General features: G+C 59.3%; 120 protein-coding genes and 3 non-coding genes across 123 annotated transcripts; 58 read left to right on the plus strand and 65 right to left on the minus strand.

The window, feature by feature from the left end:
- Positions 1-593: 593 nt before the first annotated feature.
- Positions 594-1,204, minus strand: VTJ83DRAFT_1452 (uncharacterized protein; the record flags this gene model as incomplete). The annotated part of the gene is made up of 2 exons (XM_071007613.1): positions 594-801; positions 861-1,204. The coding sequence occupies 2 exons, from the start codon at positions 1,202-1,204 to the stop codon at positions 594-596; spliced, it is 552 nt and encodes a 183-aa protein (XP_070867992.1).
- A 1,118-nt stretch (positions 1,205-2,322) lies between these two features.
- On the plus strand, positions 2,323-4,092 carry VTJ83DRAFT_1453 (uncharacterized protein; the record flags this gene model as incomplete). Its single annotated transcript, XM_071007614.1, has 1 exon — positions 2,323-4,092. The coding sequence occupies one exon, from the start codon at positions 2,323-2,325 to the stop codon at positions 4,090-4,092; it is 1,770 nt and encodes a 589-aa protein (XP_070867993.1).
- A 1,375-nt stretch (positions 4,093-5,467) lies between these two features.
- On the minus strand, positions 5,468-7,503 carry VTJ83DRAFT_1454 (uncharacterized protein; the record flags this gene model as incomplete). Its single annotated transcript, XM_071007615.1, has 2 exons — positions 5,468-5,767; positions 5,833-7,503. 2 exons carry the CDS (start codon positions 7,501-7,503, stop codon positions 5,468-5,470), a joined length of 1,971 nt encoding a protein of 656 aa, XP_070867994.1.
- A 686-nt stretch (positions 7,504-8,189) lies between these two features.
- VTJ83DRAFT_1455 (uncharacterized protein) lies at positions 8,190-9,038 on the minus strand (the record flags this gene model as incomplete). Its single annotated transcript, XM_071007616.1, has 1 exon — positions 8,190-9,038. The coding sequence occupies one exon, from the start codon at positions 9,036-9,038 to the stop codon at positions 8,190-8,192; it is 849 nt and encodes a 282-aa protein (XP_070867995.1).
- Positions 9,039-10,592: 1,554 nt separating this feature from the next.
- Positions 10,593-11,316, plus strand: VTJ83DRAFT_1456 (uncharacterized protein; the record flags this gene model as incomplete). Its single annotated transcript, XM_071007617.1, has 2 exons — positions 10,593-11,022; positions 11,087-11,316. The coding sequence occupies 2 exons, from the start codon at positions 10,593-10,595 to the stop codon at positions 11,314-11,316; spliced, it is 660 nt and encodes a 219-aa protein (XP_070867996.1).
- A 202-nt stretch (positions 11,317-11,518) lies between these two features.
- Positions 11,519-14,021, minus strand: VTJ83DRAFT_1457 (uncharacterized protein; the record flags this gene model as incomplete). The annotated part of the gene is made up of 5 exons (XM_071007618.1): positions 11,519-12,465; positions 12,523-12,842; positions 12,910-13,641; positions 13,708-13,788; positions 13,909-14,021. The coding sequence occupies 5 exons, from the start codon at positions 14,019-14,021 to the stop codon at positions 11,519-11,521; spliced, it is 2,193 nt and encodes a 730-aa protein (XP_070867997.1).
- Positions 14,022-17,233: 3,212 nt separating this feature from the next.
- VTJ83DRAFT_1458 (uncharacterized protein) lies at positions 17,234-19,630 on the minus strand (the record flags this gene model as incomplete). The annotated part of the gene is made up of 6 exons (XM_071007619.1): positions 17,234-17,539; positions 17,602-17,986; positions 18,048-18,606; positions 18,684-18,962; positions 19,024-19,455; positions 19,528-19,630. The coding sequence occupies 6 exons, from the start codon at positions 19,628-19,630 to the stop codon at positions 17,234-17,236; spliced, it is 2,064 nt and encodes a 687-aa protein (XP_070867998.1).
- Positions 19,631-21,520: 1,890 nt separating this feature from the next.
- On the plus strand, positions 21,521-24,427 carry VTJ83DRAFT_1459 (uncharacterized protein; the record flags this gene model as incomplete). Its single annotated transcript, XM_071007620.1, has 2 exons — positions 21,521-23,124; positions 23,179-24,427. The coding sequence occupies 2 exons, from the start codon at positions 21,521-21,523 to the stop codon at positions 24,425-24,427; spliced, it is 2,853 nt and encodes a 950-aa protein (XP_070867999.1).
- Positions 24,428-25,233: 806 nt separating this feature from the next.
- VTJ83DRAFT_1460 (uncharacterized protein) lies at positions 25,234-25,674 on the plus strand (the record flags this gene model as incomplete). Its single annotated transcript, XM_071007622.1, has 1 exon — positions 25,234-25,674. The coding sequence occupies one exon, from the start codon at positions 25,234-25,236 to the stop codon at positions 25,672-25,674; it is 441 nt and encodes a 146-aa protein (XP_070868000.1).
- A 4,715-nt stretch (positions 25,675-30,389) lies between these two features.
- Positions 30,390-31,337, plus strand: VTJ83DRAFT_1461 (uncharacterized protein; the record flags this gene model as incomplete). Its single annotated transcript, XM_071007623.1, has 1 exon — positions 30,390-31,337. One exon carries the CDS (start codon positions 30,390-30,392, stop codon positions 31,335-31,337), a length of 948 nt encoding a protein of 315 aa, XP_070868001.1.
- Positions 31,338-31,890: 553 nt separating this feature from the next.
- Positions 31,891-32,970, minus strand: VTJ83DRAFT_1462 (uncharacterized protein; the record flags this gene model as incomplete). The annotated part of the gene is made up of 4 exons (XM_071007624.1): positions 31,891-31,966; positions 32,041-32,227; positions 32,296-32,596; positions 32,662-32,970. 4 exons carry the CDS (start codon positions 32,968-32,970, stop codon positions 31,891-31,893), a joined length of 873 nt encoding a protein of 290 aa, XP_070868002.1.
- A 4,759-nt stretch (positions 32,971-37,729) lies between these two features.
- Positions 37,730-37,831, minus strand: VTJ83DRAFT_t52. Its single transcript has one exon. It is a non-coding gene; the product is annotated as a tRNA-Arg (tRNA).
- A 302-nt stretch (positions 37,832-38,133) lies between these two features.
- VTJ83DRAFT_1463 (uncharacterized protein) lies at positions 38,134-43,107 on the minus strand (the record flags this gene model as incomplete). The annotated part of the gene is made up of 4 exons (XM_071007625.1): positions 38,134-38,281; positions 38,350-38,663; positions 38,736-40,760; positions 40,846-43,107. 4 exons carry the CDS (start codon positions 43,105-43,107, stop codon positions 38,134-38,136), a joined length of 4,749 nt encoding a protein of 1,582 aa, XP_070868003.1.
- Positions 43,108-44,608: 1,501 nt separating this feature from the next.
- VTJ83DRAFT_1464 (uncharacterized protein) lies at positions 44,609-45,592 on the minus strand (the record flags this gene model as incomplete). Its single annotated transcript, XM_071007626.1, has 2 exons — positions 44,609-45,465; positions 45,526-45,592. 2 exons carry the CDS (start codon positions 45,590-45,592, stop codon positions 44,609-44,611), a joined length of 924 nt encoding a protein of 307 aa, XP_070868004.1.
- Positions 45,593-46,123: 531 nt separating this feature from the next.
- Positions 46,124-46,749, plus strand: VTJ83DRAFT_1465 (uncharacterized protein; the record flags this gene model as incomplete). Its single annotated transcript, XM_071007627.1, has 2 exons — positions 46,124-46,270; positions 46,354-46,749. 2 exons carry the CDS (start codon positions 46,124-46,126, stop codon positions 46,747-46,749), a joined length of 543 nt encoding a protein of 180 aa, XP_070868005.1.
- Positions 46,750-48,433: 1,684 nt separating this feature from the next.
- Positions 48,434-49,530, minus strand: VTJ83DRAFT_1466 (uncharacterized protein; the record flags this gene model as incomplete). The annotated part of the gene is made up of 2 exons (XM_071007628.1): positions 48,434-49,239; positions 49,305-49,530. The coding sequence occupies 2 exons, from the start codon at positions 49,528-49,530 to the stop codon at positions 48,434-48,436; spliced, it is 1,032 nt and encodes a 343-aa protein (XP_070868006.1).
- Positions 49,531-50,092: 562 nt separating this feature from the next.
- VTJ83DRAFT_1467 (uncharacterized protein) lies at positions 50,093-50,797 on the plus strand (the record flags this gene model as incomplete). Its single annotated transcript, XM_071007629.1, has 2 exons — positions 50,093-50,101; positions 50,279-50,797. The coding sequence occupies 2 exons, from the start codon at positions 50,093-50,095 to the stop codon at positions 50,795-50,797; spliced, it is 528 nt and encodes a 175-aa protein (XP_070868007.1).
- A 140-nt stretch (positions 50,798-50,937) lies between these two features.
- VTJ83DRAFT_1468 (uncharacterized protein) lies at positions 50,938-54,000 on the minus strand (the record flags this gene model as incomplete). The annotated part of the gene is made up of 6 exons (XM_071007630.1): positions 50,938-51,917; positions 51,986-52,388; positions 52,458-53,463; positions 53,549-53,670; positions 53,789-53,812; positions 53,953-54,000. 6 exons carry the CDS (start codon positions 53,998-54,000, stop codon positions 50,938-50,940), a joined length of 2,583 nt encoding a protein of 860 aa, XP_070868008.1.
- A 1,873-nt stretch (positions 54,001-55,873) lies between these two features.
- VTJ83DRAFT_1469 (uncharacterized protein) lies at positions 55,874-57,220 on the minus strand (the record flags this gene model as incomplete). Its single annotated transcript, XM_071007631.1, has 3 exons — positions 55,874-56,396; positions 56,516-56,891; positions 56,980-57,220. The coding sequence occupies 3 exons, from the start codon at positions 57,218-57,220 to the stop codon at positions 55,874-55,876; spliced, it is 1,140 nt and encodes a 379-aa protein (XP_070868009.1).
- Positions 57,221-57,621: 401 nt separating this feature from the next.
- On the minus strand, positions 57,622-58,703 carry VTJ83DRAFT_1470 (uncharacterized protein; the record flags this gene model as incomplete). The annotated part of the gene is made up of 2 exons (XM_071007633.1): positions 57,622-58,466; positions 58,559-58,703. The coding sequence occupies 2 exons, from the start codon at positions 58,701-58,703 to the stop codon at positions 57,622-57,624; spliced, it is 990 nt and encodes a 329-aa protein (XP_070868010.1).
- A 1,084-nt stretch (positions 58,704-59,787) lies between these two features.
- Positions 59,788-61,423, minus strand: VTJ83DRAFT_1471 (uncharacterized protein; the record flags this gene model as incomplete). Its single annotated transcript, XM_071007634.1, has 4 exons — positions 59,788-60,417; positions 60,473-60,760; positions 60,841-61,151; positions 61,207-61,423. 4 exons carry the CDS (start codon positions 61,421-61,423, stop codon positions 59,788-59,790), a joined length of 1,446 nt encoding a protein of 481 aa, XP_070868011.1.
- A 1,590-nt stretch (positions 61,424-63,013) lies between these two features.
- Positions 63,014-64,138, plus strand: VTJ83DRAFT_1472 (uncharacterized protein; the record flags this gene model as incomplete). Its single annotated transcript, XM_071007635.1, has 1 exon — positions 63,014-64,138. One exon carries the CDS (start codon positions 63,014-63,016, stop codon positions 64,136-64,138), a length of 1,125 nt encoding a protein of 374 aa, XP_070868012.1.
- Positions 64,139-64,603: 465 nt separating this feature from the next.
- On the minus strand, positions 64,604-66,113 carry VTJ83DRAFT_1473 (uncharacterized protein; the record flags this gene model as incomplete). The annotated part of the gene is made up of 5 exons (XM_071007636.1): positions 64,604-65,248; positions 65,315-65,671; positions 65,737-65,834; positions 65,896-65,934; positions 66,005-66,113. The coding sequence occupies 5 exons, from the start codon at positions 66,111-66,113 to the stop codon at positions 64,604-64,606; spliced, it is 1,248 nt and encodes a 415-aa protein (XP_070868013.1).
- A 1,431-nt stretch (positions 66,114-67,544) lies between these two features.
- VTJ83DRAFT_1474 (uncharacterized protein) lies at positions 67,545-69,045 on the plus strand (the record flags this gene model as incomplete). The annotated part of the gene is made up of 6 exons (XM_071007637.1): positions 67,545-67,635; positions 67,707-67,823; positions 67,897-67,984; positions 68,048-68,185; positions 68,244-68,711; positions 68,775-69,045. 6 exons carry the CDS (start codon positions 67,545-67,547, stop codon positions 69,043-69,045), a joined length of 1,173 nt encoding a protein of 390 aa, XP_070868014.1.
- Positions 69,046-69,968: 923 nt separating this feature from the next.
- VTJ83DRAFT_1475 (uncharacterized protein) lies at positions 69,969-70,949 on the minus strand (the record flags this gene model as incomplete). Its single annotated transcript, XM_071007638.1, has 2 exons — positions 69,969-70,460; positions 70,602-70,949. The coding sequence occupies 2 exons, from the start codon at positions 70,947-70,949 to the stop codon at positions 69,969-69,971; spliced, it is 840 nt and encodes a 279-aa protein (XP_070868015.1).
- A 984-nt stretch (positions 70,950-71,933) lies between these two features.
- VTJ83DRAFT_1476 (uncharacterized protein) lies at positions 71,934-73,766 on the plus strand (the record flags this gene model as incomplete). The annotated part of the gene is made up of 4 exons (XM_071007639.1): positions 71,934-72,641; positions 72,701-72,794; positions 72,849-73,546; positions 73,623-73,766. 4 exons carry the CDS (start codon positions 71,934-71,936, stop codon positions 73,764-73,766), a joined length of 1,644 nt encoding a protein of 547 aa, XP_070868016.1.
- A 1,009-nt stretch (positions 73,767-74,775) lies between these two features.
- VTJ83DRAFT_1477 (uncharacterized protein) lies at positions 74,776-77,354 on the minus strand (the record flags this gene model as incomplete). The annotated part of the gene is made up of 3 exons (XM_071007640.1): positions 74,776-75,341; positions 75,434-77,059; positions 77,117-77,354. 3 exons carry the CDS (start codon positions 77,352-77,354, stop codon positions 74,776-74,778), a joined length of 2,430 nt encoding a protein of 809 aa, XP_070868017.1.
- Positions 77,355-78,734: 1,380 nt separating this feature from the next.
- VTJ83DRAFT_1478 (uncharacterized protein) lies at positions 78,735-79,037 on the minus strand (the record flags this gene model as incomplete). Its single annotated transcript, XM_071007641.1, has 2 exons — positions 78,735-78,840; positions 78,916-79,037. The coding sequence occupies 2 exons, from the start codon at positions 79,035-79,037 to the stop codon at positions 78,735-78,737; spliced, it is 228 nt and encodes a 75-aa protein (XP_070868018.1).
- Positions 79,038-82,473: 3,436 nt separating this feature from the next.
- Positions 82,474-83,283, minus strand: VTJ83DRAFT_1479 (uncharacterized protein; the record flags this gene model as incomplete). Its single annotated transcript, XM_071007642.1, has 3 exons — positions 82,474-82,842; positions 82,943-83,041; positions 83,098-83,283. 3 exons carry the CDS (start codon positions 83,281-83,283, stop codon positions 82,474-82,476), a joined length of 654 nt encoding a protein of 217 aa, XP_070868019.1.
- A 5,379-nt stretch (positions 83,284-88,662) lies between these two features.
- VTJ83DRAFT_1480 (uncharacterized protein) lies at positions 88,663-90,128 on the minus strand (the record flags this gene model as incomplete). The annotated part of the gene is made up of 2 exons (XM_071007644.1): positions 88,663-90,027; positions 90,078-90,128. 2 exons carry the CDS (start codon positions 90,126-90,128, stop codon positions 88,663-88,665), a joined length of 1,416 nt encoding a protein of 471 aa, XP_070868020.1.
- Positions 90,129-91,414: 1,286 nt separating this feature from the next.
- Positions 91,415-92,996, plus strand: VTJ83DRAFT_1481 (uncharacterized protein; the record flags this gene model as incomplete). Its single annotated transcript, XM_071007645.1, has 3 exons — positions 91,415-91,829; positions 91,916-92,900; positions 92,966-92,996. 3 exons carry the CDS (start codon positions 91,415-91,417, stop codon positions 92,994-92,996), a joined length of 1,431 nt encoding a protein of 476 aa, XP_070868021.1.
- A 2,602-nt stretch (positions 92,997-95,598) lies between these two features.
- On the plus strand, positions 95,599-97,515 carry VTJ83DRAFT_1482 (uncharacterized protein; the record flags this gene model as incomplete). Its single annotated transcript, XM_071007646.1, has 5 exons — positions 95,599-95,688; positions 95,751-96,783; positions 96,916-97,106; positions 97,184-97,322; positions 97,385-97,515. The coding sequence occupies 5 exons, from the start codon at positions 95,599-95,601 to the stop codon at positions 97,513-97,515; spliced, it is 1,584 nt and encodes a 527-aa protein (XP_070868022.1).
- A 412-nt stretch (positions 97,516-97,927) lies between these two features.
- On the minus strand, positions 97,928-99,445 carry VTJ83DRAFT_1483 (uncharacterized protein; the record flags this gene model as incomplete). The annotated part of the gene is made up of 1 exon (XM_071007647.1): positions 97,928-99,445. The coding sequence occupies one exon, from the start codon at positions 99,443-99,445 to the stop codon at positions 97,928-97,930; it is 1,518 nt and encodes a 505-aa protein (XP_070868023.1).
- Positions 99,446-100,188: 743 nt separating this feature from the next.
- On the minus strand, positions 100,189-103,458 carry VTJ83DRAFT_1484 (uncharacterized protein; the record flags this gene model as incomplete). The annotated part of the gene is made up of 2 exons (XM_071007648.1): positions 100,189-100,253; positions 100,332-103,458. The coding sequence occupies 2 exons, from the start codon at positions 103,456-103,458 to the stop codon at positions 100,189-100,191; spliced, it is 3,192 nt and encodes a 1,063-aa protein (XP_070868024.1).
- A 1,076-nt stretch (positions 103,459-104,534) lies between these two features.
- On the plus strand, positions 104,535-104,945 carry VTJ83DRAFT_1485 (uncharacterized protein; the record flags this gene model as incomplete). Its single annotated transcript, XM_071007649.1, has 3 exons — positions 104,535-104,547; positions 104,728-104,829; positions 104,908-104,945. 3 exons carry the CDS (start codon positions 104,535-104,537, stop codon positions 104,943-104,945), a joined length of 153 nt encoding a protein of 50 aa, XP_070868025.1.
- Positions 104,946-105,580: 635 nt separating this feature from the next.
- On the minus strand, positions 105,581-106,881 carry VTJ83DRAFT_1486 (uncharacterized protein; the record flags this gene model as incomplete). Its single annotated transcript, XM_071007650.1, has 4 exons — positions 105,581-105,709; positions 105,903-106,546; positions 106,616-106,751; positions 106,810-106,881. 4 exons carry the CDS (start codon positions 106,879-106,881, stop codon positions 105,581-105,583), a joined length of 981 nt encoding a protein of 326 aa, XP_070868026.1.
- A 485-nt stretch (positions 106,882-107,366) lies between these two features.
- Positions 107,367-108,182, plus strand: VTJ83DRAFT_1487 (uncharacterized protein; the record flags this gene model as incomplete). Its single annotated transcript, XM_071007651.1, has 4 exons — positions 107,367-107,386; positions 107,498-107,725; positions 107,826-107,958; positions 108,033-108,182. 4 exons carry the CDS (start codon positions 107,367-107,369, stop codon positions 108,180-108,182), a joined length of 531 nt encoding a protein of 176 aa, XP_070868027.1.
- Positions 108,183-113,800: 5,618 nt separating this feature from the next.
- Positions 113,801-114,976, plus strand: VTJ83DRAFT_1488 (uncharacterized protein; the record flags this gene model as incomplete). The annotated part of the gene is made up of 3 exons (XM_071007652.1): positions 113,801-114,465; positions 114,523-114,842; positions 114,903-114,976. 3 exons carry the CDS (start codon positions 113,801-113,803, stop codon positions 114,974-114,976), a joined length of 1,059 nt encoding a protein of 352 aa, XP_070868028.1.
- Positions 114,977-118,421: 3,445 nt separating this feature from the next.
- On the minus strand, positions 118,422-118,509 carry VTJ83DRAFT_t51. Its single transcript has one exon. It is a non-coding gene; the product is annotated as a tRNA-Tyr (tRNA).
- A 172-nt stretch (positions 118,510-118,681) lies between these two features.
- On the minus strand, positions 118,682-118,883 carry VTJ83DRAFT_1489 (uncharacterized protein; the record flags this gene model as incomplete). Its single annotated transcript, XM_071007653.1, has 2 exons — positions 118,682-118,815; positions 118,877-118,883. The coding sequence occupies 2 exons, from the start codon at positions 118,881-118,883 to the stop codon at positions 118,682-118,684; spliced, it is 141 nt and encodes a 46-aa protein (XP_070868029.1).
- A 1,631-nt stretch (positions 118,884-120,514) lies between these two features.
- VTJ83DRAFT_1490 (uncharacterized protein) lies at positions 120,515-122,023 on the plus strand (the record flags this gene model as incomplete). Its single annotated transcript, XM_071007655.1, has 2 exons — positions 120,515-121,026; positions 121,087-122,023. 2 exons carry the CDS (start codon positions 120,515-120,517, stop codon positions 122,021-122,023), a joined length of 1,449 nt encoding a protein of 482 aa, XP_070868030.1.
- A 4,345-nt stretch (positions 122,024-126,368) lies between these two features.
- Positions 126,369-129,192, plus strand: VTJ83DRAFT_1491 (uncharacterized protein; the record flags this gene model as incomplete). The annotated part of the gene is made up of 3 exons (XM_071007656.1): positions 126,369-126,824; positions 126,878-128,926; positions 129,004-129,192. The coding sequence occupies 3 exons, from the start codon at positions 126,369-126,371 to the stop codon at positions 129,190-129,192; spliced, it is 2,694 nt and encodes an 897-aa protein (XP_070868031.1).
- Positions 129,193-131,864: 2,672 nt separating this feature from the next.
- VTJ83DRAFT_1492 (uncharacterized protein) lies at positions 131,865-132,562 on the plus strand (the record flags this gene model as incomplete). The annotated part of the gene is made up of 2 exons (XM_071007657.1): positions 131,865-131,977; positions 132,070-132,562. The coding sequence occupies 2 exons, from the start codon at positions 131,865-131,867 to the stop codon at positions 132,560-132,562; spliced, it is 606 nt and encodes a 201-aa protein (XP_070868032.1).
- A 943-nt stretch (positions 132,563-133,505) lies between these two features.
- VTJ83DRAFT_1493 (uncharacterized protein) lies at positions 133,506-134,357 on the minus strand (the record flags this gene model as incomplete). The annotated part of the gene is made up of 2 exons (XM_071007658.1): positions 133,506-134,076; positions 134,134-134,357. The coding sequence occupies 2 exons, from the start codon at positions 134,355-134,357 to the stop codon at positions 133,506-133,508; spliced, it is 795 nt and encodes a 264-aa protein (XP_070868033.1).
- A 1,632-nt stretch (positions 134,358-135,989) lies between these two features.
- VTJ83DRAFT_1494 (uncharacterized protein) lies at positions 135,990-138,033 on the minus strand (the record flags this gene model as incomplete). The annotated part of the gene is made up of 2 exons (XM_071007659.1): positions 135,990-137,772; positions 137,873-138,033. Coding segments are annotated over 2 exons (1,944 nt in total), but the record flags the coding sequence as incomplete, so codon positions are not given.
- Positions 138,034-139,367: 1,334 nt separating this feature from the next.
- On the minus strand, positions 139,368-142,757 carry VTJ83DRAFT_1495 (uncharacterized protein; the record flags this gene model as incomplete). The annotated part of the gene is made up of 2 exons (XM_071007660.1): positions 139,368-140,109; positions 140,173-142,757. 2 exons carry the CDS (start codon positions 142,755-142,757, stop codon positions 139,368-139,370), a joined length of 3,327 nt encoding a protein of 1,108 aa, XP_070868035.1.
- Positions 142,758-144,636: 1,879 nt separating this feature from the next.
- On the minus strand, positions 144,637-145,188 carry VTJ83DRAFT_1496 (uncharacterized protein; the record flags this gene model as incomplete). Its single annotated transcript, XM_071007661.1, has 1 exon — positions 144,637-145,188. The coding sequence occupies one exon, from the start codon at positions 145,186-145,188 to the stop codon at positions 144,637-144,639; it is 552 nt and encodes a 183-aa protein (XP_070868036.1).
- Positions 145,189-147,912: 2,724 nt separating this feature from the next.
- On the minus strand, positions 147,913-148,971 carry VTJ83DRAFT_1497 (uncharacterized protein; the record flags this gene model as incomplete). Its single annotated transcript, XM_071007662.1, has 3 exons — positions 147,913-148,406; positions 148,474-148,579; positions 148,654-148,971. The coding sequence occupies 3 exons, from the start codon at positions 148,969-148,971 to the stop codon at positions 147,913-147,915; spliced, it is 918 nt and encodes a 305-aa protein (XP_070868037.1).
- Positions 148,972-156,673: 7,702 nt separating this feature from the next.
- VTJ83DRAFT_1498 (uncharacterized protein) lies at positions 156,674-157,457 on the minus strand (the record flags this gene model as incomplete). The annotated part of the gene is made up of 2 exons (XM_071007663.1): positions 156,674-157,287; positions 157,364-157,457. The coding sequence occupies 2 exons, from the start codon at positions 157,455-157,457 to the stop codon at positions 156,674-156,676; spliced, it is 708 nt and encodes a 235-aa protein (XP_070868038.1).
- Positions 157,458-157,973: 516 nt separating this feature from the next.
- VTJ83DRAFT_1499 (uncharacterized protein) lies at positions 157,974-159,296 on the plus strand (the record flags this gene model as incomplete). The annotated part of the gene is made up of 3 exons (XM_071007664.1): positions 157,974-158,039; positions 158,150-158,335; positions 158,421-159,296. 3 exons carry the CDS (start codon positions 157,974-157,976, stop codon positions 159,294-159,296), a joined length of 1,128 nt encoding a protein of 375 aa, XP_070868039.1.
- A 304-nt stretch (positions 159,297-159,600) lies between these two features.
- Positions 159,601-160,736, minus strand: VTJ83DRAFT_1500 (uncharacterized protein; the record flags this gene model as incomplete). The annotated part of the gene is made up of 2 exons (XM_071007667.1): positions 159,601-160,085; positions 160,157-160,736. 2 exons carry the CDS (start codon positions 160,734-160,736, stop codon positions 159,601-159,603), a joined length of 1,065 nt encoding a protein of 354 aa, XP_070868040.1.
- Positions 160,737-162,079: 1,343 nt separating this feature from the next.
- VTJ83DRAFT_1501 (uncharacterized protein) lies at positions 162,080-162,552 on the plus strand (the record flags this gene model as incomplete). Its single annotated transcript, XM_071007668.1, has 4 exons — positions 162,080-162,128; positions 162,241-162,270; positions 162,370-162,420; positions 162,500-162,552. 4 exons carry the CDS (start codon positions 162,080-162,082, stop codon positions 162,550-162,552), a joined length of 183 nt encoding a protein of 60 aa, XP_070868041.1.
- An 853-nt stretch (positions 162,553-163,405) lies between these two features.
- Positions 163,406-164,456, plus strand: VTJ83DRAFT_1502 (uncharacterized protein; the record flags this gene model as incomplete). Its single annotated transcript, XM_071007669.1, has 2 exons — positions 163,406-163,628; positions 163,684-164,456. 2 exons carry the CDS (start codon positions 163,406-163,408, stop codon positions 164,454-164,456), a joined length of 996 nt encoding a protein of 331 aa, XP_070868042.1.
- Positions 164,457-165,368: 912 nt separating this feature from the next.
- Positions 165,369-167,550, plus strand: VTJ83DRAFT_1503 (uncharacterized protein; the record flags this gene model as incomplete). Its single annotated transcript, XM_071007670.1, has 5 exons — positions 165,369-165,783; positions 165,850-166,280; positions 166,412-167,182; positions 167,307-167,365; positions 167,436-167,550. 5 exons carry the CDS (start codon positions 165,369-165,371, stop codon positions 167,548-167,550), a joined length of 1,791 nt encoding a protein of 596 aa, XP_070868043.1.
- A 249-nt stretch (positions 167,551-167,799) lies between these two features.
- Positions 167,800-169,725, minus strand: VTJ83DRAFT_1504 (uncharacterized protein; the record flags this gene model as incomplete). Its single annotated transcript, XM_071007671.1, has 2 exons — positions 167,800-169,174; positions 169,232-169,725. 2 exons carry the CDS (start codon positions 169,723-169,725, stop codon positions 167,800-167,802), a joined length of 1,869 nt encoding a protein of 622 aa, XP_070868044.1.
- A 3,041-nt stretch (positions 169,726-172,766) lies between these two features.
- On the plus strand, positions 172,767-174,663 carry VTJ83DRAFT_1505 (uncharacterized protein; the record flags this gene model as incomplete). The annotated part of the gene is made up of 5 exons (XM_071007672.1): positions 172,767-172,907; positions 172,986-173,339; positions 173,423-173,804; positions 173,889-174,544; positions 174,628-174,663. 5 exons carry the CDS (start codon positions 172,767-172,769, stop codon positions 174,661-174,663), a joined length of 1,569 nt encoding a protein of 522 aa, XP_070868045.1.
- Positions 174,664-175,239: 576 nt separating this feature from the next.
- VTJ83DRAFT_1506 (uncharacterized protein) lies at positions 175,240-177,580 on the minus strand (the record flags this gene model as incomplete). The annotated part of the gene is made up of 4 exons (XM_071007673.1): positions 175,240-176,333; positions 176,402-176,866; positions 176,948-176,994; positions 177,066-177,580. 4 exons carry the CDS (start codon positions 177,578-177,580, stop codon positions 175,240-175,242), a joined length of 2,121 nt encoding a protein of 706 aa, XP_070868046.1.
- A 3,234-nt stretch (positions 177,581-180,814) lies between these two features.
- On the plus strand, positions 180,815-182,727 carry VTJ83DRAFT_1507 (uncharacterized protein; the record flags this gene model as incomplete). The annotated part of the gene is made up of 4 exons (XM_071007674.1): positions 180,815-181,722; positions 181,815-181,878; positions 181,953-182,186; positions 182,275-182,727. The coding sequence occupies 4 exons, from the start codon at positions 180,815-180,817 to the stop codon at positions 182,725-182,727; spliced, it is 1,659 nt and encodes a 552-aa protein (XP_070868047.1).
- A 1,354-nt stretch (positions 182,728-184,081) lies between these two features.
- VTJ83DRAFT_1508 (uncharacterized protein) lies at positions 184,082-185,718 on the plus strand (the record flags this gene model as incomplete). Its single annotated transcript, XM_071007675.1, has 2 exons — positions 184,082-184,905; positions 184,965-185,718. The coding sequence occupies 2 exons, from the start codon at positions 184,082-184,084 to the stop codon at positions 185,716-185,718; spliced, it is 1,578 nt and encodes a 525-aa protein (XP_070868048.1).
- A 542-nt stretch (positions 185,719-186,260) lies between these two features.
- Positions 186,261-186,348, plus strand: VTJ83DRAFT_t29. Its single transcript has one exon. It is a non-coding gene; the product is annotated as a tRNA-Lys (tRNA).
- A 548-nt stretch (positions 186,349-186,896) lies between these two features.
- On the minus strand, positions 186,897-188,054 carry VTJ83DRAFT_1509 (uncharacterized protein; the record flags this gene model as incomplete). The annotated part of the gene is made up of 7 exons (XM_071007676.1): positions 186,897-186,999; positions 187,069-187,297; positions 187,367-187,463; positions 187,538-187,632; positions 187,706-187,771; positions 187,856-187,964; positions 188,043-188,054. 7 exons carry the CDS (start codon positions 188,052-188,054, stop codon positions 186,897-186,899), a joined length of 711 nt encoding a protein of 236 aa, XP_070868049.1.
- Positions 188,055-188,510: 456 nt separating this feature from the next.
- Positions 188,511-189,113, plus strand: VTJ83DRAFT_1510 (uncharacterized protein; the record flags this gene model as incomplete). The annotated part of the gene is made up of 3 exons (XM_071007678.1): positions 188,511-188,587; positions 188,688-188,868; positions 189,003-189,113. The coding sequence occupies 3 exons, from the start codon at positions 188,511-188,513 to the stop codon at positions 189,111-189,113; spliced, it is 369 nt and encodes a 122-aa protein (XP_070868050.1).
- Positions 189,114-189,926: 813 nt separating this feature from the next.
- VTJ83DRAFT_1511 (uncharacterized protein) lies at positions 189,927-191,729 on the minus strand (the record flags this gene model as incomplete). Its single annotated transcript, XM_071007679.1, has 5 exons — positions 189,927-190,654; positions 190,713-190,872; positions 190,928-191,511; positions 191,580-191,662; positions 191,722-191,729. The coding sequence occupies 5 exons, from the start codon at positions 191,727-191,729 to the stop codon at positions 189,927-189,929; spliced, it is 1,563 nt and encodes a 520-aa protein (XP_070868051.1).
- An 823-nt stretch (positions 191,730-192,552) lies between these two features.
- Positions 192,553-193,050, plus strand: VTJ83DRAFT_1512 (uncharacterized protein; the record flags this gene model as incomplete). Its single annotated transcript, XM_071007680.1, has 1 exon — positions 192,553-193,050. The coding sequence occupies one exon, from the start codon at positions 192,553-192,555 to the stop codon at positions 193,048-193,050; it is 498 nt and encodes a 165-aa protein (XP_070868052.1).
- A 763-nt stretch (positions 193,051-193,813) lies between these two features.
- On the plus strand, positions 193,814-194,510 carry VTJ83DRAFT_1513 (uncharacterized protein; the record flags this gene model as incomplete). Its single annotated transcript, XM_071007681.1, has 2 exons — positions 193,814-194,018; positions 194,092-194,510. The coding sequence occupies 2 exons, from the start codon at positions 193,814-193,816 to the stop codon at positions 194,508-194,510; spliced, it is 624 nt and encodes a 207-aa protein (XP_070868053.1).
- Positions 194,511-198,244: 3,734 nt separating this feature from the next.
- VTJ83DRAFT_1514 (uncharacterized protein) lies at positions 198,245-199,271 on the plus strand (the record flags this gene model as incomplete). Its single annotated transcript, XM_071007682.1, has 3 exons — positions 198,245-198,343; positions 198,424-198,708; positions 198,768-199,271. 3 exons carry the CDS (start codon positions 198,245-198,247, stop codon positions 199,269-199,271), a joined length of 888 nt encoding a protein of 295 aa, XP_070868054.1.
- A 6,465-nt stretch (positions 199,272-205,736) lies between these two features.
- Positions 205,737-207,050, minus strand: VTJ83DRAFT_1515 (uncharacterized protein; the record flags this gene model as incomplete). The annotated part of the gene is made up of 1 exon (XM_071007683.1): positions 205,737-207,050. One exon carries the CDS (start codon positions 207,048-207,050, stop codon positions 205,737-205,739), a length of 1,314 nt encoding a protein of 437 aa, XP_070868055.1.
- Positions 207,051-214,813: 7,763 nt separating this feature from the next.
- VTJ83DRAFT_1516 (uncharacterized protein) lies at positions 214,814-216,802 on the minus strand (the record flags this gene model as incomplete). Its single annotated transcript, XM_071007684.1, has 1 exon — positions 214,814-216,802. The coding sequence occupies one exon, from the start codon at positions 216,800-216,802 to the stop codon at positions 214,814-214,816; it is 1,989 nt and encodes a 662-aa protein (XP_070868056.1).
- A 1,512-nt stretch (positions 216,803-218,314) lies between these two features.
- VTJ83DRAFT_1517 (uncharacterized protein) lies at positions 218,315-219,453 on the plus strand (the record flags this gene model as incomplete). The annotated part of the gene is made up of 3 exons (XM_071007685.1): positions 218,315-218,319; positions 218,508-219,303; positions 219,391-219,453. 3 exons carry the CDS (start codon positions 218,315-218,317, stop codon positions 219,451-219,453), a joined length of 864 nt encoding a protein of 287 aa, XP_070868057.1.
- Positions 219,454-220,117: 664 nt separating this feature from the next.
- VTJ83DRAFT_1518 (uncharacterized protein) lies at positions 220,118-220,920 on the minus strand (the record flags this gene model as incomplete). The annotated part of the gene is made up of 4 exons (XM_071007686.1): positions 220,118-220,416; positions 220,507-220,712; positions 220,786-220,802; positions 220,858-220,920. 4 exons carry the CDS (start codon positions 220,918-220,920, stop codon positions 220,118-220,120), a joined length of 585 nt encoding a protein of 194 aa, XP_070868058.1.
- A 484-nt stretch (positions 220,921-221,404) lies between these two features.
- On the plus strand, positions 221,405-222,699 carry VTJ83DRAFT_1519 (uncharacterized protein; the record flags this gene model as incomplete). The annotated part of the gene is made up of 3 exons (XM_071007687.1): positions 221,405-221,631; positions 221,689-221,764; positions 221,857-222,699. The coding sequence occupies 3 exons, from the start codon at positions 221,405-221,407 to the stop codon at positions 222,697-222,699; spliced, it is 1,146 nt and encodes a 381-aa protein (XP_070868059.1).
- A 559-nt stretch (positions 222,700-223,258) lies between these two features.
- Positions 223,259-225,121, plus strand: VTJ83DRAFT_1520 (uncharacterized protein; the record flags this gene model as incomplete). Its single annotated transcript, XM_071007689.1, has 1 exon — positions 223,259-225,121. One exon carries the CDS (start codon positions 223,259-223,261, stop codon positions 225,119-225,121), a length of 1,863 nt encoding a protein of 620 aa, XP_070868060.1.
- An 825-nt stretch (positions 225,122-225,946) lies between these two features.
- VTJ83DRAFT_1521 (uncharacterized protein) lies at positions 225,947-226,955 on the plus strand (the record flags this gene model as incomplete). Its single annotated transcript, XM_071007690.1, has 3 exons — positions 225,947-226,008; positions 226,098-226,239; positions 226,302-226,955. The coding sequence occupies 3 exons, from the start codon at positions 225,947-225,949 to the stop codon at positions 226,953-226,955; spliced, it is 858 nt and encodes a 285-aa protein (XP_070868061.1).
- A 950-nt stretch (positions 226,956-227,905) lies between these two features.
- Positions 227,906-231,867, plus strand: VTJ83DRAFT_1522 (uncharacterized protein; the record flags this gene model as incomplete). The annotated part of the gene is made up of 2 exons (XM_071007691.1): positions 227,906-229,634; positions 229,745-231,867. The coding sequence occupies 2 exons, from the start codon at positions 227,906-227,908 to the stop codon at positions 231,865-231,867; spliced, it is 3,852 nt and encodes a 1,283-aa protein (XP_070868062.1).
- A 1,230-nt stretch (positions 231,868-233,097) lies between these two features.
- VTJ83DRAFT_1523 (uncharacterized protein) lies at positions 233,098-234,189 on the minus strand (the record flags this gene model as incomplete). The annotated part of the gene is made up of 3 exons (XM_071007692.1): positions 233,098-233,595; positions 233,849-233,926; positions 234,136-234,189. 3 exons carry the CDS (start codon positions 234,187-234,189, stop codon positions 233,098-233,100), a joined length of 630 nt encoding a protein of 209 aa, XP_070868063.1.
- Positions 234,190-235,326: 1,137 nt separating this feature from the next.
- VTJ83DRAFT_1524 (uncharacterized protein) lies at positions 235,327-235,996 on the plus strand (the record flags this gene model as incomplete). Its single annotated transcript, XM_071007693.1, has 2 exons — positions 235,327-235,483; positions 235,647-235,996. The coding sequence occupies 2 exons, from the start codon at positions 235,327-235,329 to the stop codon at positions 235,994-235,996; spliced, it is 507 nt and encodes a 168-aa protein (XP_070868064.1).
- Positions 235,997-241,049: 5,053 nt separating this feature from the next.
- VTJ83DRAFT_1525 (uncharacterized protein) lies at positions 241,050-242,931 on the plus strand (the record flags this gene model as incomplete). Its single annotated transcript, XM_071007694.1, has 2 exons — positions 241,050-241,486; positions 241,560-242,931. The coding sequence occupies 2 exons, from the start codon at positions 241,050-241,052 to the stop codon at positions 242,929-242,931; spliced, it is 1,809 nt and encodes a 602-aa protein (XP_070868065.1).
- A 1,582-nt stretch (positions 242,932-244,513) lies between these two features.
- Positions 244,514-244,836, plus strand: VTJ83DRAFT_1526 (uncharacterized protein; the record flags this gene model as incomplete). The annotated part of the gene is made up of 2 exons (XM_071007695.1): positions 244,514-244,596; positions 244,689-244,836. 2 exons carry the CDS (start codon positions 244,514-244,516, stop codon positions 244,834-244,836), a joined length of 231 nt encoding a protein of 76 aa, XP_070868066.1.
- A 3,339-nt stretch (positions 244,837-248,175) lies between these two features.
- On the minus strand, positions 248,176-250,270 carry VTJ83DRAFT_1527 (uncharacterized protein; the record flags this gene model as incomplete). The annotated part of the gene is made up of 5 exons (XM_071007696.1): positions 248,176-248,794; positions 248,856-249,605; positions 249,688-249,876; positions 250,043-250,113; positions 250,190-250,270. The coding sequence occupies 5 exons, from the start codon at positions 250,268-250,270 to the stop codon at positions 248,176-248,178; spliced, it is 1,710 nt and encodes a 569-aa protein (XP_070868067.1).
- Positions 250,271-253,439: 3,169 nt separating this feature from the next.
- On the minus strand, positions 253,440-257,153 carry VTJ83DRAFT_1528 (uncharacterized protein; the record flags this gene model as incomplete). Its single annotated transcript, XM_071007697.1, has 5 exons — positions 253,440-253,491; positions 253,622-253,789; positions 253,897-256,453; positions 256,533-257,070; positions 257,145-257,153. 5 exons carry the CDS (start codon positions 257,151-257,153, stop codon positions 253,440-253,442), a joined length of 3,324 nt encoding a protein of 1,107 aa, XP_070868068.1.
- A 1,228-nt stretch (positions 257,154-258,381) lies between these two features.
- Positions 258,382-259,591, plus strand: VTJ83DRAFT_1529 (uncharacterized protein; the record flags this gene model as incomplete). Its single annotated transcript, XM_071007698.1, has 2 exons — positions 258,382-258,405; positions 258,485-259,591. The coding sequence occupies 2 exons, from the start codon at positions 258,382-258,384 to the stop codon at positions 259,589-259,591; spliced, it is 1,131 nt and encodes a 376-aa protein (XP_070868069.1).
- A 2,408-nt stretch (positions 259,592-261,999) lies between these two features.
- On the plus strand, positions 262,000-264,142 carry VTJ83DRAFT_1530 (uncharacterized protein; the record flags this gene model as incomplete). Its single annotated transcript, XM_071007700.1, has 2 exons — positions 262,000-262,660; positions 262,722-264,142. The coding sequence occupies 2 exons, from the start codon at positions 262,000-262,002 to the stop codon at positions 264,140-264,142; spliced, it is 2,082 nt and encodes a 693-aa protein (XP_070868070.1).
- Positions 264,143-265,145: 1,003 nt separating this feature from the next.
- VTJ83DRAFT_1531 (uncharacterized protein) lies at positions 265,146-270,467 on the plus strand (the record flags this gene model as incomplete). Its single annotated transcript, XM_071007701.1, has 6 exons — positions 265,146-265,406; positions 265,487-265,723; positions 265,798-265,848; positions 265,901-266,092; positions 266,154-266,400; positions 266,473-270,467. 6 exons carry the CDS (start codon positions 265,146-265,148, stop codon positions 270,465-270,467), a joined length of 4,983 nt encoding a protein of 1,660 aa, XP_070868071.1.
- A 2,201-nt stretch (positions 270,468-272,668) lies between these two features.
- Positions 272,669-274,687, plus strand: VTJ83DRAFT_1532 (uncharacterized protein; the record flags this gene model as incomplete). Its single annotated transcript, XM_071007702.1, has 1 exon — positions 272,669-274,687. One exon carries the CDS (start codon positions 272,669-272,671, stop codon positions 274,685-274,687), a length of 2,019 nt encoding a protein of 672 aa, XP_070868072.1.
- A 345-nt stretch (positions 274,688-275,032) lies between these two features.
- VTJ83DRAFT_1533 (uncharacterized protein) lies at positions 275,033-276,246 on the minus strand (the record flags this gene model as incomplete). Its single annotated transcript, XM_071007703.1, has 2 exons — positions 275,033-276,045; positions 276,135-276,246. The coding sequence occupies 2 exons, from the start codon at positions 276,244-276,246 to the stop codon at positions 275,033-275,035; spliced, it is 1,125 nt and encodes a 374-aa protein (XP_070868073.1).
- A 1,222-nt stretch (positions 276,247-277,468) lies between these two features.
- On the minus strand, positions 277,469-278,390 carry VTJ83DRAFT_1534 (uncharacterized protein; the record flags this gene model as incomplete). The annotated part of the gene is made up of 3 exons (XM_071007704.1): positions 277,469-277,687; positions 277,798-278,237; positions 278,342-278,390. The coding sequence occupies 3 exons, from the start codon at positions 278,388-278,390 to the stop codon at positions 277,469-277,471; spliced, it is 708 nt and encodes a 235-aa protein (XP_070868074.1).
- A 2,143-nt stretch (positions 278,391-280,533) lies between these two features.
- Positions 280,534-281,107, plus strand: VTJ83DRAFT_1535 (uncharacterized protein; the record flags this gene model as incomplete). The annotated part of the gene is made up of 3 exons (XM_071007705.1): positions 280,534-280,556; positions 280,776-280,946; positions 281,029-281,107. 3 exons carry the CDS (start codon positions 280,534-280,536, stop codon positions 281,105-281,107), a joined length of 273 nt encoding a protein of 90 aa, XP_070868075.1.
- A 2,593-nt stretch (positions 281,108-283,700) lies between these two features.
- On the minus strand, positions 283,701-284,542 carry VTJ83DRAFT_1536 (uncharacterized protein; the record flags this gene model as incomplete). The annotated part of the gene is made up of 3 exons (XM_071007706.1): positions 283,701-284,022; positions 284,143-284,431; positions 284,497-284,542. 3 exons carry the CDS (start codon positions 284,540-284,542, stop codon positions 283,701-283,703), a joined length of 657 nt encoding a protein of 218 aa, XP_070868076.1.
- Positions 284,543-290,147: 5,605 nt separating this feature from the next.
- VTJ83DRAFT_1537 (uncharacterized protein) lies at positions 290,148-291,589 on the plus strand (the record flags this gene model as incomplete). The annotated part of the gene is made up of 2 exons (XM_071007707.1): positions 290,148-290,219; positions 290,471-291,589. 2 exons carry the CDS (start codon positions 290,148-290,150, stop codon positions 291,587-291,589), a joined length of 1,191 nt encoding a protein of 396 aa, XP_070868077.1.
- A 1,269-nt stretch (positions 291,590-292,858) lies between these two features.
- On the minus strand, positions 292,859-294,872 carry VTJ83DRAFT_1538 (uncharacterized protein; the record flags this gene model as incomplete). The annotated part of the gene is made up of 3 exons (XM_071007708.1): positions 292,859-293,187; positions 293,249-294,287; positions 294,360-294,872. 3 exons carry the CDS (start codon positions 294,870-294,872, stop codon positions 292,859-292,861), a joined length of 1,881 nt encoding a protein of 626 aa, XP_070868078.1.
- A 2,033-nt stretch (positions 294,873-296,905) lies between these two features.
- VTJ83DRAFT_1539 (uncharacterized protein) lies at positions 296,906-299,331 on the minus strand (the record flags this gene model as incomplete). The annotated part of the gene is made up of 2 exons (XM_071007709.1): positions 296,906-299,187; positions 299,247-299,331. 2 exons carry the CDS (start codon positions 299,329-299,331, stop codon positions 296,906-296,908), a joined length of 2,367 nt encoding a protein of 788 aa, XP_070868079.1.
- A 2,589-nt stretch (positions 299,332-301,920) lies between these two features.
- On the minus strand, positions 301,921-303,069 carry VTJ83DRAFT_1540 (uncharacterized protein; the record flags this gene model as incomplete). The annotated part of the gene is made up of 2 exons (XM_071007711.1): positions 301,921-301,983; positions 302,116-303,069. The coding sequence occupies 2 exons, from the start codon at positions 303,067-303,069 to the stop codon at positions 301,921-301,923; spliced, it is 1,017 nt and encodes a 338-aa protein (XP_070868080.1).
- A 3,579-nt stretch (positions 303,070-306,648) lies between these two features.
- Positions 306,649-310,086, minus strand: VTJ83DRAFT_1541 (uncharacterized protein; the record flags this gene model as incomplete). The annotated part of the gene is made up of 1 exon (XM_071007712.1): positions 306,649-310,086. One exon carries the CDS (start codon positions 310,084-310,086, stop codon positions 306,649-306,651), a length of 3,438 nt encoding a protein of 1,145 aa, XP_070868081.1.
- A 2,155-nt stretch (positions 310,087-312,241) lies between these two features.
- VTJ83DRAFT_1542 (uncharacterized protein) lies at positions 312,242-313,553 on the plus strand (the record flags this gene model as incomplete). Its single annotated transcript, XM_071007713.1, has 3 exons — positions 312,242-312,355; positions 312,451-312,786; positions 312,924-313,553. 3 exons carry the CDS (start codon positions 312,242-312,244, stop codon positions 313,551-313,553), a joined length of 1,080 nt encoding a protein of 359 aa, XP_070868082.1.
- Positions 313,554-315,646: 2,093 nt separating this feature from the next.
- Positions 315,647-316,173, minus strand: VTJ83DRAFT_1543 (uncharacterized protein; the record flags this gene model as incomplete). Its single annotated transcript, XM_071007714.1, has 2 exons — positions 315,647-315,814; positions 315,883-316,173. The coding sequence occupies 2 exons, from the start codon at positions 316,171-316,173 to the stop codon at positions 315,647-315,649; spliced, it is 459 nt and encodes a 152-aa protein (XP_070868083.1).
- Positions 316,174-319,241: 3,068 nt separating this feature from the next.
- Positions 319,242-319,763, plus strand: VTJ83DRAFT_1544 (uncharacterized protein; the record flags this gene model as incomplete). Its single annotated transcript, XM_071007715.1, has 1 exon — positions 319,242-319,763. The coding sequence occupies one exon, from the start codon at positions 319,242-319,244 to the stop codon at positions 319,761-319,763; it is 522 nt and encodes a 173-aa protein (XP_070868084.1).
- A 3,227-nt stretch (positions 319,764-322,990) lies between these two features.
- On the plus strand, positions 322,991-324,787 carry VTJ83DRAFT_1545 (uncharacterized protein; the record flags this gene model as incomplete). Its single annotated transcript, XM_071007716.1, has 5 exons — positions 322,991-323,455; positions 323,645-323,792; positions 323,949-324,132; positions 324,528-324,682; positions 324,777-324,787. The coding sequence occupies 5 exons, from the start codon at positions 322,991-322,993 to the stop codon at positions 324,785-324,787; spliced, it is 963 nt and encodes a 320-aa protein (XP_070868085.1).
- Positions 324,788-325,200: 413 nt separating this feature from the next.
- On the minus strand, positions 325,201-326,512 carry VTJ83DRAFT_1546 (mitochondrial 37S ribosomal protein mS45; the record flags this gene model as incomplete). Its single annotated transcript, XM_071007717.1, has 2 exons — positions 325,201-325,740; positions 325,967-326,512. 2 exons carry the CDS (start codon positions 326,510-326,512, stop codon positions 325,201-325,203), a joined length of 1,086 nt encoding a protein of 361 aa, XP_070868086.1.
- Positions 326,513-327,182: 670 nt separating this feature from the next.
- VTJ83DRAFT_1547 (uncharacterized protein) lies at positions 327,183-329,947 on the minus strand (the record flags this gene model as incomplete). Its single annotated transcript, XM_071007718.1, has 2 exons — positions 327,183-327,383; positions 327,446-329,947. The coding sequence occupies 2 exons, from the start codon at positions 329,945-329,947 to the stop codon at positions 327,183-327,185; spliced, it is 2,703 nt and encodes a 900-aa protein (XP_070868087.1).
- Positions 329,948-331,608: 1,661 nt separating this feature from the next.
- On the plus strand, positions 331,609-333,327 carry VTJ83DRAFT_1548 (uncharacterized protein; the record flags this gene model as incomplete). The annotated part of the gene is made up of 2 exons (XM_071007719.1): positions 331,609-332,196; positions 332,257-333,327. 2 exons carry the CDS (start codon positions 331,609-331,611, stop codon positions 333,325-333,327), a joined length of 1,659 nt encoding a protein of 552 aa, XP_070868088.1.
- Positions 333,328-334,097: 770 nt separating this feature from the next.
- Positions 334,098-335,380, plus strand: VTJ83DRAFT_1549 (uncharacterized protein; the record flags this gene model as incomplete). Its single annotated transcript, XM_071007720.1, has 2 exons — positions 334,098-334,287; positions 334,635-335,380. The coding sequence occupies 2 exons, from the start codon at positions 334,098-334,100 to the stop codon at positions 335,378-335,380; spliced, it is 936 nt and encodes a 311-aa protein (XP_070868089.1).
- Positions 335,381-335,953: 573 nt separating this feature from the next.
- On the minus strand, positions 335,954-337,078 carry VTJ83DRAFT_1550 (uncharacterized protein; the record flags this gene model as incomplete). Its single annotated transcript, XM_071007722.1, has 3 exons — positions 335,954-336,504; positions 336,595-336,795; positions 336,877-337,078. 3 exons carry the CDS (start codon positions 337,076-337,078, stop codon positions 335,954-335,956), a joined length of 954 nt encoding a protein of 317 aa, XP_070868090.1.
- A 2,101-nt stretch (positions 337,079-339,179) lies between these two features.
- Positions 339,180-341,470, minus strand: VTJ83DRAFT_1551 (uncharacterized protein; the record flags this gene model as incomplete). The annotated part of the gene is made up of 6 exons (XM_071007723.1): positions 339,180-340,317; positions 340,403-340,744; positions 340,820-340,843; positions 340,905-341,025; positions 341,089-341,266; positions 341,351-341,470. 6 exons carry the CDS (start codon positions 341,468-341,470, stop codon positions 339,180-339,182), a joined length of 1,923 nt encoding a protein of 640 aa, XP_070868091.1.
- A 2,009-nt stretch (positions 341,471-343,479) lies between these two features.
- Positions 343,480-344,463, plus strand: VTJ83DRAFT_1552 (uncharacterized protein; the record flags this gene model as incomplete). The annotated part of the gene is made up of 1 exon (XM_071007724.1): positions 343,480-344,463. The coding sequence occupies one exon, from the start codon at positions 343,480-343,482 to the stop codon at positions 344,461-344,463; it is 984 nt and encodes a 327-aa protein (XP_070868092.1).
- Positions 344,464-344,976: 513 nt separating this feature from the next.
- Positions 344,977-348,246, minus strand: VTJ83DRAFT_1553 (uncharacterized protein; the record flags this gene model as incomplete). The annotated part of the gene is made up of 1 exon (XM_071007725.1): positions 344,977-348,246. One exon carries the CDS (start codon positions 348,244-348,246, stop codon positions 344,977-344,979), a length of 3,270 nt encoding a protein of 1,089 aa, XP_070868093.1.
- Positions 348,247-350,017: 1,771 nt separating this feature from the next.
- On the plus strand, positions 350,018-350,629 carry VTJ83DRAFT_1554 (uncharacterized protein; the record flags this gene model as incomplete). Its single annotated transcript, XM_071007726.1, has 2 exons — positions 350,018-350,307; positions 350,383-350,629. 2 exons carry the CDS (start codon positions 350,018-350,020, stop codon positions 350,627-350,629), a joined length of 537 nt encoding a protein of 178 aa, XP_070868094.1.
- A 1,493-nt stretch (positions 350,630-352,122) lies between these two features.
- Positions 352,123-353,873, plus strand: VTJ83DRAFT_1555 (uncharacterized protein; the record flags this gene model as incomplete). Its single annotated transcript, XM_071007727.1, has 6 exons — positions 352,123-352,278; positions 352,371-352,445; positions 352,567-353,039; positions 353,132-353,425; positions 353,515-353,647; positions 353,718-353,873. The coding sequence occupies 6 exons, from the start codon at positions 352,123-352,125 to the stop codon at positions 353,871-353,873; spliced, it is 1,287 nt and encodes a 428-aa protein (XP_070868095.1).
- Positions 353,874-354,109: 236 nt separating this feature from the next.
- VTJ83DRAFT_1556 (uncharacterized protein) lies at positions 354,110-355,121 on the minus strand (the record flags this gene model as incomplete). Its single annotated transcript, XM_071007728.1, has 3 exons — positions 354,110-354,220; positions 354,302-354,856; positions 354,978-355,121. 3 exons carry the CDS (start codon positions 355,119-355,121, stop codon positions 354,110-354,112), a joined length of 810 nt encoding a protein of 269 aa, XP_070868096.1.
- Positions 355,122-356,144: 1,023 nt separating this feature from the next.
- Positions 356,145-357,510, plus strand: VTJ83DRAFT_1557 (uncharacterized protein; the record flags this gene model as incomplete). The annotated part of the gene is made up of 4 exons (XM_071007729.1): positions 356,145-356,201; positions 356,264-356,634; positions 356,698-357,142; positions 357,214-357,510. 4 exons carry the CDS (start codon positions 356,145-356,147, stop codon positions 357,508-357,510), a joined length of 1,170 nt encoding a protein of 389 aa, XP_070868097.1.
- Positions 357,511-357,762: 252 nt separating this feature from the next.
- On the minus strand, positions 357,763-359,294 carry VTJ83DRAFT_1558 (uncharacterized protein; the record flags this gene model as incomplete). The annotated part of the gene is made up of 6 exons (XM_071007730.1): positions 357,763-357,962; positions 358,049-358,295; positions 358,396-358,529; positions 358,755-358,782; positions 358,864-359,132; positions 359,228-359,294. The coding sequence occupies 6 exons, from the start codon at positions 359,292-359,294 to the stop codon at positions 357,763-357,765; spliced, it is 945 nt and encodes a 314-aa protein (XP_070868098.1).
- A 1,452-nt stretch (positions 359,295-360,746) lies between these two features.
- Positions 360,747-361,915, minus strand: VTJ83DRAFT_1559 (uncharacterized protein; the record flags this gene model as incomplete). The annotated part of the gene is made up of 4 exons (XM_071007731.1): positions 360,747-360,785; positions 360,853-360,958; positions 361,045-361,110; positions 361,173-361,915. The coding sequence occupies 4 exons, from the start codon at positions 361,913-361,915 to the stop codon at positions 360,747-360,749; spliced, it is 954 nt and encodes a 317-aa protein (XP_070868099.1).
- A 1,862-nt stretch (positions 361,916-363,777) lies between these two features.
- VTJ83DRAFT_1560 (uncharacterized protein) lies at positions 363,778-367,601 on the plus strand (the record flags this gene model as incomplete). The annotated part of the gene is made up of 2 exons (XM_071007733.1): positions 363,778-363,821; positions 363,926-367,601. 2 exons carry the CDS (start codon positions 363,778-363,780, stop codon positions 367,599-367,601), a joined length of 3,720 nt encoding a protein of 1,239 aa, XP_070868100.1.
- A 2,518-nt stretch (positions 367,602-370,119) lies between these two features.
- On the plus strand, positions 370,120-375,816 carry VTJ83DRAFT_1561 (uncharacterized protein; the record flags this gene model as incomplete). The annotated part of the gene is made up of 1 exon (XM_071007734.1): positions 370,120-375,816. The coding sequence occupies one exon, from the start codon at positions 370,120-370,122 to the stop codon at positions 375,814-375,816; it is 5,697 nt and encodes a 1,898-aa protein (XP_070868101.1).
- A 2,581-nt stretch (positions 375,817-378,397) lies between these two features.
- Positions 378,398-381,209, minus strand: VTJ83DRAFT_1562 (uncharacterized protein; the record flags this gene model as incomplete). The annotated part of the gene is made up of 4 exons (XM_071007735.1): positions 378,398-380,576; positions 380,670-380,680; positions 380,735-380,855; positions 381,187-381,209. 4 exons carry the CDS (start codon positions 381,207-381,209, stop codon positions 378,398-378,400), a joined length of 2,334 nt encoding a protein of 777 aa, XP_070868102.1.
- Positions 381,210-385,847: 4,638 nt separating this feature from the next.
- On the minus strand, positions 385,848-389,067 carry VTJ83DRAFT_1563 (uncharacterized protein; the record flags this gene model as incomplete). The annotated part of the gene is made up of 5 exons (XM_071007736.1): positions 385,848-386,005; positions 386,088-386,508; positions 386,589-388,339; positions 388,414-388,703; positions 388,796-389,067. The coding sequence occupies 5 exons, from the start codon at positions 389,065-389,067 to the stop codon at positions 385,848-385,850; spliced, it is 2,892 nt and encodes a 963-aa protein (XP_070868103.1).
- A 1,211-nt stretch (positions 389,068-390,278) lies between these two features.
- On the plus strand, positions 390,279-391,985 carry VTJ83DRAFT_1564 (uncharacterized protein; the record flags this gene model as incomplete). The annotated part of the gene is made up of 2 exons (XM_071007737.1): positions 390,279-391,614; positions 391,687-391,985. The coding sequence occupies 2 exons, from the start codon at positions 390,279-390,281 to the stop codon at positions 391,983-391,985; spliced, it is 1,635 nt and encodes a 544-aa protein (XP_070868104.1).
- A 707-nt stretch (positions 391,986-392,692) lies between these two features.
- On the plus strand, positions 392,693-393,403 carry VTJ83DRAFT_1565 (uncharacterized protein; the record flags this gene model as incomplete). Its single annotated transcript, XM_071007738.1, has 2 exons — positions 392,693-393,230; positions 393,375-393,403. The coding sequence occupies 2 exons, from the start codon at positions 392,693-392,695 to the stop codon at positions 393,401-393,403; spliced, it is 567 nt and encodes a 188-aa protein (XP_070868105.1).
- Positions 393,404-395,200: 1,797 nt separating this feature from the next.
- On the minus strand, positions 395,201-396,457 carry VTJ83DRAFT_1566 (uncharacterized protein; the record flags this gene model as incomplete). Its single annotated transcript, XM_071007739.1, has 2 exons — positions 395,201-396,155; positions 396,267-396,457. The coding sequence occupies 2 exons, from the start codon at positions 396,455-396,457 to the stop codon at positions 395,201-395,203; spliced, it is 1,146 nt and encodes a 381-aa protein (XP_070868106.1).
- A 1,659-nt stretch (positions 396,458-398,116) lies between these two features.
- On the minus strand, positions 398,117-399,585 carry VTJ83DRAFT_1567 (uncharacterized protein; the record flags this gene model as incomplete). The annotated part of the gene is made up of 3 exons (XM_071007740.1): positions 398,117-398,836; positions 398,908-399,324; positions 399,505-399,585. 3 exons carry the CDS (start codon positions 399,583-399,585, stop codon positions 398,117-398,119), a joined length of 1,218 nt encoding a protein of 405 aa, XP_070868107.1.
- A 3,580-nt stretch (positions 399,586-403,165) lies between these two features.
- Positions 403,166-403,917, minus strand: VTJ83DRAFT_1568 (uncharacterized protein; the record flags this gene model as incomplete). The annotated part of the gene is made up of 5 exons (XM_071007741.1): positions 403,166-403,174; positions 403,233-403,277; positions 403,332-403,457; positions 403,523-403,849; positions 403,915-403,917. 5 exons carry the CDS (start codon positions 403,915-403,917, stop codon positions 403,166-403,168), a joined length of 510 nt encoding a protein of 169 aa, XP_070868108.1.
- Positions 403,918-404,567: 650 nt separating this feature from the next.
- Positions 404,568-406,344, plus strand: VTJ83DRAFT_1569 (uncharacterized protein; the record flags this gene model as incomplete). Its single annotated transcript, XM_071007742.1, has 2 exons — positions 404,568-404,583; positions 404,660-406,344. The coding sequence occupies 2 exons, from the start codon at positions 404,568-404,570 to the stop codon at positions 406,342-406,344; spliced, it is 1,701 nt and encodes a 566-aa protein (XP_070868109.1).
- Positions 406,345-407,976: 1,632 nt separating this feature from the next.
- Positions 407,977-408,789, minus strand: VTJ83DRAFT_1570 (uncharacterized protein; the record flags this gene model as incomplete). The annotated part of the gene is made up of 3 exons (XM_071007744.1): positions 407,977-408,124; positions 408,345-408,486; positions 408,783-408,789. 3 exons carry the CDS (start codon positions 408,787-408,789, stop codon positions 407,977-407,979), a joined length of 297 nt encoding a protein of 98 aa, XP_070868110.1.
- Positions 408,790-414,010: 5,221 nt separating this feature from the next.
- On the minus strand, positions 414,011-415,830 carry VTJ83DRAFT_1571 (uncharacterized protein; the record flags this gene model as incomplete). Its single annotated transcript, XM_071007745.1, has 2 exons — positions 414,011-414,889; positions 414,958-415,830. 2 exons carry the CDS (start codon positions 415,828-415,830, stop codon positions 414,011-414,013), a joined length of 1,752 nt encoding a protein of 583 aa, XP_070868111.1.
- Between the last annotated feature and the right edge of the window lie 675 nt (positions 415,831-416,505).

The following is a 416,505-nucleotide window of genomic DNA, read 5'->3' on the forward strand; positions in this document are numbered from 1 at the left end:
CCTAACCCTAAACCCTAACCCTAACCCTAACCCTAACCCTGACCCTAACCCTGACCCTAACCCTAACCCTAACCCTAACCCTGTTTTCAGCAGGCAAATTTGCATTGAAATGGGTTGGTCAGCAGAAGGAGAACGTACCGGAACTGCCTAGTAGCGGTTGCTGTGAGGGGCGGGGATCGTGCGCCTGCATGTGCCCAAGCAGTCAGTTGGGGGTGGCAGATTGCCCGAAGCTGACCTCTTGAGGACCCAGGAAATCCGTCTGGGCTCCCGGAGGGTATGGACCATAACACATTAAGAAATTCGAGTAAGGTTGAACAAAGTAGAAGGAAGCTCCGCAATGAGCAGTTCACAGTGTCATGACAGTCAAACACAACAAAGACGTTGTACAAGAATTCCGGTATCACCTCATATTCAAGTAGGAAAAGCCGGGTCTCACAATTAACCAAGACAATGGTAAAGAGTGGATTTCATAAGCGGATGAAGTGTTGATTCACGAGACCAATTTTGAGTACAGATAGTAACCTCCAACGTGGCTATGTCATACATGATTAACTTATATATTCCTATTCTTGATCCTCCTTCAGATATCCACCCTACTCCAGCACCCAGAGTTCGCCACGGGCTTGTGCTTCGGCCACCAGCTGGTTGTAAATCGCAACCTTCTCCTCATAGATCCTCACAAGATCGTCATCACGCTTGTTCTGGGTGCTGCCACCGAAGGCACGGACAGCGGCGTAGTAAACCTCAGCCAACCCTTCGCAGACAACACGGACACTGGTCGACCTGCACTGATAGTACAAGCTAGGTTGGGTTAGCTTCGACAACTTCATACTTTTTCTATCCAGATGAGTTGGCCTTACTCGGTCTTGAATTGGTTGTCAACCTTGAGCTTTCCGGCGTCGGTGAACCTCTTCTGGGCCTTATAGTTGCGGTAGCCAAAGTCGTGGCGGTGGCAGGCCGGGGTGAAGGGGAAGCCGAACGGGTTGTCAGGGGAGCTGCTGCACCCATCCGAGCTCCAGTCCAGGGTCTTGGGATCCTTGGCGTTACGCTTGGCCGTGAAGGCAGGGAGGGTAATGCTGAACAGGTACTGGTCCGTGATCTGGTTCAGAGACTGCCGGGAGACAAGAGAGGCGCCGGCGTTGTCGGCGGCCGGGAGGGCCATTACCGACGAGGCCAGGCACAGGATGGGAGCGAGCAGCTTCATGGTGGATGGCTGGAGCAGGCAATCTTAGAGGATAGGATGTTGTCTGGGTTCGCCAGTGAACAAACATCATTCTATTGACTTTTCCAAGGTGCATGGTCGATGGCTTTATATCGTGGTGGGAGCTGCTACTCAACGCCGCCCTCCGAGTCTCGGAAGTCAGTTCAACATGTCCCCCCCCTAAACTGGATACCGAAGGATGGAAATCCCGCTATGCATCTGTGTGTGAAGTGACAATGAGGTTACCACCGCAACCTGCCTCATAGAGAATGGCTTGTCGGTGCCAGGTGTTTTGGCCGCTTGCGCGATGGCACGCCAAGGTCATGTCGAGAGGGGGATTACTGTGGCCCACCGCGTTGTCGCAACGCTGCAAGCTGCTCCGCCACAGAGCACCGCGGCTCATGGTTGTCACGGAATGAACTCTTCGTTGCAGTTTGCCGTCTGTACCTGCTTGTTCCTCAGTGGTGAAACGCTAACCTCGGTGTACGATGCCGCCCGCCTTATTACCAGCATAGTAAGCCTTAGCAATGAGCAGTGGCTTAGGACCAGGCATTGCCAATCTTGTTGGGTGTCATTGCATCTCGTAGCTAGGTAAGATAGTGATGGCTGGCTTTGGGGGTTCTGCGGGGCGCTAGGTGGCCTGGGACTTTGACTGGAACCTCTTTCTTTCCCGACCTGGTAGCGGAGGCCCGTCCCCGCAGGAGATGTGCTGTCAAGCATGTTGCCCACACGTGACACCCCTGGATGACAGTGGAGACAGCGGGGGCAGAACGTTTGGGTGCTGACCGCCAAGTCGGGCGAATTCGATTACCCCGTCGATCCACGCCTCGAGAATGGACTCTCCCCGTTTGTTCCATTTCCGTAGGTAGGCCAGCGTTGCACAGCGTCATAAGCCTAACGTTATCATCATCCACCTGCCGCCGGAGGACCTGGAGCGAGGAGCCAAACGTCCCAACGCATAATCGTTCCTGCCCAGCTAACCCTCCTATTTCCTTTTGATTCTCGGCGTTGCAACGAACCTGCCCACTCGGCCGGTTACGCTACGCGTCTTCCTCCAAACCGGGGAACCGCCATCGTGCACCGCTATCCTATCGTCCCGTCGATCAATACAACGCCTACAGATGGCTTGCAGCGCTAAGAAAGGCGACCCGTCTGGAACGTGCCCGTCGTTGGCGCCACAGCACGTCTCGGGCCCCTCGGGGTTGGATTTGGTTAGGTTGACCCCGGCCTCGACCAGTATCGACGACGGCTACTACAACCTCGGGCCTCTTCACATGCCCATCACAACGGCCAGCTCCACCGCCCAAACATGGTTCAATAGGGGCCTTGTCTGGTGTTACGCCTTCAATCACGGAGAAGCCGTCAAGTGCTTCGAGCGTGCTGTGGCTGAGGATGCTTCCTGCACCATGGGACACTGGGGCATCGCGTATGCCCTCGGGCCTAACTACAACAAACCATGGGGCTCCTTTGATGATACTGAGTTGGAGAACAGTGTCCGGGAGGCGCGGTGTGCAGTCCTCCGGGCGCTCGACGCCGCCTCCGTTGCAACGCCGCTGGAGCAAGGCCTAGTGCACGCTCTGGTCTCTCGTTACCCGCGAGAGCGTCTGGATCCGGAGGAGGGCCGCTCCGCCAACCACGCGTACGCGGCAGCCATGGAACGTGTTTACGAGCAGCATGCTGATGATCCCAACGTGGTGGCACTATACGTCGATGCCTTGATGAATCTTACGCCATGGGCTCTCTGGGATACCCGGACAGGAGAGCCCGCTGACAAAGCACGAACGTTGGACTGCAAGGCTGCCCTGGAAAAGGGGTTGGCAAGGTTCCCCGAGCATCCGGGCATGCTTCATCAGTACATCCACCTGATGGAAATGTCGAGCCATCCAGAGCATGCGCTGAAAGCGGCAGACACACTCCGCGGACTGGTCCCTGATGCTGGACACCTCAACCACATGCCGAGCCACATCGACATCCTCTGCGGTGACTACCGGCGTGCGGTGAGGTCCAACATCGAAGCCGTGGTGGCCGACAACAAATACATCGAGCGGGACGGCGCTATCAACTTCTACACCCTCTATCGATGCCATAACTTCCACTTCGCCATCTACGCCGCCATGTTTGCAGGGCAGTACGCAATCGCCCTTGACATGGTCAAGCGCCTTGAGGCCACGCTGCCGGAAGCACTGCTGCGCATCAAGTCGCCCCCTATGGCTGACTGGCTCGAGGGGTTCATGTCCATCAGGATTCATGTCCTGGTCCGATTTGGCCGTTGGCAGGACATCATTGACCTCGGCCTTCCGAAAGACCGCGACCTGTACTGCACCACGACGGCCATGGTGTACTATGGCAAGGGCGTTGCGCTGGCCAACACAGGCAGGATAAGTGAGGCAGAGGAGTACCAGTGTCGCTTTCGCGAGGCTATTGAACGAGTGCCATCTTCAAGGACCATCTTCAATAACACGTGCCGCGACATCCTTGCTATCGCCTCCTCTATGCTGGATGGTGAGTTGGAGTATCGTCGTGGCAACGTGGACCTTGGTTTTGAGCACCTGCGCCGGGCTATCGAACGCGACGACTCCCTCCCCTACGATGAACCGTGGGGATGGATGCAGCCAACGAGACATGCCTACGGCGCGCTGCTCCTAGAGCAGGGCCGCGTGGATGAAGCATTGGAAGTATATATGGCCGACCTGGGCTACGATAATACCCTGCCGCGATGCTTGCAGCACAGGGATAACGTCTGGGCTCTTCATGGAGCTCATGAGTGCTTGACTCGTCTCGGCCGGGCGAACGAAGCCCGAATCATCCGGCCTCAACTGGAGCTGGCTTTGGCAGTTGCTGACGTTCCGGTCAACGCATCCTGCTTTTGTCGAAACACCTCGCGGCTCTAAGCCGGGATCGTTTCTGGAATCAATTCCTCATCCCGCTCTTCGCACCACCATCTTAAGCACATACATGGCCTTTCTAGGGTTGCCAGATATATTCTTTGAGGTCTTCACCTTGACTACTCACTCAACGTAATGGTCCATTGACGCTATAGGGGCATTTCACGCTGATTGGTATCCCGTGTCTTGCTGCTATCATATCTCCAGGGTTGCTCCCACTGCAACCCCCTAGCAAACATAGGTCCGAAATTTAGTTTGAGAATCTGAATTTTTTCGGGTCGGACAGGATATGAATTGACCAGCTCTGCCTCATGCTGGTGGTCCCTGGAGCTTACAGCTGTCACTTGCCCATCTGACAAATCTTCAGTCTCATCGGTGCAATTTCTTGGTAGTGCTGTAGTATCCTGGGGGCATTAATGCGATGCATGAAGAGCTTCAAACTAAAAGTAAGAGGGGATCGGGAATAGGTACAGAATTATTTGACACTGTGAATATTGACGAAAGCCGAAAACCTCCAGTTCCAGATGTCTGGAGGAGCGTTTCAATAATAGGCATCGCATCTAAGACTGGGTATGAGTCGCTGCACCTTCTTTGTGTCTCGTCACTTTGATCGGGCCGACCGATTCCACGCTCCTTTTGTGGCGTTTGGATCAGTAGTCCTCCAGCGTATCGTCGGTGTCCTCGACGCTGCGGTACGGCCTCAAGTTGGCCATGGCCTGAATCTTGGTGGTGATGGCGGTCGGGGTGAGTTTAGCCGGGTCCACGGCTTCCGCGCGCCATGTTGACTCCATTGGGTCGCGGAATGCCGTCTCCGGATATCCAACGTCTAGCAACGCAGTGACATTGAAAGCGGCCATCATTGCATGCTGTGCAGTATCAGTTAGTCAAGATATCTACTAACAATAGCATAGCATGACGGGGCCACTTGCATCCTCGTGAATGAGATTGTGACAATTACGCATCCTAGTGGTCAAGGAACGTCATTGTATGTTCTATAGAATGGGATGCCTGCTTAGGAAAAGCGACGTCATCGATTTCCTGTGATTACGGACGAATTGATCGAATGTTCCCTCCAACACCGGCGATGTGGCTTAACGAAAGGTGTTACTCTGGGTAAGGTGTGTGTAGCCCGACGTCAATTCATAAGTATCGTGCTCTGACGATAACGCTGAATATAACTACTGCAAGTTCGCAACTGATCACTCAGTAAGTACTGTGGAAATCTATGTACTATTGGTTTTTGATCGTTGCCCAATAAGACCAGCTGTCTTGTGTTGTGATTAATGCACAGTTACGTAGGTGCCTAGACACTCAGTTCTCTCAAAGGCTATACTGCAGGATACACTTTTGTAGGATCGATGATCCATTGTAAGGTAAGTAATTAAGTGCCCACCTGCGGCTCCTCATCATCTGCGTCTGACCCATCGGTATCCTCATCTTCCCCCCAGTCGGCGCTTTCAAGCCCCGAGTTGCGGATCGCATATGATCCCAGCCATCCCATGAGGGCTACCCCGGCAAAGAGACCCCATGCAAGTACTTCCCCTTTCGGTCTCACTCTCATCGAAAGCGTGAACAGGCTGCCCGACAAGAACGGACCCACGCTCCGGCCGGCAGCGGAAAGACTCTGGGCGAGACCATTGAGGGTGCCCAAGGTTTCGGATGAAGAGGCGGAATTAGTGATCTAGGAACGATTAGGAACCCATTCCTAAGCAACAGGGATGGAGAACACATGGGGCTGAGACTTACCAGAAGCATGACGCTGCTGAGACCGCCCACGGCACAGATGCTCTTGAGCGTCAAGGTGAGACCCAGCTCTACGTACAGCCAGATGCGGGCTGTTCCAAAACCCAACGGCGGTTTTCCATGAGTATAACCCATCCACGGCATAATCGCCATGCTGATGGCCATGCCAAACAATGAGTACCGGTAAGTACCAAGATTTCCCATGCAAGCCTTCAGCGTCTGAAACACAAATAATTGAAACAAGATAGTCGCCAGGCCTGCTATCGACAGGCTGACGCCAATGATTCCCGGTCCAAGGCCACGGCCTGTTGGCTCAGGAGCGGCGGCGAAGATTGGGTACAACGAGTTGTACGAAATGTTGGCAACCTGGAACACAAGATACGTTCCAAGGACAGCCACGGTGTTTCGATTTCGCAGCTCATGGAAGACCGAGACTCGTTTGGAACCATAGGCGTTTTTATCGTCGCCGTCGGTGCCACCCGCGGTCTCCATGAAGCGCTGTGTTTCGTCTCCCGACAGATCGGAGACGTCACTGTTGTTGTCCCCGCTGGGATTGACGTGCGGAACACCCTGCCCACGGAGGTCCAGGTTCTTCCCTTTTGCTTGCCAGAAACTGGCACAGCTTGTCCTTAGCCACGCCCCCGCTTTCTCAACCCAGACAATTCGGGGCCTGGTAGCGGCACGATCTGATAAACGAAGAGTCTCCTCGTACCAGATCGCCAGGACTACGACGCTGGCGAGCAAGAGAGCTGCGGATAGTATGTTGGGTGCTATGAATGGGTAGTCCTGCCGGGCGATCACGCCGACAAGTAATCCACCGAGAGCAGGGCCCGTAATGCTGCCGAGGCTATAGACGACAGGAAGCCACGTGAAGGCGGCGCTCTGGTTCGTGCGGTCTGTCAACTCTCCAAGGCATGTTGGCACGATCGCCGCGTTCCCGTTGAGCAGGCCCATAGCGATGTGGACGATAAGAAGCTGAGGATAGGTGGTGCAAAAGCCGAAGAAGAGAAAGCAGATCATGAGGAACAAGGTCCCCAACAGCATGGTAGGCTTGCGGCCGTAGCAATCTGAGAAATACCCCCAGAGAAGATTTGTCGTCAGCTGCGCGAGGGCGAATGCCGACGCAAGAAGGCCGACGTACAAGCCCTCTTGGCCGTCCGGAATGTCTTCGAAAGAGGCGACCATGGATGGCAGATACGGGCCAATAGAGTTTAGGGCTGTCTGCTCGGCGAGGGAGAGCAGAGCCAGAAGACCGAGCTGCATCCATGGCAGCGGAGTGGTGTCGGTGCGCGATGTATCCCGAGAAGCCCCATCAAAGCCGCCTGGTTCGTTGTCCGAGGCATCTGGGGTGCGAGTGCGAAAGAGCCTTTTGGACCACGGAGGCCCTTCTCCAGCACATGACCGGGTATCCGACGGCGCTGGTGGTGGTTGAGTAGGAAAGGTATGGTATTTTGCGCTCGATTGTCGGCGCAGTGGGCGGCGCTCGTTGGCGGCTTTCCGACGTCGGGTTCGGCTGCTGCTCGCGATAGCTTCATCGGTGGGCTGCGGCAAAGGAAAGGGCTCTCCAGCGTGAAAGGAGCCGGATCGACCGGATGTACGGAATCTCGAAAGCTGTGGCCGGGGACTTTTTGCAATCGGCGGTGCGCCTGTGTCGACGTGGGATGGACGAACCATGGCGACGTTGGCCGGCAGGGCGCACGAGAAAGCTTGGGGGCTACCGTGATGTGAGAAACATTGGTGGTGGATTTCGTGGTCCGTTCGCCCAGAGGATAGGTATATCTTTCAGATCGGGACCTCGTCCGAGGGTCGCCACAGCAGATTGCACGAAGGAAGCTGCAAGCGAACGTTTCTGCAGCTCACCGTCTAGATTGCCTGTCAGCGACAAGCTTCCTCCAATGGCATTTGCGGCAACGGCCCGGATGATGTCATGGCCATGCCCCCGTCTACTATATCCATCGGTGGCGGGGTGTCAGGTTTTGCGATGAGCCCGTACCATACTGTACCGAGTCAGCGTCACATACGACGGTAACCCACCAACCAATGGAGGATACGTGACTGAAACCGCGTGCTCACCTTACCTGGAACTTGATAACTGATTATCCAGGGTACCTGCACTGATTCAAATTCACCCAGAACAAGAAGAGTCTCAAGACAATATATCTATGTGAAACCAATGAGCAATATCAAGCGAGGAGATATTTGGATCGAGACAATTCCAGGCCAGTCGTTGCGGTACTGGAAGCTGATAAGACACCCCATGGAAGCTAAATTTCCCAACCAACCTAAAGAACAGTTTTCGGTCCTAAGCAATGGTCCTCCTAGCCCACATCCAGAGCCCAGGCTATCCATCTGGAAACACTTCAAAACACAACGGTCTTGTTTCCGTTCAGAAAGACGCGGCGTTCAGCGTACCACTTGACTGCGGCTGCGAGAACTTGGCTCTCAATGTTGGATCCCTCATCAACCAACTCCTTGGGGCTCATGCTGTGGTCGACGCGCGCGACACGCTGCTCGATGATTGGACCCTCATCCAAGTCCGCTGTAACAAAGTGAGCCGTGGCTCCAATGATCTTGACGCCGCGATCGTAGGCCTGGTGGTATGGCTTGGCCCCCTTGAAGGACGGCAGGAAGCTGTGGTGAATGTTGATAATCCTCCCGGACATGGCCTCGCAGAGCTTTGGGCTGAGCACCTGCATGTAACGTGCCAGAACAACCAGCTCAATGCCGTGCTGCTTAATGAGTTCGAGCACGCGGCTCTCCTGGTCTGCCTTGGTCGCTGCTGTGACGGGGAGGTGGTGGAACTCGATTCCATAGCTGGCAGCGAGCGGCGCGAAGTCTGGATGGTTGGACACAATGAGCGGGATTTCGATGGGGAGCTGCCCCGTCTTGGCCCGGAACAGGAGGTCGTTGAGGCAGTGACCAATCTTGGACACCATGATGAGCACCCTCGGCTTCTGCGCGACCGGTCGGATGTCGTACGTCATTTGATACTCGGTCGCGAGCGCGTCGAAAGCCGGCCGCAGATGCTCCGTCGACTCCGTTGGCGTCGGACCGAAGTGAACCCTCATGAAGAACTTTTCGCTTGTCGGGTCTGAAAATTGCTGCAGGTCAAGAATGTTGTGTCCTTCGCGGGCGAAGATGCCCGTCACGGCGTGCACGATGCCGGGCTTGTCCGGGCAGGACAGCGTCAGGATATGGTCGTTGGCCATGATGCAGATGGATTGGGGGCGACGGTCTCCCTTGTTTGGTGATGGTCGTTGTGAACCGCTTCTTGGGGCAGTGTTTTTGAACTTCAGTCGCGTCAGCGATACTGCCTCTGAGGATGGATGACTCTTCACCCACCACCGAAATGTGTCCACTTGGGTCTTAGCCTAAGACTGGAAGTGGGGTTGCAGCTGTGTCAAGCTCCCTGCTCGTCGGATGCAGGAGATGGCTGCAATCGAACGTCAAAACACCTTACCTCGGGATGTCCCGGCTTCCAAGGTTGGAGGGAAGAGGTATCAAGAAAAGTTGTTAACACTTCTACTTTTGCTGTCCATCAGCGGTGGGCGTTGCCGCCGTTTGCGCGTCTCTTGGACTCTGGACCTTTCGTTGCGACCTATCCTAGCATTCGCACAATGTTCGGAAACTCGGCATGTCGGGAAGTGAACCGAAGCGAAACCAGGTAATCCACTCCCAAAGTTAGGGCGAGTGGTATGTATAGGTACCTATCTACGCAGTAAGTCAGTAATACCTAAACCATTGTCATTGTTCAAAAATCGCTGAAATATAAGCTTGGGTAGGAAACCAGGTGAAATCCAACCCCCCCCCCTCCCCCCCTATCGAAAAACCAAATCAGGTAAAGCCCTATGTGTTGCAGTAGCAGGTATATATGGTGCACTAGCTGATGGCAGCATCAGCGGATCCGTTTTTGCTGTCACAGTTATGAGCCCGGTTCTCTTCTGTTTACGCAGCGGTATGTTGATAACTAGTGCTACCTGCTCTGTAAAAAGTCACATACAATGAGAAGGCTCTGAGTTCGAAACCTGTGTTTGCACCCCTGACACCCAGAAAAGGACGTTTTTAGGGTGGCGTCTGATAAATAAAACACCCGGGCACCCCTGGGGGGTGCGATGGAGGATAGAGATGAAATTTCCTCTAACTCCAAGTCAGGGTAAAAGAAGTGCACCAGGGGACTCAGACCTCGACTAATCGCCTCGGTCTGGGGGGTGTGTTGCAGTAGCAGGTATATATGGTGCACTAGCTGATGGCAGCATCAGCGGATCCGTTTTTGCTGTCACACTATGCTACGTCTTTGCTCATCGTAAATGTGTCATTAGATCCGGATCGTTCTATCCAGCTTCGTTCAGACTAAGGGCAGTAGATTGGTTTGCTTACGAATGCAAAGGAATCATGCACGCAGGGCTAAGGTTTAATAACGGAAATTGACTTGGGCCAACAAGTTCAGGGACCTCCCGAATACCTGGCTTTGGCATCAGAAGCGTTGGTTAATATGCAAAGTTTGGCATGGGCAACGCACCTACGTGTAGGTAGCTGAATCCTTTACGTATAGACATGTTAGCACCGAGGTCGGATACCTTCCTATTCCAGAATGGTCGTTGTCTCCGCCAGAAAAGCCTCGGTTGAGTCATGCCTGGAGCCGTTCACCACCAAAGCTATAAGTTGCGGCAAGGGAAGAGTACGAGCCGGTTCCTCCTTCGTCCAGTACCATCGCTGCGTATACAGTCTGTACGCTATCTATTAGTTTCAAAGCCTTGAACATCATGCCTCTTCGTCTTCGCCTCGCCCTTGAGGACGATGCGGTCCGGATCGGCCACATCACGGCGACCGCGTTTTCAGCCACTGTCTCAAGCGATGTGTTCCCTCCTCATCTGCATCACAAGTCGGAAACGGGCGATCCCTTTTCGGACGAGGTACAATGGCGCGCTCGTCGCACTGTGCGACGCATGCGTGAGGGCAAGCCGACGGTCGTTGTCGTTGATGTTCCCGACAACGGGGACGGTCCTGAAGAAGTCGTCGGCTTTGCTCAGTGGGACCCTCCATCTCTCGGGGTCCAGGGGTCTGCACAGGCTGAGGCCGACCAAGACAAGATACCTGGATGCTTGGACCAAGATGCGCTTCGAGAAATGATGCGCGTGATTGACGAAGAGACAAAAAGAGCCCTTGGCCCAGACGGGCACAGCAAAATGTGGTGTACGTCGCGGCCTCGGCTCGATCCTCCTCCGTCACCATAGACAAGCTGACAAGGGTACAATAGATCTTATGATGATTGCTGTCGATCCCAAGCACCACCGCCGTGGCATCGGCAAGATGCTTGTGCAGTACGGGATTGACCAAGCTGTCAAGGACGGGGTTGACATTTATCTCATTGCCAGCCCTGACGGCCGCTTTCTGTACAAGTCCCTTGGGTTCGAGGAGATGAGAGAGACCGTTACACTGGGTTCTACCCCACATTACTCGATGATCTGGAAGAATCCCAGCCAGTGAGGCACGCCATGATGAGGCACCAATGAGTTAACATTCGGCTCATATCAAGGGGGTGGCCGAATTGGCGCAGCCAAGAGTAGAAGATGAAACGTGAATACTTATAGCGTATCATCATGTCAAATATCTCTTCCATAACTAGTTCTATCATGGAGTTAAGATGTCCGCACCTGCCTGGAGGAACCTGCCCCAGCCTTATACCTCCTCAATAACTCATTCCATGATCGTCAGGACCCCAGTCGTATGAAGGGTTATTGCCTTGACTCGCACCCCACATCCGCTCGTTGATACGTTCCGGTGCATTCGTGTTTGTAGCATCCTGGGAAGCAGGCCAAGTTGATGGACCATCCTCCCAGGTTCCTTGCGTCCCCCACTCCCCGGCATGCCCTTGTGGCGTGTGCGACGCCCCAGGAACGGCGGAGGCAGACCCCGACAACAGATGCATCTCTTCATATTGTCCCTGCGTGGGAACAGGCGCCCGAATCCCGGATGATGGAGCAAGCGTGTCAGCCTGGAAGGCTGTCTGTCTGGTTTGACTGTGCAGTATTGAGTATGGGCCGTTGATCGGTGGCAGGCTCCTTTGATCCCTCTCCCCCATAACATCATGGAACGCATCGTCACCCGTCGGTAAGTATTCCTCCATGGAGGATCTAGCGTCAGATATCACGGACCGTTGGACGTGTTCGTCCTCATGCACCTCCCCAAGAGCGACCCAGAATTTATCCAAGTCGGCACCTGTCGTTGTCCCCAGACTGAGCAGACGGTTCAAAATTGATGCGGCATCTTCGGCGTGATGGGGTATATATTGGGCTGCTGTTGGGTGCGTGGACATTGCCGCTTGACCTTCCGGTTCTTGCGCACGGGCTTGCGGCTGGTTCCGGACGATCGCCCCCACGGCATAGAGCAGCTGGAAGATTGCGTGCGCCGGGAGTGCTCGATACCGCGAAACGGGAACGCTGGACATCCACGCATGAAACCAACACCGAATCGCTGAGTGAGTGGCCTGGAGAAGCGCATCGATTGTCGGAGAGTTGACGTTGAAGGACAAATGAAATGATGCCGAAGTGTTGGAAGCAGCAGGGTGGAGGACCTCGACGCCCTCGGCCTCGGCCAAGCGCAGCGCGACTGTGTTCAATTGCGTGACCATCATTGCTGTTGCGCTGTTAGTGACACTACATCAAATCACTAGACGCTTGTGCCTGCACATACCATTATCCTTGAGCGCGCTTGGGAGCTCCCTGGCCAACCTGTCCAAGTATGCCTGACAGCCGACCAACGCACCCCCCCGCTCAGAACTCTCCTTTTCCTGTTCGGCCCCATCCAGTGGCACTCTGTCATTGCAATGATCTGCCCTCTTGAGCTGCGGGCTTTTGAGGACCGCAACCCGTTCGGAGAGAAATTGTACCTTGACAAAATGCACGAGAATCTCGTCCAGCTCGTGATCTTTTCTCTCTTGGACCTCAGCCAGACATCGACGCATGTACGACGTAAAGGGCATTGATGTCAGCTGCTGAAGATGCATCGCAGCTCTGTGTGATGCGGTTAGTTCTGTTGGTTAACCACTGACGGGGCCGGATGATAGATCATTCGACTTACGATGACCGAAGATACCAAACACCGAGTAGCAACCGCTGTTCCTCTACTGCCCTGACACCCTCTTCCCCATTTTCTTGGAGGAGTGGGGCTTTGTTCAAGCCTAGGTCGGAAATAAGAGACTCAGCAAGGCAGAGCAGGTTGTTGAGCTGGCTCTGCCTCCCACAATGGTAATGGTGCCAACCAAGGATGACAACGATGCCCATAAGAAGATCCAAGGACCGTTCAGACTGGCGAAACATACGATCCGCAATAGCTGCTGTGATGACTTGCATGCGCTCCCGCATGGGCTGCAAACCATCAAAACTGGTCACAGCCCGGATTGCCGCCATGAGAAACGGGCGATGTGTCCGAAGGGCGGAGGCGGAGACCTGATATGGAATCATGACGAACGGGTGTTGCGGCATCATTTCCCCCCGATACTTGGATAGAAGTACCTGGTCAACATCCTCGCGTCCTTCAAGGACCATCTCTTGAAGACGGTTAACAAACCCGCGAGCCGGATGCATCGAGGCGTCGCCGTAGGATGCTGGGGCCATGTCGATCGCACCTTCTCTGCCTTGATGGTTGCGTGGTGATGATGTTCGGAGAATGAACGGCCGATCTTGTGAAGGATAGCTTCCCATGGAAGACGATTCCGCCACCAGGTCACCACTGGCCATGGGAGATGAGGGATACTCAGGGGTGGAAATCACCGAGTCGAAGTCAAAAGACGGGCTACCTGAATCCGTCGTTCTTTCAAAAGCGTCAACATCCCGAACATTGATACCGCCAATATACAATCATAAACGCTTGGCTTACTGTGATGAATGGTGCCTCGGTTGTCTGGGTTTCCTTGGTTTGTGTACTTGGTCGGTACACTGCTTCAACAGCCGCTCGCACCTAGGACAATACAAGAGTTAGCATTATCCCGTAGTGACCCAGTTTCACCTCACACTGTCTCGCAGTCATTGCGTAGGATGTGGTGCACACGGTCTGGATCTTTCGTCATGAAGTCCGTACCTCTCGCACTTGGAACCGGGGATGCTTCGGCCCGAGCATTTTGCTTTCGCGGATGCGCACTGGGCACAGGCAGTTCCCCATTTGGTAATCTGAATGGACTTGGTCCGCATCATCGTGTCTGCCTTGCTGATCGGATCGGATCACGGAGAAAAATGTTGTAGGACAGAGGGTCGGCTGATAGTCTAAAGTCAAACGGGCTAGAAGAGATCGCCGGTCTGCTTCGTTCAGGGGCAGGGAACGGTGTGATATCAACGCGATGTTCGGCGGCCTGCTGGTTGAAAATGTTGTTGGCTGAGAGAGCCAAGGACTAGTCGGCCGCCGGCCATATCAGGCATGTACACAAGGCATCTCAAAATATCATCATCAGGGGTGGTGATGATGGTAAACAAGCTCAACCTTCCCACCAACCCCGATGCGGCGGCACGGCACGGTGACATGGCAGGGGTGTGCGACAAGAGAGCATCACTAGGGCTGAACCTAGGGAGCTTCTACCATGGCCCCTGCTAGGAGGAAGGTTAACCGCCGTGCGTCAGAGTCGCTACGGACCGTCCGATATGCTTAGCCGCGGTTGACCCCAGTATCGGACCGGAAACCAGGAAAGTTTTCAGCGGTGGGAGTCTGACACCCTGCAGGCTGCATCGATTCGAAAAGTTTGTGCCTGGCCGCGGGTCCAGATGTTGACCAAGCCCACCCTCCCAAGACCCCCGATGATGAACGATGTGGATCCCTGGAACATCAAACTATCAACATTGGCACTCGCCCTGGTGTCATTGACGTCCAGGCTCACTTGTCTGGGGGTGGCGCAGGCAGCAAAATTCCGGTTTGGCAGAACGTCTCAGCCCCTAGCTTGAATGGATTCGGGCTGCCAAGCACACGGGTGGAGGGAGGTAAGGTACCTTACTGCGTACTTGGCAGGACCAATGCTTACCGTATCTAAGGTACCGTACCCTTCGCCGGCCGCATCGATCAGCATCGACGGGGAGAGGATTGGGTAGCAGGTCATGTTCAAGTCGAAGAGGTTGATGAAAGATTTGCATGCGTTCCGAGAACACTTGAAAGCTGCCTTCTCAGCAGGTATTCAGTCTTTGACCTCAGACGCCCATGGCAAAGCTATCTTATCTCTCGTAAACTCGCCAATGATCTGTTTTTCTTGTCTCTCCGGCGGCAAATAAAGCTACCAATTCTCCAACTCGCGCAGTGAGTGGTCAACACGGTCCGGTCTCTGGGGTTGACGTTCTCCCAGGCAGGTGTTGATCCGCAGGTTCGGCTGCGTGACCCGACAATCACCTCGCCGGGGATAGAATCATGTCAGTTCAAAGCATTGGCCGCTTAAGCGAGCGTCTGTGAGAGGCGCGCGCTCGTTTCAGTCTTCAGCACACCAACAGCATGGACGGCAGCCTGGCACCCGGGCAGCTGTGATGAGACGACGGGTAGCTGTTCCAGGTTGTGCCACTTTCTGCCTTAACTTTAACTTGACGGCCCCTGTCACAAATCCCCGGCCGCTGATCTTCAAGGCCAGGGCGGCCGCTGCACCTTTGCCAAGATGGATGCTCCTCCCAAAACAGCAAAACGCCCGAGCAAAGGTGCTGCCTTGTTGCCGGTCCAGGCCGCAATAAACCAAACCGCACGTCTGACCGGGTGCATTTACCGTGCCACAGCATCTAACGGCCGTGGGATGATTTTGCTATCGTCTGCCTAAGGTAACAACTATTCCCTCCGTGCTGCCGTCCATCAGATGAAAGCAGCTCCATCATGAACGAAGTAGCACTCCACAGAAGTGCGACATGCTGGAGGACCGCCAATCATCTTTCTGCGTTGCGTTCCTGCCCCGCACGCCCACGCTGCAGCTCTGTTGACCCGCTTGTCTGGGATCGGAGTTTTCAGTGCTCAACACCCTTGGCAAAGACCTCAGATGGGGCCTAACCTCATTTGTGTCAAAAAGTTGGTGTCGGCCCTTTCACAAGCTCGTCACACCTCTCGCTCAACTGCCGGACGCTGGTTCCGTGCTCACAATTGTGCTGCCTGATGGCTAGTAATAGCGACGAGTCCTTAGCATGGATTCTATGCGATGAAGACGCGATCTTAGGCCCTGTGAAACTCCAGCGAGAGGACTCGTTTTTCTGAGGTCAGCTATTTGCCTCCTCTCGGAGGATCCAATGTGTGGATGGATCAAGATCGTCGTTGGCAAAAATCAGGAAAGCGTCCTCTCCGCATCTCATGGACGCAGATTCCAAGGGGGTGACATTGTTGTCAAAAGCCAATGTTGAGTCATGATCCAAAGTATTAATTATAGCATAGGCAGCAAGCCACCAGAGAGCGTCTCGTAATACGGTTTTAATACCTCCTGCCAGCCTGGAGATGCCGAGAGAGCTCACATAGTGTTTTAGTCACGGCACAACGCTGATGACCAGAAAATAGAGGCTAATTAGCAACGGGACCGAGTCTTGTGCTTATGGTGGGCAGGACTGTGCAATGCAGGTTGCGATTCCATGCCGCTGGAAACATGCCAACACCGTTATCACCCTATGCTCTTCACACTATTAGGGAGGGCCTGCAGCACAACCGAAACTCTCAGATGCAGGTGTGGATATTCATTGAGTTTGCTATTACCAGATCTACGTTCCACAACGAGACCTGTCAAGAAAGTTCTGGAGAAAATGTCTCCAAGCTTAGGGTCTGATAGGTTCCTGATCGGAACTTCAGCACCCAGAGCACGGAAACAGGACCGTGACTGACCATCAGCATGGGATCCGGGGCGTAAGGGCAGGGGGATGTAGACACTTCTAGTGTGTTGAATTGACTTTGTAACCAGTTGGGAATCCTGTATCGTAACATCAAAGTAAATCTCTGCCTCACCATTCGGCCACACAGCTGTGGCTCTACGTGGATCCCGAACACTGCCTTCTGGAAGCAATGACCTAAGTCCCGTCGTGGGCTGGGCCGGAGACCTGAGGGTGACACCCCAATAATACTCCGCAAAAAAGGATTCTCCAGTTGGTCAGTGGACATGGGCTGTCTATCCTTCATTCTACGTTGCCACTTCGTTTTATCGCCATTAAACAGGGACCATATGCGATGGAACATCTGAGAAACGGGGTATCTTTACAAACTATGTGTTTCAGTCACTAAGAGACCACTTGCCACTCAGCCGTCCAAGCAGAAGCCGGCCACCCTGTGTTGACCGACAGTCGACCAGAAGACAAAACATGGCATGTAGGAACTGAAGTCGAGGTTCCAAGTGACGTCATCGCGCCACAGAAAGCATCCTCAACCCCTGCGGAATATCCAAAAAACCCCAACCGACCAGTAGACCTCGGCATGAACCTTAGGACGAAGCAATGGCCTCCTTGGCACCAGCCTTCTCCGGGGGAGTGGCCGTGCCCGAGCCTTGGGTCTCAACCTCCTGCGCTTCAATAGTGGGCTTCGACTTGCCCGTAACAGCGTGGAACATGGCCTTGACGGTGCGACCGAAGGTCTCACGGCTCTCCCAGACAGGGAAGAGGCCGACACCAATGAAGGAGCAGAAGATCCAAATGATACCCACGGTGACCCAGCCGGTGAAGAATGGCTTGCTGAAGATGTAGCCAGTGCCGTAAAGCGGCATGGGCCAGAGGACCAGGAACCCAAGTGTCTGCTCCGTTGTCAGCGACCAATAATGACCAGTGTGTGCATTGCTCTGGATTCACAACTCACCATGAGAACCGTGACGGTCTTGCTGATCTTGCTGGCGCGCTCGAGCTTCTTCTGCTCCGCCTCCGGCTCGCCGGCGTTGCCGCCTGGGATCTCCTCAAGATTCAGGCCGGCCTCTTCCGCCAGATCGTGGTCATCGCCCTTGCGAATTTCGAGCATCGACTTCCAGTCGTACTTGTCAAAGCCGAATATCAGGGTGAAGATGGCAATTAGCGGGATGGGGGAGAGCAGAGCGGCGACGTTGCCTGCCAGCATAGGATTGTTGGCACCGGTACAAGCGATGGAGAGCTCGCCGCATTGCTTCTTGGCCGTGACGAGCCAGGCGGTCAGCGCGCAACCGAGACCCAGAACAGGCGAGAGCGCCGCAGCCCATTTGTTCTGTCCAGACCTATCGCACAAGTCAGCATCAATGGAATCGCGCTGAGGTCCGATACCAGGCGGAAACATACCAGACGAGAGTAAGCGTGGCAGGGAGCACAGCAGCAGAGATGATGACACCCATGAGCAGGTAGAGGTAACCCATGGAGATGCCGGCATACCACAGGCCGACGGCGAACGTGGCAATAAAAGCACCATAGCCCACGACGAGAGCATGGCTCATGTAAATCAGGCGTTTTCCACTGGCCTGAGGATTGAAGTAGGTGCGGTACAGGTCGTACGTGCAGATGGTGCTGACGGCGATAAGCTGGCTGGAAAAGGCGCTGGTGACAGCCATGAAGACGATGAGCAGAGTAGCGACGGCACCGCCCTTACCGAGCATGGCAACAGCAGCATATGGGAGGACAAGGCCGGCGCTCACATCAGCATCGGCCATGCGATCCGGGTAAGTGGGGAAAACAGGGTTGTTCTCGAGAGCAAGCGCAGAGAGGCCCATGGCAGTAGCAGTAAGCCAGGGAATGGCAAACCAGGAAAGACCGCCGATGATGTAGCCAGGGAGGGCATGGACCGGGTGGGCAGCGATGGCCTTGTTGTAGTACCCATTGTCGAGGAAGACGGTGCCAAAGTTGCCTGATGACAAAACCGGTAAGTTCGGCATTCTCACAGCCTCACGGGGGCCGGCTCCAGGACAAAAAGGCCGCACTCACCGACGATGTTGATGACGAAGAAGATGGCACCCTCGCGGGACCGCATGGTCAGATAGCTACCGTCCTTGTTTCCATCGACTGGGTGGCGGAGGGCAGCCTCCACCAACAAGTCGTAGACCTTCGCGGGGGAGCCCAAGATATCGTGCGATGCATACGCGGTCAGGGCAAAAACTATGATGATGAGGAGGAGAATGAATGTATGGGCCCAGTCCGTCAAGATGGTGGCCTTAAGACCACCAACCATGGTATAGGCGATGACACCGACAGGCAGGAGATAGACTGGCTCGAAGTGTTAGTCACTTTGCCGTGGGCCAAGAATGACAAGATCGAGGCGGCTTACTCGCAGCAATGGTGTGCATTCCCGTCAGGGCATTGACGGTGGCCGACCCGCCGACAATGAGCATAAGAGACACCAGGAAGTTGGTGGCCAAACCAAACACCAAGAACACGATGTGGGCAACGGTGCCATACCGAGCCTTGATGATCTCCAGGTACGTGTGGGCATTCGGGGCACGCCTCTTGAGCTCGATAGCAAGGGTGGCGAAGAGCAAGATCTGGACGGTGGCGCCCGAGGCGTACCAGAAGGGGCCCGAAACGCCGTAGCGGTAGCACACGCCAGTGCTTTGGAGGAGAGTGGCCGCCCAGGTCCACGATGAGACGACAGCGGACGCAACCAATCCCGACTTGACCGTTCGTCCTGCCGTATTGAACATTTCGGACGTCTGAAGCTCGCGATTGAACCTCTTCAGGATGTAGGTGACCGCGATCATGCCTGGAACCCAGCATCAGTATTATGCACCACGCATGAATCTGGAAGAAGAGGCCGTTGCGCCATAATGCGTACCCAAGGCGAAGACACCTCCAAGCCCCAGCACGATGCCGTAGCCAACGCCTTGGTTAAGCGCGGCTTTGGCGATATGGTCTTTGTTTTCCGGTGCGTGATCCATGGTGTACCACAGGCGTGCCGATCTTGGCCGAGACAGAGGTACGCTTGGAGAACAGGTGGCACGCATTGAACGGCGAGGGCTGGCAGCACGTTATATCTCGATCAGCCGCCCACAGGCCCATCGATGCCAACCTGGCGACCTCCCATGTTTGCTCCCACCCACGCCACCCGCTCGCCGGGTTTATCTTGACAGGTGCTTTATCGCCGCACCAACATTATCAGCGCAGGGAGCTGGGAAAGGAATTGACACCAAGCAAGACGTCATATCCATCTTGGGCTGTGACGCTGCCCTGGAGAGACATGCAGATGCACCCTCATCCCACCGCCCCGGCCCAAACCGGAACACGGAATCTGGGGGGAGTTGCAGCACATTCCGTTCCCCCACTGAAGGCGCCAGAGGTTCATGCGACCGGAATGGTTCGTCTTATCGCCGAGTTGAAAGCCACAACAGCCGCTGAAGATGGCAGCAAGGCTGGGAACCAATGTCGGCCACCATAGTTATCCACCCAGCAGCGTGGTTCGAGTTACATGGACCGCGGGAGTTGGCTGCCAGGGTGGGGACGAGCACTACCGGACGCAACATCATAATAACTTCGGGAACATTGAGGCAGGGGTGGCACAAGAGGGAGGGCCGGCGTAGGTGATAAGACCCAATCGATCGGTCATGGTTTGAGAGAAGGGTTTCGCCAGAATGAGGTAACGGTCAAACGGAGGCGTCAAGGTACGCGAATGGGCGATGGGCGAGAAGAAGAGAGGGGGGGGGGGGGTGACAAGGGCAGCGATGAAGATGGGGGTCCCGATGTTAGGATCCGAGCTGTTCACTTGCCCACAACCCCAATATCATAGAGTTTGGGTTGACAATAGTGTGTAGTAGTAGTTGATATGATGGAACTTCTGGACGGGATGGGGGTCGCTCGTGATATCGGGACATCCCGAACTTAGCGCACTGCTGGTGGCACGCTGAAGTTCCAGCGTTGAGAGTGCTCCGGGTTTGGGGCTGGCCGAAGAGGGTTGGAAGACGGAGAAGAAGGGACCAATCAGGGCCCAGCGAGATCTGAGCTGATGCTGCGACCTAATGGACCGCTTACATGATGGATTGACGGGTGTTAGGATGAACTTAGATAAGGATCCGCGGGTAGCTCGAGGACGGATAAGCAGCCAATTGCGTTTGGCTTTGTGAAACAGCTGATGGAGGGATGCCCAGAGATAAGAGGAGCACGCCCATGCCGAACACCGGAGGATGGACTGGACTCGAACCGTTTGTGGGGCCAGGTTGCATTGCTTGTATCGCTCGTCTGTTTGGGAAACGAGGCCCTGTCGTGGCGAAGACGCCATGGAGGTTGCAGATGAAAAAGTCGTCGATCCTGATGCGGTTAGGTTCCATGTTGACACCGTGGAGCAGCCCCATAGCCTTCAAGACTTCACGTATGTCAGGAGAGACAGATTTTCCGATCCGCTTGCCAGAACAATGGTGGCCCAAGCTTTCTCTGGAGGTCCCGGAAACCGGCAGATTGGTTCCCGCCAGAGTCCGACTTGCCCAATCGGATCCGGGCCGTGCCAGGCGGACGACGGACTGGCGCCAAGCACAGCGTAGACGGCGACGCAGGTGCCCAGCTGAGGCGTAGAGTACACTTGAAGGGGGCTGAAGTTGACATGTTTTCTTGTTTTTGACGACCCGATCAGCGGCGTCCCTCGACCGACGATTGACGACGATACGTTGCTGCTGGCATCAAACGGCACTTCGGCTGCCCCGCGAGACGACACTCGATGAGCGCGGCTGCCCTGACGTGCAAGTCCGTGGCATTGCGGCGAAGAACCTCGATCGACCTGTTGGGCACCTATCTATCGGACAGCAGCAACCCCTATTTCACGACAGCAACAAGCGGACGTCATGTCCCGGGACCAGAGCAAGCAGGGCCTCCTGGGCAACGCCCGGAGGGCGTCCCAAGATAGCAACAGCGACGAATCCGACTCGGACATTGAGGCCACCGATTTTCTCGACCGCGTTGTGCCCATCCTTTCGAGAGATGCGATCCCGCAACCCCCCATCAAACGACGCAAACAAGGGTGGCTCCTGCGATGTCTTGGCCGCCGTAGCCGTTGCTGCATCGGGTTTTCCGCGGCGATTGTGGTCGTTTGGATCATCCTCAGCGCGGGGGGTGCTTTCGTATACAAGAAGTATCAGGAGGAGCCGCCATATGGACAGTCGCCGCCGTGGTACCCCTCCCCGAAGGGCGGCATCGCAAGCAGCTGGGCAGCGAGCTACGAGAAGGCGGCCAAGCTGGTGAGCCAAATGACGCTCGCGGAAAAGGTCAACATTACAACGGGAACAGGCTGGCAGATGGGGTTGGCGGTGGGGACCAACGGCCCGGCTGTCCACGTCGGGTTCCCCCAGCTACAGCTTCAGGATGGACCCCTAGGCATCCGCTTTGCTGATAATATCACGGCCTTCCCTGCTGGAATCACCGTGGGCGCAACATGGAATCGCCAGCTGATGTACGCTCGCGGCAAGGCCCACGCCATTGAGGCCCGCAACAAGGGCATCAACGTCCTGCTCGGTCCCAGTGTCGGCCCCCTCGGCCGCGCGCCTGCCGGTGGACGCAATTGGGAGGGCTTCGGCGCGGATCCGTACCTGCAGGGCGTTGCCGGCGCCGAGACCATTCGGGGTATCCAGAGCGAGGGTGTCATGGCCACCATCAAGCACTTCATCGCCAACGAGCAGGAGCACTTCCGCCAGGCCTGGGAATGGGGTACCCCGCACGCCATCAGCTCCAACATCGACGATCGCACCCTGCACGAGCTGTACGCCTGGCCCTTCGGTGATGCCGTCAAGGCGGGCGTCGCAGCCGTCATGTGTTCGTACAACATGGTCAACAACTCTTATGCCTGCGCCAACAGCAAGCTGCTCAACGGTGTGCTGAAAGACGAGCTCGGCTTCCAGGGCTTCGTCATGAGTGACTGGCTTGCGCAGCGGTCCGGCGTCGCGAGTGCTCTCGCGGGGCTTGACATGACTATGCCAGGGGATGGGCTGAAGTGGGCCAACGGCGAGTCGCTTTGGGGCCCGGAGCTCACCAGGGCCGTGCTCAATGGTAGCGTTCCGGTCGATCGGCTCAACGACATGGTTACACGTATTGTCGCGGCCTGGTACCAGCTCGGGCAAGATGACGAGACCGCATTCCCGCGCCGGCCCCCCAACTTCTCGTCCTGGACCGACGATCGCATGGGTGTGCTATCGCCGGGAAGTCCGAGCCCGCAGGATGAGGTGGTCGTCAACCAGTTCGTAAACGTTCAGGCGAACCACTCTGTGATTGCGCGTGAGGTTGCTGCGGAGGGTATTGTTCTGCTCAAAAATGACGGCGTCTTGCCCATCAGCCGCCACGGCTTCCGAGAGCCTCCCAATCCAAGCAAGGAGGAGAGCAACAAACTCCAAGTTGCTATTCTTGGGGAGGATGCCGGAGCCGGGAAGGGTCCGAATTTCTGCAAGGACCGTGCTTGGTAAGTGCGAAACAGTTGTCATGAGTGCGAGGCGGTGAGCTGACGAAAGCGCAGCAACCAAGGCACCCTCGCTTCTGGCTGGGGCTCTGGCGCCGTCGAGTTCCCCTACTTGGTGACTCCGGCAGATGCTCTTCGCCGTGAATTCGACCAGAACAAGGTACAGGTCCGCGAGTTCCTGACCAACCAACCGAACCCGAACGGTGGCCTAGCGGCAGCCTTGTCTACGGTCGACTTGTGCATCGTGTTTGCCAATGCGGATTCTGGCGAAGGCTTTGTCGCATGGGAGGACGTGAGGGGCGACCGGCCGAATCTGAAGCTTCAGAAGGGCAGCGATGAACTGATCGTTAGCGTGGCCTCCAAATGTGGAGGCGACGTGGTCGTCGTCATCCATGCGGTCGGCCCAGTCACCATGGAGAACTGGATCAACTCTCCAAAGGTCAAAGCCGTCCTCTTTGCCAACCTGCCAGGCCAAGAATCAGGGAATGCGCTTGCAGATATCCTCTTCGGCGATACCAACCCGTCGGGCCATCTGCCGTTCACCATCGGAAAGACGCTCACCGACTATGGCCCTGGCGGCCAGGTTCTGTACACACCCAATGGGGTCATCCCGCAGCAGGACTTCAACGAGGGTCTGTACATCGACTACCGCTATTTCGACAAATACGGCATCGAGCCGCGCTTCGAATTCGGGTTTGGCCTCAGCTACACCAACTTCAGCCTCGCCAATCTCCACGTAACCTCGCACAAAGACAAGTCGCCCCTCCCGGCTCCGCGCCCGAGCCCAGCAGCGGAGCCTCCGAGCTACCCGACCGGCATCCCTTCGAAAAACGAGGCCTTGTTTCCCGTAGGCTTCCGCAAGCTGGAAAAGTACATCTATCCATACCTGTCTTCTGTGGACGACATTGAGGTCGGTCAGTACCCGTATCCGGACGGGTACTACACGGAGCAGCCCCTGAGCGGTGCGGGCGGTGACGCGGGCGGTAACCCGGATTTGTGGGCCGTCTATGTCAGTGTCGAAGTCGATATCAAGAATACGGGCGCCATCGCTGGCGCGGCGGTACCTCAGCTGTATCTCGAGTACCCCGATAAGCAGGGCGTGGATTTCCCTGTCCGCGTGCTCCGGGGGTTCGACAAGGTGTACCTCAAGCCGGGAGAGACTCGGACGGTGCGCTTCAACGTTACCCGACGTGACCTAAGTTACTGGGACGTTGTGCAACAGAATTGGGTGATGGTTGCTGAAGGAAGCTATGTGTTCCGAGTTGGGATGAGCTCCAGGGACTTGCCCTTGGTTGGGACGTGGTAGTTGTTTGTGCTCCGTTGTGTTTATGGTTTTAGATCGGGCATTGTAGTCTGAGTGCGCCCTACATACTTAGCACCTTACCTTGTACCTAATCATCATAACCTCGAATTACCCATCTCGCAAATGTGCCTTGCAAATGACCCCCGATGTAGCCATGGCCCCCAACACACACCAAGTCCTCACCTTGCTTGTGCTTGGTAACAGCCGGTCGCCCCCCCCTTTCCACGGACAGGGGTTGGATGCCTCAAGGGGTAGTAACTAGTCAGTTCAGGTACCAGAGAGGGTAGGTACGGATACACCCCACAAGATAGCGCCTCCGGGTAGAGTAAGCATCAGAATTAGCAATCCTGCAGACTAATCTTCGTCTTAATGTCATCTTTGTTAATACAGTCGTTGTCAACGAGAGGGGCAGGCCTTGAGGCGTCCTTCCTGGGCGCGGTCCCAAGTGGGGCGTTGGTCACGGTAGGCCTGATCTACCAGGTAATAGCCTGGCTAATACTTACGGGGTTAGGGTTCCGACACCGCCGACCTTGACATGCCCCGCTGCCCCACAGTGGCCCTGCCCCTGTGCCCATCTCAACTTGGGCAGTACGGTGTGCGTGGCAGTTGGTCCATGAGCGCCGACTTCACATGGAACACGACATTATTGTTCTTTGTTGAGAGGACTTCTTGTCTGAAGCTCCCATCTCCTTATTCTCAGCCTATCACACCACGACATCCCGCGGTCTTTACACCCCCACGAAGTCGAAGCCGTCCTCCGCCCTTCCCCAACGACAACCCCGAGCCTCAACAGCGACCCTACTTCAGCCATGTCAGGTGTCGATGCCCCCGAGATCCTGGCCGCATACGAGGCGGTGCGTTCCGACAAGGATGAGACCAACTGGCTGCTCATCTCGTACGCGGCGGCCACTGGCAACCAGCTGGTGCTAAGCCGGACAGGCTCGGGCGGCCTGGCTGAGCTTGTTGGGCAGCTCGACGACGGGCAGGTTCAGTACGCATACGTGCGCGTCGAGTACGCCAATGATGCCGAGAGCAAGCGTGTCAAGTTCGCCCTCATCGTGTGGATCGGCCAGAACACGAAGATCATGCGCAAGGCCCGCGCCAACATCGAGGCCGGCGCCGTCAAAAAGGTGCTCTCGCACTACAGCATACAAGTCGACGCCGACGACCGCCGCGATCTCGACGAAGCCGACATCATCGCCCGGCTACGGAAGGCCGGTGGTGCCGACTACAATGGTGGCAGGGGGTGATCAGGGGCCATAGGTGGTGGGCAAGGTATCACGGCAGGCACATAAGCCACTGAAGCCATTCTCGGGGGGAGGTCACGTCAATGTTTGTCGAGCATAGCGCGGATACTGCGGGAATACATTCTAAGTTTCTTCGAGGACTTGCGAGGACTCGACATACCCATCCTCGTCCCCGGCGATACGTGCGATCTATTCTGGGTGGGATGCATAAAGGCAAGAGGCGTTTACACCCATCTGATTTCTCGGTCTTGTCACCATTTGCATACATAATTGGTGTCAGTGGTGTCGCGCAGAATCTGCGGTGCGCATGTTGCTCCGCCGGCCCTCCACTTACTATTGAATCTTTCCATTTGATCTCAGGACACTAAATATCGGCTTCGCGGCGGCTGCTCCCTCGGAAGCCCCACCAATTTAGGCCGCCCAGGTTCGTGATGCTCAGCCTTGTCTCGAATACTGTCCAGCTGAGTGAGGCTCCTGCCAGGGCTTTGCTCTCGGTATCAACACCAAGCGCACGCTTGACATCAACAGCGATATTGGGCGAGTTGTGATGACGGTTACCAGATACTGCTCAACCAACGGGGCATCTTTGAAAATATCTATCTCTTTCTCCAATTTTGTCTTCCACTTGGCGAAGGCGTTCACGCCAGTGTCCATGTCATGCATACCTAGATTGACCAGGAGTCGCCTGAGGAGGAAGTCACAAGCCCATAGCTAGCCCGTAGGCAATACCCATCCACTGTTGTCATTCCAGGCGGTCCTCCCTTTCAGTTGGTCATGCGGTCTCTGAGATCAAAAAAAGAGAAAAACAGAGAAGAAAAAAATTGGTGTCAAAGCTTAGCTAATCTGGAGTGTAAGCATGGTGGATGCCGCTAATTATGATCTTGGGATTCGATTCGAATCGCGCGGCTGGACGTTGTGTATCATGGTTCTCTATGTAAACTTGAACAAAGGCCGTTGGAGAATCGTACTCGCCTCGTTTTCCTTGGGGTTCAATAGCTGTAAATCGGCCGACATCCCTTCAGTAATTAGTCGACCCATTAGGTGTGCGATAAGAAGTGGCGCTGGTGTATTATTACCCACCGACTAACCTGTACCTTTACCCATGCTCGAGAGAATTCCGACCATTTCCATGCTGGAAAAGACGTCGTGCGTCTGTAGTTCGGGTTAGAATTCTAGAGTAAGTTGCTGGTTCGGAGATAAAAGTCCCCGGGGAGCGGATGCATCCTGCAGCATCCAGGGGCTAATTAGTGCGGAATTACGGTATGAGGTATATTCCCGATCCACAACTCATGACAGGCATAGGGACTGCTGATGCTATCGACATATAGTAGATCCAGAAACTTGGGATGGTCAGGGAAGAAGCACCTCATTAGTATCAAGGGCGAAATTACCGTCGAATTCGAAAAGGAGTCTGCATGAACCTAAGTCAGGCGCCTAACAAGGTAGGTAGGCTGCCGATCATGGAGGGCTACACGAGATATTATCTAAGCTACGCGGTGGAACAGAATAAATAGGCACTTTCGCACCCAGGTATACTTCCTCGTTCTTTCACCTTACAGGTCGATGTAAGACTCTAGGTACCTAGTGGCGTATTCTGAATCTTGTTGTAAATGGTATTGCCTGTCTGGCATTCACGGATACGGGGTGATCTCTCTCCTTGACGTTGTGGCGACAGTACCTAACAGTCCGTGTTTGATGTGTGTAAATACCAACACAAAGGTATTGGTATTTCCGCGTTTGTATCTGGCTTCTCGCCCATAGGAACACAAGACTGGGTACATATCCCAGAACCCTTGTTATTCACAGGGGCCGAAGGTACCAATTAACAGAATCAAGGCATGCCTTATGACTTGGGTCCCGAGAGACGGGTATCCGGTGAGGGCCTATTAATCAAGATTAGGTGGGTAACATGACCATCGTGATGGTGGTCATACATATCGGCTGGCAATAGATGGACCTGTCGGGACTGGCCGAGAGAGGTATACAACGGCCACGGGCCGCTGGAGCTTCTGCCTAGTGACGTATCGTTTTGATTATAACAATATATTGTAGGCCACTTCAATCGTCAATCCGGGCCCCCCAGGTGGGGATTTAATACCAGCAGACGCAAGCTTTATGTACAAGAAAGGCACCCCATCTCGTGTCCTGAATAAATTTTCTGCAAGGTATGTTGATTTCGACGTCAGCCAAGTCCTCTACGTCTCAGCCTCATCCCAGCATAATTGAACGTCACGACAAAGGTTAAGGAGTAACGATAGCCCAAATCGGCTCTTTGAAGCTAATCAAAGAGTTACTGACATGCCGCCAGTCGTCATTGACTTCGACGTCCACAAGTCGCATGCAAAGAGATTGCGGAATTGAAGAACAAAGCCTCTGAGGGTCACGCAAAGTACAAAGCGTTTTACAAGGACATGCCGTGAAGTGCTCCTAGTTAGAACTATGTCAGTGTGTGTCTAAACAAGCATGCCCTTTGAAGTCTTTCATCTCCCGGATAGAGAAGGGAAGTAGGTGCCGACACGAAGTTCGGGTGCCATTTCTCCTTGTCATTGAACGGCCGAGCCAAGTGCCTCAAAGGTGCTCGCAGACCAGATATACGTAACACAGATACGTTGTTGGGGTGGCTGTCGAGGGTATACGAACTTAGGAGCATCACAACTGTTTACCATGATCCTCGTGCCTTCGTTTGGGCATTTCGGGATTTGAACACAATGCTCGCATCAGTTGCATTTAAACCAGTCATATTTGTACCAGCTGAACAGTCGAGCTGCGATGTAGATATTTCAAGCTCTTCAACAATACGGAAGACCCAACCCGATGCATCTTGTGAGTTTGCTGTTGATATCGGAAGTACCATGCCCGAAAAGCTTGGAGTTTAAGGTCCAAAGGAGCCGATACATGCCACCGCAATTTGGCTCGGCGGCCAAAGCGTGGACCAAAACTTTCCATTCTCGAACAGTGCAGGCATCCACCGGGTTTTGCAAAGCAGATTCCAGAGTCTGGGTCCAGACACCTGGGTGTCTGCATTGGCTTGGTCAGACATCTACCTAGGTAGGTAGGCATGGAAAAGGTCCGCTAGGGCCGAGTGTCGGTGGCGCATAAGGGGGTAGGAAGAGCATGATTAACGGCCTGTAATCTTTCTGTTAATTACTCTTGATAATTATCACGCCTTGCTCACCAATATCTTGGGTTTTCCATGGTTCACGATGGATGATTCCCCTATTAAATCATGTTAGGAGGCTACTTCTGTTGCCGATGGAAGCGGGGATGTCAATGAAATGATACCCTGGGGTGCTAGCCTCTTCCAGCTTGGATATCGAATATGCCACCACACGGTCATGGGACATCGCTTGGAATGGGGCGGAAGAATTGGCCGTCTCGCTGCAACCCTGCCATGCTGGCATTCATCACTCCCGGGGAATATGTCCGCCAGAAGTCTTGGGGAGCTACCGCCCCTGTATTTTCAGAAGCATGGATTGGCTCATCCATCTCGTTCCAGGTTTGTCCTGTGGGGGATTATCACGATATCTTTTCCCTGGACGGCTGTGTCTTTGACATCCTCAAGCTCCCGATTGCGGTGGGAAGGATTTTGGAAGCTGGAATGAAGCTGTGCTGTAATACTTTTCTTATACAGTTGATGCCCTAAAGGCTTCGAGATCAAGGTTGGGGTGGCATCATAGGTAGGGAGTTCCCTCGAAAGAATTCGACTCCAATTGGTGCTTTCTGCGACCATGTTATTCACCCGGCGGGCGGATACCACACAATGTTGGACGTCATAAGGCTGTTGGCGTGTTTGGAAAAGTGGAACTGGACTGTGGAGCGTGCGGAGTCTTGGCCATCTCTGTACAACCAATGCCGGGCTGGGTCCCTGGCCGAAGCTGCGGTGGCTACATGCTTTTCAGCTCGGGAACAACGAGAACGTGACCAACATGAACAGCGTTTATACACATTCCTGAGGCCTGGTCTGTGAGGTTCGACAGAACACCTACGGTTCCAGGCCGGCTTCTTACATTGCCTCATATGGCCTTCTAGAATTACTTCGCCGGTCTTCCGCAGCAGTTTCTGAAGCCGGAGCAGTCTCGGTGTTCCGCTCTTTTTGGGGTCCTTGACCTTTTTGTCCATACGATGTTCTCCGGGACGCAACATGCGGCCACCGGGCCATGCCGAGGCTTCGTTGTTGCATGCCGAGAATTGCACCCCTCCAAGATCAACTTCCTAGCTGTACAGCCATTTTAATTATTGGATTAACGCCAAGGCGGTCCTCGGCGGCGAGGAGAACGGGGTGAGTCCCGCCGTTCCTGCAGACGTTCACCGCAGCTCGGGAAAATCGGCACCCCAAGATTTAGCCTCATTCTCGGTCTTTCGTGGATAGGCCATAAGAGTGCTCCGGATAGTGTTCATTGTCACCATCTCGCTCTTTAGATTAATTCCAGAAAACATTACCATCTCTTCGCAGTAGGCGCGTTCCGAGCGTTCTGCGGATCTCTGATCTACATCCGGCAGTCAACCATGGGAATGGATAGGAACCTAATCATCGAGGAGGCGGGGACCCGGTCGTGGCGGGAAGCTAGGAAGACTTCAAATTCCCTTCGATCCCGCCCTCTGTCGGACACTTTCTCTCATCTCCAGGACCAACATCTTGTTCCTCATCGATCGTTCACCCCTGCCGGCTTATCACTGACCAGCAACCTCCCATCCCTTAGAGGGAAAGCTCCGTCAAGATGAGATCTATCTACATCGGTCTAGCAGCAGCCCTTTGCTGGACAGGCGCGTTCGGCCTCAGCCCAGAAGCGGCGAAGGAGGGTGCCGACGTGGCTGCTCTGGCCGCACGGCGCCGCCACCTGAGGCCGCGCTTTGGCAGCAGCCACGCTGCTTCTCTTGGCCTCCGGCAAGCGGGCATTCAGTGCGGTCCCAGCTACGGAAGATGCCCAGATGACCTGTGCTGCTCGGAATACGGCTTCTGCGGCGACTCAGTTGACCATTGCCACCCCCTTTTCGACTGCCAGGTCCAGTATGGCTCCTGTGGATGGCCGAGGCTGCCCCCAATTACAACTCGGATCACTACAACCAGCAGCACCACCACGACCCGCAGCACCAGCACCACCACAAGCACATCTACCTCGTCCTCATCGACGACCACCACCACTAGCAGCACACCTCAAACCAGCACGTCTACATCCATCATTCCCATCCCCACGGGACAGCTTCAGGTGACCACCAACGGCCAGTGTGGCAACAACACCATGTGCATCGGCAACCCCAACTACGGCCCGTGCTGCTCGCAACACTTCTGGTGTGGTTCATCCATGGAGTACTGTGGTCCCGGATGCCGCGCAGAGTTCGGCGCCTGCCTCGGCATCCCAGGTCTTCCCGGTTATCCCGCTGGCAACGAAACCAGCACCACCACTCCTCCCGGCGGCACCACCGTAATCCCAACCTCAACGTCGACCACCACCACCACAAGTACTACTACCTCGGCCGCTCCGTCGTTCACCCTCCCGCCTGGGCAGCGTTCCAGCACTGACGGCCGCTGCGGCAACGGTGTTAACTGCTTGGGCTCTCAATTTGGTCGGTGCTGCAGCCAGTTCGGTTGGTGCGGTGATGGTGATCAGTACTGCCCATACATTGTCGGATGCCAGCCTGAGTTTGGGTACTGCGACCCGCGATAGGCGGGGAGCAATACGGCGCATAGGAGTTCTACAAGGTTGTTGGCTGTCGTAAGTGTCTAGGAGACTTGAGGTGATGTTGAGATCGACGGTGATGTTAGCCTGGATCAAGAGGTTGTGTTACAAGAGATCCCCATTTCACAATACTTGATTACCTACCTGCATTTCGGCTATCCCTGGCGACCTGTGCTGGTGTTAGTGCTCACACTCAAGGTGTAGTAACAGTTGCTGCCTTTCAAGTGAAGCCCTAAATCTTTCTGGCAGGACCGATGTACGTTCAGGCACATGGAGTATATTAAAATATTAGAGTCCTTCGATCCTAATCCATCGTTCCCAAGATTCTACCCAACATCACAAGCTCTTTTTGAGGTTCGAAGACCCGTGACGTACATTGTCTGCTTCGCCAGCAAGATGGCCACGAACAGCGCCCCGTAAACTCCCCAAGTGCAGCTTAAGCGCCGGTGCCATATGACTGAAACTCGGCCCGGCTGTGATGTCTGTTTCCATTGCTCAGAGGGAAGCAGGTTGAGTTGTTCTGTACATTCTCTTGTGTCGTTCAAACAGCAGTGGAATTTTTGGGCACATATTGGGTCGTTTTCAACTTTTCAGACTCGGTTTTCTCGATGTCATTCCTGTGAAGCTGTCAATTCTCTCTGCTTCTCGAGGTATATGGATGGCGCGGTTGAAAAGGCTTCTAAAGGCGTACCAGTCTTGTCCCGGATTGCATTCTGTCCACCGAAGATACTTCAGCAGGGTATAGAAGACGCAGGCGAGGAGCGAGCCGAGTATCGGACCGACCCAGTAGATCCAGAAATAGCCCGGAAACGAGCGATTGACAACGGCCGGACCGAGGGACCGGGCCGGGTTCAGGGAACCACCGGTGAAATAGACACCTTCAAGTATTGTGTCAGCTCGTTATCAAGTTCGGTACTGTATCTAGCATTCAGGTTGGGAAACTCACCGATCAATTCAGCGAGGAAGAAGCTGATGCCGATGCCAACCGGAGCCAGGTAGGTTGCCTTGTGCTTCTCAACAGCGAGCATGATGATGACAAACACCAGCTCGGCCGTGAGGAACATTTCAATGAACAGACCCTGAGAGACGCTGGCTCCACCGCCCAGAGTGGTCATCACGGTCATGGGGCCCGGGAACAAGGCCGACACAACTCCCGCCGCGGCAAGGCCGCCTAGGAACTGGGCAATGACGACAAGCAAGAACCGAATAGGGGGGAGTCCTCCAACAAGGAGGAGGGCGAGAGCGACCTGAATAGGTGGGTTTGTTTAGCAGATCCTGTCATTCATCCCACAGCGCAAAATTGGCGACGTACAACGGGGTTGAACAGTCCACCAGTGACCCGATAAAAGGCCCAAACGTTTGTGAGTAAACTCATGCCAAACGCAAGAGCAATAAACATGAGATTGGACGTGTTAGGCAAGGCATTGCCACCGGATGCAGGTGTGTTGGCGACCTGGGTTCCTGCGAAGGAAAAGAAGAGGAAAAGAAACGTTCCGACAAACTCGCCGAGGGCGGCCACAATGTTGTTTCGCATCGTCATCGGTCGGCTGAGCATGGGCAGCTTCCCGGTCCCGTTCCGTTCGGACGAGTACGAGAGCGTGCGATCTTCTGAAGGACTCATATTGGTAGATGTGCTGCAAATATTCGGCAGGTGCTGTCCGGAAAACCGTCAAAGGTGATCAAAGGATGTCCTGCTCGAGCTGTGATGTCGATATTTATGATTTCTGACGGCCCTCTTCTCACCTAGGCATGGGGCGACACTCTTTGCGGCCCTTCTCGTACCGCCGCTCCCACCCCCCGGGTATGGGGCAACGGCTGTTCCAGCCCTCCTTGTCATGCTCTTCCCTCCCTCTAACCCTCCCCCCGCCATAGCCCGTGCCGGGTTGCCCGGGCTGTGAGCCAATGCATGATTAGTGGAAATTCGGTTCCAATGGCAGTGACGGGGGCCAACTGTCCAAGTCCTTATGCTTCATGCCCTCATGCAGCGGTCTAAATCGTTTGCGGATTTGTTGGGGTCCCTTCTCTCATAGCTGCTCCAACGGTGACTTTAGTCAACAAAGAATGCAAAGCTCCATGGTGTTCACCGGCTGACATCTGCCAAGATCCAACCCTCCGGATAGGGTGAGGCAGGGGTAGGAATTGGCCGAGCCGCAACCGACGACCAGGGTTTCACACTCTTACGTTACCAGGGATTCTAGACTGTGCTTGAAGGAAGTCTGTGAATGGCTGCATGGGATGAGAAAGCACTCGGGATCGTGCACAGAACCAGAATCAAGCGGTGTACAGTGCCGCTCGCACTTTTCCATACCTGATTTCGCGTCATGCTGCGTGGCACATTTCATCCCCTACCCCTACATGCCATCTAGTAGCCCCCATGACCTGGGGGCGGGCTTGGCCCGCCCGTATCCTACTTGATCCCGCCACCACAGCTTTGTTCCGGCACTTTGACACCACTGACCTTGGCCAACTCGGCGAGTAGCTCTTCTTGTAGACCCTCGTCATCCGTGAGGGCGCTGAATCTCAGCTCTTTCGAGTTGGCGAAGTCACCGCTGTTCGTCCATCTGTCCTGCTCCTGTCTCAAAAGAAGCCTGACAAAAGAGTGACACCATCGACACATCCCGTTGCTAACGGTCCGCCCATCTTGGTGGGCACCCGGCCCGGATCCACCGAATAGCAGCCCACATCAAGCCAGCGTCGGGCAAATGCCTTGGCAAGCATGGCGTTGTGCAGTTTGGTATCGCTATAACTTGACGCGGTGAGGTCCGACACCTCTCGGCCGCCCACGTTTGGCTGACCGCCCATATGCATGCTCGACGAAACGTACACAAGCCATCTCGGTTTGCGCATCAGGCAGGTGAGAAGGTACGGTGCGAGGGTGTTGACCGTGAAGGTGGCAGGAAGTGACCCCGAGTCGCCCAGCGGGGCTTCAGTGCGGCTGGAGCGGAGAAAGACACCTGCGCTATGAAGGGTGGCGTCATACGGACCGAGGTACTAGCTTCGACGGCAAGCTGTTTTACAGTGTTGACGCTGCCCAGGTCCGCCACCAAGGCGCTGTCGGCACCGGTGCAGGCGGCCGCAGCATCCCGAGCTCGCTCGGGCTTTCGTACGCGCAGGATGACCTTGTGGCCCTGGGCGACGAGGCGATGTGCCGTAAGGGACCCTAAACCGTCCAAAGACCCGGTGATGAAAAGCGAGCCATGTGCAGCTGAAGCTGTATGGAGACCGTGTATGTCTGCAGTACAATCAGGTCTAGGCCTTGCTCTTGTTGTAGCTCGTCGCAAGCTAACAAAGCTCAGGTGGATGTGTTGACAACCGCAGCCCAGCGCGACATGGATCACGTCGCCTCTTGCCTTGCATTTCTTGTCGGTAATCGCCACCCGGCATCAAACCCCGGCTTGTGCCACCCGAAGCGCGACGTGGATATCCCTCCCTGTCAATGGACACTTGAAATTGGATCGACCTCCAGAGAGACGGCCGACTACACTCGGTGCTTTTGCTTTTTTTCTTTGCTTTGCTCTCACTCCTGTTTCACGTTCCTGCGATGATGTGTTTGTTTTGGCCAAGCTCGGCATTTCGTGCACCACTTTACCTAACCTGGGCTAGCTTTATTTCAGCCCTAAATGTCCACTAAATATGGAAACATCTTCTACCTAATACTGCGTGTACAGCTACTCCGCACGTACGCGGTAACTACCGAGTATTTCTACGGTGGTAATTACAATGCCTAGTTGACGGCTCGTTCGACTGCGAACTTTGTTGCTGCAGTCGACATTGACCCACCCAGAATTTGTTTCTGGCCAGTTCTCCGAAGTCTCAGAGAAGGGGATGGTTTCTCCAAAAGGGTAGAAATCTTCCCCGCAGTCCATATTGTTTCGAGTTCGGTGGTGAGGCTTTTAGAGCTGCGGTGTTCGAACTACTTCCAGCGCACCCTGCCGCTCTTAAGTTGCTCTGTCGTGCAGGTTTAGGTGGCCAAACTCCAAGCTCCCTTGTCAGTTGTGTTTGCTCAGTCTGGTTCTTCGTCGCAAGGGATCCACAGGAGCTACCAAACCCACAGAAGCGGGCCTGGGTGTTAGAACGGGTCAACCCGCCGTAGCAGCTAATCTGGTCTGGTTCATCGCCAGAGGGACCGGAGATTGCTTGAGAGAAGCGACCTCAAAAGGAAACATTTTGATAGCTTAACCTCAGCTCCATTAGAAGCGGTTATCATAAATATCCCAACATCAGATAGGTGGAATTGTTGCATTACTCACAGCCCGATCCATAGAAATTTGAACGCCGAGTAGAGCGTTCTTTCTCTTTTGACCATGTCATCCAAACATCTGGAGCACCCGGTCGAATAAAGGACAGGAATATTATACGCAGTTAGCTCGGCCTTATTTATCATCCCGTTTCATGCTCACACCATCAGTTGGTTGATGTCCTATTGATGTTGTTCTTGATAGAGCCCAAGTTGAAAAGAGATCATGCACTCACTAGGCCTGGGTTGGTCGGCTGTGCCGCATCTGTTCTAGACGGCGCGTCCAGCATGAACCGAAGACTCAATTTGAGGGTGACATTCGGCAACCTTACGTCTCAGCTGCCCGGCTTACCTTGGTGACGTTCGACGATTGTGCTGCCAGCTACCCAGATGCTTACCTGATGTGGAAATGGGTAACATTGTTTGAAGGTGGCTGTTGGCCAGAGCAGAGAAACGCAGACACTGAAGCCGAGATCTAACGAGTCTCCGGCATTCTTTGTTTGCCTTGCCCTGAAATTCACAAGAGAGATCTGAATTCGGTGTCATCAAGTCACCGTCTTAGTGAACCCTTGTGTAAGTGACCGTCGCGTCTGCCATATTCTCTTGTTCAAAACCGGATGTTTCTTAAGATGATGACCCCGGACCAGAGCAATGAGTTTCGGCGGATGCCATATTTCGTACTATGTTGTCCTGAATCACTACCCGTTTCCTACGACTCGAACAACCTCAGCTTATCTGCAATCCAAAATGTTGCGTGGTTCTAATTTCGTTCCTCGGCCACAGCAACCATCGCAGAAGAGTGAACCCATTGTAGCGTCAACTAGGGGTCAAGATGCACCGATCAAGCAAGACAGAGCAACATTACGACCAGAGAGGGAGATTTATGCGCTTGAAGATGAGCATCAGACATCTATAAAGGGAGCCAACCAACTCGCCTTCATCAGCTTCGAATCATCAGCAGCATCGGCAGCAACAGCAAAGCCTCGGAAATCACTCAACAACAACTCAGCACACTCTGAGTAGCCCTTTAAATCTCAGTTCCTTGAACCATCTCTTTGCACACGCTACCTTGCACCTATCGAAACGAAGTTCCAGCTCGTTGCCGCTGTCGCTCCCCTCCTGGCCGTGTCGGTCACCACCCTGCCCGTTGTCTCGCAGGCTGACACCCGGAGTCTGGACATCATGGGCAACGGCAGCTTCGCCAATATCATGGAGACGCGCGCTCACCAGGAGGATCTCGATGACAATGACTTCAACCTTTCGCCGGACGCCGACTTTGCCTTGAAGCACCTTTCTTCCGAGTTCGAGGAGATTCTCAATGAGGTGCTCGAAGTTGGCGACCAGGCCCCAAACCTGAGGCTCGTTGAACAGGCTGCCACACCAACGAAACCACCACCACCAAGCGGGATGTCGACCCCTCGGCTGACATTCTTGATGATGAGGAAGCCGGCCTCATGAAACGCGGGGAGTTGGAGGCTCGGAAGAGCACCTTGGGATGCATTTACGCTACCAGAAAGCTGCTTGTGACGACTGCGATTCCAGTAGCCAATATTCTGCGCATCAAGAAGTACATCAAGGCCCTCGCTGGTACCAAGAAGGTCGTATAGCTGCTGCTCAAGGCTGCGAGCAATAAGGGAGACTCAGGATCGGCGGTCATGCGCTGGTCGAACTTGCCAAGGAGCTGTTTGGAATCGCCTCTGTCAAGAAGGCCTGCTTCTAAGTCAACTCACAAAAACGAGTTCTTCAAAAGGGAGTGCTGAAGGGGGTCGTCGGTAACGATCAGGAGTAAATTCGGAGGGCTTCAGAGCAAAAGACGTTCGTGGGCAGGCTGAAAACCGGGGCTAGAGCCGCAGATCGCTGGCCTATTGCTCGTAATTGTGCTAGCTTCTGGCTTTAGATTCCCGGTTATGTCTCGTCTTGTACTTGGCTTTGATATCGCACCGCTCATTATTAGTTCAAGAGTGTTGTTATGATCAATTTGTAAGGCCATCAATGTGGCTATGACGTTTGGACTTACCATACAGTAAGTTCATAGGGAGCTGCCTGAATCTCGTGCAATGGGCACAAAAATGACCGGTTAAAAGAAGTGGTGGATTAAGACAAGGTTGAAAGTGCGTGGAAATAGTTGACAGGCCAAAAATTTCGATCCACCCAGGGGTCGAACCTGGAACCTCCTGATTTCTAGCTGGGACCCTGATGATCTCCAACTCCGTAGTCAGACGCTCTGCCATTGAGCCAGCGGACCGATGTGGGAAACAGCGCCATACTACACTCTTCATATTACAGTCTCCAAGTCTCGCCCCGGTGATACAGATTCTTGCAACCATGATGCTGACTAGCTGAACTAAATCTAACCAATGTACCTCGGCCTGCATACCGGATGCTCCAAGATAGTTTGTAGTTACCCTTCTTTAAAGGTGATCCCATCATCTAGGTCTTCTCTTGTGTTTTCCACAATCCCCCTTTTGATGTTTATCGTAAATCAGAATTAAAGGGCTTCCTCCCTACGAGGGAGACTTCATCGAGCACTCTCGTGATTACTCTCAGTTACGGCGTGTGTTTCTCCTCCGACTCCGTGCGTTCCCTTTTGAACCAGCCCTTGACATTGCCAGCTTTATTTAACACACGGAAGAGCGGTCCAAAGCCAAACGTAAAGCCCTTCACGCGAACCATATAGAGAAAAAAGTACACCAGCCTGGGTGTCATTGGTTAGTTCCCGATTACAATCCTCGCTGTGGATATGGTCCTTCTAGTTTCACTCACATCCAATTCGTGACGCAAAACATCAGGAAGATGCCAAAATTGCGCCACTTCGTGTCAGGGTCAATGCCCAGCGTCTGGAGGTACTCTGCGCCATCGGTATAAGGGCAGTAACCGCAGCCGGAGGTGGCGTTCGGATCAAGGAGGTAACCGTGGCCGGCATTTCTTACAAAGTCTCCAGCGAACTGTGCGCACGTCTGGCCCAACGGTGGGTTGAAGTGAGCAGTCTCCGCCGGCGCACAACGCACCTCCTGATCAACAAGTGTGGCCGAAAGCACGCCAGACACCCAGTAAGAGGCAGGATTGAGCCAGTACAGCTGGAAGCATCATCCATTATGTCAGAACGTATACCCGACACAAATTCGACTTGATAAAGAGAGACGACTTACCCAATGCTTCCAAAACACATTGAGCTGGGAATACGGCACGACGACGCCGTTGAACAAGCCAAAGACAACCATAAAACAAGGCAGGATATTGCTGATGACGGTAAAGTTCGGGGTCCAGGCGCAAATCCACTGAGCCCAACTGCTTTGAAACACAAAGAACAGCAGTGTCATGAGAAACACGTAACCGGCCGAACCCGGATCGCGTGGCATGCCTGTGGGTAGGTACCACAACAGCCAGTAGAGCACCGAGGCGATGATGTTGCCGGGGATCTCGGAGACGACCTCGGCCGTGGCAAATGCGACCCACGAGTAAATGCGTGAAGGGTGCTCACGGGTTTCCCAAAGAGCGCGATCGAGATAAAAACGCGGCAGAACAGCGTTCATAATGGCGGCGGGGATCATTATGATGAGGAATGAAGAAAAGACACGGTTCTGCAGGTCACTTGCCGTCGTGCCCAGATCCCAGAACGTGAAGCCGTTGAACACCCCAGAAATCACAGCTGTCCAGAAACGTGCGTACAAATAGGATGGCGAGCGCCATTGCCGGCGGAACATGCGTTGTGTCAGGAGGAGGGTTTGTGTCGTCCACGGAGCGGCAAACTCAGACTGCGGGTTTGACCCTGCCGACGACGGCGACGGCAATGTCGCGGCCACAGCTTCTGGCTGCTCTGTTTGGGCCTTGAGCTTTTGAACCTCGTCGATCAGATGGCGATTCTCGGCAGACTTGCGCCACTCGTCGCTCCAGTCTATGTGCGAGCCATCGGCACGACGAGCACCCTTGATGGCCGTCTCGAGCAGAAACTCTGCAACATTACGGCCGGGGGAGCACTGTATGCCGCGGTCGGCAAAGTAGCGCACCACAGCCGCGCCGTCCTCGCCAACGGGGCCGAAATAGACTGTGTTCCCGCCAGGATTGAGCGCCAGGATCAGGTCGAACTGCTGGATGAGGTCGGAGGAGGGCTGGTGGATGGTACAAACAACAGCCAGGCCAGCGGCACAGAGTCGGCGGAGGAAGCGCACGATGGACATGGCTGATTGGGCATCGAGGCCGCTTGTCGGCTCATCGAGGAAAAGCAGCATCGAGGGACGCGCCGCCAGCTCGACCGCGATTGTCAGGCGTTTTCGTTGCTCGACGCCGAGGGACCCGACCAATGCGTGTTCAACTGCGCGGAGCTCGAGCAGGTCGAGGACGTTGTCGACGTAGGCGAGCTTCTCGTGGCGCGGCACAGCGTGGTCTTGACGTAACAGCGCCGAAAACTCGACGGCCTCGCGCACCGTGGCCGACTCCTCGTGCAGGTCCATCTGCTCAACGAAGCCTGTCGCGCGCCGGAAGTCGCTCGGCAGAGGCTTCCCATTCACGAGCATGGCCCCGCTCACCACACCCACGGTCTGCCGTTGTGACAGAGTATTGAGCAGCGTCGTCTTCCCTGCTCCACTGGCACCCATGAGAGCCACCATGGTGCCGGGTTTTGCGTACCCACTGATTCCATTCAGAAGTTTCTTGGGACCAGATGGCGTGGGCGTTGAGTAGGAAACGTCCTCCCAAGTAAATACTCTGTCACTGCCGGCCGGGCTCTCGGGAGTGCTGCTGTCGGAGTCGCAGGAGGATAAATGGCCATTGAAGGCTGGGCTATCGTTGCCACCAGGTGTTGCGCCTTTCTCCTCATCTGCTGTGGTGGCTCCTGAAGCAACCTGCTTCGGCTTCTTGACAAAGACCAGCCTACCAGGGCCCTTCCCCGCAAAGGACAGGACCTCAACAGCGACGACCGTGACAAGAAGGTATAGAACGGTGAAGGCGACGATGACGCCAAAGTTGCGCCACAAATGGGAGTGGAAATATCCAAACTGCACAGCGATGTGGTCGTCACCTAGCACATCCGTGTTTCCTGGGCGTGCTCCTGGCACGGCACACACTTGGTTTTCGGGCAACACGCCGGGGCCCTGCGGGATGAGGCTTGAGGATGCGCAGTCCAACACACGTCCGTGGAACTCATTGGACACCGCGGCCTCGAAGGAGTAGCTGAGCTGTTGTTCCCCTCGCTTGTTAGCTTTGCTCGTCCTCATGCCTCTGCCTAAAGTTCTGGGCTAGATATAGGGATCGGCAACTGACCGGGTTGACGTAGGTAATCCAACCAAACCAGATCTTCTGCGACAGCAGCACCGGGCGCCCAATGACGTAACCCGCGTAAATGGCGAGGATGTTCAAGGCCATGCTGGTGAACCGGACGGCGTCATCAATGGTCGAGGACAGGGCGGCGAACATGCGGTACATGGCAGTGAGACAGATCGCAGTGCTGTAGGTAAACAAGACTTGGGTGAAGAACTTGTCGGCGCGCCGGTCTAGACCGCTCATAAAGTACAACACCGTGACGAAGACGACAACCTGGGTGATAAGAAGCGGGAAATCAGCGAGGGCGCGACCGAGGGCTACGGCACTCGGTCGGTAGAAGGCGTAGTCGCGGTGGCGGGCGATGACAGTGCGGCCCGAGATCGCCTTGATCAGCTCGGCCAGCTGAAGCCAGCCGATGAAGACAACAGCAAAGAATAGAGCGCCGCCGCGGATGAAGCTGCCATCTGTCGACGCCGGTGCGTTGTAGAAGAGCGAGCCGACAATGAGCGCGTTGCTGATGATCGTGAAGCACTTGGACCACAGCTCGGTCTTGTTGCCCCAGGTCAGCCACAGCTCGCGCCTCGCACACGCGAGGACCTGCTTCCAGAAGGGTACAGTGTAGTTGGACTGCGAGGGTACGCGACGTGACTTTTGCTCGCGCACCGACTGCCGGAACTGACGGGCATCGGCATGATTTGTGGCGGTGAGATGGTCCTCAAAGGCCGCCACGTCGTCGAGAAGTCTCTGGTAGGCGGGGCTCTCGCGAAAGGCCTTTTCGAGCTCGGCAGGGGTCTTGGGGCAGCGGTGCTCCCAGCCCTCGCGGAAGCGCCGCGATACCGGATCGCAGAGCGAGGTCAAGAAGTCAGCCGTGGTCTGGCGCGGGGGTGCGTAGAAGCCAAGGTCCTCAAAGTACTTGCGAGCCTCGGCGGCCGGGCCCTGGTACAACATACGACCTTCATCGATCACGAGCACGCGGTCCATGAGCTCGTAGATGCCCTCGCCGGCCTGATACAAGGTGGTGATGGTGGTGCGACCCGATACATCCGTCATGATGCGCAGAGAACGGGCGTAGTCGAGGGCCGTGGACGCGTCGAGTCCGCGCGTCGAGTTGTCCCAGCAAACGACGGCGCTCTTGGTTGCGAGGGTCTCAGCGATGCTAACGCGCTTGCGCTCGCCGCCTGACACACCGCGCACAAAGGCGTTTCCGACAAGAGTGTGCTCTGTGTGCCGGATCGAGAACATGCGCAAGAAGGCGTCGACGATGGTGTCGACCTGGCCATGCAGGCTGCGGCGCGTCTTGTTCAGCAGCGCAAACCTCAGCGTTTGCCCGACCGTCAGGGATGGTAGGTGCTCGTCGTCCTCGCCATTGTAGACCACCTCACCGCGGTATCGGCGTCGCACCTCGTCTGCGGGAATGCCCCCGTACGAAAGCGAGCCTTCGACCGACGCGTATCCCGCAGGGTTGTTTGCAACGGCGCGCAGGAACGTGCTGCATCCGCTGCCGGGCCGGCCCAACACGAGCATCATCTCGCCAGGCCTCACAACGCCAGTAAAGTCGTGGATCAGGGTGCGGAGCTCACTGTGGCGGGTACCACGTCCAAGCCGCAACTGTGGGAAGAAGCGGCCTAGGACGTGGTATAGATCTGGGCCAAAACTGCCGAGAACGGCCTCTGGGAGCGTACGCACGACTGAGCTGCCGCCGGGAACACCCTTTACCGTCAGGTTCTTGAAGACAACGCCCACCTTCTTGGCCGACTCTCCCGTCTCAGTGCGCTTCTCAAGATGGCCGTCGCGCATGAACGTTTCCAGCGAGAAGTCGTCAATGTCGGACGCGTCGGTAGGTTCCTCGAGATTCCCGCCCGGTTGAGAATCCTCTCGCTTCTTTTGGGCTTCTTCGTCCTCCATGCAGCCGGCTTCGCGGCTCTTGTGAGATGTGACGCGCTGCAGCAGACTCTTCCTGCTCTTGGTCGAGCGTTGCGAGGCAGCGGCGTGAGACCGCACGCGCGCCATATCCGCGGTTAGTTCCTGCTGCAGCTCGGCGAACTCGTGCATGGCGGCGCGTTGGTTGACAGGGCCGCCGACATCTCGCTCTCCCCACGCGCCCTCGTCGGTCTGGGGCGTGCATGTAGCGCTGTCCTCATCGAGATCTCCTCTTTGGTCATGGTGTTGTCGTGACTCCGTCTCGTCTCGATGATGGAGGGCGTCCGGGAGGGCATCCTCCGCCCTTCGGCGCAAGGATTCCTCAGTCGACTGACCGAACATGAGGGCGAGTATAAGTGGATACGGGGCCTGATGAAGAGAACAAGAGATACAAGACAGACAGCCCGGGATCAGTTCTGGGAGTCGGGTTGGTTGGGGTTCGAGGTGGGCGCCAAACAAGATTTGCGCTGGACGAGCAAGACTACCAGCAAGCCCTCAATGTTCATCGGCCCAAAACTCGTGCATGCCGTCTCCTTTATAACCCCTGATACATTGTTGATTTCTCAGCGGTAGTGGTGCAGTTGGCGTTGACAGTCTTCATTGACTCTCCTCTGTCGTCACTGGCAACACGGATCAACGTGACTGCAGGGGGTCAACATGAGCCGTGGTCTCTTCATCCCGCATCGGGTGGGCCAGGGGTGCAAGCAATCTTCTGTACCGCTCCGGGGATAACGGCAACTAATGTCCACGCCGCCAAACCTACAGCACAGAAACGCCATGCAGACACCGCCCAGCTTCATTGCTGCACGGCACGACCGGAGCTGATCATAGCTTCCCGCCCATCCGCTCTGTGTCATATTCCGTGACAGAATGACGTGCTGGTTAGTTAGTGGAAAGACCAAGAGGTTCATCAGACCCCTCGCGATGTCGTCTACCGTATGACTGACTCTTCTTCGATCTCCGCCTGTTTCAGTTGGCCCATCCACAAAGCAGGATTCGGACTTAACAAATCTGCGAATGACAAATAAGGCTTTGCCTACAGCTCATAGTTCCTCCGAACTTACAAATCAGGGAGTTTAACACACTCGATCCACGGCCGCCAATGATCAGCAACCGACAACCCCGGTATTGTACACAGAATTGGTCACGCCGAAGTGGGCCTGGTGATGCAAGAAAGCAAAAGCCATATATCAGCCCCCCGATGTACGACGTGCGGTGTAGTTACACGACTTGGTGTTCGCACCGATTCTTGTCCAGAGAACGCTCCAGATTCTCCGCTCAACCAAACTCTGTGGTCCTGCATTAAGAATCACGGCATGTTTCGGTGGGCCGGGGCCGCCGGCTTTTCGCCCCACCGTCAAGATGCATCAAGAGTGGCTTCTGATTCGCTGATCTCAAGACGAGTCAAGATGAAATCATCGGATATCTACACGGCGGGGTGCACTTAGTGTCCTTCCTCTACGGGGTAAACATCGGCGTGCAGGGCCGCAAAGAAGCAAAGAAGGGTCTTTTTGCCCATGCCATGGGAGTAAGTAGTAGTAGACGTGTTTGGCAGAACCTCGTCTTGTAACCAATGAAGCTGACAACTTTGGAACACTCGCCTTAAAAACGAACCACCCGTCCATTCCTATTATATGCATGGCTAACCACCTTTGGAAGAAGCCTAGAGAGAAGCCCGCAAGAGAGCAGCGGAGTTACACTGTACAATCAGACCATGTTCGATTTCACGGGGGTTGGAGCAAGCGCTGACAACCATCATAGTTAGTGCGTAGATTCATGGCCTAACGAATACAATCCAACCCAGTTATCAAATCTCTAGACACCATATGCCCGAAAATCCCATCTAGTCTTTCTCGGCAGCGTCTCCTCCACCTCCAATCTTGAGCTTCAGAATCGCCCTCAACGCCGCCACTTCAGCCTCCTGACGTGCCAGCCGGATCCTCAAGTCATCCCGCTCCTCCGTCACCCTTTGCACCTCCGCTTCCAGCTCCTGGATCCGGTCAATCTTCTTCTGACGGTACCGCTTGGCTGCGAGGTTGTTGCGATACCGCCGGTCAAGCACCTCGGGGTCAACATCCTCCTCCTCCGCTGCTGCTGCTATTACCGTGGGGTTTGCGGTGGGAGTTATCCCGGAAGAAGGCTTAGTGACTCTCCCACCGGCCGTTCGCGAGAGGGAAGCACGCGCAGGCCGGCGGCCTGGCCTGGATGTTGACGGCGGCTTTGCGGGTGGCAACTTGAGGCCAGGGTAGAGCAAAGACTTGTCAATGCTCGAAGGAGGATCTGGAGAGGGAGAATGGAGGGGAGCGGTGGTCGGGGTGTTGGTGAGAGATGGGACTGATGGACTGGAGCTTGAGGACGACCCGGGAAAGGGAGCGAAGCCGTTCAAAACGGGGATCGTAAAGGGGTCAAGGTCGGTACAGGCGAAATCGAAGTCGGCGAGGGCGGGAGTCGCAAGAGAGGAAAGATCATGTTCATTGGGGAACGTTGAAACGGGATCCGTGGGATCCAGGGGGTTGGCTGCTGAATCCGAAGTGAAGTTGTCGATCAAAGGGCCCAAGTCATGGTAGCCGTCGAGCAGGAGGGAATTATGGAAGAGCCCATCGCTCGGGATGGAGGGGAGAGATAACGATGCGGACGCTACACATTGTGATTGTGTCTCTTGTTGCGTCCACTCCTCTTGCACGATATAGGGGCGGCCTCCTTAGACCTGAGGCCGCGGGAGCTTGAGGGGTTCTCGAGCGGTGATTTCTTGGATGAAACGGAGTTGCGAGATGAAGAGGAGGAAACGGTCGACCAAGTGGCGAGAGGAGTCATTATGTATGCACATGAACCACCCACCCCCCCTCCCCCTATCACCCCATCCCACCCCTGGTCGACCCACTATCGCCTGCACAGCCCAGAGAACCCCGCAGATGTATTTGGAGCTTCATGCTGTGCAGTGCAGAGCAAAGTTAGGTAAGCTATCAAGACGGCAGTTCAGCAATCCTGACGGCGGTCAATGGTCAACAATAGGGAGCGAAAGCGCGTGACGTTTTCATACCGTATTGTACCGTATGTACCGTACTGAACCACCGGACAAACCTTGAGGACAGTTACCCCACACAAGGACAGGAACCTACTGCCACTGTGTACTGTGTACTACACAGTACGCAGTATACTTGCCTGGAAGGACTGGAACCCCTCCGCAAGCGCGTGGGCCCACTCAATGTCAACAAACCTACCTTGCCCGAGAGACAATCACTTCACACAGAATCGCGGCGTGTGTTGACGTTGACGTCCGACCTACCCTGCGGAAAACAACAAAAAGGCTGGAAACCGTTCCCTCTTCACAAGCGGCTCAAGCCTAAAGAGAAGGGCAATGTCGAGCTCAACACCCAGCCACACTTACGGAGACTGTGTTGCATCGTTGAGGACTTCGCTCGCTTTCCTGGAGTCCTCCGTAGCAACCCTCGGCGACGGTGTCCAGGACTTCCCCCGCCTCACCACCGTTCTCAAGACTGTCCGCGTACGAAACTCCCCCCCCCCTCTCCCCCTGGCTACCCTGTCTTGGCGAATCCTAATCCCACTAACAACCCGCCCACCAAACAGCACTACGAACTGATCCCGCAAACTACACTCGCCGCCGCCGAAGCCTCCCTCCGCGACGAAATCGGGCCCTTTATCGCCCTCCTCCTCGACCGCGCCGATAAGCACCTCGAGCGGCAGGCCAGGCGCATCGAGACGCTCAAAGCCCGTGCCGAGCTTAACGCCGGCCGCCTGTCTGCCTATCCCTCCGCCTCCTCCCGGCCCGACGGAGCCACGACGCAAAAGAGCAAGCAGAAGGACGCCAGGGCGACGCGAGGCAAGTCGCTCGATGGCAGTGCGGCACTTCGCGCGAAAGTGGTCCGCCAGCGCAAGGAAGCACTCAAGTACAGTGTTGAGAGACTCGAGCTTGAGGTGCTGCAGAAGGAGAGGGAGCTGCGGGTGCGCTTGGATCAGGTGTGAGGAATCAAGGCACTGACAACCGCGATATGTCTGGGCTTGTTAGTTCTGCCGTGGAGTTGAACGTCGGCTAATAACCTCTCACCCCCACCCCCTCTCTCCCCTCCTGAGAGATGGGAGCGCCGCGCTCTGTCGCCTACACATCTCCACAGGGCTCGGCCGGAAGTTCTGGCTTGTAAGGCGACCCAGATAATGCTTCCTGATGAGGTCATACCAACTCGCATGGCCTTGATGGTAGGGGCTATCTTTGTTGCAATGATCGCCAGCCGAGGGGGGCCGCTATGTTGGACTATATAAAGGTTTCCGAGGCCGCTGAGCGCACCCTCTGCTGGGATCCACAACATCCAAACTGCAGATGCCGAGCTCATGATAGGAGAGGTCGACCAATGCTGCCTGGAACATGGGAAAGCTCCGAAACCCATGGAAGAACGAGGAGATATTACGACATCACGGTTTCCTCTCGGCGGATGCTGCAACCTGAATCGACCAGAAGAGGTTTGGACAAAAGGGCCTATGTTCCTTGGATGAACTTATCGTCCCTGTTCCATCCAGCCACGGGTTTGCTGCGCTCTGGATGGGTTGATAACGTGTACGGTCTGATCTTCAATACGTCACTATAAAGGAAAGACATGGGTCAAATCATACACTTAAGCAATGTCCTGTTCAACCACTATCCGATAGCCACTGAGGGCGCCGAGTGGATCTTGAAGACGCTCGCTAAGGCCCTACGACCATTCAAACGCTTGGGAGAACGCGGTCTGGCCGGGTTCTACCTGAACTTCCCGCACCCCACAGAGCTGACCGAGGAAGGGTGACGCCTGCGAATGAGTCCTCGACCCTTTATCTGGATCAAGCCAATGGAAGCTCTTTCGGAACGTGCCGAGCGCGAGGTTATGGGCGAGCGCTTCGTGAGCCAGGATTCTAGACGCTAACGGCGCTCAGATTTCAGTGTATGGATCATGAGGGCTCGTGGGGATGGCTAAATCCAACGTCAACCTAACTTATGATCAACAAGTTGGTTGCCTATGTGGCCCAGCTTTCCAGATGTAATAATTGCGTAGTGGCCATCTTTCCACAGACCTCGAGAACTCCTCGGTCTAAGGAAGACAATGCAGCCAAGAACTCCGTGTTCCCCTGGCATTCCCTATGGTAATTAAAGCCTTGCTATGGCAATGCCAAAAGTCCTGTGGTGCGGCATATGGGGGTACCTGGTGCCCCTGGGCATCGGCGATTTCGGTTTTGCTAGCGTTCAACAAATCCCTTCAAAACTTCACCTCTGGCCCCCTCCTTCACCACCGCAGCCGTCACCTTTTCAAACATCTTCCTGTTCTCCGCCCCAAGTAGCACATCACCCAGCGTTATGGGTATCCCATACCCTTCTCCGACTTTGCCATTGGTAGAGAGGGGTTGTGGAGATCATCGTGCTACATCCCTGTACTCGAGCGGATTGTGTGGCCACAGCGAAGCCAACTAAGGAGCCCGTGCCCGAAGCCATACACACGCTCCGGTTGGCCCAAGGATGGGACAATGTCGATAGTGAACTTTTATTGTTGCTGATCTTACGCAGTCCTATATGCCAATGCCAAAACCATGGATCCGAGAACCACCAACCGGGGTATCACCGATACCTCGTCCCTACCTCCTGTTCCTTGTGCCCAGATCTCTAATTCAAACACCCCTCCTCAGCTCAAAACCCCGGTATCCGCTCAAAGAGTCCGTCATAAAGCTTGCCGACCCACCCTGGCGTTAGTCCAGCCCGCGCAACCACCCCCAGCCCACCGGCCGCCCATACCGCCGTAGCCGTCGCTGCTACGGCGTTCAGCGCAAACAGCCTCCTCCGCCGTCTCCTCCTTGCCTCCCGCTCCGCAACCGTGTTCCCTGCAATCTTGTGCTGCTTCTCCGTGGGCCCGATCGCCCACCCGGCGCCGTATGTGAGGCCCATCCACTTGGCCCACCCCCAGACCATGTGTCCGCAGCCGGCACCGAGGAGGACGGCGTAGGAAACCCACGAGACGCTGCCGTGGCGCGCGAAGCCGTGAGCGATGTACGCAAGGCCAATATTGGCGCTGTCACCCTCGACAACGAGCGGAAGAATGCGTGTCATTGTCACGTGTGCGGCCAGCGCGCTGGCAAAGACATATCCGGATGTTGCGATCCAGGTGAGATGGGGCCAGCCGAAAGAGAGGGAGCGGGTAGAGAAGAGGGTGGGTTTGGTTTTGTCTGGGGCGTCGTCGAGGTCGCCGTAGTACCGGCGAAGGTTCTGGGAGCGCCGGACTAGGCGGAGGGCAAGGCCCGCGCCGACGTGGGCGACCACAGGTAGGGCGACGATCAGCGGCTCGGATAACGGGGTCTGGTAGATCTCGCGGGCCAGGAGGAGGTAGGACTCGGAAGCGGCAACGGAACGGGCAGCTAAGGGGATCAGGGAGGTCGTGGCTAGGTGTAGGCCGGCAAAGACGCTGAAGGTGTAGCTGGAGTATCGTTGGATTCGGGTAACTGGAGGAGGGGTTGTTAGTGGTTGCTTTCGGAGAGGTGGGGGAGGGGGCGAGAAGGGGACAAACGGTAGTAGATGGCGCCATGGCCGGTACCGCTGAGGCCGAGGCTTGCCAGGGTCGCTGACGTCCGGGTGGTCGGAGACACAGCCAGGATATCATCTTCTGGGAGGGGAGGGAGTTCTTTGTCGGTGTTTGGGTGTATACCGGGCGAGTCAATGGGCGTCGGGTCCAGCTCGACGAGCGACACGAACGTGGACACGGACGCCCGACGTCGCAAGGAATGGTTATCCATAATGGGAGGATGGCTCCCCGCAACGGCGTGTGGGATGTGAGGCGTCGTGTGGGTAGTGTCACCGCATTGCGAGGTTTATGGTATGGGTTCCTGCCGAGGTGGTTCTTCCATGGTTTAGGTTCGATGCCCGATGTTTTTGTTGGCGGGATGTTGGTCGAGCCGATAGTGGGGTCTTCCCCATTGGAACCTCGACAGCCTCCACCGTTTCCACTGTTCCACCCCCTGGGCATCCTCGGTAGCGGATCCCCGAGGGTCAGCCGACCGTTGCCCCACAGCGCTCCCCAGGCCCGGCCCAGGGATCTTGGCTCGGGTCAGGTCCACGGGCCGGTGGGGCGAACTGCTGGTTCCACTCCGGTTCACCTCAAGCTTTCAAGGGTTAGAACTCTATCTTCACCTCTCATCGCAACTCCCTACGCCACCGACCTACCTATCCACCACATCCACATCGAATCGCCCTGATTCAATCGCCCGAGCACTGAACAAGAAAACCAGCACCAGGAACCAACCAACGTCGATATACCCCTACCTGGTTTCACTACCGGACTTGGCCTTAACCATCAAGATGCCTCCCGTAGGTGACCCTCCCCCCCCCCCCCCCCCCCTGCTGTCCCACGTCAACGACCTCAAGAAAAACATGGGAATCCCATTCCACGACGGGCTCCCAACCATTGAACTCGGGCAACTGGCTCCTCTTCCTCCACTTCATCACATATACCGGACAGGCTAAACCCTCTAACGCAATCCTCAGCGCCACCAAACCCTCCCGCCTGCGCAAACCTCCTCGGCGCGCGAGGCCCTCCAGTCCTTCTATTGTCAGCTATGCTCCAAGGGCTACTCGCGCATGAACGAGTACGAGGCCCACCTCAGCAGCTACGATCACAGCCACAAGCAGCGTCTCAAGGACATGAAGGCCATGGTGCGCGACCCCACTGCGGCTGCCCGCGCCCGCCGCCAAGAACAAAAGGCAGATGGGGTCATCAGCATCAAGCTCGGCGACGCCACCTCCACGGCATCTGGCGGCGGGTTTAAGAAGGGCGGGTTCAAGAAGACGGGATTCACCTCGACAGGGTTTGTGTCGGTGTGTGTGCCAGGGGGCGGGAACGGAGCTGCTGCGGAGGGGAAGCAGGATGGAGGCAAGACGAAGAAGAAGGATGGGGACGGCAGGGTTGGGACTGGGCTCGGGGCTGCGAGAGACAGCGGGCTGGTGGAAAGCGACACGGAGGATGAGGGTTACGAGGTCTACGATCCGCGGAAACCGACCGATTGAAGGAAGGGCCTTTCACGCACACGCGCACGACCATGCACCAGTCCTGTGAATGCTTCCCTGGCCGAGGAAACCTAATGTCCAGGATGCACCATCACTCCAACGCGACTACCCTGCCAAATTATCGCCTCAACTCTACCCGGCTACGGCCACATCCGCGCATCAAACTCGGATAAGTCCTCCTCCAACAACCCCAAAATGTGCGTGTTCCCGGAAAACCAGTTCCCCAACTCGTCCGCCCCGCCGCCCGTTCCGAACCCCGCCGCCGCCGCCATCTCGTTCCCTCCGCCGGCACTTCCGAACGGCGCCGCCGCAGTAGCGGCTCCCGGAACTCCGCTGCCCACTATGTCTCCGGCCCCGGACCCGTGCCCGTGTACAATTCCCGGGCCGGCACCGGCTCCTCCGCCAAACTGCGGCATGAACCCCAGCTGGCTGAGGCACATGTCAATGTTGTCGCCCACAATCGCCATGTTCATGTCCAACTCCGGACTGCGCAACTCCGGGGTGTGTTCTTTCATGGGCTGTAAAGGGGGGACGTGTCGCTGCTGCTCCTGCTGTTGGCGTTGTTGGTGCTGCTGCTGCTGTTCCTGTTGTTGCTGTCGCTGTTGCTGTCGCTGCTGCACGCGGGCACGCACATGCACGCACAAGCTCGCCACGTTGTGCAGGACTTGACACACGCGGTGCAAGCGGGCAACGGCCTCAGACAAGCCACAAGCGGGAAGGAGGGAGTCGGCAAACTCGGCAAGACGGCGCAGGTCCCCTTCGTCCGACGTCTCGACGACATGACAGAAGAGAATAATGACAGGCGTAAAGGGGACATAGATGATGTTCCATCGGATGCAGCCCACGCGCACCGCCAGGCTGTCTCCCGCCATAGCCATGTACTCGAAATGCCGGGCGAACGCCTGTCGAGCAGCGTGAATGCACTCGGCATTGAAGGTGCTTGCTGATCCGGGGGGGCTTGGGATGGCCCGGTACACGAGCGTCAGCGCAGACCAGTGCATCAACTCGTCGCCCAAGATGGACATATCCATGGGGAACGGGCTGTTGGCATCGAATTTGACACCGCGCATCTTTTCGCGCGTGTGGCGCAGCAAAGGTTCTTGTTCCTTGGCAAGGTCGACTGAGAAGGTGGGCCATTAGCGATGGAGTGCTCGGCATTCCCGTGAAGGCAGGGGAGGAAGCACTCACGCATGTCTTGAATCAACTGCTTTGCGCTCTCGACCCGCTGCTCCCTCGGCCGAGCCAACGCTGCAGGGCTGTACAGCTGCTCATACGCACGACCGAGGAAGTCGGCGTAGCTAATCCATTGGTGCAGCACGACGCTCCACGCCGTATCAGCCAGGTCACTTCTCGCGGGCGACAGCCGGCGTGGGGCCGTAACATCATAATCCTGGATGACCGGAGCACGACCCGACCGCACCGACAACGCCTTGTCGAGCAGGTACACGGACCAGAAGAGTATCACCTTGGACTCATCTTCAGGGGCGGGCTCGCGAATCCGGTGGTAGCCCAGGGTCTGGCAGAGCATGGCCGCAATGCTGCTGAGGTCGCGAGCTGCGGTGAACTTGGACGCTTCGATGGCGTAAAAGGTCTGTCAAGCCGGTCAGCCAACCTGTGATTCTTGAGCAAGAAGAATAGAAGGCAAGGTTGGCAGCCATACCCCCAACACCAAAACCTCAATGCTCTCCCTCCTTGCCGGCAACAGCAACGGTAAATTTGCTAGCGCTGTCTCGAGATTATCCCTGCACAGCGCCTGATACTCAAGCAACTGCGCCTGCTGTCCCGCATCCCCGGCCAACGACGCCTTCTCCTGCAGCAAGAAGTACAGGCCGGCATTCACGACGCCCCAGGTCATGAGGCTGTAATCGTCCGTGGCGAAGTACACCCTACGACACCTTTCTGCAAAGTTCTCGGTCGCCACAAAGATGCAGATCCCCGCGAAGCTTGTCAGGGGCACCTCTTTGAGCTCCCTCAGCAGGGCCACCACCACGTGCGCGGGCGGCATGGGGAGGGCGCGCAACCCGCCGCCACTGGCCTTCTTGCCTCCCGTCCCTGTTGACTGCGCTGGTGGCGGAAGGGGCTTGGCATGCGAGAAGCGTGTTTCGCGCTCGGCCCCGTCGGGTCTGTGCAAGGCGCGCGATTGCGAGCGCATGAGACCCGCCATTTGCTGCAGGGCGGAAAGGGCAGATTGCATGTCCGGGTCGAGGTCGAGGTTCATATTCTGCTGCTGGTTGCCGTGCTGACCGTGATGCGGAGGATGTGGGCCGGATGATGCAGGAGCGGCAGACAGCAGGGTGCGGGTGACAGTGTGCTCGAGGAACTCGCTGGCAAAGGCGGTTTGTGCGGCCATGGAGGAGTCACCCTCAAAGGCGGGAGCGGTGTCTTCATCGGGATCATCAGGGTCGGGGGTGATGGCGGAAGCATTGATGCTAACGTCCGGGGCGTACACCATGTCCGCAGGGGCGGGGCCGGAGGGTGGAGGTGATCCGGCGGGGTGAGACCCCGCTATCGGCGCGGGACCCGGAGCTGGGGCGGAGGGTGGCCCGGAGACGGCCGAGCTGGAGGCTGAGACGGCCGGGCTCCGACCAGCGATGGACATGGAGAGGTCCCGCAGCATGTTCTCGATGTTTGTGAGGCGGGCTTCGAAGTGGTCTATTTTCCTCTCGCTACGTAAGGTTAGATAGTACGTACAATACGGTATACCTAAATATGTGAGTCTGGATGGGGGGGGCGGGGTGGTGGTCTCCCTACTATTGCGTGGAGATGAGAACCCGCTGGCGGCCCTCCTTGGGCTTCTGCCCAAGACCTGTTGAGCTGCATGTCCGCTTTGCTATTCTGCAGTTGGCGCACGGAGAATCTTTGTCGCAGCGTATCTGAGCGATCGTCAGTGTGCCATTTTCTATGGGCCGCCCTCAAGGTGCGAAATTATATAGGAAAGCGATCAAGCCATGCGTGAGCATGTGACATTGAACCTGTAAGGCGAGAGCATACCTTTCGCAACCGGCATTGGTCACACTTCACAGCAAGGTTGAGTCAGCATGCATCATCCCGCATGTCAACAGATTAGGCATGCCGAAGGGATTGGAGCCAAAACACGGCGATGTTGGGGAAAGGTCCGTATATATCTAGCCCTTTCCCGGCGACCGGCGACTTACAGCCCTCCGAATCGCGCCGTCCCCTTCTCCCTGCTCGCTCCCGGTCATCGTCTCCAGCAAGTGGATTCTGACTCAGGCGCCGGCCAGCGGGATAAGACAAGACGTCTGGATGCACGGGTCTCGGACTTTACAAACGTTCGTCCACAGCGGTAGTCGGTAAACTGTTTAGGATTATCTAACGATCCCTCGTGTTTGCGTCTTATCCTGCGATGTCAGTGACCCTACGCCGTTTGATGCGATGAACCACAATCACGGGATCCGCGGCGTCCGACCACCTACAAATCAACTGGAGGGAGATATTCGGGATCGAATGACAGAGAAAAGATCGCCCTGGCACAGCGCTTGAGCAGGAAGATCGGATATTTCAGCCTGAAGAGAAATGGCGCGGAGTGTCATGAGCTGGCCGGTCACGGCGCGTTTGAGGCGAGAATGAGGGCAGATTTCCATCTGGGTTTTGAGGTCTTTGGTCATCCGTCATTGCCGACGCTTCAGGTTCCAGGGTTAGGGTAACTATGGCACAGTTGCCGTAGAACCTTCACCCTCTACCGATTCATCTCTAATTACCAAAGAAAACAAAACGCCCCCTTTCTTGACCCCTGACCAGAGCTGTGGAACAAATATTCCGAGTCAAGATAACAAATACTCCATGGCGCCAATTTGGTGAATCAGAAACAGACAATTACACAAGCTACAACCGGATGATTGACTTCAGTCCTAGCGCGGTACCGGAGTCAGCAGTTAGGCATACCATTCTCTGCCATACGGGTAATAAATTGTTCATACCTTGAGCTCGATGCTTTCGGTTCTATCGGGTGCTGTATTCATAGTAAACCGGGCAAGATGGGCCATTTTTCGTTGCATATCCGCAATAGACTGGAAGTAACGTTAGGTTTTTAGCCTACCGCTGAAAGCTCCAACATTCAGACCATGCCCCGAGGAGAGCCTCTAATGAGCTTACCTGTTCGATGGTCTTGTCCATGATATACCGGAATATATGAACCTCTCTCTGTTGGCCAATGCGCAGCACTCGAGCCACTGCCTGGTCCTCCACAGCAGGGTTCCGCTGAGGCTCAACCATGTGTACATAATAATTCGCCGCCGCGAGGTTGAGCCTGGATATGGGTTAGCAACAGAACATCTACGACGTGCTTAGAATAGGAGCTGCAAAGTACCCAACCTCATCTGTCCTTACCGACATGAGAACAACTTTTACTGTTGGCCACATCTTAAACTCCTCTTGAGCCTGGACTTCTGATCGGTACGCCCATCGATCTGCCAATGTTGGACATTCTCTTGATCAAGGAGTCGAGACAATGCATCAAGCGTCAAAGTCCAACTGGAGAAGAGGATGCCGATAGTATTTAAATTAGCATAAGGTGCAATGTAATGCGGTTAAACTAATTAATCCTCACTGCTTAGAATCCGAAGCCTACTGGACAATATTGCGGACGACGGCCGAGAGCTTTTGTCGGAGATGGCAGCACATCGAGTGCTGCTACCCGGACAACGTCAAAGAGGCCCTCTAGAAAAGGCCTTTTGCAATTTTGCATCGAATGCAGCTCTCTCCATATCGACCGCGGGCGGACCATTGCTCACCTGCGCGGCGGGGCGCGTTCGTAAGAATCGGCCCTGGTTGGCTTTGAATTTCAAATCCCAGGGCAGCCGGTTCTGAAACATCATCTGCGAGTTGGTTTTGATGCATTCTAGAGAGGACAAGACTAGGACGAGAGTGTTCCCATCATTTTACAGTGAAGGGAGGAGCTAGAGTTAGCCCAGCCTGAGAGTGTATATGACGGATAAAGCGGTCAAACGTATCATTCAAGGTAGGGTTGTGCAAAGGGGAAATGCAATTGCAGAGATATTGAAGCAAGTGAAAGCCCAAATTCTGACACTCAACCATTCATTGTCTTCCCAGTCCAATTCATTCCCGACCGGCTTGGAGAACAGCCCTCGCGCTTTCAAGTACGCTCTGTCGGAATCCCGTCCACTCCCTACCCAACAGCCGGCCTGCCTTGTTTGAGCTAAAGCCCCACGTTGCGGCCAGCCCTTCCAGAGTAGTTGCGTCTCCAGACTCTCCTGCCTGGCGTATCACGTTCCGCAGTTCATGAAATCCCTCACGCAACACCTCGGCCATAGCCTGTGGTGACACGCCGGACTGCCCAACAAGAAGATACCGCTCACGAGTGTAACCGCTATCCTCACGCTCACCTCCTTGGATCTGGACCGGGTCTGGTGCTCCCGCCACAGACTTCGCACGCAGGAGGTCCTGCTCCACAGCACGGAGGACCAGCTCAGCGACGTCTCTCACATCAACGAAAGTGCTGCGGACAGGCGAGTCAAAAGCCGGAACGGGGCCCCCAGAGAGAATGTTGTAGATGTCCCTGACGCGCATGCTGAGGGAGGACACGGGCGTGGGGAGGTAGAGCGGCGGACCTAGAACGGGGCTAGACCAATAAACAGGCAATGTCAGTAACAGATCGTTTATTGTCACCCTGGTTGGGATTCAAGAAGTGTGCTGCTGAGATGGTGGCGAGGAGGTAGCGTAATCAATGGAAACGCGTACGCAGGACACAAGGCCACCATCCCAAACCTCGGCCTCGACTCATCTGCAAACCTCCAAAACGCTCGCTCTGCCGCTGTCTTGCTTGCCTGGTAGACAACATAGCCCGGCGTCTTGCGACCGAGCCGTTGCATCTCAGCCTCGGCGGCGTCATTCCAATCGGCTTCGGTGAAAACATGTCCTGCCGGACGGCCGGGTGAGAAGATGGCGCTGATTGTCGACATGAAGACGACGGATCGTAGCGGAGATGACCGGTTCGACTCGGCCAATGCTGAAGCGAGCAGTGAAGTGGTACCCTGAACGGCGGCGCGCATCATCGGTGCTGCGTCTGTCTCGGTCATGGAGACGGGGCTGGCGAGGTGGGCTACGGCCTGAACGCCTGAAGGTATAGGATGCGTTGGTTTCGGGACAGCTCTGGGGATATGCGTAGGGCAGACAGACCAAGCCGGAACCAGGAAACTACTCACCCTTCATGGCGTGGTCAAACGCTCCATCGGTGCCCATGTCGGGGACTTCGACGACCTCAAGTCGGTTGCCGTCGTGATACGGCTTGAGCGCCCGGACAACCGACTCCACATTCGGAGTGCGAGCACGCCGAACCGTTCCACGCACGACGTAACCGGCCTGAAGGAAGACGGCAGCTGTGTGGGCAGCAATGTAGCCGTTGAGGCCGGTGATGAGCACGCGGCGTGGGCTGGTGGTCGTCATAGTGGAGGATGATGTGTGAAGGTTGGTGTGTTTTCGGGAGTTGTAGAGAGGCGGTTATGAAAGGGCCCCAATGATCGAAAACGGAGCCGGGAGTACGCAGTCAACAACAGCTGCGCCCTATGTTTGACACGGACCCGATTGGAACACAGAAGCCGCCACAGGCGGTCCCCGGAGCCGGTACCGGGGGCAAGCTGTTCCGGGCCTGGGGAAACCACGTCTTCGGGATGAACGGGCGTGGTCCAGATCAAAAAACTTTAGAAGCCATAATTAACAGTTCAGCTGATCCAGTAATGATTGGAATACTATTGTTTTGGCTAAGGTGCCTACATCAGCATTGCTTGCCGCGACTCCCAACTCTCACCCGTCAACGCATACCACAACCTCTCGATCCATCTCCTTGCTCAAGGCACGCACTGCCAGTACCACTCATTCTGCATCTTGCACGTGCCCTGAGCACACCTGGTCGCGCCGGACCAGCCGTTACCACCGCACTGGCCCCAGAGCGGCGCCGTGCCGCCGTTACCGCCACCGTTGTTCCCACCGCCGTTCGTCGGCGGGTTCGTCGGCGGGTTCGTCGGCTGCGAGCCTCCAGGAGCAGGGAACACGTTGGGCACCGGCTGCTTCACGTGCTGCGCCAGCGGCGTCGTTCCATTCAAGTTCAGCGCCACCGCCTGCACAAACGCCTGGCAAACCAGGTCTGCGCCATAGGGGGATGTGTGCTTGTGGTCTGTTGGGTACAGGGCGTTCGTAGCCTGGTTCCCCAACCGCCGGAACATATTGGACACCGCCTGGTAGTGGTCGACAAAACTCGCGCCGTTTCCGACATTCTTCGCCGCCTGCGCCGCGTACGGCACGAACCTCGGCGGGGCACCACCGTAGAAACTCCCACCATCCCAGAGGTTGTTCGGCGTCTGCGCCGAAATCACAACGCGGGCGCCCTTGGCGATGAAGGACCGCGCGGCGTTCTCCATGTAGTAGTTAAAGGTGTAGACGAGCTCGCCCGTCTTGCCGGAGCGGCAGACCTCGTTGCCCGTGCCGCCGCAGGCAGAGCGGCCGTTGTCGTTGGCGCTGTTGGGCGAGCCGCCGTCGTTGTGGCCGAACGAGATCACGACAATGTCGTCGCGCTGGACGAGACGCTCAATCTCGGCGAAGCGGCCTTCGTTGGTGAAGCTGCGCGCGGAGCGGCCGGAGATGGCCTTGTTGACGACGGGCAGAGTGATGTACCTGGAGAGGTACTCGCCCCAACCTGTTTGCCGCGTGAGCTTCTGGGGTTTGGGTTCGAAACGCGGGGGGGGGTTGGGGGGGGGTTTGGGGGGGGGGGTTGCCCATGCTACTCACCCATGTGCTGACCGCTGGTCCTGGCCATGGTGCTGTCGCCAGCGAGGTAGACAGTCGGCGTCGCCCGACGAGCCACCTCCACCGGTGTGGCGTTGGCGCCGACCGCAGCGAGGGCGGCCACGGCGAGACTTGACAGAGACAGCATTGCGGACAAGGCCAGGAGGCGACCCTAAGATTTCCTGTCAAAACGGCGGAAAGAGGGAGACGCAAGCACTCGCTGTCGTCCTTGACCCAGCGCGAGGGATCGCAGCCCTGCCCCAGAGGCATGGGTATCCATCATCTATATACCGACCGCCGTTCCCATATTGGGCCGCTCAAGGGAGCGGCTAATTGCCTCTGAGCCTCACTACCGTGGGCGGTCCGCAAGTTTAGTCAGTTTGGGTCATCCCTCCGCGGGCATCCTCCTCCGTGTTCCCCGCAAACCCGGGACGGGTGCCCTCCCGTTTCATGCAAAACTCCGAGGCGACAGTGGCGGCATTGGAGGAAAAAAATGGCCTTAGCCCCACGAAGTAACATCTCGTTTATACCATCCCCACAATCTCCGCGATTCCAGGGACAGAGGCACGGAGCATGGTCCGGGGAACTACCACCTTTCCCTTCCACGGCACCGTAGTTTGCTTCCCGTGTTTCAACAACTCTGGATGGCGGACGTAGGTAATGAGCGTGCGACAGCATGCACGTCATAGGCGCGCTTTGTTCGACAGAGAATCACGCCCAGTAGGACTGCAAACCAAATGCCGTGCCATGTGCTGTTGCGTCAACGGGACCATGTGTTTGGGAAACTTCTTTAAATACAGCGGCATGGCTTCGTTGAGTCATTAGCCAGCCAAGACTAAGACCTAGCCCCAGGTCATTCAAATCTTGGGTATCGACGGCAGAGCGACCTCACCACGAAGAAGACAAAACCGCACCACTCCAGCGGAATAAGACAAGGATCGTACGCAGTCAGCCATGCTCCAGCCTTCTATACCAGCCCGAGCCGAATCCATTTTGTTTTCCGAGATAGCTACCTGAAAAGCAAAGCAGATAGCTCAACAGTTGGGCAAAGAGAGAGATAGGAATCTATGTACCACCCAGTAGTAAGACCAGCCACCTGTGGCCGCTCCTCCCAAGCCAAATCCCAACCCGAGGTCGCACCTCTTCCCTTTCGCCCCAAGTCTTGGACTCGAGGCCAAACAAAAAGAAAACGGCAGAATGCAAAACATGCAAAAAGAAGTGCCCTCTAGACCTCACTCGACCTGCTTGTCACATCCAATCCTCCCCAACAGCTCCTTGCGATCACTGTGGCCCGGCAGGCTGACCGCGGTCGTGGCCGAGATCGGCGATACCTGCCTTTTCACACCAGCCCGACGTTCCCAGTTCTTGAGGTCGATCTCTTCAACGCCAACCTCCTCCTCGAGGGGAGCAGCCTCCTCGTATACCACATCCTCCTCGCCCTCCTCGCCAGCCTCACCTTCATCATCACTCCTCACATCCTCCGCCGGCGCGCCCTTCACAACCTTGATGGCCACCCTCACAATCAGCGAAAACCACATGATCGTCAAGCACTGCAAGAACAGCAGCATCGACAGGAACGACCACTTGACGGTTTCGTTGTAGCAGAACATGCCGTTGTTGTCCCAGAGGGGTTCGAGGAGGTAGCGGAAGCTCGAGTCGCGGGGTGGCTCGAAGGGGCCCTCAACGCGGTCGCCCAGCCCACGGAAGCAGCCCGTGGGCATGATGTCTGGGGTGTGGCGCCAGACCGAATAGCAGACAGTCATGTACAGGAAATGGCGGGTGATGAGCCACGAGGTAATGAAGATGCCGAACATGACGTCGCAGATGGTGTGGTAGCCAAGGTACTTGAGACATTTGGCAATCTGTAGAGCGTTAGTTACGTCTAGACCAAGCGGCACGGGAAGGTTGGCAGCCTACCCCCAAGACCAGGTCGGACACGTCCATCAGCACCAGAACGAGATTGCCAACACGGGTGTGGCCGTAGCGGTATGATGTGTAGATGAGCGCGCTTGTGATAATGTGGTGGGTGAACATTTGCCAGTGGTCCTTGCGACGCTCCTCGATGTTGATGACGACGAGCTGCTGCAGCCAAAAGCCCAGCTGGGCCAGCATGTAGCCCTTCATCAGAGCCGTGAGCTCGCGGTCGGGCCAACCGGTCCACAGCTCATGGAGGTTCATGTATGCCGGCGACTTCCAGTAGACGTACTGTCGGGGAGGAAACGTCAGTTAGCGGGGGGTGCCCTCTCGAACGGTGGCAGAGAATGGCATTTGGGGTAGCAACGTACGAGACCGAGGGGCCAAAACACGGCGTAGTAGATGGACATCCACGCTTGCTCGCAGAACCTGGTGAGATCCTTGCGCTTGCGGATGCCCTGCGACTTGGCGAAAGGGGTGAGGATGTACTCCATGGTGGCGGCGCGGAGGCCGGTCAGGAGCACGACGCAGAAGAGGATGAGGTGGCCATCGTTCCAGCCGATACCGTAGTTTCCGGTCTTGGGGTTGTAGTACGAGAGGTTGAAGTATTTGGAGGTGTAGTCTCTAGCGCGCGGCATTCCATGGGCGAGGAAGAGAAGGGCGAGGAGGTTGAAGGAGAAGCCTGGACCGAGTTAGTGCACGTGTTCGGGCGGACAAGCGCAGAGGTGCGGACGAACCGATCTGATTATCGACGAACCAGCGCGTTAATTGCTTCATTGGGCTTTCGTTCTTCCTCTTGACGCGGCGGACGAGGACGACGTTGCTGTTGGGCTGCTGGTAGAGGGGGCCGTTCATGTGCTGTGGTTTTTCTGCTGTCCGGGCCCCGCGGGCGACCGCGGGCTTGGCCGTGCCGGCGGAGCCATTGCCGAATGTTGCGCCGGGAGAGGAGCTCATGGTCGCCGTCGCCTGGTCCGTGGATGGCAGCGCGCCGAAAGGTTCAGGATTCGGGCAGCACGCGCAATAAGGACGGACGTCTTTGGGGGAGAGGACGTCGTCGTGGAGGAAGTTGGAACGGGCAGACAGGAGACAATCGATGAAGTAAAGGAAGCAGGCTCCAGATTCTGCAAGCGACAGTGTGTGTCCCGCTGCACCAGACCTGGCCCCGGTCTGGACCCTCCCCCCAAGCGTCACTGTCCCTTAACCTCCGTGTCGGGGTGATGCGACGGCAGGGTGTGGTTCTATTTCGTCAACTCGACCGGGGGGGGCCAAGGGAGAACGCCACGGCTTGTCGTCAACGGATAGTTCCCCGGCTGGAAAGGACCAGGACAGAGGCGGGGAGCAGGGTTGGAAGCAGGAGGTTCAGGTCGCCGCAAGAAAGCGGGCAGCACGTTTTCAACCAATACGCGATCGGCCGTATTGGCTTCGAGGAGTGCAAAATGTTGAGTCCAGTCTGTGAGCTTTTGCTCGCCGGGCTGGCCCCACCAAAAATCTTGGAGATTGGGCCATTGGATAACCGCGAAAAGAGACAAGCACCAGAACAAAAGCCGGAAAAGCGGTGGGCGTTAAGCCCCTGGGCCCTGGGCCCTGGGTGCTGGGCGCAACTTCCTAGCCCGGAGCTGGTTCCTGGGTCAGGGGCAGAGGGGTTAAGCACGCGGAATTGGCTAACGGGATTGGACATGAACTGCCCCGGCACGGGCCAAGCCGTCAAAAGCTCCAAATGAACGTGGTTTTGCTTGCATACTGACTAGATCTTGGGTTTTTTTTTCGCAGGTGGCTTGTGATACGAAATGATAGAGAATCTTTACGCAGGTATCTGGGTGGAGGTTTTGTTACCTCGCGGATTCTGCGCTTCAGCACACACAAGACTTGAATTCCTTGGAGATACGCCAACAGTACCTCCATTCCCCGCGTCTATTGGATGCGTGACACCCTTCTGATGGCCAAGACCTGCAGCCGAAAGGAGACCCCTATGCCTAGGCTTCGCACCCCCGCCTTCCCCTTTCTTGAGCGGGGCGTTGCGAACTGGAGCATTGACAGACGACTTGGAATGGGCCGCCGTCCGCATGGCCATCCATTCGAGAAAACGCCCCGGCTGCCAATGAGACGACGTGCTTGGAGCATGCCGGGGGCGAGCATGGGCTGAGAATCGCTGAAGAGGAAGGTGATGAAGCTGCCGCACCTTGCAGCCGACCCATTGGAGTCGTGGTCCAGCATAGGATTGGATTCCATGGCAGTCCTGTGTCGCGTCTAGTTCATCAATGGTTGTACACCTATGTGAGGTAGTTATGTACATACAGGAAGACAGCGCAGACGGGAATGGAAGTCATGCATATGCACATACTGCGTACACAGTAGTTACTGCGTAGAAGTGGGCAGGGGCAGCAGCTGTGCATTCCATAGCCAACCCTAACCCGCCATCCGTATCCACGCTCGGCCCATGACATCAGATCTTGGCGCTCCTCAAAGCTTCTGCTTTTGCTGCTCTTGTTTCTTCCGCTGCATCAGGCACGCCAACCTTGTTAACGCGGCAATCCCCCATTCATCATGAACCAAATCCGTGCCATCCAAGCCCTCAACAAGCGCGAGATTGAAAATGGCGTTCCCCCCGAAGCCTCATGGCATGCCGACTACCGCGATACCGCTTTCATCTACTTTGGCGGCCTGCCCTACGAACTCACCGAAGGCGACGTGATCACCATCTTCAGCCAGTTCGGCGAGCCCGTCTTCCTCAAGCTGGCACGCGACAAGGAGACGGGAAAATCCAAGGGTTTTGGCTGGCTCAAGTATGAAGACCAGCGCAGCACCGACCTTGCCGTCGACAACCTCGGCGGCGCCCAGATCGGCGGCCGCATGATCCGCGTCGACCACGCCCGCTACAAGGTCCGCGATGACGAAGACATCGAGCAGTATATGGTTGGATGGGAGGACATGGTGCGTCGCGAAAGGCGGGAGAAGGGCCTGCCGAGCGAGGATGAGGAGGACGAAGCAGACGAGGAGGCACGGCCCGCGCGGCCACTGCTCAAGGAGGAGAAGGAGCTGCAGTTGCTCATCCAGAACCACGACGATGACGATCCGATGAAGGAATTTCTGATTGAGGAGAAGAAGAAGGAGGTCGAAGAGGCGCTGCGGCGGGAGAAGCGGAAAGCCGAGAAGGAGAGCCGGCGACACCGGGACAAGGATCGGGACAGGAGCAGAGACCGGGAGAAGGACAAAGACAAGGAACGAGATGAGCATCGGCACCGGTCGCACCGGTCGCGCAGAGATCACAGTAGCGATGAGGGCCGCAGCAGGGATCGAGACGGGCACCGGGAAAGCCACGACGGACGCGATGCTGACGACCGCAAGGCGCGATCGCGGAGGGACGAGACTCCAACAGACGGCGAAGACCGGCGAAAGCGGCACCGTCGGGAATCGCGCAGCCGCGAGCGAAGTCGAGAGGGGCGAGGGGGCAACAGAGATAGGGATCGGGATGGAGAGCGGGAGAAGAAAGACGACCGCCGGCGCCGCGACCGAGTCGACTCGAGGGATCGCAAAGATCGTGGTCGCGACCATCGACGGCACCGGCATGACTCTCGGGACCGCGGCGACCGCCGACACCGCGACCTGCAAGACCGGCGGCGGCACCACACAAGAAGTCGGAGCAGGTCCCCGCGTCCACATAGGGACTAAGCGTCGTCCTTCTGCCCACTTTACCGTTGCATGCTACTCTTGATGGTTTCATCTTGCTGTACAAACACGAGCCCTTGTTGTCGTATATTGAGATACCCATGATCATTGATCGTTGTCACAGCTGCAATACACAACACCAATAGAAAATTACGAGTTGTGCAAATAACCGTTCTGATCCCAAGCACGGACACCGTGACCAACCGTCTTCCAAGCAAATATCCCCATTCCATCCTTTCCAATCCCAGACGCCCCATGTCCGTCTTCTGTGTTTACATACCGTCATGATTCATAATCATGATCATCGTCGTTGTCGTCATGGCCAAGGTAAAACGCAAAACCAACGCCGTCAAACCAAATCAAACCCAGCATGCCTTCGCCGGTTGCTCTTCTCTCAAAGTCAGCCCGCCCCATCATCATCGTCGTCACCAAGCTCATCCCTCACCCAGATTACCTACCCGGGTCGAATCAGACCGGAGTCGCAAGATATCTTCTCCACCCCTCTCTCCTACAAACCTTGCTCCCGTCCTCCGCCTCTCTCACCACGAACCTCTCCCACCTCGCGTCCATCCCGCCTCCCACCACCAACAACACATCCTCATCAACCCAACCAAGGACCCCTTTGATAGGGCGAGTAGCGGTGCCAAGCGTCGCCAAGCTGTCTGCCATGTGCGCAAGGCTTTTCCCGGCGGCTGCGGAGTTGCCACTGCGAAGGGGATTCGGGGCTCCCGTATCATCCAGCTCGTCATCTCCATCATCTGACGCGGAGAAGGTCGCTTGGGCGGAGGAGTAGACATCCGAGAAGACGCGCGGCATCATGGGGAGCTTGGAGAGGATGCCCCATCTGCTGCGGCCATCGTGCCCTTGTCCCTGGCCCCCCGGGCCGGAGGAGGAGCCCGGTCGTTGGTCCTGCTCCGGTTGGGAAGGACGGGCGGCAGGCCGTCGGGTGTGGGGGACGTCAAAGATGTGCAGGGTGGCCTTGTCCGAGGTGCAGGCGAGCATGGTGCTAGAAGGGTTGAAGGCGAGGGAGAAGATGGTGGCGGTGTCGATGCCGCGGCGGAGCTCGACGAGTTTGGCGCAGGTGGCGGTGGAGAAGATGCGAATGAGCGTGCCCTGTTTTGCTTCACGTTAGTTTGCCTGAGCTGCGTGAAGGTTGATACGACATGGCCGGCCACGCACCGTCTCGCTCGCCGTGGCAACAAGATTCCCATCGCGGCTCAGCGTGATCGCCCTGAGAGCCGACGCGTGGGCGGGAATGATGCTAACGTTGTCCATCCCGAGCTCCTCCACCTGCACGTGGCCTACGGACCGCCCCGGGAAGGCGACTTTGGTGGTGCCGAGACAGCAGAGCCCCCAGGGATTGTTGGCCGTCTCGTACGCCGAGATGAGCTGGGGGTTCTTGGCAAACTTGTAGATGCGCACGCTGTTCTGCAATACCACGACGATACGCTCCTTGGACAGCTGAACGCCCCGCACGGGCGTCAGCGCGCTAATCTCGAGGGCTGCTCTGCTCTTGAGGTCATCCCAGATGACAAGCTGCAGGTGGCGTTAGTGAGGCCCAGCCGGCGCTGCGAATGACTAGAGGGGAGCAGGTTCCTTGCCTTGTTGGAGGCAAACTTGGGCCGCCGACCGCCGCCGACGAGACCGACGTAGTTGGCTTTCCCCATCATCTGAGCGAGTCCCACGCCGGCGTTGAAGTCTGCCGATACGTCAGCGGCCGAGGTAGGAAAGTTAGAGGTCATGAGAGGGCTGCGGCTTACCGCGAGTCGTACGCAACTGACAGGTCTCGGCATCAAAAACTGAACGGCGTTAGTGCTGTGTTGTAGATGCACAGTAGCAGCAGGAAGTCCCATGGATCACGAGACTTACTACAGAACCCAGTCTCAAGGCCGACGGCAAAGCAGCTGTAGTCGCCATTGAAGGATACGGACAAGACGTTGGCCGCGGGGGCCTTCTGAAGCGGCGTCCGGGTGTTCATGTCGACAGGTGCTGACCACTTGGTTGACGATCCCGTCGCAGGAATGAGGTTTGGTGATGCTGTGTTTATGATATCGACAAGCGACAGGCGTCAGTGCTGTCAGAACAACCAGGCAACAACCGACAGGAACGGCAGAACAGATGATGGGGGTCTGTTCGGATGAAAACGAAGTGCCCCGGTTCGGCGGATCGGAGTCGACGCAGGTGAAGGCTATGCGTTCATTTTCATATGGCAAAGGTACCAGAGGGGGCCTTAAAACACAAGAGGCGAACTGGTGAGTCCTATGGGGCTTTGGCCGCCCGGTCTGACGTGTATGTGATGCGTTGATGCGTGATGAGATCGGACCGGAGCCAAGGACCCAGCCAGAGAGAGATGCCGGCAAGGCCAAGTCAGCTCCGCTAGACTTCGGTTTGCGCAACAGACTGTACCTAGGTAGGATCACTAATCTCCCAGGTGTATGAATGATTGTAAACTTCTCGTAGGAACCTGACGGTATCTGGATAGGCGTTGAATACAGCACGAAGAAAAGATGTGGGCTGCCCGTTGTTGTTGCGAATGCACCTTTAGGTACCTTCAGGTTGGTCCAAGTAGGTGATCTCCACGGGGGGCTTGTTCACCTAGTGGTGGATCGGCTGTGGTAGCCCACTGAGTCCCCCCCACCCCCACCACCACCCTCCGAAGCTGCTGCCTCCAATGGGGCGGGCACCAACGTTCATCTGGCGGATGGTCGCTGCTCTCTTCCAGGTGGCAACACCTGCGAGTGCCCGATGTCTCTCATAGACAACCGCATGCTCTGCAGCCCGGGGTCAAAATCACGCCATTCTGTATTGGGACTAGCGCTCAGCCGAAGCGGGCAACCCCTGAGAATGGCGGGCCTTCCCCAATCATTCCATTCCCACTGTGCCTTTCCGGGGACAGCTCTGGCTGCTGCTCTCTCTGTTGCTCTCCTGTTGTCGTGTCGGGCCAGTTGCACCGCAACTTTTTGTGAAATTGCCCTTTGCCGATTCCCGTGCATTCCCCTTTTCCCGACCTTGAGATCCCAATCCTCAAATTGTGGTCGGAGCCTGACGTCCACCCAAACAACGCAATCGCATATCGTCAGGAGGTCAGCCAGCCATTTTTCGGCGACTCGATAACACCCACACTTCTCCAACTTGCTTCATCCTCCCTCCCTGCTGCTTGTCGAAACCGGCGCTAGTCGAACAGTGACCGACCCCCAAGACGCGACCTGACCCCCGGCTCCACTCCCTCCACAGCGTTAATGTCTGCTCCAGCCGTACGTTAGGTTCCTTTCACTTCCTCAACCTCCTGTGATACCACACCCCCGTGAAATCTCCATCCCGACGCCCTGCCTCCCTAACTCCCTACCAACCGCCCTCCTCGACTCGACCGCCTCGACTGCGCGTACAGCAGTCGTCCATCACCGCTAACATGTTCACCGCTCAGAAGATGATCCGCAGGAAGAAGAATGTCAAGAAGGGCATTCAGTTCTGCCTGATGGTGTGCGGTGCCTCGGGCACAGGTGAGTTCACGCCTGTCACGTTGCGCTGCCCGCGCTGTGGCGGACTCGGTCTAACCACTGTCTTTGTCCAGGCCGGACGACCTTCGTCAATACCCTCTGTGGCAAGACGGTCCTCCCTTATAAGGAATGCGATGACCCCAGCACCGCCCACGTCGAGGAGGGCGTCAAGATCAAGCCCGTCACCGTCGGTACGCTGGAGCCCCAAAGCCGCACGCGCGCGTACCAACATGGTCGACTGACAACCTGGAACACAATGTGCAGAACTTGAGCTGGATGAGGAGGGCACCCGCATCTCGCTGACCATCGTCGACACGCCGGGCTTCGGTGACCAAATTGACAATGAGGCGAGGTACGCACGCGTTGGCCTGAAAAACAGCGGAAGGTTGCATCACGGCTAACCCGCTTCCGCCAGCTTCCAAGAGATTGTTGGCTACCTCGAGCGGCAATACGACGATATTCTGGCCGAGGAGTCGCGTATCAAGCGTAACCCTCGTTTCAGGGACAACCGCGTGCACGCCCTGCTCTACTTCATCACCCCCACCGGCCATGGGTAATGCAATCCGCTCCCTCGTTGCTGAGAATCGACCCGCTGACGCGTGCATACCTAGTCTTCGGGAGCTTGACATTGAGCTCATGAGGCGCCTGGCGCCGCGCGTCAACGTCATCCCCGTGATTGGCCGCGCCGACACGCTCACCCCGTCGGAGCTTGCCGAGTCCAAGAAGCTGGTCATGGAGGACATCGAGCACTACCGGATCCCGGTCTACAACTTCCCCTACGACATCGAAGAGGACGACGAGGACACCGTCGAGGAGAATGCCGAGCTTAGGGGGCTGATGCCATTTGCCATTGTCGGCTCCGAGGATGTGGTCGAGATCGGCGGTCGCCAGGTGCGCGCCCGTCAGTACCCGTGGGGTGTCGTTGAGGTCGACAACCCGCGCCACTCGGACTTCCTGGCCATCCGTTCCGCCCTCCTGCACAGCCACCTCGCGGACCTCAAGGAGATCACCCACGACTTCCTCTATGAGAACTACCGCACGGAGAAGCTCAGCAAGAGCGTCGAGGGCGGCGCCGAGATGTATGTGCTTCTCTATTACCTGCTCCGCCTGGCTTCGCGTCGACTAACCCACCCACCCCGCAGCGATTCATCCATGAACCCCGAGGATCTGGCCACGCAGTCTGTGCGTCTCAAGGAGGAACAGCTCCGCCGCGAGGAGCAGAAGCTGCGCGAGATCGAGCTCAAGGTGCAGCGCGAGATCAACGAGAAGCGCCAGGAGCTGCTTGCCCGCGAATCTCAGCTGCGCGAGATCGAAGCCCGCATGCAGCGCGAGGCTGCCGCTGCGGCGGCCGCGGCGGCAGCGGCTCAGCAGTCGACTGCCGCGGCCAGCCCTCAGGCCAACGGCTCCGAGTAGCGCGGCAGAGCGGGAAGGCAATGATTCCCACCTCTCGGGCCTCTCTTGTCTTTATTCTCCCGACCCCTGGTTCTTTTGCAGGCGTTGGTTCTCGTTGTGTGTGTTTTAGAGCAAAAATATTCCCCGACTGGCTTTCGCGCAAGTTCTCACGATATCCGCTCCCGCACCGACCTAGGGAGGACGACAGGCGTCGGCATGGGATGATGGTATTGGCGCACCGACGAGGAGGAGCCGTGCGTCCCAGCGGCGAAATGAATCATCTGGAGATGCCGGACCTGGTATTGCCTGGTAGCCTCGGTGCTCGCGGACGTCAAGCTGCTCTCGTGCCGGCGGCCATGCCAGGGTCGACGCATCACCTTTGAACGTCTGCTGTTTTCTTCTGACTTCGACTATTGGACTTCTAATTGCAGATATCACTAAATTTAGTTTCCTTCTCTCCTCGCGTGATTGGTGACTATGCGGCACCAAAAAAAGGCAATGGTGATGCAATGTGATGATTACTTTGGCGTCTCAACTGCTACCTATGAAAATGCCCCCCATGCGGATGGATTCATGCTTTCGTGCCGCTGATTATTACGTAGTGGATTTTCAGCCAACCTCTCTCGGCAGCGGCGTAAGGCCAGCGCCGAAAGAGGCCGAGTACAGGGACGAGAAGGAGAACAGGAAAACTGTGCCCCTAGCCATTGGAAGATAACGAGAGACGACAGCAACAGAACCCAAGCGCCAAGATAAACGAACTGGCTGTGTCAAGCCGAGTAAGCGAGGAAAGAAAGAAAAGGTGTCTCGCCGCTGCTGGACCCAAGCCTTTCCACCCCCAGTACCACGGGCATTTGATGTCCACTTGCCTACAGGCCTGCGCCCTTCTTTCTACAACGCCACGTTAACGATCACTCCAACTCCCGTAACCCCTTCGATGCTCTCTTTTAGTTGTCGCTCTGGCTGTTCAGAATCCGCAGAATAGCCAAGAACAGATTGATGATGTCGAGATAGAGGCTGATCGCGGCGGCAATCTCCTCTTCGACATGGTGCTTGCGCAGCACGAGCTGGGTATCCACCAGCACGTAGCCGCAGAAGATAAGTGCCGTGATCAAGCCGTACACCAGCTCCGCGGTGCTGTTGTAAGGCAGGAACATGTAGACAAACCCGAACAGCACCAGGCCCCAGAGCGCGCCGAAAAGGTAGGGCATCCAGCTCGTAAAGTCGTAGCGCGTCTGGCAGGCGAAGAGGGTCAAGAAGACGAAGATGCCGGCGGTCAGGGTCACAGCGTTGAGGACGATGCCGGCGTCGTAGAAGCTGACCACGACGCTGATGGTGTAGGCCTCGAGGAGGGTGAAGCCTGAGAGGAAGAGGAGGTTGGTTGGATAGGAGTGGCGCTTCCAGTAGGTGAGCATCATGAAGACCATGGCGCCCAGCATCTGCGGGAAGGGGTGGTTGGTTAGCTTTGGTCTGTCTGCGGGATACCCCTCCATCCATCCATCTATTTATCCATCCCTCCGGCTAGAGGAGATGCAGAGGGAAAAGGCCGACCGCGGGGCTGGGGAAAGGAGCCTACTCACCGAAGCGAAGACGACGCCAGGATGCGACTGGATCCAGGACTTGTAGCCATTGCTGGCGAAACTGAGGGCGCTGATGCCAGCGGTAGCGATCAGCTGGACGGTCAGAATGGTGTAGACCTTGCGGATGAACTGGTTTCGAATCTCGATGGTAGCCTCGGCGACGGAGCCGCCGAACTTGAAGTCATCGGGAATGTTGTCCTCGCTGTTGCGCGGACCGCCGAGGAGGGTGTCGGCATCCTGAGCAGAGCTGGTCGTTGCCTGGTATGATGGAGGAGGCTGCGTGTAATGAAGATGGACGTTGTCGGGATCCTCCTGAGGGGCACGAGTGTACTTGACGTTGGACGACATGGTTGTGGGTGCCGCGATGGCAAAGGCGCGTGAGGGCGGACCAAGAGGTGGTGAAAGAAACAAAAGCGCGATGCCACTCGGGACGGGAGAACGACCTCGAGTTATTAAGCGTCGAGGCTAGCGGGATTTATTATGTGTTGAACGGAGAAATAAGCGCCCCAGATGATGGCGGGCACGACTTAGTCCAAAGCTGTGTTGTGTGTGCTACGAGGCTCGGATGACCACGGATAGCGGAAGTGAGGTGGGGATGACGCAGTGGGAGATCAGGTGCATCAATTACTAGTTAGCGGGCTGCGGCATGACCTGGGGCATGCAGGTGTTATGCTGGAGCCGGCCTGGGCGGGGAGGCTCGGCCAGTGGGAGGCAACTCGCGAGGCCCGGAACTTTCCAGAGAGCTCACCCGCAGCAGCGTCCAGGATTCCCATGCGCGGTCAAACGCACCTCCGTCATGGTCATGGCGGCTTGAGTGGCGCAGCAGGACAGGGACGGAAGGACAGGCAGTCCCGGTCGAGGGTTGGGGTTGCAGGTAGGTTGACGGCCCTTCCCCCCCCAAAGCCGATGGGACAAATGCCCAGTGGGCTCCAAGCTCCAGCAGTGGAGCCGACCCTCCCTGCTGGTGTGGCATTCGGACGGGACCCACTCCTTTCAGGCTGGGGGCTTCAAGGCGTTCGCTGCGAAGTGTTCCTGTCGCCAGCATCGCGTCTGGCCACATCAACGGCGGTGTTCTCGGATTGGCGCAAAATAGCACAGCATTGCGCGTCTAGGAAAGGGTTGTGGTTGTACATTTTCTGTTGACAACCAGGCCAATCTCCCGCTCCCTCCGTCAGTTCTCTTCCGCGACCATCACGACGACAACAGAACCCAACAGCACCAGCAGCGTACAACCGACGACTTCCCCCTCCCTGCTCCCCGCCCCCTCTACCTGACCAACGCCAACAACGGTCCATGCGCACCATCACCGTTCAGAAGTGAGCGGGCGCAGCCATGGGGCCAAACACGAACCGCTACTCCACCTACACAAACGCCTCGGTCGGGTCCGGCATCGACTCCAAGAATGGCGACAAGACCGAGAAAAAGGAGCTATGGAGCTCCATGCTGGCCTCGGTCGCCAGCGGCAGGAGACTGCCCGAGAAGAACATTCTCCTGCTAGGCGGCACCGTTGATTCGCAGCTAGAGTTCCTCGAGGCAGTCTCCTCGCCCGCCGACGCGCGCCGGGTCCTCGACCGCAACGCCGATCGCCCGCCTCCGGTCGCCAACAGCTTCGCCCTCGGCTACACCTACTACGACGTCCTGGACGCCGACCAAGAGGATACCCTGGCCCGCATCTCGGTCTACACCATCGAGAGGCCGTCGCCCGCCTTCGCCGACCTCCTCCGCCCCTTGCTCACGCCCGAGTCGATACCCAACACCCTCATCGTCGTCCTGCTGGACTGGGCCGAGCCGTGGCGGTGGATGCGCCAGCTGCGGGAGTGGATCCTGCTCCTCAGGACCGTGCTCATCTCGCTGAGCAACGAGTGCAAGGACGTCATGGAAGAGGTGATGGTGAGCTGGAGGGATAGGGGGCGGGGCGGCGCGGTGAACCTGGACGGAACCTCGGCCGTGCAGCTTGCCGACACCGAGTTCAACATGCCCATCGGGCCGGGAGAGTGGGAGGACGCCCTAGGGCTGCCCCTCTGCGTCGTCTGCCAGAATGTAAGATGCAACTCTCCCTCGGCGCCTGTCTGGTTGGCCTGGACCTAACCTTGATGCAGGCCGAGAAGATGGAGTATCTGGAGAAAAACCAGGGCTGGAAGGAAGAGGACTTTGACAACGTCCTGCAGTTCATGCGGACGGCTCTATTACGGCGTGAGTTTGCCTCGGTGACCAGACGCTCGGCCCAGGCACGCTAACTCGTCGCAGACGGCGCCTCGTTGATCTACACGACACCCTCGGTCCCCTCGCAGCTCCCCTTGCTCATCCACTCCAGCCTAGGAATCCACTCGCTCCTCAAGAAGCAGCCCCTCAAACACAACGTCATTGACCGAGACAAGGTGGTGATCCCGCCAAACTGGGACTCGTGGGGCAAGATCCGCGTGCTTCGCGACGGCTTCGACGTCGACGGGGTCAGCAACGGCTGGTCAATAGACCTGGACCAACCCTTCCCGCGCACCCCAACAAACGGCGCCGATGGCGATGCAGATGCCCAGAACGGCGAGCTTAACGGCCACGGCTCGCCACCGCCCTCCGCCGATCCGGAGGGATCCACGGTTGTCTTGTACGAAGAGTCTGTGCCGGATCCGAGCATGGACGCCCTGCAGCTTGCCGGTCGCCAGACGCACTCGACGGCTCTCGAAGTAGAAACGGTTGACACCCAAGCCTTCCTGGGACAACAACTCAAGGTGCTTGAGGCGTTCAAGCAGAAGCAAGACGAGGCGGCGGCCGCCGCCGACTCGCGCAGCTACAGGTCTGCGGCTGCTGGGCGCCGCGGGGTCGATGACGACCATCTTGTTGCCGACAGCGCGGCCACCGAGCAGCGTGTCCTCGAGCATATCGGGCCTGTGCAGTTTAATATGGGCGGCATCCAGGTCGACGCGGATGACATGGTGCAGAGGCTCAAGGTAAGCTAGCCCCCCCTCAGGACTATCACGTATCACGCCCCGGCCCGGGAGCGCGCGAAACTAACCACTCTTGCAGGAACGGCAAGCCTACGGTTCACCCTCCGAGCCGGAGAGCCCAACTGCCGAGGACCCCATCGGCGCCGCGCCACCTATCGATACCGAAAACCTGCAAAACTTCTTCCACAACTTGATGAGGGGGCGTGGTGCAGGGGACAAGTGAGAGACGCTCATGCGCAACTCCCTTTTCACCAAGCCTCCCTGTGGGGGCTGTCCCCCTCACCGTCCCTCCATCCGCTGCCCCCCCCCCCCCCCCCCCCACCGCTCACCGTCAGCCGCTCCGTTCCGGAACGCGCATTTACCACATCGCCTGGCCGCAACGCTGCTCTTCCGCGATCTTGAACAAACTGCAAACCGGGGAACGATGGGCGTGGGGACTTGGTCCATTTCCAGCCCGCGGTCTTGCTCCTGGCGTCAGTTGGAGCCCCTCTCCGCCGATCCCAGTCAGAACATTATGTTCTCCGTCATGGACGCTGGGTCTGGAACACAACGACCAAGATGGATCAGGAAGTGGACAAGAGGCAAATCAACATTCCAACCTCATCAAATGACCTACCTACCTACCTACCTATCTACTTGGGTCCCAGACCCGTCAACTAGATACCCCCCCGCCCTCCCTTTGGAGATGTCCACCCGTACATAACCAGTTACAGAAAGAGTAATGTCCCCAGAACCCGGCCGTGGCCGTGGATGAGAGAGCCATCTTCAAGCTGCTGAGCTCGTGCCGTCTCCGTCTTGTTGGATCGTGCTCTGTATCCCCCCGACAGCCCGCCAGTATCTCTTGTCCGGGCGTCTGGAAGCGAAGAGACCCACCTCCCTGGCACTAAGACAACGGTCCCGTGAGGTCCAACAGAACGTTGGCTGGTCAAAACCTTGCGAATGACCAGACGCGACGTAAAACAGTCCAGAGCGGTCTGACTGCCGTGCGGGGCCAGTCAAAGGGCATGCCTAGGTATCCAAATCAGCCCCCCCCCCCCCCCCCCCCCCCCACTCTCATTATGTGACCACCAGCCTTAGGTGACGTTGCGTGCTGTCCCGTGTATGGTATCAAATGTCCATCGCCCCTCTTCATCCTGCTCCACTCCTTGTTTCTCCTATTATGCTCCACGTCTTGCAAACGTTCAAGGCCCTCTAGTAGGTATACTCGATCTAACCGCTTCTTCATGGCTTGCTTACTTCTTACCCTCGTCCTTCCATCCGTTCACCACGGGCTTCCCGTCCCCCTTGGCCTTCGGATCTCTCAACACCAACACGGCCGCCTCGGCCCTCGGCGCGGTATACCACTTCCTCAGCACCGGCTCATCCGCCGCCGCCACTCCCTTCCCATCCTCCGCAGCGCTCACCGCTTGCCTCCTCACCCCCAGCCGCCCGGCCACAACCCCCGTGAGCAAGCTTACAAACAGCCACGGATACTGCAAGATCTCCGCCTCAAACGCGCTCACAGTCTCGCGCGCCAGGCGGAGATACTCCTCCCCGGCCGCCGGCTTGCTATTTTCACCGCCCAGTTCTTGAAACAGCGCGCCAAGGCGGAACAGGTTCGACGCGGCCACGGCGTTGGTTGAGGGCTGCGACTTGTCCATGCCGCTTTTGAGGCGGAGGATGGTGGGACTCAGGGCGGCGGATTCGGTGGAGTAGAAGCCGCCAGCGTAGGCGTGGCGGGGAGAGGCAGAGGCGGTGGTGACGGCGCTGGAGGGGGCGGCGGAGAAGGGAGCGTCGTAGAAGAGGCGGATTTGGGTGTCTGTTGTTCGTCGGTTAGTCAAACAGTCGAGACGGAGATGGGGATCGGAGCTCTTGGAGGGTAGGATAGAGGTGGAAGAGCCAAAAACATACCCTGCAACTTCTTCGCCCAATCCAACCACTGGCGCTCGAACGTTGTCGAGTAGAGATCCAGCAGGCCCTCGATCAAGAAGGCATAATCATCAGCAAAGGCGCGGACCTGGCTCGGCCGATCCCAGAAGAACCTCCGCAGCGCGTTCGCCTCCTCCTCCTTCTCATCCCACAGCTTCTCCTTGATGAACGCCGCAGCATCCCTCGCGGCAGCGAGGTACTTCTCCGCCCTCTCCTTATCAAACCACCTCACCGCGGCCGACGTCCTCGCCAGCGCCGAGATAACCATCCCGTTGGTCGCCACCACCACTTTCTCATCCCTCGCCGGCCTCACGCGCTCCTTCTCGCGGTGCGCCCTCAGCCTCTCCCTCGCGAGAGCAACCAGCCGCCGAATCTCCGACGCGGGCACGCCAAACTGCTTGCTCAGCTCCGCGGCCTCCACGTTGATGGCCGAGAGCACGTTCTGGTTGATGAACTCGTCAAACGGATCCTGCTCCTGCGGCACGTTTCCGTCCTCCTCCACGTTCCAGTACGCCGCGGCGACGGCGCTGGCGTCGTGATCGTCGATGGAGCCGGCGCTGACAACTTGGTCAAACTCGCGCCGCGTCCACGTGTAGTAGGCGCCCTCGTGCATGTACCGGTCGCCGCGGCGGTGGTACGAGTCGGCTGCCTCGCTCGAGATGAAGCCTCCTTGAGGGGCGCGGACGTAGGAGCTGGTGAGGTAATCTGCCAGCTCGAGGACGATGTCGGCGAACTCGTCGTCCAGAGACAGGGAGCGCCCGGGGCTGCGACGCTGGCCGAGCCAGGCGTCGAGGAATACGCCGAGCAGCAGGGCGTTTTCGCCAATCATCTTTTCAAAGTGCGGCATGCTCCAGTTGCTGGTGACGCTGAAGCGCATGAAGCCGGCGCCGAGGTGGTCGCGGAGAGCACCGTCGCGGATGCGGCGCAGCGTGCCGACCGCCATGGCCGTGGCCTTGTCCACCTCGTGGTCGCCAATCACGTCGGCCACCTCGCGCGGGAAGTGGCGCAGGCGCAGCAGGAAGGAAAGGCGCGCGGGGTTGGGGAACTTGGGGGTGCCGAAGCCGTAGTCGACGGGATCAAACATGCGCGTGATGCGCGTGAGAGCCTCGTCCAGCTGGTCCAGGTCCAGGTCGCCCAGGTCGGCGGCCACGGGCGCCTCGGAGACGGGGAGCGTAACCCCGCTGCTGAAGGTGCCTTCCTGCGCGAAATCCTGCAGCTTGTGCAGCATCTCGAAGGCCTCTCGACGACAGCGCTCCTCCTGCTCGACCCAGAATTTGTGGATCTTCTTAGCGATGGCCAGGAAGTCGGTGTACGACTCCTCGCCGGCGGCTTCGCGGGCCTCGGCCGCTTCCGAGGAGGTGGCAGCGCTGCTGTGATCTGTGCCGGGGCCTGGCCAGTAGGTGCCGCCGAAGATGGGGTAGAGGTCGGGAGTGAGGAAGAGGTTGAGCGGCCAGCCGCCTGTCGCGTTCACGGCCTCGCTGTAGTTCTGGTAGATGGTGTCGAGGTCGGGGCGCTCCTCGCGGTCAATGAGGATGGGGATGAAGGCATCGTTAAGAACGGCGGCAACGGCGGGATTGGAGAAGGAGTCTTGTGTTGTGAGGTGGCAGACTGGGAGGTGTCAGCAGGATCTCGTGGAGGGGGGTATCGCGCTGCATGAAAACCTACAGTGGTCGGCGAGGAAGCCAATGTGCATGAAGATGGGCTTGTTCTCGGCAACAGCCCGGGCGAGGGTGTCGGCGTTGAGGATCTGCCAGGCCACGGGGGTATCGGCGTGGCGGCGGACGTAGGGACTGTCGCTCTCGCCAGCGCGGTTGACAAGGGGTGGACGTTCGGGTGCGACGACGGCCCCCTCCGGGGGGCTTTGCCTTTGTTGCTGGCTCTGCTCCAGCTGTGCCCGCATCATCTTGACGATGTGTTGTTACGTGTGTCTGCCAAAAAAAAAAAAAAAAACCTGTAAATCCAAGAAAAGAGTCGGCCGGTCCCTGATAATCCTGATGCTGCTCCTTCTTGTGGCGTCGTTGCTATCAAAGCTGACCAGGACAGGCCGATGATGCAGTGACATCCAAATCACGAGACGATTGTGGGAGCCCAGGTCGCTATCAGGAGCATTTGTCCCCGACCAAAGGTTGATGGGCGTCCGGAATGTTCCGTGGCCTTGTGTCTGGTGGCTGGGGGGCTTGGATGACGAGAGGGTTGAAGGAAGAGAGACAGAGAGAGGGTGAATGTAGTTGTGAGATCGAAGACCCTCCTCTCTGGGTGGTTGGGGCTCTTTTACGGTGGGTGGTTGTATTCCGGGTTGTTCAGCACGCAGCACTTTGGCAGGGTGACGGCTGGACAAGAGGAAGATGTCATGGAAGATTGAACGAACCCCCAAGAAGGGAAGAGCTCCGTCATGCATCGTCCCGACCGACTTCCATCCAGGCCCCGACTGGAACCCCGCATCACAGCAAAACCCAAGTGGGCCCTCCGTCGGGCCCCGGGGCGGGTCGGGTCCGCTTGGCCGGGTCAAGGGTTAGGGTGGTTTGCTGCCTGCAGTGGCATCTCCTGTGGGCATGTAAGGTGCCTTACACAGTACATCCACAGTAACGTTGGGTGTATAGTGCTACTCGGGTACGCAGCAAGCACCCGAGATCGAGGCAGACCCGTCTTTCTGCACCGGACCTGAGGTGGCCTTGAGGCTCGGGCACCCGACGTGGTCCAGATGCCCGGTGGGAGGGAAGATTCGACGCATCAGCTTCGAATGGCTTGACACTGGAACCCAAGAAAGAAACTGCCGAAATTCACCATTCATCAGAATGGCAGAGATGGGGTGGCCGGTTCTCTCGCCCCATGCATGGCATTCTCCACGCTTCAAGGGCACTTGATATGACGAAGTTGACTCGCTCGGTCCGAGAGAACTGGACACTCGATGTGATTTGAGCTCAAGGCTATCGATAGACAGTATGGGTATAAAACTTGTTAGGAGACACGGCATGAAGCAAACCAACTTCCCCTCCCCTCGTCCCGCTATAATGAACGGTCGATGCCAAACAAGGACAGAACCATCCCTCAACAAAACCAAAAAGACGAAAACGCCCGGAAAGGACAGACAGAACCCATTAACCTGAAACCCCATTCCACGGATGCGAGCCACTCGTTGTTTTCTTTTTGTCTTTCAAGACTCGACTCCCAAAGCAGATCACCCTCCAACGCCTTGCCAGATGAATTTGGAGAAGAAAAAAGACCGCAGGCCAGAAACCAAGCATCGCTGAGCCGTCAAACCCCAGCCATCCCTCCAGGACACTCAAGCCACCGCCAGGCCCGAGCGCTTCTTGGGACGCCTAATCAGGTGCTCCCACGGCACGGGAGGCTCGTTCTTGCGTTTGCAGTCGCCGCAAAGGTCGGGGTGGCTGTGGTGTGGTTTCCATCATGTCAGCATGGGTGGTCCTGGCTGAGCGCCTATCTCGAGCGGGTGGAACCCCTACTATTCATACTGGGTGACCTCTGGTGGACACCGCTTGTGCGTGGTGGCATACTCGCGGCACCAGTGGGAGACGATGTGCCGGATGTGGCTGCAGCTGTACTCTCGCTGGAAGTAGTTGCACATGGTTCCGGCGACAAGGGGCGTAAGACAGGAGCGCCGAAGGTAGGTTTCGTCGTCGGATACAGCAGGCTCCGTGTTGAAGCGGCCCGGGCTTGTCGGTAACGAGAACGGGGCTCTGGGTAACCGCAAACCGGACAGGCGGGCAGGCGGGCAGGCGGACAGATGGACAGGCGCGCAAGCTCGGGATGTGGTGAATACCGAGACGACGTGAAGGTTGGGTCGCGAGTGGTCGTTCTTGTATAGGACCAAGGTACGCCGATCCGATCCCCAATGGTAAATCCCCCCAGTCAAACACCACGGAACGACCCCGGAGTGGCGCCCTCAGACAGCACCGAAGGAGCGTACGCAGCCGGATTCTGGCGCACCCAGATCACCTGGATCTCCAATCTGGCGACTTGCAGCAAGAGCCCAACTGCGACAGGTGGCGGAAGCCAGGCCAGGGAGGGAGAGATGGGAGATCTGGTCGGCGCAGAAAATGCCACAAATTCCGGAGGGGCGGCGCCTGGTACAGCCAGAAAGGCATCCGATAGGGAAAGGGAGCGCGAGACATGGGAAGGGGGGGGTGGGTGGTGGTGGTCTCAAAACGTGCATCAAATGTGAGTGAACCAGACCGTCGGGACGGGGTCCCTACCGTCCCAGTGGGGATCCAGGACGAAGGCCATGAGGCGCCCCCGGGCTCGCCTACCTCACTGAGGGGACTCATCACCAATCACTTCTCTTGCAGCAAGCCTGACGGCCCTTGGGCTGCAGCGGACGACCGCCTGGAGGGTTTGGCGTCGTCCATGAGCGGAAAAGCGTCAGTGGAAATCCTTGCCGACAGCAGCCGCCTGATGCCTCTAAGGCCTTGCTTTTTCCCGTTTCGGCGGGCTCAAGACAAGGAGCCCTGCCGAGTTCCGGGGCCGCCCCAAGGAGCGAGGTGAGAACCTAGAGAACTACGGCAACTAGCTAGTTACTTGGCTTCAGCTGACGGCGCCGTGGGTCGATTCGAGGCTCGCAATTCTTGGCTTCTGCGCCGGCTGTGGTTTGCCAGGCTGGAGTGAGCACAGGTCTCTCTCATCACCTACTGCGTATGCGTACCACGGCATGCATGATCAAGCTCCATGTGGCTGGTGATTGGGGGTTGTCTGTCTCAGGCCAGTACAGCTGTGATGCGGCCGAGTGTCGATATGGCAATGAGAGCAGTCGAATTTGCTCCGCACCGACGCAGGATCTCGCAGCTCATCACAACCAGGGAAGATGCAGGTAAGAAGTTGGATGGGAAGAAACAGACCAATCCCACAAAAGCTTCCCTTCGACCCCGGAAAGTTGTCCAGGAGAGGAACGCGTTAGCGACCCAATCAGCAGCCAGGCCCTGCCCCAAACCTGACTGCCGCTGGGGCTGCCCCGGTGGTACGCTGCACTACTCTAGGTACAACCACCCTGGAAGCGACAGCTGCTCAGGTCTGCTTTGCCCCCTCCATCCATCCATTTCTGCCTCAAGAAGCAAGATCATGCACAAGACATGCCGATGTCGACCTGAAACCGATACGGGAGGGAGGACCTGGGGACACTTCGCGCCGCCATCTTGACGCGATGAGTTCGGGCTCGTCTCGATGCCCAGCTCATGCCAGCCTGCGCGCGCTGCATGGGAATCACAGACGGGTTCCCGTTTCGAGGCTGCCAGTTGAGAAGATCATCACTGCCACGGCTCTAGTGGTGTGCAGTGGTGCGGCCGGGGTTCAGGTCTCTCTGCACTGGAGGAGGAGGAGGAGGTGGTGGTGATGGTGGTGGTCGGGAGTTTCACGTTAACGTTACCCCCTCCAGGAATTCCGGCTTGAGACAGCCATGCCACGGGTGCTTTGTTGCTTAGCAGTGTTAGCCACCGGACGGCATCTCGCCTCTCGAACGGCGGAAGGCTCGGAAGGCTGTGAGATGTGTCTTTGATTTTGGACGTGCGGCTGTAGCGTGGTGTAGATCGAGATGGGGACGGGAAACAGGATCTTGTTTCCATCCTGGGTGCCGGTCACCAAGGTGGGCAGGTGACGGTGACCCAACCCACCCTCTTTACCGTTGTTCTGACAGCCGCCACGCTGATGCCGTGTGCTGCTTTTTTTGCGGCTGCGTCGTCCAAGGCCGCGCGCACCGACAGCTGAGGGACCACGGGGGAAACCCCTCCCGTCATCAGCAGCAGCTGGCTCCCGGGTGCTGGACCCGATCCTGTGTTCCCACGAGCCCGCGAGGTTACACACGTCGGATCCAACGATGTGGCCTGCATCATGCGCACCCTGGGTTTGAGCATCGCAGATCCTTCAGCAGCCGGGCGGAGCAACTGTCTTCTAGGCCACAGCAGCGGCAATGCACCAGACCTACGCCTGGGCCGTCTTCACCTTGGACGCCGCCTGCCCGAGCTGCGTCCTCCGCTCCCGCCGGCCCCCGCCATCAAACACCACCTTCGGCCCGCCACCGCGTTGCACGGCGACAAGAAGCAACTCCAGAGGCACATACACAGTATAGTACGTCCTAAAAAACCGCTCGCCATTTCACCAATCTCTTTGCGATCCCTGCCTGATCCGGCTCCCCAGAGAACGCCGTGTTTTCGTTCCCCGCTCCGAGTCCCGTCCGGTTATTTTTAGTCCCTCTCCTCCGCGTCGGACCTTGTTCCCCCGGCAGAATGCAACAGCTCGACAGGCGGGCGAACGAAGCCTCGTCCCCCTTCGCATGGCCACCAATGGCCGCCAGGGCTGCCAGCAGCAAACACCGGGTCGCATCAGCTGCGCATGGATGCTGAGTTGCGGGCTGGACGCTGACCCGTCTTCCCGCCATGACGATCCTCCTGCCACCAGATGCCGGCGTCGATCTCTTCCTTCCCGCGACACAGGAACCGCGCAGGGCGGCCCGCCGCATTTCCGGGGTATGTGGGTTTCTTGGCTCCATCCTCCCGATTGCTGCGACCCGGACCCGAATCTCAGGGTCGCATGGGTGGTAGGGTCCTCTCCCCCCTCTTTGGACGTCGCACGCCAAGGCCCCCGTACGCCTCGTAGGTCGTATTGTCTGTCATGAGCAAGCGAATGTCACATCACGCACAGGACAGGAACTCATGGTTTTTTTTAAAGGCTTGATTGGCTTGAGCTAAAAGAACAGAACATCGAGAGCTGGACATCAGAAGAAAGCATAAACATGAAAAAAGAAGAAAAGGTTGGGCGAAGCCCGGTGGTAAACCCCGAGAGAAAACCCCCACCCGCAGGCAATCGGTGGTCCCCGCGCCGTCGCCGGTCGGTTCCTCAGCGGGTTTCACCTTCCAGACCGCGCCCGATTTGGGTCCCGCGTCGGCTGCTGCCGATGAACCCGCTTGCCAGTCATACGACCCAAGTCCCTCACGTAGCCCGGCGCCTCGGATCAGGAACTCCCTAAAAGAGCTCGCGCACTATATCCCGTGCGGGGATGGAAGCGGCGAAGCCCTTTACCGGCAAGCGCGCCAGCCAATGTTGAGCTGCTGGGTGAAGGCGAAGGTGGCGTCGTCGTCGGTGATGAGACCCGAAGCAGAGGCGTTGGTGCTGCTGAGGGAGATGCGGTTGTTGATGTTGAGCATGCCCTGAGCACCGCACGGCGCCCAGATGTAGCTGGCGGTGGGGATCTTGTCGGTCTTGGTGTAGACCTGGCCATGCTCCCAGATGCCGCCACCGTGGAGCGAGGTCGAGGTGGTGGTGGTCGCAGCAGCGTCCTGGCTGAAGTAGTAGGTGCTGTAGAACTGGCCGGTGACGCCCTGCTCGAGCTGGGCGTAGCCGTGGTAGGTCGAGTCGAGGACGGCGAACTGGAAGCCGCTGGGGTACTGTATGGTTGGGAGTCCCGGTTAGTTCACTCCGCGTTCCTTTGGCCAGCCAGCCGAGCCGGTTCTGGTGCTGACAGAAAGCTCGAGGGTTTCTTCTTACCTGCAGGGTCAGGTGGAGCTGGCAGTTCTTGGTGCGGTCAAGGATCGAGGTGCCGGGGCCAATGAAGACCTGGAACCGGTCGAAACCGAAGGTGATGACCTGTTGAGCCGAGTCAGCCATCCTGTTCTCAGGGCCGAGGGAGCCTTCGCCCTTACCGTCTTGTCGGGCGAGATGCTGGTCGAGACGGAGCCCTGGGGGCAGCCGGAGCCGGAGAACCTGGCCGAGAGGATCTGGATCTGCTGGGGGTTGGGAACGTTGGCCCAGCCGTCATTGCCGACGACCTGAGCAACGGGGCTGGCCGCGACGAGGGCGGGGAGGAGGAAGGCGACGGGAGAACGCATTTTGGCTGTTTGGAGAAGAGACGACTTAGAAGGTCTGGCTGATGGAAGAGGAGCTTCAAGGTTCGCGGCTGGAGGCTGCTGCTTTGCTGCTGAAGGCGGTGGTGGTGAGGGTGAGAAGATGGTCGATGTCGATGGCGAGAAGACCGTCTTTATATCTCTTTTCCCGTCGTCGTCCTCGGCCTCCTCGTCCACGTCTCTCTCGCGTCCTTGCCCTTTGCTTCGTCTTTGGCTCTTGGAGCGCACCCCCCCCCCCCCCCCCGCATTCCGTCAACCAGACGGATGTTCCATCACGTTCCCCTCATCCAGGTCACCATCGTCGCCATGGTCGCTTCGAAAGTCCCACGCCCTCCGCACATGCCAGGCCCGCTCCCCCAGACGGGCATATTTTCCGGAGATGGAGCCAGACGAGGACCTCGAGCGAGGATGCTTGGCACCCTTCCGGTCTGGTGTTGTTAATTTGGGTCTCCCGATGGTCGTATCCCCGCGCCGGGAACCAGAGGCGAGCGAGCGAACACTCGCAGCGGCAGCAGTGTCGTCGTGTCGTCGGTTCGCCTCTCTCGCCTGTCTCTAACTCCACGCCCTCGGAAGTCCCTCGCTGCTGGCCGGGGTCTGCGTCCCGGCACCGTAAACAATGGCGAGCGGACGGACGGTCGTGGTCTGGCTCGGCGGACCGGCCCCGTCGAGCCCCCCGAGGTGCCTGTTTGGCGTGCTCGTCGCTCCGGGGCGGAGGAAACCTTCGGGTCCGTTTTTTGGTTCGCGGCAGGCCAAATTTACGGATGAAGTCGAGGATAAATGAATACAAATTAAGACGGGACGCTCTACACTTATACAAGGTGCCATCGACCCTCGACAAGACGCACGCCGAGACCCGCTACCCACGCTCCCGGCTTCTTTCGCGAGGCTAATTCTTTTTATAGTAACCCGCCTCCAGCCTTTCAACCCGACTCTTGCCAACCACGGTCAGCCTTTCTCCCTCGCTCGCCAACGAAAACCGCCAAACAAACGTCGGTTTTTCCCTGCTCTCCCCAACACATCCGGCCTTAGCGGACGCTTTCCACTTGCCACCTTCTCGTGCTTTCCTGGCGACTGCTGCTGCTTCTGCTGGTCTGATCCCTACGGAGGCCGGCACCGTCGCATCGCTCGCGTCCTGTTCCGCATCAGGCCCTTTAGGACACGGAAGTTGACGGCGAGAAACGACAACCGGTTGCCATGATCTCATCCCCGCTGGCTCGCCCGGTATGGCTCGCTCGGCATGGCTCGCTCACAACCAGCCGAGCGAGCATTCCAGGTGGCAACGGCGGCGACGGTTCCAGCAACCTTCCTCTCTCAGAACGCACCCTACCAACTCTCACACCTACCCCTTTCCATTGGTCATGCTCGGTGCCCCGCCGACCAAGGGCCATGACCAAAACTATCGTTCCTGATCAACCAGCCCAGCTGATGTCGCTTGATCTGCGGGGAACCTACCTACCTCCCTCCCTTTGGCAAGGTCCGCGAGCGCGGAGAATTCGTGCGCCCCGCGAGGGGTGGCGATCTGGTCTAACCAACGTTGAGCCGTGTCTTTGCTTAGTGGCGCAAGACCGTTCAACGGCCTCGGTCCCTCCCTCCGGCGATGCATCGTTACTGGTTGCCGGGTCGTGACCCAACGGCCAGACGTTACCACAGAGTCGCTATTGGTCGTTGCACCGCATCCCATCCCGCCCTCCACCGCACCGCACACCTACCCATCCCCCCATCTGCTGCACCATCACCCGTCCATCCCCTCCCTCCCTCCCTCCCTTCCAAGGGGAAAAAGTGCTATTTTTGCCTCAGCCCCAGGGGTTCTAGCAGTTCTGTTGATTAAGCTTAAATTAAATTGATGCCCCCACCGCCGCCGTCTCCCTCTCCGTGGTGTGCATGGCGCACACCTTCCGTTACCTAACTACCTTTCCTGCAGCCCCCCCCCCCTTCGTCCCGGATCGCAGTTGCGGTCCGCACTGGGTTGGGCTGCATCATGCTTCGTTGCCGCCCCCCCTCCCGCCACCGTCCGCAAGCTTCCTCGGAAAGACGCCATCTGGACCTCGCGGGCACAAGTGCGGGCGGTCATCTGACTCGCGGAGTGGTAGCCCAAAGTTCGCTTGTCTGTTGACATCTAGAGCTCGGCTAGGTCGGGTCGGGCTCTGCTGCTATCTCCGGGATATGTGGTGCTACACTACTGTACGACATACAGACGCTACCGTGCTCCAGGTATGCTACCATCATCTTCTGGGTCCTCCGACCCTTCACACCACCGATTGACTGAGGTGGTTCCGCCGGGTGGGACTACGATACATGGGTCTGGGTTTGGATCCGGGTTGGAGTTTGGGTGACAGCGTACGATGTTCAGCCGTACCATTCCCTTAGACTGTCTCTATCGGTATTACTACCCTACGTGGGTAAACTTCCGAGCTGCTGTTCCGCCGTGGGAGGTAGGGTGATAGGGTGAGGAGCGAGAGTCTCCGGCTTGCACCAGGCAGTACATGATCGCCTTGCCTCTCTTCCCTGCTGGGTACCCGGCTAACCCCCAGACGGACAGACAAAGCGAACAGACGTCTCTTGGGGCCGGGGCAAACGGGCGGGACGGCATCAGGAACGGAGTACGAGCTCCCACATTTCTTCTACCTAGTTATTCTTCCTTCCTCTCCGGGTTTGTTCTCCCCGCCAACTCCACGCCGGCGACCTGCCCTCTTGCCATCTCATTGTCTCCACCCCAGACCTTTGGGGTGGCAACCTAGTTCCCGATATTGTGTCCTTCCGAAGTGGACCGTCGTTCGACGAGACAGTTACAGTCCCACGAGGCCGGACCAGATATCAACCCCGGCCATGATCTAAGAGTAGCATGTTGGATGCGACTTTCGTCAACGTATCCCGGGTTCAATCATGGAGCAGCAGGCCATTGCTATTGCTGTTCTTGTTCCTGCGTCACATGCAAGAGGGGTCCTGGACCCGGATGGATACACCCCCTCTCTTTGGCAGGGTCTTTGTTGATGGAGAAGCATAGCATCGGTACCCGCTACAGGGCCGTCACGTCACCTATTCATGTTTGATTAGATGGCGGTCAAGGAGGCAAACATGGTGAGTACGTTTTCCCTCTGCCACCATCACCATTGTCCGGTTATCGCTTCTGATACATGCGGTGTTCTTCAGCATAGATGAGTTTACCACGTCGCTCAGGTGAGGCCCTTAAGAAGAACGATCAACACGCCGCTCCCCCAGTACCTAGCCCAGACCCAGCCATAGTAAGATATAATGAGGATAAGTATCCTCTCCCCATCCGCTGCCACTCTCCACCATCTACGTGTACTCCGGGTGGGGTAGCGGGAGAGATGTCGTCAGCCTGGAGCTCATCACCTGCGTTCCTGAACCCCATACCAGAGGACCACCTGATCCAGGCATAGCAGCATCAAGGCAAACACACTCCTTGTACATACACAGCACATAGCGACAAAGAAGTTCACATCCCAACGTCCACGTCCCAACGCTCCTACGTGTATGTAGTAGCACAGCGGACCTGCCCTACCATAGCGCCCTCGTCACTACGGTGTACACCACGCCACACCACACCTAACCCCGGACCAACACTCCATCCCAGTCCCCCACGAAGACGATCCGGTCCCAGAAAACATGCTCAACCGTCCAACATCCCAACGGCACCGTGCCATTCGCCCCGCTGCATCTGACCGGCACAGCCCAAGCCGAGGGCGGGGGGGGGGCAAGGAAGCCATCTGCACACTCCCGCTTCTGCTGCTACCTGACCTGCCAACCTTTCCTATCTCTGGGCTTGACTGCGGAAGTACCTGCTGTATCGTACCGCGTAGCGTGCGGGATTCACTCCCACCTTCTACGCCAGCCCCTACTCCACCCTCTGAATACCTTCCCTTGGGGCATGCGTACCCAGTATGGCAAGATGGAGGAGAAAAGGACAAGAATAGAAGCCCATGAGCGGAGTCCATATCCAGCGAGACACGTGGTCCGGATGTTGTACCTTGGCCCCTCTGCTTGGACTTCTTCATCCTCGCCTCGGAGGAAAACAAGGCTAGAAAAAAAATGACGAGGGGCGGGTTCAATTTGTAAGAGGTGGGCGGGTAGAGGCGAGGAATCAGGCGAAGAGCAGGTGGCTGGTGATATGCTCGTCATATCCCCGGCCCATGCGATTCTATGTATATCTCGATACAACCTCTCTACAGTTATCTGATCTGAGCACCGTGGCTGGACCATGGTGTTTCTTGCGTCCTGCCTTCTCCCACGGAGTGTAAGGACCGAGTCATCCACAGGTTGCCTAACGCGTTCCCATGATGGTTTATTCAAACACACACACACACGCACACACACACATGAACGAGCCGATACGATCAGGACGAAGCAGCCGGGGAGACGGACGTGTCAACGCACCGAGGGTCCATACCTTGGAACGATCAGCTCTGAACTCCATCCACACTGTGCCTACATACAACGGTGGGATTCTCGACGCCCATGTCATGGAGTGTCGCATTGGACAATTTGTTCCAGAAACAAAACAGAGTGCTCCGCGCGGCGGGGCGCCGCGGAGGCTAACGTTGTGTCAAGCATGCAAAAAAGCCCACGACCTTGTCTTCCATGCGGGGTACGTCGTGCTCTTCGTCATGCGCGATGCCCGGAAGGTGGCCAGCGAGTCCCCGAAGTGAGGCAGCCACATGTAGGGTCTCTGCGCTGTAATACGCCTCGTTTGGTGGTATGGAGACGGCTCAACGTCATGTCTTCCCGGGCGTCGTGGAACGTTGGCGTCGGCGAATTTCCGTGCTTGAATACCTCGTGGAGATGCAAGCGGGTGAACCAGAGGGCTCTAGAGTATACATGGCTGTAGGAACCGTTCTTGGATGCTCCGAGGAAGGAAGCTTTGCGAAGAAGCATACATGATGATATCCACCACGGATAGTTGTCAGTGAAGGGGGAATCCAGTCTAGCGACCCTGCCTCATCCTATCTTCGGAATTCCGGCGCTGCTCTACCAGTGCATTCATTACGGGACAGAGGAATAGAACTGGCCGTCCAATGTGTTGCTACCACCGGTTTCCCTGGCACCAAGAAAAGACCTAGGGCCTGTACCGTGCCCATCGGGGAGAGGGGAGCCGGGAGCGGAGCGGGCACGATGATGGGGGGAGGGAGCGAGTCTTTCCGTCAGACAGCCACTTGTTCTCATCACGCAACTCATCAGGCGCCGTACGGACTTGACGAAACCGTTGTATGCACAGGTAACTATAAAAGAAAACGTCCCGATGCTTTTCCAGAACATACAGGCAGACGATGCCACATAAACCAACCGAAGCAACCCCTTTTCTTACGCCGACCGTCCCATATCTTCTCACAAGCCCCTTCTCCCCCTTTACTGGCCCTCGACCAGCTTCAGAATACCCTGCAGGTTGATGCTCTTGGGCCGCTCAATGGGCAGGCCCAGCGCGCGATCCCAGATAAGCTGGGCCAGCGGGCCCAAGCCGCGCGAGACGCCGAAGGTGGCGGTGTAGTAGAGCGTCTCATGGAAGCCGTAGTGGTGGAACAGGACACCCGAGCTGGAGTCGACGTTGGGGTAGGGGTTCTTGGTCTTGCCGTGCTGCTTCAGGACCTCGGGGGCGATCTGGCTGTTGAGCTGGACGAGCTGGAAGACGGGATCGGCGGCGATCTTGGGGCGGGCGGCGGCGTAATCCATCAGGGCCTCGAAGCGCGGGTCGGGCTTGCGCAGGACGGCGTGACCGTAGCCCGGAACGACACGGCCCGAGTTGAGCGTGGCCCAGAGGTAGTCGCGCACGTCCTTCTCGTTGTAGTTGGCCGGGATGGCCTCCTTCATCTGCAGGATCCAGCGGAGAACCTCCTGGGCGGCAAGGCCGTGGAGAGGGCCGGCAAGGCCCTGGAGGCCGGCGCTGTAGCTGAGGAAGGCGTCGCTGAGGGCGCTGCCGACGAGGTGGGTTGTGTGGGCAGAGACGTTGCCGCCCTCGTGGTCGCCGTGCAGGGCGAGGTACAGGCGCAGCAGGTCCTGGAAGTCCTCGTTCTCCTTGCCGCCCTTGCCGAGCATGGCGGCAAAGTTGTAGGACCAATCCTGCTCCGGGTCGATCTCGGCAGGGAGGGCGCCGCCGCCGCGGTACGCGTTCTGGTAGATCTTGGCGGCGATGGTGGGAAGCTTGGCGAGCAGCGAGATGCAGTCGTCAAACGTGGGCTCCCAGTAGTCGGCCTTGCCGAGACCCTGCTCGTAGGCCTTGGCGAACTTGGAGGTGTAGTTGAGGGACGAGACGGCGATGGCAAACTGGGTCATGGGGTGCATGTCACGGGGGAAGCTGTCCAGCAGCTTGTTGACGTAGTCGGGCAGCTGGCCCTGCTCGGCGAGCTCGCGCGAGAACTGACGGATCTGGTTGACCGAGGGCACCTTGCCGGTCAGGAGAAGCCAGAACATGGCCTCGGGCAGCATCTCGGTGCCCGTCTTGCCCTTGGGCAGCTCGCGCTGGCAGTCCTTGATGGTGCGGCCGTGGAAGCGGATGCCCTCGTTGGCATCCAGCACCGAGCCCTCCCAGACCATGGCCTTGAGGCCGCGCATGCCGCCGATGGTGTTTTCGACCTTGACCTCGCCGATCACCTTGTCGCCGTGGGCCTTGACCTTCTTGAGCAGCTCGCGCTTCTCGGGGATGACCTCACGAAGCGTCGTTTTGAGGTCGGGCTCGGCGGTGGCATAGGAGCGGCGGGCGGCATAGGAGAGAGGGGTCTGACGGGTTAGCGTTGGGCGCTGGCGGCGTCTGGCAGCAGTCCACTCACGCGCAGAGCGCCGGCGATGGCACGGCGGCCCGTCCGAAGATTCATGGCCATGTTGGCGACGGTGAGGGGGTGGTCGGCTGGTATCGGGCGTGGTTGATCCTCCCTTGGTCGAGGTCAGAGAGGAGAGGGTGCGCTGCTGTTGTGTTCAAGGAAGAGAAATGACGAGAAGCCCCCAAGAAAAATCACTCAGAAACCCCGTAGAGTCCACAAGCTGGCAAGGACCCGGATTTTTAAGGAGGGCTTTGATGCTTTTGTTCTCCTGCGCCTTCCGGGCACGAGTCGGGGGCTTCGACGTCACGAGCCCCAGCTCCAGCCGAGGAAAGCCGCCCCCGCAACCATTTGTCCGGGGAACTGCAGCAACCGTGCGGGTCCCGGAGGGGTGCCCGAGGCAATTGGCCAATGAGATGCGAGCTGCGGTGTCCTTCCTCGGCTACCAAAGCGCGTTTCCCAAGCTCAAGGTCCAAGTAATCCATCCATCCTCTCCTCCTTCAGCAGGCTCACAGGAGAAACGGAGGGGAACTGGGTGCCGAGAGAAATACAGACTGGACGCTGAGGTGCTGATCAAATGGCCCGGTCATGCCGGACGGTTGATTTCTGGGGATGCGAGATACAATACACTTGTCCGCCATCTGCCATGGGCAACTCCGCCATGCAGCCGGGGCCCAAACGAGCATCTCGTTGCCGCGTGAGCCTCGGACGTCCAATGGGAGCGTCGGTAGGCGTCGATCAGGGCATGGCAGATCTGCTCTTTAGCATGGCCTTTACCATGCTGAGGTCGGCAGGAACCGTCAAAACGCATGAGGCACCAGTGAGAAAACAAAACATGGAACCCGGGATTCCGCTTTTGACGGATGCTTTGGCTTGCAACTTTGCAGCTTACACAGCCGGCGCATGTCCTGTTTCAGAGACACCAGGCCAGCTCGTTCGTTCCACGTCCCCTCCACTCCCACTGACGTGGGATGCCAAGACCAAGCTTGGGTCCCAAGAGGGCAGGAGCTCTAAGCCCTGCCCGCCCCCTCTCGTCACCTGATTGGATGGCTTCTTCAGCGGTCACCTGGCTCCGAGACACCTCCGGGTCCGAAATCTTATCTTATCGTCCATCGTGATGCCCTCCCCACCTACTACTAGGTACCTTTGGTAGGTATACTACGGGTGCTCTCCTCATCCTCCCTTCAACGGCATACGCCCCAGTATCGCCCTCGAGTCATCCTCTTGCAGGCTTCCCGGTGACTTCAACGTCCTTAGTGAGCTGTCTTGTTCCTCCCTGGCGCACCCTGTATTCAGTCTCGACGTCCCTCTCGGCAGCCCCTCCCCTCGACGCTCCCGCCCCGGCAACCATGGAGATCACGGTCGACAAGCTGCCGGCTCTCCTCGCCGACGACGCGTCGGTCAAGCTGGCCGGCCTCGACGCCGACGGCATTCTCCGAGGAAAGCTGGTCTCCAAGAAGAAGTTCCTCTCCATCGCCGCCGAGGGTTTCGGCTTCTGCTCCGTCATCTTCGGCTGGGACATGCACGACATGACCTACGTGCGCGAGCTCAAGGTCAGCAACAAGGAAAACGGATATCGAGACCTCATCGCCGTTCCCGACCTCCGGAGCTTTCGCCGCATTCCTTGGGAGAACAACGTCCCGTTCTTCCTGGTCAGCTTCTTCGACCCGGACACCAAGGAGCCCGTGTCCGCCTGCCCTCGGGGCCTCCTGCGCACGCAGATCGACAAGATCGCTGCTCATGGCTACCGCGCCATGGCCGGAGGTGAGGAATACCCCTTGCCGCCCTGTTCTGCGCTGCCGCCCGCTCTAGGCGGGTTTGACCTAGCTGACGGGTCTTGTCCGCCGCAGCCGAGTATGAGTTCTACCAGTTCAAGACGCCCAACACCGAGGGCTTCCCATCCCCCGCCGCCTACCTCAGCCTGAACCCACCGCAGTCTCTCCCTGCCCTCACTGAGGGCATGTTTGGCTACAGCCTCACGAGGCCTGTCCTCAACAAGGAATACTACTACGAAGTCTTCAACTCATGCCAGGCCTTTCGCTGCGACCTTGAGGGCTGGCACACCGAGAGCGGGCCTGGCGTGTACGAGGCAGCGCTCGAGTACGGCGAGCTAAGCGAGATGGCCGACCGCGCGAGCCTGTTCAAGTACACCGTCAAATCCGTCGCCGCCAAGCACGGCATTACCCCGTGCTTCATGGCCAAACCCCGCCAGGGCCTCCCCGGCAACTCGGGCCACATGCATTTGTCGTTGGTCGGGCCCGACGGCAGCAACCTTCTCTTCCGCGAGACCACCGACCCAAACCCTCCGTACCCGGACGTGGCCCACCTCTCCGACCTCGGCCGCCATTTTCTGGCAGGCATCCTCGAGGGTCTCCCCGACGTCATGCCCATGTTCGCTCCAACCATCAACAGCTACAAGCGCCTCGTCGAAAACTTTTGGGCCCCCGTGACCGTGTCGTGGGGGCTGGAGCACCGCGGCGCCTCGATCCGCATCATCTCGCCGCCCACATGCAAGCCCCAGGCCACGAGGTTCGAGATACGCGTGCCCGGGGCCGATGCGAACCCGCACTACGCGCTCGCCGCGATCCTGGCCACGGGATGGCGTGGTGTGGAGCAGAAGCTGCAATTCCCCTGCCCGCCACTTGGGAAGGGCGATGATGTCGGCGGGACGGCCGATCAGGGCGTCCGTCTGGCACGTACGCTGTCCGAGGCGACGGAAAAGTTCATGCGCGCGGGGAGCATCGCGAGGCAGGTGTTTGGGGATGAGTTTGTGGAGCATTATGGGGGGACCAGGGAGCATGAGATAAGGCTGTGGGACGAGGCTGTGACAGATTGGTGAGTTGCTCCATAGCGTGGTTGGCTTTTTATGGATTGAGCGGGGTACTGACTTGTTGTGACAGGGAGGTGAAGCGGTATATCGAGACGGTCTGAGATCGACGGTGCGGGATTGCATATCCCATCCCTCCCTCCCTCCCTCCCTCCCTCCCTCCTACCCCCGTCTCTCCTCTTTATGCTTCTTTTCTGGCCAACCTGCATGCACTCCCTACCTACGTAACTCAGGCGCTGTCATGCTTGAGTTGATGACATGTCACGAACGCACACACAAGATACCCCTTTACTGTGTTACGAGGAATGACAACTCTTACCAACATCATACATCTCTGTTGCCCGATTCGGGTTCTTCGTCGTCATGTCTCTCTCATTTCTCTGTAGTTATCGAGGAATGCGACCTCAGCGTCCGCGTCGCATTGCCACAACGTTGGAAGCCCCAGATAATATATAACGGCGGTGTCATAAGCATGGACTTTTGCTTTCTGGGTCTTTGGTATCAGGAGACCCATGGTTCGCTGGGTGAGCTGAGCTAGTGAGCTCGGGCAAATGTTCGACGCGCCAACGTGCTCCGTCTGGGGTAGTCGATTCGCTACTGGGCCGATCATGGTAGCTAACCTCTCTGCACCCCTCTCTAGCGCAACCCTTTGTTCAAGAGGCACGAGACCCACGACATGATTATGCTCGTCGGCCATTGGCAAGGACAGGGTTGGCCCGTATCCCCTGTCATTATTGTGAGATCGCCGCACAAGAGTAGATTAGACATCACGAGATAAATTGTTGGGCGGCAAACACGGATAGATGCGGGCGAACAAGACGCAGCCGTCCTGGAGGATATATACATAGTAGATCCCATAGCACGACGCCATAACCTCCCCGCTGGCACGCTTAGCACACTACCAATTCGCATTCACAACGCTTCTCCTCTCTAACCTCGTCGTACCAACGTCGATACCCGTGACCAACTAACGTGAACAACACCAGACTGACGGCGGCACATGCATGACCCCGTCCGAATGCTACGCCAACATGGGTTCTCTGGTCGAGAAACGGTGCCCAGGGAGGCGCCAGCAACGTGTGCTGCATCCGACACCCTTGCGGCACCTCCAGGGGCACTACGATTAGGCGTAACGCTGTCAGAGGACCTGGGCGTTGGGAATCGTGAGAATCGCTTCGAGTTGGGAGGGAAGGGATGGATAAAAAAAAAAAAGGGGGGGGGGGGGGGGGGGAACCCCCAAGATGACATGGGAAGCGATGGGGTTAGAAACGGCGTGGTTCTCATGGCCAAGGACACACATAGGGACCGAAGGGACCTGGTTAGTCTCCACCACGGAATGCCATGCTCGTCTTCCACGCTCCATCTGACCATCGTCCTCTCTGCCCACCAGGTCCCGTCTTGTGGTAGAAGCAAAGACGGACCGGTGATATTGGTTCAGAGGTGACTTTGGCGATGCTCTCAGAAATGCACCCTGTCTATCCGTCTTGGCTCGGCAGGGCAAACCAAGTGAGCTCACCACGCTAGAGCAAACGGATATCAGCCAATGGTGATTGGTTGTTTCAGGTTTGAAAGTTTCACGTGTAAATGCTCCCAGGCAAAGGTGCTTCGGGCTTGGCTCGACATGTAGGGAGACCGCAAGCTTTTGGCTCCCGATTTTGGCTCCCGATTCTCATTTCTATTCTTCTTGTTTTCTAATTCTACTTTTGCCTTCTCTTATCTCTCTCTCTCTCTCTTTTTTTTCCTTTTTTCTTTCTTCTCTTTTCTTTCTTGTTCTAAGGATGCATCTCTTACATTGTGAGCCAACTGCATGGCTGAACGTGATGGGGCATGCATAGCATGCGTTGCACGCGTGCTGCAGCGAGTCGATAAATTGATCCCGGGCAGGGGGTTTTCGGGAACTTGCCGCGGCTGCCGGGGAGCTTGAGACATGATAGCCTGCCACGTCAGATAAGCTTGCCGCCGTTGCCGAACGCAGCGGGATGGGATCCGAGAGGACTTCAGGGGTATTCTCGGGCAGATGGAGCCGCCGGGAGGCCGGGCAAGCCGGGTCGACGAATGTGAACGAGGGAAAGCAGCGTTGGCGGTTTCGCTCGCTCTGCCGGCTGTTCTACCCGGTACGACGCATTGAAGAGCGCCAGCGGTGCATGTGAGATGGTGCCCCTCGCAGTCCTTCCGTGCTCAGCCAGAGGATCTGCGCGGACACGTCTCCGCGCCCCGATGCTGGTCCTATGAAGCAAATCGCGAGGCGAAGACATCAATCCGGGCGCAAGCGCGTGAATGGATGGGTACTTAACCCGGATGGGGCCCGCCAAGTTCTGACTGGCACGATGCCGATCTCCTTTGCAGTGCTCCGTACAAGACTCCCTGGGGCTCGTCAGAGGTCGAAACATACTATAATACACATCGAGCGTCTTGGTGTCGCCACGGGCCGCTGAGGAAAAGGGAGCCAGATCGGTTTCACGGTTGCCCGCGTTGTCTCCTCGACTCTGCAGTTTTCTGCGCCACCTACTCCCTGCCCTGTCACACACCTCGACGCCTTTCCCTGGGGGATTTGGCAGATTCTAGAGGTGGCTTCGATCACGCGGGTAGATCTTTGTGTGTGTGTTACTCTTTATTTTGGGCTCCGAGGATTCTGCTGTGGTATATTTGGCGCTTCTGCTTGCGTCTCTTCATGCCCGTTGAGCCGTCTTCGTCTGCTAGTCGGCAATGGGTGTCCTGTCGCTGAGATCTCAACGCTCTCCCTATGGCGACACGATGACACGAGGACATACCGGCGAGCCAGCCACCATCCCTCTGGTTAGTCTGCTCAGCACTACACCGTCACTCTTCAAACAGTTGATGCTCACCCAGCTCGTCAGCCAGCCCCTAGCTTGGGCCCCTTCACCCAGCGCCGCTTCAGCACAACCACTCTCCCAATCACTTCTCCCTCCGCCACTGCGCCCCCTACCAGCCCAAGCTCTGCTACCAGACCCGCTGTCTCAACCACCACCTCAAGCATCCCGCACCCGAAAGGCCGTTGGAACCCGCCCATCACAAGCACCACCCCAGTCCATGAGGTCCTGGCCTTCACCCAACACAACCTCTGCGCCATTCACGCCGCCTACGCCGATTTATTCGAGTGCAGCGAGGGTCCTAGCCAGCCTCCTGGTTCTGACAAGAACCCGGCGTCTGATCCTACCCCTGGGAACTTCCCTGAGCAGCTCCACCTCATACAAGATGACTCCCTTGAGGGGCCTGAGATCACGCACGGGTCCTCCTCGCCAACAGCCCGCGTCAAGATCAAACCAGCGGACGTCAATCCCTCAAAGGTTAGGAACGCCGCCCTGGAGCTCATCACCTGCAACGACGATGACGACGACCCCGACTTCTTTTCATATTCCGCGGCTTCTTCAACTCCCGAAGCAGAGCTAGAATCGCCCAAAGACGAAGAAAAAGAAGCCATCCACGCCGCTCTGGCAGCAACCTCATCAACAAAGAGAGCCTCAACCTCAGCCTCAACCTCGACCATCTCCCAGCCCCTCCAGCACCTGCACGCCCTCGCTTCCGAATCCCTGCTCCTCTCCCGCCTCCTCGACCTCCTCTCTGATTTTCCGCACATGCACACTTCCCCCGTCATCGCGGCCCAAGCGCGCCACACCATGCTCGCCGTTGTTGCTCTGGGGGCGACGCTGCGTGCCATGGTCTCGAGCTCCCAGCCGCAGCAACAACAACAACAGCAGCAGCAGCAGCGCGGTGCCGGCCGCGGTGGCGACGTCATGGTCGCCACCGCCGCCGCCGACGCCCGGGAGCAGGTTGCGGCGGTGATGAGGGCTGCGATGAAGGGGGTGGAGGAGGCGACGATGGGGGGAGGCGCGAGCTTTGTGCTCCCGACGCCGGCGCCGGCGCCGGCGCGTGCGTCACGGGCCCACGCACGACGGCAGGGACGGAGTCGTCCGGCACCGGGCGTGGGGCGCGGGAATGGCAGCGCCGCCGCGGGTGAAAGCGGGAATGGACACGGAAGCGACAGCGAGGGAGCGGCTCCAGGAAGAAGAAGGACAAGTGCCGAGGACGAGGAAAGGAGGAAACGGAAGAGGATGGTGCGCCGCGGTGGCGTGCTGGCCAGGATCCTCTGGCTACGCGGAACGGAGACGGCGGCGAGCATCCTGGAGGGCATGTGGGCGAGGATGAGGGAGCGGAGGGAGGCATTGGAGGGGGCCATCCGGGGGTGTAAGGTGGTGAGTCCTTTTTGGGTTTCTTCGCTGCTGGTTCCATTTCCCTCCGAACGACGACTTGCTAACATCCGCCACCCCAGAGCGTCCGCGGCAACGTCCATGATGGCTGGTCCCTCTCCCGTCACCAGGTGACCGAAGTGAATGAACGATTCAAGGCTCTGACCGGGCGCGAGCTTTTGATGGTTGAGCTGCTGCGGAGGAGGATTGAGAATGGAAAGGGTTAGGACAAGTTTTTCAAGTGTTTTTTCCGTTTGGCTTTTCTCTGACACCGTCATCTTTAGGTGATGTATGCCGACTCAACGACCATGAGTCTGCCATTCTTGGCTTGCCGCAGACGACGAGCGCCAGGGTCGAGCAATGGCGGGTCTGTGTGAGCCACGACCCAGAGGCTGCGTGCATTAGCCATGCTTAGGAAATTAATGGTCAGGTGTATTGGAGGCAAGCAAGAGTTGACTTGACCTCAATCTGGGCATGACGTAGAATTCGGAGAGGTTGTCTGAACTTTAAGAACGCCGCAGGTGGTTGGTCTCTGGATTATTTACCACGATTGCATCAAGGGCCCGGTACGGAAGCATGAGCATGGCATCTGGGCTTGGGAGGCCGTTTGCAACCTTTTACCTCGGCTTGGAACCGCAAAGAACCTTTGACCCGAAATCCATTGCATCTTCCTGCCAATGCACCAACTCGGCATCGTCATGCTTTGTGCGTAACGCTCTCTGCTTTGCCACATCACCTCTCACATCGTCCGGGTATCCATCCATGTTTTTGTCCTCCATCGCCACGCCGCACCACACCCCCGTCAGGGTTGCCTACGTCAGGCACCGTCAAGCCTCAAACACAAGCACCACGGCATCATCTCCCGCAGTCACCACCCTCTCCCCCGTCTCCCCCTGCACAAAGCCCAACACTCCACCACCCTCGCCGCCTCCCCTGTGGCCCTTCCACTCCTTCACCAACCCCGACGGCGCTTGTCCTTCTTGCCCCGCCTGCACAGGACCGGCGCTAGCCGTCCCCCTCAGATCCCACCTCCTGACAACCCCGTCCAGGCCACAGCTCGTCAGCAACCATCCCGCCGCCTGCGCCGCCGGGCCGGACGCGGAGCGGACAAACTCGAGCTTGACAACCGCCTCTCCCTCGTGCACGCCGCGCAGGTGCCTGCGTAGGGTGAACGAGCGGGCTGTGTCGAAGACGGCGATGCTACCGTCCACGGAACCCGCCGCCAGCAAGGGCGCGGTCGGTGAGAAGGCGAGCGTTTCGATGCTGTCGGTCTGGACCTGGACGGCGGCCAGGATGCCACCGGCCTGCGATGACGTGGCCGCAGACTTTTGTTGCTGGCGCGACCTGGCGGGCTGGCCTTGCTGTGGTTGCGAGAGGCGCGGGAGGCTGACGATGCGGATCGCGCCTCCGGCACCGCCCGCGGCAACGAGCGCTCCCGTGGGGGAGATGGCCACCGAATAAAGGCCGCCCTCGACCTCGAAGCGCTGGTCGGCCGCGGTCAAAGACACCACGGTCTGCCCGTTGTCCGTGACGAGGTTCTTGGCCCCGGCAACGCCCCAGACGTCAAACACATGCAGCGAGGAATCCTCGCTTACCGTGGCGAGCAGCAGCCCGTCGGGGGACCAGGCGCCCGCGGTGCACGGCCCCGTGTGCAGGAAGTATGTCTGGACGATCTGGATCGGGTTGCTCGGGTCGGAGGCGTCAAGGGTCAAGACCCAAACGGAGCCGTCCGACGCGCCAAAGGCGACGGCGTTGGGGTAGTCGGCCGACGGGCAGGGGGCGACCCAGTTGACTTCCTCCGCCTCCTGCGACTCGCCGAGGAAGCGGAACTGCGGCGGCGACGAAGGGGAAGCGGACACGGCGTAGACGCGCAGCCGCCCGTCCATGCCGCCCGACACCAGAAACTCGCCGCGCGGGAGGGTAAAGGCCAGGGCGTTGATGCTGTCGGTGTGGCCGTCAATGGCGAACAGCGGCTGGAGGGCGGGGTTCTGCGCGGCGCTGGGATCCGAGTTGTAGCTGGGCGGGAGAACGGGGCGCTCAGCGGCGGCGGAGATGTCGATCACGTAGCCCTTGCCGGGCGCATCGTCGGAGTCGCCCTCGGAGCCGCCTGTTGCGACAAGGTTCGGGTAGAGGGGGTGCTGGGCGATGCAAAAGACCGAGTCTTTGTGGCCGTCGAAGTAGGCAATGCTGTCGTTCTGGAAGACGAGCTCGTCGTTGTCGTCGTCATCGTCCATGACAAGGTCGCCATCGGCATCCTGGGCCTCGACTACCTCGGCGACGTCGTCTTCGTGCAGGACCTCGTTGACATCTTCGGGGTCGCGATGGGGATCTGATGAGGATGACATGGTGGATCGAGAGTCTCGTGGGACCGGGATGAAATGGTCAGGTAAGGTAGGTGGTTTAGGTGTCAAGTCCAAATTGGGGGACCTGATGAACAACACCAAGGCAGTGTAAGTGGCCTAAGAACTACTCAAAGCACGTCAACAAAAACAATTTCATGGTGGGGGCGGGGTCACCGAAGCTCCGCTGATTTTTAATCTTATCCTGTCTTGTTTGATAAGCAACCCGAACCCGAACCCTGGCTTCCTTTTTTCTCCTCTTTTGGTTGGTCCCACTTGCTTTCCCCGAGGCTATGATGCCTGGTGATCACCTCCTCTCCCAGGATAACATGATGAACTTTTACACCTGGCGCTCAACGAGATGCCCAAGAAGCAAAAAAAAAAAAAAAAAAAAAAAAAAAAAAAAAAGAAACAATCAACACAAAGAGAATGAACAAATAAAACAGATTCATTTCTCGGTTCAATGCACCAAATATGGATGGGAACGAACCCGTTCATCAACCATCTACCCGACCTGAATGTTGAACTCCGTTCTGCCAGCGCCACCCCCTTTCCGCCTATGTGGTGTGCGTCCAACTCTATTTCCGTGTGTCCGTGTTGAATGACATGACTCCTGTCCTCTTGACGCCTCGGCTCCTTCCACACCACATTCCGTAAACAGATAAACAGTAAACACGTTGAGAAACGTCGAAACAAAAAACCAAAAACGACAGGCCTAAATCCTACGCGTATGATATTGGCGCATCCTCTTACGCATCACCCGTGGTGTCCTCGACCGGGGGGCAGGTGCAGAACAGGTTCAGGTCGCCGTAGGCTGTTGTGCCGTCGTCAGCACTCATTCATCAAACCGCCAACAAATGACCCAAAGGGAGGGAATAGAGGGGATACTCACTGTCATCAACCCGCGCCACGCTCGGCCAGAACTTCTTCTCCTTCAACCACGGCAACGGATACGCCGCCTTCTCACGCGAGTAAGGGCGGTCCCACTTGGCCCCCGCCTCGCCATCGCCAGCAATAATATCCTCCATGGGGTGCGGCGCCAGCTTGAGCACGTTGCGGTCGCGCGGGACCCGGCCCTCCTCGATCTCGCGGATCTCGGCGCGAATGCTGACAAGAGCGTCAACAAACCGGTCCAGCTCCTCCTTGGACTCGGACTCGGTCGGCTCGATCATGAGCGTATTCGCCACCGGCCAGCTCATGGTGGGCGCGTGGAAGCCGTAGTCCTGCAGGCGCTTGGCAATGTCAATGGCCTCGATGCCCGCCGTGTCGTGGAACGGGCGCACGTCGAGGATGAACTCGTGGGCGCAGCGGCCGTGCTCGTTGGTGTATACGATCGGGTAGTGCGGCTTGAGCTTGCTGAGCAGGTAGTTGGCGTTGAGCAGCGTGACGGTCGTGGCCTTCTTGAGACCCTCGCCGCCCATCAAGGCGTTGTAAGCCCAGCTGATAGGCAGGATGCTAGCGCTGCCGTACGGGGCGCTGCTGACGGGGTGGTTCGGGTCGTTGACGTTGGCCACGTCCTGGGTGGGCAGGTGCTCGATCAGGTGCTTCTTGACGCAGATGGGGCCGACGCCCGGGCCGCCGCCGCCGTGCGGGATGCAGAAGGTCTTGTGCAGGTTCAAGTGGCACACGTCGGCGCCGATCTCGCCAGGAGAGCAGAGGCCAATCTGGGCGTTCATGTTGGCGCCGTCCATGTAGACCTGGCCGCCGTAGGAGTGCACAATCTCGCACACCTTCTTGATCTGCGGCTCGAACACGCCAAAGGTGCTCGGGTACGTGATCATCATGGCGGCGATCTTGTCCGAGTGCTGCTGGCACTTGGCCTCCAGGTCGGCCAGGTCCAGGTTACCCGTCTTGGTGTCGCACTTGACGGGGAGCACGCGCATGCCGGCCATGGCGGCCGACGCCGGGTTGGTTCCGTGCGCCGACACCGGGATGAGGCACAGATCGCGGTGCGACTCACCGCGGCTTGCGTGGTACTTGCTGATGGTGCGCAGGCCGGCGAACTCACCCTGCGCGCCCGAGTTGGGCTGCAGCGACACGCCGTCCATGGCCGTGATCTCCTTCAGCTGGTCCTCGAGAGCACTGATAATGTTCCGGTACCCTTGCGTGTCCTCGGCCGGCGCCGCCGGGTGCAGGTTGGCAAAGCCAGGCAGAGTGATGAGGGCCATCTCGGCGCTGGCGTTGAGCTTCATGGTGCAGGACCCGAGCGGGATCATCGAGTGCACGAGCGACAGGTCCTTGGACTGCAGGTGGTGGATGTAACGAAGCATCTCCGTCTCGGAGTGGTGCGTGTTGAAGACGGGGTGCGTCAGGTAGGGCGACGTCCGCCGGAGGGCCTCAGGAACGTGCTCGAGGCTGCCCTGTTGCGACTCCGTCAGGAAGCGTTCGAGCAGCGGGGCATAGTCGACCAGCGCATCGCCCAAGCCACTCTCAGCCGTCCGCGCGAACACCTTGATCAGCGCGAGCAGGTCACGCTCCTCGACCGTCTCGTCGACGCTGATGGCGACGCGGTCAGGGCCGTCGTAGCGGATGTTGATGCCTTCATCTCTGGCAAGATCGCGAATCTCCGAAGCCTTGCCAGGGCACGAGATGACGACCGTGTCGAAGGGCACCGGCTCGGAGCCGGCATCCAGGCCGAAGTGGTTGGCAGCCGCCTGGACGACGCGGGCGCCGAGGCTGCAGCGCTCGGCAATCTTCTTCAGGCCCGCAGGGCCGTGGTAGATGGCATAGAAAGCGCTGATGTTGGCGAGCAAAGCCTGGGCAGTGCAGACATTGCTGGTGGCCTTCTCTCGCCGGATGTGCTGCTCGCGCGTCTGGAGGGCCAGCCGGAGCGCACGGCCGCCGCGGCGGTCCTTGGTCACGCCGATCAGACGGCCAGGCATTTTTCTCTTGTGCTTCTCCGTCACGGCGAAGAAGGCGGCGTGCGGGCCGCCAAACCCGAGGGGCACACCGAACCGTTGGGCGGTGCCAAAGGCGATGTCAGCCCCCCACTCGCCGGGGGGCGTCAGGACGGTGAGCGCCAGCAGGTCGGTGGCGGCGCTGAGGAGCGCGCCCTGCTTGTGGACAGCATCGGCGAGATCACGGAAGTTATGAACCTTGCCGTACGTGTTGGGGTACTGGACAAGAGCGCCGACCAGGTCGTCACCGATGCTCTGCAGCTCGGACAGATCAGACCCGGAAAGGTCCATGACGCGGACGTTGATGCCGAACCCCTCAGCACGGCTGCGCAGGACATTGAGGGTCTGGGGGTGGACGTTCTTGTCGACGACGTACGTCTTGCCGGGGCGCTTGGCGCGAGACGCGGGCAGCACGTTCATAGACACGGTCATGGCCTCAGCGGCGGCGGTGCCCTCGTCAAGGAGGCTAGCGTTGGCAATGGGGAGACCCGTCAGGTCGGAGACGAGGGTCTGGAAGTTGAGGAGGGACTCGAGGCGGCCCTGGCTGATCTCGGGCTGGTAGGGGGTGTAGCTGGTGTACCAGGCGGGGTTTTCAAGCACATTGCGCTTGATCACCTCAGGGATGATGGTGCCGTAGTAGCCAGCACCGATGAAGTTCTTGCGGCTCGACTCGTTACTCTCGGCGGCGGCGCGGCCGATGGCAAGCACCTCCCACTCCTGGTGGCCCTCACGGGTGGCGCGGCTCGCGGTCGAATCGAAAGCATCGCGGGGACGTGGGAACAACTCGCGGGACGAGAGGATGTCAGCGGGTATGACCTGGCGGACGAACTCGTCCACGGACTTGACAGGAGGGTCAAGGGCCTTCAGCATCTGCTGGACGCTCTCCTCGTCGGGGCCGATGTGACGGCCGGAGAAATGCTCGGCAGCCGGGAATAGCTGCGGCAGCCTCACAAAGGGACGGGCCGTGGTCGTGTCGGTGGCCGAGCTTGTCCACCGCACGGCCGCAGGGCTGACGCATCGTGCGGTGCGCCTCCAGGACTGGCTGAGCGACGGCACGACGCGAGATGCCCGCAACGAGGTCCCAAGAGTGTGGCCGAGGCGGCCAATCTGCCGCGACGCCATGGCGGTCCGGTGGGGGAAGCAAACAAGGAGCAGACTTTCCGCTAAACGCTGGCGATGTCTGATCCGGGGCGATGAGTGTAGGTAGGCAGATAGGTAGGTAGGTAGATACAGCAGACGGGGGAAGAAATGTGGTCTTTGTCGTGGCTGGTATGTAGTATCGAACTTTGAGCCTCGAAATCTGTAACAAGGCCCGAGATTTTCGTTTCCTTTCACCGCGGCACCCCGCCACTCCCCCACAACCGGGGCCGGGGCCGGGGATGATGGCCAAAGACGACAGCTAATGAAACGGACGATAAAAAAAAAACCAGGTCGGAAATGTGATAATGCCAAGCCAGGAACAGCCGAAGGGGCAATTGACGTCAAGTCTAGAACCTAGAGCTGGACATCCACAGCTGGTACATACAAGCTTCCACAAAGACGCAATCGACCCCGGATCGGCGTTGATGACAACCTAACGAGTACGGGGTGGAATCCGGGGAAGAAAAAAGAGAAACACGAACGGCGACTCGGCAACCTGGAAAGCCGGTGAAACCGCCCGCCCGGCGCCTTCCCTGCCCTTTGCCATGAGACCTTGACAGCACGTCAGCCAGGAGGAGAGAGCACACCGCTATCGGTGACTCTTTGCCGTGTCACGTGCCCATTCGACCGCCTTGGGCGCTTCGGCCCCTGCCGTGGCTGAGATGTTTGCTGGCAGCCGATATCAAGACGGACAGCGACCCGGCCGCCCGCTGATATCGGGTATTCTCGGCACCCTGGCGGCGATGCAGCAGCACGCCCAAGAAGACGATGCTCCTATAGTCCGCTGCATCGGCCCCACCTCCACGACCCAGATTTGCCCTTGGCTGTTCCGGGCACGGCGTCACTCCACCCCTGTGTGTCCGGCGGGGGCCCGGGGGGCGAGGCGAAGCGTAGGTTGGTGGCTTGGCTGACCGTTAACCTTATCGACAAGAAAAGTTCGACGACTCTGCCAGCATCAAGCCGACTGCACGCCCATTCACCGACGACAACCAACACCACCACGGCCCCGTCCAACACCAATCCCAAACACCACCACCACAGCCACCACCACCACAACAATGTTCGGCGGATGTACGTCTCACCGCTCTCGACTGCCAGCTGGCATCGTCCCATCCCCACCCCTCCCCCCCCTCTTTTCAGTCTAACCCAACTCCGCTCAACCCATACGCAGACTTGGAGGATTGCCCTATCTTCGTCGCACTGGTGAAAGTCTGCGTGGTGATCCCGAGCTAACCCACAACCCCGCTGTAGTCGCTCCCCCTCAGATCTCCCAGGAGGAGCTTCGCGCCGCCGAGGCCGAGGCTAGCTTCACCATCCAGCGCGCTCTCGCCACCGCCGCCGTGCTGTATCTTTGTACGTTCTGTACCCCTGCGCACTCAGGTACCCATAACGCCGCCGTCTTGTTGCTGACAACGCACCGCTTCCTTGCAGCCCCCTTCGTCATCGACGCCGTTTACAAGATGTTTTAAACGAGTGATTCAAAAGTGGCCGCCCATTCCACTTTCATAACCGGCCGAGTTATTAATCACCATCCGTTCCCGACCTCGCTCCATCCGAAGGGAGCAACGAGTTTGAAAATAACAGCAACGGCGACGAGGAGGACGAAGCTGGTCCTGCTGTTGGGACGTGCGTATCTGCGAATAAGAGGACAAAACAGAGGGTGGTTGATACGCCACAGGTGAGGACACGAGGCACACTTAGGATCACCACTCTACCTTGACATGGCGTGGTGGAGGGACTCGGGCCCGGGTTCCTAGTCCATGCCGGTGTCGATGTACAATAGAGCATCCATTCAGCATTAGGCGGATGGACCATATATTAGAGGACTCCAACCGGTGGCATGGGACTGGGTGTCATGTTCCTGCAGCAAGAGAATGCCACAAGAAATCAGCATGCCGCCCGATATGCCTCTGTTGGTTGTTGAATCTCTTGACGGATCTCTCCTCACAACAGTCTGAGCCGACGTATCAAACAAAGCTCCCACACACCCAAGCATGCCAAGGAAAAATCACCACAGTGCACATGACCATCTACTTCCACCTTTACCCGGGTATCGCCTAATGACAATGACAGGTTTCTAGTTCTCTGGCTCTGCCTCTCGCAATCAACTTGCAGGAGCAGTCATCGGCGCCGGCGCCGGGTTGTGCTGCTTCTCCCACTCCTCGAAATCCTTCTTGGCCTCCTCCACCTGCTTCTTGAGGTGCTGCAGCTGCTTCTCGTAGTCCTCCAGGATCTGTTTCAAAATCAAGGTCAGCAATCTATTCATATCGTCACACGACTTACCCCCCCCCCCCCCCCCCCCCTTTGGAGAAAAGAAACAAGATAAAAAAAAACAAGAAGGAAAAACACGGACATCAAAAAAAAAAAAAAAACCCAAATAAGAAAGGAAAGGAGGAGGGAAAAAAGCAAATCGAGCCATGACGTACCTTCTTCGCCTTGGCCTCAACCTCCTCATCCAACCCATCCACCTCGGCAAACCCCGGCTTGATAATCTCATCCTTCAAACTATCGGCATACCCGCGCAAAATGATCAACCTGCTCCACAGCTCCTCCATCCGCGCACTCAGCGCCGGGTCCTGAATGCTCTTGTCAATCTTGGCCAGCTTCTGCTTCAGCTCATCCTCGTCCCCGCTCAGCGCGTAGCCCCGGTTCCGCAGCACCTGCACACGCGACGCGAGCGCCAAGCAGCGCTTGCTCAGCTCCGCGTGCCGCCGGCGCGCGTTGAACGCCCGCACCGTGTGCTCCAGGTCGTGCCGCGACAGGATCGCGTCCAGGCTCGCGTTGATGGCGTGCAGCTTGTTGTTGAACTCGACCATGACGCGGCGCTGGAGCGCCACGCGCGCGATGATGGCGGGGAAGCCCGCGCAGAGGACGGGAATAAAGTTGGGGGCCGGCTTGTGCTGGAGGGCTTCCTCCCAGTCCTTGGGATCGTCCAAGGGACCGGGGCCGTACAGAGGAACGGTGTGCTCGTCGACTTTGTTGTAGAGGTACGTCTTGAAGGCGCAGTTGGGGTTTTGCGGGTCCCATTTTTCCATGATGAGTTTGATCTGGTCCGGGATGGACTTCTGGTCTGTGGTTGGGACGAGGTCAGCAGCGAGCGCGCGTCAAAATCGGCGTTCGTTGGAGGGAGGAGACGCACAGCCTGTGGCGCTACCAGGCTGCCATAGTGAGCCGCCCAGCTGGGGGATCGGATTGGGCTGTTGTTGGCTTTGTTGTAGTTGTAGTTGTGGTTGCTGTTGCTGCTGTTGTTGCTGCTGTTGCGGCTGCGGCTGCTGCTGAGGTGGTAACGCGAGTCAGCGCTGATCTGGCCTAGTAGAAGACGCCTGTGCCTACCGTTGAGACTCCAAACAGAGATGTCGAGCTCGGGCCGAGCAGGCCCGGCTGCCGGTTCACCGAATTGAACATTGGAGGGATATCGGATCTCGTTTTGTTGTCGTTGTTCGTCGATGCGCGTCCGGCGGTGGACAGGAGGGAATAGAATCCTGGACGTATTGGCCAGGCTCGTTGGGGGAAAAAGACAAATCACACAGTCGCGCAAGCCACCTGCGCGAAATAGATCCTCGAAAGCAAATAGGCGGTCGTAGGGTTGGATGCCGATGTCGTTGGTGATGGTTCGCTGCGCTCTGTTTATTTCGGTAGCTTTTTTGACCAGAGCTCCCGTCGCCGCAGTTTCCCGGCTTGGGAATCAAGAGCCAGACCCACATTTTGGATGTGGCCAAAGCGTCTTGCCAGCACGGCCAATAAGAAGAGACCCAATGGGGTCGCGCCCCACAAGTTGCACCTCTCACAGGTCGATCGGGGACGACAGCATCAAGATCCCGCCAGCCTGAGTTCCCAAACCACGCACCAACGCTCTCGAATCGCAGGACGGACCTGCCCACAACGTCACCATGGCAGCGCGGAAGCCGGTGTATGTGATCTCCCAAGACCCTTAACCTGCGACCGATTGCCGTCGACGCCAATTGGGCCCGCGGGGTGGGTGCACGAGAGGGGAGCGTTTCTTTGCTGACCGAATTCGCAGCTTCAACCAGCAGGTCCTCTACGACACCACTCCGCTGCCAGACTCGATCCCCAAGGTCAAGGAGATTGGCGCCAGCTCGGCCCCGCTGCTCTCGGCCTCCTTCTTCATCGGCGCCCGGTGCAGGGATTACAATGACGACTACATGCAATGCAAGACCGAAAACCCCGGCCGGGGCGAGTTTGAGTGCCTGAAGGAGGGCCGCCGTGTTACCCGCTGCGCCCGGAGCGTGTACGTTGTTGAGTCTCGGTCATGGACGACGCGGAGGGGTTGGATCTGCGTCGGTGTGGCCGGATGGCGAGCATCCCCGGGCTGACATCCCGTTCCGCAGGCTGGAGGACATCAACAAGTCCTGCCTCGAGCAGTTCCGCGCCCACTGGCAGTGCCTCGACAATAACAACCACCAACTGTGGCAATGCCGGCCCGCCGAGTGGAAGTTGAACAAGTGTGTCTACGAGAACCTGGTTCGTTGGCCGTCTACCCCTCGCCTCGGCTCTGAGCGTGATCGTCCTGACACCCATGTCTTCTCCCCCCGCAGAACCTCGAGAAGGTCATCCCCGACCAGCCCAAGAACTCCACTCCCGTGCATCTGCGGCAGAGGCAAGTGTTTGCGCATAAGTGGATTCAGCGGTGGGAGAAGCCCTTCATTCCAGGGCAGTCTGAGACGACGAAGGCCGAGTCATCTTAGGGGCGAAGGGCCAGAAGATGTATATACAAAGGCGAGAGTTCGATGGGCTCAGTTGACGAGACTTTGTCGGCAACCTTTCCTTGTGCATGGCCAGAAACCATTTCTCCGACAAGGTTCGAAATCGTTCACCAACGATCGACATGTGGCGTCTTTCCCATGCTCTTGTGATCAGGCCGGAAACAGGACCAAAAAGCATCGAGCGAGCACCACCTTTCCCAGCATCTTCCGGTCTTCTGGTATTCCAAGGCTGCATCTCATCTGTCAGCCCCGTCCATTCTGCTCTAGCAGCGGAAGCGCCTTCTACCTTGAACATGGGCTCGGACAGTTGGTCGGAACTGGTCGGACCCTTCTGTCTATCCGGCTGTCCAGTTGTCTCAACGTGGGCCCCGATGCTACGTCCCGTGACTCTCCGCCTCCGTGTCATCGCTCGGCATGGATCAGATCGTCTTAACCAGAATCCGTAGTTAGGCATCAGTCTTAACATCACAGAACCTATTCTGTTCTCCTTTCTAGGAGGCCCCCTCTAGGGAGTTGCGGCACGGTGTTGGATGCAGTGCGATTCTGAGGGCTTTGCGTCACCGTCTCACTGCTGCCCCACCTCTCTTGCTTCTTGAGCCCTTCCCCGTCATCCTCAGATCTCGTGCAGGACCGTCCGGTGGTCAGCTATCACACCACGAACATACAGTGATCACGGTAACGGTTCACAAAGCCCGGATATCAGACGGGGGTGGAATGCTCAATATCAACAACTCCCGTTCGGTCTGTACGCAACCCTTTGTTACCTGACACCATCCAGGACGTTCTTCCTAGGGAAGCATGTCTAGTATTTTGCTTATTTCCAAGCTTCACTCCCCAAGTTTGCGGACAAATCAATGAGCGATCATGCGTCTCCCCTCGTCGGCAAGCAACAAAGCTCGGCAAGGTAGGCTCATATCTCAATTTCCGAGCTCAATCGTCAGCAGTTCTTTTGGCTTTTGCCCTGTAAAGTATAATAATGCATCAAGGACGAAATTTAGGTGGGTATTGCAACGACACCATGCACCTCAGACACAGGCGCTCGATCAGTCGTCATAGAGAACACATTCTTTCCCCAACCGCACTCTGCGCGGGAACGGGTGGCTCGCAAGCTCATTGTTGGCTCAAGCCAGACATGTTTCTGGGGTGTGTCGGCGCTGTCATTTGGCCATGGACGTTTCATGCATGAAACAGACGCCAAGACACGGAATGACAGAAAGTTGGTCCAGCTGCTTCGGTAAACATGCTCACCAAGAATACTTCCTGCGGAGGGGTTTGAGAATAGAACCTCGAAAAAAGAAGGCGGGGGGTGGGGGGGCCAAAACACGGTCTGTCCTCCAACATCTCGACCTGAACCACAACTTTGCAACGCGCTGTTCTTAGGAATGATGAGCTAGGAGCTGTGTCCCGACGCAAACGCGCTCCGCGACTGGTTGAGCCGGTCAACATTGACACTGGAACCTTTAACGAGGAAACCAAACCAGCTTTCCAGTTTCCGATGCCAAACAAAGACATCTACGTATCTAGGTCAGGAGAGACACCTTGGAACGGCCAAGTCGGTCAAAAATGGACACTCGAGCTTTTAATAGAGAAAATACGCCATGCTTTTTTTGGTGCCAAATAAAGACACCTACACAGGTCAGCAGAGACAACTTGGAAGGGCCAAAGTCGGTCAACAAAAAACACCGGAAATCTTTAAGGAAGCCAAGGGTATGCTTTTTCGGTACTAAAAAAAAAAAAAAAAAAAAAAAATAAAGAGACCTAGGCATACGCAAGGTTGGGAGAGACAGCCTGTAATGGAGGAGCCGCTCAACAATAAACGCCGTGAACCTTTAACAAGAAAACAAAACTATGCTTTTTCGGTGCCAAATGAAAACACCTAAACACGTCAAGAGATAACTTGGAACGGCCAGGTCTATCCTGGAGTTTGGCCACGCGTTTTGGCGGCCCACGGACCTGACTCGGCGAACATTGGCATGAGGACAAACGAAGCCGGAATGGAAAAGTCGAGAGCGACCCGCGACGTGCATTATGCTTGCGCCAAAACGTGTGACAATACCCGGGGCCGAACTCCCGAAATTAGGTGGAGGACGGATTCCAAAGTTCGTGTCATCAGCCGGCGAGGAAGCCCAGGTAGGGTAGGTGAGGGTCCGGAGGGTTGTCCGGCACTGCAGTGCTACGGCGATCCAGCCAGTTCGGAGGGCCAAGGACGGGAACCAGGAACAACCCTTCATCCGAGACCTATTCAGGCAAACTTGTGCGAACTCAGGTGAACAGGGAACGGGAGTGTTGACAAGACGGATCTCGGATCCCCGACCTTCCCCAGGCCGACCATGACGCGAGCATGCGATAGAACAGGACGCATCGGCGAAGAAAATGGGACGTGTCCGTTGTGGCATCGTCAAAACAGGGTTTGAGGCCCATGATGATGGCCTCAGCATAGCCCCAAAGTGCTGATCCCCCGCCCACGCCCCCACCCGCTGGTCCGCCGACGCCCCTCAGACAAAAGTTCAGACGAGACCTTTTGCGTTTGTGCAGCATACGACATCAGACGAACTATTGGATTTGCGTCACATCCGCAAGGCCCAGTTTTGTCGAGGCATGTGGGGGGGGGAGGCGGGGTTCTTGGGGTTATGTGGCGTTTGTCTTCTCTGGTTGAGGTTCTGTGGATGGGGTCTAGGAATACCGCGACGAAGAATGTTTCCCTGAGGCTCGTGTAACCTTGGTCATGCAGAAGGGGATCGAGGGCGTCTCGGATGGGCACGGTCAGGTGGACCGCAACCCAACCCATTGACGTAAGGCACTTCAGCAGGTAAGATGGCGATGAAAAGGCCCTCTCAGCACGGTGTTTGTGAGGTGGATGGTCCAGGGATTGGAGTTACAACATTGGTAAGATTTTGGGTTGTCCGGTTCGAGTCCCCCGTAGTCGCTTATCGTCCATGTCCAACGTCCGATGCTGATGGATCACTTCTATGTAGTGACTACTACTGCGTGTGCACTATTGAACTTGACATTGGGATCTAAAGTCATATCCGATGCACCCGACCCGCTGTTCCCCGGGCCCGCCCACGTGGAGAGCTTGGCATGATCGGCATTACTTGCGCCAAGGGTCGAGGCAGTTAAGGTTGGTGTGGAACCTGCACGCCGTTTCGGGCCTTGCGATCGGGGACAGATCACCCACAGATCGGTTGTCGGGGTCGAGGCCGTGATCGGCAGATGACGGAATTCTGCGATCGCAGTTTGTGGTGCGCGGAATGGTTTCGTTTCTTGATTTCCCATTGACTGAATGGCGCACGTGTTGGGTGCTTCGCATGGAGTACCTGGTCGTCGGTGGGTGCCTCAGCCCATGCGGTCGTTCATCCACACACCACCCGAAGTGCGTGGCAACTACATCTCGTTCGTCTCTACCACGATGTCGAAATGGGTGGAACTTGTGCCGCGATCCGCCACAACACGAGTTCAAAACCGGGAAGCTGCTGGCAAGTTCGACCCCAGTCGTCCATGGGCGGACCAGAGGTGATGGCAATCGTCATCCAGGGAACCTGAGCTTTCCGTCGTCACCGAATTCCTCTCAGCGCCACGCAGAGAAGCAGCTCCGCCGGTCGCCGAACAGCGACAACCAGAATTTGCGCATGGATCTTGATGACATCAACACAGCCCTCAAACGCGAGCGATCTCTTTTCGAGAGAATGTGCTATGCTCTGCAGTGTTGCTTTCATTTCCGAGCAGTTTTGGCTACAGAACCCCGAGGTATGGAGGGCTGCTTGGGAGCTTGCACTCGAGCCGGTCGCCAGGATGACCGCTTGTTACCAATCTATAGTACTGTGTACACGTCAGTTTGTGGCGTTACACTAAGGGACTAGGTAGGTCCCGTGGGTTCAGCGTCGGCAGTGTGGGTCCGCTGCAGACGTAGGGGCAAGCCTCGATGCCAAGCGTTCACTGTGTTTCAGGGAGCCGCCTGCCCGATTTCCCCTCCCCCCCCCCCCCCCCCCCAAATCGCATGAACCATTCGAGGATCTCAAAACAAGGATGCATTTCAAATGCAGATCAGGAAGACATGGTGATGGAAAAGAAACCCGCCAACGTGTCTGCCAAGTCCTGATCGGATGGGCTGGTCGATTCGCCCAGTTGCAGCCGCCGAGGCCCTTCCTGACAGCGGTGTCGAGTATCGCAGTAATACCTAAGGTAGTGCTCGTTCGCAATGGGAATCTGGAAATGACAGGAAACGGGATACACAGTAACTGAAAATTGCCAAATCCGGATTGGGACCCGCATCTGCAAGGCACAGCGATCTCATTGGCGGCGGTTCTAGTTCAGGGGCCGCTTTGCGGGGGGCGGAGGCGAGACGCGGCGCGACTCGACGTCGCAGAACCATGAAATACCCATTGTTCACTGCCAAGAAACAGATCCAGGACCCCGAAAAAACGGCCTATCCAGAAACAAAGCGATGCCCCGGGGCGGACCTGCTGCAGCGCGAGGCCCGGAAAGCCAATGGCCCTAACCTCTGGCAGCTCCCCAAGAGGCCGCGAGGGCCCCGGCCTAGGCGGTCGATGCTGTGATACCTCACAACTGGACAGAACGAGCGTGTGGGCTGCTCCCCTATCCGCAGGCCGCAGCACTAGAACCTGTCGAGGTCTTCCCAGGCGTGGCGACATCCCATCGCCCGCCGCATGGCGCGATGCCGCCTGCTGCGAAGCCCGACGGGGGTGATGGCAGTCGTAACGGCGATGTGGTCCGCCTCTCAGCCGCCATGGTGGCGATGTGATGTCAGTTTCTAATGTTCTGGACGGGTGGGAGAATTCCCCTCTCCCCATCAACAGGGAAAAAAAGATCCGGCTGCGCCGTCCGCGTTTGTCGTCGGCCCACGAAGGGCGGATGTGGCAATGCGGAACGCCCCCCGCAAATCAAGATTGAAGGGGTGGGTTTTTTGCTTTGGTTTGTGCCTGGAAGGGGCCAGGAGCCAGCCTGGCTGGGAGATCTGGGGCCACCCCGGTCGACCCGCTGGCGCACCTCCGTCTGCAACTTTATATTCTGGCCGTTTTCCTCTCGCCAATCCTCCTCACCTACACCACATCCGCCGGGTGCATCCTCAACACCTTTCCTTTCCACATTCTTTTGTTTACCCTTGAAGTTTTTCAACTTCGTTCCCTTCCCTTTGGCACCAACCTTGTGTGAGGATTCTGAGTCCTGTCAAGTTACGGCATTTCTCGATCTCGACCGAGCCTCGTCTCTCAGCAATCGCATTTTCGTTCTTTTTGGTACCGGACCTTCTTACACTGCGCATTTCGCTCCTTTCCCCATATCACGACCCCCACGACGACCTCGATCTTCGTCTTTCGACGGCAGTGCTGTCATCGAACGTTTTGAACAATCCGAAGCATTCTCACTGCCTCCTTGACGGATTCTTCACCACCAACAGCTGCGCTGCTTTTTTACAGCTGGCACTGGACCTATAACCTTGGACGCCTCAAGCTTCTTCACGGCACTTTAGGTACGTCATGGAATTGCATTGCGAATCATGGGACCCATGCGCAACATGAGCCGGTGAACAGTCGCATTTCATATTCAGTGCGCTAACCATCCGGCAGCACCCCATCACCACGATGAAGACCGCAACCCTCCTCGCCGCCTACGGCGCCGCCGTCGTTGCCGCTGCCGGTCCCCTTGGCCGCCCTTATCGCAAGATCTGCTACAAGACTGAAGTCGTCGTTCGCTGGAAGACAGTCACTGTGACCGAGGGTGTTCCTTCTACCACGGTGGAAGCGGTTTCCTCCTCGACGCCCGAGCCGACGTCCGAGTCTACCTCCTTTTCCATTGTGAGCACGGATCCGGAGGAGACCAGCCAGCCGCCTGAGTCGAGCCCCGAGCCCGAGCCGACCTCGTCGACCCCTCAGCCCGAGCCGACCTCGTCGACCCCTCAGCCCGAGCCGACCTCGTCGACCCCTCAGCCCGAGCCGACCTCGTCGACCCCTCAGCCCGAGCCGACCTCGTCGACCCCTCAGCCCGAGCCGACCTCGTCGACTCCTCAGCCCGAGCCTACCTCGTCGACCCCCGAGCCCGAGCCGACCTCGTCGACCCCCGAGCCTGAGCCGACCTCGTCGACGCCTCCGCCTGAGCCGGTCCAGCCTGTCGACGACTACATTCGCACTGCCCTGGAACACCACAACGTTCATCGTGCCAACCACTCGGCTCCGGATCTCACGTGGAGCGACGCCCTTGCGAACTCGGCCGCTGTGCTGGCCAAGCGCTGCGTCTTTGATCATGACGTGTGAGTTTTTTCGCCAGGAGCTGCGCTTGCTTGAGAAAATACTGACGTATCGCTTAGCTCGATCAACGGCGGTGGCTACGGCCAGAACCTCGCCATGTGGGCGTCCTCGAGCTTGGAGAACATGCTGAATGTCGGCGAGCTCGGCTCGGTGGCCCGTGCGATTAGCAACGGCTGGTACAACAACGAGGCTTACCTGTATGCCAACGAGTACGGCAAGCCCACTCCCAACTGGGACCGCTTCGCCGACTTCGGCCACTTCACGCAGCTCATCTGGAAGAACACCCAGGAGGTTGGCTGCTTCACCTACCTCTGCCCCGCCGGCACCATGCTGGACACGATGAGCTCGTGGTACACCGTGTGCAACTATTCCCCGTCTGGTACGTTACATCTTCCCAGTCTTCTCATCGCGATACGGCCCGCTGACCGGTCTGTTTTAGGCAACTTCCTCGGCGATTTCGACAAGAACGTCCTCCCGCCCCTGGGCCACCCTGCCTTCTACGCCGCGGAGTAAGGCTCTTCGCTTCGATCAAGTCAATACTTGGAGCCTTGGATCTTGGGCTGGGAAGAGTGGCAGTTCTTTTTGTTTTGATTCCTTTTGACGGACCATTTGGGGTAACTTTTCGACACGCGGGGAGGCGCTCTATCTACTAGGTCTGGCTTGTTGTTGAGATTCTTGTGTATATACGCGCGGCAGCCTTCTCATGTCGTTCTTTTTTGTCCATCACGAACGACGGGTGGAACTTGTAGAAGCTACACTACTACATGCCAATGATGAACAATTTTGAGAGTCTAGTCCAGTGACACTATACACCTGGTCAGGGGAATCCTGGTGTGCAAGGCGCCGGCCAGCCGGATATGGAACAACAAACTGGCATAAGCTCACTTATCGCTTCTTAGGCTCAGGGCATTCACGGTTTCCTGGCTATATCTGACGCCGGGTTTGCTTGACTTGATGAGGCGGCTTGTTTTCATCCCTTCTCCACGCATTCAAGACAGTTTCTGCTTTGGGTTCACACTTGCTTGTTCTTCGGAGGCTCTTTGGGAGAGAGTATTAAAATTCATTTTATGAGATGCCTGCTTTGGCAGCCGCTGTCACTGTTTTGTGACATGGCTTGACTCCATTGACCTGACAAGTGACTGTGGGGTTGCATTTGATTGGCATGAAACTCATCGGGTTGTGATGGGCGTCAAGACCCAGGAGGTGTGCCCCACACACTCGGCTTCTTCCGGGCAGTGGCTCCACCGATAAGGTACCTGAGGGTGTCACTGGACGGTTCGTCGGCTCCAGAGGTTTTGCTAGAGTAGTACTCATGGAGGGTTACATCGAGTGTTTCTCCATAGGGGGGGTTTCATCTTCTCTGGTGAGATGTGTCGCCAACGACGACTCCTGAACTCCTGATCAGGAGAAAACATGACGTGACGCGTAACACAGCGAGTCTTGACCTGGACGTCGGTCAGGGTCGTGAGGCAGGCAGGCGTGGGATGAAAGCATCCCTGGGGCTGTTTTCCCTGCTAACCGTTTCCATATCTTAAGGTACTTCTCGATCGATGGCGCGGCATCAAGAGTGGAATCGCGGCTGCTGGAGTCGACATCGATTCTCATGTCATGTATCAACAGCGTAATCTGCGCGCCCTTCGTCTATTATGCAGAAAGGAAGCTAGAAGTAAACCTTGCGGGACACGGACAAGATAGAAGGTCTATTCCCTCCGTGCTAGCACCGTATCCAGTTTCCAGTCTTTGGTGGTCATGCTCACCTTCCTCGCGCTCACGGCACTCCACCTCTCTGAACAACAAGACAGAGATCGGAAGACGCATATAGTTTGACTCAATTGGAACTCGAGGCTGGTATGGCACACGCTTTGGTGCTCGTGGTTGGCATTGATGCGGCCAGACGGGTGAGAAACTATCCCGTGCCGTCTCGTTGGGGTTTGAGGCGCCAGGGCGTAGCGGCCAAGAGTGCCGGGCTTGGGGATGAGACTATCAGGACGGCGACAAAGGGCACCCAGTGCATAGTACGAAAGTGCTTGGGGTGACAGGAGATTGGGAGTGGGAGTGGTTTTGCCTGAAGTTTAGGCTCCTCGGAGAATCGTAGCTTGATCGATTCTAAATTGTGAATGATACAACCTGACTGGCTCTACAGGCCCCTTCACTATGCTGGAACCCCTTAGCAGTGATACCGAGTTTGTTGGAGATCCAGGATTCAAGCGTTAGTTGCGGAGTAAGAACATTATTCCGTGTGTTCAAGACATGCGGGATTTTATTTTTCTTTCTCCTGCGAGTTAGGCCCTTGAAGCTTGCAGCTTCTAGTCGGCTGAAGACCAAGCGCCAGTGTATGCGAGTGCTCCTCAATACGTCCATCTGGAGATCAGCTTTAGCGGTCTTCTCAAAAACTCGGTAGAAGCCGCTTGTTCATGACTTGTATGTGTTCACGTCACATTCTCCAGCTTATGAACGGCCTGGTCGGTGAGGGGTTGACATGTTTTCTTTCTTTTTCTCTTTTCCTTTTTTTTTTCTGCTGACCTTGACCGTGCCGCCTGAAGCTTCGTTGTTCCGCTTTGTCATTGTGCCACGGGATCCCAAATGGTGTCTCGGGCGCTCAATTGTTGGCATGATGCTCCTCGAGGGGGTCGCCGAGAGTGCCAGTGCCAGTCCAATGGGTCCAATGGGTATCATTTCTCCATCTTCGCCTTGCTTCTCGCGCTCTTTGCGCTTTGTTGATCATTTGATCGACGATAGGATCCGAGTGATGCTCCGAGGCCAGTGTTCAAGGGGTGGATGGTCAACAAGAAAGTGAGATGATGCCAACCATCTGCTAATGGAGACGTCAACTTCTGTACCTGACGACGCCTAGCTGGTTACAACGCATGAGTTGAAGAAGAGTCGGGATAGATGAGCTATATTGAGACCAAAGGTGTTCTTGCCAACTTTCTTGAGGCGGCAACGCTCCTCGTTTGGCCAAGTTCAGGATCACGTCCATCATGTTGTGGGAATGAATGATCTGTTGGTCATCTCTAAGACTTCTCGAGCGTTGATACCAGGGTTGACAAGACGAGAACTTCAGCAACACTGAGCATTCGGTCGACGGTGTTCTGCACGCCTGTGAGAAGAGTTTTATGCCAGAAGAATTGTGTCTCCGGCGTAGTGAACTTTACGCCCTGGAAACAGCCTCGTGGGCTTAGATTAAGTGAAATAGGAGACCAGGCGGCGGGATCTGATAGCTGCTACTCGAGGGTTGATGACCGACAGAAACCATGGAGCCGATATAATCCTGTGAACACATGGACCAGAAATTATGGCCAACCTTACAAACCCTCGAATGTATGGGTTGCCATTTGGGTATCTGCCTCAACATGGAAAGAAGTCACGCCGGACATGGAATAAAGCCTGCGAATTAATTTGGCAAACTGTCACGATGGCTTTCTGCCACGGACTGAACGGACCAGTCCTCGCTGGATAGGCGCAATCAGCACTTAGGGAACGAGAATGACACCATGATATACCATGCTCTTCCGTTTGTAGGTTGCCTACCATCTTCTGTCCATAGCCACCTGTGTCACAAAATGTCCTCCTGCGGCTCCTTGTCCTCATGATTAGGATGGGGATACCGACAGGTTGGGCTGGATACTGAGGGAATGTTGATGACTTCATTAGACTGACTTCCAGAATAGTGTGCAATGTTTCAAACGATATACTCTAGTCACTGCCTAGCTGTCCACTTCGGGACCTACTTATTGTCCACAAAGGTTGAGAATGTAAACCTACATACCATCTATCCGCAACATTGTGGGAAACAGTGCAACCTCTGAGCTGATGACATCATCAGTTCCCCTTGCGAAGCTTTTGAGGACAACTCCGGACGGCCCTAATTTATCAATAAATGCATCAAAACATTAAATCGCCAGTTCCGAATCCGCTGGAGCAAAAATGTGCATTTGCTAAATGTGCAAAAAGATGCTCCCCTCGACCGGAATCGAGCCGGTGACCTTTCGGTATCAATAACTTCCATTACAGCCGAACGTGATAGCCAACTACACCACAAGGGGTTGAATTGTTGGTGTGATTGGTTGCAGCAGAACTTTAACTAGCCAAATTCAGATCTGCAGCGTTTTGCCTGTGTATGTATCTGCATCCTCTTTGTGACAACGATTTAACATCAAAGCCACCTCCATTGGTCGTTCTGCTTCAACGAAAGGGTCTGGAATGACACAGAACGGCCTAGATGGGCGGCGGAGACGGCGTCGTGCACGTCCCGCGGCCTCTGAGGTCGAGCGATTTACGGAGTGTTCTTGGTGGATTTGACGGGGTCTCCGAGGTGGAGAGACCAAAGGTCCAGGCCAACGAGACGGAGCCTGATAATGTTAGTTACCCACTTCCTTCGATGAAGTCCACAAACCATACTTGTAGACGTACATTCCATGTTTGTGTTTGTCAAGCTCCCGGGCCTCCGGAAACGCCGCACGTAGCTCGACAGACCGTCCCGTCGCTAGCACGTGGCAAACCGGGATGGGAGGAGACAAGATCTCGGCTTGGGACCCCGACCATGAAAAGGACGCCGGCGTCCGGCTTGGTTATCAAGGCCCGGATGTTTGGTGATGGCAGGGGTTGCTGTATATACTGTGTACTAGTTAGGCGGCGAAGGTGTCATCCAGCTCAATTGCCGGACGATCAGGATCAACAGGAGCCGTGCCGCGGGATGGTAACAACATTGCGGGTGGGTTAATTTTGGTCAGCGCCATTACAACATGTCGGGTGCGGATGACATCCATGCCCAGCACTGCAGCACCTGTTCATGTCGTATCAAAAATACCTTCGTAGTCAGGAGAAATTGATGGGAGCACCGGAAGTGAGTTCGCGTTATCTCGCAGACACACCGTCTTAAAAACTGAGAATGCGGTGACGGGGGCACCTCCCTGCCGCCATCGCCTCCGAGACCTTACGGCTCTGGGTAGAATCACATCGCCAATCCTCCAGTCAGATACACAGTACACCGCATACTCGTGTAACGTTGTCAAGGGCGCAAGACATGTGTGAAAATGAGAGACAAACCATCGGGACCAGCGATTGGACCCCTCGACCAGCACAGACGCTTCGTCGATTCCCGCCAAGCCAGCCCTGAACGGGCATGGATCAGGAACGCTGGAACCCAGCTCAGCCACCACGGGCTGCCAAGACGTGAGCTGGACTCGGTGGGACTCGTCAATCGGCAGCGGCTGTGCTGAGTTATTGCTTTCTGCTTGTGTTTTGTTGTCTCGGAATGCAAGAACGCACCATGCAACCTGCGATGCGTTCTGGCGGGAGCTGAACAGATACGAATCTGGGCATCGGGTCACGAAAAAGGATTGATCGTTTGATCCGCTCCTTTGCCTTGCGCCGATAAACATTCGCTAATGCTGCCGGTGGCGTCGAACGCCATGCTCTCATTCGAGAAGACAGGAATAGCTGGAAGGGTGTGAAAGACAGGGGGCCCCCTGTGGCGTATCGCGAGGGCCCCTGATGCCATCCCCATGGGTGCGTTGGCGGAGTTGTGCTAACGGGGGGGTGGCTGCCGGGCTAACCCCGGGCAAGGTTGCAATAGCGGCGACAGTTTGCCAGCGTTAGCCGCGAATCCAAGACGGCCTCCGTTCAGCTCTGCCCTGGTGCATGGGGGTACTTTGTCGATGGGCTTCCGTGGGGCCCCCGGCGGTTCCAGGGTGTCGTTCAAGCTCCGCCGTTCTTGTCTTCATCCCACTCAACACCAAAGACCGCCCCGTGTTGCTGTTTTGGGGGGTGTCCTTCGCTTTGACTTGAACATCCTACGATCGTTCCTGGGTGCTTTGTGGTGCTTGTCAACATTCCTCAACTGCACCGCTCACCCTCCGCTCGTTACCCCCCTAGACACCGACTGAGTCGAGAGCATCCGTGGGGAAGGGTCGGCCAGGCTTGGAGCATAGCACAAGACGCCGGCGGCCACCACAAGCCGCTCTCTTTGCATCTCGACGGCCCCCCCGCCGTCTCTTGACGATCATCGCCTTCTGAACAGCGGCGGCTCGCCCGCGAGTCCTCCTCCCCATGGACCAGAACGATTACTTCGACCGCGCCGCGCCGTCGGGCGTGTCGACAACCGCCCCGACCCCGCGGAGGCCCGGCTCACCCACCGACTCTGCGCACAACAACCCCTTTGGCGACGGCGGCGAGTCGCGGGCGTCGTACCGCTCGTCCAACCCCAACAACGCCAACCCTTTCATCAGCCCGGACCCTTCGCGGCCTGCGAGCAGCTTCGGTTCGGCCTCGGCCGTGGCGCGGTTCGATGGCGCCGGTGGTCAGCGCTACTTCCACTCGCGCCGCGTGCGCAAGGGCGAGGTAGAGAAGCCTTGGACCAAGCATTCGGACCCCAAGGAGAAGTGGGTTACGATTCTTCCCATTCTTGGCATCATCGTCGGCCTGGGCATTTCGGCCTTCCTGGTGTGGGACGGCATCCGCAGCGTTGTCCATCACGAATATTGCCCTGTGCTCTTCGAGACTTGGGAGAATGGCTTTGATGAGAGGATCTGGATGAAGGAGGTGCAGGTGAACGGGTTTGGGTGAGTCGACCTCTCAGAATCCTTACCTCACAAGCACTGCTGACACGACCAAAACCATAGCAACGGGGAGTTCGACAGAAGCACCGGCGGCGATGAGAACATCTTCATCGAAGACGGCCGGCTCATCATCCGTGCAACTCTTGAGGACGACGAGCGCTTGCGAAAGGACTACAAGATTGACCTGCTCAAGGATGGCACTTGCACAAATACCAGCCCTGACCATTGCATCGCCTACACCAACACCACAACCGGCAACTCGTCGATTGTGCCTCCTGTCAAGTCCGGCCGCATCAACACCCGCCGCGGTGCCAAGATCAAGTACGGCAAGGTCGAGGTTGAGGCCAAGCTGCCCGCCGGCGACTGGCTGTGGCCCGCCATCTGGATGATGCCCGTCGATGACACGTATGGCCCCTGGCCGCTGTCGGGCGAGATTGACATTGTCGAATCCCGCGGCAACAACTACACCCACCCGCAGGGCGGCAACAACATCATGTCGTCGGCTCTTCACTGGGGCCCCTCGCCCGCGCATGACGGCTTCTGGAAGACCAACAACAAGCGCCAGGCTCTGCACACCACCTACTCGGCCGGCTTCAACACCTTTGGCCTGGAATGGTCGCAGAAGTACCTCTTCACCTATGTCAACTCGCGCCTACTGCAGGTCATGTACGTCAACTTTGACTCGCCCATGTGGTCGCGCGGCAACTTCCCGCCGCAGGGCGTCAACGGCACCAAGGTGGAGGATATCTGGGGCAAGACGGGCCGCCACAACACGCCCTTTGACCAGCCATTCTACCTCATCATCAACCTGGCCGTTGGCGGCACCAACGGTTGGTTCGAGGACAATGCCAACGGCAAGCCCTGGCTGGATAGCTCGCCGAACGCGAGGAAGGACTTTTACGAGGCCAAGGACCGCTGGCTGCCGACCTGGACGCAGCCGCAGCTGGAGGTTCGGAAGGTGTCGATGTGGCAGCAGTGTGACGGTGATGAGGATCTTTGAGACATGGGCAGCGGAGGGAAGCGGTAGTCTTCCGACGGTGCCGGGGGGCAAGTAGAGCTTAGTGGGGGGAAGAGGGATGTTGAGTTGGTCTATTTTGGTGATGACGAGCGATTGGTTCTATGGGTGTTGGGTTATAGATTGGTTACCTATTTGTGTTTTTTTTTTTGGCGGGATTTGTACTAATGTCTTTTTTTCCTACTCACTTCCTCTGCTTCTGTTGGATCCTACGAAGCTCCTGAGTTGGTTGTCTGCGCATCGAAATTTCTTGTCGCCATGGCCTAAGGTGCCTTTCTCTGTCTTCGTGCTTCAACGTGCACCAGAAATGCCCCTCAACGACAACACAACGCAGGATGCAAGGGATGGCGATACGCTAATACCTCGGTGTTTTGGGATTTACCTCGCCTCCTGAAACGCACTAGGCACGGTAGGTGATGTAGGGCACGGTGTCGTCCGACCGGCCCCATCCCCCTTCCACACAGTGCCTTTGCACCCACTTGCGCTCCAGCAGGGCTCCAGCGACCGTGCGGGACCTGGCTTCCAGGTTAGGTCTTGAGGGCGGTGCGGGCTGGGTGGGGACCTGACCACCTGTCCCCTGGGCTACCTACCTACTATACACAGTACACCGTAGGCTGTCAGCCTCACTCACGTCACTTCGCTCCTCGGCAAGCGGCAGGGCCAAACAGCCTAAGCCCCTCTCGAGTCAACGTTACCCCCACTTTTGCTCTGCTCGTAACGTTAAGATGCTCTGGGTAGTTGCCGAGAGAGGAATGCGCTGCGAGGGGAATCTCTGCTTTCTGATTGCCGATTTTCCGGGAGCTGCGGATACTTCTCGACCCAAGATTTCCAGTACATAGTACGCTAACTATGTACATACATAGTACTGTGCAAGCGAGGATGAGCTGCTATGGAGCAACGCCTTGTCCGACCTTGATGGCCAGCCTGGCGGGCGGGCACTTCAGCGCTCGTTCCAGAAGGCCAGGGAGAGCGACGCCAACAGGGACTGGGCATCGCCAACCGGGCAGTGGAGAGCTTGCGGGAGTCACCGCGAAGAAAGTTGCCACCGCTAGAACGCAGCTAGAAGCATCGAGTCCACTTGTGTGGGCATGGATGAGGGCTTCTCGTGGTTGAGACCCGCGCCGGTGATCTCCATTTTCTGCGGAGCAACTCTCTCGACCGGACCGACTGGGCTGACGGCTCCCCAACAACAAACAGATGAACAGGTCCTCTTGGGTTCGACTTGGAGACACTCCGCTGGTCTTCCGATCTGCGATCTCCACCACGCAGAGACAGAGAGGGCCTACCGGATCCACCGTTCCGTTGCCAGCGACGGTGAAGACGGTGGGCCAGAACCCCGTCAATCCCCAAGGCTCAGAAAAATGCAGCGCACTTTTTGGCCTGCCTGTTGCCTATCAATGGCATGGCAGAATCGATAGATTGCGCAGCCAGCTGGTGGTCCGTTAATACTCGGTGCTATTCGGGAGGCATCTAGCCTAGTAAATAGATAACGCCTTGCTCGGCTGCCTTGCCTTCACCGGCTGCTGTCAAAAAGCCAACCTTGGCCAGTAAGCAGGGGATGCCGCAAGCACAGCAAGATACACCGCAGGGAGGGGATCATGATATTGACTACACCGCCCTGCGCGTCATGCTTTGTTGGGTGGCTGCAGGTCAGCCAGCCCCGACGTTGACGCTATCCTCGCTGAAAATCTGACAATTCCGAAGAGCGAGGCTCGGGGGCTCCATTTCTCAAACCCGGGATAATTGCGACAAGAAACCATCGATTCTTGGGGCCGAACCTGACCGCCATGGATCAGCGCCGTGGCGTCAAATTTCTACCGACCTCCAAGCCCTGGAAGGCCAGCGATGGACGATAAAGCGAGACATGGCTTCGGAACGGCAGCAAGACACCCACCCGCATTCGAAGCCCCCCCTCAGTACGTAATTCTCACTTTGCAGGTTTGCAGCCCGAGCGTGTTTTGGTGCTAGCATCTCGCGCAAGGGCCAAGCCCCGAGGCCAAGGACGCTGGGCTTGTGCTGCGAACGGTGCCAGCACAGCATCGTAAACGCACAGAAACACACATGCCGGTGTGCCACTTGCTGCACGGGAGGTGTTCCCGTCTGTCGCTGACAGCTTGGTGTGTGTGTCTACTGTGTCAGAACCTTGGGTGGGGGTTCAGCTGCACTGTTCTTTCCCAGCTGCGGCGCCTCTACCTTGCGACCTGGTACTGTGCAGAGGTTGGTGGTTGAGATGGATGGGATGGAGGGGCAGCTACCCGCCCCTATTTTTGGCCGGTGACGTGGGATCGGTGAGGTAGTTAGGTTGCAGCGAGGCAGGAGGGTTGCCCCACCAAACGGCCACGGGCTGGGGCTGCGTTTACTGTGCACATACTGCGTAGTGTACTATAGGTCCCTCGGGAGGAGTGGCGTCTGGTTGCTGAGCCCAATGGATCCGTCCAGTTCCGAGCTACTGGTTTGCCTTGATGACGGCACGACGCCGCACGGCTTCGTTCGCCAACGCCTCGCGATGCAAACGGACTGGAGACGGCAATGCGGTGACGGCGACGGTAGTTCAGACCCGCTAGGTAGAAACGCCATTGGGCGTCCAAGCGTCAACGTCAGGGGTGGCAGCGCTATTGCCTTGCGCGACCCAGGGGCTCAAGGGTGACGGAACGGCGAGGAACAGGGGATCTGGGCAAATCGGGACGCAAGCGCACAGAAGCTTTTCGCGTTTGCATCCTTGTCCCTGACGCAGCTTCTTCAGCTGAGCACCACCAGAGCCTCATCCACAACGCACGAGCCTGAGGAGAAATGAAAACTCCACTGAGAGGTTTTTGGATTCTTCAAGCGCTAGTAGACGCTTTAGCTGCCCCCACCGGCCTTCTAGGTTGTGACGCTGAAGATGGAGGGGCAAAATTCCCCAGGTTTATCCCCCCGGGCTGCGCGATGGAGGCTCCAGCAGGCTCCTCTGAGGTGGAAACCGCTTTGTCACAGGCTCTGTCTCTGTTGACATGTCCACTCGCGCCTCGTGATGGTGACGTGAAGGTGACGGAGGGTGATGGCCAACGGATCAGCGACAGGGATCACAACTCGAAAGGCAGCCCCAGGCCAGCGATGGACCGTGATGGCTGAGCGATAAGAAACGCCGCCAGGGCCTGGCCAATCTCTCAGCTCCGACAAAACAGCCACGCCGGCGCCACAGAACAGCCCGTGAAATTTCCCTTGCCGCCAAGGTGCCCAAACATGTTTAGCACCTGGTCCCAGCCGCAGCAAGGCGCGCGGTGCCGGAGATGAGAGGCCGCACAATATTGATTCGGGATGCGCCATCAGGTGCAGGCCAAGGACACGGACGATGCACCGTTGCCATCGACGCCTGTTCGACGGTCGGTGTTCTTTCTTTCGCTGTCGAGCGCGTCGGGTTGGGCTTGCTACTACTACATACACAGTACATAGGTGCCGTCTACTGCGTATGCGCATGGGGAAGTGGAACCAACGACCTGGTCGGCGGGACGGCGGCGACGACCTGACGGATCATCCTCGCCTGGATTAGTTACCGGGCTCACCTTCTGCACTAAGCTGAGACCCCTCCCCGACCCACCACGCGCGGGCAACCTCCCCCCCCCCCCCCCCCTGTCCCTGCTCGCACACGAGGTGGCCCATCCCGCCAGGGAACGAGCCCCACTCTATGTAGCGCTTGGGTTCGAGCTGCCAGGTCAGGGATCCCCTTCTGCAGAATCCATGCTCCAGGGGGGGCAGCCAAGACAGCCAACGCAACAAGCCAATCGCCAGCCCAGATGGTCACCGCACTCGCAGCGATGCTTCGATGATTGTCCCTCTTTTGATCCCACCCTCCTCCCCTGTCGTCGGTCTTCCGTCTTCCGTCTTCTGCCGCTCGCTCTCTGCCGATCAACTACATTCGTTCCCGCACACTCGGGTTCCGCGAGGGCTATCTTCCTCTGGAAAGCCTGTCCTGCTTGCGCCGCATAACCGCAAGCTACTCCCCAAAGGATAGCTTCGTCCTGACGTCTGGTGAGCTCGCTCGTCCTTCGCTCAACCACCACCGCGCTTGCAGTCCCGAGTGTCGAGGCTTCGCTCGCTCGCTTCCTTCTTGGCTCTTCGCAACCTCGCCAGAGCTGTCCATTCGCTGTCTCGTCTCACGGCCTGTGAGACTTCCACACTCGCTCGACAGACAGATTCACGAAGTCGGCTCACAACACCAAGCAACGTCCGCCGCTTAACCAAGGACGGTCCAGCTCGTTCACCACCGGCACGGGCTCTAACCGTGCCGCGTTGACGGCAACCTTCGATCAGAAGCAGGAATCAGACCCGGCCTCGAGTCGCCGCCGCCGCCATGGGCATGGGGAGCTACTTCAAGGCTGAAAAGCCTCCGGGTCCCTTGGAGAGGACACCTACAAACCCGCAGCGCAACAGCAGCAGCAGCAACAACAACAACAAAAACACCAACAGCAATGCAAAGCACAATGCACAGCCATCCATCGACAGCCCTCCGTCAACAGCGCGGCCCCCTTCCGAGCTGCTGCCCCCCACCCCTCGCTACGGTTCCCGGCCCCAGTCCATCTCGGGGCGGTCAATGAGGTCAACAGGAAGCTCCGTTCTCGACGAGATCAAACATGAGGTCATGGTCAACTATCTGTACCAACAGCAATGCTCTCACCTGTGGGTGTCGGACGGAAGTGGTGAGATCGAGGGTGTGCTCCTGCGGAAAGCAAGGGGCCACTACATGGCCTGCCCGCCTCAGCTGGTCGACTCGCCCTTTGCGAGGGCTTGCGCTGCACTGAACGTTCAGGTACGCACCCTGGCCGTTGAATGCAAACATGTTTGATGCTGAATCTTTTGTAGTGCGCCATGACGGTCAACTCGCGTGTCATCAAGACCTTCCTACAATGGTCTCCTGAGGCGGTCGACGTGCCGCTCATGAATGGTCTGCGCGTGCAGATCCTGCCCACCATCGACGACCTTCCTCGTGCCCGGAAGCACCAATTCGCTGCCTTCGTGGCCTCCGAGGGCCTGCTTATCGTCTGGGACGATGAGGCCCTGCACCTGGTGCAGCGCGCCAAGGCCATCGAGTCGGAGCTCATGCAGCTTGTGTGGAAGACGGGTATGGATGAGGAGGTGGATGAGAAGGCCGGCTCCGTCGCGGGCGAGCCTGAACTGGACGAGGAGAGCGGCGAAGTGAAGCCCGAGAAGCGGCCAGTGCACCTGTTGAACGCCTGGCTGGTCGCCTTTACTCTGACGATCGTGACGGTGTCGCTTGGCGCCGCCGCACGGCAATTGGCCATCGAGGTCTCGGTCGACGGGAACTATCTCCGCCTGGCCCTCCTCGGCTTGGCTCCGATCCAGATCTTCTTCACCCTTTTCTTCGCTCAGGTCATCGTCGGTTGCTTGGCCCAGATCTTCGGCCCTATCCGCCAGCTTACCATCAACTCCAAGTTCTACTCGGCCCGGCCGCCGCCGCGTCTGCGGACCACGGTCCTGCCGCACGTTACCGTCCAGTGCCCCGTCTACAAGGAGGGTCTCAACGCGGTCATTGCGCCCACCGTTAAGTCTCTCAAGCAAGCCATGTCGACGTATGAGCTGCAGGGTGGCTCGGCCAACATGTTCATCAACGACGACGGTCTGCAGCTCCTCTCGGAGGAGGAACGCCGCGCGCGCATCGAGTTTTACGCTGATCACAGCATCGGCTGGGTGGCCCGTCCCAAGCATGAAGACAACGGTTTCCTGCGTCGCGGCAAGTTCAAGAAGGCCTCCAACATGAACTTTGCCCTCATGATCTCGTGCAAGGTGGAGGATAAGCTGGCTGCCATCGAGCGCCCCCCCGAATGGTCTCAGCACGACGAGGCCCTGGCTTACGAGAAGGCTCTCAAGGAGGTGCTCGAGGAGGACGGCCGCGCCTGGGCCGACGGCAACATTCGTGTCGGCGACTACATTCTCTTGATTGATTCCGACACCCGCGTGCCTGCGGACTGCCTGCTGGATGCCGTGTCCGAGATGGAACTGTCCCCCGATGTTGGCATCATGCAGTTCTCTTCGGGCGTCATGCAGGTTGTGCACACTTACTTCGAGAACGGCATTACCTTCTTCACCAACCTCATCTACAGCGCCATTCGCTACACCGTTTCCAACGGTGACGTCGCCCCCTTCGTCGGCCACAATGCCATCCTCCGCTGGTCCGCCATTCAGCAGGTCTCGTACATGGATGAGGACGGCTACGAGAAGTTCTGGTCCGAGAGCCACGTGTCTGAGGATTTCGACATGTCCCTGCGTCTCCAGTGTGCCGGCTACATCATTCGCCTTGCCGCCTGGGCCGGCGATGGCTTCAAGGAGGGCGTGTCTCTGACCGTGTACGACGAGCTGGCCCGCTGGGAGAAGTACGCCTATGGTTGCAACGAGCTGCTCTTCCACCCGATTCGCAAGTGGATCTACAAGGGCCCCTTCACTCCTCTGTTCCGTCGCTTCCTCTTCTCCAACATTCGCTTCACCTCCAAGATCACCGTCGTCTCCTACATCGGCACCTATTACGCCATCGGCGCCGCCTGGATCATGACCAGCGTCAACTACTTCCTCATCGGCTGGTTCAACGGCTACCTGGACAAGTACTACATCGACTCGTGGCAGGTGTGGTTCTCGATTCTCCTCGTCTTTAACGGTCTCGGCAACATCGCTCTGGCCGTCATGCGTTATCGCGTTGGCGAGCGCAGCATCCTCTATGCCCTGTACGAGAACTTCAAGTGGACCTTCTTGCTGGCCATCTTCCTGGGTGGTCTGTCGCTGCACGTCTCCCAAGCTCTGCTGGCCCACATGTTCGAGATCGACATGACCTGGGGTGCTACCGCCAAGGAAGCCGAGTTTTCGAACTTCTTCATTGAGGTGCCCAAGGTGTTGAAGAAGGTAAGCTGCCATAATACGCACTTCTCATCGTTCTTGTCCTTTCCTCAGAACCATCCAGACTAACAAAGCATTGCTAGTTCAAATTCTCCATGATCTTCGCCACCATCTTCATCATCGGCATGATCATCCTCGCCACGGCTCCCTTCATCCCGTACAGCTGGCACATCACCGACTTCGTCGCCATCCTCCCCATGGCCACCGTCGCCGGATCTCACTTGCTTCTTCCCCTGGCCCTGAACCCTGCCTTGATGACCTTCTCGTGGTAAACACGTGTTGGCTACGAACGGGGATGGATTGTGACTGCTCAAGTCCGACTCTCCTCCAACATCATTGGCTGTTCCTTTTTTTTTACGGGTCGTTTGGGGGTTGGGTGTATCAAGGCTTGTGGCTTTCAGCATTTTCTTGGTTTTTATCAGCCAGTCGACCACACTCCCGTTCCACGGGACGTATGGATGTCTCATGTCATGACGTTCTACATCTTGTAAATTTCTTTACCCAAGTTTCTGAGTTTCTTTTTTTTTGGTCGAGTCTGATGCGTTGGAATATCAATAGACTGGGCGGTTAGGGGGTGAATTGTCTTGGAGGACTGCGGGAATAAGTGACGGAGCAGGCCACGGAGTTCTGTTTTTATGGGGCTTTGCTTTTCGCCGAGTCGATTACTACTACTCAACCTTATCGTTTGCCAGTTCAGGTTGGATCTGGATCTGGGTGGCTGGACGTATATTAGTAATTTAGTTTTTATTCTGGGGCCTTTGCCGCGCTCATGCTCAGCGTACCTTGACATATGTTGCTTCGTATTTTGCCCGGGTTCCCGGCATTCCTGAATCGCTCTGCAAGACAAGCCACCTTATGAGCCTCCTCAGCCACTTACGTTTACTTTGGCTCCTTGAACCTGCCTGTAGCTTGCTTGCTTACTTGCTTGCTTGCTTGAACACCACGATTGGTTTTTGCCTGTCGCAGCGCGTTCGGGGGATCCCCGTCTAACGGGATCCCTGGCCTCTTTGTGATACTCCCTGTTAGCTTTGGGTGGTCAGATTTCCTCTAATGCGCCCCTCTGCCGTCAAGTTCCTTGGACGGAGCGGGCGCTCGGTCCGGATAGGTGGGGCCGGTATACGGGGCCAGTCCGGCCCCCGAAGCCCGAGATCGAGTGGCCGTTAGGTGGGGCAGCCTTCGGAGGTGTGGAGTGTTACCATCCGATCCAGGTGGCCTGAGCAGGCCGTAAATTACATGGAATTGGCCCACTCGTTACCTAAGACAAGTGGTAGTTATGTATCTACGTGCTATTACCGAGGGATACATGGGAGCCCGGATGGAACTTACTATATTCCCTGAACCAGCGCGAATGGTACAAGCCAACCAATCATTGTAGGTGTAGTTCGAAAGTTACCCAACGTCGCGACATTTGAGTTCTGATGAGCGCCTACAAAGTCTCGTTGCGGAATTGCCATGACACCCATCGGCCAAATCGGCGATGCCTTGCCATCGGATTCCAAGTGATGGCCGTTCAAATGCTCATATGTTGAGGTGAAGGCTGTGAATCGCAACATCGGTCTTGCGTCTGAGTGGGCAGACGCTTGGGGTGGGCGTACGGCTGAGGCTTCACATCCAACGCTCTCGCTATTAATAGATTTTGCTCTGGTACGAACGTCGCTCATGCCACTCCGACGACACTAACATCCGTCACTGAACAAGCGATTGCTCTCTTCGCCTGTAGCTCTCTGCCACCGCCACGGCGAGATGGTTTCAAGCGACCAAAGATGCGCCTGACCCAACGTTGGCTCGCCCCGACTGCGTGGTGCGCCTTTGCTGGCTTCGAACCCCGACGGCTGATCGGCGCCGACGCTGTGGATGACCAATAAGCAGTCACGATTCAGCACCATGGAGAGGAGGTACACAGCCATGACTGGAAGTATCAGAAGAGCCGGTAAGTGTTTGGAAGCAGTTTATTTGCGGAATGAGAGAGTTGGACATGTCAGTTGACATCAGGTAACCAGGCCGCTGCTCTTCCCCCAGATCTTGGCAACTCATTCTCTGAAAGGGCTCCGAGTTTGAAGCCATATGGGTGCTGTACGTGGATATCGATTCTTCGGAAGTCCACCATCACCCCGTGGAATTGGGTTGAAGACAGGCGACGCCACGCCTCATCATTCTGAAGACCCCAAGGCTTCACCAGTTGCAGCGGCTTGCTCGTCTTCCGGCCTATACAGTGCCGCATAGCTGAACAGCAAGCCAGACGCACGCCGACGCGCCCGGCTGCTTGACATGCAAGTCGTCTTACCATCCCATGTGAGCCATGGCAATGCCTATCGTCTACCTCGAAGCGGCTGGTCATGCTAGGACGACGCCTGCGACGAATACGCCGTTGCCGACACTCCAACTCCTGAACCATCCTGGGCCTGCCGCGAACCAGCGGTTCCGGGGTCAACTCATACCCCTTCCGCAGGAATGAGGCTCGGTGCTGTTTACAGGTGGTTGCACTGCCGCATAGCGGACCATTCCGTTCTCGAGCAACGGGGCTGATCTCTTTCGCCGACTTTCCGCCACGACCACGTTTCCTGAGGCCTTGCGCCGCCGACCGGATGCTGCCCAACTACGCGTAGCGCAACTATTTGACAACTTTGGGATCAGCCATCGGGTTTTGAAGATGGCTATGTAACAGCCCGAGGCAAGCTATTCTAGGATCCTCATGGCTGTCCCAGCCGCCATGCCAAAGGTACCGCTGGGGAGGTGCCGACCGTCTTGACGAGGAGGTGGGCAAGAGGTTGAGCGGAGATCCATCGTCTATTATAAATTCGAGCGCGGAACATCCTGCCAAAGCCGTCCTCGTCTCATCACCACCAGACCATCTTCACGGGAACTTCTTCACCCGTCCCTCTCCAAGCTTCCCATAGCTCTCCATCATTCTCTTCCCGGGCAATCAGCTCTTCCTTTTACCAAAATGCTCCGCAACACCCTCCTTGTGGCCCTCCTTGTCATGGGAGCGACGGCCATCCCCACACAAAGGAACTGCAAAGGCAGGAATTGTGTAAGCGTTATCGTCTGCGGAAACGGGTTCGTAACCCTCTCCCCCCTTTGCCGACTACGTCTGTGGCCAGGCCGCATATAGGCTTCAATTACCAGAGGCGCTAACACATCCGTCACAGCGTCGTCGAGGGGACCGAAGAATGCGACCTAGGATACGGGCTTAACGGCGCCGCGGGCAGCGGCTGCAGCGCGGACTGCAAAATCGTGCCCGTTGACGAGTGCGTGTGCGGCGACGGCAAGGTCGGCGGCGACGAGGAATGCGACGACGGCGACAAGAACGGCACCCCCGAGTCCCGGTGCGACGCCAACTGCAAGCTCAAGCCCGTCGACCCCCCGGTGTGCCAGACCTGCGACCCCAACCCCTTCCACAACAAGTGCGACATCACGACCTCGTGCATCACCACCATGCCCAACGGCAGGCACTACTGCGCCTGCCGCGCCGGATACCGGGCCAACGACATCGCGCCCACGGACTCGCGCCAGTTCCGCCTCCCGTTCATCGGTCAGGAGTACCGCGTCTTCGTCGCCCCGGGCGTGGTGTGCAACCAGCTGTGTGACAACCCGTTCCCGGGCCCGGATTCGTGCAGGGAGGTGCCGGTGCAGAGCTGCTAAGGCGCGGGTGGGATTGGCGGTTGGCTCTTTGATGGGCATGTCCGGATAGAAAGGCTGCTCAGGGAGAGGGAGGTTGGCTAGGTTGCATAGGTTGGGTTGGGTTGGGTTGTCTTCGTCTTTGCTCGTTTCATCACGCTTCATACCCCCCCCCCCCCTATTTTTTTTTTCCCACCTACCTACTGATGTTTTGAGTAGTATTGATTTCGGTTGCTCTATCTGCTGGCGGTTTCTTGCCTGTGAGGTTCTTGGTTTCTGCGTCATTCCTTTCCGCCTGTGTTTCTTGTTGCTTGCCATAGTATGGAATGTTTCTCAGAGCATACCTCGCACGAAGTTAGCAGCCTTCCATTCCTTCCCTCACTGAAATATCATGAACCATTGCATCCGTCTGTAGCCAAGGGGTTTGATGTTGCGCTCGTTGCGTGTACAGAGTTACCTAGATGGCGGTGTGATGGTTGAAGACTGGTGGCATGTGGAATGAACGGGAGCAAGCTGCTGCCAGGTGGGCAGGTAGATAGGTAGGCTTTCCCGCCTCTTAACAGGGAACGCAAAACAAGCTTGAACGGAACAAGATAACAGACATGTCCAGCCGGGGTTGCTCGAAAAGTCTTCCCGCATCCACCTGCCACAAGTCCATACTATACATCATGACCGTCGACACCTTTACCATATTATGCATGTACTCCACCTGGAGGCATTCCGAGCCCGGAACGGCTCTGTTCTGCCATTGCGCGGCGACGAAGACCCGTCCTTATCGATCAGCCTCACGCAAGTGTGATCACAAACACCCGGACGAGCCCTTGAAGGCAGCAAATTTGTTTGTTATGATGTCTGTTGGCCATGGCCGCCTGCAATGTTGCCTGAAGGTCGGGTATCATCTCCCCCTCCTGACAGCCGAGAGTGTCCGCACCACCAGTCTCGCCAAGGAGCTCCCAACGGGCCCTACCTAATCGACCAAACCCTCCAGGTCATGCCCGATAGGATCCTCCCACCACATCGGTGCCTCACCTTCGATGGCCGCCTCCCGGGCAGCCTCGTCGGCGACCGTGTTCCACTCCCTCGGAATCTTCCAAAACTGGACCTCCATGCCCCGATCCTCCCATCGCTCCACCTCACCGAGCAAGGCCTCCCACAGGTCAATGTTCTTCACCCAGTAGTTGCCGCGTGTTGTCCAGTCGTTCCTCAGCCATTTCTTGACCCACTTCGTCGCCCCCTTGACCACGTAGTCGGAATCCGTCGCGATGACCGTGGTGTGGAACCCCTCGGCGGGCCCGTTTCGGAACCTCAGGGCGGCGATGACGGCGCGGAGCTCGGCACGGTTGCTGGTCTGCGCGCTCTTGTCTCCGAAGGGCCCATGCTCCTCGAGACGGCCCGACACCACGAGACGCCTTCGCGAGCGAGTGTTGGCGCTGCCGTGCCAGAAGGCCCAGCCTGCCCTGGGGTTCTCTTGGCCGTTCCCCACGCAGGAGCCGTCCGTGTAGATGATGCAGATGCCCTTGTCCCACGGCAAGGTGTGTCTTGCGAAGCTGTCTCAGCCGCCTAGCGTCCGCTTTTGCGATTCGCGTTCCGCTCACCTCAGGATGCTCCCCACTCGCCATCTGCCGGTGAACACCTGCTGCGGCGGCCTGTTGCTCGGCGGCGTGAACACGGTGGGGAATGTTTCGCCAGTTCCCCGCGTCGGCTCTTCATCCTCCCAGCCGTCTGAATCAGCGCTCTCCGAACAGCTCTCCTCCAAGCTGTACCCGTGATAATAATCCGTATAGCCGTTGCCGTAGTAGCCGTTGTACGACCACGCCATGTCGGTGTCGCTGTGCAAGCCAGGGCTGGCGAAGGGTGGACGGGAGGATATGACCGGCCAATGGATGACGAGAGAATGGGGTCTGGTAACAAAGAGGAGCAAAAGCCCGATCCAAAACAACGCGCTGTTCGACCGTGAGATGAACTTTGCCTTCCCCTCTCTGGTGTACAGCGATGGAGGGTGTTGTCAAAGATTGTGGTCCCCGGGCATCAATTGATTCGTAGGCGTAACAGCGCGACAACAAATCTTTGACAAACAGGGGACTGATTCTCTAGTAGAAAAGGGCCTCGAAAAGAACGTGTGGCTAAGGACCTACGCAGTATAAATACAAGGGTCCCGCTGTATGACCAAGCGAATGCTTCCTGGTGTTCCTGCCATCCTCCTGGTGTTCCTGCCATCTCTCTGGTGCTCCTGCCATAATTACCATCTTCCCAGCGCTCCTACCATACCAGTCAAAGCACTGCCGCTCGGAGGGTTGCGACCATTTCTTCGCCCGAGAACACCGAGTTATGCATGTCACCGTCGTCCCTTGTGAGGCCCGCCGCGAGCAACCGTCCCACCCCTCTACACAGTAACTACACAGTACGTTGAAACCCGACATGCATCACTCGCACGTTGAAAAGGGTAACTAACAGGGGTCGCAGCCGTCTCACACCGGACATGCTATCCCATACAAAAGCTGCGAGATAGGGCCTAGAGACACGTCAAATCTGCATAGACCACATGCTCTATGTATATGTTGTGAAGTTGTGATTGTGTACCAAGTAACTATTACTATGTAGTTGTTGCCTGGTTACCCATCGGGACGAGTGCCAAGAAGACCAGGAAGTGCTGAGCAGAGAACAAACGGTGGACGCGAGGCCGAAATAGCAAACGGAGTGTTTCTTTGTTCGGCCGGGAATCGGCATGGAGCCCGGGCTCAGGCCAGCGACTGTCTCGTGTTTGCGCCGAAACTGTTGCTGACCTGTCTTGAACGTGACTTTCTGGGAGCCTGCACGTCCAATGTCTGACATGAGCCAGGAGGTTGATTGACGTGAAACTATCACAGCGAAATCATGACGATGAAGCTATGTATACGTAGGCTTGTCTGGAACTCGGTGTGGCTGTTGACCGGGGTTTCGACAGTGAAACCCTGGATCTCACTCCCGCTGTGCTATTCCGCGTTGTGTTGCTCGCCGGGTAGGTGAGTGACTGGCTCCCAGCTGCGCCGGCACTATACATAGTACATAATCACTGATACGGTAAGGGTTGCCATGTCATTCCTGACGATGGTACGCTACACTGAACGGCTGGGGGCTAGGGGTCCCGGGATCTAGTCCCGGCGGATACGGGTTTCTCCACAACTGGACATGATGGACGGCTCTCGAGTGACGAAGGAGGGTGCAACAACCATGGAAAGGAGGTAATACGGAAGAGCCAATGCAAGGTTGAAACCATGCGTCCGAAGTGCCAGGGACAACGACGTTGCCCTGCAAGAAGAGGAGGCCAACGAGGTCACAAAACGGCAAAAGATCGATACGCAGTACCTCGGCAACTATATATATATCCACCTGAATATCCACGATATGTGTCCACGGTATGTGTTGTATGCTTATTCTTCCCGCACCCAAACTCCAAAGCCCGCGCCCGCAGCTACAGCTTCGAATCCCTCTTCTTCTTCTCGTACAAGGCCACCTCGAATCCCTTCGTCTCCTTGCCCCCGGCCTTCAGCACCCTCCTCAGGATCTTGCCGCTGGGGCTCTTGGGGATCTGATCGACGAACACGATCCCGCCCACGAGCCACTTGTACCGGGTCGTGCGCTTCTCCACCAGCTCCTTGAGCTCCTTCGCCAGCGCCTGCAGCTGGGCCGGCGTCATGGTCGCCATGCCCGCGCGCGGGACGACAAAGGCGCGGGGGTACTCGGTCGCCTCGCCGGCGTCGTAGACGCCCACCACGCCGGCGTCGGCGACCGCCTCGCTGCTGCAGAGCACGGCCTCGAGCTCGGCCGGGGCCACCTGGAAGGCGCGCACCTTGATGAGCTCCTTGAGGCGGTCCGTGATGCGCAGCCGCCCGTCGGGGCTGAGGGCGCCGACGTCGCCGGTGCGGAACCAGCCGTCGGCCGTCAGCGCCTCGTCCGTGACGGACATGTCGGGCTTCCCGGGCCCGCCCGAGGAGGATGACGACGACGACGACGACGAAAACAGGCCGACGGGGAGGTACGCCGACAGCAGGCCCGGCGAGCGCACCAGCACCTCGCCCTCGCTCTCAAACGCCGCCGCCGTGGTGGTCTCCCCCGGGCGGCGCGCGTGCGTCTTGCCGTCGGCGATCATGATCTCGACCCCCCAGTGCGGCCGGCCCGTGTCGCCGGCGTGGGCGTGCATCTCCTTCTCGCCCACGCCGCGCTGCATCGAGGTGCTGCCCGTCTCGCTCAGGCCGTAGCCGAGCCGGATGCGGAACCCGCAGCGCTTGTGCACCTCCACGACGACCTCGTGGCCGAGCGGGGCGCCGCCGGTGACGGCGGCCACGACGGAGCGGAACGCGCCGCTGGCGGCGTAGGGCTCGACCACGGCGGCCTTGGCCAGCATGACGGCCACGGGCGGCGCCATGTGCAGGTAGGTGACCTTGTGGTCGCGGATGGCGCGCAGGACGGTTTCGAGGTGGAAGCCCGTCATGGTGTAGACGGTGGCGCCGGCGGCGACGGCGAGCAGGAAGACGTTGCAGAGGCCAAAGACGTGGTAAAAGGGCACGTAGCCGAGCCAGGACTGCGGCTGGGGCCTGGCGGCGTAAAAGTCGGCGTCGTGCCACAGGGCGGCGACGGAGGCGTTGAGGGCGTTGTGGGAGAGGAGCACGCCCTTGGAGCGGCCCGAGGTGCCGGACGACCAGAGGATGACGGCGGTGCGGGCGGCGGCGGCGGAAGGCGGGAAGGCGGGGGAGGCGCTCGCGGGGCCGGGGCCGGGCCGGGGCCGGGGCCGGGGGCGAGGAGGAGGGTCCTCCAGTCGGAGGGCGCCGGAGCCGCGGCGGGGGGCTCCGGATACGTGTCGGCGGCGACGTCGACGGTCAGGATGGGGATGGCGGAGTAGGCGGCAGGGTCGGCCTGCTTGGCGACGGCGGCCTTCATGGCCGGGACGCAGGTGGTGCTGGTGATGATGAGCCGAGGGCGTGCGTTCTGCAGGATCCAGGCGATCTCGTCGGCCGTCAGGGCGGGCGACACGAGGGTGGCCGTCATGCCCGAGGCGAAGGTGCCCAGGAGGATGGGGGCGAAAGGTAGGCAGTTGGGCAGCTGGATCAGGACGATCGGGGCGATCTCGGGGCCGGCCGGGCATGATGGCGTCGGCGGCAGCTTGATGACCTGGTTGGGATCCAGACCCCGGCGGCGCAGCGAGGCGGCCACGGCGCGGGCATCTTGTGAGAGTTGCGAGTAGGTGAGGGCGCGGTCTCCAGGGGGGGAGGGGCCACGGTTAGCATGGTTTGTTGGGTTGGATGCATCGCTCACGAGGCCAAGGAGGGAGACAAGTACACAAATCGCTTCACTTACTCGTCTTGTGGTCCACAAAAATCCTCCTGCTCCCCTCGATGGTTGGCACTACATGCGCCGGCGGGACAAAGTCGCTCTGTTTCCCGAAAGGCTGGCTGAAGGAGAAGCTGAAGACGTTGTCGGCGGGCACCTTGCCCGGAGCCCCCGCATGCGCCACCGCCATTGTGCGACTGTTAGCTTTTGATGTTCAGCTAGCGCGCGCTCCCTGTCTTGTCTCTCTTGCACGGCAGCACCAGGTGATGAAGACCCTGCTCCAAGAAACAACGGGGGATGCTTGTGTGGAGGAGGTTGACGCCGGCGCTGCGGATGGGAACCGCGAAAGCACTCCGTCGCTCAGGTACCTTTGATTATGTTCTGAAAAGGAGAAAAAAAAGAGAGAGAAGAAAACCTTAGATGGTGTATTACAAGCGCTCTGTCGATGCTACCGTAGGTACAGAAAGTCAACAAGTGAGCATCCTCCCGGCCTCGGGCGGAAGCGATGTACTACTTTAAAACCCCCCCATGTCCGCCCGTGTTGACCGGGCCTCTCCAGCATGGAAATCTCACCGGCGTCTGGTCGGTTAAGCTCCATGCTAGCCCAGGTTCCGCCGGATGCTCCATACCCTTCTGTACGGCTGCTGCAACCTCGAGCCGTCTTGCCCGCCTTGCCCAGCCTCCTTCGGTTGCCATTCCCCGAGCGCCCGGCTCGCTGACTCGGGATTTGGTTTGGCGCTCTCAGGCTTTCTGCAGGCCGCCCCCGCTTTTGCGACCTCGGCGGCCCGGCGGCATTGACAGGGGACCGGCAGTTGGGGGGGGGGGGAGCAAGGTTGTTAGCGTCAGAGTTGAGGTTTAGCCTAAACCCCCTCCCCTTTTGGTGAGTCTCCCATCCATTCTTTGCTTTCGTAAGGTACCTACGGTGCAGTTAGCCATGGCTGCTGGAGAGAGGTGAGAGAAGAGACTCAGCATGCTCCGTGTTCTAGGTTGGAGGTTGGAGTGTCCGTCGGCCTTATGCCGCAAACACTGTTTATACCGGAACCAGACTTCTTTTCACCCAGGCAATCCCAGTCCATCTCGTGCAACCGCTGTCCACAGACTGCGAAAGTGACTGATGGGAATTTTTTTCCCTGGTATTTTCAAGGTGGCAACACTCAATCCATGCCGAGCCCATCGTTGTGACTTTTGAACCCCCAAACGCCTCTATTATACCTAGCCCTTTCTATCTATCTGCCAGCCTGTCTGTCTGTCTGTCTGTCTGTCTATCTTTCGTCTATCCATCTTCGTCCACGTCATATCCATTCCAACTCGTAAGACCCACAAAACGCAGACCTACCACGGTAACTTACCCAGTCGAGGTAAGCTCCTAAAGTTGGTATTTCCGAACATCAGAACCAAGGATCCCGTTCTGTCCCGCCCATGGCAGATCGCCACCGTCCTTCAAAAGAAAGGCAACAGAAAAAGAACAGAAAAGATGCCCGCTCGCTCCGGATGCAACACCGCTCTCTAGCCCTCTCCAACTCTACTCCGCCTCATCATCGGTATCCGGCGGCCGGGGCGTCCCCTTCGGGCTGTTCAGCCACTCGATATGCCTCAGCCTCCTCCTCACCTCCCTCTCCTTGAGCTCGCGTTTGGTCATCTTCTTCTTCTTCTTGGCGCGGAACGCCATGCTCTCGCCCGTGATGGCCGAGCCCGCATTGTCCTCCGCGCCGCTGTTCACCGCGCTGCTCACAACACTTGAACCCGGCGCCGGCGTGCTGAGCCCGCTACCGCCGGCGCTGTCCTCGAACCGATCGAGCGCCAGCGCGTTGGAAGCCTTGTGCGTGACCTTTCCATCCCGGACGTGCCACTGCTCGGTGGCCAATGCGCCGACGAACTCGTCGTTGTGCGAGATCATGACGACGCCGCCCTTGAAGTCGCGGATGGCGACGGCGAGGCCGCCCAGGGAGTCGCGGTCCAAGAAGTTGGTCGGCTCGTCGAGCACCAGCAGATGCGGGTTGTTCCACATGGCGCCGGCGAGAACGACCTTGACCTTCTGGCCGCCCGAGAGCGAGCCGATCTCGTTGTGGTTGGCGATCTCCGGGTCGAGGCCGAGGTCCTCAAAGTGCTTGGAAATGACGGACGGTTGGAGCTCGCGGTATCCGAGACCCTCGCGCGAGGCCTCGTGGTCGTCAAACTCCTGCACGAGCTTGGTGAAGCCGAGCTCAAGCAGGGTTTCGCGCGAAACCTGCGTGTTGTGCTTGGGGAGCAGGCCACGCCATTTGCTGCAAGTTTATGTGTCAGCCTCGTGTCGAATGCAAAGAGAACAAGGAGGAATTTGCACTTACACCTCGTATTGGAACGTCTTCTTGTACTTTTGGCGCCCGACGAGCGCCTCGATCTGGCGCGGACCCTTGCCGTCGCCGAGATTGACGGGCTTCTCCATCTGCTGCCGCTCCTGCTCCGAAAGGATGCGCGTCTGCTTCATGTGCACTTCACGGTCGTCGCCGTGGGCGTAGCGCCACTGGAGGTACTGGTTCGGCGTCTTCTCGAGATGCATCTCGACGTGCTCGAGGGCGTGCTGCTTGATGTATCCGATGCGGAGGTTGGGGTGCTTCTCGACCTTGCCCGCCGTCGGGATCAGCTCGCCCGTCAGCAGCTTGATCAGCGTCGACTTGCCGGCACCGTTGGGGCCGATGATGGCAACGCGCGACGACAGGCTGAGCTGGCACGAAACGTCCTGGAGCGACGGCTTGGGCGCGTTCGGGTACGTGTAAGACACGTTGGTCATGCGGATGATGGCGCGCGTCATCGACTTGACGCCCGAGAGGATGCCCGGCGGCGGGAACTTGAACTGCACGTTGGACGCCGACAGCGTGTAGTAGCTCTTGGCCTCGGGCCGGGCCTTGACGAAAGCGGCCAGGTTGCCCTTGTAGTGGGACAGCTTCTTGTTGGGCTCGTAGTGGTAGATGTCGGTCGTCACCTCGTCAAGGAAGCCCGAGTCGTGGGACACGATCAAGCTGGTGATGTCGGGATGCGTCTTGAGGTAGTTCTCGAGCCACTTGATGTTGGCCACGTCAAGGTGGTTGGTCGGTTCGTCAAGCAGCAGCACGTCGGCGCGCTGCAGCATGGCGCGGGCCAGGGCCAGCTTCATCTTCCAGCCGCCCGACAGCGAGCCGACCTTCTGCGACTGACGGCCCTCGGGGCCCGACGTGAAGCCGAACTCCTCCAAAACGGCCGAGATGCGCTCGGTGCCCTCCTTGGCGATGATGGGATCCTTGGACACGAACTCGAGGATGCTGATGTCGGCGTCCTCGCCCTGGTTGTGCTCCACGTAGCAGGTGCGCAGCACGTCCTGAGACGGGAACCCCTCGAGCTTCCCGGCGGCGATGCTCTTCATGAGCGTCGACTTGCCGGCGCCGTTCCTGCCGCAGAGGCCGTATCGGTGGCCCTTGAGCAGGCGCAGGTTGGTGTGCGAGAGCAGCAGCATGCCGCCGTAGGCGAGGGAGAAATCCACGTTGACGATTTCGACCTCGCCGTCATCTTCCTTCTCCGGCTCGCCAAACTTCAGCCGGTCCTCCTCGACGTAGTGGTCGTGGACGGCCGCGGCGATGGCATCGGCCGCCGAGGTCACCGAACCCAGGTAGGGTGCTATCCTGGCGGGGATGCGGTCCAGCTGACGGTGGTTGACATCGTCAACGACCATGTCGGCGATGTACGAACGCGCCAGATCGTACGTGCTCTTGTCGCCGGCGACGCCGCCGTTGCTCTCGACCTTGGCGTCGAGCACCTTGGCGACCTGCTCGGCCGTGGTCCGCTCGACCACCGTCTTCTGGTCATGCGCCATGGCCTTGTCCATGACGTTCAGCGCGCGGGTGGCGAGCTCACGCACCTCGGGCAAGGAAGCCCTCTCGACAACGCTCTTGATTCCGGGCTGGAGCTTGGGCAAGAAAGTGCGGGCCTCGATCGGGTCGTGGACAAGCTTGGTCAGGTTCTCGGTGATGACGACGGTCTGCCGGAGGACCTCCTGGGAGGTTGTGGGGTTGTTGAGGCTGCGCTCGAGGAATGGAGTGAGGAGCGCGAGGACGGGAGAAGTAACGATGGCGACGAAAGTGGTCTGCGATAAGGCGTGGATGGCCTTTTGCAGGGCTGCGGACGAGGGCTTGTGCATGGTCTCGATCAGCAGCGGGATGCGCGGGATGACGTCGTCGTTGGCGATGAGGGCGGTGAGCGAGGTCATGGTCTTGACGGCCTGCTTCTCGACGTCGGACTTCATGTCCAGCATGGCGGTCTCGACGATGGGGATCAGGGCGGCCAGCCTGGTGCCCATGGCTTCGCGAAGGAAGTCCTGCTCGCGGGCCTCCTCCTTGGTGGCGCCGAGGGTTTGCTTGGCCTTGTCGGCCATCTTTTGCATCAGCTTGAGAGCGCCGACTACGCCCTGCCACTTGCCGCCGGCCTTCTTGATGTACTCGACGAGGGCGGGCAGCAGGCCGGCCAGCATGGCCTCGGGGCTCAGGTTGGCGAAGAGGGCATCGATGCCGTACTGGGCGGCATCGCGGACCACGGCACCCTTGTCGGCGAGGGCGTCGAGGGCGCAGGCGAGCATGCCGCCATCCTGGAGCAGAAAGGCGATCTCGCTGAGGGGCTGGCGGGGCGGGAAGCGCTCGAACAGGGCGCCAATGAGGTTTTGGGCGCTCTCGCGACGGAGACCGCTTTTCTTGTCGGCGGCGGCCTTCTTGACCTCGGCAAGAATCTTGTACGTGTGCAGGCCGGTGAAGCTGGCCGAGGAGGCGAGGAGCAGGTCGCACAGAGCGTAGCACGCATCGATCGAGGCCGACGACGTCTTGGCGGTGAAAGCGGTGTCGAGGAGGGCCGAGACTTCGGCTTGGGACGGCGGCGGGGCGGCCGTGGCCTTGACGCCGTCCGCCGGCATGGTCGGCGGCGATACAGGATGCGGCATCACTCGCGTGCTTTGTTCACGGCTCGAAACACGACGACCTAAGGTACCTTGCCTTAGGGGAAGAAACAAAATAAACAAAGCACCGAGGAAGAGATAAGAAGGGAAGAAAGATGAGAAGGTCGGGCGTGCGGCCCACGGCGTTTACAGTTTGGCGTTCCAAAATTTTGCCCCACCAAACCGCTGTAATTTTCTTATCTCCAGGCCTTATCGGCCTTTATCGACGGCAGAGCGCGTCCATGTTGGCGTCGTGAAATTTACGCGTCCGGTACGGTAACATTACGCTCAGCGCCCGCCCCTGACGAAACATTTACGGTCTCCCGTCATGAAGACCTGCTGCAACCAGGACTTCAGGGGCTTGGGCAGCTCTCAGGGCAGCTTTCCCTGAAGGTAACTATAGTATTTGGGCTTTTGCATCCGCGTCTCCGTGTCGACTTCATCATTGGACGCCGACTGTCATCCAACATTCTCTATGCCAAAATACCTATATCAGTTCCAGCGACGACGACGACGACGACGACGACGACGACGCCGAGTACAAGGCATTCTGAAGTCTGATGGATATCTGACCGTCCATTGATGGCCGGCGATTGTATCGTATCAAGACGCTGCTCTGTTGTGCAACGTTGCAGATTCACGGAATCCGGCCGGCCCTCGAGACAGCAGCACGGCGCTCCTTCAGAGGGCCGGGTTCGAGGTTCATGCGTTCGATCTGAGTGTCACAGATCTCGTACATTGACAAGGCAAAGGGCTCTCCTTCTCCCTTTGTTGACCGAGGAGGAAACAAGTAGCAAAGGGTTTATTTATTATTTATTAGACAACACAGAACCGAGTCTGGCGTTTGGGGGCTGTCAGCAAATACTCGGAACTCGCATAGGCACCAAGGCCCAACCTCCGTGCACAACGAAGCAAAGGAGAAAAAGGAAAGTAAAGGGATTCTTCGAGCTGTTAACTTGTTTTCGCCGTTCGTCAACTCATACGCAGCGCTTCCGAGTCCCAGGTCCATATCCCCGGGACGAACACGCTGCATGCGCTCACGGCCCTGTCTGGCCTTTGTTTCGTGCTGTATATGTACGGTGCCTACTTCGACAACGTTTGATACAATGTCCGTTCTGGCGGAGCCTCGGATAAAGCGGCGTTGATGCCTTGCTGCGGCAGTTGAGGGTCGGGTGTACGCAATCTTGCATGCATCAAGAGATGGATGCTGCCATGCACGCCCGCAGCGAGATCCTCGGATCAGCCGTCCCATCTTGGGCCTGGAGATTCTAAACAGGCCCCATGGCTATGTTGCGCTTGTGCTTCCCATGGTCGGAGCGGTGAGTTGAAGGTGTGCCATTGTGTCACTTAGCAGAGCCGGGTTCCCAATGAGATGCCTGGCCCTCGGGCTGTTTCAGGGGTCGCGGAGGAGTAGTGCATTCACTCGGCAACCTATCTGAGCCTAACTTGACAGTGGTTAATCACACCTCTTTCTGACGTGGAAAGGTGTTTCACGGTCTGCTGAAAGTTGCGGTGGTCGAGGAATGGTGTAGATATCGAAGAGTTAACGGCTTCATTTGGTATGGAGATCCTCCAATCCGACCCTCCGCCTCTCTATCTGATAGCCATAACCTTGATCCGGCCCACGAATAGCATAGCCTTTCACCCAACCTTTCTCCATGTTTCTCGGAACAAACTGTCACTCTATCACACTCCTGGTGTGTTTCTCAACACAAAGCCTTGAATCCCATGACACCTGTTTCTACCACCCTTCCCCTTTTACCCCTGAGCTGAGTGCTCACCGAGACAAGCACCTCAATGCATTTCCACCCTCCCCCCCCTCCCCCTCTCTAAGGCTCACATATCTTCTCATGACTCTTCATCCGTCAGCCGGTGGAGTGGGCGGGGCATTCGGCGGCGGCTGCGGGTTAGGGCCAGGACGGGGCCCGTAAGGGGGCGGAGTCGGGGGGCGGGCGAGTTCGTGAAGGTCGAACATGACCGGAACGTCGCCCAGATCTTCGCTAGAGGGCTCGTATAAATGAGTAAAGCAAAGGCCGGGGCCAAAGGGCGGAAGCCCGTCCAAGCTGGCGGAAGGGCAAGGGGAGTTGGGCCCGCGGGAGCTCTCCCAGCGGTATTCAGGCACTTCGAAAGCAAAGAGCATCCTGTCTATCGGTGATATGATTGGATGGAACTGCGATTCGCGCAGAGGAACTGCTAGCAGAACAACGTATGCGTGGAGGATGGCTGGGAAGCTGTGCTGTGTTGATCTGAAGGACGACAAGATCAACCTGAGGATGGTGCACAACTCGAGCTTTATATCCATGTTGACACCACTTCTTCTTGCTCTCGTCCCTTCATAAACCCCCCGTGTTCTCGAGAGAGGAGACGGTGAAGGCATCCAACTCTCCCACACGCCCCATGAGCAAGGCATCACCGATGCATCTCCCATGGCCGTGACCCTAAGCCATCCCAGGAACACGTCCACCCCCCGATCGGCCTTGACGCGGCGGTGTTGTGGCTCCTAAGGCAGGCATGGTGTAACGTACCAGCGAACTCCCCCATTCCCGTGACGGTGACGACCAAGGGGCAGCATCGTCAACGACACACCTCGAGGGGGGCCAAAAGGGCGTCGATGACGACCCAGCGGCTCGCAGCATCCCGTCCGTCGTCATCCGAGGCGAGCTCACCCAGCAAACGAAGCCTTGCTCCGTGCCGGCAGCCGTCCCTCCCCGGCAACCTCGGGGCCCCCACACCCCCCGACTCTGACTCAACAGACATGCCGGTGGCATTCATGTCTCTCCGACACCACCAAGCGATACCAAGCGAACATGGCGCCAGCGGGGTCAATCCACCGCCAACCAAGGTCGGGCTTCCCGAATCGTCGACGAACCGTTTCCTTTCACAGGTTCCGTACGTCCCGGTTTCTTCATGGCCCATTCGCCGTCTTGGAGGAGGGGCCGCGCACGCACACAGCTTCGCTTCACAGGCAAGCACAAACCGCAGGCATGGCGGTGTTGTTCCAGGTTCCCGTTGGGGCGGCGGGTGCCGCCGCCCACGCCCCGCCGCCGTGCGGCTCGCCGGTTGGTCCAATTCCATCCCCCGGGTACGCAGAACAAACCAGGTCTGCGGCGGAGAATGAGCCGTAGCGGAGAGGGATGCAGAGACGATCGAGCCTAGGCAGTATGGAATGAGAGGAGGGAGTCAGAGCCAGGCTCGGGGTGAAACAAGAAAGTCAAGAAGGCCAGGGGACACAGGAGGGGACGGGGAATGCTGGTCGGACCGAGAGCAATTACCTAGTGTACGCCAGTGTCTCCCCTCTCCATGCTGCAAGGCTCTCTGGTCGGTCCGCGGAGCGGGCTCATGTTCGGACGTTTCCGTGATGCGGTGGTTCCATGCTTACGACGGAGAGGGCCGCATCCGGGTACGTTGCGGCTCACGGGGCGGAGATACCCTGGACGTGGACTTGAGGTGACATGTGTTGACCCCTCCCCTCCCTGGAAGGGGGTGGGGGTGAAAGGATGACGCCGAGAAAGAGAGCAGCCGTGTCAAAACTACCAGGCCAGAAAAGGAAGATGCAACGCTGCCGAAGACGTGTTGGATGGCTCAACGGCGTGTTATCCAGCCACCGCCGCGGCCGCCTTCCATTCGGGGAGGGGAAAAAAAGAAAGTTCACAGCACCACCCGCCATGCCTCAGGACACGCGGACACGCAGACGCGCAGTATACCAAAAGGCGGGAAAGCAATGAATCATGGGATGAATGCCCAAGTGAAGCAGACAAACCAACCCCAAAAATCACCATCGTGCTGCTGCATGTAAGCGAAACCGGTGACAGAACTAGGAAAACAGTGTATGCTCCCTTGTACAGATGCACACTAGTGCCATCGGTCTATCAGAGCTGCACCCAATGGCTCGGTCCGGAGAAGTTCGTTACAGGTCAGGCAGAAGATCGGTTGGTGACCGTACAAGACGGGGATCGCCGCGAGCCCCTCCTTGCTCATAGGGCTGACCGACACTGCCTGGCTGCCTTGGCAGCAAAGATCCTGCACCGCATGCTGCGTCTGCATCTGCCTGAAGAGGCTGGAGGGGGAGGGGCTTGCTCACCCAGTCCACAGTCACCGTGACCAACACCACCGGTTCAACATGGAAGTATCTCACTCAAACAATACTTAGCCACTAGAATTGGATAAACACGGCAACAGACATCTCCTTGATAAGTTCATCCTTGATAGTTCGCATAGGACTATCTCTGCACGCTCCCCACTGGGCAGTAAGCACCAGCATCACGAGGTTGGCCTCAGTGCATGCCGAAGCCTCTCTTCCGTTTCTCCCCAATGCCTCAGCGTGCGGTGATTCCAAACACAGAATCACGCATGTTGGTCCTCCTCGCAGCAGTTTCCCTCCGCCAACAACGCTCTCGGAGACCAAACGACGACCGCCCATCCGCGCCCCACAAGGCTCGCGTCGTTTCACTTCCATGCGGCGGCGAGTCCGAGTCTCTAATGAAGCCAGCACTAGCCGGCCGGCAAAGCTGACGTCGCAGGAGGAAAACCATGGATGCCATTGGAGCCGCCGCACGTGAGAGCCGGCAGCGTCCATGCCGGGTCCTTGTGTAACGTGTCATGGGCCCCGTAGGGTTGACAAGGAGGGTGTTTGGGTGTATGTGCCGAGTCCATTGGGGGCCAAGAAAGGGGAGCAGTCACCAAGCCACCGTGGACTTCGCTCCGCCTCCCAAGCCTCGTGGAAATAGGACAGACGTCACAGATGGCGGCTGCGGGAACCCTTGTTGAGCCAGTCGGAATGGCCAAATACGGATATGGTGTCGAGAGTTTGGGACAAGGAGCGGCCGCAACCGTTGTCGTTTGGACATGCAGCCGAGACTCTGTCCTCTAAAATCCATCGAATTGCGCAGCCGGAAAACAATCGCGAGGAGAACCCCCATTTCTTGTAGGAGATGCCTCCAGGGTCTCTTAAGGTAAGCAACCGAACGGGCAGGACGTCTGCCGCCTGGAAACTAGGTAATCAGCCAAACAAATTGCTGGGCGTGTCGAAGCATGTTCGCCAGCGTAAACCGTACACTCCGTTTTCGCCTGCCCAACCGAACGCCAATGGTTATCCCACAACGCCATCCCGTTTCCGATGCGGCTGGTCATGATCCTATCTGCGATCGCTGCTGCGGCTGCGGCTGCGGTACCGACTGCGCCGCCCGTAGCTGTCGTAACTATCGCGGCTAGGACTGCGGCGCCTGCCGTGCCCGCGGCGGTCGCGGCGCGGGGAGCGCGAGGGCGATCTCGAGGCGTACGACGCGGACCGCGAGCGGTAACGGCGGGAGGCGCTCGGGGCGGGAGAGCGGGAACGCGAGCGTGAGCGCGAGATCGACCGAGGGCGGTAGACGTCGGAGCGCTGGGCAAAACGGTTGCCACGACCGCCACCGCCTGGGGCGCCTGAAAGGACCGAGCGGACGTTGGCCGGGGGTCCTCGAGGGCCACGGCGGGCTACGGGCGGAGGCGGCGACATCTTGCGCCGCGGAAGAACGATTGAGACGTGGATGATGTTTCCGTCGAGCTGCGCCTCATGCATGTGCGTGATGGCGGCCTGGGCGTCGGCCTCATTGTAGTAGAGGATGTAGGCGGTACCACGGTTCAGGCCATCTGAAGTGTCGTTGCGTTAGACGACGCTGAGGCAATCGCTATGGCAGGGAATCAGGGCCCAACTTACTAACTCTGGAGATTGGCAGATCCAGGTCGTCAATCTCTCCATACTGGCCAAAGATTTCGTACAGGTGGTCCTCGTTGACGTTCTTGGTCAGGCGCTCGACAACAATCTGGAGCACATGCGTCAGCCAACGAACGGCCTTTTCTTGTGCTGGATATTGTCGATTGCATCGCGAAGGCTTACCTTGGTGGATCGCGGAGGACTGGCGCTACGAGTCCTGCTCCTAGACCGACTGTAGCTGCGGCCGCGCGAGTAACTGCGGGAACGGGTGCGAGAGCGGCTCCGAGTGCGGCTCCTGCTGCGGCTCGGTGTGCGGCTCACGCTGCGACCCCGACTCCGGCTGCGAGTCCTGCTGCGACTCCGGCTCCAGCTCCGGTCTCTGCCATTCCTGGCCGGAGAACGGCGGCGGTCCACGGATGGCGATCGGGAACGGCGCGATTGAGGCGTTGGTGAGCGGGTGCGAGAACGCGACCGGTCATCGTCGCGCATTGGCGAAACCATAGCGACGGAGGAGAAATAAAAAGAAGGAGGGAATCGCAAGGTTGTGGTCGTTGAAGAACTGGCCGTCAGTTGTGACGGAATCGGGCGAAGGATGGTGCAACTGGAAGCTGGGAAAGTTGATGAGAATCAGAGCTCCGCGAAGCTCTGACGCGCGCGGAAACTTTTGGCCAGGCTCAGAATGGGCCCACTTTTGGTGGACCCACCTGAGGTCGGCTTGGCCGCTTTCAACTTTGGCCGACCCCCGGCTCGGAGCCGGAGCCTGGCTCGGGGCTCCCACCGGTAAAATACCCCACATTTCCGGGCCGATGACAGAATGGAAGCTCCGGTGTTGACGTTAACTAACGGCTCTTGTACTAGAAAGTCAGGTACCCATCTTAGCTAGGTTGATATCTAAGATACCCTGTTGAGACCCTTTGGGATGCTACGACGGCACAAAGACCAATATCTCCTTAGCGATCCATCTGTGCATTTGGTGAACCCATGGATTCCCTAACGATTGTCTTCCAACCGAACTTGTGGCTCTCTCCCACCTCAACACCTATCCTCTTCGTCCGCCCAAGGACACTCCTGCTTGGGATCGCTTACCAAACCCCATCCTAGCCTGAGCTAGCCCCTCTATACTTCACTTCGATTGCCAGTTCGACATGCCAGCGAATCTTGCCCTCCTTCCTTCTTTCCTTCACCTTGGCGCCGGGGCCAATGAGACAGATGATAAAAGAATCCAGGTGCTTCTAGCACGTTTGGCCACACAGCCTCTGAACCATGCACGAAACTGAACGGGTTCTGTGGCACCGAATCGTCATGACGTGGTGCATCCATCGCCCAGGTAGTCCTCCACGTCCTCAGAGGTCGCTGTAAGACGCCGAAGAAACGAAGACTTCTTTGGTCTTGTTTTGCTACAGTGAGACTTTGGTGACAGATTAGCCGCGTGGGTGCTGTTAGGCTGGCCCGTGTAAGGTGGTTCGTCGGGAAGAGAGGATTTGGTGGCCTCGGAGGTCGACATCATCGCGCTGGAAACAATCTTGGCGATCATAAGTGGTGTCAGTCCTGAGTGTTTCAGTCTGGAAACGTATATATTACAAGTTGTATGATTTATCAGATATAGGGAGTAAAAGGGAGTGGGGGTACCGAAGGGATATATCCTACACTCCCTAGAAGGGCTCTTTGTCTTCCCGCCTTGGTAGCAGCTCGGTCCACGCTTGAGACATAGACAAAGCCGAACATGGAGACAATACTTCAGTGGTAGCATTGTCTCCACGTGCATGGGTACATCCTGGAGCTGCAGTTGGCCAACATCTTTGATCTATCCGAGATTCCGGCCTTCGAGTCTCGTCAACCAGTCGTGGATCAGGAAAATGTAATGTAAACAAACCATGGAGGGGGTGTCACAACATCCAACATCACATTCGCGGCTACAAGACAGCCACACTGGCATCTTCATGGAGGAGGGCAGCGGAGGCACCCTGGACGACCTGGTATTCAATGGCGGCAAGTACGGAGCCCTGCTCGGAAACCAGCGGTACACGATGCGAAACCTCGCATTCTACGGTTCCGAGACCGCCATCAAGCAATCCTTGAACTGGGGATGGACATATAGGTCGCTTACGGTAGTCAATTGTCGCATTGGCATTGGCATATCGTCCGCTGCCGTGGGCTCAGTCACACTTCTCGACAGCACGTTCCTAAATGTCACCAAGGCACCTATCACAGCCCGAGCTCCGGGAAACACCACGGGTCTCGGATCGCTGGTGATTGAAAGCGTCGGGTACGTGAACATCCCAATTGTCTTAGAGGCTGCCGATGGCAACCAGCTGCTCCTTGGTGATCCGCATGGACGTGTGTATGACTACGGCTATATGCGTGTGAACGTGATTCCCCTGGACAAGACGGACGTGGCAATGTGGGGGGGGGGGGACAAGGCAGGATTTGCAAACATGTTGGCGTTGTTCAAGCCGTCTGGGGCTGGCACACAGACAAAGCATTCCACGGGTATCCAAGGTGTCCAGGGCAGGGGCAACCATGTGTCGGTGTAAAAGAAAAGATTAAAAGCTGTCCAGGTAAAAGTAGTTAAACACAAAACCCCATGGACAGTTTTGAAGAGATCCGAGCCAGAACCAGGTGAAACCAGACGCTGGCCCAAGAAGAGAAGAAAAGGGGGTATCGAGCGTTGACGCGAAGCGACAAAAGGGTAAAGAAAGGAAATATGTAACGAAGGAATGTCCGGAGGACGGTGATGGGAAGGAATAAAAAGGGGTGATTGGTGGAAGAGAAAGAGAAGAGAAACATGCATCATGCAACACCAACAGCACCAGCAGCAACCACCACGGCAACAACAGCCAACCTCCTCAAACAATGCGTGCGCCTTCTTCGTAAATCTCGTCTCATAATCCCTCATTCCGGAAGCTTGGCAGCCTCTTTCCTTTTGGTTTTCATCCACAACAAAATACCAAAAAAATAACACCTCCCAAAACAAACTCGCGTCGTGAAATGGTAGTAGATCCGACCCTGCCTGTTCCATCCTCCAAATCTCACGCACGTCGCGCAAAGCCAAGATCCCTTCCCACGTCATGATGCAGTCATCCCCTAGAAAAACAACGGTAGTTGAGAAGAAAAGAATATAAAAAGAATCCAGCCGGCTCGTCAGATCGCGCCTCTCCCTTGGCGATCTCGCCCGTCCCCTCTTGGAATCGAAGATATAAGCTGGTCGACATCATGGCCGCGGCAGATTCCGAGAAAAAAGGGGGGGTCAACATGTCGAATCGAAGTGAGGTAAAAGGGGGTATCAAATGCTGACGGAGTACCGCAAGCGGTGGGAGGGTCGGACGAGAACGATCACAGGCGTACCCAAGGTCGATGCTAAATCAGTGTCGAGATGATGCCGGGGAACGAAGAGAGAAACATGGCGGGAGGCCGCAGACTCGCGAAGTGCAGCGAGGGGGGGTTGGTAGGTAGGGTTCACATCGGATGTCGATGTTGTCGGTGGCCATGGTATTCGTTCATGGGGTATCGATCCTCGCGTCGCCGATAAAGAGAAAGAATCCAGACAGAGCCTCAGGTGTTGACCAACCCACCACCCCCCCTACGCTTTCCGCACGCTTCGTCGAGTCTGCTGGAAAAGAGCCAACCGGTCGAATGGTATCAAAAAAGTCTCGCTCAGACAAAAGAAACAAGTGGTTCTGATGCTCGCATCTTCGAAGTCGAAGTTGGATGTGGTGGTTGGGCGCCGGCCAGGTAACCATTGTCCCCTGGGGAGGTTGAGTCCCCCGGTCGGAGCTGGCATGTCGAGATTCGAATTTTGTCTCGAAATGTGCCAACCTTTTCTCCCTTCACAAGCGCCAGGGAGGTGCCTTGTTAAAGCAAGACAACGGCCGCGGCGACCGCAACAGCAGCCACGTGCGCCACGGGGCCCATCGTCGGGGCGGCGTTGTCGGAGGATGTCGATGACCCGGTGACGGCGGCGGACGACGCGTCATCCGTGGAAGAAGCAGCCGAGGTGATGGTGGCAGTCGCCGAGCCCGAGACGCGCGACAGGGTGATGGTTTCGGTGAGGGTCACGGTGCGCGTCCGGGTGGTGGTGGTCACGTCGTCCTGCGCGGCGACGACGGCCGCAAGGGGCAGGAGCAGAGCGCCGAGGAACGACGGGAAATGCATTTTGGCCGGTGGTGTGGTGATGGCGAAGTGAAGGCCGGGCTACCGTGGAGCTGGTCTTGGGACGAGCAGAAAGAGGTCGTTTGACTGCTTTCGATGGGCGAGTTCTAACCCTTCAAGCAGAGCAGCGTGGTGATGTGTTGTCGAGACGAAACGGCTGTCGTCCGAGGGTCTTTGAGCAACAATGGTGTGTGGAGGGAGGTGGTGTGTGAATGTAAAGCGAAGCAGAGAGTCAAGATGCCCTTAGAAGCAAGACGCAAGAAAGAATGACAGAGTTCTGAATACGTCGAGTATTCAGGATCGGAAAGTCCTCCAAGGAACGGGTGGTGGTTTGGGCAGTGAAAGGTAGAAAGGAGGGAAGACTTTGCCAACGAAGCCTGTAGCCTGATCGAGAGCGAAGTAGGCTGACCTGAGGGCCCAGGGGGCTCCGGGGGAAGGAGGGCGGACCGGGGGCGGCGGCGGGACAACCAGGGCGGCCAGGGCGGCCAGGGCGGCCAAGGCGGTCCAGATCTCTCTCCGTCTGCCATGAGCGATGCCCTTGCGGAGCAGCCCTTGCAGTTTTTCCCTTTGCTTGCTGCCGTGGCGTGCTCTTGGTCGCTTCCGCCTGTGACCCGGGGGGAGGCCGGGGTAAGCTCCATGGACGTCTGGGGGCCGGCAAATTGCGCTTTTGGCCAAGCTCAGGTCATTGTGTTGAGGAAGTAACGCCAAGGCGAGTCGGTTGTGACGGCCGTGGTACCTACCCCGTTTTTTTCCTAATCCGGGATTGGAGCCACGAGCTTATTGCGGTGGTTCCTGCATTCTCGGCAGGGGCGAACCCAGCATGACCATCCAATGCGCTCATTTTGGCGGCTTCTGCTCCTTCCTTCCCTGCGTTGAAGACTCGAGAATGGAAGGCATGCAACAACAGCCACCTAACGGATCCATTATTCTCATGACAATTCGCCTTTTGCCACTTGCTTGACTGGCGACAGCAGGGCAGCAACCACTCCACATACAGACCACGGCAACCCGTCTGCCTCAGGTAACGGTTCCAAAGGGCCTTGGGAGTGGCTTCCAGGTTGTGCGCGGTTTCAAGCCAGCGAAAGACGGGAAATTACAGGTTCCGCAAGGCGACAGTGCGCAGTGCCGTGAGATGCAACCTTACACCGCGGCACTTGGCCCAAAAAGGTATGCTCTGCCCTCCGAGCCGCCGACACGTGTCAACCCGACCTACTGCAATGCGAAAAGCTCGCGCGGCACGACCCCGAACCCAGCTGCTGGGCCACCAAAGCCACACACGGCCTGAGGCGCAGAGACGGGGACGGAGACCTTTTTTGTTTTGTTTTTTCCCTCAAGTCCTTCTATTCCAAGCTCAGGCCACCATGATGTGAGCTTCCCGTTAGGGCAGGAAGAGGCACAACCCATGTCTCCTTTTACCCACGACCGCAGTATGTACACAGTATAGTACATACAACACATCACAAGGGTCAACGAGAATTTGGCTGGGTAGTGGATGGATTATAGTAGTTAGTGTCTTGGAGCTACTCGTTGGGCAATTTGGGTGGGCCGTCGATGATTGGTGTGCCTGGCATGACGTGCCGTCTTGGTGCCTTGGGTGCGTCGCGTGGTCGAAATTTTGTCTCCCGCGGCGGTTCCGTGCAAAAAGACGCAACGGGGGAGAAAGCTCGGAACCAAGCGACTTCTGCCCGACAAGCGAGCTTTTGTTTTTGCGTTGCAATTTTTTTTTTATTTCTTCCTCTTATGAGCGCCACTCTCTGTGCTTCAACGGTTGTGGGATGCCGGGGAGGCCAGGGTCGACGTCCGACCTGACCAGCGCGCGCGTTTACCAGAGAGGCCGCCACGATGCAGTCTGCGTGAGAGAGCCCTGGTCCTTGCACGCTGCACGCTGCTGGATCGCACGGCGGGCTGCCTTCGCCCACCACGTCCCTCTGGTGACTGCTGTGTCTCAGCCAACGCCTATTTTCGGATGTCGTCTGTATTATGCAATATGTGCCGCGATGGCGACGGGCAATGCGTTCCTTGGCGGCTGACTGTAATCCCATGACGGACCTCCGCGCCGCGTTGTACGCTCTCGCAGAATGCCCTTGTGGGGCAAAGAATCCCTCCTGCCTGATGGTGTGCCCGTCCTCTTAGCCAAGCAGGACGGCTGTGCGAGCCATCTGGCTGACCAGGGACGCGCTTGGTGCCATGCGACAGACGGCAATAAGCCATCAGGCGGCAGAGGACGACAGGTAACGGCTTTACGACCTGTCGAGAGCTGTTTCAGGTTTGACGGGCGCTAACGTGACACCATCATCGAGATAACCGGAGCGTTTGGAGTCGAAAACTAGACAGAGATCGCATGTTTCGCCCTGGGATCTTGTTTCGCGATCGGGATTCGAAACCTCTGTCGTGCGAAACTCGCCGGCAAAACGTGTTTCTTCACGGTAGCGCGGTGGCGCGGCCGGATGAAGAAGAGAGCCTCTCGTTGTTGCGTCGACCTGGCGTTCCTGTTGTGGAGCCCTCGCGCGCGTGTCTCAGAGTCAAGGCGACTCTCCCGTAACATCTCTTGGTTGATGAGCTGGCCACAACAATGCTAGAATCATATCCCTCGCCCCTCGCCGTATGATGAATGTCTCGGACAATAACTAGCCGTTCATACAAAGAACTCCTTTCCCTACGAATGCCAGAGACGATGCTGCAAAACAGATACACACACCCACACACACACACCCACACACACACATCAAATCCACCAAAACGAAGTGATGAGCCATTATTGAGTTGCATATGAGAAACAAAGGTGCCTTGGTACGCAGTATACTCGAGACAACAGTCTCGGCCTACTCGTCGTTTTCTCAGACTGGGCAGACTCTTAGCTCCCGATGCTCCTTGGTCAGGTTTATATAACCAGACCACATAGCTACGGTAGCTTGTCCTTGTTTACGTTGTCCAAGAATAAGGGCAGCTCAACATCCGGTTTCTCCTGCAAAAACGCCTGCAAGAGCCTTAGTATTATGTTTTTGTTCCATGCCCCGTGGTCCTACAGTCCTTTTGCGGTCAAAGTCGATCTGTTCGAACGCCAGGGCAATTGGCATTCATCTTACGGCGTCATTATTTACATAAAAAAAGAGTTGAGACTCTCCAACATAGAATAAATAAAACTTAACGTCATGGCTAGCGGTGACAACACAGCAGCGCAAGTCATGCGGCGTCCAATGCATTGTTTCCTTGACTCGGGAGATCATGAAAACAAACGCCTCGAAGCTACAAGGGCTGTTTGAGTTGGCGCTCCAGGAGGGGAAATGCTGAAGCGAAAGCATCGAGGCCTGGCCTTGTGGCTGCAGACAACTTCGGGCGTATCAAGCTGTACCGAAGTCGCTGAAGGAGAAAAATGGATCATCACTATAATTACAGAAAGGATTGAATGCTCTTTGTGTTCCGTAACCGTGCCCGGGTCTTACATGTTTTGCGAGTTGAGGCCTTGGCCGTATTACCTACCTACTCGTCGTAACAGACTGAGCGTGGAGTGTGGGAGTAGCTCGATGCTGGCGTCTTGATAGCAGCCCTGTCGTAGCTCTGCCATTATCTCCACCAGATCCTTGGTTACATGACGGAGAATCTGGTCGAGGAGATCAGCCCTGCAGGAACTAGGCCCCCAGGATCTACATGCAGAGCCGTGATCCTGGTAAATGGAGGGCAAGAATGATAGCTTCCGTTATGTATGCGTGGGGAGTGTAAGAGAGTCATGTCTTCAACTCCCGTGTGAGAGGGTGGGAAGAAGGTCTGTTGAGCTCTGCCTTCTACAACCACATGGCCCAGCTGTTTCTTTTCGCAACCCGATCCTGGCCTTGATTATGATGATGCTCGACGTAGCCAACAACCAACCGATGCCCCAAAACTCCGGATTCCGATATCCCGTTTTTCCCCCAAACGCCGCCCATGCATCCCACATGACACTGGTACACTCCCGTCCGCGGGAGAAAGATACAGCCTTTGCGGCCATCCACATGCCGACACCCAAACTCCCGCTCCGCGTCTTTCCTCGTCCAAGAAGCAATCATACTCGTTCGTCCTAGACAAGCCAGCGAATCCCCACTTCAACGCAGCTGACACTCCTGACCCGCACCTGGTCCTCAAAATCCTCAGCCTCTTCCTCCCCGGCATCCTCCGCCGCCAGCACATCGTCCACCGCCCTTACCGTCCTCGTCCTAACCAACACCGCCAGGTCCTGCTCCCTCGTAAAGAACCCCGCCACTTCCACCACGCGCGCGATTGCCCGCCCCGTCGCCACCAGGACCACGTCATCGAGCACCGCGTCTTGCATGCCTCCCCCGGCCGCAGCAGCGGATGTGACCGCTGCTGTTGCTGCTGCTGGCCCCGATGGTGATGGGCGCGCGACTTTGAGCGCCTCCATCCTCGCCGCAAGCGGCAGCCCCCGTGTTGCCTGCCTCCGGGGCGCCTTGTCGAGGGCCTTGCGCACGCGGCGGACGAGGCTCATGAAGGCGGCGGAGGAGGAGACCTTGATGACGATGGTGTGGGAGGCGCGCGGAGGTGGGAGGTAGCCATCGATATCTGCCGCGGTTGAGAATGCGCCGGGAAGGGAGGAGGAGGAGAATGCTGGGGCGTTACGGCGGAGGCGGGTGGTTGTTGCGGGGATGGGGAGGGGCCGTTTGTGGATTCGGGCGCCTGGAAGGGGAGGAGAGGCGGGAGGTTAGGTGAGGTCAGGATTGCGCATAAGATGGAAGCTCAGGCAATGACATACCCTTGGGGATCGGCGGGAGTTTGGCCTCGGGTCTGTTGGGCAGGGGTTTGACCTGTTCGCGGGGACCATTGGACATTGATGAGGACGAGGCCATGATGGCGGAAGCGGTCGGCCGACCAAACGCTGATGCTTCCGAAAGGGGAAAAAAAAGGACCGGAAGCGTGCTCAAACTGCAAACGCGATGAGAAATAAAATGGTCAGGTACACATATTATGATAGGGAAGTTGATCAATGGTGGCACTGGAGACTGGAAATGCTCTTGAACAGCTCCTGGTGGTCCTATTGTTCAATCTCCCGGGAAAGAAACCTCGAAAGAACATGTGAGATGGTGTGGGGCGATCGGAAGCCAAGATCTGGGGGGGGGGGGGGGGGGGAGAACCGTTTGGGTTGGTCGGTCCCACACCGCTTTCCCATTCCAGCCAGCGACCCCAGGATCCATTTCGTCATGCCATGCATGGCATGCGCGTTCGGAGCTCCCCAACTCGTCCAATCGTGGATGCGCTGTCCCCAGGCACCTGTCGACGACACAACATCCCGCCGCTTCACCCAGAAGAATATGGGTGCCTATCATATGCGTACGAGGCCGAGATAATCGGAACAGGTCATCGTTATGGCTGTTGAAATCTGGCCACATGTCGCTCTCGACCAGGTTAAAGCGGCCGTCGACGCCGCCGAGGTAGGTGTCCTGCTGGCTGCAATGCAGCTCCGATGTTCAGAGGAGAGCCCGTCATGGCCGACGTGGACACGTCCTGGGTGCTGATCAACCCTCCTTCCCCGCCGCCGCAGAAGCGTGAGCTCGACTGGCTGGTCGAAGAGCTGCATGAGCACCTGATCAACCTCAAGCATGGCCTCGAGGACTGCTATGCGCTCCTCGCCCCCATCGATCACGGCAACACCCTCGTGCTGAGCACCCCGCGAAACGAGATTGTCAAGGGCACCATCACGCGCGTTGGTACGCGCATAGTCCGAGGAGTACGACGCCCACCTATGCCTCCCCCTTGCATCACCGAGCCTGGCAATCCACGCTGACATGCCTCCTCTCCCCCCTCGCTCCCAGACCATCAACATCCGCATGCGTACCCTCCCCCAACAAACCCTCACCATCAACCCCGACCATCCCATCCACCTCGTTCCTCTCACCAACCTCCACTCGCTCCTCACCCAATCTATCGACCTCCTCAATCTCACCCTCGCCTATGCCTACCCATCATCCTCCTCCACCGCAACGCCCCCGCCGCCCTCGACAGCAGGCCATCGGGCCTCTCACCTCCCAGCCGACCTCCCACCGCCTCAATTCCTCTCGGCCCAACTCCGCGTCCTCTCCCAATCCCTCTCCGAAGCATCGGCCCAACTCCGCGGCGCCACCACCACCACCGCTTCTCCTTCCACCTCCTCGGCCGACTCCTCCTGGACAACCCGCTCGGCAGCTCCCTCGCACTTCACCCCTCCCCTCTCCCAACCCCACCCCGGCTCTGCGCATCCCGTCGTGAGCTTCCACCTCACCGTGCAGGACGCCCAGCTGGTCCTCTGGCTGCGCTCCCTCGAGCCGGCCGATGCCAAGGTCAACTTTGGAACCAAGCTCGCGCTGGCCATCGGCACGACGAGGAGGCTGGAGCACGACGAGTCGGAGCGCGTGTTTGGGTATTGCTGTAACCACGATATGTCCCAGGGAGGAGCTTACGCGCTGGTCGGCGCGAGGAGGGGGTCAATGCCGGCTAGTGGGATCGGGCCGCCGGTGCACGTGCCGCTGTCGGGGACGAGGACGAAGACGGTGGATGTGTACGTGAGGGAAAAGGTGCGCGTGGAGACGGCGGATCCTAGTTTGATGTCGCTTTCGGCGAAGCTGACGGCCCTGGCGAACACGCTGGCGCTGATGAGGAGGAATTTGGCGGCCGTCTTGGGCGAGGAGTGGGACGGCGAGGGGGATGAGTAAAGAAGAGAAAGGGGAGCATCAATTAATTAGAGCAATCGTGATGTGGATGCGAAGACAGGTTTCTTGCCACGCGATGAATAAGTGTAGTTACCTGACGTAGTAGAGTCGATGGGCATTTTTGGATGGATCATAGTGCCGTTTACCAAACTTTCATCGCCATAGGCATCCTCGCATTTCCTCGAAAAAAAAAATACAACCCACTAGCTACACCTAACCGCCGCTCCACGATGTGTGTACGTGTGTGCTCGCACGCGCTATGTACATGAACGCCTGACCGGGAACCTCTTCTTCCGTCGGACCCAGCTCAAGCCACTGGCGACCACGGCATGGGCACCAGAATCCTGCTCTTCATGTCCTGAATCAAGGGCACCGTCTTATGCACCGTCTCAGCCCAGCCTTCTATCTGCCAGCTCTTCTCACGGCGAATCTTGCGCTCCTCGAGATCCGCAAACTGCCACAGGTGGTGCACCGTGTTGAGGTCGCCAATCTGCACGAACCAGGCTCCCACGCCCTCCATCACCTCGCGCCGCGCCTTCAGGCCGCGTCGCCAGTGCGTCTCCCACTCGAGCAGGTTGCCCGGGTGCAGCGTGTACGAGCGCAGCTCAAAGATGCCGCCCAGCTTGCGCGGCGGGGTGGTGGGCCAGAAGCTGAACTCCTGCATGAGGGAGGAGCGGCGGCTGTGGATCAGCTTGCGAAGCTTGCGGTCGAACCCGGGAAAGTCGGGGTTTTGCGAGATGGTGTGCAGGGAGGCGTGGAGGCCGTGGTAGCGCTGGTACTCCCAGATGTGGACTGTTGTGGCGGGGTTAGAAAGAAGCTCAACCGGGCGACAAGAGCGGTTCAGGACGGCCGGGTATTCTTACCAAACGTGTCAATGTCGCCCACTTCGGTCCTCCAACTGCCCACCAAGTGCACCTTAGTCTCGGGGGAGTTGGCGATGCGCGGGTACCAGCTGCCGACCAGGGCGACGTATTCGTCGACGTCCTCGGGCTTGACCTCGTGGAACTCGATCTGGTGGACGTACTTGCCGCGAGCGAGGACTTGACTAAAGCTGGCCTCGATCTGGGCGTCAAGCTCGCGGCCTTCCTTGGTGCCGTAGACGAGGTTGGTCAAAAGCCCCGACTTGCGCGGGAGCTGCTGCTCGGTCGCCTGGGCCGCGCTTCCTGCCGCAGTGCTCAGCGAACCCAGGCCCTGAGGGGCGTTGGGCGAGTAAGAGGCGGTGGAACCGGGAGACGACGAGGCAAACCCACTGGCTTCCCGCTGCTTCTGCGCCTCCGCAAGCTTTGCCCGAAACTCCTTCTGCCGGCTGTTGAACGTCTCCTGCTGGTCCGGCTTGATGTCGCCTAGGCTCGGGGTGCGGCTGCTGCGAGTGACGGCCGACGTCGAGAAGGCCCGGATGGTCGGGGCCGTCCTCGCGGCGCGGGAAAGCCGCTGCGAGAGCATGGTTGTTGTTGTTGTAGTTTAGTAAGGGGAATGTTGTGGAAGCAGATGAGGTCGGCGTTGTTGAGGGAGGGCGGGGTAGGTAAGGTCGCTGGAGGTGATCTGGGTGGTCGAAGCTCCCAAATGAGGGGAAGCTACAGCAACAGCCGGTTGAATCGATTTGGAAGCTTCCCGGTCGCCAGCCGATGGACACCGAGCTCTGCCGTCGCCGTGTAACCGTGATGGATCGCCTGGCGTGTATCGTTCGATGAACGGGATCGCGTGGTGCGAGGTAGGGGCTGGGCCAGAGACAGACGAGACGTCAGTCGTAGCAGACAGGGCCGGCAGGAGACGCTGGGCCGGGAGCTTGATGAAAGGCAGCAAGCAGCAAAGCAACAAAGCAGCAAAGGCAGCAGAAGCGACAGAAGCGGCAGACGCAGCAGCACCCGGTTACACCACCGACGCACGGATGCGGGTAGGTCAGGTAAGGTCGGGTCAGGTACAGGAGGTGGTAGTAGGCAGGGCGTGTTGGAGGGTGGACGAAGATAGCCAGAGGAGCAACCTGGAACGGAAGAAAGGACAAAGAGGACAGGACAGGACGGAAGGGAGGGAGGGGAGGAACGCTGGGTAATTGGGCACGCAAGGCGGGAGTCTCAACCAGTTTGGCCACCCCGCACCTGCGATGCAGAGGAATCGGGAGTGTTTATAAAGGTTACGTTTTGCTAACTCGGCTGAAGAAGCGTCCACGAGTCGAGTGAATTGTCAAGATAGCTACCCGAAGCTAGGGGCAAGGTAGCTGAGTGGAAGCTCCCTAGCCATGTCATGATCTCGTGATCCGTTGGCCGAGCTGCCAGGGTCTGGAACACTTCCCAAGGCCGGCTGCGGCCAGGAGTGCGTCGGGTACCATGCGGGGGAGGTTCAGCGGATGATGTCACACATGGGTGTCTAAAGTGGAGAACCTACACCCTTCACAGCAGGTAGACGTCCACATGCCTGGCTGCGCAGGCACCTAAGGTAGTGGGTACTGAGGAGGTCAGGTACGGAGCGCCCGGCTGGGCCTTGCTTGGGACGGGAGGAGAGGGGTGGCGGAGAATCGTTTCCACGGCTCCGGCCAGAGCGGGGCACGCATGAGAGGTGGGGGAGTGGGGGAGCTTAAGGGGAGCCTGATTCGCTGGCCCGGGCAAGCCGTGAGATTCAGATTGTGGCCTTGCCAGATCTCCATGAGCGCCTGAACATCCAGGCACCAATCATCGCACCTGGAAGAAGCCGGAAGCCGAAAAACGCTCGCTCCATATTTGTGCTCGACAAACTCTCCCTCACCACAACCAACCCTCTACTCCGTGTCGTCACCGCCAACATCCGCCACCATGTCTTGGTTCGGTGTCACTCCGCTCAAGAAGTTCCCGACGCCAGTGTGTACGTCAATTGAACCCCCCCCTCACCCACCGCTTTCGAGTTGGCTGGCCTCGTTGCCGCCGCCGACATCCCCCATTTCTTTCTCGGGACAGAATGCTGACGTCGACCGCAGTGCGTCCCATGGCCCCGTTCCTGGCTGCCGGTATGCACCCCCCTCGCTGCTCGAAGGCCGCCTAGATGCGCCGTCACCTCCCCGCAGGATCCCCGCGCCGTGCGCAAACCGCTAACCGTCCCCTCCCAGCCCTGGTCATCGGCTATGGCGTCAACTCGGCCCAGAACGCCATGATGAACTGTACGCACACCCCGCGCTCGCCTACCCCCGACGTGGAGGGGTCTCTGATGGACGACACGCTGACTGCATGACCTTACAGCCGCCGAGTTCAAGAACGACCCGCGCAACCCCAACGCGAGGGCCAAGCACTAAGAGTCTGGGAGTTGGACGGAGTTGAGCGGGGGCGGTGACGAGATATGTCCAGGACGAGATAGCCGACGACGCGACCATCCTTGCCGAGCGATATCCCCAGGAGCTGTTCCCAAAGGAGGGACATGTACCATAGACATGCAGCCACCGTCAATCAAGCTGTTTGATCCCGTCCCCCCGGGTGCGGGCAGGTGTGATGCGAACGGGTGGCCGGGTTTTGGGCCTGGTCGTGGACGACCCGGTGCCGGCAGCGGGGGGGGTGGAGGGCCCCAGTGCCCTATTCCTACTCCTTCTCGATGAATGCCCTGAGGACCTTTTTCAGAAACTGCCAGTCCACATGCCTTCTCGGCGTGTGTATCGGCATCCAGCACATGTTCCCCATTGAGCTGGATGTTTTCGCTCCTGGCAGAGATCAACCGACCCAGTGCTGGGCACCGACATGGAGAGTTCGTCTTGATACTCTTGGACATGCCGGAATCAGTAGAGGTTACATACGCACCTACATGCTTAGTCGTCTTGTTTTTTTTATTTTTATTTTTTTTCTTTTTTTCCCCTCAGATCTGTAGACCGTTTGCGATCCCCGCCCTCGCTTTTCGGAATGAGGCTTGACTCCCTCGGGTGCTTTCGCCACGGGCTCTTCCATGCGACCGGGGAAATAAGAAACAGGTTCAAGAAATAGAGCTCTTTGTCAAGGCATCCCCATCGTCAGCAGCATATGCCTACCTTAAGTGTTGGCGCCCCCCCCTGATCTGATACTTGCGCACGCCAAACTGCCCCACCAAGCCTGGCCCGGATAAGCAACCTCGGCCTGACTCAATCTCATTCGGACCGTTTCTTCTCATCTTCTTGCGACTTCATGATACAGTCCATGCTTCAAACGGCCACCCGCTCGGTGAGATTCTGTGCACAGCCACTCCTGCCACGGCTGCGTTTTCATTCGAAAGCCACAGCACTCAACGCAATGGGCGATTCAGTTTCTCAGCCGCCGTCGCGGGCCGACACGCCCTCCTCGCGGACCTCCACTCCGCGGATCGGCACCCCGAAGCCGAAGAAGGAGGTGCGCATTTTGATGCTCCACGGTATGCAGACCCCGCAATCGTCGTTCTGGGCCTACCCGTTGACGCTCCATCCCAGGCTACACCCAGTCAGGACCCCTCTTCCGTGCCAAAACCCGCGCCCTGGAAAAGCTCCTGGCCAAAATCCTCGCCCCATCCGGCATCCTGCCGGTCACGGTTTACCCCACGGCTCCCAACAAGCTCTCCCCCAAGGACATCCCGGGGTACGAGGCTCGTCGGCCGCCGTCGGCGCAGGAGGGCGGTGCGGCGGCGGAGTCTGCCGCCGCCGCCGACGACCAAGACATCGACGCCTGGGCTTGGTTCCGCAAGGACGAGGCCTCAGGCAAGTTCCGCTTCCTGCAGGAGGGGATGGAGCGCGTGGCAGACGCGGTGCGCGAGGCGGGGGGCGTGGACGCGGTGGTGGGGTTCAGCCAGGGCGGGTGCGTCGCGGGCATGGTGGCCGCGGCGCTGGAGGAAGGGCGCGACCCCGGCGACGAAGGCAAGGAGCACGAAGGGTGGTGGAGGAAGCTCAGGGAGGCCAACGGGGGCAGAGCGCTCACCTTCGCCGTCAGCTACAGCGGGTTCCAGGCTGTGCCGAGGGACCTGCAGTGGTTGTACGAGCCCAAGATTCGCACGCCGACGCTGCATTATATCGGGAGCTTGGATACGGTGGTGGAGGAAGCGAGGAGTCAGGCGTTGGTAGCGAGGTGCGAGGAAGCTGTGGTATTGACTCATCCAGGGGGGCACTACGTGCCGATCACCAAGGAGTGGGTCATGCCCCTCGCGGTGTTTGTCAAGAAGTGTGTGGAAGCAAAGGCGGATGGGGAGAGGGAGGGTGAGGTGAAGCTCTAGGGCACGGGAGGGTCGTTTGTTCGCGCAAGATCATCGGAGATGAGGTGCTAGGGGAAGGGGATTCGCTCCGGTTCGTTTACATCCGGGATAGACCGATAGAATGATAATTACCTAGCTGCATTCCAGTGTCATTGACGGGGACAAGGGTGGAAGGGGTTGCGGAGCGACATTCAGGGGCCGGAGTGAAAAGAGGGCCGGCAAGGTGAGGTCGGGAAGAAGAAAAAAAGGGTTCCAAAGTGTGCTTGAGGTCAGCCTTCGACGCTGCTTGTGGGAGGAGGGGGGGGGGGGGGGGGAGGGGGGGTCCATGCCACAGTCCGAGGGCCCGTATCATACCATCATACCATATGGACCCTCGATGCCGACCCCGGACGCCAAAAAAACCGGCTACTGTTGTGTCGAGCCGCGGTAAAGCAGTGATAGCGTGCAACCCGATTGTTGGTTCAGGCTCAGCCCGGCTGGTGAGCGTGGTGGAGGATGTCTCGGAGATACCATCGTGGAACATCGCCATCCACTAATATCTCCAGGACTACCTATCTACGCAGCAGAATCGGGCGGTCACCGGGACCGCATGGTTTGGGGTATGCTGTTTGCAACTCACCAACTGTATTACTCCGATGTGCGCTTCGGACGAAGAATGCGCCGGATGCTGTCAGCCTCAAGCACGTAGTCGAACCGGCCGCTGGTGCGAGGAAGACGACGGCAGCATAACGTTGTACCTTGCATGTACTCAAAACCCCACAGACCAACGGCACTTACACGGGTTGCATAGAATATATGTATAGTATGATGCCCGGGCCCTGGTGAAATCTGAATGACAAGGCGCGTTCACCTCGGGGCGTTGCTTGGCAGCCTAAGATACGTTCATTCTAGTACTAACCGCGAACCTTTTGTGACAACTCCGTCCTTGACACAATGCCGCGTACGCAGAGCGGCTGGGTCGCGGCTCTTCAGCTGGCCCTCGCTGTTCTCACCACCGGCCAGAACTCGTCGGCTCGGCCCTGCAAAGCCGTCCCTGGAACACCAGGCTGGCCCTCGCCCAGCGAATGGCAAAGCTTCAACGCCACGCTTGGAGGGAGGCTCCTCCAACCGAACCCCCCTGCCGCCGTCTGCCACGCGGCCGGCTTCAACACAACCGCGTGCAAGGCCATCGTCAAGGGCTGGACCACCTATGACTTTCACCAGAAAGACCCTGTCTCGGTCGACTGGAACCAGTGGACCAACGACACCTGCCTCCCTCTCGAGGGAGCCCCCTGCACCGGTCAGGGGTATCCGGTCTATGTCATCAACGCGACGGAGCCGCGCCATGTTCAGCGGGGTGTAGAGTTTGGTGAGTTTGCCGCGACAGCCCGCCTTGATCTCGCAGCCCCTTGAGAGCCTATTAACACCTTTGCAGCCGCGAAGCACAACATCCGGCTCGTCATCAAGAGCAGCGGCCACGACTTCATAGGCCGCTCCGTGGCTCCCAACTCCCTCTCCATCTGGACGCATCACCTGAGCTACGTCGAGACCCATGAATCGTTCCGTCCCCAGGGTTGCAGGCCTTGGGAAGGTCCGGCTAGCACCACCGCCGTGACGGTTGGGGCGGGGACGCCCATGTGGAACGTCTACCAACGCCTGGATGCCGTGAACCTGACGACCGTCGGCGGCGGCGCAAAGTCGGTCTCGGTCGGCGGCTTCGCTACGGGCGGAGGTCATGGCGTGCTCGCGCCAAAGTACGGCCTCGCGGCCGACCAGGTCCTGGAGGTGGAGTTGGTCAAAGCTGACGGACAGATCGTCACGGCCAATGCATGCCAGAATCAAGATCTGTTTTGGGCTGTTCGCGGCGTAAGTCCTCATCACCATCATCGTGATCATCCTCTTCTTCCCTGGCTCCTCTCCTCCCTGCTGCCTTCTGTCTCGACCTCAAGCTCAGGCTAATCAATCAATGCCCCCTGAATGGATATTACCTCTCACAGGGAGGCGGCTCAACCTTCGGTGCCCTCACCTCTCTCACCTTCCGCACCTTTCCCACGCCCAGGCTCGACTACGCCAGCGTGTCCATTCTCACCACCAACGTCTCCGACCCGCGTCCCATTTTCGATATGGCCGCCTTCGTCCTCAGCCATTTCCCCGCCTTGTCCTCCGCCGGCCTGTCCGGCTACAGCTTCATCCTCCGCGGCCTCGTCCCTCTGCCCTTCCAAATCGCCAACATGACCCGACCTATGGGCGGTCTCTTTTTCGGCGGCGCGGTTCTTGACTCCTCCCCCGAGGCGCTCCGCATCATGTGGGAGCCCATCCTCACCTACATCTCCATCACCTGGCCGGGCCTCTTCGTCATCAAAGTCGAACCCGAGTCCTTCCCGACCTTCCTCGCCTGGTTCTCCAGGCACTATGACGTCTCCCCGGCCGGCCAAAACCTGTGGATGGGCTCTCGCCTCTTCGATGCGGAGGCGCTAATCAAAGACAGGGCGGCGCTGTCGCGCGCTCTGGAGACCTTTACGGGCGTCGCCATGGCCAACGCGCACCTGGTGTCGGGAAAGGGCGTGCATGACGCGCCGGTCGCGAGGCCTTCGGGGCTGGACAATGCGGTGTCGCCCGCGTGGAGGAAGGCGTATGTTCACATGCTGAGCGGGTCGCCCTTCATGCCTTTTAATGCGACGACCAAGGAGCACGCCAAGCAGGATGTGCAGAGACGCGTGCAAGCGTTGAAGGAGTTGACGCCGGGGATGGGCGCGTATTTGAATGAGGTGGGCGTGAAATGACAAGAGGCTGACGACGACCTTCCGTCTCGCCTCGTGGACTGCCGGAGACGTCTATCCATATTCTGACCATGATGCTGTGAAGGGTTACTAACTGATTCTTTTTTTTCAGGCCGACCCTGAGGAACCCGAGTGGCAAGATGCCTTCTGGGGCGAGAACTACCCCCGACTGTATGTACCGATTCCTGTCTTTCTCCTGCGCCTTGTTGAACCCACTCTGACTGACGTACGTCATGTATAGGCTCTCGATCAAGCGTGAAGTCGACCCTAATGACGTCTTTTGGTGTACGCCCTGCGTGGGCAACGAGCGTTGGGAGCAGGTGGGCGACCGTCTGTGCCGGGTCGGCAGCTCTTGAAACACCCGCAATCCTGCCGCCGGAGCCGTATTGCCTGTAATTATTATATGTAATCTGAGAGACCTCCCAGCATAAACCGAACATGGTCATGTAAAATTCCAGATAACTCGCCAGTAATGAATGGGAGAGCGTGGCGGACCGTCCGGGCCTGGTTCGTGTGAAAACGCCGTGTGACCTTTGGGGGTGTCTCAGCCATCTCGCTATCTTATCCAACCTCCAAGAACTAGTTCGTTAACTACCCCTTGCTAATTAATAATAATGACCTGGTCCAACGACCCCCCAAACTCCCTCCCTCTCCTGCCGAATGCTCTCCGCCTCTTCCTCCAGGCCCCTCGCCCTCAACCTGCTCTCCACCAGCAAGCTCGTCTGCGCCCAAAACAGATCCCTCCCCGAGTCCAAGCTCCTCCACCGATACCACGCCGCCTTCACCTCGTCCCCTGCCCCCTCCGCCACCGCCGCCATGAAGTGGTTCGCACTAAACACCAGATACCTATCCACGTACCCCCAGTCCTGCATCCCCCTGCCCCGGTTCCCGGCCTTGCCCGCCACCCTGTCCACCACGTGGGCCAGCACCGCCTCCGTCCTCCGCGCCGCCTCGGCCGAAAACAGCGGCACGTACATCCTCCCCAGCAGCGCCTCCAGCTCGAGGGTCCTCGCGGTGGTGACGGCCTCGCCGTGGAGCGCGATGGACGCGCGCGAGGCCGCGCCGAAATCGTCCAGCACGCGCCGCGCCAAGGGATGCGCGGGGTCGAGGACCGTGACGTAGCCGCGCTGGAGGTGGACGGTGAGGTGGTCGGCGCGGGAGCGCGTGCGCTCGGAGGTGGCGAGCCAGAGGGACCAGGCGCGGGAGACAAAGTGGGAGAGGCGGTGGAGGTGGCCGCGGGACGGCCGGGCGGGCGGGCGTTGGGTCGGCGGGGAGGGGGTAGACGCCACGGAGATGGCGAGGGCGGCGGGCAGGGTTGGCGATGGCGGACATGAATGCTGTGGATGCCATGGCGAGAGGGAGCTCAGGAAGGCGGCCACTTTGGTGATGGGATGGTCGGGGGATAGCTTGACCGCCGCATACTGATGGAGGTAGCGAGAAAAGAGGGCGAGAACATCCGTCCAGCCGGTGGCTACGGCGAGCTGGGGCACCCCGAGGCAGCAATCCCACAGGGCCTCGATGTTGCGACCATCGGCGGACTGGATGGCGATTTCGATCCTTAGGAAGGCTCGCCGTAAGGCCTCCCCGGCTTCGCCCGGGTGGCCTTGGAGGAAGAAATCCTGAGCCCGGCGAATGTTTTGCAGGATGGATAACTCAGGGTCGAACATGACATCCAGGCCGGTGGTGCTGCTGGTTATCCTCCACGGCGTCTCGTCTTCACACCAGCGGCGTATCAAAGCGCCGTAGGCATCTAACGCCGCCTCCATATCCCACTCTTCTGTGCTTGCGAAGCGGAGGTGGCCCGGGGAAAGGGGTGTAGGAGGCCTCGGGTTCAATCCTCCAGAAGCCGGCGTGCTCCTGTTACGAGCAGACCTCTTCCTGGGCGCTCTCGAGATCGCTGGCCGCGCGGTGCTGCTCTTCCCTGCCTTCTTGTACTTGGACCATTGCCATTTGGCAAACTGGCCCTTGTACATGCGGAGGCTGGTGATAATGGCGTGTCAGTATGGTCGGCGGCCGTCCCGAGGGGCGCTCACTTACGTCGCCTTGAAGTTATGCCGGGTGAGCATGATCTCAACCACCTCCTTCAGGATCTTGTTTTGGTCTATATAGAGATCCCGTATGATGTCCTTCATCGCCTCCCAGTCGGCGGCACAAGCTGGAACCCTGGGGCGTTCGGCCAGGCTATTGATCGTACGGACTCCTCCGGCTGGGCAATCCGCCTGCTCGTCAGACCATGGGCTCATCATGTCGCTGCTTGGGGAGTTCCATGACGGTGCCGAGCAAGGGACGATGGTGTTGGGAGAGGAAACAGGTTCTCTTGACCGAAATACGGCGTCATGGTCCATGGAAAGTGGGCTTGGGAGCGGCTCCATTGTTGTCCACGATGGGGTGAGAGGTCCTTGGTAGGGGGGTCTTGGAAAGAAATGGAGGCTTAACGACCGGGGAGGACCGCAAGAAGCCCTTTTGTACCATGGTTTCACGTAGCTAGAAAGCTCTGATAGGGTGATAAGCTCTGTTGACAGCGCCATCATCGCAGACAAGACCCGGGGAAAACAAAGGTTTGGCGTAATTAATTATCAAGAGGGATGGGGGATGACCCGAGGTGAGTTGATGTCGGTGTTCCTTGTGCCTTACGTTGAACACTGTCTGAGGCAGCAGATAGTAAGATGGTATTATTCGGCGGCGGATGTTGGAAAGTAGCAAAAGGAAGACGTACAAGCCAGGCAGATCGTGCTCGTGTGAGGTCGGACAATTGTTCTTTTCAAGTTTTATGGCCCTCAAACAATGCTATAAGCACTCGCCAGCTCCTCCCCTTCTGGATGCGTAACGCCCTGGCGTGCATCGCGATCGTGTCATAAAAGCGGGAATCCACAGGCCACAGGCCCGAGTAGTTGCATATGCGGCCCTCCTGTCTCCAACACGGAGCTTGTTGACTCTGTGCTGTACTGTTGTGCTAGCCGCCCTTGCTTGCCGTCGGGCTCCCGTGTCGTGCCAGGAACCAGGAAACGATTTAGCTCTGTGCTGATTAGCTCGTGCTCCGACAATTCAAGCGAATAGGATTTGTCCCACAGATGATTCTGCAACCGAGCATTTTGTATCTTCATGTACGGCAAATAGGAAGTGTCTCCTGGAGATGCTAACCACTAGTAGTAGGTAGCCGCAACACCTTTCCCCGTGATAGTCTCTTTGCACTAATTAGGCGTTGACCTAGAGATCCATTATTCGGACCTTCAAGCACCGTTCTGTCTCATCGTCGCACCAGTATTTGGACTCAGCAAACCCCCTTTCCTCATCTCATGCTGCCAACTTTACATCCAGGATCTAGATCGGAGGCTCATTCGTGGACGTGACACAAGATCGGCTACAGTTGTTGAAGGTAGCGACCCGTGTAGCGCGCCGGTGGTTTCACTCGATGCGGTGCTACGACGAGCAGTCCCTTAGCTGATGGCTCCGAGACAACCGTGGTTCACGGGAGCCTGCTGTGCAACAAGAGTCGGAAGCACGAGAACAACTTCCGAAGCCCATCTCTGTATTCGGCCGAAAGACGGCGGTTGCAGACGACGTAACATAAGGGTGATCGCCTAGCCTACCTCCCTTCTCTGAAGTGTGCGAGAAGGCACTGAAATGAGAAAACGGATCACAGATATGATGCTGAGAGGAGGCATGTCAATCGGAACCGATGATCTTGAGTGCCCTGGGCTCTTTTCCTCGTATGGTGGTTTTGTGAATCCTGAATCAAGGTGAGAGCATCCTTGCCATGTACGATCTAGAGCAGCCGTAAGTGACAGCGATTGTCAAACATCGATCATTTCAGGCCTGCATTTTCAATACAGCTATCAACTAGCTTAATTACACCGTCCCTAGAAAGCTTAGCTACCTCCGGTACCTAAAGTTTGGTGTATTGAATTATAGACCGGGATTGCCGCTTGTCCCGTCCTCCGAACCTCCGACCCCCCCGAACTGCCCAAGAACAGAGCCGCCGCGACAGGTTGCTCCCCCACCCCCAAGCTACGACGATGGCTCAAAGCTTGAGAACAATCAGACCAAACGATTGTCAATGAATTCGCACGCAGCAAGCGGTGACACGAGGAGGCGGACGATCACTGATCCAGGCGAAGCATGCGCCTCGCTTCGATTTTCCTTGATATCATGGCCCGTCGCCTCCTTGTCGTCATTGTTTGTAATCATCAAACCAAGGCAGCAAATACAACTCCAGCGAAGCTCTCCCCCGGCGCGTGTGCGCTGTCATTGACGCGTCTCACGGGCGGTGGCCGTCGGACCCTAGATCTCGGTCCGATGATCTGCATGCCGAAGGAGGCCTGTGAAGACTGAAGGGTTTGGCCCATGTCTGCCGCCGTTCGTCGCACAGAACAAAAGATTCATGGAGGTCCACTGGATGAAGAGGGCGCAAGACGCATTGGGCCGCGCCAGGTGGCCCAGTCTCGGCCGAAAGCCGAAGGCCATCGTGTCTGCAGACCAGGATGGTTAGCCGGGGGAAGACCCATTTCCCCAGAGTTGCCATGCAGATGGGAGGTTACTAGTCCCAGGCCCTTGGGTTCTGTTGGCAGGTTCTGCGAGCCGCACAGACTAGAGTGTGGAGTTGAGCTATGTGGATGCCTCCCTGGCCTAGCCGGTTGCCGAGACGGAGGCAAAAAGGTTGGGGTTGGATAGCTTCGTCTGGGGGAAAACGCCAAGCAGGTTTGGCCCGGCCTCGGAAAGATGCAGACGGGAGATGTTACCCCTCGGCGAGCTGCCAGGAGGGCGGGATACAACTGAAGCGGTCGACGTCCAATTAATACCATATATCCATCTCGGATGGTAAGTATTGCAGGCCAGCGCGGCAATGTCGGCTGCGTTACCCTCTGTCTTCAGCCAATTCATGCGTTTGCTATAGGCTATCACTGGCTGTAAAGCACATGGCACATCCTCCTTCGCGCGCCATGCTGCCCCGTACCGTTGAGGACTGCATGCGAGTGCTCCCAAAGGTTGTGTGTGCCGCATCCCGAGTTCGACCGGGATCACTCCCCGAATCTTGACCGGTCCCCCCGCTTAACTTGAACCATGACATCCCCGCCCTGGTGCCCCAGAGAGCTCCCCTCACCAACAGCCTGTAACCGCAGGTGGTAGATGACATGCTATCCCAGTTCCCCAGCTCAAGACAGCCCAAATGGGCCTGGTTCTCCGCATAGGCTAGTCGCTAGCCAGCGCCCGTGACATCTCTAGTTTGGGTCGGCATTTGCCTGCTTCCCCGGATTGGAGAATGGAACCTGGAGAAGCAAGTCAGCAACCATGCAAGAGCGCTGGTCCTGGGAAAATCAACAGATAGGCGCTATCAGATGTTGGATCGCCATGGCAATATATGTAGGGGGTCGCTCTGCATCCGGCAGGCTTCTCAGGAACCCGTCACAGACTGCCTTTTCTCGCATCTTTCATCTTCTTTCGCAGTTGATCTTGGAGGATCCTACGCCCTGAAGAACCTGGAGGATCGGTCAGAGTCCGGGCTCCCCCTGAAAACCGCCAAAACACTCGACAACCGCAACACAGCTCCCTTCGCCCGCTTCTGGCTGTCGGGATGGCGTCCGAGGCCAAGGAGTCTTGGAAAGCACACTGGAAGTGCTTTCTCGCCTGCGGCATCATCGTGCTGTCGCCGTTCCAGTATGGCATCGACTTTGGCCTCATTGGCGGCCTACAGGCCATGCGTGGGTTCCTCCAGGTGAGCAGGGCTTTCCCCCCCCTCTTTCTGCTCCCCCGCTTGCTCTTCTTCGACGTGCTGACCCGGTGCGACTCGCAGGTCTACGGCCATGAAGCACCCGACACGCCGCTCGGATGGAACCTCGACACGCTGCGGCAGCAGCTCATCTCGTCGCTCATGACGCTCGGCGCCTTTATCAGCTCCGGCACGGCCGGCTTCACGGCCACCTGGGTGAGCCGCAGGCAGTGTCTCTGGATCGCCAGCGCGCTCTGCTGCGTCTCCAACGTCTTGATGATGGCCACCGAGGACATTGGCGCCCTCTATGCCGGCCGCTTCCTGATCGGCCTGGCCAACGGCTACTTCATGACCTTTTCGCAGCTGTACATTCAGGAGACTAGCCCGGCGCGGTACCGCGGCTGGTTCCTGACGGCCTTCCAATTCTTTACCTCGTTTGTACGTTTCGCTCGCAGCCAAAGGGGGGAGGGATGAAGGAATTGTACCTAGGCAACGAAGACACGCTGACGCAGCCTCATCAGGGCACGCTTATCGGTACCATCATCGACTGGGCCACCGCGCCGCGGCCCGACAAGTCTGCGTACCTGATCCCCCTGGGCATCATTTACGTGATCCCGGTCATCATGTCCGTGTGCCTGTTTTTCATCCCCGAGTCGCCTCGCTGGTTGATCCTCAACGGCCGGCAGGAGGCCGGCGTCAAGGCCCTGCGGTGGCTGCGTCCCAAGGGCGCCGATGTCGAGGGCGAGGCCGCCGAGATCAAAGCCGCCATCGACCGCGAGCGCGAGCTCAGCAGCAACGTCTCCGTCATGGACATGTTCACCAACGTCATCGACCGCCGCCGCACGTTCATTGCCGTCTGCGCCGTCTCGCTCCAGGCCGCGTCCGGCTCCATGTTCATCATCGGTACGTGCCACTTCCCGTCTCCCCCACCCCCCATGCGCATCCTTCTCCAAAGCCCGCCTAACCTGTTGATCTCCCGCTCCCCAGCCTACAAGGCCTACTTCCTCGGCATGTCCAACATCGCCAACCCCTTCGGCATGTCCAACATCCTCAGCGCGATGGGCATCCTGGCCATCATCTTCAACTCGCTCATCGTCGTCCGCTTCGGCCGCCGCCGCGTCATCCTCATGATCGGCCTCGCCATCTGCGGCATCTTCCAGCTCATCATCGCCACCGTCTACCACACCCACCCGGGCACCACCTCCACCGGCGTCGTCCTCGTCGCCTTCACCTGCGTCTACATGATGTCCTACAACGGCATGATCGCCATCTACGCCTGGCTCGCGGCCGGCGAGATCCCGTCCCAGCGCCTGCGGAGCCACACCTTTGGGCTCGCCGCCGCCGTCGGCTTCTTCCTGGCGTGGCTGACCACCTTCACGGCGCCCTACTTCATCAACCCGGCGTCGCTCAACTGGGGCCCGCGCTACGGCTTCATCTGGTTCCCCTCGTGCTTCATCGCCTGCGCGTGGGTCTGGCTGTTCCTGCCCGAGACCAAGGGCCGCACGCTCGAGGAGATCGACGAGATGTTCGAGGCCCGCCTGCCCGCGCGCAAGTTCCGCCACTACGTTTGCGTCGGCCACACCTCGGGCGCGCAGACCGGACAGGGCGCGCAGGCCGAGAAGCGCCGCGAGTCGTCTGAGAAGGTAGGTTTTTCTGTTTGCTTCTGGCGAGATCTCGGGGAAAAAAAGACGTCGTCGAGGCTGACTGGTTGCGCTCTTTCTTGCAGGACACGAGCGTGCAGCATTCCGAGGTGAAGGCTTGAAGCTTGAAGCCTGCCTGCCATCTAGATGGGGGGACCCCAATAGACCGGCCGGAGTACGGCTGAATGAATGACATGTGTTTTTTGTAACGAGTTCATGACCTCCAGGGACTGGAGCTGGGCATGATGGGATAATATGGCGTAGTTATAGGCGAAAGGGAATCGAGCGATTGGGTTTTCATCTGTCACGTCTTGTCGGCCCGCTTGACCGTGACGTCGCCGGGTGTGCCGATTGTCGCTCTGAAGATTCGACAAGGCTTTATTTTTCGGAGGAATCTTAATTAGCTATCATCTTACTCACCCTCAACCTCTGCGGAGCATTGAGCTGTCCATAGCAACCCCATAGCAACCAGGGGGGTGCCAAACTCAGCCCCCCTGAGCGTCAGCACCGCGTTCGTTGGGGATATTACCATGCCCCTGAGTGTAGGCAACGTTGCAAGCAAGCACCGTGCTCGAAATATCATGTTGAGGGCATTCCATGATACCGCGCGTTCCTTTCCCATGCAGTCATAATTATCGGTCATTATGCGTACAGGCGTCACGAGTGACATGATAGAACTAGAGTTACAATACACCCAATTACCACTTCATCTTGGGGCCTTCGAGCGGACTCCCCAGGCTCGTTATCTCGGTATCGGCGCGCTCCAGGGCGCTCAATTCCGTCCTGCCCCCTCCTCCGTCGCCGCCGGGGCGGTTCCCTTCGTAGACGCCCTCGCGGAAAGCAAACGCCCTGTGCCTTGAGGACCCGGCCAGCCGGCCCTCCGAAGATGAGCTGGGCACCGAAATGATGCGTATCTTCCTCCTCCTCAGCTCCTTTGCGATGCGAAACGTCGACGACGACAACACGGGGCCGGGTGACGCCCTCGGCTGCGCCAGCTCGCGAATGGCGCGCAGCGCGTCGTCACCGGCAACGGCTGCCGTCGATGGTGACGATGGCGGCGCTGCCCTGCCGGGGCCGCTGCCGCTGAGAGTGGGCGAGTCCGCGCCGAACCGCGCCGCAAGGTCCACCTCGACGAAGCCGCTCGATTCGGGGATGGGTTCCTCGCGCGTCAGCATGTTCATGACGAGGCCTCCGGCGATCATGACGACGGCGGCGGTCGCTGCGATGTACGTCCACACCACCCAGTCCAGGCCGAGGAGCCGCGTGGTGGAGTTTCCGCTCACGGCGACGGTCTGCATGTCGTCTGGGAGAGGGAAGGCGCCCTTGATCCCCGAGAGGTTGGCGACGGTGTAGTTGGCAAAGTGCTGGCATGCGGCCATGAACTGGTGCGGAATGGCGAGGAAGTTTCGTACGTGGGATATGGGCGTGTGGATGTCGTCCGGGAAGACGTCGTCATACAGGCGGATCAGCCACGTCGTTCCGTACGCGACGGCGTGGGTCATTGCGACGTCGTGCTCGTACGATGTGGCGCGTGTGGTTCCGGGATTGGAATCGGGGAGGTTGTACAGAGCGTTCAGGACCGCCAGGTACGTGCTGGCGTTGACGCGCTCCAGGATGGGCTCGGACGTGGGCTGTACGTGGCGGATGGAAAAGTCGCGACCGCTAAAGGCCGTCGTGGCAAACTGCTTGTACCGCGTCATGAGCACCGTCTTGGGCAAGGGGTCTGCAAGCCACGACGTGTCGTTGAGGCAAGCCCTTTGCTGGAACAGCCTAGACGGGCAGGCTTTCCAACCTGGAAGAACACAAGGCAGGTTTAGCGGCGGTGAGCTTGGGCACCATATGCTGAGGGAGCTGACGCACCAAAAGCGAGCGAGTCGTCCACGGGCCGGATGCAGACCTGCAGCGTGTCGTTGAGGTGTTTGCCGTACGTATGACAGTCCTTGTCACGGTCAAAGTCGAAGTCGGCGCCGGGGGTGTCAAAGCGTAACAGGATGCCGGGGGCGTTGCGGATCTGGATCGTCTCGGCGTCGCGAAAGGTGCCGCCTCGGAGGAGCGTCATGTTCAGATACGGGGCGATCTTGCGGGCCGTCTCGATCCCGCCGGGGAGGAACGAGGACGTGCAGCTGCCCTCGCATCCCGGAATGGGGAAGGGCACGGCATACTTGGGAACGTCGAGAAGCGTTGGGATCCAGGCCGCGTAGAAGACGGCGACGTACGACGCGGGGAGCAAGCTCAGGAGCCCCTCATTCATGGGCATGCCCGAGCCTGCAAAGACGGGGGTTCCCACGCTGTTCTGCTTGAAGAAGTAGACGAACTCGGCCTTGACTGGAATCGGCGGTGGTCAGCGAGCGTCGACAGACGGGGAGGCAGTCGACAGCGAGCGAGGGGGGCAGCTGGGCCACATACACTTCAGGGAAGATCCAAAGTAGAGTCCGAGCAAGGGGAGCAGGAGCCTCGAATCGCAAGTTAGTCGAGATACGCTCCCATGGGCCTTGCGGCACGAGAAATGAGGCAAAAAAGATACCTGATCAACCCGATGCCGCCGCTAGATATCCGGTTGAGGGTCAGGAACAACATGGGAACCCATCCGGTGGAACTGCTGAGCTGGAAAAAGGTGGCGGCCGAGACGCCCGGGAACCGGGCGGCGAGCTGCCATCGCAGCACGTCAAAGACGCCCAGGAGCAGGAGGTCAATCGAGTTGGCAAAGACTTGGGACAGCACCGACACGACCAAGTTCGTGTCGGAAGCCGAAGGGAGCCAGTGGCCGATGGCCGGGTCGTCGCTCAGGAGGCTCTTGTAGACGTAGACCGAGTAGAGCACGGAGAAGACGGCGAGGAACACCCACAGCGAGACCAGAGGCCACAGCTCCCGCGCCCGGCTCGACGCCGTCCCCCGAAGGTCGCTGCTCGACCGCACAACATTGCCCTCCCCGGGGCCCTCCTGCTGTTGGGACGCCGAAGGTAGCCACCCCAAGGTCGGCGACCAGGCAGCGTCCCCCTCCGGGGAGGTCTCGCGGCGAAGATTCAAGGCCCACCCCATCGCGCAGGGCTGAGACGGACGAACCGGGGCGCCACAACACAGTCCCGGGCCGAGAGCTCCTCGTCAGAAGAGATCGGTATGGGTCGTGTTGTGCACGGCACTATGAGGGACATGAAAGTTGTGCGTGCGTGCGGCAGGCGAGCGAGGCTTGGCCGGCCCAGCCTAGCAGAACGGCCATGTCCTTTTGTACGCGGGCAGCATGTGCGTCTCGGAGAGTCCACCTCCCGACAGGAAACATCTCTCGCTTTCGTATGGTGGTAGCACAAGAGTGCGAGCTCGTTGCAACTGTCACCTCGCTACAGGAGACGATGTTACACCCTATCCCGCGTGTAATACGGAGCACAGGGTCTTCAGCGGCCCGGATGCAACGGTCCGCGGGGTGGCGTTTGACATGGCGTGGGCAGGCCGTTGGCGGCCGTTGAAAGCTGCTGGGCGGCGATCCAGCGGCATGGGACGTGAAGGCATGATGGGGAGGCGCTTGGCCGTTGTCCGCGCCGCGTGTGTCTATGACCTGGACAAAAGCAACGACAAGGCGGCAGATGAATAATTATCTTGGTGGATGTTGAGCTGACCCGAGATCCCGATGGGAGAACCGGGGGAATCGTCTGATCCATGAGCACGTCGTAGTAACGTTTACACACCGATCGACGCTGCAGCCGGGAGGGGGGGAAGACAGCCAAGACAGCAAGACAGGGGAAATGGCAAATCATTGGAGGGGAAACCACGCGATGGACAATGGGATTGGTGATGGAATGGTTCACGGCAGTGATGATGGTGGTGGCGTTTCGCTCTGCATGATCTGAAGGAAGGGGAACGAACGAATCGTTGAGATCGGTGGTGGTCTCGGTGGTGGTGGTCAGGGGGGGGGGGGGGGTCGGTGGGAAGAAGTGCCGGAAGAATAACGTTACGTAGGGCTGGACGGCGATGGTTTCCTGATCTTGCCTCGGCGACCATTGGCAACCGGCTGAACTTTACACCGACTCTAGATTAACATGCTACCCTGGTCGCAGACGTTTCGATACATAGTTACGGCGGATTTGGGCCAAGCTTGCGACACAGCAGGGCGTTTGTTTCCAAATTGTCCGAGCACCATAGCTAGCTACCTACGTACACCAGCCAGTACCTACGCAGTAGGCACAGGTAGGTAGTGCATATCCCTACACAGTAGCTACCTGCCTTGCTATATCCTCTATACCTATGCCGACTTACCCTGCAGCTCATCGTCGCATAGAACCCCACGGCCTACGAGAGGTGGTCCTTCTGCCCCGGACAGGCTCGACATGGTACCTAGATGGAGGTGATTGGTACGGTAAACACCACTCGCTGCAATCCAACTCTGGTGGCGGGTGCAGAATGCAGCTCGCCACGTGGCTAAGCGCGACCTCGTAGTACAGTGCTCCGTCCGTACCAAAGCATAACGCGTCCCCTTGGCTCCAATTCATGAGGTCAGGTCAATCAACAACAAACATGTTCGGCCCGTCCTCTTTCTGACTCGGCGCGAGATGCCCAAGCTGCTGGCCCGCCAGCATCCAGACTCTGGCATTTCCACACCCACCAGCTCCCTGACGAACTGCTGCTTCACATCTTTGGGATCCCTCTAGCCCCGCTCTGGGCATATGGCCCAGACAAGGAGAATAAGGAGGAGGTTGCGCCCCTTCACGTTCATCGCCGGGCCTTCCCTCGAGCCCATTTATCTCGGCAGCTTTTGGGAGCAGAAGTTGGCGCCGCCCAACCTGTTTCTCTCAGAGGATGGCCGGTATTGCTTCCTAAAGGACGTTTGACCTTTGACTGCTTCAAACGCCTCACCTTCCTCCGCATATCTTACTGGACTACTGGGTCCTTGCCCAGCGAAGCTGCAAAGCTTCATGTTGCTTATTGCTCCCCGCCTTGAGTGGTCCTTCGACGCCGACGACGGCCGGCCGACGCATCTCGACGGCTTTCAGCAGGGGGAGGAAGATATCTTGCGCGCCCTTGCGGAAGCTGCCGTCGGTCGGCAAGTGTCCCTGCGTACCATCTTGGTCGTCTTCACGCCTATTCCGGCCCTCGGCATCTAGAGGAATTCCCAATGTGACATTGAAGAGCTGCCCACGTCCAACCCGGTGTCCAACTTTGAGATTCCTTGGTACCGCATGGATCGGTTCGGGAGGGACCTCCGGCCTGATGGCATTTGTCTGGTGTACAACACCCCTATTACCGCAACCTCGGACGAGTGCGGCCGCGTTATTGATTATGCGCGTGAGATGAGAAACGGTACTAAAAAGCCAGAATGGTACGACATGAAGATTGTGACAGTGTGCCCTTGGCCGTCGCCGAGAGAGAGTGAGAGGGTGTGTGTGAGGAAGAGAGTGAGAGGTGGATATCTGTTAAGAGTTCATTCAACAGAGGCTCTGCAGATTACGATACGTAGCTCCTTGCATCGGCCGTCTAATACAATTACCAAGCTCAGACATATATACCGCTTTGACAACCGTCCCTAGCACATACGACCATACCCACCAGAAAGCACGGGATCCCGTCCGCTCTCCCCTAGTTAAGCTGGTGAGGGCTCGAGTAGTAGTTGGGTCGGTGACGACCAGCGAATGCCGGGTGTTGTATGTTTTTTTTTGGGGCTTTCTTTCCTTTCTCTTTGCATTCCTTTTTCTAATCTTGTAACTGAATAACTAAACCATTGAGAAATGGCGGGTTGCAGTCTTCCCGGCAAGCTGTCGTCATGCCAAGGTGTACGGAGTGATGCCTCGATTACGGGCATGGACTCGTGCTCATATGTCGGATCAAGGAAAGGCTCAACAGATTCAAAGTTCGCCTTTCCAAGATGCCAGTCTAAACAAAACGAAGAGAACCCTTGAGCCCGAATCTTCTTGCTCATCATGTATTGCTTGAACGGGAGCCTGGCCAGTCTCGAACAGGGGCGGAAGCGTGTAAGACGGACAGCGACCAATGGAAACATCGCTGTCGACACCCAACCCTCTGCTTGAATCACACGGGCTCTTCCTGCAGCTCCTTCGACCTCAAGATCGAGCTGAAAGCCCGGTAAAAATCGACCAGGTCATCGAGCGGGGTAGTTATCTATGGTTCCCCAATGCCCGTGATGCTCAACGTGCTGCGCGGTCATTGTGACCATCTCGTCTGCTCGTATATTATTGTCGAAAAGAACAGGCTCACGTCAAGTTCATAGGGAACGGTGGAACACAAGCCCTTTCGTGATTCCGTTTCTGCGTGATTTCCCCCCACGCAATGCGCAACACCACGATGCTTTACCCGTCGTCCTTCCGCGTCCACCTCAACCTCACCCCCACGGGCTGGGCGCTCGCCATCGCCACGACCGTCGTCTTGACCTACGTCCTTTCCTCGCTCCTGGCATGGCGCCGCCTCCGCCACTTCTCGGGCCCGTTCCTCGCCTCCTTCTCCCACCTCTGGCTTGCGCGCGCCTTTTGGAGCGGGCGCGCGTACCAGCTCTTCGTCGAGGCGGAGGCGCAGCACGGCAGCGGCAGCCGAGGCGCGGGCCGTCCTCCTCGCACGCCGGGGCCCGGCCTGGGCGTCGGCACGGGGGCCTTGTTTGGCGGGTCCACCATCCGCATCGGCCCCAACGAGCTGCTGACGAGCGACGTGGAGGTGATACGGCGGACGTCGGCGGCGCGGTCCGCGTACGCGCGGTCCTCGTGGTACAAGATGAGCTCGGCGGACCCGCAGCACGAGGGCATGTTTAGCACGCTGGACGGGGCGGTGCACGACCGGCTCAAGGCGCAGACGGCCGCGGGGTACGCGGGGAGGGACAGCCCGTTTCTGGACAAGGATGTGGACCATGTGGTTGGGATCCTGGTGGACAAGATCGCGACCAAGTATGCCGTCCGGGTCCGGGAAGAAGGGGACGAGGAAAGGAGCAAGCCGCTTCTGGACCTGGCGACCATCACGCAGTTCTTTACGCTGGATTCCATCGCCAAGCTGGCGTTTGGGGAGGAGTTTGGCCTCCTTCGCGAGGAGAGAGACATCCATGGGCATCTGGCCATGCTTCATGAGGTGGCTCAGGTGGTGACGACGGTGGCGGCTGTGCCGTTGCTCAGAGATATCATGGGGTCCAAGATCGTGCTCCGGCTTCTCGGGCCGAAGCCGACCGATAAGAAAGGGCTGGGAAGGCTGATGGGGTGAGTCTTTGCCTCTGGAGGAGGAGGAGGAGGAGAAGGGTCAGGGTCATGATGTTTGGCCAAGACGCGACTGATCATTGAACGCTTTTCAGCACCGCCATACCGATCGTGGCGACGCGGTTTGCGCCAGGCGCGCCAGAGAAGCAAGACATGCTGGTGAGCCTGCGTTACCTTTTCTTTTCTGGTTTTTTTTTTCTGGTCACGCGAGGGCAATGCTAATGACGACGCAGGGCTCCTTCATGCGGCATGGCATGACGCAGAAGGAGTGTGAGGTCGAGGCGTTGATGCAAGTTATCGCCGGGTCGGACACAACCGCCACGTCGATTCGCTGCGCGCTGCTCTTCCTCATGAGCGCACCGCGGACGTATCTCGCGCTGCAGACCGAGATCGACGAGGGTATCCGTGCCGGCCGCATCTCCAGCCCCGTTACCAATGCCGAGGCCAACGATCTGCCTTACCTGCAGGTGAGAACTCTTCTTCTTCTCCTTTTTCCCCCCCCAGGGGCGCAGCCAAGAAGAATAATGAAAGAGCGGGCGACTGATCCACGCCAAGGCGGTCATTTACGAGACACTACGCCTGCACCCGCCCTTCGCCGGCCTGCCGTTCAAGGTTGTACCGCCTGGAGGAGACACCATCGATGGCAAACTCGTTCCTGGAGGCACGCTGATCGCACCCAACTTCTGGACGACGGGACGCAACGCGACCGTGTTCGGTCCGGACGCCGACGTGTTCCGGCCGGAGCGGTGGCTCGGCGACGTTGGGGAAGAAGAACGGGCCGAGATGCGGCGGGTGACAGAGCTCGTGTTTGGGTACGGCCGTTGGGGGTGCGCGGGCAAGGTGATTGCATTCCTCGAGCTCAACAAGGTGCTTGTCGAGCTGGTGCGACGTTTTGACATGCAGCTTGTGTACCCGTGGCGCCCATGGCAAAGCGCCAACCACAACCTCTTCCTGCAGAGCGATATGTGGGTTCGGGTGGCGCTGCGAGAGGCATCTGGGGCACCGTGAGAGATTGGCCCTCTATTTTTTTTTTTTTCTTTTTTTCTTTCTTTCGTCCACCGCCAGATTGGACACAACGTCATTCTCCAAGGGGCCTGGTCACCGAGCCAGGCCCTGCCCCGGAGGCTGCGGTTCCAGCAGATTGGTGCGGCGGAGCTGCCGAAGTGGACTCGTCGGAAACCGTTGCATTTGGGCTTTCGTGCGGTTCGTTCCACCCGCAATCTGTGCCAGCGAGATTGGCCGCATCGGCGTTCGGGGCTCATTCATGCCATCGACATGGGAATGGGTTGGCGAAAGTGATGCGTTCCAGAAAACCCGTTACGAGGCCTGGCTGGCACCCAAGAGCTTTTTGCTCTCGGGCTATCGTCGGCAGCCGATAACTACTGCGTACTATACATAGCTATGGGGACACACGCCCGAGACACCGCCCTCGCTAGCGTGCTGCTGGGCGATGTCACGATGGCGCCAACGGAATGGGGGTTCGCTGGCCGTCACAATCGGGCGGCGGGTGGTGAGCGAATAAATTCATCGTTTGCGGTGGCGGCGTTTCGTGTGGTTTCCGTCCGCTCTTGTCCCGGCGGCCGCGTTGCATCACAAAGAGATACCAGTTCCCAAGCTGGACAAGGAGGGTTCCGGGGGAGCGAGAGGGAAAACGCGCTGCCAAGAGAAACCCCTGGCTTGGCTTTGCCAGTTTATTGGTCGCCCCAAGACATGGCTATGCCTGATGCGGACTGGTTTCTGGCGGATCATGTTGCAGGACACCAGGGACACACGGCATCTGCGAGAGGCATGCCAAGCGGTTTGCCGTTTTGTACCTGCGTCTCACAAGAGGGCCCCCTTTTTACCCCTTCATTCCCCACGCTGGCTTACCGCATTCCGTTCTTTTCCCATCGCTGTCTCGCTGTTGCTGCCTCGAGATTCGAGACACCACCGGCTGTCGTCTCGTTTCAGTCATTCCTTTGCTTCCACCTCCACTCATACCTCTCTGTCTCTCTCTCTATCCTCTCCTCTCTCTCCTCTGGGTCTACCTTTGACCGCTGTCGCTCCTTAACGTTGTGTTCTTCGGATTCTCAACGCCATTCCGGTCGGCTGCCTCTCTCGGTCCTCCGAACCGCTCGCTCCTTTGGCATCTCGGCCTCGAGGTTGAATTCCACCGCATCTCTTGATTGTCGGCGCCTGCTTCTTTCTTCGGCAACCTCGCAAACCGTCCTGGCGACAACCTGTGGAAACCGACATGCAGTGCTGAGTCCGGCGGAACCATCCACGCTCGGCCCTTTCTCTGCAGCGACGACGACGACGACGACAACCATTTGATCCCAACCCGTTGCTGCTCACTTCCCCGGGCCGTCTTCCACCTATCACCATGCGGTTACCGTCTTCGATTCGCGCCCCGGCGGCTGCGCTCCTCGCCTGGTCGGCCATCGCGGGCCAGGCCGCCGCCCAGGTTACCACCGACTGCTTCCCGATGAACCAGACATGCCCGCCCAATCCCGCCTTGAGCATGGACCTCAGCCAAAACTTCAACGCGACGCCCAACATCAACATCTGGGAGACCAAGATCGGACCCATCACGTACGACATCAACAAGGGCGCCCTGTTCCGCCTCACCAAGCAGGGCGACGCCCCCACCCTCGTCTCCAGGTTCTACTACTTCTGGGGCCGCACCGAAATACACATGAAGGCCGCCCGCGGCCGTGGCATCATCAGCTCCGTCATGATGCTGAGCGACAACCTGGACGAGATCGACTGGGAGTTCTTTGGCACAAACTCCACCGTCGCCCAGACCAACTACTACGGCAAGGGCGTCATCCCCGACATCAGCAACGGCGAATACCACACCGTCCCTGGCAACGTTCACGACGACTACCACAACTACACCACCGTCTGGACCAAGGACTTCCTGGACTTCTACTACGACGGCCAGCGGGTGCGCCGCCTGGTGGCCGAGGACGCAAACAACACCTACTTTTACCCGCAGACCCCGATGCGCCTGTACCTGGGCATCTGGGCGGGTGGCGATCCGCGCCTCCCCAAGGGCACCCGCGAGTGGGCCGGCGGTGACACGGACTACACCCAAGGCCCCTTTGACATGTGGGTCAAGAGCGTCCACGTCACCGACTTCAGCAGCGGCAAGGAATACGAGTACATGGACCGTAGCGGCTCTTGGGAGAGCATCAAGATTCACGAGTGAGTCATCATCAGGCTTCCCGCTGCTCAACTGGACACTGCTAACGCGGCCCCCCCAGGGGTAACTCGACCGTCTTCGAGATCCTCAACGCGCCGCCCGAGAAGACGCTTGCCGAAAAGTGGAACGAGCTTCCCGAGGCGGCCAAGATCGCCGTCTACGCCGGCGCGTCGGGCTTCGTCGGCCTTCTCGTGTTCTCGGCGCTCTTCTACTGCATCCGGCAGCGCCGCCGTGGCGCTCGCGAGGCCAAGGCCGCCGAAGCCCGCGCCGAGGCTGAGCGGCTCGAGCTCGAGCGCTTCAAGAAGGCCGGCGTCGACCCCGACAGCTTCGCCTCCACGGCATCCGAGTACAACGCCAAGGAGATGCGCGCCGGCGGCCTGGCCGACGCGGATAGCTACAGCGTGCCGCCCTCGCCCTCTATGCATGCCACCACGCCGGCCTCGCCTCTGGATGGCAACCTGAGCGGCGGGCCGCCTCCCTTGGCCGCGGCCGCCCTCGCCAGAGGAAACATGCACAGCCCCGGCCCGCAATCGCCCCTCCTGCCTCCGGGAAGCCCTCATGGCCCTCCTCCTCCGGGGAGCCCGCATGGAACTCCTCCGGGTTACTACCCCGACCGCCAGGCCAACCAGTCCCCGGCGCCCTCCATGGGGAGCGGCCCGCGCAGCCCGACGTACCCGCCCAACCGCAACTACACGGGATCGCCCGGTCCGCGCAGCCCCACGTTCCCGCCAAATAACGGCGGCGGCGGCGGCGGCGGCTACGGATCGCCTGGTGGCTACTACGGCGGCAACGGCGGCAACGGAGGGTATAGGTAGTAGCAAACGGGGCGTCCGGTGTTGGTGTGTCGTGATGATGAGTTTTGCTGGTTGTCTTGGGGGACCATTACTCGTAGAGAGGTTAGATACACGCGGCACGGGGTTTGGATTTCGGTTTCTCATTTGTCGGCTTGTTCCCTGGATCCTGGAGCACAGAGCGCGTTTTTGGATTGTTGATACACTACGACGGGTCGTTGTAGCTTCGGGTGTGATATCCCAACGTATATACACATGTGGCTTCTCTGAGAGCCTTGAGCCCTTCATGCCTGTCCAGCTGGTTTGTTGCATGACCGTCCGTGACCTCGAGGTCGGGTGTTTCCTCCATGCTGAAACGAGACGGACGGGAAGAACTTGTGGGCGGGACGGAACGAACGGTCCACACGCCATGCGCCCCACCCCGGTAGCCAGGCTCTCCTTGCCACCCTCATGGCATCAAAACAAGCCAAAAAAAAATTTCCTGTCACGACTCGGAGATAAGCTACTCTTCATATCCCCCTCTCCCGACAGCCCTTCCAACGAAGCAAGCGAATGATGAGCTGCCTGCCCGGCTAGCTCAATCGGTAGAGCGTGAGACTCTTAATTCAAGAGATCACCATCTCAAGGTTGTGGGTTCGACCCCCACGTCGGGCTCAATTCCCGTCTGAAGCTTGGTTCTTCTCTTTTTTCGTTATTTTTTTTCCCCTTTGATTTCTTTCTCCGCCTTCGACATGAAGACATTTGTCTGCCTTGTATGTCTCCCGGTTTGTTCTTTTCGTTGTCCTTGCTGTCTTGTCTCTCGTGAATTGTCCTCATCTGCCTCGCTCCCCCCAACCCCCTTACCATGATCCCCTAGGACGGATACATGTATGTATGCGCGAACTCTTCAACATCTTTACCTGGTCCACTATGGTCCTTGTTTCCCCCCTTCTCTCCCCTTGTTGGAGTCGTTCCGCAGTTAGCGGGATAGCACTTGAAACAACCCAAGGCAGAAAAGACAAAAAGAAAAAGAAAAAATAATACGTGATTGTGCCTGATGGACGCATGTCAAGGCGGAGTGAGGCAAGAATGGCATCATCTGCGACCAGAGCGCCAGGGAGAAGGAGGGAAAAAAAAAAAAAAAAAAGACAAGGGTAGCCCTGTGGGAGTGACCCAGAAGGCAAAGGGCAGGAGGCAAAGGGAGATCAAGCTCTGACAACATGTCAGAGTTTGTGACCATCACGGTCGACCTCGACGATCTGGTCGATGCCTTGGTAAGGGGGGACTTCAAAGTCGTATTTCTTTGCGATGGCGGGCGCGACGAAGCTGCAAGACATGATCAGCATGAGCTTGTCGGAAAAAAAAAAAAGGAAGAGGCAAGAGGGCTTATCCTACCGGCCGCCGATGAAGTGCCTCCCCTTGAAGTGCTTCACAAGCGGCTTGGGGGCCGTCAAGCTGACCAGGACATCGGGGTGGAAGTTGCTCCCGACGCCGGACTTTGGGGGGCCCTCGTCAACGTCCCACGACGAGGGGACGTCGACCGACGTCACCGGGACCTTGGCCTCCGCCATGGCGTTGATAACCGCGGGGAATGGCTCGCGGACCTCGCCTGAGAAGCTGAAGCCTGCGCGGGAATGGGTTAGCACACGGGGAAGAGCAACGGAACCGGGGACGCGCAGCGCAGGGAACCAACCGAAGATGGCATCGACCACGTGGTCTGCGGACTGCAACGCCGCTGGAAAGTCGTCGACAAAGGGGACCTCGAGGTCCTCGAGCTGCTTCGTGAGTCGCTGCGGAGACGGGTGAGCCGGCCGAACGTGAAAGCCGGGAACAACCCGGCGGGGAGGGACGGGAGTCCTCCTACCTGATAGAGCTCGTTCTTGGGACGCTTCGGGTAGTAAATGCCGGGCTCATAGCCGTAGTGTCGGAGATGGCGGGCGGCCACAAGACCATCGCCCCCTGAACCCTTGACGGTGAGCACCCTCCCGGCCAGCGAGGACAGAAAACGAACAGCGACAGCCATCGATCGTACCATTGTTGCCGGGGCCGACGGCCACCAGGACCCGCGGGCCTTTGCTTAGAGGGTGGACCCGGTGAACTATGGAGCGTTAGCATGGACGATGCCCCATAGCAGATTAAGGTTCTGGGAGTCTGAGAGCTGAGGTGGGCACTAGGCACGCACCGACCTGGGAGACGGAGAGGCCCGCGAGCTCCATGAGCTGGTCGATCGAGAAGGCCCCGGTGCTCATCAGCTCGCGGTCCAGGGCCGCAGCAGCCTTTGCGGAGAGCGTCTGAACCAAGAGGGTCAGCGACCTACACGGGTTCGATGTGCCACGATGGAAGCAAAAAGCCAACCAGCCAGAACATACCTTGATCGCCATCGGGAGCTGCCGGTTGTGTGTAAGCCGGAGAGAGGTTGATGCTGCAGGTGGTTGTAGAGGAGATGGTGCGTGTTGATCTGGATCACGATTTCTTGGGAGGATTTGCGTCAAGGAGGACAGTCACCACAAGCACCGACTGACATCACTCCTCGTCCTAACCCTTCTTCATGTTATGCACGCGATGGAACCACCGCCGTAGCTTCAGGTCCCCTCGTTCTGGTCATGTAGGCGGGGTTGATCGGACCGGGATGGCCCCACCATAGCCCCACCCTTCCTGCTGGGCCCGGGCGGAGCTGCCGCCGAAAATTCCATGCCAGCCGGCCGTCTTGGTCTGTGCACTTTTCAAGATCGCATCCTGGGACATCGCAAACATCTTCACCACCGTCGCCTCCTTAAAGCGCAAATCCGCAACCCGACGCCTCGCACCCCGTCCCAATCGAAGCCGAGGAGAGCACAATGGTGGTCAAGATCCGCCTCGCCCGCTTCGGGCGCACGAACAAGCCGTTCTACAACATCGTCGTCGCCCATGCACGGTAAGTGACCAAAGCAAGCCGGCTGCAACCCGTTCCTCCAATCCTCTCTCCCCGTAAGATGACTGACCTCGCTCCCTCTCTCTCTCTCTCTTTTCTACAGCACCGCCCGAAACAGCCGTCCCCTCGAGGTCCTCGGCACCTACGACCCCATCCCGAAGCCCGACCCCTACGATCCCTCCGGCCGCCTGCACAAAGACATCAAGCTCGACATCACGAGGGCGAAATACTGGATAGGCGTTGGCGCGCAGCCCACAGACACCGTCTGGAGGTTATTGTCCTACGTACGCACGCCGTGTCCCATTCCCCTTCCTGCTTCCCTTGCGTATCCCGCTGCCTCGGGGGTCGTTACGCGACATCTACCCCTCCCAGCATTCCCAACCGTGAACAAATCTGACGCTTGCTCTCTCGCCTTCAGGTCGGAATCCTCCCACCAAAGTACCCGCGCGCCGGATCGACGCCAGCCGCCACAGCAAGCACCGCCTCACAGCAGCAGCAGCAGCAGCAGCCACCCTCGAGCCAGGCATGACGGACCGAGGTCGGATCGAGACTTTTTGTACCAAGATCAGCGTCTTGTAATCCTCCCCCATGGCGTGGCATCAACCACCTCTGTATACGACACACACACACACACACACACACACACACACACACACACGCACGCACGCACACACGCACACCCAACCACCTATGACATATACAATGGCGTTTTGTTTGTTTGCTTCCCAACCCGTCTGATTAGAAGGTCGGGGCTTGTACGATAGCGAGGGAAAGGGACGAGTTCACGAGCACTGCCAACCAACCTGTCTGCTTGACAAGCAAACGTGCCGTTGTGAAAATGACCATGATGGATGGATACGAGGCAAGCTGTGCTGTCTTGCGTCCTCCGCAGCACCCCAAAAAGGTTTGGCGGCGTTCTCAACACCAAGACCAGGACGGGGACGGCAACATGCCCTCTCTTCTCATCATCACATCATCGCTGCCTCGGCCATAACGCACACCTTCAACAGACAAACGCCTACCGCAGGCACCGGAAACAAGGACGGGATTCGCTGCAAGAGTTGTGAAATTGTGCTCCGTTCCATTCAGATCCAAGCCATCCAAATCGTCAGTGTTCAGTTTAGCCATCAAACCCCTGCATCCCCTTCCCAAACGAAATGCAACCCCCCTGCCTCCTGGACGCCGGCACTAGTTGTATAAGTAATGTTCCTGCCGCATGTAGCATCGTCTCCCGTGTAAATGCAAACCAGCCCGCATCTAAGCTCCTCCTGTCTTTCTCTCCAGCACGCTAACGAACAGGCCGCAATGTTTCCCCTCGGGTCGGTTTGATAGCTCGGCGCGGTCAGTGTGAGAAGAAAGCGTTCATGAACAAACACACAATCATGACGCACGCGCCATAAATCGACAGCGCCAGCGCCAGCTTCCGGAGCAGGCCCGCCTCGAGGTGTTCCAGGTCCCAGCGCCACTTGCGCCACCAGCGGGACCACGACGACCGGCGCACGCTGGTCCCGCTAGCCGTCGACCGGAGACTCGCCACGCTGGCCGAGAGCAGGCCCGAGTTGGTCATGTCGCCCGCTGCCCCGTCGGCGTCCTCATCCAGGACATCTTCGTCGAGATCCACGTCATCGTCTTCCTTGGACAGACGTTGGTGGTGGATGCTGTCCGGGTCGCTGATCTTGTAGTAGAACAGGCCCGGGAGGATGAACGAGATGGCCGTTGAGCCGGTGCTGCCGACGTAGGCGAGGACGCGGTCCAGGCTCGAGACCTCGAGTGCCGTGACGTAGCTGAGAACAAGGATAGCGCTTGTGATGAGGGCGAAGCGGAGCTCCGACATCGCCGCGGCAGGGGGCCCGCCATGGCCGTCAGCAACCGCAGGCGTGGCCGCCGATGGCAAGAGCGGTTGGCTGCCGGGGAGGCTGCCTGCGCCAGTGGAGCGCTGGCCGCCGTTGGGGCGCCAGCGAAGCACAGCGTCAAGGGAAGCACGGCAAGGATGAATCTGGAGCGGGATGCCGAAAGTGACCAGGGCCACAATGGCAGCCTTGGCGATGGTCGAGGCGACCGATGGAGGATCTGAACCAGAACGTTAGCATCCGCCAACACGGCAACAACGGGAACCGGAGGTACATACACATGCTGACAATGTTCCCCTTGACGTCGTTGCCAAATGTCAGATAGCCCGTGATGGCAACCAGAATGTAGATGGACGCCGCCGAGCCAATGCTGGAGCCAATAACGGTCATAATGCTGCTCGGCGAGTTGTCCTTGATCTCATTCAAGATGGAAAACATCTGTGTACGGTTAGTCGGACGTGTCCCGCGTGCATGAGTGCCGGAGCGAACCCACATTCTGATGGCATGTGTACGCAAAGATGACGACGGGCAGGCTGCTCAGCGCGGCCACCGGCCCCTCCCATTTGATGAGACGGATATCCCGGTCGTTGGGGATCTCGTCCGCCACGAAATGGTAGACGACCAAAATGATGAGATAGCCGATGGCGAGAAGGGCCACCATGCTCGCGTACTTGAGGGAGTCGAGCCTCTTGGGGAAGCTCAGGGGGATGATGAAGACCAGGAAAAACGCCGTGATCCAGAACTTCCTGTCGGACAAGAAATCCAGACCAGTCTCGACACTGCCAAAGGCCTCGGCCACGCCCGGCATGAGGTCACCGATGATGATCATGTACGAGACGCCGACTCCAAAGCATTTGATGGCGATGGCGCCGTCGAACACAACGGCGGCATTCGGGTACGTGATCTGGGAGAGGGCGAAGAAGGACGACGTCCCTCGGTCGAGGTAGCGAGAGCAGCGGGACTGGAGGTACAGGCCAAAGGCCGATGTCAATCCGCACCACAGGATCAGCAGGACTCCGAGCGTGACGCCGAAATGGGACAAAGCCGCAGGCATCGCGAGCGTTCCTGCGCCAACAACTAGAGAACGGTCAGAAACCCCACGGCCAATCTCCGCATCTCGCCTCTCGCCTCTTCTGCCCACGTACTGGTGTTGACGAGGTTCATGTTGCTGCTCAGGATGGAGGCATGGCCGCCGCCAGCCTTGGGGCTGCGGTGTCGGCGTGGGCTGCTGCGGGGAGATCGTCAACACTCGCTCGTATCTGACGCGGCAGGTTTGGCCGCACTCACTGCGGCATGGTTGCAGCGGCTACGCTTCCCGAGGGGATGCCAGGTAGCAGGGTCGATTGCCCCGTCATCGAGCCCAACCACAGGCTCTTCTTCGGGGATATGGAGCTGACGGGTCCAGCGAAGGCTCAAATGGTGTTGCTAGGAGGAGTTGTGCTATGGGCCCAGCGTTTCCGCCATCGGGGAAGCCGCCGCTGTGGTATGCGTTGGAAGAAGCCCTCGAAGCGGCGGAAATGTCGGTTGCCGATAGTCGCAGGAAACGGTCCAAGCCTGAGCGTCTCGCGGGATCACGGCGGGAGGGAGCTGCCTGGATCGCAAAGGTGTTGGGGCTTGTCGGAGATAAGCTAATCGTAGAGAAACGGCTGAGAGCTATTTGTTGGACTTTGGTTGTCCGGGCTGGGTTGGTGTGCGGGTGTTCTCTGATGGGTGTTTGCGCGACAGCAGGGATTGATTTGGGGGTTCGGGGCGATGTTCATCGTCATCACTAAAGGCGGCAAGTGATCGGCTGCCCCGAACAGTGTGCCTGGCTGGCAATGCATTTGGCTGGAGCCTCATGTGACTCGTTGCAGGGCCGTTCCTGGATCCACCCAGCCACTCGTTGTCCAGTTGGGAACCGGAACCGGTTTGGCAGATGCCGCCGGACCGTCGCTGCTACATAAGCCGTCTTGACCAGAAACTCACTTTTTCCGTGACGCTTCGATGCCGTTTTTTTACGCCTTTCTCGCCCATGCCGTTTTCTCCGTTAACCATCCGCCCCTAACCGTTTCTTGCCGCATCGCTCCTATCCACGCGGCAGGATGTTGAGTTCAACCTGAAAGATGAGCGGAGGTACCTATGAAGACTGATGACGTTGGGAATCCAGAGGCACTTTGTTCATCCCCGCTCGAAATACCCCATGGCACTGGTCGACCAGCGACCTCGGCCGCGTGTCGCCTTGGCCATTGCTGCCAAGGTTTGCGACCGTCAACTGACTCGTGCTGCCAGGGTTCACATCCAGGCCCGAAGCCTCACCGCGCCATTGCGTGCCAACACTGCGGTGAAGAGTTGAAACGCAACAGTAATCTGAGGCGCCATTTCAATGCGCACCTGGAACCAGCTGAGCATCCTCTCGCATGCTATCGAAGCGGTTGTGGCGGGCGATTCTCTTTTCGACTGCCACATGAACACAACCAAGGGTTCCGGGAGGCTCTTCAGCTTTTGGGACGGGCGGCTGGTGCCCGATGTCTTTGGATGCGGATGCTGATGAAGACTTTGCAGAGGTGGAGCGCTTGTACCGAGGGTTCAACCCCATTGACATCAAGAGAGCAACGACTTGAACGGCAATGGGTATAACCTCGTCGCAGGGTCAACCCCTGCCGCCAGCCTGCCCTCCATGGAACTGGCAGCACAACCCCATCAGCAATCAACATCTCCTTCATCAACAATGCCAACTCGGGCTCGTATCAGCAGGTGCCCTTTAACAAAGGCACGAACTGGGGCGGCAGCTAGCATCTTCCCATAGGTATGCAACAACGCCAATCCAGACGGCCAAAACATGCGCTAGAACACGTGCTATCAATGAATCTCCGGCGATAGACCATGTTGCTGGTTTTGAGATGGGGAACTGAGCCGGTGCAGTACATAGTCCTTGACGCTCGGGTGACGAAAAGAAGAGAGAGTACAGATGGATCAAACCGGCGGTCTTGGTTCGCCTTACTTTCCATGTTCCATGACTTGTACTCCACCTGCTATTCCAGGCGTTTTCTTCCAGCCGAAAAGAATCCATCGCATCTTCGAATAAAACAGAAAAATGTTTCTGGAAGAACAGACCGAGTCGGTATCGAATGGAGGTCCCACGACCCTCGCTTCCCGAACCCCTTATCTTGTTTCATGGCATTCAGTTCATAGGTTCAGATGTTTTCAGTCCACTGGTGTTGGGTGGGAGTTCCCTGGGGGCTGAAGCCCAATTGGGAAATTCCAATGGCTTCTAAAAGTGGTTGGACCCACTTTGGGTCTGTTGACTTGGCGCGTCGGCGCGGCCTCTCCGACATCCATCCACCATCAGAATCACATTGGATCCGTCCGCAATCCGCACCAACAACCACAGGATGACGTCATGGAGAGCAAGCTGGACGAGACAACGCTCGTGACGCTCTCGCTTCTCGAGGAGCGTCTGCTACGCCTCGAGAACATCCTCTATGGCCCGTCTGCGCCAACCGACCAGCCTGCCGAGCCCGTTACGGCCTCGCTCGCCGATCTGGAGCGGCGCTTTGCTCAGCTAACCCGCCATTTCCGCGTCTACTCCGACCTCCTCAAGATCTGTAAGCCATCCCCGCCCTCCGAACCATGACTTCCTCGAATCCCGTTGCTCACCACCAGCGCCTCCCGGGACAGACAAATCCCACCCCACCCTCTTCCAATCCCAGGCCGCTGCCTCCTCCGAACTCCCGCCCACCGAGCTCTCCCCCGAAGACGTGCGCCTCACGGTCCTCGCCTACGCGAGCGACTTCCCAGCGACAGCCTCCGCTCTTACAGCAGCCACCTCGGACGCGCCCGTCCCCGACGCCGCGCAGAGCGCCAAGCTTGCGGCCCTGGCGCCGCGGATGCGCGCCGTCGAGGCACTCCAGCGCGCCCAGGAGGTCGAGATAGCAGAGCTGCGCCGCCGCAGCGAGCGGGTCCTGCGTATCTGGCACGAGACGGGGATCCTCCGCGCAGGGCAGGCGCTGGCGGACGCGAATTCACGTTTGGAACGGGTTGAACGCGGGGTCAGGAGAGAGGAGAGGAGGAGGAAGGAGGAGGTGGAGGCTGTGTAAGATGATGGGTCGGGACGATCCAGGAAACCCACATGCTCAGGGCCGACCGGGTGGTAAGCTGTGAGATGTCATGACGTGGGTTTGGGGGGTATGGTCGAACCTCGCGGATGGCAAATCGCTTTGGGGAGTCGATGGGAACGGGACTTCCTGATTGTTGACGGTCAGTCAGCGGCGACGCATTCTCAGGATGATAGGGCGGCAGACGTGACCCTGACCGTCGCCAGTCTCTTCCGCTCAGTGTCCAGGTTCCGTGATGGGGTTTGCATGGCGACACACCCAGGAGGCTCCAACCAGGAATGTCAGGAGGCGCAATGAAAGGCCTGATTCTGGTTTCTGGCCTGCGTTGTTCACGGGATTCAAACGCTCGGTCCACAGAGTGGAGACCGGACATTGGCTGGATACACATGCACACCGACACGCTGCGCGGTTGCTTTTTTATTATTTTTCTTGACTTTTGTTCCAGTTCTAGGCCCGTCCCGTCCTCTCAAACGGTGACCTACGGTCGTCTTCTACAACCCAACTGCAGAGACACGATGGATGCGGTTGGCTTGATGCCTCATCTTCTGCTTCTTCTGTCTGCCCTCCTTGGTGTTGCTTGGGTTCCGATCCGGTGGTAACCATGCGGGCCACGCTACGACACAGCAAAGGCATCCGGTACCTCCACTTCCATACGTAAAATCATTAGCGTACCTCACCTTCTCGAAGCGATAACTCTAAACAAACAACACAATTCCCGAGACCATGGCTGGCTTCAGAACTTTAAATGTAGCTAGCCCTTTTACACGTGGCGGTGTCTCATTGAGATCCGGCAGCCTTCCATTCCGTGTTTCATGAGGGCGATCTTGCCCCGCCATCACACAACCCGCGCGCTGTCACCGTCTATCGTGTCTCTCGGCAGGCTGGAACGTGGGAAATGGCCAGTGGAGCTGGCTTGACGCTTTGGCAGCTGGAGAGGTCTCCGGGCCTGGGCTTGGGCTCCCGTGGGTGACCGCATGGCTGCTTTGTAGGGAGAGCAGGCTCGGCACCGGGAACCGGGTGATTTCGGCCTCCCGCATCACGAAGCGCAGGGCCAAGGATATCTCTCCTCTGTAGTGCGTGCACGTACAATTCTGTCCGGCGGTTGTGCGCACCCACCCTTCCTGTAGCGTGTGGTTCGCGGACCGTTCCATGCTGTACACCACCACCAGCGTACAAGGCACGAGGGGAATCGGAGGTGACATTTCTACAAGCCAACACATGAGTCTCGAGCGAGTTTTTGAGGTTTCTCGGAATCGCTGAAGAGGGGTTCTTGTCCCGCAAGCCCGGAACAACATGCCCTCAAGCCGTTAGGAGTGGCGTCTAGACCCGTAAAGGACTCTCAGGCTCCCATGTTCGCATGCAGGAACCAGCTGCAGATGCTTACACAGCATGGGGCTCTGTGTTGGCGTATCCCAAACAAGACAACTGATCCAGATGCTTGTGGTGAGTCAAACAACCAGTTGTTCAGCTGCTCAGTTCTCTCCAACGTGGCCATCGGTCGCCATCACCATGGGAAGAAACCCGGCGACGAAGCTGGGGAGAGAACGAGGTGTGCCCTATACTGAAACGAGCCTTCGGCCACACCATCTCTCTCTCGACGCAGTTCCACGTCGCTTGTTTGGGCGACCGCAAGCCCGTTTTGCCGACGAGCACGGGAGACGCCGGCAGCACACGAGAATTTCCTCCATCTCTGAGACACCCCGCGACGAAAGTGTGTGTCACCTACCACTCAAAGGTGCGGCTGGCCAAGATGTTTCGCCATCTAGAGCTCCCCTCCCATAGACAGTTGGGGCGACTTGGGCTTGTGAAACATGAAACACCCAAAGAGGGCCCGAGTGGCTGGCCGCCAAGCATCCAGGGGTCCAGGCAGGCGTTGGACGGGCGTCGGATGAGATGTCGCCCAATCAAACCACACGCATGCGGACGATTTGCCGAGCCAACTCAAGCGGACAGGTTGCGGCGAACCGAATCTGGGTCGGATCAACGCTTTGGAACGCCATCTCGACGGCAGCATCGAGATGGTCCAGTTTGTTTCTTCCCGCAGGCTTCAATCTCTGGGCTGTCGCAATGCCGCTCCGATTGGCGAACGTTCCGGTTTTTTTTTTCGGGGGGTTTTTTCGGGGTTTTTTTTTTTTTTTTTTTTTTTTTTTTTTTTTTTTTCGCTCAAGACATTGCCATTGGGCTGGCGGTGGTTCCTGGTTGATGGGTTGGGGGCTCAACTCGACCGGGAGGAAGCAAAACCTCGCCGGCCTCTGTTCGAAGGCATCAAACCGACCTCCGTTGCAAATGGGAATGAAATGCATGGAAGATTGTTTGCTTGCGTGGTTCTCAGCCGCTTTCCGCTTCGGGCAACATGAACCTCAGGTCATCCACCAAGAGAGGGAGTGCGGTTCCTACTGCGTATGTTGTGTGGGAATGCCACCTGGGCTGCAGCTGACCTGGCGTGGGAAACCTTGTGTCGATTCGCAGACGCGGCGCAACCACCACATGTTTTCACCATGGAGATCGGGCAGCCACAAGACCTCCAAAACAATTCGGGCCAACGTCAACATATGGATGCTGGGCCGGATGACCTGGGAGGTGCAATTCGACCTACCTACCATCCATCCCTGGGCTTGTGGATCTGGGAAGCTTTCAACAACCTAACGGCTTTTGAGCGGCTTGGAGTGCTGGCCAACCCGCTAGAAGCGATGCAGCCCAGCCAACCGACTTCCATTCTTGGCCCACAGGCACAGCAGACGCGAGCGCACGCTCCACCCCTGACCCCTCCCTCTTTGATTCTGCAGCACCCAAGGCCCAAATCCACTCCGCTGTCCTCCACCTTCCCCTGGCACACCCCTGGCCTGGCTGTGTTCCCTCAGGCTCTCTTTCCCGCCCTTCCCGCTCCGCGCCCGGGCCCTGGTTGGCCCTGCTTTCTCTCCCTCCTGCCATCACGCATTAACCCATTTACTACCCCATCTCCTCTTTCCCAGTCACCACTTCTGCCCTCGTTATTTTTTTGTTCGATCTTTCCCATCCATCTTCTTCACCATCGCCGGACCCCGCCGATCGACGAGTGCGCGACGGTCCTTGGTTTTTCTTCCTCGACAACGACGCTTCCGCTTTGATTGAAGCACGCCAGCGGGTACTGCGATCGCATTCAACAAATCCGGACCAAGACAGTGTTTCTTTCACGACGATTCTTCGGGGCTTGTATTCCAGGCGTCGGGAATAATCCATCTTTGATCAGGACCGACCAGCTGTTACGAACCTCGAACCGCGGGCCCACGTCCGTCCGTCGAATACTCCCGAAACCCTTTTGGGGTCTCCGAATCGCCATCGATACCCCGAGTACTCTTCGCCATTTCTGTTCGCTTGATTGCTTGTTCCTCGACAAGTCTCTCCTTGGGCACGACCAGGTGTACGTTTTGTCGTTGATTGCCGCTGCGACATCACCGCCGAGACCACATCGCGCTGCGACATCGAAGTCGAGCAGCCAATATCGAGCGTTTCGGCCAGGCTCCACTTTTCACCCTCGAAATTCCCCTTGCGAGCACGCCTCTCGGCGCTGCAAACACCCTGCGCGTCGGACGATCGCTTCGCCCGCACCTGCTTGTCGGTGCCCTCGTTGATTTTGCCACGCGCCCTTGACGTCGGGCCGCCGCCATCGCCCGGCCGTCAGCCTGCCGCCCTTTATGACAAACTTCGGCTCTTTCCACTCGCCGTCGATCAGGAAAATGGAATACTCGAGCAACCCGAGCGCGGGCCGCAAACGCGTGAGCCTTGGGAACATCATCGGCGACCCGTTCGCTCTCGCGACCATCTCCATCGCAGCGGTAAGATATCTACCCACGAGGGTTGAGCGGGCGTGCGTGCTTTCCTCAGCGGACAGCGACTGACATTTGTTTTGGAATAGCTCGCATGGATCATCTCCTTTGTCTCGACGATTCTGGCCCACATCCAAGTCCCCAAGGACTTCCCGCTCTACACATACTGGTCCCTGGTGTTCTTCTTGGGCGTCATCGTCTTCATTTTCATCGTGATTGCCTCGGACAGCACCCAGACGTACCATGTCGCCATCGTGGGCTATCTTGGCTGCGGGCTTGTTCTCGCAACCTCGGCCGTCAACGGCCTGATTCACACGAGCCAGGGAGCCAAGGAGGCTGCGGCTGCTGGCTTCATTCTGTTGTCCATGGTAACGGTACGTTGAGCGCATGGACTGGTGGTAAACGCGTCCTGTCTTGCTAACAGCCGCCTCAGATTGTGTGGATCTTCTATTTCGGCTCGGCTCCGTCGGCCGTTCCGCGCGCTTACATTGACTCGTTCGCCCTCGCTAAGGAGTCGACCTCGGCGAACCGCCAGACCATGACGGGTGGCTATGCCACCCGCCGGCCTGAGACCTCGACCTCGGTGCAGCCCCCGGCCATGTACACATCGCAGCTCAATGGCCTCGAGAACCCATCGCCCGTTGGTGGCATGACGGGAATGCGCGACTCGACGGTGCCGGGATTCTCCTCGCAGGCTGCCCAAAACACGACCACGCAAACCCTGAACCCTGATGCCGAGGTGGTGCCACCGACCGAGTACCCATACCGCGCCAGGGCCATCTACAGCTACGAGGCCAACCCCGAGGACGCCAACGAGATCTCCTTCCAAAAGCACGAAATCCTCGAGGTCAGCGACGTCAGCGGGAGGTGGTGGCAGGCGCGGAAAGAAAACGGCGAGACGGGCATCGCCCCCAGCAACTACCTGATCCTATTATAGTCGTCCGGGACACCCGCCAACAACAGTGGTGGTATGCTTCGATGAGGACTGGAGTTATGGCGAGCGGTTGCGAACAGCAGGGTTTCCTGGGCAAAACGCATGATACCATGTGGATGATGCATTTTTCTTTTTTTTTTTCAGTTTTGTTTTTTTCTTTCCTTGACTCGTCTGGATGACGCCTGCCTTTTCTTTTTTTTTTTTTTTTCTCGATATACCCTACTTCTTCGGTATCCTCCTTCGTGTACAGGATCGACCCACTTGGATCCGGCCGTTAGTGAGGGGCTGTCTACTGGCTACCAGAAGTGGAGCGGCCTGTACCTTGACTGCATTATCCTAGCCTGATATCGGCATGCAGTCTAGGTCAGGGATTCTCTGGGGTGTTGATGGCAGCCGGACATGACTCACTGATACTACCTGGAATACCTATCTTGGCTCGACATGGGATGCGTTGGGTGAGCGTTAAAAGAGTGGCACTTCTTTTGGGAGCGGCGGGATTCACTGGCTTCTTTTTTTTCTTGGTTTTATTAGGGTTTCTCTTCGTTCACTTTTTGGTCTCCTAGGTTCTTGTTTGTCTTTTTTATGGCGGGCTCTTCTCTTCTCGGGCATTTTTTGATTCTCATTCTTATCATTTATGAACGAAACAATTGAGCGTGTAGGCTGTTTGGGTGAATGGCTGCTGTACCTTGTGTTAATGTGATAAACTTGGGTAATTGCGCTCTGAACAGAGCACAGATGACATAGCGATGAAGGCACAGTTTTCTAGTCATCACGCATAGTTTCGTCTGATTTTGGTCTCTTTGCTTGCTGATGAGTTGAAAGCCATGCTATACTCTTCATTGAGCTACCGGTATCCCTAATCTTGTAGTACTGTTTCTCTTGAGTTGGACGAGGTCTAACGGGTTGAAGTGATAGGCAGGGTGCTAGCTAGTGTACCTGATATCGAACTATGTCCCTGGTAAGACTGGGTATCCATGTCTATCCAAGCTGCAAGGAGGCTTCCATCTGTCCATCTATAGTAGGTAGGTACACCTCTTCTTGCCTTACGTTATGATACTAACGTGCTCTTGGTCTGCTATTTGTTCTGATAAAGGCCGGATGCCGGGAGGATTGCGCTAAAACAAAAGCCCACCACCTAAAGTAGCCTCCATGTCAATGATAGGTATCCAGGAAACATGGTCCTGTGATGACCAGTCAAGCTGGAAGCTGGAACAGCTCAGGGGAGCATGATGCTGCGGGCAGCATCACGAAGAGGACGACCCGGACCACCTACATTTGATAGGTTGGTCGGCGTCATTTGCCCAGAACAATGCGCCACTCATATGCGAACAGTAGCTTACCTGAATTGGGTCCTTGCCCTTGCTGAAGTTCTCGACAATCCAGAAACTCGTCGTCTCAATCCAACAACTCGATCTGGTACCTTTGTTGCGCTGGATAGGTGGTTTTGTCACCCAGATTTCCCTGGCGTTTGGGTCATTCAGGAGCGATCGTACATATATTTACTCTACAGGCCCGGTACTTGTGCTGCAGGACTGCGCCAGAGGATTGTGGCGCATGGCAACACGACCTGAACAGCCGCCTTCGACGGCAGAGGGTAGGCGTTTCAAGCTGGACTTTAGTGATGTCCGAGTCGCAGACTCTTGTGTTCATCCTAAATCATGGTCCCAGTTGCAGATTCTTGTATCCATCCTAAATCATGAAGGTTCAGTTTGGGGTCACATTGGTGGTCGCCATCATCAGCAACGCGGACAAGATTCATCCATCCAACGCCGCTGCCTGCCAGCCAGAGCAGTGAGCCCTGGAGGTTAATGCTGAATAATGAGCAACGGAATGCCCGGAGCTGCTGGGCATGTTGGTGTGTCAGGTCTCTCAGGATCCATTGGAGGTTCTTTTTAGCTCCGTGTGACCAGGCCCGTCGGCCGGCGTCGTGTTTGGTTGAGGCACTGACATGTTCAAACATATAAGCACGAGCTGAAGGACGGGATGCTGGAGAATCATTGCATCAAGATCAACTCCAACGTTCACCTCGCTGGTCGAGTCGGTGCTTGTCATTCCTTTTGGTCCAAAGATTTGCGACCCTCTCTGGATTGAGATCCTTCATCTTCTTGAAATCCTTTATTCATCTTCTTTTCCGAGCCCAGTCGTTTCCATTCGGCATGAAGCTCATTACTTCCAGCCCGTCGTGAGGCGGGCTGTTAATACTCTGTATACCTTCTCCAAGGACCATGCCATCTTCCAAGCCGACACGGGGCAGAATAGTACTTATTTTCGGGAAATGAAATACGACGACCGTCCGGATTGGAACCTGCTTCGCAACGCCGCCCGGGAAATGTACGAAGTCATCAATGGCGACCAGGTTGCCAAAGCAACCTTTGCCACGAAGACAAGCAGCGCTCTGGTGGCAACTCTGTGTATCGACATGACAGAAGTCGACGGCAAAGGCCGGGAGATTCTGCGCCATGTCGTCTTTCAAAGCACCATTCCGAGGGGCGACTGGAGAGCCCACATGAAGGAACACGGCGCGGAGGAGGCGCGGCAGTGGTACAACGCGGCACATAAGCACCCATGTCACTTCAAAGTCGCGCGTCCGTTGCTGCACGCCGAGGACAGCGTCTTCTATATGGCAAACTATCGATTCGGCGACGTCTTCCGAAGAGGGCGCGAGGCGCGTGTGGTCGTTTATGGAAGACGGGCCGGTGGGTCCCCCGGCGTGGTGCACTTGTGCGACGCCGAAGATCCGACAGGAGATGGCAAGGATCCCGATTGCCAAAACATAGCAACAAGACTCGAAGTTGAGTACCTTGGTTACACCGATGGCTCTCCCCGTAGGAAGGATTGGCTCAAGAGCCTGGAGCGGGAGGGTGGTGGAGGGTCTTCTGCCCAGCCAGGCTCGAGCGGCGCCGGAGCTGGTGGGTACCATCCAGCCGGCGGGTCAGGCGGCCGGCATGCCAGCGGACATGGCGGCGGCGGCCATACCACCGCTGCTGCCCAGAGCGGCCATACAAACGCGGCGGCTTATTCTAACGCGGCGGCTTATTCTAACGCAGCGGCTTATACTCACGCAGCGGCTTATACTCACGCAGCAGCTCATCATCCCGCCGACTCGTATTATGCTCATTCGGGCTCAGCCTACTCCAAGGGAAGCACGGGCAGCCGGGCATACAGATACGATGACCCGTCATCCCTCACTGCTGCCATGGACTCGCTCACCATTCGCAGCTCAACCCGGGGCCCAAGCTCCGGGTACTCTCAGGGGGCATCCTACGCCCCATCAGAGTCTTATTATTCCTCCAAATCTTCAAAGTATTCCCATTAGGGCTGTCTAAAGGCCCTCGCAGGGGTCAGCGGCCATCCAGGGCACACGCGCTGGGAGAAACCCCCGAAAATGCTGGCCATCCCAGATGTCTTTCACGCGCGCGCTGGCCGCGACGCGTGAGGGAAAGGGCACCGATCTCCTGGGGAGTTTGAACGGTCAGGGAGAATGGGAGAAGACCGGGGCTCATCCTTTGGCTGGAGCAGCGGTCCTTGGCCGGACACGCGCGGGGCGTGATGTCTAGAGCTCGGCGTTGTATAATATCGGGATGGCCTGGTGCCAAAGCATCGGTTCCAGCTTCTGTGTTCCCCTGCTTTTTCTTCGTCTTCACTGTGCTCTTTTTCTCTTTTTCGCGATATACTTAGGACCCGTTGCCTGGGTACGAAAGAGATATTAATGACATGCTTGATGCTGGACGTCCTTCGATGTATTACAAGCTTGGATCTGGTGATCTGGGAGCGGGTTCCCCCAATCCAGATTGAGATGATTAGAGCGTTGAGCGGAAATAGAGACGTTTGGATGCTCACTCTGGGTGCAGCCTGTTCGAGATCTCATGGCCTCGGCGAAGGAGTGAAAGCAGTCGGCTGGGAGAGGCAAGGTAGTTGCCACAAATCTGGCGCTGGCTTCGCTCTCCTTTCATCATCTGATGCTGAGCGAACGTGGTACCAAGACACCCCAGGGTTCACACGGCCGTATGCATGCGGCGAGGACATTTCTTGGGAGCCTGGATGAGACCCGAAACATGTCACACATGCTGCGCCGGCGCCCAGAGAGACTTTCGCTCATCTCATCGCGAGGTAAACCACCTCAGGGCGGGTATGGCCAACATGAGATCCGTCTCACATTTTGGCCCCCGATGAAGCGCCGACCGGATGGAACCCCAAGCCATGAGGCCCCGAATGCTGGCCATGAGAAGGCTAATACTTTCGATACACCGTCCTTGCGGTCCAAGGTGGCGCTGCGAAGAGGGAGTTGACTCGAAGAGACGAGCTGCGAGTTGTATCTATTCATAGTGAATTTCCTCCGACAGGAGCTTGTCACAGCCCAGACCCGTGATCATGTAAAAATCAAAGGAACAGTGCAGGGGATGGTTCTTTGATACATCGCTGGCCCGTCCCAAACGACGCGCTCGGACGGAGCGAAACCATTAGGGTGCTTGGGGTGCGAAGGGCAGCAGACACTCGACATTGCGTAAGAAACTACAGAAGGCTGAAACATGTCTGATGATTGACTTTGACGACCACTTTGATCTTTTCATCTTGGGAGACCGAAGCTGAAGCATGGCCATCTTGCGCCGGTTGGAGCCACGCAAGTACCATCGGCTAGATCAAACCGCCGACGACGTGGTGTTAATGCTGGTGGACACGTGCTCCATGATTGAATTCGGAGACCGGATGACCTGGTCGTGGACAGTCCAGACCAACTCTCCGGACCTTGGCTCCTGGCCCTAGAAGGTAATTGGAGTGAGCGTCATACTTATCGGGGGCCGCTTCGGCTTCGGGTTCGCAACTCTCCAAGATGTCGAGCCCTCGTCTTGACGCTGGCCATGGGAAAAAGAGAACAAGCTCGAGAAAGCCGGCCTTCCCTTCTTCTGGACAGCCGTTTGTCTGGGGCCCGTCTTTCCACGTCGAAGGTCTTGTCTGGGACCTTCAGAGCATAATCCTACAGAAGAGCGATGTGAACGTCAAGGGAACGGCGGCTCGGTTGGCGCTGAGGGTCTGCTCAGAGGCAGACCGGGAAAGAGACGGCGGCCGTGGGATGCTGGCATCCTCTCGCGAATGGGAATTTGGGGTTGCTACTAGGATTGGGAAATTCTTCACAAAATCAGGGCTTTAGTAATTATCGTGGCGCCCGCTGGCAGAGACGCTCTTGTCCGATGCTTGCTTGTTACTATAGGAACATGAGAGGAAGCGAATGGATCCCTCATTCCAACGAGACGCGGTAAATGATCAAGGTAATAGTCAGCAACCTAGGTGCTTAGCTTCGGTGGGTACCCAGGTAGTTAGGTAGCTACCTAATAAGTCGCCCTCTTGACGATTCCGACATTCACCACCCCACGTGCAAGCCAACACCGACCATTGGGAGAGACGGGGCAATCATGACATCATAGCCATGCATGACGGCGATAGGCGAGAGGCAGGCAAAAGCGCAGCCATCGGGGGCGTCATCCGATGCGTGGTGGCAGCAGCAGCAGCAGCAGCAGCAGCAGCAGCAGAGATGGGGCGAGGAGAGCGGCGCGGGAAGATCGGGACAGGGGCGCTCCGGCGTTGTCTCACTCCAGGACAACGTCATGACGGCCCAGCTCCGCGTCCCACGGGGGCCGGCAGGCGATATGCAGGTCCCAGGTTGCAACAAATCCTGACCCAAGCGCCGGAGCCGGGCGTGCTGGCATCTCAATGGTCACTCACTACACACACCACTCTGCAGGAGAAGACGTCTCGGGAACCCCATGCACACGCCCATGCAGGAGCGGACCGCGTTGGATACGTCGGTAGGTAATACACTCGTTAATTATCACGCAAGGAGACATGAAAGACTCGATGAGCAAAATAAAAAAAGTCTCTTCTCCCAAGCGTTGCCTAACCAGAGCACAACCAACAAAACGAAGAGGGGTATATTCCGCATATGTCCAATGTCCAATCTCCATCAGTGCTATCTGCTGTGAACCCATCCTTTCCTCCCTTCCCTTCCCTTCCCTTCCCTTCCTCTCTCCTTCTCTCATAGAGTCTCTCTCCCGGAAAACGCCATGAAATGCAAAAAAAAAAAAAAAAAAAAAGGAAACCCAACCGCCTCCCATCTCCCCAAGCCGATCTGAAAAGCCCAAGCCAAGATCCATGCAAATGCCAGTCGTGATGTGAGATGAGCAAACCGGGGGAGGGGTATCAAATGATGCGTCATGTCGTGAGGAAATGCCGATGATGAATGTGCCGTGATATGAGATGGCGAACCCAACAATACCGAGAACGAAATAAAAAAAAAAAAAAAGTCCGAAAACAAACGACCCCGTCATGGTCGTAGGACATAAAACGAAAAAAAAAAAAGAAATCCGGACATGGAATCGTGAGGGGAGGTCATGAATAAGAAGAAAAAGACGCCAAAAGTCATTGCGAACCGCGCGCACGCATCCTCTCGTCTCTTTCATGGTCATGGCCTGCTCATGCCTTCCGATCCCGCTCCAGGTAGGGGCGCATCCACTCGATATCCAACCACCCGACGCGCTCGTAGGCCTGCCACAGCTTGGAGGCCTTGTTGACGTCGATCTTGCAGGCCTGCTGGGCGTCCGTCTTGCGGAACTCCTTGCCGATGCGGGCGCACTCGAGGCGGCGCAGGAAGATGCGGCGCTTGCTCGTCAGGTAGGTGGCGCAGTCGAGGCGGAGGTTGCTGGCGAGGGACAGCTCGTCCGGGTGGAGCAGGTGGCGGTGCGGGTCGTTGGTCAGGTCGAGGGCGTTGCCCTTCCAGTCCACCTTGAGGTTGTTGGGCTTGTTCGGAAGCGTGCTGGTCGGCGGCGAAAGGTCCTCGAGCGCGGCAAAGTTCTTGTCCTCGCGGTTCGGCGCCACGGTTCGGACCCGGGGCTCGGGGGTGCTGACGCGGATGGTGTCGCGGGCCGGGGCCGGGGTCGCCCGGATCGGCCGCGGGTTCTGAGGCTTGGCCTTGGGGGACTTGGGCTTCTGGATGCGGACGGCCGAGGTCTTGGCCGTCGTCTGGGGGCCCAGGACCGGCGGCCGCGACGCCGGCAGGATGGGCGGCAGCTTGGCGGGCTGGAACGAGCGCGACGCCTGCTTGCGGTCGGCCCGGTCGGCCCGGAGGAGCTCGCGCTCCCGGCGCAGCCACCCCTTGGGGTTGTTTTGAAACATCCGGAAGCAGTTGGACTTGAAGTACAGCGCCAGCTCGTAGTCCTCGGGCCTCGGCGGCGTCGAGCCGCGGAAAAGCTCGGCCGGCCTGGACGCGATGTGCTCGCTCACCAGGCGCTCCGTCGCGGACCTGAAGCCGCCGCCCAGCGAGGGCGGGGTCGGGGTGAACAGCGGACCGGTCGGGGCATTGGCGGTTGCGTCTCCGGCGGGATAGAGGATGGGGTCCTTGCCTCCCAGGCTCAGCGGCGGCGTAGGGCCGATCGAGTTGGCCGCCTTGGTGAAGGGCGAGACCGGCGGGGAGAGCGGTTGATGGTTGATGTGCGACTCTGCGCGGGAGCCCGGCTTGGCTCCCTCGGATGACGACGGCCGGAAGGAGTCGAGAGGAGCGGGCTCGGGCGGAGACATGAGGTTGCTGATGTCGCAGGGCTTCTGGGGCTTGGATGCCCTTGAGACGGCCCTGCCGGGCGGAGAGGCGCATGCGTCCTTCATGTCTTTGGTGGGGGTAGGGGGATGGTAAGAGGGCGGAGATGACGAGGGGGCCCACGGCGACGATAGGGTATTTCTAGAGTCCACAGGCTGTTGTTGCATGACGAGACAGCGAGTTGACGTGTCAGTCATGGCCGTGATGGCTGGTAGGGGGTTCGAGGTGGCGAACAGCGCTGGCCGTCATCAACCAACGAGGCGGAGTATGGTAGAAGATGCGTTGTACCAGTGAATTGCGTGGCCGCTTGTGCGTCTCTAGGCTTTCGGTGCGAGAGCAAGAAGGCGAAGACCAAAGGCGTGGAGGAGGAGGAGGAGGTGGTGGTGGATGAGGAGGAAGAGCCGATGCTTGATGATGAATGGCGTATATGTTGAGGTCTTTGTGTCAGAGCGAGCGCTGGACGGCTGATGCAAGATATAGGTAATGTTCTCAATTGCTGAATAATAGACAATGGAAGTGCAGTTGTGCCGTATTCATGTATCCGGAGGCACCGACAATGGACGGCTTTTGCGGAACAATAAGGGGGGGGGGGGGAAGAGGGAGCTGCGCCGCGAATGCCCGGTCAATGGAATCCGCTGGAAATCGATGTGGCGAAACAGCGCCCGAACGAGCTCGGCAGGTAATCTTGTCGTAAAGAGGCGTGGTCCGATCACCAAAGAGGACAATCAGGGAACGCAAGCGGGCTGGAAGGTGTCAAAGAGCAAGGTCAGAGAGTCCACGAAGAGCGGGGAGCGCCCCCATGTAAGTAGTCTGAGCGAGCGAGGCACATGGCACCGCCGGGATCAGGACTCGGTCACTTGAGGGTTTGACTACGCTGGCTGGCTGGCTGGCTGGCTGGCTGGCTGGCTGGCTGGCTGGCTGGGCACCAGCAGGGCTGGGAGCCCAAGCCGCCCCAGGAACGGAAAACGGATGGCAAACAACGATTGCGCCAGCATGTCGCCCGCGTTTTGGCGCTTCAGGCAGGACGGTGATGGCGTGGGTGGGCGAATCTGGGGTGCTGATGCTTATGGAAGTGGGGTGGCGTGGCTCTGCTGTTTCGGCGTGACGAAGAGTCACCCATGGCCTTGGCCACACCCCCCTTCTCCCCCCCCCCCCCTTTTCCACCCCCCCTGCCGCCATGGCCAATCAGAGCCCCGAGCCAGGACTGAGCCAATGGTCACGTCGAGGGGTCGGATGGACAGTGAGGCAGTCTTCTGCCCAAAAACGCGGTACATTACGTTTGGCAGCCGGCATCCAGGCAAGACGACCAAGGCTGCGGTCCCGTCAGCTGGAGGTGGTGTTCCGGGGGGGCAGGGGAGGGGATGATACCCTTATCGTGATCGATGATCTGTCATGCGCAACCGTCCGACGAGTTTCATGCCCCTCGAGCCCTGCCTGGGTCACCGCTTCAAGTCCCGACACTAGAGGAGCCGGCTGCTGCCACTCGACCGGAAGCTTCCCCAGCTGCAAGAAGGGGGGAGTGGGTTCCACCGCTGGATGGCGCTTCGGGCGGGTTGAGCCGTGCACATGTGGCCCTGATTCCTGGCATCCTTGTTGCGATGCAGATCTTTTTGAGGTCTTGCAGATTGGGCAAGCGAATGCATCTCTGCCAACAACAAAGCTGTGAGGTTATTGACAGCTGGAAAAGAGCCGAAGCGGGCTAGCAGAGCCCGCTGGCTGAGAGGAGAAGGACCGGGCGGGGGCGGGCGGTATGGAGGGCTCCTCTGGTTCAAGGCCTGGCGTGCAAGCGACAACTGGCGGCCGAAGGCGGTTTTCGTCGGTCGCTCGGGCAAAACGGTCTGCCGGATGGGAGAAAGGGATGTCCTTGCACGGCGTGGGGGGAGAGTGAAGAGAGAGAGAGAGAGAGAGAGGGGGGGTTTCGGTCCTTCGGTTGTCCAAAAATTTACGGCCGATCGTCAGGGTTGTATCTTTCTCTGATGCTCACCGCAGGTTCCTGTTCGCCCGTGTAAGTGAGCCAAACCCTGCTCTCGAGGCCCCTGGGAGCCTTGGAGGGGGGTGGAGGGGGTGCAGCGGCGGGCGAGCACCGACGCCTGCCTGGCTGTGGCCAGCCTGTCATGACGATGCGGGTCTTTCTTTCTAGGCGACAGAAAGGCGGACAGGCGACAGTCCATGGGAGCGCCCAAGCTGGTGTGTTTTCGTGGAGCGGGTGACGTCGAGGAGGGGCAGGGCCCGGGCAGGGCAATGAGGGGCACGCGAGGAGGGGCACCAAGGTGCCCACGAAACGATGTCATGTTGCTGGGAACGAGGTGGAGAAGCTCACGCGCCGGGAACGGTTCCCAGCACAAGCCGACCCGCTGTGGACTCAATTGAGCCCCAATTGGGCTGCCATTTGGGCAGCGAAGCGTGATGACCGAGTTACTGTGTACATACTGCTACACAGTAGGACGGATGAGGGCGTGCTGTTATGAGAGATAGAGAAAGAGAGAGAGAGAGAGAGAGCCAGCCTTTGACCGCAACGAGCGTCCTCCCTCCATCAGGCGAATGGATCAATTTTCCCGTCCTTGCATCCAAGGGTCGCCCTGAAGGTGCTGTTTGTCGTCCATTCGCAGCCCACGATGGCCTCCCGACGGGGATTGCGCGTCTCGACCGCAGCCTTGTCGTGGTTCGAACGAAAGGCCGTCGAGCGTCGCGGATTGACCAATGGCCGGGCGGCTTCGCGCCAAACAAAGGCGGTTCATCATCTCCGTTTCGTGTGTGGTCACGGTCATGTTCCACGCCGCCGTGGTTGTAGCTAGCTAGTTACCTAGTTCGACGTCGGCCCTTGTGACTCATCCACGGCTGGTGACGACTGGGGACCAGAAAGTTGAATTGTGATGCGTCATGGACGAATGAGAAATGAGCCTGTCCCACAACCTCAAACACGGCTTTGCTCCTCCGAGCCTAGCTCGGTTTCTATCGATACGTGCTCTTGGCAGCTGGCCCCAGCCTGGTCCCCACCCTGCTTCCCCACCAGGAGGCACACCCACCGTCTCTGCCTGTTCCTATGGGATTCTTGATCAACGCTGGGGAAGGCGCCATCCATGCAGGTCAGTCAGCCAGGAAATTTCCCCGGGGACGCGGCCGAGGGATGCATCGTCTGGAACCTCAGGTATGTAGGTACTTGGGTACACGGGCAGTTATTCTAGGTGCTCGGCACATCTCGACCCCTTCAGCCCCGACCCTCCAGGTGGTGTTGGGTGCCCTGTCTTCTTTTGCCTTGGGCTCAATGGACGTCCACATGTTGAACCTCATGCACAGGCAGGCAGATAACCTGGAAGGTAAGGTAGTTAGCCAGGTACCTGGCCTACCGAGGTGGTTCTTGTACCTCACGGCATATCAGCATGCGTATCAGAGGTCGAACGGCTGTGCTGTGCTGTGGTGTAATACACGGTGCCTCCACGTAGCAAAGGCAGTCGGTCCCCGTCCGGCACTTCACCAGCCCCCACCCCAACAACTGGAATCCCCTATGGATTCCATCCCTCTTGACCGCTTGTAATTTGTCAGCCGGATTGGCTCTCTACACAGTACTGCGTACACTGGAACCCAGGACCTACGGAGATGGGACACCCAAAACCTCCGGTCGCCTTCCGTTTTGATGCCCTCCCATCCCCAAAGGTCACAGAAGCCTGAGGATGGCGACAGACATCAGTCGCGCAAGGCTTTCCCACCCTTTTCTACCGTCCGACTCCGAAACATCCCACCCCTCTTCCGATGGCTGTCATCTGCCTGACCCATCTGACCATCTGACCCGGGCATCGACACACACACGCACGCACACACACACACACACACACACCACACACACCACTTTTCCAAGTTCGTGCGGGGCCACCAGCGTTCTCTTTTGCGTCAAGGTGAGCCTTCTCTTCCAACCGCGATGACGAAAGCGCACAAACAATATGGACAAGGCTCAACCCGCATTGGCCTTTTTTTTTTTTCTTTTCTTTTCCTTTCTCCGGTAGGGTACGCAGTAAGACCACGACATTGGCGTTCGTCTCATTTGGCCGACGTGATTTCTTCAACCGTCTTGCCACATGACGGCGTTATCTTATCACCCCGCCGTCTGAAACCCCTCCTTCCATTTTTAGACTGCAGAGGGATGCGCATGTGCTCCCTGCGTCCCCGGACGGCCCTCCTGACCGTGACCCTCTGCATGACCGATGTTGCCGGCACTCAAGTCCCGGATCGCCTGGATGGAATTCGTCAATGACCTTGACGCTAGTTATCCAACTCTTCCAGGTTCCCCGAGCCGCCTGCTGGGCTCCATCCAACCCCCAACCCAACCTACCACCCTACCAACATCATTGACCCCTCCCTGCCCTCCTCTCTCTCTCCTCTTCCCCCCCCCCCCTCCCAGCGACACCGGATCCAACCTCACATCCCCATTGGCCAATGGGGCGGCTTGCCAAAAGGGGGCTGAGCGCCCTCATGCCGCGCGGTCAGTCACGGCGCCAACCCACCCAACGCCCACCGTCACCAAAACGGTGAAAACAGGGACCAGCCATGGAGGGGAGGGCATCTACGTCAATCCTCAAGGCGGTCAGCGTGCTCCATAGAACCCCTCATCGTCATGATCTCGCAACAGGCATCATCGGCGTCGTCGACCCCCACCCAGCCGAGGGAACTGACTCGGCGTTCCATGGTCGGTGGAAGCACGCTGGCGACCTCCGATGCCCGTCCCACGGCCGGGGATCGCTTCGTGCGCCAGCGGACCAGAGAAGCACCCCGGGTTCCCAAGGAGGCATGATCGGTTCGTCCTGCGCCAGAATTATGGGTTGCCTCCCGGAGAGGAAAGCGCTGGGGTAACACGAGCACGCGCATGAATGCAATGCGGCCGCAGACGCTGCAGAAGATCCCCCGCCCGCCATTGTCCAATCCGAAAGGCTTGGACGTATCAATACTTCTCAGGTGCCATCCAAAGGCGGACAAGATTCGCCAGCGAGCTAGCCTCTGTGTTACGTCGTCGAAACGCATTCCCCCCCCCCCTCTCCTTGGGCCTTCCAACACGCACTCCAATCACCAGAGAGGTATGATGACATCAAGGCTGTCCTTTTTAGGGCTGTAAGCGGGATGCAGCATCGTCTTTCTCGAACCGTAGCCATGCTCGCCCATTGCCTCGTTTCGTGCGCCGGCGGGTTCGAGAGCTATTACCAAGAGACCCATCCGTGGTAGATTCATCAACTCATCATCAACCCCTCCGTCCCCATCAGCCGATCACAACCATGCATCAGGTCATCTAGCGTATCGACCTGACATTTCCAAGAGACATGATCCCGGAACCAAGATTCCGGAACTTGTCTTTTCCACAGCCCCAGATATCCCAGTCTCGGGTCCTCCCCTCCTATCCCGAGGGGCAAGTCGAATCGGTGCTCTGCGCCGGGATCGGAACGCGGGGAATGTTTGCCGTAGGATAGACGCGGAGAGGGAGGATTTTTCAAACGTAGCGGTAGAGCAGCAGAAACTAGATCGATATTACTACCAAGAAAGTCTCGAGCGATTCGTATTGCGCGATTGCGTGAACGTGAAAACGCTCGCACCATGCGCCATAAGAGACGAAACATTCCCCCTCGTTGCCTCATCATCATCATCGTCATCGGTAGCTACGCCCAGAACCATGGCAGCGTAGGGAATCTCGTGAATTATCCTGTGCATGATCATTGGCGATGTATAGGATGACAGCAAGGCCGAATGCACCCTGCCTATGAACGGACGATACGCCAGCCTGCCTGGCAGTTCAAACCATAGGATTGCCGGACGCTTCCCCTGATGACCAGGCGCCGTTGGATGACAGGGTTGTATACGCAGTATCATGAACATCAACAACAAACAGCCTTTGGGATGGCCGGCCCTGGCTCCTGGGGCCCACGAAACCGGCCTCGATGCGCTTGTGATCATGCTTTGATCCGTCCCACCATCGCCCTCTCCACGCCTCGCCGCTCCTCGCGGCCATCTTTTCCGGCCTCCCATTCGAATCCTTTCATCGATCCACTTGCAACCAAGAAATCCACGCGGGCACCCGGCATGCTTCCGGACTCGAAACGCAATGAGCAAAACGGGGGAGCCACTCGGCAAGATCCAGGCGCTCTACCAAGAGCAGCCGGGGGAAGAGCGGCACGTCGTGATGGTTGAAGAGCGACGGCCCGACCCATGTCTCGCCGCTGTTGAGCATTCGCCTACACAGAGAGGCGGTCTCTGAGATGGTAAACGCATGTCGTAGGGTCGATGTGTTCGGAAACCCCCCCTCTTCTCCCGCTCCCGTTTCCAATGACAAACCAGCACGGCCCAAGCTCCCATGATGCCTACCTGTCGCAGCGCAGCAAAGCCTGAGAGGTCGCCTTGTCTGAGGTCATACGGGGGCTCGGATTCCCGGCGTCACATCTTGGACGTTTCACGGCGAGCCAGCCAGGCCCTCCAGGAACCAACGTTCGTTCGAGTCACGCAGCTGCCGAACCTCGCCGGCATGGCTCATCTTTCAGCCTAGCTACCACCTGAGAGTCACGACGGGTCTTTTCGCGGGTTGGTGATGATCCCTTCGTTTTGACGTTTGGCCCCTTCAGTGAAAAAGAAAAAGAGAAAAAAAAAATTAAAAACGGAGAGGAAAAGAAAAGGCCGAATATCCGTTATTAGTATCTCTTGCCTCCGCGCGTCCTCGGCCGCATCGATGACCCTGCCGGCATCTCCATTCCCATTCTCCTCATCATTGAAGGATAAGGGGAAGGCCGAGACATGTTTTTGGAGACGGAGGGCTTGAATGCTGGGTGCTCGCACTGCCAGCCGGCGCATGCACACACACAAACACACACGCCCGGGGAGTGAACCGAAGCCCGAGACCGCGGGCGGGCAAACACACAAGCGAACAAGCACACACAACGAACAACCACCACGTCACGCCTTGGTCTTCCCACGTATCTGGCGTTGTGCGACGCGTCCTGTGCAGCAGGCAGCCATGCATCGCCAGGGCCGAGGACAGGGGTTGTTGAGCCGGGGGGGGGGGGGGGGGCGAGCCCGGCAACGGGCGTGAGGATGGGGACCCCCCAACGGAGCAGGCATCCCCCGCCGATGCGATCCGTACATCGACCGAAGCCATTGGACGGGATCCCGGACGCGACGCCCATTTGATTGTGATTGTTTCGCGTGCTGATCTTTGCCAGGCATTACCTTGCTCTGGACCGGGGACCGAGGATGACGCATCCGGCGAGGCGCAAAAAGGCGGGCGGTACATGGTAGGATGATTGATACACCGTACGCGCGACGATGCGACGTCGCCGGGGCTGTCTCTGCCGGTCCCATCTCTGCTACCTAGCTATCTAGGGCGCGGTAGTCATGCACTATGACCGCATACGCGTTGAAGATTCCGTCTTCCCACAACGGACCGCTGCCTTGGCCTTCCGCATTCGCGGCGGAACAATGGATGGCGACGAAGCCTCCCGGCTGCTCAGGGGGGGTATCACGATGCGTTGCAAGTCCACGTTGGACAGAGAGGCCCGGCGTTGTAAGCAAGCAAGGCTGTCCACCAGCTTGCTTGCGGGCACAGGGCGCAAAGCGGGCGGGCATCGGACGCCATGTCGGTGGGTAAGACCCAGGGCTCGAGGCTAGCCAGGTACCTACCATCCGGGCGCCACGTGTAGCGGCGGGGCGATGCAGGCTGGCGGACAACGGTTGCGAGGCAGCGCTGGAGGCTGGCCGGATGGTGGGCCTCGGACACGAGGCAAGCAACACCCCTTGACAGCAATGCCAATGCCAACAGGTCCAAGGCCAGAAGCCGTGTGAACGAAACGCCGGGCAGACCACGCTTTTGTTCGCGGCAGTTGATGAGCAACCGAGCAACGGCGGAGGCTCGCCGCCCTAGCGGCACGTGCCCGTCGGCCTCGCACGTAGGTGGTGGTGTAGTAGGGTAGGGCCCTTCCCCCCCCCGCAGGTCTCAGGTGAAATCGTACACCATCAGGCTCGCCCTTGCGCCGCTCCTCTCCTTCAGGACGATGACCATCTCGTCGTCAAACCCCACCCAGTTCCTTCGCTCGTCCCAATCGTGAGCGGGATCGTTCCGCCGCAAGCCGTCCTCGTCGCCGCCCTGGCCGGCGCGCGAGGCCGCCCAGGGCCGGATCTGAACGCTGTTGCTGCTGCTGCTGCTGCTGCTGCTGCTGCTGCTGCTGCTGCTGATGCTGCCGCCGCCGCCGCTCCCCGCGACCCGGCCCGGCTCGAGCTCCCACACGCGCATCTCCTCGCCGCGGGCGCTCACGCTCACGGCCCGGCCGCGCGCCGTAATCTCGGCGTCGCTGATCCCCGAGGTGTGGCCCCAGAGCCGGATGCCGTCCGAGATGGACAAGGACGAGGCGGTTGACGTGCACAGGTGGAGGACGAGGGTGTTGTCGGGCAGCGTTGCGAGGAGGTAGGGGTGCGAGTAGCACAGCGTGGTGGGCCCCGGCTCTGGCAGAGATGCGGCGGCTGGCGACGAGGGACCGAGGTTGTCCGCGGCGCCGGGCCTGCCGCGTCTTGGGGGGCGGGACGAGGACAGGGCTCGGCTCGGGTGCGGCGGGCCGTCGGCATCGACCGGATTCGCGTATGCCAGCCGGCTGGTGATGGCGGGAGGCTCGTCCGCGTCTTGGCGGATGTGAAGGTCCTGGATGCCGAGGGCCCAGCCGCGGCGCGTCGAGAAGGTGTAGGCCACGGAGGCGATGGTCGTCTTGCCGGCCTTTCGGATGGATAATGCCAGCGGGGGCCTGGAGGTGCGCGAGTCCAGGGACGTGAGCAGGTACGGCGCGGGCAGCTTTCCGGCCCGGTCGGACCGCGCGGCGTCGGCGTCGGCGTCGGCGTCGGCGCCCGGACGGCGAAACGTGTAGAGAGACACCAGGACGGCCTGCGTCGCGGTAAGCAGGTAGGGATGCGAGAAGGCCATGGCGATCAGCTCCCCGTTGGTCGACCTCTCGTGGCGGTACCGGAGCTCCAGCCGCTTCTCGCTCCTGACCAGCCTCCACACCCCAAAGCTCCCATCCTCAAACCCCAGCGCCACCTCGGGCACCCCCTGGTCATATCCGCCCTCGTCGACGGCGATGGCGCTCGGCGCGGCGTCCTTGCCGATCCCCACCTGCGCGATCAGGCTCCTCGACTTGAGATCCCACGCCCGCAAGCCCTCCCCCCCGTCGGCCGTGACGGCGACGCCCTCCATGACCTTGACCAGCATCCTCCTGCCCCGTCCGCGCTCCTCGGCATCCGCATTCCGCCCCAGCCTCAGCTCCTCCACCGCGCATTTGCCTCTCGCCCAGTTGTACCGGATCTTGAACTGCCGCTTCCAATTCACCGGCGGCGGTTCGGCCCCGTCGTCCTCCTTCGCTGCCCTCCTCCCGCCCCGACCCTCCGCCCACAGCATCCTCCGGCCGGCATAGTGCACCCGATGCCACGGGCCGCGACCGGGGTCCAACCCCGCCCCGGGTCCGGGTCCAGGTCCGGGTCCAGGTCCGGGTCCAAGACCGGGTCCAAGACCGGGACCGGGACCGGGACCGGCCAAGCCGGGGATGCGCATGGCGCGAGGCAGGACGAAGCGGTCGTAGTACAGCTCCCTCCACAGCTGCGAGTCCGAGGACAGCGCGTGCATGCGGCGCGACACGGGCGCGACGGCCAGGAGGTGCCGGAGCGGGAGGAAGGAGAGGATGCGGACGAGGAGCTCGTCGGAGAGGCGGGTCAGGCGGTCGCGGGCGGGCGGCGAGGACCGGGTCGCGACGAGCGCCCCTGTCGTCCGCTGGCGCTTCTTCGGGGGCGGCGGGTCGGCGAGGCGGTCGTCGTCGTTGTCGTAGTCGTTGTCGTCGCCGTGAAGCGCGTCCGAGCCGGGGAGCCTCGAGAGGGTGTCGCATGCGGCATCGTCTGCGGGGGGCGTCGCGTCGGGGTCGGGCCGGGCCCGTTTTGTCCCTGCCATGGCTGAGGTAGGTGGGAGCTGCGCCGGCCTTGTGGTCGCGTCATGCATGCGAGCAAATCGTTGTACGAAACCTGTCGAGTCGACACCGGCGCGACCTTGTCCCCCAAGACCTAGTACCGTACCGAGGCAGATCCACCCAAGGGGAAAATGCGCGATCGTTGCGCTGAGGGACAATCAACGACGCCGCGACGGTGGGCCGGGGTTGCTGGATCAAGGTGGGTCTCGAGCGGGGCCGAGGGTTGAATTAAGCTTTGGGCTCGGTGGAGACAAAGACCAGGGTTGGCTGGTTCATGGGCTTGGCCTCAACACCAACACACAATACCTACATGCTGCTACTCTTGTACTGTAGGTCCTCTGCGAACCCAAGAAGCATTCTCGAGAGCCAGGGGTACATTGCGAGAATGCAGAGTGTTTGAAAAAAATAGATTTTTGAATCTTGTTTGGATTCAACCTCGTAAACAAACACCCCGGAGTCCGGACTGTGCAGACAAGCTCATCGTCAGAGCATCCCGGAGAAACAAAGCCACAGGTCATCCATAGGCAGATCAAACCTCAATTTCTCGAAAGGGAGCGGAGATGGTCTACGCACCAGAACTGCGGGAATCCCTCATCGTAACAACACAGACCAGTCAGGCTCGATCCCTTCCATCCATCACGGCCCCCTGGGCATCCATGGGGAACACGAGTGGCCGCTAGGCTCCTGATGGACGCGATTACGCCGCACTGGCTTGTCTATGCTGCCTTTTTTACCAAACAACGGTTAAGCACAGGAGCAGCCCAGCGGACAAGTTCCGAACCGCCCCGGGGAACCCGCCAGGGCCGGGTAAATTCCCCCCCCAGCCGTGTTGCTCGGGATGGACGCCGAGGGGGTGCGGCGTCATCCATGCATGGGGGATATCCCGAGCCAACAAGAGAATGAGCTGCCGCGTTCAGCTGTCGCGAGGAAATCAGACCGTGTCACATCGCGCCATGTTCTCCTCCCACGGCTCGGACTCTGGCGGAGGAGTCCAACTGTCAAAGATGGGGAAGCCCGGGGTGCTTTATGCGGTGGAACTGGCGCTCTTGTTGTACAGGGCCGGTTGCCGCCTTCGTCTGGTTCGCTCATGGGCCGTGTGTGAGTGAAGAGCTCATAGGCACGGCACCATATGGCAGGCTGAGTACGGACGGATGAGGAATGGGGGGGGGGCGGGGGCGGCGAGCGTCCTCTGATACTTTCCTGGTCACGGAGGGTGTTGGGTCGTGTCGGTAGTTGACCTCAAGGAGAGCAGCTGGAGACCGGCAGCGCGTGGCGGGTGACAACGGGAGTCGGGGGAAGGCAGCGGAGGAGAGTGCGAGGGGTATAGATATAGGCATAGAGGTATATATATCTGCATGATGGGCTGAACGGGGTTGGTGGTCCATCCTGTCTGTGGTCACTGGACGTCTTTCTCGCCGTCGTCGCCCGAGCCGTGACCGTGCTGTGCTGTACCTCTTTCACCGATAGAAACCCCGGGACCAGAACGCACAACTGCCATGAGGTCCGCTTTCGCTACCGCCCTGGCGGCCCTCGCTGCGAAGGAGGTGGCTGGCCACGCCACATTCCAACAGCTCTGGGTCGACGGGACCGACTATATACGTACCCCTACAGAGCCCCCCCCCTTCTCGCCAGCTCGCAGGCATACTGACACCCCCGGCACGGCACCTCCTGCGTCCGCCTCCCTAGCAGCAACAGCCCCATCACCGACGTCACCAGCCGCAACTTTGTCTGCAACGTCGGCGCGTCCGCGGTCGGCGGCAAGTGCCCCGTCCGGGCCGGCGGCGTCGTGACCGTCGAGATGCACCAGCAGCCCAACGACCGGAACTGCCGCAACGAAGCCATCGGCGGCGCCCACTGGGGCCCCGTGCAGGTCTACCTCGGCAAGGTGGCCGACGCGTCCACCGCCGACGCCGCCTCGGCCGAGTGGTTCAAGATCTTCAGCAGCGCCTGGGCCAAGAAGCCGGGGGGCAGCTCGGGCGACGACGACCACTGGGGCACGCGCGACCTCAACGCGTGCTGCGGCAGGATGGACGTGCCCATCCCCGCCGACCTCGCCGACGGCGACTACCTGCTGCGCGCCGAGGCGCTGGCGCTGCACGCCATGCCGGGCCAGTTCTACATGTCGTGCTACCAGATCACCGTCGCGGGCGGCTCGGGCACGGCCCGGCCCGCGACGGTGCGCTTCCCGGGGGCCTACGCCAGCAACGACGCCGGCATCCGCGCCAACATCCACGCGCCCCTGAGCAGCTACCAGGCGCCCGGCCCGGCCGTGTACGCCGGCGGCACCACCAAGGCGCCCGGCCAGGGCTGCGCGGGCTGCGCCAGCACCTGCCAGGTCGGCTCGTCGCCCAGCGCCGTCGCGCCCGGCAGCGGCAGCGCGCCTCCGGGCGGCGGCGGCGGCGGCGGCGGCGGCTCGGGGGGTTGCTCCGTCCAGGCGTACGGCCAATGCGGCGGCAACGGGTATTCGGGCTGCACAAAGTGCGGTGTAAGTGCTTCCGCCCCGATCGGAGCCTGGTTCTTTTGCCCAAGGGAGGCAGACGCCCGGAGCTGGCTGACCATGCGTGTTGTGCAGGAGGGCTTCACCTGCCGCGACGTTTCGCCTCCGTACTACTCTCAGTGCCAGCCTGGAGCGTAACGTCCTACAAAGACAGGACAAGGCTTGAGGAGAGAGGGTGGCCGGAGGATGACCCTGCGAAGCTCTTGGGCGAGCGTGTTCGCTTGGGGAAACAATGTGGACAGCATGCGCCGATGGATGGCTTTGCTTCAAGCAGGTCGTGTCAGGTAATACCGAGTCAAGAAAGCCAGATCAATCGCATGCCTTGAACATGCGTTCGTCATCAAGAGACGGCTTTCTCGAATGGCAAAAGCACCCGTCTTGTAGGTTCATGACGCCTTGTAGAGACCGCCTACTTCGTTGGCTGGCTGGCTGCTGGACTGCGATTCTTGGACTTCTCGTCCCGGTGGTATTGCCTGGCGCTGCGCCTGTCTGGGCCGTCCCCGCCGAAAACCACAGCTTGACGGTGCTTTCAAGGCCATGTTGTGTTGTCCAAACCCATGCGTTGCTCGTTGATGGAAGCGTCTCGATACGGGGCGGAGGGGGAAAAAGACCCCGTCATTCACGGCATTCCAGCATCGAGGGGGCAGAAACACGGGTAGCTCAACAAAAAGGAAACGTGTTGACGATGGCTTGGCCCTCGTCTGCTGTGGTATGTACACACCCGCCGCCTGAACCCGACAAAGGGGGTCCGCTCTCTTTTCGTCTCCGCTTTTCTCTTCCTCCCTCATGCTTCCTCGGCCCTTCATTGCGATGGCGACTGCCCCCCTTCCCGGGCCAGGCGCTCGGCCTCGAGCTCCCGCTCGGCCTGCTGGTAGTACTTGGCGGTGTCGACGCCGTGCTGGTTGTGGTTCACAAAGTTGAACCAGGGGAGGACGGAGAAGAAGAGGGCCGAGTAGCGCGACTGGCGGGCGGCGACGCCCTGCATGGCCGGGGTGAGACGGCTCTCGCCGTACAGGGGCTCGCCCCGCTTGACCTTGTCCACCATCTCGCGCATGTCCATCTCGACCTCGCGCGCGTTCTCCGTCATGCCGTAGAAGCGCACTGCCCCGCGTTAGCAGCCCGTGGATCCATGCACCATGCGTAGCGGAGGATGTCGAGCCTGGGGAGGAGGGGGTTGGGCGCCGGACGTACGGATGGAGCGTTGGTAAAAGTAGAGAAAGCCACCGGCGGCGCCGATGAATCCCGCCAGCCGCATGGCCTGGGCAAAGCCGCCCCTGCCGACCTGGGAGGGGGAGAACTTCTCCATGGCGTACAGCAGGCCGGGGCCGGCGGCGGCGGCCACGACGCCGTGGACATAGTCGGAGGGCCGCGCGTAGCGGATCACACGCTTGAAGTGTCTGTTCGTAGGAGGGGAATTGGGTCAGAATCCGTCGATGGGACGTGCCGGGGAAGAGGGGAAACGCGACGTACGGGTCATTATCGATGAGCTGTTTCAAGGTCAGCAAGGCAGCGGAACGACGACGGCAGCGGGTGGCAACTCACGGGATATTGTGTCTTGACCTGCTTGCTCGGCCAGGTATACGTCTGGGAGGAAGGGTTCGACATTTTGGCGGCCGACGGGGACGTCGTCGTCGTCGTCGTCGTCGTCGAGGGGCGAGAGGTTGCGGTCGATGGAGGTCCGTCGATTCGCCGCTTCGGGGTTGCATGAGCTTCGAGGTTGAGAAGCGGGCCAATGGATGCCTCAGGCTTCAACAGCCTAGCGCCACACACACGCAACACGCATGGCCGGTCAAGCCACAGTGGGGTGATCCCACCCCCCACATCTACCCCACCATCTCTTCCGCCGCCGCCACACCTACCGCCACATACACCGCCACATCTGCTCCATCAATCAATCGCTCCATCAATCAATCAGCGGCGCGTGGCACGTCGCGTCCGCTGCCATTGGACGCGTCCCCCGGTTTCAACCCTTGGGTCCTCCTCCAGAGCAAACAGCCGCAACCCGCTCCGTGCACCCCGAAAATATCTCCTTCCAACACATCGCCCTCCCTTTGAACGCTCGGGACGGAAACGTTGAATTCCAGTGGCCATGCCCGCGACAACAGCTTCAAGGCCGGCCGAGAACGGCGGCAACTTCGTCGACGACTACCTGGCCGATTGGGACCAAGACGATCTGTTCGGCTCCCAGAGCCCCGAGCCGGGGAAGAAGGACAAGTCCAAGGAGCCCGAGAAGAAGAAGGATGTCTTGGGGGTTGACGATGAGCTCAATCTGAAGCGGAAGCCCAGGGTGCCCCGGGTGAAGCTCGACGAGGCCCGGTCCGTACCAGGGCATGTCCCCCGCTGCTCCCAGGAGTCCTGCTGACCGACGTCCAGTCTGCTCTCTGACAAGGGAATTCCCAAACTGCGCAAGATGGGCCCCCGGCTCAAGTTCAAGGGCAAAGGCTACGAGGTACCGCATTGCTTTCTTCTCCCCACGACGTACGGCGTACGACGTACGACGTTCGACGTAGCTCTCAGCCCAGTCTAACAAGCCCGCCCCAGTTTGACGACGCCGCCCGGCTCCTTTCCTTCTACCAAGCCTGGCTCGATGACCTCTACCCCAAGGCCACCTTTCTCGACGCCCTCGCCATGGTGGAGAAGACGGGTCACAAGACGACCATGCGGAACGCACGCTTGAAGTGGATCGACGAGGGCAAGCCCAAGGCCGCCGAAGCCGACAACGATATCTTTGAAGAAGACAACCGCATCCATACCCGACCGGCCGTCGCGCAGCAGGCAGAGCGGGTCGCGCCCGTCTTTGAGAAGGCTGCTTCGGCGACGCAACAGCGTGCCAAGACGCCTGCGGCGGACAATCAAGATCCGGTGGCTGATGACGATCTCTACAACGCGACGCCGCTGCGGCCGGCGACGACGGCGAAGCCTGCAGGCAACGATATGCCTGACGATGATGAGCTGGATGCGCTCATGGCCGAGGTGGAGGGTCAACCCAGCACAGCTCCGGCGCCCAAGCCAGCACCCGCGGCACCCTCACGGAGCATTTTTGGCGGCGGGCCCGGAGGGCCGCGCGATGAGAATGATGATGATGATTACCTGGAAGCGCTTATAAGAGAAGCAGAGGAAGCCACCGCTCCGCCTCGACCCGTTCAACCTGCTGCCAACGGCGGCAGCATCTTTGGCGACGGCAAGCCGAAGGAACCAGCACCGGCGGCAGCGCCCGATGAAGCCGACGACCTGGATGCGCTCATGGCTGAAGCAGAGGCCGCTGCGGGGCCGCCGTCCAACGGCGCAAAGGGCGCTCCGCCGGGGCAAAGTGGCGGCGGGAATAAAACTGACGATTATGAGGACGACGAGGCAGTTTTGGCCGAGATGGAGGGTCTCTGGTAAAGCGTTTCGAGCGTCGCGACGACTTGTATGACGACCACGAGCCAAAGACATGGATGGAGGGCTCACGATGCATCCGTCCCTTTTCTGTGCGCTGTGTCATGTTGCTGAGGCATCTCCTAAGCGTATTTGGCAGCCTACGCAGTATGCCATGCTGCTGACAAACGTATAATATCCGCCTTTGCCGCCGTCCAGAAGGCGTCCGAAGCTCACCCCTTCGGATCCGGCGATGTCCGGGCTCTGGGCCAATCCAAGGCCGAGCTAGCTCCGTTAAACCGAGAGCCCCGGCTCAGACCCCGGTCCCAGTCCGGCTAGCTTCGGACCCCACCTTCGGCTCGGCGCAGTGGCAGCGCATCCTCTCCAACAAAAATACCACTATACTATAACGTCACCACCACCACCACCGACCACACTCCCACTCGAACACTACGTTGACTCAGACACCGATTAAAAGCTTGGCAATCGATCCATCCGCTTGCGTCTTGCCAAAGGAAAAAACCAGCAGGGCTCGGCACGCAACTTACCTGCTCGCCCTCGATTGATTGACCCCCTTGGCGGCTCGATGCTGCGCACACTGGCTACCCGCGTGCCCCGGCGCACCGTGACGTCGGCACCGTCGGCTTCGGCCCAGCTCGTCTCCCGCTGCACCTCCGTTTCCCATCCCGCCGTCGCCGCCGCCGCCGCCGCCGCCGCCGTCTCCCGTCGGTTCCTGTCCGCGTCCCGCAGCATGGCTTCCCTCCCGCCCGTCGACCCGCCGCTCCCGTCCAGCGCCCTGAGCGCTTCGTACCAGCTGCTCCCCGAGTCGGAAAAGGCCGGGGCCGCCGAGGAGGCCCTCCACGAGCAACAGGTCCGCGAGGTCGAGGCCTGGTGGGCGTCGGACCGGTTCGCGGGCATCAAGCGCGACTGGACGGCCGCCGACGTGGTCAGCAAGCGCGGGTCGCTGCAGCAGTCGTACCCCAGCTCGGTGACGGCCCGCAAGCTGTGGAACCTGGTGCGGGAGCGCGAGGCGGCGGGGCAGCCCATCCACACGCTGGGCGCCATCGACCCGATCCAGATGACGCAGCAAGCGCCTCACCAGGAGGTGCTCTACGTGTCCGGGTGGGCGTGCTCGTCGCTGCTGACCACCACCAACGAGGTGTCGCCCGACTTTGGCGACTACCCGTACAACACGGTGCCGAACCAGGTGCAGCGCCTGTTCAAGGCGCAGAGCATGCACGACCGCAAGCACTGGTTCCTGCGGTCCAAGATGTCGCCCGAGGAGCGCGCGCGGACCCCCTACGTGGACTACTTCCGCCCCATCGTGGCCGACGGCGACACGGGCCACGGCGGCCTCACGGCGGTCATGAAGCTGGCCAAGCTGTTCGCCGAGAACGGCGCGGCGGCGGTGCACTTTGAGGACCAGATGCACGGCGGCAAGAAGTGCGGCCACCTGGCCGGCAAGGTGCTCGTGCCCACGGGCGAGCACATCTCGCGCCTCAAGGCGGCGCGGTTCCAGTGGGACGTCATGGGCACCGAGAACATCCTCATCGCGCGCACCGACAGCGAGAGCGGCAAGCTGCTCTCGTCGGCCGTCGACGCGCGCGACCACGAGTTCATCCTCGGCGTCGCCGACCTGGCCGTCGAGCCCATCGCCGAGACGCTCGCCGCCATGGAGGCCCGCGGGGCCTCGGGCGCCGAGATTGACGCGTACGAGGCGCAGTGGGTCAAGAGCACCCGGCTGGTGACGTTCGACGAGGCCGCCGCCGCCCACTTCGCCGCCTGCGGCGCCCCCGAGGCGGCCGTCCGGCGGTACGCGGACGCGGTGGCCGCCGACCGCGACATGCCCATCTCGCAGCGCCGCCGGCTCGCCGAGGAGGCGACGCCCGGCCGGCCGGTGTACTGGAGCTGGGACGTGCCGCGGACGCGCGAGGGCTTCTACCACTTCAAGAAGGGCATGGCGGCGGCGACCAAGCGGGCGCTGGCGTTCGCGCCGTACGCCGACATGCTCTGGGTCGAGACGGGCGACCCCAACGTGCAGGTGGCGGCGGACCTGGGGCGGGCCGTGCGGTCCCGGTTCCCGCGCAAGCCGCTCGTGTACAACCTGTCGCCGTCGTTCAACTGGATGGCGCACGGCTTCACCGAGGAGACGCTCAAGTCGTTCGTCTGGGACATCGCCCGCGAGGGGTTCGTGCTGCAGCTCGTGAGCCTGGCGGGCCTGCACAGCACGGCGGCCGCGAGCAACGAGCTGGCGCGGCGGTTCAAGGAGGACGGCATGAAGGCGTACGTGGAGCTGGTGCAGAGGAAGGAGAAGGACCTCGGCGTGGACGTGCTGACGCACCAAAAGTGGAGCGGCGCCCAGTACGTGGACGCGGTGCTGGGCCACATTCAGAGCGGCAGCTCGGGGAGCAAGAGCATGGGCGAGGGTAATACCGAGAATCAGTTTTAAAATTCCCTACCTTCGGTTGGTGGGTATAGGTAGGGGGAGAGCTTGTTGTTATATGGACGGTGTACTGTATCCCGGCATGCTGTGTATCTACCTACCTACCGAGCAGGTAGAGAGAGCTACCTGAAGGTACGATGTATCTTGGCTACGGTAGCAAGCTAGCTAGTCATCTCGTTACCCTTGGCTCGTGGAGTGAGAGTGGGTGGAGAAGCCACAGCGCATGTGCCGCTAGCATACACAGTACATGCTCCGGTGTCTGTACAGATGAAAGGGAAAAGAAATAAACAAAATCCAATTTTCATGTCCTTTCCTGCCCTGTCCTTGTTCATCGAGGTAAAGATTCTGCAAGTACTAGTACGTGTACACGGTAAGGTCAAGGTCACATCGGACCCCCCTCTCCCTCCCCCAGCCCCAGGCCCAGCCCTAAGGCCTCATGGGAATCAAGTCCCGTCATTGTTCCAGCAGGTCCCGTCGGATGCCATCGGCCTGACGATCCGAAACACAGAGCCCGACCCGACTGCCACTGGGCGAGGGGGGCCCGCCGGAGGGATCCCATGACCCAAACCCCTTGATCCACCTGCACCGCATGCGCTGACCGCCAACCTAACTGCATTGGGGCCTTATCTCTCTCTCGCTCTCTCTTGATACCCCGCGTGCCCCTCAACACCAAACACCTCCGGCCTTACATACATTAATTACCAACCTAAGGTACCTCGCTTACCAACCTGGGGCAACCAGCAAAACGCCACTTCGTCATCCATTCAACACGGATTTTTTTTTGTTTCCTTCTTGACGCTCCTCAACTGCTGTCAACCACCCACTCTCACCATGTCCTCTTCGGGCCGTGGGCGTCTGGCTGGCAAGAATGCCGTCATCACCGGTGCCGCCGGGTACGCTGCATCCCTAACCCTGAAACAAGACTCTCCCTCTCCTCTCATGGAAGATGACCCAAGCTGACGCAACCCGACCACCCCAACAGCGGCATTGGTCTCGAGACCAGCATCCTCTTCGCCAAGGAGGGCGCCAACGTGCTCATGGCGGACATCTCGCAAGAAGCCCTCGACCGGGCGCTGGCCAAGGTCAAGCAGCTGGTGCCTGGGGCGGGCCGCGTGGAGGCCAAGGTAGGCGTCACACTCATCTTTCGCATGCCTCTTTGCGGAATTTCTGACATGACGCCTGGTAGGTCTGCGACGTGTCCAAGGAGGCCGACGTCCAGGCGGCCGTGGAGCACCTCGACGCCTGGGGCGGCCTCGACGTCATCTTCAACAACGCGGGCATCATGCACGCGCAGGACGCCGACGCGCTCGACACGCCCGAGGCCATCTGGGACCTGACGCACAACATCAACGTCAAGGGCGTGTGGTACGGGTGCAAGCACGCGGTGCTGGCGCTGCGGCGGCACGGCAAGGCCAAGGGCAGCATCATCAACACGGCGTCGGTGGTGGCGCTGGTCGGGTCGGCGACGCCGCAGCTCGCCTACACGGCCAGCAAGGGCGCCGTGCTGGCCCTGACGCGCGAGCTCGCCATCGTGCACGCCCGCGAGGGGTTCCGGTTCAACAGCCTGTGCCCGGCGCCGCTCAACACGCCGCTGCTGCAGGACTGGCTCGGCGACGACCAGGCCAAGCGGTTCCGGCGCGAGGTGCACTTCCCGACGGGCCGGTTCGGCGAGGCGGTGGAGCAGGCGCACGCCGTCGTGTTCCTGGCCAGCGACGAGAGCAGCTTCGTCAACGGCGCGGACTTCGTGGTGGACGGCGGCATGTCCAAGGCGTACGTGACGCCCGAGGGGCCCGCCGCCCCGGCGCCGGTGAACAACGCGCTCAAGGAGAGCTTGGAGTAGGGAGTGACCTGGCTAGGCGGCCCGGAGGGATGGGGGAGGGGAGCTGGAAACAGCAGCCGCTAGGTACCTTGGATCTCTAGATTGGTACCCACACGGGTGGTTCTAAGCAAGGTACCTCTACAGTGGCAGAGATGGTTCCTATGGAACGGATCCCCTCCCTGGAATGGAGTCCCCGGGGAGGCAGACATGATGTGCTGTATGTATGTATGCAGTAACCACCTGGTACCGGACCCAGATAAGAGAGGAGGTACCTTACCGGAAGGAAACTTACCTGGGTGATGTGTAGGTTGGGAACCCCAAGAGGCCATCAAATAACTACATACATACTGTAAACATGCCAATCATTGTTGCATCAACCAGTCTTTATTTTGTTTCTTTTCTTTTTCTATTTTGGAGCCTGTGGCAGTGAAGTGAGTGTTGTATTATAGGAGGTACCTACCTACCAGGTACCTACCTGAACCTGGAAGATGACCAAGGTACAGGGCAGTCAAGTGTAGTTACCCAATCCAATTGGGGAATCTCCCGCCCCTTGAGCCCCTCCCCCGCCGCCCTCCATGCCGCCTGCCCGCCTGCCAGCCGTTTTGACAGTGGAGTAGTTGGCTACCCCACTAGTTAGCTTCCATTCGGGCAGTCCCACCTGCAGTCCCAGAAGGAACCCGACCCCACGCCCCACTAAAACCACAAGTCCCATCTCCATCCAGGAAACAACAACCTGAAGCTGTTTCTAGGCTGAAGCACGACAAAGCTCTCCAACTTCATCTCCAACACAACTTCACTCCCTCCTCTCCCTTCCCCCCCCCTCAACCTCACCGGACCATCCATGTTCGGACTCTGCTTGTCTCGGATCCCGCCCCCATCTCACCGCCATCGTCATACCTAGGTACCCGCCTACCTACCTATCTGACCGGGCTCATTCCGACGGCCACGACCTCCCCCCCCACCTCTCCGTCATGGCTTCGGAATTGAGCGCAGCCATGCAACGGCTGCACTTCGACAACAACAACGACGACAACGACGGCGCCTCTTCCTTCGACCCCATCGATGACATCCTCGACAGAGTCGTCCCGCCCAAACCCCAGGTCCAGGACCTCGACCAGCTGCGTGCCGACCTCGAGGCCAAGTATCTGGCCCCCTCGCCCGTCTTCTCGACCGACTGGCTCGACCGTGTTCAGCAACGCTGGGACGCCCCCATCGACTACTCCCTCCTCTTCCGCATCGCCCCGACCCAGTCCCGCACCGTCACCCGCTTCGTCCGCCACGGCCTCGAGGGCCGCGTCACGGGCTACCGTCATGTCACCGTCCCGGCCTCGCACGCCACCGCCAAGAACAGCACCTCGATGCTGCGGAAGCCTGCCGCCAGGACCGACTTCGTGCGAGGCGGCGCCGGCTTCTTCCCCTTTACCCCCGGCGGCCTCGACAGCATCGAGTCGGCCGCCGCCCTCGAGGACCAGATGCGCACCTCCGCCTCCGCGGCCGGAAACGGCTCCGATACCCGCAAGAAGCTAGAAAAGGTCATCACCCTCGGCGAGGGCGGCCTGCTGGAGGTCGCCCCCGGCTTGTCCCGCGGCATCGACTTCAGCAAGCGGAGGAAGCTCGCCGATGCCGAAAGCGAGCGGCAGGCCAAGGAGGTAGAACAGGTGCTCGACCAAGAGCCTGAGGCTGCCCCCGGCGGGGACGAGAACGAGGACGAGACCGGTGAGAAGCCGCGCGCCGGCGGCGACGGGCACGGCACCCCTGAAGCGGAAGAAGAAGAAGAAGAAGAACAAGACGACATGGAGGATATCGACTCGATCCTCCCCGTCGAATTCCCCGCCTTGGAACCCCGGGGCACCCTTGCCGCGTCCAGCGCTAGGAAGGCCGGCCGCGAGTGGGCGCACATGGTCGACATCAACCGCGACATGCCAAACTTCCGCGAGCTGGTGCCCGACATGGCCCGCGAGTGGCCCTTCGAGCTCGACACGTTCCAGAAGGAGGCCATCTACCACCTCGAAAACGGCGACTCCGTCTTCGTCGCCGCCCACACCTCGGCCGGCAAGACCGTCGTCGCCGAGTACGCCATCGCCCTCGCCGCCAGGCACATGACCAAGGCCATCTACACGTCGCCCATCAAGGCCCTGAGCAACCAAAAGTTCCGCGACTTCCGCCAGACCTTTGACGAGGTCGGCATCCTCACGGGCGACGTCCAGATCAACCCCGAGGCCAGCTGCCTCATCATGACCACCGAGATTCTGCGCAGCATGCTCTACCGCGGCGCCGACCTGATCCGCGACGTCGAGTTCGTCATCTTTGACGAGGTCCACTACGTCAACGACTTTGAGCGCGGCGTCGTCTGGGAAGAGGTCATCATCATGCTCCCCGAGCACGTCTCGCTCATTCTCTTGTCCGCCACCGTCCCCAACACGTACGAGTTTGCCTCATGGGTCGGTCGCACCAAGCAAAAGGACATCTACGTCATCTCGACCCCGAAGCGGCCCGTCCCGCTCGAGCACTACCTGTGGGCCAACAAGAATATCCACAAGATCGTCGACTCGGACAAGAGGTTCCTCGAAAAGGGCTGGAAGGATGCCAACGCGGCCCTCCAAGGCAAGGACAAGCAAAAGGCGCTCCCGCAGGCCGGCGGCGGGCAGTCCTCGTCCTCGCGCGGCGGCTCCCAGGGAGGAGGCCGCGGCGGTCGTGGCGGTCAGCAGCGCGGAGGAGGCCGCGGCGGCGGCGGCGGCCAGCAGCGCGGCCGAGGAGGGGCCCGCGGGCGAGCCACGCTCCGGGCCACATGGGCCGCACCGGCCGCCCAGGCGGCTTCACGTCGGCGGCCCAGGACCGGACCTTGTGGGTGCACATGGTGCAGTTCCTCAAGAAGCAGAACCTGCTGCCGGCCTGCATCTTCGTCTTCAGCAAGAAGCGCTGCGAGGAGAACGCCGACGCCCTGAGCAACCAGGACTACTGCACGGCCCAGGAGAAGAGCGCCATCCACATGATTATCGAACGGTCCATCGCCCGCCTCAAGCCCGAGGACCGCGTTCTCCCGCAGATCGTCCGCCTGCGCGAGATGCTGTCGCGCGGCATCGCCGTCCACCACGGCGGCCTGCTGCCCATCGTCAAGGAGCTCGTCGAGATCCTGTTCGCCCAGACGCTGGTCAAGGTGCTCTTCGCCACCGAAACCTTCGCCATGGGCCTGAACCTGCCGACCAGGACCGTCGTCTTCTCGGGCTACCGCAAGCACGACGGCCACTCGTTCCGCAACCTGCTCCCCGGCGAGTACACCCAGATGGCCGGCCGCGCCGGCCGCCGCGGCCTCGACACGGTCGGCACCGTCATCATCGTGCCCCCCGGCGGCGACGAGGCGCCGCCCGTCGGGGACCTCCGGCAGATGATGCTGGGCGAGCCTAGCAAGCTGCGCTCGCAGTTCCGCCTCACCTACAACATGATCCTCAACCTCCTCCGCGTCGAGGCGCTCAAGATCGAAGAGATGATTAAGCGCAGCTTCTCCGAGCACGCCACGCAGCAGCTCCTGCCCGAGCACGAGAAGGGCGTCAAGCTGGCCGAGGCGGACCTGGCCAAGGTCAAGCGCGATCCCTGCCCCGTCTGCGACGTGCACATGGACGACTGCCACCAGGCCGGCGAAGACCACAAGAAGCTCACCGAGGAGCTGTACCGCCTGCTGCTCGCCAACGCCGTCGGCCGCAAGCTGTTCCAGCCGGGCCGCCTGATCGTCTGGATGAAGGACGGCGTGCGCACCCCGGGCATCCTGCTGGCCGAAGGCGCCAGCATCAAGAGCAGCGCCACCGAGCCGACGCTACACGTTCTCGAGATCCGCACCAACCGCGACGCCCGCAACGACACGGACCTCCTCCCCTTCGTGCCGGCCTTCCGCCGCCACATGACCCCCCTGCCGCAGGCCCGCAAGCACGTGTCAACCAAGACGCTGCACATCCCGCTGGGCGCCGTCGTCTGCCTGACCAAGCACGTCACCAAGGGCGTGCTTCCCGACATTTTCGGCAGCGGCGAGACGCAGGCCAAGGCCAAGGACAAGCTGCACCAGATCTGCCGCACGGCTTGGGATCGAGACATGTGGGACGAGATGGATCTGGGCCGCATCAAGGCGCTAGCCGTCCACGATGCCGCCTCGAAGCGCCGAGACATGGAGCTGCGCATCCAGCGCTCCCCGGCGGCGTCTTGCAAGTCCTTTCTCAAGCACTACGCCATGTGCCACGACCAGTGGGTCATCCAGACGCAGATCCAGGAGCTCCGCAAGGCCCTGTCGGAGCAGAACCTGCAGCTGCTGCCCGACTACGAGCAGCGCATCCTGGTTCTGCGCGACCTGGGCTTCATCGACGCCGACAGCCGCATCCAGCTCAAGGGCAAGGTGGCCTGCGAGATCCATTCGGGCGACGAGCTCGTCCTCACCGAGCTCATCCTCGAGAACGCCCTCGCCGACTACGAGCCCGCCGAGATCGCCGCCCTGCTCTCGGCCTTTGTCTTCCAGGAAAAGACCGAGTCCACCCCGCGCCTGACGGCCAACCTCGAGCGCGGCATCAAGACCATCGTCGACATCTCGGAGCGCGTCAACGCCGTGCAAACGCTGCACCAGGTCGCTCACGTGGGCGACGAGGGTGGCAGCGCCACGGGCCAGAACGGGGGCGGCGGCGCCGGCGGCGGCTTTACCTCCCACCCGCGCTTCGGCCTGGTCGAGGTGGTGTACGAGTGGGCGAGGGGCATGAGCTTCAAAAACATCACGGACCTGACGGACGTGCTCGAGGGCACCATCGTGCGGACGATCACCCGGCTCGATGAGACATGCCGCGAGGTGAAGAATGCGGCGCGCATCATCGGCGATCCCGAGCTCTATCAAAAGATGGCGGCCGCGCAGGAGATGATTCGCAGGGACATCACGGCCGTGGCAAGCTTGTATATGTAATGTGATCATGTGTGATCTGCGAGCTGCGAGCTACGAGCGGCAAGCTCTCGTATCGCGCTGGAAAGTTGCGTCTGGTGGTGGTGGTGGTGGTGGTGCTGCTGCTGCTGCATGTTGTCCCGAGCTGGACGACCGTACCGGACTGGAGGCGGGGGCGGGAGGTCAGGTAGCGGCGGGTTGGAGGGGGGGGTGGAGGAGGAGGAGGAGAAGGAGGACGTGGTGGTTGCCGGGTGCCATGCCCGCTGTAGGGCGTTGTTGGGTGATGAAATGTTGTTGTTTTTGACGGTTTGGCAAGCCAAATCTCAAACCCGATAGCGTTGCACGACATGGCAAGGAAACCAAGACGATAGGAAGCGCATTCACACCGCATGAGACACACCAGGCTTGACGTGTCCATGGTTGAGGGAAACAGGGTAATACACTACGCAGTACACAGCAGATGGGACGGAGGGATCGGTGGGCAGGACTGACGCGTCGATCGGCCAAGACAAGATGGCCCGACCGTGTCTCAGCGAGCAAAAAAGCAAAACGCCTTTGTACGCTATTGCGATATGGTGTGCCCGATCCCAGAGAGCATCTGAATCATGGTGTACGCAGACGCAGCAATCCAAACCAAAAGGCTCCTCAATTCGTATTCGATTTCGCGGGTTCCGGACTCCGATACGCCAAAACGCCAGCAAAGAAACCCCCCTCCCCCCTCCCCCTTCCTCGCCCCCCATTATTCCCTGCCCGCAGCCCGTTTCCTTCACCGATCACCAGCCAGTTTGCCGTCGAGGCAAAGCAACGCAAAGCAAGGCAAGGCAAGGCAAGGCAAGGCAAAGCAATCCCAACCTGCGAGCCCGCTGGCCAGCCAGCCAGTTAGCCCAACCACCGGCCGGCCCATTCGTGGCCATCGTCATCATGTCGTGTCGTGTCGTGTGTGTATGTGGGCGGGTGTGTGTCTGTGTGTGTGTGTGTCTTGCTCGGAGACCATGCTCCTCCCCCATCTCATCCACCACCCGCCTCACACCTCTCTCTCTTTCTTTCTTTCTTTGTCTCTGTCTGCTCTGTCTGTCTCTCTTCACCTCCCGCTTATTCATCCTTGCACGTGGTCTGGCATCATCGTCAGCTCAACTCAACGCAGCACCAACCCTCCCTCTCCCCCCTTTGACGTTTCCTTCTCTTTGCCTTTCCTTCCCTTCTTCCCAACCACCACCGTCACTTGGGGATTCTAGTTTTTTTTTTTTTTTCTCCTCACTCCCGCAGCGCCCTCAAGCGCTGCGTCAAGGCGTCTTCCACCTCGGGGGCCACGGGCTCGGGCTCCTTGACGGGGTCCTCCTTGCTGGTGCTGGCCTGGCGCAGCTCCTCGCCGAGCTCGAGGCCGGCGTCGTCGGCCAGCTTGCCGAGCAGCTCGTGGACGGCGTCGTCGCTGACCTGGACGCTGGCGCTCTGGGTGACGGCGTCTTGGTAGATTCCCGTGCTGACGGCGTACTCCTCGTTCTGGGTGCGGAACTGCTCGAGCGCGAGCAGCGTGCGCTCCGGGTTGGCGTTGGCGCGCTGGGCGCGGGCCATGGTGCGCGACGACTGCGCCATCATGGCCGTCATGCGGTTGAGCGCGTTGTTGGCCTGAATCTGCGCCAGCGACAGCTCGGCCATGTCGGCGGCCTGGTCCATCTGCGCCGCGATGGCCTGCTTGGCCAGCAGCATGCGGGCCTTTTGAGCGGCCTGCGCGGTCTCGCCCTTTTTGAGGAGCTGGAGAGAAACGGGGCGGGCCGGCGGGGCCGGCGGTCACGGGTTAGCGATATGTATGTTTTGTGTGTTTGTCCTGTTATGTGGGTTTGCCAGGTTGCTTGTGGAGGCGGTTTCGCGTTGCGGAGGGGTGGCCAGAACCTGGTGGGTAGAGAGAGAGAGAGAGAGAGCAGAAAAGGGACGGATAGCCAGGCCGGCCGGCCGGCAGGCCGGGGGGGGGAGGGAAGCGGGGGGGCGGGGGGGACGATGAACGTACGGTCTGGATCTGCTTCTTGAGTTCGTTGTCCTGCTTAGCGGCCTTCTGGGCCTCGCGACGAGCTTGCTTTGCGTTGAACTGTAACACCGAGAAAGAAAGATGAGGGGGCGGGGCGTGTGTGTCAGTCTACAGAGCGTACAAGATTCGAGACTGCCATGGTGATTCCATGTCTGTCGTGCCGCTTGCTCAATCGAGAACGTGGCAACGACCGACAGCCGACACCACCACCAACAACACACCGCATCGCGATGCTGCTGGCGCGGGGGCAAGGGGGAGGGGCGGCGTACCCGAGCCTGGAACTCGATCTGCAAGTCACGCGCAAGCTGCCGGTTATTAGACATGGCGTCGGCGGCGGCGGCGGTGGCGGTGGCAGCAGCGGCGACGACAGCTGGGTTTGAAAGAGAGAGAGTCTGCGTGTATGTGCGTGCGTGCGTGTGTGTGTGTGTCTGTATTATGGATGTATGTGTCTGTTCAGGTTGGCCGGTTGAGCGCGTGCACGGGGTTCGGGTTCGGGGTTCTGCGGGTGGTGCGTTTGGGGATGGATTGAAGGATGCAAAATGATGATGTGTCGGCGATAGCGGCACGTCCAGGTGGTCATGAATTCCAGGTTACCCGGATTGTCTTGGGGATGACGGGATGCGAATGACGGGATGACGGGGGGGGAGGCAAACGGGGGTTCAGCCTGACAGGCAGATCACCCCGGGGCACCTCAGCCAACGTCCGTCCGCCCTCCTGTTACCTCCCGTCCCCCGCTGTTGTCCAGCGCCCTCTGTCCAGTGCCCTGTGTCCAGCGTTATAGTAGGTCTGTTCTGGCCGGCCGCCCCTCCCTCCCCTCTAACTGAAGGACACCAGGGGGGTTCCCAGACCCTGGCTTGGCTGGGGTTTCGGGCACAGCGAGGCGCCGGGCTTGGCTAGACCGACACATGCGGCAACCGGTGGGAGGGGGTGGCTTCCGATCCACGGCAAGGTAAAAGAGGCGTGGATCGACTCGGAAATCCTGGCGGGACCTGCAGCGCATGACGCATGTCTGTGGCTGGTGTCGAGGCCGGCACTGTGGCTGACGCCGCGCTGTCCCTGGAGGCTCCCTGGGCTTGGCCGGCCGGGCCTGAACATTTTTGCTCCATCGGGCAGCCGCATCCCCTCGGTGTAAGCTGGTGAAGCGTGCAAAAGTGGGTACCGGTGGGCCGGGCAAGCCACAGTCCCCCCCCCCCCCCGACCCGCCTTTGTCTCGAGGCACATGGATGGGTCGAGAAAGAAAGTTTTGAGATTTTTTAACCCGCCAGTCTCAACCTGCCGGCGGTCAGTCGGTGGCTCGGGAACAACATAAAGGTTGATTTTTCTCCTTTCCCCCTTTTCCCCCACCCCGACCCTACCCTACAGCCTCTCGTCCCATCCCCTCTCGGATCCCCCAGAGACTCCCACCTCTCCATTCCCACAGACACACCGAGCAGCCTACGGTATCTAGGTCCCCTGCAACCATGTCGGCCGTGCGGAAACACAACGTCAGCACCTTCCCTCGTCCGCCAATCGTCGAGAGGATAAACCGTCACATCCAGATCAAGTGGCACGGCCAGCTATTAGTCGACTGCCCTCCCGGCGAGGCCTTCTGGGTGCTCGAGGCTCATCACGCTCCGGGTCCGTTTTCTTCCCCTTGCTTTTGTTTCCCCTCCCCGCCCTCGGCCAACAACATCCACACCAACAACCAAGCCCCCGTCCGCCCCGAGGAGCGGCGGGGACGATCCCCTCCTCGGAACAAGACGAAAAGCTAACGACGTTTGTCCCTTGGCCCCTTCAACAGTCTACTACGTCCCGCCTAGCCGCGTCCGCCTTCCTCTCTCCACCACGCCGCGCTCGACCTTCTCCGAGTTCCACGGCGCCGCCACCTACTACGCCATCATGAGCCCCATCTCGGCCTCCGAGATCATCAGCAACCGCATCTGGTCTTACAACGAGCCTCCCAAGGAGTACGAGGCCCTCAAGGGCCTGCTCGCCTTTTACGTCGGCCCCTGGGAGTGCTACGTCGATAACGAGCGCGCCCAGGCTCCTCCCGGCGACTACTACGGCGGCTGGGTCACGAGCGATATCGAGGGGCTCGTCAAGGCCCCGGCCCCCCACCAGTGGCAAACTGGCTGGGACGGCGTGTTTTAATTGAGGAATGGGGGAGAGGGAGAGAGACTTTTTTTGGTGCGCCGTATGGCTCATGTCTCTCTCCCGCTCTCCACATCTATCTCTCTCTTTTATTCAATCTCTCTCTCTCTCTCTCTGACTTTCTCGGGGCTCCTCACGGGTGGGGAACAGGAAAGGAAATAGAAAAAGTTACAATAGCATTCACTATCCGCCGGCCGACGCGGCTTCCCTGCGAAATAGGCGCGGGAATCACGGGAACGTCGGTTGGCTTTGTGGATCAAGCATCTTCGGTGTCCGCGGCGTTGGGGAATGGTAAACCACACATCAGGAGGCATTGGGCAGGTGCTTGTGGAGCGTTAGACGGGTCGGCAGCATCAGAAAGAATGGATTGCTTCTCAGCGCATTTCAAACAAAGTCATGCCCTGAGACGTGTGTGTGTGTGTGTGTGTGTGTGTGTATGGGTGTGTGTGTGATGACGATGATGACGATGACGATGGAATCTATTGTGTGACACAAATCAACGCCGATGAGATGTTTTTACGGGCTCTCTTTTGTTTTCCTCTTTTATTATTATTTTTTGGCTTCGCTCTGCCCAACCCTGCTGCGGTAATATCACCTAATTACAGCAAGGCTGTTGCCGCAGCCGGCGAAACCAAATCGACGCGCCGCCCAACACCAGGTACCCATAGCGACGAAGCAACAGAAAGTGCGGAACCCAGACAAACATGGCGATCGACGCCGCATGAGATTCCTTAGTATGGAACCTGTCGAATCGGCTCCGCCACGTGGGAACGTTGAAGGATCGGTGGCTCGAGTGGCTCCCGGGTCCCCGTCCATGTGCCCCGGGGCCGCCCAACCTGACCTGTCCACCTCGTGGAGGTGGAGAGGGCTACGGGGTCGAGGCAGCCTTGGTGGGAATTGGGCGAGTTGCCGGTACTAATACGAATTGTACCCAACCTTCTGCTTCCTGCCCGTGATACCTCATCTAATTATGCTTTCCTTGTTTTTGTTTATTTTTTTTTCTTTTTTTTCTTTTGTTTTATTTTGAAAATAAAAATACACGAGGAACGAAAAAAAAAAAAACACCGAAAAAAAGGACAAAAAGAGAGTACATCCAGTGATTGCCCTTTTGGGACGCCGTGGGTGGTTGGTTGAAGAAACATCTGCCCAAGCACACCGTGTGGCGCAGGTGCTGTTGCTGATGCCTATCGGCAACAATACTTCTCTTGGCCCTTATTACGCAGTACCTACGTATTCGGCAGGTCGGGTGTTGAAGATTCGATGCCTCCAGACACTCCCTCGGGCTGCGCGCTCGGGCCGACCAGGCCAGGTTTCCTTCCCTCCCCCCCCCGAAAGAGGGCGCGCCGGGAGAAGCGTCGTCGTCATCGCATGACGCGCCTGTTGCGACAGCGCATGCGCCCCCGTGCAGCCTGTTTTTCGACGTCGAGGCTGTCGTGTCGCATGGTGAGAGGGGCGGCCGGCTGCTTGGGGGGTTCACCCTGCTGTGAAACTCGAACAAGAAACCGGGATGATTCATGCACCTTTGAATGACTTTGTCTCTTTTTTTTCCTGGCTGCAGAAAGCGGCAGCGAGCGCAAGGATGGAGGCTGACCGAACGATGAGATCTGCTTTGTTTTGTTCCGGAATTGGCACACCAGGCAGACCGTGGGGGAACGCCCCCCCTTTCTGTGTGACTTCTGGCCGCAACCGATGAGTAGGGGAGGTGGAATTCTGTGGTCGGTTGATCTTCAACGCCCCGTGTTTTCTTTCTGCGCTACGTGCTCCGGCTTGGGAGCACGACGCGCTCAGAGGCTTTTTGTTTCTTTTCTTTTTTTTTCTCTCTCGCAAAGCATGTATTGCGCTCTCGGCAGGTGAACATAGTCATCGTCGCTAAGGAGAGCTGGAGAAAGACTCCGGTTCTGGCTCCGGCTCCGGCCCCGGCTTGGGCTCCGGACTCCGGACTCCGGGGATGACAGTACCGCGGAGCCCGGGAGGAGACCGAACCTCAAACCCGGGCGCTCGCTCCGCGCTTCCGTCGAGTAATGCTATCCCTACCCTCCAGAAGGAGACGGGTGTTGGAATTGGGGGGGGCTGGCACGACAGAACGTCTACAGAGTACAGAGCACCTCGCCGCGTAGGTATGCTGGTATGCTGCATAAGGAGGGAGAATGCTACACTGGTCCTGCGATTACTATATACTATGCGCTCCAAAATGAATTGCATTCTTTCCCGATACTCTATTGGACAAGGCCTTCTCAACGCCGGCGGCCCGAGACGTACAAGACACGGCCGAAGCGGGCGGAATGCCAGATCGAACTTCAACATTGATGCGCGTGCAGAAACCGGTCGGGCCATGCCCGGCTTCTCTCCGTTCTTCTCGAAGGACGAAACCCGAGATGATCTTGGCGGGGAGGAGTGCTCAGGGGATGCGGGCCGTTGCTCTCGCTTGACAGGGAGCCAGGTCACGCCACCCCGAGCTCGAACGCTCGCTTGCTGCCAGTCGGAGGGCCCCACGTCCCAGATGCCGTCTTGGCTGCCCGATCCAGCGACCGTGCTCTTTCTCGCGTCAGGAAGGTGGGCACGCAAAAGATAACGACATTTCTCATCAGCTCCCCCCCATGGAATTGAAGTCGGATCTGGGTCGGTTGATGGTTTGGGAGGAAGAAAAGGGGAGGGGGGGCGGCGAGCCTGATAAGTGCAACTACATAGTTACTGCGTACTGCGTACACGTGGACGGCTCCAAGACCAACCGCCGCGGTTGCTTTTTCTCTGGTCGCTGCAAGATCCCAAAAACCGTTTTGTGCGCTCAGGGTCTCGGCGCACGTGTTGCCAAGATGGGCGCCCTGCTCTGGTCTGGGGCGAGGGGGTTGGTTGGTTGCTCGGGAACCGTCACCGATCGGCCGACGGAAGAATCCAGAAGGCGCCCGGAGCACCGCTTGGCATCGCCCCTTTGCCGCTTCTGTCTTCCCCAGATTTTCGCTCCAGAAGGAGGTTGCATCGTCAAGCCGTCAAGCCGGAGAGGCCGTCAAGCCCACCCGTCCGGCTCTCAACCGCCACCACACCATCTCGATCATGATTGCGTGTGCAATGTGTATGCAACAAAGATGTGTTTGTGTTTTGTCTGCCCCTTCCCGACGTCGGGCTGTTCAGACGCCGCCGGAGTACAAAAATAGACATGGACAAAGTATTGGGGGTGCGTTTTCGTGTGTGTCCCGACGTCTCAGCTCTCGGCCTCCGGTCGATGGCGCAGGTGCGGAGAGGCTGAAGGGTTGGCCGCACACCACGAGGAACCGCCCTTCAGCCGCTCTCAATTCGGCACGTTGGGACATTGGGAAGCACTCTTCGGTTTCCAGCGGCCGGGCGTCGGCTGCTACGCCGTGCTCCGGATTGCTCGTCCCGCATGCCTTGGGGTACGTGCTTCCATGAGGAGAGCCATGGAGGAACACGCCCTGGTGAAGGTTCAACCCCGCCCAGGGTTCGCGGCTAGGTCCTTCACCTTGTCGCCCCCGGGCGGGCCGTGACAATACCGGATGGCAACGCGTTCTAGATTGATCAAAATCCGGGGCCGCGCGGAGCCGGTTGCACTCGGAGAGTGCAAGAGCGCCATGTCAACGGCAGACGCTGGATGGATGCGACGCCAATCCGGGGAGGATGGGTCTGGGGAATTCAGCCGCGAGGGCGCACCGGGGGAGACGCGACGCTGGGGACGGCGCCCAGCATTTTCCTCCGGCTTCCGAGATAGATTGAGGTGTGATGCGGCCTGCCAAACAGGGAGGAGGGCTGTTGAACCGATCCAGTAGAGCCGAGAACCGTTGCGCGAAATGGGCTGGTTGACTCGAGCCGACTCAATATTCCCTAATTTCCAAATCGCACCGGGCCGCGAAATCATGGTTGTGGGAGTCAGTATTATTATTATTATTATTGCACACAACGCAACGAAAATCAATGCTGGCTTTGGTAGGCAGCGGCAACGCCTGCGCGGCACCGGAAGCGCACGAGAAAGCCACACCCGACGACGGAGCTCGCGGTGGATCACGGCAATGGGAGCCCCGTCGACGTGCCCGCTGGGTCTGCCATTGCCAGAGAGCGGAGCTGGGCGAGAGGCCGGCCGACTGGATGCGGTGCTCCCCTCCTCCCCAACTTTCTCGTAATCAGGACCCGGGAGAGGGCTTTCGTACAATAACATGACACTCGGTCATGAGCTGCGTCGCTGGGGGGAAACCCGAAGAGAGGCGGAGCGAGTAAGCATCTCAGCCAACGGGAACCCTGACTTCCAGGTTGGCGGTCCGAGGGTCAACAAAGAGAAACGTTGGAAGGGGCCTCGGAATCCCACACAAAGACCCAAGGGCTCGCGTTCATCCCGTTTGTTGATTCCATGGAATCCATCGCGATCCATTGCTGGATTTCCACGTCGTTGATGCATGCAGCTTGGACAGCGTGCAGAGGGACCCAAGGGCGGAGGTCTGCCCACTTAGTGCTTGATTCAGCAATCAGGGACCTCAGGGCAATCAGGGGGGAGGGGCGGGGGGCCGGGGGGGATGGATCCGGGGTGGATCCGTGGGAGGAACCAGAGGCGCCGCTTGGGGGGTTACCTAGTTGGGACTTCGGGTGTCGCAGCCTTCGGAGGGAAGGCAACTTGAGCCAATCAAGGAACACGTGGGGCCCTCCGGGGCCCTCCCTGGATGCCTTATTGCCTCAGGCATCTCGCCCCTGGCGCATACGTGTCCAGAACATAAAGATGCCTTGAGCCCCCCGTCCTCCTCCAGCGTTTGCCTCTTTGATCCCCGTGTAGCTGCAAGAAGCCAGCGTGTCCTCCTCCTTTACTCCACGCTCCCGAGCCGCAGAGTCACCTTCGCTGGCTGACTCACTGATGGAGCCCGTCATGGTTTGCGTAATCCCATCTTAGCACCTTGGGTTGCACTCCATATTAGAGGTTCGAGGCTCTTGGGAACCGTGCTCCCACGACAACGACAACGACAGGAACAACAACAACAATCATCACCACCACTACCACCACCATCGCCATTTACCTCGGAACCCTTCGTCCATTGCGGCGACCGCTTCGGCATCCGCAATGTCCGAGATCCCGGCTTGGAGCGGCGCCCCGTCGCCGGCCGTCAAGTTCGAGGGCTCTCCGGCCGAGTCCATGCTCTCGGCGCCTGACGAGATGTACCCTTCTCTGTTCAGCGCGTCGCCCGCGAGCACCATCAACCCGCTCGACGTCCTGTCCCCACCCGCTTCCACGTGCGGCGACTCGCAACCCTCCCCGGCGCCGTCCATGTCCTCCTCGACCATGACCCCTTCCCTCACCCCCTCTCTCACCCCCGCCCTCGCTTCCGGCCTCCCCTCCGATCTCTCCATGCTCGCCGCCGGCATCACGGCGCTCACGCAGACGGCCCTCACGGCGCCGCCACCACCCGCCCCCACCTCCGAGGCGGAGAAGAAGCCGGTCAAGAAGAGGAAGTCTTGGGGCCAGGTGCTCCCAGAACCAAAGACCAACCTCCCGCCAAGGTATGTTGCTATGAGCCGCCGACGGTTGCGTTCCCCATCCCCGCACAAGGCTGACCGGGTCCTCTTCTTCCAGGAAACGTGCCAAGACAGAAGACGAGAAGGAGCAGCGCCGCGTAGAGCGTGTTCTTCGTAACCGCCGCGCCGCCCAGTCATCGCGCGAGCGGAAGCGCCTGGAGGTGGAGGGTCTCGAGCGCCGGAACAAGCAGCTCGAGGCCGCCGTCATCCAATTGCAACAGGTCAACCTGACCCTTCTCGAAGAGCTGCAAAAGATCCGGCAGAACCCCAGCGTCGCGAGCTCGGCGTCCTTCGACGGGCTTCGCCAGGCGGCCCTCACGCTGTCGCAGCAGCTCTTCGCCTCCCAGGGCGGCCAAAACACGGCCATCAACGGCCTGGCCCCCCCGGAACCCTTCAACGCCAACAAGACGGTGAACCCGGCATCCCTCTCGCCGGGCCTGAACCCGATCCCCGAGGCGGCCGAGGAGCAGCCGAGCCAACCGGCTCCGGCTGCGGCCCCCGCTGCGACCGCCACCACCGCCACGGCTCCGGCCGGTGCTTCCCCCGACGCGACACAACATCCTGCAGAGATGTTGTGCCCTGACCTGCAGTGTCGGTCGGCGGAAGCCCCGGCCTCGCCGTGGCAGAAGGTGTCGCAGCAGGCCCTGCACCCGGTGCACCTGTTCCTCCTCCAGCTCCAGTTCCTGCTGGCGGCCACCTCGGCGGCGATTTCTGCATGCCAGAGGCCCTTGACGCAGATCGCTATCTCCTTGAGAGCGGGCTCCTCGCTTCCCCCAACTCCAGCGATCTTGAATACGATCATCTGGCTGGTGACGACGCCGTACCGTTCACCTTCACGACCGACTTCGACATCAACGAGTTCATCACCGACCCCTGCGCCGAGCAGCAGGCACAGCCTCTCTACGGCCGCCCCGTCGCAGACTCGTCCCTCCTCGACCCTGAGACTCCGCACCCTTCGGAAGATCCTTACCTGCAGCCCCACTCTGGCGCGTCCCTTGATGGATGCGACGATGGCGGTATTGCGGTTGGCGTCAACTGAGGCATTTGCGGTCGACCGGGTTTCGGGAGCCGACGGCTCGGCGGCGGCGCCGGCTAGCGGAGACGCGCCGCGCCCGCTGTCCCGTCGCGGGTCGACAGGCTGGCTCCAAGGAGCCGCCCTGCCGTCCACGGAGGCTCTTCTCACGCTCTTGTGGGTCCTCCGAGTCGAAGAGCGGAGACTAGAGATCCGCAACCAGGTCAAGAAGGACACCAAGGCTTCTGATTCCCCAAAGCCCGGAACGGCCCTTGTCCTCAAGACGCCGACACCAACCATGAACAAGACGACGACAACCACAAAGTACGTCTTGAAAGTATCTCAAAAGCGCTCCCGGGAAGCCGAGAGCATCATCACCACTACTACTACCGCGCTCAAGAAGCGACGATTTTCGTAACCTTTTTGTGTATGAATGAACACCTACCTATTGGGCTGGCTGGCTGGTTTGGCGGACGGGGCGGGGTGAGACCACGGCGAAAACGGTGCATTCTGGGTTGGTCTGGGAAAGATTCTGTTGCTTTCTGGGGCGGACCTTTCCCACATTTTGTAGCTCCTGTACCGTATCAGTCTATTTGAGAATTGACGGACGAGCTTGTTGTTTTATCCTGGACTTGGTTCGGTTCGACGAGACTGTGACGTGTATGTGTGTGTGTGTGTGTGTGTGTGTGTGTGTGTGTGTTTTGCTCGTGTTCACTCGTGCCTTGCGTCCAAATTTGTGTGAAGCAGCCGTGAGCCACATCTTACCTTGCGATCCCATGTTATCACCCTGCAAGCATTTATTTATTTATTTACTCTTACCCAGCGTAGCTCGCTCGCATGATGTTTTCAACTCGACTCATGCTCCGCATCTGCTCAACAGGTAGTTACCCACCTCGATAGCATTGGCATTTGGTGGTAGGTAGCATCACGGGTCTTCTTCCTACTATACCTTGATGCTGCTGCCTGGAGTGACTGCGTAGGTACCCCGACGAGGCAACCTGCGGCATGGTGATCTCTATTTCACCCCCCCGTCCATCGTCGTCGGGTGGCCTCTCGAGCGTCTCTGATCCGTACTTTGGAACGTCAGCACGGTCAGCTCCGGGCCGACGGCGGACGCCCTCTCCTGTCCTTCTCTCTTGTGCCAGTCGCCTCGCTATGCTCCGAGCCATCTCGGAGCCAGGCAGAGCTCCTCGACTTGGCACCGCCGCCCCCAATGCGACGGTACAGGGTGGCCTGGCCACAAGGCTGACAACTTTCTCGCTCAACGGCCTTTCTTTGTATTTGCGGACCTTGTGCTTGTCAGCTAAGACCCTATGTCTAGGTTGGAATGCCACCTGGAGCCGTCGTCCCCTGCGATGTCGCTCCACCATCACTTCGCATACGAAGGACAAGCTGCTGGGATTTCGCATGAACGTAACCTGTAAGCAAAAGATCAATCACACGGCTTGGGCTTGGAGTTGGGGGCTGGAGGGGCGACATGGGCAAGGTCATTGGGGTTCTTGAGTAGTATAAATAAGGGGCGAGCCTCGCAGGTTGGCGGCGTCTCGTTCCCTTCTCGAGCAGCACAGAGAGAAGAGACTTTTGAATAGGCTCTCGGATTTCTTTGCGGTTTGGTTCTTTGCCTATGCTCTCGTCGTTCCTCCCGCCACCATGCGCTTCCTCACGTACGCTTCCGCGGCGCTCCTTGCCCTCGGCCTTGACGGGGCATCGGCCGCCGTCACCGCCATAATCTACTCGTCGTCGGCGAGGGAAGACGGCGTTGCCAAGGCCGGCCTCTGCAAGGATGCCTTTGGCTTGAACTGCCAGATCTTTGGAGGGCCGAAGGCGACCTGCCGTACGTTCAGCCCCCGTCCCCTCCCCCTCCTTTCCCCCCCTTTCCCTCTCATCTCGTTGCCGAACAAATCGAGGTTCCCTCCGATGCCGTGGAAGCACCGGGTGACCGCACGAACCGCACGGCACACCGCTCAAAGATGAGCAGGCAGGCTGACTGACTGGCCGGCATGTTGGTGAACCTCCCGAACGACTGGAACGACAAGATCAGCAGCATCCACGTCCTGGAGAAGCATGGCTGCCGCTTTTTCAGGTATGTTGCCGACCCTCCTTCCCTCGCCCTCTCGAGACCGTCGTGATGCCCAGGGGAGACGAGATGCTGATTGTTGATTTCTCATCCCGCAGGGACGGAGGTTGCAGCGGTTCAGAGCTGGTCGCTTACAACCACATCCGCGGTACGGTGCTCCGACTCGACGACCTCACAAAAGCCAGCTCGGCGTCGCTGGCGAACTGGAATGATCAGATTTCGTCGTTTCGGTGTACGAACTGGTAACTTCGTGTGCCTAGCTTGGTGGCTTGGGTCCAGGAGGGCAGAGAGGTCTAAGAGGGGCTTGGTGAACGAAACAAGGGCATAGATGTAATTACCATGGATAGGACGCCCTGTAACCTACCTGATATCTAGTCAACCGTCAAGGATAACTGACCGAACTCTCTCTCTCTCTCTCTCTCTCTCTCTCTATCTATCTATCTATCTATCTCTATCTATCTATCTCTCTCTCTCTATCTCTCGCTCTTACACGCCTAGTCCTACCACACGCTTGTCCAGGGTTGACCGTAGCCCAGTCACAAGGGACAACGCCTTCTGAACCTCAACCCCCTCACATCAATCCTTGAAAAGGGGGTTTGCCACGGGGGACGCTGCCAAGCTGCGCGAGAGGCGACCTACATCTTGCGGTAGGACAGCCTTGCTTTCAGCTCAGCCCTGGCCTGCCGCCCCCAATGCTGCGGTGCAGGGCGGCTTGCCGACGTCGCAGCAACGGATATAGGCGACAGCACTGCATGCAGAAGACAGACAGGCCGGAAAGAAAAGCACCGTGCAGCAGCGGCAGGAAACGTGGGCGTGGTGGAGCGTTGGGACCGTGGACTCCGCACGACTTGGACACCACGCCGGCCGTCGCCCCCAATATCGCCAATGCCGCGGCACAGACCGACAACCTCCCTCCCTCCTCCTCCCCCTCCTCCTCCTTTGCTCCGCAGCAGCACTCGTTGTTGCCCGGATGCTGTCGAGATGGGCATGGCGTCCAGGCGCATCCGGATTCCCTCGCATCGTCGGCCAGGGTAGCCGGCATCGCCAAGGTCGGGTTTTGCAAGGACGTTTTCGGCGTCCACTGCGCCTTCTTGGGAGGGCCCATCGCGACATGCCGTATGCTTGTCCTCCCTCGCCTCCTTTGCCGTCTTGTGGACTTGCAAAAACGACGAGACGTGACGCCGAAGGAGAGGGCTGACCGGTAGAATCATCTACTGCGTAGTCAACTTCCCGTCTGGATGGAACGACCAGATCAGCAGCTTTCACGTTCTCGCGTTCCACGGGTGCCGCTTCTTCCAGTACGCTTACGTCGCGGTTTGGTTTTTTTTTTTTTTTCCCGCATGCTCAAGCGATGCTATGCATGTGTGACGCGGCGGCGTTTGTAGCGGTGTGAGCTGACGCCCCCGTTCAGGCACGGAGATTGCGAGGGCGCCGAGTTGATCGCGTACAACTATTTCGACGATCTGATCAGGATCAACGACCTCCGAGCGGCGGTCTCGCCGTCCATCTCGAACCGGAACTACCGGGTTTCGTCCTTTCGTTGCACCAACTGGTACTTCGTCGGGGCTGTTGCGGCGGCTGTCTGCTTTGGGGAAGGGAATAGGAAAGGTCCTGGGAGGAGAGGACGGCTGCATCTCCGCACCAGCAGAGCGGGCTCCAAGGTTTCATGCGTCGGTTCCTCGGAGGACGGGTTGTATCGGAGGAGGACATGCATCCCTTCATCGGGTGAGAACAAAGCACCATAGACAGGCCCAAGCCAATGCCGCCTATCCATTGTCGAGGCTGTCAATTCTGATACGTCGATTCAGCTCCTCCATGACCTTTCTTTTCTTCCTTCTTTTCAAAGCCCCCTACTCTCCACCGCCACCACGACCCTCCTTGACCACTTCTCCTCCCATCCCTCACACCCTCTTCTTCCTCTTCTTCTTCTTGTTATTCCTCCTCCTCTTCTTCTTCTTCACGGACACCCCTTGGGCTTCTCCGGCTCAGGCTGGCACCACTCCTCGCACTTGCCCGCAGGGAACGTGAGCATGCCGTTGACGGTGCAGTACAGCCCGCCCTGCCAGCAATAGGGCACAAAGAGCTCGGCGGGCCATCCCGTCCCCTGGAGCGCCTCGGGGCACGGGTCCGGCTTGCAGCCCTCGGCCGGCGGCGGCGGCGGGGGCGGGCACCACTGGTCGCACCCGCCGATGGGGATGGACACGATGCTGCTCGCGAAGCAGTACAGCGTGCCTTGCCAGCATGTGGTGGAGATGTCGGCGAGCCCGAACCGGGTGCCGCAGGGGTCCGGGTCGCACGACGGCTCCGACGAGGGTTGCGGCGCCCGGGCGGAAGCGGAGGCGGGTGGAAGCGCGGGTGCGGGTGCGGCGTTGACGGGCAGGGGGAAGGGGGCGAGGGGGAGGAGGAGGTGGACAAGGGCCGAAAGGCCCAGCGTAGACGACGCGAGGCGGGAGGCCATGGCGATTTTGCTTGTGCAAAGGCTGGCGAGCGAGCGAGCGAGCTTCGGTCGGCGGTGGGTTGTGTATGTAGTGTGTAGGTGGAGGTGAGCTACGCAGAAAGGGGGGGGGGGGGGGGGGCGGCGTGCTGTCGACTAATTATTTGAACCGCCCCCCGAAACCAACTCCATCCTCCATGGGTTGTTATGGTGGTGGGTTCAAGGTCGGTCAGTTACCGAGCATACTACCGGGTGGTAGGTAAACGGTATGTCGGTTGCACGTTTAATATACGGAGAGGGCCTGATGACGTTGGCCACTTTACCCACTCGTGAGCATGCTACCGCCGGTGCCCTCTGTTCTGCGGAGCACATGGTCCATTTCCGTGGTCTGGCCAAGGAGCGAAGGGGGTGAAGCCATTCGTGTTTGCATACCTTCAATTACCACCGCCCATTTTGTTTCTTACTGTTGTGCGCAATCCGTTGTCATGATACTTGCGGGCAAAAAAGGAAAAAGCCATCTACTAGGCCGCGACCCTCCTGATAGGACTTACACCCGGCAGACTTTCCTGATTGGGACGCTCGAGCTCCGTCACCGAAACATCACGGAGCGGCTACATCATCGGTCTCTGAACCACGAAAGGCTCACGTTTCCGGGATGTATCGGAGATAGAAAATCCTTGGTGAATTCAAGGTGAATTGATTACCAAACGCACAGAAAGGTTCGGTGGATGCCACCTCTGGAAAGCGTCGCTGCTGGTGTAGACGTCTTGCGCGTCCTTTTCCCCAAGTTCAGTCAATTCTCAAATAAAAAAGAGGAGGAATAAGGTGTATTACCGAAAAGAGAGAGAGAGAGAGAGGCAACTCAAGACGTAACGCAGCATTCCCGAACCCCGGAACCAGAAGACATTGGCATCCGAAAAAAAAAAAAAAAAAAGACCCAGACGACGTCCCAAATCAAGCAACACAACGATTGCTGTTGAGAAAAAAAAAAGAATCCTTTCGTACCCGAAATCCCCTGGGTAATTCAACGCAACTGCGTCATGGTCGTTCCTCCAACTTCCCAGAGAGACAGAGAGAGGACCATCCATTTCACGCGGGGTATCATCATCGTATCCGGTTCCACACGCACGCACACGTCCTTTCCTCTTCCTTCAAGCCTGCTTCTCCGCCACGCTGCCCACGGGCACGTCCCTCTCGGACGACACCTTTTCGGCCGGCGCCTCGGCGGCGACGGCGGGGATCGGGGCGGGCGTGGGCTTCCAGAACCTCCAGTCGCCGCTGGCGATCTTGCGCATCCAGGTGGGCGCGAAGCCGCCCTCGATGCGCCAGGTCCAGGGGTCCTTGAGCTCCTTGTTGGGGGGCACGATCCGGCCGCCGCTGGCCTTCTCGATGAGCCAGACGAGCGAGTTGATGAGCATGTACAGGCAGATGCCGGCGATGAGGCCGTCGGCGATGGAGTAGGTGAAGGGCATGAGGGCGATGGTGACAAAGGCCGGGATGGCGTCGCCCATGTACTGCCAGTTGATCTCGACGACGGCCTGGGCCATCATGGAGCCGACGAGGATGAGGACGCAGCCGGTGGCCCAGGGGGGGATGGAGGCGAAGATCGGGGCGAAGAAGATGGAGATGAAGAAGCACAGGCCCGTCGAGATGGCCGTCAGGCCCGTCTTGCCGCCCTCGCCGATGCCGGCGCCGGACTCGACGAAGGCGGTCACGGGCGGGGTGCCGAAGATGGCGCCGATGGAGATGGTGAGCGAGTCGACCATGTACCTGCGAGACGAAGAGTTAGCCAAGCCCAGGGGAGAAAGAAAAGGCAAGGGGAGACGCGTACGCAAGGGTGGAACCCTCAAAGTCCTGGGTGACGGGGTCGACGAGGTTGGCGTAGCGAGCCATCGAGTACAGGGTGCCGGTGCAGTCGAGGATGTCGACGTAGAGGAAGGTGACGAGGGCGAGGCCGAACTGGCCGCCGTAGCCGCCAATGTCCCAGCGCTGGACGTCGAGGGTGCGGGTGATGGGGTGGAAGTCGACCACCTTCTTGAAGAAGTCGAACATGCTGTCGCCGACCGGGGTGTAGGGGAAGTAGGTGACGGGGGTGTTGCGGGGCCACGAGATGGCGGAGACGAGCAGGATGCCGGCGATGATGGCGCCCTTGACGCGGTAGAGCAGCAGCAGGGCGGTCAGGACGCCGCCGCAAAAGATGCCGATCCACATGGTCGGGTTGCGCATCTTTTGGCTGTCCGGGCACTGGCCGAGCTCGTCGCGGTACTCGGGCGGGCAGCCGGCCAGGGCGGTGGGGACCGACGTGCCGCCGACCACGAGGCCGATGCCCTCGGCGTACGTGAGACCGATAAGCGTCAGGAAGAGGCCGATGCCGACGCTCGTGGCCAGCTTGATGCAGCGGGGAATGATGCGGGCCAGCCACTGGCGCAGGCCGAGCAGGGCGAGGGCGAAGAAGATGAAGCCCTCGATGAAGATGGAGGTGAGGGCGACCTCGAAAGGGACCTTGCCGGAGCCGTGGAAGCCGACGACGGTGTAGGCGAAGTAGGCGTTGAGCCCCATGCCGGGGGCGATGCCGACGGGGCTGCGTAAGAAATGACGTTAGCTTTTTTTGTTTGTTTTCTTCTTTGTTCCTCCAGCTTGCCGCCGGGGCTTTTCCGACGTACAGGTTGGCGAGGAGGCCCATGAAGAAGGTGCCCAGGGCCGAGATGGCGGCGGTGGCGGTGACGAGGTCCCGCTTGATCTCGGACTTGCAGAGGAGGTACTCGGTGTCGTTGGCGCAGAGATCCGGGCCGTTGCATTCGCAGGTGCCACCGCTGTCGGCCACGATGCTAGCGTTGACGGCAATGATGTAGCTGAACGCCGAGGACAAGAGTCAGCTTCACAGCTTGTTGGCTCCCTTCCCTTTCTCTCTCCCCCACCCGGAGAGGGCGACACGCCCTCTCTTGGGAGAAAGAAAGAAAGAAAGAAAGAGAGAGAGAGAGAGAAAACCGTCATGAACAGCATCAGAGCAAAACGTACGCCATGGCGAAGAAGGTCGCAAGGCCGGCTCGGAGCTCGGTGAGAAAATACGATCCCTTCCTCTCCTTGGGCTGTATGGACGTCAGCATAGGGCTCGGGGTCCCTGCGTTTTCTCGACGCGGACGGAAACAAACATGGTCAACTCACATGTCCGCTACCGTCCAGTTGGAACCAACGGCCAATTGGCCCGGCGGCGATGCGCCGGTTGGTGTTATCGATCCAGCCCATTTTTTTTCTTTGTGGTGTTGTTGGTCGCCTCTTTCTCCCTTGCAAGGACTGGATGTAAGAGAGAGGAGAGAAAAGAAAGGCGAGCGAGTCGGCAGGGAGCGCGCGTGCGGTCTCGGCCGGAGAGAAGCCCGGGAAACTTTCCACCACACGCGAGACCCTGTTACCGAGGGCCCATGGCCTCTTTAAAGGTTTCTCGCGATTCTAGGAAGATCGGGGATTTTGGTGGGTGACTGGCCGGGGACCGGGGGGGTGGATGCAAGAGAAAAGCGGCGTAACCCGGGACCGGCGTGACCCGGGGGGAAACTTGGTTGTGAGTCGCAAGGGGGGCGGGCAAGGCTGGTGGACGACACAAAAAATTGGTCCTGAAAAAGACGAGAGAGAAAAAAAAAGAGCAATCTCCTTATCTCTCTTTGAGCGGCCCGAGTTTTGGGAAACCACCCAGATCGGGTCGGGTCGGTCCCCCCCCAAACCCAAGGGAGTTTCGTTCCGCAACTGTTGGCTGGACGAGACGGCGGGATGTCACGTCGTCGTGGTGCCGAATCCATGGTTTACGACTAGGTGACGCTGCGGTGGCATCGGTTCGGACGGCTTCCTCGCCTCCTCAACACGCTTCCCCGTCTCTCCAGGTCTCTCTCTCTCTCTCTCTCTCTCTCTGTCTCTCTCTCTGTACTCTCTCTCTGTACTCTCTGTCTTTTTCTTTGTGTCTCGGATTTACCACTCCACCTGCATCCATCATGGGTGCCAAAATCCATCCATCCTTCCTGCAGGATCCGTCGCCGTCTGGGATTTTCTGTCCCGTGGGGTGGCCTGAGGTGTGTCGGCGCGTGTCAGTGCTAGCGATAGTGTATCGTTTATCGCCAGCACAGCACGCTGCCAAAGCTAGCGGCGCCGCCCAGCCCACCCGTTCGGCTCGCAGAAAAATCAGATGTTCATTGGCCTGACATCACCCACGGAACCCTCTCTTCTTCAACGGTGAGGAGTCTGCTAAAATGGCACCAAACGTTGGCGGGTGGGCACCTCGCGATAGGTGCTTTGAGGTGAAGTTACCGGTCGGTAGGTACCTGCACGGTAACAAAGCGGAAAAAGAGAAAAAAAAAAGAAGAAGGGAGCCGACTTGGAGCGGCTTCCTTGAGAGACATGGGTCATCCCCAAGTTCATCATGTAGCATCATGTAGCAGACGGCTGTTGTCCTCCTCCCAAACCCTGATGCCATTTCCAACCCAAGGAATGCCGTCGAGCGTCGATATCTTGCAGCCAAACGCCAAGAAAAAACCTGCAAATCCACCGGCGAAACATCGAGCCTCGGTTCCCGCGCGCTGCACCCCGGACGGCGGGGGGGAGGTGGGCCCACCACGCGACGGCTCAGGTAACTGGCCAGTGAATCGTTATTAACGTTCAACCCCGGGCCTTGACCGTGGCGTCCGATAAAGAGATAAGATAACGGTTTTGCTTGGGTCGCTGACGTCCACTCACGTCCGCCATCCACCCCTCTTGCATCTCCACCATCCGCCCTGGAGGTGCAAGACACTCCCTGTCTCCTGCACCTATAGTACACCTGCACCTGCACCTGCACTGCACCTGCACCTGCACCGGCACCGACGCCGACGCCGATACAAACACCTGCACCCGACAGAACGCACCCCAGCACAAGACGGGAGCTGGTGCGGGGAGCTGGTGGCGGTGGGGGCGAGGAGAGCCAAAGAGCTGCGAGCTGCGAGCTGCGAGCTGACCCCCAACCTTTCCTGGACACCGGCCGTCTCGTCCTATCCTGTCCATTGGACGCGGGGCCCAGGGCAGGCCGGATGGCTCCGCACGCAGCGATAGGAGCTCCCCGACGGAAGCGCGCTCTCGTCCGGGCTGTCTCCCCGCGTCCCGCGTCCCTTTCCCCAACGATACGGGGCGATGGATGGATGGATGGATGGATGGATGGATGGATCCAAGTGCCCGTCGTCAATTACTAGTACCTGGCTAGCACGGGCCTGACGTGGTGGGTTGGCGATGCCTTCGGGTGTGTTTTTTCGCCCGACTGGAGAGCCGGGACCGGGAGCTGCTCTGCGTAAGTCATGATGGATGATTCATGTCCCGTATCATATCCACCAATCTTCTTGGACGGCGCGCTATCCAGATCCTGGTTGGTTGATCTCGTAGATGCTGTTAGCGGTGGAGCGTACCTTGGTACGGTGTAAGTGCTGCGTTGGGATTCGTTCTTGACTGGATATTACTCTGTCCGTTGACGCCGCGGCTGGGCCGGTGCTGGCCTGGGCGGGCGGACGTCTCATACAAGGTGACGGTGACGTAGGTGCCACACACACACAGGACGTCCCTGGACGGGACCGGGAGACCGGGACGGCGGTAGAAGCGCCAAAGGCCGTTCGGTTCGTTTGTGGGTTCGACCCCTCGCTCGGCGGCGGCCGTCAGGTCGAACGCCACCCCGAAATCACCACCACGGCAAGGCCGGCTCCGTCCTGAACCTCGTTTCAGCTCGGCGACGCTGCAGGGACGCAATCCACCAACGTTGCAACAAGGCAGCAAGGCGGTGTCAAATGCCTCAAATGCCTCAGCTGCCTCCATCCACGGAGGACGGTTCCATGCTTTGGCGCGTCGCCGTATTGCATTGCGGTTCTCGGCGCAGGTCGCCGGGTCGCCGGGTTCGCGTCGACGGATGCGCCCGGGTCATCATTGTGTTTCCTATCATCCACCAAGCGCCAGCCAGGTGGATGTGGACCGTGTGCTGAATCAAGTAGTACCCCATGGTATCGCCCAGTCACCTCATCATGGGTCCCCCCCCAAAAGAAAACAAAAGAATGGGCAATCACTCGAGGATACCGGCATGAGACATCGGCCTTGTCAAACATCGTGACCTGGCTGGCGCGGGCCGACGCAGGAACGCTGGCTATCGCATTCACTTTCTTCGTATAAGCGTCAAGACACGTGCTACACTGTAGGATCGTGCCTCGTACCGCCTGCAGCGAAGCGTCAAGACCGGCCGACCGACCGACCGACCGACCGACCGACCGGCGCTGCTATAGGTGTTAAAGATACACGCAGGCTTTCCTCCCCTCGCCTCTCGCCTACAGCACCTCCTCCCCAAGCGTCGTACACTATAGTACACTCCTGAACGCTACCCATGCTGCTTGTTGCTGCCCGTTGCTGCCCGTTGCTGCCCGTGTTACCTGGTGCTGATGTGCTGGATCGCGGCGAGCCACTTTTGTTCGTCGTTTCTGCAAACAAAAAAAAAAAAACACATCCGTTAGCAAAGAGTAAACCAAGGTAGCAGACGAAACCAAAAAAAAAAAAAAAAAAAAAAAAAAAAAAAAAAAAAAAAAAAAAAAAAAACCCCGGCCCACTCACTTGTCGAACTTGAGCAGCTTCCCCAGCACCGGCACCAGCTGCGCCCTCAGCTTGTTATCCTTCTGCTCCAGGAACTGCAGCAGGATCGTCTTGAGGTACATGGCATCCGGGCTGGCCGCCGCTTGCTGGTGCTGATGCTGCAGCAGCGAGCCGCTCGCGCCCGAGAAGCTGCCCGACCGCGTCGAGTCGATCGAGCTCCTCCCGGACGCCGCGGGGGCCCCGCCGGCCGCCAGCCGGCCTGCAGCGCCTTGGCCTCGCGCGCCAGCTTGTCGTACCGCACCCGGTAGTCGTCCAGGGCGCGGCGCAGCTCGGCGTTTCGCTTCTCCGCCTCCCGGGCCTGCTGCTCGGACCCGTCGAGGGTGGCCCGCAAGCTGGCCGCCGCGGCCCGCACCTCGGCCACCTCGTCCTCGGCGCGCTTCTCGACCGCCTCGAGCTCCTCGCGCCGGCGCTTCCACTCGCGCTCGCGCGCCTCGAGCTCGTCCCGCTCCTGCGTCAGCGCCTTGACCTCCCTCTCCAGGTCCTTGGCGCGCTGCTTGAGCTCCTCCGTCTCCCGCGCCCTCCGCCGGGCCAGCGCCGACGACTCGTCCTCCAGCCGGTCGCGCTCCTCGATGGCCGCGTCCATGCGGGCCCGCATCTCGCGGACCTTGGCGTCGGCGCGCTCGTCCACGTCGGCCAGCAGGCGGCGCATCGTCTCGGCCTCGCGCGTGCGCTCGCCCAGCATGCGGCGCGCCTCGGCCAGCTCCTCGTCGAGCGACTCGCACTGCGCCTGCGACTCCTTGAGCTGGATGCTGAGCTCGGCCGTCTGGTCGCGCATGCTGCTCAGCAGCGACTGGGCGTTGCTGTACTGGCTCGTCTTGAGCTCCACCTCCTCGCGGAGCGCGTCGTGCTCGCGCCCGAGCCTGGCCGCCTCGTCCTCGAGCTCCCGGATGCGGGGCCGCAGCCTGGCCGCTTCCTCCTGCACCTTTTGCAGCTCGCGCGTCGCCTTCTCCTCGCGCGCCGACATCTCAATCTTCTCGGCCTCGGACCGGCGCAGGTCGCGCCCGGCGGCCCGCTTCTCGTCCTCGAGCTTCAGCCGCGCGTTGGTTTCCTGCGCGATCTTCTCCTGCAGCGTCTTGATCTCGGCCTCGCGGTCCGCCGAGATGCGCTGCGCCCGCACCACCTCCGCCTTGAGCTCCTTCTCGCGCGCCTCGAGGCCGCGGAGCTCGGCCGCCTTGGTGGCGAGCTCCTCCCGCGCCGTCTTGAGCGCCGCCGAGTCCTGCCGCAGGCTCTTGAGCTCGGGCTGGGCCTTTTGCAGCACCTCGCGCAGCTCCGCGAGGTCCTTGTACCGCGTCTGGGCGAGCTGCTGCGCCGCGGCGAGGTCGGACTGCAGCGTCGACGACTTCATCTTCAGGCTGTCGAGCTCCGCCTGGAGGGCCTCGTACTCGCTCTGCAGCTCGGTGTTGCCCTTGGCCGACGACGACGCGGCCGCCAGCTCGCTCTCCAGCTCGGCGATGCGCTCCTTCAGGGCCTTCTTCTCGGCCTCGAGCGTCTTGATCCGATCTTTAGCCTCGACATGGTCGTTCCCAATGAACATCAGGTTCTCCTGGAGGTTTTCAATCTCCTCGCGGAGGTCCTCCTCCGTCTTGCGCTGCCTCGACAGCCGCTCGATCCGCTGGTCTTTCTCGGCCAGCTCCTCGCGGAGACGAGCCAGTTCCAGCTGCAGCTCCGCGTTGGAAACATCGTCCACGGGCGACAAGGGCGGCTGGTCGGCTGTCGAGGCCTCGCTTGGAGCCGGCTCAGCGGCGGCGGCGGCGGCGGCGGCTCCAGCGCCTCCCTTCTTCTTCTTCTTGTTCTTCTTCTTACCGCCGCCGGCCCCGGCGCCGCCAGGCGTGGATGCCGGGGTCTGCTGAGCCGGGGTTGGGGTGGCTGCAGGGGCAGGCGTGACGGGCCTTTGGAGCTTCTTGGTGAGGTCCTCGATGCGGGCTGTGTCCTCCGCCTTGGCCTTCTTGAGGGTGTCGATCTCGGACGACAGCTCCTTGATCTTCTTGTCCAGGGCCGCCTTGGCTTGGCCGACCGACTGGAGCTCTTCCTCGAGCTCCTTGTTCCGGGATGACGAGGCGGCCAGCTGGCTCGTCTTCTCCTTGACCGATTCGGCTGCTTCCGCCTTTGCCTTTTCCATCTGCGCTTCCACGTCCTTGAGCTTGGACTGCGCCTTCTCTAGGCGTTCCGTGAGGGCGGCGATCTCGGTGTTGCGGGCCTCAAGCTGCGTCTCGAGCGAGGCCTTGACGGCGGCCGCGTCGCGCGTCTCGCTCAGCTCCCTGGCCGTGTTTTCGAGGCTTTCCACCAGGCCGGCGCTGTGCTCCTTGGCCAGGGCCAGCTCGTCCTTGAGGTTCTTGACTTCGGCCTGCAGCTTCTCGACCTCGTCTGTCTTCTTGCTCAGCTCGGCCTGGAGCTGGGGGACCTCCTCGTCGTAAGAGAAGATATCCTCGCCGGCGCCGCCCTCGGCCGGCCTTTCCTTGGGCGCCGCCTTGGGCTCGTCGGGGGGCTTGGAGTCGTCCTTGTCGGAGGCCGAGGCCTTTTCTTGGGCCGCCTTGGCAGCGGCCAGCTCCTCCTGGAGCGCCGCCAGCCCTTTCTCGGCCTCTTCCGCCTTCTTTTTGTACGTGTCCTTTTCGGCCGTGACGCGCTTCAGCTCCTCCATGACCATGTCTCCCTTGAGCTTGATTTGGTTCAGGTACTCGATCAGGGCTTCGGGGTCCCGGATGGAGGTCAGGGGCGTGTTTTCCTTGAGCGCCCGCTCAAACGGCTCGATGGACGTCGCGCGGCTGTGGGCGATCCGGTAGGAGCGTAACAGTTCTGTCCTGTGTTAGTCGAGAGGAGGATTTCCCAGAGGCCAGAAAGCCCACGTCGAGCCGAAGGGAAGGGGAGTGCAAACCCGGGTAGGTCTTTTCGAGCTTTTCGAGCTTGCGTAGCCGCGCCCGCACCTCGGGCGGCAGCTCCGACACGGGTTTGGCAGCCGGGACATGGGTGGCGGCCTGGTCCGATGCATCCTTGGAAGGCTTTTCGCTGCTGGAGGGCACGGGTGCGTCGGGAGGGGAGGTGGCGCCGCTCTGTGCGCTCTGCTTGCCGGAATCGGTCGACGTGGCGTCCTTGTCGAGGGCGGACGGCGTAGAGGCTCTCGAAGGAACTATGGTGTCGTCGGTATCGTCGAGGGCGAAGGCGGCCTCGAAGACGGCGGGATCGGGGTTTGCGGAAACGTCGCCGTTATTCGCGCTCAGGTCCTGGCTGGGCTTCTTTGTTGGCCGGGGCCGGCGGGCGGGCGATTGACCGCCGGCGGTGCTGGATGAACGCGATCTCCTGGTGGCGCTGGTGCCTCGCGTCTGCTGCGCTTGTTGTTGCTGCCTCGCCTCGAGGAGCGCCCGCTGCCTCGCCTGCTCCTCGGCGATGGTCCGGTCGATGGCCCCCTTGATTCTCTGCGCCGTGTTAGCGGTGCTGCAGCGTATACGCAGACGGGGGTTTGCCAGGCCAATTCGGGAGATGCTCGTACCGATAACATGGTTGCGGCGTCCGTCGGTCAAGCTGAGGTGGCCGGTTGATCCCACGACGTTTGTTCTCTTGGGTGGCCTTGGAGCGCCTTTGGGCTCCGTCAGCAGCCGCGCGTCGATGCAGATGCAAGGTGGTGTCTGCAGCTCACGAAGGCACGGCAAACGACAAAAAGGACAAACGGCCCTGCTTCCTGGAATGATGGCTGGGTCAATGAAGCATCTCCAAAAAAGCCGACGCTCTGTGAAAGCGTGAAAGGGAAGCTGCTCGGGTTGGTTGTTTGGGGGGAGGTTAACGTTGCGTCTTTGGCTTTGCCTGAGCCCCATCCTGGGCCTTCATGGATGATGCCCGCTCTCTCTCTTGAGGCTGCGGGACGCAATACAGTAACGTTCGATACTCCGTACTGCACCTCCCGCCTTGGACCCTGGGGCCCTGGACCCTGCACCCTGCACCCTGCACAGGCACACCCTGTTGAACCCTGGCTCTACACAGTACATACGCAGTATGTAGGCTGCCAAGATGCAGAACCCCAGAGACCTACGAGAGCCCGGGCAGGGCCATGTACATACACCGTAGAGCACTTCGTTAGTGCAGTGCCCGCCCCGATTAAGGCTCCAATATACTGCGTATGAAATCAACCTTGACTTCAGTGGCATGGTCCCGGATCTTTGTTGTCGAGGAGCAGAAAAGGTAAAAAAAAAAAAAAAAAAAAAAAATTACGAACCACTGGGAACTCTGGACTCAGCTGCATGCATGTCTTGGAACCCTACCTTGGTGCGGTGAAACGCCCAATCCGGAGGGAAATGGGATGAGACATCGTTGTATACAGTATATACCGCAGCATAGCCCTATCCGGTAGGCGGTAACCAACGTTATCCCTCTAAGGAGCATATGAGGTCACCGTGCGCTGTCCACTTTCCTGGCTGGCCTCTTTTGGGGGGAGTTCATTCGATCCAATCTTCAACCATCTTGCCATCCCACCAACCCAAGCAATCCCGTCGTCGCTGGCTGGGCAGCCAACAAGCAAACGCAACCTGCCCGGCCAAACAGGCTCAACCCAATCCTTTTTTTCTTTTTCTTGACTTCTTTTCCTCCGCTCTCTTTGCTGCCCTCTTTTTTTTTCTTTTTTTTTTTCCTCTTTTCCCCAAGCCTCGTCTCATCTTTCCCCAACTTCTCTTCTCGCCTTCCTTGTCGCATATCCTATTTTCGCACCACCTCACCTTCGCCAAAGCTTCGCCAAGATGGTTTCGTTTTGGCCTTGGGGTGTACGTAACCCACCGGGCTGCTATGCGCCGCGGTGAGCGCTGTGGTTCCGTTTCGCTGACAGCTTTGGCTTTTCTGCAGAGGGATGACCAGTCTCCCGCCTCCTTCGAAAAGGCGCTTTCCGGGCTCGCGACCAAGATCACCTCGACCCAAGCCCGCCTCGACCAGACCCGGACGCGGTCCCGACGCATGAAGGCGCTTGCCACCCTCTACCTCGTAATAGCCTACCTGGTGTACGGCATCGTCGAGCTCTTGGTCGTGGGGTGGAAGAGCATGGGCCCCATGGAATGGACCGGCATGGCCGGCGGCCCCGTCCTCATCACCCTCGTCCGCGCGAGCATCACCGCCTTCTACGAGTACCGCATCGAGCGCCTGGGCGCCCGCCTCAAGGAGCACCAGGAAGAGCGCGCAAAGACCATCCAAAAGCTCAAGGACGCCACAAAGTACGACTCGACCCTCGAGCTGCTGGAGAAGTACGGCGGCGAGTCTCGGAACAAGCCAGGGCCCAAGCCGACGGAGGAGGGAGGAGCGCCTGATGATGACAAGGCGGCGCCGGTCAAGGCAAAGCATCAAGGCCTTCCGAGCCGCATCAACATGCCGCCCCCGCCCACTGCCAACATCCAGCACCCGCCCACGCTGGGCCCGAACCCCGCGCAGCCGCACCCGCTCAGCCGCCCCGTCACCCCCGTCCCCGCCGTCCCCCAGCACGCCGACATGGCCGGCCCGGCAGAGTTTGCCCCGAATGCCTTTGACGGCAAGCCGCCCCACGCCTACATCCCGTATCCTTCCGCGGCCCCGGTTGAGCCCCGCTGGTACGATCGCATCCTCGACATGCTGCTCGGCGAGGACGAGACGGCGGCCAAGAACCGGATCGCCCTGATCTGCGCCCGTTGCCGCCTGGTCAACGGCCAGGCCCCCCCGGGCACCAAGTCCCTCTCGGAGTTGGGCATGTGGAAGTGCATGGCTTGCGGCGCCCCCAACGGCGAGATTGACGAGGGGAAGCGGATCGTGGCCGAGGTGCTGGGCGCGCGTGCCGCCGCTGCCAAGGAGAATGCTGCGGATGACGCCGCCAGCAGGAGCTCGGAGGAGCTTGTGGAGGTGAAACAGGAGGTGGAGGAGCTGGAGAAGCACGAGGCTGGCTCGGCCGCCGAGGGCGCCAGGAAAAGGAGAGGCAAGGCCAAGAACTAAAAAGTCTTGCTGCCACGAGTCGCCGTCTTCTTTGTGGGTTGTTGGTTTGGCTATCCAGAGTTTGCTGGACCGCGTCTGCTTTCTTTGTTATCTTGGCTGACGAACCGTGTCGATACCCGACGAACAATTTCCTTGTAAATAATACAATGGCCTTGTCCAAAGTCCCTTCTCGAACAGCACCTGTGCGTCGCAACGCAACAATGCAGCTCAACGCCACGATGCTGTTGTGGCAGGAGAGGTACAAATAGACCAGCTTGCATCCTCCGATTCCGTGTGGGCTATACGTGCTCTCCCACGACACTTGTCGCAAAGAAACGCTGTTTCCTGACCGACCAAAACATCATCGAACAATGGGTCATCACGATAGGAGCGGCAGGTCTCGTTCGCGCCGCGCTGACCCTTTCCTTGACCCGTTTTTTGATGATCCCGTTTGGACCAACCCCTATTCGTCCCGGAGCCGCCGCAGGGATCTGGAAGCCGAGGCGATCCGCATCCAGGGCGAGATGGAGCGTCTGATGCGGGACTTGCATTTACGGCGTGAGCCTTCCCCTCCTCCGCGCCCGTCGCGTAGGAGCAGGAGCTCGCGCCGCTATGCCGATCCTCCTCCTCCTCCTCCTCCGCCGCCGCCACCATCGCCGCCACCGCCGCGGCCGCGGCCGCGGCCTCGGTCGCCTTCTCCCCCTCCTGCTCCCCGCCCCTTGCACCGGGCCCGGAGCTCGACGCGGCGTGCGAACCCTCCGCCGCCACGCCCTCCATCCTCTCCTCCGCGCTCGTCGCGTCCGTCTCGGACCTCCGCTCGGCATCCACCCCAGCCTGACCCTTGCCCCGACCGCAGGTGCCATGGTGAGTACGTGTACTATTATTACGTTCAGCCGAGCCAGGAGCCGCGCAGTCGGAACCAGGAGTCGAGGACCCACGGCCGTGACCGTGGCCGTGACTACGAATACTGCCCGCCGCGGTCTAGTGGTGCCAACAACAACCACCGGCACGCGACGGGTGGCAGGTCCCGCTCGACGGAGCCGCCACAGGGTATGCCTCGACACAGGTATGTGCAGTATGAGATCGAGGAGCTGCCGGATGACTATCGCACAGGCTGGATAAAGGACCCCCCGGGGTTTGTCTACGCCGGCACCGAGGAGGCCAAGTAATAGCTGCTGAGTTGTTCTGATCGGCTGGCGAGAGAAAAGAAAAAAAAAAAGGGAAAGAAGAAAGGGGTGAAAACAACCAAACATAGTATATCACAGCATCTCCTGGAGAGATATTGGCGACCCACCGCGGGATCTTTTATGTATCGTGAATAGCTAGGGCTAGACGAGTCGTTAAGAACATTCCAGCCAATAACAGAAATTCATATTTTGAAAATGTCCACCACTTATACGTCGATATATTATTACCTTGAGTGTCTTGTGTGTCGTGACGTCTTGTGAAATTGTCAACCGGTCAATTCATGTGCTCCTAAGAGGTAATGCGTGCCAAAGAGTCCAACACGCATTCTGGTTCCGAAGGACTTTGCTTGCTCGAAGAATCACCCTCGGGTCGTCCCGGTTCGCATTGCCGACCCGGCCATCTCTCGGTCCGCCTTGAGCTGTGCCTCGGGGAAAAGGCAATTAGATTACGCCCCCTCTTCTTTGACTGCTGTGAAACCCCCCCATACCCAAACAAAAGGAACAGAGATCGAAAAAGAAGAGCCTATGGGAGCTTGCCGTGGCCAAAGTGCCACTTCCAGTTCACCACGTGGTTCCTCGGGGATGCCAACAAATCATGGTGTTGAGAGGCTGTCCAACCCTCCTTCGATCTTATCGCCCTCCTTGTGGGCAAACGAACCGGACTCCTTCGCCCTAATACCACGGCGTACCACACCCGGAACATCCCCCGGGAGCTCGCCACGCGCAGAAGCTAGCCGACCCCCCACGGGCCAAAACAAAGCTGTCAACACAAATTCGGAACAGCGAAAAAGGGCTTGTCATGGGGATCTCGCTGCAACGCTGCTGTGCTGGCCTGTCCCCTTCATCCACACATGGGCAGCCACACCTGCGGCACGGCGGCGGCGTTCTCCTATTTGACAGCCTCACTTTGCTGGTTGCCCAACTCAGCCTGACGGCTACCCCTCGGGTGCTCATGTGTTGCAGTCGCATTCACCTTGCCGTTTGGGTTGCAAGACTCTCTCTGACAAGACAAGAGATGGCATGCATATGTGTATTCAATAATAAATAGATATCCTCACCTCTGACTCGTGCCCTTGCGTTCGCTTTGCGATGATGCCAAACCATCATCCTCATTCTGCTTCTCATCTTTTTTTTTTTTTTTTTTTGTTTTGTTTAAGAACCTCGTCTGTCTCCCAATGCTTGAGTCCATCTTCCTGATCCCCCAAAGCGTGGCCGTGGTGCTCCAACGCAAGATTCGCCAACATGAATATGCGCGAGGATCCCAACACAACCACTACCACCGACTACGACTCCGGTGATAGCACCAGCGTCAGCTACGCATACGCCAGCCGCAAGAGCGCCGAAAAGAAGCCGACCAAAACAAAAAGCCCCGCGAGGCGTAAGTCGCCCAAGGCGAAACCTCGAGGCGCCCTCCGATGCAGGTGCGGCGCCGACGATCCCGAGGAGGACGAGCACGGCGACTCGACCGTCTTCGAGGACTCGGACGCCCAAGAGGATTGCCATCACTGCAAGCGTTCGGCCAAGCCACGGCACGCAGACCCTCGAGAACCCCCTGGGACCCATGGCAAGAACCACCACAAAGCCGACAAGAGACGGTCGTCCGAGACGAAGCCGAGGCGCACGCCGGCGCCCTACATCGAGGAGTACCCGGACGAGATGCCGCGGCGGACCATCCTCCTGAAGGAGCACCGGATTCTTTTGCGTAGGGCTTCCACCTCGGACGCGAAGCGTTTCCGGGCCCCGGAGGGTCGGTCGCCGTCGTCGGCATCCAGGGGCAGGTCCCCAACCGGGAAGTGTCCGCCGCCGCCGCCTCCGCCGCCGCCGCGGCAGCATCGTCGGTCCTCCAAGGAGTCTCCCAGACGTCACAAGCGCCGCATCGAGCCGCACGCACGACGCGAGAGTGGTAAGCCAGCCAGTGGACGTTCATAGCTACCCCCCTGACACGAGCCTAACACGGTTTCCAGACAAAGACTCCGAGTCGGATGCTCGCCATGCCAGGTCTTCTGACTCTGACGACTCCTATTCTGCTCGCCGGTCACCGCCCGAACCCGAGCCCGAGCCCGTGCCGACCCGCGTGGCCCGCAGCGCGACGTGGAGCGAGGCTTCTCATTCAACGTACTCGTCGTCGTGGCCTCTGCCTCCCGCGTCCCGCTTCTCTCAGGGGCGGTCGAGCCGGAGAGACCACGACGACGAGAGCTCGGGTGACGACAGCGACTTTGACCCGCCGCGCGCCCACCGCGCCAAGCATCGCGAGGAACGGCACCACGCGGGGTCTCGCCTGCTTCATGAGCGGCCCCGACGGAGAGACCACGACGACGAAAGCGAGGACGACCATAGCGACGATGACCCCCCTCACGCAAGCCACGGCAAGCCCCGCGAAGAGCGACATCACACCAAGCAACAACACTCGCGTCGTACCTCCCGGGACGAGCCCAAGGAGCCGGAGCGTCGTCGGGAGCGCCCGCCGGAGCGCCAGCACACCCGCGAGAGATCCCCCTCCCCACCGCACCGCCCCTCCCGTCTCAGAAGCGTCGCCAGCATGACCACCATCATCCCGAGCGCCCGGGCCTCCGTCGCCACCGAGCTGTGCGAGGTCTGGCGGGGCCATGCCGCCGACTGGGAATCTCCTTACGTCTCACCCGGCAGCGACAATGACGACGACGACGACGACGACGACGACGACGACGACGATGACGACGATGACGTGGAGGAAGAGGAGTACGAGCAGCGGCAGCAGCAGGAAGAGGAAGAGGAGGAGGAGGAGGAGGAACTCGACTCAGACCTCGACGAACCCGTCCGCCTGCTCCGCATCGACGACCTCCCCGCGCGGTCCTCCTCTCCCCGCCTGCTCCCGCCGAGACGGGAGAGAAGCGCGTTCGGCCTCCAGCGGCGGCAGAAGCACCTCCCCTCTTCCTCCCCCGCCTACTCCATCGCCGCCGCCGCCGATGACGACCACGACCTCCCCAACCCTTTCGCCCCGCCCTTCCAGCGCACCCACACCTGGCCGACGACCTCCCACGCCCCCCTCCCCGCCTCCGTCCCGGACACCCACCGCCACCTCCTGGACTACACGGCCGGCTCAGACGCCATGGCGATGACGATGATGATGACGACGATGCCGGACAGCGAGCCCGCCCCCGCCGCCGGCTTCGTGCCAAGGCCGCCGCCCTCGTGTGCGTCATCGTTCCTGTCGACATCGTCGTCGCCGCCGCCGTCGCCGTCGTCGCCGGCAAGGCAGAGGCGGAGGCTCCAGCCCGGTCCCGCGGGCCCGTCCCCGTGCCGCGGCTGGACGCACCTCCCGCAACAGCACCCGGCCTTGCCGATGACGAGGTCCCGCGCGGCGGAGCCTCCGGTGTCGGTCTTTTCGGCGAGGAGGGTGCGGTAGTTTGACTTTGCTTGCCTTGAAACTGGCCGAGGCCGAGGCCGAGGCGGGGGGGGGAGTAGTGATGATTATGGGATGGGGGTACTTACACAAAGGATTGCATGGACAGCGTTGGGAAACGAGCCTGGATGCCTCTTCTCTATTCTTTTTCATGTTTCGTTTTCTTCATCTCGTTCCCCTACCCTTTTTTATGACTGCTTTACCGCTCTGGTTTTTAATGATCGTTTCTCTTCTCATTGTCCATCTCTACTTCTTTTCATCCTCTACGCCCTTCTGCCCATTTGACGGCTTCTTTTCCGTGTGTCTCCTCATCTTGATATAATTACCAGGGTACCTCGGGCCATCGTTTTAGCTTCTTGTTTAATGGATGTTCATCATGCTTCAAGTATGCGTTCAGTTTATTCAATGAGACGTCTTGCGCTGTTCTGGATGCGTATTATCTCAGTGTCGTAATGAAAGCAAGTGGAAAGAAGAGCACAGAGAAGGCATGCTGGCTTGCCAGTGCCGAAGTTCAAAGGCGACATGTCCCTCTTCCAAAACAGTGAAACGATCTTTTTATGCCTGGTCCCCAAGTAAACATCGTATACTTACAGTAGTTAATCGAGCTATCAGTTTGGGCTGATGGTCCCCGCAGTGCAGGCAGCTAACCTAGGGTTAGCCGGGCGCTTAGATCACCAATCACAGCGCTACCCACTCTTACCAAGTACAGTATACGCTGCTACCCTGCCTAGGTACCTACCCAAATACCTTTGGTGATAGGTTGGTAACCTTGGTCTGTTGGGGGCTTGTGAAAGAGGCTTGGCTTTCTCCCTGCCCGAGGTATTTCTGGCCACAGGTAGGTTAACCTACCAACGACTTTACCAGACAAGACTCTGCATCACCCCACGGCCAAATCTCTCTCTCTCGCTCTCTCTCTCTCTCTCTTTAGGGGGTGTATGCGGACAACGCAGCGCAAAAGGCAAGGAACGGTCAATTTTGGTACTTTGACTCAACACCAGACCTGCGAATGGTATCTGGAGACCTGCCGGAGCGGAGAGATCCGCCATCGGTTGGACCAGGCCGTTCTTCATCGCCATCTATAGTCCCCTTCAGATCTCTAGCACGTTCATCTCTGTCTTCATTCTCTCTGTTTCAGCGTGGCCGAAATGCAGTCAAACCCAAGGCAAAAACACCTGTAGCTGATGCCTGTGTCGAAGAAGACACTCACGGCCCTTTGGGCCTCAATCTTCTGAGTGAGCCGCCCGAGCCTCACGTGGACTTTATCTTTGTACATCCTCCTCCTCCATCGTCACTCCTCGACATGCTCCCCTAAATGTCACCCACTAACCACCCTCCTTGTGCTCATAGGTACATGGCTTAGCTGGGGGATCTAGAAAGACATGGAGCTATTCGCCCGACTCCAGCACCTTCTGGCCAAAGGAATGGCTACCGTCCGAGCCAGGATTCGAACATGTTCGCATCCACAGCTTTGGATACGAGTCGGAGTGGTTCAAGATTCAGAAGAGCATTTTGAACATTGACGACTTTGGACACGCGTTGTTGATGGACATGATCACCTCCCCTCATCTGCGTAAGACTCGAGACGTGAGCAACTATATGCCTGCCATACTCTGCAGACTTATGATTACATATCACGCTTACATTACAATTTCTATTAGACACCCATCGTCCTCATTGCCCATAGCATGGGTGGCCTAGTCGCAAAAAAGGTGTGTTTTGTTTGAGCAGCTGGAGAGTTCAGTAGAACTGACATGATAAAAGGCTTATATCCTGGCCAGAAAAGATCCTCGGTATCAGGAATTTGCCAAAAGGATACACTCGATGTACTTCTTTGCTACCCCGCATCGTGGTTCCAACCTTGCCCAAATTCTGCAACGAACTCTTGATGCGCTTCTCCTGCCTGGGTCCAAGCCATTCGTCACTGAGCTGATCCCGGGTTCCCCCACGTTAGAGGTAAGATGGTCTGTTTCGGGAAGTCATTGGCTGTCTTCCAGGCTGACTGTACATTCGCCAGGAAATCAACAACGACTTCCGGGACGTGAGAAGCGACCTGCAGGTTTGGTCGTTTTATGAAACCATACCAATGAAATCGGTTCTCGTCGTCGATAAGAGTTCAGCCGTCATGGATTTTCCCGAAGAAAGGTCCCGGGAAATACAAGCCGACCATCGATATATTTGCAAGTTTGAGAGCCGTACACATCATAACTACCAGATTGTCCTTCATTGCCTGCACAAAACGGTGGAGGAGGTTGAGATAGACTGTAGGATACACTTCCCCTCTATCCCCCCCTTTACACCCACGCCCTCCACTCTCTGACGTTCCTGATCTACAGATCGCTCACAGCAACGGGAGAAGGCCAAAGCCGAGATTAGGGCAATAGCTGCATTCTTAGAAGTCGAGGGACCGCCCGAATCCGATCTCCTCAGCATTTCGGATAAGCAGCTACCCGGCACGTGCTCCTGGTTGACCGAGCACCCAATCTTCAGCATGTGGCTCTCCCAATCCGCCGAAGAGATGTCCAGCAACGCCCAAACGACGCTGCGGACGGAGCGCCCGCGCTTCCTGTGGGTTCACGGTCCTCCAGGCTCAGGAAAGTCTGTCATCTGCGGCCATGTGATCCGATCCCTTCAGGAGGGCAACCTTGACTGTTCCTATTACTTTCTGAAACACGGAAACACGGATGCCTCTAGCCTGTCTGCGGCTCTGCGATCCCTGGCCTTCCAGATGGCCTCCTTCAATTTTGACATACGGAAAGCTGTTCTAGCCATGGCTGAGAATAGCGGAAATATCAACCACAACGACCACCACAAGATTTGGAACGATATTTTCATCAACCGGGTTTTCAAGACGACCTTTTCATCACCACAGTTCTGGGTCATCGACGCTTTAGACGAATGTCCGAAGAAGGCGTTGAACTCACTGCTTTATTTCCTTTCCAGGATTCCGCATTGGATTCCCTTGCAGGTGTTCCTGACGAGCAGGCCAGGAGTCCAAGTACGGCGAGCATTGAGTGTCGATGAACACTTTGTGGCGGAGTTGGAAACTGGTGGTGAGGGCACAAAACTAGACATTGCCAGTTTTCTGCGATCACGTCGTGCTTGCGTCTCCGACAGCGGTCTCAGCGAACATGTCCTTTCCGGAATCCTCTCCAAGTCTAATGGCATCTTTCTGTGGGCATCTATGGTCATGGACCAGCTGGATGAGACATACGCCGACGAAGACGCGGAGTCGGTGCTCCACCATGCTTCCGGGGAGATAAACGACATCTACCTCCGGATCGCAAAGGAGATTGCCAACACACCGAACCTGGAACTGGTCAAGTGCATTTTCAGATGGGTAGTTTGTGCACAACGCCGTCTTTCTGTCGACGAACTTTGCGAAGCCGTTCGCCTCGACATCAGCCGTACGTTGATAAAAGCACAGGATCGGCTCACCCAGCTGTGCGGCAACCTAATCACAATCAACCAAGAGTCCGAGGTTCACTTCATCCATCGGGCTGTGTTTTCCTTTCTCACCCAAGGGAAGTCAGAGCTCCAGATTGAGCGCAGTACCGGCCACGTGCGTCTGGCCGAGGTCTGTCTCAAATACCTCACCGGACAGGACTTTGCTCCTCCCCGGCCAGGACGGCAGAGCTCTACAACTTTTAAACCCCATGAAGGGTTGGGTTTGGCCGACTACGCCTGCGCTTACTTCTCCTTTCACCTTGCTCAATGCGATACCGGACTCGAAGGATTGCTCCTCCTGACGGAAACGTTCTTCATTTCGAACGTCCTTACGTGGATCGAATGCGCCGTCAGGATGGGAGGCCTGAAGATATTGGTCAAAACGATTCAAAACCTTCGGGTGTTCCTCTCTCGTTGCGGGAAGCAGCTTCTTCAACTCAAAAAGGAGTTGCGATTTGTGGCTGCTTGGATTCGCGACTTGGCTTACCTTGTGGCCAACTTTGGATCGAATCTCCAAGATCTGCCATCCTGCATCCGTTCCATGGTTCCCATCATCAGCCCTCCCCAGTCCATCATACATCAACAGTTTGCCAAGAACTGGCGCCGTCAGCGGCTCCTCGGAGTGTCCCCCGTGCAGGGATGGAACGAGAGGATCTCAAGCTTCGTCTACGAGCGCAACGCCACGGCTGTTGCTGCCTCAGAGCAGTATTTAGCCGTCAACACTTTCTCATCAGGTCTTAAATGCAAGACTACCATCTACGATAGCAGCACACTGCAAGCTGTCAGCGAACTTTGGCACGAGAAGACTGTCCGCGGCCTCAAGTTTGGACCAGCAAGCAGCTCCCTAGTTGTCTACGGTACTGGAGAGATATCGCTTTGGGACCAAAAGCACCAGCCGGTGTGGAAAAAGAAGGTGGATAGGACTCGGTCACCAGTATCTCTCGCATTCAACGTGGAGGAAGACGAGCTCCTGGTGTGCGCGAAAGGCGGATACATCTATGTCCTTTCTGCCAAAGACGGCTCTGATTTGGACGAGCTTCCAATGTTCCATGCCGACGATTCGGACCTGGAAGATGATGCCCGCCAGATTCTGCTTGGGACGCCACCATCAACGATCTGCATGTCATCTATGCACGGACTAGCTGCCCTCACATACCCGTGTGCACCGGTCACCATCTGGGACATCGAACGGCGGCGGACGAGGGGGGTCTTTTACCGACATGGCACTGAGTTTGCCTACCAGGACGTCCAAATCAACGACCTGCTATTCAACCCGGTGCCAGAATCAAATCTTTTGGCCATTGCCTACGACGGTGTGGGCATCGTCACCTGCGACCCCTGGACTCGAGAGCAGCTCGGCTTCAGTAAGATTGCCGCTCGAATTCTGGTCAGCTCGGAGGACGGAAAGACGCTTTTCGCCAGTGACGTGAACAATGGTATCCACATCCTCACGTTTGAGCCCAGCCCGAGGGTGATTCATTACATTGCTCCGGTCGGCCGTAGCTTGCTGCACGCCATGGCAGTCTCACCCGATGGCCTCCGCCTCTACGATGTGCGCGATAAGTGCTGTAACGTGTGGGAAATGCCGGCAGCACTACGACGAGATGCTTTTGACGACACCTTTGACGACGGTCTTGTCGACACCTGCGACGACCTCTTGAGCGAGAAACCTAGCGCAAATGCCCTCTCGCTCCCCGCCCCTCCGTTTACCCAGCCTGACTCTTCTCAAAACTCCTGGATCGTATGCATCGCATCGCTCCTGGACGACGGAGACAATGCCATAGTTTGTGGTCGCCGCAACGGCGGCCTCACCATCTACTGTTCATCCACAGGAAACCGCCTTCTTGACTTTCGCCTGTACCCGGATCACAGCTATGCTATCAAGTGTCTCGCTTGGCACGAGAAAGCATCCATCCTCGTCATCAGCAATGATGTTGACAACTGCATTGCCGTACGCATTACAATCCCTCGTACGGCAGGAGACGCTTACAACGTGCTCTCGCCACCACTGTTCAATCGTTACAGTGACCGTACCATTCGAGGCATTTTGATTAACAATACCGGGAAGCTGTTTCACATTGCCACCTCTCACGGCGCGGAGGTGTGGGACATCCGAGGCGAGGTTGTTGGTTGGTATTATGATGACGTTGACAAGAAGGACGAGACTTTTGCTCTGCGGACCAAGACAAGACAGTGGCTGCAGCATCCGACGGACCCGTCCCTCCTGCTGATGTTGCGGTCGCAGAGCGTTCATGTTTTCCGCTGGGCGACTCTCGAAGAGCTCACCCCTACCCAAGGGATGCTTTTCACGATCTCCAACCCTCTCCCCCCGTGCGGATCAATGTCGCCGGCAACACCATGGATGTCCCAACCCCAGAAGGACCTGCTCGTACGACTGGGAGGCGGCAGCCACAAGCGATGCACGAGCGTCGAGATTCTGGATCTGAGGGACTTGAGCGATATCCTTGCCACGGAAACCGGAGCGCCGCCGGCTGGAAGTAAGGAAGACGGTGGCAGCAATGACAGAATGCTGTCGGTGAGAGTAGCACCCAAGATCATCCCATCAATGGCCGATGCCATTGGGCTTCACAGCCAGTCGCTGTTCTATGTGGATGAAAAAGGATGGGTCAGCTCGGTTTCGCTCAACGACCTGAGGAAAACGGGCGATGGGCATTACCATCGTCACTTCTTCATCCCTCGCAACTGGATGATTGACGACAGCCTGCAGTTGCGGGTCATGCCTAAGAGTAGTAGCGTGGCGATGGCACGCCAGGACGACCTCGTAATCTTCCAGAGATTCTTGGCCCTGGAGGAGACACGATCACTGAAGACGCGCGAATACATCGATGAGGCGGAAGGAGATGAGGGGGTAATGAGCAGCTAGGGGCCAGTTCTATCTTCCACGAGGTCATAAAGATTCGTTGTTAGTTTGGGAAACCAAATGAAACAGAACTCTCAACATGTGCCATTCTCTCTCTGATCGTTTGGAATTACACAGCTGCCCAGTCACAAGGACTGATGACACAGGTCTACCCAGACGTGGAGATTGTTGGCATAGATCTGTACATTTTCTTTTCTTTATACTGCCACGCCAGGTTCCTATGAACTCATGATTGAAAAATAAGTAATAGGACTTTGATGCGGTGTTAGGTTGTGTCCGCTTGACACCTCGGGTTCCAGAACGTCGTCAGCGTAGTTCGTTAGCCTTCCTTGATAACAAGCCTGGACAGATCGCCAAAATAACAACGGCCACTGTTGGATAATACAGCTCGTCCGGCAGCTCAGAGAGCCCTAAAGCTCAGTAACATGTCCCTGAGTGATGTTTCGTAGAGAGGGCTTTGACGTGGCTGTCTGCCTGCTTGAAGCTTATAAGAGCGCTAAACCCTCAGAAGCAGCTGGACATCCTCATGAGCTTTCTCTATCAACGGTTCACAGGGTGCCTTTTCAACACAAGACTCGATAGCGAACAAGATCCTCTCCCCCGACACCATGCCGCGCAGACGCCGACGGGAGCCCCTGCCTGACGACCGCATGGTCGGCGCCAGAGCGGCCAGCGGAGCGCTCTACTTTGCCACCAACAGCTCCATGGCCTACCTGGACAGGCTACCGACCAGCCCGAGATCCAGCTCCATGGAGAGCAGCGGCCTCCCGGCCGTCGACGCCCTTCTCTCCCGGCGTGGCTACAGCGCCACCGTCAGCCCCAGCAGCCTCAGGCGCCCTGCCTCGCCGACCTACTCGAGCCTTCTCCCCTCGCCCGACCTCCCTGACGACAACCCCCGGCCGCCGCCTGCGCCCCGGCGCACCGATACGCGGCTCAACAGCGCCTTTCTCAACGCGTACAACAGGCGAAGAGAAGCTTCCACCGGGTTTGACAGCCTCCGGCTCGGCATCCGCCCCAGCGCCTCCCTGTTGCGCCCGCCAGGCACCGCGGATCCCGGCAGCCGTCGCTCAACCAGCTTTCTCGACAGGCCTTCCTCTTCCGCTGATAGCTTCCCTGACCGCCCTCGTCCGACCACCTCGTACAGGTCGTACGCTCCCGCTCGGCCGTCCAACCTAGGCCTGCCGCCCCGAAGGCCTCCTGAATCCCCGCCGCCGGCTCCCTTGCCCTCCGCAAGGCTAGCCCCGTCGTATTCGTCGTCGCGGCGCCGCAGTAGCACGAGCGATGTGTACCGCCCACCGCCCAACCGGACCTCGAGAAGCACCTGGTGGAGGGACGTTGACCCGAGATAGCCAGTAATAGGCATATTAGAGAGGCTCATGAGCCTGTGAAGCACAGGGGAGGGGGGCGTGGTTGGCTAGGAAAAATGCCTGCTTTCTGATGAAGAAACGTTTGATAGTTAATCATATCCGATGACTTTGATTTGGAGAGCTTTTTTTTCTTTTTTTTTGGATGTGCTCTTACGTACCTAGATCGTGAGCTACCTCGGGAGCCAGCCGGCCGATGGTATCACTGCTCTCTTGGCGATGTCATAGAGGTAGCGGTGCTATTTATAGCCCCCTGTTTACCAGCACCGAATGGCTGCAGCGGGGTAACACAGAGACGACGCTTGTTATTGCCCATTCTACCTCTTGACCGGCTTGCCAACCAGCGGGTACGCTACCTAGGTCCTTTTGTCTTGCTCAATCAACAGAACCTCAAGGTTCCCGGATGTTTCGGCACAGCACAGCCACCGGGTGAATATCCCCGCATCCGCAACTTCGTCGGCGTCCGGAAGAGGCGCTCGGACGCCGATGCGGACCCTACAAACACCAAGCTTGACCGCTTGTTGAGTGCGGTCGGTGGTAGACGAAGGGGGATTGGTCGCCACATGGGACAGTTCAGCTGAGGGCTGTACGGTTGCCTGCGCCCTTCTCCAGGGGGGTTGACCCAGCGACCACAAAGCCCTGAAATGACGGCTCTGGGCAGCTTCCAAAGCCGAAAGGTCGCAGCGTCAAGGCGGTTATAAAAACGGAACCTCGCCTGGTTGTGCTGCATTGATACTTATTACCAGCCCACCTTGAGCGCTTGCTTCGAAGCATCTCGCCCGAACCGCCGCGCACCGACGCTCCTCAGCCGTCCCGTACAAAGCCGTTCACGCCGTCATCATGGCCCTGCCGGCCTCGCTGATCCCGGTGTTCAGAACCAAGCGCTTTTGGACGGATTACTACTGGTTCACGGAGGTTGCGTCTCCTTGTCCGTACAGGCGTCCTTTTCGCGACGCCGCAAAGGCCCTCCTCGACCCAGAAGAGGACGAGCCGTCGGGCCCTGGACCTGGCGACCAGGATGGCGGAGACGACGACGACGACGGCGGCGGCGGCGTTTGGCACAAGATCGAGCTGGAAATCCCCATCTCGTGGACTCCCGTCCCCGAGCTCGAGCGCGCCTCGGGCGACCGCCAGGACGGCGATGACCAAGGAGGAGAACCCGACGAGGACGACCGCAAAAGCCGCGACAGCAAGCCGTCCTTGCCCGCCCCGGCCTATCACCTCTCGCTGAAGATGCACACGCAACTCTACGACATCACCCTGGGGTATTCCACGCCCCGGATCGCCCGCGAGAAAGGTGCCGGCAACCCGTGCCTGCTTGGATGGGATGACCAGGCGCACTGGCACCCGTACGCGCTGCGCTGGGCCGAGCTGGAGCTCCTTTCGCGGGCCGTCGCCGCCGCCGCGGCCGCCGCGGCCGCCGGAACCGCCGCCGGAACCGCCACCGAACGAGCCCGCCGCCGCTGGGAGACGGTCCCGGGCCTGGTCGTCCTGCTGCTGTGCCGGTTCGCGCCCATCTGCGGCAACACCCTCCACGACGACGGCGACGATCCCGATGCGGAGGCGTGCAAGATCGTCCGCATGATAGCGAGGGCGTTCTGGCAGGTGCTCGGGAGGGACGGGGTCGACGATGAGACGGTGCGGCGGTTCGTCGAGCGCGCCGACTTCCGCAGGCCCGGGTTCCGGTGGTTCCGCGAGGAGGGGCCGGGGAGCCGCTGGTGGATCGGCTGCGGCGACGATCCCGGCGCGGCCGGGGACGTGTACACGCTCCGCAGCCGGGAGTCGGTCGGGCCGGGCGGAAGCTGGGACGGCGAGGAGTGGGATCGCCTGCTCCAGGCCGCCCGCCGGGTGGTGGAGCAGCACGGGGCGGCGGCCGGCGCGGGCCCGGATCCGACGGCGAGCGTCGCCGACGAGGAGCTCCTGGCCCGCTTCGGCCCGCGCAAGTGGCACGGGTACCGCGTGCATCTGCCCTTCACGAAGCGCGACCGGCCGCTCCGCCAGCGCGCAGGCCGGTATTTCGCCCTCGTCCTCGGCGGGATCTTGCGCGTTCTCAACTTTGGCGGCGTCTCCCTTTCTGCGACGGGCCGCGGACGGCTCCAAGGCGACGACGACGTCAGCGACGTTTGGCTGTGGGCGGCCTTTTCCGTCTCGCTGTGCTGCGATCCGTCCCCCGGGCGGGCTCTGCTCCTGGAGACGCTCCGGTGGCTACGGGCCCCTCTCGCCTGCAGGATTTCCCCCGGCGGCGACGCCGGCGAGCCCTTTACTCTGGCGGACGTGCAAGACGAGACCGTCGCCGCCGCCGCCGCCGCCGCCGCAGGGGGGTCGTACCTCGGGATCTTTGTCCCCGTCGCGGATCCGGGGAGCGGCTCGTCCGTGGACCACACGCTGCCTGACTCGCTGAAAGACGTGCTCGCATCGCCGGACGTGCTGGGGGACGGCGGCCAGGTGTCAGGCCCGACGGACAACGGCTGGTACGCCGTGACCGCGGCCGGGGACGGCGGCGAGCTCGGGCTCAACCTGTCGCGGGCCGAAGAGGAGGAGCTGAAAGGGACCGGCGCGGTGGCGCTGCGCAAGGTGACGCCGCAGGTGACGGCAATTCTTCACCGGTTCATGGCCGCGGCGGACGCCGTGTTGGCGCCCGTGGCGCTGGCGGCGAGGCCGCTGCCCCAAGCGGTCCAGGACGCCCCGGAGTGGCTAGAGCACCGCGTGGTGGACTGCGACGAGCTGCACGCGATGCTCTCGGGCGGCGCGTACAAGGTGTGGCTCGAGGCGGACAAACGGGAAGCCGAGGAGAAGGAGTCGGGAGATCCGGCCTTGGACTTGAAGATCGAAGAGTACAAGTCAAACACCGGTTGGTAGGCGCAAGGCCGCACGATATCACCTTTCACTGGATGCCTCTGAGCTGTTCGCGAGAAGAAATCAAAGGTTTAACGCAGGCTGGAAGCCGACACCAGGCCATGACAGAGGAAAAGAGGGATTCATGAAAAATAAAAAAAAAATAAAAAAATTCTGTACACGGTTATCCAAGCTTGCTGATAGTATTACAACCACCGTTCTCCCCTCCGCTCCCCTCCCTGAAACCCGAGTCAAACGCCAGACGCCATCGTCTTCATGCCTGTTATGCCAATTCCCCTCCGCCCTCGCGCCATATACACACACACCCACACATGCACCATTCATTATACGCCGGAGCCGGATGCTTGGTCACGAGCTCGTGCTGTAGTAATAATTCTCCCACAGGTACTCGTAATCCTCTACGATGCCGGCCAGCAGGCCCGGCAGGCGACGGCGCAGGCCCTCGACGGCCCCCTTGGTCACGTTTTCGTAAAAGGCGCCGCGCATGGCCCACCAGCCCATGGCCCAGGCGCGGCGGCTCCATTCCTCGCGCTCGAGCGGGGTGGTGCGCAGGCCGCGGTCGCGCAGCTGGCGAGCGGTGAGCTCGATGCCGACGCCGAGCAGCCAAGGGGTCCAGGAGCGGCGCTTGTCCTTGCAGCGGGCCAGGGCGACGGCGAAGGCGAGGGGCGCCAGGATGTGCAGCACCTCGGCGACGCGGGCCTGGCCGCGCAGCGTGTTGACCAGCTTGGCGGCCGGCTTGATGTCGTCGGCCGTGAGCACGCGGGACAGCAGGAACCCGCTCGTGTCGCCCGGCGCGGGCAGGGGCGGCAGGCTCATGCCGGTGCGCGACATGGTCCACTCGTTGCTGGCGCTGGCGGTGGAGTTGTGGCTGCCGCCGATGGAGCCCAGCAGGCCGCGATCCTCGTCGTCCTCGCCCATGCCCATCGACTCGTCGTCGTGCTCGGCGGGGTTGCCGGGCGGCTCCTCGGGCAGGGGCCCGCGTTCGGGCAGGGCCGGGGTGACGATGGGGCGGGATCGCGTGACGCGCAGCAGGACGAGGCGGCAGATGGCCTTGATGGACTCGAGGAGGACGACGACGCGCCAGCGGGCCTCTTCGCCGCCGCGGCGCTTGGCGGCCATCTCGCAGAGGAGCTCGACATAGCGGACGACCTGGAGGAGGTAGGCGACGCGACGGTAGAGCGGGCTGCGGTTGGTCCAGTGGCGCGTGTAGCGAGCGTGCGGGGACGGAGGCGCCTCGGCCTGCGCGGCGGCGATTTTGGCCACGGCATGGGCGCGCCGCAGCAACGCGTCGTGGTACAGCGACAGGAGCTGAACGCCGCTGTGGATGGACTCGGAGGCGATCTCGGCGTCACGAAAACGACCTGTGCGTGAGGGGGAACAGAGGGAAAATCCGTCAGCGGGTTCGTCGGGGACCCAAGACGGAGGGAGTCGCGGAGGAATGGCATCGTACCGGGAATGATGTACGTCAGCGACCGCAAGGTGGACTCGATCTGGGCCACCTGGTGGGCGTTTTTTGTGATGAAGTCATCGTACATGTGCAGCCATTTTGATGGCAGCGACATGGTGGGAGGAGATGGATGGGAAGATGGCGACGGCGGCGGCGATGGCGATGGCGATGGCGATGGCGATGGCGATGGCGATGGAGGAACGGGATGGCTGCGAGGTTCGGCTGTCGTCAGGGGTTGGCCATGTGCCGGGGGGGCATGGAAGATGCAAGAAGAGATCGTTAATATACTGCGTAGTAGATGGGCGAATCCCAGTCCTGAATCGAGCGTCAATGAAAAACAAAAACCCCCTAGACCCCGGAGGATGGCGGGCGTCAGAGCAGAGTCGGGGCGTGGAATTGACGACAAGGCAACCAAAGCCGTTGGAGCTCCGAGTTGTCGAGGTGGTAGCTAGCCAGCAGCATCCAGAAGCAGCCTTGGAGATGTTTGGTTGCTTGCTGAACGCGTGAGCATGGATGATGGTTTGGAGGAATTGGACGGAACCGAGTTGGGGTTGCAGCAGGGGGTGGATCCTTGAGCCTCGGTTCTTTGGGGGGGGGGGGGGCGGGTTTGCCAAGACATGGAGTGGAACCAAGTGGAACCCCAGGCATCGCCAAGACACAAGCACCGGAGGCTCAGGTCCTCCACTCCTCATCCACGTTCAGTATGTACTAGTACATACAGGGCCCCCCGTCAGCGTTGGCGGGGGAGGGGAGAGCTGGGGCTCGCTCAGCTGGATGGAGGAGATGTAAGAACTATGAACGACTCGGCGCAGGTACGCAGGGCTACATACACACACACACACACACACACACACACACACACACACACACATATATATATATATATATTATATATATATATATATACTGTGTATATGCATACATGTATAGTTATATGTACTCGCCTTGAAAGGAGGCGTGCATGCACGTATGGAGAGTAACTGCTCAGTAACGGTATGCCTGCGTCAGAGTCGCACAGAAAAGGGGGGCGCGCACATGTTGCCTTGGAAAACCACAGACACCCAAAGTCCATCTCCAGACTTCAGGCATTTTGGGTTCACGCTCCTGAAATGAACCATTGACCGCGTGGAATTTGACCGAGGTAGTTTTATTCACTCTCCGGCAAAAACGTCCAAGGGGTTCACCCATGGCACCACCCAACATCCCCCTCCTCCTGTCCTGTCCTGTCCTCTCCTCTCTTCTCCTCTCCTCTCCTCTCCTGCCCTCTCCTGTCATCTCCTGCCCTCTCCTGCCCTCTCCTGTCCTTCCGAAGCTTGGAAGAGAAAGGCGGCGGCCCCTCACTTCTTCGCTGCGAGCAGCTTCGCGATCCGCTTCTTCGTCCCCTCGATGATGGCCGGCTCGTCGTAGATGGACGTCACGCTGGGGTGCTTGGCGACCGCCTCGGCCCACCGCGTAAAGTTGGGCGCCTGCTGCTCGATGGCGGTCCACAGCTTCTTGGGGTAGACCTCGGCCGCCGTCAGCGTCTTGAGCCGGACGACAAACGACCCCGTCAGGACCTGGACGGCCGCGTTAGCATCATGGCTTTTTTTTTTTTTTTTTCGCCCCTTCCGGACCGAGACCGGCCGGCCGGCCGGGAAATCCTGCGCCGGGCCGCTTCCTCGCTCACCTCGGCCAGCGTGAGCTTGTCGCTCCCGCCAAAAAAGGGCGCCGCGTCCGCCAGCAGCGGCTCCACCTCGGCGACGAGGCCCGCCACCGCCTTGTCGACGATGGCGTCCTTGTCGGCGTCGGCCTGCGCCGTGTACAGGCCGAACAGCGGCGCGTTGAACTTGGCGCCAAAGGCGTCCACAAACAGCGAGATGCGCGCCCTCCGCAGCGCGCCGCCGGGCTCGCCGGAGCCGGGCACCAGGTGCGACGGGAACCGGTCCGTCAGGTACTGCACCACGATGGCCGACTCGATGATGACCTCGCCGTTGTGCGAGAGGGCGGGCACCAGCCCGCGCGGGTTGATCCGGAGGTACTCGGGCGTCCGCGGCGTGTCGAGGTCGATGATGACCTCCTCGAACGGCACCTGGAGCTCCTCAAGAGCGATGTGCGCGCGGTGCGCCCCTGGGAGAACGGGTCAGGAGAGGCGAGGGGTTGAGCTGGACCATGCGCATCGCAGCGGGCTCGCGGACCCGCTGGCGAAGTTCCTTTGCACGGAAACGACTTACATGGGCAGCGGTGGTTGGTGTAGAGGATGAGCTTGTCCTGAGAAGCCATGGCGACGGCCGAGTTGGATGTCGGGAACGAGGAGAGGGGCCAGCTTGGGGCTCTTGCGGTCGTTGGGATGCCACGGAAGCTGGGCGGCGGGGTACCCGGCTTCTTTGTACTTGGACGATTCCCCGTGGAAGGCTGTCCACCGAGCGACTCGTAGATTACTAATTCAACGGCAGCGTAAATCCGCAAAGAGAAAAGGCTCTGCTCCGGTCTGCTGTGTGCGCGGCTGACATATCACGGTGGCGTCATTCATGGCGCATTGTGCGGAACGTCTTGGGTGGTGGTAGTTGACCTGCATGCGGCGTGCGGAGTCGCTCCGGAGCGGAGAAGCAACCCGCAACCAAAACGTCCAAAAGTCGCCGATGCCTGCCGAACCCACCGTCTTGGCCCGAGCGTTTTGGACCCGACCGGACACTTTGGAGCATCGTTAAGACACCATCCATCTACTATACAACAAGAATACATGGCGGCATGTCGTTTGTTGGATTGCTCCTCGGTGGCTGGCTCGAGGGGCATCACCCGCGGGCTTCTTCCCAACGTTGGTATAGGTTGGTGAAGGTGGTGAGTGTTGTCTGCCCCCGGCTCCCGAGTCGCTGGATGCGGTGGCCATGCGAGATCCTTTTTTGCATCCGGTGTTCGCAGGGCTGCTCTCTTTGCGCGGCTCCACGCTCCTTGTCGAGCCATCCCCGCCCCATAAGCTGGGGGCGGTTGCACCACTCTCCCCACAGAATCGGCGGCGCCTTGGCGTCGGGGGGAGGCGGGAACGGGATCCGATCCGGGGTCCGATCCGGGGTCCGATGCGGGCCACGATGCGGGCCACGATCCGGGGCACGATCCGGCGGCTTGGTTCCCACGCCCCTGGCATGGTCTCCCGTGGCCATGCCAGGGGCGGGTAATCCGTCGGGTTCAGCATGGGACGGTCCCAAGGGGGCGCCCTGGCCGTTCTGCTGCTCGAGGCCGACCAGCCTTGCGACGATGGCCGAGCCGAGCTCCGAGCCGGGGGGGGAATGGTGGGTGCCACGACAAGATCCGCCGTTTTCCCCTGGGCAACGCCAGGCGGGACGGGCCTGTGGGAGCACGCGCCGCGAACCAGCCGGGAGCACTCCTTGGCGCGCTCTCCAGGACGGCCCGGAGCTTGTATGTAGAACCCGGCGTGCTCGATGCGCGACTCGACCGAGGCTTCCCTCGGCCGTGCCGGCCAGCAGGGCGGAGAGCGGAGGGCCGTCGAAACAAGCCTCGCCTTCGGCCGCCGGCCCCCTTGGGCTCGGGCTTTGGCTTTCGCAGGCCGCGGAGGAGCTCCGGGGATGGCAGCTCCAGGCGAGAGAGCGCCGACAGCTTGGCGCGTATCTCCGGGGGGAAGATGCCGGCGCCGTAGTCAGGGAGGGGAGGCTCCAGCCTTTGTTTCTTGTGGGATCCTGTCGTTCGCTGCATCGTGGTTATTATTGCTTGGGGATCAAGGCGAAATTTCCAGGCCGCACATGTTGTTGGCCTTCCTGCACGGCAAAGCCGCCGAACTCCCCGGCGTACATACTGAGTACTACATACTAGTACGGTAGGTACTAGCAGTAATAGTTACTGCGTACATGAATGCATCGCAGTCGCGTCGCCGCTGAGATGCGGTATGGGGGGGGTGGCTTTTGACGCCAAGGTACCGAACTATGTCCCTATGTACGCAGTACCTAACTCGTTATGAACGTTATTAGTGATTAGTTACCGCGCAATCCCCCCCAAATCGCTGCCAGCGACCGGACCAAGCCGCGAAAGGCCCATGGAAACGCCCCTGTCCCTACCCCTGCGCCGGCCAAGACGCTTGCGGCGGATTCCGCTCGGGCAGAGGCAGTCAAAGTCGCCGTGGTTTGTCGCGGTTGTGTTCACCGACGCTTGGCCGTTGGGGCGGAAGAGCCACGGCCCGCTTGGCGCGCCGTCATCCCAGCTGCACTGCAGGCTGGGCGAAACCCACTGTAATCAGCGGCGAGAGGACCGGGGGGAGGACCACCGAAGGAGGCCTCTTTTCTTGCGCTGATCAGCCCGTTCACCGTCCGTCTTCCCTTTTTTTTCTCTCTTCCCCTTCCATCCCGGCTACCCACACGCCATTTCCATCCAGACAGCTCCATCCACCTCGTATTCTCTCTCATCCGCCATCATCATGTCCCAGTATCCTGCTCAAGGGTAAGAAAGAAGAACAAGAAGAAGAAGAAGAAGAAGAGCCTTTCGTTGCCCGCCGCTCTTCCCATTTTTTTTTCCTTCACCTCGGCACTCCGAGTCAAACCATTGACCGCTACAACACTGCCATTGCACCTCACCACCTCACCGCCCCGCCTCCTCCAAACGACCCCAAACAATAAACATCACAACACGCAATGGAACCCGACTGACTTTGTCGCACAGTGGTTACCCGCCTCCTCAAGGCTACGGCCCTCCGCCTCCCCAGGGTTACGGCCCTCCGCCTCCTGGCGGCTATCCTCCTCCCCAGGGCTACTATCCGCCTCCCCAGCCCATGCAGTACCAGCAGGCGCCGCCGCCCAAGGAGGAGAAGAGCCACGGGTGCCTGTACACTTGGTGAGTTTCCGCGCGCTTTTTTGTTGTTGCACTTCGCCAGGCCCGCGACGCCCATGCTGACTTTGGGTGTCCTATCGTCTAGCGTCGCCGCCATGTGCTGCTGCTGGCTCTGCGGCGAGACGTGCGAGTGCTGCCTCGAGTGCCTCGACTGCTGCTTCTAATCTCTGAGCGGGAGACGGACGGACGGACGGACGGACGGACGAATGGACGAATGGACGGAACGGGGAAATGAGCCAGCAACAGCGCACCAAGCCCGACCACATTCTTCGATCCTTCAATCTTAAAGTTGAAAAGAAGCGCGCCTACGACGCTCATCCATTGGCGAGCGCAACAACGATGGGCCTGATTGGACCTCTCCGCTTGGGGGAGGAAACGATGCAAATTCGAACAGGGGGGGTTACATAATCATTGCCCTGTGCTCCCAGCGCCGCTGCTCTGGGAGATCTGGGGATGGGGCTCGCTTTTGTGCTGGAGGGGAGGAGGGGATTGATGAAACAGCGCTCTACGACCTTATGTCAGCGTCATACTGCGAGAGTTAATAGTGATCGGTATCCTGGCCGGTTTTTTCTTTCTTCTCACCAAGTCAACGACGATGGTTCCTTCGCTCCGTGATACCGATGACGACGATGGCCTCGTTGAGGTCAGCAGACATCGAGCGCCGCCTACAGATTGCAATGGCCAGCCAACAGAGCGCAACAATAGGATACCGCAGCTCTGCGAGCCATCGTTTAGGGCTCACTGAGGTGATGCAACCTCTTCCCCTTGGCAATGAAGGTGTCGCCTCTTGCGCCAGGTTTGCTCTTGACGTAAGAGTCTAGAGTCTACAAAAAAAAACAAAACAAAACAAATCTGGCGAGTGTCGAAACAAGTAACTTGTGTACCGGAGAGAACAAGGCTGTTGTTGAAAGGACACCTGTGTAGCGGACATGAAAGAACGCATACGAGGTCTCCCCTCCAACAATGGCGTTGATTCATTGCCTTTGCGGTCGCACGTGAACAACGCGTTGCGAAGTCGTCGTCGCGCTTTGTGCCTGGGGCAGAACGTTGACGTGGCTGGTTTTTCGCCACATTGCCACGAGCGTCGTGGCCTCGGCTGTTTGCCCTGAACAAGATATATTGAGAGGGCATGCGACGCCCGGCTCCCGTCTTTCGCCGTTTGGAACCTCACCACAAAAACCGTGCCCGAGACGTCGCAACGGCACCAAACTCGCGCGCAAATGCCCAACACCACTAACGCTGAAAAGCAGCAGCCGTGCTTGACCCCTTCTCCGACCACCCATCCGAGACGCACCCAGGCCAAGATGCAGTCCGGCTCTGCCAACGAGGCTGCCACGCCGCGTAAGCCCCCTGCGCTCAAGCGCGAAAACGCCACGGTTGGCCAGTGAGCGGTGCCGGCGCGCACAGAGCATGGCCTTGTTGTTCCTCGAATTATTAGCTAGCTAGCAAGCCCTCCTCCCCCCCGAATTGATGCTTTTTGTTTTCTTGGATCACGGCCGTAGTAGCTGACACGATTTGCGATTTGCTTTGCTTTGTTGCCTTTCTTGAGCGAGGTGGACTTGTGACCTGGCTTGTTTCTTGACCTCCACCGGATCCCTGGCTAGAGGAGGTAAAGGACCTAATACGCACGCCGGACGACCACGGCGTCAGGAACCACACAGGCCGGAGGATCGGCGCCAAGTGGGTCCGCCAGCCGGCGGCAGACTGCCTGTTTCGGCAACCCAGGCCCCGGTGAGGCTCCGGTTGCCTCCGGGCCTGCGCCGGCCTTCCCAGCGTCGAAGCAACCCATCTTGGAACACTGGATGTTTGGCGAGGTTACCGTAAGGGTCTACCAACGTACCACATACGTCCCCCCATGGCCCGAGCTATACTGAGCGTCTCCTTCGGCAGATGCTGCGGGAAAAAGAAGGACCGTACGGTGTGGGAACGGGCATCCGTTATAGTCCAATGGTTCTATCGCTGTCTATGGGGCTTGTTGACGGCGTCCGGCATACCGAGCAGTTGTCTTCCATGTCCCTCAGGCGTCAAGCCTCGGACCTGCATGCGTTCGCTATAACCAAGCAAGGCTGTATGTAATGCAAGCTAAAATTCAAGGCTCAATGTGACGTCGCCTCTGCTTCCTCTCCGGTTCCCGAGGCGGAATGCGAACGCATGGGAGCGAGTTCTGGCTCCTGCTAGGACCTTCACCTCCGCGGCTGTCAAGCTCACTCCCGACGGACGCGGCGGCGGCACCTGGAGCCTCGGGACGCCGGCCAGTTCGGACGTGCTGAGCAGCCTCCCTCCGGCCGGCAGCATCGCCTTCGCCAACAGCAACCGCGCCGCGACTATTCACTCTCGGATCTCCAAGACAGACTCTGAGAATTCTATGTAATGACTGGTTCTCCTTATGGAAGAGCATCAAACAAGGCTTCGGTGGATATCATAGATTCACAACTCCGGGCGGTCGCGCTAAGGCGCTAGGCCCGATCAAAGCAATACCGGTCGGATGGGTGGCGTCTTATTCCTTTCGGTCTATGCACAAAGAGCCCACCGGCCGCCGTTCCGCAACAAAACGTGCAAGCCGGAGTCGAACAGAGACGGCCACGACGAATCGAGAGACAACCCCTTTCGACCAGAATCCGCCGGCCTCGTGTGGCCAGGCCCTGCGCCTGCTATATACAGTAGTGCCCCGGAGACATTCCCCCCGCCCCCCGCCCCAGATAAAAACTCCGCTCAACCCGCACCAGCCATCCCCTTTCCCTCGACCCTCGCTCCCTCTTACGAGGTCAGCCGCGCGACGATGCTCTCAAAGTCGCGGTTCCGCGCCGCGGCAAAGTCGTGCGACCAGTAGCCGTGGACCTCGTGGATGGGGATGGAGGAGGACGGGTTGTTGACGTCGAAGGGCCGGTTGGGCGAGTAGGCAAACGCGAGACGGTTGCCGCCGCGCGGGCTCAGGTAGCGGTAGGCGCCGTTGGTCTGCACCCAGGCGCTGCACCCGCGGCACAGCGCCGTGTACTGCCAGTGCGTCGCGTTGGACTTGGTGCCCGCGGGGATCAGCGTGTACTGCGCGATGTTGGAGGGCTGGGGCGCGATGTAGCCGCTGGGAGGAAAAAAGAAGGGGTTAGTTCGCGGACGGCTTCCAAGGCAGGAGGGAGGGGGGTGAGAGAGAGAGAAAGAGAGAGAGAGAGAGAGAGACAGAGAGCGCTGTCAAGAAACGTACTTGGCCAGCCGCCCGGAGAGGATGACGTTGTTGGAGGATCCGCGCCAGGCAAGGAGAAGCGGGACCCGCGGCATGGAGCCGCCCCAGGAGAGGCCGGCCCAGCCGACGTCGTTGGGGACGATGGCCTGGACGACGACGTCGTAGGACGTGTAGCTCTCGGCGCTCTCGGGAATGGCCACGCGGAAGGTGATGCCGCGCCCGTCGGCCTTGTACAGCTGGAAGTTGGACGTGAAGGTGAGGCCCGTGTCAGCGTCCCGGACGACGGCGTTGGGCGTCGACTGCGCGGTCGCTGCCGAGCGGGTTAGCCATGGAGACCTTTCTCCTTCTCTCTCCCAACGGTCAGGGTCTACTTGCCGGTACCGACGGCCGCGACGAGGCCAACAAGGGAAGACAGCTTCATGACGGGCGGCAGCTCAGACGATGACCTCTATCTCTCTCTCTCTCTCTACGGGAGCGGGAGGATCAGCTTGGCGGCGGGAGGGATGTGCGACCAGGAAGGAGAGGCAGAGAGAGAGCGGCGGCCGCAGGCCCCTTTTGAGTCTTCCCGGCTTGGGACGACAGAGTTGCGGGCGGCCGATCCTGGCCAGGTGCTAAACGAGGGGAGACGGACGAAACCCGCCATGAGGATCAATAAGCCGCCGGCTTGGCGGGTTGCTGTCGGCATTGTCAGGATCCATTTTGGGGGGTGCGGTAGAAATCCCAAACCAGGGGAGGCGACGCCGCTCCTGCGCGGCGGAGACGGTCCGGGGGGCTGCCCATCGTCGGGAAGGCCGCTGGCGTTGGCCAAGATGGAAGCTCTTGACGCCCGTTGGCCGGGTGCAAATCGCGTGACGGCGCCAGGCCGGCGATGTTTAATCTACTGCTATCCGGAGAGCCTTCCTCCTGGGGACATGGCGGCGGTTGCATACAGATTTGCACGGCGCATCGCAGGAATTGAGTCGTCGGTTGCAGTTGATGCCGGTCAGGGGGGAGGACGGGGTGGGGGGAAAAGGAGTCTCAGGGACGAGGGGCCCGGGTATCACGTTCGCGATCGGCGATGGCTGTACTGTGATGTAACATGTACAGGGAACGGCATATGGAAAATTCAACACGCAGGACATGGGGAGTGCGGGGGACGAAGTGCCCGGGGGACGTGGCCGTGTCGGCGTTGTAATTGTGAATGTTGGGGTCCCAGCGATACGCTCTATAATATAGAGTCCCATTTTACCCGTCCATATTGAATCCGGCATCCGGCAACAACCAATGCGTCTCAGCAACCATTCTCCGAGGGTTAAATGGACAGGATATATTAGCCAGCTGCACCGTTATAACTTTCCAGAGCCGCACGCCCGAGCTGGGCTCCCAAAAATAAGGGGCGCGTTCTGGTGCTGCCTTGTTGGAATGTTTGCGCTTCGCCCGGTGCAACGCCCGTGCCAACCAGCCCCAACATCACGGTATCAGCGTGGCGAGCCTGGATCTCGAATCCCGCGAATCACATCTTGTTACCAAATGTCGAGGCATGGTGCAACCCTTATTCCCTTGAAAACGACTGGTCCGACGTGTTCGCCGGCGTCGCCCGGCGTCGCCCGGTGACGGCGCGGGTGCTCCAACCAAGGCTCGTGACCCTGGGGCGGGTAGAGAGGGCTATGAACTTGGTAGGTGTCATTGCTTTGATTTCTGAGCTGGCCGTGATATGTTTTCGATATTGCGCCGTCATCTATTCTTTCAATCGGACTATCAGCTCAGAGACCAGCCCAGGGGGCAGGAGTCTCATCTCGCATGAGGGAAGACTTCCAGAAGACAATGAATTCCGGGCCAGCATCGCCAGCTGCTTTTGCTCAGTCCCATGTTCCGGGTTTGAAGACCTTGGCTTGTTAATGACTTTCCATGGCAGAGAGATTGCGGTCCCCCCCCCCCCCCCCTCCTTTTGATCAAGCGTGGCCGTTCTCAGCGCTCAGCACGCGTTGATGAGCGCCCGTGAGGCGTCACACTGGTTTCCCAGTCAGACGCTGGTAGCCACACAGGTGCTGGAAGCGACGGTTCCATGCCTTCGGACCCCCCCCCCCCCCCCTCTCCTCCTGCTCGGCACACATATCTACGTCCGGGTCCATGTCGTTGCTTCGGCTTCGCACGTCAATGTAGCATGTGGGATCGGAGGCAGGATTCCGTGGCTGACTTGAGCGTAGCTACGTACATGGCCTGTGTGGTCTTCGCTTGCCACCTCACATGGTCTTTGTTGAAGGACACCCAGGAAGAGAAAACCTGAACCACGAGATGCGTGCCATCTACGCGCCCGGTCCGCGGCGGTTCGCACTGCAATCTACTCAGGATCCTTGGCGTTGCTAGTTTTAGAAGCGGTGATGTAGGTAATAATCAGGATCGCTGCAAGGCCCGACAGGGTCCTGCTGCCCGGCGCCTATGAATATTGATGAAATTATATAGGCACCGGCGGAAGCTTCAGCCGCATCCATGCATATCCCATGATGGCGGAAACCTGTATGGAGAACAAGGTTGCCCTCACTTCGACTTGTACACGCGACAGGCAGGACAGGATAGGGGGCGATGACAAGATCGGCCACGTGCGCCTCCGCAGATTCTCTACGAAGATGTGGTGCGAGCTCCACCTGTAACGTCCGGGGTTTGTAGTCGTGGCGGTGTTGACGACGCCACTGGTACCGGCTGTTGCGCTGTTTCAAAAGGCCTTTTGCATTGCTCCGGTTGAGACTTTGGCCATAATTACACCATGATGCATTGGTCTGTCACGAGAGACAGGATGAGAGGACCTCTTCCGGTGGGAATACCAACGTGGAAAGGTTGGGTGTCGGACCTAGGGCCGTGTTGGACGAGGCACCTATTAACTCTCTCAAAGTAGGGTGCGCCATGAACAGCCTGTAGGCCTCAGGCTATGCCTATTCCTCTATCATCAGCGCGCCAAGTCAGAGCAGATGAAGCGAACAGGCCTTATCTCCTCGGGATAAGGCTCTGAGATGAAGGCGTCATCCCGACGCTCACATGCGTATCCTCATGTTTTTCTTTTTCTTTTTTTTTTTTCACGAACAATCCCCCTTATGCTCCATGACCAACTAACGACTGAAGAAATCGTGTCGCCCCCGTCCCCCCCCCCCTCTCCCCCCACCAAAAAAAAAAAAAAAAAAAAAGCAAAGAAAAGCCACAGAAGGCGAGCCTGGGAGAGGGAAAACAGGATGACCGCCATCGTCAAACCCGAGCCGGAGTTCGGGCTTGGGATACGGCGCCAGGTCAAGGTCCCACCACGCACGAGGCACACGGATCGTACCAGAAACACAAATCCGTTCTGAAGGCTCAGTCGACCCCAAGCCCGAGCGAGCCGGAAGGATGTTCCGCAACGCGACGGCCCGAGAAGCACATGGCTGATTGGGTCAACGTGGTCCCGGCCGCGTGGTACAATACCCGACTTTCAGGAACCTTACATGCACCACCGGCCACTTCAGGCTTCAGGTGCCGTACGTCATGGATTCGGTAGGGAGGATCCGAACGCTGGGAAGGCTCACCAACCCAACCCAACCCAACCCCCCCACGCTTTTTTTTGAACCAGAAACCCACATCTTCCCGTCCACACGGGGGGGGGGGAAAAAAAACGGGAGCTGTCACGAGACGTCATCACCGTGGGAGCATGTCGTATCATTATTGCTCCGGAGCGCGAGGCTTGGCCGGCTAACATCGACAGAGGATGGAATGAATGCGAAACGCGAGCGAGAAAGTCATCCAAGGGAGGGAGAGGGAGAGAGAGGTTGTCGCCCCTATCGAGCCTCGGCAATGCATTCACCATTGACGTCAAGGGACGCCCGGCGGCGGAGGAACAGCCATCCATCCTTCCGACGCAGTGCAGTCTTGTCCTGTGCGTCAAGCACCGCGCTGTTTCTATTCCTATCATGGGTTGTCTCACTACTAGCGAGAGGGCCTTGCTCTTTTTTTTTTTTTGCCTCTCTTGGCCGTATCTCTGAAGCAGCCCCAGGGGCATGGGGGCGGCTGCCGACGGCCGAGCGCAGAGCGGGCCGAGGGAGTGGGGATTTCCGGCCCAGTGCGCCAGCAGATCTCGATCTCGGAAGCCGGGAAGGCCTCCGCTGGGTCGGCTTGCGGACCTTGGCGTCTTGTTGGCATTACAATCAATATTGGCGCTAGCTGACTCGCTTTGAAGATCCTTGGGAGTTGAGATGAAGATGTCGGCCAAATGGAAAGGATGCCAACGTCGATCGAGAAGCTCGCACACGCTCAAAGAAGCTTCGATTTGTGACTCATGAAAACGTTAGTCGAAAAAAAATTGGACAGGGAATGCTGAGGAAGAAGGCGAGTCGGTCCCGGACGTTGCAACCTGCAAGAGGCCATCTCGAGGTGCCTCGAGGCTGAGCAATGTTGGTACGATGTACCCAGCAAAAGTGGCGAGCATCGTTCGGTGTGCGAGATTTTCCGGGGTCGGCACGAAAATTTCTCGCGATGGTGGCCAAGTAGCTTGCCCTAGAAAAAGGGCGGGCGAGGAACCTGGGCGCTAACAGTGGTTGTTTTTTCCGACGGCGCTCTCCGGCCACGCGCCCTGCGGGGCTCATGGCATGTGCGCTCTGGTCGGAAAGTCGATCAGGCCATTCTTTCGCAATCACCTCGCAGCCCTGTCAAAGTCGGCCCAGAAGCGGATGGGCACCGATCCACCGGATCCCGCTCGCTGTCTCAAAACGTTGCGGAACCTTGCCGTCAGCCAGTCCAGCCCGTCCAGCCAGTCAGCTGTGCGAGACAAGAAACGTTTCTCCGATTCTGAGAGGGGGGGGGGAGCCAGCGACGGCTCACGTCTTCTCTGGCGGTTGATCACGGGCATTTGCCTGAGCTGCCGCTCCATCCCGTCTGCACCATGCACGATCGCAACAAGCATGGATGCTGGGTGGCCAGGTGCTTCGAGAACACGACATGTGCCGTGGAACAACAAAAGGGGACATGCTTGCTGATCCTGTTCTTCCCCTCATGAGCCCATTCCCGCCTTCCCCCCCTTGTAACGATCGAACGGCCAAGTCTCCAGAAATAAAACAAAAAGACTCATCGGAAACGTTATCCCTGGCCCCGAAACGCCCATGTCTTTTCTGGATACCAGCCTGGACCTTACGACCCCAAAACGCATGTATCCATGGCCTGGAGGTGCTCTACTAGCATTAATCGTTCAGATCGGATAGTATTGCTTGGTCGAGGTGGACCGTTTTTTTTTTGGGGGGGGGGGGGTTCAGGGGTGGCTGTCGGCCGGCGGGAGGGCTTGGCGAGGCGTCTCACAGGGCTTTTGATAGTCCAGCCAGCGGGGTTCTCGGCGGCTTTCACAGGGGCCTAGGTATGTATGTACATACTGCGTACTAGACCGTTCCACTAGGTACCAAAGGCTAGGTGAAGGAGCCTCCCCGTAACGCTGGAGGGAGGGGACCTGAGAACGGACGGCCCCGGGGGGCGCGGCCGGGGTGGCACAAGGTTCGCGTGGGGCCGCGGCATCGCCCCGCCATACGCCGGGCCATTCCATTCTCGTACGACTTTGAGTCCGAAATCGTGTGTTTACTGCCGTTTCTGCAGGCCCCAAGACGCCGTAGTGCCACCCAGCCCAAAGCAAGCTGATTCATTCCCCTCTGCCCGCAAACCCGAAAGGCGATGGCCGCGATTACCGTGCCCGACGTAGGAGAGCTTCAAGGGGGAAGCCATCCATGTTATAATACAAGACTCGAGACCAGACTCCCCCCCCCTTTCTGCTGGCGCGAAGCCGTCTGGCCATGATCCCCCAAAGCCACTTCAAGTCTAGACTGACCCCGCGACAACCCATCAACGTCATCGACTCGGCCAAACAACCCGACGAGTCGTTCCACCCTCTGCCAAAAGACACCTCAACATCGCCACCTGCATACCACCAACGGATCCAAGAAGGACTCGAGCCCATCTCCAGTCCACCCGAAGCACACCACTCAAAAAGCCACCACCCACACACGCTCCTATCCTTTCCCCCGACCCTTCTCAGTCAGCCGACCGGTATGTCTGGCGCAACCATTGACTCGTCGATGCCATTCGACCCCTTCACTACGTCCTTTGACGTCTCACAATTTGTTAGTAGTTGTCCCATCCATTCCTAGCCTCTCTCTGTTTTGTTAGGTGTTGCAACCCATGGCGTGAGCCAGGCTTGCGATAAGGTACAAGGCACCCGGCTCGACCCAGTTGGTCTCCTCCAGCCTGGTCCTCCTCGCATTCACGGGCGCTAGTGGCGTGACGTTGTTGATGCAACCCCTGAGATCTTGTTTTACTTTTCGATATTCCATTGGCAACAGCAACGCTAACAAACCATTGCTCCCTTCTGCAGCAAAACTACGGCGATTTTTCACCAGTGCTCTTTGACACTGAAGACTTGGCCGCAGACTTCTCATCCAGCGCGGCCTCACCATCATCACCGCTGTCCCCGGCTCTTTCGGCAAGCTCCTTAGGCTTCCCGGTCACCGACAACTGGACCCCTTGGGACACAGAAATGTCCCCGGAACCCGACACCCTGTTCGCCTGCCCGCCTGAACAGACCACCATGAACTCGGTCATCAACCCCATGGACCTTGCTGTCGCCACCGCCATCGAGGCTCAGCAACAGCATCGGCAACAACAGCAACAACAACTCTACTTCCAATCACAACAAGCTGCCCTCGCCACCTACCCTAGCCTCAACCGACAACAACAACAACAACAACAACAGCAGCAACAGCCCATCATGACATCAACGGGCCCTACACTCCCGCCCAGCCCAACATCCCCCGTCAAGGAATCCGCCGAGAAGCGCTACCCCGCGCGCAACTCTCTCAAGCGCAAGTCCGTCAGCGATGCCGTCGCCGACGAGCCCCCGGCCAAGACCCCCGCCACCAACAGCAACCGGTCCTCCTCCCTCTCCCACCCCTCGCCATCCTTGCAGCAGCAGCAGCAACAACAGCAACAACAACAACAACAACAACAACAACCCGCCCGCCGGGCCTCGGCCCCCTCGGCCACCACGGCCCTCGGCCCCAAGAAGACGGCCCACAACATGATCGAGAAGCGCTACCGCACCAACCTCAACGAAAAGATCGCCCGCCTCCGCGACGCGGTGCCGGCGCTGCGGCAGATGGCGCAGCGGAACCGCGTGGCGAGCCTCGGCGGCAGCGGCAGCGGCAGCGGCAACGGCAACGGGGGCTTCGACGACGACGACGCCAACGGCGCAGGCGCCGACGACGGCGCCTGCGCCGGCGGCCTCTTCTCGACGGGCGCCGGCGTCACCAAGCTCAACAAGGCCACCATCCTGAGCAAGGCGACAGAGTACATCCTGCAGCTGGAGCGGCGGAACCAGGGCCTCGAGACGGAGAACAGCGCGCTGCGCGGCCGCATGGAGGGCCTCGAGATGCTGCTCATGGCCCGCGGCGGGGCCGGGCCGGCGCCGGGAGGCCTGGTGGGCGGCTGGAACTGAGAGTGAGAGAGAAGGAGAGAGAGAGAGGTGAGGAAGAGGGGGACCGTGAATGAACCAAGGAACAAACGAGAGAGGATCTTGTGGCTTTTTTCCTTTCTAGGCGGGATATGTGTAAGGCGTTTGGAAAGGAAACAAGGGCGTTTTTTTTCTTTTCGGGGGTTGATTGAAAAAAAGACTCTTTGTGTTTCTTTTTTTTTTTTTTTTTTTTTCTTTTTTATACATGGGGCCACAAAGATACCTCGGGGGGTAGGATGGGAGGGATATTCTGGGATTTTGAGACAACACGGAACAACGAACCTTTTTTGATCGATATTTCTTTATGACGCCCGGGGATCTTGACGCTAGGGCTGTAGCATCTACATAGTCATGAGAGAGCCCCTGTGCCTCGGGAAATAATATCTCGTCTCTCCTCCTGTGCTTCTTGCTGTCGCCCCGCATTCCCTTTGCGTGCTGATGATCCATGAGCAAAACATTCAATGATAATAACCCAGGTTGGCCTTGCCGGCACAGACGAATGATTTAGACTAGTCAGACCGGCGGGCTTGCGAAGGAGCGTGGGTCCTTTCTCCTCCCCCCTTGGCGGCCCCCGGATGGGTACTATGTATGTACGGATGTGCTTCGCTACGGACCACGCTGCAGACGCCCTCGGGGATGTATAGGCATTTGTTCTACCGTTCCTGGAGATGGAGCGCATGGTCGAGGTGCGATGTGTTGGAGTAGATGCAGAGGGGCCAGCTTGCTTCTCATCCATGCCTTTAAGCGTGCTATGTTTCATCCGGTGAGGGGTAGTTGGCGATGAAGGATCCAATCTTCGAGACCCACTGTCAACGACACCTCTCCATGATCAAAGAAGCGCGTACACAAAAAGTATCTCCGGACACACCACCAACCAGAATTTGGACGTTTCTGGGCTCGGTGATGCTCCAGGCGAGCGAAATGAAAGTAAAGCCTCATGGATTTTGTATTCATGGTTGGTACTTAGACAAGCGGGAGAAAGCCCGGCGAGCCAATAGAGACGATGCCAGCTATCAACGGAGTGCCATCCACTCTACAAGTTCATCGTGGGCGTCTCACTCTGCCTGCTTCACACTCCTTGGATGCCTGACAGAAACTTAAAACTCGCAACACTGATGGATATGTGTGGAGTGGTTCCGAGAGGGATCGGGGGCGGTGATGCTCGCTGATCTATTCTCCACTGTTCTTGTTCCCGCTTTGCGGCTCCGTGACGGTCCGAACCCCGCCGCCCCTGCTCTCTCCATATCAAGCAGGCTAGGCAGCGATACCCTCGGCGGTGACGCCTTTGGGGGCCACGTTTTCTGCATCCGATCCCTCGCTCGCCGCGCGCTCGCCTGCCGCACATGTCGCGCTCTCACGCTCGTCCGCCGCCTTTTGAGCCTCTTGAGCCTCTTGAGCGTCTTGACCCTCTTGGGCATCCCGGGCCTCCTGTGTCTCCTGAGCATCAGGAGTTGACGCGACGGAGCCATCCTTCGACTTGGCCAAGATCTCAGCCACGTACACCTGGCTTCCTGGATGACCGTTCTGCTCTATCATGGCGGCCAGTCGAGCAGCGCGACCTTCCTTCTTCCGCGGGACGGGAGCTATCGGCCCGTGTCAGCAACATCTCCCAACGACAAGGTGTCGTCCATTGTTGTCACCTACCTCGATTGTTCTCCTGCACGTAAAACTGGCGGAGCAGGGTCACGGCTTCGTCACGGCCCCATCCGCCCTCGGCCTCGTAGCCGCGTTCAACGTTGCCGCCGTCGCCGGGAAGGTGGTTGGTCGTCTCGATCTGGGAGACCACCATCATGTCCTGTTCGGGATCCGGAAGAACGGGGTTGTGGAACGGAGGATAGAAGAGAACCGTCTTGTCTTCCTCCGCGATGATCGAAGCGGGTTTGGTAGCGTCTCGAACCGGCTGAGGCTGCGAGGCAGCCTGGCCGTCTTGGGGGGGCTGTGCTTGGTCCTGGGCTGCCTGCTCCTGGGCGGGTTGGCCCGCTGCGGGGTTGGCGTTCTGGGGAGCTTGCTCATCGGCCTGCGACGTCTTGTCCTGCGCGCCGCTGTCCTGGGCAGTCTTGGTCGTTGGAGGAGCCTCGTCACGGGGTTGGTCACTCTTCCCCTCCGTCGGGTGATCGTTCCCAACCGTACCGGTCGATGCCGGGCGGGGCTCAAGTGGAGGTCTCGCGAGGCCCTTGCCGTTCTGGGGCGCGGGCGAAGGAGGCGCGGATGCCCGGGTACGAGGCGAGTTCTTGTGGATGCGGAAGACGCCACCGGTGCCGCCAAACTTGTCATTGACGGCGCCGAAGTAGACCTTTTTGATCTGCAGCTGGCGCAGCAGCGACGCGCACATGACGCACGGCTCGACCGTTACGTACAGCGTACACTCGCGGAGAATCGACACGTCAACACGCGGCGACGGGTGCAGCTTTTGGCCGTACGGATACAGATGGCCGCTCCGGGGATCGACGTCACCCCAAGCAGGTTCCTTGTCGCCGAGGGGCGTCCTGCTGGCGGTTCCCGTTTCCGTCTCCGAGCCCGAGCCGGGCCCGTAGGACAGCAGGGCACAGACGGCCATGAGCTCGGCATGGCGGGTGCCGTTCCGGGTCACGTTGGTGGCGTTCATGCCGCGGGCGATGACGCGCCCCTCATGAACAAGCACGCAGCCGACGGGCGTCTCGTTGGTTCGGAGGGCAAGCCTGGCCTGTGGAGATGAACGACGTTAACAGGCGACACGACGTGGTGGGAGAAGGCTGTTGCATCAGAGCGAGCTCACCATATCAAGAGCTTCCCTCATGAACCGGCTGTGCATCGCCCTCTCGGCCCTCTGCTCGGGGGTTTCGATCTTGGCTGGGATCTCCGCCGTCGCGCTCGGTTTCGGGGCCGGCGTCGCTGGCGCCGTGGTTGTCGCCCCCGGCACGACCTTGCTCGGGTCGGCCGAGCGAGACCCCGGGACGCCATCACGCTCGGTACCGCGAGACTCTACCTCCGCCTCATCTTGCTCGGCAACCGCGCTCGCGGGCCCCTTGTTCGCGGAGTCCTGATCAGTCGCCGACTGGCTCACGCGGTTCGTGGCCCCGTTGCCAGAACGCTGAGCGACACCGTCCGCGAGGGCCTTGTCACGGCTGGTCGAGGGAGGCTCCGCCAGAGCACCGGCCTCGCTCACTTCGGTGACATGGAGGTTTGCCGTGGGAGGCAAGGTGCGAGGGCTGGTGGGATCCGTTGTCGGACGGATGTCCTTGAGAAGCTGATCCTTGGTGGGGGACACGGCGGCAGAAGACAAGATCATGGTGGTTGCGTCGTCGCCTACCTGGCGGGCGTCGTTGTCGTCGAGAATGGCGTTGTCGACCTGGTCAGAAGTCGTTGAGGCTGCAATGTCGCCAGCAACCGTGTTGTCAACCTTCTCCTCGGCGGTGGCGGTTCTGACGTTGTCGTTGCAGTCTTGGATGTTGTTGCTGCGGCCGCTGTTGCAGCTGCTGCAGCTGCTGCAGGTGACGAGATTGGCTGCAGGCCCAGGCCCGGGCTCACGCTCAGGCTCGTCGATTCTGGTTGGAGGGGTCGGCGGTAAAATGCGTTGAGCAGTAATACCAAAAGCAGAATCCGAAGAGGGAACCCAATCCCGAGTGGCCGTCGAAGAAGAATGAGAGGAGGTGGAAGAAGACGAAGAAGAAGAAGACGTAGGAGGAAGAGGAGCAGGAGGAGGGGAAGAAGAGGAGGGGTTTTGCTGAATCATCCGGAGGAAAGAGAAGCCCGGAAGGCGGCCGACGGCTTGGAGGATCATACTCAAAGGAAAAAGAAAGACGGAATGCAGGAACGACGACGCTCCAAGGCGCACGGTCGCCCAGAGACCCTGGAACACGGTGCCGGCCATTTTCCTCTCGTCTCTTCTCCTTTCCAGCCCAACTCTGGGGCGTCCTCGAAAGAACCAAGCCCTTTTCCCCGGGAGCCTTCCGATTCTCAACCACGCCCCGGCTCGCTTCAACTCCCGTCCTTGTTGTTAGCCGCCACTCCTCCGCAGACTACTACGTCCACCTCTACGGACGCCCTCTTTCCCGGTTGGTTGTGAAGAGGTGCAGCCAGGGGCACGGAACACGTGCATGAAAAGAGCCAAGAAAAAGAACCCTTTGCTTCCAGGCCGGAAAACCCCTTGCGTTTGGGGCTGGAAGGGGGGGGGGGGCAGATGTGCACCAGGCTTCCCCCACGAAACGAGAGCCCCGTCCCGTCTCGGTGAGCGAGTGCCCTTGAGCAGAAAAACAGTCTTTCCGTTACGGGCGAAGAAGGCGTTACCGAAGCGTCTCGCCCATATCTTGTTCACAAAACGTGGAAACGTGGCCGACACGCATCGAGCGCAGGACGAAGCCTCTGCGTGGTCCCGGGTGTGAACGACGACTGCTGCTATATAAGGACGTGAAAACAGAGAGTCAAAAGTGGATCATCAAAGTTCTTTTTTTTTTTCGGCCTCTCGGTACAACGATGCTATGCACGATATGGTTGGTGCGGGGTCAACGGTATCGGGGCAGCCAACACAAAATCTGCCTGTACGCAGTAATTATCGTCGCCTCGAATGTGCAACTCGTTCGTTGCATGGTGTAGCTGCGTACTGCAATGAGCCTGAAGGTTGGATATGAGGAGAAAAAAAAATAAAGAGAGCCCTTGGTTCTCCCCAGAATATGGAGGCCAAGTCGCTGCCAGAGCAGTCAATAAGATGGGTGCGTAGGACTTTTTGCTCAACCTGTTAGAGTCGTATAAGACAATCGTGGCAGCCAGCCTCAGTGCCAGTCAAAGGTTCACCTCAGCAGGTTAGTTTGCCCAGGCCCGTGGACGTTCGGGAGCCAAGCCAGCCAGTCCTTGAGAAGCAACCAAGCATGCACATGTCACAACCCGCACCACAACGAAGCAAACACCAAAGGTTTTTAAAAACGGCGGCCTGCAAGGACCTCAATTGACAATCACTCTCCCAAAGCTATCATCGGCAGGCCCTTGGGCCCACGCCTTGGAACCGTAGCATCGCATCCCAAGCAGCCCACACCACGCCTCAGAGAGTAGCCGGCCCTCGCAGTCCACCAAAGAAAAGGTATCGTCCCACTTCCCCAAAACACACCATACGGTATCTAAACACCCCAACATGGTATCAAGAAACAGGACGACGACATGCCTCAAAACTCCGTTAAACCCAGGGGTATCATCATCATCGTAACCATAACCGGACCCAAAATGCAACCCGTAAGCAACAACATGAGAAACCAAGACGTCACAAGATACACACGCCTCCCTCTCAAAAGGGGGGGACACATCATCGCACCTTGACCTGCAAGGCGAGGCCTAGAGCCCCAGCAGCAGCACCGGACGCGGCGGCGACGGCAACAAGGAGGATAGTTGCCGTCTCGCGAACCCCGACGCCGACGACCAGAGGCTCGCGAGCGAATCCCGGCCTGCTTTTGTAGTCTGAATCTTCGACTTGACGCTTGTCGGCGTAGGGGTGGACGATGCGGTGGATGATGATGATGATGACGACGGTGGTACGGACCACCGCGTGAGAGAGAGGCTCGTGACGACGAGGAGGATGTTGTTGACAAGTTGTTGGGCGGCCTGGCTAGAGGACGACGATCCCGCCGGGAGCACGCGCAGGAATGCTGCGACGCACAGGAGCGAGACAAGACCGAGCACGGAAAGATGGAAGGAGCTGTTGCTCATGAGCTGCTGCTCCTTGCCAGCGACGTTGCACCGCGTCGGCAGGGTTGAGGGGTGCATCGACGGGAACGTCGCCGGCGACTTGTCATCGGAAACAGCAAGAGCGGCGGCGTCGTTGCGACGCATTGTCGAGGATTTCGAGGGTTGCCTGGAGTCACCGTTGTGACGGGCGATTGACGGGGATTTGTTGCAAGGCACCGCCGCGCTGTCGGCGGTGCTGTTTGCGAGGGGCTGAGCGGAGCGGACAACACGGCTGTAGCCGGCCTCGGTGGCTGGTGACCGGTTGGCCTGGTTGTGGACAGCGTCGCCGATTGGCAAGCGTGTCGTGGGTGATGCGTGTCGTGCGGATCGGCTCTCTTCCGCCGCGGCTGCTGCCTTCCTCGCTGCACTGACGGACACGCATATGCCCTGCGATTCTACCCTCGATCGAGAGGGTGAGCCGCGACTAACCGACGACTGGCTCACGTTGGCCACCACGGTGCTGGTGTGATTGTTGTGACGAACTGCCGCGGCGGAGATCTGTTCATAGCCGGAGCCATCGCTCTCAACGCCAGCCTGGAGCGACCCACGATTGTAGCGACCGGCGGTCACTCCGCTGCCTCCGTAACGAGTCGTGCCGAGGAGTGGTGGCGTATGTCCCGTGTCACCAGGAACATAGTCCCACGGGACGTCGGTTGGCGACGCGACGGCGTTGTGACGGACGCCGGCCTGCAGCTGGCTGGCCGGCGGCCTGGCAGCCCCGACGGCATCGATTGTCGAAGGGCGTGGCGAGAGGGATGCTGGCGGCACGCCGGCGACGGGGGATTGCTGCTGGCTGCCAAGGTCCCTCAGCTGGAGGATCGGGTCCTCGTCCAGGGCCTCGGCCGGCGGCGAGTAGAGGTTGAAGTCGACATAGTCGGTGCCAAGGGCCACGCCCGGGTTGAGGTACGGCAGGTTCAGATCCAGGGCCACGTCGGCGGCGACCTCGACCTCGGCCGGCGAGAGGCTGGCCGTGGTCGGCGACGCGCGAGAGCCGGCCGGCGTGTAAGGAGTGAAGATCTGGGAGGGCGAGGCGGCGCTGGAGCCCAGGCTCGGCGAGACCAGGCTGTCCAGGTCGAAGCTGTCGTGGAGGAAGTCATCGAAGACAACCTCGGGGACAGCGACCGCCATCGAGTCCTGGTCGAAGGTCATGAACTCGTTCCAGAGGGCGAGGTCCTCGGGAAAGATCCCGTCGAGGGCAGGCACTGCAAACGCCTCGGGAGCCATGGCGGCCTGGGCGACGGCGAGCTCTACCGGAGCGTCGACCACGGCCGCGGGAGACGGCGTCTGCGCCGTCTTGGTCCTCTTGGCCGGCGGCTTCTGCTCCTGCTGAGCCGAGGCCGTCGGAGCCGCCCGCTTCCGGTGCGAGGGATCGCAGCGGACCTTCTTCCTCCTGCACGTGTCGCAGGCCTTGATGATGCGCATCAGGTGGGCGTGGTCGCGCTGCTCCTTGGTCTTGCAGCCGCGAGAGGCCGAGTTGGTCACGTCCCGGCCGTCCTTGGTCAGGATGCGCATGCCTGGGTGGTTGGAGAAGTCGATGGTCTGCACGCGCGAGGCGGCGGCGGGCTTCTTGGAGGCCGACGCGCGGGCCCTGGGCTTGGCCTCGGCCGGGGACTGGGCCCACGAGCCCTCCGAAAGGACGGGCGAGGTCCCGAAGCTCGACGAGTAGCCCGAGTCGACAAAGCTCGAGGCCGAGGTGGCCGGCGAGGCAGTGACGGGAGCAGCAGCGGCGGCAGAAGCGGGGACGGGGTAGAACTTGAAGGTCTCGCCGGTGCGGCGCGAGTGCTCAAAGAAGTCCATGGAGATGTGAGCGCGCTTGTCCTGGATAGCGGCGGGTCCGGGAAGCAGAGCGTGAATCATGTCGTCGAGCTCGGGGGTTCCCAGAGCAGGCAGCCCTGTTTCCTGGTCAGCTGGCGTCCTCAAGGCGGCACGGGCAGGGCTATAGAAGACATACAGATCAGGGCAGCCCCGAGTGCCGGCTGGCACACGGAGAAGCCGCTGAAGGCGCCGACGGATCCCTGTCGGGCCATGTCGGCCATCAAAAGCGGTGGCGTTGCGAACGATGCGGGCGTTGGGAGCCAAGGCGACCTCGGTGTCGGCGAGGGTTGGCTTGGACACTCGGATGATGTACCAAGAAAGGGTTCACGAGAAAGAGAGAGAGAGAGCACTCGGAACCGGCGGGAATGGATTTGTATCTGGGAGTTGCTGATCCAATCTGTCCCTGGCGGCAAAGCACGCGCTTGCTGGACGGATGCACGGTTTCAAGCTTCTCTGACGGCTGGAGGTTTGCAAACGTGAGAGGCAAACAAAGCCAACGACGGCAGATGGAGAGGTTCCTTGGAAGCAAGGCTGGAGGAGGGCTGTGGCAAAGCTGAGACCTGACGGCAAGCTGGCAATGGCACGAGCAAGATCCGATTCCCGTTGAGGAGGAAAAGGAGAAGAAAGAAGTTCAGGCGTCCGCAGGAGTCAGGCCGATATTTCATTCCGTCCTCGATTCCCAGAGCGGACGGGTTTCGAAGGCGCAGTTTGATCTCGTCTGTCGCCAAGCCGTCGGCGAGCTGAATTAGGAATAGCGCCATGCGCGACGTCAGCCTCGAGGGTACGGGGTTGCATGTCTTTCCTGTAAATATCCGCGTCAGCGCGCCGTTGGCCATCTACCCCACACGCATTCGTACAGAATATACCTGGTACGCTGTACCTGCCACCCCTGCCCCACGGCGGAACCATGCTCTGCATGGCTGCACCGTCGGCGAGCGTTTCCAGGCTTTGCAGGGTCCCACACCCCCCCCCCCCCAACCCGCACGACTGCGCGCAACCTCAATCTGACGCGAGGGGAGACGGGAGCGCGTTCGATGAAAAAACAAGGCTCGTTTCATTGGCCCAAGACGCAGATGAGTCAACTGACAGCCCAAGATGGCTGGCCAATCCCGGAAGGTGATGCGATGGTTTGCATTTTCGGTAGAACGGCTATGGAGGAGGTGAGTTTGAGGGAGGGGCCAAGGCGGGAGAAAGGTTCGGACAGAACATAAAGCACGGTTGGCGGTCTGCCCTACCATGTAACTAGCGAGTTATCGCGCGGGATCCAACAATGGGTGCGTAGAAACCGGGGCGAGCAATGAACGAGTCCTTCTGAGTGCCAAGGTAGGGGAGGTACCAAAGCTACCTAGGTACCTTACCTATTCCTAATTCTCGAGCCTAAGCACTTTTTTTTTTTTTTTGTTTTCGCTCTCAATCTGGTGCGGTTTGAGATGTCTGTCAAAGATCAGGGAGGTAGCAGGCCTTTTTTGCAGACGACGGCGCAGGGCTGGGGCTTGGAGGCTTGGAGGAGGCCTGCGGTGGCTTGGCTCCCTGGCCTTGCCCGTCCTAGGTACGAAGTAGTACTGTGTAGTACCTACTAGTAGTTAGTTACTTGTGCTAACCACGTCCATATGTTGCTTCATAAAAAGAGGGTCCATGCTTCCGACCCCACACTGTGGAGATCCATCAAGGATTCGGTCAATTCGGTCCCCAAGGCTCGGGATGCAACACTCGCTCTGGTTCTTCGCCTCTTCCTCTACAATGCGCCTGTAATAGGCCAAAAAAACAAGCTGCGTGCGATGGCTCTTCTGCTGCCGTACAGCATCATGGAGGGATCCCTGATCCGCCAAATAGAGGTACATACCTTGACTGGTCGTCCATTAACACAATCAGCCTTGCACGAAAAGGGCTTGGGGGCTCCCATTGCACCAGCTGCAGTGAGAGAAAGGACAGTCCGATGGGGATCGATGGTGATTAGGGCGGGTTGGACGACCTGGCCTCGCGTAAGGGATGGGCTGTGGCGGTGCCACAGGATCTTCCAGGTTGCCAGTAATGTTGCCTGCAGCACGCCCTCAGCATCGCATAACTACCTATCAAGGTCGTAAGGCGAACTCCCGGATCAACGCAGTAAGTACCACACGGGCCAAACAGTCACAAGCAAGCACGCTGGTGTGAAAGCAAGGGACGATAGTTTGCCTCCTCAAAAGTTCCTCAGGCATTTACCTGTGATGATGGACGTATAAATACCGATGCTAGCCCCTCATGTTTTCTCTCCCAGCTCATGACTCTTAGATTGTTTCGTCTGACATCCATCCATACCCAACGACATTGGCGCCCACCCGTGTGATCCGTTTTCCATGGCCTCCTCTGTGGATTTGTATGTCTTCTTTATATCATATTCTACAGCATGACCAAAATGTCAAACCTCAACTTTGAGATCGGGGATATTCTGGGGAACAAACACATCAACAACCCAAAAGGCAAGATCGCAAGAAAAAAAAGCAAAAAAACCAGAAACGCTCTGAACAGAACACGATTAAATGCAATGACCAACCCAACCAAAACGCAGGTCTTTATCAAGGGAGACTAAAGCAAAACACTTCAGAGCCGCAATGATGCCAGGGAAACCCAACAAAAAAAAGAAAAATGAGACAAAGCACGAGAGAGAAAACAGAGGTCGCAGAAACAGGTGCTGTTGTTCCCTTGTACCCCGAGAGGAGACCGGATCAGGGTGTGGGAAAAGGACGGCGATGCGGCACCAATGATCGCGAGGACGACGACGACCACCCGGGCGCGTGAGCCTCAAGCCGCCGACGTCCAGAACCCTCGCCTCATCCTTCCGAAGCGACCGGCCTCGAAGCCGCCTCCAGGATAAGACGCGGGGTCCGGTCATCCTTGCAGCAGACGCAAGAAGGACGCAAACATCAGCCTTCTTGGAACTGAGCCGCACACGAGTGCGAGACTGAAGGGAAGGGGGAAAAAAAATAAAAGGAAACCAAGAGACAAAAGAGACAAGGGCAGCTTACCAGAAGCCTATTACGATTACCTCCTCCATCGAAGGCATCACCGAGCCGGCTTCGGCCCGCGACGCATCGACGGCAAAGACGCAACGCCGCGGCCGCCATCATGACGATGACGGCCATGCCGCACGCCGGCCCTGCCTCGGGGAGGGCGTGCCGCATCGCCCGCGACGGCGGGGGCCACGCCGGCCGCAGCCGGGAGTTTCCGGGGGTGGTGTTGTCGTCGTCGTCATCGTCGTCGCGTTCGCCCTTGTGGAGATGGAAGTCGGCCCGGGGGAAGGCGCAGGCAAAGGTGGTGTCTTGACGGCGGCGGTTGCGGTAGGCAGCGGGCGGCGAGGGGAGGGTTTCGTCCGCACCCGCCTTCTCGGACGGGGGGGAGGTGGTGGTGACGGAGGAGGCGTCAGAGGACTCTGCTCCCACCGTGCGTGTTGCGTAACTGGAGGGATAGCCTCCGTGCGGAGTGCCGCCAGGCGTGTAGAACGACGAGGACGGGTAGCTGCCGTAGCCGTGCCCGCCGCCGCCGCCGGCACCCCTGTTCCCGTACGAACCGGGGTACCACGAGCCGCTCGAGGGGAAGCCGTTGCGGATGTCTTTCGGGTCCCTCTGGAGAAATGGTGGGTCGCTGGCCGGGACAGGCTTGACATAGCAGCATTTGAACCATACCAGCATGTATGTGGGGTTGCATACGCAGTTAGAGAGCGGTCGGCGACATTCAGAGCACCACAAGACAATCAGCACCTCGGCGACATTGATGTGGGTGATCCGTAAGTGCACGACCAGGCTGTGGATGTCGGGGAACGTGGCGGGGAACGGAGTATCTGAGCAAACACGCCCACCATCGTCCCATAAGCAGACCCATTGGCCGGAGGCGTTCTGGTAGCCGGCCAGATAATGGTTGCTGGATGGATGAGTGATAGCCGGTCCTGGCGCGGGCAGGTCTATACCGCTCGCGGCGTTCATGGCAAGCGGCAACGGGGTCACCGGGAAGTCCAGCTCGGGCGGCGAGTGTGAAGCGCTTGTGGGGGTCGGGGTAAACGAGAACGATGTCCCGGGGGGTCTTGGGGTCACCGATCGCCCAGCGTCGTGGAGATCCTGCACGGGCGGCGGCCATGAACCGCTTGCAGGGTTCAGAGAAGGCGGGAACGAGGTTCCCGAGGGTCGCGGGGCCGCGGGGTACCCAACGCTGAGGTTCGGCACAGGCGACGGGTTGGCAACGAGGGGGTGGGCGCACTGATTGATCTCGTCGAGAATTCTTTCGTCCCGAGCAGCCGGGGGGGACGACACCTGGGCATCCTTAGCATCCTTAGAAGGGGCGAAAGAGCCCCCGCCGACGGCAAACAGATCGGCTCCCGGATCGAATGGGGGTTGTTGGGGATGCTGAGCCACGGGGTTGTTGCTGATCGGAGAATCCTGCCCCCCTTGATCTCCCTGCGGTCCTTGATGGCCGAGGCGGGGTTGAACATGTTCACATCTGACCTCCTCTTGCAATCAGCACAGGCCCCGACCCTCCGCACAGAGGCGGCATGCTCCCGTTGGTCTGGCTTTAGTTTCCCAAGGCGGCGGCCTCGAGGTCGCGCCTGACGTTGCTGCTGGTTGCCGGGCTCGAGTTCGGATCCATCTACGCTGTGGTCGACAGACTGGCTGGTGCTTGCGGCGGAACTCGTCGGCGCCGAAGGGGAGTTGGAGGAGCCATTTGCATCATCTACCTGCTGCCGTATTGGCAGCATTTCTGGCGAGAAGACGAAAAAGAACTGAGAGGAAAGGAAATGGGGACGAGAAGAGACAGAAGAGAAGGCTCTGGGAGAAAAGTGGGCGACGAGGCTCCCATCAACGACCCAACCGGGCAATCGAGTCGATATCTTGTGACCTGTCAAACGGCTCGGAGCAGAGGATGCGGGGGGAGGGGAGGTATAAGTAGCGGAAGCAGGAAGAGAAAAAAAAAAAAAGAAGAGCACAAAAGATGATCACACAACTATGGAGGGATGGATACAAGAGACAACAGAAGCAAACAAAAGGTAAAATGGATGGAGGATGGAAGGAAACGAGTCTTTGGGGGAGTCTACCGAGGGTGAAGCCACTTCTACTAGTTATACACGACGGGAGGATGACAACTCACCACCCTTCCCCTCTCCCCTTCCCATTCATGTTAGCATTACCCCCCCCCCCCCTCCCCCCGGCCTCCCCACCCCATCCCCTGTTCAGCCTCATCCAGCGAACATCACAACAAAGCACAGCGGGGGGCGGATATGGCCGGTCGTCGCTCGTCGCACTACTGCGTATGCTTCGCCAATTCAGTGGCTTGCGACCGGGACGCTGGCAGGCCAGAGGATCGGAGGAATTGGGGCAGATGGATGTCGCATGGAAAACTAAGCCGTTTGGTAAGCCACACGCCTTGTACTCAGTAAGGACCTTAACTTTTTGACCTTGGCTTGGCGTGGAAGGGAGGTCGTGGCGGAGGAACGAGAAAGCTACCCAGGTCCTAGACCTTGCCCCGGATACGTAGTCGGCGTGCTCAAGACAGTCAGGCCGGCATGAATACCTAAGTCGGAGGAGTTTGTGCGTCTTGAGGTCAAAGTGTGTCTCCAGATACCAAGCAAGGTGTGTGAAGTGAACCCGCTCATATTGTCCCCCCTCCATCACCACCAAATCAGGCCCTGTCTCTTTGGAAGCATCTGCAAGCCCCGAGTGTCTTTTTTCCCTCCAGTTTGCCTCTTTTTTCTTCTCGGGCCAGGACGTGGGACTGGAACTCGCTCCGCATCGAGCGGCAACAAACCCCCCCCGCTACTCTCGCATTGGGTTGTCCAGTGAACTGTCCGCGGGACTGCCGTGCTGCAGGGCTGGCCGGGGTTCGGACATGGATCCCATCCACCACCGAGGCAGTGCTCGGTGCTTGGTATCCAATTAAATCCTCTCCAGACCGAACCGTTGACAATGTTGGCGATATTTCCCATCCCCAATGCTAGGGCGCTGCACGACACTGCCTGGTACTGCCTCAACTCCCGGTCAGTCCGTTCTCCTGCTGAAAGACAGCTGACCTCCCAGGTCCGACTCTAAAAACCATCAGCTTCGAGGCCAGCCAGCCGGTCACCAGCAGCCCAAGCAGCTGCATGCCACCGGCCACACCCGGATGCATGCTGGACAGCACCATCACCTGAACCGCAGCTATGTACACAAAAAAGATCCATGTCCCCGCCTCGAACCAATTCACCACCCTGGAAAAGGCCGATGCCATCCACTCGGCCAGGGCATCGCGCCGAACGTGACGAATCTGGTTTTGTTTCCCCTGGCCTCCTTGTTTTGTTTCGTTTCGGTGTCCCAACGTCGTTCTGCGGCTATCGAGGCTGAAGAGATCGACGTTGGGAACCGGGTCCCCCTGCCTGGTCCCCCGCGGATCCAGGGCCTGCGGCTCCAACCTCTCGGGCTGCCATGATGACGTGCCGTGTACGCAGTACTCCACCCCGGGTTGCTTACTGCGTATTAGAGTCTGGTACGACCAGGGGCCTGGGTACCGAGTGTACTACTGCGTATACGTAGTAGGTGGTGTCAGTATTCCGTAGCAGCAATTGATAGCTTCCCTTTTCTTCGAAATCGAGGAGGGTCAGGTCGGGGGGGGGGGGGGGGGGGGGGTTGACGCAGTGGTGTACCAAATCACCACACCACACACCACACAATCCACACACACCATCAACCAACTCGTTACGGTATTCCTCCAGGGATGCAGGAAGCACGACATGAGCGGGAGATGGTGGGAGGTGCCGCGGGCCCTCGAGACGCCGGTCGCTGCTATTTGCTGGTCGGTCAACCCCCCCGGTGTGCGCCGGAAGGGCGTCGAGGCCCGAGGTGGCCGCCTCCTCCACAGGCTCTCCGCACAAACCCCCCCCCCTCTCTCCTCTCTCACCCCAAAATTCAACCTTTCACCCGTCGAAAATATCCCCGAGTCAAATCTAGCACCAAGAAACACGGCATAGACGCACGAGGTGGTACTAGTCACCGCACGATTGCGAATGGCTTCATGAAACATGCACCGTAGTTGCAGGCTACCTATCACCAGCGGAGGGAAGATGCTGTTGTTTTGCCAGGCCTCGGTGTGACGTTCCGTCTGTGCGCAAAGTCTGCGCTGCCGTCTCGCCACGGACGAATAGGAGTTGGCTGAGGAATGCCCAGAGATATACTATTGTGTGGTTGCTTCCGAACCGCACCACCACTTTGAAGCATGGCTATGGCGATGGAAATGGGCAATATTCAGCGTTTCGAGCTAAAAAAAAAAAAAAAAAAAAAAAGTCTGCCGACACTCCTGGAGCCCGGAACCGTGAACGCTAACGGATGTGTTGTCACCACACATGCATGCTCAAGCTAACAAAAAATCATCATCAAATCATCACATCTTTTTTTTTCTTGTTTCTTTCCTTCGCCCTGTGTTTCGCCCAGCCCAAATGCCAGCAGAACCCCGGGTTTCATCCAGTACAGGTAGACAAACACCCCAACAACTACACACGCTCTCTTACACCGAAAAACACGCCCCCCCTGCAGTAGCCCCCGTCAGCCTGGCCTCCCCTTCTCCAACAAATCATGCGCCTCTCGACTCCACGGCCCTCCATTCCTCGCCGACGCAAATCCAGGGAACCGCATCACCCGCTTGGGCCTTTCCTCACGAGCAGGAGGGGGTGGGGCAAGACCACCACCGACACCACCACCCATGCCACCCATGCCACCCATGCTACCCATTCCCATGCCCATGCCCAGGCCCATACGCGCTGTCGGGCCCACGGGGTCGGGGGGTAGGACAGGTATGACTGGGATGGGGACGAGGCCCTTGGCATCGGACTTGAGGGCTGCTTTGCGGCCGCGGGTGGCCGGGTTGGCGATCCTGGGCCGGGCAGGAGCTGCCGGGGCAGGGGCGGGTGGTACCGGATCAGCCGCTTCTGCGTTGGCAGTGGAGCTGATGCCCGTGACGGTCGTGGCTGTCACCGAAGCGGGTCTCGTCGTTGCAATGGGGGCCCGTGGAAAAGGATCGCTGATAGGCGCGGCGGAAGAAGCAACAGCTGGAACAGGGGGAGGAGCCGGTTGTGGCGGAGCTTTCTGGCCGTTTTCTAGGCGTTTGGCTGCAGAACCGTCGGAAGCAATATCGGCAGCGCCATTGGTCAGGCGTGCAAGTGGTTTCTGGAGATTGGGTGAGTCGTGTGGTGATGATGCTGATGCTGTTGATGATGGCAGGGACTTTATTCCTGCTCCAAATGCCCTATTCTGGGCGAGATTCCCTGTCCTTATTGACGGAGCGGTCGTTGTTTCTGTGATGACGCTCTGAGGACCTTGGACCGTCCTGATCGGGCTCTCGATCCGATGGTCGTCACCATCGACAGCCTGGCGGCTCGTGAAGCTGTCACGCTTCGGGGGGTTCGACGGACGACGCAATCCTTCATGCTGCACCATCAATTCCTTGTCCGGCGGATGCTGCACTTGGCCATCAACAGGCAAACTGTCTCGTGGGGCAACATTGGTCCGCGAGGTCATGGGTCCATCTTTCTCAGACAACCGGTCCTCGTTTCGTTGTTGTTGCATCCCGTCTGACGGCTGCGGAGGAGGCTCGACGTCTTTGGCAAGGTCGGAAGCCTCCACATCCACAGGGGCCCGAGCCAGGCTGTTGTAGTTGACAACAGGCGGACTCGATGGGATAAACCCAATGACTTCTCTGCTTCGCACGCTCTTGCTCAACCGGGCGAGCTTGGGTCGGGGCGGTGGCGGAGGGACATCTTCATCGCTGTCGTTGGAGTCCGCTATCCTTACCCTCTTCCGAGCCGGCTGCTGTTCCCTCAAGTTCCGCCTTGCCCGTGTCTTGGGCGGGGATTCAGGCAGCTCCTGCTCCTCAGCTGCATCTTCCAAAGATTCAGACTCCGAGCTCGAGCCCGTTTTCCTTGTCTTCTTTCCGGCTAGGTGCCGTTCTCTCAAGTTCCGCTTCGCTCGAGACCTCGGCGGGGATGACGATGGAGCTGCCTCCACGGTTTCCTCTTCCGGAGGCTGTTCGGGCTCCGAGCTTGAGGACTCGCTGAGATCCGGGTTCGCCTTTGCGGGGACTCTGTGCTTTGATCTTCCTCTCCTTGCGGGGGGAGAAGATGACGGCTCGAAAACGTCCCTTGTCTTCTTGGGGCCATTGGACTTTGGCTTCGGCAGGCTAGGCATGTCGTCTAGGTCTGACATGCGACATTCCGTAACCTCGATATCAAGCGGTGCATCATTCACGTCATCGGATGCTAGCCTTGGAGGCTCAGGCTCGGGTATTTCGGGCATCTCCGGCATGCGGCGTTCAATGGCCTCGTCGTTGAGAGCTGCAGCTGGAGATGGCGCGGACGCTACGTTTCTCCCCGCTTCATCCGCCAGCTTGGGCGACGGCTGTGGAAGCTCCAAAACGTCTTCAGCAGCTGCAGTAAAGATGTCTTCGCCATGATCGCTTGTTTTGACGGCGGGCCGTGGAACCACATCCCTTGTCTTTGGTTCCGTGGTGGCGGTTCGGCGGTTCGTCTGTTTTGTCTTGATCTTTCCCTCGGCCAGGCAAAGCAGTCCGCGTTTCGGTCGTGGCTTTAGCCGCAACTCCCTTCTTTCCTCTGGGGGTGGTTCCTCAGCCTCCTCGTGCTGCGGGCTCGCTTGCCGATCACGATCACGACTACGGAGTGAAGCCAATGGTTCACCCGGTCTGTCACCCTTTGGTTTCTGCTTTGGCTCTTTCACCACTTTGGACTTCGGCCGGACAACTTTCGTGACGTTTTGCCGACCGTAAGAGGAATCTTGCGGGTCACGGTTCTCGTCGTGTCCATCTTCGTCCACAACAATTGCTAGAGACAAGGAGGTGCCCGGATCTGCAACGCTTGGACGAGCGGCCGCATTTTGTTCTGGAATCCGAGCTTTGCTTTGGGCGCCACGCGCTACTGGCTCCTCTGCGGTCTCGAGCCGAGAAGAGAACTTTGTCGGCTTGACGGCGGTTTGTGGGGCAGCGGCAGCTTGAGGATCGTTCGAATGGTCTGTTGCTTCGTCCAGAACGCGTGGAACACTCTTCAACAGTGTTGCCGCCGTTCTTTTCGCAGGGAGGCGGACCGGGACGCTTGAAGCATTCGCGGATGGTCGTCGGTCTTCGATAGAGACACGGTCAGGACGAGCTGGAGTCTCTGACGGTCCAGACAACCCACCACTGACCGAGAAACCAGCTGCTGGAAGTCCCATGCCTGGAGCCTGCGGTTCCTCCTCCGAGGGGCATCCAGCGTCTGCTGGCGATGACGTTTGCTGTTGGCGATATATCGACGGCGCCGCCTTCGGGATTGGGGCCGAACTGAGAGGCGTGGCAGACAGTGTCAGCGTGGCGCCAAACAAATGTTGCGCAAACGCCGGTTTCGTGTCCTCGTGTTTCCTCCTTTTCGGCGGGGGCTCGTTGGTCCGATCGCCGTCAGCCGCGCGCTGTCGAAGCTCAAACGGAGACTCGGAGGGAACTACAGCGCGGCCATGGTGACCCGTCGGGGTAAGTAGCTGGCTCAGGGGCCGATGCCGCGATTGGAGATTATCGTTTGCGCGAGCGCCGGGTGGAGATGTTGTAGAAACGCCGCTGGACGGAACGGGCCGAGCCACGGTCCGCGGCTGCCGATCTTCCTTGCCCTTTGTTCGCCTGTCCAACAACTCGGACAAGTCCTGCTCCTGACGTCCCACGCACTCGCTGACCTGAACGATGACAGCACCTCGGTCCAGGGGGAACTCCTCACCCTCGCCGAAATCCCAGTCGTGCTGCCAGTGGGTGTCCCCAATGAAGTGGCCGCGTTCGTCATACACCATGACACGCTTGTTGAAGGTGTGGTAGCGAAGACGTCCATCCTCCCATCGTTTTTGTTTCCGGCGGAGATCGTGGGTGAATAGGCAGGTAAACTCGTAGATCGCGGCGGTGGTGGCGCTGCTCGAGCCAGCGGTCGAAGCAGAGCTCGGGCCTCTCATGGGCGGCATTCTGCGGACGCAGGATATGGTTTTCGCCGCATTGATGCTTCGAAAATGCAACGTCGAGATGGTCGACAGAGGCCGTCAAGAATGGCTGCGGGGGAGGGGTTGAAGCCGACGGGCATTTGGAGGTTTCTCGACGTGAGACGCGCAGAGATTCATTGGTCGCGTCAAGAAAGTAACACGATATCACGTGATCTACACCCCATATTCTACGAGTCCATCTCAACGGTGGGGCACCTTCCAGATGGCCTACTTTGCCGAACCAACCTGGAACGTTATTGGGTCGGGTGGGCTCCGTACAGTACCTGGGTGTGCATTTGACATCATGTCTCACGCAACTCGGTTAACTTGGAACTATGGTGTACGGAGTAGTGGTGGTGTACACAGAACCCCGAGGCTGGAACCTGACCTCAGCACACGGATGTCTAGGTGGCTGTCAGAAATGTCGATTGCCCCGAGCCATGCAACAACATGGAACGAACTGCCCGGGAGACATTGAAGAACCCGACTTCCATTGGCTCAACTCCTGATGCACGCCAGCAGGACCCATTCACATCAAGAACTGACCTGGACTGCCGGGCTCTGTATTGCACGAGGGCCACCGCCATCGTCAATACACCATGGGCAACGTGGGCTTTGTATCGTCCACGACGAAGGGAACGAAGCATATTCCTCACTTTTTTCAAGCGTCAAGAGAGACAGGAGATCCTTGCGGGGTAATTAGAGCATCAAGCGTAGTATCAGGACAGCAGTTGGCAGGCATCGTGTCGCTTCTCCCCTCCAGCCAGTCTGCTGGGACCTCGTTGATGGCCGTTGCATGCCGTGCAACATCCAGAGTAGTGGCAACATGGCGCCCATGCGGCTGCGGCGCTGCAGGCAAGTGGTGAGGTTGAAACCAAATTAGGGACAAGACGGAAAGGGCCGAGATTTCCGCCGTCTTGATCTTGGAAACACCTGATGAACAATGAGACGGGGCTCATCAAGTACGACCCTTGGCAGCCTTTTCATCGATGCTCGCAATTCTGTCCGCTCGGATTACGATGGGTGTCGTTTTGCCCTAAAGTTCCCCTTCTCCATCCCTCTAGACCCCGTTCCCTTTCTACCCTCTCTCTCTGCCTTCCCCCCTTCCCCTGAACTAGCACGTCAAAGTCCTTGTTGTACCTCCATCTTTGCTTTACATACTCAACTGCCTGATGTTAGCTTAAAGATCTATAGACGCTACGTTAGCGGGTTTGTCGGAAAAGACTGTCAAGCACCTCCTGTCCGGCATGGACCGCTGGGACTGTGGCTCTTGGGAAGGAGGGCCGCAAGCCCAAGATGCAGAGTTCGACGCCGACATTCAAGCTGCGCTCGCCCAAGTCCAGCATCGACATGGGGATGGGTCGAATCATGATATCTCCCCAACCGGAGTCTTGGCGGACAGTACGTCATTTTGAAACCCCCTTCTTTCAAGGGTTGGGCGTTCCAACCACCCAGCAGGGAGCTGCTCCATTTGTGAGGCAAGAGGAGGCTACAGGGCTCACCAACAAGGGCTCGACCCAAGCGTCGAGCTTCTGTTAATAATCCTTAACCGCCGGATGGATTTAAACACAAGACATACGACGGGAGGCCGGTTGTGCCAGCACAGACCGTTGATAGCAGCTGCCTAGATGCACTCCCCAGGTGGGCTGCTGCACAATTGTCTCCTCTTCCAGGTATAAAATCCACGTTCTGACGACCCCGGCCTGCCGTATACGCTCTCAGCCCAGGCTCATCATACTTCCATGCTGCTCCATGGGCCCTGCGGGAAAGTACCTACCTGCCTTACGTACTGTGCAATGGTGAGTTCGAGAATACCCTGCGGCGGGCAGACTGGATACTCGGCCTGCCATAATCGCATCAGCAATGCCCACCTGCCTACGGTAGAGTAAATAGGTACATGTACGTATCTGGATGGAACCTACCTGCTGATACTGTGGATCCATCAATTCCACTGGAAACCGAATACTGTAGGCGCGTTCCATGGAGCATCGGCTTACACGTAGCTGGAGGTTGGTACGTGCCTTTCTCTCACCACCTTCGCTATTCCTCTCTCCTTAGTTGTACGATAAGCTCCAAACCAATCTCAAAAAGAATAGAAGAAAAAGAGAGAAAAAAAAGTTCCCTCGGCAGGTCTTCCAACATGAACCGGATCCGCTACGTCACCAACCTTCTCCATGCCAAGGGCCCTGGCGAGAATGCTAGAGCCGCCATGATGCTCAAGGACTACGACGACTGCGAAGGGGTTTTGAACCAGGTGAGTCAACCAAACATGGCCCCGACGAGGGGTACGTTCGCACCCCGGGTGGCTGATCCACTTCCCCGTAGATCATAGACAACGCCAAAGCCTAGAAGACCGCGTGGAAGTCGCTCGTTACCAGCCAGCTGCAGCTCACGACAGAATACGAGCATCTTTACGACCCCGTCCTGGGCCCTACAGACCGGCCGAATCGCGCTGCTAAAACCTCTCGCCGGCAGCTTGAGCGTGTCTTCAGGTTGAGAGAGGCGTACAGGGAACTGAAGGACGACATCCTCAACGAGCTCGGCAGGATCGATACCCACGTGATCAAGCCTGCCTCCAGTGCCCGGGACTCGCTCGTTCCAGTGCGGAAGACCATCAAGAAGCGGGAGAGCAAGCGGCTCGCCTACGAGCTGGCCCAGGAGCGGGCAATGGCCCTGGAAAAGAAGGTATTCCGAACGCCCAAGGAGGACGGGGCACTAGCTAAAGCGGAAGCCGAGAGAGCCCGGGCTGCAGAGGTAGAATGTGACCCCGTCCGTGCCAGGAGCGACAGGAAAGAAGACCACTGACCGAAGAACGACCGCAGGAGTTTGAAGTTGTTGACAGCCATCTCCGGGGAATACTCCCGTCCCTCCTCCGCATTACCTTCGGACTCGTCGGGCCTCTTGTCGAAACGCTCGTCGCCATCCAGCATCGTCTGGTGGCTCTCACCTACACCACCCTCCACAACTACTGCAAAGCCGTAGGCTTCCCAACAACAGCCATGCCCACGCAAGAGATCATCAAAGCCTGGGCCGACCAATTCGGTCCTGTCCGTAGGAAGGTGGGATCCATCGGTTGCGTACGTCGTAACAAGGCAACGCAACAGAACAAGGCAAAAAAGACCAGGCCCGCTGCCTCTGGGGCCCGGGGCGACAAAACCATGGATGAAACACCCGGCAAGAGCCCATCTGCACCCGCCCATCTCACCGCGCCGAGTTCAGGACAGCGCACAGCTCCTGCATTCTTTGGCTCGCTACCGCCCAACGAGAAGCTCCCACTTCGCCCGACCTCGACACCTAAGCCACCAGATCCCGCCAGCTTCCATTCTCTCGCCACAGCTGTCGTCCCGGGCGGCAGCTCCATCGCTGCTGGCAAGAAGAAACCGCCCCCTCCCCCTCCGCCTCCGAGGCGGATTATGGCAAATAAGCCGGACCAATGGGTTGTTGCGAAGTAGGCGTTCGATGGCCAGCAGACCGGCGACCTGTCGTTTCGGCCGGGGGACAGAATCAGGGTGGTTGCGCGGACTGCAACGGATCACGACTGGTAAGCTAGCCTGTCCTTATTGTTTTCTTTTCCTCCATGCTGCCCTTTTCTCTTCCTTCCCCCCATTGGAAACGTTATTGTAGCGACGATGACGGCGCTAACCGCTACTTCTATCCGGCGTAAACAGGTGGACGGGTGAGGTGAAGGGCGTGACGGGCAAGTTCCCTGCCAATTACTGCAAACCATCCTGATGCCGTTCCGCCGGTGGGACTTTGAGAGCGGCCTGCTCATTCTTGCCGGGAGAGAACGGCCGCGAGCGCATTCAACGGACCAGCATCCAAGTCGAATTACTTCTCAAGCGATATGGGTGTCACCGCCCCCGGGCACTCGATCGGCCTTAGCTGCAGCGACGTCGGACCATGGCTCTTAAGAAACGACGCCACCTGTGGCACAAGCACTTTCTTGCGAGGCTGCAGGCCGGACGCCAAGGATAAGGACGATTCCGTAGGCGCGTTCTTGTCTTCCCCACTTCCAGGTGGTTTCCGTGCTGTGGATGGCTGTGGGGTTGACATGAATTGCTTTGGCATCACTGGCGCCCGAAGCTTTTGTTGGCGATGGCGCTTCTCCCAGTTGGTGGGACAGTACTTGCCCGTGGGAATGGCCACCCCTGGAGGGATATCATCAGGGACGTCGGGAGAGGGCTGTTCTCCTGATAACGGCTCTTGCGAGTCGATTGCCGTGCCGGTGTCTGGAGCTGCCGTCGAGGCTGTGGAGGCTGCCAAAGCGCGGGGCTTCCGTCGCAAGAAGAAGAGGATGAAGAGCAGAAGCCACCATTGGACCGGCTGCATTCCATGGCCGTGTGTTGGATCAACGCCCACCAGGCCCTTTCTGCATAGCTGTCGAAGGGGTTCGCGGCCTTTCGCCGCATGCCTGAAGTTTCATGAAGCGGAAAGTAGCCTCTATGAACGCAGAACAGCAAATGTTAGAAATATACAGCGAATTCATACCACTCTCCACCGCAGAAGACATGTCGCATGACAGAGAGAGAGGATCAACCAATTGGCCTCAACGTCTCGGCGCGGTTGGCTGTATCTCAATCGATAGTGCGGGCCACAGTGCCCGTTGTTTTCTCTCTTGAATGGAGGATGGAGGGAGCCCAACGACATTGCGCCGTTTGTACCTATGAGAGGAGACCCGTGCAGGCAGACCGTGGCGATTCCGCGCGTGGTCGCTGTAGTCAAACATGGAAGATCATCGGTCCGAAACCATGCAGCAACGAGACAGAACACTGTCCTGTCCTCTGTGTATCTTTCTGCGTCTGAAATTCAGGTAGCTGGTCTTATCTCTTCCGTCTCCGAGTCAGTGGGTGAACTCTGTGGGGTGAGTCCGTCCATCCTGTTTGCATCGGAGCTGGGGAAGTGTGTGTGGGCTGGCATGTCACTGGTGTTTCTGCGGGAGCTTTCTCATTGATTCGGCAGCATTGGTCCGAAGCAGCGAAGAGCTGGTGGCTGTTTGTTTCCTCCTGTGAAACCATCGCATTTCAGCCCTCCGTGCGTCGTTGTTGTTCTTCTATGGCAGAAGAAAATGCAGTTACAATGTGAGGAGCGGGCATGCTTCATAGGTAGCTCTCCAGAGCACTTTGTCCATGCCCATGACGTCATCATCTTTGATCGAAATCATCTCCAGATCCCAAAGGCTAAAAAAAGGGATTGCTCGTCTTGTCATCCCAAGCCATTCGCACGTGGCTTCATCCAAGATGAAACCCGACCCGGAGCGGTCTGCAGGAACAGTAGTCGAGGTGTTTTGCGATTTGTCAACAACAACAACAACAACAACAACAAAAAAAAAAAAAAAAAAAAAAAAAAAACAGGTTTGAAGTGCCTGGGGTGAGAACGTTGGAGCAAGGGAAACACAACATTATTATCGGGTATTATGGTTCGGGGTTCGGGTAGTTACAAAATGCCCTACGCATGCCATCACCGAAGCGCGTACCGTCCAAAAAGCCACACTCATCCAGCCGTCTCTTGCAGGTGCCAAGTCGACGAGCGTCCTCCCTTTTCCCCCTTAGATCCTCGCGCGACTGGTAAAGCGAGACCGGCGCTCTCGGTGACCCCACCAGTAGACAAAGTGCGCGAGCACACCAATGAGCCAGGCGATGGCGCTGGCAAGGACGATCCAAACAGCGTTCTTCATGCGCTGGTTGTCATCGGTGACCTTCTCGGTGATGAACATCTGTAGCAGAGCACCAAGGTTAGCCGGAGAGGCATCTCGAGCATCCCCCCTCCAAGGGATCCACTCACCCGCCCAAAGATGCCAAACAGCGCGATCCACAGGATAAACAAGACCAGGTTCCACGCCCAGACCAGCGCGAACCGGAGGATGGCGGGGATGAGGTAGAGGAGGGCGGTCAGGGCCGATAGCACGCCAACCACCTCGGCGTACACCCAGCGCCCGTCGGCGCCGTCGCCATTGCGCCGCGCGCGGTCGAGATCGATGCCGTAGAGCGTGCAGACGACGACGGCGAGCACAAACTGCGCAAAGTGCAGGAAGGAAAAGAGCAGGTAGCTCAGCGTCACACCGCCGACGGCCATGTTTGGGTGGGCAACGTCGTACGTGACGGCGGAGGTGTCGAAAGAGCGTCGCGGGGTTCGGAGTCGGGGTACGGAGATGAACCTCCCGTTTTCTTTTTTTTTTTTATTATTATTATTATTAAAAAAAACTTATTTCTTTTGTTTTGCTGCGTCGCGTCGCTGCGTCGAGCAAAAAATAAAATAAAAATCAGCACAATCCTTGTTTGTAGCGATTCTCAACACGTGAAGAGCGTTGCGACAACAGAACAACCGGCGACAGAGAGAGAGGGAGAGAGAGAGCGCGAGAGGATTTTTGAACTGGCGAGAAACTGAGTGGCGGGATGGAAAACCGCCGATGAGTTGGCGGAGCGCCAAGAAGCGACGGATCGGCGCGAAAGAAGCCACCTCCAGACGCTTTTGCCTGACAACGACGGGCTGCCGGCACCATGGCGTTCCAGCTTCGCTGTCATGTAAGAAGACCGGTGCAGCTATAACCTAGGTGAAAAAAAAAAAAAAAAAGAAAAAGAAAAAAAACTGTAGATAGGTATCCATAGCACAGTTGTTGACAATTCCTGGCATATGCATCCGTTCGAAACGCTCATGCCTGGGAGGGCATGGAGGTTGCGGTGTGACCACTTACAAGATGGAAGACGGACCTGGAGCTGAGCCGCTCCAGCTTCCATCCCAGGCCGTCCAGTGCTAGCGGCTGTGGGTGAGCCATGCCCGGCTCAGGGTTCAGGGTGTTGAAGAACTCGCAGTCTGGTACACACCCCCGCCCCCCCCCCCCCCCCCGGGCCTCGCCGCCAGGCCTCCCCGCCAACGGGAGATCCAGAAGGTTGTCTCACCGATTGGCTCCGCTGTCATGCCCGTCATCTGAAGCACGCAAGCATGTTAGCGGAAGTTTGGGTTCCCGACAGACTGGGATTGGAGGATGGCAACTTTCCATGCCAAGCCTTACATACTCTAAGTTGACATGAATCGAGGTTGGGTTTAACTACCTACACAGTAGAACTTGTTCCTCCGCGTAGTGCGGCTTGACACGTCTTGACATGGAACATCCGAACCCAGCATTTCTGCTGGCTCTCCCTGTCTTTGCCAAATTGTCGAGCTTAATGGCTGTTTCGTCGCGGCGATGAAGCTCATTTCCTTTCTGCCTCCCCGACCAGGCCCTTCTGCGCAAACCAGGGTCCTGTTCGGTGAAGACGGCGCTAGCGGCGCGCCCAAGGGACCTTCAACGCAGATCAACCAACAGCACGGCCGAGTTTTCTTGCCCGCCCCCAACGTTTCTGGGCTTTGTAGGTCGTAATTTCTTGCTCTTGAGCCTGGCATGCCAAAGAGGCACTTCGGTCGGGCGTGAGGCGAGAGGAAAAAAGGCTCACCGAACCTCCGAGAAGGCGTCGCGCTGGGCAGACTTTGCCCGCCCGGGCGCAGCCTTTCACTCCGCTCACCAGTTCCGGCACCATGCCGTTGCAGCCGCTGCAGCTTCGGTGTACGTCACGGCCGATCCGGCCTCACGACACGGCATGCAGGCTTGGCATTTGTGAAGCCTCGTCCTAGTTCGGGTGAGGAGCCGCGCCAAACGGCCAGAACAACACCCATCCCCTGACAAGATAGAACAAGGCGACGCTCCTGTGAGTTCCATCGCTTAGCAAAGGACGCAGGTGGCTTCGGAGGATCAGTGGATTTGGGCAACACAGACGGCAAGATTGTGCGAGGCTAGATTTGAGGATCCGATATTTAGAAGACAGACAGTCCCATGGAGAAAAAAGAAATCGGTTTGGTCTCGAGCCCGGCGGCTCGCCAGGGCCTACGTTCCTCTCCTCCACGCCGGGATGATGCGAATGCGTCTTGGGGAGGGAGGACGTTCGTCTCCCACTGACCGAACGCCGGGCCGAGACGGGCCCCTACCCGCTACACCAGCAACCCGGGGACGGCATAATCCCCTGCCTACCATTCGAGCTCGAAGGACCACGCTCTGCGGAGCGCACGATGGATTACCCTGCCAGCATCGCAGCTGGGCTGGTGCTTCTCCGGTGTAGAGAAGCGACTTCGTTTGGCTGCTCCTGGGGCGTTTCGGTGAGACGTCTGTCGCTAGCCCCAAACCTCAGGCCTTCGGTCTGCCTCCCCCCCTGGAGAACCCCCATATCTCGTGCTAGGTCTGGCACGGTTTTCCAACGGATGCCGCAAAATTCTAGCAAGATTCTAGGCTGGTCGAACGGGGTTTGCAACTTTCAGGCGCCCCTTATTGGCCCCAAACGACTTTGGGTCCTGGATCCCCGCAACCTTGGGGAACTCGCCGACCTAAGGTGCTTGGGTACCTACCTCCCAAGCTTAGCTACCGTGCGGCACGTCACGGTGAGCACCTGGAACCTACCTTTTACGTTAGATCATCTCGACACCGACAACCGCTCAGCGTTGGTCTTCCTGTTTCCTAGGCTCGAGGCCTCCAGGGGGGGACGTTTGTCCAAGTCTCCCAACGATGCCTCTTCTGCCTCTGAGGTCAGGCACTCGGGCGCGGCCTCATGGCTCAGCATGCGCTCCCGGGAGAACTTGGACCAGGTGGGACCTACACCGGCTGCCTTACAGGGTGGCTATCGACCTGAGGCGGGACGGTGAGCCGACGTGCTACTGCGGTGATTCGCCGGAGTGGGGTTCAACACCGCCCCTGACCAAGAGCCTCACTGTTCACCTTGGACCCGACGCGAGATTCTCGTCCACTCAATTTCGAGGCAGCAGTCTGGCCGGACCAAGAGACCCTGTCGAGGGCTCTCGAGGGACGATGGAACGAATCCTTGACGGAGGCAGGGCCCCCCTCGGAGAGGCAGTCCAAAGAGTATCTGCCTCGCGGTCAAGGTTTGCTGCTCGCCCTACCCTATCCATTGGGTTCCCCTGAATCTCGGAGATGCTGGGGGCACGCAAAAGATGTCGCGGCGCCCGTTGCTTTCGAGCATATAAGCTCCCAAAACACCGCCGGGCCTTTGAGTCAGCTCGAACCTCGACACAGCCAACACAACCGGCGCTCAAGTTCACTCCTCTCAGACGCCTTTTGCTCTCCCCATCATCTTTCTTACGCTTTCAACCGCTTCACAATGTCCTTCCACGCCCTCGAGCAAGCACCCACCAAGGTGGCGACGCGGTTCTGCGGCCGGTGCGGCCGCCAGCTCTACGTCTCGAACGGCCCTACGCACAGGCGCGTCGAGGTCGACCGCGGCCATGGGAAGTGCGACTTTTGCACGCAAGAAACGAGCCATGTCCCGGCCGCGCCAGGCTCGTCGAGCTCGTCGACCACCCCTCGGGTCCGCCACTCGGAGCTCTTCGCCCATCAAGTCGCCGACCACCCTCGCCGTGGCGGGGCCCGCCGCCCGCAGCTCGAGCAAGAACCGGTCAAGGGGTCCCAATGGTACTGCTGCAACTGCGGTATGGGCTATGCCGCGGATGGTCCGACGCAGACGTGCGTGAACAACGGTTGCAAGAATCACCGGTGCAAGAACTGTGGCTACGAAACCAGGCGGATCACTGAGAGTCTGGGCTCTGCCGCTTGGTCCGGCTCGGCGAGCTTCTCCGGCCCGGCAGGGTCATGGCGCTCTGGCCGCTCGCTGGGCTCCGACTGAGAGCAAGCCAGCCCGAGCCACCGACGGGAGGCGGGGGACGTCACAGCCTCGGACGGACGGAACACGGCACGAACGGAGGAGGCCGAATGCCAGATTGGCGAGCCGACGGAGATAGAAGCCTTCGCGATGTGAAGGGCACCGGTACGGCCTTCTTGTACAACTCATCTCTTTTTCCGTCTTGAAGAGTTCTGCTGACGACGCTTCTTCTAGGGCCTCTAGCGCCGCTATCGCGGTGACTCTGGCTTCCTGTCGGCTGTGCTCAGATTGTTTTCACAGCCGCAGGATCCGTAGAATGGAGCGGTCATCGATAATGAGGCGAGGCCGGCGGCAGGAAGTCGGCGGATTGGGCAGAAAAAGGGCGTGGAGCGTGCGATGAAAATGCCATGGGTGGGTAAAAGGGGGGTGGGGGGGGGGGTGCGAGGAGGAGGAGGAGGTGTGGAAGGAGGCAACAAGAGGGCGCGGACGTTTCTCTTGTTGTAGGTTGACTGTTTTTGTCGGGTTCTTCTTTTTTTCTTTTTTGGGGCATAGACACAGGACGGAGGCACGCAGCCGTATGACACCCATCCCCCACAGATTGCAACTTCGGGTTGAGATGGGATTGCTCTTGTATTTGTGTTTGCATCTTCATCGGAATTTCCATCTAATAGTTAGCTTTGTTTTTGAGTTGAGAGTTGAACTGTTGCAACGTATCCAGGACACCACCGCATCGTGTTTCTCCTGAAACCCCATCGACGGTTTGCAAGTCCCCTCCGCCAGCCAGCCTCCCAAACCTTCGGCTCTCGCCCGTGACACACAGCATCCCGCTCCCGGGGAAGAAACATCGCAGCGATTAACAACAACCCTGTTACGAGGGATGGGAGGTCGCCGGAGCGTCCCCGCGGTGGCCACCACGATTTCCAGTCCTATACCCCCCTCCTGTGCTACTATGCTACCATCTATCCGCACACCCGCCCTATGAATGCCACCCCCCCCCCCCCCCCCTTAGGCAAAGAGCCGCACAAAAGGGGGGGTTACACGATACAGTACGCTCCGCCTTAGCACTGCGGATGCGTCGCCGCGGGCTCAAAAAACTAAAAGAAGGCGGACCTGAAAGCATCCCATTCACCAGAGCACGGGGTATGGCGGGGCCCAGACGACCGCCTCGCAATGGCAGGGGAGTGTACTGCCATCTCACCGGGGAGAGTACGGGGCCGGCCCCGAGGAAAGGTGCGAGTTGAGACGTACAATTCGCTTACCCTGCCTCCACGGAGCGGTGACGGCGGTGACGGCGTGCGGCTGTGCATCCTATGTGTACAGAGGACCCCTTCCTATCCTACCCAAACGGCGCGCCTGAGGCTCTCGGGAAGGCGTTCAGCACACACAACCCCCTCGGCCAGACGAGATCACACCGGTGCTAGGAAGGGAAATGCTTGGCGTGGCGCCGGAAATTCGCAACGGTGAACATGGTGGCATCAGGCAGCATCGAGCCCGCGGTGTGGTCGTAGACCATGCCTCAGGTGGTGGTGGGGGGGGGGGGGGGGTGGTTCCGGAGAGGACACGATAGGGCGGGCCATACGGCTGGTGCGTCAAATCTGCTGCGGCCTAAGCTACGGCCAGGGGGCGCAAAAGGAAAGAAAAACCGGCGATAAAACCGACAGAGGGGGGCGGGTGCGTTGGAAGGCAACCTGACCTCTGCGATGCGCCACTCTACCTCAATCGTTCCGGGATGACGTCTGGAACTCCAAGACCCGGATCGGGCTTAACGAGCGGCAGGCTTGCATCCTCTGGGGGCTCAAATGGGCGTGCCTTGGGCAAGAGGCTGCCAGACCTGACCTGACGGGCGAACTCGGCAGCTCTGCGGAGGTATCCTTTGTTGGAACCGGTGTGGCGCCTGGTCCTGGTGCGCGGGCGTCGGAGAGGGAAGCCTTCCCTCGATACGGCACACAATGGATGACCAAAAAGCAAAAGCGACAGTTGAGCCAGTGGCGCTGTTCCCCGCCCCCCCCCCCCCCCCTTGGGCTATGGGCGGGATCTTGTTGATGCCTATGCAAGAACACGTTGAGATGGTGTGCCTCCCGCTCAGGGGTAGGGTAAAGGGCAAAGCCTCTCTCTCCATCAAGATTCGCCGAGGTGTGGTGCCTCCCGGCCTTGACCATCCTCTCTGTAAGTATAGTACATCATGGAGAGAGGTGGGGGGGGGGGAAGAGCTTGCGCTGCAGGGGGGACGGAGGAGGGGGGGGGGGGGTGGGTGCACATGCGGCTCAACATGCGAGAGTTGATTCGATAAAAGCTGGCACATGATGGCATGCATTTTGGTGCCATGTGCCGGGAGCAGGGACGGGCGCTTCGAAGGGGGGAGAGAACGCCAGAACAGATGCCTCTCCGCCAGGACGTTCACCGCTTCTGGCCTGTTGCGTCAGCCACTTTGCGGCAAAACGCCCGAAGAGGAGGGGGAGGCTTCGGGAGGGCAGGAGACAGGAGACAGGAGGTTGTTCGGCGCCCGTTCGTGTTGCGTGCTTGTTGTGGCTGCTGCATGTACTACTATACGCAGTAGTGGCTGCACGGAATGTGGCCCAAGCCGAACCACTTGCGGGCCAGGCCCCGGGCACAAGAAGTGAAGAAAGCATGTTTCTCCTCGATGTCAAACTCTCCTGTCCATCCATCCGCCTCTGATCAGGAGGCACAAAGGCGGAGGACATGACCGGGAAATGCAAGCTGGCGCCGGCACCGACGGGTTCGATCCGTTGGCGTTGAACGAGACTCCGACGTTGAGATTGCCGAGGCGGCCATTCAGCGGAGACGCGCTGACATTGGCCCACATTCCCTCCTTGGCTTGTTTTTCTTGGCTTTTTCTCCCTGGCTCTCCCTCCTTGGCTCTTCCTCCTTGGCTCTCCCCCCCCCCCCCCCCCCTCTCTCTGCTCCCGAGGCCGGGGGGAGTGGGGTGGACACTGTATAGTGTGTAGTACGCTAAGAGAACCCGGGCAAACACCAGCTATTAACTATCTCGGCGACGGGACTGCGTGCAGATTGCATAGCAAGCTCGAGAAGCTCTCTGGACATCACCGTCCTGGATACCATTTGCCTGTCGTACAACCGCCGGTTCTCACCATTTCGACCAGACTCTTTGCATCCACTACAGCTCAGACACAGCCAGCCAGGCCCGGCTCTGTCAACCCAACCCACCCCGATCCATCCCCTGTCCGTCTCCTCCCCCCCCCCCCCCCCCCCCGGCTGGCGATCCCGTCAATATGGCAACCTCCGATCCCGATCCCACCCCGGCCTCAGCTCCGGCTCCGGCTCCGGAGCAGCCCCTGACCGCCACCTTGCCCCAAGAATCCCCGGCCTCCCTCCCGTCCCCTCCCTTCTTGCACGTCCCGGGCCTCGTCAACCTGCGCGACGCCGGCGGCCATTCCGTCGTTGTCGTAGGCGGCGGCGACGACAGCCACGCCACCGTGCGCCGCGGGGTGCTCTACCGCTCGGCGGACCTGACGGCGCTGGGCGACGAGGGCCGCGCCGCGCTGGCCCGGCTCGGCATCGCGCGCGTTTTCGACCTGCGCTCCGCCGTGGAGCTGAGCAAGACCGGCGAGCCGGTCCCGCCGCCGGCCGACGTCTGGCCGGGCGCCACGCGCCTGTTCGTGCCCGTATTCCTCGAAAAGGATTACAGCCCGGAGGCGCTGGCGACGAGGTTCAGGGCGTACAGCGACGGGCCCGAGGTGGGTGATCGAACCGGAGCTCTTGGCCTGGGTTCGCACCTCGTGTAGCTCCTCCCCTTTCCCCTCCTCCGCCTCGGTTTCTCCTGTACAACGTCAAGAGGTTGGAAGGGTGAAACAAAAAGGAGGGGGGAGGAGATGCGCTGTTGTGCCGGGGCGGGAACGCTGACCACGCATGTGTCATTCCCTTAGGGATTCGTCAAGGCCTACGCCGCCATCCTCGCCTCGGCGGCAGACCCGGAGAACCCCTACGCACCCTTCCGCACGGTGCTCGAGCACCTCGCCTCGCCTACGGGGCCTCCGGCGCCGCTGCTGATTCACTGCACCGCCGGGAAGGACAGTACGTATTCATTCTCTCATCATGCATAGACAAGGAGACGCCAGGTGGCGCAGGCCAGAAGAAAAGAAATAAAAAAAAAAAAAAAAAAAAAAAAAGAAGACGAGAGAAACCACGCAGCACAAGGATGCGCCGTACCTAACACGCGGCTCCTTCTAGGAACCGGCGTCCTCATCGCCCTCATCCTCTCCCTGCTCAACGTCCCCGACTCGGTCATCGCCGACGAGTACAGCCTGACGGACCTCGGCCTGGCCCCGCGGCGCGAGGGCATCATCAACCGCCTCGTCGAGGGCGACGCGCTGGGCGGCGACCGTACGAGGGCCGAGAACATGGTCCGGGCGCGGTGCGTATAGCCTTTTTTTTTTTTTTTTTTCCTTTCTCCTTTTTCTTCTTCTTCCGTTTCCCTCTCTGACCTACTGCATGCTACCTCGACGTTTTCTTTCTTTTCTTCTTCTTCTTCTTTTCTTCTTTTCTTCTTTTCTTCTTTTCTTCTTTTCTTCTTTTCTTCTTTTCTTCTTTTCTTCTTTTTTTTCTTTCCTTTTTTTCTACAAATGCATTGTCTGTTCTGTCCTGCCCTGTCCCGTCCGTTCCACCCCGCTACAACACAACGCCGAAACCCGAAAACGAAACCATCCCAAGAGAAGAAAAAAAAAAAGGCTAACAGCTCCGGGCCGAGGGGGGGGGGCGCGGCATCCTTCACGGTGCCGCTTCTCCCAAGCCAACCCAACAACAAAACAGCAAGGAAAACATGCTCCTCACCCTCGAGCACCTCCGCGCCCGCTACGGCTCGGCCGAGCGCTACGTCATCGACCACCTCGGCCTGCCCGAGGAGAGCGTCGCGCGGATCCGCCAGAACCTGCTGGTTCGTGCCGACGGAGGAGAGCCGGAAGAAGGTTAGAGGCGCCGCCGCAGGCTTCCGTCGTCCTCGTCGCTCCTGAGCTGACAAGTGTCTTTTTTTTTTTCCCCGTTTGGTGTTTGTTGATAAAGCTCGGCTTTGAACGATGCCTGGGCGCCGATGCACGACCGGGTACCGGCGTGCGGGTACCGGCATGCGGGTACCTACCTAGAGGGCCGGAAGAGGACGTGGGATCACGAGCGGATGCGGGTGTCTAGACGCAGGGATAGATCCGAGAGGGGTGCAGGATGACGATAGAGAAAGGCGTCAAGGAGCCGGGGGTCTGGCCGCCGAGAGTGGAAGGTCTAGCTAGGCATGCGCAGCCTAAGGGTGGCAGAGCCGCAGGGTCTTGATACACCGCGTAGAGCAGTACAAGAAAGGTCGGTTTTTTTTGTTCTTCTGTTATTTGTACACGTCCTAGACAGCTTGCTTCCAGCAGCGTCCCTCGAGACCCTCGCAACCCAGAGAGAGAGAGAAAAACAAAACCCCACCGCTGTCGCCATTCCCCCACCCAGCTTACATGCCGACGCTCGTCGGGATCTTGTGCTCTCCCCTCCTCCTGTCCATGTGCGGCACGCCGTACCGCCAGCCCACCGCGTTCCTCGCCCTCCCCTTGGGGCCGACCTCCTCCGAGTTGATCTTTTCGATGCGGAACTCGAACCGGTCCGTCTGCACGCGGATCCTCCTCTCCTCCGCCTTCTGCTCGGCCGCGCGCAGCTTGGCCGCCAGGGCCTTTTCGCTCTCGGCCGTGGCCTTGACGAACTTGTCGCGCGCCGCGTCGGGGTCGACGCCCTTGGCGATGTCGCGCTCGTAGTCGACCAGCTCGGGGATCCGCATCCGCTCGTCGGGCGGCAGGATGTGCTCGCCAAACGCCTTGGCGGCGTCGGCGCGGGTGAACTGGCGGGATTCCGACGTGGGCACGAACAGCTGCTGCATGGTGTAGCTGTGCACGTGGATGTCGTTGATGGGCTCGAAGGGGCCCTCGTTGGGGGCGAGGTCGGCCATGGGGAGCATCTGCTTGAGGGCGCGCGCGTACGGCGTGGCCATGGGCTTGTTCTGTTTTCGAGAGGTCGAGTTAGGCTTGGGTTGAGAAAGGAAAACAAGAAAGGGAAACGCAGAAAGAGGAGCAAAAGGTAGGTCTCAGATTTCCTAAGGTGTAACCACAGTAGTTTGTTGTGTCTTCAAGACTAATCGAATATATATATTTTTTTTTGGAAAATCATCACATAGAGGGCCAGCATCGCCGTCTTGAAAAAACAACAACAGAGAAAAAAAAACTTACCTCCTTCTCCCACCTCTTCTCAATCTCCATCATCCTCACCACCGCCGCCACCCTCCTCACGTCCACCCCGTGCTGCGCAGACACGGCCTTGAGCGGCTGACCGCGCACCATCACCTGGTACCAGATCCAGTTCCGAGCGCGCTCCGAGAGCACGGGCTGGCTGACAAAGTAGGGGTTGTTCGGAAAGGGATTGCTCTTGCCGTCGCTGCCGTAGTGGAACTTGGTGACGTAGGTGCCTCCCGGCTTGGCCTGGCTCCCCACCTCGCCGGCCGGCCGGCGGATCACGGGCTCGTTCTTCTTGAGCCATTCTTTGAACTCGCGGCGCAGCTTGGTCTCGGGTCGCGCGGGGGTGGTGGAAAAGCATCGTGGCGTCGTCCATGACGCGGAGGCGGGCGACGGGGAGGCGGACGGAGACGAAGAGGCGCTTGGCCGACGACGAAGGGGGGTGAGGGCCACCGACGGCGCCACCGCCGAGGCCGAGGCCTGCTCGAGGGAATTGAGCAGCAGCTGCGGTTGTGGGCTGCTGCAGGGTAACCGGGGCGGCATGGTTGCGGTGTGTGTTTGTGTTGTGTGTTTTGGCGGCGGAGGAGGATGCGAGCTTTGGAGAAGGGGGGGGGGGGGGGGTGGTTTCTTCGGAGCCGGACGTTGTTGGTTGGGAAGGGTTCGGATTTTTTTCTGGGGTGGGCATCCGACCGGAAGGACCCCACAATTTCCTCAATTTGGGGGGGGGGGGGGGGGGGGGAGTGTACTGCGTACTATACATACTACCTACTACTGCGTAGTATAGTACTATACTGTGTAGGTGGACGGTAACCATAGTTATCGCCAGGGTTAGGGGTAAATAGGTGTGTATCTACCTAGTACCTTGTTCTTTACTGAAGGGCCCCATCCCGACTCCCGACGGGAGCCAATGTTAGATATTCAAGAAGAGAAGAATCAAAAGTATTATGGTCGTATGTACAGAGGCCATTCCGGCTTTCCAAAATGATTCAAAAAAAAAAAAAAAAAAAGAGAAAAAAAAAAAGCCCAACGAAGCCATCCATCCTTATTACACCATTCATGACCAACCCAACCCACTTCCGTCCCGTACTCCAAAGTTCCGTGATGCTCCCGTGGCCCTAGGCGTGCATAACCTTCGTTTTGTTTCTTTTTTGCTTTTCGGTGGTCCCGGTTTCGTTTCTCGTTCCCCATGTCAAAGATGCCGGCGCTCTGCCCTCTACGGGTTGTCGGACGGCAAGCTGTTCAGGCCGGCCCGCGTCTTCTTGCCCTTGGCCTTCCTCCCGCCGGCTGCGTCGTCGCCGTCGGCGCCCTGCTGCTGCGAGTACGACTTCCATTCGCGCCAGCCTTCGTAGTCGATCAGGGCTTGCATACAGCCCCACTCCATGAGCTTACGCTCCAGCCAGACGTATGTGACGGGCTGCGAGACGGTTAGAGAGGTGCCCGAGACGTGCGGGGGAGGGGAAACAGAAGAAGGGTTACCTTGGTCAGAAAGTCGTTGCACCCCGCAGCCAGGGCCTCGTGGCGGTCGCTCTGCAGCGAGCTGGCCGTCAAGGCGACGATGATGACGGGGCTCTTGAAGAGCTCCTTGTTGGGCAGGCGGTCCTCCTCCGGGATCTCGTCCGCGGCGCGGGGCCCATCGCCGTTCTGGCCCGCCGGCGCCGACGGCGTCGCCAGCACGCCGATGTTGTTGACGCGCTCGAGCCGGCGGATCTCGCGCGTGGCCTCGAGGCCGTTCATGATGGGCAGCTGGATGTCCATGAGCACGAGGTGGAACCCGCCGCTGCGCCACTTGTTGACCGCCTCGCGGCCGTTGACGGCCGTCTGCCACCGGACCTTGAGGCGCTTGACAAAGGCCTCGAGGAGCCGCAGGTTGATGTCGTTATCCTCGACGATGAGCACGTTGATGGGCGGCACGCCGCCGCTGAGCATGCCTGCCGGCAGCGGCGGCACCTCGGACTGCGGCGGCGCCGCCTTTTTCTTGGGCCGGCTCTGCAGGCGAGGCGAAGAGGTCCGCGCGGCGACGACGGCCGAGTCCTGAATGGGCGGGGTCCTCAGCGCCGGAGCGGGCAGGATAGGCGGCGGCACCGCGGGCGCGGTATGGTCGGACGAGGCGTTGGACTGCGACCGCGTGCGCTGGCTGGCCACGGCCACGGCGCCCGGCATCGGCATCGGCATCCCGTGGGGGTTGGCGGCGGCGTAGGCTGCCGCGTGGCCGCTGGTGCCGACCACGTTCAGCACGGTGGGAGACGACGTGTGCTGGCGGCCCAGGCGCGGCCGCTCGGGCCGGTCGCGGTACTGCCTCGTTGCGCGAAGGATGCCGCCGGGCGACGGGATCTGGGGCACCTGGCCCGTGTTGAGCACCGAGATGGAGGGCGGAGGGGCGTTGGGCCCGCCGGCCAGCGTCACGGGCATGTGAGCGATGGCGCCGGGGCCGAAATAGTCGGACCCCTCGACGGGGTGATAATCGTCGTAGTGGACCGAGGTGAGGTGCTGCATGTGGGGCGGGCCGCTCCGCGGCGAGGTGCGCGGGGTGCGGCGATGGGGGATGTCGATGATGAGGGCTTCGTCCACGGCCTGCCCGCCGGGGTAATAGGCGTCGAGGGTGCGGGCCATGGGCTCCTCGGGGCCCAGGATGCGCTCCTGCTGGCTGGCCTCGCGCGGCACGATGCGCAGGGCCAGGTCGGGGGCGTCGTAGTGGCGGCCCAGCGAGTTGCCGTACTTTCGCAGGATCAGCTCGCGCACGTCGTCGACCAGGTCCTCCTCGCTGATGGTGACCATGGTGGGCGACGCGCCGGGCCGCTTGACCCAGATCTTGCGCGTCACCATGTTGGCGCTGATGGGTGGCAAGCGATCGACCGAATCGGCGTCGGCGTCGGCGTCGGCGTCGGCGTCATCCGTGTTCCCGGGGCCCAGCAGCGTCCGGATCAGCGTCGTCTGCTGGTTGGACAGCAGACTCTGCCGCCGGCGGAGCGCAGGCGCAGAGGAGATGCGGGCGGCGGGGGTGGGGAGATCAAACTCGTCGTCGGCCTCGTCGTCGTCGTCGTCGTCGTCGTCGTCGTTGTTGTTGTTGCTGTCGGCGTTGGTAGCGGTGGTTGCTGCTGTTGCTGCTGTTGCTGCTGCTGCTGCTGCTGCTGTGGCTGCTGCTCGGCCAGGTGCGAGATGCGAAAAGGAGACACGAGGTTGCGTCGGGGGGTTTCCGTGGTTGTTTTTCTTGGTTCTGGTCTTTAGAACGGTGATGTTGGAGGTGGCAAGGTTGTCGCTGCTGCAATTGCAACCGGTGGTTCCTGGAAGGGTTGCAAGTGGGGCTTTTTCTTTGGCGGCGGTGCCCTCCTTGGTGGTGGTGCTCTTGCCGTTGCTGTTGCTGGCGCTGGAAATGCCGAGAGCGACGCTGCCAAAGGTAACGTTATCGCTAATCTCCAGGGCCTTTGGCGCTGGGTCCGGCACCCTTTCCGCTCCACCACGGCTGATCGACAGGGCAGCTTGCCCGAGGCCGTTGTTGTTCTTGTTGTTGTTGTTGTCGTCTGCACCCTCTGCACCCTTTGCACCCTCTGCATCGCACACCAGCACGACCAGGCCTTTTGCTTTCGAGCCTTGGGCTGGCGGCTGTCCTGCCGTAATGCTGCTTCTGTCGTGTTTCATAACGGTGGCCTCCTCGCAGGCCGGGCCCGCTCCTTGACGATGCAGGTGGCTGCTACGCTCGCGCTCGTTGGCGGCAGCGTCCACAGGCTCGGCCGTGGCTGTCTCGGCGGCTTTGGCATGGCTGCTGCCGAGGGTGGGCGAGCTCGCATCGTCGCTCTTGTTGCTGAGCTGGCTGCTGTTGTCGGACCTCGTGGACGGGGGCGCCGGGGTGCCAGATGGCCGCCGTGTGATTTTGGCCCGCAGCATGGACCGGAGATCCCCCATGGTGAACCTCCTCGCGACCGCCGGCCTTGGGGAGCCGGCCTGGAGGGCGCCGGAGGCTGGGGCCGCTGCAAAAGACATGCCAAACGAGCTCAGCGTCGGGGCAGGCGGCGCGGCATGGTGGTGGTAGTGGTGGCGGTGGGGGTGTTGGTGGTCAAGAGCGGCAGGATGGAACCTCGGTCGTAGGTCCTGGGACGGCGGCGAGCAAAGGGATGGTGGTGTTTGACTTTCCGATCAGACGTGAGCACGGCACCGGCAACGCATTGGACATGTTGCCACTGCACCACTCAGGACTTGACACGGCCCCCGGATCCCCCAGATCCAGTCTCCAAGCTCCCCAGCCTAAGTATGGAGATCGGGTCCAGGGTGCATGCAGGGAACCCGGGTCTAGAACCGCTCTCGGGGCCCTTGGGGACAAGCGATAAGAGCTTCATGGAACATCCCGGCGTAGCTGCGTCCCCGCCCTGCCCGTTGGCAGCTCCCCCCCCCCACCCCCCTTCGGCCTCCATCGCTGCCAATCGGAGCGTCGTTGCGTCGATCCCGTTTGCGTCTTTGCACCACCCAAGTCAGGATGGTCCCGGCTTCACAATGGGTGCTATCTCCTATGGAGGCCGCTCATCCAAATCTTGATCCCCAGCGTCCGAGGAGCGAACGCGGATCTTTCCAGCCAAAAGAGACTGCCGTTGCTGGGTATTGCTGCTTTGTAGTGAGTTACTCCGTACTGCGCATTAACAAACCGGCCACGCCACGGCAAACCACGGTCGGACCGAGCTGCGAATGTAGCCGTTGGTCATGCTCCCAATGTTTCCCGCTGGAAGCGTTCTGCTGGTCAGTCCGACTTCTGCTTTCTCAAACCCCTCGCTCCGTGTCGCTGCATTTGCACATGCCCAGGATGCCGCCCTGTGCGTCGGCATCCACGGCTCGAGGCATCGTCTTGCACGGCAAAATTGGTACAACTGGACCTCAGCCCGAGCTGAATCAAGGTGGGTAGGAAAGCGAAGTTCACGTTCGTTTCTGCTTTTTGCCACCTGCACCCAATGCCCGGTGTAAGTGCCTGCCTGCCTCCCAGTCCTAATTCGGAAACCGAAAAGAAACACAGAAAACATCCCGCTTCGAATGGGATTCTTTTGGCAGTTCCTGTTGGCCAAAGAGCCAAGAAAAAACATCTCAGTTGGACACACACAACAAACCTGCACTGACTCCACCAAAACCTCCAAAAATCCTGAGGTTCCTTTTGCTGTGCTTGGAGCTATGCAGTAACATCCGCCGTTTCCCCATCTCTCTCTCTCCTTCGCCTTGTCAGATTCTCATGTGCCCTGCCGTCTTCCCCTGCTTCTTTCTATGAGAGCAATAATCATCCCTCTCTTTCTCCGTCTCTCTCTGTTTGCCCGGAGCTCGGAGCCGGCATTTCCCTAAATCGAGCCCCGTCCTGCCCCACATCTTCATGGAAACAACCCCGACACATTAGATCAACTTTGGCAGCAGCAAGCCCTCCTGCCTCATACTTCATTCGCCTTCACCACTGGCGGCTTTGCTGGTGACCTACCGAGCTTCCAGGCTGGGTTCTGTCCAGCGAGACCTCCTACCTCGTCTTTTCGGACGACCAAAACCAACATTACAGCTCATTTCCGACGACGACGACGACGACGACGACGACGACGACGATAACAACAACAGCGGCAGCAGCAGCAGCAGCAGCATCGACAACAATACAACAGCACTCCCTCGCACTTCCTTGAGCCATGACCACTAAGGAATCGGTCAACGGCCAGTGCAATGGCTCCGCCAAGGCGACCACCAACGCGAGCCCGCAACAGCCCACCAAGCTCAGCAAGAATGCTCGTCGGAAGCAGGTTCTCGACGAACACTTGAACCTTCTCAAGCCCAGTCCTCACCTGGAAGAGCTAAACGAAATCAGCGCGACGCCCATCTTCACGGAGCCCGTCCGAAAGCACGCCGCCTCGCTTGCTTGTGGCGCTAAGGAGCAGCCACCATTCAGCCAGTACGGCCTCCTGGCGGGACTGCTCAACGATACCAAGGACGAGGGTGAGGATCGCCGCATTTTCTGGAACGTAGCAGCTCCCTCGAGCTTCTTCATCTGCGGAAGCCAAGGATCGGGCAAGAGCCACACGCTTTCCTGTCTGCTGGAGAACGCCCTCGCTCCGTGCAAGGCCAACGTGCTTCCTCATCCCCTGACGGGCATCGTGTTCCACTACGACACCTTCATCTCCGACACGGGAGGTGCCCCCTGCGAAGCAGCATGGCTGTCGTCGAATCCGGACATCAAGGTCCGCGTGCTGTGCGCGCCGACCAACATCCGGACCATCAAGGTGAGCAAAGCGTCTGTGCCCGCGGGGTTGCTGCGGCTCGCTCTGACATGTCGGATGTAGGACATCTACAAATCCTTCCCCAAGGTCCAGGTGGAAGAGCTCCGGCTGAGCGAGCTGGACCTCAACACGAAGCGGATGCTCGACCTGATGGCCGTGACGAGCAACGGCAACATGCCGTTGTACCTCCACGTGGTCCAGCGCATCCTGCGCGACCTGCGCATCGATCAGCAGCGCACGGGCGCCCGCTTCAACTACACGGCCTTCAAGAAGGCGCTGTCGCGCGAGGACCTCACCGAGATGCAGCTCGCCCCCCTCAAGCAGCGCCTGGAGACGCTCGAGTCCTTCATGGTCGAGTCCCAGGCCAAAGCCTTCAACATGTTCGCCTCGGGGAAGCAGCCGCCCAAGGGTCAGAAGCCATCGGCCAAGGGCACTTCGTGGACCCCCACCAAGGGCCAGCTCACCATCGTCGACCTTTCCTGCCCCTGCGTGACCCCCGAGATGGCCTGCTCCCTCTTCAACATCTGCCTGAGCCTCTTCCTCGAGCAAAAGGCCACCGCCGTGGGCCGCGTCGTCGCCCTCGACGAGGCCCACAAGTACATGACGGACTCGCAAGAGTGCGCGGCCCTGACCGAGGTGCTGCTCGCCACCATCCGCCTGCAGCGCCACCTCGGGGCGCGCGTCATCATCTCGACCCAGGAGCCCACCATCAGCCCCAAGCTGCTCGACCTGTGCAGCGTGACGGTCGTGCACCGCTTCACGTCCCCGGACTGGCTGCAGGCGCTGAAGCGCCACCTGGCGGGCGTCTCGTCCGCCAGCAAGCTGCTCGAGAAGGCCAAGATGATGAACAGCCAAGGGGCCAGCGGCCGCGCGGAGGACGGCGAGGTGGAGGGCGCAAGCGCGCTGATGCTGGGGGGCGCGGATCCCGCGTTGGAGCTGTTCTCGCACATTGTGGATCTGAGGGTCGGCGAGGCGCTCCTTTTTGCGCCGAGCGCCGTCCTGGCGGTGAAGAAGAACACGGGCGGGAAGGCGGCGAGGCGCGATGACGTTCAGAGGCTTGGGCATGGCGTCCTCAAGGTCAGGATCAGGAACCGCATCACAGCGGATGGTGGGAAGAGCATCATGGCTACTTGAGAGCGGATGGTCCCAGGGATGCAATGTTGGGCAGCCGGGTGCGAAAGGTTGGGTGTTTTGTCAGGTGTACGGATATGGGCATTGTCATTTAGGCTCTTGTTGCTGCCTGGTGTTGGATTGCTGCTTTGAGGTACGATACCATGGAGTCAGGTTGGTCGGTTCGGTAGAGGGCATAAAAAATAGGGATGGATCCGGATGGCGAAACGGGGGGTTACTGTTCTGTAGGAGTAGGTAACGGGGTTGTTTTTTTTCTCTCTCGAGTGCAGTGTAGGTCAGACACTTGACTGCTCGGGGTACCTAAATGTGCATGATATCTTCCAACGCCGGCGTTGATGCTTTTGTGAAGGCAGGTAGCTATATATAAGTGCTCCGCTTTTGTGCTGTGGAATGTTTGGTTACCTTTGAATGTCGCCCAAGTCTTTTGTTATTTCCAGGGCTAAGTCAATCAATCCCCCGTATACTGTGTAGCGTGGTGAGTACATAGTTCACGATTAGTTCGTTAATAACATAACTACTCTAATCCAGGGGCTTCAGTGTCATGGTCGCTTGCCATGGAACGTCTGGTGGTAAACGGCAATACGACGATTACTGTATCGTTACGAGCCGCCTTGTCAGAGCGCCTTCAGCAGAACAAGAGCCATGTTGTCAGTGGAATCTTGGTTGTCACGGTCCGTACATTTGTTCATTCCCTCATTCATCCGACAATCCAGCATTCGAATACATTTTTTTTTCTTCACGATTTTCAGCCTCTTACGATACAAGCGGAATCAATGCATCGTATGGCAATGGCTCCCCGCTTCGACTCGCCCCCGGCGACGCCCGACGATTCCCTGTCGCGGCCTCGACCAAGACCCCCTCGATCCCCGGAGCACGCGGCCCGGATCCGGGTGCAGAACCGCCGGCGCGCGTACCTGGAAAAGAACCCCGGGTATTTTGAATCCAGCGAGCATGAGCTGGCCGGTAGGGCTCTTTTTTTTTTATTTCCGTCTTTTTGTGAGGAAAAAAAAAACCAATTGCCTGTGGTGTGGTGTGAGAGAGGACGGGGGACGGCCCGGATGAGGTTTGATGCATGATGAGCGAAGGATGAATGAGAGAGAGCAAGGAGCAAACTCGATACACTCGGCTTCATTGAAGGCAAGGAGGAGGGAAGGGTTGTTGGGGTGGATCTTTTGTTTTAAGAAACCTCTCATTCTCATCTCCATCCAGACAAGACCCGCACAAGGCAAACCCGGGCAGGAGAAAAGCAGCCGACATGGAAACGGAGCAAAAAAGCACGGCTTGTAAGACCTGCTAACACCGCCCATCAGACCCTCTCCTCTACGACTCGCTCATCCGCCGCTTCCAAACCCCCGCCGAGCGCGAGGCCGAGGGCCGCGCCAAGGGTTACGCGCGCGTTCTGGAGGGATCGCTGCTGCGGGGCGAAGAGCGGCTGGCCAGGTTGAGGGAACAACAGGAGCAACGACAACAACAACGGCGCGGCTACAACGACGACGACGACGATGATGACGACGACGATGAGGAGGAGGAGGAGGAGGAGGAGGAGGAGGAAAAGGAAAAGAAGGACAACGAACGGAGGGTACGGTTCGCTCCACCCTCGGGCGGACGTTCCGCCGCGCGTCCCGGCGGGGAATCCGGGTCCCCGTCGCGGCAGGACGGCGACGCGGCGGCCTTGGAGCCCGGCGGGCGGGCCTTCAGCCGCCTCGCCGCGTCGCTCGCCCCGCCGCCGCGCACGCGCGCCGAAGGCCGCCGGCAGTGGGAGGCGTTCCTCCGCGACCGCTTCATCCGCGGCGAGGACGGCGACTTTGACTACGCGGGGCTCGTGGACGGGAACGACGAGTACGACGTGCTGGAGAGGAGGGAGATGGAGGAGCGGTGGTTTGACGAGGAAGAGGCGGAGTGGGCCTCGTCGTTTGACGATGACGACGATGATGACCTTGAGGAGGGGGATGAGAAGGGGGGCGGTGGCGAGGTGGGTGGCGGTGCTGGCGGGGGGAGAAAGAGGAGGAAGAGGGAGAGGGTGTTGTTGGGGGAAACGGGCGTGCAGGACTTTTGACGAAACGAGAGAGGCGGGGAGAGGGAAGAGGGGGGGCTGACCCCTCTCGGTTGGGTGTGGATTGACTTCTTTGCATGTCTGCCTGCAGCCTTGTCCTGGTTTGTACCGAATCCATGTGGGTAGATAGCCGTGGTGCTTATAACATGCGTTCCCAACGATAAACACCGGGAAACGTGCCGGATTCCTCAAGCCTTCGCATACGCTTCGCACTTTGGGCCCGCCGGCCTCCTCTGTTTCCGGCCGTGGTCAACGGTCAAGAGGGCGCGGGTGTTGCGGTGGTCTCGGGGATGGGTTCCTTTGTTGAGCGTTTTGCCCTGGAGGATCAGGAATATCAAACCATCGAGGCCGGGACGGGCCAGGGGTTCATGAACCATTATTATAGCCTCATCCCGGACGCACGGCCTTTTCTTGTGGCTGTTTCTTCCTTTCTTTTTTTTCTTGTTTTTGTGTGTATGTGTGTATGTGCGTGCGTGTTTTCCTTCCTTCCTATCCTCATCTTCTTGATGGGCTTTCTATCGATCATGTTGTTGCTGTTCTTGTCGTTGTTGCGATTTCAACGTCTGCCCGCCTACCTCAGTGCAGCACGCTGTCTTTATAATACTCGCACAGCTTGTCCAAATCGTCTTTATGAACCCGCCCAATCTTGGCCACCGGCAGGCGATCCTCCACCGTGTACACGCGCCCGCAGTCCAGCCGGGCGATCGGCGCGATGAACTGGCGCGCGTCCTCAATGATCACGGCCAGGGGCTCGCGCGTGATGTTCTCGGCGGGCGACGGACGGGCCGGCTCGACGTTGGCGTTGTGCAGCACCACGTAGTCGGAGACGCGGTCGATGCCGTTGGTCTTGTTGTACGCGGCGTCGGCGACCGAGGCGGCGGCCGTCGTGATGCGGAAGCATAGCGAGTAGTGCAGGCGCCGACGGACGACGACGAACCACCGGAAGCAGGCGAGGGGTTGGGTTCCGTGGAAGGCCGGGCATTGGCTGGTCCAGGCGGATGGCCGGGGCTGGGCCTGGGCGCCAGGGGTGGGAGCGGTCTTGGTGGGCGGGCATGGCTCGAACCAGACGGTTTTGAAGATGCGTCCCGGGGTGAAGAAGCGCTTTGGCTTGCCAACGATTTGGAACTCTGCGGTGGCGGGCGGGGGAGCTGAAGCGTCAGACAGACCGGCGGCGGATGGCGATGAGGACGCTCTGATGCCTCGTGGATCTTGCTTACCGTCGCTGAGAGGTTGGTTCCACGCGTGGGACCGGCCTGGGGAGGCGGGCGGTGATTTCGGGATGCCGTTGGAGCCGCCTCCGAGGTGGTTGTGATCCGTTGCGGTCGAAGTCCCGGGGTGGGAAAGGGGTAATAGAGCCGAGGATGTCGCTGCTGCGAATCCGGCCCTTTGATACTCGGTATACAGCTGTTTTAGGCCATCTGCTGCCTGTTAGCGGCTTTGCATCTCGGACAGGCAGGGCGGCCTGGCTCCCCCAAAGCACGCCGCGCCACGCCACGTACCCGGTCCAACGCGCACGTAGTCTTGCTCGTCCTCGTCCCAGGCCCACGGATCGCCGTACGCCTTGGGGGGCGGCGGTCGCTCCTCGGGCGTAGCAGAAGGCGGGATCCCAGGGTCGAATTCCACCGCGGCCGGGCCAGGACACGCACCGCCGACGATGATGCCGCCGCCGGCATGGTCAAAGCAGACAGCATGAGATACCATGGCGGGTCTTCCCAGAGAGTTGGCGGGGCGATTGAACGGGTCTATCCAGCGGGTCAGGAGGCAGAAGCAGGCGAAGGATCAGCTACATGAAATCATGAAATGCCTCGAGCGTGGGGCGTCCTTGTGAGACGGAGCAAAGCCGGTGATCGCCGTACACCCCACGCAATACGATGCGGGGGGGGGGGAGGGGAGGGGGGAGGGGAGAGACGACGAGCTCTCGTGAGCGGTGCGGCTTTCTGACGAGGATATACGGAGGACGGTTCGTGGTCCGTTACGAGGCGATCGCATTTTAGAAATCACTCATACGTGGCTTCGTGCGCGCAGCAAGTCAAGGGGATCCTGCGATGCCCAAGAACCGGACCGGCGGTTGCTCAGCTGTGCGTCACAGCCACTGTCTCATCGGGGCCTGAGGGGTCCATGGTGGCAAGCCAGCCTGAGCTCAGCTGGGTCCGATCAGGCCGGGTGCATTCCCTGGCGAGGTGGACGTAAGGCGAGGGCAACGACATTCGGGACACCAAGCACCATATAGAAGCCGTGGGAGGCCCAAGACGAAGCGGTCACCTTGCCACGCCACAGCGACATGCGCAGGCCGCCGAACCGGGCACGTTGCGCGCGGACCAGACAAGGCAGACAGACATGCAACCTGAAGAATGGCACTGTATATGCACTGTGCCTAGGGGGGCGCCAGGGGGGGGGGGGGGGGGGGGGGAAGGGGGGTGTAGCTGACTCTGTCTGGTTGCTTTGGGCCATCAGAAACGACAAGTCATCAAGGAGGTCTGTACTATACAGTGAGTACCTGGTGATGTCATGTCAAGTCAAAAGTGTCTCTCCTCAAGCCCCCCCCCCCCCTTTCTCCCCCTCCCTCTCTCAACCACGACTTGGTTGTCTTCCACGCAGCCGCCTTCACCACGTCTGGGTGCATGGACTTGAGCGTGTCGAGCTCTGTTTCGTTGGCCGACGGTGACCGCACGCATAGGTTTTTCAACGTCCTTCTTTTTCTTCTGCAGCCGGTCCAGCGCGTGCAGAATGGCTCGCTCGCGGGTGCTCAAGTCCACTACCTACCCTCTGCTGTCCGGACCGAGCAAGCCGTAGGTCGCGAACGGGGCCGCAGTGCCAAACCGACCCGAGAGCGCAAGGCGGCGTTTGTACCGTACCTCATCCTAACGCACCCTACCGTACCTAGATCAACCAACACACAACGCCTTTGTTTCCGCCAACCACCAATCGGTTACGTAGCTCAACCGCCCCATTCCTCCGTCTGCCCAGGCAGGGAAACTCGTGTCGTAGCATGGATGGCCGCCGCGGGTTCTTCATATCTTTGCACATGGAACCTTTCCTGCAACATGATTGATCCTCACGTACAGACCTTGTGTGACTCTGAGCCGAAAAGGCAGCGGAGCTTCAGAGGCCTGCCCAGTGCCAATCATGGGCCACGCTGACATCATGCCGTGTGCGCCGTTGGTGGTGGGTGTTGATGCACGCGAAACAGCCCTCGCCTTGCTCCGGGTCCCAAGCTGGATAGGTACCTCGGACCAGATCCCTACGGGCCAGCGGGCAGGGCAGCCGTTCCCGCGGGAGGCAGGGGGGGGAGGGGGGGGGGGTGGCTTCACTGAATATGCCATCAGAAGAAACGCACACAGCCGCAATGACAGATGACCGGGAGCCGTGCAGCTTTGGGTTTCGACAAAGCCGACCAATCAGACAACGCGGTCGAGGGGAGACCCACCACGGGCACCGTACCCGTCCCGATCCAAGGCTCTCCCGGCCTCATAAAAGAACAGAACCAGTCATAGCACACCTTTTTTTTTTTTTTTTTTTTTTTTTTACCGAAACCGTCAAACCTCCTGTGTAAGTAGAATGATTTGTTAATTGCATTACCTATACAGGCGGCATCGTGGTATGTTACGTTCCTGATCGCATCATTATTTCCCACTGAAATGGGATAGACAATCCGGATTAATAATATTCCAACCACTATTACTCCCACATCCCAACCCTTCACCAACGCACCCTCACTGACTCATTCATAAACTCTCTCTCTCTCTCACACACACACACAAACCCCCCACCCCCACCCTCCTTCACATCCTTCCGGACCCCTCTATTGGCGAGCCCCACCCAACGGCCCCTGAGGTGCAGGAGGAGGACGAGGCATATCGCCCGGCATCTCGTACGCCGCCCTGGTCGCGTCCATCTCCTGGGCCCCGGCGGGCGGCGGCGGCGACGGCGTGGACGGGTACCCGCCGTACGGCTGGCCTGCCTCGGCGTACTGCGGAGGCTGCCCGTAGTACGGCTGCTGCTGAGGCTGCTGCTGTTGCGGGGGAGGTGCGTTGTAGTGATGCTGCTGTTGTTGCTGCTGCTGCTGTTGCTGCTGCTGCTCCTGTCCGGGAATTCCCGCATACATTTCCTGGGGGAACGGCTGGGCCTGGAGCTCCTGGGGATACGAGCTCAGCGGCCGGCCCTCGTCGGCCTCGGCGATGGGGGCGGGGAAGCCCGCCGGGTGGGCGGGGCTGCCGCCGCCGCCGCTGCCGCCGTTGGAGACGGTCGAGTGGCGCGGGTTGAGCGCCGCGGCGGCCGCCCCGCCGGCGAAGTAGCCGTTGCTGCTGGTGCTGTTGCTGTGCTGGAGGAGGTGCGCGTGGTCGCCTTGGGAGCTGGGCGAGCTGACGTGCCCGGCCGAGGTGCCCGTGCTTTGCGGGGCGAGGGGGGAAACGGGGGTGCCGCTGGTGCTGACCATGCTGTTCCGGTCGTACGGGCCGGGTGTGCCGGCGGGAGGAGGGTACAGCCCGCCAGGCTGTTGGGCCATCGGCGGCTGCGGCGGCTGCGGGCGCAGAGGTGACACGGCCTGCGGGTGCAGAGGCGGTAAGGTCTGCGGTTGGCCCGGGATCGTTGGTTGCTGGTTGGGAGGAATGGGAGCGGCCGCGGCAGCGGCGGCGGCGGCGACCTTCTTTTGGCGGCCCCGGCGCCACAGGCAAAAGGCGATACCGGCGATGGCGATGAGAGCAACGCCGGCGCCGGCGCCGATTCCGGCGATGGCGGCGGTCGACAAGCCGCCGCCGCCCTTGCCGGCGTTCTCGTCGACGGGAAATTGCATCGCAAACACAACGTTGACGACGGCCGACGTAGGCCTGGAGCTCTCGCCGTCCTTCTCGACCGTCAGCTCCGGCGGCCGGAGCGTACGCGCGGCGGAGCTCCAGCACGGCGTGACGCCACCGAGCGCGGCCGTGAACGGGTAGTAGCCCCTGGGTTCGAGTCGGTTAGCCAGGTGGCTTACATCATCCTGGTGGAGGATCGAAAGAAGACAGGCCAGGACGGGGAGCAACTCACTTGGGGCAGCAGCCTCCGGGGACGGAGTAGTAATCATCCGGACAGCTCGTCAGCACGCCCACCCTCACATCGGCAGGCTGTGGGAAGTTCCATCCAAGAGCCTTGCCGTCCGCGGTCGGCGCGGCCAAGGCGGCCTCGGCCACGTCCCAAGGACAGCAGTCCGGCTTGTCCCGGATGCAGCCTTGGAACCCGGCGTAGAGCATGGCGGCTCCGCCATCGACGAGCGTGAAAGCGGTATCGGCGCAGGTTCCCTGGAGGAGAGGGCCGGACCCCGTATAATCGGCCTTGCCATCGTACACGGGCGCCGGCAGCGGGGTCGTGACGGTGACGACGTCAACGGTTCTTGAGATATATGTCAGCCTTTAACCTGAACAATAACAACAACAACTGGTGCGGGCTCCGCGCTCGTGAACCTACGTCAAGGCGATGCTCACCGCCCCTCTGCAAACGGCATCGTGTCAGCACAAGGAACAGCCAAGCGCGCTAGATCGTCTGGACTCACGGCGTAGGGATTGTGGGCTCGTCGCTCGTGTCGTCGCTCGTGTCAGGTGCGAAGGTCTTGGGGCTTGGCCTCGTGCCGCCGCAGTAGAAGCTGAAGAAGTAGGACTCGAAGTCCGAGTACGCTGCGAGCCATGTTAGGCGCTATCCATCCGTCCGGCATCTCGCCTCGAGACGAGGAGACCAACCGTATCCGCTCATGAGGTAGTACTGCGAACAGGTTCCCGTGACGACTTCGGAGAAGAAACACTCCATGTATTCCTGCCCCTTGTCACAGATGCACTGGGTGGCGGCCGCCATGTAGTTGGTCGCGGTCAGGATCTCACTGGTGCAGTCCAGGTAGGCGGTGCACTGCGCGGCTTCGTCCTGGAGGTTGGTTTTTTGTCAGCCCCGGCGGTCGGGTTGGGGGGGCCTCCGCCATGGCAACGCCAGGAAGAAGGGTCATCATACAACGCAATCCATGTTGTATTGACGAGGTCGGAGGTCGGCGAGACCCAGCAGGCTGGCCACGGCGGGCGGTGGCACGGGCGCCGGGGTCGTCACCGGCGGCGATAACGCGGCGGCGATCATGGCGACGGCTGGGCGCGGATCGTCGTGTCTCACAGGCCAACGGTTCGCGCGGGAGAGATCGAGAGACAGGGAGAGAGAGGGAGGCGCCAGCAGGACCTCGGGAGCGACGCGTCGGCGGGTTTTCAATAGACGGCATGTCCTCCCCCAAGGGGCTCAGCCTTGCCGACAATGGGGTCGCCATGCCCTGGCGTGAACGGCCCCTGGTGGCTTGCCCGGATGCGCAATAGCCTAGCGTAGAATGGCATGGGGGCAAGGTCGGAGGGACCAATGACGGGCCCAACCCATGGCGGATTGCGCTCGTGGCAGCGTTGATGGAGGATGGTGATAGGGCATTTTGGTTTGGGGCTGATCAGCCGCCTCTTGGCTTGCAGCAACATCCATGCAACAAACCCAGGAAGTGGGATTCGCGCTTGATACTATAGGAAAGCGAGAATGCTGAGCAGGCCAGGCCATGGCCGTTGGCTCTGTTTTGTTGACCCACGAGAGAGAAAAGGTTAGGTTCGGTTTGCGTGAGCCTACATACGGTGTAGCTGTGTTTCCTTGCCTTTACGCTATGATCCGAAAGTCTGTGTCCTCTGCATATTCTATCTTACACGGCCCAAGTACGTTACCCAAGATATGGCAGGCTGGTGCCGTGGTGACGGAGGGTTGCCAGCGAGAAAAACCAACTCCGGGGTTGGGTTTGAGAGGATTCACTAACGACAAACAAAAAGCCTCAGCACAAAAAAAGGGGGGAGAAGTGGCAACCTCGGCAGTTTACGGACACAGCAAGATCGCAAAAAAAAAAAAAAAAAAAAAAAAAGAAACGGTCAGACCGAGTCACAAAGTCCTCCTGTCGTCTGTCTATCAACCTTGTGCGAGGCGCTAAGAGCACCCAAGAGCACTTGGAACCCTTCCGTGGAACTGTTGAGGTCTTGAGGGTGGAGAGTTGACGCTGATGCTGGCGCATGGGCGACGCTAGCCGGGTGGTTATTTTAGGATATCCCAGGCTTGCATACTTCTGGTTAATAACTACGGTAGTTACTCTGTCGTGACCTGTATGGGCTCGTGCTTCGTACGACCTGACCAGGTCTCGTCCCCGCGCCCCACGCCTGGGAGGGTTCGGTGCAGATCATAGGGTTAGGGTTAGGGTATGCGGGGTGTTGTCCGTCCTGTCTCCATGCCACCCCCGCAAACCGCACTCATCCTCTCCTACTCAAGCCACCACGCCTGGCTGAGCGGTGGTTCTTGTCAAGGTCCGTTAACCTCTCTCTCTCTCTCTCTCTCTCTCTCTCTCTGTGGTCGGTGGAGAAGCCGGCCATTACCCTCAGAGACACCCGAGCACATGTCTGTCTTGCTTGGGTCTCGTTACCCATCCGGCCGCGTGCCGCCCCGTGTTTAGCCGTGACAGCATAATGGCTCATGGCGGGCCCCCCCTCCATGAGCAATGACAAAAGACGCTCGCTCGGCTCGACATCTCCTGAGCGAGCGACAAGACCACCACCAGATTCCTCACGGCACTAGCCAGCAGAAGAAGCGCCTGGAAGCGAGACGACGAAACCGCGCCATCACGTCGTCTGGACAAGAGCCGCTCAGCCCCGGTCCCCGCAGAAGCTGGCCCCGCCAAGTCGGCGTCGGATCGCTGGCCAGACGGTTAAATGGGGATAAATAGAGAAATGGGGCCAGCCGCCAGCCACGCGCATGGCCTTGGGCCCCTCGTCGATCCAACACGCCGGGCCGGCTGCAGCGTGATCACATAGGGCCCCTCCTGCGTCATCACAAGGCCTCAAACGGCCCGGAACTCCTAGGCGGCGGGGATGGCTAGGCTGGCTGACGGGTATATATAATCCGGGGGCAAAGGTCCGTCGTGAACGTGCTTCTTTTTCTTGTCTGCGTGTGTGTGTGCCTGTTTGTGTCTTACCACTTCGACACCGTCCACCCCTCCAACGCTTCCCCCCCCTTTACAAAAAAAGAACAAAGAAAAGCCAGCAAAGCCGACAAGCAGTCCTCGTCACGTCCAGACCGCAACCATGGCTCCTCTCATCACCAACATCTACACGGCGGACCCCTCCGCGCATGTCTTCAACGGCAAGCTCTACATCTACCCCTCGCACGACCGCGAGACCGACATCCAGTTCAACGACAATGGCGACCAGTACGACATGGCCGACTACCACGTCTTCTCGCTCGCCTCGCTGGACCCCGCCTCGCCCGTGACCGACCACGGCATCGCCCTCAAGGTCGAGGACATTCCCTGGGTGAGCAAGCAGCTCTGGGCCCCCGACGCCGCCACCAAGGACGGCAAGTACTACCTCTACTTCCCGGCCCGCGACAAGGAGGGCATCTTCCGCATCGGCGTCGCCGTCGCCGACACCCCCGAGGGGCCCTTCAAGCCCGAGCCCGAGCCCATCAAGGGCAGCTACTCGATCGACCCGGCCGTCTTCGTCGACGACGACGGCGCCGCCTACATGTACTTTGGCGGCCTCTGGGGCGGCCAGCTGCAGTGCTACCAGCAGGGCAACGGCATCTTCGACGCGGCCTGGTCCGGCCCCAAGGAGCCCTCGGGCCCCGGCGTCCGCGCCCTCGGCCCGCGCGTCGCCAAGATGACCGACGACATGCTCCAGTTCGCCGAGGAGGTGCGCGAGATCCAAATCCTCGCCCCCGAGACGGGCGAGCCCATCGCCGCCGACGACCACGACCGCCGCTTCTTCGAGGCCGCCTGGCTGCACAAGTACAACGGCAAGTACTACTTTAGCTACTCGACCGGCGACACCCACTACCTCTGCTACGCCGTCGGCGACACCCCGTACGGCCCCTTCACCTACGGCGGCAGGATCCTGGAGCCCGTGCTGGGCTGGACGACCCACCACTCCATCGTCGAGTTCCAGGGGCGCTGGTGGCTGTTCCACCACGATTGCGAGCTGAGCAAGGGTGTCGACCATCTGAGGTCCGTCAAGGTCAAGGAGATCTGGTATGACAAGGACGGCAAGATCGTGACGGAGAAGCCAGAGTAAGCCCAAACACAAAAAGAAAAAAAAGAAAGAAAAACAAAAACAACAAACCAAGGGAGCGGTATGCCAGGGGGCGGCACCTGTGTGAATCTATACTGGTTGTAGAAACTTCTCCTAGGGTCTATGGTATATTCCTTCTGTGATGATCGTTTTGCCGTTGCTGTTTTGCCGTCTTTGTGATGCCTGCTATGTACAAAACCATGCTAGATGCAATGAATGAATCCTCCCCCTCCCCAACCATGAAAAGCCAAAACCTGCTCTAACCCAACTCCAACTCGATGCTGAATGCAAAACAAATATATCCACCCGCCCAGCATGACGGCCACTTACAGGAACCGCCCGGATCCAAGTCAAGTCAAACCAACCAACCAGCCAGCTGCGCCAATTCCAAACACTTGCCAGGGTATTGCCATCGTGCCACGTCCCTCCCCCCCTCTTCCTCTTCCTCCTCTTCCTTCGCCTCACTCCCCATCCCTACGTTCCTTTTGCCTCTCACGCCAGCTCCCTAAAAGGCCACTAAACCTTGACTCCGACCCCCGCCGCCAACCTCTCCAGCGCCTTCTCATACCTCCCGGGGCTATGATCCGTCAACATACCCCTCCCAAACCGGAGCTCCCCAAACCTCTTCTCCGCATCCTTCACGTACCGCAACACAACACGCCGGGCGGGCCTTCCAAACCTGTTCTCCTCGCGCTCCCACCAACGCGCAGGCCCGGGGGCGCCGCTCGCCGCCACAAACGCGTCGCGCCTCAGCACGGGCGCGCTCTCCACCACAAATACCTCGCCAGGAGGGACCAGCTTGATGCCGCCCGACGCAGAGACGGCCTGGCGCAGGGACTGGAGGGTTGAGTAGGACCAGGTGGCGTCGTCGGCGAAGTCGAGGGAGGAAAGGAGGTCGTCCGACGGGGGCGGGGCTGCGGTGGAGGAGCGGGACTGCGCAGCTGGGGTGGAGGACGGGGCGGACGCGCCGCTCCAGTAGCCTTTTCTGTTCGGAGCCGAGGCCAGGGATTGCCAAACGCGGCGGAGAAGCTCCGACTTGGCGGTGGCGTGGTCCGTCTTAAGCGCCACGGCGGTGGCCTGGAGGTCGTGCAGGAGGCCGAGCGAGAGGTGGGGCACCAGGTCGTTGCCGTTGACGATTGTGGTGATGAGACCGCGGGTGGCGCGACGCAGGGCCGGGCATACGGTGGCCGGCGGGCCGTAGGCGTAGACGTGGATCGGGCGGTTGGCGGGGAGGCAGATGTGGCTCGGCTGCTGGGCGGGCTCGTCATGATACGTGAGCTGGTTGCCGTGCGGCTCGGCGGATGTGACGAACGGGGTGCCGGTGCCCTGGCCGGGCTCCGAAAGCATGATGGCCAGGAGGGAAGTGACGGCGGCGCCGAGGGAATGACCCGTCAGCACCAGGCCGTAGTCGGGGAACTCGTCCAGGGCAGCCTTCAGGGTGTGCAGGACGCGGCCGTCGCCGCCGTACAGGAGGCGCCGGGCCGAGGCGTGGACGCCCTTGTGCACCTTGTACGTGCGGCCTCGCCAGGCCAGGTCGTCATAGTCGCACGTCATGTCGGCGAGCACATCCTCGAACCCCAGGGTGCCGCGGCAGACGAGCACGACCGCCTTGGATTCGTGATCGAGCGAGATGTAGTGCACCATCGGGACGCCCGTGTTGGTGGCCCCCGTGGCGTCGGTGCCGCCCTGGGGGTCGACGAAGGACGCCAGCAGAATGTCGCTGGGCTTGGACCGGGTGTGGTGAGCAAAGACGCGCAGCTCGTGGTGCGTGTCGTCCGACATGCCGGGCCGCGGGAAGCCCGTGCCGATGCCCATGAACTTGAGGAACTTGGATCCATACGACGCCGAGGCGAAGCGCATGTAGCGCGCCGCGTTGGCCAGCATGTGGCGCTGCGGAAACATGCCGGGGATGGCGCCGTCGCGACGGAGGGTGCCCAGGTGCTCGGCCGGGCTGAACTTTCGCTGGTACACATACGAGACGAGGGATGTCTGCGACGTCTGGGCCCCCAGGGTGTAAATGTTCTTGGTGAACGAGTGCATCCGCCGGGGCTGCCTTGCCGGCGAGTCGATGGGGTACGGCACCCACTCCGAGCCGGCATCATCGGCGGCCGCGTCTGCGGATTCGACATAGACGCGCGACGAGGGTTCTCCGTCGGCGGTGGCGATCGAATACGTCTCCGATAAGGAGACGGTCGACTGTCGAAGGCTCTCGTGGATCGAAATGAAGCTGCGCCGGTCCGAGTCGTTTTTGGCGTCCGCGTCGGGATTCGTCTCCTTCATCTTTTGGTTGCCGAAGATGGTCTTGGGCTTCTGCAGCGCGTCCTTGAGTCCGCCTCGCTTTCCCGACTTGGAACTATGATCGCGTTCCTTCCGGGCAGGCGACGGCGGGCTTGTCCATGACGATTTGGAAGACATCCTCGATGGGATCACCGGCGGCGCAAGGGGCATCTCCGAGTGCTCACGCCTCCGCGACGTGTTGGCCGTGATCTGGCCGGGACCGGCCGTTGTTGTCGGGGGCGGTGCGAGCAAGGCGGAAGGCGCAGGCTCCGGGACGGCGCGCGTCTCCTCCTCCAGCATCATGCTGCCGTCGCCAACATAGCCGTCGCGGTTCACCAAGCTCTCGAGCGACTTGCGGCTGAGCCGCTTTTCCATGTTCCAGAGCGGCGTGAGCTCTCCGTTTCCCTTCTGGAACGACATGCTCTTCTCCTCGCGGTTCTCGTGCCGGAAGACGAACCGCGCAGAGGCCGCCGCGTCGCCTTCTTGGAGCGGCCGGCTGCGATGCTCCTCGACCAGCTCGAGCCCCGGCGGCGCCTCCACGCGGACCTCGTCGATATCGCCGACGACGTGAATCTCGATGGTTTCGGAGGTGACGATCTCCCTCGTGATGGACACCTGCGAGCTTTCGGGAACCGAGCTGGCGATCCAGCGCTCGAGCTGCTTCGACGACACATCGTCGGACGCGACGGCCTGGGCGGCGGCGAGCTGGCGGCTGGCGGTCTCGTCATACACATCGACGCGGGTTCCGTTGTTGAGGACGACGACGTCCCAGACGATTTCGTCGACGGCGAGGCGGAGGCGCTCCTCGGCGAGCAGGGCCCTGCAGGACCTCTGGAGATAGGCGAGGGCGCAGAAGGCGGTGACGAGCTCCGAGACGCCGATGGCTACCTGTCCGGTGGAGGCGGGCTTGCCGAGCTCTCGACGGACGAGGGCGATGATGCTTGCGATGGCACGGGACGAGTCGGTCGATCCGAAGAAGCGGTCGAGGGTCCACAGGAACGCCTGGGTGGTGTCGGAGAACATGGACAGGGCGGCGCTCGTGAGGTTGAAGCCGGCGGCCGCCCAGAAGGCCAGCTGGTCGACGCCGGCGTGGACCCTGTCGATGGTCCGTTCGATGTTGGCCTCGATGTCGGGACGGACAACCTTGGCGGCAGAGCGAAGGACGGTGTCCTTGCCGGCGGTGCTCAGGACGCCGCCGACGACGGTCCGGCCGAGCTCAATGGTGGACAGGGTCGTGTGCTTGGCCATGTCGAGGCCGTAGCCCCCGACGGTGGTGCCGACGCGGACGGCCAGGCTCGTGGAGCGCGTGGCCAGGCTGACCAAGTTGGCGACCCGGGTCGGGAGCAGCCCGTGGCCGACATCGGGGGCGGTGCTCGCAGAGGCAAGCCGGGCTCTGCGCAGAGCGAGAAACTCCTCCTCGGGAGTCAGGGCGACCGGGCCCGTCATGGCGGTGTTGTCATGGTCTTGGGATGCTAAAGGGGCGGCGGGCTGGCGGGTGTAGTTGGTCATGCTGGGGGGCGATCGCGAGTTGCCGGCGCCGTTGCGGCCACGATGCAGTTGGAGTTCCCTCGTGCAGCAGCAGCAGCAGCAGCTCTAAGGAAGCGGTCGCCGTAGTCGCAAAGCTAAGGGTTAGGAGCGGCAGCGACAAGCGGCATGGCCGAGTCTGTCGTTGAAGAAGACGGGGCCGGGCAGCAACTGAAGAATACGGCAGAATAGGGGAGTGGGTAACATTTAACGTTGGGATGGAAAAGTGGCCTGCATAAAGACTGGGGCAAGCGAGTCGGCAGCACCCACGTCAACGGAAACTCCACCGATGGGCACGCGATGACCGGCATCAGGGGTGCCTCCAACCCCAGACTTTCATGCACGGCGGGCCTTGGGTTCCGATCGACAAGGGGAAACGGAATTGCTCCGGGCACACCGGGAACACGCCGGGCGAGACAGGACAGAGGCATGTGACGGTGAGATTGGGTGGGTGGTGGGGTGAGGTTGGGCTGGGCTGGAATTGGCGTGTGCTCTCCCGTCACCGCCAGAAGATGGAGGAGCGACGCAGCAGGGATTTGGCTCCCAGCATTCTGCATATGGTGCGTTTGTTGAGACCTGACCTTGGCCGTTCTGGCAGCTGATCACCGCACCTAACGTGAGGTGTGAAGAACAAGGGCGCTTCCACCGGCATGGTCATCAGCTGCGGGATGGAGCGCGGGATGGTTGGAACGTTTCGAGTCATTCCAAGACCCCCCGGGCCGAACCTGACGATCTCCGGGAGACCTGGGTTTCCAGGTTGTCCAGGTTGAGGAACGTGGAGGCCAAGATACCCAGTCAAACGCGGGACAGAGACAGAGAGACAGAGACGGAGACAGAGGGAGCAACAAGAGAGAAGAGAACCCCCACGGAGCAGCGTTCTACTGCCAATTTTGGCAATCCAAAAGGCGAAAACATTGAAAACACGGTGACCTCCCGGGGCAGAAATGTCGGAGGGATGTTGCCCTGGAGAAATTTTTGGAGGAGGATGGAAGGATGATGCCCGTGTCCCAGTGGCGAGAGACGGCTCTTGAAAGCGAGGGAAACTGGAAAGCCGACCGAAAACAAGAGAGAGCGGATGGAAGCGTGAAGCTGGAAGGCGTGGAAGATTGAAAGGAACTGCCCAGGAGCACTGGATGCTACTCTGAGAAACTGCCGCCCCATCCCCGGTCCCTGTCAGGTGTCCACTGGGCAGGTGAAGCCCCTTCCCCCCTTTCCCCCCCAAACAACGATGGGGATGCCGACAAGAACGATGGAACCTCTCCCACCTCAACCCCGCCTTCCGAATCCATCGAGGAGGCATCGCGGTGCAGCACCCCAACCCTGGAAACCTGCAAGCCATCCTTGAGCCTGGAAACCAACCCTGGAGACGCAATGCCCCGCCCCCCTCCCCCGCCCCCCCCACCTCTAGCGCTGGGCATCCGCTCGGCCGCAATCGGGGGTGCAACAGCGTTGACGCTGTCCGGCTGGTGTCGATGATGCATCCTACGCCAGAGCTGAGCTGAGGTCAGCATTGGGTGCGAACTTGTCCTCGAAAACACTTTGGCACGTATACAATAGACCGTCCTGCATTGCCTCTGGTGGCCTCGATTGAATACCTACCTAGGTTCTCAAGATCCATTGCCCGTTGGGTGCTCAGGCTTGGGATTCGAGATCCTCCCACCCCCCTCCCCCCTTTCGACACCAACCCACAGCTCTACAAGCAACGGCGCCAAGTCGGACGACCATTCCCACCAGTTCATCCCAGCACACCGTTCCAATGGCAGACAAGGAGCTCTTCCCCGCCGAGTACCTCTCCCCCGAGGTGCAGGCCGCCCTGCCCGAGGGGTACAAGCTCCGCCAGCTCCGCCGCACCGACTATGACACGGGCTTCCTCGACTGCCTGCGCGTGCTGACCACCGTCGGCGACATTCCCAAGGACCAGTGGGAGGAGCGCTACGACTGGATGGCCAAGCAAGACGGCTCCTACTTTGTCATCGTCATCGAAGACACCAACGCCACCCCGCCCCGCGTCGTCGGCACCGGCGCCCTGCTCGCCGAGCGCAAGTTGTAAGAGCTGCTGCCCGTTCCTCCTCCCCGCGCCCTGCAGGACAAACGGGCTGATGACATCTTTGCGCCAACCAGCATCCACAACCTCGGCCTCGTAGGCCACATCGAAGACATCGCCGTCGCCAAGGACCAGCAGGGCAAGAAGCTCGGCCTGCGTCTCATCCAAGCCCTCGACTTCATCGCCCAGCGCGTCGGCTGCTACAAGACCATCCTCGACTGCAGCGAGCACAACGAAGGCTTCTACGTCAAGTGCGGCTTCCGCAGGGCCGGCTTGGAGATGGCCCACTACCATGAGGGCCCCAAGAGCGCCAACCCCCAATAGCCCGTGCAGTCTGGCTCGAGGGGGGAAAGAGACACACAGCTCGGGGGCATCGCAGAGCGCGAGGGGCTGACTCGACAGGCGACGGAATGGCAAACCTCGAAACACGCCCGTGCCAGCACCCTGCCCTACGGGGCCTTTGTGCGACGCGTCGCTGTGTGACGTCGTCAGTGGGCCGCAGTTGCACCCTTTGTCCACCGAGCCGGGGAGTTCGTGGCGCAAAGGAGTAAACACACGTTGGCACGACGGCAGCGTTAGCACCCCCCGCCCCAGCCCAAGAAGAGTTCAGGGGAAGTTGGACCGTCGCACACGCACCGTTGTGCGCATGCAACCTCATGGCATTTCAGGTAAGCGGTAGTGGACGGCATGCCCAGGATAGAAAATCAATATTACCTTATAGAGCAGCTGAATGGATCTCGGTCGCGAATGTGCGCCACTTGCGGCCTCCATCGCCTCGCCTTGCTCACCCGGTCACCGAGCCTCTCTGTCTGGCTCTGGCGTCTCGGGGCTCGGTCGCCGTCCAGACGTCCTTTATTCTGCACTCCCGGATGCCCTGGTGAAGCGAAGCTGGCCTACCTATCGGATGGGGCGGCCTGGTCTCTCCCAATGTGCCTCCAGAGAGCTCAGAGAGCTACACCAACCCGCCGCGACGCAGCCCTAACCATGTAACATGCTCGCTAGGCAACAGGTACGGATGCTGTGTCGCCGTCGGGGGTACCCCGCCCGTGAAACGTTGCATGAGGCGGTTGGTGGATGGCGCCACACCTGCAGAGACCGTCACCGAGAGGATGGCTGTGAGCCCTACGCGGGGCTGCTGCACAGGCCAACGCCTCGCTGGACCATCATAGAAAAGACATATCACCGACGGGGCTCATCAGGTCCGTCCTGTCATCTCGACCATGGCGGCTGGAAGTCCCGGCAGCATCTCATCCATTATCCCCGAAACATTTATTGCATGACATCTCGAACTCTGAATCATTACCCCCCAATCCTCACGGAAATCATCACCGCCCTCCAGTCACCGTTCCTGGCGCGATAGTCTCTGACGTCTCTCACCCACCTCAGAATTCGCTGAATCCTTTCCCCGTCCGTCGCTTCCAGCGTTCCCTGATTTCAACCCAAGATGAACAGATCGCTGCGAGTTGCCCTTGCCCGTATCCGCATCGCTCTCGTCCAACAGGAGTGAGTACCTCGTCGTAGTTGTCAACTCTCGTCCTCGCCTCTCCCTTGGCCAGCTTCCGCAAACCGCGAGAAAAGAAAGCCAGATGGATACCGACTGACTTGCCTCGTCACGAAGTAGAGTATGCGAGAAGCTTGGTGTCATTCCTCGCTCTCCACGAACCTGGAAAAGACGATCTTCGGTGCTTTTGCTTCCACGGTCCACGAGACACGCAAGGGCTCCCAGACGCGAAGCCTTCCAACAGGAATAAGGAACAGGTCAGCTCGAGTCGAGAAGTTCGCATCCAAACGCCTTTCTTGGACCTCCTCCCCCCATCATGTCTTCCGCTGCCAAGGGCGTCTCCGAGGCCGATTGTGCCAGTCATACGACGCCGGCGTCCCGGAACTGGATCATGGGTAAAGAAGCGTTTGAGCGTCGTATGCCGCACCACGACGGGATCAAGGCGTTGTGGGAGACCAAGTGGAAGCATCCGGTAGGTGGTCAGGAGAGCAGAGACGCGAACAGCGGTTACGTCGCCTCTTCCCTCATCCTCCTTCTTCTCGCTAACCTGCCAATCGCCACCAGTGCTCGCTCTCCGTCTATCCTTTCCACGACGGCGCGTACGAGGACTTTGAGCCCATCTTTCGGGAGCTGATCGAGGTAGGCCAACTCTTGGGATGGATTCCGCGGTGTTCCACTTGTTCCCGAGTATCCGCCACCCACGACCCCTGATTCTCCCTTCGGGCTTGACGGAACCCCCCAAACTAACCCCTCTTCCCAGAACAACATCACCACTTCTACCTCCCCCGCCTACACCCAAACTTTCCTCCCCACCGCCCGCCTTCTCGCCTCCGACGCCGACCTGGCCGCCTCCCGCGGCGACTACGCCCTCGCTACGTCCCTCTACCTGCGTGCCTGCGCCGTCTACCGCATCGCCCGCTTCCCGTACATCACGTCCTTCCCCACCATCAATGCAAAGGACAAGTGGACCGCGTGGGAGGAGCAGAAGCGGACGTATCTCAAGGCAGGGCAGATCTGGGAGGGGGCGAAGCTCGAGGAACATGGCGTGCCACATCGGTGGGGGAAGGAAGGGGAAAGGGAAGGAGGGGGAATTTGGATTTACGTGAGGGTTCCGGTTCCAGAGGAGAATGGTGATGCGGGGAAGAAGGTGCCTGCGGTGATACTCATGACGGGCCTGGATGGGTACCGACCGGATAACACAGCGAGGTGCGACGAGTTTGAGAAGAGGGGTTGGTGAGTGATCGTCTATGCCTACCTCGCTTTCTACAATGCAGCGGGTAACCGCTGGAAGTGAGCCAGGACCTGACAAAAAGGTTGTTGCTCAGGGCTTCCGTCGTGGTCGAGATTCCCGGCACGGCCGACTGTCCCGCCGACAGCAGCGACCCGGAGGCGCCGGACCGGCTGTGGTCAAGTTTGCTGGACTGGATGCAGGAGGACGGCCGCTTCGACATGGGCCGTGTGGCCGTCTGGGGTCTGAGCAGCGGCGGCTACTACGCGGTGCGCGTTGCCCACACGCACCGTGAGCGTCTCGCCGGCTGTGTCGCGCAAGGGGCCGGCACCCACTACTTTTTTGACCCGGAGTGGTTGGAAAAGGCGGAAGGGCACGAGTATCCTTTTGAGCAAGTCATCCCCTTTCCCGGCTATGGCCAGGCCGGATGGTAGGAAAGCAGGTGCAACGGCGGAACCATGGGCTGACGAGAATAAAAAGGTTGCTGCCCGCCCTCGCCATGAAGCACGGATTCACCTCGGTCGAGGAGTACAAGGCCAAGGCGATGAAGACTTTCTCGCTGCTCGAGAACGGCATCCTCGACAAGCCATCGACGCGGTTGTTGCTGATCAATGTACGTTGTGCTGCTTGTCCTCTCATTGTGGTTTGGACGCCATCAAAACGTTGCTCTAACGCAGGCGAAGGGTACTCATGACGGGCTCATGCCCATCGAGGATTCGATGCTGCTGATGGAGCACGGCACACCCAAGGAGGCACGCTTCTTCGCAGGTGCACTGCACATGGGATACCCGATGGCGAATTATTCGGTGTACCCGTGGTTGGAGCAGGTGCTGGCTTAAGTGGGGGTTCTCTGAAGGGAGGCGGCGAAGAAGGGGATCCAGAATTCTCCCAACGTTGATGGCGTTCTAGCTGTAGGTTTTTTAGGAGGAAACCTGTTATCCGGGCGCTTACAATGTTTTGCCTGTCTCGCTCACCTTGTTTTGTTACGTCGTCTTCTTACCCTAGGTTACAAGAGAAAGAAAGACAGGAGTATTGTTTTCACTTTGTGCTGTCCCAACTGATCATCATCTCACGGTCACCTGCCCATCCACCCGCCGTCGACCACCAAAACGTGCCCGCTCACATAGGCACTTGCGCGGCTAGCAAGATAGACGACAGTGCCCTTGAAGTCCTCCGGCGTTCCCCACTGCGGCCGTTAGATCTCTCTATAATACCTTTCAAGGCGTTGGGAAAAGGGAAACAAAAAAAAAAGACACAAACAACTTACTCTCCCCGCGGGAATCCTCTGGCTAATGCTCGCCAACCTCTCCGGGTCGTTCAGCAGCGCCTCGTTCATGTCCGTCTCGATATACCCCGGGGCAATCGCATTGACGGTGACCCCCCTGGCCGTCCACTCGTTGGCGAAGCTCTTTGTCAGCTGCGCCACGGCGCCCTTGGACGCCGCGTAGGCCGGCACGGTGAAGCCGCCCTGGAACGACAGCAGCGAGGCAAAGTTGATGACGGACCCGCGCCGGCCCGTGACGGGGTGGGGGTCCAGCCCCAGCATGTGCGCGCCCACGTCGCGAGTCAGCGAAAAGACGCTGGCGAGGTTGACCTGGAGGACCTCGGCGAAGTCGGCGTCGGGGAAGCGCTCGCAGGGGTGCCGCCGCTGGATGCCGGCGCAGTTGACGAGGATGCGGATCTCCGGGTGCCTGCCCTCCGAGAGGATGCGGGGCACGAGGGAGGCGACCGAGGCCGGCGACGCCAGGTCGGCCTGGTAGATGGTGGCGGCGCGGCCCAGGGCGAGGATGGCCTCCTGGGTGGAGGTTTGGGAGGGGTCGCGCTTACGGAGAGGAAAGCTATTTAACCATGCCACGCGCCCATCTCGTTGCAAGATGGCATGCGAGAGGAGAGGGGAGGCCTCGCGCGAGGAAGGAGTCGGAGCAGCGGTTGCGTCAACCTACCTGGACGAGAATGATGTCGGCGCCGGCTTCGGCTAGGGCGATGGCCACGGCCTTGCCGATGCCTCGCGTAGCGCCGGTGACGAGGGCCGTGTGGCCTTGGAGCGAGAACATGGAAGGGATGGCGTTTGCGTTTGCGGTTGCCATGGTGAACGGCGGTGATTTCAAGACGGTAGGTTTCGAAAGCGAAAGTGAGATATAATAATACGCGGATTGGATAAGGTAATATTAACCCAAGGGTGAAGGTGGTGATGAGCGCCCGGAGCTAGGGCGACGTTGGCGGCGAGTCCATGTACTGCTACTATACCGTACATGTATGTGTACATCCGGGTGGGGTGTAAGTGAGGTGAGCACCCATTCAGAAGGGGAACAAGCTGCGAGGAGCTCGTAACGGAAGCAACCCTTCCACGAACCACACGGCCCATCGAGCCTTGTATTACAGCCCGGAACATGGACCGTCGCCAAACCGCCAAACCAAAGCACCTTTTCCCGGCTTCCAGTGCAACGTCCAGCCGCCGACCCCTTTGAGCCTCTTCCCCTCTGAGGTGCGCCGCCCCGCGACCGGAGCTCTCCTCCTCGCGCCACAGTCGGCTCGAGCACGAGAGCGGGGCTGTAAAGGCTTGCCCCACTGGTCTCTTGTCTTGCATCAGGCTTCAAGCCGGAACCCAATCCCCCTTGGAGAAACGAGAGCCGAGAATCTCAGGTGCCGGTCCGGACCTGCAGATGGCCGCCGTGTGGGGGATCCAGGTGACCAGTGTATGGAAAAGGGGGGGGGCTTGGGGTTGGGGTTGGTTGGTTGGGTTGTCTTCGAGAGGACATCGGATTCGGTTCCGTTTAGGTCAAGAACTGGCGCCGGAGGATACGATGGGGAAAAGCAAAGGGACCCGAATGGCTGGGTATCGAATGGGTGAACCTCCATGTTCACGGGGATGAGTCGTGCAGCTTCAAGTTTGGATTCTGGGTCTTCTCGTGCGTCGAGGTGGGAAGCTCACGTTCCGGTTCAGGTTGGTTGCTGCCGGGACCGGAGTCACTGGGGTTTCTTTTCCTGATTCCCCTGACGGTCCCAAGCTACGTTGGTCTCTTTCTTCCCTATTTGGACCGACGGCCCCGACCCGTGTCGACATCTCATAGCTTCACCAAGCCAGATCGATCATCTCTGTACAGATCGCCATGACCCTATCGCGCGTCAAAGCCTCGGTGCTCCACGGCGCCCGGGACCTGCGCCTGGTACATGCTTTCTCTTCCCCATCTGGACGCAAAGGCTGCGTAATTTCCTAACCGTCCTCTAGGAGGAGCGAGAGCTAGGTCCTCTCGGGCCCCAAGACGTTCAGGTGGCCGTCAAGACCACAGGTCTGTGTGGCTCGGACCTTCACTACTTCAACCACTTCCGCAACGGCGACATCCTGGTTCGCGAGCCGTTAACCTTGGGCCACGAGTCGGCCGGCATCGTCACGGCCGTTGGGTCTGACGTGACCGCGCTCCGGGTGGGCGACCCTGTGGCTCTCGAGGTAGGCCTGCCCTGCGGCAGCTGCCGGCACTGTCGGTCCAACGCGTACAACATCTGCCCGGACATGCGCTTCCGCAGCTCGGCCAAGGCCTTTCCTCATGCCCAAGGCACGCTCCAGGAGGCCATCACCCATCCGGCTCGGTGGTGTCACAAGTACGGAGCCCCTTGGCGTGCGGAACAGCTCAAGAGGCCCGCGTGGCTAACCTAGCGCACCAGGCTTCCCCCGGCCGTCTCCCTTGAGCTAGGCGGTCTCGCCGAGCCGCTTTCTGTTGCCATCCACGCCTGCGATCGCGCCCAGATCGACGACAAGGTCGCCGCCGACGTGCTTGTGCTCGGCGCCGGCACCGTGGGTCTGCTGTGCGCGGCGGTGGCGCGCTCCCTCAACCAACGGGTTGCCATCGCCGACATCCAGCCTGACCGAGTCCGTTTCGCCCTCGACAACGGCTTTGCTCACGCGGGGTACGTCGTGCCGCCGACCAGCGGCGGGACGATCGATGAGAAGCTGCAACGGGCGAAGAACCTCGCCGAGGACATCAAGGCCGGCAGCGCATGGAGGGAGGAAAAGGATCATGGCGACCACCCAGGCCCCCAGCGTCCCTTCCAGTTTGATGTCGCTTTTGAGTGCACCGGAGTAGAGTCGTCTCTCCAAACGGCCATCTACGTAAGCGGCTCATCCTCGATACATGTTGGCATGAACACGTCGCATTCTGACGCCTCGCTTTCCGCACGCAGGCCACAAACCCCGGCGGCCTCGTCATGATCATCGGCATGGGGAACCCCGTCCAGACGCTGCCCATCTCGGCCGCCGCCCTGCGCGAGGTGGACCTTCGCGGCGTGTTTCGATACAGGAACACGTACCCCCGTGCTATCGAGCTGCTCGCCAAGGGGAACCCCAACCTCCCGGATCTCTCCAAGCTCATCACCCACCGCTTCCAGGGTCTTGGGAGCATCCCGCGCGCTTTCGACACGGCAGCTCGCGTCAAGGACGACCATGGAAAGCTGGTCCTGAAGGTCATGGTGGAACTGTAAGATGCGGCAGCGAAGCCGGGGAGGTCATGTGTAGAGCACGACACCAACAGGACAATGCGCAAAGCGTTCAGATTTTGGTTTTTACCCAACGTGCAGATATACGGTGGAATGAATGGCGTTGCGCACAGCAAGCATCGCGCCAAACGAGCAAGCTTACGAAGCCTGGAAAATCCGACACCCGCTGTCTAGCACCCTTCTACGCCCACATATCCCCCCCCTCTCTCCCTTGTTGCCTCCCCTCTGCCGCCCCGCTCACGACTTGTCCGGGAAGCCAAAGTCCACCCCAAACGGCGGATACACGAACCGCTGCAGCTTGCCCTCGCGCGTCAGCTGCGCCGAGTAGTCGTTGAGCTTCTGCATGTCGTCGGCGTCGAGCTCGAGCAGCGTGTCGACGTTTTCGCGGATGCGCTCGGGCGTGACCGACTTGGCGAGAACGGTGCTGCCGCGGGCCACTGGCGGGCGTGTGTCAGCAGCGTCCATGACGCGTCCCTCCCGGGAGCAACAAGACCAAAAAAGAGAGAGGGGAGAGAGAACCTACAATGATAGCTCAGCAGCACGGCCGCAGGCTTGGCGCCGTGCTTCTCGGCGACCTGCACAACCGGCTCGGCCGTCAGGAGAGGCCCGCCCGTGCTGCCGAGCGGGCTGTAGGCCATGACGTGAATGCCCTTCTCCTTGCACAGGTCGACGATCTCCTGCTGCGGGAGCGCCGGGTGGTTCTCGATCTGGTTGACGGCGGGGATCACGGTCGCGTGGGGGAGGAGCTGCTCGAGGTAGCGTTTGCTGTACTGCAAGGGGGGTTAACCATGTGCTCGTGTTCACGGCGGCTTGGGGCGGGGGGCGGAGGGCGGGATGGCGAAATAGGTAGAGGGCGGAAGAAAAGCTCACGTTGGAAACGCCAATGCCCTTGGCCTTGCCCGACCCCAGGAGCTGCTCCATCTGCTTCCAGGTATCGACGTGGTTATGCGAGCGGATGATGTCGCGCTCGCCGTTGGGGAGCTTCGGGAAGCGGTCATCGTTGCCTGTCCAGGAGGAGCTTGTTAGTTTTCAAGTTTCCTTGCCCCCTCTCCTTCTCTCTTTCTCTCTCTCTCTCTCTCTCTCTCTCTCTCTCTCTCTCTCTCTCTCTCTCTCTCTCTCTCTCTCTCTCTCTCTCTCTTTCTCTTTCTCTCTCAACCTCCCTCTTCGAGACGACGCCCTCATCTTGTCTCGTGAGAGGTGCGAGGTGCATAAGGTGCGCGCTCACTCACCCTCGGGGTTCATCAACAACGGCCAATGCTACACCATCCCCGCCAAACTCGTCAGCCTTGCCCGCTCCCAGCCCTCCTCCCGAGGGAAAACCCCCCAGAACGGACTCACCACGAGCAACAAGTCCACATACTCCAGCCCCAGCGCCTTCAGGCTCTTGTCCAGCCCCAGCGCGCACCGCGTCGTGTACGTCGCCCACACCTTGGTCACCACGAAGACGTCCTCCCGCCGCACGATGCCCTCGGCGAAGGCGTCGGCGAGCCCCTGCCCGACCTCCTCCTCGTTGGCGTAGCAGTAGGCGCAGTCGATCAGGCGGTAGCCCGCGCGCAGGGCCTCGACGACGGCCTGCCGCACCGCGCCGGGGGGCGACTGCCAGGTTCCTGTTGGTGGGGGGTTCCTTGGTGTTAGCGGGGGAGGGGGGAGGAGGTTGGGGTTGAGCTTGCGGGTGCGGAGGAGACAAGAAAAGGGGCCGTACCGAGGCCGACGGCCGGGATGTCCAGGCCGTTGTTGAGCTTGTAGGTCTTGGTCTTGAGGGAGGCCATGGTTGCGGTCGTGGTGGTAGCGAAGAGGAAGAAGCCCGGAGCAAGCGTTGGGACGTGGCCTTCGCGGCGTGTCGGTATGCAGGGGCGTTTGCCGTAGATCCTGGAGCTCCCGGCTCGTGAAGGTTCAAACCGGAGGAAGGCTGGTAGGGGAGGGCTCTGGAGGCAAGGGATGGTGAGCCGCGTCGTCTTGAGCTTCGCGAAAGTCGCCGGGGCGGTTTCAAAACCGGACCGTTCAGAACAGAACCTACGTACGTACGCACACGCTCACGCAACACAACAGACGATCTGTGCAAGCGGGAGAGAAGCTGGATGGTCTGAAAAGCCAAGGTATATCTATCTATCTATCCATCTGTAGAACCGAGGGGGGCCGGGGGAAAGCTTGGGACGGTTTCAGCATCCGGTGTGGGTATCGTCGTCCGCACGTCCTCCCACTCTGCGGGCGGCTAAATGAGGGCCCATGGCCTCCCATTGCGTTCTGTCGCAACGGCGGGAAGCGGCATGGAAGTCTTGGTGCACCCTGTGCCGCCACCGGCCGTTCTGCCACGCGTTATGCGATGGCGGCGCATGGAGAGTCAGGCCAGAGGGGACTTGGATGGGAGGTTCTGGGAGGACTCCGAGATGGTGAAGTTTTGGTTTGTTTCTTTTTTCTTTTGCGGAACCAATGCAGAGAGCTTGACATGATTTTCTCCCGCTGAAGCATCGAGGGAGCCTACCTACATAGTATGACCGGCCAACGTGTTCCCCTGAGGAAGAGCCCCTCGTTGCCGGCCTCGTGCGAGGCGGGCGGGGATGGCGGGGGGGATGGCGGGGGGATGGCGGGGTGTTGTGCAGCTCACTAGGCCGGCCGCGAGCCAGGGGAAGCCTGGCGGTGGTATTTTGATAGGTGGAAAAATAGCGTTCATGGGGAAAATGGTACTCTAAAGACGAGCCGCGGCTTGGAGGGCTTTCTGGGCGCGCTCACAGGCCACATCATCCGTCTGTCTCTGAGCAAAACGTGCTGTCGAGCAGCGACGGTAGAGGACCGGGCTTACGTGACGATGGATACCAAATGGACGCCTACAACTTTGGCCTCGATAACGCAAGACAAGCCAACCTCTCTCCAAAACCTGGCCCGCCCACACATGCATTGCGGTGATGTAGTACATTCCATGAGCAGATAGCAGAAACCGCCGTCCCATCCCTTGCCATGCCCTGTCTCGCCTGCTCGCCTGCCTCCCGAAACGCCCAGCACTTCGACGTGGCCTAACCGATGCGTTGCTGCTCCCAAAACCATATTACGAAGAGTCTACCATGTCATAGTCTATGATGACGCTGACGCAAGTAGGTAGTTCAAAAAAAAAAAAAGGGGGGGGGGGACAAAAACGCCATGGTAGTGTAGTTTGTACAAGAAAAAAGGAAGAGAAACGAGACGAAAAGGAAAAGAAAAGGAGAAAAAGAGCCCGTCAGCCTCGGCTACCCGGACACGAGGACCCAGAGGAGGAAGAAGACCATCTATCAACGCCGTTAGGATGCGTGTTGTTTTCGCCAGCGCAAAGGTTGGATGGGCAGGGAAACGTACCAGGACACCAAACATCTTTGCTATCAGCCAGCGATTGCTCGAGACGCGGGACCAGTACTTGAGCAGCTCTTTTTGCGCGCCCTCGACGTTGTCCACGATGTCCTCTCTGCAAGCTTGTTAGCAACACATCCCAAAAGAAAACAAAGGAAAAAAAAAAAAAAAAAAAAACTTCAAAGCATGGAAGGTACGTACGTGTTTGCGTCGATGCGCTGGATCATCTCGGACTGCTCGCTCACCATGGCGGCGAGTTGGCCAAAGCTGTGGGAGAACGAGATAATTTAGCCCCTGTCCTTCGTTGCTCGGGGAAAGGGGTTACTCACATGGAGCCGAGCTCGTTGATGGTGGCCTCGATGGCCTCGATGGCCTGGCCGCGCTGCTGGATGTACGTGTTTTGCCCCTCCTCCATCATCTGCAGCTGCAGCTGCTGGTCGCCGGCCGGCATGGGGTTGAGCGAGATGAGGTCGGTGGCGGGGGTGGCGCCGCGCTGGGGCGTCCCGTAGAGGGGCGAGGCCGAGGGCGGCAGGGTGGCGTGGGCATGCTGGCCGACGGTCGACACGAACGCCTCGGTGCGGGACCGCGACGCCTGGATGTTCTTGGTCCGGATCTCGAGCACGTCCTTGAAGTTGGCGCTCACGTCGCCCAGCTTGCCCTGCAGCAGCAGCAGGATGTTCTTGTTGTTCTCGCCCTCCTGGTCGGGCTTGGGGTGCAGGCGGCGCGACAGGGCCTGCAGGTCGCGGATCTCCTCGTTGAGGCGCGACAGGTCTTGCTTGATGACAAAGGTCAGCTCGTTGACCTCGACGGGGTTGTCGTCAAAGAGCGAGCGCTTCTTGGCCAGCTGGGCCAGCTTCTCGAGCTTGCCCATGGTCGCCGAGATGCCGCGGCCGATCTCTGCCGCGTGGCGCGCAAACTCGGACCGCCGGGGGGGTTGCGCCGAGCCGCCCGCGGCCCGCTTTTGCGCATCGCCCAAGAGGCGCTGCGAGCCAGGCTTGGTGGTCTGGCGCTTCTGGGCAGCCGAGACGATTTGCCGAAACTCGGCGGTGCGATCGTTGATGGCGACGGCCATGGTGGGCGAGGAAAAGGAGGGCAGGGCAGGCTCGTGGTCCCGCAAGACGAACGTCACAAGTCGGATGCGCTAGGCGCGCTGAAGGCGCTGGATGCGCAGGACCCGGCTGGCGGCAAGGGAGGCTGATGGATGACGTGCTTGGGTTCGGGTTTCTGTCGTTGTCGTCGCCGTTGTCGCCGTTGTCGCTGTCGTCGTCGTCGTCGTCTTGGTTGTCGTTGGAGATCGGCGGCCGGATTTCTCGGAGCGATTCAGGGGCGGCTGATGGACGGTTGGGTGACGTAGGCGAGAGAGAATCGGGGACGCCGCAAGAGGAACGCGAGCGGTTCTAGATGGGCTGCGGCCCAAAGTCTATGCCGTTGAGGGGTTGCGCCGCTGCGAAAGGGAGGCAAATCCGGGCGGGATGGCGGCGGTTGAGGGAGGGTGGGCAGCGGTCTCTGCGGTTCTTGTTTGAGGGCAACGTGGTGTTGTTTCGTCTCAGCGCTTGGGCCGGACACGGGGTTCTTCCATCTTTGCCGAGACCAGGGGCTTGGCGGGTGGACGCAGCACCGTGTCTTTTGCGGGCGGGAACTGTGTGGCAGACTGTGCGAGCGGCGAAACAAACGGTCCACCGGGCCCCTCGAGGTCAGCTCCAGGGTTCGCATTCATTCCACTGGCTTACACAGTACACAGCATTACAGCAAGAAACTCGTTGCATCAGGTCTGGTAGGTTGTCATTTACCACACACGCCTGCAAGTCCGATGCGTAACATGAGGCACAGGGCCATTATTCTGGCAGAGACTTTTTTTTCTTCTTTTTTTTTTTCTGTTTTCGTTCCATCGTTTCTTCGTCCATTGTACAGGCGCTTGCAGACATCAGGTACGTACTTACACAGTAGTACCTTAGGTAGTTATGATACGAGCCAATCTCTCCAACCGGGTCAAGCGAGGGCCGGCCCCCGGCGCTGTGTTGGCCAACGCGAACGTTCATCGTTCAGCAAACGACCCCTGTCGTCCTTCTCTGGAACTTCTCTGGAATGGCCTGGCTTCCATGCTTCCATTCCGTTGGCATGTCTCAACCGCCCTGCAGATGCATGTCCTCGGGGCTGCACCCGGCTCGTCAGCGTTTTGCGCATCCGGGCCCATCAGCTCTGCAGACAAGGAACGGTGGAGGCAAAGGGCACCTGGTAGAACATGCCCGCCATCGACGCATACACTACACAGTACATCGCTCTCATGCATCGCCATTCCGAGCTGCTGTACGTATTTCTGGATCGACGATCATCTTGGCATGGCACGAGACCTGGTGGCCCTGGCCGGCCCTGGCCGGCCCTGGCCGGCCCTGGCCGGCCCTGGCGGCAATCCTGGCAGGCAAACTAGTGTGAACTAGCCCATGGGGATGGATCCGTCATGAGCCCCGGCCGTCATGATCGGGCTGTGGGGACGACGCCAATGACGCCGGCGCCGCCCTCTCTCCTCCCCTTTTCTGCTCCGTCTCTCGACCACCTACGCTGCACTGCGGGATCGGTTCGCTGCCCTGCTTCGGTGCGCTGCCCCCTCCTGTGCCGCATTGCTTCGCCCACAGCGTAAGTTCCAGGTTGTCCTCACTCCGGGCCGCGCGTCATTCTTTTTTTTGCCGCCGTCTCCGTAGCGACATGCTGGTTCGAGGCTTGACGCCCACGTGCCGAACCGCCAACCGCCAATCATCCACCACCAACCGCCCTCCCGCTGCAACCCTCGCCGTCAACAACAAGACGCTTCGATCTTCCCATTGTTGCCGCCCCGCGAGACGAACCCCTCTTCCCCTCGACCCCCGACGCCCCGACCGCCGACCAGCATCTCCGATCCGTCAACGGCGCATGTAGATACTCTCCCAGGGCCGAGTCATGGACGGTTCATACGGGAACGTCTTCCCCGCAGGGAGGGGCATGTGAGTTCATCCATCCGCGTCCATCCCTCCCTCCGGCGCACCGGTCTGCTGCTTGCTGCTGCTGTCATCGCGACGCTCTCTGACACCCCGTCGCGACACCACAGGGCCCCCAACCCCAACCCGCCACCGGCCGCCTCCGGAAACATGTACAAGGTCAACGTCAACCGTCAAAAAACCAAAAAGTGGGCCAACTTCAAGCCGGCCAACTACGACGGCGACGATTGGGGCGCCGACGACGATGCCGACCTCACCACCCCCCCGCACAAGCCGGAGCCGTCGCTCCCACCGAAGCCCATGGGCCCGCGCAGCCCCTCGGCAGCTCCCGCCACAGGACCGCATCCCCCAACCGCACGGCTGCCGCACCTGGCGACCTCGCCGCCGCTGCGCACCAACTTCCCGGCCGCCATGGACCCCGCCTCGGCCGTGCCCCGGGCGTCGCCCACGGCGCATTTTCCTCCTCCTCCGCAGAGGATACCCGAGCCAGCCCCGACTTCGCCGTCAAAGCACAGCAACCCGGCATCTTCGAACCCGCAGTCTCCCGTCGCCTGGCGAGGCGCTCCTTTCCAGCTCCCGTCCCAGCAGAACGTTCCTGTTTCTTGGATGGCCGCTCCTGCAGCTCCTGCTGCAGCTCCTGCTGCTGCTGCTGCTACTGCCGCCGCCGCCTCCGCCGCCTCCGTTGCGCCGCCTCCAGGCGACATTGTTAAACCGTGGGTCGAGACGCGGTCGGGGTCCTCGTCCCCGCGGAGCTCGAGCCCGCTGGCTTCCCCGGCCAAACGCTTCGTTCGGCCGGCCGAGGTTTATCAGCGTCTGGAGCAAGAACGGGAGAGGGAACGTCGGTCGTCCGAGGCCAGTCGGCCGGCGGGTGGTCGAACCCCGGAGCCGGCGAGGTCGCTGGGAGCCCCTTCCGGTCCCCAGCCCCGTGTTGCGGCGACACAGCCGCAGCCTGCCGCTTTCGCCGAGGCGCAGAGCTCGGTCGCGCCGCCGCTGGCCCCCTCGACGGGTCCGGCTCTGGCGCCCGCAGCCGGCCCGACGGCATCCATCGGCACGAGGGGGAGCGAGTACGGTGTCGAAAAGCTGATTGCCAGCTATGCCACCGATCGGACGAGCAGCGACCCGTACGCTTCGGCGGCGCGCGAACAGGTTGACGCCGCCGTTCCTTGGGATCCCGACCCTCCGTCGCCCCCGCATCGACGTTTTTCCTCGAGCCCGCAGCTGCCCGAGGTCACTCGGTTGTCAGGCTTTGGCGAGGAGCTGTTCTCGTCCGGCTTCTTTTCCGTATCGGGATCTCTCTCCCCGACGGGCGGGGGCTTGGACGGCATTCCCGAGGCGCCCTCGGCTGCATCCGACGGGGCAGGCCAATCGGGCACCACGACTCCGGCAGCCAATGCGACCCCGAACGCTGCTCCGCCCGCGGAATTGGCGCAGAGCGATTCGCAGGCCAAGGGCTCCGATACAGCGCCCGATCGGGTCCCGTCGGTTGGGCCGTCACACCCGGGGCTGGTCGCTGAACAGCCGCCGCCTCCCGCCAGAAACGCAGATGCAACGCAGGTGCTGACGTCAACCGGCGGCGACGCCCCCGCTGCGACCATACCCACCTCGCGGCCAACGCTGCCAGGAGGAGGTCGGGGATCCGAGCCGCCGTCGACGCCTGCCTCGGAAGCTTCTGCAAAGCTTGCTGCTGATCTTTCTCGAGGATCCCTGGACAAGCGGGACGCTGCGTCAACTTCGAGCCCCCCTCTCCCCGCAGCGGCAGCCTTGGCGGCGATCGCCGTGTCCAAAGAGGACGAGGCCGCTGGCCCTCCTTCCGTGCAAGCTGCAGAAGTGCAGCCTCTCTCAGCCCCCTCCTCGCAGCTTGCCTCGCCGTTGGCTTCTCCTCCCCCGCATCTTCGGACCTCCAGCCCTGCGCCGAGCACAAAGTCCGCCGCGTCCATGAGTTCGCAAAAGCCGCCTGCAGCGGCAGCTCCCGACGCCGGGGCGTCGCCGTCGCCCGGCACTCGCACTGTCCAAGGCCACAACCCAACCACAACAACAACAACAACAGCCGATTCAGCGACAGAACATGCCAACGTTCCACTCACCGCACCGCTGAATCCACACCGCGCCCTGCCGGCCAACATTGATACCGACGAGCCTTCCCAAGACGTTGCGTCTGCCCGACCCGTCCTGAGCAAGCCGCCGCCGCCGTCGTCGTCGTCCGATGTGCCGACGCCATCCCCGGCCAAATCCAGCGACCTCTTGAGAGAGGAGATCTTGCGTTCGCTCGAACCAACATCGAGCTTTCCAACCGAGCCCGCCCACGGTTCGACGCTCGGGGCGCCAGCCGCATCGGGCGATCCCGCGCGCGAGAGCAACTATCTCGGCGACGTCTACGGGGATTACTGGTCGTCGACGGACGACAAGCTCGAGACGGGCCTGCTCACGCTCGACAAGCTGGACGACGTGGACAAGCACAAGGATTACCAGCCCTCGTTGCTCCCGGTCGTCTCGGAGGATCCGTCCGCGACGCCCCAGCTGTTGTCCGACTCGGCCGGCGACGGCGGTCCAGCTGAGAAGCAGCAGGCACCCGGCGGGACGATCGGATTGCTACCCACCCGTTTCTCGTGGGAAGTTGTCTCGGAACCCGTCTTGAGCCAGCCGCAGCCCGTCGAGACGATGGCCGATCCGAAAGTGATCGATACCAGCTCGTCGAATACGATGCCCACCGACACCTCCGCCGCGGTGGAGCTCGACGCGACGGAGCGCGTGCCTCGCGCGTCGGAGCGGGGTCCTAATAAATCGGACGAGGACCTCCGCGCCGAGTCGGCACCCGAAGTGGTGAGCCCTCCGTTGGCAAGCCCCGGCCCTGCCGTCGCATCGACGGCTGCCTCGGTGTCTGCAGAATCGCTGCCTCGCCCTGCCGAACCGTCCTCGGCACCATCCGACACGTCCGGCCAACCGCAGGGTGGCGATACCAAGGCACAACGGCCTTTGGCCGAGGAGAAGATTGTTCTTGCACAAGGTTCGCATCGTACCGAGCAGCCGCAACAGCCTCCACAACAGTCGCAATCCCAGCAACAGCAGCAACAACAGCAGCAGCAACAGCAACAGCAACCATCACAACCACAGTCACAGTCGCCGCCACCGCCGCCGCCGCCGCCGCCGCCGCCACAGGACGTCGTTCCCAAGCCCGGTTCTCCACCTCTTGCCCCTCCCGTCTCGGTGCAGAACATAGTGCCCTTCCGCGCCATCATGGAGATGTCGACGCCGAGCGAGCGGATCCGGCACTTTTCCGAGACCCGGCTGCAGTTCGCAGCCATCAACTCGGGCCTGGACAACTGGCTGCGCGCCACTCTGGCCAAGTACCCGGAGCACGCGGAGCCGGGGTCGGAGGCGGCGGTGGGACTGGGTCTCGTGTCGGCTACGGTACCCTCCTCGGCCGGCCCGTCGGGGCCGGGATTCTCAACCAACGCCGCCGCCACCACCACCGCCGCCGCCTCCTCCTCCACCGCGCCGGGCGGGCCGGGAGCGCTCACCTCCCTGAGCGGCCTGGCATCGCAGTCCGGGGCGTTCGTGCTGTCGCCGGGAGGGCCCGGAGGAGCCGGCGCAGGCCGCACCGGGCACCTGCACACGCACTCGCACCACATGCACATGCCGTCCAGCCTGCACCAGGCGGGCGGGCAGGTCGGGACCAAGAGCAAGGAGCTGCTCATGGCGGCGGGGAAGGCGGGCAAGGGGCTGTTCAGCAAGGGGAGGAATAAGCTGCGGGGGAGGACCGGTGGGGAAGTGTTTTCGAATTCGTGATGGCTGGTTTTCCTTGCTCCACCTTGCCCGACCCTTTCTTTGGCTTTTTTTTCGTGCTCCTCGGTTCAAACCATATTTGCTGCGAGGAGGTGCGTGCTATGTTTGTTTGTCTGGTCTGCTCTGGAGGGTACGCAGGTGATGTGATGGCGCATGACGGCGGGACGTTGTACGGGACGGGATTTGCATCAGCGCGGCGGAGGGGCTTGGCAATGGGTTCCGCGGTTCTGCAAGCAGCGTAATTCTTTTCTGTATTTCTTTGTACCTAGTGCAGGTAGTGTATATCGAAGGTCCCTCAAGCCAATGTATCTTGTTTCGACGTGCCATGCCGGTGGCGTCGTTGGTGTTTTCCTGCGAGGGTGACGGGAAGGGAACATGACGTGGCGGGCGGCATCTTCCATTCACTATTAGGCAGTTATCGAGTCCCTTGAGGGTGTGATACTTTGATGAGGCTTGTGCTCCGAGATGCATGGTTGCTTGTGATAATTACACATTTCCCTCGTTCCGGTGACATTGACCATCTCCTACTTCTCTTTCCTTCAAGGATCGTCCCATGTGGTGGTGAAGTTGCTGTGGCTGTGCCGTGCTAGACCCATCTCAATCCCCCCCCCCCCAAAAGGCACAGCCTACCTTCGCGACGCTCTGGAATCCCGAAATTATCGGCGCCGCAGTGCTGCAGGGCAGAGAGCCCGCCCCCCACAGCGTTCCCCACATCCCGCTCCAGCGCACCCGGGCAAGCCGCCGGCCGGGTGCTGTCTGCAACCCTGCCCGCCTCAGCCCAGCGGGGAACAAGACGAAAAGTCCAACCGTTGGCGCAAGGGTTCATCCCAGCTCGGGCCGAGCCCACTTGGTGAGGTAGGTAGGTATTGTAGGTAGGTAGGTAGGTAGGTAGGTAGGTAGCCTGAGCCGGTGTGGGAACCTCAGGCGACGGTCGGTTGCCATTTGCTACGTACGTGTAATACACAGTACGTACATACTGAGGTATGAAAGGTGCCCTGTCTTGCGGTAGGCACCTCTTTTGAAGAAAGACTCCAAGACGCGAGGCTCCATGGGGGGACAAAAGAGTCGGGTCTCGTGTCCAATTCGGCTCCCGTCAGGTGCGTCTTGGTCAAACCATGACGCGACAAGAGGTGGAGGTGGAGACGGGAAGCAGAGAAGACGGGAATGCAGATGCTGGTGGGAAGGAGGAGCTCATCAATTAGGCTGCCACTTTTGTGTACACAGTAACTAGTTACTGCGTAGTTACCTGATGTCCAGCACCCTACCTTTGGGGGCGGAAAGAGAGAGACAGAGAGAGGGACAGAACCCCCCCCCCCCCCCCCAGCAAGGAAAAGAAGGTGCAGCTGAACCCTTGCGTCCAGCCATCTCTCTCTCTGTTGGAGCCAATGATGGGCCATCACTGCCAACCCGTTGACATGGGTTGTCCAGAGCTACCTACCTAACCAACGTTACCCCCCCCCCCGTCTTGGTTTGTTCTTCTTCGCTGGCGACGGGGGGGGGCCGAGGCGCCATCTTCAAGAGGTCGGTCCGGGCCTCCATGTTCTCCCATGCATCGCCATGGCACGGCAGCTTATCGACCAGGCGGCTGAGCCTCTCTATTCAATCTCTCTCCGTCTTCCCTAACCCGACTCGGTTTAACTATTCCACCTGGACTCACAACACACACTTTCGTCCCATCCCACCTCACCTTGAAGTTATCCCACCCATATTACCTACCTACCTGACCCTCCATCCCTCTTCCCTCCTCGTCCCCAGCTCTCCGGCCCCCGGTTCTACGCCGCCGCCGCCTTCAAGCTGGGCTGGGCCTTTTCAGCTGCGCCGCGCGCTTCTCCCCCTTCTGCCCGTCCTCCCCCTCCTCGTACGCGCCGCAGCCTTGGATGAAGGCGCGTTTACCTGGACCTCGTCGCCGTCGTCGTCCTCTTCATCTTCACTCCGCCCGCGCCCTCGACTCGGCAGCAGCCAGCTGAACCAAGGTCGCATTGCGTCGTCCACGGCTCTCGCTCCGCTCCCAAAACGGTTCCAAGAACAGACGAGACGCTGACTGCCCACGAGTCTCGCTTCGGAGCTGTGTGACGCAAGGCTAGGAAAGCCGGGTGGCCGAGGCCGTTGGGTCGTGCGGTTTCGCGCATTGCCTCGCATCCGTTGCGCCGTGTCATCCATGAACACCCAGCGACACCAAGAAACCAAACCTTCTTCTGCGTGCACATCCACGTCCACCCCCGGCTCTCAATCGCCGCCCTGAGACATCTTGGATGTCGGTTCACCTCCGCCGGCAGCCAATTTTAGCTTGTTGAATTCTTCGTTGCGCATCCCGTTAACGTTCACCGTTGGCGTCAACGTCCGATAGCCGCCGTCGCGCGCGCCCTCCTCCTCCGCTACCGAGCGCCTCAATCACGGCGAGCGACGCTGCTGGCAAGACAATACCACCCTATTACTCCGGGGTCCTGCATCGTCACACCTTTTTGCCCGTCCCCCCCGCCTCTTGGTTTCGCTCGGAGCCTTGCGCAACCGCTCTGCCGCCATGTCCGCCTACACGCAGAACCAACGCTTCTACGCCCAGGGCTATAACTTCCAGCCCCAATATCAGCACCTGCAGCAACAACCCCCGCAGCAGCAGCAGCAGCAGCAACAACAACAACAGCCACCACAGCCGCAGGACCAGCAACCACCACAGCAACCGCAGCAGCAGCAACAATCAGTCGGCTCGGATGACCTCCATCGGCGGACCTCGTTTGTAGGTCTGCCCCCCATCCGGCGCGCTTCCACCTTTGGCGCGTCCCTCGGATTGACCGCCGAGGAGTTCTCGACCGACGACAAGACGGAGCCGCCCCCAAACCAGCAATCTCCGCCGCCCGCGTCCGCGGTCCAGGGACCTTCACCTCTATCTCAGGCCGCCATGTCTGCTCAACAGCAGCAGCAGCAGCAGCAGCAGAAACAGCAGCCGTGGCAATATCAGCAGCCACAGCAGCCGATGGGCCAGTTCATCCCTGTGCAACCCACCGGCCAAACCGTCCAAAATGTCTACCGCCCAACCCAAGGCGCCCGTGGACCTCCGGGACCTCAGGGTCCTCCTCAAGGCGCGTTCCCGGGCCAGACATGGCAGCTGCACGCCCAGCAGCACGCCCAGCAGCACGCCCAACAGCACGCCCAGCAGCACGCCCAGCAGCACGCCCAGCAGCACGCCCAGCAGCAAGGCCCGACGAACGGCGCATTCCAACAGTCAATGTACGCCCAGGCGCTAGCTCAGCAGCAGCAGCAGCAGCAGCGATATGTCGCCTATCCCGGAAATCCTCCGCATATTGCGAACGGTCTCCTGGTTCAGCCACCCATCCAGGGCGGCGTCCAACCGGTCGCAGTGCCGCCGCATATGTTGATGCAGCGGTTTGGCGGCAACTGGAAGATCCAAGAGTCGTATCTCACAGAGCCGCTCCAGCCCACGAACCGCCATCGCCGCTCGCCGAGCAACGCTTCGCAACAGCAGCAGCAGCAGCAGCCTTTTTACGGCTACGACAAGGAAACTGGTGGGCCGTTGCCTGCCCCGCGCCAAACACCCGCTCAACCTGAGCAGAAGCAGCAGAACGAGCAACCTCCTCCTCAGGGCCGGCCGAACCCAACCTCTCCGAGCCAAGAGCCTCCGAGATCGCCTCAGCAGGCTCAAGACGCCCAGGATGCCCACAGGGGCCCGGCTAGCCAACCCGATGGTGCCCCGCTCGCCCGCCCGCAATCTCATCAGTCCCATCAGTCTCGGCAGAGCGATCCCCGTCTGGACCCCCCAGCCAAGCGAAACTCGGGCGTCTTCTCCAGCCTCCGCGGTCGCCTCGCTGGCGGTGGCAGCCATCCGGCTGGAACGGGTCTTCAGCCCCAGCCTGCCCAAGATGCCCCCTCCGTGGCGAGCATCACGACGGAAGATACGGGCCTCCCAAAGCCGAACCCTGTGTTCGCGCCCAGGGGCGGCGTCCCGACCCCCGATAATCTTTCGTACAGTCAGAGCAGGGAGAACATTGCAGCCGTGGGACCCGGTACGCCCGCCAACGAACGGAGCCAGACCCCCCAATCGCCACCCCCGTCGCAATTCGCGCCGCCCAAGAAGAAGGGGACCGGCTTCTTTCACATCGGCGCTCATGGGCATTCCCACACGCCGAGCACCTCTACCGCCTCGGTCGCGCGACCGGGCATGTCAAGAACGTCAACATCAACCACGAACACCGCCGACCCACAGGGCAAGCCGGCTCCGAACCCCGCCGCCGCCGTCCCCAAGAAACGCCTCTCGGCGCTCAAGGACGTGTTCCGATCCTCTCCGAAGGAGCCGTCGTTCAAGGTCAGGCATCCTCCGCAGGCGCAACAGGGACAGGGACCACCGGGGCGATTCCAAGGGCCTCCTGGTCAGTTCGATGGACCCCGGGGCCAGTTTCAAGGACCGTTTCCCGGTGCTCCAGGCCAGTTCCAGGGTCAGCCTCAAGGGCCGCCTCAAGGACAGCTCCAGGGACAACCTCAGGAGCAAAGTCTTGCTCAAACTCAAGAGAGGCCACAGGAATTCGGTAGCCTGGAGAAACCACAGGAAGACATGAAGAAAGCGCCAGAGGAGCAAGAGAAGCAGAAGCAAGACGAAGGAGACCAGGGAGCGCTGGAGAGAGAGCAGAAGCAGCAGCAGCAGCAGCAGAGGCAGCAGGAACGCCAGGCCCCCGCCCTTCAAGAACAACTCAAGGAACAGCCTCAGAGCCAGGCGCAGGAGCGACCTCAAGCTCAGCGCTCTGACACCACCCCCTCGACAAGCTCCAACCCTCAGTCAGGCGTCGCGGTCCCCCCTGCGCAAGGCTCCGCGCCGCAGTCCAACGCAACGAGCTCTCCGCCGCCGGCTCAGCAGATCGTGGCTCAACAGCCCATCACGGACCTTCGGCAGCCTGGGCATGCTCTGCCACCCATGCCTTATCGCCAACACCCGCCGCAACAAGCTCCTCCTGCCCCAAGCAAGGGCCAGGATCGGAAGCCCAGCGGCGGCCTTTTCGGGTTCCTGAGAAACCGGTCCGAGTCCAAGACCAACGAGCCGCAGCGTCCAGGCCAGGCGGGCGTGCCGCCCAGGGCCTTCCCCGGCCAGGGTCCATTCCCGCTGCAGTACGGCATGCGCGTGCCCATCGGCCCAGACGGTCGTCCGCTTCTCCCCGTCGGCCCGGATGGTCGTCCGCTCATCCCCGTCGGCCCGGACGGTCGCCCGCTTATCCCCGTCGGCCCGGACGGTCGCCCGCTCATCCCGGTCGGCCCGGATGGTCGTCCGCTCGTCCCCATCGGCGCGCAAACGCTCCCCGGACAGCTCCCGCCGCCTCAGCCGCCGTTTTCTCAAACCAGACCTCCCGGCACGGCTGGTTCGCAAGAGTCCCAGAGCTCGATCCCCGGGCTGCGCCCCGTGCCGACGTCGCAGCCAGCTTCAGCCGCTCCGCACGAGCCAGGCGCTCGGCCTGTCGACCAGCAGCTGCCGCAGCCATCCCCGCCGTCCACCCAGGCTCTGCCCGACAACGCCTCCACTTCCGGACAGCCGCCTTATATGCAGGCCGCTAAGCCTGCAGAGCCGACCCCTGCCGCATCCGTTGTCGACTCGTCCGTTTCGGAGAGCTCCCGGCCGGCGACCCAGCTCCCCACGGAGCAATCTCGGCTCCGCACCGACTCGCCCGCCAACATCAGGCCGCAGTTCGCTCCGCCGGAGGGTTCCTCAACCCAGCCGTTCCCGCCGGCCGCCAGCACTCTGGCGACGGTGCCGGACCTCGACAAGAAGCCTGGCGTTTCCGCAGTCGCTGACTTTGACCGGCCCGTGTCCCCGGCGTCTCAAGCGACAGGATCTCGGCCTGGGATCCCTGGCGAGGAGCTCGAGCGGATAGTGCCGGCGAAAACGACGACCGGTACACCCGAGGAGCCCGGACCGCGCCAGCCGCCTTCGGGTCCCCTTCCTGGACCGGCAACAGCTCCTCTGCCTTCGCAAGCCTCACAGCCGTCCTTTGGGGCTTCGCAGCAGGGCCTTGCTCAGGCTCCGGCTGCCAGTCTGCCTCCCGATCACCCCCTGTCACGGGGTCCGGCGAACCAGCCGGGAGGTCCTGCGCCGTCCGGTCCTCCTGCCCAAGCCTATCCCGCCGGCCAAGGCCAATGGGGTCCGCCAGGCTCTGTTCCGCCACAGGCCCGCCCGCCCCAAGCCTTCGGCGGTCCTGGCGGCCCCGGCGGCCCGCGTCCGGATGGCCCACAGAAAGAAAGGGAGAAGGAACAGAGCACATTCTCAAAGTTGTTGTTCGGGAGCAAGCTGTCCGGCGGAGAACCGTCGGCGCCGAAGCCTGAGAAGGAGAAGGGCTCCAAGCCGTCACTCATCAGCGCCTTCAAACACAAACACAAGCATTCCGATACGCCGCCAGCGCAGGGTCAGCAGCAAGGATTTGGGCGTCCTGCCCCAGGCCTCGCACCACCCCTGGGCGCTCAGCGGTTGCCGCCGCAGCCGCAACAACCACAGCTCCAGAGACCAGGGGTTCCGATCAACCAGAGACCGCCTCACCAGGGCGCCAAGGGTCGTGGGGCAGTCGAGGAGCCGCAGTACGAAAGCGTTCCAATTCCTGCTGGTTACGGATATGTTCATGGCGAGGGCAAGGTCGCGCCAGCTCCGGCTCACGTCTATGTAGGCCCCGGGCCGCCTCCAGTGCTCCCGGCTGGGGCCTTCCCTCCGCAGCCGTGGGCCCGGCCGGGTGCGGTGCCTGTAGGTGCCGCGCCTGTTGGTGTCGTGCCAGGCGCCGCCGTACCCGGGGGCGTCGTACCCGCGGGGACCCCGCCTGTTGGTGCTCCGACGTCGGCCCCGTCACCTGCGGCGTTGACGCCTCGGTCGGAAATCTCGCAAGCTCAGGCTCACGGTCCAACGACGGCTCCCAGCACGGCGCCAGCCGCTCCCAACGCCGTCGAAAACGCGTTGAAGGACGGCAAGCCGACCGATACACCACCCCAACAGACCCCGGCGGCTACTCCTTCCCCCGCCGCTCGGGAACCTGAGGTTTCGCCCTTGTCGTCAGGCCAGACACCTCCCCCCCAGGACGGTGCTGCTCCTCCTGCCCAAGGCAGTGTCTCGCCTCCCGAGCAACAACCGCCGCAGCGGCCTGGGTTGGTTCGAACGTATACGGGAGAGAATGTTTCAGCCGGCCAGTTTACGACCCATTCGCACATTCCGAGCAGCAGCTCGGCGCATCACACCCGGGACCCCAGCGAGGACGGAATCTCGTCGCTGCCCTCTCAGCGGGCCGCTCGCCTGTCGCCGCCTGCGGTTAATCCTACCTTGCCTCCCGCAAGCACCGCGCCCGTCCCCGTCCCGCGCTCTGTCAACGCGTCGCCAAGCCCCACGGCCACGCCGGGATGGATCATCAGCTCGCAGCCGTCGGTGCAGGACGCAGAAAGGGATTCCAGAGCCGTCAGCCCCGAGCCGCCCTCGATCCAGAATACCCCGCCGACCGTCACGGCGAGGCTGGCAACGCCGACGCAGCCGCAAGGCCCGTTTCAGCAGCAGCAGCGCGTCGCCGACGACAACATCTACGACGCGACGCCGCGCCAGTCGCAGTTCCCGCCGGATGAGCAACAGCAGCCGCAGCAAAGGCCTCCATCCTCGCCAAGTTGGCCGCAGCAGCAACCGCACCCCGAGCCTGCCAACGCCACCATCATCATCGACGGCCCCGGCGAAACCCGACCCTCGGGCCAGTATGTCAACAACACCCATTCCGCTGCGCCGGTCATTGCTGCTACCGCCGCCGGGGCTGCAGCTGCTGGAGCCGCGGTTGCCGGCGCCACCCTTCCTCCCCCCTCTCTCACCGTCACCGGCGCCGCTTCCGACGGCGACCACACCTCGGTCGACTTCGACTCCGACATGGAATCGCCCGTCATCCAGAATGCGTCCATCGCGACGGTGCAACAGGCATCGCCTACCACCAGCCCGACCCGTTCCGGAAGCGTGCTGGTGCAGAACGGCCTCCAGGCGGCCAAGGACAGCGTCGCCATCTTTGAGAGGGCCAAGAAGAAGGCCGAGGAGCAGCGCCAGGCCGAAATGCGCATGATTCTGGAGGAGAAGATTCCCGTGTTTGACGCCGCGGCGCAGGAGGAGGAGGAGCGGAGGAGGAGGGACGAAGAGAAGCCACAGATGTCTGCCACGAGCTACCCGGGGCAGGAGTGGAATCCGTACGGGGAGGGAGGGTACGCTGACTGGGATTGATTTGTTTTTTTGGAGGACTCCTCGCGTCTACCTACCTTCGCCTGACCTGCTTGCCTGCTGGCTGGTCGTCTGTTCGATGGGGGGTAGGTGTGGCTCTGGAAAAGTATTGATACAGAAGAGGACATGGCTTGGGTATGGGCCAGCACAGATGGAAGGAAAATCTTGTGTTTTTTTTTTTTTTTTTTTTTCGTGGTGGATTTTGTTTCTAGCTTGTTGGTCGTTCTTTTCCTTGTTATCTTCTGCTTATTAATCCCCGGCTCAGAGATGACGGCGTTAATACAACGGTTGCGTATACCGGCTTCAACAATGTGCCCTATACGGCTACACGGTTAATGAAGAGAGCATATTCTATGGGTTTGTTATGTGAGCTTTTTGCGTTTGTTTCTTCGGGCTTGTCTTGTGCAACAAAGAGACCCTGACGGGGCGGTAAACTTGGTCTCTCGAAAGCATAGGGCTGTTGAGGTGGTCGTGGTACCAGTTGTTATGGCTGCTAATTACACCTTTGTTGTTCAGGGTTGCTCGTTGTTGTCTCCTCCTCCCCCTCCCAGCCCTTCCCCCGAGGGCCTCATCCCTCCTGCGAGACCTTGGCGGCCCTGGAAGCGAACAAGCAGGGCCGACAGAAGGAAACCCGCTTGCCATGCTTGCGGGCATGCGGCAATGGTCTTGGAGCTCCGTAACGGCATCCAAGGCCGCATCGCAGTCCCTTGTAGCAGATGGAGCTCGGGCGACCAAACGGCATTCCGACCTCGTCTGTAGACTTTGCGGGGCCAGACGGGCTCGCAGGTTCTGCCTCGCAAGGAACCTCACCGTTGCAATTACATGGTTATACATCACGACAGCTCGTCTCGGCGTTGCCACCGCGCGCGCCATCCCCACCGCCGGACCAGCGTCCGCTTGCACGCGCAGCAGGGAGGAGACGCCCCTGTTGGTTGCTCGACACGGCGAGGCTTTCCGATCCGCGGAGGCTCCCGAGGCGAGCAAGCCGGCCTTTTGTAGCCTCTTGTATTCGATCGCTTCTCGGCCGTCGCTTGCAACGCTTACGCCGGGGTCGCCTCGGTGGTGAGCATTCGGGACCTGGTGACGGGTTGCGTGGCCGAAAGGGGGGCCCAGAGGATGTAGGCTTGTATCTCTTGTCAAACGCATGGTCGGCGTTGACGGGGAGGAGTGGCCTTCTGTTTCTCTTCTTTCCCTTCTCCTTTCTCTTTTCTTTTCTTTTTGATTTTGTTTGACGTGGTCTACCAAAGGCGGCAGCAGGCAACGCTTTTCAGGGAGCCGGCGCCGCTGCCGATGGAGACGATGGGCTCCTCCTCGCGTTCCAGCTCTACGAGCCCGCCATGGACTTCCCCCACTCGTTATCGCCGGCGGGTGGAAGACCCTGCCAGAAGTCTTTGCCAACGGGGAGAGAAAGCGTGATCCAAGGGCTGCCTCTACGCAGAGCGTGAGGATAAAGCCGGATGGCTCCATATGGGAATGGATGGATTCTCGATCCGGCCCCAAGGAAACTTCTCCATCGGCCGGCCGTGGGCATTGTGTGAATGGGCCCCTGAGCCCCCGACTACGGCATCTTCAGCATGCATACCATCGTCTCCTGAGGTTCGCTCTCTGAGCATACCAAGCTAGGTCAATTAATTGAATCTAGATCCTTCACTCTCTAGTCGCATGTTATGTATACCCGGGGGATCCAATGTTCCATTCCATGTCTCATTCACACGGGTCTCACTTCCTACCTCCTTTTCCGTTGTCTGGTAGTATGTCGTACCTCCTCCATGAGACGCTCACTAAGCAAAGCAGGCAGCTCGCTCGCTCGATCGCTCGTACAAGCGTGATCATGGACGGATGGGTAGGTCTATAACCCAAGGATCAAGAGACAACACAGCCAAACACCGTCAAAGATTAAGTACCTAAGGTAACTAGTTGGGTATCGACTTAAACACAACCCCCTCGGGATGTACAAAACAACAAGAAACCTTTCATCTCAGCCTTACCCCCCGCATTCCATCCCATCCAATCCCGTCCTATCCGCTCCATTACCAACACGAGGTAACCTCCTAACCGCCATTGTACAGAAAACAACCAGCAAGCATAAAGAAAAGCAGAGAATGATACAGAAACAACAAAAGAAAAAAAAAAAAAAAGAAAAAAGGGAAAACCAACTCGCTTCCCTCAACAAGAACAGCCCCCTCCCGGGAAGCTCCATAGATACACCCCCCAAGAGAATAAGACACCAAAGGTAAACATTCCCTCCTTCCCTCCCTCCCTCCCTCCATCCAGCCTGCTTCTCTCTCCTCTCCTTCCACCGGCAGGCAGAAAGACAGACCCCCCAAAAAAGACAGATGACAAAAGGAAAACCAAACCAAGCCAAGCCGACCAAACCCGAAGCGATGCGCTGAGGAAGGGGAAAGGAACCCTTGAAGGGAAAGACACCCAGCCCAGGCCCAACCCAAGAACGCCGAGACAAAAGCAATAAAAAGATATCCCCGTGACAATTCTTGCTTCCCCTTTTTCTTCAGCTCTTATTCGTGTTCTCTCCTCTTCCTCTCAGCTCCATGCTCCTACGCCTTCGTCCAGCGAGATGTCCTGTTCAGGCGTTCGCGGCAGCAAGAGCAACGGGAGCCTGCTTCAGACCATCCGCTCCTGCATCGGCTTCTGGAAGAGGCTTGGTCTCGTCAGGTTGCTGCTGCTGCTGCGGCTGGGAAACCAAGTCCGAGTCGGGTGGTGACTGCGCGGGAGTGACGGCGGTTGGGGAGAGGGCCTCCTCTGCCGGCTGCGACAGGGCGACAGGCTTGATCGGTTGATCCTCGGCATCGTTGAGAGGGGTTTCCGGGAGGTTCTCGTCGGTAGCCTTGTCATCAGTGGATGGCGTCGGCTGCGCGAACTCGGTTGACGATCTACCGGCGTTGACCGTCTCCTCGCTCGACGCGGCGGGCAGTTCCGGGAGAGGTTTCGCCGACCCTCGTTCACCCGCCGGCGGCTCCTCGCGGCTCGGCCCGGGGCTCTTGTCGCGAACGCGAAAGCTTGGGGCAACGCTCGACGTGGAAAAGTGCCGAGCGTGCGACGCAGGCACAACGCCACCGCCGATCCTAGCCCAGAACATCTGCTCGCGCAGCCTGACGCTTTCCTCCCAAGCGGCCTTCTCGGAGTCGTCGTCATCAGCACGCCAATGGCCGTCCTTGACGATGCGGAGGAAGCCCAGAAACTCGCACGTTGACCGGACGCGGCCCAGGCAGTAGCGGCAGAGAGGATATCCGACTTGGGTGGCATCGGCCTCGCTGACGCGGAAGCGGTGGGTGCGCAGGTGCTCCTCCTCCTTCCGTGATTCGCCGCAGAGGGCGCACGGGTTGAGCTCGGGCTTGACGACGCGGCCGAAGCGGCCCGTGGCGGTGGACGGCGTGGGCTCCACCACGAGCGAGCCGTCCGTCATGGACGCGATGACGCTGCGGCGGGCGAGCCACGAGAGCCCGGGGGCCGTGTCGAGACGGAGGGTGGGCTCGATATCCTCAATGAGCACGCGCTTGTAGAACTTTGTCTCCCTGAGCGGGGGGAGAGGGGCCGCGGCCGCCGAAGCGGGAGTCCCGACGGACGAGGCGGGTGTGTTGGGCGCCTGGGGCGATGCGGAAGGCGGGGTGGCGGCCGTGCCGACCGACGAGGTAGACGACCCCGCGCTGCCCGCCAAGGGGTTCGCGGTGACCGACCCGAGGCCGATGGCCAGCGAAGCAAAGGTGCTGCCCGTGGACAGCCGCTGGCCCGAGAGCCTCTTGGAGGTGCGCAGCAGCTCCCGGAAGTCTTGGTAAGCGGCCAAGTCGGTGCGGAGCACGGGATGCAACAGGTGGGTGAAGCTGGTCGGGTAGGACGGCGACATGGGTACCGAGAGGCTGGCACGCGCCGAAGCGGCGCCGGCAGGCAGGGCCTGCGTCTCGCGAGCATCGAAGGTGTCGACGTCGGGGGACGAGGGCACGGCGGGCGGAGACGGTTCGGTCTTCTCGAGGGCGATCTGCTCCATGACGTGCTTGAGCTCAACCAGCTGCTCCTGCTGCGAGAGCAGCAGGCCCTCCGTGTCGGCGAGCTGGGCGCGGAGCTGGTCGTTCTTGCGCTGGAGGGCCTCCTGCTCGAGGCGGGCGTCCTCCTTGGCCGAGATGACCATCTTGTTGGCCTCCTCGAAGAGAGCGGCGGTCAGGTTCTCCAGCTCCTGCTCGATCTTCTTCTTTTGCTGTTCCATGTCGACGCGAGCCGTCTGCTCCTCGGCGATGCGGGCTTCGAGGGCGGCCTTTTCTTGCTCGGCCGTCTTCTTCTGCTCCTCAACCAGGGCTTCGAGCTCGCGTATCCTCTCCTCGGCCTTCTCCAGCTCCAGGCGGGCCTCGGCCAGGTGGTCGTCGAGGGTGGTCTGGTGGTTGATGGCGCGGATGAGCTTGGTGCTGAGAGCGGTCACCTCGTCGTCGGGGCCGGGATGGTCGGGGCTGGACGTGGCCTCGTGGCTGGCCGGGGTTTGGCCGCGGCTCCGGGGGTCCGGAAGGGTGCTCAAGTCATTGTCGTCGTCGAGGGAGGTCGGGACCAAGAGTCGTCGCTGCTGGGGCGTGCCTAGATGTCGCGGCCTGGCGGCATCGGCGGCCGTCGTGGACAGCTCGGCGGTGGAGCTGGACCTCGCGCGGCTGACCGGGGGCTTCGGTGAGGCGGAGCGCAGGATGCTGGACAGCGACCGGTTATGGCCCGAGGGGCGGCCATTGAGCGAGGTTGGCTGGTGCCAGCCAGCCACGGGTACAAATCTTTGCCGCCACCAGCGGTTAGCTTGGGTCCCATGCTAGGGCAGTCCCAGGCGCCAGGAACGACCGGAGCGGGGTGGGGAGCTGGGGACCTACGCGTAATCCAGCTTGACGATGGTTCGTTGGTGGACCGCACCAAGGATGGCGGGTCCTCAAAACACACAAATGCAGTTGCCAACGTCTTTGATGGTGGTGATGGTGATATAGTGGTGGTCGTCGTCGTTGTCCTTGTTGCGGTGGTGGTGGTGGTGGAGGTGGTGGCAGTGGTGGTAGTACCAACAACTTCAACGGCGTTGGGGTGAGCTGTCCTTCTCCAGATTACACACCAAACGAAGGCGTCTTGGCGGTTGGAAGGAAACAGAGAGACGTGGAAGAGAGCAAGAGAGAGAGAGAGAGAGAGGGAAGAAAAGGCGAGGAGAATTCGGGGCTTCGAGGTTGGACTGTCGCACTCGGGGGAAATCGTAAGCGTGAAGGGTCGATCAGAAGCGTGAAGAGCCAAGGAGGAAAAGAAGAAGAAAAGCAAAAACAAGACTAAAACTATAAAAAGAAGGAAGAAAAAATGAAACCAACCCAAGAGATACCAGCGAAGCCGACCTGGATCAATCAAGGTGACACAATCCCAGAGTATGCAGGCATGGTGGAGCAAAGGACGGCGGGCGGCGGATGTTGTAGTTAGTACTGTGTGTGTGTGTCTATGGCGCTGGGTGGGCGGGTGGAAGTTTCGGATGGAAGTGTCGGGGGAGGGAGGGGGGGCGTGGCGAGAGGGAGAACCGGAGGAAGAGGCGCCGATTCGCGCCGGACGTGAGGGCGGATGCAGACTTCCTTCAAGGTTGGATCGAGAGGTCCGTTTGGATGCGACGGCCGAGGAAAAGGCCCACGGGTCACGCTGTTGGAAAGCGTGGAAAGGGGTCCACGGTCCACGGGCCCACGGGAAAGGGAGCGGGGGGACTGGCCGGATCCAGAAAATGGAGCGCGCGCGCGCCTTGCCCATGGCGGCAACAGAGAACCACAGAGAGCCAAAGAGCCAAGCCCCAACAATTCCCCCCCTTCGCCAAGCCCAAGGTATGGGTAGTCTATGTACACTAATACGTACACCTATTAATCCACTAATACACGAATGTAAGGTCGACATGGGCAAATCATCCCGATGATCCGCGATGGCCATGGCGTTTGCGTTCCTTTTGTCTCATCCGTGCGGCTTGTGGTTTGCGCTTTGTCCCCGTCTTGATTGTTTGTTTCTTCTCATATGATCCCCGATCCAGTGGATTGGAACCTACCAGTAAAAAACAAGAGAAAAAAAAAAGAACACCCTTGACGACGGACCTGACGTCGTGCTGCTTAATCTTCCAGCGCCTGCGGACGTGGTCTTTGCAAGGTTGGCCTTGTGATGAAAGAGGAGAGATTCATCAGACCATGCGGGAGGGGTGGGGGTTGGGTGGGTGCTGCTGCTGCTGGGTGTCGCCTGGAAGCTTGAAGCGCAAAAAAGAGAAAGAAAAAAAAAAAAAAAAAGATCGCCATTCGCCTCCGAATCCATCTTCTCATCTTCTCAGCAGGTAGAAAGTTCAGCAGAAAGTGCGCTCGGTTGGAGCTCAACTCCCAGGATCCCATGCATGTGATCCCCCCCTGTGCCCTGTACTCGTCCGTCCGTCCGTGTTCTCCCATCAATCAAGGAAGGAAACCCGCGAAACCTGGAACGTCATCGCTTCCGCTTGTGTTTTGCGACCTGGCGACCGGCGCCCAGTCGGCAAGATCCGCCGCCGCCCTTGCCTGCTGCGTGCAAGGCACGTCGGCCGCTTGAGGTTCTGGGCCCTCTTCCCGGCTCGGATCGACATTCGACTTTTACATCAAGATCACACTTGTATTGTGTATGCTACCTCAAGACTCGAGGTTGATTGCTTACCCCAATCTTTTGCAATCAACCAATGTCAAATCACATACAAACACACATACACACACACACACACACACACACACACACACACACACACACACACACACACACACACACACACACACACACACACTTACACACTTGCTGTGTACAACATCGCAGCAACATCATCACAGCACACCAGCCATTGCGTGGTTGAACATGCCATTCTCCCCCCTGAAAGGCTCCTGAAGGACTCCCGATCGCCCATGTAACTGAAACTTCGCTTCCACAAGATGACATGTCCCTCCGAAGCCCCCAGCATCGCGTTGCAGTCTTGCTCCCACTTTGAGACGCACCATTGAATTTAGGCGCGTGCACTATGGTGTAAGCGGCACCTCCCGCCCACGGGCGTCGTATTCTCGTCTGTCCAGCGACGTCGAGGCTGAAACTAGCCACGTATCAAGAGAAAAGCTACTGCTGCTACGACGTCTGCCCCGGACCTCAACCACTTTTTCCCGACCCAAAGGATCTCCCGCTCCAAGTGTCATCGGGATTATCGCGATCTCGATTCTCCCGAGGAAGCGCTCCCCGCTTTTGCCGCGAGTCAGGAGCTCGGTGCACTGGGAGGCCTGGACCCCGCCGAGACCTTGATGGATAATAGGACGTAGCACTCCTGCGATGCTCGACCCGGGTGACCGGGCCGACCTTGCTGCTGCGTCGACCCACTACGTACCTTCAAGGCCGTCGTGTAAGAAGGCCTTGACCCAGGGGGGAGGACTGCTCACCTTTGCTGGCTGATGGTTGTCCTGACAAGGAGGATAAGAGAATACGTACACAGTACTGTGTATATCCCCGATGAGGGCGTCCAGACGCTGTATCCCGGAACTAGATAAGATAACTACTTGTGGTGCCACTGCCTATGCTCTGCTCCCAAGCTCCTCCGCCGAGAGCGATCTCGCCTTGGATACACCTCTCAGGACGATGAACCTCCTCTCTTGACGTCACCTCGGCCTTCCGAGACTGCGTCTCAGCATGGCGTTTTTCGTCTCAACGACTGTGTCAAGCGGATCCATGACGCGGTGGAGTCTCTTCTAGCAAGGAAGACGGCTTCTCAACCTTCAACGCGCCTTGCCTGATGCGCTATCTCGAGCTAGCCCAAGCTCTCGGACCTCTCCAACGTCCAGGACGACGTGCTGGAGGAGGAGGCTCTCCGCGACCTCCCGTCAAGTCCTGTCAACGATGCCCGGGCTCGCTACTCCATGGTAGACGATTCTTCGAAACCACAACTGGCAATCCCTTGTCGTCAATGACCTCAAACATGGCTGGTTTGACAAAAGAAAATGTCATAATGGCTTACCAGAGAGTTCCGGTCGTTAGTTATTCCATCACTTCACGACATCGGCACGTATTCTAACATGCCCAAGGCATTGTTGTCTCGAGTTGAGCAAAAGGGAGACAATTCGTTCTTGTGACGCGGGAGAATGTAAGGTGGTGAATATATAAGAGCCCCATAAAACACACGTCTCCTCTACCCTGCCCTCCTGCTGCATCGCAACCACGCACCTCTGGCCGCTGTTGTAATCCTTCGCAAGCGTTCCACCACTCACCAGCAGTACGAAGCCGATAGCAAGAGGGCAAGGGCATACTCTCGACCACGGGCATGACGAGCCCACCACCCCCGAGGCTCGAGCCTTTCTGGCGGAACGGCCCGTGAGTGGGATGCCTCACCGGTAGACTCCCATACCAGACCTGCCCCCTGCACAGCTCCCACCGTGGCCTGCCCGTCGGGAAGCCCTCCTCGCAGCGCCAGTCCAGCCCCGCTTGCAGACCCCCGGCGGCGCATTCTACAACGCCGGCTCGGGTCGGCACCCCGGTAACAGCGGCAAAAATAATCGCCACGCCATCAACCACGTCCTCGGGTTGATGTACAGCAGAGACGAGTTTGGCCCTTGGGAGGGCATGGGCCTCGGCCTGGACGTCCATACGCATCGCGCCAGCACCATCAACCATCAACATCAGCTACCGCCGGGATCGTCCCGTTCATCCCGGTCCCCCCCCCCCCCCCCCCATCTCCCCGGACAGCTACCAGAGCCCCCGTCTTATCCAATCCAACGCCCACAAACATGCCATCCACGTATGGGGCCCTTTTCCCCGGGCTGCTTCCAACCTCAGCACCTCGACGGGCTGCTCGGCGACGGCGATTCCATGGGTAGGCAGCCTCCCGTGAGGGATGGCCGGGCCCGCTGTGGCCGGGCCTCAGCATCCCCGCACACACAAGCCCCAGGCCCAAACCCGGACCCGGACCCGGACCCGGACCCAACCCGGCCCCGTCACCTCGTGGATGCCGATCTCAATGTGGCACTCCTGTTGACCCCCCCCCCCCCCCGACCGAACGCCCTCCTCCAGGCCGAGCCCGAGACAACAGGGATGCCCCCCACCCGGCCCGCAGCTCGCAGTCCAGCAGCACACCCGTTATCGTGACGGACCGAACTGACCTTTTGTTTTTTTTGCCGTCCCTGCCCTGTCCTCTCGCCCCGCGCGCGCAACGACGACGAGATCCCGTTCCCGGTGAACGCCAGGCTGGATGTCGCCGTCGATCTCGACTTCGACCCTGACCTCTAGGCCGTGCCCGACCGGTCCAGGAACGGCGCCGCGCCCGTCTCTCCCGGAAAAAGACTCGCTCGCTGTCTGATTTCGACCCCGCGCCGCGGTCTTTCCTCCCTTGGACCCGAGACGAGACGTAGGACCTGACGGCGTGCTGCTGCGTTAGGTAGAGAGACCTGTAGTTCTACACTTCTCCACTCTCCACACATCCATCCGTAAGTACATGCGCGTACTTACTCCATGATGTCCACGACGCGCTCCCGTTTGATACGCACCGGGATTCCTACACGCCAATGACGTGGCAGAGCACTGCCTCTTCACACCGTCATGGTCCAACGCCAGTCATCGACCAAGTCACATAGGAGGTGGAGAAGTAGGTAAGCACGAGGGAAGGAAAAAAAGCTTAACATCCAAAGAGGCGCGTTACATTCCATCTAGTGAGACATAACACTACAACTAGAGTTACACCTTGACCAAAAAAAAGAAAACAATAAAAAAAGGAGACGTAGAGAGCGAGTTTTTAGAGTGCAAGGAAATCTAGGACGTGAGCGTCGTCCTGTTCTGTCTGTCTGGAGGAAGAGGGGAGGGGGTAGTCCGTTCGACCTACTTGCCGAGGCAAAAGGGCAGATATGCCGGCGGGTCCTCCCATCGCTGTGGTAGATGGTACCGCTGGAAAAATACAAGATTGGAGATGCCACACCCTCTTCTTTCTCACCGTTCTCCCCTCTCTTTCTGGTCTTTCACTGCTTCACCCCCGTCAGCCCCTTAGGGTGAAGCCAAGGTTCACCGTGACAAGATTAGAGCTCGTCCTTGAGCTCGGCGCTAGCCTCCTTTTTCTCGCTGGCCGGCTTTGCCACCTTCTCCCCACGCTCCTTCAAGCCCTCGACGCTCTTCTTGGCCTCGGGCACGGGAAGAGGCTCGTCGGGGACGCGGCGCTTCGTCTCGCTGTTGATGCCTGGAGAAGTGTCCCGTGTCAGCCAACCAGCATTCCTCAAGCTTCCGTTCCGCAAGGTAGGTTATTTGGTTGATACACATACCCTCGGCATCCGGGTGCGGCGGCGCCACACCGGCCTTATTCTCGGCCTTCTCCATGGGGACCACGCCCTCCGGCAGCGGCTCGCCCGGAGGCAGGACAACCTCGTTCCCGTTGGGGTCGATGATGCGCGTACGGGTTTCGTAGCGCGTCTTAAACTCGACCTTGCCCTCCAGGGCCTTGACCTGCTCCTCATTCAGGAGGTTGCCGTCCTGGTCCCTATACTCAACGTGCTCCTCCTTGCGGAGCAGCTGGTGGTTGGCAGGAACCGGCGCACCGGCCGACACGCCGGCAGCAGGCTTCTCACCGCCCTGTTGGGCCTGCTTGTTGGCCGCCGGAGGGGCCCCGGCGTTCGGCTTCCTATTGGCGGCCTGGGTGGGCACGGCGGCGGGCTGGGAGGTCGGGAGCGACTTGTAGGCGTCATACTACAAAGATTCCGAGAGGTTAGCATTTCATGGTTTTTTTTGGGGAAAGAACCGCAAGGGCGGGCAGGCGTCCAACGTACGCTATCCAAGAAAGTGTTGCAGTCCCAGTCCCACGTCTTGAAGAGCTTGACGCGCTTGCACTCGGCCTTGGTCCAGGTGTTGCCGTAGGCCAGGGGCGAGAAGAGCGTAAAGACGACGATGGACAGGACCAGGAGACCGACGGCGCCGGCCTTGCCAATGATGGGCTTGTCCCTGAGACCGAAGAGGGAAATGCGGGCCGTGACGAAGTCGTAGATCTGGCAGAAGGCCATGATGCCAAAGTACAACGCCGGGAAGTAGTGGTGCAGGAAGAGCTGGCGCTGCATCAGGTAGAAGGGGAAGTAGTGGAGAGCCCAGCCGAGAACCGAGGCGCCGATCTCGTAGTCGAAACGCTTGAAGGTGGTGATGGCATAGTCGTTGCAGCTGCGCTGCCAGCGGAGGACGGCAATGCCCTTGAAGACGGCGTAGAGGACGACGGCGGCCGTGGCGCTCCACCAGATCAGGGGGTTGCCGATGAGGTAGATCTGGCGGTGTTCCTTTCCCCAGAAGTTGATGCCGCGGCGAAGGATGGGCCAGGATTGCGGGCGCGAGTCCCAGGCATGCGAGTCGGTGAGGCCAGCGTTGGTCTTCCACATGACCTTCTGCAGCTCCCAGAACTTGCCAAAGAAGCCCGGGTTGCGGTAGTTGACCGTCTCGGCGTCGGGTCCGAGCTTGGGGTGCTCGTTGTACTCGACATACCACAGGCTGTTGGGCAGGGTGCCGCCGCGGGCGCACGTCACCTCCTGCTGCTCCGAGGCCCACTCGGGGAGCTTCACCTTATGCGAGAAGAGCACGCAACCCGTCATGATGTGGACCAGGCGGAACTTTGTGTCGATGGTGCGGAGGCGCTGCTGGGCAACGCCCGGCTTGGACTTCTTCTTGACGATCTCGACACGGAAGAAGTCGTTGGCATCGCCGTCGAAGCCCTCGTAGCCGTAGGCCGACACCTCGTTCTGCCAGTCGGCCTCGGTGATGGGCGGGCGGACGTCGTGCGAGTGGAGGCGGCGGTGCGTGGCCAGGTGGTACAGGCGGACGATGGTGCCATCCTGGATGTAGTGCGGCTCGGGCAGGTGGTACCAGGCGCTGGTGCCGTTGATGGGCTGGCCGTGCATGTCGAGCGGCTGGGTCTGGTTCTCAAGGAGCCACAGGTTGTTGTCGTCCTTGTGGGGGTACAGCGTCACCTGCTGCTGCTTGGAGCCCGTCGGGTACATGAGCGGGTGCGAGTGGAGGTAGCCGCCCTGTGTGTTGACGTGCCGGATGCTGACGCGGCTCCCCATGAGGACGTCGGCGGGGACGTTCTTCATGCCCTTGGAGTTGAGGGTGGACTGGAACTCGGAGCTCATGAAGCCGTCGCCCTCGCCGGGGTTCCGCAGGCAGGTGAAGTGGATGGCAAACATGGCCATGTAGAAGCCCAGGGGGACGATGATGAGGAAGAAGGCGCGGGCCAGGAAGTGCTTGGCGAAAGTGCGAATGGTCACGTTGTTGTAGTCGCCCCAAAGGACCCAGAGGTGGACAAGCGTGATGAAGCCGACCCAGGCGATGGTGAACAGGCCAACCCACTTGATGCTGAAGGTGATGCCGAGGCCGAGGCCGGTCATGGCCAGCCAGAACCACCAGCTCAGGCCAAAGGCACGCGAGGGGCCGAGCTCCTGCTGGTTGTTGAAGGAGGTGAAGGCCAGCGCGGTGAAGGCCGTGCCGATCATCAGGGGCGAGTCGAGGAGGATCAGGCGCGCTTGGGTAAGGAGGCCGTTCTCTGGGGGGAGGGGGAGAGGCAAAGGTCAGCCGGAGTCACAAGGCGGGGGAGAACGAGCGGCGGAGACGACGTACCGAAGATGATGAAGCCGGCACCCATCAGAGCCGAGAAGGAACGGCAGCCGGCGGCCTTGAGGGTCAAGAACATGGTCGGGGCGAGGAAGATGCCGCAGAGAGCGGGGAACAGGCGCATGGCGACGTAGGGAACGCCGGGCTCGACGTAGTCCTTGCCAATCTCCTTGAAGTCGAAGCTCCCGTCGAAGCCGGCGAGCCAGCCGAAGAGGGTGATCATGAGCTTGGCGAGGGGCGGGTGGACGTCCATGAAGAAGCGGCCCTTGATGTACTTGGAAGCAAAGCCGCCGAAGCTGGTGCGAAAAGCCGGTCAGCGGGCGTTGTCTATGGCCAGGGAGGCGAGCACACAGGCAGGCAAGGCACATGCGAGCCACTGGGGACGTACTGGACTTCATCGAAGACGACGCTCGAGGGCTGGTAGATGCGGAACAGGCGCACGGCGGCCGATACCAAGGTAACGGCCAGCACAAGCTGGAAGTCGGAGCCCGACAGCAGGAAGATGTCATTGTCCTCGACGCCCTCCGAGGTGTAGTCCTTGGGCTTCTTCTTGGAGGTCGATTGGGACTTCTTCTGGGCGACGTTGTTGGGTGCTGCGGCCTGTGGCGGGGGAGACGCCCGCCCGGCGGCGGCGGGCTTGGAGCTCGCCGATCGGGTCATGGTGAAGAGCTCGGCTCCGAGTGCGGGGTCCGCGGTTTGCCGAGGACGCTTCTCGATCCCGGGATGCCTGGGTGCGCTAAGGGACGGAAGATGGGTTGTCTAGAGGGCGGGCCGAAACGGCGTGGCGGCGACGGCGGCCGGAGACACGTCGATCATAAAACAGAGGGGAATTAACGAGAGTCGAGAAATGGGTCAAGCACGGATTATAAAGTACAAGCAAGGCATTGGGAGAAACGAAGAGAAGAGTCAAGCGACGACCGCACCAGAAGAAACCGAAAGGGGTCGGCGTCGAAAGGAGACGTGTCGAGAGATGGGGGAGGATGGTGGATGGGAGGGATCGGGAGAGGTGCGTCGAGGCAGCAGGGCCCTGAGCTTCATAGAAAAAGAAGCTGAGCTGTTACCACGTCGGCCTGAGAGTGGAACCAGGAAAGGGGGTTGCACTGTGTAAAGTGGCCTTAACCCGGCAAGCTAAAAACGGCTTCAGGGAACCACCCCCAACCCCCCATTGGCCGCTGCTGTGGCTTGGCACGACCCGTGGAGGATCTCCCCAGCATTCAATTCCGGGACGCACCAAACGAAACGAAGCAGTGACGTACGGTGCGATGCCACGGTAGAATCAGGCGCATGCACGGTGCACCGCCTCAGCCTCCGGGCCATGGCATCCCAAAACCACGGCCATCATGGGAACCAGACCACTCGGGCTGGATGTGAAAAAAAAAATAAAAATAAAGTCGGTATTCTCACGACTTGGGGACAACCAAGCCACCGGTAAACGTTTACCTTCTGACTCAGGTGCCTCCCTGGCTTGTCATAGCCTGTCTTACTTGTACTATACTGTGTACATGCAGGTGAGGCCCATCCATCTCTATCCTGGCACCTCCGCCAAGACCAGGAGGACGGGACCTGGCCGGGCCCCGGGAAAAGTGGGGCCAGCCTTCTTCTGGCCATGCAGACCTCGATTTCCGGGGGCTAAGATCGCGACTCGACTTTGTCGCGGGAATCCGCCACGACAAGCACCTCACACAGCACACTCCAATTCCATCAACCCGACCATCACCCACACCCCCACACCCACACCCACACACACCCCTCACGACGTTCTGTGATCCCTCAGCGACCCCTGAAGATACCCCGACATCCTCGACCTCGGCTTCCGATACGCCCATCGATTGCCTGATCCACACGCGCTCCCAGCGCAGGCACCGCCCATCATGGCGGTCGCGACGACAAACGGCGATGCCTCGTCAGCGGCGGCGGCGGCGGCTGCGGCTGCCCTCGACAACCTCAAGCCCCCGCCAGGCATCATCATCCCGCCGCCTGGCGAGATCCGCGAGGCCATCGAAAAGACGGCCGGCTACGTGATGCGTGGCGGCGCCGGGCTCGAGCAGCGCATCCGCGACAACCACGGCAAGAATCCCAAATTCAGCTTCCTCATGTCGAGCTCGGACCCCTACAATGCCTACTACGAATGGCGCAAGCAGGAGATCAAGGCGGGCCGGGGCACGGCGCTCTCGGCGGGCCGGGTGGGCGAGGCGGCGGCGGCAGCGCAGGCACAAGAAACCAAACCCGCGGGGCCGCCCAAGCCGCCCGACTTCCACTTCTCAGCCCGTATGCCTCGCATGAGCCAGAAAGACTTGGAGATTGTGCGACTAACTGCCCTGTTTGTCGCCAAGAACGGGCGCCCCTTCATGACGCAGCTTGCCCAGCGTGAGGCGGGCAACCCGCAATACCAGTTCCTGATCCCCAACCACACCTTCCACAACTTCTTCCAAAGCATGGTCGACCAGTACACCATGCTCCTGCGCGACGGGAGCGGCGTCGACGGAGAGGCCGGGTCCACCAAGGCCCAGCACCAGGAGCGCATCGAGCAGCTGCGCGAGAACGTCAAGGACCGGTACAAGGTGCTGGCGCGGGCCAAGCAGCGTGCCGCCTACGCCAAGTGGCAGGAGGCCGAGAAGGCCAAGCAGGAGGAGGAGGAAGAGAAGAAGAAGCTCGAGTTTGCCCGCATCGACTGGAACGACTTTGTCGTCGTCGAAACCATCGTCTTCACCGAGGCTGACGGCCAAGCGAACCTGCCGCCGCCCACCACCCTCAACGACCTGCAGTACGCCTCGCTCGAGGAGCGGAACAAGGTCTCGGTGAGCTCCGTCCTGCGCATCGAGGAAGCCTTTCCGTTCGAGGACACGAGCTACAACGCCTACCCACCGCCGCCCAACTACGGCACCCAGGCGCCGGCCGCTGCCCCGACGTCGACCTCACCCGCGGCACCGGCAGCCCCGGCCGCTGCCGCCAACCCGGCGCCGCAACCACAGGAGTACGGCGCGTCCGTGCTGCTTGCGGCACGCACCAAGACCGTCGAGGACAAGGCCCCGGCCCCGGCCCCGGCGGCACCGGCCGCGCCGACCGGGCCAGCGCCGATGAAGATCAAGGAGAACTACGTGCCGCGCGCCGCACAGCGGGCGGCCAACAAGTTCGGCACGCAGACGGCCATGTGCCCCAACTGCAAGCAGCAGATCCCGCTCAACGAGATGGACGAGCACATGAGGAGTGAGCACCCCGCCATCTTGATCCATCCCTGAGATGCACGCATGCAGAACGCTAACCTTTTGCCTCCAACAGTCGAGCTCCTCGACCCCCGCTGGAAAGAGCAGAAAGCGAAAGCCGAGGCGCGGTACGCCACGACGAATCTGTCGACGGCGGATGTGGCCAACAACCTCAAGCGGCTGGCCAGCCAGCGCACCGACGTCTTCGACACGGCGGGCCAGCCCGTGTCCGAGGAAGAGCTGGCGCGCCGCAAGAAGATCGCCCTCAACGCTTACGATGGGAACCCAGAGAGCAAAGCTACGCACCCGATGCACTCACTCAATTTGGACGAGCAGATTCGGGCGATTCATCAGAAGTTTGCGGATAAGAAGTGAATGGGGCTGGCAAGGGGGAGGTTGTCGTTTCTTTTCTTTCATGGAAACATCCCAGGGCATCATGCTCTCTGGTGAGGAGGGCAAAAGCACCCCCGGCTGAGAGTCGACGGCACCATGTCGGATGAAGAGGCCTGTTGTATGTATGATTCGAGATGTAGCAACCATCGGCCATGCTTCGGAGATGCAATACTGTTTTTTGGGGCCTCGTGTTTCGGGATTGTTCTATGGATTCCTGTTTGGTATGCAGTAACTACCTAACCACTCGTAGTACACAGTACCACAGCACGCCACAGGACATCACATCCCTTGGCGATGCAGGCTGGCGTCACATGTACTCAGTACCTTACTACTAGGCAGGGCACGCTGCCAGAATACGGTATCTTACGCGATACGGCGCCATTCGACCCCACTTCGGCCTTCACCTTTCGATGGATGCGCCTCACTCCGCCCGCGCAGCTCCTCCCACCACTCAACACACCCCTTATTAGTAAAAGTTGCTCAACTCGACATCCACCGGCGCCTTGATTCTTCAGTACCTCCTTTGCTGGCACCTTGATGCGGACAGCGCACTCGGCGCACGCCATCAGCACGCAGGGACTCTTTTTCCCCTCCCCTCCCCTCCGACCGTGAAACCCAGATCAGCACCGGCGTCACCTTACCCCACACGGCCAGGGGACAGCCTACGCTTTCCATCCGGAACGTCGACCATGGCAACGCCCACCGACGACACCCACGCCGCCGCCGTCGCGCCTGTTGACCAGGCGTCGGCGGGCACCAACACCCGGCCCCAGTCCCCGACGGCCGCCGCCGCCGCCGCCGCCGCGGCCCGCATCCACCGTCCCATCCTCCAGACCCTCCCCGACGCGCGCCCCCAGTCCTTTGACGAGATCTACGGCCCGCCCGAGAACTTTCTCGAGATCGAGGTCCGCGACCCCCGCACCCACGGCATCGGCCGGCACATGTACACCGACTACGAGATCGTCTGCCGCACCAACATCCCCGCCTTCAAGCTGCGCCAGTCGACGGTGCGGCGGCGGTACTCGGACTTTGAGTACTTCCGGGACATCCTGGAGCGGGAGTCGGCGCGCGTCACGATCCCGCCCCTGCCGGGCAAGGTGTTTACCAACCGCTTCAGCGACGACGTGATCGAGGGGCGGCGCGCGGGGCTGGAGAAGTTTTTGAAGATTGTGGTGGGACACCCGCTGCTGCAGACGGGGAGCAAGGTCCTCGCGGCGTTTGTGCAAGGTGAGCCTTTGTTTTCTTTTCCTTCTCTCCATCGCCGGGTCTCTTTTGGACCACTAGCACCGTCGGAGGGCTTTTTTCCTTTTTGGAAGAAACAATCAAGCAGAGAAATGCCGACCGATGCTAACCACATCCCCTTCTTTTCAGATCCTAACTGGGACCGCAACGCCTGGTGATGCAACCCCGCGCGAATGTACCCCATCCCCGCTGCTGCCGCCGCTCTCGCCCTCCCCTCGGACGTAGATAATGGGGCGCCGCAGCGGTGGATGTGACGACAACAGCGATAACAACAGCACCAACAATAACGACGGCGACGGCGACGACGACGACGACGACGACGACGACGACGACGACGACGACGAAAAGAAGGAGAGGAAGGAGAAGAGGCAGGCAAAAGAACCCATTTTCCCGATCCCAAACGAGATTCCACTTGGAAGCCACACCACCAGAAGCAGATCAGAAGACACGACACGACACCCGGGGAACCACAAGCAAGAACCAGGAGCAGGACCGATACCCACGGCAAAGCATGTGAATGGCAAATGACAGAGACAAAAGAGCCACGAGCGAAAGAACCACCCTCGGTTTTTCACCCGGCCATGCCCGAGGAGAGCGTTGCGGAAGAAGGGCCTCCTAGGAGAGATGAGCCGAGGGTGCGAAAGCTTGGATGGCTGGATGGATGGATGGAACGAGGATGGATGGATCCAAGGTTGGCAGGTTGGACGCAAGCAATTCCGAGGGGGACGACGATGAGTTGGTACCTAGGCTTCTTGGGACTTGGGCTTGGGCTTTGTCTTGATTTGGCATATCACGACTTGGCTTGGGTTTACGTTGGTTCCATTGATGTTTGACATAGCATAGCACAGCAGAGCATGGATGGCTGGAGGAGGGGCGAGAACCCCGAAAGGAGTTGGGGAGGGGGGCTGTATTTGTTTCTCTTCCATCTTCCTTTTTCTTTTCTTCGTCCTTCTCTTCTCCCTACCCATGGAGCCTAGGTAATACTTGTTTTCCAACCTTTCCTCGTCACCTAGGGCGTGCGTGGGTGCCGGTCCAGGTCGCTTCTTTCACGTTGGGCACGCTGGAGCCTCGTAGTGGAACAGGCAGGCCCGCCAAGAGGCTCCGAGGAGGCATGTCTTGTTGTGTGCATGCATCCTTGAGCTCCCATGATACGCAGAGTAGAGTATATTTTGCCGACTCATGCTCTCTCTTCCCCCCGTTCTTGTCCTCTCGAGCGCCTCGAGCCAAGGTCCTCTCTTCCGTCTTCCTAACCACCCCCCCCCCCCCCCCGGGGCAGTTGCAAACCCGCCCTCCCGGATAGTTATCGTACAAGATAGATAGAGTACAGCAGGATGGTACAGAATGTACAGGAGGGGAAAATATCCAAAGGGTCTGAGAAGATGTGGGTTACGCCATGCTTTTCCTTTTTTTTTCCTTGGGTTTCCCCCAACTCCCCCGATTCTCCGTTTCCTTGCTTCTCGTTGCATGCTCCTTGCTCGTTCCAACGCCGACCCATGATATGTACTATGATACATGCGAAAGCAACAAACACAAAATGAACCGGGAAATGTCATGGAAGAAAAGACAACCCTCTCACCCACCGAACCTGTGCCTTGCCGCCCGATTCGATCCAGTCATTCAGGTCAGGTCCGTCCTTCCCTTCTATAATGTTCTCTCAATCCCCCGTTTTTGTCCTCCACGCCTCTATAGGTTGGTGTGATGTCTCGTCAGGTCGTCGGTAGTGACTTCAGATGCAGGTGGTCCGATGGGGTGTACGTTGTTGTTGTTGGTGGTAGTGGTGGTGGTGGTGGTGGTGGTGTGTTGAGTACAGAGCGGCCGAGGAAAACGGCTAGAAACAGGAGTGGTGAGGTGGGTATCGATGACTGCCATGTTTTATGTTGGGTTGGTCATGCATCCCCTCGTAGGCGATTGCTCGATCAACAGGCCGGTGTCGAGCCGGTTTCTTGTGGCCCTCCTCACGCCGGCGTGTGAAGCAACCGCAGGATGCCCTCGTACATGCCAAACATGATGGCCGCGCTCGGCACCGTGCGGAGCAGATGCGGCGTCATGCCGCCGTACAGGCCCAGCATGCCTTCCTCCTTCCACACGAGCTTGAAACACTGAACAAGGCCCGTGTACTTGGGCCTCCCGTCGGCCATGGGCGCCTGGCGCAGCCGCGTGCGCGCGACCTCGTGCGGGTAGGTCAGCACGGCCGCGACCAGCTTCGCGAAGCCCGCCGCGCCGACCTTGCCCGTCCAGTCCACCGTGTGATCCCACGCGTTCTTGGGCCGGCCGGACCTCACGATGCGCTCCTCCCGGCGCGCGAGGCCGCGCTTGATCTGCTCGTACAGCATCCAGTGCATCGTCGACTCGACCACGCCGAGATAGCTGGCGCTCATGCCCTTGTAGAGACCGCGGATCCCTTCGTCTCGCAGCACCTGGCGGATGCAATCAAGGCTGTTTCGGTACTTGCGCTTGGCGGCGCGGCCCTTCTCGAGCGCCTCGTCCTTGTCGAGCTGCAGGCGCGTCTTGACCATCCAAATGGGGTTGGTGGCGGTGCTGGTGACGACTCCGGCGAGCGCCGCAGCGCTGAGGTGAACCCAGGCCGAGTCGTGGCCGTTATTGAGGTGCTCGGCGATGAGGCGCTTGCCGTTGCCGTAGGTGTAAAAGTTGATGGAGCGGGCGGGGATGACGCCGACCAGGTTAGGCCCGAGGCCCTTGAACAGGGCGCGGGGTCCTTCCTGGCGGTAGACGGCGCCGAGAATGGAGACGGTCTCGCCAAGGTGGAAGAGGGCGGAGCGGAGCGGGTTCATGGGGCCTGTTATCGCGGCGCGGGACGCCCGGATCTGGGCTTGGTAGAAGTCGGATTGCAGACGGGTTTTGAGCACGTCGAGCGGGGCTGTGAGGGTGGCCGCGGTCATGCCGCCGATACTAGGGGAGAGGCAAAATGTCAGCCCGCGATGGCACGGCGGCGCGGCAAAAGCCCGTCCGTCCACCGGGACGGAGAGGAGCGCCCCTGGGTGGGAGGGAGTCCGGGCTTACCCTCCGGCGACCATGTGTGCCCATGACTTGGAGAAAGGTGTTGACTTGTCTCGGTTGACGATAGGGTCGCCCTGCCGGGACTCTGGGTTGACGTCTCCCGTCTCGCGCGACTGGGTGAGGGGCGCATCGCCGTGCGTCACGGTTGGCGCCTTGACGCCGGGTAGTGACCTGGCAGGAGAGAGCGAAGCCATGGCCGTGGTTGTCAGGCACTTGTTGCGCCCGGCGTTCCCTCTCGACGTAGGACCGTGTCCGATGTCTGGTTATTGGGTATTTTGAAAGGTTGCTTATTTTCAGCGTCCAGTCGTGGTATGGCGTGTCGGCATGAGGATCGAACGGGTTGTGGTGGGCGTGGTTGTGGTAGGCGTGGTTGTGGTGGACGGTGGGAATCGAGAAGCTCGAAACTTTGGCGGATTCAAAGTGGAAGGACAATCGATATGGCGATAAGAGTCGAGCGGGCAACTTTTTTTTTTCCCCGCGACGCCCGAGCTCTCCCGGCATGTGCCAAGCGGGTCCACCCGGCTATTCTTCGGCACAGGCTTGGCGTAAACGTCATGCCAAGCCAACAGCACTCGGCCCAACCCCAACGCAAACCTCACCTCGAACGTTTGCTGGAGTTTGTGTTGATACCAGCAGTGATCTTGGAGGCATGGATCTCCGAAAGTTAGGTACTTCTAATTTCAGATGCTCCTGAAATATGGTGGTTTTTTTCCATTTGTATCGCTTTGCCATGCTACTGTCTTGTCTGGGCATGCTCTACACAGGTACCTAGATTGGTTGCCCGGACTCTCTCTCCATTGTTTACTTGGAACAGGGAGGGGGGGGGGGGTTGTTGGATTGATCAAACATCAACCGTAGGCGAGCATTTGTACTCCAGCACACAACCACACATTTTCAATCACAGCCAGACGCCTTTTGTGTTTTCATATGCCGTTCTTAGATTCTCAAAGTTCCTTCGTAAGACCCTCCATCGATGATTAGCACCGCCATGAAAGCAAACCCTTGACCCCATTCCCAGCCGATGCGCCGTCCGATCACTGCGTGACGAGCCCGTACCATGTCCTCTCAATGTCCTTCATCGAAATGTGCATCCCAACCACAGAGATGCGGTGGAAACCCTCCCATGCTGGTGGTGACCGTAGGCCGCGTGCCAGACAGAGATACCCTGATCAGCCGCAAATGATGTCCCATTGGGCGCCGTGAAACGCCATTCCCCTGTCCGTCCCATGCTAAATCCTCCCTTGTAAAGAAAAGACTCCGTTTCTCATGAACGCCATGCCTTGATCGAAAGAAGCCCGTGACTGCATCGAGCTTGCAACCTCGGGGGTTGGCGGGATGATGACGAAAGGAAACCGAAAATTGAAGTGAAAAGAAATGGCAATACGATTTGCTCCGGCAGAACGTTGTCGGTCAAGTGGCGCTTGACAGAGTGACTCTGAAGGCTGTCGTTGTTGCTGCTGACCGCTGAGGCGGGATTCTGCGCAGCCTTGCTGGGCGCTGTCTGCCACGTCCGCCAACGACCGTGTCTTGGGGACTTTGCTGAGCGGGGCGTTCATGCCAACCATGGCGACGACACCTTGTCGTTCGAAAATGCCAGAGAGAAAAAGAAAACGCCGAAACGAGTAGGAAATCAACGCGAGGAGAACGATAACAGGCACAATGGGGGAATAAGGCCCTGCTTGCGCTCGCAAGCGATTGATCGATCAGGTGCGCTGGCCAGCCGCCTTGGGCTCCAGGCAAGTCTGTCCGTCTTGACCTTCAAGACAGAGCCAAGAAGGGCGTAGAAAGAACGAAATTGGGTTGCCGAACGGGGGAAGCTCAAACCTGCCCTACCGACGATCGATAAAGTCCGATCAACGCTGCGGATGCTGGCCATACGGATAGCCGCGATGATAACCATGCCGATGAGCGTCCGGGGCCATGATGGCGCGAGCAGACGGGAAAGCGCGGCGGATGACGCGTTCGATAGCCGCGAGCTCGCGACGAGCCATGTCGCCCAAGGTCATGTTCTCGAGCTCCTTGCCGCCGAGGGGCTTGTCGATCTCGTGCCACAGGTACCCAAAGTACTGAGTGGTCTGCATGCCGCGCCGCTCAATGTCGGCGCGCTCATGGGCCGGGAGGTACGCGCGGTAAAACAGCCTGGCCGTCTCCTCGCGCAGGACGGCAATGTACCACTCGAGCACGTCAACAGGCAGGCCCGGACGGGGACACAGAGCGTGAAGGTGAACCCACTCCTGGGCGTGGCGCGGCTGGTTGAAGGCGTAGGTACGCTCGAGCTCCATCCCGCCGGCGATGGCAATGTTGTCCTTCTGAACGACCGAGAAGCCGGGGCACAACATGGCGACCGTAACCAGGCGCTTGAGCAGCTGCTTGTTGAGAACGGTGGCATAGTGCTGGTGCTTGGCGTCGCGCTGGAGAGCGATCTTGAGCAGCTCGATGAGCTTGATGGTCGTGATGTAGATGACATGACGCTGGCGTAGAGTGATGTGGTTGGTCATGTACCACGGGAACTTTGCGATGGTCGAGATCATGCACTCGTAGGGGCGCTGAGGGCAGTCCTTGGAGTAAGGAGACTAACTTTTTGTTAGTTCAGGCATTCTCCGTCTGTGACATACAACAACAAAAGGGACGGTCATGCACTCACCCGCGACGGAACCTCCACGTGCTTGACCAGCATGGTCAGCTCCTCCTCCGTGACGAAGCCCTTGAATGTCTTCCACGGCTCGCCTTCAACCGGCGGCATGATCTTGGGCCTGCCGTTTGTCCACTCAACACCGGCCGCGAGCGGGAACAAGGTCTGGAGCAAGGCAGCCTGGCTCGAAAGAACCAGCTCAACCGGGCGCTCGCCCAGGCGCGTGATGCGGCCCTTGTTCATCGCCTCGACGTGCTTCTCGACCGCGCGAATGGCGTCGTTCACCGTCATGAACTCAACGAAGGCATCCTGGGTCTTGGAGGTGACACGCTCCATGATGATGTGGACCGGCTCTTGAACATCGTTGAGGATCTTGGAGTTGCGGCCGAGGAACGCAATGATCTCTGCACGGTTGGTGCCGAAGGGGATCTGCCAAAGAAGGCGTGAGCAAGAAGCCGGCCACAGAACCAAGTCGAAACCACCTGAATGCGGAAACACAACGAGAACCGAACCGACTAGATGGTTAAATCGAATTCACGATCGAATCGCAGAACTGAAATCGGCCATCGAAGATCGATCCAGGTGCTGAACGATTGAGAAGAAACTCACATTCTTGATCTGGACCACGCCATGCGTGACCGGGTCGCATTGCGTGGCGCTTTCGATGAAGGGGAAGTTCTGCGGAGCCATGGCTTCTTCCCGGGTTGGAATTCCACCTGGAGTGTTGGTGAGTCGATTCAGGTGGGCGGATCGCAGCGAGTGAATGGTGAGAGGAAAAGGCGCAGACGTTGGGGTCGGCGTAATCAAGGGCATTGGCGAGAGTTGCTCCTCGGGAACAGAAGAAAGAACCAAAGCGCGCGAAAAACCTTGGTTGCGGTCGGTGTTGCGATCAGGGCGAGGCGGAGAAACAAAAGGATCGAGGTCATCGACCTCTTTGTTGCCAGCCTGCGAGCCGTTATCCTTTTCGTCCTCAGGATTGCGGACAGGCCGCAAATCCACGGGCGACAGAGGAATGCCAACGCGCGGGGCGAAGCTGCGTGGCTCCGTCTGGTGAAAACGAAACGGAGAAAACACATACTTCGCCAGAGGCGTCTCCGACACGCCCCCAGACTTGACGAGGTCGGACGGCGTCACGTCCGAAAACGACGTCGGCTCGTCGGCGCCGACCGAGCGCCCGCCAGACGGCGGGGTGTCGAAGCCCTGGCCTCGCAGCCCGAGGCCCCAAGGCGTGCTCACGGGGGTCGCCCCCCAACCGTACCCAGCGCCGACGGCGAACCGGGAGATGGTTGACGCCCGACCACGAGCAGGCGTCGCGAAGCCAGCGGAGATTGAGCCCGGCTGGCTGCGGGCCTGCTCCCGGTCGGTCTGGATACCGACACCGGACTAAACCCAGTCAGCTTCATGGTTCGTTGTTTCTATCTCATGTGTCTCATCAACACCGTCGCGGGCCCCGCTGCGATCACATCACGGCAATCTCACTGCGCACATCAGAACCTTACTACGAAGGTGAGCACACGGCGGTACGCCTTAGCGTCTCGCCGTGTACATTATGCCCGGTAATGCTTCTCTGTGAGCAGCAAGGTTCTGGTGTGCGTGCAGTGATGTGCTGCTTGTGAAGAGCAGGGTCCCTGGTTTGCAGTGATACGGCACCGTGCATGGCGAAGGGTCCGTCGCGCGTAGGGAGGGGTCGAACGATTCCTCGGGAAACTTCTTGGGACACTACTCACGCTCTGGTTCTCGCCGGCCGAGCCGGGCTTGTCGCCACCGTGGGTGGCCTCGAGGTTGGTCTAGTCAGAGGGTCATCATCATCAGCAGAGCCTCAAACAAGAGAAGGAGGAAACTTCAGGGAGGAGGCTAAGACGCCGAGCCGAGGAACGTGAGGTCGAAACCCAGGATGGAAGAAGTAGGCAGCAGGATGAGATGGTAGGGAGAAAGACAGAAAGACGCAGAGAAGGATGAATATTTTCTGATCGAGGGGAATGGGCGTAAAGCATGGGGAAGCGAGAGCGGAAACATAAAGGATAAGGCAGTAGACTTACGAATGTGCCCCTCTGGGCACTTCCCCCGACCGCAACCGTGTTGCGACGAGCCGCGGGGGACGGCTTGTCGCTGGCCGAGCCCGCCACCGAGTGGTGACGGGCGATGGCCGCACGGATGGCGGCCGGGGGGGTGGCGGTGCCCTCGGCGGGGGCGGGCGAGGGGAAACGGCCGAAGCCGCGGGGCGCCGACGGAGAGTCGGCCGGGGAACCGCCGCTTTCGGCGGGCGGCTCCATGGTGATGATTTTGTTTTTTTTTTCTTTTTTTTTTAAAAAAAAGAAAAAGTCTGCTTATTATCTGTTGGGCGCTCACACGTTAGTCAGGCGTTTGTTGTCAAGAAGGCAAGGCAAAGAATGAAGGCGAAAGGGATAGAAAAAGATCGGGCTGATTGGGATAGGAAATAAGATGATGTCGGATGGTTCTGGGCGTCAGATTGGGAAGAATGAATGTGTGGGAGAGGAACAAAAAACCCGGCTTGTCGACGAGGTGATGTGCGATGCCGATGTGGACGGGCAACTCGAAAAGTGATTGTGTTCTTACCGGCTGTTGAAATCCGTATGAAACGTGAGATATTGAGTTAGCTTGGCCAAGTGAAAATAAGAAGAGAAGAAACAGAGACAGGATGGAAACAGAACAGCTGAAAAGGGTGGTAGGAGGAGAGGAAATGGGAATGCTCCAATGCTTGTTCAGACGAACAAAACCCCCAGAACAGCTTCCAATTTGACTCAATGCTGCTGAGATCGAAACTTGTCGCCTCGACCAGCGTCTGACCAGTATGTTGGCCTCAATATTTGGAAGTTGTGTGAAACTCAAGACAGTGGAGCGACGGTGGGTGAAGTATGGATGTGATGAGCGGAGAGGAGGGAAGGTGTTGGACGTGCATCCAAACGCCGCTGAGAAACTTGCGACAACGTCGACAAGCTCACGAGAAGTTGAGGCGTCGCCACGAGGCAAGCTTTTGCGACGAGATAGCTCTGGGATGGCGAGGTCGACGTCGAGGCGAAGTGACCAAGAGAAGAATCCCACGTACCTGGGGCGGCGCGGCGAATGGCAAACTTGGTAATCTAAAGAAAAGAAAGAGCAGTTAGAAACGAAGAACTGAAGATGATGTGGAAGTACAGGCAGGCATTTGGATCTGCTGGGATGCAGCGTGGTGGTTGTGGTGTTGGCGAGCTCACCTCGAGACTTGTCGCGCTTTTTTGTGAGAGGAAAGGAAAAAGAAGAGAAATTGCTCAAAGATGAGGATTATATATACTCGAGATTCTATGCCCCGCGGGGCACTGAGGTTTGCGCGTTTCGGCACGTCGACTTGTGGTCGTCAATACAGGCCATTGTTCTTTGTTTACAATAATAAGGGGCTGTCCCGGACAATAGATTCGCCCGTCTCGCAGTGGCGCTGGCACGGACTCGACCACAACACCCACAGGAATCCTAAAACGGGGCATAAAAAAACAGAATTGGAAGACTGTGTTCCCGAGCAAATTCTTTCTCATCCTCAAGAGAAGTGCCCAAGACATGAACCAAAGATACCTAGAACCACCAACCCACTTCCGAGAACTCATTGGTGAGCTCAGCCAGGATGAAGTTTACAGCTTCCAACAACGCCAATTCCAGGCTCGGCAGGTCTTGTAGGATACCATGGGGGACATTCACTTCGCAACGGAGCAGTCATCGAGCTTGTAGCTGGTTATCCAGCCGCCGAGCAGACACCGTCTCGCAGGAGGAGCACGGGAGAAAAGCATTGTGCGTACCCATGTCAAACGCTTTCTCCGACTTGGGCATTTGTAACTTGGCATCCTGCGAAGCCATTCAGACAAGCAGTTCTTCGACAGAAGGAGCTTCTCTCGTGGTTATCGGATGGCATAGGGCTGACATCGCAACATGGCAAAGCTCGGCGCAAACTGTCACATCCAAAAGATCTATATCTATTTTCACGCAGAGGTTCGGTGCGAACATCAGTTGAGTTGGTTCATGGGCTTGTATTGTATTGTGAGGTGAATGGCGGTGAGACGGGTGATCATAAGCGGTGGGGCTATCTGGCACGGTTCCGGCGGAAATGTAATGGAACGAGGATCAGAGGCCCCTCGGAAGGGCGTCAGATGGCCCGGGATGTTGTCATGGGTCGCGGGAGCGCTGTGCCCTGGCAAAGGCGCTCCGGCCATGCCCGGAAAATGCGCCTCGCGCTCGAGGCACGCATCGTACTTGTTCGGAACACAGGCAGAAGATGGGCCGCTCAGTCAAACTATGCAGGTCAGCACGGCGGAAAGGCAGGAATGGACGTTGCAAAGGGGCAGGCTTACTTCTACCAGGAATGACTCGGCTACCAACCGTGCCCGCGCGTTCAACTGTGAAGGTGTCAGCAACCGGAGCGCCCGCCACGTGCACGCAGGGGACCGTACAAATAGTTTCATCTCGGAAATCTCCTTGTCCACCTCTTCCATGAACTGGATGATAAAGTCAACCAGCTTGTGCTTGAGCATCTCCTCGGTGTGGAAGTTGGTGATGAGGAAGGAGATGTCGTAGCCCTGGAGCGACTCGGTCAGCATGGACGCGGGCGGGAGGGATGCGAAACCGGGCATGTATCCCCCACCTTGATGGGCTTCCTCCTCAAGATGAAGAAGGATTCGGCGCGCTGGGTCAAGAAGCGGGTGAACTTGTGGACCAGAATGTGTTCGATCTCGTCGGCCTGCTTGATCCTGATGCTGACGCGGACGCTGTTGATGCTGGGCTCGATGAGGACGCGCTCGTTTTCGTTGCGGGCGATGGTCAGCGGCGTCAGCAGCACCTCGGGCGACGTGCGGGCCTCGACTTCGGGAACATTGTGACGCTCGGCCGTCTGCGAGGCAAAGTTGGACAGGCAGAGGGCGGCCGTCAGGGTGCTGCGGACAGCCTGGAGATATGGGCGGAGGGATTGCGACTGCGGGCGAGCGTCAGCGTTTGGAACCGGGACGGGGCGGTTGGTTCACGAGGAAGGCATCGCACCATGGTCGGCTATTCTGCAAGCGGCGCCCGAGTCCAGCAAAGGCCGCCCAAGGGTTGTGGTGTCGCAGCGATAGGAAACGTTGGAGGTGGTTGTCGGACCCGACGTTGTCGATGCTGGCCCAGTAAGGTTCCTTGGGGGGGCTTCTTGGCATGTCAGCCCAGCAGCTGGAGCTCCTAACGGGACGGAACAGCGGGGAGGAGGGGCTCCAGAGGGGCCCCCCTGGGCAGGGGTTCCAGCGGGAGCCCTCCGGCGGATGGACAGGAGCGGGCGGGCCCGGTTACGTAAGCCGCGACCCCACACCCCCCGGCCGACGTCGTCAGGCTGCAGCCTTGCATCCCGCCGTCGCTCTTGGGTGTTGGGCTCCGGGTTGTGGACCCGAACCCTGATCAGATGCCCCGCCTATGACTTCCCATCCTCTTCTTCAACCTTCCAAGACATCGAGCCATTCACCGCCACCGACAACAGCAGACGACACGACGACTCATCTCGGGCCGCTCGGGCATCGGTTAGCACAGCACATCTGCCAGGAGACGGATACATCGGCCGCCATCTGGGTCTTCCCCCGTTCTTGTCTTGCTCCTCTTCCTTGACCGGCTCCCAAGCACCCCCCCCTCCTGCTCTGCTGAGATAGCAGAGCCAACCTTAGGGCAACATGGCCACCGTCAATGGTACGCCTCAGCTTCTTCCATCCAGCGTCCTTGTTCGCTTGCTTGGGGCGTTCTTCGCTGACTCGGGGGCGCGCAGTGGTGATAAAACACCAGGGGAAAAAGTACGACGTCGAGGTGGACACCTCGTCCACCGGCGAGGTCCTCAAGTACCAGCTCTTCAGCCTGACGGGCGTCGAGCCCGACCGCCAAAAGATCCTGGTCAAGGGCGGCCAGCTCAAGGATGACACCGACATGAGCAAGCTGGGCCTCAAGCCCGGCCAGGTCATCATGATGATGGGCACTCCCGGCGACAGCGGTGCCACCATCCAGCGCCCGACCGAGAAGATCAAGTTCCTCGAGGACATGACCGAGGCCGAGGTCGCCCAGCAGGCCGGCGCCACCCCGTCCGGCTTGGTGAACCTGGGCAACACGTGCTATCTCAACGCGACCCTGCAAGCCATGCGCTCCATTCCCGAGCTCCAGGACCTCCTCGCTCGCCACAAGCACACCTCCATGACCGACATACCCCAGCTCGACCTCACGAACCAGCTCAAGGAGCTGTACAAGGAAATGTCGGAGACGACCGGGTCCGTCGTGCCGTTTGCCTTCCTGCAAGCCCTGCGCATGGCGTTTCCCCAGTTCGCCGAGCGCTCCAAGAAGGGAACGGGATACGCCCAGCAGGACGCCGAGGAGGCCTGGTCCCAGATCGTGTCGCAGCTGAGGCAGAAGCTCAAGCTCCTCCCCGCCCCTTCCGAGGGCTCTTCCGACTCCACGACGACCGCCGAGGGCTTCGTCGACAGGTACATGGCCGGCGAGTTTGCGACGACGCTCGAGTGCGACGACCCTGCGGCCCGCGAGGCCGGCGAGCAACCCACTGCGTCTCGCGAGCCGTTCCTCAAGCTCAACTGTCACATCGGAAACCAGACGGCCCACCTGCGCGACGGCCTCGTCGAGGGCCTGACCGAGAAGATCGAGAAGCGGTCCGAGGCCCTGGGTCGCGACGTGACGTACACCAAGACGTCGCGCATCGCTCGCCTGCCCAAGTACCTTACGGTGCACTTTGTGCGCTTCTTCTGGAAGCGCGACGTGCAGAAGAAGGCCAAGATCATGCGCAAGGTGACGTTCCCGCACGAGCTGGACGCGGTCGAGTTCTGCACCGACGAGCTCCGCAAGGCCCTGATCCCCGTGCGCGACAAGGTGCGCGAGGTGCGCAAGGAGGAGGAGGACGTGGAGCGCGCCCGCAAGCGCCGCAAGAAGAACCCGCTGCTGGACGGCGAGGTGCCGGGCGGGGAGGGCAGCAGCAAGAAGCAAAAGACGGAGGAAGGGGAGGCGGCCAAGAAGGAGGACAAGAAGGCGGACGGCGACGGCGACGTGGCCATGGCGGAAACCTACAAGACGGACGCCGAGTGGGACGCCGAGCGCGACGCCGCCATCCTCCAGGCCAAGAAGGAGCTCAACGCCCTCATCGACCCGGAGCTGCGCAAGGACGACGGCGCCAACCAGTCGGGCATCTACGAGCTGCGCGCCGTCGTTACCCACCAGGGCGCCAGCGCCGACAGCGGCCACTACACGGCCTACGTCAAGAAGACGGCCCCTCGCGACCCGGCTACGGGCAAGGTGGGCGAGGAAGACGGGAAGTGGTGGTGGTTCAACGACGACAAGGTGACGGAGGTCACGGCGGACAAGATCGATGCGCTCGCGGGAGGCGGTGAGTCGCACTCGGCGCTGATCCTGCTGTACAAGGCCATTCCGCTCCCCACAGCCGAGGGAATCATGGAGTAGCCGTTGGCGTGGCGGGGGATGGTTGAGATCCGCGTGTGGCAGCGCGGATGGGTCGGGGAATCGGGAGCACAGGCACGGGGGCACAGGGGCACGGGCACGGGCAGAGACAGGCATGGCATGGTGTTTAGGAAATTCACAAAACGCCCGATAGATCAGGCGAGATGCGTAGATGGCAAAGGCATGAATGAATCTGTTGTTGACGACCCAACTCCTGTGTTAATACTGATCAGAAACCTGCTACTGTGTTGCCTGAAGATTGGCCTCACGCTGCCCGTCAAGCCATGGTGTATTAAGGCTCAGCCAGACAAGATGTCTTTGCGTAGGCGAGGCCGGTGAAGCTTTCGAGGATCGAGAGGAGCCGTTGCCGGACACCCAACCACGCACGAGGCTCCGTCGTAGACTAGCTGGCTGTTCGCGGTGCGAGGCTGTAGCGTCTTCTTTACCCTCTCTCCCGTTTGCCGAGGGGGGGCCATACCCTCGGCGAACGAACCGTTCTCGGCCCTGCATGCATCGATCGATGTAGCCCATCTAGCTTATGACGGACCTGATATTGTACGTGCACCTCTCAATTCCTCACGCGCAAGGAGAGGCAACTGCTTCCAGAGCGATTCCGACGATACGCAGAGACGCGTATCTAGTCCGCTCATTTTTTTATACCGTCTGGCTACGTCTGGGTGTGTGTGTGTGTGTATGTGTGTGTGTGTGTGTGTATGTGTGTGTGTGTGTGTGTGTATGTGTGTGTGTGTTGGGTGTTGATGCAGGTGCGGTTGCCGGGCCGTGCCTCTCGTGCCAGGAGAAACATCAACAAACATCCCGGACAAAAGGTGGTACAGGGACGTAGCCAACGGACCCTTGGAACAGAGCTCGAATGCCCGGGCGGGCAGCGACGCGCAAGCCTTGGCTTCGAAAGCCATCGACATAACTACACATAACTACCGTCATGCCATTCATCCACCCCCCCCCCCCCCCCCTATCCCTGAAGCCTCTCTCAAATCCCTTGAGGCACCCCTAGGACTAGTAATGTAGGACGTCATGGCCCGGTCCCGGCTAGACAGGGCGAGCGGCCGTACAGGCCTGACCTCCCGGTCTCCCTTTCGTCGCCATCGATTGAAAACCATTGGACAAACCTCCATTTCACCCCCCTACAAGATGGGCTATGGAGAAGGAAAAAAAAAATAAGTGGGACTCCACCGGCATGGGCTTCGCGAACGAACCCCCCGGACCAGAAAAGAGGCTATTCAAAACCCCTTGTTGGGTACCCATGCTGGCGGGTCTCCACCTCGCGACCGGCGACTTGGAGAGGGGCGTTTAGATTTTGTTGGCCGGGGACGAGAAGAGAGGACGGAGTGGTTGTTTGAATAATTCGGCCCAAGGACAGCGGGATCGTGGTGGGTGTGGTGTTGGGATGGGGCGGGAGGTGGGAGGGACTGTGGTAGGGACAGCGGAGACGCGACAACCAAGGGGATCAAGAGCCGTACGGTGCCGTCTTTTTCTTCAGCAGACTGTGCGTATGTCAGCCCGGTAAATGCTCAATCTAGGTACGTATCGCTTGATGGACGTCGCGGCCTCGAAGACCAGCGCACAATGTGTGGCAGCCGTATCCGACGTCGGGTCGTTGCTCAGGCCCTGCGATCACCGCTCGGGAGGCCCGGCAACTGAGTCGGCGGTTTGTGTGACAAGAAACCTGAGGGAAAGGTTTGGTTGAGGCAAGCTTGCGAGGATAGGTTCGGGGCATAATGCCAGCTGTGGGAGCTGCCCTGCTCGGGAGGGAACACGACGCCTGGTGCGGCAGAGTCAGTCAGCACTCTTGTGCCGGCAGAATCCTCAGGCGGCACGGCGACGGCGACACGGAACCGACCAACAGGTGAGCGGAAGAAAGCGGTGGTTTGACTTATTACATCGTCCTCAGGACCGTCCTGCAGAGAGGCATCCTCTCAACGACGCACCAAATCGCGGCGCCCTCTCTGAAACCTCTCACCGCCCCGTCTCACTCCCCATACCTTCTCATTCTCGATGTGGCAGTCCCGACCACCTGGCCTTCGCTCGCTCCCTGCCTAGCATGCTGCAGGGCGTGCGGCGCAATGCCATCGGAAATTTCGAGAAGCTGGCCAGACGCGGGGGTTGGTGAGACGAAACCGTAAGCTGACGGCATCAACGAGCATCCCTCCCGCAGTAGCGGCACCGGTTAGCGCTGGCTCAAGGGTTCAATCGCGGTTCTAGACGGCCGCATGGGAATGCCCTTAACGGCTGCCGGGCGCCTGTTTTTGGAAAGGGTCTCCGATGGGAAGGAGGGGGGTAAAGGTGGGTGAAGGCGAAGGTGGTGGTGGTGTGTGTATGCGTATGGGATGGGTGCGGTGATGGGTGTGGTGATAGGAGTGGGCAGTTCCCCTCCCCCCATCCTTCTTTACAGGTACACCTGTAAGAAGACCCAGGCTCACCTCTCATGCCTCTCCATTGCGGTACTTTTCGAGGGGGAGTGCGTCTAGAGGGCTTGCCCACAAACAGAGGCTACCGACCGTCCTCTGTAAGCGCTTGCTGGTCCTGGTCGTGTACCCGAAGCCACGAAACCACATGCTTGGGTGCAGTTCTCTTAAGCTTCGCATCGCATTGGTTCGGATTTCAGGATGAGCTCACACCAGAGCCCCTCCGTAAGGATTCCAGGCAGCTGAAAGCATGGTCAGCACTCTTGTCCCATGCATTTTGTTCTGCTGTCGAGAATACCTACATGGGTTCAGGCCGTAGCTGGCCGACTCTTTGTTTTCATGCTCGGGGTGAGCTCAACTGGATTTCTGTGCTTATCCGCTCCTGTGACGTTTTGGAGCCAGCCTCGGCCCTTACGGCGTACCATGGCGCTCTTTTGGGTTCTGTGACAGCAAAAACGGATCCGCTGATGCTGCCATCAGCTAGTGCACCATATATACCTGCTACTGCAACAGGTTCGGACGACGTCGTCATAGTAACTGCGCGTAATTACGTGGCTCGAGTTTTCTTGCTTTTGGAACAGCCATGTTATGAGACGGGGACACCTTCCGCCGCGGTCTCGACCGCTCGAAGACCTGCACATCGGTCAGTGGCGAAGACGACGACGGCTCGGAGCAGATCCTGTCACTCGGGGCCGGGCGGCGAGACGGACTTCGACCCGTTCCGCGCCATAGCTGCACAGCACAGGAGAGCGCGAACGTGCACAAACTCCATCATGGTTTGGGCACGGGTAAGGCCGGGCAAGGTCATGGCGCTGGACAGTGTATCGCCGAACTGATCCCACATGGCCGCGGTTTTGTAACTGGATCGCGGAACAGAAGCAAGCCACCCCCCCTTCCCTTTCCCCCCTTTTCTTGTTCCCACGGTCTTCCTGTCCAGTAGGAACTGGCACGGCCCGTTATGGGGCTCTCAAGTTCCCAGGTCGATGAGATGAACGCATCGGCTTCAAGACTGCACTGTGCGTATGGGGCAGTGGTTGCATCTCGATCGACTGGCCATGAGGCGGGTCCGATGCGGCCAGGGTGAAGCTTGCAGAGGTGTGGATGAGAACCTTCACCGCACGCTGCTGCAGCACAGCGCAGCTGGTGCTGGTGTCTCGCTCGATTCGGCGAGTCATGGCGCATAAACCGGGCAGCCATGGGTCGGCCCTGGTTTTTCCTTGATGACTGCAAACCCGTTATTCACTGGAAGCTTGAAGGATTGCGTTTGGTGCTCGTGCTTCTCTTTATCCATCCGTGGGAGAATACGTTTCGATGATCCACGCCGCGATGTCGCAGCGAAAGGGTAAGAGTCGGCCGCTGGAGCCCTCGGGTCGCGGCGAGTCTCTCAGGGTCCTTGGGGGTGTCCTCAGGAGCGTATCCACCGTCTCCTCCTTTTCCTCCTCCTCCTCCTCCACCTCCTCCTGCATCATCCGAAGAGCTGCATTGACGTGGGAGTCACAGGGGACATGTACGAGTCGAGCGATGGGCAGGTCGAAAGGCAGGTATTCCCTGGGAAGAGCCCTCGATCTCCTAAGCAACACACAAGTCTGCATGACGTGAACGCAGCCGAACTAAGGTAGCCTATGGCGAGTAGGCAGCTGGCGGCACTGCGCGGAGGAAATGCAAGGACGCCTACCTACTTTCTCCATGGCAGCCCCCCTATTATGCCTCGGATCAAGACACAGAACTGTCGTCCTGCATCTTCCGTGTGTCTCGTCTAGAAGGATTGATTCCTCAGGAGCATGTGGAGGACAAGAATAGCGTCCTGGACGATGCGTGAGATGCTCGTCAGGGAACCACCGGCCAGACGCCATTCGAGCGAGCGAGCATTATTCACTCATATTTCCCCCCCGGGGGGGAGGGTGTATTGCGCATGTCAGAGCTTCGTCAGCGACTTGTTACCGTACCGGCTCATACTTATCAACATGATGCCCGTTTACTTGTAGTTACTTGTACCGATGCCATACCATCTTCCCTACCGTCTCCGTTTCTCTCACACCGCTAAACGCTCATTCCACGAACTATGGTCCGTTTCCGTTGTTGGCAAGGCTTCCCTCTGCTAAAAAGTCACCATCTCCACCGCAACCAAAGAAAACACCAGAACAAGGAATCCGAAGATGAAGTCGCATCGCCTTTCCGCCACAACTGGAGGCGCCCGTGACCTCGCTTGATGATGCCTGGTTGTCTACTGTGTACTGCGTATCTCATCAAGGAGCATCGTAGAGTCCCCCACTTTTCGCCCGCGGCTGAGCGTCTCATTGTTCAGGCCCAATGCCCCCCTCTCCCCCCCAACATCCATCCCCAGCTGAATCCACAGTGAAGGGATGAGCCCTGCTCCGGGCCGAACCTATCCTCCACAGAGCCCAATAAAGTCTCTCGCTCTCTCCGCTCTCCACCCGGTTATTCCACCGCACTAAACGCGCCGCGGCTCGGGCCCTCACGGCTCCCCGGGCCTCTTTGGAGAAAGTCCCTCCCTTGAAGCCTGATGTGACGTCTCCGCCAAGGAGGTCGTTGGTCGGCCCCGGCGGGAGAAATCTGACAACCCCCTCTTCCTGGTCCCCCGTCCTGGAGCCCTCCCCTCTCCTCCCCTTCGCTTCCTGGTGCAAGGTGGGCTTTTGCTTGCCACCGTTGTGCTCGTTCCCTCGTGTTCATCTCGTCTCTCCCGCTCCCTCTCCCCCGCCACGACTGAAATTAATCATCATACGCGCCCATGTCTTGACGAAATGCCACGGTGGACCAGATGGAAGGAATGCCGAGTTCCATGGACCCGGCTTGCTGGACCTCCTCACCTTACCACCTTCGGCACTTGCCAAGCGTGCTATACCTCGACCGGGTTCGTCGTTGGCCGTGTGCCCAGCATCGCCAGGGTATCGGTGTCTGTGGTAGCTGGTCCGGCCAGGCCAGCGCCCGGCGAACCCTTCAGCCTTTCTCCTTGCTGGATCTCCGGTGGAGGGAGTCTGAGACCTGCATGGGCGGGAGGCGGGAAGACCCAGAGGTGGGGACACGGCGAACCCGTGACTTGGTGGGCTTGCGGGAAATACGGAGTAAGGGAGAAGGGCCTAATGACACCATGAAACGGAGGGGGATACCCTGCATGCTTTGACAGTAATTCGTTGTATTACCAACTTCCAGGATTGCCAGCGGCATGTCATGACAAGTCATAACATGGCCGCAAGCTTCTCTACATACCGCGGCGTGGCAAGCCGGGCCTGCTTATCCCATCGACAAGGGATCATGGCCCACGCCCTGAATCAAATCAAGCGCAGCATTGCTGGAAAGTCGTGAATGACCCAAGAAAGGCAGCTGGGAACAAAGATGATGATGCCCTGACCTGAGCGGAAACAAAACAAAAAATAGGGAGAAACAAGTTCAACGCTAACTACCTACCACCCGTCCTCCCCCCTTCCCCTGTACGAGAACCTCAGCTAGGTACCTGAAGTGCTCGGTGCTCTGTTTCCTTGGACACCTCTTGGACCTCTCCGAGGTCCATCGCCCATCCCAGGTCATCAACCCTTTCTACTACCTACGTACCCTACTCTTCCTGACTCCCCTCTGATTCCCCTCTTCTCAACCCAATCTCCATAAACCCCCCTCATCCATCGCCCCTTCACCCATCCATCTATCTCCGTCGGGCATCCCCATGCTATATCCCACCAAAAGCCCTCTTGACATCCATTCATGCCATGCCGACCCCACTGTAACAACCACCCCCCCCTTCTATCCTGTTGTATTCCACCCCACGAACACAATACAGCCAAGCGGTCGGGAGCTCCACCACTTGCTCGCTCCCTGGCTTACCCACCCCACTCACGCTTCCCTCCCCCCCCCCCCTCTCTCATTCTCTCTTTCTCTCTCTCTCTCTCTCTCTCTCTCTCTCTCTCTCTCTCTCTCTCTCTCTCTCTCTCTCTCTCCCTCCCCCTTTCCTGTGCCACCACCGGCATCACTCCCTGGCCGGTCCGTTTTGGCTTTTCTTTCTCCAACCCTCAAACCCAGTAACTCCCCTGATGCCCGGCCCCGATTACCCGAGGCAGACAAGAGCCGCTCGGCAGCCAGCCACCGTTTCGCCAACCCGTGGCGGACTCCCTGAGGGTAGCCAGCCAGCCAGAGGAGGGGGAGGGGGGCAAATGCAAAGAGGCCACACGGGCGGCAAACGCAATGGGGGGGGGGGTATACCCATAGAGGAAAGAGGGGAGAGGGATGCTGGATAAAGACACAAGCGTTGAGAGGGGAGAGTAGGAATAGGAACAGTGACTTCGTTAGGCAACTTTCATAGCCCAAACTAGCCGCCCCTCACCCCCCCCCCCCCCCCTCCAACAAAAAAAAATAAAAATAAAAGAATTAATGCGAACGAACTGTTTGATTTATTACCCTGAGCAAACCATCTCGAGTTGAATCAGCACAAACAACCGTCATGGGGAAACCGTAGGATTCGCGTGCCTTGGATACTTCTTCCTGGACATACCCGTAGTGGGACACTACCAACGACCGAGTAGAACATGGAACTTCATTCCTACGCTCCTAGGCTGCGCTTGAACGGGAACAAAACGCCGAGGGCCCTTCACATTGGGCTTTCCGCGGCCCAACGAACAAAACGCATAAAACCAACGAACGGACGGACAAGAAGAACGAACCCAGCCAAAAGGAAACAGAAACATAACAATCGTATCGAGTGCCGCGAGGCAGTTCCTTGATTGATCTAACTCTATAAAACAAACAAACAATGCAGACTTCGAGTCTGGCTCCCGCCCATACATACGTACATACATGCATACATATAACCCTTGATCGATGCTGTACTCAAAGTAAGCAGAGCATTAGGATGTACTCATATTTCTTTGCTCGCCCCGGCGAGACCCATGAAGGAACGAGAGCAACCTCGGCCAATAAATAGACCGTTTGTAGGTCGCAAACCCTTCCTCCTCCCTGTGGATGTGTCGCACCGCCTTCCGGCCGCATCCGCTCGAAGAATGCGAGCCGGCCATTATGATTCCCGAGATAACCGGCACAAAAGGGTGCGTGAGAGGAAGCAGGAAGCGGTGACGGAAACGAACAAGCAATTAGGTAGGTAATACTGACGAGGGAGGGAGTCGGATGTGATTGCAAATCTCCCTTCCTACTGCCCAGCTCAACGACACCGGCAACGCCGACTACATAGTTCTGATGACCTTGGCTTCTGGAAAAACACACAGCCATTCTCCCTTTGATCACGACCGCCGGTTTAGCCTCCCCAGCATGTTCCGATCAATGTCGTTGGCAGGAGCCTGGGGGCCCATCATAGACTTGAGGCTCATGGGGTTCTGGTAGCCTCCCGATGGAGGCTGCGGCTGCGGCTTAGGCGGAGGCGCAAGCTGCGGTTGAGGTTGTTGCTGCTGGGACTGTGGTGGCCCTTGAGGTTGTTCCTGTGGTTGTGGCGGCTGCTGAGACTGTTGCTGAGACAGCGGCGGCAACAACTGCGACGATGGCGGCGGCGGCGGCGGCGGCTGTTGCATGGGAGACCGCTCCGAGGCCTGCGGGCTCATGAGGGGCGGCGGCGGCGGCAAGGTGCGGCTAGGACTGGCGCCCTGGAAAGGAGGGGTGGGGGGCCTATCCCGCTCGTAGGTCCCGGGCATGGAGCCATAGTAGCCCGCGGGCGGGGTGTTGTTGCGATTTCCGTTGAGAGAGGCCGGGGACCGGCGACGAGGATCGTCGTCGACCGGATAATTGGGCGGAGGAGGCCTCGAAGGATGCTCCTCCTCCGGCGGCCGTGGCCGGCGCCGAGAAATTTCCTTCTCGTCGTAAGATCCGAACGAGCCGGTGGGCGAGTGCATCGGTGGCGTATACTCAGCCGGTGGGGGCGGGTAAGGCGGGTACGGGCGGACCTGGGCCGGAGGCGGAGGCGGTGCGGGTCCAGGAGCCGGGGGCAACGGCTGTCCGTACGCGCCGAACAAGGGTGTGCCTGGCGGCACGCCTCCCGGGACGGCCGAGACGGGAATGAAGGCGGCCGACGAGTTGGATGACACGGGTTGGAAGATGCAGTCTATCCGAAGCTTGTCGCAGTTTGTGCACTTTCCGTTGGTGGTGTGCGTGTAGCCGCTGCAACGGATCTGCAGGTGCCGCAGTTAGCGCCAGAGCCTCCCCGAAACGAGCACGATTGCCATGTCTTGTTTGTTACCTTTCGTTTCCTGCAATAGCGGCAGGCGATCGAGGTTCTCTGCCTAGGAGCGGTCTGCTGCTGTGAGGCTGGTGGCGGAGCCGGAGGCGCCATGGCGTAGGGGTACGGAGGCGTGTATCGGTAATAATCTGGAGGAGGGTACGGCGCGGGGCCCCTCATGGGCGGCTGCTGCTGGGGATCGTAATACGGAGGCTCCGGATACGGCCTGCCATCCGGATACGGGCGCGGATCGTTGTACGCGCGTGGGTCCTCGTACGGCCTCCGGTCGTCGAACGGGCGGCGCTCATCGAACGGTCTCCGATCGTCGTACGAAGGCGGCGGCGGCGGCGGCGGCGGCCGGCGGTCATCAAAGTCCCTTCGATCGTCAAACTGCCGGCGGTCGTCGAGCTGGGGCCGGTCATCGAAGGGCCGGCGGTCGTCGAACTGGCGAGGGTCCTGGCGTGGGTCCTGGCGAGGGTTTTGGCGCGGATCTTGTGGAGGGAACGGAGGCGGATAGCGAGGATCTGGCGGCGGAGCGGGATAGCCGTTTGGCGGGGGCGGTGCTGGACCCCATGATCTCGTGTCCGGAGGAGGAGGGTATCTGGAGTCGGGTGCGTAGCCTCTGTCGGGGTACCGCGGCTCGGGCGGGTACGCCGGGCCCGACGCCGGCCCCGGGGGCGGATATGAGGACATGGATGGCAGCGCAACGTTTTCCGGAACAGCGGCGAGACGGCGCCTGTCGTCGGCTTCGGGAGGCGGTGGTGGTGCAGGTGCAGACTGTGGTGCGGATGTGGATGCGGATGCGGATGGCGGCGGTGGAAGCGACGGATAGCCTGCTTCGTCCCTGTTTTCTTGGGGAGGATTCGGTCTGTTGCGCAAATACTCGTCGGCCATGGTGGAATCGGCGCGTCCCAAGGGGGCCGTGGCTGGTTAGGCCGGCCGAGGTCTCTGAGAGTCGGGTTCTAGAAAGCTGCACCACCCGACGCTCTGTTTCGTGGCGTCACGGGGGATCCACGGGTCCCGTTGACGTCGATGTTCCTGTTATAAAAAGCAATTCCAATTCGCACCATGCAAGGAACAACAATCCAGGCGGAAGGCTGGCTAGGCTGTCTGTCTTTTCAGTTTGCCAGGTTGTTATCTGGCAGCCAACGTGTGTGTCGCGGCAATCTTCTCCTTCCAGGGAACCGAGGGGGGGAGGGGGGGAACCCGCCTCAACGACGAGATTCCAACCCAGCGGCCCAGGAAAGAAGGGACGGTTGTTTTTGATTCAATTCCGGCTTCGGTGGCGAGCCGGGGCAGACACAAGCCAAGTGACCAAGTGCCAGTGCAACAAGGCCACAGGCGGGGAAGGGGGGGGGGGCAAAGATGATAAAAAGGTGGTGCGAAGGGAGGAAAGCGGGAGAGCTGGGGGAATAAATAGACGATAAAGGGAACTAAGAGGCGGGCGGGCCAGGTCAGCTGCTGGACGCCCGGTGGGAGGAACCGAGCGGGTACCTCTGGGTACGGAATGACGGGGGGGGGGGCGTGTCTCGCAGCTCCCGGTGCGGGAAACTTCCAGGTTGGAACGGG

Source organism: Remersonia thermophila, chromosome 2 (assembly GCF_042764415.1).
Source record: "Remersonia thermophila strain ATCC 22073 chromosome 2, whole genome shotgun sequence".
Lineage (NCBI taxonomy): Eukaryota > Fungi > Ascomycota > Sordariomycetes > Sordariales > Chaetomiaceae > Remersonia > Remersonia thermophila.